Source organism: Sarcophilus harrisii, chromosome 4, assembly GCF_902635505.1.
Source record: "Sarcophilus harrisii chromosome 4, mSarHar1.11, whole genome shotgun sequence".
Taxonomy (NCBI): Eukaryota; Metazoa; Chordata; class Mammalia; order Dasyuromorphia; family Dasyuridae; genus Sarcophilus; species Sarcophilus harrisii.
The window spans coordinates 269503771-270032548 of NC_045429.1; the positions used below are offsets into that span (position 1 = coordinate 269503771).

Consider the following 528778-nt stretch of genomic DNA (forward strand, 5'->3'; position numbering starts at 1 on the left):
AATAGATATGAAATATATATATATTTGAAATACACTTAATATTTAATTTATAATATGAAATATATTTGAAGCAGTATAAATAGATATGAAATATACATTTGAAATACATTTAATATTTAATTTACAATATGAAATATATTTGAAGCGGTATAAATATATATGAAATATATATATTTGAAATACACTTAATATTTAATTTATAATATGAAATATATTTGAAGCGGTATAAATAGATATGAAATATATATATTTGAAATACACTTAATATTTATTTATAATATGAAATATATTTGAAGCAGTATAAATAGATATGAAATATACATTTGAAATACACTTAATATTTAATTTATAATATGAAATATATTTGAAGCAGTATAAATAGATATGAAATATACATTTGAAATACACTTAATATTTAATTTACAATATGAAATATATTTGAAGCGGTATAAATAGATATGAAATATATATATTTGAAATACACTTAATATTTAATTTATAATATGAAATATATTTGAAGCAGTATAAATAGATATGAAATATACATTTGAAATACACTTAATATTTAATTTACAATATGAAATATATTTGAAGCGGTATAAATATATATGAAATATATATATTTGAAATACACTTAATATTTAATTTATAATATGAAATATATTTGAAGCGGTATAAATAGATATGAAATATATATATTTGAAATACACTTAATATTTAATTTATAATATGAAATATATTTGAAGCAGTATAAATAGATATGAAATATACATTTGAAATACACTTAATATTTAATTTATAATATGAAATATATTTGAAGCAGTATAAATAGATATGAAATATACATTTGAAATACATTTAATATTTAATTTAAAATATGAAATATATTCAAAGCGGTATAAATATATATGAAATATATAAATTTAAAATACATTTAATATTTATTTTGTAATATGAAATATATTCAATGCAGTATAAATATATATGAAATACATATTTGAAATACATTTAATATTTAATTTACAATATGAAATATATTCAAAGCGGTATAAATATATGTGAAGTATATATATTTGAAATACATTTAATATTTAATTTACAATATAAAAGATATTCAAAGCGGTATAAGTATATATGAAATATATATATTTGAAACACATTCAATATTTAATTTATAATATGAAATATATTCAAAGCAGTATAAACAGGCAGTTTGCGGTAGTGAAAAGAATGCTGTATAGTTGGAAGAACTGGATTTGAATCCTGCCAAACACCCTTGCCATCTATCACCCTATCCAATTCATTTAGTTTCAGTTTCCCCATCTGTAAAATGGACATGTTGACCGTGGTCAGTTGTCCTTGGTGCAATCATTTTGGTATCACTATGCTGGGGTCAGGGAACAGTTGTGTCCAACTTTGGATGAGACCAATACAAACGCAGAAGGCTCTACCACATGCGGAGCGCAAATTCTCCGTGAACTTTAGGAATGGAGCTATCTCTAACCTTCCTCATCTCATGTTTTGTTTGCTTGTTTACTTTTTGAACTACTACAATTCTGCTTTGCTCATAGAGTGCAGCACCTTCCTTGATATAGGCAGTCCATGCTGGGTGGTCCCAAGTTGTGTGTCCTGATTCCAGAGTTCTTCAGAGATACACTGAGAGTGTCCTTGTATTGCTTCTTTTTTAAAATTTTTATTTACTTTTTGCTTTTGCTTTATAAATCATGTTGGAAGAGAAGAATCAGAGCAAAAGGAAGAAACCCATGGAAGAGAAAAAAAAAAAAAAAAAAAAAAAAGAAGTGAACATAATGTGTGTTGATTTACATTCAATCTTCATCATTCTTTTTCTGGATGCGGATAGTATTTTCTGTCCAAAGTCTATTGGGATTTCTTCTAGTTGATCATCACACATCCTTGCTGTTATTGTGTACAATATATTCCTGGTTCTGCTTGTTTCAGGCCTTTCTGAAATCCTCCTGCTGGTCATTTCTTACAGAACAATAATATTCCATAGCATTCATACACCACAACTTACTCAGCCATTCTCCAATTGATGGGCATCCACTCAGTTCCCATTTCCTTGCAACCACAAAAAAAAGCTGCTCCAAACATTTTTGCACATGTGGGTCTTTTTCCTTTCTTTATGATTTCCTTGGGGTACAGATGCTCGCATATTGCTCCTTCTGACCTCCATGTGAGCACTTGTGTTGTGAATTCTCCTTAAAATAGTCTTTTAGGTTTGGTATTTGAACAATGTGTCTAGCCCCTCAGAGTTTATTCTCTGCAGTTGAGTTTGAATGCTTAGAAGTTAAGCTTGAGAAAGGACCTCAGTGTCTAGTACCTTGTCCAAACAGGAGATCTTCAGAATCTTCCTAAGGCAATTCAAATGGAAGCAATTCAGTTTCTTGATGTGGTGCTGATAAACTGTTCTGGTTTCACAGACATACAACAATGAGGTCAGCCTCAAAGCCATTGGGCTTTGTAATACTTCTTTTCCACACTTTCCTTTGGAGCCTCCCAAACACTCAGTACTGGCTATCTATGCAGTCAACTTCATCTAAGTGTGCTTCTCCATGACATTCAAAATTTTTCCATCTGCTGTAACCTGTGATTTCGTGTATAAATGGTATCAGTGCTAGTGACCAAGAGCTTCTGTTTCTTGGTGTTAATTGTCAGACCAAAATTAGCACAGGCAAGAAAAAAATGATCCATACCTTTGTTTCTTCTGAACTTCTGAGGTTAGCTACATAATCATCAGCAAACAAAAAAATCAAGCACCAGTTTTCCTTCCACTTTAATTTTGGCTTGTAGCCTTTTCAACTTAAATACTTTACCATCAGTCTGGTAGTTGATCTTGATGCCTTTTTCATCCTCATTGAAGATTTCTGTTGAAGGATCATCATTGAAGGATGTTGAACTTATCTCTCAAGTGCTATATAGCTCTAAATATTTCTAATATGATTTTAGCTGTTGTCACTAGTTTCATCCAATTTTTGTTGTTCAGTTGTGATTGACTCTTTATTATCTCATTTAGAGTGCTTTTTGTTTTTTGTTTTTGCTTTTATTTATTTATTTTTAAAGCAAACTGCAGGGGTTTGCCATTTCCTTTTCCAGCTCATTTTACAGATGGGGAAAATTGAGGCAAACAGGGTAAAATGGCTTACCCAGGACCACATAGCTAGGAAGTGTCTGAAGCCAGATTTTAACCTGGGCAAGTCACTTAACTTCTGTCTGCTTCAGTTTCCTTATCTGTAAAATTACAGATTATTATTGTGTATTATTACACAATAATAGAACCTGCTATTCTAGGTTGTTGTAAGGATCAGACAAACTATTTACAAAGTACTTTGCAAATTTTAAAATGCTTTATAAATGCTAACTGTTCTTCAGATTTTGATGGACCAGTGCAAAGGGAGTATAAATCTATTTAGTCTTTTAGGAGGTGTGAAGTTTGTTAATCAACTTGATTTTGCCTGTGTATCCCCAGCACATAGCACAATCCCGGGCATGTAGTATTCAGTAAATACTTGATGACTGAAGTCAGTTCTCCACCTTCCTCAAATTAGCCCAGAGGATGGCAAACTATACAATTCTGGGACTATTAATTCAGATTTGTTGAATGGCTAACTGACCTTTTCTCTCTCATCTTTTATGCTAGGTAACTGCTAGGAAAATAGACCCATTTATTCATGCATTCATTCAGTAAGTATTTATTAAGTATCTACTATATACCATGAGCCATGATAGTCACCAGGGATACAAAAGAAAAAAATCCCCTTCCTTTAGAAGCTGATAGTTCATTAGGAGGAAATAAGTACACAAAAACAAATGCAAAATATATACAGCATAAATCCAGAACTTATTATTTTTCTCCACCAAACACACCCTTCTTTATATCTTCCTTGTTACTACAGAGAGCATCACCCATCCTTTTAGTCTCCCAGGTTCACAATCTCAGTATCATTCTCTATATCTTCTCTGTGTCTCTGTCTCTGTCTCTCTTTCTCTCATCCCTTATATACAATCGGTTTTCACATCTTAACATTACCATTTTTGCAAGATCTCTAATATCCATCCCTCTTTTCCATTCATAAACACCAAAGTAATTTTTGGACCATTTCAGTAGCCTCCTAATTAGTTTCTTTGTCTTAAGTCTCTCTTCACTCCAATCTACTTTCCACAAAGTTACCAAAGTGCTTAGCACAGTGCCTTATACATAGTAGATGCTTAAAATATTGATTGATGGATTGAAAATTATTTTCTTATAGATTGTACCGCTAACCGTGTCACTCCCTTTACTCAATAAATTCTGGTGATTTCCTATCAAGGATCAAGTATAAACTGTTTAACATTCTGAGCTCTTCCCAACCTGACAGCAACCTACCTTTCCAGATTTATTACACGTTAGTCCATTCCACATACTCACCAAGCCAGCCACATTGTCTCTCATTCCCTTTCCCATATCTTTGCATTTGCATTAGCCATCTCCCATACCTGGACTTGCTCCTCGCCTCCTCTTCTAGGATCAGGTTTAATGTGATCTTCTACATGAGGCTTTTTCCCAGGTGCTGGTGCATCCTTTTTCCATAAAAGATGCCACCTGTTAGCTTCCACAAGGAAGGTACTTCAGTGTCCCAAGTCTCTTCTCAGCTCATATTCTCCCTTTTGCCTGCACTTTGCTCTGTAGTTATGAAAAAGAATGATTTGCACCTTAAAGGGCAAGAGGGCAGTCTCTGAGAGAGCTCTTGACACACCCAAGTGCCAGCCCTACCCACAATTTCCTTCTTGCCAGGGTCAGTAATTAAGAGGTTATCTCCAATAGAGCAGACTTTAAGGATGGGGAATGCACTAGCAATGGAATCTCTTGTCATTTTTCCTTGAGGGGAAAAGATATGTTACTGCAGAAAATTATTCTTCTTAAATCAAAAAGGGAAAGGACATATATGCACACACACACACACACACACACACACACACTGTTCTGTATTCCTTTATGTAAATATTCCTATATTTCTCTGAATTCCTCATATTCATCAATGAATATGGCTCTACTGTATCTTATTATATTCCTAGACTGCATTTCTTCAGTCCTTCTTGGATGCATAGGCATCCTTTTTTTTTCTAGTTTTTTGCTATCATAAAGAGCCCTGTTATAATATTAATATTTTATTATATGTGAAACTTCTCCCTCTGTTTTGGGATATATGCCCAGTAGTGGGGTTTTTGGGCCAGGTGATAACTATAGCATAATTCACTTTTCTAATATGGTTACAAATTGTTTTTAATAAAGATTGGAACTCTACCAAGAATATAACAGTCTGTCATCCCCCACTATTTATTTTTTTTTTCCAGTTTGCTGATGTGAGGCAAAATCTCAGTTGTTTTCATTGAATTCATAATTAATGATTAAGAGCATTTTTTCATGTGGTTATTGATATTTTTGCATGCCTTCTCTTACTTTGAAGGGAGAAATTTTTGAAAGATGCCCCAAAGTTTGAACCTCATCTGTATAAATGGAGAAATAAGGTTCCTGGTTATAGATTAGCTTTCTCCTACCTGGTGCTATAGGAATTTGGGCCATAAGAGCATATGTAATATGATTGTTATTCATTCCTCCTTTTTGAAGTGAATCAATGATATCACAAGTGATCAGTCTTGATGTGGTATTTAAGTGAGACAGTTGGGCCTTTTTTTTTTTTTTTAATAATAGCTTTTTATTTTCAAAATACATGCAAAGACAGTTTTCAGCATTCATTCTTGCAAAACCTTCTAAATTTTTCTCCTTCCCTCTCCCCATCTCTGTCCCCTAGAGAGCAAGTATCCAATACATAGAAGAAATATGTGCAATTCTTCTAAACATATTTCCACATTTATCATGCTGCACAAGAAAAATCAGATCAAAGGGGAAAAAACCACAAGAAAAAAACTAACCAAATAACAACAGTAACAAAAAAAAACAACAAAAAAAAGAAAATACTGTGTTATGATCGACATTTGGTCCCCATACAATAGAAGTATAAAAAAGATCTCAATTATTTTGTTACAATTTCCTTTCTGCTAATCAGGGCTCTTTAAAAAGACAATATAGTTTATATTTCCAATCTTTTTTTTTTTATTACATGTTCTATATAATTTTTTTATATGTTAGGTTTATTTCATCTAGTAGTGCCTTTAGCCAGGACAGGAACTATGATTCTGTTCTCTTGCTTTTCTTTTCTTTGGGTTGTTATTGTTGTTGTTGTTGTTGTTGTTGTTGTTTTTCAGTATCTACGAGAGTTATTTACCACATCCTGAAATTTGAGAGTTTTGGGCATATGAGAAGTCATCTAGTCAAACATTTGTCAAAGGGTCCTATAACCTCTCTCTCCCTGAAAACTAACAAGAAGAGAAAGAACTTGCTTACTCCCAAGAGCCCATTCTCCTGTTAGACAGCTCATTGTTAGAAATTCTTTCTTATAATAATTTTTAAGGTTTATCCCTTTACATATTTTTTAAAAGAACACATTATCTCCAGCATTCAATAGAATCTCCCCCTTTACTTTTGATGTTAACATATTCCATAGGGGTATCTGTGAAATTGAGGAAACTGATGATGTTAAATAGTATCTGGATTTTGGGTTTTTTTTTTTTTTTTTTTTCCCTCAGTAGGTCAATTGTCTGTAAGACAATCTTCTTATAAGATAATACTTCCTCACACAGCAACCTAGAAAGGGTTGAGAGAGGGTATGTTGGATCCAGTTCTGAGCATCAGATTTAAATTTTGCTTGATTGAGTGAGAGCATTTACATCTCAGAAATGCAAAACTGCTACATCTCAGAGCTTGCTTATTTTATTGGTTGTCTAGATTTAGGAAAGTGATGGGGGAAAAAAAAGAAAGTGATGAGGAAATGTTTATAACACAAATTGAAAGTGTCCCCACCTCCTTCCAAGCCAGTTGTTAAACATTTACCAGCCACCCTGGACCTGGCACAAACATCATACTCAGCATCTTGAACAGTTTCATCATTGTCCTGATGATGTTTCCTGACCAGATTCTTAGAACAATTGAGAAGAAGTCATAGGCTCATTGATTTAAAGTTGAAAGGGATTTCAGAGGCTACCTAATCCAAACCCTCTTTTTACAGATATGGAAGCTGATGCTCAAGGTCATATGGGAAGTAAACATCAGAGATGAAACTTGAAGTCTGACTCCAGGACCAGGGTTTATTTCATTGTGCTGAACTACCTCTTGTGAGAACAGGAGATTACCTTCTGAAAAGCAGTGTGGAAGACATAGTGTTTGTTAACTAGAGCAGAAGAATCCAAATGTAAGACTATCCACCCAGAAAAAGATTTCTTCAGCCTATTAATAGCATAGGGGCTTTCCCCAAGGGTCAAGGTTAGATAACTATTTTTACCGAGATATCATGGAACCCTATTTCAGTCCCCAGATCCTAGCCACTTGCAGGGATTCTTGCCCATGGACCTGCACAACCCACCCCTTCTTTGCCTCCCCCACAGAGACAGGCTCTCCAAAAGAAGGTGGGATGTGCTCTGCTGCAGCAATTGCACCTTCGGGTAGATTGAGATTGTTCTTTGCCCTAGAACCACCTGTGCCCTAGACCCTCTCCCCTCCCCAATTATTCAAATTGAATTTGCCCCAATCATACTTAGTGCATAATTGCCTGGAACATAATTTGTGCTTAGTAAATGCTTATTGACTCCTTTTGATTTAAGTCTACTTATGACTGGTCAGTTATGACTTGGGATTTCCTCATATTGGCCAACACCAGCCTCAATCTTCAATTCTGGGATTCCAAGAACTTTGCTTTAGCAGTTTTTGAACTGACAAAGCTTCCACTGGCCAGGGGGACTCAAGAGTAGTGGGCAGGAGTGGCGTTTCCAGAAGTGTGATGACCACGTTAGCACCCTGGAGACCTTAGAATCAGCCAGAGTCAGGATAAGCAAAAGTCCTCAGTCTTTATTCTTGGTTTTTAGAGGTAGGATTGAATTGGATGGAAGCAGAATCTCTGCGACCTTCCTTCTTTGTCACCCTGGCTAGTCTTACTCCACCCCCTAGTCCCTCCTACAATAACAATACATCAGTTATTGAGCCAGCACAGGATAGTGGGAAGGGCCATTTTCCAAACATATGCCCATAGAGTATTGTCCAATTGATAATTAGCCTTAAGTGCTCGGTTGTCCGGACCTCAGTGCATTGACTCAAGAGTTTCAGCCCTTTACATCTCCCACTTTCTTTTGTTTTAGAACACAAGTGGTCATGCCATCTCTAACTTCTCAGGGAGGTGAGAGCCCCCAAAAGGAGATGATCACGCCCTCCCTGACATCTCAGAAAGGGAGATGAAAAGCACCAAAGGGAAGTGGGGATTGCTAGCGGGTTTCTGGGCTGAAGGGTCTTATTAGAAACAGGTATGCACAAACCCATCAGCATGGGGGGTATTACACAAGCACATAGCAATAATGCACAGGCTATTAATGGTGACTCTCCCCACAGCCAGTGCAGGCTCAATGTGGCATACAAACATGAATTGTACATGCAATTAGTGATATAACAAACAATATAAATCAACATGGTGTTGTAAAAGATTTCCAGAAGTCCTAGAAGGAGGGTATGTAAACAACAGTCATACATATGCCTCCTTCTACAGCCAAGAGATAGTCCAGAACAAATCTATTGTCCATTGCTTCACGTGACAGGGAATCCAATGATCCCTGCAGATTTTGAAGTCCTGCAACAGTCTTATCATTTCTCAGAAAATCCAATGATTCCTGAGGGTTTTCAAATTCTACAACAATCTTATCATATCTCAGAGAATCTAATGATTCCTGAGGGTTTTGAAGTCCTACAACAATCTTATCATGTCTCAGAATCCAATGATTCCTGAGGGTTTTGAAGTCCAACAATTTTTGATGTCCCTGAGTCAAATGCCATAACTGCCAGGCTCTTTCAGTGGTGAGCACAGTCAGCGACAGAACCACCCAATGTTTCTTGGATCTTCTCCTTCGTTTCAAGGGTCTGCTCCATTTCTCTCTGCTGGACAAGGTGAATACGGCTCATTGGCACCCATCTGATTCCTTCTCCATCTGTAGAGATACAAGCAAACCCTCTCCCCTAAGCAGTTAGCCTATCTGGTCCCTTCCATTCACCACTTTCTGGGTCTCTCCACATCACCTGGTGATTATCTTCTTCAACAACAACAACAACAACAACAACAAGATTTTTCCAATTAAAAAAGCATTTTTTCCTCCACTTATTTCTCCAATAATATATTAATATTCTCCATATTATTATTCTTAACTCCTCTTCCCTCCAAAAGAAAAAAACAAAACTCTTATGACAAATATGTGTTAAGTCTTCATGCACTGATTTCTACCTATGAGGGAGTGAAGTAGGGATAAGCCAAGCAAGCCCCTGCATTTATTAATTATAACACATGAGAAACTGCCACTTGGAAGATTTTCTTTTCCAAGCAGAATACAGATTTGTGTTCTGATTTCTGGGGCAGCTCTTTTTGTTTGCATGTTAAGAGCTGAGTTTTCTCTGAAATGTAGCTATTTGTCACATCAATATTTGCATGGTAAAAAATTTTTTCATTCTTGTAACTTCTGCAAAAGGCTTTTTACTCACTTTTCCTCTTCCCTACTACCAACATTGCTAATGAACAAATACTTTGGTAACTTTAGCTTCTTCCAAGGACATTCTTAGAATAATTATGAGTAACTAAATCAAGTTAATCAAATTAATCAATCTTTATGTGTTTTGCCCCAAACAACAGCCATCTGCTTTTGAAGGCATTGAAAGTTCTGAATGTGTGCCAAGTTTTGAGTCACCTGAAAAACTGCCCTTGGGTTCAGCCATATATGTCTTGGCTAATTAGTCTTCCAAAAATCCTCAAGACCAATTGAAAAGCATGAATACTTATAAGAAGTTGAGTCAAAATGTGATACTTTCCATCACCATTACTATTCAATATTGTATCAGAAATGCTAGCTTCAGCAATAAGAGAAGAAAAAGAGATTAAAGGAATTAGAGTAGGTAATGAGGAATCCAAATTATCACTCTTTGCTGATGATATGATTGTATACTTAGAGAACCCAGGAAAATCAACTAAAAAACTACTAGAAACAACTCACAACTTTAGCAAAGTTGCAGGACACAAAATAAATCCACATAAATCATCAGCATTTTTACATATTACCAACAAAGTCCAGCAGCAAGAGACACAAAAAGAAATTTCATTTAAAATAACTATTGATATTATTGGTGAAACTGTGAACTGATCCAACCATTCTGGAGAACAATTTGTAACTATGCCCAAAGGGCTATCAGCCTGTCCATACTTCTTGATTCAGCAGTGTTTCTACTGGGCTTATATATCAAAAAGATGTTAAAGGAGAGAAAAGGACCCACATTTGCAAAAATGTTTGTAGTAGCCCTTTTCATAGTATCAAGAAACTGGAAAATGAATGGATACCCATCAGTTGGAGAATGGATTACTAAATTATGGTATATGAATGTTATGGAATATTATTGTTCTATAAGAAATGACCAACAGGATGATTTCATAGAGGCCTGGAGAGACTTATATGAACTGATACCAAGTGAAATGAGCAGAACAAGGAGGTCATTGTACGCAGCAACAATAAGATTATACGATGATCAATTTTAATGGATATGGCTCTTTTCAACAATGAGATGATTCAGTCCAGTTCCAATTATCTTATGATGTTGAGAGCCTTTTACACCCAGATAGAGGATTGTGGGAACTAAGTGTGGATCACAACATAGCATTTTTACCCTTTTTATTGTTGTTTGCTTGAATTTTATTTTCTTTTTCATTTTTTTTTCCTTTTTGATCTGAGTTTTCTTGTGCAGCAAGATAACTGTATAAATATGTATCCATATATTGGATTTAACATATATTTTTATCATATTTAACATACATTGGATTACTTGGCATCGAAGGGAGGAATGGGGAGAAGGGAGGGAAATTGAAACACAAGGTTTTGCAGGGTTCAATGTTGAAAAATTATCTGCATATGTTTTGAAAAAAAAAAGCTTTAATTAAAAATCCTTTTGTATGCATATAATTCTTTATACATATTTACTAAAGATAAAAGCAAATTCACATATAAAAGAAATGAATGTGCTTGCTTCTTGTTAAATACAGAATTAAATCTTCCATACCTTTTTGTTGCCAAATTTTTCATAACCCCTGCATTCATTTACTGCCATGTAGGTTGTGACCCACAGTTTAAGAAACTTTGCTCTAATAAATACAGTGTTCCAAGACAATGCTGATAGACTTGGGATGGAAAATGTCATTGGTGTCCACAGAGAGAACTATGGAGACTAAATATAGATTGAAGCACAGTATTTTCATTTTTTTGTTTGTTCATTTGCTTGCTTTTTCTTCCTTGTGGTTTTTTCTCTTTGGGTCTGATTTCTCTTGCACAACATTTCAAATATGCACTAAAGTTCATTTGTTGCATGAAATTAGAGTTTAAAAAAACAAAGTTTTAAAAACAACAACTTTCCAAACAATCAACATTCCATCAATCATTAAGGGAATTCACTCCTCCATTAGACTGGGAACTACTTGAAGGCAGGAACTGTTGTCTTCGCTTTTCTTTTTTTCTTTTTTTACTCTAGTGTTTGGCATAGTACCTGGCATACAGTGGATGCTTAAAAGAAGCTTATTGGTTTGACTTCATTCCCCCTGAGGTCATTTTTGAAAAAGAGTTATCAATCATTCCTCCCTCCTCATCAATATCCAGTCATAAAATGAGGAAAAATTAGTTGTATCTTATAGGAAAATAACTGCTTTGAGGTTAAAACTTTTTTTCTTAATAATACTAAGTAAGACCTTATTTATCTATCATTTTATTTATTTATTATTTATTTATCATATTATCTAGCTGGATTCTTCCCTTTTGCAACTACATATCTATGTCAGCGCAGATTTTCTTGGTATGCTTCAACCAAAACAAAATAAACTAGAAATTGAAAGCAGAAACAGATTTGAAAATTGAATTCTCAATATGGAACTATGCCCATAGGGTTATCAAACTGTGTATACCCTTTGATCCAGTAGTATTTCTACTAGGTCTGTGTTCCAAAAGAGATCATAAAAAAGGGAAAAGGATCTACATGTGCAAAAATGCCTTTTTGTTTACACTGAATGGATGCCCTTCAGTTGGAGAATGATTGGTTTTGGTATATAAATTTTATAGAATATTATTGTTCTATAAGAAACAATCAGTTAAAAAAATGAGATGAATGAGACTAGTTCCAATGATCTTGTGACAGAGAAAGCCATCTACACACAGAGAAAAGACTGTGGCGGCTGGGTGTGGATAGGTATTTTCACTCTTTTTGTTGTTTGCTTATATTTTGTTTTCTTTCTAATTTTTTCCTTTTTGATCTGATTTTTCTTGTGCAGCATAATAATTGTAGAAATGTGTATAGAAGAAATGCACATGTTTAACATATATTGGATTACTTGCCATCTAGGGGAAGGGAAGTTTGGAACACAAGGTTTTGCAATGGTCAATGTTGAAAAATAATCCATGCATATATTTTGAAAATAAAAAGCTTTAATAATTTTAAAAAAGAAACAATCAGCTGGATAATTTCAGAAAAGCCTGGAGAGACTTACATGAACTGATTTAAGTGAAGTGAATAGATCATTGTACACAGCAGCAAAATTATATGATGATCAATTCTGATGGACACGGCTCTTTTTAACATCAAGGTTAATTCAGGACACTTTCAATGGTCCTGTGATGGAGGAAACCATCTGTATCCAGAGAGAGGACTGTGGGAATTAAATGTAAATCACAACATAGTATTTTCACTTTTATTGTTGTTGTTTGCTTGTATTTTATTTTCATTCTTATTTTTTTCCTTTTTGATCTGATTTTTCTTTTGTTAGCATAATATTTGTGGAAATATATATAGAAGAATTGTACATATTTAATATATATTGGATTAGGGGAGGAGGTAGGGGAAGGGAGAAAAAAATTGGAACACATGGTTTTGCAAGGATGAATGTTGAAAACTATGCATATGTTTTGAAAATAAAAAGCTTTTGAAAAAGAATGCTTACAGAAATGACCAGTAGGATGATTTCAGAAAGGCCTGGAGAGACTTGCACGAAATGATGCTGAGTGAAATGAGCAGGACCAGGAGATCATTATATACTTCAACAACAATACTGTATGATGACCAATTCTGATGGGCATGGCCATCTCCAGCAATGAGATCAACCAAATCAGTTCCAATAGAGCAGAAATGAATTGAACCAGCTATACCCAGAGAAAGAACTCTGGGAGAAGACTAGGAACCACTACATAGAATTCCCAATCCCTCTATTTTTTGTCCATCTGCATTTTTGATTTCCTTCACGGGCTAATTGTACACTATTTCAAAGTCCAATTCTTTTTGTACAGCAAAATAACTGTTTGGACACATATAGTTATATTGTATTTAATTTAAACTTTAACATATTTAACATGTATTGGTCAACGGGCCATCTCGGGGAGGGGGTGGGAGGAAGGAGGGGAAAAGTTGGAACAAAAGGTTTTGCAATTGTCAATCCTGAAAAATTACCCATGCATATAACTTGTAAATAAAAAGCTATAATGATAATTTTAAAAATAATAAAAAAAAAGAATGCTTACATAATAAATTTTACACATATAAAAAAAGTCTGTAACCTCAAGAAGCTTACATTATGATGGGGAAGGCAACATTGAAAAGGAAGAAGAGGAAGACACGAGCAGGGGAATGATGGAAAAGTTAGGAAAAGTATGGCCTTGTAGGAAATGAAGAGATAGTTGACCTGGGTACCCTCCTTAAATGGAGATTCTTAAGTCAAATGTCAAGTCTCTGACATTTCCTTGTGCTTCTTGCAAGAACCTCCAAGTCCTCCTAACATACTGACAAGCTCACCATCCATGCTATGTTTCTCGGGCATGATTTTCCACAAACCATGGGCATCTTCCTCTGGGAAATATGTTCTTCTCCAGGAGGACACATTAAAAGTGTCCCGTCTAGGTGACCATGAGACTCGACTCACTAGGAATTTCTAGACTTTCTAAAGTGCTAGCTTTGATCAGTGGATACCTGGGAAGTAGAATTGAAGAGGGGACTGAAGGGAAGAATGGAAGAGGGGAGAGAAAGGCAAAGAGAGGGGGGGAGAGAGAAAGAAGAAGAGAGAGGGGAGAGAGAAAAAGAAGACAGAGAATGAGAGAAAAGAGAGAGAAAGATTGAGTCCTTTACTAAATAGACAAAAGTACTCTCCACTTTGCGTGTTATCACTATTTTGAACCCATTTCTACTGGGAAATAAAAGTAGTATTATGAATTTAGTTGCACTGATCTTGTCCCTTTGGAATGCTACTCTGCACATCACCAAAAAGCAGTTCAGTTTTTTGTTTTCTGACTGTCTAATCAAGTGCAACAACTAATTACCATTTTTGGTAATTTGTTACTTTCAGGAGAAACCCTCTTGAACTTCCTGCATTTCTGATAGAGAATGTTATTTGAATAAAAAATACAGGAGCAATATGAATTAAGACAAGTCTGCCTTAGTTGGTGCTACCCTATTGGAAAAGTATTAGATTAATAGGTTAATGGAGCATTGTTGCATATCAAGATGTATTCCTGGATAGAAGCATGAATGGGAAAAAAAAAAAATGTATTAAGCAGATTTTATATGCTAAGAATTGTGTTAGGGGCACAAATGACCAAAGCAAAGGCCATTTCTGCTCTTAAGAAACTTATAGTCTAATTGGGGAGATAATACATAAAGGGGAGTGCAGGAGAACTTTGGGCCAGAAAATTACAGGGATATTGAGTGGATAGAAAGGAAAGAAAGAAACAAGTATTTATTAAGTGCTTACTGCATGCCAGGCACTATGCAAAGCACTTTACAAATATTATGTCATTTAATCCACCTTGGGAGTAGCTGTTATGATTTCCATTTTATAGTTGAAGAAACTGGGGCACACAGCATTAAGTGACTTGTCCAAGTTCATACAGCTAGGAGGTGTCTGAGACTGGATTTTAATTTGAGTTTTCCTGACTCCAGACAAAGAGCTCTATCCCCTGTACCACCCAGCTGCCTAATATATTGATATGTCCTAGTCAAGAACAATGGTACAGTGGTTAGAGTGTCAGACCTGGAGTCAGGAAGACTCATCTGTTTGAGCTCAAATCTGGCCTCAGACACGTCTGAGCTTGGGCAAATCACTTTATTCTATTTGCCTCTGTTTCCTTATCTATAAAATGAACTATCGAATGAAATGATAAACCACTTTTGCTAAGAAAACCCTAAATGGGGCCACAGAGAGTCAGACATGACAGAACAACCACAATAACACTCAAGAGGAATAGCAGAGGGGCAGGTAGATGGCACAGTGGAGTCAGGAGGACTAAGTGCAGCCTCAGACATTTAACTATTCCTAGCCCTGTAACCTTGGGTATGTCACTTAACTCCAATTGTTTCCCTCCCCCTCCAAAAAAAAATCTCAAAAAGAGGAATAGCAAAGTTTGATCTTTCTGATGGAAATGACTGGAAACTTGGGAAGAAATAATTTCTGGAAAAAAATAACAAAAATAAATGATAAAGTTTAGCATAATCTGTTTTGTGCCCTAGAATTCAGGTGGACTGGGGGGTGGGAGAGAAAGACAGATAGGATCCCATTCTATAGGGAAATTAAGAGGTATGGAAATGAGGTTTGGCGCAGTGTAGAGTTGTGGGAACCCGTTTTGGTGGGCGTAGAGGTTCAATGTGAAAGAATTCACAAAACCGAAATATTAATTGGCAAAAATTGGAAGTTTATTGTTACTGAGAAGTCAACTTTTGCTAGGAGGCTGAGTTCTGAGTGACAAAGTCCTGGCAGAGAGATAAACAAGGGGTGTAGAAAAATTCTGTAAGAGAGATAAACACTGAAAAGAAGGGGTCTCTTCTCAGTGGGCAGGATGCTGGCAGGCAGCTATGTCAAGGAGAGAGAGGAGTTCCTTGACAAGGTATGGTCCTGCTTTGGGTCTCTGCAAAGAAATGAGCCCCAAGTTTCTCTTTAAAAGAGATTTGAGACCGAAGTTTCAACTGAACAAACAAGACTCCCCCAACACTGTCACTGCCCCCAGACCCAGACCCCCCTCCCCCCAATTGAATGGGACCACCCACTGGGAGCGGTCCTGAGCCAATCTTCAGCTCAATAGAGTTAGAAAGAAATATGAATCTAAGATCTCCAGCCAATTGAGACCATTTAAGTAGGGGTGGTCCTGGACTCAACTCAATAGAAGGTGTAATCAGTAGTGAGTGTTATCAGTGGAGGGTGTTACTGGTCTCCTCCAGGATAACAGAATGAAACTTCCGGGTTGGGTCTTTCACAGGGGAGAGCTTCTCTAGAGTTCAAGGAGAATTTCTCCTCTTCAAGGAGTTTTATCTCATGGCTCCCCTCTCCTCCAGGTCAGGACAGTTTTGGAGTTCTCCCATCATTTCCCCTCTCAAGCAGTTACCCCAAATTCATTTGGGGTAAAGGAGTGAAGGTCTCTTCTGTAATTGCTTTGAGCTGGCAAGGGTCCTAGAGATATCCCTAAATTCACTTGGGGTTTCATGCCAGCAGGGGAGGTGTGAGATCTGAAAACAGCAGCAGGGCATCTAAGGGGTGTTGTGTGTCCCAGTCAGTCGTCCCATGTTCTCCCGGCTGAAGAGCAGTTGAAAATTTGAATCTTGAGACCTAGAGGAAACAGATCTCAGGAGATTAAAAGTGGGGTGTCATCCAGGGTTAAGATGGTGATGTTTGGAAATGGGGCCTTTTGCAGAAAATGCATCAGGTCGCGTCTGTGGGTTACTTTAAGAATGCTGATAGCCCAGCCAACGATATTGACCACAGAGCTCCCTAGCTAAAAGTAGTTAAGGAGTTAATTGCTGGCAAGGGCATAGTATGCCAATCAAGAAAGGTAGGAGAGAAAATGCTAGGAGCAAAAATGTTCTCATCTTTAGAGTGAGAAAAAGTTAGGTAGGAGAGTGAGAGAAAGAAGGATGCAGACAACTTCATCCTTCTTCCTCCAGAGTATTTTGAAATACCTGAGAAGTAAAAGCTGGGCTGTTTGTCTCTGCCAGGAGATTAGGCAGGCTTAGCAAGTGCCCTGAAGCCTTTAGGGCCCTTTCAATTCTGAGGGAAAAAAAGCGTTAATAAAACAGGCTGGCAGTTCATTGGCCAGCTGGTGTACTGTGGCAGTAAGGATGTCCCAAAGTTAGTTTTGAGGCTTCTTCAGTTAAAAGGGCCATGGCAGCCACTGCTCTAAGGCAGGATGGCCAGGCCAGGGAAACCAAGCCCAGTACAAGCATGCTTTCTGAAAGAGCTAGCAACTCCGGCTCCTTTAAGTGATGGACAAGGGGCCTGGGATGGGTATGGCCATCCCATTACGGACTGCCGGTAAACTTCTCGGGATCTCCTAAAAGTTCGTAAGTGAAAATTTTTCTGCAGGTCTGAAAAGATTGTGTCCCCAATCTCACCACTAAATAGTAACCCAATAGGGAACAGGATAGGAGTATTTAAGTGGCAGGTTGCCAAGCCGGCAAGGCAGAGGAGAGGTCTTGAGACAGCTCTCGAGCCCCACTACTAGCCCCACTCTATGGGTAGAGGGGAAGGAGAGATCAGAGTTGCAGACAGTGAAGGAGAAAGAAATGGAATGTTCTTACCCACTTCTGGGAATATCGAGGGTTCTGCCATTGGGACTGGAGCAAAGGGGAGCTTGACCAAGCCCCAAACCCCTGCGGGAGGACAGGCATCGGGGAGCCGGCTCGACCCCCGTGGTCAGTCCTCCAGTGCTCCTCCTGCTGAAGCTCAGGGCAAGGATCGGGGAGTTCAGAGTACAGATCTCTGTAGTTCCCGAGAGAAGCAGACAAGAGTAGAGATGTTTCTCCAAATCTCACTTTAATTCCATGACCTCTCTGCTTGGCTAAAGTCTAATTCCTGTCATTAAAGACTCCAACAGCTATTTGTATAAAAACAGCAGAGTAGGAGAAACTTGAGGGCTCAAAATTGGCTTCTGCAGGTTCTTCCATTTGTCTCCCCAGGACACCTCAAAAAGCTGGGTGGGGTCCCAAAAATGGCCAGGTTTCTCCTCAGTCTGGGAGGGATATATGAAAGAGGCACTTTTGTTCCGAGTGTCTTAGCCGCTTCTGCCTGAGGGCAGAGGTTAAAATCAGCATCCTGAAAAAAAACTGGAAATCCCAGGATTTAGTTCAGGTGAGAGAATTAAAGAGATAAAGTCCTGTTCTGAAAGGGATTTAGGAGTGCATAGAGATGCGAAGGAAGGCTCCTTTGTCTCTAGAGGAGCTGGGTGGACAAAGTCTGATTCCTGTCCAGCAAACCTAAGCAATATCTTGAACTTTCCAGCCTTGAGATTTTTCAAATCAAATTTGTCTCTGTTTAGGGAAGTATTCTTAGAAGCAGAGATGTTTTGTCCCATTTTTGCCAGAAAAAAAGTCTTAAGTTCCCCAACTTTATAGCTCCTCGTATGCTAGGAGGCTGACTTCTGAGTGACAAAGTCCTGGTAGAGAGATAAACAAGGGGTGTAGAAAAATTCTGTAAGAGAGATAAACAGGGGTGTGTAAACACTGAGAAGAGAGGGGTCTCTTCTCAGCGAGCGGATACTGGCAGGCAGCTAAGGAAAGAGAGGGGTTCCATAACAAGGTATGGTCCTGTTTTGGGTCTCTGCAAAGAAATGAGCCCCAAATTGCCCTTTAAAAGAGATTTGAGACTGAAGTTTCAACTGAACAGTAGACTCCCCCAACACAGTCACTGCCCCCAGGCCCAAACTCCCCCCCCCCCCAACCATTGAATGGGACCACCCACTGGGAGTGGTCCTGAGCTGATCTTCAGCTCGATAGAGGTAGAAAGAAATATGAATCTAAGATCTCCAGCCAATTGAGATCATTTAAGTAGGAGTGGTCCTGCACTCAACTCAATAGAGGGTGTAATCAGTAGTATTATCAATGGAGGGTGTTGCTGGTCTCCTCCAGGATAACAGAATGAAACTTAATTCCCTGAGGTGGGTCTTTCGCAGGGGAGAGCTTCTTTAGAATTCAAGAATTTCTCCCCTTGAAGGAGTTTCATCTCATGGCTTCCCTCTCCTCCAGGTCAGGACAGTTTGGGGGTTCTCCCATCAGAAATTTCTCAAGACTGAAATTCTGACACCTATACAAAACATTTTAAAAGCAAAGGAAAGGAGTTATATAAATGTGTCTGCTCAGGGAGTTCAGCAAAACAACTCAGGTTCAAAATAATGTACCAAGAATTCAGGTAAAACAAAGTGAGCATAAAAGTACTGTATGGCCTTGTAAGAATAGGAGTGTTAAAAGTCAGAATCAGTTCACTTTGTCTTGAATGTTAATCAAAGAAGATAAAGGACCTACAATAGAGTAGATGGAATGATCATAATGAATAATGAATGGGAAGAAGGCAGAATTATTCAAATTCTGTTCTCCTTCTGAGTCCTCTGCCTAAGAGAAAGGGCTTCAGACTAGGAGGGCCGGGGTGGGGGGAGTTGGGAGGGGTGGGGGGGTTAACAGGGAATTGTAACCTGAGATAAATGAGGGCTGTAACACTATCTGTCTGTCCTCAATGCTTTTAAGTTACTTTACTAGGCCTGGATGAACTACACTCTGGTGTAGTGAAAGAGCCTGAAGATGTTAATGGCTGAGCTCTGGTCAGTGATCTCTGAAAAACCCTAGAGAATGAGGCAGTTTGTCACAAAACTAGAGATAGGCAAATGTCCCAGTTTTCCAAAAGCGTCAAAAGATGGACCTTTACTGGTGGAAACAGTGACTTTGACTTTGATTCCTGGGGAAATTTTAGAATGCATTTATAACAAACCACTGGGCCAGGAGGAAGAAGAAGCCCTCTCCCACCAGGGGCCTCGACTCTGGGCTCAAGAAAAGTAAATTCAGTCCTGGGAGAGCCTGGCCTCCTAAAAAGAGAGGGGTCAGGCTTTTTTTCTCATTGTCTCAGGCTCGTTTACACCTCCCTCCCTTGCTAAGAATCCCAGGAAAAATCAATTAACAGTATGACTCTAGTCTAGGGTCTTCTCCCTAAAAAGAGTCTGTATCCCTGCTACAAAAAAGTATTCAATTGTACAAAGTAAGTAGGAAAGACATTTACATTTCTTGTACCATAAAAGGAAACACAAGAATGCAAAAGAATGCAACAGAATGTATTGACAACGATTTAAACAAGAGAAAATAATCTATATTATACCCTCCTAGGAAATTGTTATTTAGAACATCAAGCATGAAACTGAACAATCACTGCTGGATCAAAGGGTATGCAGAGTTTTATAGCCCTTTGGGCATATGAACTCATTATTTCCCCCCCTAAAACCCTATCTTTTTTCTTACTTCTTTATTATTGTCTGGAGTAAATCCATCCTCCTAGTTAGCCAGGCTGGAAAGCTTGGTGTCTTCTTAATTCCTCATTCTCTCACCATCCTACCCTTTGCAATTTTTGGTCAGGATTTATTGTTTCTCCCTTCCTAAGTCCCCCCTATATGTGTTCTTCTCTACTCTGACATTGCCACCCTCTTGGTCCTAGTCCTCCATCATCTCACACCTGGACTAATATAATAGCTGGTGTTGAGTCTTCCTACCTAAAATATCTCACCACTTCAGTCCATCCTCCACTCAGTTACTAAAGTGATCTTTCTACAGATATGACTATGTTATCTTCCCCCATTTAAAAAATTCCACTAGCTTCTTATCTCCATGATCAAATTTAAAATCTTGTCCTAGGTTTTTAAATTCACAATCTGTCTCCTTCTTTCTCTTATACTTTATTTCCATCCACATTCTATGACACAACAATACCAACATCCTTGCTGTTCCTCACATATGAGATTCTATCAGTTGACCCAATTTATTTATTAATTTCCAAAAGAATGTGCCCCCACTCTCTCAAGTAGGAAATGCTGGGGCTTATTCTTGGGCCTTGATGTCATTACTGATCACTTTTGATTTGTGCCATTTCTGACCACAGTCACTGCTCCCTAAGGCGGGAGTGGAGATGAGGTAGTCTCCTGGTTCTATGGCTTGGCTCCCCATTGTGTAACGAGAGTCCTCTCTTTGGGATGGGGAAGCAGAAGAATTGGTGAGTGTAGGAAGAAGCTGCCTAGGAGGGTAAAGAAATAGCTAAGACGAGTATTTTCTGGTGATGTAAGCTCTTTGAGGGCAGGTACTATCTTTTGCCTCTTTTTGCATCCCAGGATCTTAGTAGAGTGCCTGGCACATGGTAGTTTAATAGAGTGTATTGATTGGTAAGTTAGACTGCCACCCTATTAAGACTGAAAGTATTTTGATCCTTCTCCATTTAGTAACTAGAAAAAGATATGGGGCTTTCGGGGATGGCACAAAGCAAGCTGAGGGCTCATAGTTAACCCTGCAACAGTCCTTTTATGTGTTAGGGAATCCAACAATTTCAGCAGATTTTGAAGTCCTGCAACAATCTTATCATTTCTCAGAAAATCCAATGATTCCTGAGGGCTTTCAAGTTCTACAACAGTCTTATGTCTCAGAGAATCCAATGATTCCTGAGGGTTTTTAAATCCTACAACAATTTTATCATGTCTCAGAGAATCCAATGATTCCTGAGGGTTTTGAAGTCCTACTACAGTCTTATCATGTCTCAGAAAATCCAATGATCCCTGAGGGTCAAGTCCTAGAACAGGTTTATTATGTCTCAGAGAATCCAACGATTCCTGAGGGTTTTCAAGTTCTACAACAATCTTATCGTGTCTCAGAGAATCTGATGATTCCTGAGGGTTTTGAAGTCCAACAATTTTCGATGTCTATGAGTCAATTGCCATAACTGCCAGGCTCTTTCAGTGGTGGGCACAGTCAGCAATGGAACCACCCTGTTTCTTATATTCTCCTTTGTTTCAAGGGTCTGCTCCATCTCTCTCCCAATGGACAAGGAGAATATAGCTCATTGGCACCCATCTGATTCCTTCTGCATCTGTAGAGATATAAGCAAACCCTCTTCCCCAAGTTGTTAACCTATCTGGTCCTTTCCATTCACCACTTTCTGGGTCTCTCCACATCACCTGGCAATTATCTAAAGATAGTGGAGCTCCTTGCACTGGACACTGCCCTTCTGGTGGATTATAAAACCTTCTGCCGGAGCCAGTGCATCTTTGTCAAAAATCAAGAAGTTAATAAGTATAAAGGGCTAGATTTAGAAGTTCTCTAGGGTTACCTGTGGCTCCCCCTTTCTTTTGTTTTTGGAAGAGTGTGTTAATGTCTCTGTTTCTCCTCTCTACGATTGCCTGTCCTTGAGAATTAAAGGCTATGCCAGTGGTATGTAAAATCTTATACTGTGCACAAAAGTGTGCAAAATATTTAGAAGTATAAGCAGGACCATTGTCTGTTTTTATTGCTTGTGGCACACCCATAATGGCAAATGCTTGTGTGAGGAATTCAGTGACCACTCGGGCTGTCTCTTTTGCTGCTGGCATTGCAAAAATGAATCCCGAAAAGGTGAGTACCACAACGTGGATGAAAGACAGACGACCAAAAGATTTATAATGGGTCACATCCATTTGCCAGATTTCATTGGGTCTCAAACCACGAGGGTTCTTCCCTGGAGGCAGTGTAGGAGCATGGAAAGGAAGGCAAGCTGTGAAGAAGAGATCTCTCCTGCTGGGGACCCCAGGCAGGAGCCCAGCCTGCAGTCTCTCAGAGGTTCAGGCTCCTCCGGAGATTTGAGCCATGACACAAAAAGAAAGGTATTCTGGGAAGATAAAGAGAAAACAGAGAAGAGGAGGAGGAGGAGGAGGGTGATTTCCTATCTTGAAAGAGCTGGAAGTTGGTAGCCTCTTTCCACCGAGGAGCTGGAGTAGCTGAAGGAGAAATTAAAAAAAACAAAACAAAACTCATTTTTGAGTCACTGGAGGTGTTAATGGTACTAGTACTTATCTGCACTAATTTCCACAGCCTGGAGGAGTTCTCTGAAGACCTACTTTTGTGGTTTCAGTTCTGTCCAACTCTTCAAAATCCTATTTGAAGTTTTTTTGGCAGAGATACTGGAGTCCTTTGCCATATCCTCCTCCAACTCACTTTATTTATTTTTAAACAGTATTTTATTTTTCCAAATACATGCAAAGATTTTCAATATTCACCCCTGCAAAACTTTGTGTTTAAAATTTTTCTCCCTTCCTCCCCTCTACCTTCTCTTCATGACAGCAAGCAATCTGACATAGGTTAAATATGTGCAATTCTTTTAAACATATTTCCATATTCATCATGCTGCACAATGAAAATCAAATCAAAAGGGAAAAAAACTACAAGAGAAAAACAGCAAGCAAGCAAACAACAACAACAAAAAGTGAAAATACTATGCTTTTATCCACATTCAGTCTCTACAATTCTCTCTGTGGATGCATATGGTACTTCCCATCTCAGGTCTATTGGAATTGGCTTGAAAAGAGCCAAGTCCATGATAGTCACATAATCTTAAATATAATTTTCTCTTGGTTCTACTCATTTCACTCAGTATCAGGTCATGTCAGTCTTTCCAGGCTTTTCCAAAATCAGCCTGCTCAACATTTCTTATGGAACAATAATATTCCATTACATTCATATACAACAACTTTTTCAACCATTCTCCAGTTAATGGGCATTCATTCAATTTCCAGTTCCTTGTAACTACAAAAAGAGCTGCTATAAGCATTTTTGCAGATATGGGTCCTTTTCTCTTTTTTATGATCTCTTTGGGCTACAGACCCAGTAGAGATACTGCTGAATCAAAAGGTATGCACAGCTGAATAGCCTTTTGGGCTTTCCAGAATGGCTGGATCATTTTACAGCTCCACCAGCAATTCTAGCTTACAGGTGAAATGGCAACAGGTGAAGTGACTTCTCTGGAATCACACAGGAAGATGAATTTTTCTGACCTCAGGCCTATCCTTTTGGCCCAGGTGCCCAAGATCTTCTTTTACAGTTATCTAAATTTAGCAAGTGGCTAAAATGGAGAATTATTCCTCCATGGCTTATGTAGAAATGAATTCCCTTTGTAGTATGCTCCAGATGGGGATCTGCTCAAGAGGGTAAAGTTTCCAAAGGAAATGCATACTATTTAGCAAAAGGTATAACCTGATCAATTGATGAAATTTGAGTAAGAGAGGACAATTGTGGTTTGGGCAAAAACTCCTGATAATTTGAAAAGATCTAGTAAAAATTTCACCCAATTGGAAAGTTTCCTTTTCTCTGGCAAAGTTTTTATAACTGCTACCTGAAAAAAAGGAGTTTGGAGAGGAATTAATAAGACTATATTTTTGTGTGGTACCATGTTTTCTTATAACTTGAAAGAGATGAAACTATTATTATCCAAGTATGGTGAATGTAAATTTACTTTTGTGGTCATTTTTCAGTCATGTCTGACAATCCATGCCTTCATTTGGGGATTTTCTTGGCAAATACACCGGGGTAGCTTGCTATTTCCTTCTCCAGCTCATTTTACAGATGAGGAACTGAAGCAAATGGGTAAAGTGACTTGCCCAGGATCACACAACTAGGAAGTATCTGAGGGCAGATTTGAACTCAGGAAGATGACAATTGAACAACAATAACAATAAAGTTTGATATTGATCTGAAAGAAAGAGGATTCCTTAGTTGACTTGGTAGTAATTCTAAGTAACATGGGGACTGGGGAGAATACTCATTCAACTCCTCTAGAAGAAGGAGAAACCTCTCCACAGAGGTCTCTCTGCCCAAAGTGTCACTGTGGCCCTAAAGCTGCTACTCATCACTACCATCTCACATGAGAGGAAATAAGTAACTTTATTGGAGGTGTTGTCATCTGTGCCTTGCCTCTGATGGTCCTGGATCATCATCACCATCTGGAGAGGATGACGTGATGGCACATAATGGGCAATTAATAAATGTGGACTGACTACCTGGGAAGATCTTTGGCAAATAATGGGCAATTAATAAATGTATTTTAAAATTTTTATTTATTTATTTGCTGAGGCAATTGGGGTTAAGTGACTTGCTCAGGGAGCAAGGAATAGCTAGGAAGTATTAAATGTCTGAGTCTGAATTTGAACTCAGGTTCCCCTGACTTCAAAACCAGTGTTTTCTCCACTGTGCCATCTAGCTGCCCCCTGAAAAGATCTTTTTAAAAATTTATTATAGCTTTTTATTGACAAAACACATGCATAGGTAATTTTTCAACACTGGCCCTTGCAAAAACTTCTGTTCCAACTTTTCCCCTCCTTCCCTCCACCCCCTCCCCTAGATGGCTGGTAGACCAATACATGTTAAATATGTTAAAGTATATCCTAGATACAATATATTGTGATGTCACAGTTCTCAGTTTCCATAATTATTCTGACCCAGTCCTGACTCAGTTTCCCTGCTTCTCATCCTGCAGAACCTCCCCTCCCTCTTTATCAGAATACTTGATAAGGATAAAAGATCTTATGTTTTAGAATATCAGAATACTTCCCCCCATCCCAAGCTACAGGAATGTCAGATAACATCTTATCAAGTTGCATCTCCCCATCTCTGGGGTTCCTCCCCCCGTATTCCCCCTCACTCTGTCAGAACCAGATTGTCAGAGTCCCATTCCCGCTCTCAGCACCCTGACTCTGCCCCACCTGAGTCTACCCCCTGAGTCTGAGCCATGTGTATATAGGTATATAATCTCTGTCTTGCTCAGTTTCTCCTGTGTTACATTTTGGAGGCCCCAGTGAGATGTTAGAAAATGAGCAGGATTAGAGATAAGAGACTTTCGGGTTCCCCCCTTGGGCCTCAGGGTGGCTGGGGATGTGGGTTCTCGGCCTGGAGAGGCTGGCCCTCTGGATTTTTTCCAGAGCCTCCAGGAATGAGCAGTTTCCAGCACAACTGTGCCTAAAGCCCAATGGTAGACATCTCCACAGGAGAGTAAGTCTGTCTGAGTACTCTTTGGGGATCATCTGGTTAAGTTTTAAGGCCTGTTCTGTTCTGTCTGTATGCTAGCACCTGGATTCCCAGAATTATGAAATGCTGAAGGGCATAAATTCTGGGCGTGGTGTTTCTGGATGCAAAGGGCACTACCTGGTGTCTAAGACACATCTGTGTGCCAGTTGGCACAACTCTGGGCATTCCAGAGTATAAATCTGGGTGTCTTTTTTAAGACACCGTCTGGCTAAAAAAAAATCTCCTTTTGGATTCTGGGAGGGAAGATTCTGGAGCTGACAACTTCCCTCAGGGCTAGTCTAAAATTCTAGATAGTCCCCAGTCTGTGTTAAATGTTTTGTTTCATGTTTTTGGCTGGGCAGTCTTATGTCCGTGTGCTGTTTTTCTATCACTTGTTTGTGGCTTTGTTTGGGTCAGAGCTCTGCTAAATTAAGAAATTTGGGAATTAGTTAAAATTTACTTGTGATTTTAAACATTAAAAAAAACTGGCACTCAGGTAGTTTAAATTTAGGCGGGGCTTGAATGGAGCTACCTTAGATAAGGCCTCTGGAGAACAAAAAAAGTTTATGCTAATTGCTTTGAACTCTGGCTGGAGAAAACATCTGATTAGGGATTTTAGGATGGTTTTAAAATTTGTAGGAAATAATTTTACTGTTGCCTTTACATGCCAGATTTGTTCTGAATATTCTTTTGGGCAGCTTTAAAATTGTGGAAATAATTTTACTGTTGCCTATGCAAGCTAGATTCAGTTATCTTTGAATGTTAAGATCTTAAGAACTTGTTGACTTACTTAACTTCTTCTGTTCTGTTCTGTTCTGTTAACTTACTTAAAAGGGGTCACATGTCTCCAATTGTGGTCTGACTTTTATAAAAGCTTCAACACTGGCCAAGTTGGAGCTTAGGAAAAGTCCATTGGCAATAATGGCTACGTGGACCAGAGAGAAATTCATTATTTGAAATATAATAGGAAAAGCAGTTTTATATTACTGGGAATTTAAAGCTGTATTTGACTGGATTTTAAGTTATAATATAGGTTATTAAAACAAAATGCCAGTAGCTTGCTTACCTTGGGAGGTCCTGTGTGTATCTCCCTACTTAGATGATATGTTGCTTTCTAGAAGTATTGGGTAATTTGTAAACTATGCTCTAGTGTGTATATTAAGTTTTATGAAATTTGGTTTTTAAAGTTTAAAAAAAAAAGAAAGTGATTTAAAGACTAGGGACAAGAAAGATTGATTTGCAAAAGCAATTAATAGTTTAAATAGAGCATCTAGTATTGGTTTAGGAGTGTTTAAAGCATGTTGGAGAAGGTTTGAGCAAGTAAGCATTGGAAGCAGAGAGATAGAGATGGGACAGGAAGTGATGGTATGAGAGAAAGAAGAAGAGAAAGGAAAATAGCTTTCCAGAAATGGAGAACAAAAAGGCACAAATCCCTAGTGAATTTGCCATTTGCCATGGGAAAGGAGATACCCCATGAAGATGGGGCCTCTTTAGCTGGTAGATTAGATCCTGGGGGAAATGGTGCCCTAAAAGGGTAGCTGTGAGAAGTTGGGGCCAGGAAGCATGGTAGAATGGGGGAAGGATGACCATGTGGAATCCCCCTTCCCCCCTTAAGATGGTGTTTTTTGTTTTGTTTTGTTTTTGACAAACTGTAGCTCCTTGCTGATTCAAATTGCTTCTATTGTTTAATTGATATTTTTAAGAATCTTCCAGATTCTTTTCTGTAGAATTGGGCATTCTGTATAAGTTTAATTGAGTGTATCCTGAGATTATGCCCATCATTTATTTTTTTGTCAAGTTATTAAAATTTTAATATATCAAAGCGAAATGTTATTTCAAAGAAACCATAAAATTCTTTTCTCTTAACACATAAAATGACAGTGTAGACATCAGAACAGATGTTTTCTAAGATAGTAATACTCATGAACCTTTCTACACATGACATCTGGATATATTCCAATCTTTCAAATTATCATACTTTGAGTTCCATTGTGCCCTAACCCACATAGGAATCACTGTCATTCACAAGTGTAGCCAATACTCCAACCCTTCCTTCCAAATACAAGTGACAGGTTAGTGTTATGCCCATCATTTAAAGGGCTTCTGAAAGTAATAGTTTTTCCTTGTCCTTTTGAAAATGTTTCTGTTAAATATGAAAGATAATTTTGAACTTACTGAAACCAATTTATTACTGTTACCAATATGAGGTTATGGTATTTCTAAAAATTTCATATTTTAAAGAAACTCTTGGATTCTTTTATGTGATGTAGGATATTCTAAGTTTTAATTGATTGTATTAAGTCATCCTGAAAGAACTTCTGAAAATAATGTTTTTTGTTCTTTTGAAAATATTTCTGTTATGAACAATATGTAATTTGGAATATTTGTTTATGTATTGGGTATTTTTAAAAGCAAACTGATTTGTATGTATAATGTTCACTTATGGGAACATCTACTTAGATATGAAAAAAGTGTTAACTTACTGAGTCAAATTCTTCCTCATAAATATAAGGTTATGGAAAATATCTATTTAGAATATGTCTGAAACTTGGGTAATAGAATTTGTTAGAAGTAAGATTCCTTGGGCTTATAATTAAAGCTATTTGGGAGTTTTAAAGCTCCACCCTCTGACAATTAGTGGGATAATTAACTGGAGTAAAAAATGAATTTAAGCTATTTTTATCCTGTTTTGCTTAAAGTTAAATTTTAACTGCTTATGTTATGGTTGTGAACCTGCATTTTTTCCTCCTGTAACTAATTTCTATGATGTTAATGTTATTCAATTATGTCATACCTTGCTATTTCCAATCCAAGTATATGTTATACTTGATTATATGTAATCATTATAGCCTAAATACTTGGCAAATATATATTTATCCTGGTCATCTGTCTATTACTGAATATTTGTGTCTGTGAATATTCAGGTTTTTAAAGGTTTCTAAGTAATGAGAGTACAAAGGTGTGCTATTTTATCTCTTAAGAAGCTGCTGGCCAATGCATACTGGCCTATTCACATTTTGTATCAGTCTGCTCTAACCTTCTTTTGTTAGATTTGTATTTTTGTTCTAGATTTTGGTCGCAATTACAGGTATTGACTTGCTTCTGAGACATGGATCAGCCCATCTGAAGCTTTGGTAGCAGGTTGTATGGCCATGCCCATCCCTCTCTGGGCAGAGCATCTTCTCAGCAGGAAGCAGGGATCCTGATGTAATTTGGACTTATATTGGGGAGTGGGAAAGTGGTTGAATTATTGTTAAAATTTTGACTGTATCATTGTGTTTAAGATTTGTTAAAACTGGGATTTGTTAAAAATAACTATTGTTATATGTTTGAGGGATTTTTAGGAAACTTACTGTATTAGTTTGTTATATATAGGAATTGTGATTCACTCTTGGGGAATATGTGGAATATGTGGAATAGTCATTTGATAATTTCTTTTCCTTGTAAAAAAAAAAAAGAGAGAGGAAGGAAACTGGTTGAAACTGGTCAGGAAATTGGGAAAAACTGATGTATTTTTCTTAGGCACTTATGCCTTACCCCCTTTTTCATTAGTTCAGATTGAATTGGAAACTACTTAACTCCTTGCTTAAAATTTATTGGACTATGATTTGCTAGTAATGTTTTAACTTTGAAATCCCTTATTCTGCTGGAATTGCCCTGGCAGACTCAGTTTTGGGGAGTATTTTATAAGAAACAACCAGAAATCAGACACCTGTCCTAGGACTGGCAGTTTCTCTGATCTGTTTCTCCACTTCTGTTATCCCAGTTCCTTAATTAGTATTTCAGCATTTTGATATCAGGGCTCTAATAGTTTGGGGTTGCCTGCCTTGGTCTAACTGCATAATTTGCTCAGATATCTGTCTCCTAATAGCAGTTCCTGTTTCTATAGAGAGGGGAGCATGTGAAGATACTCCAGGCCCCACTTTTTCCCTCTTTTGGAGTCCCTGACAGATGTGGGGTGCTCCTCTTAGATGGGCAGCAGGACTGTCTTGAGCACTGCTACTCAGCAGAGGCTGAGTTAAATGCACAAATGACCACAGACTTAACTCACAGTGAACTGTCCATCTCAAACTGGATTCTCTGGCTGAGATGCTCCCCAACTGCAGAGGATCTGAACAGGGTGGCCTGTGAGTCTCCCTAAATGAGGAATGCTGTTTGATGCTAATAATTCTAGGGTTATTAGGGAAAGACTGGTCCTTGTCATGAGTCCTTGCATTTTTCTAGTTTTAGTTTGGTTTATTTGCTTTACATAGGGTTGATCAAAATTATGGTCCTAAGACCTTCTAGAGGAAGGTAATTCAATGATTTGAATATTCAGAAGAGAGTGTGAAATGTTATGCCACAGTTCTTAGTTTCTGTAATTATCCTGACCCAGTCCCTGCTTCTCAGTCCTGCAAAACCTCCCCTCCCTCTTTATCAGAATATTTGATAAGAATAAAAGGTCTTATGTTTTAGAATATCAGAATGCCTCTCCCCATCCCAAGCTATAGAAATGTCAGATACCATCTTATCAAGATGCCTCTCCTCATATCCGGTGTTCCTCCCCCCACCCCCATGCCTTCCCTTATTCTGTCAGAACTAGATTGTCAGAGTCCCGTTCCCGCTCTCAGCACCCTGACTCCACCCCCGCCTGAGTCTATCCCCCCGAGTCTGAGCCACCTGTATATATAGGTCATTGAGAACTCTCATTGTTTGCTGGATTCTTGGAGAACATAGATTCATAGTCTTACCGAATCATTGATCCATCTGGTCCCAGTAAATCTCTCTCTTTTAAATAAATTATTAAATACTCTCTAATCTCTATCTTGCTCAGTTTCTCCGGCATTACAATATGTATACATATTTATACAGTTGTCTTGCTACACAAGAAAAATCAAATTTAGAAAAAAGGTAAAAATAACCTGGAAAGAAAAACAAAAATGCAAGCAAGCAATAATAGAAAGAGTGTAAATGCTATGTTGTGGTCCACACTCATTTCCCGGTGGTCTTTCATTGGGTATAGCTGGTTCTGTTCATTACTGATCAACTGGAACTGATTTGGATCCTCACATTATTGAAGAGAGCCACTTCTATGAGAATTGATCCTTATATAGTATTGTTGTTGCCGTGTATAATGATCTCCTGGTTCTACTCATTTCACTTAGCATCAGTTCATGTAAGTCTCGCCAAGCCTCTCTGTATTCATCCTGCTGGTCATTTCTTACAGAATAATAATATTCCATAACATTCATATACCACAATTTACCCAGCCATTCTTCAATTGATGGGCATCCATTCAATTTCCCTGGAAAGATCCTTAAAGAACATTTCTGCATTTGAACCTCTCTTCATTGACATTTCTAAAAACATGTTAAAAAAAAAAAAAGGATATGGGAGACATAAGCATATTTAGAAACAAGGAAAGAGGTAGTATATGGGAATAGAATGAAGATAAGAGAAATGAAGGGATGGGGGAGAAAATGCTTGAGTGATAGAAAAGGAGGAAGAGGGGAAAGGGAGAATTCCCATAAGAGAACCTCAATTTTTCCCAATAGTTCCAATTATTTTTTAATGTATTTAAAACAAATGCAAAATAAGAAAAAAAAAACAAAATAGAAAAAGACAGAAAAAGAAAAAACAAAAACAAAAACAAATTGTCATGTGTTCAGAACATCAGGGAGGATTCAAAATATATAACAAATTTCCATTTCAAGAAAGCATATAAAGTAATGGAAGACATTGTATTCATAATTGTCCATCTTTTCTTTGCTTCTTTGTAGGTTATTTTTGTTTTGTTTTTTTTGTTCTCTGTTGTGATGATCCACTGTGATAGACCTGGCTTTTCTCAACAAAGCAGTGATTCAAGGCAACTCAATCACAAAAATTAATGTTGAAAATTTATCTTTATGTATATTTGGAAAAATAAAATACTGAAATTAATCTTTGAGTTGACTTCTATGACACATTCTCTGTGGAGTTCCAGTTTGTTTGAGACAAAATCTTGAAAATCTTACAGTTCATTGAATGTCCATTTTTTCATTCTATATTATACTTAATTTTGCTATTTTTAGCTTCAATTCTAATTCTTTTGATTATCAATATATTATTCCAGGGACCTGTGGGCTTTTATTGTAGCTACTGATAAATATTGTACAATTTTTATTGTAGCTCCAGCATATTTGAATTATTTGTTGTTGCTTTAAAATTTTTCTTTTTGATGTGGGGTTTTCAACATTTAGCAAAGATACTCTTATGTTTTCCTTGTAGGATCTCTTTGAGGTAGTGATTGGTGGGATTTTTTTTTTTTTCCTATTTCTACTATTCCCTCTTGTTCGATCACTTCAGGACAATTTATTTCTTTGTATTATTGTTGTTAAGGTTCTCTTTTTTGGTCATAACTTTCAGGTAGTCCAAGTGTTTAGTTTTCTCGTCTTAATCTATCCTCCAGATCTGTTGTTTTCTTATTTTTCACATTCTATTTTTTTATGCTTTCTGTTTTATTATTTCTTGGTCTCTTATAACTTCACTAGCTTTCTCTTGCCCAATTCTAATTTTCAGAGTCATTTTCTACTTTAAGACTCTGGATCTTTTTTTCTAGTTGGCTTTTTTTTTTTTTTTTTAAGTTTTTCCTCAATCCCTCTTTTGAATTCTTTTATAAATTCTTTCTGTGCAGGTAGCCATTTAATTTCTCTTTGGGGTAGAAGGTTTTTGGTTTTTTTTTTTTTTAAACTGCAGTATCCTCCTCTGAAGATGAACCCTGGTCTTGCCTATTCTCATAATAATTTTCTGTGGTTGAGTTCTTTCTCCTTTGCTTGCTCATTTAAAAAAAAAAAAGATTATTAGTATAATCACCTCTAGCCCTGGGATGAGGGGGATGGTGCCTCTGATTTCATTTCAGTTCTCTCTTCTAACCTAGAACTCCAAACCAAGAATTCCACCCACCTGTAGGTACTCACAGCCAGTAGCTACCCAGCCCCACTGCTTCTGCATTCACTGGGTGTGCTAGTTCCTTCTCAACCAGGACTGCCTCTCAGCAGCACAGCAGGACCTGGCTTTCTTTATCAGCAGAGGTTCCTATCTTCCGGCACTCAGACCTCCAACTTGCCAAGCTTGACAGGAGGTGAAAGTTCCTGTGGTTCAGACAGAGGCTACTTCTGAACCCGGTTACCTCCAGGGCTCCCCTCTTACAGTTTCAGTGAAACTAGCCTAGAGGTGTTTACATTTCACTCTGATTACCCCTCAGTCCTAAGTTGTTTCAAAATGACACTTCTTTTGTCCAAGTCTTGTTGGTCTTTCATTGGTCTATGTTCACCCTAAGGTGAAATTTTGTGGACATCTGGAGTGCTTGGAATTTTTTGACTTACTCTGTCTCACTTCCTCTCTTCTCAATTATTTTTTAGTGATGTATAAAATACCTGAGAAAGTGGAAGAGGTACCATAGGAGGTTTGAGGAGAGAGAAGGTCTGGACCAGTTGTGATAGAGAGTGAAATGCAGAATTGATTAGGCAAAAGTGGAATGAGTGCCTTGCTAGTGAAGACCAATTTGTAGTGGGCTCTAATTGTCCTCATTTTGTGATTTCCTCCAGCTCCACTCATTACTATATAAATAAGAGCACAAGAAGATGAAGGTGGAGCAATGTAGACTTGGAGATTGACAAAGTGTAATCAACTATAGGACAAGGGAGAAAGGGATGCAGGAATAGAGATCAGTACAGAGCTGAATTGGCTGACTAAGGAATTGAGAAAGGGTAAGAAGAATATAACTTATAGGCAGGCCCTTGCAGTTTTTGTGAAGAGTATATACAGGGATGGCAAGAGCTCTGTATTTGGAGTCAGAAGACCTGCTTTCAAACCTTGTCTCTGACTCTCTTTAAAATTCAGCCTCATAGCATCCCTGAGGCCATGAAGATCCAGTTCATGCTTTATAGAATGTCTAGCATTTAAATAGTTCTTTAAGGTTTGCAAAGCACCTCACAAATACTTATTCAATCCATACATCAATCATGGGAGAGAGGTACCTATTATCCTCATTTTGCAGATGGGGAAATTGAGGCAGAAAGGGGTGAAGTAACTTGTCCAGATCTCACAGCAGGAAGTGTCTATGGCAGGATTTTATTTCAAGTCCTTCAGATTCCCAGGTCCAGTGCTCTATCTACTGTGCTCCTTAGGGGCATCCTTCAAGGGACTTTTTGTGACTGAGGTGGGTGGTTAGTGTGCTCCTAATTATTGTCTATTTATTTTACATATTCCTCCTGTCTATGGTCAGCTAGTTGGCCCCAAAGCCAGGAAAACCCTGCTTCAAATCCTTCCTGGCTTATGCTGCCTGTGATAGAAAAATCCCTTGACTTGATGTCTATCATAGCTGTAAACAACTCTCTAAGGCTGGAAAATTGCTGAGAGGGTATGCTAGATTGGTAAAGGAGTTTCTCCACTGGGGAATTTCTTGAACCAATCACAGGTCCATTACCTATTCCTATTCCCATATTTAGTTATTATTTGTGAACAACATATTAAGGTTCTGTGGTACAGAGGGAAGAGCATCACCTCTGGAATCAGGAGCCCTGGATTCAGATGACTACTTGGGTGACTTTGAGCAAGTCCCTTAATTTTCATATCCAATCAGACGACAGATCCCTTTGTTACCTTAGTAACAACACTCTGCCTCCCCCACATTCTCCTTTAACCTGGCTACTACTCTGTCTGTAAGGTCCTAATCACCTCAGGACTGGAGTATTAAAATAGCTTTTTGGTTGGTTTATTTTCAAATCTCTCTGTTCCAGTCCATTCACCTAAACTGGAGACAGAGGGGTGGTGCAATGAATAGAGCACTGGGGAAGATCTGAATTCAAGTTTAACTTCAGATACTTCCTAACTGTATGAAAGACAAATCAGATAACCTCCGTTAACTCTTCTGTAAAATGGGAGTAATAATAGCACCTATCTCTTAAAGTAAGATAATATTTGTAAAAATGCTTAGCACAATATCCGGCACATACTAGGTGCTAAAGGTTTATTCCCTTTCCTCCTAGTCAGTAATCAAACTGATCTTCCTAAAATACAAAGGGAGTGACAAGTACAAGCCACCCTCCTTATTCAAAAACTCCAGTGGCTCCCTATTACTTCCAAGGTCAAATATAAAATCCTATTTGGTTTTTAAAGCCCTTTCCTATATTTTTAGATTGCCTTACTCTCCTTTCACCCATGAAGTAATCCAGTGAAACTAGCCTCCTTGCTATTCTTCAAAAGTAACTCTCCACAAGCTTAGAACCCTCTCCCTCTCATCCCCATCCCCTCTTCTTTCTCAGTTTAAAGTCCCACCTTCTGAAAGACGCCCTTCCTAATCCTCCTCCTACTTCATGCCTTCCTTGTTAATCCTGTATATATCTTTTTTTTTCTTTTTTCTGCTAAGGCAATTGGGGTTAAGTGACTTGCCCACCCTGGGCACACAGCTAGGAAGTGTTAAGTGTCTGAAATCAGATTTGAACTCTGGTCCTACTGACTTCAGGGATGGTGCTCTATCTGCTGCACCACCTAGCTGCTCCTAATCCTGAGTATATCTTGTTTGTACACAGTTATTTACATGGTAACTCCTTGAGAACATGGGTTTTTCCTTTTCATTGTATCCCCAGCACTTAATATAGTTTGTTCAATCATTTCAGTCATGTCTAATTCTCTGTGACCCTGTTTGGGGTTTTCTTGGCAAAGATACTGGCGTCGTTTGCCATTTCCTTCTCCTGCTCATTTTACAGATGAGGAAATGAGACAAACAGTTAAGTGGCTCGTCCAAGGTCACACAGCTAGCAAATGTAGGTAGGCCCTCATTAAACATTAGTCAACTGATGTCCCTGAGCATCAGTTTCTTCATCTGTAAAATGAGTTTGGAGCTACATGCTTCTTGAGGTTCCTTTAAACTCTAAATCAGGAATTCTTGACCTGGTAGGTGAGAGGAGTGGGGGATAGGTTGTGAACTTGCTTTAGATTTTTTTTTTAACTATAACAATATATTTTTAAAGAAAGTTGTGTATATATATATGTATATATATATATATATATATACATATATATACACAGTTCTCTTTAAATTTAAAATACATATATAAGAAAATGTATATATATATATTTTAAAGAAAATTGTATATATATCTTTTAAAGAAAATTGTATATATGTATTTTAAAGAAAATTGTATATATGTATTTTAAAGAAAATTGCATATATGTATTTTAAAGAAAATTGCATATATGTATTTTAAAGAAAATTGCATATATATATATTTTAAAGAAAATTGTATATATATATTTTAAAGAAAATTGTATATATATATTTTAAAGAAAATTGTATATGTGTATTTTAAAGAAAATTGTATATGTGTATTTTAAAGAAAATTGTATATGTGTATTTTAAAGAAAATTGTATATATGTATTTTAAAGAAAATTGCATATATGTATTTTAAAGAAAATTGCATATATGTATTTTAAAGAAAATTGCATATATATATATTTTAAAGAAAATTGTATATATATATTTTAAAGAAAATTGTATATGTGTATTTTAAAGAAAATTGTATATGTGTATTTTAAAGAAAATTGTATATGTGTATTTTAAAGAAAATTGTATATGTGTATTTTAAAGAAAATTGTATATGTGTATTTTAAAGAAAATTGTATATGTGTATTTTAAAGAAAATTGTATATGTGTATTTTAAAGAAAATTGTATATGTGTATTTTAAAGAAAATTGTATATGTGTATTTTAAAGAAAATTGAATATATATATATATATATATATATATATATACATATATATACACAGTTCTCTTTAAATTTAAAATACATATATAAGAAAATGTATATATATATATTTTAAAGAAAATTGTATATATATCTTTTAAAGAAAATTGTATATATGTATTTTAAAGAAAATTGTATATATGTATTTTAAAGAAAATTGCATATATGTATTTTAAAGAAAATTGCATATATGTATTTTAAAGAAAATTGCATATATATATATTTTAAAGAAAATTGTATATATATATTTTAAAGAAAATTTATATTGTATTTTAAAGAAAATTGTATATGTGTATTTTAAAGAAAATTGTATATGTGTATTTTAAAGAAAATTGTATATGTGTATTTTAAAGAAAATTGTATATGTGTATTTTAAAGAAAATTGTATATGTGTATTTTAAAGAAAATTGTATATGTGTATTTTAAAGAAAATTGTATATGTGTATTTTAAAGAAAATTGTATATGTGTATTTTAAAGAAAATTGTATATGTGTATTTTAAAGAAAATTGAATATATATATATATATATATATATATATATATATATATATATATATATATATATAAAATCGGTTCTCTGAGGTGTAGCATTTTTCACCATGAATGCTTTGAAATTATCTTGGATCTTGGTAGTCTTCTCAGTGAGGGGGCAAGGGAAGGAAGGGAACTGTTGAGGGAAAGAAGGAAGGAGAAAAAAAGGAAGGAGGAAGGGAGAGAATTTGGAATTAAAATTATAAAACATGAATGTTAAAATTGTTTTTATATGTAATTGGGAGAAAATAAAATATTAAATTAAAAAGATATATGGAATTGACTTGGCTCATTGCCTAATCAGAGTAGCTAAACCTCAGAATTGATCATCTTCACAATACTGCTCTTACTATGTCCAGTGTTCTGCTATTGCTTTCTTCCCTCTGTATCAGTTCATATATATCTTCCCAGATTTTTCTGAAACCCTCCTGCTTGTCATTTCTAATCAGCACAGTAGTATTCCATCACAATCATATGCACAACTTATTTGGCCATTCTTCAATTGATGGGTAGCTTCTCAATTTCTAATTGTCACCACAAGAAAAGAGCCGCTATAATTATTTTTGTACAAATGGTCCTTTCCCCTTTGACCTCTTTGACAATATTGCCGGGTCAAATGTCAGGGTACTGTTTTATAAGCCCTTAGGGTGTAGTTCCGAAATGCTCTCCCGAATAGTTGGATCGATTCATCATTCCACCAAGAGGGAATTAGTGTCCCAGTTATTCCAAATTCCCTTCATTGATAAACCACATTTCAATATTATTGGTTTCCTTTATAATCTTATATCTGGTATTTTCTTTTCTTTTTTTCCTTTGGCAGTTGGGGTTAAGACTTGCCCAGGGTCACACAGTTAGAAGTGTTAAGCGTCTGAGGTCCCAGGTCCTCCAGACTTCAGGGCACTGCGCCCCCTAGCTGCCCCTCTACGTTGTATTTTTTTAAACTTTTAAACATTGTGAAGAAACGGTCCACAGGCTTCGCTAGGAGTCAGAAAAGGCGTCTATGACTCTAATTTCCCAATTTTACTTAGCCATATTTTAATAGCTTTATATTAAATTTTTATATTTTTTAAAGCATAAAAGAATTTAAAAATAGTTTTTAAAAAATCATTTGAGGCAGACAGTACTACCGGCGTGTAAAGAACTGCAGTATCAGACACGTGAGATTTTAGGACCTCTCCTCGCCCCGTAGTGTTTTTTTTTTTCCTCAAGGGAGGCTTAAAGAGAGCCCCCCAGAGAGCAGCGTGTGGGCGGAGCCTCTCTCAGGTGATCGACCCCACCCATCTCCCTCTTCCCTTTCCTCCTTTCTCCAATCCCTCCTCCTTTAGCTCCGCCCCTGTCCTCTGAGACCTGGGGCCAGCTGGCGGAAGAGTCACGCGGCGGCAGGGGGCGGGGCGATTTGCCGCCATCTTGCCGGGATAGAAGGAGGATCTAGTTGGAGGCTTTCGCGTCACCTCTCCCCTTTCAGTCCCGCCTCCCGCCTTTTCTCCCTCCTCTCTGCTGCTCCCGCCCCCCACTAATCCCCGCGGAGACGCGGGTGGGAGGGAAGGAGAGGAGGAAGGAGGCGTGTCGCGGGCTCGCCCCAACGACCCGGCGGCTCGCGCGGCCGGCCCCCCGCGGGGGCCCCTGAGGCGGCGGCGGGGGCGGGGGCGGGGGCGCGCGTGCGCGGCGGCGCTGGTTTCCAGGGCACCGCGGTGTCGGAGCGGTCTCGGCCTCCCTCTCGGGGCCGGGCCCGTGCCGCCCTCGCCGGCGCCATGTACCGCAGCGGCGGCCGCTCGTCGGTCTCCTCGCATCGGCCCAAGGAGAGCGGCGGCATTGGCCCCCGCGCCAGCCGCAGCGTCGGCTCCTCCTCCTCTTCCACCGGGCCGGTCCGCCGCGCCTCCCCGCCGCCCGCTTCCTCCTCCTCGTCCTCGGCCTCCTCTCGGGCCCCGTGCCGCCGACCCCGCTCTCCCTCGGGCCATCGCGGCCGCCACGGTTCCCCGTCCCCGCCGCCACCGCACTCTATCCGCGGCCGCCGGCGCGGCTCTCCGTCTCCTCCCTGGAGCCGCCGGGGTTCTCCGAGCCCTCCGCGGGGCCGCCGGGGCTCCCCGCCCCGCTCTCGCCGGGCCTCGCCTTCTCCGACCCGGCCCCGACGCCTCTTCCCGTCGGGCTCCGGCGGCTTCCGCGGCAGCAGCCGCTCGTGCTCCCGCTCGGACTTCGCCCGGGACGGCCGCGGAGACCATCCGGGGGACAGCGGCAGCCGGGTAATCCACCCCCGTGCCCCGCCGCCCCCGGGCTGGGGTGCAGAGCAGGGAGGACCCCCGTGCGCTGGAGTCCACTCGGCGCCTGCCGGGCCTGACCCCGGATAGTGGCAGTGTAAACACCCTTCCGGGCCTAGCGTTCCCGTATAACGGGGTCTCCCCGAGGGATAACGGGAGTCGGGACTTAAAGTCGAGGAGCCCTTGTGGTGATGCGGCAATGTGTTTTCCCAGGCTCTGGGTGAGATTTGTGGGGAAATTTGTCCCCCACCCACCCGTTTTCTTTTTTTTTCCCGTAAGCCACCTTTCGTGTCACTTGTCCACGGGGCCTGGGTAATGGCAGTGCGGTGCTTGACTTCCCTGAGCAATCCTTTCTGGAAGACCTGCGGCACTGCAGTCTTTTGGGGCTTCAGCCACCCCCTGGGGCTAGGGAAAGACAGCTCCTGTCGAGCCTGTCTTCCCAACGGAAAAGGAGAGTGGTATTCCTGCAGCCGTTCTCTTTCCCTGAAAAGAAATGCGTTTTTATTGAGAGGGAAAAAAGGGAGAAGAAAGGATGTGAGGTGAAAGATCATCCTGTTCAAAACCTTGAATCTGCCTCTCCCCTCTTTCCCCGTCTTTCTCTCCCCCCCCCCCCCCCCCCCCCCCCCCCCCCCCTTCCCCCTTTTGGTTTCTGATGGCTGGGCAATAGACCTTATTCTGAGAGAGCTAACCTGAATCCCAGGGGCAGGACTTCTATTCAGTGGTTCTGTAAGATGCTGGAGGTGTGAAAAGGGCAGGACCAAGGTTCCCTGGGTTTTTGGTCATGGTTGAATGAATTGTTTTTCTGTCATGCTTGAGTAAGAGTATGGTATCAAGGTCAGGAGAGAAGAGAAGAGAAAGGGAATATCTTACCTTCAAGGATCTTGAAAGTTCTTGGGGTTAAGGAAGCATCATACAGTGATTATTTCTTACTCTAGAAATAGTGCCTCCTGGGAAATGAGGGTTTTTTTTTTTAAACTTTTATTTTGTTCTCTTCTCTGATTCCATATTCAGTGTCTCTAAAAATGCAGGGAACCTACCTTTGTGTTTTATCCCTACAGAGGAGATCTCCTGGACTCCATTCTGAATCTTCAGTGGAACAAAGCTTGCGGATTACTGTTGGCAATGACCGATTTTGCCTTGGCTCACCTGACCCCCGGAGGCTTAATGATCGATTGGGGTCTCCAGTGGATAATCTGGGTGACATAGACAGGTAGAATTCTCCTAAAGCTAAGGGTAATGATTGATAGTGGTTTGTAATTATAGACAGGGAACTCTTAATTGCTGAAGTTCTTATGATTGAAGTATAGTTGAATGGCACTGAAATTGTGGACCCATGTGCAGCACAGAGTGTTACAGGGGAAAAGGCCTTGAGGGTTGGAAGGCCTCCAAGAAGGAAGGGTACTGATAGCTGCCTGATAAGTCTATTTGGGTAAAAATTGGAAGCGGGGAAGGATGATTGAAGTTTGTAAGATCTGGAAGGGATTAGATAATATGACTAAATATGTCCTTTTTCAACAAATCCCTGTCCCATTCTTCAAGAATTTTTAGACTTAACATATAGGCTGAGAATTATAGGTTCTTGAGAGATTAAACTCATGGGTGAAGGTTCATAGCACATTTAAAAGGAAGTTAGATGCTAAGAGTTCATCTTTAACTTATGATGATGCTAAAATGGGAATTAATGGATAGCTGTCCTCCAGTTTGTTGGTTATTGATACTACCTTTAGACACTACCTATTTAGACTACCTTTAGATACAATTTAGACATGATTGGTCTGGCCTTAAATTAAGGCATTAAATTCTAATGTTGCTTCAATTAAATGTTTTATTAAAAACTTAACATTGAGCAATAATTCAAATAATTAAACCTTAGCTTAATAAACTTTGCATTTAAATTAATTTTATTGAAATATCAACATTGTTTCTGTTCTGTTAGAATTTTTTGTTCCTTGATTTTCCTTAACTTTTCCTAATGTGATCATTATATAAGGTCTATTCTTTTGGTTATACTTATTTCACTTTTCATTATTTAGACTTTTATAGGCCTTTGCAGATTTCCTTTTATTTCCAGTGCTTGTTGTTCTTACTTGCATTGTATTATTCCATTTTATCAACATGTCACCTTTTAGCCATTCTTTTTTTTTTTAACATTTAGTTTGTGTTTTTTTTTTTTTAATTACATAAAATTCTACTATGAAAATCTTTACTTTTGATAACACTTTCAGAGTGTATCTTTAATAATGGAATTACTGGGACAAAAACAAGTGGTAATGAATTTTGTGACTTTTACTATATATGTTTCTCTCCAAAAAGATCCTACAAATTGGCAATTTCATCAAGTACTAAGTTTGCCTTTTTCTCTACACCTCTGTCAATATTGAATTTTATTGCTTTCTTGCCAATGTGAATGGTTATGAAGTAGTACTTCAAAAGTTGTTTTAATTTTCATGTCTTTGACTTTTAGTGGGATTGAACAGTATTTAAAACTGATTATTAATGTGTTTCTTTGAAATCCTTTGACCATGTATATTTTGTGGACAGAGTTATCATTGTGCTTGTGTATATGAAAATAAAATTTTATAACAGATTATTAAAAAAATAAAAGATAGCATATTGAAGAAATATTTACATCAACTATGACATAAAAATTTGACATCTTAGCTATATAAGAAACTGTACTACAACTATTAGGAGATGAAGAGAATATATTGAAGAATATATTTTGGAGAGTATTAAATGTAGACTTGGCATTGGTTCCCAAGTCTGCAGGAAACGAATTGCGATTTTGCAAGGAAATTAACCATTTTGGAGCTTGTTTTTCCTAAATTCCTTTGAATTATTTAAGCTTGAGGGTTGTGACATGTCTGTTTTGATTCATTCCCAACACATTGTGCCACAAATTGTCTGGCAGTAAATGTGAATTTGCTCTCAGATGGAGAATGTGTCTGTACATTAATGCATAGAACATAGGAAGAGGGAGGAGGGCATGGGGCACAAATATGAAGCAAAAATAGAAGGACTATAATTTCCCCCAAATGTCATTCACTTCAGAGTATCACTTAAAATGGACAAACTAAAATGAGGGAAGATTTAAAAAAAAAAAATACATAGCTTTGTAGCTTTGAAGCATTTGGGCTAGAGTCGTGGCTTCAGTATATTATGAATAAGCCATTCATAGAAGACATTTATATCCATTCTTTCCAGCTGCTTCTGTTTCAGAAAGTGAGAGGTCAGCTTAGGTAAATTAAACAGGTGGTGATTCTCTTATATAGTGTGCACTGGAGGTGATTTGCATATTGTTCATCAAAATATCACATTATAATGTACCAATTGAAGGAACTGTTTTTAAAATAAGTAGATTTGGTTCTGCTTTTAGAGAAAGGTGAAAAGTACAAAAAGTTCCACAAGGCTCTTCCTTATGTCTTTTTCTATCCCCATCCTGCCCGTGTTTTTTACACAGTTGTGATTCTTCTTCCTGCTTGATTTTTGTTAGTCATTGCTCTTTGAGACTATCTACCAAAGCTTGTGTTATCTTTGGAACTTCCTTTGGCTGTGAACCAACTTAGAACTGGTGGGTGGTGATGAGAGGAGGTATCCTCCCCAGCCCTTGTGTATAAGTGAATTATTTACAAATAACTAGGGATTCTCTGATTTTACTCAGTGTCATTATCAAGTCACATCAGTTAACTAGTATTAAGCCCCTGTAATGTACCAAGGATACAAAGGAAAAAAATATCTTTTCTTAACTCTCTTAAGTTCTATGCCAGGAAACAGTATATGCACATGAAAATATTTACAAACTAAATACAAAGATAGTTAGAGTAGTGGCAGTTGGGGGAAGGATTAAGAAAGGCTTTATATAGGGGCAACTAGGTGGTACAGTTGGATAGAGCACCAGCCCTGAAGTCAGGAAGACCTGAAATTCAAATGTGGCCTCAGACATTTAACACTTCCTAGCTGTGTGACCCTGGGCAAGTCACTTAACCTCAATTGCCTCAGCAAAAAAAGAAAAAAGAAAGGCTTTATATAGAAAGTAAAACTTGAACATCATCTTGAAGGAAAGGAAGGGTTTTAAGAGTTGGCTGTGAGAAGGAAACACTTCAGGCATAGAGTGCCTCATAAAGGATGACCATTGCAAAGCTGTGGAAATTGGAGAAAGAATACTTTGTGTGTGAAACGGAAAGCAAATTTGGCTGTATAGTAATATACAGGGCTTTGGAAAGGAGTGTAATGTATAGTGAATCTAAAAGATAGGTTCAGGCCAGGTTGTGAAAAATTGTGAATTTCATGTTAGGATAGTTTATATCTAGACGGTCATTTCTATTCTGCTGAGTATATTTTTGTTTAGGTTAGCAGCTTACTTTTGACATATGTGCTCTAATTGGTTGTGTGGAAAAATCTATAACATTTGACCTTATAATCCAAAATATGTTAGATCAATGAATAATTGGCTATGGTGGAACTAGTCTGGTTATAACAGTAATCCTCTGCTGTCATGATTCCTCCAGTGCAATTTCCATTCATAGAACTTATTTTAGCACCTTTCATACTTAGCTTTCATTCGCCTTCAAAATAAATTAAGGCCAGTACTTTTTGTTTTGCTTTTGCCAAGTTTGAAGAAAGGAATTTCTCAGTGTGCTATAAGGAATCAGCAGTAAAGAATGTGGACTCCCTGCTAGACCATTTTTCTATCAGCCTGACCCAGCCAAACCCAGCCAAACCTTGTAAAGAGAACTCTTTCTAGAACTAAACCTGACAGAAAGAACTAAAGCATATTAAGAACTTTTGACTACTGTCTTACTTTGAGGTTACTTTTGAGCCCCGTTTATGAAAGGAGTCTTATAAATTTCTGAATGATCTAATTTTGGTATGTATATTCCTTTGATATTTTGCTTCTTCTAGTATCTCTTCACCTCTTGCTGAGATGAAATCTGAGATCTTATGTCTGGATTTTGACTTTCTGAGAATTATCTTTATATTGACAATACTTTATATTGACATTTCTTCCAAGAAATAGCTTCCTTTACCACTAAAGATTCAGTCCCTTTTTCAAGAATGTGGTAGAAAGGATTACTATTTAGGAATGAGTTGGGACTAAAGGAATTCTGAAGTACCTTCTAGTTCTAAGATTTTGTAATAGGATTAGGCACTATGTCTGTACTAGTTGGTAGTTGCATAGCACCATCCACCATGTGCTGGTCTGGGTCTGACTAAGATTTTGCTTTGATAGCACAAATGAATTCACCAAATCTACTAAATTTGTTTCTTCCTTAAGTATATGATTAGAAAACATTTTTTTTAATTTAGTAGTAAGGTAACATACTTTACCAATATTCTTTTCTAGTAGCAGATGTGTTGAGGCCCTCAAAGCTTGGCTTATTATGTAAGCAATTTTACTTTAAAATATAATGCATTTGATCACTTTTGAGATTTTCATTCTTATACTGTGCTGTCATATACTATACTAGATACACACACACACACACACACAGATAGGTGATTTGTAATACCTACTATACTTACCACCTTGTTCAACAAAAAAAGAGGTGTTAAAAGGAACATTTCTTCTCAGGTACCAGTTTTATTTTCAAGCTCTTCTGGAAAGATAAGCTTTATCCTGGATAGCTTTTCATAGAGTTGTTAATAAATGATATTCAGCTCTAGAAAAAATGCTTAATAAATGTAAAATCAGTAGTAAGAGTTGCAGAAGGCCCTAAAAATGGTCATCCTCGTTTCAGGATGCTGTCCCTTTTGAATCAAAGGGAGAGATAAACACTTTAATTTTGGTTTTGGTTTTTAATTCAGATGTCTAAAAAATTACACGCTTTTGACATGCCAGAGGGCTTTTATATTTATTTGCTTCTTATCTCAAAAGACTCTTTCCTTCTTTAAGTAAGCTGCCATTGGAAATCTGTTCCAACTTGGGTAGTGCTATTGAAAGCTTGTGATAGTGTGACATTTGATGTTTGAGATATTTGATAGCCTCTTTAGGAAGTGCCAGTCAGAATTGAAGAAAGAATACATTATATGATGAGTACTTTCTGGGATTCCAAGAATATGTTAGAATGATTGCCTTTGCTTTGAAACCAGAGCAGGACTATAGATAGGACAGAACTGTAATCCAGTTTTTGTTTCCTCCATACCTGAAGCTTCCTTGCCTTTTTACTTTGAAGTAAAAGTATGATGAGCCGGAATATCACTTAATCTATCCTCACCTGAAGAATAACCTACAGCTTTATGAGCATTTAGATAGGGCATAAGAAAGTTGATAAGAAAGGCCAGAGATCTTTGAGACCTGGAGGCCAGTAGTATGATACGTAAATGAAATTTCTAAATATTCCTGAGAAAGTCATGTTGATGTCAGTGGAAATCACTGAGTAGCTAATTTTCCTTAAAATGGCTGTTCCATGGCACCAGATATGTGTTCTTATCTATTTTTGACCTTCCTATAATATTATGTTCTGTCTTTTAGAATGCTTTGAGTAGTCCTAGAAGCATCGATCTTTAAATTCTTCTGTCCTTACTTTCTTGAAATCCATTATATCCAGTGATTCCTCTCTGTTTTCTTCAGGGATGACCTGGCTGATGGTCCTATCTTCACACATAGTTCCCAGTGCTCCCGGGGCCTTGAGCGCTACACCACCCGGGAAGAAGGGCCCCTTAGCCCTTTTCTGGGGCGGATGGACGAGGACTACAGGACAAGAGAGGCCTTCCTCCATAGGTCTGACTATAACCCCCATGTTAGCCGTCATGATGATCTCCTTCGAGACCGAGACAAGCTCAAAGTCTCCTACTCTGTTCGATCAGAGGAAAGAAGCCGGGAAGCCAAACGGTCCCGCTATGATGACAGTGAGAAGCTACATAGTCTGGGTGGGGACCATTCTAACTATGTCTCAGGTGCTCGAAACTACCGACAGCGGAGGCATAGCCCAAATTCCCGGTTCATGGACCCTGAGTTCCGGGAGCTAGACCTTGCCAGGAGAAAACGGGAGGAAGAGGAAGAGCGGAACAGGAGCTTGGGTCAGGATTTGGTGGGGGTAGATAGCAGCAGTGGCAGCAGTTGTACCATCTCTGGAGTATCAGGGTCAGAGCCAGGATATACAATACATCGACCAGAAGATGTGCCTATGATGCCCAAGAAGTCCATTCTGAAGAAGCGAGTAGAAGTAAATGTGGAACCCTCCTTGCAGGTCTGAATCCTATTTCTCTTTTTCATCTGCTCAGTCCCTTCTTTCCCCTGAGCCAGTCTGGGTACTTTTTTTCTTACTGCTAAATTTTGTTTTTGATAACAGCTTTTAGGTACTTTCCTAAAATGATTTATCTGAACTCCTTTTGCTGTGTTTCTTATACTGTTCAGCCAAAGCATATGTTGATAGATGCAAAGGTTTTTTAAAGTAGGAAGTGTTTTATCTAGGTCAGTCTTACGGATCTATGTTGTTAATAGCACATCAGTAAGCATCTAGCTCTTTTAGTTTGTAAGAGGACCCACAAGTAGTTGATGCTGAAGAGAATTAATAGGGGATCTGTCAGGTTTGCAAGACTGAGTATAGCCCTGTGAACCTAGGACTAATCTATTTTATTTCTTATTTTCTCTTTCCAGAATACCTTCTTCTCTTCCTTCTCCTCAACCTCCTTCCCATATCTGCCTTAGAATATTTTTTTAAAAAAATCTATTCTTATATTTCTCTAGCTGATTCAGTAAGAACAAATGCATTTTAAATTTTGTTTTTGATTTTGTTATTTATATTATAATTCTTGATAGATGAAGTCAGAGCATGAACATAAAGAGAATTATGTATGAAACTACCTTTTACAGTGTTATAGTTGAACAAAGACATTTTAAATAGTATCCTGCCATGGGTCTGCTTGGGGACTAAATTGATGGTATTTTTCTTTGCAGATGGAGAGTTTTTCCAGCAGTACCAACTCTAGCCAAGAACTTCCTCTTCTCTCTGGCCACCCATCACTTCCTCCAAGCAATGCTACGGTCCCTTTTACTTCAGATATTGAAAACAACAAAGGACTCATGACAGAGACATTGAAGGCACCTCAAGAATCCTATCAGTGGGGTCCTCTTTCTGGGCTGCCTAAGAATACTAGCCCCCTCAGAGAGAAGTTTGGGAGTTTTCTAAGCCACAAGGAGAAAATGGATGGAAAGACTGAACTTGGTGAGCGGCACACAGATTTCTTGTTGCCCCATGAGAGAGCCAGCCAGGATGGCAGTGGTTTTTCCCGTATTCTGGGCATGTTGGCAGAGCCTGTCAGTGTCCAAGAAAAGAGGCGACGTAGCTTTCCAGACATAGAGGATGAGGAAAAGTTTCTCTATGGGAATGAAGAAGAGGACTTGAAGCCAGAATCCCCACCAAAATCCCTTGGAGGTCTTGGGAGTGAAGGACGGAGAGAGAGAGCAAGCTCCTCTCCCTCCCCATCATCAGCTCTGAAACTGGATGCACGAGAGGAGACCAATCCAGAATATGCCAAAATCCATAACTTGCTCAAGACCATAGGGCTGGATATTGGGGTGGCAGAGATTAGCAAGTTAGCTGTGCGCACCCAAGAACGGCTTCATGGAAAGAAGTTGTCCTCACATTCCTCAGTTGATCGACGCTCAGTAGATCGACGGTCTTTATCTGATCGGAGTTCTTCAGACTCACATAGGCTGGAAAGCAGAGAGGCACGGCGAAGTGACACTCGCTCTCCTGAGGTATCCCGACCACATATAGCCTCTCCTGTAGATCCTTACCTGCGGGCAAAGAACAGCCCCCCATTCCTCAAGTCTGACCACCCCATGAACCAGATGCCAGGACCAGAAGTGACCAACAGTGGGCCCCGGTCATCTGCCATCAGGTGTCTGATTCCTTCAGCCCCTGCTCCTCCAATCAGACTCCCACACTGTACTTCCTCTGTGACCCAGTTTCAGATTCCTACTAATACACAGTTTTCTGCAGCTCCGATTCCTCCAAACTACCAGACACCTGCTATGCCTCCTTCCACCTTTGATGCCTATAGACACTACATGGCATATGCAGTTTCTGCTTGGCCCATGTATCCTCCCCAGCAACCCGGCCATCCACTGACTGATCCCCACAGACTCATACCCATCACGAAACAGGTCACCCCTAGCCGCCCCAACCTTCGTGTGATTCCCACCGTGACCTCTGCTGAAGCCAAGAGGGATGAGTCACTGCTAGTTCCCATCCCTGTCATCAACAGCTCCAACAAGGTGCCTGTTCGACTACCCATTCCACCACTTATGAGATACAATCCAGAAAAGATCTCAGATGAGAAGAACCGGGCTTCCCAGAAGCAGAAGGTGATTAGCCTTGTGATTGAATTTCTTGAACTTGGGTACTTTGTTTTAGACATGGTTGGGCAGCTCATGGGGCACCAATTTTTGTTTTCTTCTGGGGATGGGAGTTGTGGTTGGGCATTGGTTTCTTTAGAAGCTTCAGAAATGATAATTCTCTCCCATTCAAGTGGTTCTTTCCCCCCAGGTTCTCTCACATGTTGCTCCTAAGGATGAATGGTGATTCTTCTAGGGTGTGATTCTTAGTTCAGCTTTGGAAGGACAGTTGTTTTTTCAACTATAATTGTAACTTCTTTGTCCAAATCCAAGGGCTTTATTTACATTATTGGGATTTTGTGGTAATACAGAATGTTTTAGAGTACGTGTCTTAGTCATGGCTTTATGAAAGATTTTCTGGCTAAAGGGATGGGCAACATAAGTTTCTTTTATGCTTTATTCTAGTGAATTTTGAACAGTGATCATAGAAAATAGATGTGTCTTGGGAAATAATAGCTGTGTGTTTTTTGCTTTTTCTAGCTGTCCCAACAGGGAGTAAGTACCAGAAGTGATAGTCTTATAATGATGGCTCACATTTAGGTAGCTCTTTAAAGTTTGCAAAGCACTTTTATGTACATTATTTGATAATGATCCTTTGTATTCCCAATCTTCGAGAGGAGAATTGTAGAGATGTAAAAAACACAGGAAATTTGAAGCCGTTGAAGAAATTTTAGCATTCTGGTTTTTGAAGGGAAGTTCTTTTTGTTTTGTTTTTTAAATTGCTTATTTTTCTTGGTGGAGGAAGTTTAGAGATTATAAATGTAGAGCATACATAAAATGTATGCAGCACAATTTGAGTGTTCTCTACAGATGTTTAAGGATCTAACACGATTTTGCTAGATTAAGAATGGGTATGTCTGGTGTGTGTGGGTGCACATGCGGGCATGTGCACAGTAGATACACAGTGAATTTTTGTTTCTTACTTTTGAGATACAGAGACATTGGGAAAAGAACAGAAAATAGGGGTGTGTTTCTCCCTTTTTGTTTTTCTAGGCCTTTATATCTCTGTCTAAGTATTATAAGCTAGATAGGACAGCCAGGTGGTTGTGTAGTGCAAAGCCACTTAAAGTGTGGTTCACCTATATGGTTCGATATCGAACCATAATCGAATGTGGGAGTTGTGAAAAATTTGACAACAGTAAAAGGTTTCTAAATGCAACAAGTAAAGATGAATTCAAAATCAAACGCATAAGGAATCCAAGGTACTTCTGGCAGCGCTTGTCCATGTTGCATGCCCCAACTTAACTGCAATCTCTTCCAAATCACTTGCATCTCAGCTTCAAATGAATCATGGCTAAAACTGACTTAACAAATGTAGAACTTCATAAAATTGTTCAGAGACTCAAACAAGATCTTTTGCAGTAGTTAAAATAGCTGTATAAATGTCAATTGTTAATAAGCTATATTCTTTGGCTTTTGAAATGGAGGCTGGTTGTTTCTATGGAGACAACTTAAAAAAAAAACTGAGCCAACTCTTAGTGACTGATTCTTTTCCCATAGTCCTTTGTATAAGTCCTATGCTCAGGGCCAATGAGCATACTATGGTCTCTAAGTTCAGAAATCATTCAAATTGAATGGGTTGTTCTCTTGGCTCAGAAATATCATCTGCCATGCCCTTCAGGTGGAATGCTATTGAATCTAACTTCTTCCTAACTTAGAAAGAAACTTACTGGGTGTAGTCTGGTACTTCCTCAGGTAGTGTAGCTGACTGAATGGACATTGTCTGGAGAGAGGAAGGAAGGTATGAGTTTTTTCTGACCACTTTATTAGAATAAAAAATACTTTAGATATGAGCCTAATGATGCTGAGCTCACATGTAAGCAGGCACATTTATTTCTTTGAGCTTTTGGGGAAGAGATATTAGTAATATAGATGGAGTATATTGCTAGAAGTCAGAGGAAGCACCATACCCTTCTGTACCTTACAGGTTATAGAAGAGAGGGAAAAACTGAGGAGTGACCGGGATGCACGGCAGAAGAAGATGTACTATCTCAGGACTGAGCTGGATCGGCTTCATAAGCAGCAAGGTATTGCTCCTTGCCCTAGAATGAAGCTGTTCCTGTGAGTCAGGCCCTTATCCCAGTTTTAGAGGAAATCCAATTGGAGAATATTTAGGGATAATCTAGGACAATGCATTTGTTGCCCCCAGCACCAGTTATACAGTCATTCTTTATGGCCTACTTTATGCCTCAGAAACTTGAATTCCTACCCATATAGGAGATGTAGGGCCTCTTATTCTAGCATCAGTACTGGGCCTGATAGTCTCATTGTTGCAGTTTGTGGGAGAAGAATGGGTAAGAATATCAATGAAGTTCTAACTATCCCTATCTGGGTCTGGAGTAAGAGACCAAATAAAAGTAGAGGAAGCCATTTGCTACCTTTGTAAGAACCAGCTACCTCTGTAAGAACCAGTCTCATGGATAAGAAATATACTTGAGTGATTGGGAAAAGACTATTTCTAGGCCTAAAAAATGTAGTGGGAAAGGGAGAGAATCTGGAATTTTGTGATTGAATCCAATTGGACCTGGAAAACCCAATGGCCCCCTGAATAAAGTTAATGAGACATGAGCAAGAAAATCTTTTCTAGTTTAAAAACTCATTTCACTATCCTGTTTCAGACTATCCAGTGTCAGGAAAAATTCTAAATCACCAGGTTTAGTCATGGAATAGAAAAGAAATTATGCCCCAGAAATTATGTGGTCCCTTTATCTATCTCCAGTTAGGCTTTACTTAAAACAAATGACTATCCTTCTGCTCTTTAAAACCTTGGGGGGGTGAGGGGGGGAATTATACAACTTGATAGTTCTAGTAGTTTGTTTTTTTTCCCCATTGTGGTTAAATAATAGCATATGCCCTTAACTAACTTGGCATGTGATGCTTTCTGTTGCTGTCTCACCAGGGGAGATGCTACGTAAGAAACGTCGGGAGAAAGATGGCCACAAAGATCCACTGCTGGTGGAGGTGAGCCGTCTACAGGACAACATCATGAAGGACATGGCAGAACTGCGGCGTGAGGCAGAGGCAGCAGAAAAGAAACAGTCTGAGCTGGACAAAGTCGCTCAGATCCTGGGGATCAACATCTTTGATAAAACCCAAAGGCCTTCTAATGACAGCAAAGAGTCATCAGAGAAGTCTGGGAAGGCTGAGAAATCCAAGAGCCCAGAAAAAGTGTCTCCATCCTCTAACAACTCCTCCTCTTCTTCCTCTTCCTCCTCCTCTTCTTCTAGCAAGGTAATGTCTGAACTCAAATATTGATGAGGAGGAGAGAGTGTTGGGGCTCATCAGGCCTAATCATCTGTACTTGGGTCAGGGCATGGAATGTACTTTTCAAATACATTATTTGTGGGTTAACAGTTCTCTTATTTAGGGACTAATTATTTTCCTATAATTTATTGTGTTTTCTTGGCATGTGGTGGTACCTTCTGCTAACCATTGAGAAAGAAACATCAGTCTGGAGGTAGTATGGTCCCTAATAGTGACTGGGGCAGTGTACAGAAAACCTTGAGTTATATTTTTGACCAGGTGAGAGCAGGCTTTTTCCCTTTTAAAAGAATAACTTCTGAAATCATCATCTGTGGGTAATGTGTTCATTTTTCTTGAATGAAATCTTTTGGGTTTGGCTACAAAATAGGTTTCTAGATTTCTGCTGTCAGTTTTCTGCTCTCTGGATATTTTTGATTAAAAAAAAAAATTTATTTATTTATTTTTTTGGTTTGAATTGTTACTCTGGATCTTGGAGAGTTAAGGGAAAGGTTATATATGACCTTGTCTGAAGCCTAATACAGCTAAATGACTCAGGCCCCATATAATTTTGTTTTGTGTCATTGCCTAGCCTGTTTGGCTTAGAAGGAATGAGTTTTAGTCTCCCCATTCTGTTTAGCACAATTCTCTGCCTCAACCAAAAGGAATTGTAGTTCCTATTGCTGTGTCATTATAAGTGGAGGAACTCTGAAGGAAAAGAATACTAAGGTTTTAGTTCTTTGAAATTGGGACATAAGTTATGATTATGGCCCTTTTCAGATCCTGAAATGATCTTGACTGGCAGAGAGTCCTATATCTGAATTAGCAGGGACATGAGTAGGCTTGATGTTTCCGGACCAATCTTGCAGTTTAATTTTCTTGTCCCCAGTGAGAAATTGCTGCATGTTCATTTCCTTTTTGTCCATGCTAGTTCTCCTCTATTTAATCTCATCTACATTGATTAAAGCTAAGTATTCTTAGTATTGTGAGTCCTATACAGAATGTCAAAAATACTTAGCATTAGCCTTTGAATCTCTTAACACTTTCTCTTTCTATTCTCTCATATCTACTCTGCAATGTACCTCCCTTATCTCAAATTATACTTCTGTATCCTCTCCCTCCATGCCACTTTCCATTTCTTCAGTGTTTTGCTTTGAACCAAAGTATTTTAATGTGTCAGTAAAATTAATTTACAAAAGAATATTTAATGAATTACCTCAAGGGGTTGCATTTCAAAAACAAAAACAAAATCCCGAAACCATTAAACTAAAGGAATGGATTTCTAGTGTTGATATAATTTCTACTTTTGGAGGTAGAGGTGCATTCCTAGATCCTTTCAAGTCATAAACTGAAGGTAATTACATATTCTACCTATGCATAATGCTTAGGCCTTCTTTTAAGCTTCTCAGAGATAAAATTATATGACTGTTAAGAAAGGCTCTTTTGGTATATTTTATCTCAGCTCATGGTGACGTAAAGGTCTGACTTTTTCTTTGAGCCAGGCTTCTCTAAGTTTCCTCCTCTTTCCTGAAGGCCTTACAAATGGGTAGAGCTTGTACCCTGGAGGCCTGCCTAATCATATTGACCGTATTAAACCTGAAGTGGAGAGTATTTCCTTCTAATTGTCCCTAGCAAGGCTAAAGTTATTATGCCTTTTTTCAGAGAGGTCAGGAGTTGGTTAAGTTCTGAGCTCTTATTATTTTAAAAACTTTTTTCCCCCCATGTAGGAGTCAAAATCAAATAATGACAAGGCTCATGCCAAGAGCCCCAAACCCACAGAGACCTCCTCCCAGCCCTCAGCCAAGCAAACGTCCCAGCTGGCTACAGTATATGAATATTATGATGCTGGGAACCACTGGTGCAGAGATTGCAACACCATTTGTGGGACCATGTTTGATTTCTTTACTCACATGCATAAGAAGAAGCATAGACAGGTAGGTGTCCTGGCCTCTCTTTTTCCTTTCCTTCCCCTCAAACCTCTATACCTTCTTCCACATCTCAAAACTGACAAGTGAAAAGTTCTCATGTGGGCAGGAGCCCTAATTCAAAGAGCCAAGCAACCCCTTCGAAGGAGACACCAACCCCAGGGCTCAGTCCAGGGGTCCTGGCTGTGCCTAGACACCATAATAAGTGTAAGTGGAGCTTTTGTCTCTTGATTCCTTGAGTACCTGATTTTTTTTGAGTTTCACTTCATCCCTTACTGGCTGCTTGCTCTAACATTTTTTTACCTTTTTCACAGGTGATTTCCGTTTTAACCATTTGGCAGATGGGGAGGGTGGGAGGGTTTCTGGGGCCCATTGCCTCAGGTGGGAGAGAAAATGACAGAGGAAAGGTGTATCCTTGAGTTATTAGTGCTATTGTGTGAGCACCTCTGCCTCTTGCAAATAGACATTGGATCCCTACAACAGACCTTGGGCTTCGAAGATCCAGAGTGAGGCCAAGCAAGATACCACAAAGCGTGCCGATAAAATAACAGTCCCTGCCAAAGGTTTGTACCCTTCTTTTTTCAGCCAATTGGTGGAAGATTCCTTGGGCTATGATAATGGGAGGCAGCACTGGGATTCTTCTGAGATACAGCAAAGGCTAGAAGTAGGGTGAGTGGTATCCTCATGATCAAAGTCAGGCTTTCAAGTTATTGGCTCTTTTATTATTTACCATGCAATAACCATGGCTCTTTTATTTACCATTGTCTTATTCAGGACTTTTTCTCTTTGAAATTCAGTGAACTAAAAAATGTCAGAGAGATGATAATTCATTTTAACTGCTTTTGCTTTTGAAAGAACCAAAGAGGGTCTAGATTAGTTATTAGGAGAGCAAAGTACTTAGAGTAATGGGAAATAAGTCCCTTTGTCTGTAATCTTCTCCAGTTGAAAAGTAATCAGCATTTACCATAGTGTGGATCTGATGAGTAGACCGCTTAACTGAATAATATGACATTGAATAACTCATATAAGTAGTTCTGGTCTAACTTTAGTAATACTGTTTTCAAACCCTTTTGAATGCTTAGTGGTGGTTGAGGTTTCAAGAAAATTGGCAATAGAATTATCAATTCAAGGGACCATGAATTGCCTTCTGAGAACTCTTCAACAAATGATATCAACATAATGGAGCAGGTGACAAAGCTAGTTGCTTTGATTGTCTTCCATGTGGGGTGGGTTTTAGAAGCTCTGATTGTTCCAGAAGGAGAAGTATGATTCCAAGGAGCCTGAACCAATTTTAGGACTTGTCTTAGAACAAGGCTAGAGTAAGTAGGGAATAGGTAAAAGAATATGCTCCATTCTTCCTGAAGACAAGGCAAGAAAAACTTGCAAGTATTTCCTTAGGAGTGCTGCTTTTATCTAATCAGTGAAGTTTTAAAAGTCCAGGTTGATAGAATCCAGGCTTTTCCCCAAGATGTCTTGCTGTTAGCACATAAGCTTCTGTCCCTAAGATGCTTTTAGAAGACCTACATTAAAAGTATTTAGTGATTCTCATATATATATATATAATTTTTTTTTTTTTTTTTTTTAACGTAAGGGATTTCTAAGAGAGATTTAGCCTGTGGAATAGCATTACAGAGTGGAAAGAAAGGGGATGAATGACTGAATGAAAAAACATTCATTGTTTTCTATATGGCAAGCACTTGTTAACAAGAACAAAAAACAAGTCATCATTTTACCACAAATATTCTAAGCTTATAATCTAAGAGTGGGGATAAACAAATATAGGAGTCTGCAACATCAGGGTAGATACCAATGCCCAGTAGTCCAGAGAATGAAGTCGCAAGTAGAAGACATGTTACAGTACACCAGAGAGTATATTGGCAGGGAGGATGGCAAGGCCCAGGTCTCCATAAGGTGTGTGAAGGATGGGAAGTCCTGCGTTCGAGCTTTACATTTGAGATGGGAAGAATAAGCCATTGAGAGAGCTTCAAGGAAATAAGATTTCTAACTTAATGTAAGTGAAAAGCTTTGTTCTTTACCATATTGACTCAGGAATGGGTAAATGGAATTTCCTTTAGCTGGTATCATGGTAGATGTTTTGTGCTCATTTCTTTAACTCTTTTTATCTGCTTGCTCCAGGCTCTGAATTTCTGATTCCCATCACTGGATATTACTGCCAACTTTGTGAGGAGTTTTTTGGGGATCCAATTTCTGGAGAACAACATGTGAAATGTCACCAGCACAATGAGAAGTATAAGGTTGGTTTCTTGAGTAGCACAGTACAGTACCCCATTTTGCTTTGGTGCCTTTTTTTCTCTAACTTCTTTTGCCACCCCAGCTACCAACTAAACCCATACAGAATTTTTTAAAAAGTCATTGTTGCATCTTTACCCAAGTAACACTGACTTATATGACTGCGGATGGAGCTTTTTGTTTTTTAAAGCTCCACATCAAAAGGGACAACTTCTAGAGAGAAAGAAACCCCCAGAGAGAAAGAGACACTGAACCTGTCAAGAAAGTGTGTACTTCCTTAGAAAGGTAACCTCTGGTTTTTCTATACTGATAACATTATTGTTCAAAACAGTGTCAGGACCAAGGTTTTCTCATTTTCCTAGTAACCCAAACTAGTTGTTGAGCCCCTGCATTTTCTTTTTCCAGAAATATGTGGATGAAAACCCGCTGTATGAGGAGCGAAGGAATCTGGATCGTCAGGCAGGTCTAGCTGTAGTTCTAGAGACTGAGCGCCGAAGGCAGAATGAGCTGAAGCGAAAATTGAGTGAGAAGCCAAAGGAGGAAACAGATGAGAAGAAGGCAAAGGTGGCTAAAGAAATGAAAGAAGATGAAGAGAAGCTTTCTGAAGAACTAGATGAACAGCTCTCTGAGACTTGGAACTCCCCAGACAAGCTTGAGAACAAGCGAAAGATGATCATAAAACTCCAGCTGAAAGAAGAAACAAAGGAGCCGCAGATGACTTCCTCCTCCTCCTCCTTTGGGAAGTTCAGCTGGAAGAAGTCAGAAAAGGATGATGAGAAAAGCTCCGTGGTAGCTCCAGGTGTCCCTAAGGAAGAGAATATGGAAACCAATAAGGACAAAGAGGATGGCAAAGCCCAGGCTGGGAAAGTGAAGCCCATTGAAATCAAACTGTCTGGGAAAACTGTCATTGCTCACACCAGTCCTTGGATGCCTGTTGTTGCCACTTCTACCCAGGCTAAAATTCGGCCTAACCTTCCTATCCCCACCACAGTGCTGCGCAAGTCTGGCTCGGCGACAGTGAGCAAACCTGCACCTCTTAACACTTTCCTGTCCATTAAGTCCTCAGGTGCCACTGCCAAACCTCTGCCAGTGGTCAAAGAATCTTCAACTGATCTCCTACTACCTCCTGACATAATTTCTAAGGCATTTGGTGGGGAAGAGGTGATTTTAAAAAGTTCCCCAGAGGAAAAGACTGTGTTGGCTGAGAAAAATGAGCCAGCTCCCATACCTGAGCAGCTGTTGCCTCCACCTCCCCCACCTCCGCCGCCACCACCTCTCCCAGTTACACTTAAGTCAGTTACTGCATCTGCCAAAACAAGCACTGGACTGTCTCTAGTCAAGTCAGCTCCTACCATCTCCCAGATATTGACCCCTGGCATAGGGGGATCTAACCTCTTGACTCCAGTCTTGCCAACTTCCATCTTGGCTCCAGTGCACCCTGCTGCCATCCCCTCAGATGAGGTGGCACCTGGGGTAAGTGAGAGTGACCATGACCAGGCTCTGCTGTCTGTGCTGGTTCGTCCTCCACCACCACTCTCGGGTGTATTCAGTGAACAGGCCAAAAAATTGGAGAAGCGGAACTCTTGCCTAGCTACAGCTAATGCCAAGGATTTGTATGATATCTTCTACAGCAGTGGTGGGAAAGGGAATACAGAAAGCAAGTTGGGTAATAGCACATTGTCCAATGGGGAGAGTAGCAACTCTTCTAAAAATGAGAACTCTGATAGTACTTTCAGTCCTAGGGAGAGTGGTGTTCTCCTAAGGGGGATATCCCAGGAAAAGGGTTTGGCCAGTGCTCCTTTGGACAGCTGTTTGGCCAAGCCCAGTGCAAAGACTATGGGATCTCCAAAACAGCGGACAATTGTAGAACAGAATTTGGGACTAAAGAATAGAGGTTTCCTACAGTCTCTTACAGGAATGGACTTTGGTTCTGCTTCTCTGACAGATGACCAGGGTAAGTCCCAGGAGGAAGTCAACCCAGAGGCAAAATCTTCAACCATGTTGCCCTCTAGTCCTTATGAGAGTGAGACCAGTACAGACATGTGTCTGGAAGGGGAAGCTGACCTCAACTCAGGAGAGCCAGGTCCTCCTGGTGTAGAGGAGCCAGCCCCCCAGATGTCAGACATAGCATGTCCTGCCAAATTGGTAGATACAAGGGACCTTGGAATAGTTGATAACCAGGCTAAAAGGATTCAAGATACCCACCTAGCTGAAGAGCATTGTGGAAGTGAGAAAGAGGCAGTCACTGAGCTGGAAGAAGGGAGATTATTACTCTCAGAGGGTGTGGGGAAAGAGAGAATAGGTGACCAGGATGAGGAACTTCAGACTTCATTATGCGTAGTTCAAAGGGACCCCCGTAGCCCAAAGAATTCCAATTTGAAATGTGAAGACAACCATGTATGGAAGAGAGAAGTCAAACAGACCACACTACCAAGAGAGGACCAAATTGTTAATCAGCCTGATGAAGTGGTAGTGTCTAAAATAGAAGGGCTAGATGAGATAATGACAGAACCAGTTACACAAGTTCAGTCTACTATGGTGATAAAAACAGACTCAGTTAAATCAGATATTAGATCTATATCACAGACCCCACAATCAGCAGGTATCCAACATTGTGCCCTAGAACCATCCAGCCAGTCTGTAGTCAGAAACATTCATTTAACAGGGAGCCCACAAGAGCAAGCTGTACTAGTTGATTGTGAGGAATGTCAGGAAGACCAGTCCCCTGAACCAACTAATAGAACACCTATGATCAGAGACTTCAAGTTAGTAGAAGAAAAGCCAGAGGAAGAGCTGAAGAAAATGATTTCCCAACCAGTTATTTTGAAAGAAGAGACCAAGAAACCTGAGAATATAGAACTTCCAAAGGGAAAAGAATTAGGATTCCCAGACTTATCCATTGTCAGTACTGAATTAAGATTGGCAACAGACAGCAAACCTATAGAAGGCCTTGAAACTACAGATTTAGGGAAACTTTGTGCGCCAGGCAATCTAGTTTCTGATTTCTCCAGTGGTCAGGTAGAGCCAATTCAAGGGTCTTTGGCTATCCAGTCTGAGACTGTACATGAAGGGAGATTTTTGCGTTCCACAGGGCCAACTAATCTTATCTCTACTTTTTCTGAGTTTTCTTTTAAACCTCCTGAAACCATGGCACTTGACTTAGGGATGAAGGATAAACAAAACTGTAAGCCCAGAAATGAGAACATGCCTGATTTGGATACTTTGAAACCTCAGCTGGTATTGAAAGCTGTCGATGAAGATTTATTGAAAGCTGTCGATGAAGATTTGGAAGTAACACAGAAGCCCTTGGACCTCCGGACTGAAGAAATGCTATCTGAGGATACTGAAGAAATTGTCAAATTAAAGGCTAAGAGGTCATTAGGACTGGAGTCAGATACCGTCTGCTCTCTAGGCCTTCGGCCTTCTGCCTGCCAGCCGGATCTGGTCAGCTTTGTAACTCCAGTTTCTGAAAAGCAGGAAGAGAAGTTTTGTTCTCTGTCCTCTAAGCAAGGTGATATACCTGAGAGTAGTAGCCTGGATACAGGTACTTTACAGCCAGAGTTTCAGAGTCCCACCTCTGTGATGGAGACCGTTATCCAGGTGGACAAAGACAGCACTTTGAGTGCTGCAGACATGCCAGACTTAAGTTATCCTGGAAAAGACTGGGTTGTTAGTGCTGCTATAGGCCCTAAGGAAATACCAACGCAGGAGGAAGGTACAGTTGATGCTACCTAGGACCACACAAAATCTAGTGTTTTCAGTATTAGAAATGGAGAGAGAGAGAACTTTCAGAGCTGCTTGTAAATAAGTTGTATTGGCTTCTAGAGCTCTGGTATTTAGAGGGTACAAGAACTGACTGGTCCTCTGTTTTGGAAACACCATGTAATGCTGCATTTAGCATCCTACAATGAATATTGGTTGAAGTTAGAAAACAACTTCCTTTTCCCTTTCTAAAAAGTACTATACATACCACATCTTCTGTACAGATGTTTAAAAAGTATTTTTTTCTGTGAATTCTTTTGCCAATTTCTTTTCTCGTACTTTGCCATTAAAATGGATTCTATCTGGCTCAATACACGGTGTGTTTTTGGTTGTATTTTGGCTTTTGATTCTTTGCCAGTTCTTGGATTTGGGGGAAGGAGGGAACTATGGTTGACTTAAAAAATTCTTTTGCTGTACCCATACCTGGTTCCATTCCATGGACTTGCTAATGGATCTGTTGTTGTGAAATAACATAAGGCTTGTTGACTTTGGAAATCTCCATGGATAAATGGAGAATTAATGGTTCTGAAGCATTCAGTCTGGGTGACTTTGCCTTTTGTGTTGTTTGAAATGAAGTGTAAATTCATTTTTTCACTGTCTCTCTTGATCTGTGGCATGTAAATCTCCCCAAATCCCTTTGACTATTACCTGTGCTTGAGACCATCCTGTCCACCCACAAACCTGTATGGAAATGGCCTCAGTAAACATGGAAGAAAATCTAGCTGACTCCCTTTTTGGAAGACAACAAATCGGTAAGGCTCATGGCTCGACGCCTGGACCAGACACACTTTGAGGTCACTTACATGATTTTAAATGGCCTTTTCATTCATTGTATTGTGATCCAGTAACTTTTTGTGTTAAATCATTTAGCAGCTGATCCTGCACTGAAGAGGCTGAAGACCTGAACCTTATCTTGGGATCAGACTCGGTCCTTGTGCCAGGAACCTTTGTGTGCCCCTCCCTCACCTCCCATCCTTCCAGGCCACTTTCACCATAGAGTGGTGTTTTGGGTTGTATATTTTGTTAAAAACAATTAAAGAATTCATGTGTTTGGCTTACATAGGTTTAATTGTTTTATTTTTCATTGTAAATCACTTGGAATAAATATATTGATCCAACATGTTTCATTCTGGATTTTTGTTTGTAAACCAAATACATCCGAAACGCAAAGGAAATGGGACTTTCAAAATCCCATTGAAAATTGAAAATTTGATGAACACAGAAGAAAATCTAGCTGGATTGTTGGTGATTCATTCCCTACCCCCCAGATCCTGAAATTACTAATCATACTGTCATGGGAACCATTAACACAGTATCTAGCTTTTAATTGACTCCTCAATATATAGGAAGTTTTAGTACAAATATATAGGCTGGCATCAGGTTATTTGCCAGTTTCATTTGTTCAATATACCTCACTTGGGTGCTGAAATTATGGCCCATGACCCTGATGTGAATTTCCTTGATTGCTACTTTCAACTCTTTCCCCGTTTGGAACCTGACAGAAATTGGGCTTCAGGATATCCACTTAATAGGATAATCCATAAATTATTATATAGATAACCTATAAATGACCATATATAATACATATCGTCTACAAACACATAAATACATATACATATCCTTTAGAGCAAAAATCAGACTGTGCTCCTAGCCTGGGGTTGCTTTTCATTAATAGACCTTTTCTCATTTAAGGATAATGGGGTTCTTTCCCATATCTCCTCTTCAAGGTCGCAAAATCCTAAATGTGTGATGGGTAACTTCTCTCTCCCAGAATAGTGACTAAAGTACACTGAACTAACCATTACTCTAGCTGCCACTATTTTTTGTGGAGTTGATAGAGAAGTTGATCTGTGATTTTGTACATTCAAGTCCTGACCCCTGGTACCTAAGCAGTATTAAGCCTGACCCCCAGAAGTTAGGCTCTATTTTTCCAGCCTGTTAGCCTTAAGCTGCCCCAGAATGTCCTTTATCTTTCAGGCTGGTTATGTCCAATGTGTTTGGAAGTTAAAAAAAAAAAGCCTCTGCACTCAGATTTTTTTTTTTTTTGGTCCTAATTTTTATTATTATTTTTTTTTAACCCAGCACTGATTTACTTACCATGTGGTAGGAAAAATGTTTAGGAAAATTGGCATTTGAGCCTAATGCTGCTCACTTGAGAAACAACTTTTTTCAGCTGGAGTCAGCCCTAGTTGGGAGGAATATTGATTTCCAGTGGTTTGCGAAAATTTAGACTGGTTTTTGTATTTGACATTGCAGAGCTAACAGTTATGGTACCTCTGCTGTGGTAGTTTAGAGGTAGATAAACCTTGAAATAAGTAATTATGTAGGTAAATCTATGTGAGCTGCAGCTAAGATGGAGATTTGAGCCCCAGCTGTTCTCCATATAGACTTCCATGTATTTCTGACTTAGACTTCAGATCATTCCGGACACCTCCCTTCCTGTGATTTCTGATATGAAATAGACTAATTCTTAAAATATCCTGGATGGGGCAGGAAGTAGTGCTGGCTTTGTGTTCTTGATTTGTTAATAGAGCTGGAATAGAGACTCTAGGGACTCTCTTGAGTGGAGGGTGGGGAGGAGTGGGCACAGATAGGTCTTAAGGAAAAGGAGCAGAAAGCTTTCTGGGCTGCAAAAAGCTGGCGCCCTTTACAGGGGTGAGGGGGGGCGGGAGCGGGGAATGGAGCTGTGGCTATAAAGTGGAAACTGTCTTAGCTCCTGTGCCTGGAGCACTGTCACCTTAATGGAGCCTGGCCTGTAAATTACTAGATTGTTTTTCTTGTGTAGCTTCTGGAATCTTTTATAATCATGCCTCAGGCCAATTCTTTTTTTCCCCCTAAACCCACAAATCTGTACCTTCCCCCCCCCCCTCCCGATCTGCTGGAGAAGCCGAATTACATAGTAGAAAGAACTTTATGAGCTACTTAAGCAAGTCATTCTGATTCTAATGATTCCTTTGTAAAATGAAGTTGAATGAAGGTCTGGTTTGGATTTTTTTCCCTTGGTATTCCCGGCTCCTGGCAAGGTACTTAATGTTTATCTAATTGAAGGGGCATCCTTTCCACCCCAGACGTCCTGTGAAGTAATTGAACTGCTTCCATTGTCCAAACATCTCCGTAGTAGTTTTTTAGCGCTGGATTTGGAGTCCGGAGACTTGAGTTCCCATCCTAGTTATTGTTTATGTGACTCTTAAGTTACTGTTGAGCTTGTTTATCATCTCTAGAATAAAGATAATGATGCTTATCCTACATATCTTCATATTATAAGGGAGAAAGTGCTTTGTACGCTTGAGAGAAATGTTTTAATTCAGAAAAATACCCCGTTTTAGTCAAAATTTCTCAGTTTCCTTTGACCCAACACCTATATGTCCTCTTTAGCATGCTCGAAGAGGATAATTAGCTCCATTTATAAGCTATTTAGGTGCATGCCTTTTCCCCCAACCTCCCACACTATGGATGGGGGAACTCGGGAATATTATCCTTATTTGTTAGCCAATGTTAAGGATGTAAAAGGTTCAGGAACATGTACCAGACTCTCAGTAGTAAGAATCAAAGAACCAGGAGAGGAGACTTTGCATTTATAAACAAATTGTGTCTATCTTTAGTAAAGGCTAGAAAGGTGTCTTGACCCACTGGGCAGAGGCTTAAATTTAGTCAGAAAAAGGTTGTGAATCTAGTCTCACTCCCAAAACAAGTCACTTTTTTGTCTTTAGTTTTCTCATCTGTAAAATGAGAGCCATGGTACCAGAACAGTGAAGTACTGGTGCTAGAAATCTGATCATTCTTGCTTGGATCTTTCAAGCCTTTGTAACTGAAGTTTTCACTTCTAAGCAGCCTATAGGAAAAACTATCCATGGACAAAAGTATGGAATGGCAGAATAAGAAAGGACCTTAGATATCCTGTTGCTCAACCTCATTTTACAAATGAAGAAGAAGCCCAGCAGAGGGAAAATAACTTGCCCAGAGTTTTCTGAGTTGAGTGTACTGTTCAATTAGTTTTATAAGTTTAAACTTGGAGTTCTTAACTTTTTCTGTGTTATAGTCTCAGAATAATTTTTAATTGCACAAAATAAAATACATAGGATTACCAAGGAAACCAATTGTATTTAGTTATCAAAATAGTAAAGAATAAATTCACAGATGCCAGGTTAAGAATTCCTGGTTAAACTAATATATATATATATATTTACTCCTCACTGTCCCCCTAAAAAAGAAAAAAAAACATCTTAAATACTTGGTAAATGAACAGATTTAACAACTCTTTGCTTCTATATGTTGGCCAATACTGGGGTTGGAGTGGTGATGTTGAGACTTGGATTGGTTGTTGCATTTAAGAGGAATTTTATATAAGTAGTTTACAAATTTAATAATCCCTTATTCTCTTCATTTGTTCTACTCTCAAAAATGATTGGCCCTTCTTTTTGCAAACACTAATCTCTCTACTTGTGCCTTCAACCTTTGCCCTTTCTCTTTCCTCTGGGAATACCCCTTTGATCACCCCTTCACTTTCTATAATTGTCAATCTCTCTTATATATACTGACTTTCCCTGATGCTTACAAATATTTCCAGATTTCCCTGATCTTTTAAAAAAACACTCACTTGAACATACCATCTCAAACTACTATATTTTCCTTTTTTATTGATACTCAAATTCCTAGGAAAAAAAGCTGTTTACATTTGTTGGTTTTGTTGTTACTTCCTAATATTTCTCAGCCCTTTGCAGTCTTCTTTTTATTCCCTCTATACAACTAAAACTGCCTTCAACAAAATCACTAGTGATCTTTTTTGCTAAATCCAATTGCTTTTTCTTAGTCCTCATACTTTATGACTTCTTTGCAGTGTTTGCCACTGTTGTCCACCTTTTAGATAAATATTCTTTTTAAAAAATTTAATATTCTATTTTTTCCAATTACATGTAAGAACAGTTTTTAGCAAGTGTTTTAAAAAAATTTTGAGTTCCAGGTTTTTCTCCCTCTCTCCCTTTTCCACTCCCTAAAATAGCAAGCAGTTGGATATGTTCTATATGTGCAATCATGTAAAACATATTTCTATATCAGTTATGTTGTGAAAGAAGAAACAGAGGAAAAAAGAGAAAGTGAAAATAATATACTTCAACCTGCATTGAGACTCCATCAATTCTTTCTCTGGATGTGGATAGCGTTTTCCATCATGAGTTCTTTGGAACTGCATTGGATCACTGTATTGCTGAGAAGAGCTAAGTCAGTCATAGCTGATAATTGTACAGTGTTGCTGTTTCTATGTATAATGATCTCCTGGTTCTACTCATTTCACCATGCATCAGTTCAAGTAAGTCCAGGTTATTTTTTTTTTCTCCTGACCTCATTATTTCTAATAGCACAATAGTACTCCATTGTGTTTATATACCACAACTTGTTCAGCCATTTTCCATTTGATGGATATACCATCAATTTCCAATTCTTTATTGGCACAAAAAGAGCTGCTATGAATATTTTTGTACATGTAGGTTATTTCCCCTTTTAAAATGATCTTTTTGGGATACAGAGCTAGTAGTGGTATTGCTGAATTGAAAGTATTCGCAGTTTGATTCCTTGTTGGGCATAGTTCCAAATTGTTCTTCAGAATAGTTGGATCAATTCATAACTCCCGCCAGAGCATTAATGTTCCAGTTTTCCCATATCCTTTCCAACATTTATCACCAACAGATTAATAATGAGATTAGCTAATCTGATAAGTATAAAATGGTACTTCAGAATTGTTTTCATTTGCATTTTTCTAAACAATGATTTAGAGCATTTCTTTATATGATTATAAATAAATAGCTTTGATTTCTTCATAAGGCTTTTTTTTTTTTTTTCCATTTCTGGGTTTTTATTACACTGCTTTATCATTGTTTTCTTCTTACCCTTTCTCATTTTTCCTCTGCAGAAGCAACATTTGTTTCTTGTTTGTGATATTTGGGTGAATGAACTTTCACATCCCTTTTCTCTCTATAATCTCTTTTGGTGATCTCATCAACTAATATGGAATCAACAACTGTCTATGCAGATTATATCCAAATTTATATGTCCTTTTTTTTTTCTCATTTGGAGGCTCATATTACCTGCTAAACAAGCACTATCTAGACGTCTCAGATATTTCAAACTCAGTATGTCTAAAACAGAAGTAATTTTCTTTCTTCCAAAGCCCATTCTTGCTTGTGACCTCTCTATTTCTGTTGGAGGATGTCACCATTTTCCTACTTACCTATTTACAATCTAGGAGTCATCTTGAATTCTTCTTTTATCCAATTATTTGCTAAGTCTTATTGATGCTACTTCATCAATATCTATAGCATCCATCCCTGTTCTACATTCACATGGCCATCAGTCTATTCAAGCTCTTGTCACCTTTGTCCAAGACTATTTCAATAGTTTCCTAATTGATATTTACCTGGTTTCTTTCCATTCCCTTCTCTGCAAAGCTGCCAATTTCATATTCTGAAAGCACATATCTCTGCTTTCTTGATCAAGAAATTTCAGTGAAATTTCTATCATAAATCCTATCATAAAATATAGACTCCTGTTTGGCATTTCAATACCTTTACCATCTGGCTATCTATACATTATACCTTTTCAGGTATTTCTACCTCCTAGCCAAACTGGTTCTATGTATGGCATTTCATTTCCTGTCTTTGTGACTTTCCTCCATTACCCAGACTTACCCTCCCCATCTCTACTTTATAAAATCCTTAGCTTCCTCCAATGTACTGCTTAAATGTCACCCTCTATAGGAGGTCTTTTCCCCATTTTTCCAGTTAATTCTCCCATTGTTTTTGTCTTTTTAATACACATTTATATATGATCAAATGATAATACATAACCTCCTTCCCTTCTTGTAGTATGTGATTTCCTTGAGGGCAATCTCCAGGGGTCCTCACACTTTTTAAATAGGGGGCCAGTTCACTGTCTCTCAGACTGTTGGAGGGCCAGACTATAGTAAAAACAAAAACTTTGTTTTCTGGGCCTTTAAATAAAGAAACTTCATAGCCCTGGGTGAGGGGGGGATAAACGTCCTCAGCTGCTGCATCTGGCCCACGGGCCCGTAGTTTGAGGACCCTGTCTAGACTGTTGTCTTTGTATTCTCAGCATTAGTCTGAGACCTAGAACCTAATAAGCCATTATTAAATGTTACTGATTGATTAACCATTAATCTAGAAACTGCATAAGATACATGACCCTATTTTTCTTTGATTCTGTAAGTCCCTGTGACCAACAATTCACTTTGAAGGCTATTTGAATGTTCTCTAATATATTAAGGAAGTTAAGTGAAGAAGGAGTGCTGCAAGATGACAGTTCTTCATGCCTCCCTCCCTGTTGTTTTCTCAAGGAATTCAATAAGAATGAAGAAGTGAGGGAAATAAGTCTCTAAAGGCCTTTAAGAGTACATTAGAGGCAATCTTGGGAAGAAGGACCCTTTCTCCATAAGGAAGCCTAGCACAGCTTAAGTTTATATGACCAACCTACCCTACAAAATGAATATGAGGAAAGCAAAGTATTCTGTAATCTTTAAAATGATATAGAAATGTAAGATATTATTAAAGCTAGCTGTTGTTTCCACATCAAGTAATTGAATGGTTGAGATTTGTTTTGTGGTTTGTTTGTTTGTTTTTAGAAGGGGGAGGTTTTTATTTTAAATTTATTTTTCATTTTAAACAAAGAACAATTGAGATTTCTCAGAAAAATTATAATACTTGTAATACTTGTAATAATTGTAATACTATAATATTGTAAGATCCAGTAATTTCACTGAATCTTAAATTTACCTGGAAAACTGACAGAAAGGAGTTGATTAGCTCCTCAACAGCTAATATTCTTAAAACACCCTTAGGGACCTAACCAAGAAATCCCCCAGATACCATTAATCTCTCAGTCTTCCTCCATTTTCTCTTCCTCAGTATATCCCTTAGCTTTTCCTAGGCTTCCTATTTTCAAGGCCCTTTTGTTTTTAATATTTTTTTCCAAGTATATATAAATACAATTTTAAATTATTTGTTTTCTAAAATTTTGTTCCAAATTGTCTTCCTCATTCCCATACCTCCCCTTTCCCTAAAATGATAATTTTTGCTTTGTTATACATGTGCACCATTTGAAATATTTTTATATTAGTTGTGAAAGAAAACAACTCTCCTTTCTCCCCCCCCCCCCAAAAAAAAAAAAGCACACACACACAAAAATAGCATGTTTCTATCTTTTTTCAAACTCCATCATTTTTTGCTTTGGAGGTGGATAGCATTTTTCATAACAAGTCCTTCAGAATTTTTTTGGTATTGTTGCTAAATCATTCACAATTGATCATTATACACTATTATTGTTACTATGTATATTTTCTGGTTCTGCTTTTCTTTGCATCAGTTTGTGTAAGTCCAGGTTTTTCTGAAAGCACCCTGCTCTTTATGTTCTTCATAATCATATACCACATTTTGTTCAACCATTCCCCAGTTGATGGGCATCCCTTCAATTCTCTGTCCCCACAAAAAGAGCTGCTATAAACATTTTGTATACATAGGTCCTTTTCCATTTTCTAAAATCTCTTTGGCACATAGACCTAGTGGTACTTTTGCTAGATCAAAAGGTATGTACAGTTTTATAGCCCTATAAGCATAGTTCCAAATTACTGTCCAGAATAGCTCTAGGCCCTTTTGTCTATTCAACAACTTCTATTGTCAAGTCAGAGCCACAATACCTATTATGAGAATCTTTAATACATTTATTTCCTTTTTTGGAAATTGTTCTTTTTATTCTGAACTTAGACACAAAAAAAGGAGTATTTCCAAATACCAAACAAGAAGATTGTATATGAAACTGAGTCTCCATTTCATATTGGTTGCTTAAAAAAAAAAGTAATTTCACATGTTTCTTTTAAAACTATCCTGCTTTTTCAAGATACATCTTTCTGAACTTCCTTCTTTTTATTTGTTTAAAAAAATTTCCGTGACCCCCCTTCCTTTTTTTTTTGTTACATCCAATTCTGGTTCCAATCAAAAAACAAAGTGTGTGGGGGAACATATCTTTTATAAATAAGCACAGTTTAACAAAGTGAATCCATACAATGGCTGCATCCAAGAATGTTTTTTTCTGCGTCTTGAATCTATCATCTTTATGTCAGGATTTGATTAATAATTCATGGTTTATCCTCTAAAGATGTAATTGATCATTGCACTAATCAGAGTTGTTAAGCCTTTCATTTTTCTTTGCAGTGTTTTCCTTCTAGAAATTATTCTTACTCTGCTCACCTCAACCTGCACCTTCTAGTACACAGAATTCTCTGAAGTCATTTCTTTCACTATTTCTGTTGATACAATAATATTCATTACATTCATATACCACAATTAGTTCAGCTATTTACCAATTGATGGGCACTCCCTGTTTCAAACCAGAGCAGCTACACTACTTTTGTATTTCTATTTGGATTTCTCCATCATATTTTTCTTCCCCGGGAAACTCATCACTAGGAAATCTCATTATCTATAACTGAATTTGCTTGGTACTCACATCTCTTTAGTACTTTCCTGCCTCTCTGACTGGAATTGGAACCATGAGCTCCAGGGCCTCTTTTTAAGAATGGGATTCAACGCAATCTTCTTCCTATTTTCTACCAGCTATACTGCTTTTGGATTTCTTTGAAATTCTTCATCATGTAAACAACTCTTCTCACCCTTTTTAGCTTTGTTTTGTATAGCCTTCCCAGATTAGACTGTAAACTCCTTAAGGGAAAGAAGTAAATTTTTTAAACTTATATTTGTACCCCCAGCATTTAGCACAGTGACTAGCACATTTTAGTTGTTTAATAAATATTCGTTGATTGACTTGAATTTTATCTATTTCTACACCAAACTCTGAGGGTGTCAGTGTTTAACTCTCCTTTATCTTTTTCAGATAAAAATGAGATTTATCTTATGTTCAGCCCCTTATTCCTTCTTCCTCTATGTTTATATATTTTTTCTTCTCAAGTACCCAAATATGAGAAATAGCAAGTACCACCCCATTCTTCCTTGCACAGTAGCATATTGCTTTTACCTTCTGTTTTCTTTCCTTTCTTCAGATCCTCGGGAAAGAATCAATCCTTCTCAGGTCCTCTATTTTTCTTATTTAATTCCATCATTATCTTTGAAGACATTAAGGTTCAGAAAGGACACATTTCTTCTCCCTCATTAGAATGTTATCTCTCATTATCCTTTCTAGGTTTCTCTTAACTTTTGGGTTTGAATTTTAAAATGCCTACTCAGCTCCAGCTATGTCATAGTAAGTGCTTAGAAATCCTCTCTTCCAGTAAAGGTCTGTTTTTCCCTCCTGCAGGATTATACTTAGCTCTGCAAATTGTCCTTGGTTGTAAGTCCATATCTTTTGCCCTTTGGAATATTATGTTTCAAGATCACTTCTCATTTAGAACTGAAAATTCCCAATACTGACTGTCTTGGTTACTTTTGTTGGTACTTGAACCGCTTCCTTCTGGATGCTAAAATTATTTTTTTCTTTTGACATAGAAGCTCTGGATTTCGGCTATGATGTTCCAGGAGTTTTTGTTTTGGGGTTTATTTCAGAAGTTGATTCGTGGATTATTTTGTCTTCATTTTGCCCTCTGGTTCTAATAGGTCTGGGTTCTTGAAAATCTAATTCTGAACATTTTTTTTTCCTCTTAAATTATGATTTTTAAGGAGTCCATAGATTTTTTGGATTATCTCCATTTAACCTATTTTCCAGGTGAGTTTTTTTTTTTTTTAATATCAGCTATCTTTTTTCCCCCTGTTTTTTCTCATCTTCTCATATTTTAATTTTGTTATAGTATTTCTTTTCTGGTTCATGAAATCATTGATTTCTATTTGATCTATATCACTTTTTCAAATAATTACTTGGATTGCAATAATAATAATAGTTAGCTTTAAGCTATAAATATAATAGAAAGCTTTGAAGTTTGAAAAGCATTTTATATTTGCTCAAAGTAGTTAAAACTTACCACTTTCTCTTCTATTTTATTCTTCTAATTCTTTCCTCCAGAGATTTTTGTTTGTTTGTTTGATTTCTTATTCACTTCAGGTATCCTTGTGGGATATACACTTTTTCCTTTGAGTTATGCTTGCAGTTATTACAAAGTTACTTGCTCTTTGATAGGGATTCTTTAGATCTACAACTTGGAAAAAAAAATTCTGGTTACAATTTTCTTTGATTTACTCATCTCCTCAGTGTTAGATCCTGAACTGGAACCTTGTTGCAGGGTCAGGTTCTATTCTCTGCTGTACTTTTGGGTATTGTGTTGGACCCTGCTTTTTTTCCTCCCTGGATCACTTTGGTTCCTGGGACTTTCATTTCTTGGGGTTAAGCTCTCTAGAATCATTGAGGTTCCTTTCTGACATCTCGGAACAGTGTGCTAGAAATTCTTGAGCCCCTAGAAGCCTGGACTCTCCCAGTCTGAGTGCCGCTATAGACTTTGCTTGTTGTCAAAGCTTACCCATATTTCTAAGGTCTCTACTTTGAAGTTTTCTGATCTCCCTGAGTCTTTTTTGGGAGTCTCTTTGTTTTTGCTACCTCTGGACTCAGAGCCTTCCAAGGTATGTGTTTCTCTGGCCTCTTTCTGGTCCTTCTGGGTGAAATCACAGGTTTTTTGCCTATTCTGATCCTGACTTTGCTAGCACCCCTTTTTTCTTTAGCTTGTGGGCTTCTGGTTAACTTTTTGTGTAGTTCTATGATAAAAGAAGTTACCATAATGTCTCATATTTCTTTTTTTTTCTTCTTTTCAAAGGTATTTTATTTTCCCAAATATATGTAAAGATAGTTTTCAAAATTCATTTTTGTAAAATTTTGAGTTCCAAGTATTTTCCCCTCTCCCTTTCCTCCCCCCTCCCCAAGATAGCAAGCAATCTGTTATATACACTATATATACTATCATATTAAATATATTTTCATATTAGTCATATTGTGAAAAAAATCAAAACATGGGAAAGCCATAAGAAAAGAAAAAATATAAATAAAATGCTTCAATCTGTGTTCAGTCTCTATAGTTCTCTCTCTGAATGCAGATGGTATTTTATATTCCAAATCTATTGGAATTGTCTTGGATCACTGTGTTGCTGAGAAGAGGTAAGAATATCATAGTTGATCATTAAACAGTTTTGCTGTTACTGTGTACAATGTTTTCCTAGTTCTGCTTACTTCACTCAACTTCAGTTCACATAAGTCAGTCCAGGCTTTTCTGAAATCATCCTGCTCATCATTTCTCATCATCAAACATAACTTATATTCCATTGCATTCATTTGCCATAACTTATTCAGCCATTCCCCTATTGGCAGACATCCACTCAGTTCCCAGTTTCTTGCCATTACAAAAAGGCCTGCCACGAACATTTTTGCAGATATGGGTTCTTTTCTCTCTTTTATGATCTCTTTGGGCTACAGGCCCAGTAGAGACACTGATGGATCAAAGAGCATGTATAGTTTGATTATTATTTGGTATAATATGAATTTCAAGTTTCTGCTGGAGTAGTCATATGACAACAAGTGGTCTGTCTTCTGGTCAGGCATCTTGGTTGAAAGCCTTTCTCTTGCTTTTCCAACCTTGATTGAGTTTGCTTTGTACATAGTCCTGGGGATTTCTAACTTATACACTGTGTTCTGAGGCAGATATATTTGCAAAGACATAGTTGGAATCAAATGTTCAATATACAATATTGACATTTTTCTTATCTTTGAAATATTAATGTCAGCTCATAAGTCAGCTTTTAGATGTAATAGCATATTTTATAATCTTGGACATTTTTAAATGAAAATTTACCTTCTCGAGGGTTAGACCTAGGTCAAATAATCATTAGGGAGAGACTGTGCTGAATATTGAAAACAGTGTTGAAGTTCAGGAAGACCTGGGTTCAAATTAAGCCCCAATACTTTCTAGATGTGTAACCATTTTTGAGTCACAATGTCTCTGAGCCTCAATATCCTTATCTTTAAAATGAGGGTTATAATAACTCTGTTACCTACCCCAAAGCATTTTCAGGAAAATCAAACGCTTTAAAAACCTTAAATCAATATATAAATGTTAGATGTGTGCTTTGGATGGTTTAGAGAAATCTGGAAGCAAGCTGATAATTTAAGTAGATTAATATGATGGTACAGAATATAAAGAAAAGAAAAAAATCATCAGTATGATTAAAATGTTGGTAATGGGATTTTAAAAAAATGTTAGCTTATGTTTTCTTCTGTACTACCTGATATTCTTCACTTGCTTATCTCCATTCCCCTATGTTCAGACCTTGCTCAGTCTTTAGCAGGCCTTCTTGATGGAGATGACAACGTTATTAACTCTTACTTGGTCATCTTCTTTTCTCTGCAGGTAGAATTCAAGTTGCCACAAACTATTATACTTCAGGGAGACATGAACAGAAGGCAGGATATCCATTTAACAGTACTCTTCATCCCTGCTATTGGGGAAGTTGACTTCAGGACCAAAGGTTCAAAGGTATGAGATGTGAGAGATCAGAACCTGGAGAATCATAGACAAAGTTCAGAGAAGTAGTAGATGCAGGATTCTAGCTGAATCTCTTTTACCCTGAATCCTGGGCTCTTTTGACTATATACATATACTGTTCCCACTAAGTTCAGAGTGTGTCAGAGTTACAGAGATGAGAGCATACAGACGTGTCTTAGGCCTCCTAGACTAGTAGGAGACAGGGAAATCCAGTCTAGCTTTGGTGCTATAGGAAAGAGAGGTCATCTTACCCAGTATATTCATCTCCTATAGTAACAAAGATCATTTTAGGGGAGCCTTGGTCTTTGTCTCTGCCTAAACTGTATGTGGTGGAGTAGAAAGAGGAGGAATCTAGATTTAAGGATTCTAGTTCTGCCTTAGTCATTTACTAGATGTGTGACCTCAGGCAAGTTCCTACACTTCAGCAAACATTCATTAAGGGTCTGGTATGTGGAGCAGCTTCTGATAGGTCAGGTTCTGGGAATGGAAAAGCAAGGGGGAAACGAAGTCATCCCTGCCCTGCAGGAATTTACTTTCTACTGGGGAGAGTAAGTAATTGGGGAAGGGAATTGAGCACTAAGGACTGGAGATCTGAGAAGGAATGGAGCAAAGGAGATGGCACATGACCTAGGCCTCAGAGGAAAATAAAATTTCTGAAAGGTAGAGATGAGGAGGAATTGTATTCTGGATATGGCAGTCAAGAGTTTGTTTGAATGCCCAGAGATGGAAATAGCATTCTCAGTACCAAGGATACTTTATAATCCTATTGGCTGGAATGTAGAGGATATGAAAGAGAATTATGAGAAATGAGAACTAATGGGACAAGTAGATTAGAATTATTTATGTAAGCCATCCCTCCATCTCCCCTTCTACAAAAATGAAGGGGTTAGACTAAATACCTTAAAGCTCTGACCACCCCCAGTATTCAAGAATTTCATGATTTTTGGAGCCTATGACCAAATGCCTTACAGTAGTTGCAGCAGTGAGAATTAGCCATGAGACTGGTTAAGAGGATAATGCGTTCTTGAAATAATTCAGTGAAAAGGGAGAAAGAATGAGTCACTAAAGAGTATCAGAGAAGTCCCAACATTTCTATGTCCTGATTTAATACAATTGCCTATGTTCAGAGGAGAGACAGCTTGATAAAATAAAAGGAATTTCAGATTTGGAATCAGAACTCCTGGATTCAAATCCTGACTATCTCTTACTTCCCGTATCACCTTGGACCTGCCATTTATCTCATTAGGTCTCAGTTTCCTCATCCTATAGGTGAGGGAGATGGACCTCCCCTAAGTTTCCTTAACAGCTCTAAATTTATTTTCTTATGGTCTTATAAAAGCCTACTGTGCTGTCTTATTCCCACCATTCCTCTTACCCTCAAAGAAACTTTTGTTGGGCCAAAATAGAAAACTCTCAGTCATGAATTCCTCTAAAAGATCAATAAAGGACATATAGCCTTAGGTCTATCTAAGACCTTGTTGAAATTCATCAACTTTCCAGCAGCTCCTTATAGAACCAGGCCTTTTTTGTCCTCTGCATTTTTGCTTTTTCCTATGCAAAAAACTTCTTTCAACTCTAAATCACACTCACTCTAAAACCCCAGCTATAAGGCACCTTCCTAGTTCCTGAGCCTACTATTCTGAATTCTCTAGGTTCAAAGAGTTGCTATCCCAATATCCTTTTTTCTTTCTTGTTGCCATTTGTCTTGACGCCCAAATCTTATATTCATTGCTTCTTATTCTTTTTACATATGCCAACATCCTTACAAGAATGCATTTTCTATGGTTTATTCACAAAGGAGCCCCAAGACACAAGTAGTCATGAAAGATAATTTAGAAAATTATTAAGATCAATTGCAGCTAATTGAGTTTATATAAAATAAAATTATCTTGCCTAAAGTAGATGTTACTTAAAATCTGTCAGCTCTTCTATGTAGATACAATTCTCTAAGTCTAATTTGGATTCTGTGACCTTGCTAGGTCTGGAACCATGCTTCTGTGATCTATTCCTTATGTCTCAAGGCTACAGTGGCACTTTTATTCCAGAACCACTTGCTCCCTCTCTTTCTCTTTCTCTGTCTCTCTCTCTCTCCTTCCCTCCCTCCATCTCTCTTTTTTCTGTCTCTTTCTCCCTCCCTCTCTCCATTTCTGTCTGTCTGTCTCACATACATACATACCCCTCCACTGGATAAGCCTACCCATTGGTCTGGTAGACAATCCTGGACAATCAGAAAATTTCTTGGTTGATGACAGACTTTTCATATTCTATCCACATTTCTCTATACCTGCTGACATTTTCCTTTCCTATTTCCAAAATGAGAGAAAGATTATCATGTAATTACATAGCTCTTTCATTATAGCGCATTCTACTCGTATCTCCATGCCCCAAGTCTCATCCTGAATTTACTATCCATAAATATAAAGGCCAAATGACAGGGTATCAAAAAGAGCTGTTCCCAGTTTCAGGCTTGACCAGCAAAGAAATACATGCCCCTTGAATGCCCACCTTTTTTTTTTTTTAATTATAATAGCTTTTTATTTTTCAAAGTACATACAAAGATAGTTTTCATCATCCACCCTTGCAAAACTTTGTATTTCAAATTTTTTTCCCTTCCTTCCCACCTCTCTCCAGTCGTAGACAGTAATCCAACATAGGTTAAACATATGCAATCCACCTATCTTTAAGGATTTGGTTTGCTCCCTAAGCACACTTTTGATAGAAAGTGGTTTCTCTTTGTTTTTTCTTTTTTGTTTGTTTGTTTGATTTCAATTTGATCCTTATGACAAATATTAAGAGTCAGGGTGGTGCAATGAAAGGAATTCTGGAGTTAGGTACACTCAATCCATCTATGGGACCCTGAACAAATCAAGTGCCCTCAGTTCCCTCATCCATAAAATGAAAGGGTTGGCCTGGAGGACCTTTAAGATCCCTTTCAGTTCTAGATCTAAATTCTGAGTCTATGATGTATGCACAAATCCTGATCATACATATTGGAAACATCAGAGTCATTTTGAGTCTGAGGTTTGTCTCTATTATGTAATTAGCACCAGCATGAACAAGAGTGAGTTCTTTCTCCTCTTTGGACCTCGGGTTTTCCATTTGTATAGAAACAGAGTGAAGATTTCCTTATTATTTCAATTGAAAATATTGAGAAATAATATTCCTCAAGTTTACAGTCCTTTCTAGACTTTTCCCTTTAGGAAAATGTATAGTGTCAAGAATGAAGGCTAAGACTCCAGAAATTTAGTGGCAATTAAATTTAGAAAGAGAAATTACTCATGTTTAGTTAAAATCCTTGTTTTTCTCTTTCTCCAAGAAAGATTTAGTAATAATGACTTATCTAAGAGCAATCCTCCATTTCTTCATTTCTGAAAGGGATTAAAATATTGATTTGAAGGTCTTTTTGATTATTTCATGACATTTAAGACCAGCTACACAGAGGATGGGGTGTGGTGGTGAAGAGGGTGAGGGAGTGGGAAGGAGAGTAAGGAAGGGCTCCTGGGGGATTGGTCAGAGGGATGAGTGGTTTTTGACTCTTCAGTGGCATTTCCAGAAGTTAAAGTGACTAATGAATGAATATTCTGATGCTAACCTAAATCTGTGTTTTCTCACTTTGAAACATTTTCCTAGTTTAAGATTCCTATACGTGTTTTGCCTCAAGTTATCTTGGAGTAAATCTATCAGAGAGCATGGAAGTGGTATGGGGATTATATCCATTTCAACAAGTAGAAATTCTTGGATTTAGAATAATGTTAAATTAACAAAAATTGTTTCTCTCAGACTTGTTTCTAAAGCAAAGTCAGGTATTAATATATATTTTTTTGATATTTGTAAAAAATCAAAGTGACTAGATGGTCAATTCCAGTTGTAAATTTATTGATCCTGAATTATTATAGTTTCCAGAAGGACTTTTGCTCTCTAACTTATACCACAATAGTGGGGCCCCAGATTACTAAATTATGACCCTGAGGATAAATAGAAAGAGGTGCTAGACCAGGCCTGCCAAGTCACATGCCTTCTTTCCTAACATATCACCCACCTTTCTAAGGTCCAGGCTATCTGTTCCAGTAGTTCTAGGTCCTGTCACATTGCTCAGATCAGCAGTGCTTCCCAACACCCCTACATGAGGTCTGTGCTTAACTTGCTTTAGGTATAAAGACCCTAAACAGATCAAAGCAGAAAATCTGGGAAGATGTTTTTCCCCATGGACTTAACCTATTATTTTCCTTCCATTTGAAAAATGTAAAATTATGATATTAGTTTTTAGAATCATGAATAGAATGCTAAAGAATAAGAATCCCTATATTCCTTCTTGGCCTTGAATCTCCTCAACTAACAAATAATATTGTTTAGATTTGACCTCAGGTCCTCTGATTCCAAATCCAGCACTTTACTCTGCTGTCCTGAAGTACTTAATTTCTTTTTTATTTTATTTATTTATTTTTTAAAAGCTTTTTATTTTTTAAAAAAATGCATAGATTTCAACATTCACTCTTGTAAAACCTTGTATTCCAATTTTTCCCTCCCTCTCTTCTCCTACTCTCCCCTAGACAACAAGTAATCAAATATATATTAAACATATACAATTTTTCCACTATTATCATGCTACACAAGAAAAATCAGATCCAAAAGGAAAAAAATTAAGAAAGAAAACAAAATGCAAGTAAACAACAACAAAAAAAAGTGAAAATACTATGTTTTGATCCACATTCAGTCTGAGTACAGGTAGTTGTCTCTATCACGAGACCATTGGAATTGTCTGAATCATCTCATTGTTGAAAAGAGCCACATCCATCAGAATTGATCGTTGTATAATCTTGTTACTGTGTACAATGTCGTCTTGGTCCTACTCACTTCACTTAGCATCAGTTCATGTAAGTCTCTCCAGGCCTCTCTAAAATCATCCTGTTGTTTGATTCTTAGAGAACTATGATATTCCATAGCATTCACATACTATAACTTATTTAGCCATTCTCCAACTGATGGGCATCCATTTAATTTCCAGTACCTTTATATTACTTTAGTATACTACTTTTAAGGTTGTTACATTTTTGAACATATGGGTCCCTTTCCCTCTTTTAAGATCTCTTTAGGACATAAGCCCAGTAGAGACACTGCTGGATCAAAGGGTATGCAGAGTTTGATAGCCAAAACTATCAAAAAAAAAAAAAAAAAAAAGAGAGAGATAACCCTTTGGGGATAGTTCCATAGCTCCAGAATGGTTGGATCAGTTCACGACTTCACCAACATACATCATTATCTTTTCCTGTCATCTTAGCCAATCTGAGAGATGTGTAATAGTACCTCAGAGTTGTCTTAATTTGCATTTCTCTGACCAATAAGCACTTAATTTCTTTAGATGTCAATTTCCTCATCTATAAAGTGATACATGTTCTCCAAAATGCTAGGCTGAAGAATATAGAGTTATAGAATGTTCCTTCCTCTCCAAAGAGGAAAACCAGGGAAATCTGGGGGCAAAATAGAAGAGATTAAGCATATTTCCATATAAAATTGTACATAAATATTTTGATGCACATAAAATTTTACATTTAATATTTTAGAAGGAAAACATCACTAGGCTAGAAATACTTAAACTCAGGTTCTTTCTGCATCTTATTGCATTTCATAGTTCTACAACTTTAGAAAAACTTTAAATTAAAAAAAATTACAATCTAGGCAGCTAGATAGTATAGTGGATAGAGCACTGGCTCTGGAGTCATGAGAACCTGAGTTCAAATCAGATATTTTCAGTAAGTACTAGCTGTATAAAGTACTCATTTCTAAAATATATAAAGAACTGTATCAAATTTTTAAGAATATAAGTCAGATGGTCAAAGACCACGAACAAACAATTTTTAGATGATGAAATTAAAGCCATCTATACTCATATGAAAAAATGCTCTAATTCACTATTGATTAGAGAAATGCAAATTAAAACAACTCTAATATACCACCTCACACCTATCAGATTGGTTAAGATGACAGGAAAAGAATGATAAATGTTGGAGAGTGTAATGTTCAGGCTAGCTTTCTGGAGGTCCTTCAGTCAGGCCTTGGTCTCAGCAGGATAGTCACCACAAGGATGGTCAGGAATAGAGTCTGGAGTCTTTATTGTCTTCTTCACAGTCTGCCTCTGTCATAGTCTGACCCAGTCTCAGTCTGACCCAGTCTCCTCCAACAGACTAACAATCTGCCACTCTCAACCAGTCTCTCTCTGAGGCTGACTTTGTCCCCAGTTCTCTAAGCCCTTAAATACCCTATTACAATTACATCATTACAGTATACTGAGTATAAGCCAAGCTAGAGTGATTATATCATTATATCATACTAGATATATGTGACCTAGAGAACCATTATATCATCAATTCCATTGAGTTAACATCTTGTTTCAAGTATACTTCTGCAGAGTTCTGGTCCTCTACCAGAGAGGATGTGGGGAAACTAAGATATTAATGCATTATTGGTAGAGTAGTGAAGTGATCCAACCATTCTGGAGAGAAATTTGGAAGTATGCCCAAAGGGCTATAAAACTGTGCATACCCTTTGATTCAGCAGTGTCACTACTGAGTCTGTATCCCAAGGAAATCATAATGGAGGGAAAAGGACCCACATGTGCAAAAATGTTGGTAGCAGCTCTTTTTGTGGTGGCCCCAATTTGGAAAATGAGTAGATGCCCATCAATTGGGGAATGGCTAAATAAGTTATGGTATGTGAAAGTAATTTTAGAAAGGCCTGAAAAGATTTACATGAAGTGATGCTGCGCAAAACAAGCAGAATCAGGATTATTATGTTATTATTATGTTATTATAACAGCAAGATGATAAACTGTGAAAGGATTGGTTCTTCTCAGTGGTTCAAGGCAATCCCAATAAATTTTGGATAGAAAATGCCATCTATATTCAGAAAGAGAATTAAGAAGATTAAATGTAAACCAACACAAACTATGTTCCCTTTTTTTTTTCCCTCATGGTTTTTCCTTTTTATTTTGATTTTTCTTTCCCAACATTATTCATAAAGAAATGTATATTTAAAAAGTTAATATACATGTATAACCAGAAAAAAAACAAAATTTTAAAAACCCTTACTATGTGACCTTGGGCAAGTCACTTAACCCCAAATGCCTCAAAAAAATGAAATAAAATTTACAATGTTTATTTTTAGTTCTAATTCCTTTCACCTCTTCCCCCACTCATTGAGAAGGCAAAAGCCTTCTTTCAAATTTCTTTCTTTTCAAAAGAAAAATACAGTACACATTATATTTATGAAGTCATGTAAAACATAGTTCTACAGGAGCTATTCTCTCTCTGGAGGGAGATAGTGTATTGAGACCTTTGGAATTGTCTTGGATCATTGTATTGATTAGAGAAGCCACATCTTTCACAGTCTTATCATCATTATAACATTGCTCTTATTGTATTGTGTATCATGATCTGATTCTTTTCACTTTATTTTATATCGGTTCATGTTTTATCTTGTCATGTTTTGATTTCCCCCCCTGAAACCTTCACTTTCATAATTTTTTTTATAGTATAATAGTATTCCATTATAGTCATATACCATAATTCATTCAGTCATTCTTCAACTGATAGCCACAGAAAATCTTTAAAGTCCCTTCTGGCTTTATCATTTTATGATTACATGATTCCATAACTCTAATTCCTACATAGAGAGGACAAGAAATTATAGGATAGTCCTCAAATGCCATACTAAGATACATTTGGGTGGGTTTGAGGGGAGTAGGTTGTGGCAAGCAGGGCACTGCCAGTTTCACAAAAGAAGGAAGTATTTTTTTTTGCTAGTGTGCTTTCTCTTGTTGATGTTCTCCTGATGACTATACTGCCAAGGGCAAGAAGTGAAATGGACACTGGCAGCAACATATATTTCTGTTTTTAAAAAATTTTCATTCTGAACCAAACACCAAATAAAATTAGTATTTTCATTCATGGGTTATATGTAAAACTACAGAGCTCTATTATGTATAGTTTGTTTTTCTTTTTAAGTATTTAATAAATTTAACCTATAATATCCAACCTATATCTGTGCTTCTTTTATCCTTCTTTCTCTTTTTTGCATTATAGAAAAGAGATTCCTTAATCCCTTCCCCCTCTTCTCTTCCCTTCACATCCATTACAGAAATAAAAACAAATTCCTTATAACAAATAGACACAGTTAAGCTAACAGATTACCTGGGTGTAAAAAGTGTGTCTGTGTAAAAGTGTGTTTTGAGGTCTATCACTTCTCTGTGAAGATGGATAGAATACTTCATTATCAGCTCTCTGCAATCATAGATGGTCATAGCATTGATTATGTCTTTCAACTTTTTTCTTTATGCATCCATTCATCTCTACAGAAATTAGAAACAAGGCTAAATACTGTGCCTACTCAAAAGACTAAGGACAAGGAGCATAAGGATGACACTAAACTTTGGATTTGGGAAGAAATTGCAGTCTGGTTCTCTCTGGCCCTTGTTGCTTTGAAATCAACAGAGGAATTTTTTTTAAAAATAGGAGGATACCTTTACTAAAAGGTAAGAATTAAAATTTATTTGAATATAGTTTTAATCTATTATTTTTAGTAGTGAGGAGAGGCCTACATGGTTAGAAAGTTGTTTGCAGTTAATTCTTTAGCTTTTATTAAATTTATATCTTGTAGCTTAGTTTCTCTGTGTAAGTTATATTATCCTTCATTTTTTTTCCCCTCAGCAAAATAGTGAAAATTCTAAGCACATGAAAGCATTTCCATATTGCATGTTATTCTGTGGGGGAAGGGAAATGTATTGCTTTTGACTATTGCATGACCATGGATAATTCACCTCACTAAAAATGTAAGTTATAGATTGTTATGATTTGCTATTACAGGAAATTCCCACATCAGGAATAAAATTCCAGGCCTTTATTGATTTCAGTTAAAATATATATTTTTCAAATGTTACCAGGTTAATCCTTCCTGACAAGAGTCATTATGAATAAAGTATATGAAACTTCTAGTAGCTACTTCTCAATCCAGACCTATCACCCCCACCCCCTCTCCTGCTTTTTCTGTATCATTAGTTAGGGTTTCCCAATCAATATATGTCAGTAGCCAGAGAGTTTGAGAAGCTATATACAAAATATTTTCAGTTCCATCACTTGTGGACAAAATGATATCTGAAAACCTGGACAAATTGAGCAAATTTTTGATATGTAAAGTGTGACCTTAAGGCAATGAGATTAATGTTTTTAGTAAACATGTAAAAAAAAAAAAGTAATTACCTACCAAATGCTCAATTAAAAAAACGTTTTGAGGAGAAAAACAAAATTTTAGATTTCAAAAGGACCTCAGAAGGTTTCTAATCCACTACAATATACCTAAGAGGTGGCCATGAAGCCTATTCTTAAAAACTACTTCAGAGACAGGCAAACCATTCTGATATAGCTGTAAATGTTTTCTTGACACTAAATTTGTTTACTCCTCTATACCATCCACACATTGCTTTTGGTTTTGTTTTTCTAAGGCCAAACAAAATAAATCTAATTCCTTTTTCTATATGTTAACTATTCAGATACTTATACTCAGCATGCTAATATCTCCCCACTTTCTTCCCATTCTGCTCCCTTCTTCCCTTCTCCTGGCTAAACATTGCTAGTTCTTTCAACTAGTCCCAATAGAGCATGAACTCAAGGCTTTTCATCACTTGATTGCCCTCCTTTGTCTTCTCATTCCTAAACTATGGCCCTCAGAACTAAAGCATATCACATGAACACCTGCCTGAGGAGGCTGAGGACATTTTCTGAGCATGGAGTTTAGGGTTGTAATCTGAGAAAACTCATAACAAAGTTAAACTGACATGTAGTTTCCCACACCTTGGCTTTTGTACTGCTCATCATTAAGCTTCAATGGTGAACAGTTCCTATGGGTCACAGTAAATACCATTCTATAACCAAATCATATTTTTCAGGATCGTAGGGTTTTAGAATTGAAAGAGATCTTATAGAAACATTTTATTCCACCCTTTTCATATTATAGAAAAAAATTTAATAGGTAACTGAGACTCAGACTTTTGAAATAACTTGTTCATGGGATGTGGTGAAACAAAGAAAGAAACCCAAGTTGTCTGCCTCCAAATCTGGTTTACTTTCTACAATGTCATGATGCATCTTTTCTTCTCATTTGAACTACTACAGCAACCTGTCTGGTTTCACCTCTATTTTTTTTCTTCTTCCAAATGATGTTATACAGTCCAGAATATGCTGTACTAGTCAGAATAATTTTCCTAATGCACAGGCCTGAACATATTAGCCACCTGCCTAAAAACTTTCAAGGATTCCTTTAATGCCTGTTGAATAAATTTCTAACTCCTTAATCTAGCATTCAAGGACTCCCACATTTATTTCCATACTACTTTCTGCCATGTATCTTTGTTCAGGTAAAACAGTCCCTTTCTTCAAACATATTTTGTGTTTTCCAGCCTCTATGCTTTTATTAACACTGTTGCCTAGCTAAAATGTTTTCTCTGTGCATTTTAGAGATTTGAAATCCTATTCATCTTTAGAAGCCCAGTTTATTATTACTCCAAATCACAGAAATTCCAAGTTGAAAGAGCCCTCAGAAGACATGTAGTCCAACAGTTTGATCATCATTTGGGTACTGATTGATGAGAGGGAATGTAAGTAACAAATATTTCTGTTTAGCTAGAAACCCTGAGGGTCTTCCCCACCCATACTGATTTTTTCTTTTTTTTTTTCTTACTTTTCTTTTTGACTAGGTAAAAAAGGCTTTCTTTGACTCTTTTTTTTCTTACCTTGTTTTAATCTCTGAATGGACAGTTGCTCCAGTCAAACTAAGATCTGTTACCTTAGATTAAAAAAACCAAGGCCTCCTACTGCATCCAGGACTATCTCCAGTCATCCTAATCTATATCTTGTTACTGGACACAAATGGCTCTAGGGGAGAAAATGAAGCTGATGACTTTGCACATCCCTCATTCACTTAAATCTAATTCACTTGCATGTCATGGCATTGCCCAATATCAAGGTTGTCTTCGAGAAGGAAGGATAGGGGCAGCTAGGTGGAGCAGTGGATAGAGTGCCGGCCCTAAAGTCAGGTGGACCTGAATTCAAATCTGGTCTCAGACACTTAACACTTCCTAGCTGTGTGACCCTGGGCAAGTCACTCAACCCCAACTGCCTAAGCAAAACAAATAAAAAAAAAAAAAAGAAGTAGAAGAAGAAGAAGAAGAAGGAAAGAGAAATAACAACATAATTGATCCATAGCTAAGTCTACTGAAGGAATAATAATTTCTTTTCTTTTTCTTTTTGTCCCTTTTCACAGTATTAATCCGTTGAACATTTTTTATTTTGTTTTGGCATCTATAATAGGTGTCCATATCAGGTTTCCTTATATCACTTTCTTTTCTGCATCATTACTTGTACATATGTAACAGATATGTAGCCAACAGAGGAACAAAAGCAAAGAATGTTGTGCTGGTGATGTTGGGCAGAGATTGAAAGAGGAGGAAAAATAAATGATACTGAGGGTGAAGAGTAATAATGATTGATGTTAAACCAGCCCTTATTTCCCCTATGACCTTAAGAATAACTAATAGCTAGATGCTACTGTCTCTGGGTGCAAAAACTCAACAGACTTTGTTCCAGCACTAAAAAACAGAAGCTTAGATAAGTACACCTATCATCTGTTGGTCTTCACATATTATCTGTGGCTTCCACAAAACTTACCCAAAATTCCTATTTAATTTCTTAAGCCAATCTGTGAGCTATTGAATCCATGAAGGGGAAAGTCATGATATGGGAGGATAATTGTAATGCTCTTTGTAAAGATGTTTCATAGAAACAGTGAAAGATTTAAAGGAGTGACTGGTAAGTTGGGGATAAGTGGAGCTGGAGCTGAGGGACTTGATTGGTAGAAAAACATACCCCTAAACTTGGACTTCAGTTACATGGGGCAGCCCATGCAAAGTGAGGAGTAGAAGTTGGGGTTAGGGGAGTAACTAAATGGCCAAAAGGAAAGATGCTACATGGGCTGATACAGTGGGTTCTTTGAGTAGATGAATGGTTATTATATATATAACTTAATTATATAGTGAAATGATCACATATGTTAAATAACAAAGGTCCCAAATCTTAATTTTAAGAGCTGAAGTAATCCCTTTGACTTAATGTTCTCCTAAGTAAAGGTTCATGGTACATGGCTTATGAGCTCCCATCTTTTACTAGGCCATTCCTATAACCTATTCCCAGAGCCATCTCTTGATGGCAAGATAGGCATCTGTGTGTGATATAATACATTTGTTTGGGGCAGGAATGCACAACAGTGAACACTCTAAAAATATTACTTTATAATAAATGCAAATTTTAAAAGTGCATTGTGTCCTCCATAGCCCATAGATATTTATTTTATGATTTTTAATCTCTTGTGTCATAGTGGAGGCTCAAAGTCTTCGATGGACCTGAAGAATGAAATTTACTAACTTTGTTTAAGGTATATTAAATGCCATAATTCATCTTGGCCTGACCTTCTGTAATTTAAGGACTCTCAGGATGGGAAGAAGAACGAATCAATCTGTCTTTGTCGTTTAGTCATTTTCAGTCATGTCCAACCTCTTTTGGGGGGTTTTCTTTGCAAAGATACTAGAGAAGGTTATCATTTGCTTCTCTAACTCATTTTATAGATGAAGAAACTAAGGCAAATAAGATTAAGTGACTTGCCCAGGATTACACAATTAAGTGTCTGAGGCCAGATTTGAATTCAGATCTTCCTGATTTCAAGCCAGGTACTCTATCCACTGTATCATACCTAAGGGGTTCTTAAATAATAAACCAGATGGTGATCTGGAAATCTAGTGATCTGGATAGTTCTGGGTGCTGAAAGGTTCAAGGCAGTAGAAACTGAATCAAGACACCTTGACTTGCCTTTGTGTAGGTGGGGGGGGGAGAAGGATACCATGGCAAGGTTATGATGGAGTTAGGGTATTAGATAATTCATACAACACATTCAAGAGAAGGGAATAAGGTACAGTGAGAATAGAAGCTAGCTCACAATCCCCTATGATGATGATGGAAGTTGTGGGAAGGAGAAACAAGGGAGAAGAGATTAAATTCTGAATTCCAAACTTTGAGTTATGACTGGAGTTCACTTTTTCAGAAATTCTCACCAAAAACACTCCCAGAAATCCTAGTTCTAAGGTGTTACAAACTGTTGGATTCTGGAATAGTAATTGCTCAAGTGTTTCTCATCTTCATGTCAATGCAGGTGTTTTACCCCTATAATCTGCAGTTCTTAGAAAATAGACTTCCAACAGCTACAACATGGATCTATCCTTACAGAAAAACTTCTCTTTCTTTTAATTCTGTGAGGTACTTTAAAATAACTAATTAGATTTGCCATTGGGTCCAGCTTCAGCTTATTATAAGTTCAGGAACAAGGTTTCCTTGCCTGAATTTTTTTTTTCTTGATGATTTAAATTCCTTTAACAGTTTACAAAGATTTTGACTCCACAATGAAATATAAAACAAGGGTTTGAACCAGATCTGTTCCAGTTCTGACATTGTGAGTTCTGTGGCTCTAAAATATTTAAAATGTTACAAATATGAATGTTTCAATTGGTGCAAATGGTGATATCACATCTTTTCCTGTTTGGCTCAGGGAAGAGAGAGTTAAAAATCTTGGAGAAACCGAAATCTTGGGTTGGGGAGGGGGGTAGGGAGATGATGCTAAGAGAATCAAAAAAGAAGGATTGGGGATACAATTTTGCCTCGGTAATAATCTCTGGGTCCTGGAGAATGACCACTGCACTCGGTCCTTGCAAAGAGTGAGTACCTTTGGCGCACTCAGTGTTATGATGGCATGTAATGAGTGTCTGGGAGCAGCCTGCATAAGCATTTTGTAACTGCCCAGGCTGCTAACTAGTTGTGAATAGGAGCCCTGTCTGAGGAGTGCATTGAAAAGGCACTAACTCCCCCGCACCCCGTACAAAGCTACTTTTCTTATTTTGACTTTTTTGTTTTCTTGCCATTTCTTCTTGCCTGACAATGCCTGCTGAGAGACAGTGATCTGAGTCCTCTCACCCCCAAGCAGCCTCTTGCTATATATAGCCTCAGTTTTTTGTCTCAGCTTTGTTATTTTGTTTTAGGTAGAAGAACAAAAGTCTGGGAGTCCTGGAGGAGAGCCTGTACCCTGAGGATTAAGAAAAAAGCTTCGGGACCTAACCTAGCCCAGTGGTGACTGCCATGAAGATCTCTCCCAATAGTGAGGGCACATTTGGACAGGAGCTTGGGGGACCATTACTATGTAGATAACTGTCTATTATCTCCGGAGAATGATATAGTACAGGGGAGGGTATGCACTTGAGGTATTAGGGGGAAATGTTTGTATTTCTGTTTTTACCCAGGTCTTCTAAATAAATATCCTTTGAAAAAAGCCAATTTATGTTCATTGATTACATGAAACTGGGGTGCTAGTTACTAACAATGAAGGGAGAAAAACTGGTATTGGGGCTTAAGCATGTGATATTTAAAAAGTTCAAGAGACATAGTTTCTGGGTAATTGCCCATTTTATTAGTAAGACAGCATTTAATTAACAAAAGGAATGATCATTTGGTAGCCTCTCTCTTGGACCAAAGACGGTAGCAGGCTCATAACTTATATGCCCTTGGAAAACTGGGTGTTTCTGAGGGTGGCAATTGGTTAACGATGAATGGAAAGTGTACTGTACAAAGAGAAGTAGGCTCACTCCAATGAGGGGCTAGGAGAATGACATCATGTCACTCTTGGACAAAGAGACTATCTGTTCACTCAGACCACCCCCAGCCTTGGGCAAACTAGACAGAGGAGCCATCTCCACCCAGATTAATTTTTTTTTAATTTAATAGCCTTTTATTTACAGGTTATATGCATGGGTAACTTTACAGCATTAACAATTGCCAAACCTCTTGTTCCAATTTTTCACCTCTTACCCCCCCCCCCTCCCCCAGATGGCAGGATGACCAGTAGATGTTAAATATATTAAAATATAAATTAGATAACAATAAATATACATGACCAAACCGTTATTTTGCTGTACAAAAAGAATCAGACTCTGAAATATTGTACAATTAGCTTGTGAAGGAAATCAAAAATGCAGGTGGGCATGAATATAGGGATTGGGAATTCTATGTAATGGTTTTTAGTCATCTCCCAGAGTTCCTTCTCTGGGCATAGCTGGTTCAGTTCATTACTGCTCCATTGGAAATGATTTGGTTGATCTCCTTGCTGAGGATGGCCAAGTCCATCAGAACTGGTCATCATATAGTATTGTTGTTGAAGTATATAATGATCTCCTGGTCCTGCTCACTTCACTTAGCATCAGTTCGTGTAAGTCTCTCCAGGCCTTTCTGAAATCATCCTGTTGGTCATTTCTTACAGAACAGTAATATTCCATAATATTCATATACCACAATTTATTCAGCCATTCTCCAACTGATGGACATCCACTCAGTTTCCAGTTTCTAGCCACTACAAAGAGCACCCAGATTAATTTGAGAGGAACATAATGAGCGGGGAATTCTGTCTGATCTAGTTGTATGGAATAGTAATATCCAGAATGAAGAGAATCAGCCCTGTCTTTGAGAAACTGGGCTTTGGATAAAGAAATAGGACAGAGAAAAAAGCTTAGGTCACCTCAACTTTAATAATTATTAACATGGGAGGAGATAATTATTTCAAGCAGCTGGCCTTAGAATTGATGTTCCCCTAGAATCCTACGGGGGCAATGTTTATGGGTAATACTAATCAACACATGCATTTATTAAATACCTTCCTTATATTTACACACATTTATTAAGCACCTGTTTTATATAGAATTCTGTATTAGGTGTTGATAGAAGCACAAAGCAGCCATGGTGTAATGAAATAGTTTTTGATTTGGAGAAAGAAAAACTTGGTTCCAATCCCACTTCTGTTCCTACTGTGTACTATTGGGATTTAGCATCTCTGCTTCTAAAATAGCCTCTGGATGTCACTTTACTTCCCAGCTCTAAAATGAAGACGTTGGACTAAATGAGGTCCATGAACTTGTTTAAATTTTTTTAAAACTATATTTAAACAAATTTGTTTTCCTTTATAATTCTATGTATCCTATTTTACATACTTAAAAACATTTCTTTTTAGAAGGAATTCATAGATTTCACTAGACTTCCAAAGTGATGTGACCAAAAAAAAAAAAGTTAGCTTCTGGACTAGATGATCTCTATAGTTGCTTTCACTTCCAAAAAAGACCCTCTTATGAGCCTATCCTAAGACACTATTCCTACCTTCTTGTAGCATATTATAGTACAGGAGCGTAGGGGACAAGCTAGACCCTAATACAGGACCCTAGACTAGTTTCTGAAAAATTAGCAACATAAACATTTTCTAAAATTACTAACAGCTAGATGGTGCAGTGGATAGACCTGGAGTCAGGAGGGCCTGAGGAGACTCAACACTTTCTAGCTGTGTGACCTTAGGCAAATCACTTAACCCCAATTGCCTCAAAAAGAAAAAAAATAAAATCACTAGCATAAGTATGTTTAGACTTGTTGGACCCACAGAAGGAATACTTGCCCCATAAACTATTCCTTCAACCCAGACAAACAAACAAGTTGCTGTTTTGGCTAACTATTGGTTAAGATACTGTCAGAAAAAGATTCTGTGTTTAACAGCTTTAATTTTCCTAACATGAGCCAAATTTATGATATATAAGCTTTCTTCTCTTTGACTTAGTTGCCATGAGTTCTACCCATGCTATTTGACATGCCCATTTTGACAAAATAAAGCTTTGAATTAAAAAGAATCCTTTGTGAGTGCTTTTACTTCGACTCCAAACCAAACGACTCTCCCATAGTAGGAGGAGAAGATACCATTAGATAAAGTATACAGACACAAACTAATACTAATACTAATAATTAAATCTAAATGCATCAGAGAGTTACACAAAAAAGTGTTAATGGTCTCACTTGAAAAGGTTTTATTGATTGGGGGACCAGGAAAGGTTTCACGGAAAAGCTCTTACAGGATATTTAGGAATTCAAAAGGCAAAGAGGAGGAAGGAGAGAGAATTTTAGAGATGAGAAAAAGTCTGAACAAAGACATATGGAGGCTTAGGAGTTCAGGAGGCAGAGTTGTCCAGTTAGGCTGGAGTAAAGTACACATATGACAAGGGTGTGCCAGGGTAAGCAATAGGGAGCCACTAAAGATTTATGCTCTTCTGAGCTCCAGGTCTGTATTACCAACTTATTTCCTTTTGGACATCTTGAATTGGATAATGTTCTATAGGCATCTCAAACATGTTTGAAACAAAATTTATTCTCTTTTCCCCCAACTTTCCCATTATTGTTTTAAAAAAAATCTCACCACTCTTTCATTTATTTAGGCTTTTATAAACATTGTGCCATCTTCAGCTAATTACTCTCAACCAACATATCTAATCTGTTGTCAAATCTTGTTATTCTTTCTTCTGCATCTCTTGTAGATGTCTCCTCCCTACTGGAATGGCCACCACCTTTCACACCATTCCTCTGGACTATTGTGATAAAACCCTATCCCAGGTCTCTCCACTTTAATCCATCCTCAGCTCTCAGAATGATTTTCCTAAAGTGCCGGTCTGATCACTTCACCACCGTGGCCCTTCTTCCATTTACATTGCATATATCTATAATGGGGTCTGACCTATACCCAGATTGCCTCTGATGTTATTTAAGCACGGAAAAGTGAGTAGGGAAGCTGCTTTCTTCAAAGTAAATATTGCTCTGTAAAAGCTTATGGATTTTAAGTAGTTACATGGAATTGGGTCTTGCTGGCACTTAACTGTGGATGGAATACAACCAGTGGGGCCTCTAGCTAATGGCCTTAGAGAGGGACAGCTCAACTTTGCTCTGGGAGAGTAAACCCAGAGCACACTCAAATCTTATAGCATGTCTTCTCTCCCATTAAAATGTGAACTATTTGTGAACAGGTTCTCCCCCCTCCCCCTTTTTGAACCCTCAAGCTTTATTTAGCAGAGTGCCTGATTTGGTGTGTAATGCTTAAAAAATGCTTGTTAACTGACCAACCAAACTTTTGGGTCAAAGATCCCATCCCCATCAAGAGCAGTGATGTAAACTTACAGAAGCAAATGGCACCGAAAGACTTTTTTTTTTTTTCAAATAGTCTGAGAATAGAGTTCATGGGCACCTCTACTAGCTTTATTATTAGCAATGCTTCTTAAGGCCCAGTTGACTTCATTCTCCAGGATGTCTGATTCATGACAACCACCACATGGAGATTATTGATGATGTTAAGAGCTTTCCTCTATAGTTCTGTATGTTTTTGCTACCTCTTTTTAATTTCTTTTGCTTCTGTTAAATCCTTTCCATTTTTGTCTTTTATCATGCCTATTTTTGCATGAAATTTTCCCTTGGTAGCTCTAATTTTCTTGGGATCTCTTAGCCTTTCCCATTTTATTATTTTCTTCTTTTTTTGCATTGTTCATTTCAGATTTCTTATCTCTCCATTTTCTGGAATTCTGCATTCAGTTGGGCATATCTTTCTCTTTTATTTTCCTTCTTTTCTCAGTTATATGTAAATTTTCATCAGACAGCCATTTTATGTTCTTGCTCTTCTTTTTCTTTGGAATGTTTTTTGTTGCTGCCTCTTGTACAGTGTTGTGAAAAAGCATTCTGTCTACCTGATCTAATGCTTTAAAATCCATTCATTGGAGGATTCTGGGAAGATGGTGGGATAGGTCAGAAAATTCCAAGTTCTCCAGATTTCCCTCAAAAAAACCCCCAAAATTACACCTCAGGATGAATTATAGACCTATGAAAAACAGATAAGACTAAAATAGGAGATCCAAAGTCTTAAAGCAGAAAATGACTCTGAGTATTAGAACTGGGCAAGGGGAAGCTAGAGAAGCTATAAGAGACCAAGAAATAACAAAACACAATAGGAAGAATGAACAAATAGGAGAGAATATAAAACATTTTATAAGAAAAACAACAGCTCTGGAGAACAGATCAAGAAGAAAACAAGAATAATCGGACTTCCTCTGAAAGCTATAACAAGAACAACAAAAAAACCAACCTTAACACAATAATGCAAAAAATATTTTAAAAAAATTGTCCTGAAGCGATAGAATAAGATGGAAAAGTAGAAATAGAAAAAACTTACCAGTCACCTCTTACACCATCATTGCTAAATTTTGAAACCCTCAGGTCAAAGAAAATTTTATAAGCACCAATAACAACAAAACCAATTCAAATATGCTGGAGCTACAATAAGAATTGCACAGGATTTAAAGGTAACTACAATAAAAGATTGCAGGTCCTAGAATAATATATATTGACAATCAAAAGCATTAGAGTCGAGGCCAAAAATATTATATCCAATAAAATTAAGTATAATATTGAATAAAAAAATGGACATTTAGTGAATTGTCAGATTTTCAGCATTTTGTTTCAAATAAGCCTGAACACAATAGAAAATTTAATATATAAGAGCCAACTCAAGATTTTCAACTCAAAAAATTTCAAGGAATTCAATAAGGACAAATTATTTATGTTTTATACCTCAAAAGGTAAATGTTGAATACTACATTTAAAATCTATTTATAATCTCCAATTCATATTCATGTTATTTAGGTCATATCTATGTGGTCTCATCATTTTCCCTACTTTCTTCAATTTAAATCTGAATTTTTTTAAAATCTGAATTTTGCAATGAGAAGTTCATGATCATTGATCCAAAGTCAGCTCTAGATTTTATTTTAACTGACAACTTTTCCATCTTTGGCTGCTAAGTATATAATCAATCTGACTTTTTTTTTTGATCATCTGGTGATGTCCATGTGTAGTGTTAGTTTTTAGGTTGTTGAAAAAAGAGCATTTGTTATGAATAACAAGTTATGTTGACAAAACTCTATTAGTTTCTGCACTGTTTCATTTTGTATTCCAAGGCCAAACTTGCCTGTTATTCCAATTATACTTTGATTTCCTCCTTTAGCATTCTAATCCTCTATGATGAATATGACTTTTTGGAGTGTCTTATTTCTAGGTATGCATTGTCTATATTGTATGTGGTAGAAATGATCAACTTTGGCCTCTTTAGCTTTAGTGGTTGGAGCAGAGACTTATATGATTGTGATGTTGAATGATTTGTCTTGGATTTGAACGGATATCATTCTGTCATTTTTGAGATTATACCCAGTACTGATTTCTCACCCTTTTGTTGACCATGTGGGCTATTCCATTTCTTCTAAAAGGATTTTTGCCACAGTGATATATGTAGTATCATTTGAATTAAATTCACCATTTTCACCAAATTCACCAAAATTATCATCTATTTAAGTTCACCAACACCCAAAATATTGATGTTTAATCTTTCTGTTTGCTGTTTGACCACATCCGGTTTACTATGTTTTGTAGATCTTATAATTCAAATCCCTGTGCAATTTGATCTTTACAGCATCAAACTTGCCTTTTGTCTCCAGATGTATCTGCAGCTGAGCTTCCTTTTGTCTTTGACCCAGATGTTTCATTAGTACTAGAACTACTTGTAGTTGTCCTCCATTCTTCCGCAGTAGTTACTGGATACATCCAACCTGAGATATCATCTGATGTTCTCTCTCTTGTCATTTTAGCACTATCCGTGGGGTTTTATTGAAAAAGATACTGGAGTGATTTCCCATTTCCTTTTCTGATGGATCACCTTTTGACAGAACTCTCCACTATGACCTATGTGTCTTGGGTGACCCTGCTCATCAAATGATGGAGCTATGCATTGAGCTATGCAAGCTCCTCCAACATGATGAGGCAGTGATCCAGGGGCATATGGAACCATAGTCAGCAGCAACAAATGGATCAAGAGAAGATTTCTGAAGATGGAACATATGGGCATTTTTGTAGTCAGTGGGAAAGACAGGGAGAAATTGTAGATAAGTGAGAAAGCCGGAATGATAGAAGCAACAATCTAGAGAAGATGAGATGGAATGGGATCATTTGTTCTTGTAGAAGGATTTACCTGCACAAGGAAAAGGACCACGTCTTCACGTGAGACAAGAATGAAGTAAAAGATAATGACAAAAGGCATTTGGGTGATATGAGAAGAAGACAAGGGGAGAAGAGGGAGATCACAGGGAATGGCTTCGACTTTTTCAGTAACATATAAGACAAAGATCTCAGCTGACACGGGGGAGAGAGGGAGAGCCATAGGAAGTTTGAAGAGGAATGAAAGGGCTTGGAAGAGTTCCTGTGAAGAGTGGAATAGGAAGTTGATTAGGGAGGTGTGGAAGGGTTGCCTAGCAGCAGAGATGCACTGGTTGAGGCTGTGTGACTTAAATTTAGAGTGGATCCAATCAGCATGGCTTCATGATTTTCTCCAGCTTCAGCTTCATTGTATGTAAGAGCAAAAGCAGCAGATAGTGGGAGTAATCCAAGGCCAAGGCTTTGCAGAGCAAGCTAACAATATTTTAAAGGAACATGTGATTCACGGAAACAGTGTAGAATTGAATTGGTCAACCAAGGGGAAAAGATGGGAAAGAGAAGAAAAGATGGATGGCAAGTGCAATAGTGATGACCTGGGAGAGATCTGAGAGATTGAGGAATTGGAGGTCACAGTGTTCGACAAAAAACAGATGTGGAGATTGAAAGACAGAGGTAGAACTGCAGTCAGTGCTGGAAAAGGAGCCCAGGAAGAATGTCACCAAGAGGGATCCAAGTCTAAGTGAGAGTTAGAAGATAGAAGCAGTGGGAAAGAAACAATTTAATATGAAAGCAAATTCGTTGCCTATGGAGCATGTATTCCAAAATGCACAGAAGGAGCTTTACAGTGGGATATTGAGGGGGTTGGGTGGAAGGGGAAAAGAATAAGGGTTTGGGCAAGGTGAAAATGAGCTGTGGTCTCAGATGGAAGTCTACTCTTGGGCAGTTCAAGCCAGGGGACAGATTTTTAAAATTGAAGGAAGGGTGTTACTTCCTTTCTCCCAAGGCAAGAGCCTAGGATAGAGACTTGATGGATTGTTCTTTCTCCTCTTCCTTGGAAAGAAGAAGTCTGGGGCCCAGTGGAATGATTCTTTCTTCTCTTCTAACAAGAGGCATAAAATCAAATGGAACTGAATCAGTGGGATGGCATTTTCTCCCTTTGTTTCACAGCCAAGAGACTGATGCTTTATGGAATGAGACCAGGAAAGAGATCTGGTATGATAGAATGGCATTTTCTCCCTCACTTGAAAGGCAGGAGACTTGGTATTTCTCCTTTTCCTATGAGCTCCTGTACACCAGACAGGAGACCCAGCATGATAGCTTGACATTTCTTTTTTTTTTTTTTTCTTTATTGAAGCTTTTTATTTTTCAAAACATATTCATGGATAATTCTGCAACATTAGCCCTTGCAAAACCTTATGTTCCAATTCCTCCTACCCCCTTCTCCTACTCCTTCCCCTAGGTGGCAAGTAATCCAATATATGTTAAACATGGGACATTTCTCACTTATACCAAAATTATGTAATCTCACTTTATATAGTAACAAAGAATTGAAAACAAAATAGTGCCCCAGTTTGGGAATGGCTAAAAAATGGTTCACACATTTAAGGAAATATTATTGGACCACCACTTTGTTAAATTATATATACTTAAAAATTGAATGTAACAGAAGTCTGTATTTTTATATAATAATCTTCTCTGTACATTTCAATATACAGAGAATTGTTAAATTCACAATAAAAGAGAAAAAACTACCTGGCTATGAAGAACATAGAGAAAATTTATATACCTTGATTCAAAGTATAGTAAATAAAACCAGGAAATAATATACACAGTGGCCTCAATAATGTAAGTGGGGAAAATGCCAAAAAAAGAAAACTAAACACAGTATTGTTATAATGATCAGTCTTGATCCTAAAGAAAAGAAATTCTCTTCTAACTCTAATTTATAAAAAATCAAGCCATTCTCCAATTGAAAAATGGTCAAAGGATATGAACAGACAATTCTCAGATGAAGAAATTGAAACTATTTCTAGTCATATGAAAAGATGCTCCAAGTCATTATTAATCAGAGAAATGCAAATTTTTTTTTTTATTTAATAGCCTTTTATTTACAGGATATACATGGTCATTCACAGCATTACATCGTTAAACCTCTTGTTCCTTTCACCTTTCCCTCCCTAATGGCAGGATGACTCAGTGTAAATAAAACATATAACTTGAACACATAGTACACATGACCAAAACAATTTGCTGTACAAAGAATCAGACCTGAATTGTATTACATTGCTGAAGAAACAAGATGCAGGTGCGTAAATAGGATTGGGAATTCATCGTATGGTTTTAGTCATCTCAGAGTTCTTTCTGGTATAGCTAGTTCAGCATTACTGCTCCATTAGAATGATTTGTGATCAGTGCTGAGGATGAGCCGATCCATCAGAACCGGTCATCATCTAGTATTGTTGCCGAAGAATGCTCCTGTCTTGCCACCAGATCATTCTGTAGTCAGTTCTGCAGTTGGTCATTTCTTACAGAAAGCAATATTCCATAATTTTCATATACCACAACCCTTCATTTCAGATGGATCCATTCAGTTTCCAGCTTTTAGCACTGTAGCTGATTAACATTCGTCATACAGGACCTTTCCTTCTTTATACTCTTTTGGGATATCGTACATGCTGGATCAGTATGCACAGTTTGATAACTTTTTGAGATAGTTCCAATCTACTCTCCAAATGGTTGGATTCGTTCATAATTCCACCACAATGAATTATCTCCAGTTTTCCATTATCTTCCAACAATCATCATTATTTTTTCCTGTCATCTTAGCCAATCTGACAGGTGTGTAGTGGTATCTTAGAGTTGTCTTAATTTGCATTTCTCTGAATTAAGACAGGAAAAAATAATGATGATTGCTGGAAGGAATGTGGGAAAACTGGGACATTGATGCATTGTTGGTGGAGTTGTGAACAAATCCAACCATTTTGGAGAGTAGTTTGGAATTATGCTCAAAAGTTATCAAACTGTGCATGCCCTTTGATCCAGCAGTGTTACTACTGGGCTTATATCCCAAGAGATTATAAAGAAGGGAAAGGGACCTGTATGTGCACGAATGTTTGTGGCAGCCCTTTTGTAAGGCTAGAAACTGAAACTGAATGGATGTCCATCAGTTGGAGAATGGTGAATAAATTGTGTATATGAATATTATGGAATATTATTGTTTTGTAAGAAATGACCAACAGGATGATTTCAGAAAGGCCTGAGAGATTCAACAACTGATGCTGAGGAAATGAGCAGGACCAGGAGATCATTATATACTTCACAACAATACTATATGATGACCAGTTCTGATGGATCAGCCATCCTCAGCAACAAGATCAACCAAATCATTTCCAATGTGAGTAGTAATGAACTGAACTAGCTACACCCAGCGAAAGAACTCTGGGAGATGACTAAAACCATTACATTGAATCTCCTAATCCTATATTTATGCCCACCTGCATTTTTGATTTCCTTCACAAGCTAATTGTACAATATTTCAGAGTCTGATTCTTTTTGTACAGCAAAATAACGTTTTGGTCATGTTACTTATTGTGTATCTAATTTATATTTTAATGTATTTAACATCTACTGGTCATCCTGCCATCTGGGGAGGGGGGTGTAGAGGTGAAAAATTGGAACAAGAGGTTTGGCAATTGTTAATGCTGTAAAGTTACCCATGTATATAACCTGTAAATAAAAGGCTATTAAATTAAAAAAAAAAGAAATTCTCTTCTTTTTAGGGGTGGGGAACTATGGGCATGAAATAGGGTATATATTATAAAGTTTACCAATATGGTTGGTTTTCCTGAACCAACTTTTTTTTCCTACGTACTTTTGTTCTTTCTTATGAGAAATGCCTCTCTGAGGAAGAGGGGTGGGGAAGGAAAAAAAATTAACATTGATAAATTAAGGTGACATAAAAACAAAAGTTTAATAGTATTTTATTTTTCCAAATACATGCAAAGATAGTTTTCAACATTACCTTTGCAAAATCTTGTGTTCTAAATTTTTCTCCTTCTCTTTGCTTCTCCAGAAAGCAATCATATATTTCCATATCATCATGCTACACAAGAAAAATCAGATTGGGGTGAAGGGGACAGGTAAGAAACATGAGAAAGACAAAAAAGCAAACAAACAGACAACAACAACAACAACAAACATTATGTTTTGATCCACATTCATTCTCCTAGTTCTGTGTGGATGTGGATCGCTCTATCACAAGTCTATTGGAATTGTCTTATCAACAATTTATTTAAAGAGCTCCTATGTTTTAAGAGTTCAGGCATCAGATCATTTAGAAAGAAATTTCCTGATTTAGCACTACCTTTAGTGAAAGCAGAAGACAGTCTATGTGATTCTGGCACAGTGTTCTATTGCAGAACAAAGCTAGTGAATTATTCAAACAGTGCATTTCTGACGAAAAAGGGTTTGCCTTTTCAGATCTGGTTACTTTTTGGTGAAGTCTAAACCACAGGGTGGCACTACAAGTCTTGGGGAGACTAAAGGAGTCTGTGGGAAAGAGGGACATATTGGAATGACAGAGGGTTGCTATGACAGCAACCTCAAGTTCAATTCCTTCTGGGAGGAGCCGAGTGCTTTATGGATTCCTGTGAGTCTTTAGCATTTTATGCATTTTCTGTGGGTTGATATAAAGGTTGTCCAATAGCCAATAGCCATCATCTACTGAGTGCTTGGCAGTGATTTAGGGTTCTTGCTATTCATGTTTGCAACACTCTAAGCACAAGCTATATTTTATTTATTTTAGAAATTTTCTGGGATTAATCCAGGTGAAGGTAAGATCTTCAATATATTATTATCCTCTTGTCTATGAGGCCAATTTTTTTTGTCTTTAAAAACCAATAATAGCTTTTTAGTTTTCAAAATACATGCAAAGCTAATCTTCAATATTCACCTTTGCAAAACCCTGTGCTCCAAACTTTTTTCCCTCCTTCTTCCAATCCATCTCCCCTAGACAGTAAGCAATTCAACATAGGTTAAACATGTGCAATTCTTCTAAACATATTCCCACATTTATCATTCTGAACGAGAAAAAACAGATGAAAAGGAAAGAAATTTTAAAAATCAGCAAGCAAACAACAACAACAACAACAAAAGGTGAAAATATTATGTGATCCATATTCAGTCCCCATAGTCCTCTTTCTGGATGCAAACAGCTCTTTCCATCACAAATCTATTGAAATTGAAGACTATTTTAAATTTTTTAAATTATTTTTTTAATAATAGCCTTTTAATTTCAAAATACATGAAAAGATATTTTTCAGTATTCACCCTTGAAAAGCCTTGTGTTCCAAACTTTTCTCCCTCCTTTCTCCTTACTCCCTTCCCCTAGACAGCAAGTAATCCAATATAGGTTAAACCTGTGCAATTCTTCTGTACATATTTCTACTTTATCGTGCTGGACAAGAAAAATCAGATCAAAAAAGGAAAAAAAATGAGAAAGAAAAAAAAGGCAAGTAAACAAAATAGGTGAAAATACTATGAAGTGATCCATATTCAGTCCCCACATTCCCCTCTCTGGACACAGATGGCTTTCTCCATCATAAGTCTATTGGAATTGAGGCTATTTTTTTAAAGGCTCAAATGCATAGTAATTCTTCACTAAGAAGTATAGTTAGGAAATGGCTTGTGTTTGTCCCTCCATTTAGAAAACAGATCACTAACAATGGGCTGGGGATTGCCCTACAAAGCTCACTTTCACTGTGTGGTTCTCAAAGCTGTCCTGTCTTTATGCTTCAGAAAATGGAAATAGGGTCAACAGTAGGTGTTTATGAGAATTCAGTCAAATGTGTTCTTTAGCAGAATAGAAAAACATGAGGGAAAGTTAAATAGACTTAGGATCTGTTCATTCCTAGAGACTATTTTTCTCTTCAACTATCAGAGTGAGCATCTATAATAAATAAAAAAATCACATACTCTCCATTTGTATACGTCTCCTCTCATGGTCTTGAAGAAGGGGATTGCACACATTGTAGTTATTGATTTGCCATGACAGTACTACTGTTACCTCTTCTTTATCTTCTCTTTCAAGTCAGTTAAAACTCCGGCTACAAGTAAAGAACTCCAAGCAGCAGGGTAGAGCACTGGGTTTGAAGTCAGGGAGACGAGTTCAAATCAGACACTGGTTGTGTGCCCTTAAACAAGTCTCATAATCTCTGCCTCAATTTCCTGAACTATTAAAATGGGGATAATAACATCTATCTCCTAGAATTGTTATGAGCATCAAATGAGATAATTTATAATAAAGCACCTGGGAAATAGTAGATACTTAATAAGTTCCTTTCTTTCTTAAGGAATTATGCAGTCAAATTTCTAGAAGGCTTAATCCTATAAATACTGAAGGCCCCAAGAATTATAGCAGGGGACCAAGGAGAGAAGAATACCATGAGCCAGGTACTGAAGTCATTGAGAAACTTAGAGAAATTACCAGGAATCTAGTAGATGACAATAATGAATGAGAAGGTAATACAGATGATTGGTTTGGACCTTAAGACAGGAGAGGTCATTGAAGGATAATAATAGAGACTAGAAGTGAATGGAGAGAACAAGAAGATATGATCCCCTTTTTCTATTGGCCCTGTGAATCCAGAGCCAAGAGAGAATGGTAATATAGTGACTAAAGGGTAAATTAAATTTACATTAAAGTGAGGAAATGAAAGGAATTTTCTTGTGCAGCATGATAAATGTGAAAATATGTATAAAAGAATCACATATATTTAACTATATGCCATTTGTTGTCTAGGGAAAAGGGTGGGGGAAAAGGACAGAAAAAAAGCTTGGAACTCAAGTTTAAGTGGCAGGAAAGCCTACTGAGAACAAATTGGGAGTTCCAAAGGGCATAAATAGCATGAAATAGGTGGTGAATGAACTTGGTTGGAGTTGGCCTAGGGAGGAATAAAACTATTTGAAGTTGGGATGATGTTCTAAGAGGAGGTAACCTGAGTATGGTGCTCTTACCTGAGGTGGTAAACCTGAATGACTGAACTGAGCCAGTATAATAGTTTGGCATGGCATAGAATTTGGAGTTACTGTGGAGGTATGAGCCTCCTTAGGACAAGAGCCTTCTTGCTTCTTCATAATGGAGATCTAGACAGGGCAGGGGAGATAAGGGATATTAATATAAAGTCATAAAGAAAAGATGCACTAAGTAGTATTTCATGATCCAATAAAGCAAGCATCTTGGATGGAAATGTTTTTAGGACAACATGTACTTATATTTAAGTTTCTCAGTTTTCTTTAAAAGATCTTCATGTATTCTATTAAAAATGAGGAAATAGAATGAATAGCTGGGGTCACACAAGAAAGTATCACATATATATTTCAGATCTAGGTCTCACAATTCCAAGTCTATTTGATCACCAGCAGAACACCAGCAATAGAAGGACTATATTCACAAAGCCTGCTCCAAACTCATGATTTACACTAACCAGATTTAATTTCAGAAGCAAAATAATTTTCTTTATTTCATATTGCCTTCATTAAGATTTGCATCTAGGAAATCTCAAAAATAGTTTATGTGTAGTCTCTTCATATGTAGGTAAATTAAAAAATTCTCAGCTACCATTTAATATTTAAGGTAACATGCATATATCCATGATAGGACAGCTTTTATTCCACCTCACAGAAAAATATAGAAAACCAATAAAGACCTCACAGTAGCTTATAATCAATATAGTTCGCACTTGAATTCTACTTTTCTCTAGGATCTGGTTTCATGGCACTGATCTTTGCCTTCTCACAAGGAAAATGACTTGAGGTTATTAGAAGCAAGTTCCCCCGTATTCCAGTGGGTCCCACGTATGCCCCAGAGACTGATATAAGCATTTCCTTATGGTGCTAGTCTGAGGGCTTAAGCTCCTGGAAAGATAAGGAACTTGGATTTGCTAGATAGGTGCCTATGTTCCCACTCACAGCCTTCCAATGAGTTCCAGGTCCCCAGGAATCCATGGAGGTCTCCTGTCCTATGGTACCTCCCAGAGGACTTGGATTCCCCAGGAAAAGAAACAAATTTGGGGTTGTTGGAAGAGCAGCTCCCTTTCCTAACAGACCTGCACTGTCAACAGAACACATAAGGACATTGGAGGGGAAGGCAGAGATCACCGAGTCGGGCTGGAGTTGCCCCAGCAGTCATGACCACCACCACTTTCAATCAGCATGAACTTGCCTGCCAGAAAAACGTGAAAAGTAAAGCAAATGAGATAAGGGAAAATTCCAGGATGTTGGGCTCTTTACTGCTGCCAAAAAACAGAACTGAGATATCATGAGACAGAAGCAGAAAAAAGCCAGTGAGAAGAAAGAAACCAAGTAACTATGATTTGTCTCCATCTCCCTTATTGATGGTGTACCTGAGCTAGTTCTTTTACACTCAGGGCCTTTTACAGCACTCTCAGGTCCAAGAATGAATGACATCCCTTCTACCCTCTGTTTACAATGAGGTTTTCTGGTACCTCTTTCTTCCTTAGGCAGCCTTCAAAGTGTTTCAGGGGGAGAGTGGGAATTTCAATGGGATTTACCCAGAGCATTAAAGGTAGCTTTATAATTTCTTTTAAAAGAGTAATCAAATCCCAGAGCTTTTGATCCCCTATATTATGCCTCAGATACCTCTGTTACTCCTGTAGTTTTGGAATGTTAGTCTGTCCCTTAGTCTTCTCTATCTTAAAAGGGTGGATGAAAAAGCATTTAAGTGCTTAGGAATACAAATAAAAAGGCAGAAGTAAGTGCCTGTTCTCAAGAAGCTCACATTCTAACAGGGAAGGCAGCTTACACAGAAAGTTTCCACTGCAAGTAATATGGAAAAGTCCTGTGATCTGTAAGGTATAAGTAGCAAAACAATTCATCATGTATTTTTAATGTCATTTCCACTGATAAGATCAGCTTCTGATGTTGAACCATTTGATGATGGTTCAAGGACTTTGATGGTGAGAACTTTCTTTTCTGGATCTTAAGTTGCTTTGGCTACTGCTCTTCTGGAGGCAATAGCCAGGCCACATCTCCAGAGGGGCTGATTCCCAGAATGATGGCTATAGTGGTCGCCTTAGCAACTGTACTTGTGCTCTAGGGGGAGCTGCTACTCTTGGGGTTCTTTGGCTCACCTGCCTGAAGGTGACAGGTGGTAAACAGCTGGTATTGGTGGCAAATGAGGAAGGGGGACCTCTTTGACGATTGCCTCCTTAGTGATGGCAGTGGGGCTAGGCTGGAAATAAAACTGGTGGTTAATGCAAGAGCCTGAATTCAGAAAAATTGGTTATCATAGCTATTCAGAGTTCCACTTCCTCTTAGTGTTCATTTTGTTTACATTGGCTTATTCATTGTTCTGTTTCTGCTTACTATATCAGTTCATTCAAGTCATACATATTTCTCTGAATTCTTCATACTTGCAATTTCTTTTTGCACATTTCTTTGTAGTGGCCAGAAAATGGAAACTGAGTGGATGCCCATCAATTGGAGAATGGCTGAATAAATTGTGGTATATGAATGTTAGGAATATTGTTGTTCTGTAAGAAATGACCAACAGGATGATTTCAGAAAGGCCTGGAGAGACTTACATGAACTGATGCTGAGTGAAATGAGCAAGGCCAGGAGATCATTATATACTTCAACAACAATACTATATGATGATCAATTCTGATGGACGTGGCCATCTTCAGCAATGAGATGAACCAAATAAGTTCCAATAGAGCAGTAATGAATTGAACCAGTTACACCCAGAGAAAGAACTCTGGGAGATGACTATGAATTCCCAATCCCATTATTTTTATCTGCCTGCATTTTTGATTTCCTTCACAGGCTAATTGTACACTATTTCAAAGTCCGATTCTTTTTGTACAGCAAAATAACTGTATGGACATGTATATATATATATTGTATTTAACTTATACTTTAATATATTTAACATGTATTGGTCAACCTGCCATCTGGGGAGGGGGTGGAGGGAAGGAGGGGAAAAGTTGGACAAAAGGTTTTGCAACTGTCAATGCTGAAAAATTACCCCTACATATAACTTGTAAATAAAAAGCTATAAAATAAAAATAAAATAAAATAAAAAAGAAAGAGAGAGAGGGAGTGGGGAGAAAGATAGGGGGGAGGAAGGAAAGAAGGAAAAGAGGAAGGGAGGAGGCAAGGAAGGGAGGGAGGGAAGGAGGAAGGTAGGAAGGAAGGAAGGAAGGAAGAAAGACTATGAATGCTGGAGTATATACTGGACTTTTTTCTTTTTTTAATCTTTTGAGTCCTTGAGATTTATGAAATATGAGTTTGCAGTTTTTGGAAGAATATTTGCAGTGACAAATTTTTGTCCTTTATAGATGGATTTGATTTTCGGAAACAGCTGAAATTAATTTCGAGTCAGGCCTGGTGAGTAATGCCATATTTGGACAAAAATAAGCCTATGAAGAACTAATTCATGTTTTCTTAGATGACTCCTAAATGATCTTTGAAAGCAGTTCCAAATGAGGAAATCCAAAGATATCCTAAGCATCACTGCAGTGATGCAGTACCTCCAGAGGCAATGCTCTTTACTTAGCTATAAAATGCCCCTTAACTGGTTTTCTTGCTTCTAGCTTTTCCCCTCTCCAATCTGATTGACTTGATATTTGGAATCATGCAATGTTAGAATGAGTTTCTCATCCACAAATGTTCTTCGTATGCAAGCTTCTTCTGAGTGATTTCTGTACTTGCTCATCTTTCTCAGTGATAGTATGTATATTTATGGGACTATATACATTAGGTTTATGGAGGAAACACTCTATTGTAAATTTCCTTCCTATGTTAGTCCAGTAAATGCATTTTCCTTGAGTTAATCCTGTTTTCTGGTTGATTATTAAAAGATAAATATCTCAGCAGAGTTCTATGAATTGTAGTTTTAGGAATGTGGATCCACAGAATAACCTAAAGGATCTGCCAGTAGAACCTCACCATGAGTGTGATTTACAAGGGAAAAGTCACCCATTTATTTCAAATAAAGTAACCATAAGCTAATTTACACAAATATAAAGTAAACTCCATCAGTAATTTGAAAATGTGCTCCAAAGTTTATATAAAACTATGCATACCTTTTGATTCAATAATAACATTACTAGGTCTATATCCTAAAGACATATATATATATATATGGACCTATATGTTCAAAAATATTTATTGCAACTCTTTTTGTGGTAGCAAAGAATTGGAAATTGAGGGGATGCCCATCAATTGGAAAATAGCTGAACAAAATGTGTTACATGATGGAATACTGGTGTGCTAAAGAAATGATGAGCAGGTGGATTTCAGAAAAACCTGGAAAGATTTACATAAACAGATGCAAAGTGAAATGAGCCAAACCAGGAGTACAGTGTAGACAATAAAATCAATATTGTATGATGATCAACTGTGAATGAGCCATTTTCAGTAACATAATACAAGATAATTCTAAATAATTCATGATGAAAAATAATACCTACCTTCAGAGAAAAACTTTTTTTCTTCTTTTTTTTTATTAAAGCTTTTTATTTTTCAAAATATACATGTGGACAATTCTTCAACATTAGCCCCTGCAAAACCCTATGTTCCAATTTTCCTCCCCTTTCCCCATGCCCTCCCCTTGATGGCAAGTACTCCAATATATGTTAAACATGGTAGAAATATATGTTAATCCAATATATGCATACATATTTACACAATTATCATGCCACACAAGAGAAAAGGGGAAGCAAAATAAAATGCAAGCAAACAACAACAAAAAGAGTGAAAATGCTATGTTGTGGTCCACACTCTATTCCCATGGTTCTTTCTCTGGATGTACGTTTCTTTTTTCATCACTGAACAATTGGAACTGGTTTGAATCATCTCATTGTGGAAGAGAACCATGTCCATCAGAATTGATCATTGTATAATCTTATTATTGCCATGTATAATCTTTCTGGTTCTGCTCATTTCACTTAGTATCAGTTCATGTAAGTCAGAGAAAACTTAATGGAGTCTGAATGCAGATCAAAGCATACTTTAAAAAATAACTTTATTTTTCTTGGGGTTTTTTGGTCTGTTTTCTTTCACAATATGATTAATATGGAAATATTTTCCCATGACAACACATATATAACCTATATCAAATTACTTTCCTTCTCAATGAGTAGGATAGGAATAGAGGGAGAGAATTTAGAACTCAAAAATTTTTTTAAATTTTATTTTATTATAGTAACTTTTTATTGACAGAAGCCATGCCAGGGTAAATTTTTTTTACAACATTATCCCTTGCACTCACTTCTGTTCCGATTTTTCCCTCCCACCCTCCACCCCCTCCCCTAGATGGCAAGCAGTCCTATATATGTTGAATATGTCCTAGTATATCCTAGATACAATGTATGTGTGCAGATCCAAACACTTTTCTTGTTGCATAGGGAGAATTGGATTCAGAAGGTAGAAATAACCGGGAAGAAAACAAAAATGCAAACAGTTTACATTCATTTCCCAGTGTTTTTTCTTTGGGTGTAGCTGCTTCTGTCCATCATTAATCAATTGAAACTGAATTAGGTCTCTTTGTCAAAGAAATCCACTTCCATCAGAGTATATCTTCATACAGTATCGTTGTTGACGTATATAATGATCTCTTGGTTCTGCTCATTTCACTTAGCATTAGTTCGTGTAAGTCTCTCCAAGCCTCTCTGTATTCATCCTGCTGGTCATTTCTTACAGAACAATAATATTCCATAACATTCATATACCACAATTTACCCAACCATTCTCCAATTGATGGGCATCCGCTCAGTTTCCAGCTTCTAGCCATTACAAACAGGGCTGCCACAAACATTTTGGCACATACTGGTCCCTTTCCCTTCTTTAGTATCTCCTTGGGGTATAAGCCCAGTAGAAACACTGCTGGATCAAAGGCTATGCACAGTTTGATAACTTTTTGGGCATAATTCCAGATTGCTCTCCAGAATGGTTGGATTCGTTCACAGCTCCACCAACAATGTATCAGTGTCCCAGTTTAGAACTCAAAATTTTGAAAAAAAAAAGTGTTGAAATTTTATTACATGTAATTGAAAAATCAGGGCCAGTTAGTTGGTATAGTGGATAGAGCACCAGCCCTGAAGTCAGAAGGACCTGAGTTCAAATCTCACTTCAGACACTTAACACTTCCTAGCTGTGTGAACTTGGACAAGTCACTTAACCCCAGTTGCCTCAGAGGAAAAAAAAGAAACAAACAAAAAGAAAAATCAAATTTCATATTTTGGGGGATAAAGGTAAGCTTCTTAAACTGTAGGTTGTGACCCTATATGGGGTCAAATAACTGAATAACTCTGGAGGAAAGGACAAAAATTTGCCACTGTTAAGATTTTCTTTCTTTCTTTCTTTCTTTCTTTCTTTCTTTATTTAATAGCCTTTTATTTACAGGATATATGCATGGCAACTTTACAGCATTAACAATTGCCAAACCTCTTGTTCCAATTTTCACCTCTTACCCCCACCCCTCCCTAGATGGCAGGATGACCAGTAGATGTTAAATATATTAAAATATAAATTAGATACACAATAAGTATACATGACCAAAACGTTATTTTGCTGTACAAAAGAATCAGACTCTGAAATATTGTACAATTAGCTTGTGAAGGAAATCAAAATGCAGGTGTGCTAAATATAGGGATTGGGAATTCAATGTAATGGTTTTAGTCATCTCCCAGAGTTCTTTTCTGGGCATAGCTAGTTCAGTTCATTACTGCTCCATTAGAAATGATTTGGTTGATCTCGTTGCTGAGGATGGCCTGGTCCATCAGAACTGGTCATCATATAGTATTGTTGTTGAAGTATATAATGATCTCCTGGTCCTGCTCATTTCACTCAGCATCAGTTCGTGTAAGTCTCTCCAGGCCTTTCTGAAATCATCCTGTTGGTCATTTCTTACAGAACAGTAATATTCCATAATATTCATATACCACAATTTATTCAGCCATTCTCTAACTGATGGACATCCATTCAGTTTCCAGTTTTTAGCCACTACAAAAAGGGCTGCCACAAACATTCGTGCACATACAGGTCCCTTTCCCTTCTTTAGTATCTCTTTGGGATATAAGCCCAGTAGTAACACTGCTGGATCAAAGGGTATGCACAGTTTGATAACTTTTTGAGCATAGTTCCAAACTACTCTCCAAAATGGTTGGATGTGTTCACACACTGTTAAGATTTTCAAAAGAAGGAGCTACAATGCAAAGGGGGCAGTGGACATAGTGCTGAATCTGGAGTCAGGAAGAACTGGGTTAAAATCTGACTTCAGACACATTGTAGATATATGACTATGGGCAAGTCACTTTACTCTGTTTGCCTCAGTTTTCTTATCTGTAAAATGGGATTAATAATAGTTCCTACCTCCCAGTTATGAGGATCAAATGAGATAATAATTATAAAGTGCTTAGCACAGTATCTAGCACATATTAGGTGCTTAATAAATGCTTGTACCTTTCCTCTTCTCTTCCCTTGTAATACAACAATTATTTTCTATTCTGGCCAAAAACTCGTTTCCTCCCAGACTGATATTTTTGTGATAGTAAACTTGGCCATGTTTTGTCTCCATTCTTATCTAGTCTTTACTCATTGAATAGGCATTGCCCCAGACCAATTGAGAACTGGGAAAGACCTTAATTTAGAAAAGAAAAGGTCATCCACTGCATCCTGGACCATGGCCAGTCATCTTGACCTTTTTCTTGCCACTGGATTCTGTCTGATTACTCATTGATTGCAATTCTGCCTCACTTAAATCCACTTCATTCACAGGTTAAGAAATCACCCTCTCTGAGATCTAAGGACCAACAACAGGGAGAGTGAACTGGCTTCAGCCAAGAATACAGAGTGATTTGCTCAAAGGCACAAAGACAGCTAGACATCAGAGGCAGATGCTCTTCCCTCTCTGGATGCCCATCACCCCTCCTCCATGTCTGTGTCAAGGGTCTTTACTGAGTTATTGTGGAAGAAAAATAAATCATTAGATGACTACTTCCCTGAATTTAATTAGGCTGCTTTTCAAATGACAGCCATACAATCTGTCAATGAACCCAGCAGTTCTATAATGATCAATTTAGAAGGAGGAAGAAAATAATTTTTAGCTCTTAAAATTCTCTTCTGCGTCTGGCCTATAAAGCAACGATCAATTTTTATATTTTACTATTTAGGTTTTTGTTTTGTTTAATTTTCATGTTGTATAATTGTCTGTGGATAGAGCACCAGCCCTGAAGTCAGGAGGACTCAAGTTTAAATCTGGTCTCAGACACTTAACACTTCCTAGCTGTGTGACTCTGGGCAAGTCACCTTAACCCCAATTGCCTCAGCAAAAAGCCAAAAAAAAATTGTCTTCTTGGCAGGGTATGGGGGAACACAGCTCTGTGAGAGGAGCAAGCAGATGCTAAGAGCTATAACGTTTCTGCTCAGAAGCTCAGGTCCAGGTGGGGAGAAAAGATAAGGCTATGAAGGAATTCCCAGTTTAAAGTGATGTCAGAAAAGGAAGTTCATCATTCTATTTTTATTAATTATTATTGCTTCATGGGTACCAGGGCAGCTAAATGACACACTGGATATATTCAAGCCTGGAATCTAGAATATTTGTGTTCAAATATGGCTTCAGATATTTACTAGCTGTGTGATCCTTGAACAAGTCACTTCACCTTGTTTGCCTCAGTTTCCTTATCTGTAAAATGAGCTGGAAAAGGAAATGACAAACCACTCCAGTATCTTTGGAAGGAAACCCCAAATGGGGTTACAGAAAGTCAGATATAACTAGAAAAACAATTGAACAATAACAACATATAGCTTCTGTGCTGCAGAGGAGTACAAGTATTCTCAGCCCTATGAATTTGGAACTGGAACAAAGCCCTAATTGCTTTGTCCTAGTTATAGCTCTGGAGCTCATGTTCAATGGCATTCCAGTCTTGTGGGATCTAACAAAGGTTGTGCTCTGCTCACAGTGTCTTCAGGAGCCCTTTTAAATAGACATATTTAATTCCTAAACTAAGAGGCATTAGGGCTGTTACAGGGAAGATATTCCCACCACCAATGCAGAGAGGGTGCAATGCTTCCATATCTTCTCATCCCATATGATTCTTGTCCAGGTCCTTCCCTAAATGCTCCTTTCATAATTCTCATTACAATTTACTGAAGGCCTTTTTAATGCTTTGTGAATTTTAGTACAGTACTCAGACTATTTGTCATTCATACTAGCCTACCTTGTTTTCCAGCCCTAAGTGTCCTTGATGAATGTCTTTTATGGCACTTCTTCATGCAAGTTATCATAAGTAATATAATACAGCCTTCTTACACCCACCCTGAGCGTTTCCATTGCCCTTTGGAGACACCCACAATTTTGATTCTTCAGAGATTGTGGGTGTACAACCATGATTCACAGCCAAATGGCTGCAGGAAGAAATTGATGTTGAAAGACTGGGCTGTCTTCCTATTAAATTTCAGGTCCATATTAAGCATTATGAATGTTAAAAACAAAACTACCAACAGCTTGAGAGTACCTACTATATGGAAGAAGACATTGTCCTAGAGCTGCCAAGTCAAAAATAATACATTCCCTGCCTTCACAGAGATAATGTTCAGACCATATTTAATGAATACAATAGTTCTCAAAGTATTAACTGTGGACCTCTGGGAATCGCAGAGACTCCTCAAGAATGTCCATGAGGTAAGAAATGTTTTCAGAAAAATGCTGACATTGTTTTCCTATTAAGGTACCCCTCTCTTTTCTAAGTATATATATATATATATTTTTTTCCCCCCCTAGGCAACTTTTATTTTATTTTTATTTTTTAATTATAGCTTTTATTTTCAAAATATATACATGGTTAATTTTCGACATTCACTCCTATAAAACCCTGCATTCTAATTTTTCCCCTCCCTTCCCCCCTCCCTCAGTCAGTAAGTGATCCAATATATGTTAAACATGTGCAATTCCTTTCTCTCTCTCTCTCTCTGTATATATATATATATATATATATATATATATTTTTTTTTTTTTTTTAATTGATATGTTGGCTGACTATAGGGTCAACTTCAGTCAGAAAGATCTGATTTCAAGTTCTGCCTTTGGCACACTCACACTAGAGTAAATTATACATATTTTCAAAAATATTATCTAACTATATATTTGTGTGGAGGCTAGATTTTTTTTCATATATGTCATCTAAAATAACATCAGGAGGTGATTCAGGCCAATTCCAATAGATTTATGATGGAGAGAACCATTTGCATCCAGAAAGAGGATACAGGGACTGAATGTGGATCACAATATAATATTGTCACTTTTTTGTTGTTGTTTGGTTACTTTTTTCTTTCTCTTTTTTCTTTTTTTAATCTGATTTTTCTTATGCAGCATGATAAATATGGAAATATGTATAGAAGAATTGTACATGTTTAACATATATTGCTGTCTAGGAAAGGGGGATGGGGAAAGAGAGCGAGAAGAATTTGGAACACAAGGTTTTGCAAGAGTGAATGTTGAAAATTGTCTTTACATGAATTTTGAAAATAATGAATATTATCAAAAAAATTATCAAAACAGACTGAATGCAGTAGATATGCGAATCCAGCTGTCTTCTATTAAGCCAGACATTAAGGATATTTCAAAAAAATCTGTAAAACAATGTCACTATTATCATTTGTTTCTTGCTTTGGAAAATATATTTATTTTTCCTTAAAATACTATGTGTGTTAACATGTAATGGTTTATTGTTATTTTTAAATGAATTGATAATTAAATGTAATCAGTTTTAATTTCTTAGAATAAATATTAATAGACATAATAACCCAAATGAAGAAAGTTCTTTGAGGTCTTCAATAATTTTTATGTCTATAAATGCCTCCTGAGACCAAAAGTTTGGAAACCTCCTGAAGTAGTGTAAGGAGTTCTCAGTAAGGAAACTTCCTCCGCCTAAGATGTGCAACTCATAGATAGTCTTAGATATTAAGACAGAATCTCACAGCAAATGTCAGTGTCAGAGGCAGGTTCTTGAACCCACAAATCCTGACTTAGAGATCAGATTTCTATCCATCCATAATAATAAGTAACATTTAAATAGTGTTTACTATGTGCCAGGCATTTTACAATTATTATCTCATTTGATCCTCATAACACCCTTGGGAAGCAGATTATTATCCCTACTTTACAGATGGTGAAACTGAGGCGCGCGCGACACACACACATATCCCTTCCACCTCCACCTTTGCCCATAGTTTCAAAATTCCCGGTATTGATTGCTCCAACTTCCTCCTGAGTACAGGGTCCGCACACCCCGGCCACGGATGCCTTAGCCCTCAACCTACCTGGATGGGAACACGATAACCGTGTCCCCGCCCCAGGAGAGAAGCATTAACAGAACCCCTCCACCATCTCGGAGCCCCCGTTTGATGTCCATCCACCTCCAGCTCCCCGCCTCCTCTCTATCCCTCCCAGCCCAACAAATTTCACCTTCAGGCAGCGCCAGTGAAGAAGTCCAGAGTCCCCAGGTAAGGACTCCAGCCAATTGTAACCGAGATGAAGCGGCCGATGTCCAATGAGGCTTGGGAGTGCGACGGCGGGCGGGGTCGGAAGGGAGCCCAAGTGGGCTTAAGTCACCCGAGCCGCGAGCCCCAGTGTCCAGAGCAGCCCAGAAGCCAGAGGAGCCATGAGCTGGACGTGCCCGCGCTGCCAGCAGCCCGTGTTCTTCGGTGAGACCGGGGGAATCTGGGGGAGACGCAGGGATGGACTGGGGGGAGACGCTGGGAACAAGTTTGGAGAAGTTGAGAAAATTTGAGAGTCTGGGAGTGAGTTTGGGGAAGATCTGGGGGATTCCTCGGGAGGCAGTTTGTGGGGGAAACCTCAGGGTACAAAGAAATTAAGGAACTCTGATAAGGTTTTCGGGATACTCTGGGAGCCAAGTAGTGGAGGAGACCTTGTGTTAGATGTAGACGAGACAATGGGATGAAAATTTGGTGAAAACATTGGGAAGAGTTATTTGAGGAGGGAATTGTAGGATGTAATTTAGGATGTGATAAGTTCTGGGAGGCCCCAGGATCTGAAGACGGGATCGGAAAGGTCCCAGGATTTCCACTCCTTTGCAGTTAGTTCTGTATGCTATGCCCCTGTAGCTGGAATAGGCGATCCATCTTTTTATCCCCATCTCCCATTTCCCGGAGTAGAGTCCCAAGACTTGAGTCCCTTTCTGCTGTTTTTTTGGGTGAATCGGCCCTAAGATTGGATATCAGAAAATGGCAAAGATTCAAAAGAGTGGGCTCCCCGCAAGGAGAAGGGGGTAGACTGGAAGGAAGGTAGAGTGGGAGAATGAGGGGTGGTATCTACCAAGACTCAAGGATTGAGGAAGAGCGCTAATGGGAGCGTTCTCTTCTGCAATACCCTTCTATTCCCTGTCACCCCATTACTAAAATCCCTGAGGGGCTGAACGCATCCTCACACTCCATTGTCCACTCGGTTCCTTCTCACAGCTGAAAAGGTGAGCTCCCTGGGTCAGAACTGGCATCGATTCTGCCTGAAATGTGAGCGCTGTCACAATGTCCTAGCTGCGGGTGGACACGCTGAGGTGAGGCCCCTATTGGGAGAGTAGGAGAAGAGAGGGAAGGGGAGGGGAGGAGAGAGAAGCCGCTATGACCTCAATGGGTAGAGAGATAAGCAGAAGGGGTGTCCAGATTATCAGCCCTGAATACCCTGCTTGGCTGAACTTTTTGTGCCTGGATCGTGTCTCTGTTATCTGAATGCCCTTTCTAGCTCCCTCTCTCAATCCCTAAGTCAATCTCTCCCTGAGGCACCAGTGAATAAAGCACTGGGCCTGGAGTCAGGAAAATCTGGACACAGAAATGTATTAGCTGTGTGACCCTGGATCACTCTGCCTCAGCTTCCTCATCTGTAAAATGGAGGAAATAATAACTCCCCTCTCACAGGGTTGGGTGAGGATCAATGAGATAATAATTAAAAAGCTCTTAGCAAAGTATCTGGCATATAGTAAGCACCATATAAATGTGTTATGTCATTTCCCCCACATTTCCAACCCAGTTCTAGCTTCTCCAACCCCTAATTGATTGATTGATTGTTTAATTTAACTTTGTTTAATTTGTTTAAACTAAAAAAAATTGTTTGTTTAATTTTTAAAAAACTAAATTGTTTAATTTAATTAAAAGTTTAATCAGCCACCATTCCCATACCACACTCTCTCACCTGCCTATTGCCGACTTTAACATCAGGGAAACTCAACTTCATCTCTATTTAATTTGAAATCCTGGTGCAGGAGTTGTATTAAAAGGAGGCAATGTAGGGAAGAAAGGTTAAAAATGGAAGATTGTCTTCTTGTCATTGACATTCCCCTTCTGCAGTAGGTCTTGCTAGTGCCCAACTGATTCTGGGTGAGCCCCAATGTGTTGCCTGCTCAGGCTAGTCTTATTTGAGAGCATATAGTTTCCCTTTCCTTTTCAGTAATTGTAGGATCCAGGCTGTATTGGAAGAAACAGGGGGATTATAAATCATAATATCTTTTGGGCATTATGAGAAAATAGGTACTCCCTGGCTCCCTAGACAGCTTTATGTTATGGAGGTGGGTTTTGGGACCCCAAACTAGAATAGACTGTGGTGCTCCTCAGCTGGAAAATCAGAGGCATGGGGTAGGGATGGGAGTCCCCTGTGAATTCTTCATTCTGCAGTGATTTTACCACTTTAACAATTCCTGTTTTTTTTCCTGTATTCAGCATAATGGAAAACCATATTGTCACAAACCATGTTATGCAGTCCTCTTTGGACCCCGGGGTAAGTAACTGTCCCCACAAGGGATGGAGGGAGGGGAAGAGAGAGCAGCCTTAAAGGGGGGATATGATGAGATGGGCCCGAGAAGTGGAGCTATGGATTTGGATTGGAGCTCACAGAAAGGATTTTGGGAGTGGGCATCTTCTGAGGCATACTAGGACACCCCCATTCTCACCCCTTACTCTCTTCTTCCTCTCTGTTCTGGGTTTCAGGAATCAAGATTGGTGGAGTGGGCTCCTACATGGAAGAACCTCCCCATCCTCCAGCTCCCATCACCACCATGCCTTTGACCACTGGCAGCTTCAGTCCACCCAGAAGCAGGACAGGCCTCCCTCAGGCCAAGAGGGCAAGGAGGAGTAAGTGCCCTTTTGGAGTAAGTGGAGTATACAGCATCAGAAAACCTTACCTCTAACTCAGCGTCTTACCCCTTCTGAAGTAGCAGGGAGTCAGAATTACCGGGCAAGAACAGAGAGTTTTCCACTCCAATACCCTCATTTCTGGGCCAGAAATAATAGCCATATTTGTGCCATCTCTTGTTAGTATTTTCATGACATGATTTGAGCTCCACATATTGTGAGGTCTTAGGCAAATTTAAGAGCAGCAATGTCAAATTCAAACAGAAAATCCCTATTGATTTAGGAAACCACAGGTTGACATTATGTATGCTATATTATATATATATATTTTAAATTTTGTTAAAGCATTTCTCAATTACATTTTAATCCCATTACTATCAGGGTTTGACACCTTTGCTCTAAGGCTGTAAGAGAGTTGAGCTGGAAGGTGCTGATCTGAATTGGTAGAGGGAGTTTGCTCATTGTGGAGTTCCCTGTACCAATGAGATCACAAATCCATTCTCAAGTTCTGTCTCATTGGACACTTATGCCAATTCTGTGAGGTGGGCAGGATGAGCTCTCTGCATTCATGACAAAAATGATTCTCAAATCTGTGTATCCAGCTCCGAACTCTCCCCTAAAATGTTATCCTACATTTCCATCTGGCTGCTGGAAATCTCCTCATAGACGTCCCACTGGCATCTCAAACTCCACATGTCCCAAATAGAAACTAGTATGTTTTGACCTAAACCTCCCCTCTCCCTCCATCCTTCCCTCCACCTCGATTTCCCTGTCTCAGTGGAGAATGCCTCTCTTCTGCTCACTCCATAATCTTGGAGTGCTTTCCTTTTCTTTATCTGATCAAACCTTATTGATTCTATCTCCAAAGCACCTGTCAAATTTATCTCCTTTCTCTCCATTCCTATGGCCTTTATACTAATTCAGGTTTCTTACCTCACTACTATTATAAAGGCCCCATAACTACACCCATCCTGACTGTAGTCTCTCTCTTCAATCATCTACCCATGCATCCATCCATCCATCATCACAAAACTGCCAAAATTATCTTTCAAAGAAACAATGTTGTTAGCTCTTCTTCCAGCCCAGAGACTTGCTCCCTATTGTCCCTGTGTTTCCTCCTTTTATAAAAGAAAATACAAAATTCTTCAGCCTGGCATTTAAGCTCCATTGTATCCCAATCCATCCTTCCTGCCTTATCCCCTTCACATACCCTATGCTATAGTTGAGGAATGGGGTCTCAGCTGTTGGCAGGACACATCCCAGAAAGGAGAGAATGGTGCCTTCAGAAACACATTTGGAAGACTTCTTATATTTGCCTCAAACTTTAGATCTTGTTTAGTCTTATCTGTGCAATATATATTTATTAATATATCTATTGCAAAATATTTTATTCTATAAATTATTTATATATAATATTAAATATTTATCTATTCTAAAACATTTATCATTTTACATTATATTTTTAAACTTATTATTTGTATTTCTATATTATATGTTATGGTCATTATATTATGACCTAGAAATAGTATATATTTATTTATATATCTATTATAAAATACATTATTTATTTTATATACATTTTTATAGGTGTACCTATTATATATTTATTTCATATTATATATTATTTATTTATAGGTTTTTTATTTCTGTATGATATATACACATTATTTATTTATTAAGAGAAGTATTTTATATTATTTTATACAAATTATTATGAACATGTTTTATTATACCGAAATGTTATATATTTATTATTTATTTTATACATTTTTATATGTGCATATATATTTATTATGATTTATTATATATTGTTTATTTTATATTTATTTCTATATAATATGTATATATTCCATATTTATTAACATAATAATATATTTGTTAATCATGTACTGTGCGTGGCACACAGTGCAAGGCAGTAGAAAGATAAAAATTAGTGCACAGCAGAGAGAGGGAAACTTTACTTTGTATTTTGGATCTGGTCCTTAGTATCTGTGTGACCTTGGACAGATCATTTGCCGCTTCAGAGCTTCAGTTTTTTCATGTGTAAAAAGGGGTGTTGAATTAGCTCAGCTCTAAGCCTCACTCAGCTTGTTAAGCCCCAGATATTTTTTGAATTGAATAAGGAAACTGAGGTGGAGAAAAGTTAACAAACGGGACTTGACCTGAGGTAACATGCGCTATTCAGAGGCGCATCTGGGACCAAAAGCAGGTCACTCACTCAGTCCAGTGCGTGGAAAGGTGTGACAATGGTGATCTTTGTCTTTTAACTTCTCCCCTTCTTTTCCATGTCTGTATTTGGAGGTTTGGGCTGGGAAAGCCTTGATGCCCCCTCTGCCTCCTTTCCCTCCCATTCCCCCCCACCCCAAATAAGCACGACTCTACACTCTCCAACACCCGACACCACCTGCCCTGGGCTCCAGCTCCAATGTCCGGCTCAGGTTTCTCAGGGATTGAGTTGCTGCTGATTGGGGCCAGGCAGGCGGGCAAAAGGGGGTTGGCACCTTGGCACCAAAGAGCAGGATGACCAGGGCTCCTGGGGGAATAGGAAGAAAGGTGGTAAGAACCGCTGAGACTGGATGAGAGGGTGATGGTGAGATGTAGGGGGGGTGAGAAAAAGAGACAGAGAGAGAGAGACGGACAGGAAGGAAAGGAAAGAGAGAGAGACAGACAGACAGAGAGAGAGATAGGCAGAGAGACAGACATAGACAGAGAGACAGAAAGGAAAGGAGAAAGAGACACACAGAGAGAAACAGAGACAGAGACAGACAGAAAGGAAAGGAGAAAGAGACACACAGAGAGAAACAGAGAGAGACAAAGAGAGAGAGAGAAAGACAGAGAGAGACAGAGAGAAAGAGACAGAGAGAGAGACAGTCAGAGACAGAGACACACAGAAAGGAAAGGAGAAAGAGACACACAGAGAGAAACAGAGACAGAGACAGACAAAAAGGAAAGGAGAAAGGGACACAGAGAGAAACAGAGAGAGACAAAGAGAGAGAGAGAGAAAGACAGAGAGAGACAGAGAGAGAGACAGTCAGAGACAGAGAAACACAGAAAGGAAACAGACAGAAAGGAAAGGAGAAAGAGACACACAGAGAGAAACAGAGACAGAGACAGACAGAAAGGAAAGGAGAAAGAGACACACAGAGAGAAACAGAGAGAGACAAAGAGAGAGAGAGAAAGACAGAGAGAGACAGAGAGAGACAGAGAGAGAGACAGTCAGAGACAGAGAAACACAGAAAGGAAAGGAGAAAGAGACACACAGAGAGAAACAGAGACAGAGACAGACAGAAAGGAAAGGAGAAAGAGACACACAGAGAGAAACAGAGAGAGACAAAGAGAGAGAGAGAAAGACAGAGAGAGACAGAGAAACACAGAAAGGAAAGGAGAAAGAGACACACAGAGAGAAACAGAGACAGAGACAGACAGAAAGGAAAGGAGAAAGAGACACACAGAGAGAAACAGAGAGAGACAAAGAGAGAGAGAGAGAAAGACAGAGAGAGACAGAGAGAAAGAGACAGAGAGAGAGACAGTCAGAGACAGAGAAACACAGAAAGGAAAGGAGAAAGAGACACAGAGAGAAACAGAGACAGAGACAGACAGAAAGGAAAGGAGAAAGAGACACACAGAGAGAAACAGAGAGACAAAGAGAGAGAGAGAGACAGAGAGAGACAGAGAAACACAGAAAGGAAAGGAGAAAGAGACACACAGAGAGAAACAGAGACAGACAGAAAGGAAAAGAGAAAGAGACACACAGAGAAACAGAGAGAGACAAAGAGAGAGAGAGAGAAAGAGAGAGAGACAGAGAGAAAGAGACAGAGAGAGAGACAGTCAGAGACAGAGACACACAGAAAGGAAAGGAGAAAGAGACACACAGAGAGAAACAGAGAGAGACAAAGAGACAGAGAGACAGAGACAAACGGAAAGGAAAAAGAGACACACAGAAAGACAAAGAGAGAAAGAAATACAGACAGAGAAAGAGAGACACAGAGAAACAAAGAGAGACAGAAAGACAGACATAGAGAGACAGAGACAGAGAGACAGGGACAGAGACAAAGACAGAGACAAACAGAAAGAGACAGGTAGGAAAGGAGAAAGAGACACACACAGAGAGAGAAAAACAGAGAGACAGAGACAATAGGCTGAGGCAGACTGAGAAAAGGCAGTAAAAAAGGGGCAGGAAGATAGGACACTGGAATGGAACACTTTGGGAGGGGCACTTGAACTTGGGCTCTTTGTGGCAGGAAGCACAAGCCCCTTCAGCAGACCATCCCTTTGCCCAGTTCTGATGAGGATGGGCTCTGGGCAGGTTGCTCCCAGGGCCAACCAAAGCCTCTTGTTTCCTAAGGCCCAACACAGGTGAAGACGTATGCCGGTGAGACCTCCCTGTGTCCTGGCTGTGGGAACCCCGTGTACTTTGGTGAGTTGGGAGGAGCAGGTCAGAGGCAGGTCTGGGATGTTGGGATGGGCAGGCCAGGGGTTGGAGAGACTGCCGAGGAGGAGATCAGAGCCTTTCCCCTCCTTTCACCCCTGCCCAGGCAGGACCCACATGGCACCGGGGGAACAACCCTTCAGCCATCCTCTGAGTACCATGACCTTTTTTTCTACTAGCTGAGAAGGTGATGTCCCTGGGCAGGAACTGGCATCGGCCCTGTCTCCGATGCCAGCGCTGCCGCAAAACCCTAACGGCGGGGAGCCACGCCGAGGTAAGCTGGGGTCTGATTGATGCAGGTGGGACGGGAAGTGCCCAGGGAAGACTGGGAGTCAGACACAGACATAGTTGGGGGAGGGACCTCAGAGTTCCAGAACCCCAGAGCCATGGAACACGAGAGAGATTGTCTAGTCTCCCCCCTTCATCTTATAGATGGGGAAACTGAGGCTCAGAAAAGGTAAATGATTTGACTGAAGCTGCAGGTAATCTCTGGAGGGGAAAGAAGGAAGAGTGGGAGCAGGGGCCAGGGGAGACTCAGGAAGCTGCATAGAGCCCTGGAAGAAAAGTGGAGACTAGGTGGGGCAGAAGGATTTAAGGTAGGACTAAACCAAGTTCCCGCTGTGTTCCCAGCATGATGGTTTCCCGTACTGCCACATCCCTTGCTACGGATACCTGTTTGGGCCCAAAGGTGGGAGCCCCAACCCCAGAAATGCCCAAGCTGAAATGCACTTCACTTGCATAGCTTATGCATGATTTGCATGTAGTTCCCTTCAATATTAAAACGCCTTCTCCTTCACTTTGCCCATTTCTTCCCAGCTCCCTACCTTCTTCCCTTACTGCCTTCCTTTCCCTTCTCCCTCACTGTCCTCCCTTCCCTTCTCTCCTAGTGTCTCCCTAGTCTCCTTCCCTCTCACATTCATACCTCCTCCCTCTTTCCTTCTTCCCCAATGTCCCCTCAGTACCTTCAAGTGACTCTACTCTCCCACCCTTCCAGGTGTGAACATTGGTGACGTGGGCTGCTACATCTATGACTCCATAGAGTTGAAATCTGATTGAGAAGCTAATCGAGGAATCTGTTTTCCCTGCCCTGGATCCCTCCCAGGCTCTTCCCATCTCCCAGGTTGAACAAAAGGCTCAGAGATTTCCATCCTTTCAGACTGGACAGGGATTAGGGTTCCAGGTAGTTGCCAGGCTGCATTCCCCATTCCCATCCCGGTTGATGGTTTGATGGTTGAAGGTTACACTTAGTGCCTGCCATGCACTGGATGATGGAAGGATGAGGGGTGGCAGGACAGGAAAAGGGAGAAGATGCCCTTTCTCTTCCTCTAACACTCAGCATGTTCCTTAGACCTTGGCTTCAGAACAATCCAAGTTCGTGAGGAAGAATTGGGGAGGAGGGGAGCCAAGCCCACCCTCCAGTGACATCAAAGAAGGCCATCTTTCTCTGTAGGTGTCCCAGCACTTCTACCTTCTCCCTTCCCCTTCCTTGAAGTTCACCCAATAAAAGAGTTTGCTCCTTTCATCTCAGCTTCTCCTTCCTTTAGCATTAAATTTGGGCATCCAGGACAAAGCAGGGAAGGATGGGAAGCAGCCGGCTGAATGTTCCTCCTCCAGGACGGAGCATGAGCCAGCCAGGTTAGCAGCCAGTTCTAGGCTTCAGCATCCATTAAAAAGGAGACAGCCCTTTTCCTCTGGGGGCCAACAGAGCATCCCAGGTACTGTAGGTGTGTCTTCTGCTGGTCTCCCCCCTGAGCTGTGTCAGAGAGAAGGCTGTGGATACTGCCAGCTATACCAGAGTACTCAAAGTACAGGATCTTATACTCTCCAAAGCACTTGACAGGTATTTTTTTTTTCATCTGATCCTCACAACAGCCCTGTGAGGTAGGCCGGACATGTGGTATTATCACCATTCCACAGGTGAGGGAGAAACAGACCCATTGGACCACATAATAAAACCGGGACTAACCCTCAGGCTTTCTTGAATCCCTGTCCCCAGAATGGAGACACCCCCCTCCAAGCAGGGATCAGGAAGAGCATCCCTGGAGGCAGCCTCATTACTGGAGGAACTTAAGCAGAGGCTTGTGAGGATGTGAGGGGCTAGGCCATCTCTAAAGTCTGTTCCAACTCTTTTAAGAGTGTTAGGGGAGCTCAGTCCATTGTAGCTGCGGTTCTGCCCCATCCTGGGGTCAGCCCTGTCCCTCACTCCTTGCCCCAAGGACCAACCAGAAAGAGATGGGGTCACTGCTCACTTTGTGGTATCATAGGATTTAGAGCCAGAAGGAACCTTGGAGAGTTAGCCTAGTCCTCTTATTTTACAGATGAGCACGGCAGTTAGCACAGCTAGGATCCCACATGTGGTGCTCTTTGCCCAGCACTGTGATGCTTAATCTTGCAGCACCTTCATGTGTATCTCCTCTTCCTGGGCCTTTGACAAGGTCCTGAGGAAGAGAACATCAGATGGTAGAAGTAGATAATCCATTGTCCCTGCCCCAACTTGGGACTCTCCTCCCCACTCCCTGCAGCCTTCTGGCCCAGTCTGGATCGGAGTGAGGGGGTTCCCTTCATAGTGAGGATGTAGGGATTCATTAAGGCTCCTCAACATACCTCTTTTCTTCCACATCCTGGATGGTTTCAGGAAGCTCTGCATGACGAGTTTCTGGCAGCAAGAGGGCAGTGGCCGAAGCCAGAAGGGCAATCCCACCATAGGTGACCTTGGGCAGTGAGGACCACGTCCCCTCCAGCAAGGTGGCCAGTGGTGCGAGGGAGCCCCCCAGCCGGCCCACGAGAGCTGTCAATCCCATCCCTGTCTGTCTGTGCCAGGGAAGCAGAACAGAGGATTCAGAGGGAGGGGGTGAACCAAGGTCTCAAACTACCCATCTCTGACAACTGATGGACCACATGTCTGCTCTGCCATGGCCATCTGACAAACTGAAGGACTTCCTTCACCGATCATAAAGGTCTGACACAAATAAAGAGCTTAGAGCACCATTACCCTCTCAGACAGAGACAGAGAAACACAGAAAGAGCCAAGCTCTTGAGAGAGCTCTAAGATCTTTTATTCCAAGAGAGAGAGCCAGAAGCAGAGGCAAAGACAGAGGGAGGAAGGGAGGGAGGGGGAGAGACACACACACACACACACACACACACAGAGAAACAGAGAGAGAAACAGAGAGATAGAGAGAAAGACAGACAGACAGAGAGACAGAGGCAGAGACAGAGAGAGACAGAGAGAGAGAGAGACAGACTGAGAGAGAGACAGAGAGAGAGAGACAGAGAGAGAGAGAGACAGAGAGAGAGAAGAAAGGAGGGAGGGAGGGAGAGCCTGAATACATGCTCTAAGCTCTTTATTGAGTCACATTGAATTGAATGAGACCTAGTGATGCCCATGGATATCTGCCTTTCTCTGCATCATCTAGCTAAGCTTGAAGATGTCACAGATTCCAGGTTAAGAACCCACCACCCTGGGTAATGAGGTTTAATCCCTATTTTACAGATGAGAAAACTGAGGTTCAAGGAGATTAAAAGATATAGCCAATCGTAAGTGATTGAGACTGTCATTTGAACTGAGTGTCATTTGAACTCATGAAAATAAGTTTTCCTGATTCCAAGCCAGTGGTTTTTCCAATCTGCCACCTAACTGCCTTCTAAAGCTTGTATATCCTCCATATTTGATAATGGTACTCTGTCCAAAGAACGCAATTAATACATGTTTATGAAATTGAAAAAAAAAAGATATAGCCAAGGTGACATAGCTGGAAGTGGCAGAACTGATTTAAACCTTCCAAATCTAATGTCTCATTCTTGTCCTCCTCATCCTCTTCCATATCTCTCATACTGTTAGGAATTTAAAGGGATCAATTAGTCCAACTCCCCCTTGTTCTAGACGTCAAGAACTTCAGGTTCAGAGAAGGGAAATTTATGACTAGTGAAGAATCGAAGTTAGGGTGAGCAAGGTCTTCAGACAGCAAATCCAGAGCTCTTTCCATCAGGCTGCTCTCCTCTGATATCTTATTTGAGAGACGATATCATAGATAGAACACAGGGTTTGGGAATCCTGCTTTCAAATCATGCCTCTGATATTAAGTAGTTAATGTGACCGTGGGAAAATCCATCTCTTTTAGCCATGGGCAACTTTCTAAGATTATATACAAAATGCGGAGGAAATTGCCTCTCCCATGTAATTTGATCCTCAAGACCAAAGCTTTCCCTTGAAGGATACTGAGCATATAATGCAGGATAAGGCTTTTTCACTTCTCCTCTTCTATACATGATTTGCCGTTGGTGATGGTCAACTGTTGCTGCTGAGTTGAGCTATATTTGACTCTTCAAGGTCCATTTGGGAATTCCTTGGCAAAGCTCTGCAGTGGTTTGCCATTTCCTTTGTTGATTCATTTTACAGATGAATAAACTGAGGCAAACAGTGTTAAGTGACTTCCCCAAGGTCATACAACTGGTAAATGTCTTGGGTCAGATTTAAACTCAGGTCCTCCTGACTCTGGGGCCAATGTACTAACTACCCAGCTGCCTGTATACAGGTGGGATCAGGTTAAAATGAATACTAGGATAGCTCTGAATAGGAAAAGAAGTCTTAAAATGTCCATCTTTTGCAAGAAGGTGAAAGATTTTCGTTTATTTTTTTAAATGGAGTAAGATATAATTGTGCCTGTATAACCTCTTATCTGATTGCTCACTGTCTCAAGGATGGAGAGAGGGATGGAATTTGGAACTCTAAACTTTATTTTTAAATGTCAAAAATAAAAAGTTAATAATCTATCCCCACCCCCACTAGAATCTTAAAGGCAGAGTGCATCCATGGTTATCGCTGTACCTAATAATACAATGAATTGGAATCAGAAGACACTTAAATATTAGTGGATAAATCAATGAAAAAATGTTAAAAATTGCTTTAACACACAATTGGAGAAAAATAAAAGATGTTACTTTTTTTGATTGATTAAGGGCAGGGAGGAGGTGGATTGATGCTTGGTATTTGAATGTTCGATTTTTTTAGTCTCAGCTGGGAGCTAGCTGTCCCCTGTTTCCACTCAGTATCCTCTTGACTCACTGTTGAAGCAGGGAGGTCTGCTTCCATTCATTATCCTGTGTTCCCATCCCAGCTCTGGGAGGCAGACATAGTTTATAATCTAAGTGCCTTCCCAAAACAATAGGTAATAAGCATCAATAGCTGCTCTTTATGTATCAGAATTCCAGAATTGGAAGGTACTTCAGGAATGACTCAGTCAGCTCTGTGCCAGATTAAAACTGAGATGAAATCCCACTTATGACACCTCTAGCTTTCACATATGGGGTGCCCCAAAGTATTAATATCAATTTAACTCACTAAAACTTTTGGGATATCCTGTGCAGACTTCTAATGACTTCTCCACTCCTACCTCCCACATTGGACAGCTCCAATCTTTCCTTAAATTGAGCCTAAATCTTCCTCTTTGCACCTTCCACTTATTAATATTAAATGGAAGTGCAACCCATGGGACCTAGCAGAACTCTTATTTTCTACTAACAACATTGTGGGTTTTTGTTTATTTTGGTATTTTGGTTTTTGGTGGCAATTGGGATTTGGTTATTTGTCCAGGGTCAAACAACTATAAGTGTCTGAGGTTGAATTTGAACTCGGGTTCTCCCCAAACCAAGGCATTTTAAATGCTTGACGACAGCTATCCTCTTCCAAAGTCATCTCTTTCCCTTTATTCAGATCCTTCTCTGGCAAACCCTCCAGTGCTATCCTTCCCAATTGCACAACACTTTACAGTTCTTATCCACTTAAGCCTGACAGATGTTTGTTCAATTTAATTGATTTGAGTTCAATTTAATTGCATTTTATAGATGAGGCTCAAGGTGACATAGTAGGTACAGAGTGGAGGAAGGAAGCCAGATTTCTATGCTCTTCTAACATCACAACAGATGCCTTATTTCATTTCACATATGCAGACAGATGTCCTGCACAGACAGACTAGTTCTGATGTTTCTTGGGGTTACCAAATGCTAGGTATAGCTCTAGATAGCAGAGTCTAGGTAGAGGTGGTGTGTGTGTGTGTGTGTGTGTGTGTGTGTGTGTGATACAGAGGAAGAGGAAAAAGGAGGAGAGAGACAGACAGACAGACAGACAGAGACAGAAAAACTGAAAGAAAGGGGAGAGGAGGGGAAAGACAAAGCTGGAGAGAAGACAAAGAGAAAAAAGACAGAGAGAGAGAGAGAGAGCAAGACAGACACAGAGAGAGGGAGGAGGGGGAGAGAGAGAGAGGAGAGAGAGACAGAGAGAAGCAGAGACAGAGAGAGACAGACAGACAGAGAGACAGAGAGAGAAATCTCAGAGGATGGGATAGAGGTGTAAGAGGTGGAATGGTTCCTAGATGATGAAGCTCTGATCATGACTTAAATGACACGGGGTGAAGATTGGTAATTGGGTCCCAGACTCACCTCAGTACAGTGGGGTACAACTCTGATGTGAACAGGTAGGCAGTAGTAAAGGCTGCTTCTGAAAAGCCTTTTCCAGCCACTCCCAGGACCAGTTTCCACGCCACCACCCCTGGGAGGGAGGAGAATGCTGGGAAGTGACTAGGGATCTTTGCTGGGCAGCATGTCAGGGGTGGGGAGAAGTGGGGTGGACAGGTAGGAGCCATGTCACCCAGAGAGTGAGTTGTTTTGGAATCATAGAGAAATAGGATTTTGAAGAGTTAGAAGGATCACAGCTACAAGTATAGGATTTAGACCTTAAAGGAAGCTTAGAGATCATCTAGCCCAAGAGACCATTTTATAAATGAGGGAATTAAGGACTAGATTCTAGGGGAAATGACTTGCCCAAGGTCATACAATCTGTTGTCAAGCTAGAACCTTAAAGTCCTGATTCCTAATCCAGTACTCTTTTCTAGTACATCAAAGATCCTTGACAAAAGGAAAATACTTAGTCTCCAGGAGATAGAAGAGGGAAAAGGAAAATTAGAAAGGGAAAGAGAGGGAAGGTGGGAGTGACGAAAGAAGGAAAGAAGTGAAGAAGGAAGGGAGAGAGAAAAGGAGGGGAGAATGGAAGGAAAGAAATGAGGGGGAGAACAGAGGGAGGAAGAAAGGAAGAAAAGGAAGAAGGAAGGGAGGGAGGGAAGAAAGAAGGAAGGTAGGAAGGAAGGAGGGAGAGAAAGTAAGAAAGGAAAAGAAGGAAAGAAGGAAGGAAAGAAAAGAGGGAGGGAGAAAGGAAGGAAGGAAAGAAAAGAGAGAGGGAGAAAGGAAGGAAGGAAAGAAAGGAGGGAGGGAGGGAGGAAGGAAGGAAGGATAAAGTAAACAATTATTTATCAAACCCCTGCTATGTGCCAGGCACTATGCTAAGCACTTTACAAATATTGTCTTGGACCGGGTCTAGTATAGGATTTTGTATAAAGAGTGAGTTGGGAGACTGGCAGTGCAGTGAGGTAAGGAAGGATTCCTGGGGACTCACCGGAGGGCAGTAGCAGACTAGTGCCCACAGTGAGGGCAGTGCCCAGCAGGGCCCCCACCTCAGTGAAGCGGCGCCCTGCATAGCGTATTGACAGGTAGACAATCATCTTGGAGGGCACCTCCACTGCCCCAAACAGAAGCTGTATTTGGTACAGATTCAGCCCCAGCCCTGACAGGTCCAAGCTCAGGCCATAGTATGAGAAGTTCACCCCAAACCTGTAATGAGGGGAAGAGGAGGGTCTGGGACACCACAATCCCTGGCTCAGAGACTCCCCTCAGATTCCCCACCCTATTTCTTCCATGAGATCTCCCCTCAGATGCCTTCTTCCTTCAGACCTCCCCGCCCTGAGATTCTTTCCCTGCCGACTCTCTCTCACTCTCCTGTTCTCTTCAGTTATTCTCCCTCCCCGCACACACACATAATCCACTCTGCAATCTCCTTTAATCTTCCCTTTGGACCTCTCCTCCTCCACCACTTCACACCCTCCCCACCAACAAGACCCTTTTACTACGCCAGGTCTAGAACTGGGCTGAGTCTGGGTCCTCCCAAGTCCCATCCTCTCTGAGGTTGGAGTCTTTAAGGTGGATCCTTCTCCCTCTTCCTTCACAGAACCCAGGTGGGAAGCCCCCCAGCCATGCCCCCTCCAGGAGAGGATCCCACTTCTCACCACACCACCATGCAGCACAGGGAGATGTGCCGGAGCCGGGGGGTCCGGAACAAGTCCAGGTAGGAAGGTCTTCTAACTATCTTTTCCCTTTCAGCCACCAGACTCAGGGCCTGCGATTAGGGAATGGGGTTTACCCAGATTGTTGTTCATCCTTCAAAGCAGACCAGTGACATCAGGAGGGTGAGGTTTTGACTTGCAAGTGAATTGGATTTAAGTGAGGCCGGACTATGCAAAGTCACCAGCCTTGTTCTCTCCTCTGGAGCCATCTGGTCCAATGGCAAGACAGAGGTCAGCACGACTAGTGATGGCTCCCTGCTTATCCAGGAAGTTGTGGGGAATATGGAGGAGAACAGAATCAGAGTCCTGGAATGGAAGAACTGAGAGAAGCCTCAGAGGTTACATGATCCAACTCACTCATTTTACACATTTCTTTGTCTTTTCTCATTTTGTTATTTTTTACTTTGTTTCCCTGGGGTCTAGGACATGGCCTGATACAAGCATTTCATAAATTGTTGACACAGAGAAAGGAAGAACTGAAACTCCTTTTTCTTTTTTAAAAGTTAAAGCTTTTTGTTTTTAAAATATATGCACAAACAAGATAGTTCTATAAATATGCATGCCTACATTCAATTTCATGTATTTTTACCATGTTTAACATATATTGGATTACTTGCCATCTAAGGGAGAGGATGAGGAGAAGAGGGAGGAAATTGGAACATAAGATTTTGCAAAGGTCAATGTTGAAAAATTATCCATATGTTTTGAAAATAAAAAGCTTCAATAAAAATATATATGCATAGATAAATTTCCTTCCCTCCCCTAGACAGCAAATAATTCAATATATGTTAAACATGTATAATTCTTCTATACATATTTCCACAATTATCATGCGACACAAGAAAAATCAGACCAAAAAGAAAAAAATGTGAAATTCCTTTTTCTAGGAAAGGAAAATGATTTTGGCAAGATCATGCTTCCAAATAGTAGACAGCAAGGGGACAGTTAGGTCAATAGTCAGGCCTCAGGAAGACCTGAGTTCAAATTCAACCTCAGACACCTACTAGTTGTGTGACCCTGGGCAAGTCACTTAACTCTATTTGCCTCAGTTTCCTAATCTTGTAAAATGAGTCAGAGAAGGAAATAACAAACTATTCCAATATCATTGCCAAGAAAACTGTTAGATTACTCATCTGGAACTAGAACCCATGTGTTCTAATTCCCAGGTTGCTGCTCTTTCCATTACTCACCTGTGTGTCTATGTATGTGGGGGTGGGGGGGAGGAATGGGAGATGTGATGTTCATGATTCAGGTGAAGGGTCAGTGGTAGTCACAGGGGAATCTGATGCTTACATCCCTGTTCCCCAAGTCTATTGGACTTTCCTCCTATTCCTTGATAATAGCTTTTTTATTTTCAAAACATATGCAAAGATAGTTTTCAACATTCACCCTTGCAAAACTTTGTGTTTCAAATTTTTCTCCCTCCCTTCTCCTTTCCCCCTCCCTAGACAGCAAGCAATTCAATATAGGTTAAACACGTTCAATTCTTCTAAACCTATGTCACATTTAGCAGTTTTTTCTCTTGTTCCTAAAGGGCCAAGGGATATGTTTGAAGGTAGTGACAGTTCTGTCCCCCCAGCTCCACCTTACCTCAATACTTAGTTTTTCCCTAGCTTGGGGCCGGCCATTGAGCACTGCACATCGGTGGAGGTAAAATTGGGCTTCCTTAATCCGATCCTGGGTCATAAGCCATCGGGCAGACTCAGGCACCCACCTGGAGGGCAGGAGGCAGAGGGTGGAGCCCTCCGGCCAGAGAGAAGCCTGGGAGAGTGAGTGGGGCAGGCAGGAGGGATGGGGATGGGGGGAGGAACCGTGTACCTCAAACCAAACTGATCCCGGACCTCAGCCTTACATAAGAATGGGATCCCAGGGTTGAATGCCAAGTATCTATGGAAACCCACTTTTAATGCCAAAGGGTAAAGGTACCATCCTCCAAGGGAATGCGGGTTTGATTCAAACCACCCACCAGATCACCAACAATGTTCTGCTTTGGAATGCAGGGGACTGTTGAGTCTTCCCTCCCCCCACTTCCTCTGCTCTCCATGCCCGGTGGTCACCCACTCATCTCACCAGAGACTGATGATGCCCAGGGCACAGGGCAGGGTCACAGCCAGCACCAGCCATCGCCAGTCTCGAATCAGGTAGCCAATCAGAGCCAACAGCATCACCCCCCCAGACCAAAAGGTGCTGCCAAGGACACCAGCCATAGTGCGATGTTCAACATCTAGCCACTCTAATTCTGGGTTCCAGGAAGGTGGGCAGGGCAAGGGGAAGAGAGAAAGAGAGACACATAGAAGAAGGGAGAGACAGAGACAGAGACAGAGAGAGAGAGAGAGAAGAGAAGAGAGAGAGAGACCAAGAGGAAATAGAAAGAGAGACAAAGAAATACAGATGGAAGATCTGAATTTGTCTTTATTTCACCTCCTTCAGAAGACCTGATCCTTTCCCTCCCTAAGAACTGTCCGATCCCTATAGAAGTCCTGGTTCTACTAGGACCCCAGGCTATGACCCGGTAATCCAACCAGACCCTCCCCACTTTTGTATTTCTTCCTGTGCCCACACCAGGGCGGGGAATACACTCCCTCTCATTCCATCCCTCCCCTCCCTATACCACGGAGCCCTCCACCTCCAGGGAGGCTCTTACCTAGGGGCAAGACAATTATAGTGAAGCCTGCCAGGGCAACACCTGTGAGGCTGCGGGTGATGACGAACATAATGTAGCTGACAGAAATGGTGGAGACCAGGCCCAGGGCTAGCGTGCTCATGTAGGCTACCAAGAGTAGTGGGCGTCTCCCAAACCTGGAGCAGAATCAAGATCAGACCTTCTAAGAACTCAAGAAGGCAATGCTCCCTCCCCAGGGAATGGAGACTTCTGGCTGGGAAATGTCACAAAACCCAAAACACTTCTAGCCAGGGGATGGAGAGGTATGTCCCAGGCTGTGGGGTTACACTGGCATGGGGGGCAGTGGGAAGGCACATCCCAGACAGAAAAAGATCAGAGCATGGCACCCAGGACCTAGGTCTGACCAAAATGGACACAGAAGGGACATTTTGGGCAGTACAGCCCAGTTTACTTCCTTGTTCTTGTTCACCCTATGCCCTCTGCAACCCTGTACCTGTCAGACAAGTATCCAAAGATCACAGCCCCCATGAGCACGCCAATGAAGAAGAAGGTGGATATGGCACGATTCAGTCCCTTCCGCTCACACACTAGGTCCCACTAGATTGGGATAAGAGTTATAAAGGAGAGAGCTAGGCATCCTGCATCCTTGCCTGCTGTCTACCTTGGCCACTGCCCTACTAGCCTATGCTGGCATCCATAAAGAATACAGCCTACCCTGGAGCCCCTACTCTCCAGAGTCCATCATCCATCACTCTGCTTTCAAGGGAACACTCTCCTCACCTCTTCCCTCCTCTCCCCTCTGTATTACAAAGAGGCAGAATGACACGGTCCAAACCAACTTTTTTTCTGATATTTCCCACCAGGTCATATACTCCACCTGTTTTCATCCTAGACCAAGTTTCACTGTTCTTGATTTGATAATCAACAAACATTAATTATTTTACTATTTTATTTAAAGAAGTGGGTTAGGGGCTGGGACTACTAAAACAAACGAAAAAAATTGTTCTGAGCTGATAAAGTCCTTGGTGGGACCTCCTTTGACAAATGAGGGAAACTGAGGTTCAGAAAGGGTAAATGATTTATCCAAAAATCACACAGCTAATCAAGGGGCAGAGCTTTGACTAGACCTCAAGTCCTTTATCCCTATGGTCTTATTTTTTTTTTTTTATTTCACTATCCCCTTGTTCACACATTCAAGAGCATTTCCTATATCTTCAGTTAATTCCATCTTTCCCTCTTCTTGTGCTGCCTATGAATGAACTAGAATCAAAGGGTCCCAGAAATCCCAGGTTCAAATATTGGCTTTACTGCTTAGTAGCTATTCAACCTCGGTCATTAGTTAACTTCTCTGGAGCTCAGTAACTTTGTAAATGAAGGGCTGTATTTTCTCAAGGTCCTTTCCAGGTCTGGATCAAATGGTCTCTTGCCTCTATCCTGGCAAGTTTAAGTAGGAGAACAGGGCTATCTCTTTCATTCTCAGAGTCCCTACACATTTGACTCAGCGTGAATCACTCTTCCCCTTTTCCCTTCTCAAGTATCCTTAGATTCTTAGAATTAGAGGGGCCCTAGAGATCCTGTGTTCTAAGAAATTCTCCTCAGCCTTTTGTCTTGGGTAAGATCCAACAAAAATGACAGGAGAAAGTGAGCCTTACCTCAGTGGCAATAGTAGAGTAGAACTGTGATTGGTCATAGGTCCAACCTTCAGGACATGGCACAGTTTGGTCCTCCCTTTCCACCTGGCTAGTGTTGGAGAGTGGGTGTGGGTAGAGATATCGGTAGCAGGAGCTGAAGCTGCCATCAAGCTCCAGGGGCAAGTAGGCTTCCAGCCAAGCTGTCTTTAGGGTAAGGTTGTTGAGAGGCTCTTGGGCTGGCAGGGCACAATGGTGAGTGGGCACTGCAGCTATGAAAATCGGCAAGAGGAAGTTCAGAGGAAGCAGGGTCCGGGGCAGTGCCAACAGCATCACATTTCGGATCTGGAAGCGACCAAAGCCACCCACCTCCTTCAGGATCTCCTCAAAGCCCATGCCTCCCACCTGGACATGGGGCCCTGGATGTCAGGCACCCACTTGTTAGATCCACTGCCTGAACCCTGGACTCTGAGGGAAATCTAAGAGTCAGCAACCTGGGTGAGTTGAGAACCCTCCCACTATGGGGGCCGGACTAACCTGATTCAGGGAGGTACTGCTTAGGTGGATATATAGGCAGGCAGAGGGCCATCTATGGCATGGGATTCCTCCTACCAGTCAGTCCCAAGCTCTGTCTTACTTCCCCCTCCCCCAAATTCATATCAAGGTTGTTTCCCTCTTACTTAGCTCAGTATCAATACATTAGCAAGAGACATTATCCAAAAGGGGTCATTAGGGGAGGTGCATAGAGGAAGTCAGATCTGGAGAGAGAACCAGAGATAGCCTTTTGTCTGTCTTAAGATTGTAAGGGGGGCAGCTAGGTGATGCAGTGGATAGAGCACCAGCCCTGAAGTCAAGAGGACCTGAGTTTAAATCTGGCCTCAGACACTTAACACTTCCTAGTTTTGTGATCCTGGACACTTGCCTCCATTGCCTCAGCAAAAACCCAAAAACAAACAAATAAATAAAAAGATTGCAAGGTCTATCTGTGCATACCGTCTGATCCATCAGTGTCTCTACTGAGTCTATATCCCAAAGAGATCATAAAAAAGGGAAAAGGATTCATATGTGCAAAAATGTTTGGGCAGCCCTCTTTGTAGTGGCAAGAAACTGGAAACAATGGATGCCCATCAATTGGGGAATGGCTGAATAAGTTATGGTATATGTATGTGATGGAATATTATCAATCTATGAGAAATGATTAGCAGGATGGTTTCAAAAAGGCTTGGAGAGACTTACAGGAACTGATGCTATATGAAGTGAGTAGAACCAGGAGAACATTGTATACAGTGGTAACAAGATTATGTGATGATCTCTGATGGGCATGGCTCTTTTCCCCAATGAGGTGATTCAGGACAATTCCAATGGACTTGTGATAGAGTCATCTCCACCCAGAAAGAAGACTCAAGGGACTGAATGTGGATCACAACATAGAATTTGCACCTTTTTTGTTGTTGTTTGCATGCTTTTTTTCTTTCTCATTTTTCTCTTTTTGATCTGATTTTTCTTGTGCAACATAACAAATGTGGAAATATGTATAGAAGAACTGCATGTTTAACATACACTGAATTGCTTGTTGTCTAGGGGAGAGGGGTGGGGAAAAGGGAGGGAGAAAATTTGGAACAGGGTTTTGCAAGGGTGAATGTTGAAAATTATCTTTACATGTATTTTCAAAATAAAAAGCTATAATTAAAAAAAAAAGATTTCAAGGTCCTGAAAATACTTGGTGTACAAGATGATGAACTCCTAGTCACCATCATGATATGAGCTGGTCAAAGGGAGTGGATCAGCAAGTGCTACTACCATGAGTTAAGACTTCTGCCATCTCTATTTGATACTCTCCCAGGGTCTGGCCAACTCTTTACCCCAGTGTTGTATAACCTTCTTCCCTCTTCTTCCATTCAGCAAACACTTTTTAAGCACCTGCTATGTGTCTTGCATCATGAAAATCTCTGGGAACAAAAAGGTAAAAATGAAATCCATCCTTTATGTCTCCCTGTCAGTTTCTCCTAGCCCCAGTTCTCACCCTGAGTGTCATTTGTCATCCATGTCCTAAAGTTTTCAGCCTCCCCAAAGCAGAGCACAAATGCTCTACTTTTCCAGCCTGAATGAATGAAGTCATACAGTAGGTTCAGACTAGGGCAAAAGGGGAGAGATCCTGGGCATCAAGACAGTTTGTGCTGAGTGCCTTTTGTGCTGGGTTTCCTGGATTTAGCTGGATTTCTTTTTGCAGGGCATGGAGGGCAGGAGACAGAGGGTTTTAAGGCCAATGCCATCCACAGTTTCTGGGAGCCTAGATGCAGGGACACTAACCTGGACCCAAGGTTGACTGCCTATGAAGGTCGTTTTTCTCCAGTGATCCTGCCTGGGTCAAGGTCCTAACACATTCCAGCAAAATCCTTTCTCTTGTACTTTAATGCCTCAGCTTCCAGTATCCTTTTTCCCTCCTTTCTTCCACCCCCATCATTCCTCTGGATTTATTTTCCAGGTCAGTTGTTTTTTCAATGAGGCATTTTACATTTTCTTCTATTTTTTCTTTTTGATTTTGTTTGACTTATTCTTGATGTCTCATTGAATCATTTACTTCCATTTGTTCAATTCTAATTTTTAGTGAATTATTTTCTTCAGTTAGATTTTTTTTTGCTTCTGGCCAATTGAACTTTTAAGTGAGTTATTTTGTTCATTGGATTTCCCCCCCCCACCCAATTCTATTTTTTAAGGAGTTGCTTTCTTTTTCCATTTCACCAACTCTATTTTTGAGAAGTGGTTTTCTTCAGTAAATATATATTTTTTCCATTTTACCAACTGTATTCTTTTTTTTCACCAACTGTATTTTTTAATGAGCTGTTTTCTTCAGACAAATTATATTTTCTTTTTCAAATTCTCCTGTAAAGCTCTCATTTCTTTCCCCCATCTTTCTTCTAACTCTCTTTTAAGATCCTTTTTGAATTCTTTCAAGAGAGTCTTTTGAGTTGAAAAACAGGGGGAAAGGAAACCTTCCTGGGCATCCCTGGGCTGCAACCCCTTCTGACCAAATGAGAAATCTTCCAAGATATCTTATGCTGGAAATTTGTGAGTTCTGCCACTCCAAAATCCATCCAAAAGCCTGATCTAGTGTTGGTTCTGAGGGAAGCCAGGAGGGGCTCAGGCAAAGTCCTGTCTAGTTTCCACTATCTTGGCTCCATCCTCTTCCCACCATTCCCAAGAATTAATTTTTGGTCCCAGTCCCTTCAAACCTAGAACCTCCAAGGTAAGTAGAGAGTCCTTCCCACCTTCAGTTTTCAGTTCAGATCTCTTTCCTCCTAGTCCTCCTGTCTCCTTTTGGCCACCCTGCTTCCTTTCAGCCTTTCTTCAGGTCTCATTCTCTGCCTGGAAGTGCCAACCTCGGGTTTGAGTTTGAGCTGCTCCGTTTACTGATTGTGTGATATTGGGTAAACTCTGATGGTTTTCCCATCCCCAAATGAGAATAATGATACCTCTCCACAAGTGCCAGAAAGACACTTTGTAAACAGAAAAGTGCTGTGAGCTATTATTATGATGATCATGATCATGATCATGATCATGATGATCAATTGATGACTCTGAATGGACAGCGTCAGTAGTAAGATGGCATAATGCTTATGGGATTCCCTAGATCCAGTGGAAGAACAAGAGCTTTGAACAGGAAAAATAAATACAAATTATCAGCACCTATCAGTATAGAAAGTCATGGTAATTCTCAATTTGATTCGATCAGCATTTATTAAGTGCCGACTACATACAAAGTACTTAAGTCCTGGGAATACCAATATGATAATAATGATAGTATTTATAGAAGGATAGCTCAGTGGTGCAGTAGATAGAACCCAGAAAATGGGGACACACCAGAGAAAGAAATGGCAAGCCACTCCAGTATCGTTGCTAAAATAAAATTGAACAACAGCATTTGCAAAACATTATACAAATATTATTTTATCTTTGCAATAATTCTGCTGAAGTAGTTACTGTTATTCCTGTTTTATAGATGAGGAAACTGAGGCTAAGAAGGGTTAAATGATTGCCCAGATTTACATAGCTACTAAGTATCTGAAGCTGGATTTGAATTCACATCTTCCTGACTAGATTCAATGTTTCATCCACTGTACCATCTACCTACCATAGGAAAATGAAAAACAATCTTTTCCTCTAAGGAACTTGTTATATTCTATTCTCAAATTGTGGGACCAATCAGACCTAAGTTAATTATAAGATCATAAGATCACGATGATGTAATAAGGACTCTGTGTCTCCCTGATCTTTGTGGAGAGTGGGCCACCTGGCCTGGGGAAATTCCTAAAAATGATCCCCACCCACCTGAATCTCTGTTGGAAAAGCTATCTGGTTCCCATCAGAATCTCCCACTCCCAATTGATCTGATTAATCATTTTGGTCTGGGAAACAATCACCATTCTTTATTGAATTGAAAATTAGCCCTTAATCTCCTTAACCTCAAACCACAGAAGGCTAATAAAAAACACAAGTCTGAACCCCAAACCTTTGCTAATTCCTTTCCAGATTTGGCCCACTGAGGAAGTTGTTTCTCAGTGTAAACCCATCTTTGCTAAAAGCCTACCTTTGCTAAATTCTTTTGGAACTAGCCCCCTGGAAATTGTTTTTCAGTGTAATAAACCGCCCCCCCCTTTTTTTTTTGCCAAAAACCTCGCCTGCAGTTTGGGATTGGGAATTCTTTCCCAAAAAACCTACCACTACCTGGGGATCTTTCACCCCTTGTTTCTCACACCTCACCAGTGAGATTTAAAATGAGAAAATATAGTTCAATACTCATTTTATAATTAAGAATACTGAGGTTCAAAAAGATGATGTCACATAGTCCAAAAAGGATTTCACAGGGCATCTGGTCTAACCTATACCTCAATTCTTTAGTTTTTTAAAAAATGTTTTTTTTTTCTTCCTTCTTTTCTTTCCTTTCTTTCTCTTCCTTCTTTCCTTCTTGCTTCCTTCCTCTCCCTTTTGCTCCCTCTGTTCCTTCCTTTCTTTCTCCTTTCTCTCTCTCTCTCTCTCTTTTTCCAAAACTGTGCTTTTTAAATGATTACCCACCATGTCTCCCATCATCTCCCATCACATCATCCCAGTCATCTTCCTGCTTTTCCAATGACACCCCAGTCCCTCAATTCCTATTCCACCAAAAGAACCCTGCTTTATAACAAATCAGTAAAGTCAGGGGGAAACAAATTTGCATATTGACCTTCTTTGGTAATATATGTCTAATTCTTCACTTGTCAAGATTTGGGAGTACCTTTATTCCTGGGTCTCACATCTTCACTTATTCCCCTCACCTTCCTTGGTCCCAGAATCCATTCAAAACATCCAATTGATGGAAAAACATACTTCCCACTGGGAATATTTTCCCCTTCCTTGCTTCTCATCGCCATTCTCTTGGCCCCAGATATCCTACAACCCATCCAAGGCAGAGTTTGGGGAAGACCTGCTACCACTAGACATACCCTGTCCCCTTTCTTTCCTCCATGCTCCCCTCACCAGGATGCCCAGAACCCTTCAGGACCACTTTCACATGTCTTGGATGAGATTAAAATGACCAACTCAGATAGAGGACCATCTGGCCTTGCTATCCTCCTTACCTCTATATCCTAAAGACCCCAATTCTCATAGATTGATGGCCACTGGGCCTTGCCATCCATCCTACAGATTAATTTAGAGTATGAGTTGCTGGACAGCAAGGAAAGTATTACTTTTTCCAATTGTGTCTCCAACACTTAGCACAATACTTGGCAAAAAGTAAACACTTTCAAAAATGCTTTTTCATTTAGCCACCTGTAATCTATCACTTCCCTGCCTAAAGACAAAACATGTTTAGTATGTATGCTCTGGAGTCACCAGTGGTCACTGTATTGATTAGAGTTTTAAAGTCTTTAAATATTATTTTCTTAGATCTTTCTAGCAAATCAGAGTGGAGAATGATGTGAATCCTGAAATTGGCTTATTCTCTCCCCTTTTCAGGAAATTTTTAGCAAAAGACTCATGCTGGTAACTTAAAATTCCCGGATTGTTTTATTGCCATAGTTAAGACAATCATGAAGTACCTATACTTCCCCAATTAGCATTTTTAAGATACCTATGATGGGAATTCATACTTTCCCAGACTGCTTTTGTTAATTTTTTCAAGGCAGTCTCAACATCTCAATACACAACCTTGTTTCTGCTTTATTTCCCTTCCTTCCCTGAGAAACCCCCAAAGTTATAGTTCCCTCATAAAAGATGTGCTCATGATGATCTTTGCTTGAAAAGTCCTTTTCAAGAGTAAGCCCTCATAGTGTCTCATTCCCTCGTCATAGTGTCTTTTCTTTAATATCTTTTTTCTCCTTATTATAGCTAAATCTGATTAGTCTGTTAAACTCCGCTATGGATTTAACCTGCCAGTCAATGGCATCAGGTCTCATGGAAAATACCTTTAATGGTTTCATCCAAACTCCTTTCCTTACTAATCCCATTGCTTTCCCAAATCTATTTCATATTTACCATTCTTGATGCCTATTTTACCTCTTCATTTTGTCTGTAACCTCTTCTCATAAATAAATGTCCTTTTTGACAAAATAAAATAAATATTATTATCTTTTTTGTTACAGTGGTCATCATGTGAATTGTTCTCCAAGTTGTATTTATTTAAAATTGAATCAGTTCATCTAAGTCTTACCAAGTTACTCTGAAGTTTTCATAATCATTATTTTTAAGGCACAATAATATTCCATTATAGTCATAGGCTATATTGTTATTCTTTCATTCTCCCCAGTCAATGGGTACTCATTTCCCTCCCGATTTTTTGTGCTTCTATTTGCCCTCTTTCTCTCTTTGCAGTGTTTACCCCGGGACGCAGGGTAATGACAGAGAGAGAAGAAGACTGGCAGAGCAGTTTCTGATGACCCTGGCATATTAAAGGGTTATTGCCCTTCTGGGATCCCTTCACAGGGGAGCTCAGTAAATTAAACCTTGCAAAAGAGAAGTCCTCTGAGAGGAGAAATGAGAATGTGTACATTGTGGTGTACAAGATTGACTTCCTCTCTTCTTCTGACCTCTAACTTGGATTTCTTGGAGTCATTAGGGTGAGCAGCTGGTTCCTGGGGACACATGAAGGAGCACAGAGAACTTGACCATTAATTCATTGAATCCACAGTACCCAGAAAGCAAGACAGCCAGGAATTAATACTATGGAAGAGGTTCTGATCCTGAGAGTTGAGGTAACCAGAGACACGAGGTAAGATTTACAGCTATTGACTGGTAAAATGAGAGAAACTGATTTTTCTGACTGTCTTCCCTACTTTCCCTTGAACCTAATCCAAAATCTTGAAATAGGAGATAGACAGCCTCTTTCCTTCTTCCTTTACCACTAGTTGTTGATATGTGTGGCCAGGAAATCTCCTAGGATATATATCCATAGTCTGAAAGTCCTGGTTTTTCATCAGGAGATAACATATACTTCCATATAGGAGTACTTGGTATATTTCGTTTCCATTTTATTCTTTGCACAATAGACTGTGTGGCCACAATATGCTAAGTCCCTACATCTTGTGAATTCCGGGAGGTTGTGATTACAGAGAGGGTTGTCCAAAGTCTGGTCTCATTTGCACATTACAAATAGTAGATTTAATCTTTTAAACAGTATTCCACTTCATCTCCTAGATTGACTTTGGACTAGGCCATGGAGGAGAAAAAGCGCTCTCTCTGTCTCCATTTGTCTGTCTCTTGCTCTGTCTCTAACTTTACCTCTATTTCCCTCCCTCTTTCTCCTTCTCTCTCTTTCTCTCTCTTTGCTACTCTCTCTCTCTCCCTCTGTTTCTGTCTCTCTCTCCCTCTGTCTCTGTCTCTCTCTCCCTCTGTCTCTGTCTCTCTTTCCATTTCTCTGTCTCCCTCTCTGTCTCTGTCTCTCTGTCTCTTTCTCTGTCTCTCTGTTTCTACACACACACACACACACACACACACACACACATACACACACACACAAATACACTCCTGAAAGAAAGTGATAGCTTACTATACTGGTAACTTAAGTGAGGTTCCAATTTGGTGGATAACTCTCTTGCTAGATAATATACAGACACAGTGCCTTTTTGTAGGCTTAAGGACATCCTATTGAAAACCAAGGAGAACTCAACTACATAAAAAAGTAACTATAAATTAGTGTGTGTGTGTGTGTGTAGTATTTTATTCTTTTTATCTGACCACCTTGAATGATATTCCTGTTAGTGACATCTCTGAGTCAGAGGGTATGCAGAGTTTTATGACATTTTAAACTTTGGAATTCTCTCTACACTTGGCTGTCCAACTTTTATGTGAAGATACCTAGTGACTGGGAAATTAATATTTAATTTAATTTAATATTTACTTATTTATAGCAACCTTTACTTTTGGACTGCTGTAATTGTTAAGAAGGTTTTTTTTCTCAGTTTTTTTTCCTTCTTAATCTGATATTTCTTGTATAGCAAGGTAACTGTATAAATATGTATACATATATTGGATTTAACATATATTTTAACATATTTAACATATATTGAACTATCTGCCATCTAGAGGAGGGGGGGGGGGGGAAGGAGGAGATAATTTAGAACAGAAGGTTTTGCAAGGGTCAGTGTTGAAAAATTATCCATGCATATGTTTTGTAAATAAAAAGCTTTAATAAAATAAAAATAAAAACAAAAAAACAAAAAAAATGGCTCAAGAGACATACATTTAAACTCATGAGAATATGGCCTGTACAAAGATAGTCATAAATATAATGTAGGGAATGGTGAGAGTAAGGGAGAGAGCTGGGTAACATATCTTAGGAGGCCAGCTCTTACATAGCATAGTCTCCTGTTCCTTCATTGTCCTACTGTCTTCCTCTGGATATCCTTTAGGTTGTCAATATTCTACCAAAAATATGGTGTTCAAAACTGAACATCAGTCTTTAGATGTGGTCTGATCAGCACAGAAGAGCACTTTATTTTCTGATTTCACCTCCCTCCTCTACCCCAGCTCCAAATCATAGCAAAATCCTTAAAAAAGCAACTCAAATCTCAAGGGAATCCCAGAGGACTTCAGTCATTTTTTAGATGAGGGAACTTAGATTCAGAGAGGTAAAAAGCAACTTGCTCAGGTCAACTAGGAAATAAGTAGCAAGACTGGGGTTTGAATTAAGGTCTTTGGAATTCTAACTCTGTAGTAAACAGAAAAAAATATATAATATATGTATATACACACATATGTATAGTGTGTATATTTTCATATACACACTATATATAAGTGTACTCTGTATGCGCACACACAGACATATCATATATATATATCTATGTAGTTGTAAAGTGTAAAGTTAAGTGTAGCAAGATTCTTCCAAGTGTTTCTGATTGAATGATATGAGATATAATATGTTTACTCTCTCCCCCGCTTTGGGTAGGTCAGACTTTCAATGGTAGAAGACTTTTAGATGCTTATAAGCCCTGACCTTAGAACCTGGTAAAAAGGAATAGAAGATTCACTAGCTTTAGAATGAGAATGAGAGGAAGAAATGTGGCTACTAGTCTTGTCACAAAACAGACTGAGAAATTAGAAATTATTATCACCATCTTATCTAAGACAAAATTCTTGTGTTCCATAATTTATCAATGTTGTGTCTATAAGTCTGCTTTTGTTTGGCTAGCTTTCCCTTCAGCATTAATGAAATCCTATTGGCAAAAATACAACCTCTGACTTGTGAGACAAAGAGAAAAAGTCTTAGTGAAGAATAATGGCAGCACAAGGGTGCTATAACTTTGGGGTAATTGAAGGGTAAAGATTAAGATTTTTTTTTTTAAAGAAAGAACACTATTGATTCCACCCAAAGTTAACCAACTTCTTAACTGAGGCTATTCTCCTTGCATATGATACTTATGGTCACAGGAATAATGATAATGAGATTGAGAAATTGGATGGAATTATAGGGGTAATGGGATAGAAGAGGTGGGAATGAGGATGGGAATGGAAACTGGAGATTTTGATGATGGGGATAGTGAAAATAGGCAAATGGGCAAATGGCCAGATGGCAGTGTTGGGAATTGGGGATGCTAATAGGAAAGATGAGGGGGATACTTATAAGGATGATGATAGCAATTGATGGCAATAGGTGAATGGAGAAGATAGTGATAGTGGCAAGAGAATTGTGATGGGAAGGAATAATGAGGATGCTGCCCTCCCTCACTTAAATTCAGTTCACTTGTCTGTTATGGCATCATCTCTGTGATTGAGGAGATGACAATTATAAATGGGAAGTTGAAGGTGGTGATGGTAGAGAAGATAATGATATGATACATAATGATATGTAATAAACAGGGATGAAGGAGAATATAAAGGGTAAACAGTAGGCCCTCTGATCACAGAACCACAAAAGGAGTCCCTAGGTTTGAAAATGGGTCTGGTCTGGGCCTGGGCTGAATGAAAGACTGGTCTGAACCCTTTAAGCAGGTATTCCTCCCCAATTTATAAGACCGCTTGGTTCCAGTTACCTAGAAAGTCCTTGATTCTCACCACCCCTTCCATCCCTCGGCCATCTCTATCCACCTTGGAGCCCTCTCTGGTTAGAAGGGCTCTGGTTAGAAAGATTCTGGGTGTAGCATCTGGTCCGTCCAGACTTGGGGGGAATAGCAATAGCAACTTACCTGGCAAGAGCAGGCAGGAGTCTGGTGGGAAAGTCCTGCTGCTATTTCAAGTTGCTGATGGCTGCAAATAAATCTTTCCTACCCACTTTGATCTCTTTTGAACTTCAAACCCTAACCCTGGTGCTCTTCTTTGTAGTTTCCTCCCTTTTGTCCATTAGGTTCAGAGAAGTGGGAAAAAGAGGGAAGGAGAAAGAGGAGAGAAGAGAAAGAGAGAGAAAGGAGAGAGGGAGATAAACAGAGGGAGAGGAAGAAATAAAGGAAAAGAGATAATTTGGAGAAAAGAGGAATGAAGAATAAAAGGGGAGAGAAATAAGGAGAGAGGAAGGCAAAAGAGCAAAGAGAAGAAGGGAGAGGGAGAGAAGATGGAAGGAAGTGGAAAGGAGGTGGGAGAGGAAACCCTCTGGGTTTCCTTTTTGTCATATGTAGCAGCCCAAGTCCAGTTTCACTCATCACATAACCTCTCAGAGCAAAAACTAGGGAACATAAGCAAATTTCTAGGGTATAACAAGGAACACATTTTTATATTACTTTCCATAAATGTACATATTTTTAATGCCAGAAAGTTTTGCTCTCCATAACAGGTAGGTATCAAATAAGTTAACATGTTAAATACTTTGCAAACATAAAGCGCTATATAAATGCTATTATTAGTATCAGCAGTGTGTGTGTGTGTGTGTGTGTGTGTGTGTGTGTGTGTTGTCGCATATGTTCCAATGAAGACTGAGAGCTACCAGAAAAGGATGTACCTTGCCCGGAGTATCCCAGTTCTGATTGCCCTGTGCCTCAGTATCTTCAGCTCCTTAGTGACAGGGGAATAGAAGAGAGAGGGACTGCTGGGGAGGGGAAAATGGGGGAAGAAAAGATGGCCTGTAAGTAATGGGCAGACTCTCACCATGAATGAGTTCAGGGCAAAAAAACCTAATACTCCTGAAGTCCTGAAGTTTGAAGACAGAGGGTGCTTCTCTCAGTACCCATTCCTGCTTTTCTTTGCATTCAGGTGATTTCTTCAGGAGAATCAAGCCCAGTGTTAATCTTGGGAGTAGCTGTGTCTGGCTAGTGGGCCCTGTGATTCCTGAGAGTACGATGGAGTTGGGTTCTTCCAACCCTTAGGGACTGAGGAGGCCTGGGAGTGGGGGCAAAGGGAGGCACTATCCAGAGAGATATCGGTACTGAGTGTGGAGGTACAAAATCCTGGGCCAGGAGGACCCCTAGGGACTGGCCTGATTGCATAGAGTCTACGTGCAGGTCTGGTCACCACACCTTACGAGGGACACAAGGAATGGAAGAGATGCAGGCGGGACCTCAAACAAGCAAGGAGATGCATGGAGAAGGTGGAGGCCCCACAGGGGGCCCAATAAAAGGATATGGTCATTTGGGAATACTATTTTGAAGGCTGAGAAGAAACAGGATTGAAGTCTAAACAGTCATAAAGGCAGAGGCAGGAAAGTGATTTGCTCAGAGCCACACTGAGGTCCAGTCTGAACTTAGATGTTCCCAACGTCAGGTCTATCTGCTACACCTCCTAGCTGCCCCATTAAACTGTCCTATCTTTGAATAAAGAGGCTCCCTTGTAGTCTGAAATAAATACATTTAGTTCACCTGAAAAGAAGTCTGGCTGCACACAGCAAGGAAGATATCCTTACTCGGAAAAGTGGCACAAACTAAGAATATACAGAAGTAAAGGAAAGATTCAGAAGAATTGGAGAATGACAGATCAATAATCATCTTAGTAGAGAGGTGCTCCCTCTACTTCTCCCATTCCCAATAATTCTCCAGAAACTATAAATTATGGATGAGTGTTGATCAGTCATTGTGAAGTGAATTTCCACATGGGGAGTTCCTTATGCTGATGAAATAAATCAAAGTTGAGATTATTTTTTTAGAAGGAAAGAAATAAGCAAGCACACACTAAGGTAGCAGATTTACCTCTAGCCTTTCTCCTCTTCACTATCTTTCCTCCCCCATCCTAGGGCCCAGAACTTATGGGGACTTTATAGTCACCTAGTTGGGTTCTGGAGCAGATAAAGAATAGACCCTGGGGCATGTGCCTCCTTTGCCCGTCTTTGCCCCAAGTAGATGCCCTTACCTCCCACTCCCCTCCAGAAACAGATGACCCCTCTTCCAACTCGATTCTCTGAGAGCGGAACAGAAGCAGGGAGTACTGCCCAGGGTCCCTTCAGCAGTTCCCCTGCAGGGAAGGAGAGTCCAGGCCAGCTAAAAGGTCAACAGGCTTTAATGGCATGGCTACTTCCCTTCCAAGACCCGCTCTAGTTATGACAGTGGCTTGGGGGTGGGGTGGGGGTATGCTGGGGGGGCACGGGCCACATTGGCGTTCCAAGGCCAGGGCAGGGGGGCAGGGCCAGGCAGGTGGGACAGAGGCCATGCAATGACTGGAGGCAGTGTGTGTGAGTGTGTGTGTGTGTGTGTGTGTGTGTGTGTGTGTTGGGGAACTGTTACATTCTGTTTGGCGTGTAAACATTCTTCCGTGGCTTCTTCAGCAGAACACAGAGATCGGAGGAGGGCGGCTAAACCTTCTCCCAGATCCAACACATCCCTAAACAGTGGGAGTTGAGAAGGGCCCAGGAGCCTATTGGGACCCACCACCTCCCCTTGGAGCAGGGGACTTTAGGCTAGAGACCCGTCCCTTGAATGTCGGCAGAGTTGTCTGCCACACAACCACCATCCCCTAAGTGTGTGTGGGGCCAGCCGGGCCCATCTGGGCGTTGGTGAGGGATTCCCTTCTATTCTGGGGGAGGGAGGACTATGAAGAGGAAATCCCATTTCTGAGATTAAAGCAGGCTTGCTCTTCCTTCTGAAAGGCATATGTGTGATGGAGGAAACGGGAGGGAGGGACTCTGAACCGGGGAGACCTCGTTGGGAGGGAGGGGTGTCAAGGAAGGAGGGGGTAGGTACCAATTAGACCAATCTTGTTGGGATACAGGTTTTGGGCGGCGGCAGAGAGATACTTGGGGAGAAGCAATAGGCAGGGCTCTGCTGGGCATTTTGGAAAAGGGAGACCTAGAAAGGTTTGCTCCAGATCCTGGTGGAGGAGGGAGAGGGCAAGCGGGGAGTGAGGGCCGAAACCAGCCCAGCCTGACCCTTCCTTCCTGCTCCTTATGACATTCTGTGCTGCTGAAGCCTGAGGCCAGTGGGAGGGACAGAGGGCTAAGGATGCTTGAGTTTCCTGTCGCCCGTCCCCTTCCACCCCTAAAAGACGGGGTATGTCTGACAGCTCACATTCTGGGCGGAGGAAGTCAGCAGGTGTCTCAGGGCTCTCTCAGGCTCTTCCTCTCTTCCTTTAAGAATCAGATCTAGGTAGGCTTTGGCCCCAAGGTGGACCTTACATTCATATCTGAGGTGGCAGCAGGGGGGAGATAATCCTACCCCCAGGACGTTTGGATTGTCAGAGATGCTTTAAGTGTATGTGAGAGGGGGCTGGCACTACCCGTCCCACTGCCAAGGCCTGACATAATGCTTTGTGCATGTGCCGGGGTCATCCTCCCTGTTGACCAATCTAGAGAGTTGGACCAGGCTGGGCACTGGGTGGGAAGATACAGGAGGTTCTGTCGTTGGGGAGGAGGGAGGGAGATTCCTGAGTGTCCTGGATCAGCCACAGCTTTGATTAGGGTTCTTTCTGCCTTTCTGCCTTTGATTGATTCGTTCTGCCTCAGACTGGGATAGAAACGCCCCTCTAAAGGGCAGGTTGAGGTGACCATGACTGAGACACCCTCCCAAGATTCCTTCATGTACATCCCTGGGAGCGGGATGAGCAGGGTGCTGCCTTACCCAAGGCTGTCTAATACACAGGTGCTGTGCCAACTACTTGCCACATTGTTGTGGTCCCTTTAGAAATGGCTGATTACTGATGGCTGATGTGGAAGCTGTGGCCACCTATACCTCCCCTAGAGCCTCTTCCTAAACCTGAGCTCCCCCGGGCTCCGGGTGCACAGGCCTCCTTTATAGATCCCACATGGCACCAACCTGGTGTCTCCGGTGGTCCTGCCTCCCTCCCTCCCTGCCCTGAGGGGGCCCAGGCCCCACCGAAGGACAAGACCAGCCAAGGCCTTTGGCCAACAGTTCCCAGGAGCTCCTTCTCCCAGGCTTTTCTCTCTCACAGTCTGAGGGTGGGGCGGAGGGCATGGGGCAGGGGTCACTGGCTGAAGGCAGGGCCAGCAGACAAGAAGGAATGGCAGAGAGTGATCTCTGAGGAGAGAAATTTAGAAAACACTCCTGGAAGATGGCCATTCCTGCCGGGGAAGGACAAGAGAACCCCGACTCCCCAATCTCCTCTGGCCCTCAGAGTTCTTGAGTACAGATGGACCAGAATGTTAGAAAGTTCCATCCCTGAAGGGAGGCGGGGGTCTGCCCTCTCTCAAACACTATTCCTTCTCTCAGGGAAAGAAGACGCCGGGGTCCCCTGGCTTCTGCATTCCTCTCTTGAAGATGAGATACCATACCAGCAGCCTGCCTTGACCTTGACCCTGGCCTGTGGAGCTATTCTGAGACCAGGATGGGGCACACCTGGGGGGAAGGGGACTTGGGGACCTCCACAGCCCTCCCCCTTTCTCAGGCTTGATTCTGGAGCAGAGGCCTGGCGGGCAGCCCCTCTCCCCTCTTCCCCAGAGCGCCCACCTCATTCAGGGGATTGTCTGACCAGTCCTTCAGGCGCACTGTAGGAAGTGAGGGCGGGGTGGGGGAGAGAAGAGGAGGTTACATTCTTTTTGCCTGGTATTTCCCACCAGCTAAAGGTAAGACCCTGCCCCAAGACATCCCACGCACTGATTAGTACAGGCTGAGGTAGCCCCGGTTGGACCAGACCTGTCTAAGTGGGGGGGGAGGGGAGCCGCCTTCTCAGTTCTCCCTCCAGGGGCAGGGGTGAGGTTGGGGGAGGATGCGGGATTAGCTCTCCTTGTGGCATCCGGGGGTCTCCCTGGCATTCAGGGGACGGGGGAACAGAGAGCCAGGAGTGAGGAGATCTGATCAGCCCCACGCTCAGGCAGCCTGGGGACTGATGGGACCCTCAGCTCTTCAAAGGAGAGCTACTCCTGCCTGGCCTGGGTGAGGACCGAGTGGAAGAAGAAGGCCAATTTTAACCTTCCCCTTCCCCTGCCCACCTTCTTCCTTCCACACCCCTCCTCCTGCGAACAGCTCCCTCGGGAAGTGGGGAAGGGTGCCGGGGAGGGCGTACCCCACTGTCCAGTCTCTTCTGCCTCTAGCACTGGGTTTGAGGCAGAGAAAATGGCACCAGACTTGAGGGTCAGGGTGGCCCTCTTGGGACAAGCAAGGGGTGGGGGAGGGTCTGGGCAGGCCTGCTGGGTAAGTGTGCCCTCTCTACAGACCTGGGGACAGGAAGGAAGGGGGGCATTAGTGAGCTACTTGTCGTGCCCTCAGCATACTTAGTAGTGTGGGGCACCAAGGAGGCACTTAGTAAGTGTTTGTTGAATGACTTACTGAAATATTCTCAAAATTTGGCTAGATTCCTCCCTTTCACCTCATCTTCAGGGCATCCATCAGTTCTGAAAAATTAAAGGCTTGAGCCTGACTTGGACAGCTGAGAGAACCCTGCTCACCCCTCTGCCTCACTCCTATACCTCCCCCACACAGACATATAATACATGTGGGTGTGGGTGTGTATATTCATGTTTATATACCTATATATGCACAAATATACAGACATATTCTCTACACCTGCCATTTCATTGCTACCAGAAACTCAAGGTCGGGAACTCCTGCTACCAATACACAGCTGCAACTTTAGTCTTCAGAAAGGCTCCTGGAACCCAGAGAATGGACAAGGTGACATGGCCAGGGCCGCCCAGCCAGATGTATCAGAGGGCAGTGGAACCCAGGCTTTCTTGCCTCTCTGCCTTGTACCTAGTAAGTGCTTTAACCAGTGCATGTTAAATTGGGTAGTCTTCAAATCTAAGAGTTAATATAGACAGTACAGGAAGCAATACTTTTCCCTCTCCACTGAAGGCAGAGAGAGAGAGCTGTCTATTAGGCATATCCTAATATTTTTTAATAGTATTTTCTGCCTTTTAAAATTTTAAAATAAAGTTTAATTGTAAATGTTTAAAATTAGTTTAAATTTTAGTGTCCAGGAACATCCTCATGCCATAAAACTTGGTATTTTTTGCCTCCTTTTAATTTTTTATTTTTAAATAAAGTTTGTTAATTTTTAAAAATTAAAGTAGGTTTTAAGGGTTTTTTTAAGCTTGTTTGATCAATAGAAATGGCTTTTATGATTGTATATTTGATAAACATTCATCTTTTAAAAATTTCCTGGGTGATTGATAACCTAATGGAAACACACCATGTACAGCTATGTCAGCTACACTGTGTATGGGGCGAGGAAGGGATTAAAGTCAGACAACTGGACAGAGGGTCAGTTCTGAGCGCTGGACTAAGTGACCCCCAGAAGGATTTAAATCTTTGTTAAAGGTCCATGCCAGCCTAGCATCCTGAAGTACTCACCCACAAAGCCAGGTCACAATCTGGAGGATTCTCCTGGGGAGCTGCCTGGCTCCTGACTGCAGTGGCAGGTCCTAATGAGGCACCCTTATTCTTGGAGGGGCAGGGATGGGGTAGAAGCATGCTGAGGGAGGACACAGCATTATCCAGAGCAAATCAGCCTGCCTCTTCAGAGTCACTTGAAACAGCTATGGAGCAGTAGCTGGATCCGACCCTTCTATCCCCACACTGCTTTCTTTCGCTTCCTTTTTCTTCCTAATCCCAATCACTCTCAGACAACTGGGGGAGTCCACTGGCCCCACTCCCTCCTTTCTGGGGGAAAAGGTATGCAGACTAGCTGACCCCTCAGAGACAGTGGGCCTGGCCCCTGCGAAGAGGGAATTCTCACTGCTGGGACTTGAAGCCTTCCGGGGAAGGAGGAGGTTAGGAAAGAGAAAGAGAAGAGGAGGTCACCTATGGAGCAGGAAGAGAGATCCCCACCAAGAACAGAGAGGTGAAGAGTGAAGCTGTGGCTGGGGAGGAATGAATGGGAGGCCTCGGGGACCTGGAATTAGAGCGTGGCTGACCCCTTGCGGCCCAAAATTCCTGGGGTGGTCCCAGGACCACTGCGGCCAGCAGACCCACCTCCAGCTCCCGACAGCAGCAGAGGAGCCTGGACCTCACTCCTCGGCCGGCCCGGCCTAGGTTCCCGGGGCAGCGAGGATCTGAGGAGAGTAGAAGGCCACCAGGGAAGGAGGAGGAGCCAGGGCCTCCCCGGGCCCCCTTTTGCCCAGGAAGCGAGGGCTCTTGGTGGCTTACGGAAGGAATGGGGCTTACCACAATGTGTGTGTGTGTGCGTGGGTGCGTGCCTGCGTGGGTGCTCTGGAGGGAGTCGGTGGGCTGCTCAAATATCTGGCATGTAAGGCTGTGCTGGGGGGTGCTCCAGTGTCACCGGCCAAGGGGGAGTTGGGGTTACCCAGCCGGACCGGATTGAGAGCGAGGCATCATTATCTGGCCCCGGTTTTGCCCTCCGAGGCCCCTGAGGCCCCCGCTCTGCCTTTGGTTGCCGGGCTATAAGTCTGGAGTTTCCCTCTGGGTCCTTTCTTGGAGCCCCCCGGAGAGGGGGGCCCTTCAGGCTTCCCGGGCCCCAGAGTCTGAGGCTGGGCCCTGGCCAAGGGTGCTCCCCGTGGGAGGGTGCCGCCTGGCCGCGCCTGGTGGGAGGGAGAGGGACTCTCTCTCCGGGTCAGAGACTGGCTCCTTGGGGAAGCACTGAGATGTCTGGCAGAAGGGAGGCCTGGGCCGCGGGAGGGAGGGACGTGGCTGGGGCGGCGGGGGCTGGCTCGGCTTGGGGCAGAGCCAGGGCTGGGGTGGGCAGGAGGTTGTTTGGCGCGGAGGTCAGCGGTGGCGGGAGGCCCAGGGGATCTCTGCAGCTGGAGCCTGTTAAAAAACAGAGGGAAGAGCAGCAAAGTGAGAGCATATTTGGCATGTTGCCAGGAAACAGAGCTAAGGGATGATATTTCACACAAAATTCTCAAATTTTTTCGTGGAAAGGTATCTTAGAGACCACCTAGTCTGATCTTTTCTGGGGGAGAAATGGCTGCTCTTCCACTTCTTTTACGCTCTATTACATCTTTCGATTACATTCATGCTCTGTAAAACTCAATAATTCTAGTCTTGACAACAGAATCATACCAATTCTCTTTCCATGATCCAGGCCATCAGGGATAGGCCGGGCTTAGAATAACACTAACTGGGTAAGGGGGTTCCCATAGAAAGGACGTTAGGGTGATGGAGTGTGTGCCTCAGGGTAACCTGAACTTGTTCTTCTTCCATTTGGGGAGGGCTCAGTTATGACCTGAAGCCACTGGACACTGCCCCAAGGCCTGGCATCCTGGTGAGTCATTCCATCAATATAGCCTGAATCCTCATGGCTCACTCCAGTGAACTGATGGACTCCTCCAAGGGGATGGAGGGGCTCCTCTCGGTTTATTTTGAGAGGAACCTAATTGTCTCTCTCACAGGGTGCAAGGCCCTGAGGACAGGGTGAGGTTCCTTTTTTGCCTCTGTAGCCCCAGCATCTTGGCATTTAGTAGATACCTGGTAAATGTTCGTTGATAAATTGGTTAGTGCTGTTCTCTAGTTCTAGGTGATGTTTTACTTTGCTTTATTTCCTTGTCTTTCCCTTGATTGGAGGGAATCTAATTAGTTCATGATTCCAGAGGGAATAATATGGATCAAATGCCAAAGGCCTCTTCTCCTTCCCTTCTTTTCTCCAGCACTTCCTGACTGTCTGGCCATGACCTGGAATACTAAGATGGACTAATGGGATAGTTTCAAAATGCCCAGAGAGGTGATCCCAAATTGGCTTGAGAGTGGCAAGAAATTCTGGGGCCAGAGAAGCCATTCTTTTTGGGGGGCCACAAGGGAAAAGAGCACCCAGGCCTAAAGAGACTCATAAGCAAAGTTAGTTCTCAGGAAACTTAGAATAACTTAGAAGAATACAATCCACTTGGAACTTCTAATTATGTCACTTGGTAGTATTATCTCTGATTTGGTATATTCCTTTTTTTTCTTGTAACTAACCCCCTGGAAAATGTACTCTTTGGCTGGGAATTAGAAAGTAAAGAGGAAGTGAGTGCTGGATTCCAACTATGGGGAGGGGGAAGGTAATTAAGAATTGGAGGCAGCTAATTTTTGTACTCAGAAGCCAGGCTTAGAGCCCAGGAAGCTGAGGGACTCAATGTTTGATGAAGATTTAGGATAAAGGTTAAAATACTGAAAACAAATGGCAAAGGTCCCTTGGACAGGTTCCAAAAGAGAGATGGGTTCCTGGAAAGATTTAATGAGTCCTAAAGACTAAGGTCAGCTCCTTCACATAGCCCTGCACTTCTGGGCACTGTACCTGCAGGAGGGAGGGATGAGGAGTGGCACTATTTATCTGCCCCTGCGCCATTTATCTCAAAGTGTCTCACCTGCTGGTGATGGCTGTGTCTGGCGATGGGACCATGCTGTTGGGGGCACCAGGGTGTTGCGTCCTCTGGGGACTTCCCCCGCTTTTGGGTTGTACTGGGGTGGGTGTCCTGACACTGACAGGCCGAGGGATTCGGCTCCTCGTGCCCACAGCCCGTTCCACCTTCCTGGGGGCCGAGTCATCTGAGTCATGGGTATCCTCCTCGGATCCCGTGCCAGACAGCGTCTCCGAGGCCCGACGTCGTTCCTCACTGGATGAAGCCGAGGATGAGGCTCCAGAGGCAAGCCGCAACAGGAGGCGGCCCTGCCTCTTCTCCATCACCAGGCGGGCGAGGTCAGGCTGCCGTGTCCGCTTACACCACCGTTCTTTGGCCGAGACTGAGGCTGACAGCTCAGAGCCTGTGTCCTCCTCCGAGAGGAGGATGGGGATGCGGCTCCGGGGTCGGGAGCCAAGGAGGGCCTGGGATCCAGGGGCCACAGGGACTGTCTTCTCTGGAACCCCAGGCTCCGAAGACAGAGCAGGCTCAGCTGGGATGGTGGAAGGCTTCCCGTTGGTGGGGGCAAGGCCATTGGGCAGAGTGTCTCCAGCCACTTCTGAGGGCGTATCCCCAGGTGGTACCAATAGGGCACAGCTCTCTGTCTCTGCTCCATCTGGCCCAGACAGAATACTGCCATTTTCTAAGGGAACAGAGGGCTTCTCCTCAGCAATACCCTTCTCCAGGATGGCCTCTGGGCCCAGGCCTCCATTGCCAAGGGTGGCTTCCTCAGGCCGAAGGGGCTGCCCACCGGAAGACATAACATTGAGATGGGTTTTCTCAGCAATGTGCACAAAGGTCCTCTCAACTTTGGTGAAGGGTGAGGAGGCAGCCGCCACAACACCCCCTGGTCCTACAGCTGGTCCCACCCCAGTACCAGCCCCAGGGGGCTTCTGTTCGGACTTGAGGACAGAGGACAGTGTCCCTGGCTCAGACACATCCAGCTGGCTCCCTGTAGGGTGGGGCCGCTCATTCTGTGGGGTCAGGGCAGCCAGGGTGCCGAGGTCAGGGTCAGGAGCCAGGTCATTGGTGACAGGTGACTTCTTCATGTCACCTGGGGAGAAGAGCACCAGTGTCTTGGACCCCTCCTCTGGTTCTAGGTCCCCATCGGCCATAGATGCCCTACCCTTAGATTCTTTCTGGTCATCAGCAAGTAACGTGGATGGGGCTCCTTCTTGGCTTCTGTCTGTACTCTTCTCACTCACTTCACTGCTGGAGTCACTTCTCAGCCCTAGCACCTGTCCCAAAGCTGCTTCTTCTTCCTCTTCCTCTTCCTCCTCTTCCTCTTCTTCCTCTTCCTCCTCTTCCTCTTCTTCTTCCTCCTCCTCTTCTTCCTCCTCTTCCTCATTATCCTCTTCCTGGCCCTTCCCGTTGACCTCTTGCTGGATGGGAGCCGGCACAGACTGACAAGGGGCGCTGAGGACGACATGGGAGAAGTCTACTGTCCGGACCCTGTGCAGGAGGCGGGCACGCTCCCTGTAATCAGACAGGTCTTTCTTGAAGTCCTGGTAGGGCAGGCTCAGGGGCACAGCCCTAGGGAGGCCATTCACCTCAAAAGGTGAAGACATTGAGAACACCTGCAATTGGATTCAGGGAGGACTAGATGAGTTATGAGAATTCCCTGTTCTTCCACCCACCCAAAGTATCCCAGCAATGGACCTCCCAAGACCAGCCTCCACTTAAGGACCAGGAGAGAGCCATAATCACCTGTGTCTCCTTTGGGCCACAGTTACACTGTCCCCATCCAAGTCAGAGGAATCAATCTAAACTATGTATACAGTGCTTATGTTCTTAATCTATAAAATGAAGATAATAATTCCAGACTTCTTCCCAAACTTGTTGTAAGGCTCAAATGAGACAGTAAATGTAGACCTAATACAAGTCATTGTTAGCTTTTATTATTACTATATGTCAACACTATGACATTACTATATATCTAGACTCTAGGAAGAAGACTGACAGATTGGAACACAGTAGGTGCTTAATTAAGACATCTAGGTGATCATCAGGTGATTAGAACTCCAAGCCTGCAGTCAAGAAGACATCTTCCAGAGTTCAAATCTGACCCAGACACTTAATGTACAAGCCTGGGTAAGTCACTTAACCGTGTCTCCCGCAGCTTCCTCATTTGTAAAATAAACTGGAGAAGGAAATCCAGTATCTCTGCCAAGAAAACCCCTGTGAGGTCGGGAAGAGTTGGGCAAGACTAAAATTACTGGATAACAAAAGGTACTTAATAAATGTTTGCTGAGTGATGAGACTAGTCTCTCTCTCATACCCTCTTTTCCTCCTTCTCCCTCCCTTTCCCTCTTTCCCTCTTTTTCTTTCCTTTTTCTTCTTCCTCTGTTCCCACTTTAGAAACCCTAACCCTGGAGCATGTCTAGGGTTCAAAGGGGATCTAAACATTAAGGTGACTGTTTGGCTATTGCATAGCTAGATCCAGCCAATAACTCAGAAAGGCAGTTTATGGCAAAGAAGGAGATGGAAACAGTTAGCCTGGACAAAGGAAGACTTACAGAGTGACTTGGGGTAGCCCTCATTCTTCTGGAAACCTATCATGTTAAAAAGGGATTAGATGCATTCTGGTTGGCCTTAAAAGGCCCCTTTATCAGCAATGAGGGGGATGTTGCGGTGAGGATTTTGATTGGATATAGACTTCCTGATTAGGAAAGTGGAATGGGTTGCCTTGAAAATGATAATAAAGGTTCATATTTATATAGCATTTTCCAATGTGATTTCCCAGCAACAGCCTTTGTGAAGTGGGGTAGATAGGCATGATTAATCCTATTTTGCAGATGGAGAAACTGAGTCACAATGGGGTAAAGTCACTTTCTGAAGGGGGATCTTAAAGATTGTTCCCTACCTCCCAATCATCTAACCCCTTCAGTTAATAGATGAAACTAGGTTCTGGAGAAGAGAAGTCACTAACCTAAGATCACATTGTCAAATACTCTCGTTGGTTCTCAAACTCATATCTGACTCCAAGGCCAGTCCCCTTTCCATTATTCAAGATGGCCTTCCTCACGACTGCAGGTCTTAAAGTAGACTTCAGAACTCACTCAGCTCAGGGACCAATTTCCACAAGAATCTTTTACTGATATTCCCTACCCCAGCTTCCATCCCAAAATAACTTATTATCTATCTTAGCTTTACTTCTGCAGGTTGTCCCAAAAGTCTTGGTGCAATTTAAAGCTTCAATGGATTAGTACCTATTAAAAATCTTTAAAATTGCACCAAGACTTTTGGGACACTTCCTATATATACATGTTGTCTTCTCTTTCAGGAAGAGAATTTCCCTAAGGGCAAGCCCAGAGTCATTTCTGTTTTCTCATCTCCAGAGTTTAGCAAAAAGTCTGGCACATAGTAGGTATTCAAGGAATGCTTCATAAACTTAGAGTTGAAAGGGACCTTAGAAGTCACAGAATAAAACAAACTAGCAGGAACCCCAGAACTTATTTAGGCCTCGTTTTACAGAAGAGGAGCTCTCATATAGTTGAAAGATCTACTGGGTTTAGAGTTCAGAGTCTGGGATTTGAATGTTGGATTAGGTAAATTGGGACAGAAGTCTTTGACCTGGGGAAGTCTAGACACTGATTCTGAAATTCTTAGCTAAAGGAACCAAGAGACTCAAAGAATCCTAAAATAGTCAAGCTGAAAGAGATCTAAAAGGTCATCCAAACCAGAGGTATTACCTTCCCTGCCCGTCTATTGCAAGTATCTGGGAAAAGTCATAAAACTAAAATCGAATTGGGAAATGTTTAACAAAATAAACAAAAATACAACATAATATTAATTTTAAATTATTAAATAATTTAATAAATATTTGTAATTTTCTATTTGAATTTGACCCCTTTTCTATCTGAATTTGACACCATTGATCTAGACTAACCCTTCTATTATTATTTTGCAGTCCAGGAAACTGAGGCACAGGGAGCATAAATGTCTTATCCAAGGTCATTCAGTGAATTAGTAGCAGAGAGGACTAGAACTGCGGTCTTGGACACAAGTTTTGGTCCCTTTTCTCCTAAGTGTCTGACCCTTTTGGTTTTTGCTCAGGAACTCAATTATTTGGTTACCCTTCTTGTCTGTGGCCCTCCTCTCTTCAGGTTCTCCTCCTACCTATTTGCTCCTTTACTTGGTCTTTATGCAGATCACATGCCTGGAATTCTCTCCGCATCTCTTCCTCCTGACTTCCTAGCTAAAAATCCCACCTTGTACACTAAGTCTTTCCAAATCCCCTTTAATAAGGGGATTTAACAAGGTTAGAATCCTAGTGTTAACTCAACTTGAAACAAGGTGATAACTCAAGGGAAATGTTAGAATCCTAGTGTTAACTCAATGGAATTGATACAATGCTTGTGTTCACACCTTTAGAGAGGTCATATAAGCAAGAAGTATTTAAGTACTCATTAGAGTCCACAAGTATGGGAGATTCACAAAAGTTAACTTTGTAACTTTGTGAATTCACACCTCCCTTAATCCCTCCCTTGAAGGGGAGGAGTCAACTTTTGGGAGATGCTATATAAGAAGCCGACAGAGGCTCACTGGAGAGTTCAGTTGAAAAGATTGAGAAGGGAGCGTTGGTGAGTTCAGAGAGAAGCCCTCTCTTGGAGGCAAGACAGATTCATTTCAACTTTCACCTTTGTGCTGGCTGGAGGTTGAAGAAAGCAGAGGCAGAAGCAAAGGACAGAGCTGCAAGAGCTCTTAGAACCAAAGAGAGAGAGAGGCCTCTAAGAAAGCTAACCAGTATAAAATAAATCCCCATAAATCCTCAGCATTTTTATACATCACCAACAAAATCCAACAGCAAGAGATACAAAGAGAAATTCCATTCAGAATAACTGTCGACAGCATAAAATATTTGGGAATCTATCTACCAAAGGAAAGTCAGGAATTATATGAGCAAAATTACAAAAAACTTTCCACACAAATAAAGTCAGACTTAAACAATTGGAAAAATATTAAGTGCTCCTGGATAGGTCGAGCAAATATAATAAAGATGACAATACTCCCTAAACTAATCTATTTATTTAGTGCTATACCAATCAGACTTCCAAGAAAATATTTTAATGATCTAGAAAAATAACAACAAAATTCATATGGAATAATAAAAGGTCAAGAATCTCAAAAGAATTAATGAAAAAAAAAATCAAATGAAGGTGGCCTAGCTGTATCCGATCTAAAACTATATTATAAAGCAGCAGTCACCAAAACCATTTGGTATTGGCTAAGAAATAGATTAGTTGATCAGTGGAACAGGTTAGGTTCACAAGACAGAATAGTCAACTATACCAATTTAGTGTTTGACAAACTCAAAGATCCTAACTTTTGGGATAAGAATTCATTATTTGACAAAACTGCTGGGATAACTGGAAATTAGTATGGCAGAAATTAGGCATAGACCCACACTTAACACCGTATACCAAGATAAGATCAAAATGGGTCCATGATTTAGACATAAAGAACGAGATTATAAACAAATTGGAGGAACATAGGATAGTTTATCTCTCAGACTTGTGGAGGAGAAAGAAATTTGTGACTAAAGACGAACTAGAGACCATTATTGATCACAAAATAGAAAATTTTGATTACATAAAATTAAAAAGCTTCTATACAAACAAAACTAATGTAAACAAGATTAGAAGGGAAGCAACAAACTGGGAAAACATCTTCACAGTTAAAGGTTCTGATAAAGGCCTCATTTCCAAAATATATAGAGAACTAACTCTAATTTATAAGAAACCAAGCCATTCTCCAATTGATAAATGGTCAAAGGATATGAACAGACAATTTTCAGATGATGAAATTGAAATTATTACCACTCATATGAAAGTGTTCCAAATTATTATTAATCAGAGAAATGCAAATTAAGACAACTCTGAGATACCACTACACACCTGTCAGATTGGCTAAGATGACAGGAAAAAATAATGATGATTGTTGGAGGGGATGTGGGAAAACTGGGACACTGATACGTTGTTAGTGGAATTGTGAACGAATCCAACCATTCTGGAGAGCAATCTGGAATTATGCCCAAAAGTTATCAAATTGTGCATACCCTTTGATCCAGCAGTGTTTCTACTGGGATTATACCCCAAGGAAATACTAAAGAAGGGAAAGGGACCAGTATGTGCCAAAATGTTTGTGGCAGCCCTGTTTGTAGTGGCTAGAAGCTGGAAACTGAGTGGATGCCCATCAACTGGAGAATGGTTGGGTAAATTGTGGTATATGAATGTTATGTAATATTATTGTTCTGTAAGAAATGACCAGCAGGATGAATACAGAGAGGCTTGGAGAGACTTACATGAACTGATGCTAAGTGAAATGAGTAGAACCAAGAGATCATTATATACGTCAACAACGATACTGTATGAAGATGTAATCTGATGGAAGTGGATTTCTTTGACAAAGAGACCTAATTCAGTTTCAATTGATCAATGATGGACAGAAGCAGCTACACCCAAAGAAAAAACACTGGGAAATGAATGTAAACTGTTTGCATTTTTGTTTTTCTTCCCGGTTATTTTACCTTCTGAATCCAATTCTCCTGTGCAACAAGAAAACTGTTTGGATCTGCACACATACATTGTATCTAGAATATACTAGGACATATTCAACATATATAGGACTGCTTGCCATCTAGGGGAGGGAGTGGAGGGTGGGAGGGAAAAATCGGAACAGAAGTGAGTGCAAGGGATAATGTTGTAAAAAAATTACCCTGGCATGGATTCTGTCAATAAAAAGTTACTATAATAAAAAAAAAATAAAATAAAATGAAATTTAAAAAAAAAAGAAAGAAAGCTAACCGGGCTATATTGAAGGACACAATAAAAGATTTGAACTTTTAGCCCCTGGCTGCATTTGGGTGATTATTACGTTTAACTGAAACTAAGGCTGCCTCCAAGAAACCTCCCCAAGAAACCCTCTCTCCCAGAGAGAACGATTATATTATATTTTAAAGAAGAAAAACACCACACTTTTCTCAGTTAGATATCTCTGATTTATCCTGTAACTATATAATTTGCACATAGTTGACTACATGCTGTCTCTTCCATTAGACTGAAAGTTCCTTGAGAACAGGATCTGTCTTTTGCCTTTATTTGTATTCCCAGTGATTAGCACAGGGCCTGGCACACTGTAGGCACTTAATAAATGTTGACTGTTTGACTGACTTGGTCTCTAGACTGACATGGACCTAGAATACCTCTTCATCTATCACTACTCTCCCCCTTTTTAAAAATTATTTTTATTTTTTATTTTCCCAGTTACACATAAAACAATCTTTTTTCCTAGTTATACATATACATTTTTAAAAAACACACTTCCTTATGAATCATGTTCTCCCTCTCCCCTTTCAACTGTTTCCCCACACATCTCCTGGGTGGTTTTGATGCAGATAGTGTTCCCCTTGAACTTTTGGGGAGATGGGAGGGAAACTCTGAGGAGCTCTCCTCTGGGAGAGACTCATTGCAGGGATCAAGATAAGTAGTTTCATTCTGTTATCTTGGTGGGACCTGCACCCTCTATTAAATTGAAAATTAGCCCAGGATCACTCCTACTTAGCTTGAATTTAAGTGGTCTCATTCAACTGGGAATCTAGGCCTGGGGGCAGTAATCTCATTCAATTGAAACTTGAGCCTCAGATTTCCTATAAAAAACACAATTTTAAACTCATAACTTGCAGAGGTCTGAAGTGATACAGCTGCCTACTAGGACCCCTGCCCCCTGTGAAGAGACACCCTCTTCTCAGTATTAACATCTCTGTTTATCTCTCTGCCAGGATTTCTCTGCTGGGACCTTTATCTCTCTGCCAGGACTGACTTCTCAGTGCCAATAAAACTTCTTTTTTGCCACTAATATTTCGGATTCATTAATTCTTTCACATTGAATCTGAGCCAACCAAAAGGGGAATTCTCACACCCTAATTCTATGCACTGCCACTAACCGTATCAATTTGATCAGCGAAAATTCCTTCTAGACCCTAGAAGAAATGCCCTTTTGCCCCTCAGTTACCAATCACCAAAATCCCTTTCCCTCTCCCTGTGGCAACCATCTCTTTACCCAAGGCTGCTCTCTCCTCTATCCCCTAGAGTATAAGCAACAAACGCTACCACTCAGTTAATTGAGAACAGCCAGTTAAGGTTCCATTTTGCCTTCTATGTCACATCCCTCCCCAATCTTTCTTTGAGGATATGCTCCTGGCCATGGTGTGCTATTCCCCCCCCCCTTAAAATTATGGTCATAATTCCGAAATGACTCCTCTTAACAGGGAGGTTTGGGGAGGATTCTCCATTGTACTGGTGGAAAAACTGACATCCATAAAAAGGCAATGACAAAGTTATATACAGGATCCATATAACCTGGATTTCCTGCTTCCTAGACCAGCACTTTTCCTTTCAAATTTTGATTGATGCTATTTTAAAAATGACTTTTACTTCCTAATGAATGTTCCCCTCCCTCCCCAACAGAATCCTGTTATAATAAATATGCAGTTAGGCAAAACAAATCAATATGCTGGCCATGTCTAAAGATGTATGCCTTATTCTACATCTAAAGTTCACCACTTTCTTTTACAAAGTCAGTCCTGTATTGTTCTTCTCATGACCTCCAATGCTTCCTAAGGAAGCACCATTTCCACCCTCTCCCCACTGAGAGAGAAGTAGCCTGAGAAAACCTTGCCTTTCCTTCCCTGCTAGCAGTGGTTGGGGCCCCTGGACATTCTCACAATCTGGCTTCTTATGAATACCTGGGGTGACTATGGTGGCCTATCAAACGTGTCCTGGGAATCGTGGCCTCTATCCACTCACCTAGTTCATGCTTCAAGTCCTCAGTCAAGGAGGCTTTCTTCTTGCTAGGTTTTGGTGACACTGCTCTTTTCTCGTTCCCCTACTATCTGTCGGTCACTACTTCTCAGTCTCCTTAGCTGATCTGTCTTGGGCTGTCTTCTTTTCTCCTTTTATCCCAGAAGTAGGGAACCTTTTCATTTTTTCTACCAAGAGCCATTTGGGTATTTATAACATCATTCATGAGCCATACAAAATTATCAGCTTAAATACTCAAGCAGTGAGAAGTTGTTGCACCTAGCTTTCAGCTCATCCACCATCTGCAGTTGCCTTGGCAGGGCCAGACTAAATGATTTCAAAAGATGTTCCCTATTCTTGCTTTATTTCTCCCCCTCTCTCCAACATCAGAAACTAACAGAATTTTCATCGTGGAAATGATATAAACAAAGAAGCATTTCCATCTGCCTTGCTGCTCCACCCTAAGGACTATGGGACCTATCCATCTGACTTGCAGTTAAAACCTTCCATTCTATACTATCTTTCTTGATGATCTCATCAGCTCCCAGGGATTCAATTATCTTTCTGCAAATGATTCCCAGTTCTATACATCTACTCTTAATTTTTCTTCTGAGCTCCAATCTTGCATCCCCAGCTGCTTTTGGAACATCTTGAACTAGATGACCCATCTCAAATTCAGAATATCTGAAACAGAAATCATTATCTCATCCCCATCTACCCCTATCACCATCCACCAAAACGACAACAACAAACCAAATCCTTATCCTATTCCCAACTTTTCTATTTCTGGTGAGAACACCACACCCTTCTTTCACCCAAGGTCAAAAACTCGGTGTCATCTTTGACCATTGATTTACACTCACCCTACATATCTAGTCAATCAAAATTGACATTCTTTTGGGCAGAATACTCACAAGTAAGGTTATGATATCCCATGTGGATAGAATGAAGAGAAGGGAAAGGAAAAAAAAAAGAAAAGAACATATCAGAAAAGAAAAAGAAAGAAAAAAGCTGTGTCAAACTGAGACCTGTTAAAGACCCTATTAGTTTAAAAAGAGCCAAGTTCTCTCACTACATCTGGAGCCATTTCTAGTCATCCTGATCTCTATCTAACCAATGGACCCAGATGACACTGGGGGAGAAAGTGAGGCTGGTGGCTTTGCACAGTTCTTTCTCACTTAAATCAAATTCATTTGCATATCATAGCATCACCTCCCTGTTGTCACTCATGGTCTTCTTTAAGAACAAAGGACAAACAACAACCTCTGAGTAGTAGGAGGACTTGCCCCACGGGAAATCTAGCTAGTGGAGCAACAGAACTTTTTTCCCCTCTTCTCTTCTCTTCTCTTCTCTTCTCTTCTCTTCTCTTCTCTTCTCTTCTCTTCTCTTCTCTTCTCTTCTCTTCTCTTCCCTTCTCTTCTCTTCTCTTTTCTCTTTCCTTCCTTCCTTCCTTCCTTCCTTCCTTCCTTCCTTCCTTCCTTCCTTCCTTCCTTCCTTCCTTCCTTCCTTCCTTCCTTCCTTCCTTCCTTCCTTCCTTCCTAGATAAAAGGGTCTGATTTCTGCCTCACTTCTACCCTATCCTTAATCACAGATTGGATGTTGCCTCAGTCAAACTGAGATCTATCTTAAAAACCTTAGCTTAAAAAGACCAAGGTTTCTACATCCAGGGCCATCTCCAGTCCTCCCGATCTGTATCTTCATAAGGATGCAGATGGAGAAAGTGAGACTGGTCCCTTTATACAGCCCTTCCTTATTTAAAGCCATTTTTTTTGCATCACCTTCCAGATATTATGGTTCTCATTGAGAAAACAAAGGGCAATCAACAACAATGTATCTAATCTGTTGTCAAGTCTTATAATTTCTACTCTCATGATATCACATATGTGTATGTGTATGTGTATATATATAAACTTTCCATTCACACAGCTGCTAGCCTGGTATAGGCCCTCATCACCTCAAGCCTGGATTATTTCAAAAGCTTTCTATTTGGTTTCCCTGCCTTAAACCTGTCCCCATTCCAATCTACCTCTACTCACTTTCCAAAGTAATTTTTCTAAAGTTCACATTAACTATCACTTTCTCCCAATCCTCTTTCAATACACTTTAGTGGCTCTCTATTATTTCCAAGATCAAAAATAAAATCCTGTTTGGAATTTAAAGTCTTTTATTACCAGGCCCCTTTTAAACCTTTTCATTCTTTTTACATTTTACTCTCTACCACATCTTCTAAAATCTAATGACTCATTGATCTTTTAAGTCCCTATGCCTAGAATGCTCTTCCTCCACACTTCAACCTTCTGGCTTTCCTGTCTTCTTTCAAGACTGATCAAATCTCACTTTTTGCAAGAAGGTTTCCTAGGCCCCTTCAAGTTAGTGGCTTCCCTCTGAGATTAGTCCAATTTATTTTATATACATATATGTTATGTAGCTGTTAGAAAGTTGTTTCCCTGCTTTTGGCCTTTTTCTTTCTTTCCTTTTTTGCCTTTCTTTGTATGCTCTGGGCTTAGTACATAGTAAGCAATTAACAAATATTTGCTGATTGACTCACCAAGACTTATTTAACTTTACTTTAGCCCTTAGCTCCAGTAGGATGCTTTATAAATAACTGGCATTTCTCTGAACTTTGGAGTTGTTTCCCAAACTAATTTGGATATAGATCACTTTTAGGTCTGGAATATACTGATTGAACTTACATACAATAGCTCAATGCTTTGATGTTATGCAATACCTTAGAGATTGAGGTTGGGAAATTTTGGATGAAAAGAGGAAATTGAGCTAGTTTTGTCTGTGTAAGCATTTTGAAGAAAGGCACTAGAGTGAACAAATTGTGGAGTGTGAATGTAATATAATATTCTTATACTATATGAAATATCAACTAAGAATTAAAAAAAAAAACTTGAGAAGACCAGTGTGAACTGATGCATTGTGAAATAAGCAAAATAGAGCCAGGAAAGCAATATGTTTTACCACAATAATGTCCACAATAACATAAAAGAAAGCAACAATGAAAAACCATTCCGTGTCCCTCTGGGTAGAAGAAGATAGAAATGTAGGAACAGAGAAACAAGCTGTGAATTCATCACAGGGAAATTCCAGATGAGAAAACTACTAATTCAGGTCAGCACCTTTTCTGCCATTTTTGACCTCAGAAAGTTACCTAGATCAGTGGGGTCAAACTCAAATATAAACAGTCACTAAATCTACAAAAGTAGCCCTGTAGGCCACATGTTGAGTTAGAAAATTACTAATTAATGACATCTATATTCTGTATTTTTTTTTGTTTTATTAAATATTTGTCAATTACAGTTTAATCTGGTTACAGCAGCAATGGCCAGTGAGCTAAGTGTTTTATATTTCTGGATGAAAGTATCTAGAGATTAGGAGACTTGCTCAGGATCACCCAATTAGGATAAGAGATGGGACCAGTATCTAAGTCTAAAAGGAAAACATTATAAACCTGATCATTTCAGTGACTAATTATGATTTTAGAAAACTGACAGTAGAATATGCTTCCCTCTCTTGGCAAAGTGGTTGTAGAGAATGAGGCAAACTTTGTCAGAAATGACCAATGTGTTAATTTGTTTTATTTAATTCTTTGTTGGAAGGGAGGGTTCTTTTAGGAAAGGGGTAAATCATTGGGAAATGCTAGTGATGTGAAAAAGGGACATCAATAAAATGTTTATTTTAAAAAGACACAGAGAGGCAACATGACCTAATGCAAAGAGATCAGTTTAGAAGTCAAAAAGAGTTCAAGTCCTCTGCCTCTGACACAGTACCTGGCATGGTATTTGAATGTTTAATAAATGTTTATTAACTTATAAACACATACTAGACCATGGTCAGGGAAATGGCCCAGACAATTCTCTAAGACAGAAAAGTTGCCAATCTAAAGTTCCTTACACAGATGAAATCATATGGTTGGAGGAGGGCAGCAGAATAGTTTGAGATACTAATTTCACATTTAATAATCAAAAGGAGTAAAATACTATTAGCATTGAAAATGTCACAATAAGGTCACATGGTAGAATGCCAGAATTCTGTTAAATATGGTTTGAGAAATAGTGCTTTAGAGAGATTCTTGGGGGATCAGAGAACTGGGGAAGTCTTTACTAACCCTGGATTAGTTAGGAAGAATCTTACAATGAGATCCCTTCTGGAACATAACTAGATGAACTATAAAAAGGGTCTATTCAACTCTTAATTCTATTACTTTATTATCCCTCGATGTGAAGAGCTACAGGTCAGTGCGTTTCCTTTTTTTGATCTTAGTGATGAGTAAACTCCCTTAGCACTAAAGGTAGAAGAGAGCAATTCTCAGGTTAAAAGAAAACATTTTCGGGGGGGTCTGCTCTTAAGCTAACTAGAAAGAGCCAATATTGATCCTAGAACAGATCAAGAGGGAGGAGGAGGCAGAATTGGAGAAGTAATAAAACTAGAGCTGGAAAAAATCTCTGAAATCATCTAAGTAGAAATTGATCATTTTACAGATGAAGAAACAGGCCTTGGGGAAAGCTAAGTTAAATGCCCAAGGTTATATAGTAATCAACAAAGACAGGAGTTGAACCCAAATCTTTTAACTCTAGAATTCTTTCCATCGTAAATTATTGACTTTTTGCTAATTCCTTCCCTTAAAGAAGAATAAGTGAACTAGATTGGCAGATCTTAGTTTAGTATTCTCCTGAAAGAAAATATCTCCCTATAAACTGTGGGCTACCCCAAAGCTGACACAAATCCTCCTAATTTTCTCACCCAGGTGTAGTATGTCTCCCTTTGTGTTCCCCTAAATCTCACAGAGAGCTGGGAGAATGTCTGACCTCCAAAGGAGCTATAATTATTCCCCATCCCTTTTGTTACAACTCTGACAAAAAAAAGGGGGGGGGAAGCTTTTGTTAAGTGCCTGCTGTGTGCCAGGCACTGTGCTAAGCACTTTAAAAATATTCTCTCCCTTAATCTTCACAATAACCTACATCCATTTTACAGAATGAGAAAACCCGGTGAGAGAGATCATGTAACTCGTTCAGGTCTCATAACTAGTAAAATGTTTGAGGTCAAATTTAAACTCAGATCCCCTAAACTTCAAAATGAATGGAAGCAAGACTATGAGCATGGGCACTGAACGGGAGGGGGCATCTGATTTTTCTTCCTTGTGCTTACAAGGGAACCAAGATGTCAAAAATTCCTTCAATGGTTTTTATTTGATAGGATCAGGGTACTGATCTCCAATTAGGGCTATAGAGTGAATATCAGAGAATGCTAATGTATTAGGTAGTTACTTTATCCAGACCTAGTGAGGGGGCAATCCAGCTCTAAATCCCAGAATGGATTGAGATTATGACTGACTCATTGAGTCCTCACCTCGGGGTCCCATCTCCCCTAGCAAGGATTGGGAATTTACAATAGGGATAAAATAAATCAAACCCTAAATGTCCTAAGAGATGCGGGTGGGGTGGGCTAGAAAATTCATTTCGATTGGTTCTCTCTGGGGAAGAATGAGACTTGAGTTGGAATGAACCATAGAGTTAATTTAATCTAACCCCTTTCTGCACAGAGTCACACACAGCCAAAATTCTTGTTTCTCAGCCTAGCCCTTTTTTCACTACAATTCAGCAAATTGTATTAAACTTTGTGCCATGCAAAGTGGGGAGGAGGAGCAGAAGGGAGCTGTGTCAGAGGAAAACTCACAATCTAGCTAGCTCCTCCCAGCCACTGCAGAAGATCTGTCCAAGCAACCTCCATTCCAACCTGTTCTGCTTCCTTTAGTCTACAGTTCAATGCAGGAAGGGGCCTCTTGAGTAGTTGTTGGGAGGATAGGGAGAGTCTGTCCTCGTTTTACTATTTAACTGTAAAGTACATATGGTTCTGTCTCTCACTTCTCTTTGTTTTTCATCTGTCTTTTTTTCTCAAGCTCTGTTTTCCTAGATTTTGGTTCCCCCCCCCCCCTTTTTTTTCTCTGTGCTTCTGGCCTCTATATCTAATTAATCTCCAGTAGCCACACTCCTTTCCAATTGACCAGAGGCCTTTGAGAGCTGGCCCTGCCCAGCACCTCAGGCCTTTCCCATCCTTAAGGCTGCCTAGAAGTACACAAAGGAGGAGTGTATATATTCGCTAGTTATTTCTATTTGGACCCAGTGAGGGGGCAATCTAGCTCTAAATCCCTAGTGTGGTTTAAAATTATTACTGACTGATTCCTCACCTTGGGGCCCCATCTCCCCTAATAAACCTGGGAGCCTACAATAGGGATAAAATAAATCAAATCCTAAATGTCCCAGGAGATGGGGGATGGGATGGGCTAGAAAATTCACTCTCATTGGTCCCCTCCAGGGAAGGATCAGACTTGAAGAAGAGGTTTTCTTCCACTGGGCTTTTGTTTGTTTGCTTTTTTACTCTTTACCCTGAGGAGAATAACAGTCTAGGAGAGTGTCCAAACTGCCCTGGGGGTTGGGCACTGCGGCAGTCGCTCTGCAGAGCTGATCTCCCTCTCCCTCTCTCTTCCTCCTTCTCCAAGCTATTTCTTCTGCCCCACCCCCACCCAGTAATTCAGTCTCTGCTCTCTCCCCTTGGACCCTCTTCTGTTTCTTTCTGCCTTGTTTCAATTTCCCCCTTTCTGTTCCCCCTTCTCGGATTCTTATCTTCTTTTCTCATTCACTCTCAACCCTCCATCTCTCCTTTTCCTGAGTTTTTCTCACTCTCCCTTGCTCTGTCACCTCTTTCCCATCCCACTTCTGTCCCTTTTCTTCTTCTCTTTCCCTTTCTCTGCCTCCCTACCGCCCAGATTACTCCCTTTCTACTCTTAGCATACTAATCTCTGCAATACTAGCCACTCATTTACAAGGTCAGGGGCCCTCTCAGAGAGTCCTCAGCTTTCTGTTTCCACTTGCTGGAGAAACAAGGGAGCAGAACAGGAATGCAGGCTACTGCCATCAGCTGCCAGCCCAGAGACAAAGATAGGGAAAGGGGCACTGTGCCAGCTCAACCTCCTGGGCCCGGGGCCTCCCAATCCCCTCCTCTGCTATCCTCCCAAAAGGAAAGCAGGACTGGCTCCTGTGCCACAAGTCCCCTGACCGCAAAGATCTCTAACTCCTGAAAACAGGCCTAGGAACAGACCCCCCCCCCCTTCATAAGATGAAGAGTTCTAGTGTGGTCCAACTCTCTATGGGTGGGAGATGGTGTTCTCCCCCTCTCTCACAGTGTAGTGACTGCCACACAATGTAAATAGATGCTTAACAAGGAAACTAAGGAGAAGGAATGCAGGTCGTTGCACACCAAGTGGCAAGCAGAGATCCTAACGTCCCTCAGCAGGGATCTAAACAGCTCTGGTTTGGGAGCTGGGGCCAGCAGGGCCCCCCTCTCCCTGCCAAAGCAGCCTCAGCAGGGAGGGGGAGAGCTCATATGCCCAGGAAAGCCTTCCTCTTCCTCTTCCTTCTCCCACAGACTTCCATCTTCCCATCCTTCCGCTGAGTTAACGCCCCGAGCCCAATCCTTGGGACCGGCGGCCCTGAGGCCACAGAGAAGACTGGGGGGTGACCGCCAGAGCAGGAGAGAGCGGAAAGAAAGCAGGCAGAACGCGGGCAGATTCCTGGAAGGAGTCTTTAATAAGGATTTGGTAGTATACAAGCTCTCCGGATTGTCTGGATTAACATACAGGGACTTTAAAAAGGCACAAAATCCTTTGCACAGCGGCTGGGGGCCCTTAGGGCGCTTCCTCCCTCTCCCCTTTCTACCCCCGCGCGTGTGCGTGTCGGTGCGTGTCCGTGTCAGCCCCCCACCCCCGTGACCTTGCGCGTGTGCGTTGTGTAGTTGGTGTGTCGTCTTCAAGTGTTGGATTTGTACAGTACTCGCAGTCCTAGGCAGCCCAGCGAGGCGAGCGGAGGGGAAGGCGAGGGAAAGAGGAGGGAGGGAGCGCGCTCAGTGCATGCTTTTATTATACAGAGGCCAGAGCCCGGAGCCGCTCTCTAAACCGCTATGTACACCAGGGAAGGGCAGGACCCCGAAGAAGGAAGAAAAGAAAGAAAAAAACAGAAAGAAAGAAAGAAAGAAAAGAAGCTTCCAATTGTTTCTTTTCTTGTTTCTTGCATGCTTAGTCTGCCCCGGGGGAATAGTGCAAGCGTATAATACAGTATTATTGCATTAAAAAAAGGCGGGGAAAGAGCTGGAGTGATGATGGGAGGAGGCTCAGGGGATAAATCAGCTGTGGCTCAGGATCTTTTGGGAGATTCATGTCTCCTGTGCCCCCAGCCCCAAGCCTCTTCCTGGCCAAGAAGGCGCTTCCTGGCCAGTAGGTGCTTGCTGAGTGAAGGGGTGAGGGTGGGGGGAAGGGAGAGGAAGAAGGATGCATATGGCCTCAAAAAATTGGGCTGAGCCCCCCGAGGCTGAGCTGCCCAATCAACACCCTCCCCCAAATGGTCGATGGGAATGAGGATGGGGATGAAAGGGTGTGGGGCAGCCCCTCTTCTTGCTCAATACTGTCAGAACAAAGAAGCCCGAACCCTGTCTCTCTCTTTCTCTCTCTCTCCCCCCCTCACCCAGCCCCTCAAAATGGGGAGAATAGGAGGGGATCAGTGATGGAGCAAGTGCAAAGGAAGCAGATGTTGGTCCCTGAGTTTATTTTATGGGGAGGAGTGGAAGGTTAGGGGACCCCCCAGTGGCCTCCATTATGGGGGGTAGTAGGAGAAGAGAGGGGATAGGGATTCTCGGAACAATGGGCATGGCCAGTGGGGGCCGGGACTGCTCGGAGAGACCCAGGCTCTGAGCTTCGTTCTCCCTCACTTTAGGCTCTTTGGCATCCAATTGCAAGGCCAAATTTTTTTTTGGGGGGGGAGGCGGTTAGAGATAAGGGAATGGATAAGCCAGCTCTTCTGGCTGGTGAGGTAAAAAAGGATTGGGGGAGGGTGGAGTGTGAGGGAGAGAAACCCACTGAGCCAGGAAAATAACCCCCTTTCCAAAATCTCTTTCCCCAGGCTCAACTCCCTCGATCCCCACTCTGGAAGCACGTAAAAAAGGTGGGGACGGGACTCCTTCCGCTACCTTCCAGGTCCCTCCTAGGGGAAAGAGACAAGAGAGCTGGAGGCCAAAGGAAACAAGATGGGGCGGGGGTGAGAACATAGACAAGGACAGGGGCAAAAAAAGAGAAACCAACCAACATATATACAAATAGCAGCAGACAATTGGGGAGGAGGCGCAGCCCGGTCCCCGGCTCCTCTGGGAGGAGCCAATGAGAAAGAACCCCCACTGCCAGCTTGGGGGCTGAGGTCACCCCAAGGTGGAAGCTCTGGAAATCTGTGCGGGAAATGGGATACGAGGCCTGGGGCATAAAAGAGCAGAAGAAGCCATCTCGGGGGGAGGGGAGGCAAGCTGAAACCCTGCTTCACAAGCAAGCGGACAGGTGCTGGGAGAAAACCTCCCTTTCCCCTACCCCTTCCCGCTCCCCCGGCCCTAAGCATCCCCGGCGCCACGCTCTCCTCCCACGCCAGCGTCCCTATCCCCGGTCACGCGGCTTAGTTTAGCAGCTTGTTAAAAAGACACAAGATACATTCGTGAAGCGATCGATCGCCGCCGCGGGGGCGGGGGGCAGAGTACAAAGTTACTACAGTGAATGAACTTTTGGGAAAACAGCCCAGAAACGCCACCGCCTCTGTCCGGTCTGAGCTGGGGGAAATCTCTAGCTTGTCGTCGGGGAAAGGGGGTTGATATGCCAGGAAATAAGGGGCAGGACGGAGCTTTGTGTGGCTCAAGCAGAATTACAAGTCTCACCGAAAATAAAACTCGTGGGGGCTGTCGGAAGAGAGCAAAAGGGTCTTCCTCAACCCCACCCTCACTATGCGTCTGTAGATTGGAAAGAATGAAGTTTGGGGAATCATCTTGAATATGAGCAGTGCCACAGAGCCTCCTTGGAACAGTACCCCCCTTCACAAACACACACACACACACACAACTAACAGTTCCAGACAAGGGTGTATGACTAGAAGTTCCCCCCAACAGAAGGGCACTTGAAGTCCCCAAACCCACCCTACAATCGCCAAACCTCATCTCTCCTAGGTGATAGCCCTTTAGTGTTCTGATCCCACCCAAGCATGCCCTGGACTATCAGAAGTCAGCAAGACTGAAGGATTCCATGCCTTGGCCTGACCTTTGGCTACCCTGAACCCCAGAGTCCTCTCTGTGCTGGTATTGTGCTGGATACCAAAACTCCTACTTTTGCACCCACTCCCCACCCCAATGCTCAGGTTGGTGGATAGCCGAAGGAAATTGGATCTTTTATCATTAGATGGCCGAGGCACTGGGAAGGCAATGAACCCGTCAAAGTCCTCCAGGAAAGACAAATTAGAACATCCCACTGCCCAACTGCAGAGCTGCAGGAGCTGGGGAGGTGGGGTGACAGACAGGGAGAGAAATTTTTAAAATGAGGAAATGGAGATTCACACTTAACTGAACCTGCCCCATGGCTTGGGTACAAAGGTAGAGATGGGAAAGGTCTGGTACTTAGTTAACTAGTGTGGGTCCATTAAAACTGTGGAAAATAGTCCTGTGGGGAGGATGTGAAGATCTTTTGAAGTGAGGAGTTAAGTGAAAAAGTGATGAAAAAATTAGCTATTACTTTGAAGGAAATAAAGCCCCCTAGCCTGTTCTCTGGTTTATGGATCAGGGCTTTTGCAGAAGAAACTTGTCCTTACCCTTTAATGAAAGCTAATCTACAACACTCCTTAGACCTTTGTAACCACTCTACAATGCCAGTACTTGTAGCACACTGGGGCCTCTCACCAGCAAAAGGGTCACTGGCCCAGGTCCTATCTTTTAGGTTGGACTAAATCCTGACAAAGATGGGAAGAACGAAAGACTTTTCCCCAGGGTCTCTCCCTTCCTCCCCTCCCCCATTCATCCCAGTCAAAAACCATACACAGAATACAGCAAGGAAAGGAAACATCCTTGGAAGCTGGGTAGGATACTGGCAAACTGAAGAGAGATGAACTCACCACCTCCCACCCAGATCAGCATTAATCCCCTCTTCAAAGTCATCTGGCCATCTCTAAAGTCAACACAATTGATAGATCTCAGTATGGCCACTCCAGCATCCAAGGACACATGCAACAGACTGAGTACCAAATACTAGCTCTGTTTCTGGGATAAAACAGGAGTAAAAAGGAGCAGGAGAGAGATTTCAGATCCTCCATGGCCTGCCTGTTGGGCATGGGTGAGGTCACTGATATAAGTACCCCTAAGTAAGGCAAAGTAAGAAAGGGATGGAGATTATGAAACTTAACGCAGTTGCAAATGGAAATCCCTTAAGGAGGGTATAAAAGGTTAATAATGTACTAGAAATAGTCCAGAAGTTCCAAATTCTAGTCCCTCATTAGATCAAGGGTTAAGGGTTAATTTTTCATGCCTTCCATGGCTTTTCATGCCAATCCATTTGAATTGGATGAGTGGACCTGGTACTTGAAGGTTTTTGAAAGTCAGGGAAAATTGGGATGAGACATAAGGGTTGGCAACCATTCTGCCCATCTAACTCCTGCCCTGGGACCAAAAGCTATTAAGACCTTTATAAAACACACCAGGAAGACCCACATGGCTATCTACTAAAACTTAAATGGAGTCACAGAATACACTCACACAAACCCTCAAGTATGTACCTGCTCATGCCTTCATATACAGATAGGCATATGGCATTTTAGCTTGGGATAACAGAAAGAGTCCTAGATTTGTAGTCTGAAGACTTCCATTCATATCTCAGCTCTGTCACTGCCACTGTCTGGCAAGACATTTAATTCTTAATCTGTATCAAATAAGAGAGTTTAATTAGATGATATCTAAAATCTTTCTTCCACCTCCAAGATCCTATGATCCATAGACTTTGCTTGGCCTAAAAAGCTAGAGCTTCTCGTTAGAAGCCCACTTGGTTTGAGTGCGTCAAGGAAAAGACACCTCCTTTTCAAACTCCAAAGTCTGGGCCTCTCCACTCTCCAGAAAGTCCAAGGCCTACTCATTTCAAAAAAGGCAGAATCATGGGATCACTGGATTTCTCAAGGACTTCAAGAGCCACCTGATTCAACTCTAATTTTACAGAGGAGAGAAATCTGGAAATGGGAAGTCCCAAAGTCACAAGGGGAGTTGATGGTCCTGCCAGGTATCTTTCTCAAGACACCAAGCTGCTCTCTCATAGATGTTTAGAGGTCAAAGAAAAATCATCCTAGTGCCTTGACTACTAGACCAAAGAACTCAAATTCAGAGTTCAGTAGGACCTGGGTATTTTGTTAAATGCTATATATATATATATATATATATATATATATATATATATAAAGTCTGGTTTTGAACATCCACTGTTTCATCTGGGGGTTCACACTGACCAGGCTTCCAACTACAACTGTATTCTGACCTCTGACCTTGCCTTTTCTCCTGCAACTTCAGTCACTCTGGTAAGTGACTAAGAAGGAGAAAGTGGGTAGGAACCAAGATAAGGGAGTAAAGCCTCTCCCTGAAAGGGAAGACTGTTTCCAGGCCATTCATTAGGAGATGCATGCAGATAATATGGGTGAAAGTTGCTCTGTTAATCCTCTTTCAAAGATGAATCAACAAGGAAAGTCCTAAACTCCTATTGGTGAGGGAGAAAAGGGACAAGCTGCTGGTCATTTTGGGAAAGGAAGTCATCTCACACACTATTCCATCCCTTTAGGGAAACAAAAAAGGGAAGGAAAAAAGTTCTCTTTTCTATCAATAAATAATGTAAGTAAAAAAAAAAAAAGACTAAATAAATAAACCAATTAATTAGGCAAGTTCCTGGTTATTTAGCATCCTCAGAAATGAGATACTCTGATAAATCCAAAAATTCTGTTTAAAAATGTGCCACAAACATCTTTTTCCAAGCAAGCACACCTGAAATCATCCAAACAAAGGCTGGGCTCATTCCATGTAGGGAATTGCCTTCATAGAATTGCTTAAAAATCACACAAAATTTTCTGCTTCCTTATTGGGCAGTCACATCTCACTTTAGGCCACACAGGATTGACAATCATTCCTCAGCCTGACTATCTATGCCACTCTGCAGTACTGGCTCAGAATGATTTTTGACTATTTACAGAAAAACAAATTCATCTTTAAAGATTCCAGGGACATCACTCCAGAAAGGCCCCAGACTCCAAAAGCAATCCCCAAAGAGGAAATTTAAATGTGTTTTGAGCTATGACCTCCCAAATGAACTACCCTGAAAGTCTGGGCAATGAATTACATTATTTGAGTTCTTAATTGTTTAAAAAAAAAAGTCTCCATACCTTATCATAAGGTATTGTTGGAATAAGGTTGCAGTTTCCCAAAGGGAATACAGTAAAATGCTAAAACCCTTCTGAATGAAATTTGATCTTTGATGATTTAGAAAGTATTCATGATTTTGTAGACATAATTTCAGTAATTGCTAAACTACAATTATATGAAAGGACTAATTAATGGAGAATTCTAGTTAATAGAATGTCCTTTAACAATGCTGACTTTTTTCATACTGACAGGAAGTGACTTAATTAATTCCAGTTAGCCCAGGTCTTTGGAATCAATCCTCTGTCGATGTAATCTTAGGGGAGAATTCTGGGGGTAATGGAGGAAGGAGTAAGTACTTTTATTATATGTCTCACTGATAAGGGGAGGGGCCTTCAAGGTAGTTAGAAATAGAAGCAACTAAAAGGAATGGGAAAAGATTAGGGGACTGAAAGGGAAGGTTCATGGGAATTAAGGTATATTTAATATTCTCTTGAATAGAGAGCAATTAATGAGATGGCAAAAGATGGAGGGTAAGCAAAATTTTTAAATAGGTATAGATGGGGGAGTCCTTTGAGAGTCTACTGGGAATTTAGTTCAGGGAACTGTCAGAACTGAGGAAAAGGGTGGGTTATTGGGATGAAGGAGAGGGTAGGTTAAAGGTTATAGAATATTCCTATTCTTAGGTTTTATCCTAGAGATGGATGGCTTTTGGAGTTGATGATCTACCTGTCTCTGTTTTGTGCTTTTGTTTCCTAGAGGCTCTTTGATTGCCACTTCCTAGAAAGGGGACACAGAAGAAGGTTCAAGGGCAGCAGAGTCAGAGGACTGGAAGTTGAGTTACAAATCTGGTAGAGGGCAGAGAACCCAAGACCTCAAATTGTATGAGGGAATGGGATTGCCAGTGAAGAATGCTGCTTTTTTTGTTTGTTTGTTTTTTGATTTTTTTTTTTTTTGTTAAGCTTGTTAGCCAGAATAAGGTTTAGTAGGAAGTAGAGAGAATGCAAAGAGATCGATATATGATGTCTAAAATCCTTTCCAGTGTCAACACACAATGATTAAGATTCCAGACACAGAAACTCAAACTAATCAAATTTGAGACCCCTGGGTTTGGAGAGAGACTTATGAAGAGGATGGAAGGGTAAGAGAAAAATCCCTACTTCACCCAACCCCAGACTTGTACACGGAACTGGAAGAGAATGAACAGAAATGGAATCATCATAGGATCATTACTTTAGAACTGGAAAAGACCTTAGTGGTCATTGAATCCAACCTCCCAGTTTTGTGGATGAGGTAACTGAGGCCAAGGGAAATTAAGGAAATCCAAGTCAGTCACCAGAAAATACAAATGGAGAGTGACTTGGTCCCTAAAGACTCCCCAACACCAAGGGACCAATGCTGTACCAGGGAAAGGTGCTCAGTTCCTTGGAGTCCTAGAAAATAGAATATCAAAGCTGCAAAAGACTTTAGTGACCATCTCTTCCAAATTCCTCTTTTTTTCCCCCCATTTGCAGATTTTCCTTGGGATCACCAACTCTAGCTAGATACATACAGCTGGTAAAATGAGGAGGCAGGGAGATGAGCCAATAAGTGAGGGAGAGGGGATAGGCTTAAGAAACTGATAGTATGGAGATAACTGCTCAGTAATAAAAAGAGAGCCCTCCCTTCCCCATATGTTAGGGCAAACATCAGTACACACACACAACCAGCATTAGCTTCTTTACAATAAACACGTTTGCCATTCGAAAAAACCTCAAGGGAGTCCCAGCCTCAAACTCGTGTTTTCTCTTACACTGGGATGTACTGCCCTCTCTTTTTCCCTGAGGGTGGAGGTGCTGGATGTGACCGGCGAATATGAGGCGGGAGGCACCTTTGCCGGGTCCCGAGGAACCCTGATATTTCCAAGGAATGCCTGAAAGGAGAGGCTGAGGGTTGGGAGGCGGGTGGAAGACACTGCCCTGGGGACGATGACACCAGACAGGGAGCTAGGTCCCAGGGGCTGTTTCCTTTGACCACCCCTAAGGGGACATGGGGGGGGGGGGGAGGAAGTGAGCGTCCCCAAGCTGGGGCAGTGGCCCCCACGCTCACCCGCACGCTGCCTCCCAAACACTTGCTCTGACTCAGTGCCTGTTTCAGAGGAGTTCTGGCTGGCCAGACTCGGGGTGGCAGCTGCGCGCGGCCGTTTCTCTCCTATCCCTGTCTTGCTCCTGCCTCGCCGGCGGGGAGAGGCTAAGTCACACAGCAGCCACGGGAGGCTGGAGATCACGGATGAAACGACGCGGAGAAACCCCCCCCCCCCCCCGACTGACCCCGAGGTCTGGGAGGTCCCATCTCCCTGACCCCTTCGTTTCCACCGTACTCTGGACAGCCAGAGCTCTGCGTCTGAGAGGTTTGTGAGCAGGTCTTCCATCCTCGCCTACTTCACACCAGTCCCTGCCACCACTGGCTTCCCCGCCCCGCCTGTCGGTCCCGCACAAGGGAAAACGGGGAGCAGAGGTGGGAGGGGGGGAAGAGACCTTCTTCTCGTGCTTGGGCTGAATGGAGGATGGTTTTTGAGTCAGGAAAAGGAAATGTTACAGTACCTTGAGCCAATGTTATTGGGGGTAGCATGTATTGCATGATGGGAAGGAAGTGTGCGTGTGTGTGTGTGTGTGTGTGTGTGTGTGTGTGTGTGATTATTGCATTCTGGGAAGGAGCCACCTTCTCTGTCCGCCCCCCTCCCTCGGCGTGCCCCCCTCCCCGCCCTGCCCCCTCTGGTGGGGAGGGGGGCCCAGCCTAGGTCTTGTGGGTGAATCGGGCCCACACCTGCTGCAGCTGGGACCTGGAGATTCGGAGCACCGAGGGCATGAGTCTGTGGTTGCCTGGCGCGAGGGGCGCGTGGCGCCGGTGGGGCGCTCGGACGGGGCTGCTCTCGGCCGAGCGGCTGCGCTGAATGAGGGAGCCAGAGCCGGGGCCGCCGGGGTGAGGGTAATGTTCCGTCTCCAGCGTGGAGGAGGAGAACACGGAGGACGCCAGTCGTCGTAGGGGGCTGTACCTCGGGAGGGAGTGCCCAGAGAGTCTGTCCTCCTCCAACTGAAAGAGACCAAGAAGAGTGGAGGGAAAAGAGGTGTCAGGCACAGACTCGACAGCTCCGTCTCGGGGGGCCAACACGCCGCTCACAGCCCCCTAGGCGCCGGCGTCCCGGGGAACACTGGGTGGGGAGAGCTGGACAGGGCTCGCTAACTAAAGCCTGCCTCCCCGCCTCTGCCTAGGGCTCCGAGCTCCTTCCCGCTCCTCCCTCCCAAGCCACACTCCTCCTCCTTCCCAAGGGTATGCTGGCCCCTTCTTCCTCTCTCAACTTCGCCTGCCAGAGTCACACCGCTGAACCACCTCAGTGCCCCGACTCACCTCCTCCACGAAGCCTTCCCCGATTAACCTCGCCTGGCTTTATACTTCCTTTGCATGGAACCCCGTAGGGACTTATTTAGTCAATATTTATCAATCACTTTTGTATTTCTCCATGTGTTGGTTTGCAATATTAAAAACAACCCACATCTCCATAGTGCTTTTTACATTGTCAGTTTGCCTCATAACAATCCTGAGAAGTAAGGAGTATACAAATATAATTACTTGTATTATTTTGGTGGGAACTTGAGCCTCAGCTTGAAAGGTTTATGACTTGGCCAAAGTTAATAAATTGATGAAAACCAGGTTTAAAAAGTCTATTGACTTTCAAGAACAGTATTTTATTCATTTCTCTACTATCCTCTCCCCTCCGTCTCCTCTTCTTCTTCCTCTTCCTCCTTTTTTCTTCCTCCTCTTTCTCTCCTCCTCTTCCTCCTTCTTCCTCTTTTCCTCCTCCTCTTCTTCTCCCTCCTCTTCTTCCTCCTCTTCCTCCTCTTTTCCTCTTCCTCTCCCCCCTCCTCTTCTTCTTCCCTCTCCTCCTCCTCCTCTTCTTCTCTTCTTCCTCCCTTCCTTCTCTTCCTCCCTGTTCTCCTCCTCCTCCTCCTCTTTCTCCTCTTTCTCTTTCAGCACATTCATCACACCATAGCAGAACACTCAACAGATGGCAGCAATATTTGGATGAGTCAAGGGAAGCTAATAATTGTCTGAGTTATGGCCCTTTTCCTAGCACCGGCTACTCTTAATCTAGAGAGAAGCAATTCCATCCAGCCCTCACGCCAAGGCAGGATATCCCTGCTATCCCAACAAACACTTGTCCCCCCTCTTTCCACCCACCATCTTCTACCCTCTCATTCCTGTAAGAAGCCCTCCACATTGTAGTTCTCCCTTATCAGTTCGAATTAGCACCTGCTCTACAAGTTACACTCTTGGTGTCTGAATAACTTAAATAAACTTGCTTAAAATGTCACATGGGGCAGGACTTAAAAGTCTTTCAGACTACAAAGTCGATTCTGTTGAAGTCATTCTTAAACTGTTTCATGCATAAGATTATCTTTCTTCATAGGCTGTACATTCACTAAATCCAGTGACCATTGTTTTGAATTCTGGTCTACCGGGAAAAGAATGTCAGTAAGGGTTTTGAACTCAAGGAGTACAGTCCATGGTGCTGAATTCTGCTTGATTTACCTACTCTAGACCAGAGCTTCTAAAACTTTTTCTCATCATGATCCCTTTTTGCAGGAAAAACTTTTTACATGATTTCACCACCCCCACACTCAGATCAGAAATCCCACATGGGGTCAAAACCCACAGCTTTGCCCTTGAGAGGTTAAGGAAGTGAATGGATATGCAGCTAGAAAAGAGGAGGGTGAAAATGGGCTCCCATATTGTTCTCTGCTATCCAGAAGGGCAGACCACCAAGTAGTGTTCTGTTGTCTAGACAGCTTTAATCATCTCCCCTCTGTCCTGGGAAAATCAGGCTGACTCCTACCCCTAACTCTAAGAGCCTGAGACTATCTGGTATGTGTGAATGGACAGAGGTTAGTTTTAGTCACTGTGAACAGTTTAGTCCTCAGTTCCCCTTGCTTAATCATAATGCTGATTTAGAGCTGGAAGGGGATTTTAAAGTCTTCAGTACAGAAAGGTTAACTTGCCCAGGGTCACATTGTAAGTGTCTGAGGGAAGTTTTGAGTTTGGTGCTCTCTCCTTTATACTATGATGCCTTGGGGATAATTTAAAGTGCTTTCAGCAAATGGCTCTGGGGATATCCTCAGGGGTCAAAGCCCTCCCTGATTTCAAGCTTTGTTCTATTCCTTCCCCAAGTTCCCTTGGGAAGGGTCACTCTATTCTCTATCCACACTAATCACAGCCTTGCCTGGATCCTGACATATGGGTCTCTTATTTCTTCAAAGATTGCTTCTCCCCTAGCTATTTTCTCTCTACTGAGCTTAGCACAGTGCATGGCACATAGTGGACATTTAATAAATGTTTTTTCATTGAATGATTATTGAATATGACATAATATATAACATCATCACTCCTCAATCTTTGAACCTTAGAGAGTTATACTCTATGACCAAACACCAGGAATAGATGTGTGTTCCCACCATCTGAGGAGAGGTTCCTGCCTTGTATAATTAGGGAGGGGTCCCTCTTGTGATCCCAGTTATTAGCATATCAGACTTGAATCCTGCCCTAGGAGCTGGCTGCCGATTTCTGGTGTGACTCCTCATTCCTCACTTCCTTTCATTCTCCTCTGGAAGTTTATACTCTTGCATACTCCTTTTGTTCATATGGCCTCTTCCTAAAAGCAGAAGTCTGGGCTAAGGTGCCTTCCTTTGAGCCATGGGACATTTCACTCAAAAAGGTAAAACTTGGCTGCAACCCCTTCTACCTCTCTCACCATAAATACTCTTTCCAGTGCTACTTCCTGCCTCCATCACTCACAACCTCTTTCTTCTCTCCTTTGAAACAATCAGGTTGTAATGGAGGATATAGTTTGGTGGATCTATTGGGCAAGCACCAGGAAAATGCAGGGCATCTAGAATTTGATGTAGAATTTCTTCTGCTTCCTCTAATGGATCTGCTGAGAAAAAGCTTAAGTTGCTCCTCATTCTGGGAATGGGAGCAACAAAATACTGGAAAAAGGATCTGTAAGTGATGGGGTGAGAGTGAGAGACAGGACCGAATGCAGTCTTGTTTCCAGTTCAGGAATAACTTCCTGCACAATCCTAAGAAATATACTGGGAGCATACTTCTCTGCCTTCAGCCTGTTTTCTTGGGGTTGGGAAATGCAGGGAAAGAATGGCAAAAGGAGGCAAAGGGTTTGGTAGACAGGAATTTGAAGGGTCCTTCTTTCTCTTTGGAGTTCAGCTGAGGAAGTTAAAGGAAAATAAACTTTAGTGAGGGAAAGGAGGAATAGCCCCCACATAGTACTAATCCTTCCTCAGTCAAATTAGACTTGACAACCCATATTACAATTCTAGTTGGAAAGTTCTACCTTAAGTCTTGCCTCCATCTTGATGGACACTCTGTTTCCCTCCTAGCAATGAAATATGAAATCTTTTGCCCCTGTTCCAAGGAGGCTCAAAAAAAGGGGGCTTTATTACCCCTCTATCCCACACAACTGCAAAAAGAATGAAGAAGTAGGTGTTCTGTTTCCCCATGCCTATCTTCATGTGGCCTACCACATTCAACTGTCCCTATGGGGAGTATAGAATGAGGAGATCCCTAGAGAATCAAAAGACCTAAGGGGAAGTGGGTCTAAGAAGGAGCCAATGTGAGAGTATGGGAATGAAGTAAGAAGTTCTATAGAAAATGCCTAGAGACATGTACATGAGAGACATCATTCTTGAGACTAAATTCTTACTCTAATAAACTCTCTATTTCCCATGTTGATGCAGAAGGGGAATTTTGTTTTGTTTCTCCAGAGAAGATTTTATTTCATCAATTTTATTTCATCATTTTGCTTGACTCATGCTAGATATAGTTTACTAGTGGGTCTGCAGTTTTTGACCCCTCAAAGACTGACTGGATTGACTGAGAGCTGGCCAAGGATGAAGACTTCATTGCTAATGGTACATAACTTAATATTAATTCTTTTTGAATTGATACTCTCCTCCAAAAAGAAAAATTTAGATCATAAGCTCTTTGAGAACATGCTCCAGGGCTTACTCATCTTTTTATGTTCCCAATGCATGCAATAGACACTTAATTCAATGTTTATTAAGCATTAACTATGTTTGATATGCCTATGCAATAGGCATGGGGGTACAATAAAGCCATAATACAACACTTCAGTAGGATCGTGGGACCTTAGATTTCAATGCAAAAAAGGCCTTGGAGGCTCTCTAATCCAACCCCCTCATTTAAGACATGAAATACCTCACCTAGAGTCATACAGATAGCAAACTCACACAATATTAAAAGTCAGGTCTGTGACCTGAAAAAAAAGGCGAAAGGGCCCACAGACTAATGGAGAGAAGAGAATATGAAGCCTCTCCATCAGATCAGCAAATTGTAGATCTCCTTATGCCATACTCTCAATGTGAACTGTTGAAACTTATGAAGAACTTATATATGTCTTCATATTCATGAAACAAATTCAGGCAAAAGAGAGCTCTATAAAAAGGGCTTCTAGGAAAGAGGGAGACATCATCTTTAGCTAGAGAGGATGGATGAGGTGGTAACTACACTGGACCTTGAAGAAAGAAAAGGAATGTGACAGAGATGAAGAAGGGAATGAATTCCAGGCATGGAGAGGCAGGTTGGGCAGAATGGTACACCCAGGTATTTGCATGAATGAATAATATCAGAGAACATTTAGTAGTTTAATGTAGTTAGAACACAGAGTATATAAAAGGTAGTAATGTGAGCAATTAAGTGGTTCAGTAGATAGAGAGCCAGGCTTGAAGTCAGGAAGACTCAGCTTCATGAATTCAAATCCAGCTTTAGGCACCATATATGACCTTGGGAAAGTCACTTCATCCTGTTTACCTCAGCTTCCTCATCTGTAATATGATCTAAGGAAGAAAATGGCAAACCACTCCAGTAAGTTTACTAAAAAAAACTCCAGAAGGGGTCATGAAGAGTTGGACATTGCTGAAAAATGACTAAACAACAATAACAAAAATGTGAGACATGACTAGAAAGAAATCCTCATAGATTTAAAGCAGCAAGGGACCTCAAATACTATCTATTCATAGAATCCTACACCTGGAGCTGAAAGAGGACTTAGAGACTATCTAAAATAGATTCCATTTTTTTTTTAATAGATGAAAAGATTACATCTGAAAAAAGTTAAGTAACTTGTTCAACATCCCACAGATAGTAAGCTAAATTAATGACTGTTGAATGAATGAATGATCTACATGCCAGCTCCTGAATAAAAGGCCCTCAAATTTTGATGGCCCTCAAATATTTCTGTGCATTTCAGACTTCTGGTATCAAAGGATTTATCCTAAGCATGAGTACAATTATCCAGGGATACCCCAATGACCACAGACACTCTCTTGAACCCTGAAAACCAGAGGATCCCTTCTTTCTCAGGAAGGGCAAGAAGGCCATTTTGGATTATCCTGAGGGACATGGGAAATAAAATTGCAAAATGAACCACCCTTCTACTCCAACCAAATTAAATAGTTCCAGTAAACAAAGACATATAGGGGCAGCTAGATGGCGCAGTGGGATAGAGTATTCGGCCTGAAGTCAAGAGGTCCTGAGTTCAAGTTTGGTCTCAGACACTTAACATTTCCTAGCTGTGTGACCCTAGGCAAACTTTACTTAACCCCAATTGCCTCAGCAAAAACAAACAACAACCAAAAAAAAAAAAAAAATCATAGAATAATATTGACTTGAGGTAAAGAACTTTAGAAAGGAAAATCTTGTGACAATCTCAACCCCCAAATCACATATTACTTTCCAAAGTCAAAACAACATTTCCTTATTAGATGTTGTTAGAGAATATCAATGTTATTGCTCTCCCATTTATTCAGATAACTAAGAATTGGCTGTATTTATTACCCTTTTTAATGATCATTTTAAGAAGGAAATCTATTCCCAGTGCCAAACTTCCAAACCAAAAAGAGGGTTTAGTGATGTGCAGGACTAATTTGATTTTCCAGCAGTTCCCATCCTTCACACACTATTAGGAATGATCAGAAGAGTTTTCCAGTCAAGTTTTCCACTGCTGGGCAGTGTGCCTTGTGTCTGAAACCTGAATGTGTGTGCCAGCAGACTTGGGGAGAATCTTAAGATAATGCCAGGTGCTTAATGAACATTTGTTGAATTTAATTTAATTGTCAGGGATGGTGTTTACCCCTTCAGACTGGGAGTTCCCCAAAGCTGGTCTTTCCTAGACTAAGTTCCCCAAAGATTCAACCATGTATCTTCTTCACAACTGGAGCCCTGACAACAGGAACCATCTTCTCTGGCTCTGCTCTCAGGGTCTATATAGCATGTCCTCCCACACAGCTGTCAGCAAATTATGTGGTACAGAGAGACATGGCAACCGATGGAGAAAATGATTGAGAGAACAGCATCGGGAAGGAAGTAAAATGAGACTAGGACAGGACTGTTAGTAGAGAGATATGAGTATTTCTATGTCAAGATCTCGGTACAGCTCCCTCTCCCCATGTCATATCTTCTAGACCTTATCTGAGGCAATGAAATCAAAGGCTTATAAGAGAATAGATCTGACTAGCAGACCTTACAGATCACTGAGGTCAGCTCTTTCATTTTACAGATGAGAAAAATGAGGCCACTATGAATGAGATGGCTTGCCCCTGCAAAAGGGTTATACAACCAACCACTCAAAATGTGGAATCAGACACTAAGTTGTCACTTCAAGAATTTCCAAACTTAAAAATCCAGCTTAGGAATCAGTGCTTCCCAGGAAGGAGTGAAACTGGGGTAGGGGGGAGATGAAGGAGAGAGGGAAGAAAGAGTCAGGTGAATGTTCCCAAAGAGGAGATACATTTAGGGGCATAATGTTAGTAATATATCCACACATTGTCACAGCGTCCAAACATTGAAATATATACAAAGAAACCCCAGATGTCTGGGCTGGAAAAAGCTTTAGCAGATCTTTTAGTCCAGGGGTTCTTAACCTTTTTGTATGTAACGAATGCCTTTGGCAGTCTGATTAAGCCTAAAATGACTGTGGTTTGTTTTCTATGTTCATAATTGAAGGAAATACTAAATTTCAGTTGGATGTTAGTGAAAATAAAAATGTAAATTTTTTCTGTCCAAGTTCATGGAATTCCTGAAATCTTTCCATGTATTCCAGGTTAAGAACTCCTGATCTAGTCTAAAATCTTCATTTTGTAGAAGAGAAAATTGAAGCACTCCCACATAAAGTGGTACATATAAACACATACATAATCACAGTCACATTCTGACACATGACATAGGTGTATTACTCAGTAATCCATTCATGTACATAAACACAATCATACACAGAAAAACAACACATTCTCATATCCCTTTGCTCTCAGAGTTTTATCTACACTTATCTACAGCACAAAATTCCACATTCTTATCCCCTTCTCCCCATTTCTGCCTTGAAAGAGACAGATGGTCATAGCCTGAGGCTCCAAGCCCAGCATGAGGGTGGAGGAGGGGAAGGCTCCTACTAAGTCATAGGAACTACAAGAAAACAATTGCCTCTCAAAAATGAAAATAAAGCTCCTAAGGTGATCGAGCAGTTAAGATGGCAGCTGGAACAGAGGAGATGGTAGGGCTGGGAAGGAGAGACAGAGGGAATGTACCATCAGAAATTCCAATAGCTTGGCCACTTTCTCAAGAGATGTGTCTAGGAAATAGTTTTATTCTTCACCTGAAGACCTCAATTTCTTCCTCATTTACCACTCCTATTCTACCCTCATTTTTATAAACCAGCTCCTAGTTCATCTGTTACCTTCAGCAGCAAGTGCTTTTTTCTAGTTATCCCACCCTACTTTCAGGTATCTGGACCACTCAGCTCAGCACCACAAGTCTCCTCTTTTCATTCATGTGGCTTCTGAAATTCCTCCTTCTCCAACTATATGGACTGATGGAAAGAGCAAAAATGAACAGCTCCTCCCTTCATATCCTCATCTGAGCTTTCATGTAACCCTCATTCTACTCCCTTCAAAAGCACTTACTGACCTGAGGAAGAATTAATAATGTAGTCCAATCAGTTGCCCAAGAAAGAGTGAATACTGAATGTGTCCCAATCATTTGCCCAAGGAATAGTTAATAGAGTGTGTCCAATCGGTTGCCCAGTCCATCACTATTAATGTCAATTAAGGTGAAGTTGTCATTCTCACAGTTAGATTGTTCTCCCTTCTCAGAATGACCTCTGCAAGTCTTTGTCCCTTGAAATTAGACTACCTAGTCTAATTTAGAGAAGATTGTGAGAAAATTGAGCCTACACTGCTCTTGTGGACCAGAACAGTATCTATACTTTGACTTGAAAGATGCCACAAGACTTCATCTGTACCCCCAAATTACTCTTTTCAGCCTGCCACACAGTATCCTTCACTTCTAAATGGTCTGAAATTCTCATTATATGAGTTAAAATAAAATAAGATTCACAAAATATTAGAAAGCCATAGAGAACCTTAGAGATCATCTAATCTAATGTCCTCATTTATAGATAGGCTAAATCATTATTGGCTGTGTATATGGATGGTACTGATTCCCAAAGACCTGGGATCTTTTGATAAAGCATACTGCTTCTTTCTAATCTACAAAGCAGAGATTGGGCAGTTTAATCTTCAAAAGACTAAAGGAAGAATGAATACATTAGGGTTAGTTGGTCTGGAGAAAGGGAGATTAGTCTCTTTCAGCTGACTTCCTAGTGCAGATTAACACCAAATATATCACCCCTGAGAGCCCAAGAAGCCTAGTCCCAAAGGCTGGATAATGGGAATGTGAAGATGAAGGAAAGGGTACAGAAAAACAGAAAGAGACCAGAATGCGCACAAAAGATGAGGTAGAGGAATAGAACACAAATCCCCATCTTCATTATTTTTCTTTGCTGTGCTCCCAGAGGACAGGCATAGTTAGTATACCCCTAGCCAACAGCCCAGTTAATCCATAGCAGTCATTTACAAGAGCTATCCCATACTTATCAAATGAGATAATATTTGTAAAACAGTTAGCATAGTGCCTGGCACATTTAATAAATGTTTCTTCCCTCCCTCCTTCTTTATTTTCTCCCACTCTTATTTTTTTCTCCCTTCTACTTTCCTTTCCTTCCTTTTTTCCATTCCTTCCCTTTCCTTTTTTCTTGTTTTCCTCCTTCCTTTTCTTCTTTTTTCTTCCTTTTCTCTCTACCTCTACTCTCTTTTTCTTCCTTTACTCTTCTCTCCTTCTTTCCTTTCTTTTTTCCCCCTATTTCCTGTCTTCCGCTCCTCCTTCCTCACATATCTTTGTAATGTGCCTTAACTCTTCTGGAAGCCTTGCTCCCTAGGGAGGTCCCTCTACTGCCTAAGCATGGGACAAGGTGAGACCAAGGCATTACATTATAGACCAGAACAGTAACCCCACAGGATTCTTCCACCTCTAGAGTCTGGGAGTAGAATACTGACGCATACAGCCTGGCTCCCTGCCTGGCAGCTCCTGATATTTCCCTGGCACCACCTAAGTGCCATATCTTCATATCTTTAATATCTCTATTTTGCCCAGCCCCTTATATTAAAACCTTCCTTGCCTGAGAGGCACAGAAGAGAAACTGGCCACACAGCTTGACTCACTGGCACCCCACAGGTCACAGAGGGGAGGAAGGATTTGGGAGAGCAGCTTAATCATGTGGGCACTAGAGAAGAAAGGAGCTCAGCTTTCTGGCTGCATGCCTGGTCACCCTGACACCTGTGCTCCCAGAGAGCATAATAATAAAATACCACGCCCTTCTACCTACAGGAGAAATTCCAAGCTCCCTGGTCTACCATAAAAGGGCCTCCATAATCTGACCCCTACCTATCTATCTCCCTTTTCTAGCTTCTGTTACAAGCCATATTGTCTGTCCCCATCTTCCTCCCCAAAGAAACCTTTGTATATTCCTGTTTTCATGCCTCTGCTCATTATAATTCTCCCCTTATTTCCTGGAGAGATCACTTATTCTAAAGCCTTAACATATTTACTGCCTGTATCACCCATTAGGTATTTTTTACCTTTGAAAACGTTAAACAACAACAGAAAACAATATGTGATCAAAGTCTACCTTCTCCCCCCAATCTAGACGGTAAGTTCCTTGAGGGTAGGCACTACTTTCATTTTTTCAAGCAATTCCACATTCACTACTTCCAGTTTGGGGTCAAACAACCCAAGAAAGGATAGAACAAGCAAGATCACAATTTTACAAATGAGAGAGGCGTAGTGCTTGGCCCAAAGTCACACAGTTAGCTGCCGAGCTGGGCTAAGAAGCCAGAAGTGCTGACTCTCCAGCCTGGGAAGTTTTCCTCACCATTACATCGCTGCCTCCCCCGTATTGGGCCCCAAAGTGGGGAAGCAAACCAAGAGGCTGAGCCTCTGAGAAGGCTGCCTTCCGGATCCCAGACTCGCGATCCTCAATCTGCTCCCAGTAGCGAAGACCCCCTAAGATCTCAAGGAAGGCTGAAGAGATGCACGGGAAAGGGATGGGGAACGTTGATCTTACCTGTCTCTGCGGGCCGATGGGGTCTGACTCTCTCCTCCTCGGCCGGGGTCCGGAGTGCAGGGAGGAGTGTGAGGGGCTGCCCGGGGTGGGAGGTAGGGCAGGCTCTGCCTGACCCTGCAAGTGATGCTGCTGCTGCCGAAGGTCTTCCTCGGCCACAGTCTGCATGCTGCGCCCTCTGGGCCGCACTGGGGCGGACTCGGCCCCGGCCCCCGGCCGCCTGCGCTCATCGCCCTCGTCGGGCAGCGGCCGAAGCTCCTCTGGTTCCTCGTCCGTCGTACCCGACGTGCTGGGCTCGGCGCCCGGGTGGAAGTCCTTGAGCTCCGTTTCCTTGTCGATGATGACCCACTCCTTGCTGTCAAAGTCCTCCTCCTCCGCCAGAGGCACGGAGCGGAAGGCGTTGCTCAAGGCCTCCTGCTCTACCGAAGCGGACACATCCATGCGCCCGCTGGCCTGACGGTCTGCCTGGCCCGTGTCCACCGACAGCATCTGGGCAGGCTGGGAGGAGCACGCCTGGCGGGAGGGGGAACCCGGAAGGTCCATCCGAGACCTGCAAAGCCACACAGCTCTGGGGGCTCAGCCTGCCCCTGCCCTGCTCTGCCCAGCTTTAGACCCACCCCCACCCCCACCTACTCAAGACCAGCTTAGTTTCCCAATAGGGTCAGACTCCTAGTTGCCCAAAGCCTGTACCCACCTGGTGTGATTTCAGCCAGAAAAAGACATCCTAAACATGAAACATGCTGCCACTCTATTCCAGGTCTTTTATGCCTGGACTCCTCCTAAATAATCTCCTTACCTCTACTCAGAATCCCAGATTTGGGTTAGATCTGGAATCAGAATTCCAGAGCTTCAAAGTTTCCTAGTCAATGAAATCAAGTCCAACCCTATGTGAAAAAGAACCCCTACTACAAACTCTTACCAAACAAATGGTTATTCAATCTTTGCATGAAGAACACTAAAAGAAACCCCTAATCTACTCCCCCAGCCCAGCCCACCAGGATCTAGTTCCCATTTCTAATCCATCCCAGGCCAAATTAATTTTCCTCCCCTTTTCTCTCCTCAACCAGGCTCAAAGGCTTTTAATGGCTCCTTCCTACCTAGGCCTTTGAGACTTCACCAAAATTTGACCTCCATGTACCTTTCCAGGTAGATCTCTCATTACTACCCTATGCAATTCTTCTGCTTAGCCCAGACTAATCTGCTTATGGTACGATAAATACTTCTTGGAAAGAGGGCTGGATTTGGTGTCAGAAAATATGAGTTCAAATTCTTGTTCTACTGTTTCATTACCTTTGTGACCTTGGGGAAGTCCCTCTTTCTGCCCTCCATCTGGGTCTCAGTTTTCTATTTTGTAGATTGAAGAGCATTGACTGGATGATCTAAGGTCCCTTTAAGCTCTCAATCCTGAAATTCTGATGTCATATAATCTTTCCCACCTCTAGGCCATGGCTCTAGCTTTCTGACACTGAAATATCTACCCCACCTCTACTGATCCAAACACTTCTCTTAAACCTTTTCCTACATGAAAAACAGTGATATCTCCTTTTAAGCTCCTGTGGAAGTTGCTGTCTGCATCATTCTTTTGGCATTATCATAGGCTGATGCTCTCTGAAATCTTTTGGTCAAATTGTTCTTTAAACCTTTTGTAATTGAACCTTTCTTTTGTTTATAATGTATTTCTGCAACTGAATCACAAACTCCTGGAGTCTTTCTTGATATTCCAGACTCAGTGAAACAGAAGATATCTTAAAAGTCATTTTATAGAGGAAACTTCATTTTATAAAGGAAAAATCTGAAGCCCCAAAGGGTTAAACCACCCAGAAAATGAGCGACAGGAGCTGGAATTGGTGGTATAATACCTGAACCAAAATCCAGTATCTTTCACATTATACCATACTGCCTCCCAACAATGGGGCTCAACAAATAGCTATTGATTTATTGGTTTATAAAGCTTCAAATATTGTCAGTAATTTAAATTTACATGAAAATATGAATAGACATGAATATATAAATGATATTAAGCCCTTACCTTGGCACATCATAAGCACTTAATAAATGCTTTTTCATTCATTTACATTCATTATCTGAAAGTAGGTTTTGATAGGGGAAAGAAGAGAAATGAGGGATACTCCACTCTGGTGGAAATGAGTTATAGAATGGGAGGGGTGGGAATTAGAAGAAAAAGGATGCTGAAGATGTAAACTCCATGGGGTGTCTACAGTGTAGGACTGGGTCTACAGATGGCCTTGTTCCCACATGCCCTTCAAAGGCAATTGAGATTGTTCTGCTTAACCTTCAAATCTCTTCTCCAAAGCTCTCTCAAATATCACCATCTCAACTATCAGAGTTTTCACTCAAAACCGAATTAATCTGCATGCTGGTCTCTACCCATCCCTTCCTGCCTTACTACTGGACTCTGGGCTTGTACTGAGATTTCCTCCTCCCAACCCTTTGTCTTTTCAAAGACAGCTTAAAACCCACCTACTCCAAAAAGCCCTCTCTGATTAGTCTCATGAAGCTAAAAGGAACCATAGTAGTCTTCTAGTGTAGTTATCTCATTTTACATATGAAGAAACTGAGGATCATAGAAGAGGAAATGATGAATCCAATGCTAATTAGCAGCAGAGCCAAAACTGGAATTCAAGTCTTCTGAGGATCAATCAACCACTTTCCCACAACAGCACACTGTCTCTGTCCAGCCTTATTGAATTTCAGTCAGTATTTCCTCAAAATTCTTATACCCTATATTTGTAAGGAAATTAATTTTTAGGTGAATATGAGAGAAAAAGAGACATAGAGAGATAGAGACAAAGGTGGTTTAGTGAAACGTATAAGCCGAATCGTACCTCTGATTCTTCTAGCTCACTATCTGAATGATCAGTCGAGTCACTCCTCACTGTGCCTCAGTTTTTTCATCTAGGAAATGAGTGAGCTAGATTAGATGTTCTTTAAGACCCTTTGCTGTTTCTGAGATTTTGCAAGAGACTGCAAATTCTTTCCCTGCTGGGACCAAGTTTTCTCCTTTTTTCTTGTTTCTACCACAATACAGACTCTGCACACAGGGGTTTCTCAATTATAGGGCTTGACTAATCATTCCTTTACATCCTCTGAAAAGAAGGCAAGATACTGTTCTTAGGTTTTCCTTAGGGGATGAGATTGCAGTAGAAATTAGTAGGTCATGGTGTTCTACCCTACTAGCCCCAACTACCACATAGCCACAGTGCTCAAGACAGGTTTGGGTCAGCTGCCACCCACATTCCACTATTCCTGCCCTCCGGAGGATCACAAATATACCTTCTTTGGAAAGGTCAGGCTGAAGGACAAGTTCACAGAAGAAAACACACCATGAGATTCCTCTCACATCCCTCACCCATAACCCAGTGCTTCATCCAACCTATGACTCTCTTTATTCCACTAACTTTCTCCTGGGCCCCACCATGTCTCTAATCTATTTTGACATCAGGTCTCTCCAGACTCTGGGCCTTCAGGGATACTTCTTCTCCTCCATCCTGGGTCCTAAGGAAGCCAAATATATTCTCTTCACCCAAGAAGTCTTCCATTGTTCCCTTGTTCACTACGCCAAAGTCTTTCCTTGGCTGTTCTTCCTTTAAGAAGCTTTTTTAAAGGAACAGAAATGTCTTTGGATTCAAATTCCTTCTTATGTATATATACCTCTTGCCATGCCTATTTGTATCTTTAGCACTTAGCATGTTAGCTTTTTAATTTCATTCATTTGTTCATTCTTTTATATATTCGTATCTAAGCATCCCACTCTAAAGTCCAAGTCTAACCCCTGGACTGTCCTATCTCCTGTATCTGATCCCTTCTTGTCTTCCTCAACATCCTTCAAAGACTTATGTATGGTTGCCACTATGTAAAAAACAATACCCCTTTACTTGTATTATCTATCCCAAACCCAGATAAGAGCTAAATGAGAAAGAGCTGAAGGAAAATGTGGAGGGGACTGAGTCTTTGAACCCAGTCAACCCAGATCCCTCCCCCAGCCTTCAAACCCACCTCCTCTCATGTAGCTCAGCCCGCCCATCAGCTGTGGATAGTCGCTCAGACTCAGGGCTGTTGACCCTTCGATAGCGCAGGGAGCGAACAGGGGTGGTTGGGGAGTCTGGGGGTGCACGTACTGGGGAGCTGGGGACCCCCACTCCACGGCTCTGATCTTCCTCCACCACACATTGTGTCTGCAAGGGAGAGTGGGGGGTCTGTAGGCTACAGTGGCCCCAGCTTGATGGGAGGGGATAAAGAAATGCTTTGGGTTGGGGTAAGAGGTTGGGAAGAGACTTTGTCTCTTGGAGAGTTCCCTGTTTTCAAGGAGGTAGGGAGGTGGGAGATGGGATGGTTCTTCTCCAGTACAAGGGAAATGGGAAGTCTGTTGAGATGAAAGGATTGAGAGGCCCTCTTTTCTGAGAGAGAGAAAATAGGAAGATAGAGAAAAAGGGCAACTGTGGGAAAGGGGAGGAGGAGATGTGGAATGGGGCATAATAATAGGAGGGTTATGAGTTAGAGGACCAAGAAATGAGGACAAAAGCACAGGGGGATGGGTAGACTGAGTAATGGGGAAATAGAGAGATGGGAGATAAGAAGACGGAGGAATAGAGGATTGGGGAAATAGGTCTTCCCCTGGGCTATTCCCCTTGGTGGTTACTTTGCTGATGTTAATCCTGAGCTTGTTGCGGTTGACATCGGTCTCCTCCCAGACCTCAGCTTCAGGAACCCCTGGATGGGAAGTGGGATGAGGGATGGGGCCCAGCCCCTCCAGGGGCCGCCCAGGTAGGAGAGGGGGTGCATTTTCCTGGTCACTCAGATGCTCGCCCTGCAAAACGTCTTCTGTGTTCTCCCTTAGCAAGTCCCCAGGCACAGGGGTCACATTCACCACTCTATGGTTGGAGAGAGAGAGAAGAGACAGAAACAAAATTGTCAATGATCTCTCTACCACAGGCACCTCTTTCCTATCTCCAAAGGTTCCCAACTCTTTTATAAATGGGCAAACTGAGGTCAAGAATGGAGAAATGACCTGCTTCAAATCATAAAAAAAAATTAGGAATTCCTGTTATGACTAATAGGAAAAGAGCTAGGGGTTGGGATGAGGTAGTATAGTGTGGAAAGGAAGGGTCTCTGGAGGTGGGTAGAGGGGAATGTTTGGGAAATATTTGCGCAAAACTATGCAAGTGTAGAATTCTATACACTAGTGAGCTCTGTGGGCAGGACTCAGCTACTTCTAGATGGAGTGGAAAAAGAAAAATATGCTCAATAAAAAATCAAAGTGAGAGTGGAAAACTGAGGTACCCACTGAGTCAAGAAAGTGATGTGTAAAAAATCCAAATCCATACCAGGAGGTGTTCTGTGCTTTCTTCTTTCCTTCCCTCCATTCCTTCCTTCCTTTCTTCTATCTTCTTTACCATTTCCTTCCTTCCTTCCTTTCTTCCTCCCTCCATTCCTTCCTCCTGCCTTCCCTTCTTCCCTTTCCTTCCCTTCCTTCCTTCTTCCTTCCTTCCTTTCTTCGATCCATTTTTTCCTTCCTTTCTTCATTCCTTCCTTCCTTCCTCCTCTCTATCCCTCCCTTCTTTCTTCCTTTCCTTTCTTCCTTTCTTTCTTTTCTTTCTCTCTTTCTTTTGTGCCTCAGTCTTCTTATCTTGCCTAGGTTGGAATTATATAGTCCATTCATAGCCTCAATCCCACTGCTGATGGGCACTAAAGCTTTCCCCAGTTTCTGACCCAAGCCAGTTCACTTCTCCTTAGGCATCCTGATGACCCTCAGCCCCTGGGAGCTCACCATACTAGGACTGGATTTTATGAGAACACTCAATCAACTTTTGCCATATTGCAGCTCATATCCCCAGCAGCACAGGCTAAAAGAAAAGGCCACACTATGCCTAGGGGAAGATCCTTTTTCATTGGCTCCTGGTATCTAGAGTTGGAAAGGATCTCAGAGATTATTTTGTCTAACCCCCTTGTTTCTTTTAGGCTTGCCCTGTGTTATCCATTAATAAAAAAAAAAACATGTAATTGCTTGATTTCTATTTAGTTCCCTACCTGGTTTCTTTTAGTCCCAAAGAGAAGCCTGTTGACTAAGATTGGGGAATATGCATGCAAAACTATATAAAGTCAGGGATCTGCCTCACTGGTAAAATCTGCAGGCAAATCAATAGCTCATTATTAGACAATCTTTGGTCCCCATCCTATGAAAGACTTAATTCTAAATGAAGTAAAGAAATGGTCTTTCCTTCTGATAACTGAGAATCGTAAGCATAGTAATGTTTCTTTGCTGGATGGAGGTATGCTTAAACAGGGGGATAGACTAGATTGTTTGTAAGATCTGACTTCAAATTCTATATCCATGACTTATGGCCTGTCCAAACTACAGCTTTCTGAAAAGCCAGAAGTTACCATTATGCACAGCTGGGGAGGAAATGTACCACACTTGCTTGGTTCAACTAAGCAAGAAGGCAGGGTCCAGTGCGGACTAAGCCAGATGCTAACTCAGTGGGAGAGTAACTCCACAATCCTGTCATTTGCAAGTATTGATATATTATCTTAACCTTCTCTCCTCCATATGCTTTCTTAGAATAAGTTTTAGATAGCTCTTTTTTGTCCCTTTCATGCCTTATCTTGTATCCTGCTTATTTGTGTATATATCTTATTCTGCTATTTCCTCTTTTGGATTATAAGCTCCTTGAGGACAGGGACAGTCATTTTTTTTTTTTTCATCTATGTATCCCCAGCCCCTAGTATGATGCCTTGCTTAGAAAAGGTATTTAATAAATATTTATTGAATTTAAGTGAACTTCTCTCTCTCAAATTAGAGGCAACATGATGAAAAAGCCTGGAGAGTTGTCCATTTCTTCAAATGCTAATAATGCCTTTTGAAACTTCAACCCTTCAGGATCAAATACAAAATCCTCTTCTTGGTTTTTAAAGCCATTCATAATCTTGTCCCTTCCTACCTTTCTATTACACTATAATCTTTTTCATTTTGACCATGATCCAGTGATATAGCCTCCTTCCTATTCCTCAAAACAGGAGATTCCATGTGACTCCAGACAATTTCTCTAGCTCTCTATTCCTCAGTACCTTCTCCCTTCTCATCTCTACCTCCCGGCCTCCCTGAATTTCTTCAAGTCTCAAAGGTAAAATCCCACCTTTTACAAGAAGTTTTTCCCAATCCCACTTAATCTTAATGTGAGAGCTCCTGGAGGGGCAAGGACTAGTTTGGTTTGGCTTGATTTTTATTTTTCTTTGTGTCCTCAGTATTTAGCACAGTGCTTGGTACTTAATAAAAGCTTGCTGACTGACTAGATGTGCTCAGGTCAGGAGAATCCAGGGTCACCAAAGCAATGTAGAGATCTAGGCATGACACAGCAAAGTATAATGGGGGGAAAAGCACTAGCCCTGGAATCAGAAAGAGCTGAGCTCAAATCTAGCCTCACTTACTAGCTGAGTGGCCCTGGGCAAGTCACTTGACCCTGATTGTGGGAAGGAAGAGAAAGGAAATAAGGAAGAAAGACAGGAAGGAAGGAAGGAGAAAAGGAAGAAAGAAGGGAAGGAAGAAAGAGAAACAAAGAAAAAGAAAAAAAGAAAAAGGAAGAGAAAAGAAAGAAGGAAAGAAGGAGGAGAGAAAGAAAAAAGAAAGGAGGGAGAGATGGAGGGAGGAAGTGAGGGAAGAAGGAAGGAAGAACACTGGGCTTGGAGTGAAACAAGATGTAATTCAGGTCTCAACTGTGCCACTTCTTTTGTTGACTAAAAATACTCCAGATTTAAAAATAAGTGAATAAGTAGATTAATTAGTGGATAAGTAATAGAGAAATGAATAAAGAAATAAATGGATAGACAGAAAGAAAAATAGATTATATTAAAGGCAAGTAAGACAGACGGGAGGAGAAAAGAGAGGGGAAAGGAGCAGGTAATCCTTTACTGGAATAGCAGGGATAGCCTACCCTGACATTGGAGCCTGGATAGAATTACCTCTCTAGATCAAGAGTTGCTGGTGTTAGGAAAGGGGTATAACTCAGGTAATCATTAGCTTCCCTTGACTCACCCAAACATTGCTGCCGTCTGTCGAGTGTTCTGTTGTGGTGGGGTGGACGTGCTGGTAGAAAGGAGGACATCAGTGCCTGCTTTTTCCCAGTCGAAGGCCTCATTCTCAGTGATGCCCCGTTCTTTCATGCTGTTCTCAAACACTGACATAATCAGCTGTGGGAGAAGGAGAAAGGTATGACATGGGAATTTGGGGAGAGGAGCCAGAAAAGTATCAGAGCAGGGCTTCTTAACTTTTCTGTGTGTCATGAGCTCCTCCTGTCAGTCTGGTGAAGCCTACCTGACCACTTCTCAGAATCGTGTTTTTAAATGCACAAAACAAAAGGCATTATCAAGGAAACCAATTAAATGAAACTATTATTAAACTTTTTAAAAGTTCATAGACCCCCAGATTTTAAAAATTCTGTATTAAATAGAGAAGGATCTTCAAGGAATGGGAAGTACACTAAAAAAAGAGAATAATTTTTATTTTAAAATAAAAATCATATAATCAATATGCAAATCAGCACTTCAAGTCAACAGCTTTGATAACCTAGATGGTAAAATAGAATTAGTGCTGAAGACAGGTACCCTGATTGTGAGACTTCCTGATAACTCTGTCCTATTCTTAAAAGAATTACATAGTTTAGAGATGGAAGGGACCTTAGACATGTTCTTCATTTTACAAATAAGGAACCTGGGGTCTAGAGAAGGGAAGTAACTTATCCAGGATTGCATAGCTACTAAGTGTCTTTGGTGAGATTTGAACTCGGGTCTTCCAAAATTCTATTTACTTACTATACGCTACCTCTCTTAATGCCATGTGGCTATGGGCACCCATGCAGTAAGAGCTGCCCCTTCTCTTTTTGACTACCTTTCTGCCTTTAAAGAAACCCTCTGAGGAGACTGTGAGCTCCTTGGAGGCAGGACCTCCTCCATGTTAGCCCCCTCTCATAGAGCACTGGGTGCCTAACAGAGGGTTCCATGATGCTGCCAAGCAGATGGATGGATCTCAGGATGATATAACTTTTAGAAACAGGTGGAGTGCTACTAAGCATCTCAGTAGTCCTTTAGATAGCCTCAAGAGAGATAATCAGAAGCAGCATCCCAGGTTGTGGTTCCCAAATGCATAAGCAGATAAATGGCCAGAGGGAGGTCAGAAGACAGAGTGGGGTCCAGGATACCCTTACACATGACTCTTCACTCACTGTCCCTACTCCCTTCCTTCCTAGAGCCCTGCTTAAAGTGAGCGTGTGGAGTGGAATGGACATAGGCACTGACCTGGTAATCGGGCTTGGTAAAATAGTCGAGGTTGGCAATATGATCCAGGAAGAGATGGAACTCTGATGGCATGTGCTTCAGCAGCATCCGGTGTTCATACTTCTCCTTGATCATCCCCACCTGCTCCTGGAGGTGTGTGGGGAGGGGAAAAGTAGAGGCTCCTCCCCAAACAATGAGACTGCCTTAATTCTGTCTCAAAAGACTGATATCAGTCTTTTCCCATATACCTCCAATGTACACCACTTCCCCAGAGGTCCTTCCCCAGAGTCCACATGAACTCCTCCTATTTCCTATTCTCTATCCATTCCTCCTCCTTCTTCCTAGGTTTTCATGTCAGGTCCTCTGCTCCCCCAGATTCATCTCAACCAAGCCTGGCCCAGGGTTCTCACCTTGTCCTTGATCTTGCGCCAGGGTAGCTGCCCTACAGCAAATTCCACCAGCATGTAGAAGAGAGACCACAGGTCATCATGTCGACCCATCTCCTGAAGGGGACAAAATGGGATCCAGAGTAGCCTGAAGTTCCCCCCTCCAGTCTTCCATCCCTAAAGAACAAGAGGAACTTCTCTTCCTCCAGAGTGGCAGGAGGCTGCAGTCAGGGTAAAGCCCTATGTTCCAAACAAAAACTAATTTTCCTGTGTCTACTATGCACAATTTGTCTTGTGCTGGAGAAAGGTGGGAGCAGAATATTTGGAGTCACAAAGCAAGGGAGCAAAAGAAATCATGGGGTTGGGTGGGGGAGAGACTTAAAACATTTCTAAAAGCTGTTGATCTTACTCTTTGCTCTGCTCTCCTCTCTAGGAACCTCCATTTCCTTATTTAGTAGCAGCCTACACCCCTTCCCTCAGCCCTCTCTCTGTAACCATTCTTTTACCAGCTCCAAGAATCACCTACTTACCCGGTTTTTGTGAGCATTGACTGAAGCATATCGAACTGTCCCCCGAAACCCAGCTACATTCCGAGGCTGCAGGGAGAGAGACTATTAGTCAGCAGATCAAATGAAATAATAATTATAAAATGCTTATTTAACACAGCGCCTGGCACTTAGCAGTCACTATATAAATTATTATTATTATCATTTCATCTACCTGATACCCTCTATACTTTGAATATACTTGGAATCAAACATGCCAAACCCTAGCCCTACTCATCAGGCACAGATATTCCATAAGCCAATTCCATAAGCCTGTATATTAATGCCCTAAAACAGCAAGCCTGGATCCTGGAGACTCCAACCCTATAATCCTACTCAGATGCTTCCATTCCCAGACCTAAGCGCTTTGTCCTTTGATCTAAAATACACTGACACTTGAGCCTATTCATCCCTTGCCCTCCACTTCAGTCTCTTCCTTCCTATCCCTGGAGACAGATGTGAGGGGGACCCTTCCACTGTGAAGGAGGGGATACTGAGGAATCTGTTCATTGGAAAGAGTGGATCTCAAAAAGGGAGGATATTGGAATTTACTCACTCCTTGTATTAGAGTAGGTGTGCCCCAGATACTTATGTCCAAGGTGGGGTATCCCATGAATATTCTTCAGGGAGCCATTGGAGTGTGGCAAGTTTCTAATATGGAAATGACTCCAGATTGTAGGGAGTTGATACTCACAGGTCGGACCTCCCCCGTGGTGTTGGTATATTGGCGTGCCAGCCCAAAGTCCAGCATGTAGCACTTCCTATAAGTGGAGGGCAGGCGGCCCATGGCAAAATTCGACTGTGGGGAAGACAGGGAGTGGACCCGTAAATTCTGTGTTTCTCCAGATCAGATAAAAAAGGGAGGATGGGAGGACAGGGGAGAAAGAAAACTCCATATTGCCCCTCTTTTCCCTATATCCTCTCTCCTGGCCTTACAAACCACCCTAAAGGCTGCTCTGAATGACTTTGCTGCTGGAGTAAGAATAAAGTGTCAAGGGAAACCTCTACCCCTGTGAATCCCATAGATATCTTATCCCGGGATACAAGGCAGTGGGGATAAAGCAGAAGTCTGCTAAAGCCAGAGCCAATTGTTAAATGTTCATTATGAACATTTACACCTCAGAAATCAGCAAATGTCACAAACTGGCTTGAATTTGTTATTTTGCTAATTGTCTAGACTTAAATTGTCTAGACTTAAATAAAGAGAGGGAGAAAATATTAATGCATAGTTTTCCCCCTAGTAATCCAGTTATTAAACATTTATTAGCACATCCCTGGGTATAATGGAAAGCACACTGCACTAGGAAGTAGGGAGTCTTGTCCTTGTCCCATATATTTTTCCATTAAATATCTTAAGAGACTTGTCTCTTAAGCTTCTTGAGCCTCAGTTGCCTAATCTCTAAAATGGTTGATAACAATATCAAGGTATTGGAACAGATGGTTTCTGGAGCTTCAACTCTGAAATTTAGAATCCTGTGAAAATACAATGACCCTAAATGGACAGATCCCACTCCCTATCATGCCCCTCAGTTTCTCCCAGCTTCTCCCAATCTGGTGTTCTGTCCACCACATCACATCACTCCATACCTAAACACCATTCTTTTGCAATTACAGGATTGATTTCATGTTTGTTTGTGTCTCATCTCCTTTTATAAGACTGGTAGCTTCTTAAGGACAGGACTTTATCTGGCATTTCTGACAGAGCATCCCATAAGACTGGACACAAAATTGTGTTCAGTAATTACTTTTGAAAATGATAATCAATAAACACCTATCAAGTGCCTATTATGTGCCAGGAATTCTGCTAAATTCTGGGAATACAAAAAGAGGCAAAAGATAGTCCTTGTCTTTAAGAAGAAGAGAGATAGTTAGGGAAGAGAAAGGAATTCAGAGATTGAAGACTGGAAGTGGGGTGGAGGTGAAGAAATTCAACCTCTGGCAGGAAAATCAAACAGATGGGACCAAAGCCCAGGTATCATTCCTTGCACTTGGTGGTAGTGATGGGCCTGGAGTAGAGCCAACCTCTTTTCCTCCCCGGGGTCCCATTTCCTCACCTGAAACATCTGTAGAGAAATTCGCCCCATGGGAATTATGGTCTCTAGATAAGAGAGGCCGCCTGATTTGGCAAGATAAGGGGCATATGTAGCCATGCTTGATCTCTGATTGCACTTGGAAGCAAATCAAAATCACAGAATCTTTGTGTTAGAAGGGACCTCAGCGACTGTTTAGTCCAGTCTTCACATGGACAGGTTTTCTCTACAACATCCCTGACAAGTAAAAATTCAGCCTGTACTTGAATACTTCTAGAGACGAGGAATTCACTATCTATCAAGTAAGCCTATTCTGCTACTGGATAGCTGAAAGGATTAGGAAGCTGTTTCAGAAAATCTGAGGGTCTTTGCCACCCAGACTGCTATTTTTGTTAATAGTAAACTAAGCCATCTTTTGTCTCATTTCTTACCTAGCCCATAATCATTATCAGTTGCTTCAGACAAACTAAGACCTAAGAGAAATTTTAATTTAGAAAGGCAAAGGTCACCTACTACATTATGCAGTGTTGCCAGTCATCTTTTGATTCTTGAATTGCCACCAGACTTCAGTGATTCTGGAGGAAGGAGGCTGATGACTTTGTGCAGCTCCGCTTAACAATTCAATTCACTTACAAGTCAAGACATTACTCTCATGATGTCATTGGTCCTCTTTAAGAATGAAGGACAAATAATAACAAATCTTTAACCTACATCTGTCTCCTTGCCACTCTTATTCACAGCTTCTGCCCTCTAGTGCCAAGCATAACATGGCTAATCCCTCTTGCCTATGACAATCCTTAAAATCCTAGATGACAGCTATCAAGTTCCCTTTAAGACTCCTGTTCTCCAGAACAAATATCCCTCCAACTGATTGTTAACACACATATGATTCTTCACTACTTTTGTCGCCCTTCACTCTTCAATTTCTCAATATCGTTCCTAAGCTGTGGTAGCTAAAATTCCAGGGATGATATACTGGACAGAGTATTATGGGACTATCACCTCCTTATTGTTGAATTCTCTTCTTATGATGATGAAACATAAATTACTTTAGACTGCTATCATACTCTGTTGACTCATATGGACTTTACAATTCACTAAACCTCCCCATCCCAGATATTTTTCAGAGGACCTGTGGCCTAACCATGCCTCTGCCATTTTGTACTAGAGAAATAACTTCTTGAACTCAAGAATAAGAATTTATATTTATCTCTATTAAATTTCACCTGGTTTGATTCAGTCTAGGGTTCCTGTATGCCAAAATCTTTCTAAATCCTGTCTCAGTCATAAAAGTAAATAAAAAATTTACACCTTTTATCCAAGTCACTAATGAAAATGTCAAACAGTCTAGAGTCAAGCACAGATCCCTAGAATGCATCATTAACAATCTCCATCCAAAGGAACATCAAACCATTAATAACTATTCTTTGGGTCTGGACATCCAATTAAGTTATGGGTTCATGAAGTACCCACCCACAGCTCTTCATTTTTTTTATTCCATAGGAACAGCATAAGAAACTATCTCAGGATAGATTCTTGTATTCTACACATTGAAAATTCTGAGAAATATTTGTCAGATTTTAAACTTTATTTCCTTTTCTCTCAAATCGAACAAACAACCTAATCTGTTTCTGGGTAATCTAAGAGTTAGACAATCAAAGAAGATACACAAAAATTTGTTCCCAGAGTGTTGAGATGTTGGCAATTAAAGATAATAGCTGACATTTATATATTACTTTTAGGTATACAAAACACTATGCCTGGTTTATTTAATTCTCATAGAAGCTAAGTGATACTCACTCTAGGTATGTTAACCCTATTTTACAAATGGGGAAACTGAAGCTCAGAGAAGTTAAATGCCCATGTTTCCAGGGCTAATAGATGTCAGAGGGGGGGGTAGAATCCAGATCTCTCCTGATTCCAAGTCTAGCATGCTTTCCATTCATTATAATAAACAGATTCTCTCTGGGAGATAGAGTTCTAGTGTAGTTATCTAATAATGATTTAATATAGATCAGAGATTCTTAATTTGTTTTAAATCATGGATCCCTTTGGCAGCCTTATGAAACCTTATTAATCCTTTCTCATAATTATATTTTTAAATATATAAAATGAAACACAAAGAAAACCAATTACAATGAGATATAGTGATCAAATTATTTAAAAAGTAAAATTAAAATAAAAAAATTTCACATTAGAAACCCTTGGTACAGAGAAATAAAGAAAAACCTGATGTAGTAACCAGACTAACTAGTTTCCTTTTTTGTTCTGGAGTTTGATTTCCTCACATATGGTAGAGGGAGAAAGGAATGGGAAAGAGGATTTTAGGAGAAGGAAAGGAAAAGGTAGGCAGTGGGCTCTCACAGGCTTGATGTCCCGGTGAAGGAATCCCACAGAATGGATGGCCTCGATGGACTCCAGGATCTGCTTGCCTAGCCTCAACGTGGTACTCAGAGTAAAGGTGCCCCGGGGCTGGCTGCGGCGCAGGTCTGCCAGGTTGCGACCCTAGAACATCACCCCACCATGTATTGGCCACATCATGACCCTTGGAGCCATCCCCAAGGCTACAGTGGTCATGGTGCCCCAGAGTCCCATCACCCACTGGCTCAGCAGTCAAGATGGCACTGGTCTCCCTGACTTTGACTTTGCTTCAGTAGCACCCAGAGCCCTGGCTCCTCAGGAAGAAGGGACAGAAGGGCAAAAAAGCAAGAAGAGGCATTCCTCAGGGATCTCACCTGGAGTTGCATTACCACATAATTGAACTTCTCATTCCTGCCACAGCCAATAAACCGGCAAACATGGTCCTTCCCTGTGGACCACAGAGAATCACAAGCCTGTCATGCCCCCAATCCCATCATCCCTTTTTGTCCCACCCCCAGCACCCCGTCCTACAGTCCTTTCACAGGTCCTGCTTCCCCTGTCCCCCCCCCCCCCATCATCCACCCACCGTTACTCCTTTTTTCATCTCTCCACCAATACCCTAGGATCTGTCCCCCCAACTGCCTTCTTTGGTTGTATTTCATCCCTCTGCCTAGCAAAGCCTAATGGTATAAGAAGCCATCTTTGCCCTCTGGTAGTCAGGGATGATCACTGTCATTTCCCATGAGGTGGAGAGTAAGACACACTGGGAAACACAGAATGGGAGCCTGAATGGGTACCTTGCAGTTTCTTCAGCACCGCCACTTCCATCTTGAGGACCTGCTTGGGCTGCTGGGCAGACTCGACTTTCAGAGCCACATTCTCCCGAGTCAACAGGTCCATGGCCTCGTAGATCTCCCCAAAGCCCCCGCCCCCGATCTTCTTCAGCTACAGAGGAGGACAGAGAGAGCTCAACTCAGTTCCAAGGAAGCTCCCCCCACTCCTTGCTACAACCTTTTCTCTTTGTGGATAGTAATCCAATTCTGTGTCCTCTGGAAGCATTTTGTCTTCCCTGTAAGTAAGATAACTCCCCAAAGAAAGGGACTATTTCTTGCCTTTCAAACTGAGAGTTCCCAGAAGACAAGGATTTCCTGGGCATAAAAATTATGTCTCCCTTCCTACCTTAAATTGAGAGTTATCTAAATGCAGGGGCATCTATCAAAATGGGAGCTCCCTGAGGACAAAGATCAAGTCAATTCTCCCTCCTTTCCCTGTCCATCACTTCCTCTACTCAGTGTCCAAGCCTTTATAAAGCTTACATGGCACAGAGGGAGCACTCAGTTCAAATATACACAACACAGAGAATAGATCAGATTTTAGAGTCTGGGAAAAGGGAATGTGGTCTTAATGTTTCCATATATAGTACAGTCCAGGGAAAGAAGACTTTTTAACTGTTTGGGTAGTTCTTAATTTTTGCTTTTCCAGTGGGACTGCTAGGATAGACAACCTCCACTTAAAAGTAGGTACCTTCTCAGAATACATAAGCCATGGTAAAGAACTTCTGGGAGAAAAGGTAGGTTATATTAGATTGCTTGCTGTCTCAAGAAGGGGGAAGGTAAAGGAAGGAGGGAGAAAAATTTAGAATACAAAGTTTTACAAAAATGAATGTTGAAAACTATCTTTACACATATTTGGAAAAATAAAATACCGAGAGAGAGAGAGAGAGAGAGAGAGAGAGAGAGAGAGAGAGAGAGAGAGAGAGAAAGAGCTTCCCCAAAGATTGGCAGTATCTTGTATGATATGATGTTATGGAATAATGGAAGTAGGACTTGGCAAGGGACAATCATTAACTTCTCCATTTATTGAACTACTGCTGACTACCCCCATGACTCCTACACAAATGCTCAACACCAGGTAACAATCTTTCTCTTCATTCATTAAATGGACAGTGCTGGGGGAGATACAAAATTCAGATAAGGCACATTCTCCCTGCCTTCATGAAACTTACAGTCTAGTTGTGGAATAAGACATAATTATAATATCCAATATTATGTGATCAATACATGATACCATGAGAGCTATGCCCCCAAAAGCATAATTAAGATCCAAGGGGGAAATGAAGGGGAAGGGACCAGGCATTTAAATTGGGCTTCAAAGGACAGAATACAACAGATAAAGTCTAAACATAAAGTTCTAAACATAAACATAAAACAGTTTAAACATAGAGTTCTGTGATGGGGTAGAGTGAAGTATGATCAAGAAGTAAAGAGTAATCCAATTTGGCTAGAGTGTAGAATGCTTGGAGGATAGTCACATGAAATAAAACCAGATTGTAGAAAGTCTTGAGTACCATATAAAAGCCTAAATTTTACTTGGGATCTGGCAGAAAAACCACTAAAAATTTTGTTCAGAGGAGTGATATGATCATATCTATTACACAGAAATATTACCCTGATAGCAGTATACAGATGAATGAGGGGTGGAGAGTAGACAAAGGAAATCTGTTAGAAAGGTACTGCAGTGGGTCAGGCAAATGTTCTAAGAGACCTGTACTAAAGTGAGGACAGCAGAAACAGAGAAACAGAAATATGTGAGAGATGTTGAAGAGGTTAAATCAGCAAGAACTGGTAACCAACTGGACATGAGAAATGAAGGAGAAAAATGAGTTACAGACAACTTCAAGATTTTGTACCTCACAGTCAAGAAGGAATGATTTATACTTTCAACAGAAATAATGTCAGAAAGAGGAATAAGTTTCAGAGAAAATACAAGTTCATAAAATCCTAAAAGCTGAAAAAGACCTTGGAGGCCATCTCATTCAACCCTCTCATTAAACAGGTGAGGAAACAGAGACCTACTATGATAGTTAAGGAATTCATTCAAGGTCAATACAGGTATTAAGGGTCAAAGATGGGATTTGAACTCAGGTTCTGTAACTCCAGAGCCAGTGTTTTTTCTCCTCTACCAATTAGGTATCCATCAGACAACTTGATGTAAATATTCTGTGGTGCTGTTGAAGATGTGAATCTGGAACTCAGAAGAGAGTCAAGGCTATTGATGTAGATTTGGGAGTCCTCCGAAAAGAGGTGGTAATGGAACTTTGGGAGAGGATGAATTTGCTAAGGGAGGCAGAGATAGAGAGAGAAGCACCCATATTTAAGAGGATGCGGAACCAAGAGAAGAAACAGAGGGCGGATTGCTTCAAGAAAACCAAGAAGAATATTTCTCAAGGAAAAGTCTCTTCTCCCTTGGCTTTTGAAGCAAAAGGAGAAAAGAGACTTAATCAGCAGGTAGGGAGGGCATCAGAAGTTACAGACAGGTCAAGGGGGAAGGGGACAGAAAAGGGGCTATTTGTTATATTGGGAAGTCATTGATGACCATGTGCAGAGCAGTTCCAGTGGAGTGCTGGGGGCACATTTCAGACTGCAAGAGGTTGAGAACAGAGTAGTCATTGGGAATGTGGGGAAAATTCAGACAGCAATGGAACATGTAGACGGAACATAGCAACTAGGCACAGTAAAGATTCAGACTCACCAGACTCAGAGTTAGGAAGACCTAAGTTCAAACTGAGCTTCACACACATCCTAGCTGGTGAACCCTGAAGCAAATCATTTAGCTTCTATTCATTTCAATTACCTCATTTATAAAGTGGGGATGATAACATCTGCCTCCCAAGGTGGTTGTGAGGATCAAATGAGATAATAATCATAAAGTGCTTAGCATGGTGTCTTGCTCATAGTAGGTTATATATAAATGCTAGTTATTATTAGTAATAGTAACAGAGACTCTGTACTGCCTGCCTACCTTTTAGCATAGTGGAAAAAGTGTTAGTGATCCTAGTTCCTTGGCTTGGCCTCCACTAAGAGTCTAGGCAATTCTAGGGAGCTGATTGAATCTTATATCCCATATTGATACAGAAGAAAGTACAAGGAGTCAAAACCTGAGTTCTAGTCCAGCTTTGCCATTAATGAATTTAGATGTCATTTTTCTATTCTGGGACCCTATCTCCATCTCTAAGATGAGAAAATTGTACTACATAATTTTTTAAAGTTCTTTTTACCTTTTAATACAGTTTAATTTTCCTAGTCATCCTAACCATTCAATATCATTTCTCCTTTCTCCATCTGTATTTGGCACTTCCTGGCCAAAACTGCAAAATTTAGAGCAGGAAGGATCTTCTAACATAGGTCCCTGGGAAGATAAGCCAGAGCTTCAGGTTGGGTCTGGAGGTCTATTTTGGGTCTATAATATATTCCTACCACTCATAAAATTCCAGGATTTACAGTTAAGAATGTACTTTGGAAATCATATTTGGTGATTTTTTTTAACAGAGGAGAGAATTGAGACCTAGGAAGATGAAATGATTTGTCCAATGTGAGTTATTTAGAGTATTATATTTAGACAGCATATGAAACCAAACCTACTGACTTGAAATTCAGTGTTATTTCTATTCCCCTTCCCCCATAACAGAAAATAAAGGAAGGACTTTCAGGCCAGCATTGGACAATAGAGTATCACATTAGAGACTGAACCATTACAGATGGACAAAGAAATAGACAGCAGTTCTGAGAGGAAGCTTTTGCAAAGATAAGGCTGAATACAGCCAGTGAGATACATCAAGGCAGACTTCCTGAAAAAAAAAATTGCTTTTTAGAGTTTGGAGAAGTGGAAGTAGGGAAGGATTTAAAGGGGGAAAAAAGGTATCTTTTGTAAACTTTAAATCAGATTGAATTATCATAACAAGATGATGAGAACTGTTCCAATTTTATCTATTTATATTTTCAGGTATGTCCCTTGTTGAAGAAAAATGAAATTTAGATTATTTGACTAAATCATTTCATAGGAGTATAGTTAAAACATCATGAACCTAGACCAATGATCTCAGTCTAGCAAGCTTAGGGGCATAGAGCTCAGATTCCACTTAGGTGTATTCTAAAAGAAGATGTCATTCTTCTCTTAGAGGAAGAGGAGCAGAGCTAGCTATCATACCTACCCAGGAAGGGCCATAACTAGAGTGGAGCAAGTGACCCAAATTTTAGAAAATTCTGACAGTACCCTCAAGGAGTATTCCCTCTTCTAGGAGGATTCTCTTAGTTCCTGGCTCCCTATCCCTCCCAATTCCAAGCATCAATCAGGTTTTTGATCATGTACAAACTCTTTGGTTTCCTGAAGTTCAATACTCATCCTCAGTTACTGTGACCCAAGACATTCCACCTATCCTTTGCAATCAGTATGTCAAGTCAAGGCTTGAAGATGTAGGTATGTTAGTATAGGGCTAGCAATTCTGAAATTAGATAGATTCCTTCTTTATTCTGTTGTTGTTATTGTTGATTTTTTGGGAGGAAGCAATGAAGGTTAAGTGACTTGTCCAATGTCACACAGCTAATAAATGTGTGAGGTTACATTTGAACTCAGGTCCTCCTGACTCCAGGATTAGTGTTTGATCCACTGTACTACTTAGCTGTCTCTAGGTTCCTTTTAAAGGCACTTCTAATTACAATCTAAATGCAACATTTCTGAAATTGTAAATTAACTTTTCCTATATATATAATAAACCTTGGTAAGAAATCATTCTTGTGATATAGAATGTACAGAAATCAGGTAGAAGAGTAATAGGAAACATCATTCAGTAGTGTTTAACTCTTCATAACCCCATGAACTACATCACATCAGTATTTAATGTGTAGTTTTCTAGGCAAAGACACTAGAATGGTTCCACCATTTCCTTCTCAGTGGATTAAAGCAAACAGAAATTAAATGACTTGCCCAAGACCATACAGCTATCTGAAGTCAGACTGATACTTAGGTCATCCTGACCCTGGACCCAGCACTCTATCCACTGAGCCACCTTGCTGTTACCTATAAGGAGGAAATAGTAAGAATTTCAGTGGGCATCTTTAACTGCTTGCTAAAGACTGGGGATTCAAAGAGAGAAAAAACTTACTTTGGGCTCTAAGAGTTTAAATTCTCCTGGATGGGGATGCAGAACATATACACAGATAAGAATGCACATGAAGAAAGGGGCGTCTTGAGCAGTTGGCAGAAGGGAAACAAGGAATTAGAGTTGAGCTATGTCAGTTCTGTAAATGCAGAGAACCAAGTGGGCTCAGTATTAGGAAGGTCTAGTTAGTCCCTTGAATTCAGGAATCAGGAAAGTTTTTTGTAAAAAGGCAAAGTGAAAAGGGGGTTTTGTTAAAGATAAGGTCTTCTGGAACAGTTCAGAGAGAAGGTGATAATTCAGGAAACAATCCTCAGGATTGAGGATCAATTGAGGCCTTGCAGAGGATCTAGACCAACAGATTATTCCTAGACATTCAGTGAAGGAAAGTTCGCATTAAAACTGAAAAGATAGCATGGAAGGTTTGGTCAGCTGGAGGGAAGAGTTCTGGACGGTGGGTTTAAAGGAAAAAAGAAAAAAAGAGGTAGAGAAAGAATAAGAAACAGAAGAATGAGAAGCCTCTCCAGCTGGGAGTTTTATTTTGATAGGATAGCTATAGACTAAAGGACAAGGGAGGGAAGAGAATGGGATTTGGTTGAAGAAGATCTGAGGACAGATCGAAGTGATTAGAAACAGGGAGACCAAATGGGAGGTTAATTGAGTAATATCAAAGTAAAGAGCTAAACTATAGATATGACTATGGAATGAGGGAAAAGGAGAAAATAAAACATGGAGAAATAATTGGTGGGAAGGAATGAGGAGGGAAGAAGAAAACATGGAGTTGAAATTGACTCCAAAGGCTGTCATAGCTTCAGAGAATGATAGGAAAAACAGGGAAGAGAAAATGAAGCTCCTAAAATCTATTCAGTTAAGAGAAATTGTAAACTGTCTCTCACTCTGCTTCTAAAATGATTCTTGTCCACTCTGACCTTCTAACACTTAGCACTGGAATCACAGAATATTAGACTTAACAGTAGCCTTAGAATATAGACTGTTGGGACGCAGAATCTATGGTACTTTAGAAACTGTGTTAATCTACTCTATGTCCAAGGTCATACAGCTAGTAAATGACATATTGGTGATGGGAACTCAGCTCCTCTGACTCCAAAACTAACGTCTTTCCCACCCTGCCAGGCTGCTTCACATGTATGTTTCAGTCATTCATTCATTCAATCTTTTGTTCCTTAAATTGGGACCTCTGATTTTATATTTATAGGAAATTCCAGGAAAGAGAATAAGGATTATATAGGAAATTCTTAGTCAGAAAACTCTCTAGAATTGGAAACTGACTCTCCAATTTACAATCTGACTCTCCAATTTACAATCTTAAAAGAGTTTTCTGGGTTAGTAAGACGTTAAGTGACCTGCTGAGGGTCACATGGATTTGCTAAGTGTCAGAAGGCAGAACTTGAACCCAGAACTTCCTGATTCCGAGATACCTCTTATGTCATATACATATATACTTATGTTATATATCATGTATATGATGATATATACTGATTTAAATTGTTTTTTATATGTTATATATATATATATATATATTAAATGAAGCAATATCTTTGCTCAGGGTCACACAGGTAGTAAGTGTCTGAGATTGGAATTCAGATCCTCCTGACTCTAGGTCCAGTGCTCTATCCACTATCCAATCTACCCCTACTTTATATATCTTTATACCACCCCCAAACCCTCAAACAAGAAGTTTATCATACTTTCTGATTGATTAAAATGATTTATTGGAAAGAAGAGCAGGAGCTAGAGATCTGGGAGTCCACAGACAGGTGAATTAAAACCAAGTAGCTCCCCAAGGTGATGGTGGTAGAGATAGAAATATATATATATATATATATATATATATATATATATATATAGGAAGAGACAGAAAGATAGAAGCAGACAGAAGTAGAGAAAGAGAAGAAAGAAAAAGGCAGAGGAAGAATAAGAGACAAAGATATGGAGGAAGACAATAGAAAGAAAGGAGCACAGGCCCTGTGGAAAACAGATTAATGACTTGGGATAGAAGTGGACTCCATGGAAGGAAGCAGGGAAAGAACTGTTAGAGAGAAAACAGGGAAAGTGCCCTCAAAGCAATGAGACAAATAAGAGGAAGAATTTTTAGTTCTGAGGTACATACAATAGAAGAGCCAGGTATCCTTAAAGACAGGAGAGATTCTTATATGCCAAACAAGTTAGGTACCAGCCTCCCTAAGGTAAGGGGATAGGGGATGAGAATTTGTATCAATACCCTCATCCCCATCTCTCACTAAATTCTCCGGGCATTTATCTTTTTCTCCCTTTCTTCCTTCCCTCCTTCTTTCTTTCCTTTCTTTCTCTTCCTTCCTTTTTTCCTCCTTCCTTCCTTCCCTCCTTCTTTCCTTTCTTCCTTCTCCAAAGGTTACCTACTCCCTACTCCAGAAAATAGCATTAGAATACCTGCTATTCTTCACTCCACATTCCCCTTACCACACAACCCAGGCAGAATCCCTTCCTCATTCCACATTGCCTATCAAATCCTGTTCTTTCATCTTCAAAATTATGCTCAACAATGCTTATTAGCCCCTATTTGCCCAGTAGACTTTCCTAAATAATACCAAGCTGGAGCAGTCTCTCCAATCCCTTCAGTATTCCAATCTACATGACCCTCTCCCTTTGTAGAGTATGGACTTCTTTTCCTGATTTGAGTATCTTGTCTTCCCCACTTAGGCAGTAAATTACATCAGAAAGTAGATACCTCTCATCATCATACTGGAAGTTCCCTGAGATGAGAAACTATGTCCCCCACCTCCCCAGACTGGGAGACTTCAGAAACCACATTATGTATCTTCTCATAATCCAGGGAGCTACTAGATAATAGATATCATATCTTCCCCTCCTTCTGCAATTCCCTCTAAGTACCTAATATATGGAATTATATATAGGGGTTTAGGATGGGCAAAGGCAGAATTATCTTAGTCCCAATTCCCCAAACACCATCATCTTCTTTCTTGGTCTATTTTATCTTTTTAAAAATTTCCTATGTTAAAGCACTATGCTTCCAGACCCCAGCACCTCTCTTCCAAGAAATTAAAGATTAAAGAGTTGATTAAAAATTAAAGTTGGATTAAAGAGGTTGGAGACCTCATTAGTAGCTGGTTTTGGAAAGAAGAAAATCCCACTTACATACTCTCCTACATTCTCCTTCCATTCTTCTATATTGAATTATCATTCAGTTATATCAGCTCTCCCACCTCAGAATGCCAGGAGGTATCATTTTCTCTGACAAAAGGGCAACCTTTGTCTTTTCTCTCCAATTCTCTATTTCCCCCTCCTCTTCCCCATCAAGAAAGACCTTAGTGGCCTGGTGGTTGTTGCCATGGAGACTAGCCAACTCAAAGATCCAGGCTTTCTCCCTGCTGCACTAGCCCCCAGAAGACAGTCCCATACCCTATGTTCTCTCTCCTTCATAGAGTGCCCTCTGACTCTTTACAAAGTTCTAGCCTTTGATATAAGAGTAGGGTTTAGACAATACACATCCAAATAAATTCCATCTTCTAGCCATCCCCTCTCCTAGACATGTCTTCTGGCCCTCTCCAAACACACACACACACACACACACACACACACACACACACACTCACACACCCCTGAGAGACACAAGAGAGGAGGGGGAAAAGGAGATCTCTCAACTGCTCAAACAGGAAGAACCCCATCTTCATCCTAGAATTTCCTAAAAATCATCCTGACCCTATAATACCAACAGGATACTGAGATCCTAGTGGAGAGATAAAAGAGATTAATGATCAGAAGCCTGGCCCCCCATCATAATGAACTTCCCGACATCTCCTACTTCACTCAAATATACACCCCCCCCTAAACCGCCCAGAACCAATAAGAGGAAGTCAGGACTGCAGCTCCCAGAAAGCTAAGCAGCAAGGGATCCTGGTTCCGACTGAGTGAGGTATGCTGGGAAATGTAGTCTCTGCATTCTGCACCTGCCGCAGGAGCCCAAGTAGGAGGGGGTAAAGAAGGAATATGATCGTGGGTAGGATGGAGTAGAGTGCAGTTTGCAAAGTCCTCACTGCCCCCCGCCCAGAGCCTGAGTAGGAGAGATGTGGCTCAGCATCCCTAATTCTGCCAAATCAGGAGGGATCATCCTTAAACCAGTATCTTAGAGACTTAATGGGGTCTGATAGAGAAAAAGAGCTTCCTTCTTACTCCTCCTCCCTTGAGCTCTGCAGCTCAGACTCAGAACACTGACGGAAATGCAACCAGGACTACTTCTAGAAGAGGCATTCCCACCTGACATTGCTGGAAAAGAGAGTACTGAAGGCGCCTGGGGTGAGGACTGGAGGGAAGGGGTGACCGGGAAAGCAGAGCAGGAACAAAGATTCTGGGCCTAGCCATACAAAATTAAGCATGCAAATGAAATGCTAACAATATGCAAATATATTGAACACCTCCCCCTTTGGGACTCAGTAGCTGGGACACTTTGAGCAGCAGCCGCTTAACCCTTTCTACTCCATCCCATCCTACCCACCTCCCTCTAAGGATCCTTTACTGCTCTTTGCCCTTCTACTGTCCATGGGTCACTCACCACTTTCCAGCGCTCCTTGACCACGTAGTTGGCCGGCAGGATGTCGGCCTGCTCCCCTCCCCCACTCATGTTGGCCTCTTCCCTGAGGGCAGCCGCTAGGCACTGCATCCGCCAGCCAGAGGGAGGGGTTTTGGTGGCACCTGCTTGGTTTGGGCCATCTACCTGGGGAGGTGCGAAGGTTTGTGAGTGAGTGGAGAGGAAAATACTTGGGACCCATCTGGAAGGTGAGGAAAGCCCAACATGTCCCCAGTCCATATTTCCCACCTACCACCTCCCAGAGGGGAAAAATCACCTGGACCAATCACTGGGACACCTTCCCTTCCCCACCCAAAGCAAGTCCTCTGGAGAACATTTTGAAGAAGAAAGAAAAACTACACCAGGCACAGGAAGACACGGGGCTTGGAGTGAGAGAGGAAGTCACAACAGGAGAAGCCATGCTAGCCAAGGACAGAATTGAGACCAATAATAAGAGTAGAGACACCTATTAGAAAAACATTAATGAAGAAAAACTCCAAAACCAAAAAAATGAGAAGAGGAACATAATAATGATAGGAAACTACATAGGCTAGTGTTAAGAGAGAGATCCTAGCCACGATAAGACATGCTGGTTAACCAGAGACACAATGCTAATTCAAGAGAGATACATTAACTATGAGAAAAAAACAAGCTAACCAAGGTGAGATGCTACTCATCATGGGAGGTCCATTTTAACTAAGGAGGCACATGCTAGAGAAGGGAAGCTACATACTCATGTAAAGGAGATCTGATAAAAACTAATGAAACAAAGGCAGTGTAACTGAGTTAAGATATATGAATTAGCCAAGGTGAGAAATGATAATATAGGACACTCAGGCAAACCAAGGTGAGCCATGTGAATATAGAAAAGACATGAGAACCAAGGTGAGACATGCTAACCTTGAGAATCGTTCTAGCCAAGAAAAGCCAGGACAACACAGTAAAATGCACTCTGACTAAGCAGACATATCAATGGGTAAAAAAAACCCCGAAAATCTCAAAAACCAACTTTGGAGAATTTCTACTTGAAAAGAGAGACTCACTAATACAGCCATAAGGGTAAGAAGGATGTTATAGTGCATCCCCTTGTGAAATAGGCCCAAGATATTACTTAGAAGTAGGGACAATTAATCAGCCTAGAGGAAGAAAAGAAGGGACAGAAAAGAGGCATCTGGAGGAGGGTGAAAGAGAACAGGGTGCTGATATGAATTAGGAAATGGGGGAAATGAATTAAGGTAAGAGAGGACTGAAAGGAAGAATGATTAAGAAAATGACTTTTCTGATAGAAGAGTTTTCATGGTGGGGAAAGAGGAGGGAGAAAAACCCTTGACTATTCTGTTCCAGAGGACAAGGAAATAAGACTTCAGGTGAGGGGAGAGCAAAAGAGGGCAGTCATCAGGAAAGGCTTCCTAACTTTAGGAGTTTTTTGTTTTTTTTTTTTTTTTACAAAACTGAGCATCTGTTATTTAGGGAGGTCAAGGCTGGAGGTCTTCTCTAGAGATTTTTGAGAGAAAAAACCAGCTCTCTATTATCCTGTTTGGAGGCATATGGGCATGGAGGGTCATAATATATTTGTCATTTGGTGATTTAGGGCCAGTATCTTCACTTTGCTCTTCCTTTTTCCTTTCCTAACATAGTTGCCTATTCTCATTTTCAAACTGAACCTGTAGGAAAGGAGTAACTTGTTAAGGAAAATGGGAGAGAGAAAAGTAGAATGTCCCAGTATCAAGGAGAAGGAAAAAGTTGATAACAGTCATGGGACCAGGAAGAGTATATCTACAGAAACCAGGTTAAGGGACTGAGAAGACATTAAGAAACGGTTTCTTTTTTTTTTTTTTTTTTGGAATAGGATATGTAGTTTCCCTGGGAACCAACATTTAAATTTCCTGAAGCCAAGTCCATGGATGGGAAGGCATAGATAAGGAGTAAGATATGAACTTCACTGGCTTCTAATAGTTTCTTGCTATAGGTGGATGATTTAGAACTCCTTTCACTGGATGAGTTTTACTACCTAGGTTTTACTATCCAGGAGTTGGGAGTAACTGATGGAGGGAAAGTCTTGTTTATTCAAATGGCTCAGCTTAACTTTATCCAGCAGATCCCAACAAGCCCTCCCTCTCTTCTACCTCCCATCAGTGAGTGCTGAAATGTTTCCTTGTTATTGCTGAGTCGTTTCAGTCATGTCCAACTCTCTGTGACCCCATTTGGGGTTTTCTTGGCAAAGATACTGGAGAAGTTTGCCATTTCCTTCTCTAGCTCATTTTACAGATAAGGAAATCAAGGTAAACAGGATTTTAAAGGACTTGTCCAGGGTCATACAGCTAGTAAGTGTCTGAAACTGGATTCACAAAAATAAGTCTTCCTGATTTCAGGTATGGAACTCTATTCATTGTACCATCTAACAGCCCTTAATGAATTGGAACAGGGGTAATTAGGAAAAGGAGAATGCCCTTGGATAGTATAAACAATAACAAGATAAAAGAAAGAATAGAATCCAGGAGATAAGATTGAAAGAAACTACAGGAGAAAATTAGAGATTAAGGGCTTCTGTGTAGAGGGAATAATTTTGTTGACATTCTCCAACCCATCAACTTGTATCCTCTTCTCCTTATTGTCACTATATTATAGGTAGAAATGGAGGTAGATATATAGGAAGAAAGAATTGGACTTCCTCCTTTTGGGGGTCCATCCTATTTAAGACATCCATGACTTGGATCAAGGGAGGCATATGAGGTAAGAGAGGGAAAACCTGTATATGTTTTTATAAATATGTGACTGCTGATATGAAATAATGGGTACATATTAATGGTACATGTGTACAGCAGATATATGCATGTATAGATAAATGTAAGTAATTGTAAATGAAAACTCATGTAGGTGTACATTAAAATTCCTATGTGTATGTATGAGTGTGTTATATAAGAAGTCTATATTGAATGCTCCAAGAGGTATGAAGGGATAGGTGGGTGATGGGACAGGTGGAGTGTTGGAAAGAGATGAGGAGGTAATCAAGTCATCGAAGGAGATGATGGGGAGAGGTGCAGTGTTAAGACTAGGGCAAATGAAGAAGGAGATAAGAATAGATAAGAAGTAATAGGAATAGTTGGAGGTAACAGAAAAGTAAGGAAGATGACTAGGGTAGATAAGAACTATGGGAAGAAGCCAGGGGACAATGAGAACAGTTAAGGGGATTATGATCACCCCTAAAGTGAGGGGATGATGATTACACAGAAGAGGGGTAAAGAAAGATGGAATCAAGGATGCTAATAGGGATAAGTAAGGATAGATTTGGGAGAGAAAAATGATGGTAATAGATGAGGGAATGATGGATACCTGTAAAGGGGCAATGTGGACCAGTAAGGGGGCTATAGGGACCGAGTAAAATCAATAGGAACAGGTGTTACATAGACAGATAAGAATGGCTTTCCGGTGAGCAAGCTAATGAGAATGACGAAAAAGATGCAAAATCCATGGAGGGAAGGAACAGGAAGATGCTGAATTCCTCAGAGAGCATTAAGAGAAATGTGTGTAAGCAGGAGACTGAGGACAAGGATGGGCCTCAAGCTCTGCTGTCTCTGGCCCTGCTCTGGGTGGTGACGGGAGGGCGGGGGAGTAGGAGGAGGACATAGGGAGCCTGGATCTGGGAGCAGAGGGATGCAGCAGCAACGATGGGTGGGAAGGGAGAGAGAGAGAGGCCAGACGGCCCTTTCTATCTCCGCTCTTTTCCTTTGCACCCGCCCGGGCCTTCCCCGCCTTCCTTCTGCCCAAGTCTCCTCCAACCAGCCCCCAACCCCAGGCTCCTCAGAATCCAGCCTCCAGGGCCCCGATTCCTCGGCCCCGCCCCACCCTCACCTGCTCTGTCTCCGTTGCGGCTGCGGCTGCAGCGGCTCCGGGCGGCGCATCCCCCGGGGCCCGGGCGGGGCGGGGGCGGGGGCGGCTCAGTGCGGCTTGGCGCAGCCCGCTCCCCCTGGCAGTGGTGGTGGCTGCAGCGGCAGCGGCTGCGGCGGCCTCCCGACCCCGACCATCCCGGCCCGGCCCGGCCCGACCCCGATCTTCCTCCCGCGGCAGCGGCGGCGGCGGCGGCGGCGACGGAGCGGGGAGCTGCCCACAATGCACTGCGACGCCAGCATCAGCACCAGCCCTGACATCACCGCCCCACCGCCCGGGCTCTGACATCACCGCTCCAGCTCTGACATCATCACCTCGGCTCTGACACTTCTCTACGGAGAGAGAGATCCATAGACGCTCCGCCCTCCTCTAATCTCTGATTAACCGATCCCTCAGCTCAGATTTCACTGATCCAGCTGAGTTATTCTCCAAACCTGTCCCACCTTTATTTTTCCACCTCTTCACCTGTCCCCATCACTCGACCTGAACTTCATAACTTCTCATCAATCTTAATCATCCCAACTTTTCTTATTATCCCTCCTTTCCCTACGCTCACCCCCAGCTCCCACCCCCGCTTCCATAAGCCTTTCCCTGTTTATTTTCATTTGTCCCTTCTTATCGCTTGACCTGTCTTCCTTCCTGATTTACTTTCACCTTCCTGTCAGCCTTTGCAACCTGCCCTCCTTGAATTGGGATCACTTTAATTCAGGAAGTGTGGGGAGTCCTCTAATGGATTTTTTATCCCTAATAATCCTTTTCTGTGGAGGAATTTCAGTTCCTCACCTGCAAACTGGGGCAAAACTTCGATGACAGAAGTAGCGTTGGTTTTGGAATTAGAAGACCTGTATTCCAATCCTGATTCTGACACTGACTTATGTAACCTTTGGCAAATCACAACTTCATGGGATTCAGTTTCCTCCTCTGTAAAATAAGAGTGAATGACTAGATTATTTCTGAGGTCCCTTCCAGATTTTTTCTTTCTCTTTGATTGGTAGGAAAGGCTGATGCCTAGGGTAAAATAACTGTTTTGTGTGATTGAATATGTGTTAAGATATGCTCATCATTCTATGAAGGTTCACTGAAAGGATTCTGTAGTAACAGACAAGACAAGAGATAATAATGTACCTCATCCTAGTCCACTATGACTTTGTTTTCCTGCACTATCTCTATGTTTTGAAAGCTTTCCTTTCAATGTAGTTTGGAGATGATGAGCATTTGGCGTGGTAAATTGAAATGTTATTAAGTTTACATGGATCAAAATTATATCCAGGCAAGATCTATATTTGTAGTACAGGAATTTGTGTCTGTTCATGAAAGTAGGATTCTGATGTCTAATTCTAGACATTAATTCAAGTCTTTCTAGTTATTCAGATGCTAAAAGTTTAAAACTTGTGATAATGTATTGTTCAGTTTCTACTGTCTTTATATAATCTACATTTGATCACTAAGCCTGGACTCCTTAAAGATAAATCTTCTGTAATTTCTCATGGAAATAACCAAATCTGAATTCCATTAAAAATTCTATTTCCTGCAAATTAAGACAACTCTGAAGTACTACTACACACCTGTCAGACTGGCTAGAATGACAGGGAAAGATAATGCGGAATGTTGGAAGAGATGTGGGAAAACAGGGACACTAATACATTATTGGTGGAACTGTGAATACATCCAACCATTCTGGAGAGCAATTTGGAACTATGCTCAAAAAGTTATCAAACTGTGCATACCCTTTGATCCAGCAGTGTTACTACTGGGCTTATATTCCAAAGAGATCATAAAGGAGGGTAAGGGTTCTGTATGTGCACGAATGTTTGTGGCAGCCCTCTTTGTAGTGGCCAGAAACTGGAAACTGAGTGGATGCCCATCAACTGAAGAATGGCTGAATAAATTGTGGCATATGAATGTTATGGAATATTATTGTTCTGTAAGAAAGGACCAGCAGAATGATTTCAGAAAGGCCTGGAGAGACTTACACAAACTGATGCTGAGTGAAACGAGCAGAGCCAAGAGATCATTATATACTTCAACAACAATTCTATATGATGACCAACTCTGATGGACCTGGCCATCCTCAGCAATGAGATGAACCAAATCAGTTCCAATGGAGCAGTAATGAACTGAACTTTCACTATGCCCAGTGAAAGAATTCTGGGAGATGACTAAAAACCATTACATTGAATTCCCAATCCCTATATTTTTGCCCACCTGCATTTTTGATTTCCTTCACGGGCTAATTGTACAATATTTCAGAGTCCTATTTTTTCTGTATAGCAAAATAACGGTTTGGTCATGTATACTTATTGTGTATCTAATTTATATTTTAATATATTTAACATCTACTGGTCATCCTGCCATCTGGGGGAGGGGGTGGGGGGAAGGAGGGGAAAAATTGGAACAAGAGGTTTGGCAATTGTCAATGTTGTAAAGTTACCCATACATATAACCTCTAAATAAAAGGCCATTAAAAAAATTCTATTTCCACAAATAAATCCCCATAACTCAACCATTTGTTTGTTGCTTCGCTGTTGATTTGTTTAGGCTGAATTCTTGTGGCTGTCACCTGTGGAGGGCTTTTTAATTTTGTCTTTGGATCTTATCTGTTTCACAAGCTCTATCTAGCAATAAATCAATCTTGGTTCCATTCAAGAAATCTAATGACATGTAAATGTTATCAACCTCTACTATTGGTTGGTGAAGTGATGTCTATTTGTTTTGAAAGTATTTCTGTAGGTTTTCAATATGTTCTACAAATATCTAACAATTTCTTTTCTCTTTTTTCAAGGAAGTTGTAATCTTTCTCTAGCTTCCTATAAATGTATTAGAGCCTATATTTCATTAATATTTTAGTTTTTTGTGGATGCTTTCCATAATCATTATCATCGTCACTAGCAGCATATTAGATTTGTGGTATAGTAGAACTATTCACTGAACTAGTATGGAGGAAGAAGACTCAAGTATGAGGTATGTTTCTAACCTTGAACAAGTCACTTTTCCTCTTTGGGCTTCAATTTCATTATTTGTAATGTAAAGATCATCTCATCACCAGATAGCACCAGGAAATTATTATTTTTTGGCCACAATCACTTATTGCTATGTATGTATTAAAGTGCAGAGGGGAGAGAGGGAAGTGGAGCCAAGATGACAGAATTATAGAGAGTAGGATAGCCAAGTTCCCCTCCACAAAACTCCTTTAAAAAATCTAGAAAATATATTAGGCCAAAATTTTATAGATAAATCCAGAAAAAGTCACTGCGGTCTAGCCCAGCTTGGGATAGGAAGCAAGACAGAGCAATCTTTGGACACTGGGGATGAGTGGGGACAGTGTACTCCAGTGTCCAGGCAGATGCTGTGCACCAAGACAGAAGGAATCCTAGACTCATATCAGGGCACCTCCATATCTTATCTGTTGGGGACAGTTGCCAATTGGCAGCATTATTATCCATTACCCAGTTCTAAGTCAAGAGCCAGAGTGGACTGAAAAGGGGTCTTGTGCATAGGAATGGTGGTTCCAGGTAGAGAAGCCCTGAGCAGTGTACAGAGAAGGGAAGAAATTCAGACGAAAGCAGCAGTAGTATACCTCAGATTCTAGGAGCAGAACAAGGTCTCAGTTTTAGCATTTAACTCAGCTTTCAGAGAAATAACCATGACAAGAATCCTAGATCAAAGGGAAGCATATAATTTCACCACTGAACCAACAAAGTTTTCCAGCCAGCTGATAGGAGATGAATTCAATAGTATCTACCATTGCTTAGACTCAAGTCAAGAGCAAAGCTTAGAGGGGATGCTTCGAAGAGGCAGAACAAATAGACTTTGCCTCAATAAGATCATATTGAGAGCACTGAAAGCTTGCAGGTTCCTAGACTATTCATGAGATCTTAAAACAATACAACATTCAATATCCCTTAAGAGACCAACAACAGGGCTAGTCCAGATCTCTTCAGAAGTATGACAGAGTCCAACCCTAAAAATCAAGTCCAGAGTTAGGAGGTAAACTGAAAGAATAAGCAAACGAATTCTATTATAAAGAACTATGATGGTAGCAGGTATACTTATGAGTTAATCAACACAAGACACAATAATCAATGACTGTAGCAATCTACTATTTATAAACTCAAAGACTCTAGCTTTTGGGATAAGAATTCACTATTTTATAAAATTGCTGGAAAAACAAAAAATAGTATTCACAAACTCAACAAAGATCTATATTTCACACCCCATACCAAAATAAAGTCAAAATGGGTACATGATTTAGGCGTAAAGGGTAATACTATAAACATAGTAGGAGAGCAAGGGATAGTTTACCTGTCAGAGGAATTTATGGCCAAAGAATAAAGAACCATTATGAAATGCAAAATGGATAATTTTGATTATATTACATTTTAAAAATTTTGCATAAACTCAATGCAGCCAAGATTAGAATGGAAGCAGAAAGCTGGGAAACAATTTTTATAGCCAGTGACAAAGACTTCATTTCTAAAATATATGGAGAACTGAGGAAAATTTATAAGACAAGTCATTCCCCATGATTCCCCATTGATAAATGGTCAAAGGATATGAACAGACAATTTTCAGATGAAAAAAATTAAAGCCATCTATAGTCATGAAAAAATGTTCTAAATCACTATTGATTAGAGAAATGCAAATTAAAACAACTCTGAAGTACCATCTCATCTTTCAGATTGGTTAAGGATAGGAAAAGGTAATGATAAATGTTGGAGGGGATGTGGGAAAACTGGGACACAAATGTATTGTTGATGGAGTTGTGAACTGATCCAGTGATTCTGGAGAGCAATTCAGAACTATGTCCAAAGAGCTAAAAATCTCAGCAATTCAGGGATCCAAGGCAATCCCAATAAACTTTGGATGGAAAATGCCATTCTCATCCAGAGAGATTCTTATGGAAACTGAATGTGTATCAGCATACATAATTTTCACCTTTTCTTCTTTTTTCTTTCTCATGGTTTTTCCCTTTTGTTCTGATTTTTTTCTCTCCCAACTTTCCAAACAGAATTATGTATGTATTTAAAAAATAAATGTACATGTGTAACCTAAAAAAAATTAAAACAAAAAAGGAGAAAAAAAGAGTCAGTCTAGAAGAGAATGTTTCCAAAATATCTATAAGCAATGCCTCAGAGGATATACAACTTGGGTACAAACTCAACTAGCATGTCTGGAATAGACTTTTTTTAAGATTTTTAAAAAGTTTTAATAATTAATGAGAGGAAAAGAATTGAGAGTTAAGAAATAGGAAAGCAAACCAATAGTTTGTCACAAGAGACAAAACTTTGTCCAAGGAACAAATCTCCCTGAAAATTAGAATGGATCAAAGAGAAGCCATAAGACAAGAAATATTAAAAAAAAATCAAAAGGTTGAAAATATGGGAGGAAATATAAAGTATCTCAGCAAAAACAACTGTTGGGGGAGGGGAGATGGTAGAGAAAAAATTTTTAAATTACTGTACTATCTTAAAGCTATACTCCCAGCCCCCAAAGAGCCTAAATATCATATTTCAATGATTCTTAAAAGAAAACTGCCCAGATCTTTTAGAACCAGAGAGTAAAATGGGAATAGAAATAATCCACGGGTCACCACCTGAAAAAAATTCCAAAATGAAACTTCCAGGAACATTATGGACAAAATTTGGTTTCCAGGTCAAAGAGAAAATAGCTCAAGCAGCCAGAAAGAAAAGACTGCAGATACAAAGGAGCCACAGTCAGAATTACACACAATTTAGCAGGCACCAGTATAAAAGAGAAATGAATCTGGAATCCTATATTTCAGAAGGCAAAGGATGTGTGCCTCCAGCCAAGAATAACTCACCCAGCAAAACTGAGTAGAATCTACAGGGGGAGAGAAGGGAATGGATCTTTAAAAAAAATAGAGGATTCCCAAGCATTACTCAAAAAAAGACTTTTGTAGAGCTTTGTAGAAAAGAGCTTTGTAGAAACTTAGGCCAAATGTAGGAGTAAAGAAAAACATAAAAGGTAAATATGATGAACCACAACATAGCATTTCCACTCTTTCTGTTATTGTTTGTTTGCATTTTTGTTTTTTCTTCTCAGGTTATTTTTACCTTCTTTCTAAATCCAATCTTTCTTGTACAGCAAGAGAACTATAAATATGTATACATATATTGTATTTAACATATAGTTTAACATATTTAACATGTATGGGATTACCTGCCATCTAGGGGAGAGGGTGGAGGGAAGGAGGGGAAAAGTTGAAACAGAAGTTTTTGCAAAGGTTAATGTTGAAAAATTATCCATGCATATGTTTTGTATATAAAAAGCTATAATAAAAAAAAGGTAAACATGAATGAATGCTCATAAGGGAATACACAAGGATTACTTGTGCTTACATTCTAGTATGATATGATGAAATATATGCCCTTTCTGAACTTTATTATAATCTAGAGTCAAAGATGAAGTCTAAGTAGACAAGGCCTAAGAATGGTTCTGTAATGTCCCAATCTTAAAAGGAAAATGGAAAGAGAGAAGAAGTAGAATACATGATGGGGTGGGGGAAAGGAAGATTAGAGAAAAAAACGCATAATCAAGGTGTGCAAGTAGACATCTATACAAATAAAGAAGAGGAAAGAGAGAGAAACAGCTTGACACGTCAACCTCCTTTTCATCTGAACTAATTAAAGGAAGGAAGAGTATACACATGGATTTAAATACATTCTGTCAAAAGAAAAAAAAAGGAGGGTAAGTGAAGAGGGGAGGAGGATGAATTAGAGTTTTAGTTAAAGGATGATTAATCCTAAACAAAATAAATTAAGGATGCATAAAAACATTTATAAATCTTTTTGAGGTAACAAAGAATGGGAATCTAAGAGGGTACCCAGAAGTTGTGGAATCAATCAACAGACTATGGTATATAAATGTAGATAATAATTTATGTGGCATATAAATGGAAAACTATTGTGTTGTAAGAAATTATGAAGGGGATGATTTCAGAAAAACCAGAAAATACTACTACGAACTGATCCCAGATAAAGTGAATAGAAGCAAAAAAATAATTTATACAATGACAACTATATGGTAATGGCATATAATTTTGATAGAATTAGGATCTCCTATCAGTGTAATGACAAACTACAATTTCAGAAGACTAATGATACAACATGTTACTCACTACAGATAAAGAGAAGAAAGATTCAAACTTCAGAATGGCTTTGTGTTTTTTTTTTTTAATATGACCAATGTGGAATTTTAAAAATTATATGTGTTTGTAATGGATTTTTTTCTTTTTTTTCTCATGGAGGGGGGATAATAAAATAGATTTTTGCTACTTGAAAAATATAATTTGTTTAAAAGTGTGAATATGATATAATCTTTTTAAAATTAAATTTAATTTTTTTGGTCAGCACCTTTCCCTCCACCTTACTGGTCCTTTCCATAATTGAGAATTAATAAAAAACAAAACCTTCTTCACAAATATATAAAGTCAAGCAAAACAAACTTCCACATTGAATGTATACAAAAAGAAATTAATATATGTATATATAATATACAGTCATTTCTGCTATAATGCTTGTTTTGAAATATGAGATTATTCCAATGTAACTGATTTGTTAAGAAACAATTTGAGAATAACATGAATTTCGTGTTTGCTAATGGGTGACTTTATCCTCAAGAAATACTGGATGAACATAAAAAACTGCACTCAGCTACTAAGTCGTGTAGAAATACACAAAATGTATATATGTACATGTGTCAAACATCTACCTTAGTTTTTCTATGTATTATTTTACAAGGTTGTATTTTGCTAATCTTTCACATTTGTGAACTTTCTTATACATACATATATATGTCAATACATGCACACACACACATACACACACATATTTATCCATTCATTCAATATCCCAGTGCAAAAGGAAAGTTTTAAAGATTTGGGAGCTGCTTGAAAGAATAAGCCTTTGAAAGAAATAAAAGAACATGTGCTATCTCTTGAGCAACAGGTATAGAAGAAAGCAGATTTCAGACTGTGAGAGACAATACTACAAACATAAAAGAACATTTTTGGCTGAAATTGTTTCCAAAACCCATTTTTTCCACAAGTTCTATGGTTTTTATTGTTCAATTTTGTATAGAACAGTAATTTTTAGGAACCACATATATTGCATTATACAAAACTTCCTTTCTCTTATATGTTATATATATATATATATAAAATATATATATAGTTTCATTACTTGTGTGTGTGTGTGTGTGTGTGTGTGTGTGTGTGTGTATCTTATTCTGTATTTTTTCCTCTCTCAGTCAAGTGATAGGTACTATGTCACATCATTAGTCCTCTGGAATGGTTCTTACTCTGCTCAGAGTTCCTGTCTTTCAAAGTTGTGGGCCTTTACAATATTGTTATAATTGTATAAATTGTTCTTTGGGTTCAGTGTCCTTCATTACACACCAATTCATGTAAGTCTCCTCAGGGTTCTCTAAAACTACATCCTCCATTTTCATTTCTTACATCATGACAGTATTCGATGGCATTTATAAACCATAACTTGTTCATCCATTCCCCAATTTATGATACTGCTTCAGATTCCCATTCTTAGCCACCACAAAAAGAGCTATAAAAATTGCGTACATCCTTAGTTTTTCCCCCCATTTAGGACTGATCCTTCCCTTAAACAATGATCCTTCTGATTTCCAATGTCCCATTCTCCCCTCTCTAGTCCTTTCCCTCTGTAAAGTGAAATGTATTTCAGTAACCAAATGTATGTGTTAACCTTCCTTTAGATGAGAGGGAGATTCAAGTGTTAGCATGGTTGTAGACTCTTATTTTTGTACCTAACTATAGGAGATAATTTTCCTGAACCTTCCTTTCCATTTCCTCCTTAACATATTCATCTTCTTCTCTTTATTTTCTTTTTAAGATCATCAGGATATAACAGAACCAATCCAAAGTTTTCTTTTTAATTATCCCTGTCTGTTATCCCTACTAATAACAGAATTCAGAGGGCACACATGTAATCATCCCCTTGTACCAGAAGCAGTTTATCCTTGTGTATTCACTTATGATTGTTCATTCAAGTTTACCTTTTTATGTTTCTCTTTACTTCTAAATTTGATCTTCAGTATTTCTACAAAGTTCTGGCCTTTTCATGAGGAATGCTTGGGAGTCCGCTATTTCGTTAATAATCTAATTCTTCCCTTTCCGCTCCCCCCAATTGTACTCACTTCTGCTACCTAAGTAATTCTTTACTGTAAGTGCACAACCTTTGCTTTCTGGAATACTGGATTCCAGGTTCATTTCTGTGTGATGGCTACTAAATAGTGCATAATTCTGACTGTGGCTCTTTCACATTTGGGTTCTTTTCTTTCTTTTCATATTTGGGTTTCTCTTTGACCTGGAAACTGTTCACAATGTTCCTGTAAGTTTCAATTTGGGGATGACCATTCAGGAAGTGACCAATGGATTCTTTCTCATTCTACTCTCTGTTTCTAAGGGATGCGGGCAGCTTTCTTACAAGATTCACTGAAATAATGATATTTAGGCTCTTAGGGGTGTGCAGGGTATAGCTTTAAGAGAGGGCAGTGATTTTTAATTTTTTCTCTATAATCTTTTTCCCCCCCAAACAATTGTTTCTGCAAAAAGATACCTTACATTTCCTCCTATATTTTCAATCCTTCTCTGTTTTTAAATATTTCTTTGTAGTCTCATGGAGTCACTAGCTTCTTTTTGGTCCATTCTAATTTTTAGAGAGGTTTGTTGTTTGGACAAGAAACTAGTGCCCAACTACTAATTTCCTTTTCACTTTTTTTCTTCTACAATTTTCTTTTCCATTGTTTCGTTTAGAGCTGTCACTTCATTGATTAAAAACAATTTTTTAAACTATTTTTTTAAAGTCTCTTCATCTTATCTAGGAATTCTAGGTGAACTTGTGCCCAATCTGAATTTTTTTTTTGAGGTTTTGCTTGTAGATGTTTTAGAGTGATTATTTTCTGGGTTTGTGTCTTAAACATCCTGCCAACATAATAGCTCTTTATAATAGAATTCTTTTGTTTGTTCATTCTTCCAGCCTGCTTACTAACTTCAGATATGATACTAGGTTTGGGCTTTCTGCACTTCTGAAGGAAAAGTTTGGACTGTTTTTGTTGCTGCTTTCTCAAAGTATTGAGTCCTGTGTCATTCCAGGTTTTCAGGGACAGCTCAAGCTGGGAACTTGCAATCTGACACCTTTTCCTGACCCTCGTTCTGTGTTCTGCCACGGGTGTGGGACCGACTCACAGCTTCTCCCTCATGCTACAATACTCCACAAATCTCTCTACTGGCCAAACCCCAAGGTAGTACCAGAACCAGGATTTGAACCCAGGTCTTCTGATGCCAAATCCAGAACTTTTTCTACTGTACTATATTTACCATGAGAATAATAGAAGAGGCAGGGTTTGAACATTAGGTAAAACTAATAAGATGAAATGTAATAGAGATGAGTATAAAGTTTTATATTTGGGCATAAAAATCATCTTCAAAAGTACAGGCTAGGTAAAGGATAGTAATTCAGAAGCTCTAGAAGTTATTTTGTTTCATAAATGCTCAAATGAGTCAGGAGAGTCATGCGCTGGCCAAAAAAGTTCAAACCATTTTGGGCTTTGAGAGACAAAGTTTTCAAGAGTAAGAATGTGATAGGGAGGTAGATGGCAGAATGAATAGAGTGTTGGGGCCCAGAGTCACAAAGATCTGAGTTCAAATCCAGACTCAGAAATTCTTAGCTTAGTTTAACACTTCATCTCCAACCTTCTCAGTTTTCCCATCTGTAAAATGGAAACGATAATAGCACTTACTTCCCTAGAATGTTATGAGAATCAAATGAGATCATATTTGTAAAGTACCTAGCACAGATCCTGGAACATGTTGTTCAGTCATGTCTGACTTTTTGTGACCTTGTCTTGGTTTTTCTTGGCAAACATATTGGAGCAGTTTGCCATTTTCTTTTCCAGTGGATAAAAACAAGATTAAGTGACTTGCCCAGGATAACACATCTACTGTGTACCAGAGGCAGGATGTGAATTTAGGTCTTCCTGACTCCAGACCCAGCACTCTATGCACCTAATGACCTATAACTACCTCCTTACACCTGGGCCCTTGCAATTTAGGAAGCTAAAAAGTGTCTAAAGCAGAGCTTCTTAATCTTTTCCCACTCAAGACTTCTTGCCTGAGAAATTTCTATGCAATTTCTCCATGGTACATTAGGTATGTGAAATAGTTATACATTTACTGATAATTTTGTGACTCCCACTCCATATTCGGTCTCAAACCACAGTTTAAGAAGCTGGGGTCTAGAAGGTGGTACTAAAAGCCCAGTCTCCTTCTAGGAGGACTTGATAGAAAGAATTGCGGATCAATATTGGGCTTTAGAAACAGAATAGTCAGGGAACACATGACTGCTCCTTTCAGGTACTTGTAAGACTGTGCAGTGGAAGAGGGAACAGACTTGTTTTGTCTGGACCCCAGAGGAAAGAAAAGAGAACAACGGGTAGGAGTTACAAGGAGACTGATCAGTTGATGTCAGGTGAAAAAAAAAAAAAAAAAAAAAAAAAGCCCAACGCAACTCCCTAACAACGAGAGCCAAGCTAAAATGAAGGGGTTGCCTTAGGAGGGCGTAGTTTCCCCCATTGTTGGAGGTCTTCAAGCAGAAACGGGTCCCCACTTGAAATCGAAATTCTACGACTGTGATTTCTATTAAGAACAGTTGCAAAGAAAGCCCTACTGCGTGACCCTGGACAAGTCACTCCACCCCTTTGCCTCAATTTCTTCATCTGTAAAAGCGAGCTAGTTATCTTGGCCAAGAAAATCCCAACCGGGGTCATGGGGAAGTCGGACACGGCTGAAATGTCTCAAAACCCATCATTACCGCACGGACTACTGAGAGGCGCTTTCGTGGCTGCATCTTCTGGTTTAGTCCTTTTCAGTTTTGTGACCCTATTTGGGGTTTCCTTGACAGACTTTTGAGTGGTTTGCCATTTCCTTCTCCACATCATTTTGACAAATGAAGAAACTGAGGCAAAAAAGGTGAAGTGATTTGTTCAGGATCTGGCAGCTGGTTAAGCGTCCAAGGTCACAGGTGAGCGCTAATCGGAATCATCTAATCGGCAGTCTTATTCCCGTTTCCCTGAGGAGGAAACCGAGGCTGAGAGAAAATAATGGCTCATGTGCCCGGGGTCACACGGAAAGGGAAGAATTACCCGCCGTAGAACCTGCGTCCCCCCCCCCCCCCCCCGCAGCCTCGGGCTGCGCACGTGCGCGCTCCCGCTAAGATACCGACGACGCAGGGGTCAGCATCCTAGTGGTTATGACGGCCGCAGGGCGTAGCCCAGCGCGGGGAGGGGAGAGGGGGGAGGGCGGGGGCGTTCTTAGGGTGGCCCTCCAACCCCTCTCCGCTAACACTCACTGTAAGGGGGAGGTGGGAGAGAAGTAGAGGCCAGGTCACGTGCCTGGAAGTCACGTGCGCCCCGGGGCGGTGCCGTCGTTCACGCGGCGGGCGGAGCCTGTAGGGGGCGTACCGGAGGCGGGGATGGCGGCTGCATCGGCTCCTGGACGGGAACGGGGCGGGGAGTGGGGCGCTGGGGCGGAGCCACGGGAGCCCGGGGAGCCGGGGGGGCCGGGTCGACTCTCCCTGTACTTTTGCGGGAGCATCCGAGGCGAGAGGCAAGACAGGGCCCTTTACGGGCGCATCGTGTCAAGACTGCGGCGCTTCGGGGTGGTGCTCACTGAGCACGTGGCGGCCGCCGAGCTGGGCGCGCGCGGTGAGAGGCCGGCCCGAGGGCGGGGGGCGGGGTCTGAAGCCGCCTCCCTGCGACCGGGCGGGGGCGGGGAAGGAAGAAGGGACGCTTTCCTCCTCTCCCCCTGCGGAGTCCGGGCGCTGTGCGTTGGGGGCGGGGCCTCGGCTGGAGAGGGGAGGGGCGGAGCCGCGACGGAGGCCACTCAGCCTAGTGCGGGGTTCCCGAGTAGGAGCGATCTGGGCTGGGCCCTAACGGGGTCAACCTGGAACTTCCGGGCGGCCTCCCGGGCAGGGACTGTTAGAGGCAACTGGGCGGGCTAATGGGTAGCGCTCCGGGCCTGGACTCGGGAAGGCCTGAGTTCCGGTGTGGCCTCAGAGGCCTCCTGACTGTGAGACCCTGAGCCAGTCAATTCCCTCATCTGTAATAAGTGTTGCAAATTACATGTGTCTGATACGATAACGATAGCATGTACCTCCCAGGGCGTTGTGAAGATTAAATGGGATATTTGTAAAGCGACGGCCCAGAGCAAGTACAAGGTAAATGGCATTAAAGCCCTCAGGACTGGGCCGGCACATGTAAAGTGCTACATAAATATTAGCCTTATTATTTTAAAGCCCTCAGCACGGTGCTACATATTTACATAGCGTAGTCAGCTACTATTATTAATGAGGAGGGACTAGGAAGGGTGAGATAACTCATGGCTCTCCTCATCAAATCCTTCCGTCTGGGTAAAGTTCTTTCTGTAAAGTCAGAAAATTTTTTCTTTATACTGATGTAAAATCTGCTTTTTACATTCAGTCAATAAACACAAACCTACTATTTACCAGTGTTAATTACTGGGGATACAAATCCAGGCAAAAAAATAGTCCTTGTCCTCAAGGAGCTTACAGTCTAGTGGCCAATAGGCTGGTGACCCTGTCACAAAAGGAATATGATGTTAATATGATATAATTTGTTCTTCCTGAACCCATGAGGGCTCTTGGTAATCACCCCCTGCCTTTCTAGTGGCTCACAAACTCAACCTTTAAAAACCCATTCTTTAATGTCAGCTGTGACTTGAAATTGCTAGCGGTTTCTGTGATGTATCTGTTTGTTGAAATTAAGACATTTGCTTGTTTCCAATCACTGAGCTCTTTAGTGTTTTTAAAGGTTGCTCGGCAATCCATCTGTAAAATTCTTTCAGTACACTGGGATGTAATTGTCTTTCTTCTCTCTCAATTACCTTCAGGTTCGATTATCACACGGTGATGTTTGTCAGAACAAACATTTTTTATTTTTTTTCAGTTGCCAAAATAGTGAGAAACAAAGTAGCGTAACAGTCTTGAAAGGAACCTTAGAAGTCATGTAGTCACTTAACATCCATAATTATACCTTTATGAGCCCTCCAAGGAGTAGTCATTTAAGCTTTGCTTGAAGGCTTCCAGTGACAGTGAAAATAGGCAGCCCGCACGCTGCTCATTGCTCTCAGTATTAGGTGGTTTTTCCCTTGATTGACTTGAAATCTACTTTTCCTCAACATCCACCCATTACTCCTTGTTCTGATTTTGGAGATCAAGAAGAAAAAGGCTTCTGTATGATAGAAACTATAATAGTTCTGCAATAACATAGATAAGTCAAAGGACATTCATTTACTGTCCTGACTGTTTTTTGTTTATCTAGGAAGACTTAATGTTCTGGAAAAGGCCTCCCCAGGATCTTTCTTCACATTTCTTTTTGTCATCTGCTAATGTTAATAACTCTTTTTCCTAAGTCTGTCTCAGTATTTTTGGTGACACGTCATATCTTCCGTCTTTTGTGCATATATCTGTCTTTTGTGATATATGTATCTTCCGTCTTTTTAAAAAATCAGTTTATTGGAGAGCTCCCTGTATATGGCTATATTGACTTCTTCTTCTTCTTCTTCTTCTTCTTCTTTCTTCTTTCTTCTTTCTTCTTCTTTCTTCTTCTTTCTTCTTCTTTCTTCTTCTTCTTTCTTCTTCTTCTTCTTCTTTCTTCTTCTTTCTTCTTCTTCTTCTTCTTTCTTCTTCTTCTGGCAATTGGGGTTAAGTGACTTGCCCAGGATCACACAGCTAGGAAGTGTTAAGTGTCTGAGCCTAGATTTGAACTCAAATCCTCCTGACTTCAGGACTGGTGCTCTTACTGCATCAATTAGCTGCCCCATCTGTATTAATTTCTTTTGATAATTGTCTCTTATTGGGATTATTATGCAGATGTAAATCCAATAGCTTTTTTTTTTCTTTTCTTATTCTTCAGGACCTCTCTATAGTATTTTATACAGTTGACCAGTCTCCTCTTCTAAATAACCTTTTCTTCTGAGGCACCATGCTGGTTTTCCTCCTGTATCTCTTTAGTCTTTACAATTCTCCCTTGCTATTTCCTATCTCTTACCATTTAAATGTCGGTGTCCTTCAAGGTCTTGCCCTTGAGCCACTTTATTGCAACCTTTGGAAATCTTATTTACGGCCAAGACTTTAATCATTTATAAATACAGATGAGTTCTGCATCCATAGAGAGAACTATAGAAACTGTGGATTGAAGCTTAGTGTTTTCACCTTTTTTGTTTGCTTGTTTGTTTGTTTTTCTTTCTTTCTTGTGATCTGATTTTTTTTTTTTGTGCACAACATAACAAATATGAAAATATGTTTAAAAGTATCACATATCTAACATATCAGAGTGCTTGCTGGCTTGGAGAGGGGGGAAGAGAGGGAGAAAAATTTGAACACAAGTTTTACAAAATGAATCTATCTTTACATGGGTTTGGAAAAATAAATATTACTGAAAAATAAACAAACAAACGAATAAATACAGATGAGTTCCAAGTCTGTATCTCAAGCCCCTCTTAATCTCTCATTCTGCTGGCCCATATTTCCAACTGCCTGAAAGTCATTTCTTTGTTATGTTCTGCTAGGAGCACAAACTCTAAAATAGTTGGTCTATCAGAGACCTCTTTTAATTCTTAATCTTTCTTACCCTCCACATTGTCAGCTGACAAATCTAGTTCTTCCAAGTAGCCATATCATGTGTTCTTTTCCATTAATATAGCCACAATTCCAAGAAATATTTCTGTCTTAAACTTTTAGAATAGACCCCTTTGTAGACCTTTTTATATTCTATTTCTTCTCCTTCAATCCATCTTAGTTTATCTTCCTAAGATACTGCTTTGATCATGCTTTTTTTCCTGCTCAAAAACTTTACTGCCTCCAGAAAAAAATTCAATTCCCCAGACTGGAATTCAAGGCTTCCCACAATCCACAGTACTTTTATCTCCTCTCCATTTAAAACAATTGTAATGAGACTCACTTTGGCTGGTCCCTCTGCCTTTCGGGTTTCATATCTGCATCTCTACTTCCTTCACACAGGGATTGTTCTCCTCACTCTATATATTCATTTTTTAACCATCTTTCAAGGTCCAGCTGAAGTTCCACTCTTCACTTATTGTGCTTTCTCTGAGCTCAGTCCCAAACTTCTCTATACTAAACATTTTTCATAGACTCTTCAATTTGAAAAGAATCTTATAAATCACACAGCCCACCTTCTTACTCCTACTCTACTCCATCAATAGTGAGTTTCTGTGGGATGAAAAAGACTGAGTGGGATTTTGGATAGTGCCTGGAGAAGGGCCCAAGGACAAGTGATAGGTCAGGATGGGAATGAAATTCCAAACTTGCTTAACTGTCCCCGCAATCTCTGCAGGAGAAGAGGCAGCAGGGGGTGACAGACTCATTCATGAGCGAGACCTGGCTTGGTTGCAACAGGCAGATGGTGAGTGACCCCCTTTGGATTCTCAGTTCTTGGAAGCACAAGATTGAAATTTCTTGGATTTTTTCATCCTCTTTTCCAAGGAGGCTATTGCCTTTATCCTCCAGGCTGACTGGGTGCTCTCTACACACCTTTCCATGAGAATAATACTTCCACCTTATGTTTAATTGTACACTGCTATATGACTTCATAGAAATCTCTAATCCTCTCTACTTCTATACAAACACTAGAGAGAATCTGAGCCAGCTTGTCATTTTCTTGTCTCCCTGTAGTGGTGGTGGCTGAAGTGACGCAGCCTTCCCTGGGTGTGGGCTATGAGCTGGGCCGGGCTGTGGCCATGAACAAGAGAATTCTGTGCCTGTTTCGCCCTCAGTCTGGTCGAGGTGAGTGTCCCGAGGCCCTGCCATGTGCTTCTGCCTCTGGGAGGGGACAGGAGCCTGAGGAGAAGCCCTGGCTGTTAAGGTTACCTCTGCCTCTGCTCTTCCCCCAGTGCTCTCGGCCATGATCCGTGGGGCCGCTGATGGGACACGGTTCCAGGTGTGGGACTATGAAGAGAATGAAGTGGAGACGCTGCTGGACCGGTACTTTGAGACTGAGCCCCCTGAGCCTGGGGCTGCCTCCCCCTCTCCAACTTCTTGACCTAACCTTGATATCTAAATTTCTACCCCAAATCTGCTTGATTCTGCTTCTTCTATGTGCCATTCTTAGCCCCTCTCCCCAGTCCTGAATTAAAAAGTGTGTTCAAGTTTTATCTTTGTGTCATTTCTTGGGGTGGAAAAAGTGTGGAAAAGATGGGAGTTCACAGAAAACCAATCACAGAAACAAAGAGTTTATTTTATTGAATGTGTTTAAGGCTCCCAGGAACACCACCCCTTTCACACACACCCCACACACATACCCCTGCCACTGTGGCAGAAGGTGACCTGTGTTCTCAAAAGATGAACTCTAGCATGTGGGCATGAATGGAAAGGCTTTGATTATGGACTTGGCAAGATTCTCCTATTTTTGACCCGGCCACCCTAGTTCATATATTCCCTGCCCAGGGGCGTGGATCCCCATGCAATATACCTGCTGATAGATCAGTTGTTATGTGGTTGAATACATCCTATGACTGAGAAACTCACTCAAACAGGCCGTTCCACTGCTGGACAGACATGTAGCAGAGGGGGTTAAAATCTTATCTCAGGCATACCTGTGGGACCCTGCACAAAACCTCTCTCTCAGTTTGTTCATTTGTAAAATAAGAGAAAATAACCAACTGTTTTAAAGGGTTGGGAAGATCAAATGAAATCCTACATGTAAACTTTCAGGCATTATGTCACATTAGCAATTAATATTGTAGCTGACATAAGCAGAGGACCTTATGATTTATAGAGAACTTTACCAATACTTTTTTAAAAATACTTTTTATTTACAAGTTATATGCATGGGTAATTTTACAGCATTGACAATTGCCAAACCTTTTGTTCCAACTTTTCCCCTCCTTCCCCGCACCCCCTCCCCTAGATGGCAGGATGACCAATACATGTTAAATATGTTAAAGTATAAATTAAATACAAAATAAGTATACATGACCAAACCTTTATTTTGCTGTACAAAAAGAATCAGACTTTGAAATCGTGTACAATTAGCCTGTGAAGGAAATAAAAAATGCAGGCAGACAAAAATAGAGGGATTGGGAATTCTATGTAGTGGTTCATAGTCGTCTCCCAGAGTTCTTTCACGGGGTGTAGCTGGTTCAGTTCATTATTGTTCCATTGGAAATGATTTGGTTGATCTCATTGCTGAGGATGGCCAGGTCCATATAAATTGATCATCATATAGTATTGTTGTTGAAGTATATAATGATCTCTTGGTCCTGCTCATTTCACTCAGCATCAGTTCTTACCAACATCTTTTCTTAAGATGAAATAATGTTCCTGTAACTTCCACTTATAAAAGTGGTCTTTCCTAGTTACTAGTTACTTTGCCCTCTGAAAACAAATAAGTCTAAACTCTTCTGTCCTAATTCTTCTCAAGACTAAACATTTCTGGTTACTTCAATTGATCTTTGGGTTCATCTCTAATTTCACCATTCTGGTCAACTTCATCTGGTCATCTTACAAAATGTCAAACACCCTTTTGTTGTGGATCTCCCAAAACTAAACATTGTTTTCAATAGCCATTTGCCAATAGACAACTCAAAAGATATTCTAAGGAATAGAAAAATATAAACCATATGAAAATACAAAAAATCACCAATAAGTGGTGAGAGAAATTCAGATTAAAAAACCCTGAGATTTCATCTCATGCCCTGCAAATTGCCCAAAATGACAAAAGATAAGAATAGTCAATGTTGGAGGGATTGGGAAAAGATAGACATATGGGTACTTTGTTGGCAAAGCTGTCAGTTTGGGAAAGCAATTTGGAATTATGCAAATAAAGTGACTAAAATATCTATGACTCCAGAGACTCCATTACTGGATTTATATCCCCCCAAAAAATCATCAATAGGAAAGTTCTCAGATGCACCAAAATGTTTATAGAAGCACTTTTTTTTTATAGCAAAGAATTGGAAACAGTAGATTCCCATCAATTGGAAATGACTCAACAAACTGGTACATGAATGTAATGGAAATATCTGGAATACAGAAAAGTATGGAAAGATCTGTATGAACCAATTCATAAATAAGTAAGTGGAGTCAAGAAAATAATACACTAAACACAGTAATTAAAACAATGTAAATGGAATGAATATTACATAATTATAAAGAACAGGCATAACTTGAAAGAAGATATATGAGAGAACGTTTCCCCTTTGTAGAGGTGGGAGGTCCACAGGTATATATTAACACATGTTTTGGAATTTATTCAATGTATTGATGGATTGTGCTGAGTTTTTCTTCTTTTTTTGCTTTAAAAATATGTCTGTAGGGGTAGCTAGGTGGTGCAGTGGATAGAGCACCAGCCCTGAAATCAGGAGGACATGAGCTCAAATCTGGCCTCAGACACCTAACATTTTCTGGCTGTGTGATCCTGGGCAAGTCACTAACCCCAATATATATATGTGTGTGTGTGTATGTATGTGTACATATATATATATATATGTATATATTTAGAGGTGGCTCCATGGGAAGGGGAAAAGAGGAATACTGGGGAAAACTGATGATATTAAAAATGAAAGATCAACAAAAACATTTTAAGAACATTATAACTAAGAAAATAACTAAAATATCCATACTTTCTTATCTAGAAATACCAGTGTTTGGTCTATAATCCCCAAAAGGCCAACAATAGAAAGTCTCTATAAATATCAAAAGATTTAAAGTTGAACTTTTTGTAATAGCAAAGAAATAGCAAAGAAAACTAGATAAATGCTTATAGATTAAGAGATGGCTAAATAGATTTCAATTCATGAATATGATAGAATATTAATACATAAGAAATATAGGTATAAAGAATACAGAGAGACATTGGAAATCTTATCCAAAATGATACAAAGTAAAATAAACAGAATCAGGAAAACAATATTCATAATTTTTATAATGTAAATTAAAAGAACAAAAAAGTACACAAAAATAATCACTATATAGATATAATAATTAAGCTTGGTCCTACAAAAGAAGTAAGAAAACATCTCTTTCCTTCCTTTGTCTTGATGGGGAACTATGTTGTTTTTAGTCACGTCTAACTCTTTGTGATCTCATTTGAGGTTTTCTTGATAAAATACAGGGAGTGATTTGCTATTTCCTTCTCCAGTTAATTTTTTACAGATTAGGAAAATCTAAAATAAGGTTAAGGCAAAATAGGGTTAAGCAACTTGTTCAGGAAGTCATACAGCTAGTAAGTGTCTGATATTGGATTTGAACACTGAAAGATAAGTCTTCTTCATTCTAGGCCCAGATCTCTATCTACTGCACTGCCAAGCTGCTGTAGGGAACCATAGTTGTGTGACATTTCTGATACTGTTAAATTCAGGTGATATATTCGATAATTTTTCTGGACTGTTTTATTTCTTCTTCCTTTTTAATTTTTGTTTATTTGTTTTTTTGTACAAGGAATGAATAAGGAGGAGTCTTGTCTCCTCTGCTTTCAACTAGGGGATATGTTAGATCACTTAATGTGTGTTTAGTTTTTCATTTTATGGTCCCTACCTTCTCCTCCAGTTTTGGATGGGGATTGTCTGTTTGTCTGGTGTTGGGTTATATGCGCGTATACTGATAACCCTTCTCTACTAGAAAGGAAGAAGGATACATTTGGAAATTAAGATGATGGGACAAGAAAAATTAACAATAAAACTTAAAATAAAAACTAAATTCCAGAGTCTTTCTATTTCTTCTAAGATCAGATACAAACTCCTCTGGGACAGTATAACTCTCTTCTGGAATTATTTTATTTTATTTTCATTTATAAATTTCAGCTAAATTGATCTTATTGTCTATCACATTCCCCAAATCAACTGTCTCCATGTTTTTGCATAAGCTGCCTTTACCATGTGCAGACTATATCCTCTCACCTCACGTCTATCCCTTAGAATCTCTATCTTTTTTTAAAGTTCAATTGATGCTCAGTGAAATGAGCAGAACCAGATCATTGTACACAGCAATAAGATTATATGACAATCAATTCTGATGGCCAAGATTCTCTTCAACAAAGAGATGATTCAAACCAGTTCTAGTTGTTCAGTGATGAAGGGAGCCAGCTACACCCAGAGAGAGGGCTGTGGGAACTGAATGTGGACCACAACATAGTATTTTCACTCTTTTGGTTTGTTATTTGCTTGCATTTTGTTTTCTTTCTCATTTTTCCCTTCTTGATCTGATTTTTCTTGTGCAGCATGATAATTGTATAAATATGTATACATATATTGGATTTAACATATATTTTAACATGTTTAACATATATTGGATTACTTGCCATCTAGGGGAGGGGGTGGGGACGAGGAGAAAATTTGGAATACAAGGTTTTGCAAGGGTTGGTGTTGAAAAATTATCCATGCATATGTTTTGAAAATAAAAAGCTTTAATAAAAAAAAAATAAGAAAGAAAAAAATTCTCAAGAAAGAACCAGTCTGCCTGTGGGCCTTTTATACTTCTTACTTAATTCCCTCTGAAGGACACATTTCTTCTCCTCCATTTAGAACATTAGCATTATAGAAGCCCTCTTATCTGCTCAAATAAGTATATTTTTTTAAGTTTAAAAAAAAAAAAGCTTAGTTCAGATACTATCCTGATCCTTCTCAGTTGCTAGTGCCTATCCCACCAAAATTATCTTGTAGCAACCATATAGGGCAGCTGGGTAGCACAGTGGATAGAATTCTGGGTCTGGAGTCAAGAAGATTTATCTTCCTGAGTTTAAATCTAGCCCAGACATTTACTATCTAAGTGATTCTGGGCAAGTCACTTAGTCCTGTTTGCCTCAGTTTCCTCATTTATAAAATGAGCTAGAGAAGGAAATGGCAAGCCACTCCTTTATCTTTACTAAGGAAAAACCCCAAATAGCGTCATGAAGAATCATATATGACAAAAATAATGACTGAACAACAAAGCATATTTTTAATCTGATCATATAGGAATGTATTTGTCTTGCTAGAACCAACACTTCTTTTTTTGTTCTGTTTTGTTTTTCTTTATATATTCCCAATGCCTGGCACGTAGTTATCACTTAATAAATATTTGTTGAATAACTGACTGATTCAGTGCTTATCAATCGATTGCTTGAGACTTAAGTGATTAAGTCATGAAACATGATTTTTTTACTGACAGTGTCCTCTCTATGGCACTTACTAGTTGTGTGACTGGGCAAATCACTTAACCTCTCTGTTTACTTCAATTTCCTTATCTGTCAAGTGGGAGGAACGATTGCACCTACCTCCCAAGGCTGTTATGAGGATCAAATGAGAGAACATTTATAAAACACTTAGTATGGTGCCTGACTAAGTGTTATATAAATGTTAGCTCTCATTAGTATAGTTGTTATCTATGCACATTGTTGTGCACTAGCATTTTATGCAGTAATTTATCAGGTGTCTAAAATTAGGCATATACTTTAAAAAAAAAAACTGAACAGTGCTTTTATTGTTGTTAACTTATTTACAATTCTAAATTAAAGAAATAATTTTTCATAATAAATATTTCTTTCCCTGTACTCTCTCCAGCCATTATACAAATAAAATTATGAAAAACATATTTCTGCTTTTTGAAACATACAGTCTTGAAAAAGTTATTTTAAAGCATGTTGTCCCACATAAAAAGGAAACACATCAGAAAAACCAGCTGTTTAATTTACAGCCTGAACAAAATTTCTTTAAATATGGATTTTTTTTCCTGCTCTGCAATATTACAACATTTAAGATGGAAATCCCAGATGAGCCCTCACATTGTGATTTTTGTTGTTGTTGTTCAATGTTGCCTCCCTTAAGTATATAGGAGAAAATGAATAGATTCCCATCAATTGAGAAATGGCTAAATAAATTATGGTATATGAAAGTAATGGAATATTATTGTTATATAAAAAAACTATGAACAAGCTGATTTTAGAAAAGTCTGGAAAGATTTACACAGACTGGTATGAATGAAACAAGTAGAGCCAGGAATACATTGTACACAGTACCAGCAAGATTGTGTGATGATCAACTATGAAAGACTTGATTCTTCTCAGCAATTTAATGATTCAAGGCAATTCCAATAAACTTTGGGTAGAAAAATGCCATCTGCATCCAGAGAAAGAAGTATGGAGACAATGTAAATCAACATATGCTATGTTCACTTTTTTCCCTTTTTTCTTATTGTTTTTTCCTCTCTTTTTTCCTTTTCTTCTCTCCCAATATGATTCATAAATGCATATTTTTTAAAATTAACATACAAAAAAAGAAAGCAATAAAAAGGGGGGAAGTATATAGGAAGACAGCTATCTCAATGTTGATTATTCAGCAAGGGATTATAACTCTCTCATTGTAATATCAGAATTAGCTATTAGTAGGGTGTTCTTGAATTATTAGTTTAGATGTTTTTAGTCATGCTAAGGAGCATTCAAAAAGAAACAGATACTTTCTAATACGATTCAGTATTGCTTCTTGCTACTAGAGGACATTACAGTTTGCAAGAGCATAGGGGGCTCTTCCTAACACAAAAGACCACTCCACTTCATCACTTGACTCGGAATAGGATTTTATGTTAGGTCCTTGATAGCCAGGTTCAATTTCATCTAAGAGCATGCATGGATTGTTGCTCAAAATATTAAATAATTAATATACTAAATGCATCTGAGGCTCCACTCTGAAGGGGTCTTCCATTTTTTTCAGGTCACTTCCTCCTGCATTCATAGATTCAGACATCTAAACATATTGTATTTTTTTTATTTTTTTATTTTATAGCCTTTTATTTACAGGTTATATGCATGGGTAACTTTACAGCATTAACAATTGCCAAACCTCTTGTTCCAATTTTTCACCTCTTACCCCCCCACCCCCTCCCCCAGATGGCAGGATGACCAGTAGATGTTAAATATATTAAAATATAAATTAGATACACAATAAGTATACATGACCAAACTGTTATTTTGCTGTAGAAAAGGAATCAGACTCTGAAATATTGTACAATTAGCTTGTGAAGGAAATCAAAAATGCAGGTGGGCATAAATATAGGGATTGGGAATTCAATGTAATGGTTTTTAGTCATCACCCAGAGTTCTTTCTCTGGGCATAGCTAGTTCAGTTCATTACTGCTCCATTAGAAATGATTTGGTTGATCTCGTTGCTGAGGATGGCCTGGTCCATCCAGAATTGATCATCATATAGTATTGTTGTTGAAGTATATAATGATCTCCTGGCCCTGCTCATTTCACTCAGCATCAGTTCCTGTAAGTCTCTCCAGGCCTTTCTGAAGTCCTCCTGCTGGTCATTTCTTTCTTTTTTTTTTTTTAATTTTAATTTTAATTTTTTTTATTTAATAGCCTTTTATTTACAGGATATATGCATGGGTAACTTTACAGCATTAACAATTGCCAAACCTCTTGTTCCAATTTTTCACCTCTTACCCCCTACCCCCTCCCCGAGATGGCAGGATGACCCTGCTGGTCATTTCTTACAGAACAATAATATTCCATAATATTCATATACCACAACATATTGTATTTTTAATAATGGAATTAAATGCAAAGAAACATATGGACTCTTTTCATTACACTGTTTCCTTCCCAGGATCTTTTGTGCAGATGAGAGAGATCCCCATCCATGCACACTTGCAAGTGGCATTTATTGTCAGTCAAATGGGCATTATTAAGCATCTTCTATCTCTCAGGTACTGTGCTAAGCACTAGGGGTACAAAGAGAAGCCAAAAACAGTCCATGCCTTCCAGGAGCTGATGGTTTAGTGGAGGATACAACAAGAAAACAAATATATACCAATAAGTTACCTATAGGATTAAAAGGGAAATAATTATCAGAAAAGAGGGATTAATTAGGAAAAACTTCTTGTAGAAGGTAGGATTTTAGTTCAGATTTGAAGGAAACCAGGTCAACCAAAGGATGAAATTGAGGAAAGAGAGTATTCCAAGCAAGAGGTATAGCCAGAGAAAATTCACAAAGCACACAGATGAAATGATTTGTTCATGAAATAGCTAGATGGACAATGGCACTGGATTGAACAGTGAGTGGGGCAAAGGATTACAGAAGACTGAAAAGAGAGGGGAAGGGGCCAGATTGTGAGGGGCCAAACTGAGGATTTTGTATTTGAGATGATAAGGAGCTGCTGGAGTTTTTTGAGTAGGGGGAAGTGACAAGGTCAGACCTGGACTTTAGAAAAATCACTTTGATGGCTGCATGGAAATTGCAGTATAATAAAGAATGATGGGATACAATCCCTATATTTTTGTCCGCCTGCATTTTTGATTTCCTTCACAGGCTAATAGTACACTATTTAAAAGTCTGATTCTTTTTGTACAGCAAAATAACTGTTTGAACATGTATACTTTTATTGTATTTAATTTATACTTTAACATATTTAACATGTATTGGTCAACCTGCCATCTAGGGGACGGGATGGGGGAAAGGAGGGGAAAAATTGGAACAAAAGGTTTGGCAATTGTCAATGCTGTAAAATTATCCATGCATATATCTTTAAATAAAAAGCTATAATAAAAAAAACTACAAAAAAAAGTGATGGGATAGCAGGATGACCAACTAGCAGGTTGTTGCAACAATCTAGTAAAGGAGGTCTACACCAGGGTGGTAACACTATTAGAGGAAATAACAGGGAACATTAAAAGACATTACAAAAGTGAAATTGATAGCACTTGGAGACAGATTGGATATGGGGGTGAGGATGGTGAGAGGTAATGAGAAGTCAAAGATGGCATCTAATTGTGAATCTGGAGAATTAGGATGATGGTGCCCTTGACAATAAGGGGGAAGTCTGAACTGGAGGAGGGTTTGGGGAAAGATAATGAGTTGTTTTGGACACCTGAGTTTAAGATGTGTACTGAATGGAACACAAGATTTTGCAAGGGTGAATTTAGAAAACTATTTTTGCATATATTTTGAAAATAAAAAGCTATTATATATAAAAATAATTTAAAAAAAAAGATGGGTACTGGACAACAGTAAGATTATGGGGCAATCAACTATGAGAGACTTAACTCTTCACAGCAATACAGTGATCCAAGATAATTGGAATAGACTTGGAATGGAAAAATGTCATCTACATCCAGAGAAAGAACTATGGAGACTGAATTAGTTCACAGCAAATTATTTGCATCTTTTTTGTTTGTTTGTTTGCTTTTTCTTGTGGTTTTTCCCTTTTGTTATGATTTTTCTTTCTCGATATGATTAATGTGGAAATATGTTTAAAATGATTGCCCACATATATATCAAATCACTTGCTGTCTTAGAGAAGGGGAGGTATGGGAAGGAGAGAGAGAAAAAATTTGTAAAGTTGAAAACTATCTATACATATAATTGGAAAAATAAAATGCTATTGACATTTTTTAAAAAAGATGTCTATTGGACATTCATTTGGAGACGTGTAAAGGCAATTGGAGATGCAAGATTAGGGATCTTCACAGAGTTTAGGGCAGAATAGGTAGATTTGAAATTCATCAGTATAGAGATGATAATTAAATCTATTGGTGTTGAACTCATTACAGGATCCTATGTGAAATCTATAAATAGGGGGTATGATCTGAATGAGGATTCAGCAATGGAGACTAGGAAAGAGTAGTCTGAAAGGTAGGAATAAAACCACAAGAGAGTGTTATCTTGAAAACTTAGAAGAGAATATCAAGGAGAAGAGGGTAATCAACAGTAGCAAAAGCTGCAGAGTACCTATACGTGCCAGGCAATGAGCTAAGAACAATCCTGAGAGACTTGGGTTGACAGAATACAAAAACAGATAAAAAGATAGTTCCTAGCCTCAAGGATTTCACAAACTAACATAGGGATAACATAGAAATAAGTATATACAAGCAAGCTATATATAGTACAAACAAGAAATACTTAACACAAGCAAGGCATTAGAATTTTGGGGGATGATTTTTTTTTCTGGGGGAGAGGAGAGAGGAGGCAATCAGGGTTAAGTGACTAGCCTAGGACCATATAGCTAATAAGTGTATGAGACCAGAATTGAACTCCAGGACCATTTGCTTTATCCAATACACCACTTGGCTGCCCCGGAATTAAAAGATTTGAGGAGAGGCTCTCTGTAAAAGATAGTATTTTAGTTCAGACTTAAAGAATGCCAGTAGCTAGAATTTGAGGTGGGAGAGTATTCTAGACATGGAGAAATTCTAGGTCAGAGAAAATGCCAGGAGATGAAGGAGGGAGGTCATTGTAAGAGATGTCTGGGACCAAGAGTTTCCCATCTGCCACCAGGATACTTATTTTCTGATTAATCAAGTCTCCAGAAATGGAGAAGACCATCAGGCTATTGTTTTGAAAGTGACATATCTCTGGAGACAGCTTCCCTAGCACAGATATGGGACCAAGGGACTCGCAGTTAATTTTCACTTAGCCACAATTCCTATCTTCACAGGGGTTCCAGGGACAGGAGGGGTCCTGGAAGAGGAGAAAGAGAAAGAACAGTAGAATAACTTGTGGAGGGAGAAAGGAGACATAATGAATGACTTTTCCACATGCTTGATTCCTCTTAGATTTCCCAGTCCCCTCCACTCTCTGAAGGACACAGGAGTCCCCTCCCTTCAAAGTCTCAGTTCTTTTTACCCCCCTCCTCGATCATGCTCTTGACAGCCCCTCCTTGAAGGACTCATGTGTCCAGCCTCTTAAGAGAGATACAATTTCTTCATCATCCTTTTATTCTCTTAGCCCCTCTAGGACCCAGTGGTCTGGCCCTCAGTTTCTCACTTCTGATTTGTCCAATCCTTGATCACCCTCAACAACTCAAATATTTGGAGTCTCCTCCACCAATCCTTTTGATCTTGCCTACCCTCCTAAATGTTCAGCACTCTAGTCAACTGAGTGCAATCCCTTCTCCTTCCCTCCTTCCCCCTCCCCACCTCAATTCTCTGGTGTCTCATCCCCACTCTCAGCAAACCTTTGTTTAATCATAATTTCCCACAATGAAAAAATTAGTGCAATAGATCAGTTGTTCTAACTGTAAAAATAATATTCCATATTCAGTCTTCCATTTCTGCCAAAAGGAGAGGGAAAGACTTTTTTTTAACTCTTCCCCAACAGGCTATAAGTTTTTTGAAGGTTAGAACTGATTTCTCCATCATCTCTGGACCTCCATTGTACTCATCATAGTGTTCTGCAAACAAAATATGCTCAAAGAAGAGTGTGCTGAGCTAGATTTTTTTGCTGGAGAGAAGAACAATGACTGGGTGTTAGTTCACTCTAAGAGTTCTGTTCTCTCTCCTTTTCAAGAGAATGAATGTTACTTATATTGGATTTAACATACATATTTTACTATGTTTAACTATATTGGATTACTTGCCATCTAGAGGATGGAGTGGGGATAGGGAAGGGAAATTGGAAGACAAGGTTTTGCAGGGGTTAATATTGAAAAATTATACATGCATACGTTTTGAAAATAAAAAGCTTTAATAAAAAAAAAAGAGAATGAATGTTACAGTTAAATCTAAGAGTTAGCAAAGAATTGGAAATTGAAGGGATGTCCATCAATTGGAGAATAGCTGAATAAGTTGTGGTATACCAATATAATGGAATATTATTGTTCTATAAGAAATGATGAGCAGGAAGATTTCAGAAAAGACTGTAAAGACTGACATGAACTGAGGCTGAGTGAAGTGAGCAGAATTAGGAGAATATTGTACACAGTAACAGCATCACTGTGAGATGATTATGTCAGACTTAGTTCTTCTCAGTAATGCAATGATCCAATTGTTCAGTGATGAAAGACCCATCTACACTCAGAGAGAGGCCTCTGGGAACTGAGTGTGGATCACAACATAACGTTCTCACTCACTCTGTTGTTATTTGCTTCAATTTTATTTTCCTTCTCAGGTTTTTTCTTTTTTTACCTTTTTTCTAGATGCACTCTTTCTTGAGCAGCAAGATAACTGTATAAATATGTATACACATATTGTGTTTAACATATATTTTAATATATTTAAACTGTATGGGGACTACCTGCCATTTAGGGGAGAAGGTGAGGGGAAGGAGGAGAAAAGTTGAAACAGAAGGTTTTGCAAGGGTCATTGTTGAAAAATTACCCATGATATGTTTTGTGAATAAAAAACTATTAAAAAAAAAAAGACATAGTGTTATTGGGGCAGCTAGGTAGTGCAATGGCTAGAGCACCTTGAAGTCAGGAGGACCCGAGTTCAAATTTGACCTCAAACACTTAACACTTTCTAGCTGTGTGACCCTAGGCAAGTCACTTAACCCCACTGCCTCAGCAAAAAGAAAGAAAAAGAAAAGAAAAAAAGATATGTTATTTATTTTTGTTAAATATATTTACCAATTACAAATACAAGTTTTACCTGGCAGGAATGAATACAAACTTTATTTTTTAAAATACAGTTTTATTTTTGTTAAATATTTACCAATTTCATGTAAAATTTTTTAACATTCATTTTTAAAAGTTTGAGTTTCAAATTCTCTTCCTCCCTCCTACTCCTCCCTTCTCCTTTGTGAAGGCTATATAAATTACACATAGGAAGTCATGTAAAATATTTCCATATTAACCATGTTGCAAAAGAAAACACACAAAAACACACAAAACAGGAAAAATAAGGGCAGTTTTAAAAGTATGCTTCAACTAGCTATGCCCAGAAAAAGAACTCTGGGAGATGACTAAAAACCATTACATTGAATTCCCAATCCCTATATTTATGCCCACCTGCATTTTTGATTTCCTTCACAAGCTAATTGTACAATATTTCAGTCTGATTCTTTTTGTACAGCAAAATAACGTTTTGGTCATGTATACTTATTGTGTATCTAAGTTATATTTTAATATATTTAACATCTACTGGTCATCCTGCCATCTAAGGGAGGGGGTGGGGGGGTAAGAGGTGAAAAATTGGAACAAGAGGTTTGGCAATTGTTAATGCTGTAAAGTTACCCATATATATATCCTGTAAATAAAAGGCTATTAAATTAAAAAAAAATATATGCTTCAATCTGCACTTAAAGTTTATCAGTTCTCTTTCTGGAAGGGAAGAGTATTTTTGGTGGATAAACCTATACTGAGGTGCATTAAGGGGATGGATAAGAAAACTCTTATGCTAATTGTCTCTAATTCTATGCAGAAGGATAAAAGTCTATTAAGCTATTCTTCATCATGGAACAATGATGGATTTTGGAAATGCAGGAAAAATTATCGTGCAAAGACTGTTTCAAGACTTGGTAAGTGATCTTCATGCAACTGATCATCAGAGCAATGCAGACAGAAATCATTGCCAGCAGTAGCCTAGATGAGACAGCACTCCTGAGTTTCAAGGGTCAATAAAATCCACAAAACTCAGTCTCAGCAGGCTCCAGATATGGTCCAAATATGGTCACAGGAGCAAAGCAGGATAACAGCAACACAATAGCTAAGTTGCAGATACAGAACTCAAGACAATCAGATGAAAGATGGAGCAGTACACAAGCTTTCTCTCCTTGGAGAGGACCAAAGGAATGGAGGCCAGAGAAACTTGACATGAGAACACTATAATAAGGTAATCATCAAAGTAGCAAACCCAGCTTTTGTTGTTATAATATATATATAATTATATATAATATCATATATTACATATATGTAACATATATATTATATATATAATTGTGGATTAGATGGCTATGCTTTTTATTTGGATGTATGCCTTGGGCAAAGAGAAGTTAAAATCCTTTGATCCAGTTTCAGGAAACTAGATAGAGCATGGCCACTCTGGGCCCCAAGAAGAGTCACATTTGCCTTATCATCAATTCTTTGTTGATCTATTCCATCTGAACTCACAGGATTTTATCTTGAGATAATGGTAAAAATTGAAAATGTGGTCTGCAATGTCCTATATAATGGATCTCAAGATGCCATCATTTTCCTATCTTTTTAGGACAGGTAATTGGGGAAAAATACTTTTAATATCATAACAGAGCTTAGACTTAGTGGATTTGGTGATAAATACTAAAAGTGCCTGAGAAATATTCAGGTGAACTTGAAATTTTGTAAGGAAATCATGGTTCAGCAACAAGTTTATACTATGATCAATTCTGATGGGCGTGGCTCTTTCCAAAAATGAGATGATTCAGAGCACTTCCAATAATCTTGTGATGAAGAGAGCCATCTACACCCAGAGAGAGAATCATGGGAACTTAGTGTGGAATACAAAATAGCATTCTCACTCTTTCTGTTATTTGCTTGCATTTTATTTTCTTTCTCAGTTTTTTTTCCCTTCTTAATCTGATTTTTCTTATGCAGCAAGATAACTCTATAAATATGTATACACATATTGAATTTAACATATATTTTAACATATTTAACATGTATTGATACTTGCCATCTAGGGAAGAGGTAGGGGAAAAAAGGGAAAATTTGGAACACAAGGTTTTACAAGGGTCAATGTTGAAAAATTACCCATGCATATGTTTTGCAAATAAAAAGCTTTAATTAAAAAAAGAAAGAAAAAAGAAAAAATAAATTGTGGTTGTAACAAAATATTATCTATTCCATATAGTGTTATTGAGAGCTAAGCACTCCAATTTTCTCATCATATGCTAGGTTTTTTATCACCTTCAAATAAAGATTTTATTTTCAAACTTATTTATATTTTATTTTCAAATAAAATGCATATTTCATTAAAAAAAAATGTTGGTGTCAACAGAAAGTGGACTCTGGCTCTGGTATATCTAGATCCTCCAACACTTTGGAATTTTAGTACTGATTAAAACTAAATTCTTGTCTTTTTAAAATTCTATCAGAATACTGTAAGCAACAAATTGGGATCCAATACCTAACTTTGGTCATTCATAGAGACTGTGCAGAAGCCTACAAGATGGGCAAGAGATTCCACTGAACATTAGAAGAATACCAAATGTTTTCTCTCTTTGATGGAACCTGAGATATTTGACTTTTGGGGACTCCTCGGTACCACAGTAGAAGGATAGATGGAAGTTGGAACTCAGCAAAATGCTACATATAGTCTCATAGCATGAGTGCATTGGGCTTGAGGTGCAGTCAAGAGAATCCAGGAGAATCCAAGAGAACCCAATTCTCAAACATTCCGAGGAAGATATAGGATTCTTCTGTCTGTGATGGAAGATCTCAGAAACCATCTCAAAGAGAAGGTAGTTAATGGCACCATCACAGAACCCAGTAGTCCTGTATTCCCTAGAATGGTTCTGACTGGGAAAAATGGAAAGATACAGATGTGTACAGATTACATAACTTGAACAAAAAGGACCAGTAATCACACTGGTGCACCTGCCACGATTGCAAGGTGCCCTAGATTGTTTGCTAGGCAGACTGTAGTTTTTGGTCTTGGTCTAGTAATCAGCTGTTCATGAATCCCCAAGTTAGATGACTCCTGGGAAACTTGGGAATGAAATAATTCCAGCGAATGGAGGGGGCCCCACCAGGACTATTGACCATGACCACCTCTTTAGCCTGGAGGAGACAAGCAGTTGGAAAGAATTGATGGACACTCACCGAAACAACAGCAGTTAGCTGGCAAACTGGATAGTGCCAGGCCTGAACTCAGGAAGATCGGAGTTCAAATCTTGCCCTCAGACATCTCCTAGTTGTATGACCCTGGGCAAGTCACTTAATCCTGTTTACCTCATTTTCTCCATCTGTAAAATGAACTGGAGAAGAATATGGCAAACACTCCAGCATCTTTGCCAAGAAAACCCCAAAATGGCTGAAACGAGTGAACACCTATATATAAGCTGAGAAAAAAGATACTGTCCACCAGCTAAACAAAACCTATCTGACTCAGATAAGGATACTGAAAGTGTTGCATCCAGTGAAGGAAACTATATTATTAAGGGACAGGATTATTGAAACTAGAGGCAACTTCTTTCCGGCCCCATTGCTGCTGCATCTGGATTGTTTGTTAGTCAGGCCTCCTGCTTTTGACTGACTGCTGTGAACTAAAAATATGCATATACTTCCCCAGTGTGTGTGGTCTTTTAGGTAGTGAAGCGCGCTGTAGCTGCAGCATTCTCCCAAGTGACACCTAATGCATGCATGTTCCTTTATTCGTTTCAATGAAACCAAAAGTTGCTTACCGGGATGGCAGAAAAAAAATCACCCTTGCTGTTTTAAGGCACTATATGCATTTATAATATATTGTTACAGGTTTTTAATTGTCCTGGTTCTTCTTTGTAAGGGATGGCAACATTTCCGCCCAGGGGAGGAATGTCATCTTTGGGTTGAATGGTCATTTGAAAGGGACTCTCTCCCTCACTGGTGGAGATTGTTCAGTTTCCTCAGGCTCAGTTTAAAATGTTTAGCTTGGAATTGGTTTTCTGATACACGTTCTAACAAACATTTAAGGGCCTACTGTGCACAAGAGAAAAAGTTTCTGTTCTCAGGAAGGACACATTTTTAACACAATCACTTATACTTACCAGCCCCCGAAGATCCCCCACTCACTCCTCCCCTGTGCCTCTGTCTATACATAATTTATACCTGGAATGCCTCAGCTCTCAGCTTTGTCCATCTACTCACCTTTCAAAATTCAGTTTTGGTGCCACAATCCACTAAGACAACTCATGTGTTATTTTTCCTTCCAAATCTCATTACGCTTTTTTGCTATATCTTTTACATATATTTACCATACTTATATTGTGGTCATACAAAAGACAACAAGCTTCTCTTCATTTTGGTATGCTCTTAAGCACCTGACTGTCCTGCCCATTATAAACAATGAATGTTTCTGAACTACTAATGTTTTAAAGTCCCCTTAATTAGGTTATGTCCTTCCTAATCCTCAAGGCAAAAATTTTTACATCCCTCAAACCAGTCACGAGGGGGAAGCCCAAGGTAACTCAATAAAAATGCCTGGCTCACTCTCAGTAAGCCAGCATTTATTAAGTGCCTACTGTGTGCCAGGCACTGTGATAGGCACTGGGGATATAAAGAAAGGCAGTTTTCAAGGAGCTCACAGACTAATGGGGAAAACAATATGCAAACAATGATGTATAAACAAACTATATTTAGGTTCAACTGAGAACACTTTCAGAGGAAAGGCATTAAGATGAAGACAGGTAAAAGAAAAGCCGTTTATTTAATAAACAGAACAAGGTACAATCCCTGGTGGTCAGTTTTCCCAGAGAGTTTCAGGGCAGCCCTCCTGAGGGGCCCCTCTATGGGAGAGGGATGACCCACCCCTAAGACAACCCCAAAGTTTCTTAACTCCTAAAACAGTCATCCTAGGCACTTTCTACCCATACTGGGGGTGGGCTGATTTTGGGGGGAGGCACAGCCACCACCCCTTAGTCATAACCTTCATCCTCATCCTCATCATCAAAAAAGAAAGTATCTCGATCTAGGTTTTCTGACTCATCATCATAGGAAAAATTGTCATCATCCAGCTCCTCATCATCATACTCATCCTGCTGCCACCCTGGTACCTCATCCTCATCTTCCTCATCTTCTTCTTCTTGACCCAGCTCTGAGGATCCTTGTGGCCTGAGGTGAGAGAGAGGAGAGAAAGAAAAGAGGCCCATTTAGCAGCAAGCTTATGGGAGAAGGGAGGTCTAAAGGGTTTCCTGGGGTTCCTCCCCACCCTCCACTCAGCAGTACAAGACCCTCTTCCCTTCCAGTGTCAAGAAGACCCTCTCACTCCCCTACTCACTGGTTGCTGGGAACATTAGACACCTTCACTTCCTGTGGTTCTGAGCTTGGTGGGGTCTGAAGACCAATTCTGAAATCCTGTCAGAGGAAAGGAAGAATTTGGGGGGAAGGGTCATTGGCCACAAGCCCCTGCTCATCTGCATATCTGTGGGTTCAACATCAGCTGAGCGTTTGAGGGAGAGGGAGAGAAAGGGAAGGGAAAGACAAAAGGAAAGAGTGAAAAAGGAGGGAGGAGAGGGAAAAGGGGAAGGGAAGGAGAGATGGAGAGAGGGGGAAGGAGTTAGAGCGGAAGGAGAAAGGAAGAGAGAGAAGGGAGAGAAAGAAGGGGGACAAAGGGAGGGGGAGAAAGGAAAGGAAAGAGGGATATGAGGAAAAGAGAAAATAATCCCAGTAGGATCCTAAGTAACCAGACAAAGCCTGAATGAAGGAGGAAACAGGTGAAACATATCAGGCTTCCTTCTTTCAAAGGGTTTAGAGTAGGGATACCATGCAATTTTTTTTTTTTTTTTTTTTAAATAGCCTTTTATTTACAGGTTATATGTATGGGTAAGGTAACTTTACAGCACTGACAATTGCCAAACCTCTTGTTCCAATTTTTCCCCTCCTTCCTCCCACCCCCTCCCCCAGATGGCAGGATGACCAGTAGATGTTAAATATATTAAAATATAAATTAGATACACAATAAGTATACATGACCAAACCGTTATTTTGCTGTATAAAAAGAATCAGACTCTGGAATATTGTACAATTAGCTTGTGAAGGAAATCAGAAATGCAGGTGGGCAAAAATATAGGGATTGGGAATTCAATGTAATGGTTTTTAGTCATCTCCCAGAGTTCTTTCTCTGGGAGTAGCTGGATACCATGCAATCTTGTAGAAATGGGTACATAAAAGGGCCGTGAATATAAGTTACAACTAAACTGCTGGTCTTCCTAGAAGGCAGGAACTGCTTTTCACCTAGCCTACTGATATTCTACAATGATTCTTGTATAAAGAAGAGGTTCTGATATTTTACTGAAAGTACTAGAAAGGAGGAAAGGAATAGGGAGTGGTGGTGGAGAGGGAGGAAGGTACTAGAATCTATATGTTTGAGGGAAACTAGGCAGGGTGGGGTGGAGTAGGATATGCACCTGTGTGGAATGCTGTAGGATAGCCAATAATCTCTCCTGAATACGCCGAAGAAGCTCCAGGCCTGTGCTGAGGTGCTCAGCCTTGAAGAGTTTCAGAGAGGCAGCCAGGTCCTGACACTGCAATAGGGTCTCCTCTGTAGGGATGGTTTAGCACAGAGGTCTTAATTCTTTATGGGCAGGGAGAAGATTCTTCATTGAACAGAAAGAAGTGAAGGGGGGAAGGAGGAAGGGCATCTTCTCTATGGGAACCTGTGGCAGAAGGGGATTGTTGGGGGCTGCTCCTGGCCCTGCCTTGAGGTTGCGGGAGGGGGCAGGTTTGAGGTGTGCTATCCTAGGAGTAGGGGTCTCACCCAGGAGGATCTGAAGGGCATTGGTGTGCAGCTCCAAGTTCTCTGTCTGCTGTTCCACCACATCCATGCGCTCCGTGTCTTGGTTGTAGTAGCTGTATACGCAGGCATAGGCCAGGACCTGGGGGGTGATTAAAGAGCCCTCCAGTTGCAGCTTAGACAACTCCCTCAACTCTTTGTTCCTGCATCCCCTGTCCGGGGAGGCTGGACCTGTCTCTTCTCCTTTCTCCACTTCAATTTAGATAGTGGGAAGGCAGCAAAACCCATCAGACCCTGCCTCTCCCAAACATCCCATCCAACCTTTCTGGCCTGCTCTAGGCCCCGGCAGGCATCAATGAGAAAGGTGAGGGGCTGTGGTGGGGGCATCTCTGAGATAGCGGAGACGCAGCTCCGTAGATTCAGTGTAAACTCCTGTCCAGAAAGACATTCATTAGCATCAGTTTGAAGTTTCATTCCCCCAAATTTAGGCAGTTCAGGGCACCTGCTGCTCCTGGGCCCTCAGCTGTATCTCTCTAACCCAGTGTGTGGCCCTCCCAGAGATTCCAGAGAGATCACAGGCATCCTGTCTACCTCCTAGGCCTTCCCTTTCACCTGGGCCTGGTGATGGAAAGTACATCTCTCATTGTAGTCCTGAAACCGCTTCTCTTGTCGAGCAGCTTTGCTTACCTAAATGAAGGAAAAGGAAATGGGAAGAATAGATTTTGGGGGAGGCAAGGGAAGAAGTCAGTGAGCAAAGATTCCCCCATTTTTGGTACTTTCTATAACTTCCTCTCTCAAACTGAAGTATGATGAATGGTATTCTAGGAGTTAGGCCACTCTCCTTAGGGATGAGGGACAGAGCCATAGTAGCTCAGGGTATTCTATGGATAGGCTTTACCTCTAAGTTGACCTCTCAAGCTTGCAGGGGGGCTTGTCATGTCTGTCTTTCTTCCCTTTTATCCATCCTACTTCCACCAGCCTCTCTGAGGGGATGGGGGAAGGGAAGTGTACCCTAAAGTGATGGGTAACCAATGCTCTGAAGCACAAAGCCCACACTCTGACCTGCAAAGCACCCAAGTCCTGGTTCTGGGAGCTTCAACTTCCCATACCCTCCTCCCTTAGATCTTCATTCTTCCATTCTTCTCACCATGGCTGAGCAGTTGTAATAATCCTTGTGTGTTGGCTTCCAAGGCTTGAGACAGCGCCAGCAAAAGCCATGGTTACATTTGGCACATGTCATGCTGTTGGGGAGAACACAGATCAGTGGCCCATTTTGGGGCAAGGTTGTTACCAGCAATGCCAAGGGCGGAGAGGACTTAACTGCCCCTTGCTAGAATGCTCCCAAGTCCCTCCGGAAGGAAGAGGGGAATACTGATTGCACTAAAATTCCTGGGTCAAAAAGCTCAAAACCTGTTGTGAACAGAATCCACATCCTGATTGTGCCCAGGCCTTATCCTACCCAACCCCTGGATCACCATTCTTCTCCTATGCCTCAGAAATTCTACAACCTGATCACAAACATGCCCCAACATACTGTTCCTTGGAGTCCTTACCACTCCTCCCCAAATGAAAAATGCCCTTTCTCTTGGGATCCCTTATTTGCTCTAGCCAGACAAAGTTTAAGGGCTCTAAGGCTAAGGGCTGACCACCCCATGGAGATCCCTCTCCCGTCTCTTTAGCACAGCTGCCCCTCCTTCTCCTTCTTACTGTAAACACCCTTCATTCTTCTCTATGGGTGCCTGGCAGCTGGGACAGCGCTTGGAGATGAGCTTGGCCAGGTGCTTGCTTTGAGCCTCCACACTCATGCCCTCATAGTAGCCACCGTCATCCACCCACTGGGACATGTGGCTACAACTGGCAGGGTAGTGAGCCTGGGTTGAGTAGAGAGGTAGAAAAAGTTGAGCAGAGGCCCCCAACTCCATCAGGCTAAGGAGTGAGTTCCATTGGTGGAGGAAGGAGGGGATGAAGGAGAGGGGTATCAAGGGAAAGAATGAGCCAGACTCTGGAGAGAAAGGTGGAATAAAGATATTTCATTTTGCCAAAGAAATGGGGGTGGAGAGAGAAACAAGTAACACTGTGTCTGCATGCATATACATTCACAAGCACACATGAATGCATATAGTCTCTGTATAGGAATGTGTAAGGGAAACATGTATGTGTATAGGGACAGGGGTGCCCACCTCTGGGAAATTACAATTGAAGCAGGAGGCCCAGCCACACTTGGAGCAGGCGGCCCCACAGCCCAAGCCCTGGCGGCACAGGATACGGTCACAGCCTTGGGGGTTGGTGCACCAAGTCATGTTGGAACAGCTTTCCACATACCCTCGCAGAAGGGCCTTCTCATACTGTGACAAAGAAAGACACCAAGAGAATTGGGAGATAACTCCAAGAGACCTTCTCCAAATGCCAGAATTGTATCCCTCCTACTTCGTTGCCCAGGGACCATCCCTCATATTTCTGAATCACAGAAGCTAGGTTGTTGGAGGGGAGAAGTTGGGAGAGGAAAGGATAAGTACCTTGGCAATGACTTCAGGGGAAGAGACAATGGCACGGATGAAGGCACTGGTAGGCTGAGCAGGACAGTCAGCAATGGGACAGGTGCAATTCAACACAAGATTCTGTTCAATTCGCGTTGTCAGGTACTCATTCCAGCAGGACTAGGGGAATTCAGGATTGAGGTGGTCAGAACCAAGGACCTCTTACCATCCTACAGCTGGGGGATAGCAGGAGATAAACATCTAGCTTATACCTTGGAGACTCCCCAGAAGTGGACTGTCCCAGACGGCCAGACTCAATTTACTCAGTACCAGCCAGGCTTCCCCGTTAAGATTAACCTGAAGAGATTTGGATCTTGGTGCAGCAAAGATCAAATACTGGACTTGAAATCAGAATTCAAACTCTAACATTTACTAGTTATGGACAAGTTATTCAATTTTTCTCCTTTAAATCAGGATACTTAGCCTCTATCATAGGGTTATTTTGAGAAAAGTACTTTGTAAATCTTCAAATGCTAAACAAAGGCCAGTTATTATTTTTATCTTCTTGGGATAACCCAACCCTAAATCTCTGGAACTTGAGGAGAGAAGAACTGGTCTATAAACACCATGTAGATAAATCCAAAATGAAGAAAGAAAAAAGAGAATCCCAAGAGGGAAAAAGAGGCATCAATTCTAAGCAGGAGTCAGATAAGAAAAAAAGCACAGAGCACAAGGTCTAGGATTATATGGTTGCCTTTCAAATCTTCAACTTTACCCTCCTAAGCCCAATCTTTTCTTCTAACTACTTCTAATCCTCTGTTGGACATTTCCACTTGGCTGTTTGAAGTCATACAAACTCAACATCTAAAACAAATCAGCAAAACCGACATCCTTTTCATTGAAGAAACTGTGCATGTCATATGTCATATACGTTGTCAGACATGGTCAACACGTTGATGGTTTGGCTGATCTGTTTTTTTGGGTTTTTTTTAATCTCATTATAAGGTAAGCCTTGGTGGAGAGAAGAGAGGGAGGGATATATTTGGAAATGAGTATGATGTAAAAGCAGAAGGCAACAATGACACTTAAGAAAAACAATCTTTCCCCCACAAAACAGACTTTCCCTCTTTCTGCCAATGATAAGTTGCTCTCCTCTCTGCAAAACCCTCCATGATTCTTGACTTTTTTTTCCCATGGTACATTTCCAGTCAATCAATTCTTCACTCACAATCTCTTTCAAATCCATTCTTCTCTTTTCATCTCTACTGTTGCCACCATCACTCAGACCTTCAGCATTTCAAACCCATATGTCTCCTTGTTTCATCTCCCATCTTGCACAAGACTGCCAGGTTAATCATTCCAAATTACTATTTTAACCATATCATTTTCCAGCTAAAAAATGTACAAGGATTCACTATTACATAAAGGATAAAGTTCAAATTCCTTGGTTTATCAGTTAGGAATCAACTTTAGCTCCATTACTCACCTATAAAAATCCTCTACATGTCTATTTACTCCACTGTAACCCAAAAGTCATTCTCAACCTCTAACCTTGGCTTGTGGTGCTTTTCTTACCTAGAACATCTGCTATCCCAAAGGTGTCAAAATTCAAATAAAAAGGGAACTCAACTGTCTTAGAAAATCACAAATTAACATTATTTCTTCTTTTTTGTATTTTTATTTATTTTTGCTAAACATTTCCCAATAACATTTAATGTGGTTCAGGTCCCACTTGGGAGTTGTCAGCATATGGCTTTGAATCTGACACTTCTGTGCTACCTCATCTTTTGGGCTGCCTCATCCCTTGAGACCCAGACACTAGGAGGTACAGTGTTCTCTCCTACTTCTAAATTCTGAGAACGTTTCTGCCATATAGTGTTTTGAACTGTTACTGAATTTTTCATTTGTATGTGTCTCATTTGTCCATCTAGATTCCAAATTCCTCAGGGCATGGACTGTTTCCTAAGGCCCAGAACCGTGCAGTGGCTTGGGAAATGTTTGTTGACTTAGCAGGATCTGCTTCTCCCATTGGTGTTGACTGTAGAGTATGATGCACATACTAACATCTTATGTATAACAGTGCTTAGTGATTTTTTTCTCATATCCTTGTAATGTTCGTTGTAATGTTTTCACGTTCAACTCTTTGTGATCCCATAAACCACACTCTCCATGGAATTTTCTTGGCAAAGATACCAAAGTAATTTGCCATTTCCTTTTTCCAGCTCATTTTACAGATGAGGAAACTGAGGCAAACAAGGCTAAGTGACACAGAGCCATTATGTCTGAGGTCACATTAGAATTTCAGGTCCAGTGTTCTATCTACTGAGCCACCCAGCTGCCCCTAAAGTGTTTTTCTTACAACCCTTTAATGTAGATAGGTGATGAGACTGAGACAAAAACAAGTGAAGTTATTTGTCAAGGGTCATTTAGTTAGTCAGTACTGGAGTTAGAACAACTCAAATCTTCTGACTCAGCACAACATTCTTTCCATTAGGCCATGTGGTCTTACACAGCTGATACTCAATAAATATTTGTTAAATGATGAATCAATCAGTGGGGTGGAGAGAAGGAAAAGGAAAACTGTTCAGAAGAGGAGACAAAGATCCAGAAAGAAAAGAAAACCATGTTGTATGGAAGACTAGAGTGGAGAGACAGTATCCTGAATGGGACATAAGGAAACGTGAGCTAAAGCATATAGAAGTCTAGTTTAGGTTTAAAAAAAAAAAAAAGAAAGAAAAATTAAGATCAGGAATCTAAAAGAGAGGCAATCATGAAAGAGAAATGGAGATCTCTAGTTAAGTAGCGAAAAAATGCATGGCTAGAGGCAGAGGCATCCTCACCTTGCAGCAGTAGTGCATGCAGCAGAGGGCAGGTGGCTGATCTTCAGGGCTCAAGGGGCTGACACATACAGGGCACTGGGTGGGGAGTGGTGGTGGCATCTGGGCCAGAGGTACCCGAAGGCCTGAGGCCAGCAGCAAGGGTTCTGGATCTTCACTGTAGCTCTGCAGCAGTTGGTCTGCCCCCCATCGAGTGTGGGCCAGTAAATGCAGTGCAACGTCTGGCTCCAAGCTCAGGGTCTCCTGTACTTGGTTCACTGTCTGTTCCATTAGGCCTTCCACCTCATGAGGGCTCATGGTTCGGCCTGCAGGCAGCTGCAAGGATGCAAGGGCAGCCACTTCTTTAGGCCTAGTTGGAGATGAGATATAGAATAACTGTTAGTAACCCTGTCTCATACATACAACCTATCCAAGCCTAACCCATCCTGATCAAGAACAGCTTAGAGACAGATTATCTACAACTATGACAAATACGCTATTTTGGTAGAAATTAATCTTATTTTTTTAAAGCATCAAGTGAATAGGCTAATTAAGAAAAAGCTTATAGTGATTCTAAAAACTGTAATTGTCGATTTGTCTTTTGTGCAAACATGGGTTTTCGTGTTTTACAATGGCTTTATAGAACACAGTAGATACACTAAAGAAACTTCTGCTGAATACAGTTGTATTTTCAAAATAGTTTGCTTATAGTGAAATGTGCTTAATAAGGAAAATATACTAAGTTCTTTGAGGGCAGCAACTATTATCTTTGTAATTTCAGTATCTTGGAGCACACCATTAATACAAATGCCTATTCAACTGAACATTTGGTTTGATGGGGGCAGACAGGGAGGTGAAACTTGGGGTCCCAGCAGTGCCCACCATGGGTCAAGTTTCCCCAGTTTGCTCCAAGTTGGACAGAGAGTGAGAGACAGGGCAACTCCTCCAGCCCACCTGAGCTGGGAAGTCACAGCACTCCGAGTGCCACAGAAAGGAACATTGGCCTGGCCCCGTTGGGGATCTGCAGGCTCTGGAGCTGCATATGCCAGGACTTGGGGCCGGTCTTCCTGCCTTCGAACATAACCCTGGCCCAGGAGATGGAGGATGCAGGAGAGGACATCGGCGCTGCTGCAGCCAGCCTCTCCACCCATGTTGCTGCCCAGGCCCTTGGGGCTAGATGGGCCCTTCTGCCAGGCCTCAAGTACCTAGGGGCACACACAAAGGTTACTGTCAACCAACTCCAATCCTCAATCTGGTTTCCAGAGAATAACAAACACTAGCATTTATATAGCACTTTAAGATCTGTAAAGTACTTTATATTTTATCCTTATCTGATCCTAAAAACAACCCTGTGAGGTAGGTGATATTATCCCTGTTTTATAGATGAGAAAACTTAAGCTGATAAAGATTTAAAGCCTTCCCAGGATCACAAAGTGTCTGAGGCAGAAGTTGAACTCAGTTCTTCCTGACTCCAATTCCAACATACTTTCCTCTTTGCCACCTAACTGCCAAAAATACACCCTGTGAGATTTGAAATCCCAAATGGATGCATTGGAGTACCTCCAGATCTGGGCTCCTGGGTGGCCTCTTCATTATGGAGCTGGATAGACAGATGCTGCTTCCCAATAACCATCCCTAGAGAACCCCTAGGTCACCACCTTCCATGGACCTCTTTCCCCCGTACCAGACAGACAAGCTGATCAATATGCAGGCCTTTCTCGCCGTGGGCTTTGAGGATTCGGACAAGGAGGCAGCTCAGGAGGTTCCTCTTCCTCTCCAGGGTTCGGCATTCATCCTCCTCCACACTCAGGTATGTCTGGGGGGGGAGCAGCCACAGGGCCTCCCCCCCAGGCTCCTTCTCCACCTCCCGAAGTCGCAGCACACCTGAGACACCACCCCCACCCCCAATGCCCTCAGAAATATGGCCAAGGGGATAGGACACAGCTCCTCTGAGGGGAGGTAAAAGTATAAAAACTTAAATTCCTCCCTTCTCCCTTCACCTCCCCTCTTCCCTGTCCTGCCCTTCCCCAGGCAGAAAGCCTACACAACAACTATTACCTACCTCCAGGAGGGAAATCCTGACCCTCATGAAGGCTCAAGGGACCAAGAGCTGAGGTGAGAGGTTGAAGGGCTTGATGCAACAGCTCTGAAGAGAGGTCTGAGCTCTGAAGAAGAGTATCCAAAAGCACCTCCTAGTGAAAGGAATGAAAGAATTAAGAATATAAAGTACTTCTTCCCATAGCAATCTGGCAAATGGCTGGGCTTTAAAAAGAAGAGCAAAGGATTGGCTGGGGATGAAAGAAGGAAGCCTGTACTTGGGACAGGAGCAGAATTAGATTTTTCATATTGTTCTAAAGACAAAAGACCAAAAAAAAAAAAAAAAAAAAAAAATGGAGGGAAGCATATAAAACAGAAAAGAAAGATCAAATGTAGGAACCAGGAAAATAAGGAAAGACAAAATAGGGCAATACCTTCATCTTGTTGAAGTGCAAAAGAAGCCACATCTGCAAAGTGGAGACATGTAGTGTCTGTGTCCCAAAAAGCAACTCAGCCCGGCCCAACCATGACCACTGTAGCCGCCGCCGAGGCCCCAGTTCTAGGACTGGTCGATTTTGACCTGAGAATGTAGAGAAGGAACTGTCAACAGACGTCTGTCTCTCAGTCTTATATGTATCTGTTTCCTAATGCATATTTAGTGAGTCCTTCCTATGTGTTCCATGCTGTGCTTGGTGCTATGGAAAACATGAGACTAGTAAGATATGAAATATAATTCTGAAAGCTTACAATCTTTCAAAGATAAGGAGACAAAGACCATTTGATTAGAGGTCTCCATTAGAGGTCTTCATTACACTGGTAGGTTCCCCGGTAAGCATGGGAATTATCTATGGACAGGAGCAAGGTCAAGATGTTTGGGATCTCAGGTAAGATTTTTAAATTACATTGCTCGTATATAATAGTCCTTTGGACAGTCTGAGCCTTCCCTGAAGTTGTGAACTTAAATGACTACAAAATAGTAATAACATACTCCATAGGGAAAGATTTTCTTTTTTCTTTTTTCTTTTTTTTTTGCATTAAAAATGAGTGTTACAAGAGTATTTTAAAATATTCCTTTAATTCTAACACGTGTGGTATATTTTGCCCTAGACAGTTGCCACTTTACCCCCAGGAAGACGATAATCCATCTCTTATTTTTCTCTTTTCCAAAGCTCAGAACAGGGTTCAGCCCTATTCAAAAGCTCAAAAGCTCAAGAAACATAATGTAGTGCTAGACTTTGAGGCAGGAAAATATTATTATAGTAAAGGTGCTACAACTAACTGTGTGATCTTGGGCAAGTCACTACTCCTCTAAGGCCGCACTACCTCACCTAAAAAGTGAGGAAGCTGAACTAGATCATCTCTAATGTCCCTTTCAACTTTTAACATTTGGTGAAAGAGAGAAAGGACTCTAGGTACCAGAGGCAGCCACATACCATTGTTCTCGAGCAGCATTTGTGCCCCCTGGTGGCCATCACTGTCCATTCTATTTTCCCTTACCTCCATGGAACTCTTGAACTCAATGAAGAGCAGGATGCTAAGGATCAAAGACTCCAGGGGTAACGCAGCGCCTAGTTTAGAGTGTTGCCTCATTTCCATGCACCCCGATGCCAAAATTTCTGTTTATTCTATCTTCTTACATAAACTCTTAGGTCTTCTTTAGACTGCACTCTCATAAGCTTAGTCTATTCTTTCTTATGCCCCTTTTTTAGCTCCATGTCCCAGCTGTGCCCCCATCCTCTTACTCTGACTGTAGAAGTTGGAAAACCGGGTGAGGCTGGTGCTGAGAGCCGGGGGGAAGTACTTGGTAGGCTCGTGCAGGTAGCAGAGGGGGGACACGGGCCAGCAGCGGGGAGACAGGACCAGCACAGACACTTCAGGGACTGGCTCCTCAGCCACCAGCTCCTCCACTGGCTGTGGGGACAAATGTCTCTCAGGGACCTTCCTCCTTCAAGTCGGTCCAATTTAACAAACACATAATAAAATCTTACTATGCACAAGGCACTGGGTCAGGGGCTCTGGGGAATATAAGCATAAATACCACATATCCCTCTTCTACCCAGGGAAGGGCTTCCTCAGCTCCGTATATTTTCTGTCTGCCCATCCTTAAATACCCTGTCCCTCCCCTCCGCTGGGGATGGGCTTCCAGCCTCTCTGTCACTTCATTTCCTCCTGAGGATGGGTCCCCGGCCCCAGATCTCACACCTCCTTCTAGCAAAGGGTCCCCGGTCCCAGATCTCACCTCCTTCTAGCAAAGGGTCCCCGGCCCCAGATCTCACCTCCTTCTAGGAAAGGGTCCCCGGCCCCAGATCTCACCTCCTTCTAGGAAAGGGTCCCCGGCCCCAGATCTCACCTCCTTCTAGGAAAGGGTTCCCGGCCCCAGACCTCCCCTCTCTCACCTCACCTCCTGCCGAGGCTGGGTCTCTGGCCCTTGTCTGTCACCTCCTCTTGAGACTGGGGCCTCAGCCCCTGCCTCTTGCCTCACCTCTTCCTGGGGATAGGCCTCCAGCCCTTGCTCTTCATCCTCTTCCTGTTCCAGGAATTGCTGGTCGATCTGCTCAAGCTGGAAGAGGTGGAACTGGTGCTGCAGCTCCTCCGACGTGCTCAGGCTGCTCAGCATCTGCTGGGGTAGTCGGTTGGGGAAGCAGAGCCCAATCTGCTCCAGCACGGCCCGCTCCAGCCAGCTCGGGCCCAGGCTCAGGAGGCGGTCTGCCAGATAGTACCTGCAGCGCACGTAGCCCAGGCCTTACTGAGGACGGACTCGGTGCCCTCCCAGCTGCTTCCTGCCTCGGCTCTGGAGGGCCCCCCGGAGTCCCCACTCAGCCACGACCGCCGCCCTCGGTGCCACTCTCGCTGCCCCTCTGAGGCCCTCTCACTCACTGGTAAAAGTGCTCAAAGGTGGTGGCCAGCTCTAGGCCAGACAGGACCATCATGGGCTCCAGGCTCCGCTGCAGCTGGCCCAGCATCTCTTCCCCTGAGGGCCACCTACACGGCTCCTCTGGATCTGCTGGTCGATGTGCCGGGCGAACTGCTCGCTCACCTGGGCACGGAGCAGAAGGCAGAAGCAGTGGAAAGGGGGCAGAAGGATGGGAAGAAGGGAGGGGTCTGGGAATGGGGGTGGGGGAGGCCGCCCCTCTGAAGGGGGAGCAGGGAGGACTCACGTGGGCAGCGGTGAGGAAGGAGAGCTGCAGCAGAGCCCCAGAGAAGCCCTGGCGCAGGGCCAGCGTGAAGGCTGCCCGCGGCCCAAAGAGCTCCGCCCCAGCGCTCTGGAGCCGTTCGTAGATGTCGCAGTAGCTGGGCACCAGGTCCGGGGCCTGCCAGGCCGCAGTCAGAAACCTGCTCACCTGAGGACAGGAGGCAGGAGCATGAAGGGGCGGCCGGGCTCCTCTAGGCCTTCCCCCCACCCGCCAGCTCCCACCCTGCCCACCTGCTCTTGTACCACTCCCCTCCAACACTGGGTGATACCCCTCAGGCTGCCACCAGGAGGTCCCAGTCCAGCCCCCGAGTTCAGCTCCCGACTCTTACTATTCTTGCCATCTGTGGAGACAGAGATGGAAGGAAAAAAAGTCTCAGTCTCTTGACCCCTAGTCTGAGGATTCTCTCCTGAATCCCTCTCAACATGATGGAGGGCACATGAGGAACAAAAGACACATCCCTCCATCCCTAAGCTATGATAATATTCCAAGATGGATGAGAGGGATAGAATATGTCACAGACTTGGAAAAACAGAGGAAATGAGGGCTTAAAGAGAAACAAGGGGGAAGGGGGGCACAGCGGACTGAGATAATACTCCTAGGGAAAAGATGGGAGTGATTTTTCTTTCCTGAGTCTCTATCTGAGGACCCTCAACTAGGACTCATTTCCTGAGACTCACTGGGCCGGGTGGGAGGTTCAGGAGGAGGTCCTGGTGGAGGCTCCACATGCACCAGCAGATGGCTGAGACGACGAACCCGGGAAGTAAAAGAATCTGCTCGGCCTTGTGGGCAACGGGCCTTCTCTCTGTGCTCCAGATACTGGCTCAGCAGCCAGGCCAGGGGGCTCACCCCACTGCCATCTGAGAAGGGAAGACAGTTCAGGAAGACACTGCAACATGGGAACAAACAGCAGGTGAAGGTCAGGAAAAAATAATAAATTGTGGGCTGATTGATGGGATGGAGGCTGAGCAATTACTGGTAGGGGCAGTTCTTGAAAGAAAGCTATCAAAGTAAAAGTTATAGGATGGTAACCCGGGGCAGTCACTGGGGAAGATGTTACAGGATGGCTACCAGGGACACTTCTTGAGGAAAAGTTCCCAGAGCAGAACTTGTACAAGTTACCAGGGGCAGTTTCTGGGAGAGAGGCAAGGGGATAGTTACCAGGGGCAGTGATGCTCTGCACCAAGGGGCTGACCAAGGCTTCCCAGCAGGTCCTTCCCAGTGCCTGGGCAGCCTCATCATCAGGGAGGAATCGATCTGCAAAACTCTGCTCATGGCGCAAAGCCCCGTTCAGTCTGGTGACAGGGTCAGGAGCTAGAGGCACGAGCCCCTGGCCCCAAGACTATCCCTCAATACAATACCCTGAATATTCCCATGTCAAGAGCCCCCCACAGACATAAGGAGGGCCTCCTCCCCCAGAAATGCCCTATCCCCCTCTCTGAATCCCCCAGACTCTCCTAGGCTGTGACTCTCACCCCACCCTCTTCCCTCCTGTCTTGCTCTCCGCTTCCCCCCCAGATGTCCCTCTCCACACCTAGGGCAGAGCTGCAGCAGGCGCTTCCGGTCCTGAGCAATATCCTGACTCCAGGCTTGGGCTCGTACGGTGTAGAAAAGGTGAGTGCGGCGACACAGCTGCTCACGGAACAGTGGCCAGAAAGTGGGTTTGGGGCCCAGAACCTCCACCCCTCGCACACGGGTGTCAATGCCACCCTGAAACATGTGACTGTCAGTGACTTTCTGCAGCAACTGGGCTCCCTCCCCAAACTCTTCCTTCAGCCAAGCTTTGGGATAAAATGCTGGTACAAAGTTAGGGCCCCAAATCCCACCAATTTAGAGTATCTTATAACTCCATAAACAACTCCCACATTATTATACTTGTAGTGCCTCCTAGACCTCTTCCCAACAGGTCAAGTAAGGACCCAAATTCAAAGTGTGGCCTCCTTCTTTCAAATACTTCATATGTTAAAAATAACTCTCCCATCCCTATTATTTCCTCCTGTTCCCTGAACACAAGATCATTGTGTTTAATGCTTCCCTAACCTCTGCAAAGAGGTCTTTTGACCTCCACAGACCCTGCACTAAGCTTTTACCTGCTGGCATCGTTTGATACGAATCTGAAGGATGGGCCAGAAGCGGGTCAGGTTCTCCAAGAGCAGCACACGGCTAGCAGAAGGCATCACATTAATCTAAAGCAGGAGAAAGAGTTGCCACATTCCTGATGATGCAGAAGGGAGCAGTATTCTCTCCTTGCCCTTAATCAACTTCCTTTGGCCCCTGGGACCACTGATCTCTTTCTTCCTTCACAAGGTCCACCCTGTGATCTCAGGGCTCCACCAATCCACAGTCCTAACTACCACTATTTATGACTTCCCTTATGACAAAGGGCTAAGGACTTCCCTCTGGGGGAAGAGGTACCCTCTCTGCATATACAATGATTTAGCTGCTGGGAATGGTAGAAAAGTATATGGGAATTGGGGGATCGGGGTTCTCACTGTGTTGAGTTCAGTGCTGACAGAGCTGGCATTGTCTCCCCCCAGCACCACCACACGGGCTGGCATGTAGCTTGAGTCTTCACTGGCCACCAGCAGAGTCAGCTGTCTGGGGGGAAGGAACCCATCAGAGACCATGCCCAGAGGGTAGTCCCTCAGTCAAGATTCAGAGACTTCCTCCTCTCTTGGACTTCTAGGCTCAGACCCAAAACATTTTAAACCTGGATGGGATCTTAAGAAATCATGTAAGTCCTCCTCTTCTTCTCCCTTCCTTTTAGAGATTTTCCTGAGGAAGTTAAATGGTTTGCCCAATGTCAACAAGTGAATTAACAGTCAAACCAAGGGCAGAGCCAGGCAGCCTCATACCAAGTATAGGGCTCTTATATGCTCCCTTCCATAAGGTTCCAAGGAAGTATATACACAGCACTCTAGTGCACAATAGTTTGTGTTATCCAGAACAGTGACTATTTTACCACACCTGACAAGGACCCCCCGGTGCATATGCAGGGTGATGTAGTGAGAGCCAGTGCTGCCATTGGATTCCCAGTAAGTCTTGGGGTTTCGGTCAGTCAGTTTGCTGGCCCCATGAGGATTGGATGACACCTCCACCTTCTCCCAACACTTATCTTCCTTCACCTCCACACTGGACCCTGGCGCCAAAAAGGAAGGAAAGAACAATCATAGTCTGACTGAAGGAAGGACAAGGGACAGAGGAAAGCAAGGAAGGACTGGGAAAACCACCAGGCTGGGAATGATGAGGGTAGGAGAGACAGCCACTGACCCTAACCAAAGGGAAGTGAAGGACACTGACCTTGGCAGAGATGCCTGAGGAAGACGTCAAAGAAAGGGATGTTAATGGGCCGGTGGGTTCTTCGGTGCTCTTCAATCTGGCCAAGAACCATCTGTAGTAAGACCACAAGAATAGAAATAATTTTAACACATCGCAAAAGAAAAGGGCGGTATAATGTCTGGACTAGCTTTCTGGAGGTTCTCCAGAAGGGCCTTGGTCTCAAGCAAGATAAACACCACGAGGATGAACAAGAATAGAGTCCAAAGTCTTTATTGTCTCCTTCAGTCTGTGTCTGTTATAGACTGACCCAGTCTTCTCCATCAGTCTGACACTGACACACTGACACTCTGCCAGTCTCAACCAGTCTCCCTCTGAGTCTGACTTTGTCCCCAGTTTAAATACCCTATTACAATTATATCATTACAGTACACTGAGTATGTGTGAACTAGAGAACCATCAATTTCATCAATTCCACTGGGTAACACCTTGTTTCAAGTATACTTCTCCAGAGTTTCACCCCCTACAGGGCATTACAGCACAGTGACAGAGAGGACATGTTTTATGGCAAGAAAGTCAAAGTTCTAAGATTTTGCTTTTTCCCCCCTCTCATCAAACCTAGCATAAACTATAGTGTCATGCAGGGATCTGGTTAAAAAATTCCCCTCTCTCTTAGTCATCCCAAATCAGATTGATAGATCAGATGCTCCCTCCCTTCCACCTAAAACCCTAACCTGCTTCCCTTGCTGTTGTGACGCCACATTCTCACCCAGCACTTCTCCCTCCCTCCCCACCCTAATCTCTTGTTATTTTTGAGGCTCTATCCCCTCATCTCCCATGCTGCTGACCTGGATACAGCCAGCCAGGATGCTCGTTGTGAGGTTACTGTAGAGCCGGGCATGCTTTTCACACTCGCTCACTAGGTCCCGGAGCTCAGGTCCCAGGAGCAGCTGGGCGGTGTGCTTGTCCAAGGCTTTGGTGAGGGCCTCTCGAGCTCCCAGACGGCACAAAACCACTGCACAGTCCTTGTGTAATGTGGCCAGGCGATGCAGGAAGCGGATTAATTCCTGGACCACCTGGGATAGGGACCAGGGAAGGGTAGAAAAGGAACCAGGACCAAGAGATGGGCAAGGCCAAATACACAAAGTTTGGTCAAACAGATGCAAGAATAGAGATAGTGGAAAACAGGAGTCAGGCAAAAGGAAATGTCAACACACAATGTTTTCTATTTTCTACTTTGGATGCTGCTACCCAGTCTCCCTCCCTACTGAAGAGTCATACCTCCCGGTCATTGCTGGGGGCATTCATGCAGGCCAGACATGGTTCCATGGCCTCATGCCAGGGGAGGAGGATGGCCTCAGGGAAATCCAGCAGCCTGATCAGTATTCTGGAAGAGGTGGAAATACAATTTTTTTGCTTCATACTGACTACTTACTTCCATCCCTGCATGGTCTCTATCCTATCTTAACATCCTCCACTACCCCATATGCCCTTTATTTCCCTCCCTCTCACTCATCCTCTTACCTCAAAACTGTCATATGTAGTGATTTGTTAGGCCCCGGGGTCTCCAGGCTCTGTAGCAATAGCAGGAAAGGCTGGGGCTGATGTTGAAGCCTCTTCAGCACTTGATTCACATCACCCTCCCGGGATCCTTCGGGGCAGATGCTTCGCTCTAGCTCTAAAAGTAACTCCCCAGAGGGGCCAGCGCTCCCCACTAGGTTCCGCAGCAATGGCTCATCTGTTCCAGCCTGGGGTTCAGGGCAAGGTGGCTCTGCTACTATAGCTCAAATACAGAGGAAGAAGTGGGTAAATAAATGTGTACAACTAAAGATCTAGCGCCCCCCCCCCCCCAATCAACCTAGGAATATTTAGGAAATTCTCTTTTTTTCTGAGACCTTTTGTGAGTTTTCATTTTTCAAAGAAAGCCATGTTACACATAATACATTTTTATGTTGCCAAATTCAGTAATTTCAAATCTGTAAAGAGAGATAAAAGAGTATTGTCTCTATTTCCATTTGTCCAAAAATTAACTAAAAGGAGACTCATATTTTCCAAAGCTTCAAAATTTCCAAAATTTTCCTATTTCTAGCCATGTCCTTTTCCCACTCTTAGGATCACTTTCCCTGTTCTCCCTGACTCTTGGGGAGTTCTAGATTCCCTAATTAAGGGGAAATCAAGAAGTCATATTATCTCTCTCTCTGCTTTCTGGCAGTACTATACCATGTCCAAAGAAATGAGAATGTCTTTTGTGTTCAAAACTCTCCAAAAGGGACACCCCAGTCTCTATTCATTGTTCCTTCTAAGGCCTTTAGTAACTTGGACCAATGAATCCCATTTTTTCTTGTTTTTGACTCTTAATAGGATTCCTCTGTGGTAATAATGATAAGTCAAAGTTTCAGTTTCCAACTAGAAACTAGCAAGTTTTGAGTTCCTTTAAATTCCAGAGCCAAATACCACTTCCCAGCCCTCCTGATCCATGGTAGTACCTGCATGCTCTGGGCTGCCAGGAGGCCCATGCTCTGAAAGCCGGCTGAGCAGGGTAAGGATGAGGGTACGAGTGGGGGGCACAGGCTCTGGTCCTCCCCCACAGTGACTGTGCAGGGCTTCTTGCAGTTCCTGGGTTGCCAATTGTTCCCCTAAGGCTTGGTGGTTGCACATGAGCATGTTAAGGAGGAGGAGCCCATTGCCTACAGCCGAAGAACACCTAGAATGGAGATGGGGGTAGGGGGGGAGAGAGAATAAGAGAGAAGGCAGAGAAGAAAGGAAAGAAATAGAAGGGAAGGAAAAACATAGAACTTAAAATTACAAGGGCCCTCAGATAGCATTTAATCTAACCCTTTCACTTAAATGATAAAGAAACTGAATAGCAGAGATTCAATTTTAGTGACTTGTACAAGGTTAACCTAGTAGTAAAATTATCTGAGCTAGATTTGAATTGAGGTCTGCTGAATCCAAATTCAGGGTTCTCTTTCACTGCAGTATTCTGTGGTAGAAGAAGGAAAGAGCGCCAATAACAGACTCCCAGATTCATTTATTTACTAATTCAACAAACAATGTTTGAGCACCTTCTGTTTGCAGAGCACTGAGAAAGATATAAAATGTAGCAAAGACAATGTCCTTGCCTATGGGGGCCTTAAAATAGTACTTTTTGTATGTATGAGCACAACTGATACATCTCCCTTCCTCTAGAAACATGCTAACTCAAGCCTTTAAGATACAAGTTTTTGTGTGTGTGTATGCATGCACACAAACACACACACACACACGACACTGGCCAATGTGAGAATCTGCTTTGCTTGGCTAAATAAATTTATTTTAAGGGCTTTTTCTTTTATTGTTCTTTTTTCAACACAGAGGATGCTGGAGGGAGAGAAATTAGATTTCTGTTCATTGAAGAAAATAAATTTTTTTTTTTAAAACACAAGGGTCTCTTTTACTACAAATGTTCAGTGATCTCTAAATCCTCTAAAGATCCCATCTAAAATCTGTCCCAACATCAGTAAAGAATGCTGAACCTGATGTAAGGATAAAGGGAATTTCTGAAAGGAACAAAAGATGAAAGTAACACTTGTGATCAAGTAGTACCAAGCCTCAGAAAGGTATAGGAGGCAGTTGTTTTAAGTTGGGTACAGAGATGATGGGCACTATGGGTGAGGCAAAGTCCAGCAAACTCCTTTACCCTTCAGTTTGTAGCATAAGGATGACAGCAGCAGGGATTGCCCCCAAAAGATTGTCAGTGCCAGGACGAGCAGCTGAGCCAATGCTGGCAAAGATTTCACGGATCATCTGGGCTTCAGAAGCTGCCAAGGGAGATGCTCGACCACTGCCTCCACTGGGAAGTTCACAGGGCCCAGCACTGGCCAAGACCTTCAGTGCCTGCTTGGAAATATAGTATGATAGTAAGGTATGGTCAAAACCATTCCTATTATAATGAAATCAGCAGCTGCAAAACCTGGTGCTCTGTTGGAGCCTATTGCTGCTAGTAGCTATCCAATGTTTCGAGGAAGCAATTGGTGAGCTCTTACCAAATGGTACTAAAAATGATAGAAAGTACATATCATCAATGGGCAATATTCTACCTTACTCCATCAAAGCAAAGATGAGAGAACCATGTCTCCCACTTCAAATCAGATCACAGGATTTCTTCCTGTGATTTTCTTTTCACTTTCAAATTTGCTTTGGATATTCATTTTAAACTGACTTCTGCTGCAAAAACATTGTGGATTATAGAGTACCACAATCAGTCTCACTCCCATATAACCCTAAGGGTAACTGGGGATGGTGAAGATATGCTGAAGATATGCTGAAGACCCCACAGTCCATTCCCATTCCCCATACTCACCGCCAAACCAGCCTGCTGCACAAGGACTGAAGTCTTATACTCTTGCATGCAGACCAGCACAGCGTAGACCCCACCTTCTGTAGCAAAGAGGGGACGCCACTCGTGTTTAGCCATGAGCAAATAAAGAAGGCGTAGTGCCAGGACCACCAGCAGTTTCTCCCCAACCTGATTAGTCAGCAGCTCAATCAGTGTCTTGACTAGCTTCTCTCTAGAGGAAAAAGATATCAGAGCAGCAAGTAATTTTGATTTGGAGATTAGGAATTGGGGAAAGGTTGGAATACACTGTCCCAAATTCTTATCTCAACTTTCTCACAGTGCTAAACAAGCCATAAATTCTTCATTTATCTCAACTGATTCTTCCCAATTCTTAATCTGCCCATTATACTCTACAATCTTCTCTCTTCACTTTACTGAATTCTTCCATTCCCCAATCAATCCCTTTCTTGTCTTACTTTCAATTATATTTCCATTGCTCTGAAATCCTTGCTCTCCCCTCCTTATTCTCTCTTCTTATGCCTCAGGTCCTATTCTAATCAGCTGTTCTATCTGGCTTTGTCTCTTTTTTCCTTACACCTGGACTTATCCCTCCCACTACCTTCCTGATTTTCTGTCATCAGTTACCTCCTACCTCTCCTGGGGTCTGACCTGAGAGCTTTGTCTGGACGGAGCAGAGGGTGATCACGTCCTGTGGCTTCTTCCACAGCTTTAGAGAGAGCATAGAGTCCTGAAAGTTGCAGATTTGTTTCTGAGTTGGATCGCTGCACCATGGCAATGGCTTCTGTCACATGTTGTTCCAGGGAGCTCCTTCGACCTGGACCCCTCAAGACACTGCACAGTTCTGGATTGGAGGGAAAAAGAGATGATGTATCAGTCTTTCTTGGTGTAAGATACTCCCTGGATTCCTTGACCAACAATCTCAATATTCCAAGAGATAAGACTATTCAATCAAAATCAAGATTGGGGAATTCTAGAACATGGATTTTCCTCTTTTAGGAATAGTGTAGACAGAGAAGGAAGATAAGGAGGATTAGATCCCAGGGATCCTTTTAAATAAAAACGTAGGCCATTTCCTTACTTAAGGTCTAGATTACAAGCCAAGGTGGTCTTCCCCACTTTCTTTCTTCTTGACCACCAAGGATTTAATGCAAATCTCTACCCCACTTCACTTTGGCTGAACTCACCACCGGCTGACTCTTTCAGTTCAGGGGGCAGAACCAGTCCTTCTGCCACCAGGAGTTGGTTGAAAAGCTGGGAATCATTCTGTGCCTTGGGGGGCTCAGCCTCCACCTTGATTTTCTCAGGCAATGATGCCTTGGGAGTGCAGGTGTCCTGAGGCACTATAGGGGCTGGGCTGACTGAATGTCCTGTGTTAGGCTGTGGCCCATACTTGCTGTAGACATGAGAACTCAGCAGGTCACTGTGGGTGCTGCCCTGGCATTGCCCACTGAGTGCTAATACCAACTTCTGTGCCAACTCCATTGGCACTGAGAGCTCACCCAGGGCTTCTTCCTCCAGGGTCTGAGAATAATGGGGAAAACACACTGTATTGAACAATAGTGGAAAGGAACCATTGGGACTGAGAGGGAATATCTTCTCACCTTCCTTTACCCTAGGCCTTCATGGTTTCTTCAGAACCATGTTCAGTTTTTGAAGCCCCTCTCCTGACACAATCTCTACTTACTAGTCCCTCCCCTCTTACCAGCAGACTCACCTCTCAGAGTACCACTTTTGGACCCAACATACCTCCCCATCTGGATTCTCCTGGAGGAGCTGGAGAAACTCCTGTTGCTCAGGTCCATCCAGCTTCTTGATGAAGAAAAGAAGTTCCCACCATTCGGCCTGGCTCAGGCACCCAGACTCTGTGTTGGTCTGAGCCTCAGGTTTAAGGTACGGCAGAGCATACAACCCCCCAAGAGGCTTCCAGTCTAAAGAAGGAGGAACTGTGGGTATAAGACATGAGGATACTGACCAAATGTCCAGGAGAATATGATACTGGAAACGTTTGGGACAATTCAGTCATAGACAGCATCTCTCTGATCCTAGTCCCTCTACCCAGAAAAGCCCACACTCCCCAAGGAACTTGTGGTCTTGCCTCCCCAAGCTCACCTACACCTGGGGCTTGGGGCCCATTGCTTCCTGTCCCTTTCTCTGGCTCAGTAGTAACTTTGTCCTCAGTTACAGGACCCAGAATCTCCACCATGTGCCAGTGCACCCAGTATGTGCGGCCTGTCGACTGCCACAGCACCTGGAGTGTGAAGAGTGGAGGAAGTTTAGTCGCTTGGGCCAGGGGGGCAACAGAGGCCCAGACCTGGGGCATGTAAGGCCCCTTCCCATCAGCCACTAAAACATCCGGGGCTTGGCAGCTCTCCCCAGAGTGGAGGCTAGGGAAGGAGCACACAAAGGACCCAAACTCTGTCAAATGAGAAGAGAAGGGAATTAGCAGTATACTCGGTTGTTTCTGTCTCCTTTCCACCTACCAGGAATCTGGCCTCTCAGGGATTCAATCTTTTCCAAACGGCTACTCTCCCTCCCTGGGACAAGGTCGGGAGAGAGTCCCTCTCTAGCCTTCCCCTACTTTCTCTGGGATCTTTCTTTCTTTTCCAGGGATGCTATTCTACCTCCCCCGCCCCACCCTCGAGACCACCAGTTCCAACCCACTGACACAGACCTGCACAGGGGGCATTCCATTGTTGCTCTGCCGAAACTCGCCTTGGTCCCCGGCACTGATCTCCTCATAATCCTCCAGCATTCGAACGCGCATCCCTGGCTGCAGGGTCTCCTGGACGTAGTCCGCATAGCCACTCAGGCTCGAGAACTCGGACCGAGGCCTGAAGGCCCGGCTCGGCCTCCTGGGGGAAGCAGGGGGAAGCAGGGTGGGGAGGATGGTGCTCGGCACAGAGGACCTGGGCTGAAAGATAGACCGGGCGGGCCGAGGGGGAGACGCAGGCTGCCTCCCCGGGCCCCGGTCCCATCCCATGCCCCGAACCAATTCTGAAATCAGGTTGCCCATGGCCATGCTAAACTCCAGTTCCCTCTGGCCACGGCTCTTCTCCACACTGGAGGACTTGTTAGGGGAGCACCGGTTTCCCCACTCCCCAGACCCTGGCTCCACGCTGCTACTTAGCTGGTCCAGGAGTGACGTGACACACAAGTAACGCTTCACTAAGGAGAAGAGCAGCTTTCCGGGGATCTGCAGGACAAACACCGGGGCTCAGGGCACTGACCTCCCCACTCTGCCTCTTCCAAGCACACTGCCAGAGAAGGGAGGACAAAAGCCCAGCCTGAGCCCGCACCCCCTCCGGTTACCTGGGGCAGGTGGATCCCTTCAAAGGCCATGCAGTGCTCTTCGGAGGATGTGGTCTCTGCAAACAGCTCCAACAGAGTGGAGCGGCTGTCAAAGTCCATGTGCTGCTCGATGCCATCCTGCTGGCTCAGTGACAGGAGCACATGGGCCCTGCTCCCTAAAACACAAGCCCTGCTCTGCATCCTGGCCCAAAAGCCCATTTACCGCCTTCTGCCCGGTTCTCTCTCATCACTTGCTTCTCACTCTCTCTCTTCCACCCTCCGGCAGAACCAGGAGCCAAAGGGCTCACGGGGACCAGCGGGCTCTGAGGGCTGAGACCCGGCCTCACACAATAACCTGTGCACTCACATCTGGCCGCTCAGTTCTAAACTCTCTTTCTGGCCATCCCCCTCTTCCTTCAGTGGGTGGGCGTCGGCTCGGATGAACCCGACACCCTCCTCTGCCAAGGGGCCCCATCCCGGGCCCCGCCGGTGTCCTGCCTCCTGTCCCGCCGCCCCTTTCCTTCCCCGCTGGCCCTCACCAGCGTCGTGGGCTGCCAAGGCCTGCAGCATCTTCCCGGCACTCCTGCGGATCTGGGACTCGGGGTTGCCCAGCATGTGCATGAGCAGGTCCAAGGCTCCCGTCTCCCGGAAGACGCCAGCCAGGGGTCCGATGCTGGCGTAGGCGCTGAGCACGTGGATGGTGTGTAGCACCGAGGCCGCGGGACTCGAGCCCCCCCCCCCCATCCAGCTGCCGGGCGGCTCGACGCACCAGTCCTCGCACGTCTGCGGCCATCTCCCCCAGCGAGGCTTCGTCCAGCCCCCCGGCATCCCGGGGAAAGGCGCCCACGCCGCCCACGGGTTCGTGCGGGGGCCCCTTGGCTGGCGCGCGCTCGCCAAGGAGCATGGGGCAGTTGGCGTAGACCTCGGGGGCAGAGAGCCACATGAGGATGTGCTCCGCCTTGCCCTCTATGGAGCTGCCGCTGCCCACCCCGCCCTCCTTCCCGCGCTGAAGGACGGTCCAACGGATCAAGTACTCTGGATGCCCATCGTGGCCCTGGCGCTGCCGCAGCAGTTCCTCGGGGTACGCCTGCAGCCGTGGGCCCAGGGGCACCAGCAGGTCCCTGCTTCTGCGTTCTCCCACCATCCTGGGCGCCTACAACAGAGGAAGGAAAGGAGCGGGGTGAGGAAAAGCGCTCATGGGAAGTGAGCCTCTGTGGGGACGTGGAGACTGTGGGGCAGAACTGACTTCTCTCAGCAGGACAGAGGGAAGAGGAGCCCAGAACCAGGGATCCAGGGCAGGGGCAAAGACAGGAGGAATTTGGATGGCAGTGGCTGGAGTATCAGATTCTGGATATCATGAGGCTAGGAGTAGAACTGTATAGAAGGCAAAGTAGACAAAGAAATGAAAGGAGGCATAATATCACTGAATAAGCAATAATAGAATAACGGGCCACAGATTTAGAGCCTTTGGAAGTCAACCAGTCTAACGCTCATTTTGGAGATTAAAAGAGATAAGAGTAGATAAGAGAGCTGGAATGATCTGGAGAAAGGACTTAGGAAGAATTAAAAGCGAAGACAGTGATTAAACAGAACCGAAAAAAAAAAGGAACAACAGTTCCAGCAGAAAAAAGAGCAAGAACGCCCAATGGCACAACGGTGACCAAAGTCAAAATCAATATCTAAGGGATGACGCAGTAAGATGACGACATCAGGACTTTTTAGAAAAAACCAAGTCCCGAATTTGTGAAAGTGTAGGAGCATGAAAATGGAAAACGGCGATTAGTCTCTGAAACTGCCACAAAACAGGCCCTCCCCACGCCTGCTCCGCCAAGTCCTTCCAAAGAGGTCTTCCTTTCCTGCCTCTCCAAACCCGCCGAGGGGCAGTCTATGTGGAGGAGAGCAAGGCCGGCGTCGCGTGAGGCCGCAGGGGATCAGCGCGCTCCCATGTGAAGGGAGAGGCCAAGCGCCGAGCATAGGAGAGGGAGTGTAAGGAGGATGGGCAAGTGCGGGACACACAAAAAAAAGGGTCATGGGGGGGGCTCTGGAGCGGGGGTAAGGAGCGGCAGCATGGGCCGGGAGGCGGGCCCGGGAGAGGAGGAAGGCACGTGCACGCCAGGATGGGGGTCACCGGGGCTAGGAATAAGGAGGCTCGGACGTGCAGCAAGCTTGTGATAGGCAGGAGCCGCAGGGAGGGAGCGAGGAGGAGGAGGGTCCAAGAGGAGCTGGGGGAGGGCCGGGGGCGTGTCTGAAGAGAAAGAGAGAGGCAGGGTGTGCACGGGAGGGAGCCCCAGGAGGGGCATGACGGGGGAAGGGAGGCTCTAGGGGAGGTGCACACGAGTGGGGGAGGGTCGGGCGGGGGGGGCGCGTGTACGGGGTGGGGAGACGGCGTGTGAGGGGGAGGGTCGGGGCGGGGTGACCGTTGGTACAGGGAGTGGGCTCTAGGGGCCGCGCGGCGCGGGGCGGCGGGGGAGGGTTCGAAGTGGGAGGGGAGGAGAGACAGGGGACCCCCACCCCGTGCGCACGCTCCTCTCACCTCCCGCCGCCCCGCGCGCCCCCTTTTGCCGGCTCCGACTAGACGGTCCCGCCGGACCCGGCCGCCTCAGTCAGCGAGCACCCTCACTTCCGGGTCCTCTACTGCACCTGCGCTCACTGTCCGGCTTCTACGGAAACCAGGCGGAACGCCTGCTCGGGGGAGAGGGGTGGGCCGCGCCGCGGCGCCGGCGGAGGCGGGGGCGGGGGCGGAGAACTCTGCGCGTGCGCACCGCCCGCCTCCGGATGGGGCGGGGCTAGCTTTCCCCGGCTGCTACGGGGGCCATGACGTCACGGGACGCGGCCCCGGGGCCCTTTTCTCGGGTGAAAGCGGCTTCTTGCGGGCTAGTTTCCCTGAGCGCCTTTCCTCATTCAACTTCTCTTCCTTGCCCTGAATTTCTGAGCGTGCTCTCGTTCCTCGGGCATGTGTTTTCTTTCTTAAAATAATATTTTTAAATTTTTAGAAACTTTAAATTTAAAAAAATTAAATTTTTAATTTAAAAAAATAAAACATTAAAAAAAAATTTTTTTTAACAGTCTTGTCTCCAGAACCTTCACTCACGCTGACAGAAGACCCTCCCCCCTCTCTCCCCCTCCCCCCTTCTTTCCCCTCCCCCTCCTCCCCTCCCCCCCTCCAGTAAACGGTTACGTGAACCAAGATTTTACCGGCCCCATAGACCTTCCATTCTAACGGGGAAAACAACACTATAGGGAAAAGTGAGCTCTTTAGTCCAGAAAGATCCCAGGGAAGTAAAGGGAAGTCGTAAGAAAATCCTGACACATTCCGTCTAATAAAATGCCAGAATTAATTTGATTGTGGTTCAGGCGGTTCCAGAAGCGGAAAGGAATGGGGTAGAAGGCCGTGGAGCTTTCTTGAAATAGAATTTTCCTTGGAACAAAGAAAGGTTTCCTCCTCTCTCCACTGAATTCCGATCCCTTTTATTGTTATTTTTCTTCAAGGTGATTGGAGTGACTACGTGTAGCGTCCTATGTTTGCCATCAGTCCAAAAGTCATAAGTCATCCCCAGTTTCTCCAGCTTCCTCAGTCATCTTTCCTTTTGTCGGAATAAATATTCCATACGTATCACAGCTTGTTCAATTATTCCTTTTCATCCAATCCATTGGTTATACTGTTTCCTATTTTGTTTGATTGGGGGGCGGGGCACAAAAAGTCTTGCTTTGATTAATTTGATCAATTTTGGACTTTGGGGGAAATTTTTTAAACTTTGACCTTGGAAAATATGCCCAGTAATGGTACTCCTGATCCAAAGAGTCTGAGTCCTATTTCTGAACTCAAAATCAACCTCATTTTTATTGTTATTCTCTTTATTATTGTTTTTATTATTGTTTTCTCTTTATTTATTATTTATTTATTTATTTATTATTTATTATTCTTTTCTCTTTATTACCGTTACCATTACCATTAAAAAAATTTTATCCTTCTCCATTCCCTGGGCCCTATTCTGTCCTGGACTCCAAGGCCTTCTCAATTGTGACTCTATTTCTGAATCCTTATTCATCCTTCCTTCCTGAAGTTTATAATCTAAAACACTCATATCCATGTCGCTTGTGTGGAGCCTTATTTTTGAGCCCTTAAGTATCCACAATTCTCCCCCCTCCCCCAGTTCCCAGGAATCTCATTTTCCAGCCTTTTTCTTTTCAGAGCCCTCTCCATCTTTGTTTTCCTGAAACTTATTTCTGATCTCCTTCTCTCTGAAGCTTTCTATTCCTCAAACACGTGGATGCTTAATTTGCAGACAATTTTCTGACACATTATCGAAGGGAAAAAAATGAATACATAAAAGGCATTGATTAGGGGATATGTGCCAAATAGTGTGTTAAGACTGGAATAGTCCCTGACCTCAAAGAGCTTTCATTTTAATGAGGGAGACAATCCTGATAGAGGGAAAGGTGGCCAGGAAAGAGAATTTTGTTTTGGAAAGATTACAGGGATGGTGAGGAGAGTATCTTGACACATTCCATCCAGGAACAATGCCAAAGTTAATTTAATCATGGTTTATGATTCCAGAAGCAGAAGGGAATGGGGGTAGAAAGCAATGGAGCTTTCTTGAAATAGCATTCCAGGTTTCCAGGGCAGAAGATTTTCTAGGATATGGTCTCTGTTGTTGGCAACATGTTTATTTATTCATCTATCATCTACTCATTCATTATTTGGAAATCTGCAATATTTTATTTTAAAAAATTAACAGCTTCAGAATAGTTCCAAATGCAATATTTTTTTTCCAAAAAATACTAAAAAGTATGGCGTAAAACACCTCATTAAATATAAACTTTCTTTTTTATGATGCATTGCATCAATCTTAATGTGAAAAGAATTTTATGTTGCATCCTGGAACATAGAAATTATCTGCATTGAAACAAGATGTCTAATTAATTTAGCTGCTTAAACTACATCAGAGGGACTTCTTTCTCCTTGACTATTTTCTATGTTTGTTAAAATAAATACCAGGGACATTGATGCATTGTTGGTGGAGTTGTGAACACATCCAACCATTTTGGAGAGTAGTTTGGAACTATGCTCAAAAAGTTATCAAACTGTGCATACCCTTTGATCCAGCAGTGTTACTACTGGGCTTATATCCCAAAGAGATTATAAAGAAGGGAAAGGGACCTGTATGTGCACGAATGTTTGTGGCAGCCCTTTTCGTAGTGGCTAAAAACTGGAAACTGAATGGATGCCCATCAGTTGGAGAATGGCTAAATAAATTGTGGTATATGAATATTATGGAATATTACTGTTCTGTAAGAAATGACCAACAGGATGATTTCAGAAAGGCCTGGAGAGACTTACACGAACTGATGCTGAGTGAAATGAGCAGGACCAGGAGATCATTATATACTTCAACAACAATACTAGATGATGACCAGTTCTGATGGATCAGGCCATCCTCAGCAACGAGATCAACCAAATCATTTCTAATGGAGCAGTAATGAACTGAACTAGCTATGCCCAGAAAAAGAACTCTGGGAGATGACTAAAAACCATTACATTGAATTCCCAATCCCTATATTTATGCCCACCTGCATTTTTGATTTCCTTCACAAGCTAATTGTACAATATTTCAGAGTCTGATTCTTTTTGTACAGCAAAATAACGTTTTGGTCATGTATATTTATTGTGTATCTAATTTATATTTTAATATATTTAATATCTACTGATCATCCTGCCATCTAGGGGAGGGGATGGGGGGGTAAGAGGTAAAAAATTGGAACAAGAGGTTTGGCAATTGTTAATGCTGTAAAGTTACCCATGCATATATCCTGTAAATAAAAGGCTATTAAATAAATAAATAAAAAAAATAAAATAAAATAAAATAAATACCAGGGACAGCTAGGTGGCACAAGTAGATAGAGTGCCAGCAATGGAGTGAGAAGAACCTGAGTTTAAATGTGGCCTCAGACACTTGGCACTTACTAGCTGTGTGAGCCTGGGCAAGTCACCCAACCTAGATTGTCTTACCATTAAAAAAAAAAGTCAAAACTCAAGAATTTCAACTTAACTGTAGCAAATTTGACAACAGAATTGGCAACAGGAGGCAGCATGGCATAATAGAGGGTCACTTTTTAAAATTTTTATTTTAATGGTATATTATTTTCCCAATTACATATAAAATTGATTTTCAACATTCTTTTTTGTTTTGTTTTGTTTTTTTTCCTAGTAAATTTATTTATTTTTAATACACATTGCTTTATGAATTAGGTTGAGAAAGAAAAATCAGAGCAAAAGGAAAAAACTATGGGAGAGGTAAAAAGAAGTAAACAAAGTTTATTGGAATTGCCTTAGATCACTAAATTGCTGGGAAGAGCTAAGTCTATCATAGTTGATTATCATACAATCTTGCCGTTGCTATGTACAGTGTTTTCCTGGTTCTGCTCACTTAACTCAGCAACAGTTCATGTAAATCTTTCCAGGCTTTCCTGAAATCAACTTGTTCATCATTTCTTATAAAACAAGAATATTCCATTACCTTCATATACCCTAACTCATTCAGTCATTCCCCACTTAATGGGCATCCATTCAATTTCCAATTCTTTGCCACCACCCAAAAGAACTGCTACCAACATTTTTGCACATGTGGGTTTTTTATGATCTTTTTGCATTACAGACTCAGTAGAAACACTGCTGGATCAAAGGATATGCACAGTTTGATAGCCCTTTGGGCATAGTTCCCAAATTGCTCTCCAAAATGTCTGGATCAGTAAACAATTCTACCAACAATGCATCAGTCAGTGTTCCAGTTTCCCACATCCCCTCCAACATTCATCATTATCTTTTCCTGTCATCTTAACCAATCTAAGAGGTGAGGTAGTACTTCAGAGTTGTTTTCATTTGCATCTTTCTAATTAGTAGTGATTTAGAGCTTTTTTTCATGATTATAGATGGCTTTAATTTTTTCAACTAAAAATTGGCTATTCATATCATTTGACCATTTTATCATTTGAGGAATGACTTGCCTTCTAATTAAAATTTACTCAGTTCTCAATATATTTTAAAAAGGAGACCTTTATTAGAAACACTGGTTGTAAAATTTGTTTCTCAGCTTTCTGCTTCCCTTCTAATCTTGGCTGCATTGGTTTTGTGCAAAACCTTTTTAATTTAATATAATCAAAATTACCCATTTTGCATTTCATAATGTTCTCTAGTTCTTCTTTGGTCATAAATTCCTCCCTTCTCCAAAGATCTAATAAGTAAGCTATCCCTTGCTCTCCTAACTTACTTATAATATAACCCTTTATGTCTAAACCCATTTAATTGACCTTATCTTGGTATGGGATAGAGGGTCACTTTGAAGTCAGGAGAACCTCCCTATTTATTGCCTCTAGAACACCATACCAAAGACTGTGGTGCTTGAAATCATTTGCAAATCTAGATCCAGCTTCCTTTTCCAGGCTTATTGCATATTACCCTTCTCTTCACAAACTACAATCCAACCAAATAGGCCTTCTTGCTATTCCCCATGTATATTTTATTTGCCCATCTATGAACTTTTGCACAGTTATGTCTTCACCTAAAATGGACCTTCCCTCCTCCGTTTTAGAATCCCTGACTTAATTGACACTATTTCAAGATCCTTCTGGGAATGTTCTTCCCTCCCCTCCATTCCTCAGAATTGTATATGTTTGGTAACAGATTTTGTTTGCTTCCATATGCACGTACCATGTTGCTTCCTACCTAAAATGTCAGCTCTTTAAGGACTCTTTGTCTTTGGAACCCTATCTACTAGCATAGTACCTGGAACGTAGCTGTTGTTCATCCTTTATTTTCGAAGACCTGTAACATCACAGGTGGTCTTGACTTGCTCGTGAATTGGATTTAAGACAAAATTGAATAAAATAGGTAGCCTTTTCTCCAGTAGCAGAACAAAAGTCAGGACTGGTAATGGCCAGGGATGCAGTGGATGACTTTCGTGCTCTTGATAGCTAACCAAACTCTAAGCACTTCATGTTGTCGGCTTCAGTCACCTTTGTGGCCGTTGTGCCCATTTGGCTCAGTGGATGGAGCAGCTCAAGGCTCATCTTTGTGAGTTTAGATACTTCTAAACTCAGATTTAGAAGTCTCTCAGATACTTCTTTTCTGTGGGCAAGTCTCTTCATCCCTTTTACCTGTTTCCCCATCTGTAAAATGAGCTGAAGGCAGCAATGGTAAATCATTGCAGTCTTTTTATGATCCTAAATGAGATCACCCAAGATTATTGGATATGACTGAACTACTGGCTCTCTCTTTCTCTATGAAAAATACTGCTTTGAAAAAAAAGTGGTATTATTGCTACCAGATATATCTATACATTGCTGATTTGTCTCTAACAAAAATTAGCTATATGATAGTGGAGAAGCCATTTAATGAGGCAGCTAGATGGTACAGTGGATAGAATGCTAGGCTTGGAGTCAGGAAGACTCAAGTTCAAATTTTACCTCAGATGCTTACTAGTATGTTTGCCTTAGATTCCCCACTTGTAAAATGAGAATAATAGCCCCTTCCTCCCAGAATTGTGAGGCTCAAATGAGATATTTATAAATCACTTATTCTCCATTTGTAAAATGGGGGATATTAACAGCATCTACCTCCAAGAATTTTCTCTTCCTTTGGTGTTTAAGAGTTCTAGGTAACTATCTAAGACTGCATTAATGGGAAGAATTCCCATAGACTAAATCACAGGTCCAGAACCTAAGGTTTCAGCATCCTGGCCAGGAGGAGAACCCATCTTCCCTTGTTTTGCTTTACCTGCATTAACTTCCTTTTTTTCTGAATCCCATCCATTCTCAATGACCCTAACCCACAGTTTGGATACTAAAATCTGAAGAACTGGGTAACCAAAATGGAAGGATAGATATTGGGTCCAATTAGGCTGCAACATGTTACCAGAGATGAATTCAGAACCAAAAAAAAGTGATGTAAAAAAAATTATCTGGACATGTAGAATCAGGAAGGTGGATTAGTATTGTGTTGCACCTGTATTCCCAAAATGTCTTGAGATTTGGAGTCACATCTGAAGCATATACTCTTTGGAAAGATATGGACAAGAATCAATGACAAGGAGGTCATTACATCTTGGATCCTCTGAAATACTGTGAAATGCTCTTTCATAGATCCTATAAATCTCATTTCAGAGCCCCTTGCCAACCCTTGCTTGCTCCCAAATCCTAATTCCCATCCTCTTAAATTTCCTATTCCCTGGGAGGGGAAGTATAAAGAAGATAGTAAGCATTTACATAATGCCTACTGTGTACTAGGCACTAGGCTAAACAATTTGTACAAATATTCTCATTTGGCCTTCACAACTACTGTGTGGTAGGTGCTATTAACTTCATTATTGCTGAGGAAAATCAAGTTGATTTGCCCAGGGCCACACAGCTAGTGTCTTAAGGTCAAATTTGAACTCAGGGCCTGCATCCCCTACCAGTTTTCTGAACCCAGGAAACACAAATTATACTCCATTCTAGGCACCAGCCCCCCAAGATTTTCTTCTGGAGGAATAACAAAGAATAGCACATGAAGCCTTCTCTCAGTGTTGGGGTTTTTTTGCTAACAAAAACAATATTGGGAAATTGAGACCAAGCTTGGACACAGAAATGATAATTTACTGCACCTCTCTTCCCTAATTTGCAGAGGTGAGAGACGACTAAGGATATGGAAGACTATCCTAAATCTGGTAAATGTGGCTTGTTTTGTATTGTCCTTTTCTCTCATCTTCATTTTCATTTTTATTTTGTTACAATGGATTGCTTTATGGGAATTGGGGGGACATAGTAGGAAATAAAATTGACATAAAAACAAAAGAATTTTTAAAGAAAAAAATAATAGAATCAACCCTATGCACCTCTCATTAGAAAGGCCTAGAGTATAACTATTGTGTTAGGGAAAAAAGATGAAGACCCCAGATTCTGTGCACAAAATGATACATTTATTGAAAGAGTATTTTTTTTTTTTTTAATACAAAAGAAAGCTCTGTACATAGGACTGTGATCATGTCCATGAACTCCTGGGTCAGCATCCCAGGGATGTAGAAACCACTGACACTCAAACACACTCCACACACTCACCACACATACACACAGCCACACAGCCACACACTCACACACCCAGAGCCGCCAGAGGAGGGGAACGCTAAGGGTCACCACACAAGAAATGTCATCTCATCCCTGAAGCACACATGTTCTTACAAGGCCGCGCTCACATAAACATTAGAAGCACTTAACCTGATCTCACTGGATCTTGCCTTCTTTGGGGAGATGATGGGAATAAAGCTCTCTTCCCAAGGATAGGCAAGGTGGGTCCTAGGACGACATGGCTGCAATTCAGAGAAGAGAGGCTGGGCACATTACAGACCTGAGTCCCTAACTCCCCCAATCCCTGACTCTGAGAGGCAATTCCTAGTCCCAGACACCAGCCGTGACCCATCCTTGCAACCCATCCCCGTATCACCCATCTGCCCCACCAACCAGGTTTTGTGGGAAATCCCAGGATGGTGGCTCCCACTCTAGCACCCCAGATTTGGGAAAGACAGCAGGGAGAAAACAGATTACAGGACTCTAGTTTGTTGGCAAATCAATCCCCTTGAGATCTGGGCTGTGAGCAGAGACTCTGCATCCCACCATCAAGCTGTCAAGGCAGGGTTATTTCTCATTGAATTAAAAGCAGTCAAGAAAAGGTTTTTTAAAAAACCCACAATCCAGCTGCAATTCCTCTCTTCTGGAAAATCAGATGCTCAGAATACAGGTAATGGAGGAGAGCAGGTTCACTGGGTACAAAACCCTCTGCTAATGCTGGCCTACCCTGCACATCCGCCTAATGGGGGGTAAGGGGGATGGGGCACGGCCCCTGTAAGAAATACATAAATACTGAGGTTACACTTAGAAAAATAAAGTCATTTTCTTCAAGGCTTTTTGTCTTAATTTTAAAAAGTTACAGTAGCTGCTCACTCCCTGGGAGAGCTGCCCTTCTCTGGCTCCCCGGTACTGCATCGATCTCTTGAGCTGCTCCCAACTCTACTAATCAACCCCAATCCCCACCACTGCGCAATGCAATTTGTCCCAGGCAGCTGGGGGGCCTGATGGAATGCATGGCTGCATCTCCCATGCACATGGCACAAACAAAATCCAGGGCCTATGCCAGAATGGGGTTGGGACGAGGTCCCCACAAGCCCTAATCCTATAGGTGGATTCCCTTCTCTGCTTCCTAGAAACCCTCTTATTAAACACCAAAGGGCAGACTAGGCCCAGAGCTGGTGGTAACCCTCCCCGCTCTTTTGAGGCATGGCCCATGGGGCCCTTTCCCCACTTCTTCCTGGCTTATATATAGGATCTGTTAAGATCCCAGCACATCCTTTACTCTTCCAGACTGGTGGGATCCCAGAGCCCATAGAATGGCTCTACCTCCTATAGTCCAACCAGTACTGGGGAGGCCAACAGTATCTCCCCAGGGAAGAGGGTGGGAGAAGGAAGAGAAGGAAGAAAAGGGAAAAATGTGGTGGGATGATGAGAAAAACGCCATAAAAAAAAGTTAAATATTTTAAAAATATATATTTATAGATTTGTTTTCACTTGTCTCCTCTCAAATAAAAGGTTCAAAATTAAACCTTAAGTAAAGCAGCAGGGGGGTAAAGTGGGGATGAAAGGGGATCCAGGCCATTCTCTCCATCCCAGGAGCCACTGTGGCACAAGTGGCAAGGGACAGGAGGCAGCGTGCCCACTGGCCATGGACATTTGCCCCGTGCATAGGCCCAACTGCTAGGGAACTAATGGGGGGGGGGGGGGGGGGGAGACAGGGACACGGTTCCCCAACCACATAGTTGGCTCTGAGGGAAGGTGGTCTCTCACCCAGCCTATGGCAGACACAGTGCTAACCCATGTACAGCAAGGAGGCTGAGGGCAGAACCTCCAAGCTGCTTCCTTAGGAGAAGGATGCAGTACCCTAGTGACCACAGGTCCCACAGAGGGAAGGAGGGGGCACGGTCCCATTGGGCATAGCTAATACTCGTGGCAAACATCGAGCCAAGCTGGGAAGGGGGGGGGAAGCAAGGCAGCCCCACAGTAAACAGAAATGAGAGGTGGAACCAGGATGGGAGAGAGGGAGAAAAGGGTGGAGGGCAGGCAAGTCCATTTCTTTGGCTGGAGTGAGAGGGCAAAGTCCTGTGGCGGCCCCTCTCTCCTCCCTGCCTCCCTCCTGCGGCCTGTCAACGTGTGTGTAAAGAAAACGTGAAAAGGCAACAATAAATAAGTGAGGCCGTCCATCCATCAGTCCAGGGTTGGCAGAGCTACTCATTCACTCTTGGTGCTGTGCGTTGTTGCATCCAGGTTCACCACCTGTAGTTCTGTCAAATTGCTGCTGCTGCCCGCCTGCTGCCCAATCACTGCCATCTGTAGGAGATGAGGGAAGGTGAGGCAGAAGGTCAGACTTACATGCTTTAAACTGTTTAGCAGAGCAGCTAAGAGTCACTGGAAGACCTTCATCCCGCTCCAGTGCCAAGGCAGGAGGAGATCCAAAGGGTCTCAGGAGGCAGACGTGCTGGGTGTGGTTTCTAGTTCTGACCCTTAATGTCTGTGTAACTCTTCTGAACCTGTTTCCTCATGTGCAAAATGCAAACAGTACCTATTCCTTATGCACATTATCTCCTACGTTGTTGTGAGGACAGTATAGAAGAGAAGCAAAATGTGAGAGAGAAAGCCGGAAAACCCCCCACCCCTTAACATAGACTGGTGACTGTGGAGAAGTCACATAACCTCTCAGTGTCCCAAGTAGCTCCCTAAGAGGATATTAGACAACATAAAGCAGCTGCTGATCTGAATTGGCACATGAGATTCTTCACTGGGAATTCCCTAGATCAGTAAGTTCTCAGGTGTGATCCAAAATAGCTGCCCCCTTCCCACCTGACACATACACAAAACCTAACAAAAACAGATAAATGCTCAAGAAATGGGAATGACGACTAGAATGTAGTAGTAGGAGCAGGAGAGGCGCCTTACCCACCTACCTGATGAAGCTGGACGGCAGACACTGGGATTTGCACAGTTCCTGAGGGTGCAGTCAGGAACACCTGGGGGACTCCACCTATACCAGAAAACCACAGGGGCTGAAGTCAAGAGGTCTTAATTTAAGGGCCTCTGGGGCAGGGGAGCAGTTGGGGAATTGAGTGAGCCACCCAATGTCTGTGATCAACATCACCTATCAGGGAATGGGGAAAACCCTCATGCTCATTCTTCTCATCCTCCCCCATAACACAACTCACCTTGCTCCTGGACCTGTCCGTGGGAAACCTGCATGGCGGAAGGTGCCTGGGAGAAGGCATTGAGCACGGTGAGGCTGCCGTCGGCCAGCCCTGGGGTGGGGGCGTACATCACTGCATGGGAGCTGGGGTACATCATATGACCACCCACTGTAGTGGGTACTGATGAAGTCATAATGGTGGCGGGCAGTGTCACTGGTGAGCACAGACAATTAAGTGTCACAGGAATCTGGCTAAGAAAAGGTATTCTCTCTCTAATCCTTTGCCCCCTAACCTCTTCAGATTTATCTCCACACATACTCCCAGACAATAAGGGCCCTCCAACTGTGGATTGGAAAAGGAAGAAGACAGATATAACCAGCCTGGAAACCCGAAGACAGACATCACTTCTGTCCAACTTAATGATAAAGTCTTAAACCAGCCTCTTCTCATGATTATTCTTTACCCAAATGTAACAGCAATACCTACATCTTATCCAAAAAGTTTATTTTACATTCTAAAATCATCAACACAAATTTTATCACCATTTTCAAGTTTGATATTCAGCCATCTGTTCATGGGCCTGTTTTAACACTATGAACCGCCCCCATTCCCCCAAGTAAGAGCCACACCTGTTTAAACTGATTCTACATAATGAAGAATCTCAATAAACCTCTTTGGAGTTAGAAGACCATGCTGTTTGTTCTCACTCCTCACCCCCCAAATATGCAGCTGTTGAACTTTTTTTTTTTTAAACTTATCTTTTATAAGTCAGGGAGAATTATAATACATTTCATCTTAAGATTATTCTTGAAGTAACTGGAGGCATGCCCAGAAAGTCTTCCTTCCTATCAACTGCCAGCTGAAATTCTACCTAGCCTTCAAGGCTCAGCTGTATGCCTACAATTCTTCTGATTCATGTCCTGACCCAACCACAAGCCATGTGTCTTAAAGGATTCTGTATCTGCCTCTCTTACGATGTTTTGTATATCTGTGCATGTGTCTAATTTCCTGGCAGTAAAAATGTGTCTTCAACTTCATTATTTTCCTCACTCTAGAACAGTCCTGAAACAGTCCTGAAAAAGCATATGATAAGTGCTCAAAACACAGGGGTTCAACTGAAAGGAGGCATTTCAGGGAATCCAGCCCCCTGGCACAGCACCACACAGAGATGGACACTGATAACTGAATAGCTGTATAACCTCATGCCACCCCCCCCCCCACTCCATTTTCCTTCTCTGTAAAAAGGATCAGTCTACTTGTCCTCTGCTAATTTCAACTGTACTGTTTTATGATTCTTCCTCCCTAAAAATTAGTCTGCTACTTTGGGTTTAGTCTGTTCCTATGCTGAATAAGAGGAAGTTCAAAACCTTTTTCACTCTTATCTTGTCCCCATAAAAACTAAGAACAGCCCACCCATTTTCCCTACCACAGATGTCAGGTATAAAATCTCAAGAAATTACCTACAAGCAAAAGCTATATGAGGATCTCATCACACAGACATGAGCCATACCTGTCCCACTGGAGGTCTGTGTGAGGTCTGTGCTGCTGTCACTAGAGGGAGACGTCTGCTGAGGGGCCTGGTGAACTTGAATGGCCTGGACTGGAACCTGCTGGGCCACTGCCCCACCTGTCAGAAGGAGAGACCCTACTCATGGTTTATCCCAGCTAGGAGGCAACCCACAGCCACCACTAGACTCCCAAAGCACACTCAATTTCTGGGTCTGACATATTGTTCACCTTTCATTTCCCCTTTACCCCCCACTTGGATACAGCATTGCCCAGAAACAGGCAGTCCAGCAAGAAGAGATTAAATAAATCCTGTAGCTTGGCGTTCAAAGTCATTCATAATCAGATAGTATCCGATCTTTTTTTTCTTAGCATGCTATTTTTTTGACACAGTCAGAACACTTGTTGCTGCTTTCCCTCCTCAATGTTTTGCTCAGCATTTCCTATACCTAGAAGGTCTTTTCCTTCCCCATGTCTCAATAGCACTTTCATGGTGAATTTCTCTAACATAGCTGTCATGTACTAATTTGTATAATTATCTGGGTGGGTTTCCTATGTCCCTATCAGATTGTAAAAGTTCCCTAAGGGCAGAAGCCACATCTTGTCTACTTATTTCTTCTTGAGCTACATTTCTCCAGCACCTGGTACAGAGTTCTGCACTCGCAGTGGCACTAATGACAAGAGGCCCTACTTGGAGCAGGGTAGGCTCTCTCATGCTTCTGTCCCTGCCCCTAGACTTATTAGATAGCGTTAACTTGTCAGGGATACATGTCCATCCCATCAGAAAGGGTGGGCAAGCAGAAGACTGTCTGCTGTCCCGGCTGCAGTTGAGGAGCAGGGTAAGCTGACTAGGTAAGTGAATTCATCAGGGAGGAGAGCATCTGCCAATGGGACATGAGAGGCTTTGGTCAGGCCTAACCCTTGCTCTTCTTTGTTCCCTCTCCCTTTCTATTATATGTCTCTTTGTGACTACCTCACTCCCAGGGCTGGCTAGCTCTTCGGGCACCAAGTATAAAGCAGGAAGTGGAAAACCCCAATTTTGCCTCTCTCAACACTCACCAGGCATGAGGGTGAAGCTGGTAGGCAGCTGCATGAGGCCTCCGGAGGAGACAGGGCCACTGCCCGTACTCTTCAGCACAGTCCCATTGGCACTGCTGACGGCACTGGGGCTGACACTACCAGAGACAGGCGCCAGGTAGTTGGTGATTGGGAAGGAAGGGCCGCTGCTGACTTGCATCGTGGTAGAGGTGCTGGGTGCTGTCTGGATGGTGGAAGTTGTACCCGGCAGATTGGTGACCGTGAACGATGGCTTCAGCGTGTCCTACAGCCAGGACAAGGATGGGGCTGTGAGCCTAGATCAGACGATCCTACCCATCATGACCCATCACTGAAACATGGCTCCCAATATCCCAGAGTGTTAGGTCCCCAAGCAGCAATGCTTATTTAAAAAGAACAATGCTGTGGACCTCAGCAGGTCCTATCCATAGATGTGACTTTGAGCAGGCGCTCTCCAAAGACCCTTAAAAGTTTTAAAGTTGCAAAACTCTCAAAAGTCTGAATAATAATAATAATAATTAGCACTAAGGGTAACAGCACTTTGCAAATATTATCTCATTTGATCCTCACAACCACCCTAAGGAAGGATTGTGCTCTTATATGCTTGTTTTTAGATGAGCAAAATGAGCAGATGCTTTCCCCTATAATCCTGGAAGGAGAATCTTACTCCAAAGATGCATCAAAGACCTCAGTGGTAGGGAGAGTGAGGAAAAGGCAGTTCAATCTGAGTGCCTGTCTCTCCCTTCCATCAAAAGAATCCTTAACCTCCTGCCATTTCTAACACCTGTGCTAGAGGGGAAAAAACAAAAAACATTTGTAGGTAGAGTGAGGCAGACCAGTTTTCTTCTATCATCAGGGGAGGACAAGGGCTTGCAAGCAGTGGAGGGGAGGCGGAAGAGGAAGAGAAGAAAAGGATCCTGACTCTGTCCAGGCCTCATGAGGTGGAAGTGACAGACAAGTCCTAAAATGTGTAGGATGGCCAAGGGAGCAGGCTGTCCGGAGCTGCCTGGCTGTGGCCACCCATTGGTGGAGGTGTTGCTAAGAGAGCCAGAGGGCTTGGCTGAAGACCACAAGGGGGCGGAGTTGCTGGTGACTAAGAGAAGAAAGCCCAGCCCATTCCCCCAAATGGGAGGAAGGGAGGGAACGAGGAGGAGGGAGGGGCGGGACAGGGGGTGACCCAGACAGTGGCCAGTGCGTGGCCCCACCCCGCCGTGCTTGGTGACATGCTTGGCAGAGCAGGCTGCATAGGTGGGCTGCTAAGCCAGCCAGGCACGAGGTCTGCCGGGCTCCCAGGATCATCCCGGCCGGGTGTATGCTGGCCTCCTAGCCCACACGTCAGGCAGGATTCAGCTACACCCCCACCCCCACCCCCAGTGGGGAGACAGCTGGCTGGAGGAATGCAAGGGCCCCTGCCAGGCAGGCAGCCTGGCGGGCGGGAGGAGGCTCATGTGGAGCCGGAGCATGCCTTATATGGGCACGGAGGCCACCCGCTTATCAGGGGGCCGGGCTCCAGCTCAGCCGGTGGGAACTGGGCACCTGTCCTTCACGCTGGGGGGAGCGCTGAGCCAGCCCCTTCCCACATTACATTGTGCTTCTTTTGTCCCTCTCCCCTCCGAGGTACCCCACCATGTGCACACCTTGGTCTCACCGCTGCTGTCAGACTCAGACACCTGGTAGGTGAGGTCTGTCTCTTCAAAGCCCGTGGCACTCATTCGCTGGTCTGTGGTGGGGTCTGAGCGTGGTGGCGAGTCTGGTGAGTTGAGGCAAGTCTGGATCAATGCCTTGCCAGTCTCGCTGGTGATCATGGGCTGCAATTTTCGAGTAGCAAAGGTGTATACATGTCCCGTTTCACTGGCCACAAGTAACAACACCTGTGTTCCTGTCAGTGTAGAGAGCTCATAGGCCTGGAAGGAAAAAGAAGAGGTGAGTGGGTCAGCAAAGGGGCAGAAACCCCCTATATAAGACCCTTAAAAACCTAACCCAATGTTCTTCTGAGGTATAGTGAAAGGGATTACATAATGACCCAAGCTGATCTGAATTTCTATCAGATTTCTTGGAACATTAGAAGTTGAGCATATTTAAAACATCTCTCCTGATATTTAAACTAAGACTCCTACCCCACCCCAAAAATCATCCTTGGGCAGGACACAAACTCCTTTAGCTAGTTATAACTTCCAGGTCCCTCCTGATAACCCTACAGTCAACGCCAGGGGAGAAAGAGGAGCACAGTTCAGCTGCTCTCTTATGCACTCGGGCAGATTCAAGACCCCAGCACAGCTGCTGGAAAGCTTAGAGCACATTCACACACTACATACAAACACACTCTCTCACACACCCACCCCCCAGCCACAAGTCCCCACACCGTTTTGAAAGGCAAGCAGGGCACCAGGAAGAAACATGTGTCTGGGATTTCCACAAACAGCTGAAGTCACTTTCCTGTCCAACACAAGCCATCCTGGGATCCATACTATGTTGAATGTCCTTTCTCACTCTTGGCAGGACTTTTAATGATCTCACTTTTCTTTAGCTCCTGAATCCTGATTGTATAGTTAGTTGCCATTTATTGCACTGATCTCTCTTCCTCATTTTTGAGGGATTAATACCAATAGAAACAATGTCCAGAGCTGAAAGAGATCTTGGAAATAATCTAATCTAACTCCCTCATTCTGGAGAGGAAAAATGTCAAGGCCTAGACAGAGGAAGTCATTTGAAGTGGTCATCCAACAATTTCATGAAAGAAGTAGGACTATAATCTGGGTATCCGGAACTCTTGTCTGCTAAACACTAAGTTGCTTCTTTGACCGATGCTCTGCTTATCCTAATCATCAGGCCCTGGAACACACCAACCACTACAACCTTATTCTTATTTCTGGAGCCTTTCACAACTTAAGGCCCAAGTTTCCGTGTACCTATATTTTGCTCATAGAAGTGACCAGAGAGGATTCCTGCTTTGGAGGATCACCCTTACTGATAACTCTGCTTATGCCAAGTGTTGGGAGTCTGTACAGGAGGCAGTCCCACAGCTATATGTTAGATCCAGGTCTCCCACATTTTTTCGGGGCAGGGGATACCCGGAGCTCTCCAAGACCAATAGAACAATGCTAGTTGCTCTACTGGGCAGATAACAAGGATAGAACTCTCAAAGCTCTGACATCTTATCCTTCAAGCATCTATTCCCTCTCTACAGGAGAGCAATCCTCTCCATCTCGATTAACAAAAATTTAGACTCCTCCTCTTCCCACCCCCTTTTACCATGCTGGAGAGGTTAGGAAACTCAGGCCTCTTCTACAAAAGAAAGAGTTAAAAACTGCTAGGGCAACTGGGATTTGAATGTTCATGTCCAGTACTATCCATCACTTAACTTTCTTTCAAAGCCCTAGTACCCTCCCACTTTATGGAAAAACTAGACCTGTTCTTTCTTCCCAAGGTCTAGGGGCTTTCCTCTCCCTTCCCCCCATGCTTCTCCTCTACTTCCTCTCACAATGCTCATTGATCCTATTTTGTGTCAGTCCTCACCCCTACCTACCTGAGCTTGTAACATTCATCAGCCTGGTCACTACCGCCCTAAATATAGCTCTACACAACAGACGTATCCATCTATGTCTACAGAGACCACTCTCTCTCTTTCCTATCAGAGGGCGCTTTCGATAGCTACATATAATGAGCATAGCTCTATGTACAGATTTATGCCATCGGGTTTAGGAGGACAGCCATGCAGACAGTTGGAGCTCCAGCTAGGCAGCTCTCTAGATAACCCTTTCCCCCGCTGCTGCGGGACTCAGGGGGCCCCCGTCGTCTTCCCCCTGACTCCTCGGGGCTGCCCTCTGCCTCTGACAAGGTGGGTGGACCTTTGTGGCCGCTACTCTCTCCATCTTTGCCCACACCTTTCCCAGCCCCGGCTCGCTTCTCGGTGCTTTCTCTGCGCCTCGTACACACACCTGCCCTGCCATGCCCGAGCCTCGCTTGTTACTCACCCTTCCTGGCAGTCTCTGACTTGCCCTGTTACTCCCTCCGCTCTCTCCATCCCAAGCCTCTCCGTGTTCGCGATTTCTGCCCCCTATTACTCGCTTCTTCCCCCTTCCCCGCGCCTGGTCCCTCTCTCGGGCGTGGGGCATCTCCTCCTTCCTCCTCCGGCCGCTGCCGGGCCGGGTCTCCCTGACTCCCACGCCGAGCCCAGCGCGGTCTCCCATTCATGCCCCGGTCCTCCTCGTCCCGGATGCCCCCGCCCCGCTTCCCTCCCCCGGCCGCCGGGTCCGTGCCGGACCGCCGCCGGGCCCCCCGCGTTGTTACCTTTTTCATGATGCCCGTCTTCCTCTTGCTGAAGGTCGTGTAGCGCCGCAGCTTGTTGTCGATGAACTCCATCTTGATCTTCACGCGGCCACGGGTCTTCTTGCCCGGCTTGGCCCCGCTCACGGCGCCGCTGACCGGGCCGTAGGCCCCGGCCGCCGCCGCTGCCACGGCCGCCGCCGCCGCCTCGGACCCGCCGACCACCACGCCGAGTTCCATGTCGCTCAGGCCGCGCTTGAGGCCGCGCCGCTCGGAGCCCAGCTCCTCCTCGTCGCCGGACTCGGAGTCGCCCTCGCTGCCGCTGTACAGGTTCCCCGTGGCCGCCGCCGCCGCCGCCGCCGCCGCCGCCGCCGCCGCCTCCCGCTCCAGGCGGCCGGGCCCCAGCCCCGCGCCATTCCCGGGGCCGCGGCCCCCGTTAGCCCCGCGAGTCCCGCCGCCCGGCCGCCCCGTCGGGGCCCGGACCAGGCCGCCCCCCAGGGCCGAACCCCGGCCCAGCGCCGCCGCGGCCCCGGCCTGGCTCGGTAACATGGCGCTCAGTACGGGCGGGCAGGCGTCCGGACGGGCGGGCAATCAGCGCGGGGCCGGGGCTGCTGCCGCCGCCGCCGCCGCCGCCATCGGCCTCCGCTCCCCGCCCCGACTCGGCTCCCGCTACCGCTGCCGCTGCCGCGGGGCTGCCGCTCCTTTCCCGGCCGCCGCCGCCGCCGCTTCGAGCCCGGGGCCCCTTGCACGGCCCGCGCCGGGCCCTCTCGCTCCTGCCCCGGTGGCCCGGGTTGCCCCAGGCCGCGTGCAGCGCCCCCTGTCCGAGAGCTTGGGCGGCGCGCCCCGCGGCCGTCAACGTGCCCCCGGGGGCTGGGGCTGAAGCAGCAGCTGCTGGCGGCAGCGGCGGCGGCGGCGGCGGCGGCAGGCGGGCGGAGGGGGCCGGGACCACGCGCTGTCGGCGGAGGGATCCCCCGACCCTTCCCCCCATATAAAGAGATACAATGTTTCCTTTTATGGCGAGGCCGCTCCTTATATGGTGAGCCCCAGCGCCCCCGCCCTATTGGTCGGCGGTTCCGGCACCTCCATCGGCCATTGGCCCGCCTTAGTGGGGGGGGCTAGTCATTTGCATTGGCATACCAGGCCAGCTGCTGTCATTCTAGCGTCAGGCAGAGGCGCGGAGTCCGGAGGCTCCGGCGTCTCTTAAAGAGACAGGAGGTTGGAACAAGGATGGTCTCCGCCCCCTCGCCGGTGGGGGGTTGAAAGAATCCTAGGATGGGGAGGAATGGGCGGAGGGAAAGCCGGGGGACGAAGCGGGTTAGAGCGCCTATCCCGGGGCGGTGAGGAAAGGAAATTGGAACCCAGATGGGACACAGCCGGCAAGAAGGGGAATGGGGGGAGGGGGGCCCGGGCTGGATGGATGAGGCGGCTGCGCCGGGGGCCGGCTTAACTAAAACAGGCACCAGCGAAAGGGGCATTCCGAGGTGGCGGGGCAACCGAAGAAGGGCACTCCGCGCTGGCCTTGGCCCGGCGCCCAGAGCCCCCAGCTTCTCCCCCAAGTTCTCTCCGAATCAGGGCTGTAATTTAAAGGGCAGCTCCTTGGTCTTCAGCTATCACCTTCTGCCTTGGGGGCGAGAGGAAGACCTTTGGAAGGAGGGGATCCTGACTCAAAGCAAATAAATTCTCAAGTCCAGCCTTTTCGTTTTACAAGTGAGGAAACTGAGTCACAGAAGTTTACATGCGTTTTACTCGGTGTCGCACCGCTAGTGTCCAAGATCCCGACTCTGGACGGGCTTTTTTTTCTGTGGGGGGAGGAGAGGAAGTTTGGGGATTGAAACCACAGCTTCCACTTAGGAGACGAGGCCGAGAGGAGTTTAAGCTACTTTTAGAGCTACATGCTGCAAATAGCCGGACAAAGGAACGACCCTGGGTTCAGCCTCCCAGTCACACCCCCGCCCCGCAAACATCGGGTGGGGGGGATTTTTTTTTAAGTAGAGGGAAAAAAAACAAAATTATGCTCATCTTTCTAGTTTTTTCACAGGAAGAATGAAAGCTGAGGAGAATGGGATCTATAGGAGATAGCACTAGAAGAACCCCACCACTGGAGATTTACAGTACTTGAGCTCCCTCCCCCTCCTCCTTACATAGGATTGTGAAGGCACATGATAGGAAGTGGCTGTAAAGGGTCATAATTAGTTTAAAAAGCAAAGCTAGGATTCAAATCCTTATCTTCTGACTTCAGCTCAATGCCACATTCCAAAGGAACATTATATTGCAATGGAGGAGAGGACTGTTTCAGTCACTGCACCCATGTTGCCAGCATCTGGCAATTAATACTATGGGCTGATTGTCAGATAACTTGTTTACCAAGTCCACAATACTAATGTAAAGAATTTAATATTCTTGGTACTCCTTGTACCAAGCCATGTAAAATACAAGCACATAATATTCTACAATACATGAAAAGGTCTGTGGTTTCATCAGCAAAGGAGTCTACGACTAGGACTAGTACTTAGATAAAATTTCTAATTAAATTTCTGGAAGCAAGGCAAGATTTCAGCTCATCGTCTGCCCATGAAAATTACATTGGTAAGAGGAAGCCTCCTTATGAGTGTTTAGGACTATATGGGACTAGAGATCCATTTATGACTTCAGGAGTGGGAAAGCTAACCGTTCTTATGTTTTCTAAACATAGAAAGCCATGTCTATATGAGGCTCATGTCTCCCCCCCACCAAGCGCCCAGCCACAACCTTAAGCCTTCCTCCAGCAGCACCCCATTCTCTTGTCAATTCTGTAATTGTAGGAAAGAGCCCTGATCTGAGCTTCAGAAAACCTTAAGTCACAGACCCTGAACACCAGCTTCCTGATTTGTAACATGGGGATAATGAAGCAAAACCTAGCCCCATTTGTCTTTTTATAGACCAAGGTCATATTGGGATTCTCAGCTTTAACCTAGGAAATGAGAGAATGTGATGATCCCTGTTCATTTTTCCCCCCTGCTCTCTGGGTACTATGAGATGATTTTCCAAAAGAGATCAGGAAGACCAAGCCTAGGGTTATATTCATGTGATCATAGAACTCAAGAAGGGGCCTCAGAGGCCATCTGATCTCCATCTGTCTCTCCATTTTAAAGATGAAAAGAAGCCCAGAAGAGTTAAATGACTTGCCCAAATAATCACCAAAGTATATATCACGGAAAATTGGAACTCAGGTCCTCTGGATTCTATATTTAGCGTTTTCATTTCATCCCACTACACTGGTGATATGTGTAAGACTTAAACGAGGTCAAATTTCACTCCAGCTTCCCTGCAGTGCATCATAACAAGAACTTCTAGCTGGGGCCCCCACATTCCTTCTCATATCCGTGAGATAATATGTGGCTGAATGCAACTCTGAAGTAGTAGCATAAATGGCCACAAGGTGTTTTGGGGTTTCCCCCCCCCTTTTTTTTCTTTCCTAATCCTTTGGAAACACAGGATTTAACAGTTTCAAAGAGTCACAGAACTAAAATCTAGGTTCTAGATGTACACTTTAGTCCAATTCCATTATTTTATAGATGAGGAAATTTAAAATTCAGGGGGAAAGTAGTTTGTCTGAATCATTAAACAGTCTTAAGATCTGAATCTAAAGTAAATCCAAACCCAATGACCTTTCCACTGACCCAAACTGAAATTTCATGTAACACTGTAGTTATATACACCTCATCAACTCTTTTCTATGTTATCCTAGAAATTCTCCACAGGAAGTCCACTCAATGAGCTAGTGACCTTCCTCTGATCCTCAAAATTTTTAAGAATTAGGTCTATATATATCTGTTGTTATGCTTTACTGGTTCACTTAATTTTCCTTAAGCCACTTTTTTTTCAATAAAAATCTTTGAAGGTAAATATGTTTGTAAGCTTATTTATACCTACTCTTACATCTCTTGCTCATTTTTGATAATTTAAAAGAAACTGGGTGACACCGCTGCCATACAGTATCACTAGAAGAATTTATGATCACAGGATGAATTTTTATCTCTTTAAAAATTTTTTTGTTTCAACCAACTTAAAAGAACTGTACACTTTCTTAAATGTAATCCACGCTTGAGATTTTTCAGTTAGGCCCAATCAAGATATATCTAAGATAATGGGTAAAATGGTTGTTTTAGGATTGACAACAGAAACTTCAGCAACCTTGAAAGTATTCACTGTACATAAATTTTATGAGTAATTATTCATTCCCTTCTTTCTTTTTATGTAGATTTTTAGAGGTTTAAACCAGAGTGGTTTTGAATTATAATTGAAGAAACAGGCTAAGAGAAAAGACATGATATACTCAAAATCTTCTCATTTAAGATCATTCAGTGGACTCAGTGGTTTTGTTACCATCTCCAGTCCCCAGGATGTAGATATTCATTGTGACGAGCTATGACAGAAATGGAGTCCATTAAGTTCATGAAGAGTGTACACAAGAAAATAAAGAAGGTTGAAGGTACACTGGGAAAAAAATCTGAACCCCAATATCCTATGGCAACAAAAGCCAGGAGGGGTCAGAGGAAACAAGAATAATTAGAGATTAGCACCGTTGTAAACTGGGAAAAGGTAAGGCTGCTGGGGAATATCATCTTCATATGTGGAAAACACTATTACCATGAATCCCACAAATGAACAGTTGGAAAAAGAGACATCCTGGACAGAGGGGTCTAGGACATAAGGTGCCACAAATTTATAGAGGGATATCCTACCACCAAGTTCCATTCATAAAGCAGCATGAACTCTCCTCTCACTTCTTTTTGCCATCTACTTTTTCTTTCTTCATCTGCTCTTACTCTTCCTACTTAGCACTCAATGATTCTTTCTTTCATAGGATAGTATGCTAGAAAACAGATGTTGCTTTTGCCCTGTAAGTATTTTATATGTACCTATTCCAAATGACTGTCTCCTCCATTAGAATATGAGCTCCTGAAGGGCAAGGGACTTTTTCACTTTTCGGTTTGTCCCCAGTGCTTAAAAATAATGCTTAGTGTCCGTGCTAGGTACATTAGAATTTTTAAAATGCTTAGTGACTAACGACCAGACCAGAGTGCACCGATCCACAATGGGTCTTGGAACTCTGGGTTATCCTTCAGAGAAGTCCATTAAAAGCCTGGTTTCAGAATCATGTCAGAGGAGGACAGAAGGGGAGAGACTTTAAAGACCAACATGGGCTGTAACATCTCTTAGTCAGTTCTAAATCCATGGCCATCTATGATGCTGTGTGATTGCTGGGAAGGATCACTACAGGATGCACCCTCAGAAATAGTCTATCTAATCCATCACCACCCTGAAATAAACCCATTTTACCAATTAGAAAGCTGAGGACTAGAAGGTCAAATGATTTCTTGGGTCACAGAGCAAAGATGTCAATGCGGAAACTTTGATTTCAGCCTCCTTTTCCACTGAAGTACCTTGTGCTCTTCAAATGAGTTCATTTTATTTTCTACATCAGAACTCTTAACCTAAATCTTCACAAAATCCTTCATACTAATAATCATTTACCCAAAGCACTGTTCTTACCATATTCTCTGTAAATAAAAGTTGCTTTGGTGAGCTGTATTTTTAAGGGCAAACAAATTCAGATTAAGTGATTAGTGCTCTTATTTCCAGCTAATAGATATTAGTAAGAGCTGAGGCTCTAATTCAGGTTAACCAAGTACATCATGATTCTTTCACTGCTCCACACTGTTTTATACATGGTTCTGAAAATGAGGCAGGTTAGAAATGACATTATATACTTTTATAACCTCCATACTGTCCTACTAGAAAGAGATTGCATTATTTTTATAGGGGAAAGGGAATATAAATTCCTTTTTTTTGGGGGGGGGGAACTGCCCAGAAATCATAGTACAGTCTTTTATCATAGCTTGCATATTTAGAGTTAAAAGATAAAGCAATCTGCTTTTTAAGTCCTTTGAGTTCATTTAGTCATCACCTTTGAGGATCTGAAAATTCTCCATTAGAGCCAGGAGAGACCTCAGAAACTATCTTGTTTAATCCCTTCATTTGACAGATAAGGAAACTGGGGCACAAGAAGGTTTAGACATGACTTGATCAGGGTCACACAGGCAGTTTTCACTGAAAACATCTGAACCCAAGTTGTCTTGCCAGAGCCAGTATAATTTTTTCCACTCTATGTATAATCCTTTCATTTTTATAGATGAAAAGACTGTCCCCAAAACTTGATTTTTCAGGAAAAGAAGTGGTTCTTGGACTTCAAAATCCAGTGTTCTGGGAATTAGCCCCAACCATCTGAATGGATTTTTACCTCCGTCACTAAATTCAAAAGAAAGAAAAAGAAAAAAAAAAGCACCTACCCACTCCATATTCTGTATTTAGCTATAACATAACAGGAATATCAACAAGCATTTTTATGAAGCACCTGCTTTGTTCTAGGCACTGGACATACAAAGACAAAAATATAATCATTTTTGTCTTTAAGAGGCTTCATTAATGGCTTGGCTTACATTCTGTTGAGGAGATAGTTAAATAAAGTACTTTTTGACAAAAGTGACTTTTGACTTTGGCTTGGCTGTAAGGCTGAAGAATGCAATTTTCCATCATACCACATGACTTTGTGATAATTCAGTCAATATTATAGTAAGTAGAAGAAACTAAGGTAGCCTGTCCAAGAATATAAGTAGTTAGAGCAATGCCAGGATATTAAGATATCTCTAAGTCTCTTGACTAGTATTAGCTCTTCTTATCACACCACATTGCCTCAGTAGATGCTCATTTAGGGTCAATGAACCACAGTGGTTTCAGAACTGGAAATGTTCTTGGAGACCATCCATCCAATCCAACATATTCCCTAAGAATTTTTTCCATTCTAATTAATTAACCATCATTTAATCTTCCAACAAGGTGAAGGGGAACCTATCACCTCCCAAAGTAGCCCCTTCTACTTTAGGAAATTCTAATTCTAAAATTCTAAGAAATTTTCCTATATCAAGTCTAAATTTGTCTCTGAAACTTCCATCATTGTTACTAGGTTGGGAAAACAAGGTGAATATAATCCCTTCCCACAAAACAGCCCTTTACATTCTTGAAGACTATTAACTTGTTTCCAAATTATACCAGCATATAGCATATACCAGCTGAGATAGCATAATGTATAGTATGGAAAAACACTCTGTAAACCTTGAAATATTATATAAATGTCAGTCATTACTTACTGCAGGGAATATGATTATTCCCTATAAACTGTAATATAAAGTTCCATTCATTGCTTCAAATATAAAAGACAGATTTCTAAGTTTTGTATCTTTATGCTAGTCTAGAGTTGACCAACCAATTTGATTTTACACGGGCCCTTCATCAATTGGAGAATGGTTGGGTAAATTGTGGTACATGAATGTCATGGAATATTATTGTTCTGTAAGAAATGACCAGCAGGATGAATACAGAGAGGCCTGGAGAGACTTACATGAACTGATGCTGAGTGAAATGAGCAGAACCAGGAGATCATTATTATATACCTCAACAACGATAGTGTGTGAGGATGTATTCTGATGGAAGTGGATTTCTTTGACAAAGAGAAGATCTTACTCAGTTCCAATTGATCAACAAGGGACAGAAGCAGCTACACCCAAAGAAAGAACACTGGGAAATGAATGTAAACTGTTTGCATTTTTGTTTTTCTTCTTGGGTTATTTTTACCTTCTGAATCCAATTCTTCCTGTGCAACAAGAGAACTGTTTGGTTCTGCACACATATATTGTATCTAGGATATACTGTGACCTATTTAACATGTATAGGACTGCTTGCCATCTGGGGGAGGGGTGGAGGGAGGGAGGAGGAAAAAAAAAGATTTTACACGGGCCCATGCATTTCATTCCCCTTAGCTGACTACTATTTTGGTCTTGCTGCTTCTTCAATCCTGGATCACTCACACCATTATTATACATTTTAAACTGTGGCCCAAAGAAGTCACATAATCTAACTGGTTACACTACAAATTCAGGTTATCTAATTACAAATAAACTATCATTGCTGCAAGACAAAATTTCTAACCTAGCTCAGTTGACTGAACCACTCCCCACTGGGGCTCTTCTAAAATATTTTTCTATTTTCCACTTTACTTTTCCTCATCAAATTGTTGTTACCTCTTACTTCACTAAGAAAATAGAAGCTGAGGCAACTAGATGGTGCAGTGGATAGAACACCAGCCCTGAAATCAAGAGGACCTGCGTTCAAATTTGGTCTCAGACACTTAACACTTCCTAGCTGTGTGACTCTGGGCAAGTCACTTAACCCCAATTGCCTCAGAAAAAAAAAGGAAGAAAGAAAGAAAATAGAAGCCATTTATTAACCGTTAACTCCCTTTTCACCCATCTTCTCCTCCTATACTCCCACCTCTGCGGTGACCTTTCTCCTTACTAAAGCCAACTTCCTCCTTCCCAAATGGCTCTGTAGATTCTATCACCTCGTTTTCTCTATGAACTTGCCCTACTGATCACTGCCCCTGTCAACTTTAATCTTTCCTTCTCTCAAGTGGCTCATTCCCTAATCTCTACATAATATACTTAGATCTATCCGTATTTTCCTCTTGACTCTGCCTGCCATCAAGTTATCATGTTATATATCTCCCACTTTTCTAACCAAACTCTTGGAACGAAGTATCTATATTTAATGTCTCCAAATCCCTCTCCACTTGTTCACATCTTAAACCTTTGCAATTTGGCTCCTAACCATATTTCACTCCACTGATGCTTCTCTCCCTAAGGTTACCAAAAGTCTCCTAATTGCTAAATCACACAATTATAGATTCTGAGGAATGGATAGAACTTCATATTTCAGTCAAACTCATATTTGAAAGGATTTATCAATAGCCACTGATAACAAAGTGTGCTTCCTTATTCACACACAAATTCCTGGATTTCCATGGCACTGCTTCTACGGTTCTATTTCTATCTCTGCTCACTCCTTAGTCTCTTTTTAGGAAGCATTATCCATTCCGTCTGTTTGGGGGGGGGAGCAGAATGGGAGGGCAGCACAGGTGTTCCCCAGGGCTCCCTCTTTTCTTTTTATACTCTTGGGAAAGAGCTCATAAGCTCCTATGGGTTGAATTCATCTCTACAGAGATGACTCAAATATGTTTATCTTAAACTCAACCTGTTCAGAAAGAAAAACCAATGGCTTTGCCACCTCAACCTTCTTCAAAACCCCCTCCTTCCTATTGAAGACATCACTATTCTTCCAGTTAGCCATCTCTGTTTGAAGTCCTATTGATTTCACAGATACACACACCACCAACAACAATAATTAAATCTAATTAATTCTATCCACTCAAATGATCACTACTTCAGATCCTGATCATCTCTTGCCTAAACAAGTAGAGCCCCTGTTCACCAACTCTCTTCCCAGACTATTTCTTCTCCAACCCATCCATACAATAGCCAAAATAATCTTTCTAAAGCACAAGTCCAATGATTTCATTTCTCTGCTCAAAAACTGTTAAAAGAATTCTCTTAAGGCTCTACACAATCTGACTCCCACAATTATAAAAACTTGCTAGCAATTAGACATTCAAAAGTAGAGTGGGTTGCAGTAGGAGGTAATAGGTTTCCCTCTAACTGGAGGTCTTTAAATAAAAGCTCTATGATTACTTGTGGAGTCCATTTTATGAGAGAGTTTTTGTTTGAGTCCATGATATAGACTAGATGATCATTGAGATTTCTTTCAACTCGGAGATTCTGTGATTCTGTAAGGATATTTGTTTAGGTTCAGTAAATTAATTTCTAATAGGCAGTCAAAAATGTGAATTTAAAATTTGTAAGAGGTCAGAGCTGGAGTCACTGTCAGTACTGCCAAAGCTGTTCATGTAAGGCAGGTTGTCAAAAGAAAAAGACAGCAGGACAAAACCTTGGCCAGGTGAATGTAGGGGAAGAAATGGGTCAAAAGTACTGAGGAACTCTCATCCTTTTAAGAGTGTAATATCTAGAAGGAGCTAGGGTAAGAGGCCAGAAAGATGGCATTTGTTTTTTTTTTTTTGTTTTTTTTTTTTTAAGAAGGTGAGTGTAGTCAGCAAAGTTGATGCTACAGAAGTCCAAAAGGATGAAGACAGAATAAAGTCTTCAATTATAGAAGGCAAAAGTTGATGACTAACAGATCCCAGGTGATTGGGGAGAGAGCAGTTTTAATAGTGTTAAAGATTGATGCCAAATTACAGAAGATAGAGAATGAGTGGGTGGTGAGGAAGAGGAATTGAAAGTATTTGAAATCTGCCTTTTTCTAAAAATTTATCAACACAAAGAATGGGAAGTATGGGAACAGATTAAAGGGTAAAAGATTTTGTTTATCTTTAAAGGATAAGGGAAACTTGATTGAAGTTTAATGAAGTTAAAAATCAAAAACATGATTGGATACAAAAGCAGAACCACCATTGTTTTTGATAAATTATTGAAATTTGATTGATCTCCAAAGGTCTGGCCTTCTCCCATCACCACTTTGGAGACAAATCCATCCTTAATCTTACTTTGAATACTACTCTTTTCCTATATCTAATCTTGGATCCTACTCCCTTCCTATACTTCATGCACCTACCCCCCACTGACCAAATGTAGGTGTGATAGTGGGACAGCCAGAAACTAGTGCCAGGGAGTGATCAAAATGACCCCTATGAGGGGCAGAAGGGTAGGAGCCAAAGCTTTTAGTCACTACCTCCTTCTATATGAGACCCCTTCTTGCTAAGTTCTTCATTCTGCCCATCTCCAAGTCTTAGGCGAAAGGGAGAGGCAGGGAAGCCTGGGACTGGGCCAGCACCAGCTGCCACTTTCTTCAGATTTCTTCTGCATAAATCTGGCACCAGCTTTCACGTACGAATACTGCAATGCTGGTATCAACCCACAGAGCATGGAACTGCATCCGAGTCCCACCAGACTCCATGAAAGCCACAGTAAGGGAGGGCATGGAAGTAGGGATCAGGGTGAAGGGCAATAGCTCCAGGTAGGATTGAGGAGAACAGGTCATGAGCCGTAGAAGAAAGTTACAAAAAGGGCTTCTTTATTGAGAGCAGCGAGTTAAAAACCCCATCCTTATGGCAGGTATGGGGCAGGGGTGGCCCGGCCCTCCCCACCCCTCCAGACTCTTCCCTCCCTCCCTCCCCCCACAAACCCCACCTGAAGTTAAGTACAAAACTCGCCCATGGTGCATACAAAAAGGGCAGTAAATATAGTGTCAAAAGCTCCTGAAAAACTCCTTCATCTGCCAGGCACTTAGTAAGGGGAAAGGAGAGAGGGAAGGCAGAGCAGAGGGTACAGGAGAGGGCCAGGCACAGAGACCAGGCCCTAGGGGCATTCAAGGCGGGTACACACTCGGGAATGTCCCCCTCCAAAACCTGATGCAGTCCCCATGCGCCTCACTCTCTCGGGCACTTGGAGACTCCTATTCTGTCCCCAGACCGAAGTCTAGGCCAGACGCTTAGTCTTGGTATCTTAGAAAAAGTCCTAGGACCTGACCCGGCCTGACTTCTGGGGAAGTTGGCGGGTTAAGTGGCAGAGCTGGGTGCCCAGAGCACAGAGGAGGCCCATGCTGCGCATTAATGTTACCTGAGGTGCCGATGCTGCTCCTGGTAAATAGGGGACAAGATGCCCAGCCCCTGGGTCCCTGTGACCCAGCAAATACAAGGATCAAAGGAGCAGATGCAGGAGACTGAGTTGGGGGAAAAGGGGAAAAAGCCCGGGCTCTGCCCAGGCGCAGGTCTACCTGTCCATGCCAGGTCAAGGAGCCCGACAGCAGAAGGCGAGAGGGAACCCATCCATGCCCAGTCTGTAACGGTCCGTGGGAGCAGCGCACTCCCTCCTGGGCTCCCCCCCATCCCTCGCCCATCCTGGGACACAGTCTGCCCCAGGACTCCCTCCTCACGGCTTTCCATCAGCAGAGCTCTCTCCGAGCACGTTCGCGATCTCACTGAAAGATGGCCGATCTTTGGGGCTGGGAGCCCAGCAGCGTTGCATCAGCCGGTACACCTTGGAAGGGCAGCCCTCAGGCTGCAGAAGCCGTGCCTTTCCAGCCTGTAAGTCTGCAGGGCAAAGGGATGGGTCATCCATTCAGTCCCTGCACCCACTCTTTCCTTACCCCCTCAGCCCATGAGCACAGGATCCAAAACCTGTTCACCAGCTCAACTCCCTCCCTGGGGGCCCACAGAGTCCTTTACAAAGCCAATGGGGATCCACAAACCTGAGGGACTCAGCCAGTGGACACAGAGAGCAGCGCTGCATCTCTCCCCCCACTCCCCAAACTCATTTCCTTGTCAAATCATAGATCTCCCGTCATGCTGTTGGTGAGGAACTGAGGCGAATAGTGATTGAGTGACCTGCCTACGGTCACCCAGTAAATGTCTGACGTGACCCTGGAACGCCGGAATTCTAAGCTCAACATCACAGTCCCTGCACACCTGAGCAGAGGTCCCTACCTGCTAGCACCTCCTCATTAGTCTGCCCACCGTGGGGCATCTCGCCGTGGGTGAACACCTCCCACATCAGCACCCCAAAGGCCCAGACATCAGACTTTGTAGAGAAGTCACCCTCCAGGACAGCTTCTGGGGGCATCCAGCGCAGCGGGATCCAGGCCTGACGGAAGTGGTAGTATTCACTGGGAAACAGAACGAGAAGTCCTTAGCCACTGTGCTGGGCTCTCAGCCCCCATGACCACAGTCCCTGGATGGACAGCTTCTAACTTTTTGTTACCATGAGTGACATCAGAGAGACTTACAGGATTAAATGAAAAGAGTTTTTGCTGTTTTAAAAGACTGTGGAAATCCTCATGATGTAAAAAACTGAACTTTAGCTTTTAAAGTACATGTATGGCATATTCTAGGCCATAAAGCCCCAGCTACCCCCGATCCCTAATAATGGATACCTTTCTATCAAAACAAAGACGGCTGGTGCCATTTTGGGGTGTTATTGATGGGAACTGGGTGCAAAAAACACAAAAACCTATTTACTATTCCATATGCAGTTGGTGAGTAGATCTCATGAGACCCATTCTTTGCAATCTCTATGACCCTAAATTGGGCTTTGTAGAGTGGTAAGGGGGGGACTGTAAAGGGAGAACAAGGAAAGAAGAGAACTGAGTACCACTACGTAAAAATGCTCCTTCACCTACAGGGAAAGTAGCAGTAGAAATCCCTTTTCCCCTGGGCCCCCTTGTGAGAATTCTCCAAACCTTCTTCTCCCATCTCTACCCTACACCTCCTACTGTTACCCAAACCTCTGGAAATCCAGCAGGGAGTGGATAATGTAGGCAAGGTCCCAGCTAGGAGGGGTACAGGCCCCTCCCAATGACAATACCTGTTGTAGACATCCTTGCTGAGGCCCAGTGAGGACACCTTCACTTGCCTCTGGGCACTGATGAGGCAGTTTCGGGCAGCCAGGTCCTTGTGCACAAACCTGCTGTTGGAGAGATGCTCCATACCCAAGGCCACCTGGGTGCAGAGGGACACCTGCCGGGGAGAAGAACAAAGTGGGGAGAGGGTGGTCAGAGAAGCTGAAGGCACCAAGCTCCCCTGAGAGGTGGAGGCAAGAGAAAATGAACTGGAATGAGAGGACCCATACTCCTCACATCACCTGTGTGACCTTGGACAAGTTCTCGAACCTCTTATGGCCTAAATTTTCTGAGTAAGATCTTGGAAAGGTGTTTAATACACAAAATGGTGATGACACCAACATTTCTACGCTGCAATAGCCTGCTGGTTGGTCTTGCTGCATCAAATCTCTCTTTTATTCACTGTCAAACTGAACTTCCTAACGAGCAGCTCTGACTACATCATCCCTCCATTCAATAAACTCAAGTCATTCCATATTATTTTCAGGATTAAATATAAAACCTTCTCTTAGGCTTAAAAAATTTTACTTATTTTTAACATTCATTTTTTCTTCTTTTTTTAAGATTACACAGGTACACTTATTTTTTACATATTTCCATATTGTTGTTGTTTGTTCTACGTTCTCAAAGAGGGCCATTATTCAGGGAGATGATCCCATGGCATGCAAGTAAATCAGATTTGAGTAAGGGAGGACTGTGCAAAGTCACCCACCTCACATTCCCCTCTAGAACCATCTGCGTTCAGTGGCAAGAGATAAATCAAGACAACTGGAGATGGCCCTGGATGAAATGGGAGACCTTGCCCTCTTCAAGCTAAGGGCTTCAACAGATCCCATTTTGATTGAGACTACACCTATTCAATGATTAAGACTAGGTAGCAACTGAGGCAAAAAAAAAAAAACCCCAAAACCAAAAAACAAACAAACAAAAAAACCCTTTCACTTAGTCCAAAAAAAACCACTTCCAAATAAAATAAATAAATAAATCTGGAAAGAAAAGACCCTCAGGGTTTCTGGCCAAAGCAGAAATGGTTACTCTTTACATTCAATCTGAGTCAATCATGGAGGGAGGAAAAAAAAATCAGAACAAAAGGGAAGAGAACAAATAAAACGGAAAAATGGATTTTGTGAAAATTATGTGTGTTGATCCATAGTTCTTTTTCTGGATGCAGATGGCATTTTCCATCCATTTTGATCACTAAGTTGTTGAGACAAACCAAGTCTACCATAGTTGATCATCATACAATCTTATTGCTGTATAATTGTTATTGTACAATGTTTTCCTGGTTCTGCTTGCTTCATTCAGTATTAATTCATAACATTCACTTTTTTAAAATATTGAGTTCTGAATTCTCTCTCCTGTTCATCATAAAGGCAAGAAATGTGATATTAATTATACAAATTATGCAAAACATTTCCATATTATCTATATTGCAAAAAAAAAAAAAAAAGCAAGGGGAGGAAGGAAAGTTTTAAAAAATGGCACAATTTACATTGAGACTCCATCAGTTCTTTCTCTGGAGATGGACAGCATCATTCATTATAAGCCCTTTAAAATTGTTTTGGATTATTGCACTGTTGAGAATAGCTAAGCCATTCACAGTCGATCATTGTACAATATTGCTGTTACTAAGTTCAATGTTCTCCTGGTCCTGCTCACTTCACTTTGCATGAGTTTATGTAAGTCTTCCCAGATTTTTTCTGAAAGCATCCTGCTCATCATTTCTTATACCAAATAATATCCCATCACAATCATAAACCACATTTGTCCAGCCATTCCTCAAATAATGGGCATCTCCTCCATTTCCAATTCTTTAGTACCACAAAAAGAGCTGATGTAATTTTTTTGTACATGCTGATCTTCTTCCTTTGCAGGTCAAAGAGTATGTACAGTTTGGTTGTCCTCTGACATAATTCCAAATTGCTTTCCAGAATGGTTTTTATCAAAGATGGTAGAGAGAATCCAAGAAATTGCCTGAATTCTCCACAATTTCACTCAGAAACAATGCCTCTAAATAGATTATGGAGTGACAAAACTCACAAAATGATGGAGTGAAACAATTTTTCAGCTTAAGATAACTTGGATGGACTTCAAGAAAAGTCTGTTTCACTTAAATAAAAGGGGAGTATGGCCCAGTGCAGGTTATGTAAAGGGAGGCTCTTAGCCATAGCACAGATCAGCCACAGAGACCCCTCAGTTCTGGCCCAGTCTGCCAGAGGCTCTGAAAGCCACTGTGAGACCTCTAGCCTCAGTGCAGAAGACAAACTTCAAGTCCTCCAATCCCAGCATGACAGACCAGGTCAATCCAGCACAATGGGAAAGCTTCCAGCACCTCCAACCCCAGCAAGAAAAAGTCAGTCACAAGGTCCTTGTCTTCCTGCAAGAGAAGCTTGGGATAATCTCCCCTGTGCCCCAGGAGCAGAGCTCAATTTTTAAAAATAAGCAAAAAACCCAAAAAGATCCCAGACCATAAAAAGCTATTATAGCAACAGGAAGATGAGAACACAAACATAGAAAAGGACAACAGCAGCAAAATGCTTACACATGAAGCCTCAAAGGAGAACATGAATTGTCTGAAGCTCAAAGGATTCTCTTGGAAGAGCTCAAAAAGGATTTTAAAAATCAACTAAGAGAGGTGGAAGAAAAATTGAGGAAATAAATGAGAATTATGGGAAAAAAGTTAATAGCTTGAAAAAGGAAACACAAAAACTGACTGAAGAAAACTCCTTGAAAAAAATAGAACTGGAAAAATGAAAAAAAAAAAGTCTACTTAAGAAAACAACTCCTTTAAAAGCAGAATTGGCCAAATGGAAAAGGAGACCAAAAAAATCATTAAACATTCATAAGTGAAAGTGAATGACTCAATGAGAAATCAATAATCAATCAAACAAAATTTTAAAAAAATGAAAAACAGAAGAAAATGTAAAATACCTCATTGGAAAAACCACTGACCTGGAAAATAGATCCAGGAGAGATAATATAAGAATTATTGGACTACCTAAAAGGCATGATCCAAAAAAAGAATCTGGAATATATTTCAAGAAATCATGAAGGAAAGCTATCCTGATATTCTAAAGCCAGATGGTAAAATAATTACTGAAAGAAGACCCCAAAATGAAAACTCCAAGGAATACTATACCTAAATTCAAGAATTATCAGATCAAAGAGGAAATACTACAACAGGCAGAAATAATTCTGGAGCTACAATCAGGAAGACTTAGCAGCTTCCAAATTAAAGGAGTAGAGAGCGTGGAATGTGATACTGCAGAAGGCAAAAAAGTTTAGACTACAACCAAGAATCAACTACCCAGAAAAATTTAGCATAATCTTTCAGGGGAAAAAAAATGGACATCTAATGAAATTGGGGATTTTTAATCATTTCTGATGAAAAGACGAGAGCTGAACATAAAATTCGATCTTCAAATATAAGACTCAAGAGAAGCATAAAAAGATAAATAGGAAAGAAAAAAATGATTTTAAGTTTAAACTGTATACATTCCTACATGGGAAGATGACACATGTTACTTTTGAGAATGTATCTATGTTACGACAGTTACAAGAGGTATACATAGAGAGTATAGATATAAGTTGCCTTCAAAATGTGATGATTTAAAAAAAAGAAATGAAGGGGTAGAAAATAGAATGGAAAACAGAACTCCACCAACAGTGAAATAGTGTCCCAATTTTTCCACATCTCTTCCAAAATTTATCATTTTCCTTTTCTGTTATATTAACCAACTTTCTTGCAGTACCTCAAACAGAACACTCCTATATACCTCCAAACTGTGCATCGTCACTGTCTTGTCTCCCAAACCCAAAACTCTCTCCATCATCTCTGTTTGTTACATTTTCAGTTTCCTTTCAGGTTTCAGCTAAAATCCAAGAGACCTTCCCAAGTTCTTTTTTATACACTGTTTTTCCTCTAAAATTATTTTTTCAATTTATCCTGTAAATATCTTTTTATACACAGTTGTTAGCATGCGGCTTCTCCCATTAGATTGTAAACTTCTCAAGGGTCGGGACTGTTCTTTGGCCTTTCTTTGTATTCCTAGGACTTATGTGCCTAGCACACAATAGGGATTTAATAAAGGCTTGTTAACTTGACTATAATACTTTTTTTTTTGGCTGAGGCAATTGGGGTTAAGTGACAGGGTCATACAGCTACGAAGTGTTAGGTGTCTGATACCAGATTTGAAGTCAGGTCCTCCTGACTTCAGGACTAGTGCTCTATCCACTGAGCCACTCAGCTGCCTCAAGGAACTTCTCTTCACAACCATTTGATAAATAGTGAAAGCATTATTATCCTTCATGTTACAGATGAGGAAATAGAGACTTAGATAAATTAAGTGATTTGTTCAAAGGCACATAAGCTTCAGAGCCAGGATATGAAACCAAGTTGCCCAATTTCAAGCCCAGGGTTCTTTCCATTATATGACTGACCTAGATGTTGATAGTTAGGAATTACGTAAGAATGCTTCATGTTATCTAGGGGCAAATATGTGGCAAAGTGGAGAGTGTGGGTGCTGGAATCACAGAGATGTGAATTCAAATTTTTCCTCAGAGGCTTACCAGCTGTGTCAACCTGGACAAAAGGTCCACTTAAGTCACTTAAATGCTCTGCCTTAGTTTTCTCATCTGTAAAAGGGGATAATAATAGCACTCATCTGCCAGGGCGGTTGTAAGGATAAAATGAGATAATATTTGTAAAGCATTCTGTGAACCTTAAAGTGCTTATAAATGTTAGCTATTATTTTTATGATAAGGTTCTGGCAAGAGACTCACGTTTGTATCCCAGAGACCAGTCTAGGCCCGTTACTAGCAGGTTGGCAATGCAGTAATGAATGCTTTGACCGTGGTACTTCCAAATGTTTTAGGGTAGTCATCATTTCATCTGAACCTCAAGGTAAGTGTTATTAGTCTTGGGGTTTTGTTTTTGTTTTTTTTTTTTTACAGATGAAGGAAAATAGAAGTACACAGAGGTTGAATAGCTTGCCTAAGGTTACACAGCTGATAAGTGGTGAGTCTGGAACTAGAATCTTTACTTCCTGACCCCGGTGTTCCTTTCATTACATAGAGTCAGTCCCCAGAGAAAGAGAAGTCACTGGGGGGAAAACAGGACAGGGGAATGCCCAGCACCGAGGAGTAATTATTATTGGGCCTGGGGCAAATCATTTGACTGTAATTATGATGTCCCAAAACATGATGTTGCTTGCTTGGCCTGGGGGTGTAGATGTGTATGCTATTAAAAGAGGCCCCCAGGTGAATGCCGATATCATTAACTCTGAGCCTTTCCATAGTCAGAAAGGTCTTCCTCTGAAGAAGAATCTCAGAATTATAGGAAATTGCTAAGGCAGGGAGAAAATGAACCACAGGACTGGGACAGCTGTTACTCCCAGACAACCACATTTTGGGGGAGTGGGGGCTGAGGCAACTGGGGTTATGTGACTTGCCAGAGGTCATACAGCTGGGAAATGTTAAATATCTGAGGCCACTTTTGAACTCAGTTCCTTCTGACTTCAGGGCTGGTGCTTTGTCCACTGCATCATCTAGCTGTCTCCAACCACTTTTCTTGGATGTGTTCTTTCTTGGAGTTACAGCAGCCTTGACTGGCCTGCTGTCTATATAATCTTCCGACAGATATGGTGTACACTAGCCAGAGATTCCCTAACTAATAATTATCATTTGGGCAAAAAGGCACCTGAACATTATCATTAGCAGGGGGAGAATCCACTTCTGAGGCAAGGATGAGTGTTCTGGGTAACAAGAAAACTTCAGTCAATACCAAATTCAAAGAGTACCTCCTACCTCCTGCCAAGGATATTCAAACCAGTGGCTGATGGGGAAAAAAGTTGATATTTGTTACAAAAATTTTGTTTTAAAGGGTCAAGACTTTCAAGGGAATTAATGAAAAAATGCAAATGAAGGTGGCCTAACTGTGCCAAAACTAAAACTATATTATAGTTTATTATATATATAATATATATTATTTATATAATATAAAAACTATATTATAAACCATTTGGTACTGGCTAAGAAATAGACTAGTTGATCAGTGGAATAGGTTAGGTTCACAGGTCAAAATAGTCAATAATTATAGCAAGCTAGTGTTTGACAAACCCAAAGACCCCAGCTTTTGGGATAAGAATTCACTATTTGACAAAAACTGCTGGGAAAACTGGAAATTAGTATGGCAGAAACTAGGCATTGACCCATACTTAACACTGTACACCAATATAAGATCAAAATGGATTCATGATCTAGACATAAAGAATGACATTATAAACAAATAAGAAGAACATCGGGTAGTTTACTTCTCAGATCTGTGGAGGAGGAAGGAATTTGTGACCAAAGAAGAACTAGAGATCATTATTGATTACAAAATAGATAATTTTGATTATATTAAGTTAAAAAGTTTTTGTACAAACAAAACTGATGCAGGGAAGATTAGAAGGGAAGCAATAAACTGGGAAAACATTTTTATATTCAAGGGTTCTGATAAAGACCTCATTTCTAAAATACATAGAGAACTGACTCAAATTTGTAAGAATTCAAGCCCTTTTCCAATTGATAAATGGTCAAAGGATATGAACAGACAATTTTCAGATGAAGAAATTGAAACTATTTCTAGTCATATGAAAAGATGCTCCAAGTCATTATTAATCAGAGAAATGCAAATTAAGACAACTCTGAGATACCACTACACACCTGTCAGATTGGCTAAGATGGCAGGAAAAGATAATGATGAATGTTGGAGAGGAATGTGGGAAAACTGGGACACTGATGCATTGTTAGTGGAACTGTGAGCAGATCCAACCATTCTGGAGAGCAATTTGGAACTATGCTCAAAAAGTTATCAGACTGTGCATACCCTTTGATTCAGCAGTGTTACTCATGGGCTTATACTCCAAAGAGATACTAAAGAAGGGAAAGGGACTTGTATGTGCAAGAATGTTTGTGGCAGCCCTGTTTGTAGTGGCTAGAAACTGGAAACTGAGTGGTTGCCCACTGATTGGAGAATGGCTGAATAAATTATGGTATATGAATGTTACAGAATATTATTGTTCGTAAGAAATGACCAGCAGAATGATTTCAGAGATGCCTGGAGAGACTTACATGAAGTGATGCTAAATGAAGTGAGAAGAACCAGGAATCATTATACACAGCAATATAAGACTATACGATGATCAATTCTGATGGATGTGGCTCTCTTCAACAATAAATTGATTCAGACCAGTTCCAAAGATCTTGTGATGAAGAAAGCCCAGCGAGAGGACTATGGGAACTGAGTGATGATCACAACATAGCACTTTCACTCTTTTTGTTGTTTGTTTACATTTTATTTTCTCATTTCTTTTCCTTTTTGATTTGATTTTTCTTGTGCAGTAAGATAATTGTATATATATGTATGCACATATTTTTGCCATGTTTAACATATATTGGTTTACTTGCCATCTAGAGTAAGGGAAGGAAGGGGGGAAACTGGAACACAGGTTTTGCAAAGGTTAGTGGTTGAAAAATTATCTGTGCATATGTTTTGAAAACAAAAAAATATATATTTTTTTCATTTTTTTAAACTTTTTCCCCCTAATGGGGATGGAACAAAGATAAAAATTAATGCTTATTAACTGTATTAATTAGCTAAAAGTCTTCCAATTATCTCAGATTGCTTCATTTACCAACTCCATAAGACTAAATATCTGCCATCTATCTCTAAAATATCTCTCCTATCCATTCCTTTCTCCTCTCATATGGAACTACCTCAAACCAGGTCCTTGATACCTCTTGCCTGAATTGCTGAAATAGACTGCTGTGGTCTCTCTAGTGTTTTCTCTCCAATTGTCTGTTTTTCCTCTCTGCCCCCATCTATCTCTCAATCAAGTCAATTATCTATTTCCTCTCCCTCCTACACCCCCTCCCACATCTGCCATACATACATATACACACCCAGGTCACTGGTGCTCTAGAATAGTGGAGGCCACTATTTGTTGAATTGTTGATAAGAGACTTTCATTGTCTTTGCAATGTTATCAAATAAATTGTTCTCACTTCACTTCACACCGCATCTGTTCATACAAATCTATCCAGGTTTCTCTGAAGCTATTCCTTTCATTTTTTTGAATGCCATAAATATATCCCATTATCTTCTTATACTCTAATTTGTCATCCATTTCATAAACCTCTTATTTTCCAATTTTTTGCCACCATAAAAAGAACTGCTATAAATGTTTCTGTATGGGTCCTTTTCTTTTTTCTCTGATCACTCATAGGCCTAGTAGCACTACTACTCTCCAATTCATTCTCTACAAAAAGGCCAGAATAATCTTCCTAATGATTTGACCATGTTCTTCATAAATGAAAACCTTTCAGTGGCTCCCTATTGTTCACGGGATGAAATACTCTTTCGTCTGGCATTCAAGGACTTCCATGGTATGGTACCAATCTATCTTTATGGCATTACTGCATAATATGACCACTTCACAAAATTTTGTTACAGTCAAAATACTGTTTGTTCCTCACTCCACCTTACCATTCTTCTCTTGCCACCTCCAGCAAACAACTACAAGTGATGGCCCGTGACTGGATCACCTCTCTACCTGTTGAAAGCTATCTCTTCACTTTCAAAGCTCAAATCTTAATTCATCGCATTAAAAAAATTAACACCTATTATGTAAAATATATTGGGGTAGGAGTTGAAGATAAGTGGATATACATGATACAGGCCTTACTCTTAGGGAGGTTATAATCAAATGGTGGAAGAGTCATATAAGATGAATGAATAAAATTAGATAAATGCAAAATAGAGATCCAGACAAAATGTTGGAGGTATTTGAGGGGCTTTATGGGGGGAAGGGGTGCATGGTGCTTGTGAGAATGGGACCATGCAGCTTAGGCATGGAGAATGGGAAGTAGGTAAAAGGACCATTCCTAAATGGGGAAAGTATGAGCAAATACCAAACAGGCAGGAGGAGAGAGATGAAGATTAGTTAGTATTGAATGAAATATTCTATATGAGACAAGACTAGAAGAACAGCTGAGTTGTTACCAGATTGTAAAGAACCTTGAATGCTACAGTTGGGCCTTTATGCTTTATTCAATAGGCAATGAGGAGTCACTGAATGTTTCAGAGACAAGTTATCGTGTCATGGATAGGGCAGGCCGACCATCATAAGGTAAACTGAAGAGAAGTACAGAGGATTGACTGAAGAAGGTATAGACTGGACACAGAAAAACCAGTTAGGAGGCTGTTTAATTAGAACAGGTACGGAAAGAGGTAAGATTTGAACCCAGGTCCTTTGACTTCAAAGTCAGCGCTCTTTCTATTGCCTCTCAATTCAGCAATTTAATTCAATGCACATTAAGTGTCCTTCACATATTAAGTAATATGTTAGATGTTGTTAGTTGTTAGATATGAAAGTAAAAAAGTCAAAACGATTTGGTCCCTACCTTTAAAGAGCTTATAGTAGAATAAGAAAACATGTTGAGTATTCTCAGGTGTCAGTGAGAAGAGTTTTAAGTGTCAAGAATGGAAAGGAGGCTTTGTAATGTGAGATGGGATGCTGAATTTAGGGAATAGCTTACCAATCCTGTTTGGCTAGAATGTAGAGTGGAAAAAGGGGAATAATACCAAATGAGCCTGTAAAGGAAGTAGAATGGAAATAGATTGTAGAAGGTCTTAAGCTAGATTCAGGAGTCTAAATTTTATCCCAGCAGCAACAGGGAAATCAACTCAAAAAGTTTTGAGGAGGCAAGTGACAATGATTGTTGATCCTGTGCCTTAGGAAGGGATTTGGCAGCCATGTAGGATTAATAAGAAGGAAGATACTGAAAATGAAGATATGAATTATCAGGATATTATAATAGTCTAGGAGGAAGAGGACAAGAGGACCTGAATTAGGGTAGTATCCACAGGGGCAGAGAGAAGGAATGGGGGTGAGAGATATTTTTTGGGAAAATTGTAAGTAAGACAGCAAGTGGGGAGATTAAAAAGGGAAGAAGTAAGGCTAACTATAAGGTATCTAACCTAGGAAAGTGAAAAATGGCAATGACTTTAATAGAACTGGGAAGTTTGGAGAACAGGCAAGTTTGGGGAGGAGAGAAGATAATTTTACTTTGGATATTCTGAGATTCAAATACTAATGGGAAAAACAAGTTCTGCAGGCAGTTAATGGTAGCGGAGGACTAGAGTTCAGGAGAGAGATATTATTAGGTACCAACAATACAGATCATTGTTCTAAGCATTTCATAAATATTATCTCATTTGATCTTCACAACAAATTTGAGAGGCAACTGTCATCATCATCATCCCCATTTTACAAGTGAGGAAACTGAGGCAAATGGGTTAAATGATTTTCCAGTATCACAAAGTAAGAGTCTGAGACCACATTTGATCTCGGGTCTTTACAACTACTGGCTCAGTATTGCATCCATTGTTATCCAGTCAATGAAAATGGATTGTTATTGTCATCTGTATAGAGATGACAGCTGAGCCCACAGAAGTTGATGAGGTTATCAAGAGAGCGAGAATGCAGAAAAAGAAAGATCTCTAGATGGAGCCTTAGGGGATACTTTAAGGGGATGATATAAAGAAGCCAAGGGGAGATTAGAGAAATATAAAACAAGGCAGAAGAAGGCATCCAAAGGGTTGCTGAAAAGATCAAAGGCTGCAGGGAGTTAAAATAAGGATTAAGACCTATTAAGTTTGTTGATTAAGTCATTTTTCAGTTGTGTCCAACTCTTCAAGACCCCATTTTCTTGGCAGAGATTAGAGTGATTTATCATTTCCTTCCCCAGCTCATTGTATGAATGGGGAAACTGAAGCAAAGAGAGATATAACTTGCCAAGATCACACAGCTAGTGAGTGTCTGAGGCCATATGTCAACTCAGAAACATACGTCTTTCTGACTTCTGATCCAGAGCTCTATTCTCTATGCATGCTGCCAAAAATATTAATATCTAAATATTGATTATTTTGGGGCACCATAGGCATTAAGATGAAGAGTGACACAGTCCAATCCTGCTTAAGAAAAATTACTTTGACAGCTGGAAAAACAAGAAAGAGTAATAGAGAGAACAATTAATTAGGAGACAATTGGAATAGACTATGTATTACCCAATTTGTAAATGGTAGATGTGGGGATTTTTGCTCATCTGAGCTTGATGTATGGCCTCTGTACTCCTTTACAACTCTTGACATTCTATGACTAAGGCTCTGCCCTTTCATCAGTGATATTTCTACTATATCACTCTAAGACTAACATCAGAGATTAAACAGGCAAAAGTAGCTAGCAAGCTGGCTGCCTCCAAGATGTTGGCATGCCTTATCCTCCCCATCTCCTAGCATACAGAAACATGCATACAAGTGCACACACACATATACACATACACAGAAGACCCTTCCCCCTTCACAAATATACCTGTTGCAAACCCTCCAGCCAATATTCACATCATCAGGAATCCCCGTTTTACCTGATCACCTCAATTGCCCACTGTCTCCTCTCAGTTTGAGATGCCCCTTGCCACAAGGCTAAAAAATCCCTCCATGGCACACACCCTGAGCTCTCCCCGTTACTCCCCACTTTCTTCACATACAAACCTCTAAAATACACACATCAGTAGGAATCCCTCCTCACAGCTACCTGACAGACACCTCGGACCCCCTTCTCTTCCCGCAGTGACAAAAACCTCTCCAGATCTCGGCCTCCTTCTCCCTCTATCCACTTGTATGATCTAGCTGCCCCAAATACAGATAAGAAAATGATGGATTAAAAGCTGTAAGGGAACTTCAAGGCCATCAACCCCCTCATTTTACAGATTATCAGTCAATAAGGCTTCCCCTCAACCGAGGCTATTGGGGTTAAGTGACTTTCCCAGGGTGAAGTGTTAAGTGTCTGAGAGCAGATTTGAACCTCCTGAATTCAGAGCTAGGGCTCTATCCACTGCACCACTTAGCTGCCCCGAATAAATATTTTTAAAGTGTTAACTGTGTACGTCACTTTATACAAAGAAGGAAAAACTGAGACCAAGAGATGGTTAAGTGTCATGGCTAATAAGTGGCTGAGGTGGGACTTGAACCAGGTCTTCCTGACTCCCGGGTCCAGTAGGCTTTTCATTATGCTGCCTCTTGGTTATACAAGACAAGTACAGGCAGAGGAGTTCCATGTCAGAGGCAGCACAATTATGAGAAATCAATTTTCCAAGTAATGGAGGAGGAGAAAATCCCCAAAGTTTGGAAAATATCTTGGACCTTATCATTGCCAAATAGGAAAAATTACAAAATTATCAATAACTACTGAGGTATATGGCAGCTAGGTGACACAATGGAGAGAGCACTGACCTTAGAATCAAGAAGATGAGTCTTCCTGTGTTCAAATCTAGATTCAGAGACTTACTAGTTGTGTGATCCTGGACAAATCACTAAATCCTGTCTGCCTCAGTTTCTCATCTGCAAAATGAACTGGAGATTTAAATGGCAAACAGTTCTAGTGTCTTTGTCAAGAAAATCCATCACAAAGATGATTAAGTAGCACCAACAATGAGGTAGTATATGGCTACTTTTTCCTATCTACACAATTTTTATGAAAATAGTCTACTAACCCCCATAGAAGAGGGGAATGTATGTGAAGAAGATAAGAGAAGAGCACAGGCAGACTTCTGCAAATGACCTTCAATAGCAGATCATATCCTCACTGTTACACAAACAACTAAAAGGTATTGATAAGATAAGCCCTCACATGCTTGTTTGTTGATTTTTTAAAAGAGCATTTGACTAGTTAGGTCAGGGGAAAAAACCAGCCTTGACTCAAAGGCTGCACAAAAATAGGTGGTAGACTGAATTTGGCTAAAAGAAGCTAGAGCAAAAATGACAGCCGAAACACTCCCCTCCAATAGGTGGCAACAATGCATATTGTCAAAATCAAATCCTTGAAAGCTGTTCCAGATCCAATACTGTTCAATGATGTGTTTGGGAAGTACAAAATGGGGAAATGGAGACACATGCTTAGCCAAGATGTTTGCTGGCATCATAAAGGATACCTAGCATAGTGTCTCAGTGAAAGAAGGATTCTTTATATGAAGTGTTGTTCTCTGATATTCCTGCGTGCAGAAAGCATTGATTACATAAATTACATGCAACTTTGGAACATTACAAAGCCTCCAAAAGAAGACCCATAATCGCTCAAAAAAGATCAGTCCAGAGGAAAAAGTAAATAGATGAAGAATGCATACCGTCCAGACGATGATGTGTGAGTCACCAGAGAGGTCAATGAACTGGTCCGTGAGCACATATATACTAAACCCTATGCAAGGGGACAATGAGCTGGGGCCAGAACGTGTATTAGGTAGGTAAATATTTGTCGGAAAAATGAAAGGTCACTGTATACACAGCCCTTCTATGTGTTCCAAGGGGAAAAAGGAGGAAGAAAGCATATTGACTAATGATTTCGATTACAGGAGTTATTGTAGAATGATCAAGAAACCCAAAGAGAAATATCAGAAAAGATCTTTTGTCCAGGCAAGAGCTTCACAAGGCAATGGCCAGGACTTAAGCACTAGAAGAGTGATCTTACCAGAAAAGTCAATATTAACTCAGGTAAACAGGGCCTGGGAAAATGAATTTTAGACTAGAAATGCTTAACCCAAGTCCATGGAATCTGAGATTTCAAAAAGATTCCCCTGTGAATGGCAGGGATGAGGGGAATTATATTTTTTCACTACCCTCTTATTGAAATATAACATTTCATTTAATTATATATGTAGGTATTTAACATGTATTGGCCAACCTGCCATCTGAGGGAAGGGGTGGGGGGAAGGAGGGAAAAAGTTGGAACAAAAGGATTTGCAGCTGTCAATGCTGAAAAATTACCTATGTATATATCTTGTAAATAAAAAGCTATAATAATAAAAAAATTTTTTAAAAAGAAAAAAATTATATATGTAGGCAATAAATAGTACATTATTAGTATTCATCCGACTGCCAAAGGAGCTCATGATACCAAAACACCTGGATAAAGGACAACTTAAACAATATGCCTCAATAAACTCTAAATGGATCCATCACTTCAAGTATAGGAAGACTGGATGAATAGAAAAGTACATATCATTAACCACTGTGGATCAGAGAAGAGACCACAAGTAAATAAGGCATAGAGAAAATCACAGGAGATAAAATGGACAATTCTGATTACATAAAATTGAAAGGCTTTTGCATAAACAAAACCAAAGAAGCTAAAATTAGGAGGAAAAAGTTAAAAGGGGAGAGGGAATCCTTGTAGGAAATTCCACTAATAACAAAATCTATCATATATGTATGTGTATGTATGTATATATATATACATATATATATACATACATACACATATATGGAATTAATCCAAACATATAAAAACAAAAGCCATTCCCCAATACATACATTGTCAAAAACTATGAATAGGCAATTTTAAAACAAACTTCAAACAACCATAAAAGAAGAAAAACAAATCAAAACAATTCTGAAGTTCTACTTTCTAACTCAATTCTGAAGTTCTACCTTGAAAATGACAAAAAGAAAAACAGTTGTTGGAGATGACGTGGGAAAACAAATATACTAATGTACTGCTGATAAAATTGTGTACTGGTCCAACTATATCTATTTAATGTATGCATCTAGAGTTTATCAAAGCATGGAAATTAATTTAAAACTATATATCTCTTCCCTCTCACCAGATTTCACCCAATAAAAGAAGATATAGATAGGTAGATATCCCAAAAAGATAAGGCAAGAATTCATATGTACAAAAATATTCACAACACTATTTATTGTTGTAGCAAAGAACTAAAAATTTAAAAATTGTCCCTCAACTGACTCCACAAGCAAATTATTGTATTTACTATAATGGAATATTATCAGACTTTAAGAAATGAAGAAAGGGATAAAATCAGGGAAACCTGGGAAGATTTGTATGGATACAAAATGAGATGAGCAGTACCAGAACAATTTATATAATGACTAAAATTAAAACAACTTCAAAGTACTCAAGAACTTTGATCAATATAATTACCAATCAGGACACCAGAGATATGATAATGAACCATGCTTCTCACCTCCAGACTCAAGGACTCTAGACTTGATGGACTCAAAATGCAAAAGGAGGCATACAATTTTAGACATGGCCAATATTTGGGTTTATTTTGCTTGCAAACTTGTTTCAGTTTTTTCTTTTTTTGGAGGAGGGTGCCACGGGGGAATAAAAATTTCAAAAAAGAGAGGGTATTGTTTTGTTATGCCAATGGTAAGCAAATCAATGGGTCCTTTGAAAACATGAGATCAAAGGGCAACACAAACAAGCAGGATAGCTCTGGAATTAACATAATGATTTTAGTATTTACTTTAGAAAAGTTATACACAATGAAAGTTAGCTGTGTGTTAAATACAACCCCTTTTTCTATTTGTAAATGGAAATGTTCAGGTCTGTCAAGCAAAGCCAAAAATAAAAGATTTAATTCTCAAAAGAAGTAGTAGTAGAATACATGTCAGAAAAGATGGGAAACTGGGATGGACCAAATTCCCATTGTTACAGAAATAGTTCAATGGTATGGAAATAAGGTGAAATAATACCAAATTGTTTAGAAAAAAAAAAAAGGCAACAATCAAATAATTAAAAAAAAAAAAAAAAAAAGAATCCCACACAATCCATCTTCTTCTTTCTAGTGTCTCTCAGGTGTTCCTGAATATGATAAGAGACAGAGATCTAAGAAAACACTATCAATTGGGCCAATTCTGCCTTAGGCTTTAAAACCCCAGGACACCGTTTCTCTAGACAAGTAATCTGCATGCCACAAAGTCTTTTGTAATCTCCTCCTTCTGGTTCAGAAATTCCTTTCCCTGGCAGCTCTCTGCAGATCTGGCTAACAAGGTAGAGAGACTGCTCTGGCACAAGGCTGGGGGTGGGAGAGTAAGTGAAGGAAATGACCAGGACCACAGCTTTAACACAGTGACAGCTCTCAAGTGAGGCAGGGAGTTTTAGGGACACAAATCACAGGAGAGTTTAACAGAGCTCTGATAGTCAACCTGTAGACACAAAGGGATTAAGTACTTCCTGAAACTGCTGGGCAAGAAGCCATCAGAAGGTCCTTAGGATTAACACTGAAAACCTGGCATAGAAACCTCATCTAAGAATTTATTTAATTCCCTGTGGGCAGAAAGTAGACTCACCCCCTTCCTTTCCATTTCTGCTTACCCAGTTCCTTATCCACGTTCCGATTAACTCATTATGATACTACTGAGACCTTTTGATTCTAGCTTTTAGCTTCTTGGCCTATTGAGTTATCCTTCCTAATATACTGTGAAAAGACAGATAGATGGAGATATATATATATACATACATACATATATGTATATATATATATAGATACACAGATATAAATACACATACACACATATATATTAGATATTATGATTATTATTGCCCTTCACAAACCAGATCTTTGAAACTTACCTTTCCAATGTTCTTTCCTGAAACTAATTCATACTATTGTATTTGACAACCCTAAATAGACTGTCTCCCACACCAGTTCCACCAAACTCTAGCATTTTGGTTCTGTAAAAATTTCAATGTCAGTATATTTTTTGATCTAAAATACTTGATATGAAATTATATGCCCTGAAGCAATTTCAGTCTGAAATCTTCTATTTTGCTTAAATTTTACTCAACTCCATCCTTACCTTGCTACTTTGTGAGTATTATTCTACATTTCCAGATCCACTAAATCAGAATTTATGGTTCACCAAATTTTTCAAGCTTCATTATTCCAAGAGCAGATTACATCAGCTGATTAGTTTGATTGGGAGCTGCCTAACTGCGCTAGCCTTACCTGCTAGCCCTGTTTGCATTATTAACAGGGGCCCCCTGGAGATAGATCTTAGTCCCAAAGAATGAATCCTTGCTGGGAGAATTTCAAGCACTGTAGTTAAAGCAGTGGGGGAGGTTTTCTTAGGAAGGTGTTCTCTCAGTACATAATGAGACACTTTTCCTCTCAAATCAACAGAAGCAACTGATCCTACTTACAAGCTTCAGCCAGGAAAATAAATCTTGAAGCTCTTAGTCTTTGCTCCAGCTTTTTTTTTTCCTTTAGAATTCAGATCAAAAAGATCTCTTTCCACCAGGAAATCTACAGTTAACCAAAACCCATCAACAGTCTTCCTGGGCATGCATATTCCAAGGATCTAATTTTATGTCCTTCATGCAATTCCTTTCCTCAAAACCTACTCTGTGACTCTTCATGGCCTTGTGGAGCCCCTGAGTTCTAGAAGGTGAGGCTACTGGAGTACCAGCTTTATCAGTTCTTATATCAAACTGGAAAGGGTTTAGAGGATGGACCCAGTGACAATCCTAAGTTCATGGAGGCAGGTAATAGGATCAAATGGTTTCAGAGATGGAAGGGACTTCAGAGGTCATTTAATTCAACTTTCATTTTACACACGAAGATACGGAGTCCCAAAGAGTTTAATTAAATTAATTAGTTATCCATTAGGTGGATAATTTCAATAGCAATAAATTAAAAAGGATGTTGTACAAATAAACGTAGCCAACATCACAAGGAAAGCAGAAATTGGGGAAGGTTATTTTATAGACAGTTTCTCAGATAAAGGTCTCATATCTCAAATATATAAATCTAAAAGAATATAGGTCATTCTTAAATTGAAAAATAGTCAAAGGATATGAATAGGCAGTTTTCCAATGAAGAAATCAAAACAATTTATAATAAAATGTAAATTTTTTAAAAAACTTTCAAGTATTTCATTTTATATTGGCTAAAATAATTGAAGGGGAAAGTGACAGATGTTGCAGGAGATATAAAAAACCAGAGACACTAATTCATTGTTGGTAAAATTGTGAACTGATCCAACCATTTTGGAGAGCAAGGTGAAATTATATTCAAAGAGTTATTAAACCATTTATACTTCTTGATTTAGCAGTACTACTACTCGATTTATTTCCAAAGATGATTAGGGAAAAAGAAAAAGAATCTATATGTTCTGAAATGTTTACAGCAGCTCTCTTTGTAGTGACAAAGAACTAGAAACTGCAGAGATGTCTGACAACTGGGTAATAGCTAAAAAAAAAATTGTGGTTTATGATTCTGATGGAATACCACTTGTGCTCTAAGAAATGATGAGCTCAATGAGCTTAGAAAAACACTAAAAGATTTGCATGAAATAACAAAAAGCACAATGAACAAAACCAAAAGAACATTTTATACAGTAATAGCAGAATTGTTTTAAGAACAGTTTTGAGTGAATAAGTTATTTTGACTATTATGAACACCTTCAGTAACTATAAAGAACATTTGAAGACAGACACTATCTGCATCTAGAAAAAGAACAGATAAATAGAAGCATCTATAGAATAATTTTACATATGTGTGTGTGTGTGTGTGTATAGGCATGTATCTAATATGTCTATTTGTATCTAATGGTGACCATGTCTAGGACAGTGTGGGGAGGAGAGAAAAAAAAAGGTGGAAAAAAATTTACATGAGAACTTTGTTGTCTGTTTGAAAGGAATAGCAAGTTGTATACTGTAAATTTGCAGTTTCATGTAAAATTTTCTTTTTAAAAATTATGCTATGTTGTGGAAATGCTTGAATTAAAAATAAAATAAATTAGGGAAAAACCATCTAATCCAATTTTTATCTCATACATGAAGAAATGAGTCCCTGAGAAATTAGAGTCTGAAAATAAACTCAGTCATTTAAGAACAAATCTAGTATCAGGGAACCACTCAGTCATCGGAAGGTGGTTAATTTCCTGGCCACAGCAAATCATGAAGTTAACCATCAGATTAGAGATTGATTCCTGATTTTGCAACTTTCAGCTTGGGCCAGTGGGTAAAGCACTTATAAGGATGAAATCATTAATCTTTCTCTAGTCTTCAAAATGTACAAATCTTAAGTATATTCCACTAAACCCACTTATGTTTACTACGGGTGCACTTGTGAACATTTCATTTAGCTTCCCTACTATCAGATGCTATATGGTTTGCAAAGAATTTTATAGCTGTTATCTCATTTGATTTGATCCTCACTACAACCTCAGGAAGTGAGTGCTATTTTTCAGATAGATAACTGAAGAGAAATTAAGTGACTTGCCTTGGGGGAATCACACAGTCCTTAACCTAACTTGTTCATTGCTTCCCAGCCTGTCTGTCCCCAAGCCCCACAAAGTCATTGTGATGAAAGGTAAGACTAAAAAAGCTGATAGAGATGGGAATGTAACACACAATAAAAAAAAAAAAAACCCCAAAAAAACCTCTGGATTTATGATCAAGAGACTTAGCTTCTAGTCTTAGGTGTTTCATGAACTTCTCCCCATTTAGTCCTCCAGTTTCTTTTTCTGTAAAAGTATGGTCTTTGAGGTCCAATTCAAGTTCTAATGTGTGAGATGGGTATCTGGAAACCTGGAAATTGTTGACGACTATTGTTCTTCTTTTTGGAACTCAAAAAAGGACTTGACCATGAAGCTCATAAAAAGCTACCAAACAAGGGTCTCCTTATAACCAAGAGAGAGAAACAATTAAAGGAGGAAAGGTAAGAAAATATTAGGAATCTCACAGTCAAAACAAAAGAGTAAAGACTCCACATAGTCAACGAAGATTTCTCATCTTTTTCTTGTTACAATCATGGGAATACTTAAAAGATGATATAAAGCCTAGAAAACACCATCCACTGACTGCAGTTTTGTTTGTTATCTTTGATCTTTTAGACGGGAAAGACACATAACTGTTCCTATCCCTAGAATAACGTGTATATCACAGAACTTCAGAGTCTCAGGACTTTATGAGACCTCAAAGGTCATCTAGTCCAGCCATACTTGAACAGGAATCCCCCTGAATAATAATAGGACCCTATGATTTTGCTGGTCAAAGAAACTGACAGGTCAGCACCTTCTCTGCATGTTTGGTTTTAGAGAGTTTTCTAGGACACTTATAGGTTAAGTGACTTGCCAAGACAGCTTCCCAGTTTCAAGGTCACTTCTGTATCTACCACATCAAGCTAATAATTGATAATTATGTGGCATTTTAAGGTATATATTTTGCATGTTTTATTTCTTTTGGGAAACAGTCTGGATTGAAAGAGACCTTTAGAAGGTAGTGAGTTTACCCATACCTTAATGGAAATCCTTTCTACTGCACAAATATACCCCAACTGATCATCTGGTTTTGCCTTGATTAACTAATAATTCTAGCTAACAATTATAGAGTGCTTACGATGGGCCAGGAAGTATACTAAGCCCTTTACAACTATTACCTCTAATCTCCATAACAACCTTAAGAGGTAGGTACTATTTTCACCCACATTTACAGATGAAGAAAATGAGGCACATAGATTAGTTGTCCCAGGTCACACAGCTCTGTCTATCTGAGGCTGAATTTGAATTCAGGTCCTCTTATATTCTATCTACTGTCTCCTTAAAGACCTCCACTGTTGGAAATTTTCTAATGACTATTAGACTGTTAAACATACCCAGTTTTCAAAAAGCTCACTGGTAATTAACTTTTCCTGGCCATCAAGGCTTAATATGTTTCTTTGTAAACTTCCACCCATTACTCCTAGATTAGCTCTCTAGGGACACGCAGAACCAATCATCTGATCTTGCTTTCATAGGAACAGCCTTCTACTTCCAAGACACCTTTCCTGGGCCCCATTTCCTCTCCAACTAAGTCTTCTTTTGTTCAGACCAAATATCGCTAGTTTCTTCTACCTAAATCTCCTGTAGCTTAATCTTGGTGAGAAGAGAGTTGAGGGAATTAAAAGGCACATCTCTCAGCATACCCCTGGTTCTAATGATGTTACCCCTCGCCCCCATAACAGCCTCCAACCTTCCTAGAACATCTGTTCTCCCTCAAGCTCACCTTCTGTTTGGTGCTGAGAGGCTGTGGCTTCAACTTCTCATCCTTGCTCTTGGAAATCCTCAGGAACTGTTTCAGGTCCCCCTAAGGAAGAAACAGAGACAGTAAGAGAGATACCAGGACTTCTTCAACCCCAGAATGAGAGATCCTCTCAAATTAGAGAACCAAGTATATACCAGACATCTACCAGGTCTGGTTAGAAACAGAAATGATCTGAAAGTCCCTGGGGGAAAACCCAGTACAGAAGGATATAGATAAGGAGAAGGGCTTTCTCTACAATATAGGTCAGTTCCTTCTCTGAATCTTAGAGCTGTAAAGAGCTGCTCACAGCAGCAGTATCAAACTCAAATAGGAAAGGAAAGCCACAGTAAGGATCCTTGCTGGTATATATTGACTTAGAAAACCACATAGTAACATCATCTATGCTTTATTGTACTTTTTCTTATTTTGTTGAATATTTCCCATTTACATTTTAATATGATTCTGGCTTGATGGGAGTTCTGATCCAGAATCCTGAGTAGTTAAGTTACTTGCCTAAAGTCATACAGCTTGTGCCAGGGGGCAGGACTTAAATCATGGACCTAAAGCAAATTCTGGGTCTCTCTAAAGGGGATCTAAAGGATCCCCTTTAAAAGGCATTTGGGTTTTTTAAAATAATATTTTCACAGCTATATTTCAATGTATTTGGTTTACTTTGTAATCCTGTGGATTTTATATTATGCATTTAAAAACATGATTCTGAGAAGTCCATAGGTCTCAGCAGACCTACCAAAAGTCCATGCCACAAAAAAAGCTAAGAACCCCCAATGTCAAAAGAAGAACAGGAGGCCCCAAGTGAATCCTAGGCTAAAAACAGTGGAAATAGCAAAGAACCGCCAGTGACCAGCAGTAGTGAGGAGAGTACTCCAGGTGACCCTCAAGTTGAAAATGAAAAGTAACAGGACTGGCCAAGGTGTGAGCTCCCCATCCCAAGATCGTACCAGGTCCACATATTCCAGGATCATGTAGTGCGGCTCAGCCTCCCGGCAGAGGCCCAAAAGGCGCACCAGGTTGGCGTGGCTCAGCTTGCCAAACATTTCAAACTCTCGCCGAAAGTTCAGCTGCAGCTGCTCATCTCGGCTCTGAAGGCTCTTCACCAGCACCAATGTCTCAGCCACCCCATCTTCGAGGCCTTGGGCCTTCGCCAAGAATACATCCCCAAACTCGCTCTTTCCTATGGGTAAAGTGCCAGGTTAGCCTCTACCATTCCCAGGGTGGTATGCCATATATGGAAGAGCCATATGGTTCCTCCTCCCTTCCCACCCTAAGTCTTAATTATTAAAATAGCTCTGCTAGTCTGAGAGGGACTTTCAGGCATAGAACTGGAGAACAAGGCTGGTGACAGTAGAAGGACTAAAGGATCCTAAATTTAAAGCTGGAAGGATCTTTAGAAGCCATGAAGTCCAAACCCCTCATTTTACAGAAAAGGAAACTGAGGCCCTCTTTAAGGAGGGGAAATGACTTGCTCAGGATCACACAGTTTAGTCAGTGTCTGAAGCAGACTCTGGGTGTGAGTTCTTCTGAATCCATGTCTAAGGCCCTATCTGCTCTACCACACTTAAAAATACAGCTAGTCCAAGGCAACAGACCCAGAGTGGTGATAGACTGCAGGCTGGCACGCGGAAAGTGCATCTTATCACTGGTACTGTGTCGTTTGTTAGCAGCTGAAGAAGCAGAGCCCAGGTTGGTCAGAGCAACTTCTTCGCGGATTTCTGCTGTGGTCTGCCCATTCTGCACAGGTCCACCTGCAGAGAAAGGAGGGGAGCTGAGATTCAAGACCCCAGAAAGTTTCCTTCTTTTCCTGTTGCTTTTTTTCTTATTATTTTTTTTTCTTTTCCTGTTTCAAGCAATAGCCAAGACTAATTAATCTCAACCTTCTGTTCCTCCTATAACTGGGTCTGCCAGCCAGCATTCATATGCCTTTTAGGTGTCCATAGAATACACTGAGTTTATATAGATGTGACTGAAACACAGGTCATATCACATTGTCTGTTACTCAACTTTCTGGAGAGAAATGCCAGTTATAAACTCTGTTAGCCAACAAGAGGGAACTCAGTATCTACTCTGGATGCTAATGTCACAAAAAAGGGTTTAGCAAGCTTAAAGAGGGTCCACCAACTGATGGATGCAGCAGATGTTGGGTACCAAGGGAAACAAAAACCAAGAATTTGTCCACCTGATCTGAGTCAGTTGTAAACACAGAGATAGCTAACTAATTACATTCTAGCCTCAGAGAATTCTCAATTGATGAAGAATGGTCACTCAGGAGTCCCCATAGCTTGCCAGGACAAACCTCTGCTTTGAAGTCTTGCTCTCCCGTCTGATGATTGCTTATCTCACACCATTATCTTAGGAAAAAACCGGACACCATGCTTCACTTCACTCCAGACCCTTTCCTCCCCTCCATAGCCTTGTTAATCACCTCCTCCCCTCTTCCCCTACCCCTCCCCAGTTCTGGAATCATAAACTACAATCAAATAAATTTTACTGTTGTTCTTAGATAGGATATTTCAATCTAGTTGCCTGATAGTCCCATTCACCTTTCCTCTAACTTTCTGGACCTACGGGTCCCCAGGTAGCCACTATTCTCCCTGGTGTGCTGCTTCTCTCTTTTAAAATAAATTGTCTGAGGACAAGAATTCTCTTTAGCACAGTTCTTGGTGCACAGTGCTTAATAAAAGTTTTTCCCCTACAGTTATTTACTCATTTCTTTTTTTTAATTAAAGTTTTTTATTTTCAAAACATATACATGGATAATTTTCAACATTCACCTTTGCAAAACCTTGTGTTCCAAATTTTTTCCCTCCTTTCCCCCCACCCCCTCCCCTAGATGGCAATAATCCAATATATGTAAAATATGTGCAATTCTTCTATGCATGTTTGCACAAAGATTATGTTGCACAAGAAAAATCAAATCAAAAAGGAAAAATGGGAAAGAAAACAAAAAGCAAGCAAAAACTCAGGGAGCTCCTGGATCTATGCTCTCAAAAAGTGTCTAATCCTGACATAAAGATACAATCCCTATCCTCAGGGAGTTCTTACTCCTATATAGTTCCTATCCTCAGAAAGCTTCTACTTCTACAAGTGACACACACAAATTGTTTTTTTGAGAGTTCCAAGCCTGATGAGGAAAGAAAAGCATAAACAACAAAACCTCAGGCTTGTAAATGATTCCATCCATATAAGGATGGAGGAGGGTGACCAGAAAAAGTACAACAAGACCCAAGTAAAGGTCATCTAGGGGAGGGAGTAGGGGGGAAATTGGAACGCAAGGTATTTATTTCAAGGGTCAATGTTGAAAAATTATCCTTGCATATGGTTTTGAAAATAAAAAAAAACTTCAATAATAAAAAAATAAGATTAAAAAGAAAAAAAAGACCAAGTAAAGCAGATTTAGGGAGGTTCCATGGAGAATTCTATATCAAAGCTATTTGGGATTCAGAGCCTGGGGAACTGGCTGGTCATGATTCCCAGAGAGGAGAGGGAACCCTCTTCCCTAGGTAACTCTCTGCCTTAAGGTCAGTCTAGGAGCTAGGCAAGCTCCACTGCCTTCTCCCTCATCACCCCATGGGGGCGCCCAACACTCACTCACCCGTACCCCCCACCCGGACCAGTGGGCCCCAGGCTCACCATTGAGGCACTCCATCTCGGGCTCCTCTCCCTCCGGCTGTTTCTGAAGCCTTTTGGCCTTGCATCGCTTTTTGCAGTAGAACATGAGGCCCAGCACAGCAATAATGTAGGCTACGGCAGCCCCCACCGACAGGCCGATGGTCTGAATCATCTTATATGGTGGAGGGCTGCCAGGACCCTCGGAGGAATCCAGTACCGGCTTGTCTGAAGGGGCACAAGTGGGTGGTCAGTGGGGGCTGCCTAGGAGAGCTACAGAGCAAGGGGATTTAATCTGTGGCGATGATCCGGCAAAGCAGAGGGAGCTACTCTCAGAATAACTGTTTTTAAATACATAAGAAACCAACTGGGTAGAAATAGCTTTCAAAAGATACGCTTTTCAAAGTGCCAAGACCCTGGTTAAGCATCTTGCAGTGCAGAGTGCCCTGGTCCCCCACTGCTGCACCTCTGACCAAACGTCCCAACCCACTATTCCTTTTACTGCTCCTGCTGAGCTGCTGCCCTCTCTAATCCGACAGGCAGAGATGAGGTCTGATGATAGCACCGGGGCCTGCCCCCGAGTGTTCCGCCCTTGAGGTCTGCCCTGGTGCCCTCATCTCTGAGGTCTCCCATTCACCGCAAGCCTGCTCCGTACCCACGACGTGGAGGGAAGCCTCTATGTGTTTGATGTTACAGCTGTTGCCAGCAATGCAGGTATAGTGGCCCGAATCCTCAGAGGTGACATCATGGATGACTAGGGAGCCGTTGGAGAAGATATGCATCCTGCGGAGAAGAAAACCCTGGCACTGTTTTAGCCGTCCCTACAGCCCCTCATCTGTCTCCTGAACCTGGGACCCCTTGCTCCCAAGGGCCTGAGAGCTAGGGCTGAGCAGGAAGAAGGGACCTGGTACCTGGGTCCGAGCTGAGCAGGGTCCAAGATCCGGTCCTTGCCCTTCCACTGGATGAGGGGGTCAGGGTCCCCTTGGGCCTCGCACTGCAGCATCGCGGTGTGGCCCTGATAGACAGTTGTACGCTCGGGTTCTCGCTTGAAAGTGATGAACACTGTATGGGGGAAAGGCAGGGTCCGGATAACCGCGGAGGCGGGAAGGAAGGCTGCCAGGCAGACTCATCTGTTCACACATCCCCCCACCGCCATCCCTGTCCGTGGGTACCTACCTGCCACAGTGAGCTGAACGTGGGCACTGATCTGGCCCTGAGGCTCGTTAGAGGCGATGCAGGTATAGTTGCCGGCGTCACTCCGGGTCACCCTGGAAAAGTGCAGGGTCCCTGCGTTGTCTGTCACACTCTCTGGGAGGCTGCTGCCATCTGGGAAAAAGGAACAGGAAATTGTGGCCTGGGATGGGAAGTCACTGATACCTGTATTTGAGACTTCGTGTGATATCAAAAAGAATACTGGATTTAAGGTTGGAAGATCTGAGGCAGTTTTTGACTCTGCTACTTAATATTTTTGTGATTGAATAAGTCAAATCCCTCTCCATTTCTTTATCTGTAAAATGAATGAGTTGGAACAGACCGGACGTAAAGTCCTCCTTCCAAGATCTCCTTTGGGGGTGGAGGTTTGCACACTACTTGTACACATTTCCTTTTCTGATCCTCAGAGCAACCATGTGAGATAGGGTACTATTATCATCTATCATTATGAGATTCTGAAACATTTAGAGATTTATCCAAGACAACACAAGTGTCTGAGGTGTTCCTGAAAATTAAGTTTTCTTCTCTCCAAATCTATTACCTCACATGGACTCTCATAAGAAATCCTTTACTCATCTGAGACCCAGTTTTATTTCCAGGAAATGAGTGATAATGTTCACTTTCTGCAAACCCACCATAGTCAAAAAGCCATCCAATGCTTCCCCTATAATCTACAAAATTAAAGTCCAAACTCCTAACCCTGGGAGAGGGGGAGGGAACATAGCAGGAACAGAGCTCCAGTCCCACCCATTACTTATTAATTGGGTAGCTCCAAAGTAATTTAATGTCACTAGGCCTCAAAATGGGGATTCATCCCTATTCCTCATCCCCAAGAGGGGATATCACAGCTTAGCTCACAGCCCTACAAGGAAGATCAAAAGAAATGATCTCAGTTCTCACTCCACAATCCAAATCAATCTCATTCTAGAAAGCCTGGAGTCAAGAAAACTCATTTTCCCAAATTTAAATACTTAGTAGCTAGGTGACTCTGTTCAAATCACTTATTCTGTCTACCTCAGTTTCCTCATCTATAAAATAAGTTGAAGAAGAAAATGGCAAATTAATCCATTATCTTTGCCGAGAAAACCCAAATGGAGTCAAGAAGAGCCAGACATGATTGAATAACAACTCCTGATCCCCACGGCAGCACTCTCATATGTAAAAGCAATAACTTTCAAGAATAATCAGCATGTCTGTCACTGTCTGTCTCCTTTGTAGCTCACCAATGAAACACTCCACAGTTTAGCCCAACAGACTAAGTTACCTCTTCATTGACTCCAATTGTGCTGGAACAACTTCTCTCACTTGTGTTTTCTACTCCATTTCCTCCCTCTCTATCAATCCCAAACCTATTCATTAATTCCATAATCTCATCCTCCCCCATAGACCATTGTTGTGCTTGGTGATTTCTCCTCCCTTCTTAAAATTTATAGCAAAGCGAAGCAGAACAAAGAAAGCAAGCCCAAAGGAAGAAAATATCTAATGATTACAATGAAAAGAAATCAACAGGTAAATTCTGGTTAAAAACAATGGTCATTGTTAGGGCCAGGGCCACATTCCTTCTTTCATGGATCATGGAGCAAAACTTTTTTCAGGAAAAGTATTTTGTAAAGGGATTTTGGGGAAGTGTTTGTAATATCAATAATAAAACAAAATGTATTAATAAATTAAAAAACAAAATGACACAATAGTAGACTTTATAGGTCTTACTATCTATGGCCCCCTTACTTATTAACCAAGGACTGCTTGGAGATACTATTGCTCAGGTTGTGGGTGGATTATTGTGGGTTTATGTATATAATTTCCAGTTAGATTATAAACAGTGACTATGTCTTAGCATGGTATAGAGGAGAGAACACTGAATTTCAAATAAGGTCTGAGTAAAGAACGGCTTAAATATTTATTAAAAAATATTTATGAAAGATGGAGAAGGAAAGATGCAGGTAGAACATGACAACTGTCTTTGGCTACAGCTACCAAGAAGAAAAACCAAACTTATTCAGATTAGGACAGAATTAGGTGTGACAGGTAGAAATGTTAAAGGGCGAGAAATGACGCCTTCCTAGAAAAAATCCTTCCCAAAGTGGAAAGGGCTGCCCTCAAGGAAGTAGGCTCTCTCTGAGTAGGGATAATGATGATGATGATGATGATAACAACAGTTAGCAATTATTTAGCACTTTTAGGCTTGTAAAAACATTTTATAAATATTTTATTTTATCTTCACAACAACTCTAGAAGGTAAGGGCTATTTTTATCCTAGTTTTATAGATAAGGAAATCACATAAGCAAAGGTTAAGTGATTTGTCACTGATAGCTAATCTGGATTTGAATTCAGGTCTTCTGGACTCTAAATCCTGTGAACACTATCAATTGTGTCAACTAGCTTGATAAGACTCCTTGCTACATCATATAATGGTGCAGTCTTTAAAATGAGGATATTATTTCTTCAGATGCCTGGCAGCACTGAGTGCAGGGCTGACCATTCAGTAAGCACACATATATAGAAGTCTTTTTGAGTTGTCCATCCACATGGTGGGTACTCACCTGCCCGCATCCATCGAATTGTGGGCTTCTCCCGGCCAGTGGCTGAGCACGATACTGTAGCTTCTTTGTCAAATTCCATGCACTGCTGAGGTTGGGGAGGCGGTGTGAACTTGAGTTTCTCTATCCAAGAGGAAGAGGAGGGATGGGATGGTCAGTTTAGGATCCAGGCCCTAGACAACCATCCTATCACTATCTGGGGGAGTGAGAGGTGGCTCTGACTATATGAACATCACAGGTAGAAACTGGAGTGATTTAGCCTGGGGAAGAGATGACTTAATGGGAGATGAGGCGGATTGGTTTTGAAAGGAAAAAACTATGAGCTGTGAGTAGAATTACAGATAGGCAAATTAAGGCTTGATAAAAGGAAAAACTTTCTCAGAATCGTAGTTGTACAAAACGGAAAGGGCCAAGAGGAGAGCGAGTTCCCCATTATAGAGGTTTTTATTAAGCAGAGGTAAAAGAGCTTCTTGTTGGAAACACTGTAGAAGGGATTCTATGCTCTTGTGTCTCCTTCACTTCTGGATTTTTTAACCCTCTCCTTACCCCCCCCCCCCCCCCCCCCCCCCCCCCCCAGGCTCATCCCTAAGACAACCAGGTCTCACTCACCCAGGACTTGGACTCGGGCCTGTGCCTCAATGCTACCAGCGGGGGTACTGCAGACACATCGGTACAAGTTCCCATCATAAACTTCCACATTGTTGATGCGAAGAGTCCCATTCTCTGAAATCTCGAACCTTGAGTCCTGTGGCACAACACATCCCATGAAAGACAGCCCAGCATTAGGCTTCTCTTCCCCAAGGAGGAGGCAGAATCTACCACAAGCTTCAGACTCTAAAGGCCAGGAGTGGGGGACACAAAGGGGTGGGGGCCCAGCACGGTACTCTAGTCATCCCCAATCCTCAAAGTCCAAGGGCCCCTGATTTCAGAGGGAAGAGGGGATCTCTCTCGAAAGGATAAGGAGGGAAATGCTGCGAGGAAGCAAGGATGCATTCTCTGAGGGGAGAGGGCAGGAAGGATTGAGGAAATAGTGTCTTGGGGATGTCTGACAAACGGCTTTCTAGAGATGAGCCAGGAAGACAGCAAGGGGAGAGTTCCCTGCCCATCCACCTTGAAGTCTCACTCTCACCTCAGAGATGAGCATCTGGTTCCGGTACCAGACAACAGTGGGTTTGGGTGTGGCCTGGCTCAGACAGTGCAGGTAACCTGGCTTGCCTTCTTCCAGCTGGCTGTCCTGGGGCTTTTTCAGCCACCTTGGCAGTGCTGTAAGGGAAGATGGAAGGAGACAACTGGAATCAAACCTCAGGAAAGGCCTCAAAGGATGGAAGGGTCAGAGTTCAAAAGGCATAAAAAGGGAGCAGCACTTCAGCTGTAAGCACTAGTACATTCAAATGTTCAGGGGCAGAAAAGTGGAACAGTTCAGTCTGGCTATATATAACTATATAAAGGGGGAGAAAGGTAAACTAGAGCCAAATTATGAAAAATCTTGCATACCAAGACAAGGAAGCTTCAACTACAGATAATGGGGAACTACAGACTTTGGAGAAGAAAAGAGTCCACTGGAGCAGTACTTAGGAAAATATAGTAGATTCCTAGGAATGGAAAGGACCATAAAAACCATGCTTTCCTCCTTCTGCCCACTAAATATGGCAGTAGCAACCAGACTAGATTGTGGTAGGGAAAAGGTGGGAGATGTAGGAAGAGACATTTGACCCATCAATCCTCTGCCAGCCATCATCCTATACATACATGAGAAGATCATCTGTACTAGATAATTACTCTTCTTCTCATTCCCTTAACTCTCTGCAGTCTGGCCTGCAACCTCATCATTCAACAGAAACTGCTCTCCCCAAAGTTATTAGCAATCTTTAATTTGTCAAATCCAATGGCTTCTCTTAAACTTCATTCTTCCAGACCACCCTTGGGTGCTTCAACTACTGTTGAGCACTTTCTTTTTCTCTAACTTTTCATAAATCTGTTCACTCCTAGTTGGTGGCTTGTCAGTTTTGACTACTTCCCTGTCTCCTTGGCTGGATATCCCTCTAAGCCATAACTGCTAACTATGAGGATCTTCCCAAAACTCTGTCCTGGGCCTTCTCTTCTCCCTCTATATTTATTTGTTCACTAAATCTCATCAGCTCCCATGATTTCAATTATCATTTCTAATAAGATGACTCTCAAACTTAGCTTGTTTAGCCCTTACCTCTTAACTTTTAGTCTCACATCTTCAACCACCTATTAGACATCTTGAACTGGATATCTCATAACTTAAATTCAATATGTGCAAAACTGAAGTCATTATCTTTTCTCCTCCCAAGTCCTCTTCTCTTGCTAATCTGCCTAATACTGATGAAGGTACCACCCTTCTAGACTCCGAAAGTAGGTGGGATTCTCAGTTCCTTATTCTCTTTCATTCCCCAACATCCAATCACTAGTCAGGTTCTATTGCTGCTCATCTCTCTAATATTGCCACTAATCTGTGGTGTAGGTCCTCAATCCCTCAAAACTAAACCATGGTAATAATCTATTGAATGTGTCAAGTTTCTATCTTCACTCCCAGTCTATCATCCTCTCAGCCATCAATCTGATCTTCCTCAACTACAGATCTGACCATTTCATTCCCCCATTTAATCAACTCCAGTAACTAATATCTTTAGAAGTGAATATAAAAATATAAAATTCTCTATTTAGCTTTAAAGTCCTTCAAAACCCAGCCCCTTTCTACCTTTTCCACCTTCTTACCCCTCACTCTCCTGCATACTGACTGTGATCCTCTCTATTCCTCAAACAAGATGCTTCCTACTTTAAGCATTGTCAGTTCTCCATGCCTGGAATAATCTCTCATCTCCATCTCCTGTCTCTCTTTTAAGTCCCACCTTTACAAGTAGGACTTTCCCAGTCCTCCTAAATCTTCATAGTGCCTCCCTCCTCCCTCCTAAGACTATCTGTCAATTCATCCTGTAACAAGCTTGTTTATACATACTTTTTTGCATGCTGTCTTTTCCACTAGACTGGGAGATTCTAGAGGGCAGGGCCTGGGTTTTGTCCTTTTTGTTGGTATGCCCAGCACACAGTAGGTACTTTTTAATGTTACATGACTAAGAGTGGTTACTTAACCCTGGTTTATGTCATCTAGTCCAAAGCTTTTTAAATTTTTTCCATTCACAACCCTTTTTTGTCAAGACATTTTTATACATGAGCTGGGTATAGAAGTATATAATATAGGCATATAAAATAAACATTTATTAATAATAAATCATACAATTCCCACATTCAGTTGTGAGACCGCATCTGGGGTCGGGAATCACAGTTAAGAGGCTAGGATTTACAGAACTCTGTTTAAGTGCTCTAAATTCCTTGAGGAATATACATCTTCCATGCCAAACAATGATAGTAACAGAATCTCAGAGCTGGAAGGAAAAAGCATACCATCTCTTTCATTGTCTCCCAGACTTAAATCTCAGTGTTTTAAGTAATATCCTGAGTCTACAAAGATCCTTATGTACTTTGGGTTTTTAAGGTAGAGAAGGAAGTAAAGAAACAACATAATATATATGTTTTATATAGTATTTACTATTTGTCAGACACTGTATTAAGCATTTTAATATTATTACCTCATATGACCATAGGCTATTATATAGGAAAATATCATAAACTATAACATTTAGATTTGATACTTTGGGATAAGTATTGTGTTAACAGAATTATTATAGTAAGAAAAAGAAACTCAGCTTTCAATTGAATCTTATTCTGTTCTCTTGAAGGCTATATTAAAAAATAGCAACAAGATTAGTTATTTTTCAGTTGCATTCAATTCTTTATAACCCCTTTTAGGGTTAGTTTGGCATAGACACTGGAATGGTTTGCCATTTTCTTCTCCAACTCATTTTACAGATGAGGAACTTCAGGCAAATAGAATTAAGTGACTTCCCTAAGGTCATACAGCTAGCATCTAAGGCTGGATGTGAACACTAAGTCTGGTGATTGATCTACTGTGATACCTAGTTGCCAATTAACCAGATAGAAAGGCTAAAAAACAGGGCCCACCAAATAAAAGGAGCTTAATTAATATCAATTTATGTCTGGAAAGAGTGGTTAAGGAAGATACTGTTTAAAACAAAAAAAAAGTTTTCCATGCAGTTTTGAAAATGCTTCCTTAGGAAGACCTGTGTTTTGCAAATTAAAAAAGAAAAGTAAAGCCAAGATAATGGATGACTGGATTAATCAGCAATATGCTGAATATTTTTCTTCAATAAGGAATCTTTCTGACACCATTTTTATCTGTGGACCACAGTTACAAATTATCTTAAACAGAAACAGAAAACATGAACATATTAATACATACACATCCATTATGAATTCTTTGATTAACTCAAAATAGGAAACTCTTTATGATTCACTTTCATTATGGATTCCATTCTAATGATATAATTCTCATCTTATATTCATGCCATTACTGTGGGAGGATTTTGTTTCTACCCTAAATTTATCCTTATAAAATGCCATCTTTTTAGATTTATTCTTTTTTTAAAAAAAGCCTGTCCAGATCTTTTGGACTCTATCTATCTACCATCTTAGGTATCCCCCCCAGTATTCTGCCATCTGTCAAGTTGATTAGGAATATCCCCAATACGCCTTCAGTGAAGACATTGACAAATCACAGTCTCCCTTCCAGACTGACACCAATCTATTAGTCAACATTCTTTGGTTTCAGGCATTTAGTCATTCATGAATGGGCCATTTGTATTACCATTTATCTGTCAAGTGCAGACATAATGGCTGGTTATAGAGCTAGCCCCTCAAAACAAACTGGGTTTAAGTGCTGTCTCTGATTCGGAAGGGGAAGTCACTTAGTGTTCCAGGCAATTCTTAAGACTATAAGGTTGTAGACAAGTTACTAATTTTCAATTTCAAACTCCCCTTTCAAAGGAAGCGTCCATGCTAATGAAATCCTAGATCCAGAGCTAACATAAACGATTTCCCTCACTGACCATTAGAGTAAACTTGTTTAAAAAAAAAAAAAAAAAGAAAAAGAAAGAAAAGAAAAAGTCAGTTCTTCAAACAAGTGGCTTGGGAGCAAGAGAGCGGTGAGGACTGCCTCCCCCACACTGGACGCCCTTCACCCGGGTTCACTCACTGGCCACGGTGATGTTGATCTCCTGACGCCGCTGGCCAGCCTGGTTGGCGGCATGGCAGGTGTAGGTGCCAGCATCGCTCTCGGTTGTGTTGGCAAAGACTAGCACATGACCTTCCTGATAGACCTTGCCATGGTGGGGGACCCGCGTCCCGGCCCGCTCCCACCACACCCTGGGCTCCGGCACCCCCTGGGGAGCAACGCAGGCTACCCGCTCCTCTCGGCCTGCTGTGAACACTCGAGGCTGGAAGGGGAGCATGTCTTCAATCTCTGCAGGGAAGGAAATAATTCTATTATTTGTAGGGGATCAAGGTAGTTATGACCCACCTCATCGTCATCTTCTAGTCTAATACCCTAAGCCCCTTTCGACCTCTACAACCCCTCCTCAACTCCTTTAACCTCCTGCCTATGTAACCTCCAATCTTGTCTGTGACCCTCATGTCTTAGCATGAACTAAAGCTCCATGTTTCCTCTTGTGGGGGTTGGATGGTCCAGCCGCAAGGCCTTGAGCTCGGGCCTGCACTGACCTTCTAAGCGAAGAGTGGCCTCTAGGGCAACAGGTGGGCCCCTCTGGCCATGGCCCACACAGCGGTACACGCCAGCGTTACGTTGTCGAACCTGTGTCAGGAGCAGTGAGCCATTGGAAAACACTGTGGCCCGACGGAGATGAGGGATCCTGGGGAAGAGAGAGGGCATTCAGTGAGGGTGGGAAAGAGCCTGGTATTGAGGGGAGAATGTAAATAAAGCACAGTCCTGCTCAGCTCCTAGAAGGGGGAGGGTTTGGAGACAGGGGAGATGGGGAAAGGAGTAAGAGAGGAAGACTGACTTGGACACTTCTCCTAACTGGGAAGGAACAATGCTCTAGCATCCTTTACTCCCTCATCAGCCCTTCCAAAGCATCCTGGAAGTTAAAGGACATTATAGGGTAAAGTGATCAAGACAAGAAATCATTCAGGGGGCCCTGCTTCCTTTGTTGCACAGGTTCAAAGAGTCAATCAATCAACAAATATTTTATTAAGCATCTGTTCTGTGCCAGGTTTGGGCTTAGGTGCTGGAGATATATATAGGCACAAAGAATGAAACAATATGAAAGAAAGAATTTCCAGTCAGCCTTTAGAGATATCTCGATCAAAGAATTCAGGTATATCTACCATCTATGTTCCCAGGCAAGTCACACCCCCCACCCCAAACTCCCAACCTTGCTCTCAAAGAATAGCAAACCTCTTGTGGCTTAATATGTACAAACTACATTCCTTTTGGCTATGTTATAAGGTAGCTATAAATTTATTACATAAAAATTTATTATCTCCATCTTAGAAATGAAGAAATATACTTAAGCGTTTGTAGTCTGATTTGCTCAGAATCCAAAACTAGTAAGTAAAGAGATTGAAGGGAAAAGGAAATGCCTTAAAGACTCTTAGAGGGTTATTACCACTTCAGCTGCTGGAATAAGTGCAGAAACTTGATTTCTACAAATCACCAGGGTTTATTTGCTACCAGAATCCCATGATGCTTAAAAGTCTTTGGAGGCCACCATTCTCACAGCCCTTTGCTTTCAGCAAGACCTCTATTTAATCATCACAGATATAGATTTGTCTTTTTTTTAAAGAAAAAGAGAATTCTTTAGAACCTTCTGGTATTGAAAGTCAGAGAACCTGGACTTGAATCCCAGGCTCTGCCATTATATTGGGCAAGTCATTTAAATTCTATGTGCCATAGTTCTTCACCTGCAAAAAGTGGAGATAGCAGGATCTGTGAAGTCCTTGTCAGCCCTAACTCTAACCTCTTAGAAGTCTTGGCTAAAATTCAAATGGTTGTCTCCTGATTTCAAGTTTGGAACTCTTTTCATTGTACCAATAATGCTCAAGTGGGAGTTTTGTATTCTTAAGGGTCTGGGCTAGAACAGAGCTCTCCTCTAGAAAAAGGTTGGGATGGTGCACTGGATAAAGCACTGGCCCTGGAGTCAGACAGTCCTGAGTTCAATTTTTAGCCTCAGACACTTAATACTTCCTAGCTGTGTAGCCATGGGCAAGCCACTTACCTCCGATTGCCTCAGCAAAAATATAAATAATTAAGAAATAAAAAGGCTAGGAAGAAGTTTGGGGGAAGGGAAGATTTTCTTCTCATTTAAGGCTGGGGCCAAACTAGAACTAAAAATAGCTGAAATTTTCACAAACGTTTTACAAAGATTGTCTCAGTTGATTCTCTCAACAGCTTTAGAAGGGAGGTGCTATTATGACCCCCTTTTACAGATAGGGAAACTGAGGCTGGAGGAAGCTAAACAACTTGCCAGAGAGCTAATGCTAGGAAGGTATCATACAGCTAGGAAGTATCTGGGTTAAATTTTAATCTAGTTCTTCCTAATTCTAACAACACTATCTAAAGCACCGCCTCTGCCTAGCTATCCCAATGGAGGCAAGCTGTGGCCAGCTTGTCAGCATCTAAGGATACTTTGTTTCCACCCTATAGATAAGTATACTTCCTGTTTTACACCTTATTGTTACAAGGGCTATCTGGTACCTCCCTGGGTGCATCTATTCCTACACACAGACTTTCCAGTCACCAGCCCCATTCCAGGGCTTCTCCCATTGGACAAATCCCACTCCCTGACTGAATGGGGAAGGAAGGAAGGGGGCAGGTCCTCCAGCCTACCTTGGCGCTGGGTGCTGGGCTATCTGCAGAATAAAAAGGGAAAGCTTACCGAGTACGGTTAGTGATGAGGGAGTCACCCTCAAAAAACCACTGCAGGGTAGGAGGCGGCTGGGCAGTGAACTGGCAATGGAACATGGCATCCCCATTCTTTCCCACCACCTGGTCCTGGGGTACCACCAATGGACGTGCAAAGCTCTCATCTAGGGTCAAAGAAAAGAACCATGGCATGAAGGAACAGGAGGAAGAAGGGCAGGGCCAGAGGCTCCACTCCTTCTCCCTCAGGTCACCCCTTCCCTGGTGCTGTGCCGACCCCCTCTGCCCCCCATCCCTTGGACCCCAGGAATACCAGCAATGTTTAGGGTGATGTTCTGGCTGCTGCAGATGTGGCCGAAGGAGTTGTGGGCGCAACAGCTGTAAACACCGCTGTGCTCGGGGCTGGCCCGACGCAGGGTCAGGTTTCTCTCCTTGCTGCTGACTGAGTAGTTGCCCTGACTGTCAGAAAGGGGATTCCCATCCCGGAACCACTGGTACGTTGGGCTGTGGGACACAGATGGTCAGGAACTAGGAACAAGTAATCCACTCTTCCATCTTGGACAATGGGATCAAGAAGGGGGCACCTTTCTAGCCAAGAGTGACTAGTCTACTTAAAATGGCAAAGAGTGGGAGAGCCCAGGATGGCAGTGAGGAGCACTATGAATGGTGTAAGATAGAAGAGGGTGCAAACGATAAGTGAAGCCCTTTAAGCGCTATAAAGTAAAAGGATGAAATGACAAAAAATTGGGGATGACCAGAAGATAAAACAAGCTGTGTTTTTTCCTTCATTAATACTATAATTGCTGCTACTACTGTTATTGAGGATGATAATAATAATGGACGTTTAGGAAGCTCTTTACATACCAGGGCACATCATCGAATCTGGTCCTCCCAACAGTCCTCATGACTAAGTATTACACATAATATGTTCCCTATGTTACAGATAAAACTTGGGCTTGGATTAAGTGAGGCCGCATGTCTTACAAGAACTCCCAAGCAGAATTAGAAACCATGCTTCTCTTGCCTTCGGGTATTTTCTCATTCTCTCCCTCTCCCCCTCCCTCCTTCCCCTCTCTCTGTCTCTCTCTGCCCTCCCTCTATCCCTCCTTTCCTCTTTCTTTCTTCCTGTCTCTCTCTCTTTCTCTCTCCATTCTGAGAGAGAGACTTTTCTCTCTTTCCCCCACCCACAACCCCTCCTCCCAGGTTTGACCAAAATTTAAGAGTACAGTTTCAGGATCTTTACCGGGGATGTCCATCGATGTGACAGCGCAGAGTGACCAGTGTCTGTGGTTGAATTTCTGCCAATGAGGCTGGATGCTTTAGGACAACAGGCCCCGTCTCAATCCCTGAATCACAAGATACCACACTGTGACCTGGGAGCCCAGATCAAAATTTCTAATAGTTCACAGTAGGGGACCAAAAGGGAAGAGAAAGAAGGGAGCAGGGGAAGGGGAATTAAAGGAAAGCAAAGAAGAGAACCATGGGCCTCCTAGAAGCCAAAGAACGTAAGACACTTCCTGCTAAAAAATGGACAGAAAGCAGGCAAGGCAGGCATGTGAAAGTTGTGGATTCTGAATGTGCAAAGCTGCTCCCATCAATCTGTGTCTGGTATTTTAAAAGGTTGCTGACAGGTTGGGGAAAGACAGATGGTGAAGCTTTAAAAAAAAGAAAAGAAATGGGGAAAGGCCATTTGATTTTCAGATCACAGTAACAGTTCAATCTAATAATCAACAGAGAATGAAACAGAGCAAAGTCTTTCATCCAGGCACTGTGAGCCTCGTCCGAGCAAGGGAACTTTCCAGGAGTTGACAGCTAGAGAAAGTGGAAGAAAAGCATTCCAGGGGAGCCTTGCACAGCCTTCACTCACTCACTCACATTTGATGTTGAAGGTAGCATTAGCACTGTGAGCTTCTTCACCGGTGATGTTGTCCCGAGCCACACACTGGAAGGCACCTGCATCTTGCAGTCGGTCCACAGCTGCGAAGCTCAGGTTGTTCCCCTTGGTAAAGCGCCGTTCTGAGTCTTGGACAGGGACTCCATTGAGCAACCAGCGCACCTGCACATGGCCTGGTGACTCCACCTCACAACGCAGTAGTGCCCGCCGCCCCTGCAGGGCGTCCTGGGAGGAAGGTTCTTTGGTAAAGATGATGGTGGCTCTAGTCCCTGTAGCTGGGGGCAAGGATGGGAGGAGAAGGAAAGAGAAGGTGTTATGGGAGGATTGCTATCCCTTTACCCAACCAGCGATTCCTTTCTTTATCTGACACATGATGATGAAGAGCAGAGATGTAGAGACTTTTTTTTAATTATAACTTTCTATTGACAGAGCATATGCATGGGTAATTTTTTACAACATTGTCCCTTGTACTCACTAATATTCCAACTTTTCCCCTCCCTCCCTCCATCCCCTCCCCTAGATGGCAAGCAGTCTTATACATGTTAAATATGTCGCAGTATATCCTAGATACAATATATGTGGAGACTTAAGCACTGTGCAGGCCTTCAATTAGTGTTTAAAGGTGACACAAAAATTACCTACTAAGGGTCAAGCATGAAACCAGCCCCTGCAGAGCCTGACAGAGTTCTTGCCTTCAATGAATTTATAATCTTAGTTTGGCTAACTCTACTTGCACACACATATAAAAGAGTGAAGTAATAACAAAAGGCAGGCTATGATAGTTACCAGATGAATGGTGTAGACAAGGCTGTTAGGAGGCCAGAATTAGGAAGGAGAATAAGATCACAGATTTAAAGGACAATCCCAATGGTTGGGATGGTCAGGGAAGATACATCATTTGAATGATGAATCAGAATTTGATAAGTAAAGAAGTATCATTAGAAAGGAGAAAGTATAAGATACTATCTGAAAAGTATATGGCTACAAAAAGTAAGGCTTGTTTAAGGGGCAGTAAAACTGTGTCTGGAAAGCTAGACTGGAGGCTCTTAAAAATCTATAGAGTGTATCTTTTATTCTATAGGCAGTAAAGATCTAAGGAAGGATACAGAGCATAAACATGACCAAAATAAATATTTATGGGAGATTAATCAAGCAGCTAGACACAATACACAACGCAGCATTGTGGAGTATAATGGCACAATTAAAATAAATGCATATAGTAGGAGAGAAGTTGATCAAGACACCTGTCCTAAGCCAGTTGATGTAATCACAAAAGATAAGAGAGGTAACAGAAACATTGAGGTATTAGGGGTTCAAATGCAGTGCAAAAAAAAAAAAAAAAAAAAAAAAAAAAAAAAAAAAAAAGCATTTATCTTTACTCCTTTAGAGGAGTGAAGGTCTTTGGAACCAATTTGATGGAATTAAGGGGTACCTTGCTGTTGACTGGCCTAAGAGCTCCCTGGTGGCTTTTTTTTTTTTTTAAAGAAAAAAATCTTAATCCTTTATTACTTGTAGTACCTTTTGCTATACAGTAGACATGAAGCACTGATTTCTTTTCCCTGGTGGCTTTAAGAAACAAAGCTTATAGTTATGGAAGTAGTTGAGACTCTAAGGAGTAAGTTTCCTGGAAGCTGAGAAAACAGCCAGCTATTAAAAAAAAAAAAATTATCTCTTTGCAGTTTTCTTTGTGTTGAAGGGAAATGGGGGAGACTGGGCCAAGAGATTCATTTCTTCTCTTCCCCACAATGGTATGACATCTTGCAGCAGAGCCACTTAATCACCTGAAAACAATGTACCCTTAAAAGAGAGTTGAGGGGAAAGATAGCTTTCAGAATATGACACCCTTGGCAACAGAAGAGAACCACTTATGGATTCAGGAGAGAATTATCCCTGGCATTTTAGTTTAAAGTTATGAAGAAATAAATCTAGGAAACCCAGTTGAGCAACATGTTCAATCTAAGTCCTTGGTTAGAACAGCATGAGGATACCACAAGAAAAGAGACTCCCACTGGAGTCCTTTGTTGTCAGAGATGTGATATGCCTCTGTTACAGGTTTTTCCTACATGTGTGCCTCTATGTGCTCCATGTGCACATCCAATCTTCCCCCTGAAGCTTTAAGTATTTATGGGAGAGTGCGCCCCTTGTTTAGTGGGTAAAATGTTTTATAGCTACTTTTTCTACTACCATGCTTTGAGCCAACTATACTGGCTGGTTCTGAAGGGGAAATATACTGGTGCAGGGAGGTTTGTGACTTGTTTTAGAGACTCAGTTACTTTGAAATTGTGGTAGTAGTCACTTCTTGGGGTCCCAAACTTACAAGTGTCAAATTGGGAATGTAAGTAACCTCAGGAGGAAGAGAAACACAAACAGTCTAAAATGAAGTGATGCAGGAAAAGCAAAACAGGAAAAACATATGTCCCTTTTACTTTCCTGGTGCCTAGTGAGGAAGACAAACTGCTATGGACATGAGTAAGGGATAGAGGGATGGGGAATCTCAGGTCCTTTTTCACTCAGAGTTACCATGAATTCGATCAAGTACATGGAAAGTAAGTCAGCATGAAAACACTAGCCCATGGCCCTGGCATTATCTCTATTTTTTCCTGACTAAAATGAAGACGTATTGGATCTTATGAGCTGAGAGAGTCCAGGAGAGCTGGGAATTGGGAGTCAAGTCAGAACTTGCAGCCATCCAAGCCCAGTTGACCAACACAGTTCTGAGAAGCAAGTGACAACCAGTCCAGAAGTGGACTGATCAGCAAGGGATCTATTCTTTCTATTGGCTATGCTACATTTACAAGTGCACTTGGTAAGTCAAATATTTTGTAGCAAATTACTTTAAGTTGGAACTTCACTCTCTTACAAGAACTAATGGCCTAGCTTCTTAAACTGATCTCATATGAGATCTCATAACAATGCTGGAGTCATGAAATTATGATCCCTTATCAGTAAATATCTGATTTGGATACCTATTTTATGTATCTATGTACCCAGGATCATATAAAAAATTCTCAGGCAAAAAAAAAAAAAAAAAAAAAAAAAAGTTTATGAAGCCCTAGTACAGGAAAGTGTGTGCTCCTGATTTGGGGATATATTTTTTATTTCTATGTTTGCTGTATCTTTCCAATGAATATCCTTTTATAAAAGCTAAAACAACAATCAAAAAACCCACATGTTTAGATGTCTTTTTTTTTCCCCTACTGCTTTCTTAAAAATCATCAGCAGTGGCTCTTTTCAACAATGAGGTAATTCAGGCCAGTTGCAAATAGAGAGCCATTTGCACCCAGAAAGAGGGCTGTCCAGACTGAATGTGGGTCACAACATAGTATTTTTACCTTTTTTGTTATTGTGGGGGGACTTAATGTGGATCATAACATAGTATTTTTACCTTTTTTGTTGATGTTTGCTTGCTTTTTTTCCTCCTTATTTTTTTGCCTTTTTGATCTAATTTTTCTTGTGCCGCATGATAAATGTGGAATATGTATAGAAGAACTGCATATGTTTAACATATATTGGATTACTTGATGTCTAGGGGAGGGGCGGGGGGAAGGGAGGGAGAAAAATGTGGAACAAAAGTTTTTGCAAGGGTGAATGCTGAAAACTAAAATAAAAAGCTAATTTTTTAGAAGCATCAGCAAAACTTTGATTATAAGGGAGGGAGGAAAGAAGGAAGGAATGGAGGAAAGAAGAAAGAGAGAGAGGGAGGGACGGAGGGAGGAAGGAAGGAAAGAAGGAAGAGAGGGAGGGAAGGAGAGAGGAAGGAAAGAAGGAAGGAAGGAAAGGAGGGAGGGAGGGAAGGAGGGAAGGAGGGAGGGAGGGAGGGAGGAGGGAGGGAAAGAAGGAGGGAAGGAAGGAGCAAGGAAGGAAGGAGGGAGGGAGACAGGGAGAGAGGGAGGGATTTATTAAATATCTATTAGGTTTCAAGCATTGTGTTAAATACTTTACAAAGATGATTATTTTATTTGATCCTCACAACCCCAGAAGGTAGGTGTTTTGATAAGCCCCATTTTACAGCTAAGGAAAGATTAATGACTTTCCCATGGTCATAAATGCTAGTAAAGGTCCAAAAGGAATAAAACAAATTGATATTACTATACTGTTAATATTTATATAAATCAGAGGGTTTTTTTTTAAATATGAATAGTCCAGATTACATGATTTTTAAGGTTGCAAGTCTTATCTTATGTATCTGCTGACTTTATGTCCTCCAAGGAGCCACGACTTTATAAGCACAAGTTCTCCTCTCCAGATTCTGACTGATTACAACCTTTCTTACTGGACAGTCTTTGTGAGGTGCTATGGCCCTATAAATTTATCAGCTAGTGGTAGGCCCTTTGTCACTAGGCCCCTTTGGATTTCGGGGGTTGTCCTAATCTATCATTAGTAGATATATCAGGGTTAGACAAAGAGCAGAGAAAATCAGACTCCATATCAATGATGAACTCCAAACCAAAATTAATTGGCCCTGTCTGCTCTGGTATCAATCACACATTGAGACCCTCACCCTGACACTGAGGCAAGACACCCAGGGTTGTCTGGTGCCCTTGTTGTTGGCAGAGGCATGCCAGGGCTGCTTCCCACCCACTGCACCAAGGAAACCTTCTGTTTACTGCCAAGGTTGGCTTCTTAATGGAAAGGCAGAGGAGGAAGGGCCAAGAATATCCATGCTTCTACCTGAGGCCTCCCCCCCAATTCCAACGCTACTCCTGAGCCCTGGCCCAGGTCCCGGCTGCCACCCTGCAGGGGCCCCCAGTGGGGAAGGGCCAGGTTCTGCGTTCCCCAGGACAGCCTGAACAAAGGCAAAGGGAGAAGAGTGTGCCCAACGCCGACTTCAGCGGGGAGGTGGAGGGCAGGGCAGGGCAGGCGGCATGGTTACGGAAACAGGAGCAACACATGGGCCTTTGTTCCCGGGGCCCATGTGGGTGCATACAGACAGAGAGTCGCTGGGGCATGGGACGGTGTTAATGAGCAGCCTTCCAAACCCCGAGGTGCAACGATGGGTGCTGGGCAATGGGACGCCGCTCTCACCTTTGTTAAGCCCAGATCTCCAATAGCCAGGCCTGGGAAGAGACCCAAACGAGTCCTGCCCAGCCTCTCCCCAGGGAGAACTTCCAACTTAGTTTAACACACACATACAGAGAGAAAGACAGACAAACAGACAGAGCGATGCAGGGGTTTAAGTCCTGCCTGGGTACGTCCTAGTTGTGTGGACTCTGGCCAAAGCACTTAATCTTTTGGGCCTCAGTTTCCTTATCTATAAAACAAGAAGCTGGACCTGATGACCCTCACAGTCAGGGTCCTCAGAAGCCACACTAGAGAATTCACTAGAAAGTGAGTCCCATACATGTGTTTTCCCGACCACCCCTGTGCATCCAATATTCAAAAGCCTAAATCATGTGAATTGATGAGGTGGAATAGTGCAAAGCACATGGGATCTGAAAAATCAGAAGACCCTGGTGTCAATCTCAGCCCTGTACTTACTTTGTTACTTCAAGCAATTAATTTCCCTCTCTGGATGTCCCAGTTTCTACATTGGAGAAACAAAGTAGATTTAAGTGATTTCTAAGGTCTCTTCCAGTTCTAAACCCTGTGATTCCTGAGAAAGAAATTGGGGAAAGTTTCCCATCCAGCTGGCTGATTTTTCATTATTCACGGCTTTCTAGCTACATCCTTCTCAGAATACAGCCCAGTTCCTCTCCTTCCCTATTTATAGAACGTTAGAGTTGGAACAGAACCAACCAAAAGCATTCTAATCCCATGTTATAACAGAAAGAAGTCGTGAGTTCTAATTCCAGTTCTGTCGCTATTAGTATGGTCTCAGGAAAAAACCATTCTCTCCCCTCCCCTTGAGACTTAGTATCATAAAATGAAAGAATTAGATTATATTACCCAGTAAGGTCCTGCTTCTCTCAAACATTCTATATCTAATTCAAAGCTTTCATGAGAAGATCAAGAGGTCCAGAGAAGGCAACTGGCCCAAGACCACATGGCCAGCTAACAGCAGGACAATGACTGGAAGCCAGAATTCTTGACTCGTAATTCAATCTTGTTACCTCATTCTGCCTCTTTACAAAAAACAGCAATTTTGGAGCTCTAGCAAACCACTTTAGATTAATGGCTTTGAGTTCCATCTAGCAACTGAGTTAACTGCTTTAACAGAGTTTATGGACTGCTATAGGGCTAATGCATAAATGATAAACACCAACAGCACTGAAATGAACTCAAGACAGTAACAGGGAGCACACAAGAGAAAGAAGACTGGGCAAAATCACAAGTGCCTTCCAAAATGGCCTGGAGGAAACTATAGGCACCATTTTATACATGAGAAAATGAATCGAAGTATGAAGTCTTGACTTCAAGATCCTGAAGATAGAACAGTGTCCCAATTCCAGGTGCAATGTGCTCAATTTAACCTATACTTGGTTTAAACCAGAAGTTTACATACACAAGCCCAAAGAGATTACCTGCAATGAAGTTGAGGGAATGTCCCTAATAAGTACCCTTAACACAGAAAGATAAGAAGTCATTTGTTCATTATGGTAAAAGACAACTGCCTTATGAAACCCTGAAGAGATAGGGATAGACATGAGGTTATTAGCTTTGTACCTGTAAAGCCTTGGCCATGGGGGTTTACTAGAAGGCCCAACTGGTTAAAAAGGCAGAGGGATTTCAGAAATAAAGAAAAGCTAAGAAAAAACCCAAACCACTGAGTAGGGATAAATAGAATAGATAAATAAATAGAAGTTCAGAAGTCTTGGGCTGGAGTTCTAGCTAGCCTGGGTCTTTGGATAAATTACAAGACCTCTCAGTCTCAGTTTCCTCATTCGTGAAATGGGAATATTGTTATTATTTAAATATGGTGTTATCAGCTAAAGTGCTTTAAAAACCTTTAAGGACTATATAAATGGGAATTCTTTCCAGGCAGCAGTGGGTCAAGAAGCTTCATGTATCCGGTTAAAGAGCTGACAGTCCGGAGAAGAAATGACCCTAAAGGATCCACCGTTGGCAGGTCAGGCTGACAGGCTGAGCTACCACCTGCCACAGTAACCTGAGCCAGGCCAAAAGCCAAGCAGCATTCCTTTGAGGGGCTGTGGTTCCACCCTCCCTCCAGACTCTGCCTGCAGCATCCCCTCCTGCGCTGCAGGAATGGGGAGCCTCAGAGATGACATGGAAAGCCAGAAGGACTCGCTGGAGCTGGAGCATTCATATTCCCAGACCGCCACACTCAGAACTCCTTCTGCTCGCACGACAGGGTCTGGGAAACATCAAAGCCAGACCCATGGGGCCTTCTGTCCTTACGTCAGCCCACAGCAGGTCCTGGTTAGCACTTGGCTGGGGCAGATTTTAGACAGTACAAAGGCAGTCAGAGCTGCTGCCAAGACTTCTCCAAGTCCACAGCCCCCCACTCAGACTTAGCATGACCAACCCAATCCCTCCCCATCCCACCACCACCCACAGGGCCAGCTAAGCAAAGGACATATCTGGGGTCCAAGAGAAATGGGGAGCAAATCAATGGACACTCCTCCAGATACAATGTGTTAAAAAAAAAAATAAAAGAGAGTCTGTGGTGTGACCCAGTGCTCAAACCATCAGAGATACATACCTGAGGATATTCTGTTAGGGGCTGAAGGCAATTGGGGGTACACCTAAAGGGAGAAGTTCCCTACAGAAATACCAAACTCCTTCAAAAAGATGAACAACTTGGAGCCATTAACACCTTTGATCTTATTTCTAATGCAGGAGCTACCCAATAAATGTTGGATGATGATACACATAAATGATGAATTAGGAAAGTTTTCTGAGAACATGGTCAGCCTCAAGGGAAAAGGGAAGAAGTTTCTCACTTTGTCCCCTAGAATGGAAAAGAGGGGTCACGTGGGAGGGGGATTCTCATAACTTCCTGACCCTATAAGGGGGAGCCATTATAAGTAAAGGCTGAGAGATCCCCATAGTCTCTACTAAGCATCTCCTTACCAATGGACTTCTTAAACATGTCCCATGCCAAGAAGGAAAAACAGCAAATGTGTTGTCCAGGTGAGGAACCAAGTTCTAAATAGATGGAAGAGCAGAGAAACCTACAGTATTCAAGAGGAAAGGCCCTGGAAGCCTGGAGGAGTTATTCAAAGGCAGACACATGTCTGCCCAAAGCAGAATCTCTGATAGCCCAATAAAGATATTTTCTAAACTCTTGCACTTGCTTCCCTCTCTCCAACAACCTCTACTCTGCAAGTAGACCCTCAATCTGAACCTCTCTCTCAAACAGACACACACATACATTTTCTCTCTCCCCTTCTCCCCATAAACTATTGAGGGGGAGAGTTAGATGGGCACACATCCCAGCATTCTCTATTCCTGGGGCTCTTGTAGGGAAACAGACATCTCTGGTCTGGTGCCCAATTTCTCTGTTATTCTCCAGGCTCTTTGCCTAGAAGATCCCTATGTGTACGTGTGTGTGTGTACGTGTGTGTGTGTGAGAGAGAGAGAGAGAGAGAGAGAGAGAGAGAGAGAGGAGAGAGAGGAGAGAGAGAGAGAGAGAGAGAGAGAGAGAAAGAGAGAGAAAGAGAGAGAGATGATGAGGAGGAGGGGGTAGGGGGAGTTAGGAGGATTTTTCATAAATATAACCACTCTATTACTCTTCAGCCAGGGAGCTTAGTTAGCCAAGACTCTTCCTTTCCTTATGCCTCAGATTATCCCTCTTCCCTAAACCCCTTAGTGGTTATCAATTACTGACCCAACAGGAGTGTAGAGATTTAGATCCCTGGGCTAAGAAGAAATAAGCCAGACCCATTATCACTGATCAAGCTGATTGCAGAAAACTTTTAATAGCTTCCTAAAGTTAAGACAAAAACCCTTAAGCAGGCAAGCAACATTCTCCTCTGAAATCTCAAAACCTAAGAACCAGGAGGAAAGAAATGTCTCTCATGAGAAGAACTTTGGGACTTCCTCCAAAAGGGATAGTCAAGAGAAGCATGGGTACCAGGCAGAGGATGAATGGATCACATCTGCAAATATTCACAAGTATCAACATGGGCCCAGGGGCAATTATGATACCCCTTCACTGGAGGGAGACGAATTGTACCCATAAAATGACACTGAGGATATCTCCTAGAAACTGAGCTCAGGAGCTCCAAGGTGGGTAACTTCCAAGAAGACAAACTTCTTCCCATTTGGGACACACAGAGGTGGTAGGGTTGTAGAGAAAGCTCCTAACTCATTGAGATGGCAGCAAAAGATCCAGGACAAATGGTAACATGAAGTCCTGTTTTTAGAAATATGAAAGGACCCCCAAGTGTCTAATCAATGATTTCCCCCCCCCCCATTTATCTATTCAAAAAGGCTAGAAAGGCAGAGTGGGGTCAGATTATGAAAGTCTTTAAATGTCAAGCTAAGGAGTCTATATTTCATCCCACAGGCACTAGGGATTCACCAAAGGCTTTTATTTTTTTTTAAACAAGGAGTGACTCATTTTCTAGAAAAATTACTCTGGCAGCTGTGTGGAGGGTGGATTGTAAAGGGGAGAACATGGAAGAAAGTGTATCAACTAGAAAGCGGGTGACAGCCTAGGTATAAGACAATGAGGGCCTAAACTAGGGTAGTGACCATGTGAGCAGAAAAGCATGGATGCGAGAGATATGGTGGCAGAATCAATAAGGCAGACCTGGCGACTGGATGAGTGGTGAGGGAGCACAAAGTCAAGTATTAAAAAACTCTGAAATTAGGAAACTAGATGCCTAGAAAAACATGTAGCTCTCAAGAGCTACAGGAAACAGTAAAGTTAGGAAGAGGGGAAGGTTTGGGGTAGGGCAAGATTATAAGTTGTCCTGTGAATTTAAGATACCTATGGGATTTCCTGGTAGAAATATTGGCCGTTGGTAGGGTAGCTAGATGTGGCAGAGTGGACAGAGTGCCAACCTGAAGTCAAAAGGACTTGAATTCAAATCTGGCCTCAAACACCAACTAACTCGTGACCCAGAGCTTGCCTCAGTTTCCTCATCTGTAAAATGAGCTGGAGAAGGAAATGGCAAATTACTCCAGTATCTTTGCTAAGAAAATCCCAAATAGGTCAGAAAGAGTCAAACGTGATGAAAATGACTCAACAATAATACATGACTGTAGTTCAGGAGAGAGACTGTGTGTGTGTGTGTGTGTGTGTGTACACATCTGAGAGTCTCTTTTGAGAAGGCTGTATAGACAGGATCACATTAAAGAACCCCCCCCATTATCCCTATGCTCAGTGCCCCACTTCCTATTCTGGGTACATGTTCCAGCACTGACAATAAACACACAACGGGAAGCAATCCCATGCAGTGAAAAGAGCTAGACTGAGCTCTAGTCCAGATTCTGTGTGATATCAGGCAAGTCACTCTCCCTTCTCCGGGCTTAAATTTAGTCTTCTTTTCCATAACAGAGTTGGACTCGATGAACTGAAAGTCAGTCAATAAACAAGCACCTACTAAGTATCGGATATTGTGTTAGAAGTTGAGGATAATAAGATAAAATATAAAGCTGCCCCTGCCCTCGAGTTCACTCTATCATTCAAACAATACGGATATAGAAGGACTTAAAAAATAAACACAAGGATATATGGGGTGAGGGAAGGGCTGGCCCTAGGAGCAGGGAAGAATCAGGAAAGGTTTCAGGTAGAGCAGGTACCTGAACTTGAGGATGCCTGGAAAGTCTAAGACAGAGGTAAGAATGTTGTGCATTATGGGAATGGAAGCCAACCTGTTTAAGAAAAGACATGGAGATGGGAGATGGCATATTATGTATAATGATGATTAATAAGGCCATTTTGTTTGGACTAGGGAGTCATGAAAAGAAGTATTATACAACAAGGCTGGACAAATCTGTTGGAATCAGCCTTAAAATGCCAAACAGAGAAGGGAACAAAAGTTCCCGGTCTAAAATTCTATGACCTCTAGGATACGGTTCAGAGGGGCAAGTTTAAACCTATCTTGGCAGACACTAAAGATGCTTCTTCCAAAGGTAGACCCTGTGACTCTTCCCCTCCCCTGACTATGATGCTGCCTGACTAGTTTGGAATCATAAAACCTGTGTTCAAATCCTAGCTTACATCATTTGTGTGACGCTGGACACATCACTTCCTCTCCTGTAATCATCTTTGTTTCATTTGTGAAATGAGGAGGTTCCAGCCCTAAACTCCATGCTTCCTACTCCTTTCTTCTAAGTTAAGGTCTCTCTTCCCTGAAGTCTCCCCTGACCACAGGCAGGATATTCCTCACTCTAAATTCCCACAATGTTTATTCATACAAAGTCTTGTGACATCTCTTGTATTACTCAGGTCCTATCATTGTTCAACTTTTCCTTTGTGTTGGTCTACTGGTTAAGATCTGGGAGGGTGGAGACTCATGACCTGGAGGATTTTTTATTATAAATCTCCCACAGTGCCTAAACAAGGATTGATCACACAACAGTAGCTCAATAAATACTTGTTGGATGAATCTATCTAAGACTGCCCAAATGCCACTGGCTCCAGAGTTAGGACACATGGGTTTTGTCTAGTCTGGTTTTAGGACTTTAGAAATGGGAAAGGGGCTTTAGAGAACATCTAGTTCAAATCCTTCAGTTTACTGATGAAGAAACTGAACACTGGGTCTGGAGGACAGTGTGTGGATGGATCCTGGCCACCCCCCACTCCACCATCAAGTCCTTAATACAGCCCATTATGGGAGTAGAGACCTCCCAGTCTGTGCACTGCTTGATGTCTTCCCAAGAGGAAAGAGAGACAGCAACCAGCTGTCTTGAAGAGATGACCTGTAAAAGACAAAATGACAGAGAAAAGCCCTATGTCATTACAGAGGAGACGATAGGGCTTATGGACCAACAAGACTGGGAATCAAGCCAAAATCTCTCCTTTGTAGTCAATACTCCTATTGGGATACAGGATGTGAGCTTTCATAGATCTCTAAAATATTCGACCTAAAGAGAAAACCTTCAAAGTCTTCTCATTTTTACAGAAGAGGAGACCAAGATTCAAAGCAATGCCCAAGGCCTGGACTCTACTGAAAGGGCTAGGTCTGGAACCTAAGTCTACTGACTTCTGGTGCAATCTGTGATTACTCACTGGGCTGCCTTCCAGGTCCAAAATGGAGGGAAAGAGGGAGGGAGGGAGGGAAGAAAGAAGAGAGGGAGAGAAAGAAAGAGAAAGGAAGGAAGGAAGGAAGGAAGGAAGGAAGGAAGGAAGGAAGGAAGGAAGGAAGGAAGGAAGGGAGGGAGGGAGGGAGGGAGGGAAGGAAAGAAAGAAGAAAGGGAAGGAAGGAAGGAAGGAGGGAAGGAGAGAGGGAAGGAGAGAGGGGAAGAAGGGAGGGAAGGAGGGAAGGAGGGGAGGGAGGGAGGGAAGGAGAGAGAGAGGGAGAGGGGAAGAAGGGAGGGAAGGAGGGAAGGAGAGGAGGGAGGGAGGGAGGAAAGGAAGGAAGAAAGGAAGGAGGGAGGAAGGGAGGGAGGGAGGGAAGGAAAGAAGGAAGAAAGGGAAGGAAGGAAGGAAGGAGGGAAGGAGAGAGGGAGGGAGAGAGGAGGGAGGGAGGGAAGGAAGGAAAGAAGGACTATGGAGCAATTCTAATAATAAAGAGGAAGCAAGCCTCTGACAAAGGCAAGTTGGAATCTTTGGGGTCCTCCTTCCAGAGAGTCTGTAGTCATGCACTCCAATTTCTCTCTGGTGGGAAACATTACTCCTCAGTCTATGCTTTTACACAGCAAGCAACCTTATCCAGCGTGCTATCTGTATCCCTCCCAGTTCATCATCAGTCCCAAAGCAAATCTAAGCCAAAAAAATTTTGTGAATAATGAAAAGGCATTGATTAAAGCAATTACTATGTGCTAAGTACTATGCTGAATGCTGGGCATACAAAGAAAAATGAGACAGTCCCTGCTCTCTAGAAGTTCACATTCTAATTAGGGGAGAGAACATGCAACAAGAGGGCACAGTTACAGGACACATGGCAAGGACCAGGTCTTCTGAGGGCTGAATGGAAAGTCAGATAGCAAGATCTAGAGGATCTAGAGGGCATAGGGACAGGGTATACAGTAAGACTCAATCCCTCCTCCCCATCTTACTGGCCTTCCCTGATTCTCCAAGGGATCTTCGTGTCAATGAACAGCCAACAAGAGAGAAAAGGGGGAAGAAGGTGAAGACTGGAAGAACCTAGGAAGGAGTGGGCTAGAGTGGAATAAGGACTCTGGTTTCTCTCCCTCTCCCATAGGAAGCAGGGGTTATGTGGAATAGTTTGGACAGGAAAAGGAAAGGGGAAGAAAGGAAATGAGGTATAGCTAGGAAGGTTGGGGGAAAGGACTCCCTGTGGGACCTGCTCCACTGAACAGGATGACTTTCCCAAAGTTTAAAAGAATTCATTACACCAGAAAGGAGTGGTGGGAACTCTTGCCTCCCGTGGTATAAAGAATACTTAAAAGTACTTAATATTTTTCTTAAACAGGGTGGGTCCAAGGCCTACCTATTATGGAAGACATGGAGCTGTCCTATCCAGATATACAAAGAGGATAATCAAAGCATCCCCTCCCCCGCAAGTCCCCATCCACACCCAATCTGCCTCCCCCAGGTCCAAGAAGAACTAAGGGAAAAACAAGGCAAGACAAGGCAAAACAAGGGGTAATACTTTGGCTCATTACAAAGGGATGCAAAATATGCTGTAGGGAGTGAAAAGTGCTCTGAAAACCACTTAAAAGCAGGAAGGAGGGAGAAATGTGAAGGAACCATCTGGCTGTGCCCTGGTAGTTTGAAAAGCACCAGCTAACAGGCAGGGAGGCCATCATAGCGCGCTTCATTCGTCAAAGCAACACAAACTGGTTCTTGACATACTTGGAAAAGACTTAACATGATTCTTGGCAGCTTAGGCAGAATCTGGACTTGAGAGCAGACTCCTAGCAGCTCCAGAATCCAATGCCCCACAGTGTGGCCAATGAATGACATTCACAGGGCAGAGAAGCCCAAGAAACAAAGCTCAGTTGATTACCTCCGCAAAGCCCTCTGGAGCCCCTGAGCTCCCTCTGATTGGGAGAACAGGTTTCCACTTGCCCAAGGAACACCTGCTTTGGAAAAGGAAGGCTTTCCTCCAGACACTAGCCCTGGAAAAGAATGCTCTGCTCAGGACTGCAGGGCAAGCCTTCTGGATGGACTCTGACCCATAATGTGGCTCTGAAACAGTGAAGAGGATTTGGACAATTGGGAAAGAAGAAAGAGCCCCTGAATAGAACAACAGAGACTCAAAAATGAAATAGTGGGGAAAACTCTGTGCCTGGAGATGAGGACTTGGGTTCCAGCTCTGCACCTGTGAGGCTCTGGGAAAACCCTTTTCTATAAAATGAGGGAGCTGAACTAAAAGATCTCCCAGGTTCCTTCTAGTTCTAAAATCTATGATATGATCCCCAGACATGAGCCTAATTCCTGACTTCCCATCTGTGTGACCAGAGGAAGTTGTCTTATCTCTCTGAGTGCCACCAAAATGCCAGAGTTAGAAGAAACCTTTTCTCCTGCCTCTCTCCATACCCAAGTGACCCAAACCTCTGATCACTTCTCGGGAGCTCTGTAGCTAACTGCCCCGAACTAAATTCAAAAAAGAGAAACCCCATTGGACTAGTCAACATGAAGGGACCTTTCCAGCACTAATGTCCTCTATGATCCTGAAATCTCAGAACTGGAAGAGATCTCAGAATCCATCCAGTCCCCATCAGTAGCTGAACAGGTCTTCCTTCTATAATGTCCCTGACAAGACAACCAATTGGACCCTAAGGAACTCTGGCAATGGCCACCTACCCAGGCCCCTCACACTCACTGCTACCTTCTAAAGACTAATCTACCTCCTTCCCCAGCACTCAGCCTCCCTCTTTTCCAAAAAGCCACCACCCTAATTACAGAGAGAAGCTCAAAGCTTCAATAAGTTGAACAGAGGGAAGCAAGACTGTGTTCCCAGAACAAATAATCCCAGACCACTGGTGCTAGAAAAACCTTTAAAATTATTTGCTTATATGGAACTATGCCCAAAGGGCTATCAAACTGTGCATATCCTTTGATCTAGCAGTGACTCCACTGGCTCTGTATCCCAAAGAGATTATAAAAAAAGGAAAAGGACCCACATATGCAAAAATGTTTGTAGCAGCTTTTTTCTTAATGGCAAGGAACTGGAAACTGAGAGGATCCCATCAGTTGTAGAATGGCTGAATAAGTTATGTAATGTGAATGTTATGGAATATTATTGTTGTATAAAAAATGACCAGCAGGATGATTTCAGAGAGGCCCAGAGAGACTTCCATGAACTGATGCTAATGAAATGAATAGAACCAAAAGAATATTATACATGGCAACAAGATTACATATAATCAGTTCTGATGGATGTGGCTCTTTTCAAAAGCAAGGTGATTCTGGCAGTTCCAATGATCTTGTGATGGAGAGAGCCATTCACACCCAAAGAAAGGACTATAGGGTCTGAGTGTGGATCACATAGTATTTTTGCTTTTTTTGTTATTTGCTTGCATTTTGTTGTCTTTCTCATTTTTTTTTTTTTTGCTTTTTTGATCTTATTTTTCTTGTGCAGCATGATAATTGTGAAAATATGTATAAAAGAAGTGCACATGTTTAACATATATTGGATTGCTTGCCATCTAGGGGAGGGGATTAGGGGAAGGGAGGGAGAAAAAAATTTTGAAACACAAGGTTTTGCAAGGGTAGATATTGAAAACTATCAATGCATGTGTTTTGAAAATAAAAAAGTTTCATTAAAAATTAAATGAGGCTAATTTTTAAAAAATCATTTGCTATAGGGATTCTTAACTTTCTTGCACCATGGCCCTCACTGGCAGTGTGATGAAACCTAAAGACCGTTCTCAGAATCATGTTTATAAACATTAAAGCACAGTGTCTGGCATATAACATACACTTAATAAAAGTTTATTGATTGATTAAATAATAGGAAAAACATAAAACTTCAGTTAGAGGTTGGTAAAAATAAAGATGTCATTTTTCTTCCCAGACAAGTTTATAGACCTACTACCACAGGTTAAGAAGCCCTAATGTATTTCTGCTCGTTTAAGGAATTAGATTATATGGACTATATATTAGACTAAGGAGATTACTTCTATGATTCCATGAAATGCCCACTGAACTAACAGCTAGTTCTGGGCTCTGACAAAGAGCTCAAACCCTTATTTGACCAATAAGGAAACTAAGGCCACACAGCTAAGGCTCTTTCTACAATATCAGTTGCCTTTCTTACTTGTTACTTAAGGAAAGAGGTGAGAAAAGGGTGGCTACAACCTCTAGGCTATAGAGCTCTCTCCAGTCAGCCCCCTCATTATAGAGGCAAACTGAAAAAGGTTTAGTCATTTTCCAAGATCATGTAGGTTAGGATATGTGAGGGCTGAGATTTAAACCCATTCAAATTTTTTTAATTCTGGAACTAGCTGCCCTATGTCACCAAGATTAACTCCTAACAAATCTGAGTTCAGGAACACAAGGATATCCATTCTGGGTCAAAGGAAGAGCTTATGATAATGGTAACCATTCTCAGTATCAGCTGTCACTGGCAGTAAAAATGTGCCATATTTTTGCCTCAGTGTCATCACTTGAAAGGTAAGAAGCCTTCCCAACCATTTTCAAGAACTCATACTTAATCAGCTTTGTTGTTGCTTGTTTAGTCGGTTTTCAGTCTTAACACTTTGCCTCCCTGTTTGGGGTTTTCTTGGCAGAGGCACCAGAATGACTTGCCATTTCCTTTTCTAGCTCATTTTTCAGACAAGGAAACTGAGGGAAACACAGTTAAGTAAGCTGCCTAGGATTACCCAGTTAGTAACTATCTGAGGCTAGATTTGAATTTAGATCTTCCTGACCCCAGTCCTGGCACACCATCCACTGTACCATCTAGCTGCCTGACTTATCCAGCACTTAGCTCCGAATTTTGGCACAAATACCCCATTTGAAAGTCAAAAACACCCAGCTCCAAAACTGACTGTAGGGATAGGTAACCATGCAAAGATCATCCTACTTTCCTGAGCCTCTGTTTCCCCATCTTCAAAATGGAGATAATATTGAGCATTACTCACCCCCACTGGGTTCTGTAAACCATAAAATGCTATGGAAATGTGAGCTATTAGAAAATGAAAAAAGATCACAGAGAGCCTCTGGGTTTTGATGGGAAAGAGTAGGGGGTGGGGAAAGCTATATATATACACATACCAGGCTCAAGCTGTTCATACTGGAAAGGACCAAAATTAGAGGCATGTGGTAAATAATCACCAGAATAAGAGCAATATCTTCTCTGGGCTCATCCATTATTCACCAAGATAATTGCACCATTATTGTTAGACTTCCTGACATCTAAAAACAGATCGAGCCATTGGGACAAGAATGAGATAACAGGACACTTCTTCACCAAACTTTTCTAACTCGGAGCCAGAGCAGATTCCTGAGCCAGCAGTTCCACACTAATAGCTATTCCCAGCAGTCAAAGAAAAAGTCAAAGGAAGATGGGTACCTTTAGCTCCTTTTCCAGGTAGTCTTGGGAACTAAAAGCTGAATGAGGCCAGAGGCCATTATTTTTAATTCATGCTCTTCAAAAAACAAAAACAAAAACAAAAAATCAGTATTGGGTGTTATCATGGCTTAGAATTTCCACCTCTTTGCCTACTTAAGAATCTTTGAGATAAGACAGAAGCCTTAAGGTGATAAGAAAAGCTCTAGAACTGAGGCCTCCATTTTAAACACATGCCGCTGCCCTCCCCCAAGCCCACCTCCCCCTGCCAAAAGCACTTCTGGCCATTTTATACCTGCCATGTCTAATGGAGGCATCTTTAGTAACTAGAAGGTTAGTTCAGTTAACCTTCAATGCCTAACAGGAGTCCCAAGTTCTAACTGCAACAAAAAGAATTCTGGATTAGGAATCAAAAGGCCTTCCAATTTTTCCACTAAGCCAACATATATGACCCGGGGCAGTTCACTCAATTCTTTAGGCCTCAGTTTGTTTACTTGTAAACTGGACATAATGGTATATTTTTCTACCCACCGTGCAGAGCTGCTGAGAGAATGAGATGTGATAATATATTATACAAGTGGGGCAGCTGGGCAGTATAGTGGATAGGGCACCAATCCTGGAGTCAGAGGGACCTGAGTTCAAATTTGACTTCAGATATTTTCTATCTATATGACCCTGGGCAAGTTACTTAACCCTGATTGCCTCTCCTTTCCCTTCCCTCCACTCCCCTCAAAAATGTTATATAAGTCTGGGATTTTACATATGATGATGATACTTGCCTTTGTAACCCTTGAGTTCTCATTACTAAATCCTGCCACAGGGGACCTATGCCCATGGTCTACATGGCAAAATGAAGGCTATTATAAGCATTCCTTTGGCATAAAAATCATTTAGAGTTGGCAAAAATGCTCCAAGTACATTACCCATTTTGCTCCAAATCAAATCTTTCCCTTCTGGGTGGTTCTTCTCCAACTAGCCCTAAGGACCTCAACCTTCAGTACCCACAAGTTCTGGGTCTCAGAAAGAATCACTTAACTTATGGTTCATATTGGTATATGCAGCTGGGATTCCATGATCCAAGCCAGCTGGGGAGATGCTGTCAGGAAACCCTATGCAGATGTCTTCAATCTTCAAGAGTTTCACATTCCACTGCCGGGCTGTTATGCACGCTTCTATGAAATATACTGCTTTCTTCCAAAGTCTGGTCAATCCTAACCTCCACCATCATCCTCCTACCTTCTGAAAAGCTACTCCCTGAGGTCTTACAAAGGTATCTCAATGATGGTAGCATCCTTTAGGTTCTACTCCACCTTCTCTTTCTAGGAAGCAAAAAAAACAGCACTGGTGAATGTGGAAGGATGCCCTGGCGAAGTGAGAAGCAGAAGGCTACTTAATGCTCTGAAATTTTCCAATGCAATTTTATGCAATTATGCTCAAGGACCCAAGTGGGGAGAGCTGGAAAGCTGGTGTTAAGACTCCAAGCTTTCTGAGCTCTGGGAAAGAACTCGACAGCATCACTAAATCTTTGAGATAGTTACTAGGATCTTCTTGCCTGTTAATAAGTTTGCTCTTGGAAAAAAAAAACAAAACATGTTTGAGATGATACTCAAGATATTGAGCGAATCTGAAAAGTACATATCTCTGTTTACTGCCAAATGAGCTAATGTGAAAGTGCTTTGTAAACTTCAAAGAAATACAGACATAAGGTATCATTATCATCTCTTCTACCACTGTCTTGAGCTGTAACTTAAATCTTATATCATTATAAAACTTTTCCCTGAGTTTATATCTTATCTTATGAACTGACTTACAGGCTCCCTTAGAGGGCAGGAACTTTGCTTATCAAAGGAATTAGACACCACATAATTTGAGGATTCACTAAAGTAAGTAGCCAGGAAAAAGGGCAACAGGAGAGAAGTGAACAAATCTCAGTGTCTGAGGAACTGTCACTAGCATATGGAAGAGAGATCTGACTATGTGGGAAAAGCACCAGACAATTGGATCTCTGCATTCATGATCTGTATGAATTTGGATAAGTCGCTTCAATTTTCTTGACATATCAGTTGCCCCATCTATCAAATGAAGGGAGAGGGCTGGTAAGTTTCTTTCTAGCTCTAGGTCGATGACCCTATGGCTGGTCTGTATGATTCTGAAAGAAAGAACTGAGATCAATGAGTAGAAGTAACCCAGAAGTCAATTTGAGCTCAACATCTTTATGCAATACTATGTGTCTAGCAGAGCAGTCTAAATAAAGGTGGAATGGGCTGTCTGTATGGTGCCTAGAAGGGCCTGATACCAAAGAGTCACCAAGAAAAGAGCTGACTGGGTTTCGATAAGCCCAAAACGTAACAAGTTGAGCTCAGAGAAGAGAGAAAACTTAGAGAGCCATGGAATAGTTGTCTTCAAATATTTGAAGGTTTCCCATGTGGAAGAGAAAGTAGAATGCAGAAGTAGAAAAAAGGAGGAGAACCTAATGACACCACTGTGTTCAGTAAAGGGAAAACTATCTTAATGGAACAGATTGTTTAAGAAGGTGATCTTCGTAAAAACTGGCAAATTCAAGTTCTTAAGCTGGAGTCCATGAACTCCCAGTTGATATGTGGAGAGATATTTAAGGGATCTATCAACTTGAATAGGAAAAAATGAAATATTTATTTTCATTAAACTTTAACTGAAATTTGGCATTTCCTTCTATTATTAATTTAAAAAACCCCACAACAATGGCATTATTCTGACAAAAAAAATCCATGGACTGCCAAAGAGCTCAAGACATAAAAATGGTGACTAAATCAGTAAGCATGTATTAAGTGCCTATTTGTGTGCAAAACACTGTGTGAAGCAGCTAAGAATCCTTGAAATAAAGAACGGATTACTATTTATTGGGGATGTTGTAAAGATGATTCCTACTCAGATGAGTTAAATTTCATGCTGTCTGAGGTCTCTTCCAAATCTGAGTTTCTATGATTTTTGATCATGGAAATAAGGTCCATAAGGGTAGAGACCTAATACATGTAAATCGCTAGATTTGTTTTTGTTGTTCAATCATGTGGGACTCTTCCTGATCTCATTTTCGGTTTTCCTGGCAAAGATTTCCATTTTCTTCTCCAACTTATTTTACAGATGAGCACACTGAGGCAAAGAGGATTTAAGTGATTTGCCTGGAATCACACAGCTACTAAGCGTCTGAGGCCTTATTTAAACTCATGTCTTTCTGACTCCAGGCAAGGTGCTCTATTCCACTGAGCCACTTAGCTGCCCAAATAACTAGATAAGATATATGCAGAGTAAATGAAAATAAAAAGAAAGGGGAAGATCAGTGCAGATAGAGAATGATCAAATGAGTATCACAGAATGTGCTTACGTAGAAAATAAAGTATTCAGTGATGCACTAAGAGTGAAAGACTGAAAATAGAATTTGAAGGGCTGGCAATGCTCTCAAAAAGTACCAAGCACCACACTCCATAAGAAGAAAATTTGCAAGGATTAGAACATCAGTGGCAGTGGAAGTGGACTGCTCCAGAAAATAATGATCACAGCTACAAACCAAGAAGTCATCTGTGAGTTTATACAAATGCACATTCTCTGTCCCCCACTGACTTAGGACTAGAAAGAAACTAGTAGGTCATAGAGCTAAATTGCTACTCAAATGATGAATTCCTGCTATAAGAGCCATTCTGACAAGTGGTCTTCTACTCAAACAAGGCCAGTATCAAGAAACTTCTCATCACCCCAGACAGTCCATTTCATTTTGGGGCTACCTTTACCAAGGAGCCATTTTGGTGTAAGTCTTAATTGTTAGGAAGCTTTTCTTTATGTTGTACCAAATCTTTGCCTTAACTCCTACCCACTCACTGGGTGCTAGTTCTACCCTCCAGGGCCAAGCAGACCAAGTTAATTAATTCCTCTTCCACATGACAAGCCTTCAAATATTTGCAGACAGCAATTATACTCCCAGTAAATCTTCTCTTCCCAAGATCCTCTGACTGATCCTTAAATCCTAATTCCCAGCAGAAATTAAATGAATCTTGGGTAAGGACCATATCAGTATTTTATCTTCCTATTCCAAGCACCTCACATATTAACTTACAGATCCTAGATTTTGATGGATCCCTGATTGTCTTAATGAGGGTACACACCCTCCATTGGTGAAGATTGTGACTCATTCACATCTTGTTCTGTGCTGCCCTTGTCTTGGTGCTCCATAAATCTAAACAAAGCCTTCCTCTGGGACTCCTAAGGTCTTGCACACAGTAGACATTTAAAGATTGTTGAATTAAAGGGCACATCTTTCCAACTCTAAATCTTAAGTTAGTCAATTTTCAGTTGTCCTTGGAAAATTCCAAACAATGAGCAATTAAATCATTCATTCTGAGAGTTCAAACACATCATGTGTAGGGCTGGCTTTTCTCTTGCAGTAGATTTACCTTTAAGATCAATTTAAGTATATTAATATTAAAACTAATTTTAATTCCTCAAATAAATATTAAATATAAATGAGGAAAGAGGGAAGGCTACACATTCTGGTTAGCAATAAAAAATTATAATTAAAACTTCTTGTGTAGTAAATAAACTAGCATTTACTAAGTGTCTACTACGGGCCAGACACTATGCTAATCCCTGGAGATAGAAAGGCAAAAGACAATCCCTGATCTCAAAGTGCTCAAAGTCTAAGGTAGGGAGACTAAACACTGCAAACAAGAATGAAAAACAAGATGCAGACAGGAAAAAATAGGAGATAACCTACAGAAAGGAAGCTCTAGAATTAAGGTACCTATCAGAAGACTCTCAAAGAAAGTTAGATTTTAGCTGGGACTTGAAGAAAGCCAGAGAAACCAAGAAATGGAGATGGAGAGGCTGAGTATTCCAGGAATTCCAGGAATAAATGGTGTGGCTCAGACTCACCCTCCCCCCTTCTTCAGACAAACTTCCCAGCTGTCAAAGTCCCTTCTAATTTGTCCCTCTTCTGAACCTTCCGTGAAAAATCCAGGCCTCTATTGTTTATAGTGGTAGTGGCTTATCTTATCATGTGCTTAAATGAAACTACCCAAAAAAGAACCTGGCTTCCACAAGGAATCATCCTAGACTAGTCCCATGTCTCCTGATATAGCAATACGGCACTCACATTTACCTACTTAGTATCATACAAACTACCCCAGTCTATAATGTTGAACTTCCAATGTTATGGGGCCAGAATAGGGAGAGCCAGAGCTCAGTTTCTGTGCAACCCAGATTCATGCTGATAAATGGGAGGAGGGGGATATTATCCCCTACCCTACCAACAGCAACTTTCTCATACTCCACTCTCTATTCTCACGGCCTACTACACTATCTACCACATGGCTGTTATAGTTGTTCAGGGGTCCTGACCCCATTTGGGGTTTTCTTGGTAAAGATACTGGAGTGATTTGCCATTTCCTTCTCCAGCTCATTTTACAGATGAGGAATTGAGGCAAACAGGACTAAGTGATTTGCCTCAGGAAGATGAGTCTTCCTGACTCTCAGCCTGTTGCTCTGTTCACTGTGTCACCTAAGCTGTCCACATCACACATCTACATAAAAGTTCAGTAGGATCCTCTCTAGATCTGAAAGGAATCCCAAAGATGATCTATGGAGCTCAATGTCCTCATTTTACAAAGAAGGAAATTAAGTCATTGGAAAGTAAAATGACTTGCCCAAGATCACAAAGGCAGGTAAGCACCAGAAAAAATGTAAACAAGTCTTCAGTAGTGAGCTAGGCTATAACAGGGCATAAAGTGCTGGGACTGGAGATAAGAAGACCCAGGTTTGACTCTTCCCCCCTTCAAGACTTGCTCTGTAATTCTGGGTAAGTCTCTCTAATTATAAATTTCTATCTCTAAAAGAATGCTAGTAGATACTTCCCAGGATTGTGAGGATCAGATGAGATAATCCACGTAAAACATTTTAAGCACTATATAAATGGGAGCTACTACGATTATTATTGAGGAAGGAGGTATAGAGGCAGATCAGAAGATACAACTGGGGTCTGCTCAGTATTTAAAGAAGTTACTCTTCTGCCCTTGCAGGTTTATTAGTGAAACCTGCTGCCAATTTATTCATAGAAACTTGTTTCAAAGGAGTGACTAGCCATGGACTACAAGTTCTGGGTATATTCAGATGGCAACAGATTAGCAAAATGCTAAGCAATATATCTTTACTTCGGCCTCCAGATACATAAGCTGAGATCTTCTAAAATTAAGGTTCAGCACTCTATCTTCTGCATCAACTTTTAAAAAAAAAGAAATCCTATTTCTTTTTCAACGAAACTCCATGTTGTTCCTAATATTCGTTATATTAGGACATAATAACTGGCCCTTCTCTCTCTCTTTTTTTTTTAAATTATAGTTTTTTATTTATAAGATATATGCATAGGTAATTTTTCAGCATTGATAGTTGCAAATCCTTTTGTTCCAACTTTTTCCCTCCTTCCCCCCACCCCTTCCCCCAGATGGCAGGTTGACCAATACATGTTAAATATGTTAAAGTATAAGTTAAATACAATATATGTGTGTACATGTCCAATATATGTATACATGTCCAAACAGTTAGTTTGCTGTATAAAAAGAGTCAGACTTTGAAATACTTCTACATGTTATCTTAATTGATTCTCACAGCAACCCTCTGGTAATTGCCATTATTATCCCTACTTTACAGAAGAGGAAACTGAGATTGAAAAAAGTTAAATGTCTTGCCCTGAGTTGCACAGCCAGTAAAAGTCGGAGGTTAAATGAGCTCAGATCTTTCTGATTCTTCTGTGTCACCTAGCTACATGAAAGCAAATTCTACAAATACAAAAGTAGGAAGAAGCGTCTGTTTCTGATAAGGTTAATACTTTCCCCAGATACCAGACACGAATAGTGTGAGGGAATGAAGGAACTTTAAGTCCCAGAACCCGCCTCTGTTCTGGGCTTTGCCATTTACTCTACTTGTATGACCCTGAACAAGTCACTGAACCTCTCTAGATAAACATGGGAAGACTTCAATGAACTGATTCAGAGAGATAAAGAGAACCAAGAGAGCAATTTATATACTAACAACATTGTAAAGATAAATATTTTTGAAAGTCTTAGGAGCTCTAATGAATGGAGAGAACCAAAAATGAAACGTGCTCTCCATCAACTGACAAAGAGCTGATGGCTGGACTCAAGATGCATGAGATGTGCATTTCTAGATCCAGACAATGTGAGAGAATTGGTTGTGCTGGGCTCAGCAGCAAAATAATATTTGTACAGAATACCAAGAACCCAAAGGAATAGTGAGTGGGGTACTTCCACAACCCTGTTGTACCATTAGGTGCCTGCACAAGGAGGTTCAAGAAGAGTCTCTTTTAATGCTAGTGCCGATAATCTCCCATTTATCTTGCTCATGTTTTGCTTCTACATTATTGTTTACAAATTGCTCATTAGCGCATAAGCTCCTCGAGAGCAGGGACTGTCTTTAGCCTCTTTTTGTATCCCCAGTGCTCAGTACAGTGTCTGGCACATAGTAGGCGTAGAAAAAAATGTTAGCAGACCTTCAGAGACTGCTGGAGAAAAGACAAAGACTTTTGAGGAGTAAAAAGACTTTGGATGAGGTTCCATAATGGATTATAAATGTGTGTTTTCTTTGGCTAGAGCACTCTGGCCAGACTCTGGGGGCTGCTGGGCAAACAGTTTTCATATTTTAGTAGCTGGCCTCTGCCCAAAGCAGTCAGAAGTTAAGCAAGCTTTGAATGGGCGAGCAGTTACAGACCCCATACTGCTGCCCTCGGAATTCTTAATGAGGTCTAAAGACAGAAAAGAAATCCTCTAGCAATCCAGTACTGAAGCCTGAAATATCAACTCACCCTCCACTACTTTAAATGAATGCAAATGATTCAGCAACAAAACATGTAGCCCCGAGTGAAAACCAGGCACATAGGATGGCTTGTCTCCCCAGCCTAGCACCCAAACCGGGCAGGGCACGGGAGGAGCTGCCCCATCTGAAGCATGGCAAGGAATGGCATGAGGCCCGCTGGGGCCCGGTCAGGCTAAGCCAGACAAATCCTGGCAAGAGTACTGAGTGCCTGGGACAGACAACTAGCAGGAAGTTCAAATCCACAGGGAATGACATCTCCCAACCCCCTCGACCCTCTCAATAGCCCAGATGGAGACCATCCGAGTTCCAGCTCTTTACAACTCTGGCTCCAGGGTGGAGAGTATCAGTGGAAAAACAAAAGGTATTGCTTTGATCTAATGAAAGGGGTTGGTCACAGGCATCTGAATGGGCGGTGGGATCTCATCCAGTCCAGTCACCACACATCCTGTATTCAACAGCAAACATCACCCAATTCCCCAAAACCACCCTCCTCCTCCTCCTTTTCCCTACAGATGCAGAGAAGGATCTACCTGAAGAGCCTAATGCATGCAGACCTAAGCCTAACTTAACTAAAAGCTAAGAAAACATACAGCATTAAAAAAAAAAATTCACACCTTGTTTGTCCCTATCAAAATTCTCCTTGGGCAGAGGGGAAAAAGCAATTTGCCAGGCACATAAGAGCAACCTTCAACTAACACATTTCCAACTTGAGGCTCAGGGGAGTTTGTTAGCTTGTCAACCTGATCAACAACTCACCATGATCCTACCAGCCAGCAATTAATTCAACTGCCACAGTTTCCACCTATGAGGATAGCAATTGGAAAGAGACCCAGTTAAGTCCTTACAAATCCCGTCCAAATTTTTCTGGCCATAGATGTAAACAAGGCATCAAAGGATGGGGGGTTGGGGTGGGGAGACCAAAGGAATGAACTAGAGCCAAACCAAGAAGTCAGCAGAACTCAAGGAATGCAATCTAGTTCCCAAGAGCCTGCTCCACAACTGCTCAGCACATAGTAGGCATTTATACAGCTCAGTAGCTGTGATCATAGTCCTCGGAGCTTCATTACCTCCTCGACACCCCCCTCCTCCACCCCCGCCACTGCCCCAGGGTGGAAAGGAACCGCTTCCCCCAGATGCAGGCATTTCACATCAAGGCTTAAGGGTTCTGCCTCAAAATAGCCCACTAAAAATGCCTTTACTAGTATATCAAAGGGTAGCAGGAAACTGGCTAGAATAGAGAGGGAGACAGACCTCTGAGGAAATCTCTGACACCTTTCTTCCCGGCAGTTAAAAGCCCTAACCTACAATACTTTATTCATCTCCCCAACATTCCCAGGGGAAAGGGAGGAGAGAAAGACCTCCCCACATTCCTACTTCACAAGCTATCAGGCCCAGGCTACCAGCCCCCCAGGGCTCGGCAGTCAGAGCTAAGTGCTTGATCTGATAATGAGTCAGAGACCTCCTCCACACCAAGGCTGGCCTGAACTGGCACACCCTTCCAGGGGAAAAGGGTAACTAACTGCAAGGCAGACATAGGTGAGGTACCCAGGAAGTAGAGGTGAACATTCAAGAGGCTTAAGAAATAGATCCATTATACTATAACATATTTAACATGTATATGACTGCTTGCCATCTAGGGGAGGGGGTGGAGGGAGGGAGGGGAAAAGTCGGAACAGAAGTGAATACAAGGGACAATGTTGTAAAAAAATTACCCAGGCATGGGTTCTGTCAATAAAAAGTTATAATTAAAAAAAAAAAAAAAAAAAGAAAGAAAGAAAGAAAGAAATGGATCCATGCTACAATCTAAGGGGAAAAAAATACCGGGGATCATCCAGATCTTGGAATCTATCCACAATGAAAAACATCTCCTTCTGAAATGCCAATATCTCAGGTCAAACAAACCAATCTCAACTAAATACAAAGCTTCTACTTCTTAGAACCTCAATGTGGACCCTGGGGAAGACAAGATAACTAACTAATGGAGAGAGACTGATTCTGGTGTCCCCAAACAGCATTTAATTATCCTCAGAACAAGATCTACATGCTGCCCCAGGGAGGAGGGCAAAAGAGACACTCTCAAAAGCTCATCTCAAGTTCACTCAACACATGGCTCAATCCAGCCTCCTCTCCTGTCCCAAGCAACCAGGACCCAACCCAGCCCTTGGCAGCCCATGAAGATCTATATTTCTAGAGCTTAGTGTGTGTTCTAGAAGTTCTAGTCTTCTTTCCACAAATAAACTGAGGAAAGAACATTTAAAAGGGAGCAGAATAAATATTTCTATGATAAATTGTGCTCAATGTGAAATTACTGTGTTTGATACTGGGAGGGAAAGAAAGTTTAGGTCCCTGATTTCAATGTAACCCAGGCTAGTAGGCAATGACATGAACAGTATTCATTATACAACACACACAATGAAAGGCAAGAGATGAGGTCAGATGGCCACAGAGACAGGAAAACTAGCTTCAGATTTAGTCTCTGACATATACAAGTTACTTAATTCTCAATACTCTGGATAACTTTCAAGACAAAAAATTGCACGAGAAAGTGCTAATAGAGGAAGGGTCCTCACTGGAGAGCTCCAATAAAATCACAGATCCAGTCTTTTTTGTTGTTGTTGTTGTTGTTTTGTTTTTTAATTTTTATTATTTAATAGCCTTTTATTTACAGGTTATATGTATGGGTAACTTTACAGCATTGACAATTGCCAAATCTCTTGTTCCAATTTTTCCCCTCTTTCCCCCACTCTCTCCCCCAGATGGCAAGATGACCAGTAGATGTTAAATATATTAAAATATAAATTAGATACACAATAAGTATACATGACCAAACCGTTATTTTGCTGTACAAAAAGAATCAGACAGATCCAGTCTTTATAGGAATAAATAATCTGGGGGAGAAGATGAAGGAAGGCTTCCTGGAGGAGGAGACATTTGAATCCGGCTTTACGGGATGGGTAGGAATTCAAATGGTGAAAAGAGTTGAGGAAAAGTCAAGAGTGGGAAGTCCCAGAGTTCTCTTTGGAGATCAGAAGTACCTCTGTGTTGACTAGAATGTAACCATTGTGAAAGGAAGTGATATTTGCTCTGTAATTGCTACAGTGAAAAGTTTTTATTTAAATTATTAATTCTCAAAGATGAAAAATGGTAGATATTAATTAATATGAGGATTATGGTGTTTATCTGAGTCTATTTGGGAGGGGAGCAGGGAGTGGAAGGAGAAACAACTATGGAAACCTGTGTGAGTCTGGGCAAATTATTTAACCTCTCCATTCTATCTCCTCATCTGTAAATGAGAAGGAGTTTAGATTAGATGGCCTAAAGTTCTTTCCAGCTAGAAGCTTTTGACGCTTAACTGTAGTTCAAAACTGTTCCAGTTTGTTTGCTCCCACTGAAAGACAGCACACTTGACTGATCCTAAATAAGAGGCTCATACTTCAGCTATAACTTCAAAAATATCCCTTTTAAAAATCAAAATGGGAAGAAACAGAAAATGGGCACCCAAACTTCTTCCTCCCAGTCCTAAACCTCTAAAGACTAAGAAAGGGACTAGCATCAATTGATTCTAAATCCAGGGTCATAAAATACATTTAATGGTCATTACTGGTCCTGGGAAGAGGCGGACACACGGGAAACCGGATACCTTAGGCTGCTTGCCTGCTATGGGGGAAGAAGCCCCCCCTCCCCAAGTCCCAGCCTTCCAGGGGCCAGCCCTATCCCAATCCTTTTGTCCTCCAGAAGGGGCTCCTTCCTGGGGGTTAGGAGGCTGTAATTATTTTTATGGCATCACCCACCTCACAACAACCTTCCACCGGAGACCTGGCTGAGATCTCTCCCTGTCTCTCCGGCCCACCTAGCCATAAACCCTCCCTTCTCTAGACCTGATGGGGTCTCTCACAAATACCTGTGACTACCATAAACGCCCATAAACAGCCCCTGTTTATAGCTCAGCCTGCCTGCTGCTAAATGAGGGCATTTGTTTCAAATTTGCAAATATCGAAAGAAGTAGAAACCCAAGTCCAACCCTAAAATGAAATGTTCTGCATTCCAGCTCTGCTCCTTCCAACACAGCCAGGGGCCTCCACTGTTTACTCACTGGTTGCACTATCAGGAGAGGTATTTCCCTATTCCCTAAGGAGACTGTTTTGATGTGGAACTGGAGCGGGAAAAGAGGTGAAAGCAACCCAGACTCATGGGGAGACAGACATAAGTAACCCAAGATTTACTCTCCCGCTTGGCTAAACTCCTTTCCCCTCCCCCCCCCATTTCCTGGGCCACCCCCACCCCTTTCCTCCCAGACAGGCTTCTGGAGCTTGTCAAACAAGGTCCTATGCTGAAGTCCCAAGTAGAGACTCGTCCTGGGCGCAGCCCCAGAGATACAACAGAGATCCACTTAGCAGCCTCCTCAGTGGCTCGGAAAATATTCTAAAAAGAAATCTTCCAAGCCCGTTGGTCAATAAAGGTAAGGAAGCAATTAGCGGAGAAGTGCCGAAGCAGACAGGGCGGAATCATCTTTCCCCACAGGACCTCCAGGGCTGTAAAAAGACAACAGAAATACACAGAGAGATTCCCACCCACCCGTCCCAAACTGACACCTACGAAACAAAGCAACTCAAGGAAAGGGGACCGGAAGAAAAAAAGTGAAGTTTTCAATCAACTGGGAGGGAATGACTGGAGAAACTCCTTCCCGGAGGTGTGTGCTAGTGTTTATTAAATAAGAGCCTTTTGTTTTAAGAAGGAATTTAGGAAAGGAAAAAAAAAACCTCTTCCAAGCCCCCAGGGTTGTTCCAGAGCCCCAGCATCCCTCTCTCCAGAGGAGTGCCGCTCCCCGTCCCCATCACCGTGTGTGTGTATGTGTGTTTTGAGTGTGTGTGTGTGTGGGGGGGGGGGGGAGGCACTCACATCAGAGGCTTGCAAAACTGCTTAGAAGTTTGACATTTTTTAAATTGGTCATTTGAACAATTTGGTTTAACCTGTTAAATTAGCAAGACAGATCCATCGATTTGCTCTTAGTAGCTGACCATAGGGCTACTTCTTATTTCCTTTTTCATTTTTAGGGTTGCTAGACTGGTGGATGGGTGGGTGGCTGGTTCTATTGGCAGCTGCTGAAAAGAACCTCGAATCCCAAAGTGGGGCACAAAGACCTCATTATCCTGGCTACACCACCTGTCTAGGGTTCCCATGAAGCCTTAGCAAGTGCCACCCAGCCCCCCTCAACCTACTTTTAGACCTAGAGTTCTTAACCTGGGGTACACAGGTTACTTCAATAAATTCCAGGGATCCATGAACTTGGGTGGGAAAAGAATTCAAATTATCACTAATCTCTCTGAAATTCAGCATTCCCTTTAATTATGATTTTTTAAAAATTTCTAAAGACACAGAGGTTTCATCTGACTGCCCAAAATGGGATAGCCACACACAAAAAAGGGGAGGAACCTGGCCTAGACAAATGAGCTTACTTCTATACAGGACAAGGCTCCTTCTTTGAAGGGGCAAAGATTCCTTTCACAAGAACTGCCTACCATAGGGCCTGACTGACAGGAATTATTTATTCCCTGTGACAGAATCCACAAATTATCACCTCTCCCTGAACAACTCCTCCAACCATGCTCTGGGTACCCTGGCCCCTAGATGCTCTGTTCAAAGGCAAGAACATGAGGTTGGTGCTTTCTTCAATCAGACTCTGTGTCACAAAAGAACCATCCTAGAATGGAGTCAGGATACTGGATATAACAGGTGCTTAATAAATGTTTATGGAGTTTAATTGGTTTCGACAATATAAATCACTGTAAACAATCCATCAACAGTATGGCCAAACTATGATGAACTAATGAGCAAGGACAATCTGAATATTCTAGAATGGTGGGTGGGAGAGGTGTGAAATTTTAAAGCAGAAAGGAGGCTAGAGATTCTCTAGTCCAAACATCTTGTTTTACAAATGAGAAAAGTGATTTACCCACGATCACCCAGCAAAGCTAAGATTTCCATACCAGACACCAATCCTCCCTTAGAAGGGGCAAAGATTTCTTCAACCTACCTCCTGAGTCACCAAAGTGGATAAAATCTTTGTATGGCACACAATAGATTTAAATGGAAGATATATTGTATAAAAGAACATTCTCAAACTTAAAAAAAAAAAAAAAGGTCTGAGAATACTTGGGAATAAAAACAAGTAAATAAGGGTGAGTATGTGTTCATATACAGTATATATTACATATCAATGAAAGACATTATATTTACATAGAAATGGCATTAAGCAAAGAAAGTATTACAGCAAATTGTGCTTATTCAGGGAAGACTTTCTAGAGGCCATGAATTTTGAATTAAGTTTGACAAGAGGGACATGTAGAGCATGAGGAAGAATGAGAAAGAATTTAGTAAAAAGGTTCCCCCCGCCCATGTCCCCACTTCTTCAATTTAGCAGGATGATATATTTGAGAAAGTTTTAAACTTGGGAATTAGAAGAACTCAGCTCCAGTTCTGTTTTTTGACCCTTGGTTTCCTCACCTACTACTTACCTGACAGTTGTTAAAGAGCAAAAACTTTGGAAAACAAAGAACTTAGTTGCCTACAAATCCCAGCATGCTGTACTGGCTTGGAATGTGGAAGAACACAGCAAGCAGGAACCTGTAGTCACCCATGACCTTCCACATGCACTGTTCTAAGGCCAAGAGCTCCATTTTCAGAGAAAACTGTTGATCTTTGGATCTTTTTAGATCTAGGCTAAGTGAATCATAGCTCTTAAGAACTCACTGAGTTTTCAGGTGGAGCTCTGCTTCTTCCATGGAGGATGGGCAAAATTCACTTTTGGATAACTTAAATCTCCAGGCCCAAACTCCTCAAGTTAGAAAGGACTTCAGAAATCCACCTGATCTTTCCTCTCCCCTGGAGCTCTGAGAACTTCACCTAAACAACTCTAGAAAGATGGATGCATCCTTCAAACTCTGTCTTTCCTTTCTGCCACCAAGATTCCACAGATTACTATGGTAACATGTGCCAGGCTCCAGTTCTTTAACAGAAGGTAGCTAGGTGGCAAAGTTGATAGAGCACTGGGTCTGGAGTAAGGAAGATGAGTTCAAATTTAGCTTCAGACTCTAGTTGTGTGACCCTGGTTAAGTCACTTAACCCTGATTGCCTCAGTTTTCCCATTTATAAAATGAGCTGGAGAAGGAAGAGGCAAACCACTCTAGTAGCTGCCAAAAAAACCCCAAATGGGATCACAAAGAGTTGTGACAGACAACAAAACAACACTATGTGCTCATTTATTCTCTCTGTAGCTCTGGACATTCTATGGGCCTAAAAGGATAAATAATCCCTTCCCTGGTCTTTCCTTTAAACTTCCCCTTATTTTATTTACTTTGCTACTGCACTTCGGGAAGCTTTACCACATCCACACCACCATCTTAGCCAAGTCCCAGGTAGAAACCTTACCAGTGCCTTATCATTAGGGAATGAGAATTAATTTTGTAGATCTGAAAGCCCTCACCAAAATCAATGGAAGAGAAGAAAGCCGAAGGGATTCAGGAAAGACAAGGCTTTGCCCTGATCATAGAACACAGACTCTCCTAGTAGGACCTTAGTTGGCCTTCTAAACAGAGAAGGTAACACAGGTCTCAAGAGGGGGGCAACTTCCCCCTACTCACACAATGACTTCGTTACAGAACATGGGTTTCCTAACTCTCAGTGTTTTCCTGCCATAAGACGAGTAGTTGTGTGCTCAGTGCTATAAAACATGCAGGAAACTTCAAAAGACTTGGCACAGTCTCTGAGGACCTGAAGGAGAGAATGCACCCAGGTTTTTCTTTCTTAATTCTGTCCCTGTGTTGGTCCAAATCAGAGAGATACACTAGTTTCAGTTCAGGATTTGGGAGACCCCCTTTATGGAAAGAGAACACAGGCAAACATACCTAAAGTTTCTTAAGGAAATGTGATCCAAAGTCTAGGATGCTTCCTTTTTTTACTTCAGTCGAGTTTAACATAATAAACAGGACTGTCCCCATCAATCATAAAATACTAAACTGGTTACAGTGAAGTGAGGGAAAAAATGACAATAGAAAACACTTTTCTGGTTCAGAACTCCTACTCCAGAGCCCCAGGAAAGGAGAGCAAATTGTGTGCTGCACCCACTTAAATAACATACCTTTATCTCTATACCTAGGTGCTGTATCCCTCATCCCTATTTACTGTGCTAGGATCTAGCTTGCCACCAACAGAGTCAGAAAAGACCTGTGTTCCTTGTAGAGGGTTGAAAGGGCTCCTAGTTCCAAGGTAGACTATTTACCAAGTGTAATGGAAGTCTCCTCCCTTTCCAGAGCAGACAATCGTATCTTACCTGAATCTCCCTTTGATTTTTATCTTGGGAGAGGCTGGGGGTGAGGGAGTGAGAAGGGGAGGGTACCAAGAGCTGTGGGTCATTCAGTAAATCAGTACTGAACTACGTGTTGTCCTTCCTGAGAAATCTGCATCCAGGATGAAGGAGGGGAAGCTCTAGCCAGGAAATGCAGAGTGGCTGTGTTTGGAAAAGTCCCAAATTTATGAGCCGCTGATGAAATACCAGGATCCATTTACAAAGAAACTTTGCAAAAATCTGTGCATTAGAATGAGGTAAACTATTTAAGAAGCTGCCAGTCAAAGGGGCTTTGTTGAGTCCTCTCCTGTAGAGATAAAAGAATAAAGACAAGGGAAATCTTTAAAAGATTAAGGGGTCCCAGGTAGTGCCCATGGTGAAACACGAGTGTCAGAAGATACAAAAGTGACTAAATCTGTATTTTTCTGTGTCCTCCTTATTTAATAGGGAAGAGGTACTTTTCTGGAATCACCACATTATCACAATGAAGTAATGAGAGGCACCATCAAATTGAACATGAAATATACCTGATATTACCTAAAATTTGACTTACACTTCACTGGGTACACTTATGGGCAATTCCAAGTCCCACTCTCTTCATGAAATCTTCTCAGAAATCACCCCAATCTCTTCCCCTTCCTAATTTTCACTCCCACATTTATCTTTACAACACATTTTGGAACATAATTATATTTAATTTAGCACTTTACTATATTAGTGTAGGATATCTAGCTAGGATAGATAGTGTGTGTGTGTATTTATATCTTATCCATACATTACTTATCCTATAGGATAAACTTGATTCCATTTACCTTTTAAAGATACCCTATGTAATCTGACCTCAGGTTCACTGGATGTTATTCCCCCTCTTATACTCTGAAATTCAATGAAACTGGCATTTTCTCTGTTTCTCACTAGACATTCCATCTCTCCTTCTTTGCTGTCCTCCAAGGCCACCTTCCTCACATCCACTTCATCTTACCTCCCTCTTCCCTTAAAATACAACTCATGAACCATCTTCTGCCCCTACAAGCGCTAGTGACCTTACTCCCAAACTAACTTGTATTTAATTACTTTGTGTTTGTGTGTACAAATAAATTCTATATTAATGCTGCACATTTTTATATTTGCGCATTGTCTCTCTAGGGCAGTTAAGTGGGAAAGTGATAGAGTGAGGGACCTAAAATCAGGAAGACCTGAGTTCAGATCATGATTTAGACACTGGCTATGTGACCCTGGGCAAGTTGATTAACCATATTTGCCTAAGTTTCCTCAAATGCAAAGTGCTGAAAAAGAAAATGGCAAGCTATTTCAGTATCTTTGCCAAAAAAAATTCCAAATGGGGTCACAAAAATTTAAACACAACCAAAATGATTGAACAGCAACAAAAACTGTCTCTCAGTTTAGAATGAGAGTAGGACCTATTTCATTCTTTGTAATATGTGATGTGAATACCAGATAGTTTTATTCTTTGTACTTGTGTCAGCAATATTTAGCACAGTCATAAATATTGATTACTTTACAACAATGAGCTAAATGTCCTTCCAGAGTTCCTTTTCCATTTGTATCTGTATCTTTCTTGTTTCCCCATCTAAAGAAATATTAAGGAATCATATATTTTTGAACCTGACTCAACCATCCTGTGCTCTCCCCAAGACCTGTCTTTTCCCCAACACAACACTTAGCATAATGCTAGGCAAATAGCAGGTGTTCAATAACTAATTCGAATCCTAAAATGGTAGAACTAAAAAAGGGCCTTAGGAATAGTTTAACCCCTCCATTTCACAAGGAAAGAAACCGAGGTCCAGAAAGGTCTTACAAAGATAGAAAGCAGCAAACTCTTGATTTTTAACTTTAACTTGATTAATTTAACTTAATTAATTCAAATGAACCCAAAATGCTCTTATCATGAATCTTGTCCTGCACCATGGGAATATTCCAATTTTAGAGGTGAAAAAAACCGAGGCCCAGAGAGTACGGTTTGCAAAAGTTCCATAATGAGACCGTGACAAAAGCAGAGATAGACCCCTGCTCTTGACTTCCAAGTTAGGGCTCCCTTCCATTCTATTATCAGTGGGAAGGTCCCTGAATAAGGAGGCAAAGCATCTAGATTTAAATCCTTGCTCTGACACTTCCTACTTTTGGTGACTCTAAACAAGTTAAGGCTTTCCAGCTCTAAACATCTCCATTTGGAAAATGAAAAAGTTGGATTAGATGATCTCTGAAGTGCCAACTGCCTCTAAATCTATAATTATGACCTCTCTTCATTTAGCATTCAGCTTAGAGTTCAAAATTTCTGGGCAAAGCAGTGTGATTTCCTGGGAGTATTGGAAGATCTTAAGACAGCATTTCTTTCTGAGCCTCAGTTTCCTTCTATGTAAAATCTGGGCCCTGGACTGGGAGACCCCTAAGCTCCAGCTCTTAACCGATCCATGCGCTAAAGAATAACTATGACTACTGGCATAAAATGTTGGCCTCCTTCCCTGACACAATGGCAAGCCCAGACTAGGGGCTGGGCAGGAGAAAAGGTAATCACGTAATGAAGCCAAATTGCTATTTAGAGTTGAAAAAGACTTCAGAGGTCATTGAGAACAATCCCCTTCATTTTTTCAGATGAAGAAATTGAGGTTCAGAAGATTAAGTTGAGTTGTTCAACCTGTTTAACAAATAAGATTCACAATCTTTTATCATTTACCCAGTTTTCAGCACAGCTGATAAATTCATGTATCAGATCTTATAGTTCAAAGGCAATGTTGGGAGGAAGCTAGGTGGTGTTAGAGCCTGAAGTCTGGAGGACCCGAGTTCAAATCCAGACTCAAAACACTTATTAGTTGTGTAACACAAGTCCTAGGAAGATGTGGGACAGCCTACCTCAAATAAGGAAGCCCTGGATTTCAACCTTATCTCAGACACTTGTTAGATGACCTGAACAAATCACTTACTCTTCATTTGTTTCTAAGAAAAAGGATACAGGACTCTGCTCAGTTCTTTCAAAAAAAAAAATCAAGTTTCATAGATTCTCTTCCTCCAGTCATTTGATAAATAAATGGCTATTGGATGCAGAGCATTGTGCCAGGCACTAGGGAAGATGCAAAACTGAGATATCAGCTCTGTGAGGGGTTTCCAGTCTAGAAGGAAAATAAACCACAGTCACTGAAAACTCTAATGTACAATATTACCTGATAAAGACATTAGAGAAACAACAAAGTGCTATGTGAGGCTTCTTAAATTATCCACAGAATTAATCCAGAGGGGGAAACAGGCACTTGGCAATTCAATGACTCTGATTCCAAAAGAGCTGCCAGGTCCAAGTTCATTAGCCCTGGGAGCCAAGTTGCCTCCTGGCTACATGCACTGATTCTTGACAGCATGACCGAGAAATGTCTTAAATATGGAGAAGAAAAGAGGGCGGAAAAAGTGACATGCTGCACAAGGCTTCCTAAAACCACTGATTAGCTGTACTGTGGAGGCTCCACCAGAGTGCCATAGGGCTGGAGCTGGCATGAGTGGAATAGAGTGAACTCAGCAGCCCCAAGATAGGAATCGAGCCCAGCTACACTGAGGGCACTTTCACCAGAGCTGGATAAATGGAAGCTGGATGGTGGGGGGACACGAAGGGGAGGGCAACAGTACTAAAAAGAATACATGGGAGAAAGATCAAGCCCAGCAGGTAATGAATAAGACTTGAGTAGTTAACCACAGCAACACTGGACCCAAGCCTCTAACCAGAACTGCCTGGTTCTCTTAATTCAGAAATAGAGCAACAAGGGGACATAGCTGAAAAGACACATGTAACTGAGGTTAGAGGAAAAAGGCCAGAAGGGCAGGCAGGCAAGGCAAGCTAAGGACACACAACCTTGTGTATAACACTTTCTTCCATGGAGCTGGCTTGTCAAGTTACTCATAATTTACACATTAGAAGTTGAGAGCAGTAATTCCTCAAATCCAAAAGATGAAGCAAGAAATGATTTAGACCTTGGAAGCTATTAAGCTCAAAATCCTCCTTTTAAAAATGGGAATAGTGAGGTAAATCATTTCAGCATCACTCACTGATGGGAACACAGCATAAAATTTAGACATAAAGGATTTCCATTTTCACAGATGGAAAAACTGAGTCCCTGAGAGGGAATGAATCAACTTCTTTCTCTCTTTCTATCTCTCTCTCCCCCCTTCCTCACTCCCTCCCTTTTTTCTTCTCTCTACTCTTCCCCCCAGAGTCAAAATGATCAGATCACCACACCATGGCAAAACCCAGTTAAAAAAAACTGGAGGTAATAGATGTGTTCTTTCAAAGTTGCTTAATGAATCCAATTTCTACTTAATTAATGCAATTTCCTCACTGAGTGGCAAGTTATTAAAATTAGAATTGTGTTCCTCTGGGTAAAGATTTGGCCCTGAGAATTTTTTTTAAAATGTACTTAGGAATGCTGCAAACATTCTAAAAATTATATAAACAATAAACATGATTATTTCCCAATAACAATAAGATTAATAAACAAATGAATGATAATATAAGAATGCAGATCATCTAAGGTCATTTTTTTATCTTCAGTAACCAGATTTAAAGACATAAATGAGAACTCCTTAAGTAGAGGAAACACAAGGGTATCAAAATCACTTCTTTCCTCCTTTCTTTTCCATAAGTCTATAATAGACTTTATTATATATTATTCTTTCTCAGTACTTAGTCCCTGTGTATCAGTGCTATAATGGAAGTTATTGGACTTTAAGAATAGGCTGATCAGGGGCAGTTAGGTGCCACAATGGTTACAGCACTAGCCCTGAAGTCAGGAGGACCTGAGTTCAAATCTGGTTTTAGACACTTAACACTTCCTAGCTTATGATCCTGGGCAAGTCACTTAGCCCCAGTTGCCTCAGCAAAAAATAAATAAATAAATAAAGAGGTCTATCTGAGCTAAAGATCATTTATAAGAGTTTATACAAAAATGTAGCTGAGGCAGTGACAGCAACACCAAATGAAATGGAAGTAGAATTCAAATTTTTGTTCAGTCGTGTTCAACTCTTCACAACCCCACTTGGGGTTTTGTTGGCAAAAATACTAGAGCAGTTGCCTTTTTCCTTTTCCATCTCATTTTATAGATTAGGAAATAGACAAATAAGGTTAAGTGACTTCCCCAGGATCACACAGCTAGTAAGAATCTAAAGTTGGATTTGAACTGACATAAGTTCTTCTGACTCAGTTTTTCTGATAAGTTTTTCTGACTCCAGGGTTATACCACCTTGTGGCTCTACTATACAAATAGGGGGTGCCTGTGTACTGGAGGCACACAACAATGACAACCTGGAAACTCCATTTCTTAGGTCCAGTCTCAAAGTAACATATATCATATCAGATCCCTAAATTATAAGTGCTATAACAGTAAATTATCAATACTCTTTAAGTTTCAATAGAAAAACAATATGGTACCAAGTAGCAAAAGCCCCAAGCTAGGAGTCAGGAAACATGGTTCTAGTCCTCACTTGGCTATAAACTAATTCTCTGACTGTTCACCAAGTCCAGAGTACCATTCCAGGCTTCAGTCTTGTCTTGTAAAAGGAAAGCACTGCACTAAATAGTCCCTTCCAATTCTGACAATCTATGAAAAGAAGATGAAGTACTGTACCAGAGATGATGGAAATCTTGGAATCAGGATGACCTGAATTAAAGCCCAGACTTTTGATATATATTGGTATGTGGCCTTTGTCATGATATTTAACTGCTCAGTGTCTCGGGCTATTTCCTGATATTATAAATTGCAGAAAGGTTGATATCAGCAGTGGTAAGAGAGTTTTCTCAACAAGAGTTTCCTAAACTAAAAGAATCACAATCTGGGTCCTAAAATTAAAAAAATTAAAATTAGTACAGTATGATATAAGTATCTTCAAGTATAGTATTAGTATTATATAGTAGACATAAATTAGTAAAGTATAATACAGTCTTAGTCTTCTATAAGCATATTATAGTATTAGTCTGATAAAAGCATTCAGTATAGTATAGTGAATATATATATATATGTGATAGATAGATCACTGGGCCTAGAATCAGAAAGACTTAATTTCAAATCCAACTTCAGATATTTAATAGCTGTGTGACTCTAGGCAAGTCACTTAATTCCTATTTGCCTGGAGAAAGAAATGGCAAATAACTCCATTATCTTTACCAAGAAAATTTCATGCACTGTATGGTCCACAGGATCAAGAAGAAGAGTCACCACTGAACAACAACAAAACATAGTCAAGTATGGTAGAAGTAGTATAAAATCTAAATGACACTCTCAGTTCTGCTATTCACCTGTGTGTGACTTTCTTAGACTCCCTGGATCCCACCCAATTTTCAATAATTTGTAAAAGGAGAAGATGGGTAGATAATCTTTAAATTTTCTTTCATGATCCTACAGATGATCCTAGACATCTATCCCAACTCCACCAATATAAAGAGCAGGAAACTTTGAAAGGAGAGGTGACTTTCCCAAGATTATCTACGTTATGAATGGCAAAACCAGAAATCCAGTTTAAGTATAGTGACTCCCAAGTCTAGTGCTTTTTTCCATTCCTTCAAAGCAGCAAAAGCCCCAAAGCCTCAATGGGTACCAGAATACATACTGGCACTACGAAAGAGGGGCCCAAATAGCAAAGCATGTTTATTTCTTTCATAAGACAGAGAGCAGGGTAGCCCAAGTCCTGAGATTTTGAGACAGTATACAAATGACCCAACCACTTGCCAGAAAAGGGAACCTGTGGCCTAAGAATCAAAGAGAAAGAAAAGATATACTTATTTCTGCCTACTTCTGAACTCTTTGCCTCTGATCATTGAGGAGGTGCAAGGAATAGAATGCTGATCTCAGAGTCAGGAAGACTAACTCTGGACACTTAATCTCTTTATCTCAAATTCCTTGAGCCTAAAATGAGAATAATAACATCACCTATCTTCCAGGGTTGTTGTGAGGATCAAATGAAATAAAAACACAATGCTTGGCACATTGTAAGCACTATACAAATGCCAAATATTATTATTATTATTATTATTATTATTATCGGGCAGTCAAAATATCCATTTATTTAACAAATATTTACAACTAATCACATGCCTAGCACTATAGGAACTATAGGAAAAAACTATAAAAAACCCTTGCCCTCCAGAAACTTCCATTTTAGTAAGGGAAAAAACATGTCTACAAATAACTATAATATTTTGTAGTAAGTGATAAAAGCTATATGAATGTTAAGTAGGAATGTGTCCTGTAGGAATTCAGTGGACTGAGATATCTTCTTTTGCTGGAGGGATCATATAAGATGGGAAGATTTGAAATTGGAGGATTTTAGTAGATAGAAAAGAGACATCTATACAATCATATCATATTAGAATAAAAGGAACCCAGAAGTCATCTAGTTCAATGTCCTCATTTTTCAATGAAAGGCTATGTTTGAAAGTATGTTCACATTCAGAAAGCTGAGCAGTGCATTTTGGCTTATATAGGGAATAGTGAGGAATGCTTAAAGGGTATGGATGAGAAGGTAAATTTTAATCAGACTGCAGAGGACTTAAATGTTAAAAGAAAAATCCTAAAGGTAGTGGGGAGTCGTTGAAGATTTTAGAATATGGAAGTAACATGATAAAAAGCAGTATTTTAGCAAAACTGATTTGTCCATCTGGTACAGAAAGAGTTAGAGAGTTGACCCTCCACATCTCTTTACCCCTCCTCAATTTCTCAGAACACCTATTCACAGGGTTTCCTAGAGCTGCCTGAATATGGTCATAAAGTAATACCCAATCAGGCCCAGAACAGAGTGTCATTTCATGTGTGCCCCCACCTCCCAAAGAAGAAAGGGCCTTGGAGAGTAAATGGCAGAGCAACTAAGAAGCCAAATTGATCAGTTCAGGAACTTTAGTTTCCAAAAGAGAAAACGCTCTTCTCTTCTACCATATTTATCACAACAAAGATCTCAAAGTTTGGAAAGTTACTGGGTCATTTACTTCATAATTACTTAAACTTCAAAACATCCTAATCCACAACAAGCCCAGCTGTCTGGGCCCCTCTTCTTCTGGGCCTATTAATACTCTGGGGTCTCTCCATGCAAAAGTCTTGTTAATTAATTACATAATTAAACAATGAGATGGAAAATTCTACTGTGAACTATAAAAAAAAAAATCACTGCCCCCTGAAGTCATACTGTCCGGGGGGTGTGTAGAGCCCGGATTTCACTTAAAGACAGCAGGCGCCATGGCCACGGCCATGGGCTATGATTGTTTACAGCACATGGACAGGTTCCACACCAGGGCCCATTTGGTGGAGTTGATTTAAGGCTCTCATTAAAATGTTTCTTTGTTGAACACAAGGCAGCTTCCCCTTCACACACACCCCAGGATATTCCAGACCTCATGTCCCATTCCTCGAGCTCCCTCTTGGTTCCCCCCAATCCCTCCCCCACCACCACACACTAACGTCACAGGATTAACATCTGAGGAGTTGGTCTTCTCCTCACCGAAGGAATTTAGCATTTGCTGTACATGGGCACTGAGGCTCCAGTTCCACAAGAATACCCACCCCTAGAACTTCTAGAACACTCCCTTTAAGTTCCCAACAATAAGATGTAAGGAACTATCACAGCAAACCTAAATACTAAAAGACAAAGAACCCAGAAGACAAGTCTTTTCACATATGATTAGAGGACTCCTCAATTGCAGCAGCAACTACCACCAAACTTCCTTTCAGAACAGATGTGGATCTAACCACCATATGTTATAACGAATCTGCCAATCACATTCTTTCCTTCAGGGGTCTAAGGCATCACCAGAAGTATCTCAGGGCTCCTTTACCTTTATGTGCAAACACTTGGCCCTCCTAGGCTTTCACCAAGCCCTATGACCTGGGGCACAAAAAGTGAAGATAACAAATTCACCACCTCTTAAACATCTCTTACCTCCCCCCCTTCCCCCCCCCCCATTAAAAACACTAAACAGGTGTCATAAAATATGACTGGGTCAAATACGAAGGATAAGCAGAAAACCCAAGAATATGGCCAGAAATTTCATCTCACTGGGAGCACAAGGTCTCTGGTAGCAGCTGTTATTATGGGTCAAGGAGGCCAACTATCTCAATGCTGGCTCCAGAATCCTCTGCTTCTACTGAACCAGCAATTTAGGTGTGAGCAAGCCAACAATTAAGGATGTCCACAAGTTTGGGAGACAAATCGGGGAGAGTAAATTCGGAACAGCGTTAAAAATTATAGAACACCAAAAGATATAGCTCACACACATATACGCCTCTCGAACTAAAGTGGCTGGCCCCTCTAAGCAGAAAAAGAATAAACTTTTCAGCTTGTGTCTTTTAACGCAAGGATAGATAAAGAGAGGGAGAAGGGCCAGCAGGCACGAACTTTTTCTGCTTTGGCCTCCATCATCCAAAGCATAATGGAGATCGGAGAAGGGGGTCAAATCCCCAGTGGAGTAGCCCTCACTATCCACTTCTTCTCGGGCCAACCATGCCCGATTTTGGCAGGGGCCACCGTAACTCCTTAGTGCCAGCGGCACTCTGTATGTAGCCCGTACCTACCCGGCCTGAGCAGCTCCTCTAGGAGCCGGGCAGGGAGCTCACTGCCCCGGATGAGGGTTCGAAAGGGAAGAAGCCCCCAATCGAAGTCCTCAGCACTCCCCAAGATCCCTTCTGCTCAGCAGAAGGAAGGAGGAGGGAGTCGGGCCGGCTTAACAAAGGTCCATCCGCGTTAGGGCGGAGGAATGGATGGATAGAAGGATGGCCGGTTGCGTGGAAGCCCTAGCGCCCCCCGGGCGCATCCCACCTCCCCAAAGAAAGGGCTCCGCCCGGAGCCGGGCACGACCCCGCCCCGCCAGGCAGCCGGCCCCCAGCGAGTAGGGCTCTGCGGCTCTCCTCACTTGGGCCCCCGGAGGCCGGCAGCCCGCCGCGGGGGCAGGAGGAGGGGCGCCCAGGCCAGGTTTCTCCGGCCAGGTAAGGCGGAGCCGTCCCGGCTAGGGCACGGAGAGGCCGCTTCCCAGGTGGGCTGCCGGCGCTCTCGCCCGGGCGCCGGCTCCGCTCCGCGCTGCGCACCGCGCGCTGTCCTCCACAGGGGCTTCGCTGCCTCAGTACTCACCACTCAGCAGCAGGAGAAAGCCGAGAAGCGGCGGCCGGCGAGGGCTACCCGGGGTCCCCCGCTCCGCTTCCATCGCGGCCGGCTCTAGAGAGGAGGACGAGAAAGGAAGAAAAGGAGCGGGGAGCGGCTCCGCCGAGCGCGCGGGACGCGAGGGCGCTGCTGCTGGGAGCCGGGGCCGGGCCGCCGCTGCCGCTGCTGCTCCCGCTGCAGCCCGAGCAGTGCCGAGAGCCACCGAGTCGAGCCCTCGAGCCCGCGCGCCCAGTCCCCAGAGCAGCCCGCAGCCGCGCGCCGCCGCCGCCAAGGGAAGCCCCGCCCCTCGACGCCCCCTCAGAACCCCTTCCCGGCGGCGCGCACCGCCCCCCTCAGCCCCGCCCCTTCAGGATACCCCTCGCCCGGGCGGCTCGCGGAGCCCCGCCTTCTTAGAGCGCTCCGCCTCCCAGAAGCCCACTCCCACCCCCAACCCCCGCTCAGCCTCAGTTGGGAGCCCCGCCCCTCCGTCTCCCCCACTTAAGCCTCCTTTTGGAGCCCCGCCCTCTCGGGCACCCCGCTCGGTGTCGGCCTGGCATCCCTCTTCTCAGTCGAAGTGCGGAGCCTGGCTCCCTTAGAACCTCCTCAGCCTCAGCCTCAGCCTCAGGCTTTCATAAATTGGGCAGGATCCGGGGAAGATCTGATAGAGATAAAGGGCAATGGAAGGGGGAGGGAGGAGAATGGAAAAGGTATAGAAAAGACGGGAGGGGAGGAAAAAAAGAGGAGAGGATAGGAAACACGGATAATGGGGAGTAGGGAGAAGTTGAAGGTGATGTGGAGAATGGTGTGAGGAAATAGGGGCCATTATAAGAAAGGAAAGGGAGGAAAAAGAATTGGAAAGAGACCTTGGGGGAATAGGAGGAAAAGAGGTAGTGAGATGAAACTGTATGAGGAAGTGCGGTAGGGAGAACAGGGGATAGTGTGAGAAGAAAGAACACCTAAGTAGGATAGGGGACATTTGGGGAAGAGACATGTGAGAGATGGGAGGAGACGAAAGTGAGGGGCATTGTTTATGAGAACTGGCCGGAGGAAACCCTAGGAATTGTGTATTGTCATATGGGTTAGGTGTGGGGCTCCCCTCAAAAACTATACAAATGGGCATCTGGAGAAAAAAAATCTCAAAAAAAGATTGGGTGATTTAAGACCAGTCGTTTAGTGCAAGGAGCGGTTCCCTTCCCTTTCCCCTCCCCCCAAGGAACCTTAAATCCTAGGTCAGTTTTAGAGCCACAGTTTCCTTGGTGTCTTCAGGACTGAAGCTAATATGAATCCCCCAGGACATGCTGCCAGCTGGAGAAGGCTCTACAGGGAAGCTGTGGTCTGGCTCTGGCCCAGCATCAATCTGAACCTAAAGCTAGAAAAGGCTGGCCCCAGGAATGCAGTAAGTAGAACCTTATTAGTCAGGCAACTTCAGTCCCAAGTCCATGACTGGACAATGTGAGCTGCATAAGTCTCCATGACTAAGGGAGCCTGGTTGGGTCTCTGGAGGTGGGTCTTCCTGGCTCAGGCCTTTTTCCAAATCTCTCAGTGGCCCCCTTCCCTCCCCACACACATTCTTCCTTTGTTGTAAGAACTGCAAGGGGTGTAGGAGGAGGGTGAGCAAAAGACAGACTCCAAAAGATAGGCTCCAGCTGCTGTTCACTCCTTCAGGATGTGCTGTGAGAGATCATAGTGTCTTCTTTTCCAGTAGGCTGGGAAGGGGGGGGTTTGGGGTGGAGAGAGGGACTGAGACTGCAAGGCTCCAGCTTAGCCTTCACTTCCGCCCAGCCTTAAACTAAGAGATGGTAGGGGGAGGGCTTCCAGAATCCCAGGACTCTGGGTGAACAGTTCTCCCTCTGTCTCAGCAAGAGAACTCTAGGGACCCACATGGCCACCACATGGGAGAACCAACTTTCATTACTACTAATACTTTTTACAGAGCTCTTCCTGATAAATCTTTGACTATCAAGTCTTGCTAATAAGCTTCCTATGTCCTCAAGACCAATCTTAAAGGATATGAATTTCAATACCCCACAAACCCTTTACGGGTACCCTCGAAGGCCTCACAAAATAAATTGGATAAGGAAAAGACAGATACCAAGAACAACAATAGCTAGCATTTTATACAGAGCTTCAAAGTTTTCAAAGTGCTTAACATGTTATTATTCCCTTTGACTCTCACAACAAGCCAGCAGGTGCTGTTACTACTCCCAATTTTATAAACGAGGAAACTGAGGCTCAGAGGTCAAATGACCTGCCCAAAGTCATATAGCCAGTAAGTGTTTGAGACACAATTAAAACTCAAATATTCCCAATTCTGTGGCCAATACTCTAGCCACTTATACCCCCCTCATTCCAAGTCCATGATAATCTCCTCTTCCTTTTCCATTGGTTTTCAGTATTTACTTTGGGTCCTACCCTATTCCCTCAAGACAAATGTGGAAGACTCATATCCTGATTATTTTATTTAAGAAAAGTGAAATATTTGGACCAGAAGAAAAGGAGCCAAAAGAGAGTAGAAAAGAGAGGCCAAGACATAGGAATTTGGCCAGTCCAAAGACCCTTCATACTAAAACGATGATAGCAGGCCTCAGTCCCCCATTCCTGTGGCATACCTGCTTCCCAACCCCGTCTGTGGAGGACTTAGCACTACTCTAGCAAACAGCAGAGGAGTACAAGGGAGCTCAACAAGGTCTTCCTGAGGGTGAAACCAAAGCCCAAATGGGTAGAACTCAGTAGTTTACAAGTGTTCATCCCCACTGGTCAACCAAGGTCTGGCAGTCTTTTCCTTAGGACATGGTAGAGGCAGGAGCCACAGAGAATGCAGTGTGTTTGTGGAATCACAGTAGGGAAAATCCTAGGGAATCAGATGTCAGCTGCTTGAAGAGAGGTTCATAGTGCTAGCACTGAGGCCTCGTGAGCCCTGAAAGAGATCATCACACTTCCTCAGTTTAGGCCATCCTTCCAAATCCCTACTCCCTGTCCATTTTTCCTTCCAAAGAGGGCTTTTGTACCCTCATACATCTCATATCCAGGGCTTTGCTTTTCTCTCCTAGTTCCTAGGATATACTTTACATCCTCTAAGATTCAAGCTTAAGAAGGGATTGTTTGGGGAGAATTTTTTTTAATCTTTCATTAAAAGCACACTTCTAGGATTTTCTACAAGTCCTATTCATGTGGAGAAAATAACTGGCATATTACTTGTATATTCTAGACCTCAGGGACTTGGAAAACATGAGTCTAAATCTGCTCACAGTCACATAGGTAACAAGGAGCAGAGGCTGGGATTCAAACTCAGGTAGTCAGACCTTAAATCTGTGGTTTTTTCTACTAAACCATGTTTCTGAATCATTCGTTGCTGTGGAAGGTTAGTTCCCCACTAAAGTAATAACTTGCCCTTGAATTAACATCACCTTTTAAAAGACTATTTGTTTCTCCCCGACCCCATACCCGAGTCCATTTCCCCACACTTCTTTGTTCTCTCCCTTTTATCTCAAATATGCCCTTTGAATAACCCCTAGAAATAAGCCTGCTTGGCCTTCTCTCTCCTCCTCCCCAATGCCTCCTATTTGAATGATCTCAAATAGTCCCATTCCTTACTCCCCTCCCAGTCACCCCAGTCTCTCTAATTTAGAATCCCACTGTCAGTCCCTACTTGATCCCTCTCCACCTGCTCCACTTTCTACCTCCCACCAAGGTATCCCCCTCACCTGAAGGGACTGCTGACTGGGCTGATTTAGATGGTTTAAGGAAGCTGCCCGCTTCATGTTGCTGCTGTAAGAGAAAAAAAGAAAGGGCTCCTTAGCCTAGTTCTCCCTAGGTCTGCCTGCTCTATCCCTCAGGGTTTCAGGATCCCCTGCCATTTGAACGAGCCTTGATCACTCATTTTCTTTTAACTTACCTTGTTCCTTTCCTTCCACTGGGTTCTCTTTTCTTGGCCTTGTGCTACCCACCTTTACCTGGAACTTTCCTCCCCAGCCAGCCAACAGGTCTCCTTCCTTCTCATGTACTTTTTCAATATTTACTTTTTTTCAGGGAGCCATGGCCATAAGGAATGGGGGCGGGGAGGAACTTGGGAAAGGCCTTGTTTACATAGTTAGCTGTCCTCCTGCCCCAGTGTGTACCTGGAAGGTCGGTGCTCATTTCCCTGCAGCTTTCTTACTAGCAGTTCACTGCTTCGTCGAAACACATCTCGGATTTTGCCTAGAGAACCACTCCTCTGCAAAGTCCCACTACCATCCTAGAAAGGGAGGGACAGGAAGGGTAACTGAGAGGAAGATTCAACAGACTCTAGCCTGTCCCACCCAGTTCCACCCACAGTTCTACGTTTCTTGTACCCCATGGAAGGATGGGCTTGGCTCAGGTTCCCTATCTGAAGAGATTCTGTTACTCGGATGAGAATGTGGGATGAACAGAGAAAATAGGATGGGAAAAGGGATAATTTCAGGACCAACACTGTGCCCAACAGTTCTACCCCGACACCTTCAAGAGCAGCAGAAGGGACAGGATATGGGGAAAAGGGGAAAAAAAATCACTCACCCCTGACCACTCTACAGCCACTGATGCTTCCTCACCCCCTTCAAATTTTACACTGGCTGCAGGGTTTTCCTGAGCCTCCCCAAGCAGCTCCACTACTTTAGTCTGGCTGATAGGATCTGTACCCTGGCAGGAAAAGAAAGGGAAGGGAAGAGAGGTTAGGACTTCCAGATGCATAGATTCCTTAAGGTGTTTCTCCAACCCCCCAGCCACAAACCACCCACTTACAGCCATCACCCCAATGGGACTCTATGGCTTAGATCACATAAAGGTGAAAGGTCATTCCCCTAGATTTTTTTTTTTTCTTCTTTTCCCCTTCTAACAAAGTGTTCCTTGGGTCTGGACCCTTAGTGGGGGGAGGGAGGGAAAGGGAAGGAAACAAGGATTTATATGGCATCCACTACTGGATGAAGTACACAATCCCATTTAACAGATGAGAATATTGAAGATGAGTTACTTGTCCAAGGTGATACAGCTAGTAGGTATCAAGGCTGGATTTCAACTCAGGTCTTCCTGATTCCACTCCCCATGGGCTCTAGGTCCTTTCTGATTCTAGCCTCCTTTTAAAAAGTTGTTCCCTACTCCTCCTATTTGCACTGAACCAAAGAAGAGTTCCAGGCTACTCTCCCCCCACTTCCTCCCTTCACAAATTTCCGACCTGTTTTCGGGAGCGCAGGGCACATTCTTCCAGAGTCTCAGCAGCCTCTAGCTTCCCCTGACGTCGGTACAAAGCCCCCAAGTTCCTCAGGGTAGTGTTGACTGTAGGGCTGTAGGTGGGGAGGCCAGGAAAGGGAAGGTAGGTTATAAAGATGATATCAGAAAGAAGAAAAGAGACACAGCAGGAGAGGTAGAAATCTGGAATGCAGACACCTGAGGCCCAAGAAAATAGCCTATCCTATTCTTCAGATATCCCAGCTGGGTCTCAAGCATCCCTCTTACCTGCTGACTTTGCATGCCTTGTACCAGCCTCCATATTCAGCATAAGGTATACCATCCCGGTGCCGGTTCTGCAAAAGGGAATGGAAGAAACATGAGAGATAAAGAAGTTTATGAGGTGAGAAGAAGGATGGTGCCAAAGCATTCTTAGGGTCAGAAGCTGGGCTGAGAAAGTGCCCTAAGCCAACAGAGGGAGCTGAAAGAGATGGGGGAAGGAGGTTGGGTAAGGGGGGTAGTAAAGAACAAAAGAGAAGTGAGGACAGAACCATCCCAGGATCTGTATTCCCAGACTCACTTTGCTCATTTCCTCCCGCTCCTCTGCATGCATCCATATGGGCTTGTGGTCATCTGGGAAGGGGTAACATATAGGACAGGAAATAGAAAATTTAGAGGGATATGCTGAGTCTGAGGGTATCAGGTTTCAAGGGCAGACTATACTGCTCCTGGGCATTAAGGTCTAAGTCACCCCTGGGAGCCACTCTAGTTTTAAGTCATGTTCTTCTTCCCTTTGACCACCCCCAAATCCCACACACCCACCATCCACAGACCCAAACTCCTGCACGTGGGCCCGGGTTAGAATCTCCTTGTATAGAGTCTCAGCTTCTGCATATTTTCCCTGTTTCAGATAGCAGGAGGCCTGGGGCAGGAGGCAAAAGGGACAGATGGGATATTATGAAATGAGAAGAACAAAGGGAGGAGAGAGGAATAAGGTTTCTCTCAAAAGGGTTATAGAACAACTACTCTGCCTCTCTCTTAATCTCCATTTTCTTACCCTCCCTTCCTGGCCCCTCCCCCCCCCCCCAACCTCAACCCAGCCTTCCTAATTCTGCCATTTCCCTAGTTTAGCACTAACCTTCCAGCATCCCCAACCTCAAAGCCAAAAGGATTAACCAATTAGGCATTCTGGAGCAGTTCTCACCCACTTCCCAGAGCCCTGGGGTATAGAACTAAAAGGGTGGAAGCACTATATAAGTAGGTATTTACCAGGTCATGACCCTATAAAATGTAAAGTGCTCTGTAAACCTTACAGTGTCATACAAATGTTAGCTATCATCATCATGACTACTATTACTATTATCTCAGTTCTTCCCGTCAAACAGTGTCTCAAGTAGGGGAATGATCAGGTGGACAAAGGATGATTCTCAGTGCCCTGGTTCTCTTGGGAGGGCTCTTCCCTTCTTTTTTTTTCTTCCTCTTACCAGATTGTTCTTGGTGCGAGCCACATTTGGATTGTCTGGCCCTAGTTGGCCCTCATAAATGGCTAGGGCCCGGCCATAGTATCGCTCTACTGCCTCATATTTGCCCTGATTCTGACACAGGAGGGCCAGGTTGTTCAGCTGCTTTGCCACATCTGGATGGTCAGTGCCCAAAACCTGGCAAAGAAAGAGAAAGAAGAATTGAATGCAGATCATTGGTTAAGTGGGAAATGAGTCAAGAAAGCAGCAAGAAAAAGGTTAAGACTGGGGTAGAATGGAGGAAACAAAGAAGGAGAGTTGAAGAGAAAGAATCCTAGATTTAGAAAGAAGGAAACACCTTTTCTCGGATCTCCAGAGCTCGCTGACACAATGGTTCTGCTTCTTTATACTTGCCCCTCTTCCCATAGAGTACAGCCAAATTGTTGAGAGTGGCAGCCACCTGTGGAGAAAACTCTATTTTTGTCAAAAGCCAACCCTGAAAAAGCAACTCAAAGCACCCATCACTCCAAGGGGACAGGGCTGCCCTTACTTAGGGACATAGAAACTGCCATTCCCCAAATGCCTCACTTCTTCATCTTTGTTTCCAGCAAATGGGCTCTACTGAGGAAATAGCTAGATAGGATTTAGAGAGTAGCTACTCTAAGCCCACCCTCCCGTGAGAGGGGTAAAAGAAAAATAGACATGCTAAGATAGGGGAGGGGAGGAAGAGGAAGGAATGCTGACCGCTGGGTGGTCCCGGCCCAGGGTGCTCTCACGGATGCTCAGGGCGTCATTCAGCAAGTGGGCTGCCTCCTTATATTTGTTCTGGTCCCTGTAGGGGGACAGGACCCCAGAGTTTATGGGGATAGGTTATCATGTATCTATTTTATCCCATCTCCCTCTAGATTGCCCAGGTCATCCCCATCATTCACACCTTATTCATATCTAGCCCTCTTCTCTTTGAGTATAGGGGAAAAGTTTTTCCTTCTATGAGGACAGAAAGCCTGGTGTGAATACCATTGGGAAGGATTCACTGACACCACAGAATCTGTATATGGAATAAAACAGATCTTTCCCCTGAGGAGAGAATAGAAGGCCAAGGAGAAGAGACAGTGACTCTGATGTATAAGGAACAGATAGCTTAAATATAGGAGTCTTATGAAAAATAGAACAAACCAGAAAGCACAAAATATAGGAATTAAAGGGATAGAAGTTGAAGAAAAGAATAGGAAGATAAGAGGATCTAGGGACCATTCTATCACCTCCCATGGTTTCACAAAAATTTGGGAAGACTTATATGAACTGATGCAATGCAAAGTGAGCAGAACTAAGAGAACATTGTACATAGTATCAGCAATACTGTAATAAGATCAACTGTGAAAGACTTAGCTATTCTGAGCAATACAATGATCCATGACAAAGGACTCATGAAGAATATTACAAACCACCTATGTACACTGTACATAGTAAGTAATAAAAACAAGTTTATTGTTCTTATTTTTGGTAGCAATCAGGAAGACCTAAGGGAACTTGAGGAATGGAGAACAGGGCCTCAAGTAGAATAGAGAGAGACAGGTGCACTGACTAGAAAAAGGAAGGGGGGCAGAGGAGGGGAAGCCTTACCGATAGACCAAAGCAAGGATGTTGAGCATGGTGGCAACATCAGGGTGGCCTCTGCCTGAGGTGCGCTCCAGGTCTTCTAGGGCCTGTTTGCAGAGTGGCACTGCCACCTCATAGCGGCCCTGAGCTGCGTACTGGATCACCAGGTTGTGCAGGGTCCGCAGTCGCGCTGGGATCTCATAACCCCCATGCTGAGCTGCTGAAGTGCCCTTGGGCACTAGGACAGCACCACCGTCTCAGAAGATGGCACTGTGCCCACAAAGGACTACTCTACTCACCCAAGAACCATCCCTTTCCCCATTGCTTCCAAGCTCTTGGCTTTTCCTTCTATCAGTGGTCTCTACCCTTAGTCCATTCTCAGTTCTTACCTCCTCCCCTGCCTTTTAATGACACATCAAAGTTTCTACACTTCTTCTCATCCCAATTCCTTAATACTCCATGCCAGCTTCTCATTTCTATTATCCCTTAATCCTATATATCTACTTAAACTGACTGAGGAGTTTGAATCCCAAGAGAATAGAGTTCTCCTCAGTTCTTGTCTTATTTCTATATCCTGCTATGCCAAAACCAGGGCAAGAATGAGGAAATAGAGTAGTACTAGAAGTGGGCTGGCTATTAAGCTGCCTATTTACAAGATGTAGTTGGAGCTAAAGAGCTCAGGCTCTCCTTTCTATCTGATTCACCTTCCAGCCTGAGGGATGGACTTACAGTCATGGCTGGGCTCTTCTTCCTCCTCATTGGGGAAAAGATCATCCAAGGAATCCTTACTGGAGTTGCCCTCTTTCTCCTCCTAGAAAAATTGAAGCAGCACATGATGGAATAATTGCCTCCTAACAGGAGGCCCTTATAAGGTCACTAATTTGTGGTCCTTGTGCAAAACCAATAATCCATCTGATTCCAAGAAAGATAGAATTTAAACAAAAGCGGTCTCTTGAATTTTTAAAAATTAAGCCTCACAGCCACCCATGTTAGAATGTCATATACCTCTCCTCCTTACTATTCTACCTATGAACCTGCTCCTTCAGAAACCTCCATTTCTTTCTCTACTTGTTAACACAATCTCTACCTCCTTCCTCCTACTCAATTCAGGGAATTATAGTATTGTATTGATCTATATGTGCTTATATGGATTATGTGTCTGCCTCATATCCTGAAGGCAGAAAGTATGTCTGATCTTTAATACGTATCCCAAGTATGTAGGCAGGCACTAAGTCCTTATCAATACTCATGATAAACTTGCTGGCTGACTCTCACTGATTTTTTTTAACAAATTATTTTGTTAAATATTTCCTAATTACACATAAAAAAATTTTATCATTAAAAAAAATTTTTTTTTTGGAACAAGAAGTTTGGCAATTGTTAATGCTGTAAAGTTACTCATATATATATAACCTGTAAATAAAAGGCTATTAAAAAAATTTTTTTTTGAGCTCCAAATTCTTTTCCTCCTACCTTCTCCCCTCCTTGAGAAGGCAAGCAATTTGATATCGATGATATTTGTGAAAACTGATCCTCATTGTTAAGAAGTTCTTCCTTATGTCTAACTTTGTTCCCTCAAGGCAAGATTTTTTCTCACCATAAAGACTATCAGCCTTATTAAAGCACTGCCTCCTATGGTTTCAGAAAAATTTGGAAAAACTTCTATGAACTGATGCAAAGTAACCAGAGCAGAACCAGAACAACATTATACATAGTATTATCAATACTATGTAACAAGATCAACTGTGAAAGACTTAGCTATTCTCATCAATACAATGATCCATGACAAAAGACTTGTGAAGAATATTAAAATGTCTTGCAGAGAAAGAACTGATGAGTATTGAGAGCAGATTTTTCACTTTATTTTTCTTGCCCTTTTTTCCCCTTAAAAATGGCTAATATGTAAAGATTTTGCATGACTTCATATATATAAAATGAGTATCATACTACTTGCCTTTTCAATGAGGGAGAAGCTGGAGAAAGGAGAGAATTTACAACTCCAAACAAAAAATATGGAAAAAGCTATCTGCAGTGCAAAAGAAAAAAAAAAATACTACCCCCAAACTGATTTTTTTTTAAGATTATTATTATAGCTTTTTATTTGCAAGTTATATGCATGGGTAATTTTACAGCACTGGCAATTGTCAAACCTTTTGTTCCAATTTTTCCCCTCCTTCCCCCCCCCCCCCAGATGGCAGGTTGACTAATACATGTTAAATATGTTAAAGTATAAATTAAATACAATATAAGTATATATGTCCAAACTGTTATTTTGTTGTACAAAAAGAATTGGACTTTGAAATAGTGTACAATTAGCCTGTGAAGGAAATAAAAAATGAAGGTGGACAAAAATAGAGGGATTGGGAATTCTATGTAGTGGTTCATAGTCATCTCCCAGAGTTCTTTCACTGGGTGTAGCTGGTTCAATTCATTACTGCTCTATTGGAACTGATTTGGTTCATCTTATTGCTGGAGATGGCCATGCCCACCAGAATTGATCATCATATACCAAACTACTTTTTCAAACTAATTTCTACTAATACTCTATGAAAATCTTCACTTCAGCACAAATGATCTACCTCCTCTCAAAAATTTGCACTTCCCTATTCCCTATTTTAAATATTTAACTCCTACTTTGGTGCCCCAGCAGAGTACTTGGGTTTAAGTCCTATCATGGACATTTCCTAGTTCTGTGGCTTAAGTAATGGAAATCACCTAACCTCTCTAAGCTTCATTTATTTGTAAAAATGTGAACAATCCCTCTTGTACTGCCTACCTCCCAGGGCCCAACGACTCTGACAGTGGAGTGCAAGCTCTGGCAGATATTATCAAAATGGGAAAGATAGACCTTATGACGGACTGTGTGTCTTTGTCCAAGGACCAGCCCAGCTAATTTTGGAGATTTATCTCACATTCAGCTGCATGCTAATGGGTGTACTTTTTTTTTTTTTTTTTTTTTTTAGTTCCTTCAACTCTTAGAGAACATCTAATAAGACTTAAAAGAGGTGTCATTTGTGTTGGTAAAGGGAGCATCTCCAGGGATAAAAGTATACACTGGAAGTATGTGAAACTATGTAATGTGACGTTATAGCCTGAAATAATACCCTTGAAGCATTAACAAAGTGGCAAAGTATAAGGAGAACTAGGCAATGTACTCTTCAGCAATAACTGGGTTTGAACCCTAGCTCAGGCATGTCCTATCTGTGTGACTATATGTGAATCAACTTAACCACAGTGTTCGCTTCAGTAAAATGGGGGCAAATACCTGCACTATCAATCTCACAGGACTATTGTGAAAAGAGTCCTTTATAAACTTTAAAGAGCAACAATAACACAAACTCTATAATTATCAGCCACAATGCTAAGTACATAGTAGGAGTTCAATAAATCTTTGTTGGTACCCGATTCCTGGCCTACCCTCTGCCCAAATCCTGCGCTTTTGTTCCCCCCTTGTGTTCACCTTACTTACCACAGGGGGTCCGTCTTCATCATACTGCCGAAGCTGCCCCATGAACTCCAAGTGCTTTTTTTCTTCCTCCAACTGGGCTACTGCCTGTTCACTGCGCTGCAGGCGCTGCTGAGTACCTGCCAGCTCATCCCTAAGCCATTGGTTCTCCTGACACAATCGCCGCACCTGGGCCCGAAGCTTCTGCTTCTCTGACTCCACTGTGCCTAGGTGATTTGCCAGAGCTAGCATCACCTGGGAAGAGAGGACTGGACTGAAAGGCCCTGTGGCAATGTGGGAAATTGGGAGTTAGATTGGCAGTTAGAAGGCTTGAGTTTAAATCCCAGCTCTGCAACTTACTATCTTATGTCACCTTGGAAAAGTCATTTCACCTTTGTGAGGTCTCAGATTCCTCCGCTATAAAAGAAAGAGGTTGGGTTCAACATCCTCTAAATTCTCTGTCAACTTTCAATGTATGTACTTATTAAAACCACCAAGTATAGGTATGGAGGAATGGTATGGGTGTGTCAAAGGTTATGTCTTAGTTTCCTAATCTTAAAATGAAGGAATGGACTAAGCGATCTCTGAAACAAAAAGATCTCTTTTACTGGGACTTCTTTTTGTTGAATTATTTTTCAGTTGTATCCAACTCTTTGTGACCCCATTTGGAATAATTTTGGCAAAGATACCAAAGTGGTTTGCCATTTCCTTCTCCAGCTCATTTTACAGAGGAAGAAACAAGCAAACAGGATTAAGTGACTTGTTCAGGGCCACATAGTTAATATATGTCTGAGGCCAGACTGAAATCCACGCTCTTAAGACTGGCACTCAGTCTATCCACCACACCACCTAGCTGCCTTCTTACTGATTCATCTCTTACCTATCCATTTTAGCCCACATCATCCAATTGTTCTGTTCTTTATCTCTTTTGTTTAAGTCAGTAAGTATTTATTAAGCATATACTATGTATGAGGAACTGGGTTAAGTTCTTAGAGATATTAAAGAATGGCAAAAAGACAGTCTCTGATTTCAAGGGACTCACAGTCTAATGGGAAAATAACATGCAAATGATTATATACAAAACAAGCTATATACAAAATAAATTGGAAATTAGCAAAGGGAAGACACCAGCATTAAGAGGGGATAAGGAGGGTTTCCTATAAAAGGTGAGGATTTTAGTTGAAACTTGAAAGTTGAGAAACCAGAAGCTAGAAATGAGGAAGAAGAGAATTCTGGCCAAAAGAGAGAGCCTGTGAAAATGCCTGGAGTAAGGATATGCAGTGGGAAGTAGTGGGAAAGCCAGTGTCACTGGACTGCAGAACAGAAGACAATAAAGTATACTAAGACTGTGAAGGCAGGAAAGGACCAAATTATAAAGAACTTTAAAAGCTAACAGAGAATTATGCTAATTTAGTTTAGAGGTAAAAAGCAACTACTTAGAGTTTATGAAATAGAAGGGTAACCTAGTCAAGCCTGTTTTAGGAAAATCACAGCTAAGCAGAGGATGATTTGAATGGATAGAAATTTGTGGCAGGGAAACCAGCAACAAAGCTATTGCAATACTAAAGGCCTGTGCCAGAGTGGTCACAGTGTCAGAGAGGAGTAAGGGGCATATGAGAGAGATGTTACAAATATTAAATTGACAGGACCCTTTTTATTGACTTTCCCCAAAACACATACCTCTTAGTTTTTTTGATAAACCCATCCCTCTCTCCCAGTTCTTAGTCCTGAATTTTCCTCCAAAACCCACTCATCCTTCCCTTGAAATCTTATCTTTACCCTATCCTCCATCCCAGCCCCCTATATCTCAGTTCCCTCAATCTTACCTGTGCCTCCCCCAGTCCCAGCTCAATGTTTTCCATGGAACGGCGAAGCTGCCGAGCCTTCTCATGTACCAGTCCAGCTTCATGGCCCTCATGCTGCAGGCACTGAATAGCATGAGCTAGGCTCTGTAACACTGCCTGGTGCTCGCTTTTCAGTGCTTCCAAACCTTGGCTCACCAGCCGAGTGCTCCCCAGAATCTCCTCTTGGCTCAACCGGTGCACTGATGGCTCTTCCCGCTGTCCCAGCATCAGTCCTGACATCCTGGGTCAGGGGATTCCAACCTGGACTGGGGGAGAGGGAGAGGGAAAGGGAAAGAGAGTGGAAGACAGAGAGAGAAAGAGAATAACTTAGTTTTGTGGGGAAGAGATATCACTATGAGAATAAGAGAATAGAACAGTATATTAGAGAAATCAAGACTCAATGTGTAGAAAGTAACATTGGAGATGAATAACATTCAGCAGAAGAGATATGGGAAGAGATGATGGACATCAGAATTGACAAAAGTGTTGAGCAGGAGAAATATACAAACATTACACAAACTGGAAGGGAAGAGGCTAAAATAATGGGTTTAAGAGGGAAAAGCAGGACTTGGAATTGTTGAGAGAGGGTGATAGTGAAGATCAATGAAAGGAATAATAGAACAGAAAACAGATTATTATTCTAGAAAAGAGAGAAGTAATAGTTCTCACAGTGAAAAAAGAGACTGGAGAACCTCAGCAGCAAGAGAAAGACACAGTCATCTCATGAAGTTTAGTCCTTTATTTCTCTTAGCTACCCAAGATTCCTTGATCCCAACCTCATTCAGTCATGGTTATCTCTGCTTTTTTCTCCAATTTTTATTCTCTACCCTCTTCTTTCCCATGGCTCAGTCATTGTCCCAAGCCCTATTGCCCTAACCAAGAGCGGAGCCTTGGACTGCAGGGATGAAGCAGGAGCCAAGAGCCAAGAGCTATGAAAAAGAAAGAACCTTACTCAGCTCAGCAGATTGGGAGACGCCCTATACAAAGTCCAAGAATCCAATACTAACACCCCCCCCCCTCAGTATTAGAGCACCTGCCACAGAACCCCACCTAGGAAAAAAAGCCCTTTCTTTTGCTTAATACATACCCAAACCCTCCAAAAGAACCATCTCCCTTACTTCCCCCCAAAACTCTTAAGTCAGTCCTGAGCTTAAGCATGAATAAGAAGAGAGCTTACCTGGAAACCTAAGGGAGAGTGAAGTTCTGTTTCCCCAGGTTTATTAGTCAAAAAGGATCCTTGTACCTAGAGGGAAGTATGAGAGTACAAGGGTCAGTTTATATGAAAATAGCAAAGGAATTTAGCCTAGGTCAGATACTCTCATTCCACTTTGTAGTCCCACTTCTACCCCAGGCAATTAAAGTAGGGGGTTATTCCCCAGTACCAGTGAGCAACATTTACTAACTTGCAAACTCAAGTCTTGAGACATTGTGGTCTGAGTCTCTGAGGTTCACTAGTAGGTATGACTTTCTGATTATCAGGAGTGGGGTGAAGAGAGAAGAGAAAGCATATAACCCCTTATCTCTCTGGGCTGTGGGGGAGGGGGGATTGTCTGTCTATCCTGGAAGCTACAATAGTTATAGTAGTTATGTTAAATATATATTGTCATGTAACATAATAATAACATAAGTTACACATAATATACATATAACATAACATATAGTTACATTTTACTTTCTAACTTGACAGAATGTGTGTGTGTGTGTGTGTGTGTGTGTGTGTGTGTGTGTGTGTCCACATCAGGGGGAACTATGTCTGTTGCCCAAGAGAGCTGAGAAAAGAGAATGATACATAGTTATCTATGTATCATAGATGGATAACTATGTATCTATCTGTTCAAGAGGAAGAAGAGACCAAGTTTATCTGTCTTGGGGGTGGCAAGGGTATCTGCCTAGAGATGTATGCCTGTGAGAGTGGGTGAAAGAGAATGATTAGGAGATAAACTGTCTGTCCTCCTAGGGAATGATCCTGTGTATATGACTTTCTGCCTCTTAGTCCTTGAAAGGGATAAAGATGTTTACATGTATGTCTGCCCTAGGAAGGAATAAAGATGTGTACGTAGTTACTTGTGCTAGTTGGGGATGAGGGTTATGCCTCTCTGTGTCCTAGGAAAAATAATGGCACGTATCTATCAAAGAGGAGGGAGGATGCGTTATATTTACAGACATATCTATAGTGAACATACAGTCTCTGTATGTCCAGGAAGGGAGCGACTGGGGGTCCGTATGTCCTAAGGAACAGTGAGGGTGTTTTTCCAAGGAAGTTCTTATCCAAAGAGGGACTGTCTGTCTGTCCAAGGAGGAAGGGAGTATGTGTGTCTGTCTGTCTGTCCAAGGAGGAAGGGAGTATGTGTGTCTGTCTGTCTGTCCAAGGAGGAAGGGAGTATGTGTGTCTGTCTGTCTGTCCAAGGAGGAAGGGAGTATGTGTGTCTGTCTGTCTGTCCAAAGAGGAAGGGAGGGTCTATGTGCATGTGTCTATCTGTCCACAGGAGAAGTGGCTGTGTCTGTGTGTCCGTCTGTCTGCAGAAGAAGGCTCCGTCCCCTAAGGGAGTGAGGATGGGTACCTTTGTATATGCCGGAATGTCCCCAGAGGAGCGAGAGGGTGTGCGTCTATGTGTCCGCCCAAGAAGGAACGAGGCTATCTGTGTCCGTCTGCCTCAGAAGCGAGTGAGGAGGTGTATGTGTCCGCAGTTCTGTTTAAGGAGGAAATGAGAGTCTCTTAAGCGTCTGTCCCCTAAGAGGCGGCGAGGGTGTGTCCGCCCTCTGTTCCCGGGTATCTCCCACTGCCCTGAGGTGCCAGGGTGAGAGCTGGGTCCCCGGCCCGTTTAACTGGCGGGAGAAGGAGGGAGAAGAGGGAATTTTGCCAGAGACTCACCCTCGGCACGTCCGTCCGTCCGTCCGTCCGTCCGCCGGCCAGCCCGCTCCCCCGCCGGTACTGCCCCCTTAAATCCAACATGGCCGGCGCTCAGGGCAATTGTTTTGACGGCTCTCGGGGGCGGAGTCTATCTCCGGTCACGCGGGCGGGAAGCCTCTCCGGACTGGCTGTGGCCAGCGACGCCCCAGGGAGCCGACTTCTGCGTTCCTGGAGACCCGTCCCTCCGGCGCGCACTAGCGTGGGCGCCTTCCTTCAGCGTCACGGGACTGGGGCCGTGAGTCATCGGACGGCGCTGCGGCGTGGAGAGCTGACCGTCATGGCCCTGCGGGCGCTGTCCCGGGCTCTGGGCGCCCTCAGCCTGGCCGCCGGCCCGCGCCCTGCAGCCCAGGTAACCGGCCCGCGGGAGTTTCAGGCTGGGGGCCCGGCCGCCCAGGCCTGCAGGAGCGGGGGGTGACTTGGGCGGTGGGGCCCCTGCTGTGCACGCCCGGCCCGCTCTGCGGGGAGCCGAGTCCGGAGTCCGCTCCTGCCCTTAACCCCCTGTGCGACCTCGGCCGCGGCACTCATTTCTCTGCTTTGGGCCTGGTCTCCTTATCGCCAAAATGAGGCTAATAGTCCCACCGTGTCCTGCCCATGCTGAGGAAGTCCAGGCTGCTGCCCGGCCCGCCAGAGCCAGGAGGAGCTGCCGCGCCGGTCGGCGCAGGGGCGGGGGCTGTGTTAACCTAGACCCGGCACGGCCCGAGTTCTGATTCTGCCTCAGACATCGACTAACTGGGGGACAAAGAACATAGCGCTCAGCCTCTCGCCCGGCTCAGTTTTCTCATTTGTAACATGGGGATGACAAGGGTACCCACCTCACAGGGGTCTTGTGAAGGCCGAACCAAGTGAGATGATCCATGGAAGCGTTTTGCAGAGTATAGTGACGTGTTGAAAGCCTTCTGCAGCCAAACGGTGCTATTCTAGGCTTAGCGAGAAAGTTCTGGGTAATTAGGAAAGATTATCATCATCTTTATTATTAGCATCTAGTTACTACGACAGTGTCTGGTCATGTAGCATGTGTCGTAGGCTTGGCTGTATGTGACACTGGCAGGTGCTGCAATGCAAAGAATTGGAGTGCCCGAGTTTAAATCCAAGTCCACTTATTCATTTATACAATGAAGGAAAATTAAACTAAATAACCAAGGTCCTAGTTTATAATGGATCTGGGTCTAGTAGAAGAGACTCCAGGGACAAAACATACTTCATAAATATAAATTATACTTTAAAATCTGTGAAGTAATGTCAAAGGATGCACCCACCTTTAACTGAAACAAATTATCCCCTCTGCACACCTTAGTATGTGATAATAATTTGCTATGGCCTCAAATTTTCAAAACCTTATTACATGGTGATAAGGCCTTTTTTCTAAGATAGTTAGGCTGGACCTTAAACATCAAACACATACTTCATTACAGACATTGGCCTGCAATTGTAAACTTTACAATTTGGTGGTGCAGGGGTTAGAATGCTAGGCCTGAACTCAGGAAGACTCAATCTTTGTGAGTCTGGGCCTCAGAGACTTACTAGCTGTGTGACCTTGGGCAAGTCACTTAACCCTATTTGCCTCAGTTCCTCATTTGTTTAAAAAAAAATGAGCTGCAAAGGAAACGGCAAATCACTCTGGTGGTCACACATGGGGTCACAAAGACTCTGACATGAAATGACTGAACAACCACCACCACTGTATACAATAGAAATAAAATCATTAATAAAAGCAATAACTAATTCAGAGGAACAAAGTACTTATTTTATTGCTGAGTATGATAATAGAGTAATAAGAATGACCTGGACAGGATGGATTCAATCAGGAAAGGTCCTCCAGATTTCCTGGAAGAGATAAAAGTTATGAGTCAAGTCTGGGAGGAAGTAATAGAAAAGGGTAAGTTGTGTGTTGGGGGATACTCAAGACAAATATCTTTCTGTATAGAGTATCTTCATAGTATAAAGGATAGGATTCTGGGTTCATATTAGAAATTAAAGTAGAGAACTGGCTTGGGAATCTTTCAAGTAGTGATGTGCTATGAACTGAAAGGAACCTATTACCAAATGCCCTTCTCTGAAGAGCTTCTCTGATTCCTTGAGTAAATGGAGTTTCTCTTTTTGTCTCTAGGTAATGAGCAATGTCTTCTTCCAGCCTTCCTCAGCAGGAATGCTTATTGCCTCTCGATCTTTCCTGACCTCTGGAATCCTTAATGCAAATATTGTTTCCTGGAAGAATCGTACCAAATATACCATTACACCAGTGAAGAAGAGGAAGTCAGGGGGTCGAGACCACACAGGTAAGAATAACATTAGGTATGGTGGAAGCATTTGGGGGAGAAATGATAGTGAAACCTTAAAGCCTAATTAGCTCATTTTCCTTGGTCCTTATATGGGACTGGGAAAGGTACTCATTGTCTACTTATTGAGGCTTACTGTATAACAGAATGCTGTACTAGATAATGGGTCATGGCTTTCTATATATGACATGGTGAGTGTTGGAGTGAATCGTCAAAAGACTTAGATCTAAATCTTTGCCGTACTGTTTATTCAGTAAATGACCTTGGCAGATCATTTAAGCTCTCTTCTCTGCTTCTGAGCAAAATGGGAATAATAATATCCCCTTCTACATCAAAGTGGTTGTTGTGACCTTAAAACAAGATCTTATATGAAAAGTATTTGTAACAATGAAACAGCACCTAAATTATTAGGGCCTCTGAACACTGGGGAGCTTATATAGTTGAAGATTCTTCTTCTTCTTCTTCAACAGCAGTAAGGGTTTAAGTGACTTCCCAGGTTCACTCAGGTAGTAAGTGTCTGATTCTGGATTTGAATTCAGGTCCTCCTAACTCCAGAGCAAGTGCTTTATCCACTGTACCATCTAGCTGCCCTAATATAATTTCTTTAATATATAGAAGTGGTAAGGTTTTTCCAGTTGGGGGGGGAGGGGGAGAAGTGGGGGAAACACATTGGATTTGGATTCCACAGCTTTGGGTTCAAATGATCATGGGCAAATCAGATAAATTTTAAGATGCCAACACCTGGGGCAGCTAGGTGGTACAGTAGATAGAGCACCAACCCTGAAGTCAGGAGGACTTGAGTTCAGATTTGGTCTCAGACACTTAAGACTTCCAGGCTGTGTGATCCTGGGCAACCTGAAGTCAGGAGGACTTGAGTTCAAATTTGGTCTCAGACACTTAACACTTCCAGGCTGTGTGATCCTGAGCAAGTCACTTAACCCTAATTGCCTCAACAACAACAAAAAAAATCTCAACATCTTCATTAGTAAAAGGATTTAGAATAGATAACCCTTGACATCTATTTCAGCTCTGAATCTGTGATCCTATTTCAGTGACCTGAGATGTCAAGATGGATGGGCAGTAATACTTATACTGATGCAGACTTGCTAGAAGCAACCAAAATCATCATCACTGCTCACCCCACCTCTACTACTTAGTGATGAGTCTCTTATTTTTTAGGCTTGTCCTCTGCTAACAGACATACCATCTTTGCCTTGGTCCTAGAGTTTATGCTCTGATAGCACAACTTGTGAGAACTGGGTCATCTCCAAGTCAGAGAAATGAGTAATCAAAGAATGAATAATTATAATGCAATTTGTGAACAAGTGCAAAATGAGAAAGAGTATAGCTAAATGGCACAGTGGATAGAGTTCAATCTGGCCTTACTTACTAGCTGTGTGACTCTGAGCAAGTCATTTAACCTGTTTGTTTCAGTTCCCTCATTTGTAAAATGAACTGGAGAAGGAAATGCAAACCACTCCATTATCTCTGCTAAGAAAATCCCAAATGGGGTCACAGAGAGTTAGGCATGACTGAAAACAACAGACTAAATAGCATAGTGCCTGGAAAATGTCTTGTAAATGAGTGATCACAATGAGACGCGATTAGTCAGGAAAAGCTGGATTAATCAGGTATTGTTTCTAAAACCTATCCCTCCTCCAGACTTCCCTATTTGAATTTTCCTTTTCTAGAACCCCCATTCTATTTAGTAATCTAGATCCTGCCCACAGTACTTCTCATGTTTGTCCCCTTATTCTTTCATTCATTATAACTACCCTAGTTCAAGCTTGTCTCTGCTGGCCCAGCCTAATTTAATAAATTCTGGCCTACAATCTTGTTCCATTCCAATCTGTCCTTCACAGTACTGTCATGTCTTCATATACATGGGTCATCTTTCCTAAAAACTTTCAGATGCTCTTCATTGTCTTCTGTATTTCAAGTGACCTATTTTTTCATTGATATTAGTATGAGTTTCACAGGCTAAATCATAAATCTGTCCAGGCTTCCTGATCAGATGTTGCTTCTCTTCTGCAACTTTGTTGGTAATACATTCATATCCTCCATCTGCTTCTCAGTTGACCTATAGATAATCTACAACTTTAATTTTTTTAGATATTAGTATTCTGTCACTTGCAACAATATAGAATCACTAAAAGAATATTTATGTTTTAAAAATTTATGTTTGTTTCAGAGGAGAAACTTAAGGTCATTAAAATCACTGTGCAATTTCCCCAAAGTGATTCAACCCATTCTCTTCTTCCGCTTAGGTCTGAGTACATTGAATTTGTCCAATTATATATGGATGGATGTCTAGGTGATGTAGTGCAAAGCATAAATTGTGGGTCTGGACCCCTCCCATATGGGGTTGAGTAACTGAATGTGGGGGTTGCAAAAAATATGGCACTAATAAAAGATATCAAATATTCTGTCAAGATTTAATTCTTTATGTAAAAGTAAGCAAGCACATCCATCTAGTTAGTCTGCAAATTTGCTTTTGTTTGTAATAAATGAAAAAATTATATGTATATCAAAGAACTTTTTGAAATAAATATCTTTAAAATTTAATATTAATAAATGTTTGATTTGTATATCTGTTTTTATATTTATATATTTCTCAGGCAAAAAGGAGTCATGAGTGGAAAAAATGTATGAAGCCCTGATATAGTGGATAGAACCCTGGTCTTAGAATCAGGAAGAGCTGAGTTTGAATCCTGCTGCAAATATTTACATGGATAGCTGTGTGCCTGGACAAGTGACTGAAGTCTCAGTCGCAGTCTCAGTTTCCTCATTTGTAAAATGGAGATAATAAGAGCACCTGTCTTCTAAGGTTTTTAGGAGCATTAAATGAGTATAGAAAAAACTTTTCAAATAAGCACTATTTAAATATTGATAGACCAGCTCTGTGGGGTTATCTCTCCAGAAGCATATGAAGAGATAATAGACATTTTTTATCTACCTGGTTTTTTCTGTGTGATAGTGAACTATTTTAAATAATTGTGTATTATTTAGGAGGCCCTGCAGTGTTACAAGAGCCCGAAAAACACTACAGTGGATAAAGTGCCATGCCTTGAATCATTAACCTGAGAGTTCAAATCTGGCCTCAGATACTAGTAAGCTGTGTGACCCTGGACAACAAGTCACTAAAGTAACCCTGTTTGTCCTAGTTCCTCAGCTGTAAAATGAGCTAGAAAAGGAAATAGCAAACCATTCCAGTATCTTTGTCAAGAAAACCCTAAATGGGGTCACGAAGAGTTGGATGCAACTGAAAAATGATTCAACAACAAGAAGCAGTGCTACATAGCTAGATATAATCAGCAAAAACTTATTTGCAAACACAAGCATCTAAGGAGGAAGTTACACAACAGACATAATTGCATCACTGGCCCACTTATCACTGACTACAATAGACATCCTCCATGATGGTGACAGACATCTTTCTTTATATCTCCTTGTTTGATGTTAATAATCAAAGGGTCATTGTCCAGTCACCTTTGTTATTAAATCTTTTCAAGAAATAATGTTCTTTAGTTAAGCCTGCCATCACTTGTGTCTATCTGTTCCATTATTTCCATTCACATGAGCACTACTTGAGTTCATCACCTCCTTCTTAGACATCTACAGTTGATCTCCCTTCTCTCTAGTTTGTTCTCAACACAGCTGATGGTTCTAAAACAGTTCTGGCCACATCATTCCCCTTCTCAAAATTTTTTCAGTAATACCCTATTGCCTTTTGTCAGACAGCTGAGTGGTATAAGGATTAGAATTACCAGGTCTACCAGTTCAGAAGAGTCATCTTCCTGAATTCAGATCTGACTTCAGATACTTACTAGCTGTGTGACCCTGGGCATGTCACTTAATCCTGTTTGCCTGAGTTCCTCATGTATCATGCTAGAGAAGGAAATGGCAAACCATTCCAGTATCTCTGCCAAGAAAACTCCAGATGGGGTTACAAAGAGTCAGGCACAACTGAAAAACAACTAAATAACCATTGATTCCTCAGCTTGGCATTCAAAACTCCTCACAAACTAGCTCCACCTTGCTTTCCAAACATATTTTATATAACTCACTTCATGCATTTGAAACTTCAGACAAAATGCCTTTTTTAAAATAGTTTTTTATTTTCAAAATATATGCAAAGATAGTTTTCAATGTTCACTCTTGAAAACTGTGTTCCAAATTTTTTTCTCCTTCCCATCCTTCCCTCTAGACAGAAAATAATCCCAGTATATTTTGAATGTATAATTCTTGTATATACATTTTCACAATTATGCTGTACAAGAAAAATCAGATCAAAAAGGAGAAAGAAAAAGAAAACAAAAAGCAAAGAACAACAAAAAAAAGGTGAAAATATTATGTTGTGATCCACCATTCAGTCCCCACAGTTCTCTTTCTGGATGTAGATGGCTCTCTTCATCACAAGCCTATTGGAATTGGCCTGAATCACTTCATTATTGAAAAGAGCCATGTCCATCAGAATTGATCATTGCATAATTTTCTTGTTGTCGTGTATAATGTTTTCTTGGTTCTACTCACTTAACATCAGTTCATGTAAAACTCTCCAGGCCTCTCCGAAATCATTCTGCTGATTGTTTCTTATAGAACAATAATATTCCATTACATTCATGTACCGTAATTTATTCAGCCATTCCCCAGCTGATGGGCATCCATTCATTTTCCAATTCTTGGCCACCACAAAAAAGGTTGCTACAAACATTTTTACACATGGGGGTCCTTTTTCCTTTTTTATGAACTCTTCATGATACAGACCAAGTAGAGACACTGCTGCATCAAAAAGTTATGTACACTTTGATAGCCCTTTCCATATTGCTATACAGAATGGTTGGATCAGTTCATAACTACACCAAAAATGTATTGGTGTCCCAGTTTTCCACATCCCCTCCAACATTTATCATCTTTTCCTGTCATTCTAGCCCACTTGAGAGGTGTATAGTAGTACCTCAGAGTTGTCTTAATTCAGACTTCTCTGATCAATAGTGATTTAGAGCATTTTTTCAAACTAGAAACGGTTTTAGCTTCTTCATTTAAAAACTCTGTTCATATGCTCTGGACCATTTAACAATTGGAGAATGGCTTGTATTCTTATAAATTTGAGTCAATTCTCTATATATTTTAGAAATAAGGCCTTTATCAGAACCTTTGTATGTTTAAAAAAAAAATTCTCAGTTTTCTCCTTCCTTTCTAATCTTATGTGCGTTGGTTTTATTTGTACAAAAACTTTTATTTAATATATTCAAAATTAGTCATTTTGCATTTCATAATTACTCTAGTTCTAATTTGGCTACAAATTCCTTCCTTCTCCACAGATCTGAGAGGTAGACTATCCTTTGTTCTGATTTGCTCAATAGTATCACTATGTCTAAATCACGAACTCATAAATGCCTTTTTGTTCATCAAATCTATCAGTCTTTCACCTGTTCCCATGCATAAAATATATATGCCTTCCTTGTCTCAGAGAACACTTTACTTTCTTTTAGGCTCAGCTCAGAAGCCATCTTTCTTAGAAATGCTTTTCTTGAATCCATGTAGAGAGTGTTCTTTCCTTACTCAAATCTTATCTTGTGTTTATTTCTTTGGGTATATATGCTATATCCTTCTAGCAAAATATAAGTTCCTTGAAGAAAAGGAAGTTAATATTTGACTTACAGTTGAGAGCATTCTGGAGGAGGCAAGTTTTGAGCTAGGCCTTAAAAGAAATTAGGGACTTTAGCTAGCATGTAAGAGATAAAAGATGTAATCCCAATAAAGGGAATAACACGGTTTGTTAGTCTGAGGCATTCTTTCCCTGTATCCCTTTGAACAAGACCTCTATCCATACAAGTAGTATAAATTTTTCTTAAACTGAATTGTGTTAGACTTTTTCTTCCCCTTCCCACAGGTCGCATCCGAGTGCATGGGATTGGTGGAGGCCACAAACAGTGTTACCGGATGATTGACTTTCTTCGGTTTCGGCCGGAGCAAGAGGCCAAGCCAGGGCCTTTTGAAGAAAGGGTCATTGATATCTGCTATGATCCCTGTAGGCAAGTATGAAGTATAGGTTTTAAGGGGGTCAGATGAACTGAAGGGAAACATTCAGAGCCACTAGAGTAACACAGAGGATTGACAGTGCTTCTAAAAAAAGGGGAGGGTCTCCAGAGATGGGACTTCTTCACAGATAGACTAGATGATCTGCCTATGTATCCTTCACCTCACTTCACTCAGGTCGGCAGACATTGCCCTTGTGGCCGGGGGCAATAGGAAACGTTGGATCATTGCCACTGAAAACATGAAAATAGGAGATGTCCTCCTTAATTCTGACCACATTGGCCGCATGGCAGGTGAGAGAAAGTCACAGCCTGGGGTGAGGGTGAAAGGTTTGATTGGTGGTCTGGTGAGGTGATGTGGTACATAGTAAGGATTTCCAATTAAACTGTGTTTTAGTTTCTGCCCGGGAAGGAGATGCACATCCTCTGGGAGCCCTGCCCATTGGGACACTGATCAACAACCTGGAGAGTGAGCCAGGTCGGGGTGCCCAGTATATCCGAGCTGCAGGTATGAAATTAAGGATGGGTAGAGGCATCTGAAACCATTAAAGGGATAAAATGGGAAAGTCATTTTCCATAATCAAGGCTAATAGCTAAGGAGAAAAAAACCAAGAAACACAAATAAAGGGAACAGTTCTCTTGGAAATACCATGAGTATGTGATCTGTTGCCAGGTTAATGTTTTGTCCATGCTGTTGCCCCATATGTCAATTCCTGGGTTGTGTGTTATAGTCATGTGGTATTTGGGGGAAGATCTGAGTTGGGACTGTCTCTTACACAGGTACCTGTGGTGTGCTTTTGCGGAAGGTCAATGGGACAGCCATTGTCCAGTTGCCCTCCAAGAGGCAAATGCAGGTATGTGTAGGGGAAAGGGAGAGAGCCTGCACAAAAATTGGTAATGAATGTATCCTTTCTTGGATCTGATGTCTCAGGGTCCTGGGATCCTCCACAGCTTCCATGTATCCTATTTTAGTACATCCCCACATACCTACAAGCTGTGGTTGTCCTTGGGTCTTTGCTCATTGAAAATGAGTGAAGGGGAAAGATTTTTCTCTTCATTCACTTTACAGTGAGTCTTCCCTGTCCCTCCCAATGCCTTACTTCTATCCAAGTCTGAATTCATTAGTGCTGCTCTTTGTTCTGGCTTTTGTTTTTTGTGTTTTTATGGGGGGAGGATGGTTGGAGGTTTCTTTTCTTTTTTTGGCCCTGTTGGTTTCTTTCTGTCAAGTTGAGCCTATGCTCTTGGCTGGCCTTCTCCAGTGTGTAAGTCTTCCCAGCCATTTTCTCCATTGTATCTCTTTCCCATTTCTTCTTTAGGTGCTAGAGACATGTATGGCCACAGTAGGCCGGGTGTCGAAGGTAGATCACAATAAACGGGTCATCGGAAAGGCTGGACGGAACCGCTGGTTGGGCAAGAGACCCAATAGTGGGCTCTGGCAACGCAAGGGAGGTTGGGCTGGCCGAAAGATCAAGCCCCTACCCCCCATGAAGAGCTATGTGAAATTACCTTCTGCTGCTGCCCAGAGCTGACCCTGATCTTTCTATTCCCCTGCCTCCCAATAAATGAACCCTTTGGACTGGTTTCTGTCTTCTTTTTGCCGTTGAGGGACAAGAGGAATAGTCCAGTGGTGTTGGGGGCAGAAGCCGGGTGTTAGAGGAGGGGAAACGTGCCAGTGGCATTGAGGATAGAAGAAACATACCAGAAAGATCGGGGATAGGACGTGCAGGAGTGTCGGGACTGGAGGGGGAATGTACCTGCGGTGTTGGGGGCAGGAAGAGGAACGGACCAAGAGTACTGGGGGGTATTGCGGGGTGTTGGGATGGGGATGAGGGAGGGACGTGCTGGGAAACCTCAGGGACGGGAAAAGAGGGTAGTCGGAACATGGGTTCGCCCCATCTGCTCCTTTCACCCCCACCTAAGACCTTCGGCTTTCCGTAGTGCTCTCTAGACAAAAGGAAATGAGCCACTGACGGGGAATTAACGGGAGCTGGGAAGGGCCATTTCTCGCCGTGTGCGGCTGTACCGCACCTGGGTTCTCGAGAGCGGTTAAACGCGGTCTGGACGAAGTGCTCTTCCAGTCCGGGATCATTCCGAGTCCTCTCCTCCCCGTGGCAGAGCTATCCCAGATCTGGGGATCTGACCCTCGCGCCCAACCCCGGTCCAGTCAGTACACACCTCCTCCTGGTCCGGGAGCGTCTCGGCGCCGGAGTGGCATTACGCAGGCGCATTGGGTCCCATCCGAGGAACGTTCCATCCTCGCTCCCCTCCTTCCCGCCCCCCCACCCCACCCCTTTTGCCCTAGGCTCTACTGCAGGTCTGGTCCGGGCGAGTGTCTTCCCCTGCGACCCTACTCCCTCCTGTGGGCTTCTGCATCCGCCACACCCTGCTTCCCTCCTTCCCTGCCGGTGCCCCAGCTATTCTATTTGCATGAATCCTCCTCCTCTCGGTGGTCCCTTCCATGAGCCAGCCCTCTCCCACTCCTCCCCTTCCCATTATCATTTCCCCCTCTTCCCCAGGGTTTTATTTCCCGGGTCAAGCTATTATCATGTTTCTTAATCCTTGAACAAATGGTATATTATCTTCTCAAGTTAGATTCCTCAATTTACCTTCCATAATCTCTCAATTGTAGCTTCATCCGTCTGGCAACTGAAACATTCCGGTAACATCCTCCTGCCCAAACCTACCGCAGCCCCACACCCTTATGCCTTCCCCTGCCCTGGATCCCTGGTTCTGGGCTCCTCTTCCCTCTGTCCTGCTGAGAGAAGTCAGTTCTGCCCCACAGTCTCCACGTCCCCACAGAGGCTCACTTCCCATGAGCGCTTTTCCTCACCCCGCTCCTTTCCTTCCTCTGTTGTAGGCGCCCAGGATGGTGGGAGAACGCAGAAGCAGGGACCTGCTGGTGCCCCTGGGCCCACGGCTGCAGGCGTACCCCGAGGAACTGCTGCGGCAGCGCCAGGGCCACGATGGGCATCCAGAGTACTTGATCCGTTGGACCGTCCTTCAGCGCGGGAAGGAGGGCGGGGTGGGCAGCGGCAGCTCCATAGAGGGCAAGGCGGAGCACATCCTCATGTGGCTCTCTGCCCCCGAGGTCTACGCCAACTGCCCCATGCTCCTTGGCGAGCGCGCGCCAGCCAAGGGGCCCCCGCACGAACCCGTGGGCGGCGTGGGCGCCTTTCCCCGGGATGCCGGGGGGCTGGACGAAGCCTCGCTGGGGGAGATGGCCGCAGACGTGCGAGGACTGGTGCGTCGAGCCGCCCGGCAGCTGGATGGGGGGGGGGGCTCGAGTCCCGCGGCCTCGGTGCTACACACCATCCACGTGCTCAGCGCCTACGCCAGCATCGGACCCCTGGCTGGCGTCTTCCGGGAGACGGGAGCCTTGGACCTGCTCATGCACATGCTGGGCAACCCCGAGTCCCAGATCCGCAGGAGTGCCGGGAAGATGCTGCAGGCCTTGGCAGCCCACGACGCTGGTGAGGGCCAGCGGGGAAGGAAAGGGGCGGCGGGACAGGAGGCAGGACACCGGCGGGGCCCGGGATGGGGCCCCTTGGCAGAGGAGGGTGTCGGGTTCATCCGAGCCGACGCCCACCCACTGAAGGAAGAGGGGGATGGCCAGAAAGAGAGTTTAGAACTGAGCGGCCAGATGTGAGTGCACAGGTTATTGTGTGAGGCCGGGTCTCAGCCCTCAGAGCCCGCTGGTCCCCGTGAGCCCTTTGGCTCCTGGTTCTGCCGGAGGGTGGAAGAGAGAGAGTGAGAAGCAAGTGATGAGAGAGAACCGGACAGAAGGCGGTAAATGGGCTTTTGGGCCAGGATGCAGAGCAGGGCTTGTGTTTTAGGGAGCAGGGCCCATGTGCTCCTGTCACTGAGCCAGCAGGATGGCATCGAGCAGCACATGGACTTTGACAGCCGCTCCACTCTGTTGGAGCTGTTTGCAGAGACCACATCCTCCGAAGAGCACTGCATGGCCTTTGAAGGGATCCACCTGCCCCAGGTAACCGGAGGGGGTGCGGGCTCAGGCTGGGCTTTTGTCCTCCCTTCTCTGGCAGTGTGCTTGGAAGAGGCAGAGTGGGGAGGTCAGTGCCCTGAGCCCCAGTGTTTGTCCTGCAGATCCCCGGAAAGCTGCTCTTCTCCTTAGTGAAGCGTTACTTGTGTGTCACGTCACTCCTGGACCAGCTAAGTAGCAGCGTGGAGCCAGGGTCTGGGGAGTGGGGAAACCGGTGCTCCCCTAACAAGTCCTCCAGTGTGGAGAAGAGCCGTGGCCAGAGGGAACTGGAGTTTAGCATGGCCATGGGCAACCTGATTTCAGAATTGGTTCGGGGCATGGGATGGGACCGGGGCCCGGGGAGGCAGCCTGCGTCTCCCCCTCGGCCCGCCCGGTCTATCTTTCAGCCCAGGTCCTCTGTGCCGAGCACCATCCTCCCCACCCTGCTTCCCCCTGCTTCCCCCAGGAGGCCGAGCCGGGCCTTCAGGCCTCGGTCCGAGTTCTCGAGCCTGAGTGGCTATGCGGACTACGTCCAGGAGACCCTGCAGCCAGGGATGCGCGTTCGAATGCTGGAGGATTATGAGGAGATCAGTGCCGGGGACCAAGGCGAGTTTCGGCAGAGCAACAATGGAATGCCCCCTGTGCAGGTCTGTGTCAGTGGGTTGGAACTGGTGGTCTCGAGGGTGGGGCGGAGGAGGTAGAATAGCATCCCTGGAAAAGAAAGAAAGACCCCAGAGAAAGTAGGGGAAGGCTAGAGAGGGACTCTCTCCCGACCTTGTCCCAGGGAGGGAGAGTAGCCGTTTGGAAAAGATTGAATCCCTGAGAGGCCAGATTCCTGGTAGGTGGAAAGGAGACAGAAACAACCGAGTATACTGCTAATTCCCTTCTCTTCTCATTTGACAGAGTTTGGGTCCTTTGTGTGCTCCTTCCCTAGCCTCCACTCTGGGGAGAGCTGCCAAGCCCCGGATGTTTTAGTGGCTGATGGGAAGGGGCCTTACATGCCCCAGGTCTGGGCCTCTGTTGCCCCCCTGGCCCAAGCGACTAAACTTCCTCCACTCTTCACACTCCAGGTGCTGTGGCAGTCGACAGGCCGCACATACTGGGTGCACTGGCACATGGTGGAGATTCTGGGTCCTGTAACTGAGGACAAAGTTACTATTGAGCCAGAGAAAGGAACTGGGGGCAGCAGGTGCCTGGCCCCAAGTATAGGTGAGTTTGGGGAGACAGGCATTCCCAGGGGAGTAGTGTATGAGGGAGAGGCTTACCTAAGTTAGAAGAACAGTAACCAAAGAAAAAGGCTGCCCCTGAGCTGGTCTGACTGTGACCAGTATCACATTCTCCTGAACAATTGGTCAATACTTTTATGCTTGTGCCAACAGCACGTCCATTCTTAGAGTGGAAACCTATTGTGGGACTGTATCCTCTGCCGTACCTTAAACCTGAGGCTCAGAGCAACACAGAGTCTGGGTGCCTGAGCCAGGCCGAATGGTGGGAACTTCTTTTCTTCATCAAAAAGCTGGATGGGCCTGAGCAACAGGAGTTTCTCCGGCTCCTCCAGGAGAACCCGGATGGGGAGGTATGTTGGGCTTAGGAGAGGACTTGTTACAGAGGTGGGGCAAAAGGAGATGTGATAAGAGAAGCTATAGACAAATCATTCAGCAAGGTACTTGATTCCCACAATATCATGGTGGGTTTAGATGGTGAGATGTGGACTAGATGATAATATGATAAGTTCAGAAATTGTTAACCAACCAGACCCTCTCAGAAAACTGGTTGATGGGAAGTTATTTAAGGCTGTGTTCTTGACTCTTTTCTTTTTATTCTAAATAAGGTGATATTTAATAGGGATAGTAAGTCTGAAGTTCTCAAGGTAGCTTCAGCAAAATAACAGGACAAATGTAGGATATCAGCAACACAGAGTAATCAAAGTGAAAAATATTTTGGGCAAGTAATTTTCCTCCTCTTCTAAAATGAGGAAGTTGTTCTAGAGAAGCCTTGGAGAATGTAAATTTAATTTAAATTTAAGGTTTAAATTTTAATTTAATTTAAATCTTTTTTATTTGTGGCAATTGGGGTTAAATGACTTGCCTAGGTCACAGAACTAGTGTCAAATGTCTGAAGTCACATTTGAACTCAGAACCTCCTGACTCCAGGGCTGGTGTTTTATCCACTGTATCACCTAACTGCCTCTAATTTAAAACTTTTTAATAAATCATTTAAAATTTTGTATCCTTATTCTGAGGGAGTCATATGACACAGAATCCCAAAAAGTGTACGTGGTCTTCAGCTGCATTTAAAGAAGCATAGTGTCCAGAATGAGAGAGGCATGATTGTCTTAATGTACTGTGCTGAGCTTTTATCTAACTACATCTGGAGTTTGGAGTTCAGTGATAGGTCAGGATATATCCTGAAGAGACATTCACAAACTAGAACATATTTAAAGGACAATGGAGTACCTGACATTTATGAAGAACCCTGAATGTGGTAAACTGCTCAGCATACATTATCTCATTTGATCCTCCTAAAAAAAAAACCCCAAAAACCAACCTCTTATTATACCCATTTTACAGATGAGGAGACTGAGGTTCAAAGAGATTAAGCAACTTGTCCAAGGTTGTACAAGCTAGTATCTCAGTCAGGATTTGAAATTCAGGTCTTCCTGACACCAATTTTTGTGCTCAACACTTTATATTATTCTGTCTCTCAATGGAGAGAACTCTGAAAAGTTTGTCATAAAAGGAAATGTTGAAAGAATAGGAATAGCAATCAAGTTTGCAGAAGAAGTGGTGGAGCCTAGTTCTCTACTACTCTTTTTCCACAGTGATCTAAAAAGCTCTTAAACTTTTTCCACTCATAATCCCTTTTCACCTAATAAATTTTTATACAACTCCAGATATATAGATGTTTAAAATAGGCATACAAATAATTTACTGATAATAAGTTATAATTTTATGACCCCTCACATTCAGTTATACAATGGGGTTGCAACCCACAGTTTGGGAAGCTTTGATCTACAAAATGCACAGAATTCTTGAATTCTGATCAAGAAAGCCAAGAAAGAGTCCCAGTGAATTATTTTTCCAGTCCATGACAGCTTAAAGTGACAGGAAGATGGGTCTGTAGATCCTGGAACAGGATCTGACCAGGAACATGAGACATGGGATTGAAAGAGGACACCAGGAAAGGAGGAATCAGAGCCAGAGAGATCTCCAGGGACCCCAAACAAGCCCTTGAGGCAAGAACCCCCTATCCAGTTCCAGTTCACTGATCTAGGATGGAGAGGAGCAATTGCTGTTAACTCTAGATGAACCCTGTACTGAACAAGGGACTGTTTAAGAGAATGTAGTTCTATGGCTCTAAGCACAGAAGCATAGCAGGAACTAAATTCTAGCTTTTAACTCAGGAACTAAACCCTCAGTGAAGTAACCAGGGCAAAAATTCCAGACCAAAGGGTAACCATCACTTCAGTTGTTCTAAACCTTCAGAACCTCTAAGCAGGCTAAGTGAATGAATACAGCAGCATTCTGTAGATACTTCCAAACAAGGACAAGCTAACAGACCTGGAACTGATAAAGAAATTGCAGAGCTCAGACAAGGAGAGCTGAGAAGAGACCTCTCCCTAAATCATACCCACTTTGGGAGCACTGAAAGCTTACAGGCCCCCAGACTGAATTGTGAAAGCAATAGGACATAAGAAGAAAAAAACTCAGGCCAGACATCCCAGCCACCCCCAGGAGCCAGCACTAACATCAAGTCCAAAGTAAAAAAGCAGGTTGGAAAGCATTAGCAATTTAAAAAAAAAATTAGCCATAAAAGACTGCTATGATAAAAATAAATACTGAAGAAGATAATAACTTGAAAACATCTACAAACAAAGACTCAAAAAAAATGTATCTTGGACACAAATACAATAAGAATTCCTAGAAGAGTTAAAATAAGTTTTAGAAAGATCTAAAAAAGTTATTTTAAAAATTGAGAGCAGTAGAGGAAAAAATGGGAAAATGAGGGGAAAAAAGATATGAAAAGAAAATTAAAAGCTGGGGGAAGGAGGGAGAGAAGGTACAAAACCTTATTAAAGAAAATAACTCCTCAAAAATTAGAACTGGCCAAATGAAAGATAATGACCCCGTGACACATCAAGAAATAATAAAACGTAATTAGAAGCCTGAAAAAAAAATAGAAAAAAATTGTGAAATTTCTCACAAAAGAAAAAAGAACTTATCTGAAAAGCAGTATGAGAAGAAATCATTTAAGAAAATCATCGAACTATCCAAATGATATGAACAAAAAAGGTCCTAGACACTACATTAAATATACAATATTTATTATTATAAATAATATTTAATATCAATATTAAATTAATGTGTTATTAATATTATTATATTAATAAATATAAATTTATATTTATATAACATATAAATATAAAGAAATAAATTTTTAAAAAACTGTTCAGACATGTTAGAGCCAAAAAGCAATTAAAGAATTATAAATTAAAAGAATCCACTGGTAACCTGAAAGAAACATCAAAAGGTGTCAAGAATATTGTACCAAAACCCAGAGCTCCTAGGTCAAAGGAAAAATACTGCAAGCAGTCAGAAAGAAGGAATTCATATCCTACGGAGCCATCAGTTAGGATCACATCACATTTAGCAGCAACTACTATAAAGAAATGGAGACCTTGGAATATAATATTTCGGAAGGCAAAGGATCTAGACTTACAATTAATAATAATCTACCTAGCAAAGCTGAGCATAATCCTATGAGGGGGAATGAACCTTTAATGAAATTACAGAATTTCAAGTATTCCTGATAAAATAACCAAAGCTGAATCAAATATTTGACATATCAATGCAGGCAAGCATGAAAAGAAACATAATCAGGAAATCATAAGAAACTAGACAAAGTTAAACTTTATATTTCTTATATGGAAAGATGATACAGATAATCTCTCAGTATTTTGTCACCACTAGGGGTCATGAAAAAGAATTTAACTAGATAGAGGGCCTAGATTTTGTTATGTTTACATAATCTCAAAAGAAGAATGGTAGCTAAGAGGAATGCATTGAAAAAGAAAGAAAGGGAGAGAAAGAATAGGAGAAATGATCTATCACAAATGGAGTACACAAGGCTGGAGTTTATATAATATAAAAAGCAGTAGGGGAAGCACCTGATTCTTGAACCTCACTCTCATCTGAACTATTTAAATGAGGAAGAATACACATATATATAGTTGGGTACAAAAACATATCTCACCCAATAGGAAAAAAAGGAAAGAGGTTAAGGGCAAAGGGGAGAATAAGAGGGAGATATTAGTCAGAAAGAAAAAAAAAACTATTTAGGAGGGGATAGGGAAAAAAGAGAAGGAAAATTATAAGAGAATAGAATAGAGGGAAATAGTGTCACAACTATGATTGTGAATGGGATGAATTCACTCATAAAACATAAAAAGACAGTATAGATTAAAAACTAGAATCCAAAAAAGTTATTTATAAGAAATACACTTAAAATGGAAAGATATACACAGAGCTAAAAAGGGGGGCTGGAGTAGAATCTTTTATGTTTTAGGTATAGTTACAAAAAAAAGTCAGGGATAGCAATCATGATCTCAGACAAAAAAAATAGCAAAATTAGATCCAATTAAAAGATAAATAGACTATATTTTCCTAAAAGGTATAATATGAATTAATATCAATATTAAATGTATACTAAATGCACAACTTTAAATTCTTTAAATAAAAGTTTAAAGGAGGAGAAAATAGACAGTAAGACTAGGTAATAAGGGAACCTCATTTGCCTCTTTCAGGCTGTGATAAAAAAAAAAAAACAATCAGAAAATAAACTAGAAAAAAGTTGAATTCCAAATAGAACTTTTTAAAAATAGCTTTTTATTTACAAATATATGCATAGATAATTTTTCAGCATTGAAAGTTGCAAATCCTTTTGTTCTAATTTTTTCCTTCCTTCACCTCATCCTCTCCCCTAGATGGCAGGTTGACCAATATGTGTTAAATATGTTAAAGTATAAGTTAAATACAATATATGTATACATGTCCAAATGGTTATTTTGCTATATAAAAAGAGTCGAATTTTGAAATAGTGTACAATTAGCCTGTGAAGGAAATCAAAAATGCAGGTGGACAAAAATAGAGGGATTGGGAATTCAATGTAGTAGTTCATAGTCATCTCCCAGAGTTCTTTTCCTGGGTGTAGTTGGTTCAGTTCATTATTGCCCTATTAGAACTGATTTGGTTCATCTCATTGTTGAAGCAGACCACATCCATCAGAATTGATCATCATATAGTATTGTTGTTGAAGTAAATAATGATCTTCTGGTCCTGCTCACCAAATAGAACTTTTTAAAAGTGACATATTATCATATGTATCACCTTTGTAGAATATTGAATAGGAATAGAAAATAGTATTATTTTTCAGCTATGTATAGCATTTTCACCAAATAAATAAATGACTGTGTATTAGGGAATATAAATCTCAAATGCAGAAAAACAAATCTCAAATACATGTTTTACTGACCAAAATGAAATGAAAATTATATTCAATAAAGGGCTTTTAAAGCCAAGATTAAAAGTTAATAATTCTAAAGAATGGGTGGGTCAAAGAACAGATCGTAAAAACAGTAATTTCATTAGAGATAATGACAACAATGAACATAACAAAATTTGTGGGATACATCCATTCAGTGGAAAATTATATCTCTAAATACTTTCACAAAAAAAGAGAGCAAGGCATTAAATCAAGCATACAACTAAAAATACTTAGAAAACCAACAAACTAAAACTTCCCCAAAGAAACATCAAAATAGAAATCCTGAAAAATCAAAGGAAAAATTAACAAAACTGAAAGTTTTTAAAAAATTGATTAAACAAATTAGTAAAACTAAGAGCCAAGTTTTTAAGGAAAAAAACAATAAAATAGATAAGCCATAAGTTAATTTAATTTTTAAAAAGAAATAAGTAAAGCAAATTACAAAAATATATAAAAATTACAAAAATATAAAAGGGTGAATTTACAACTAATGAATGAAAAGTAAAAGCAATTATCAAAAGCTGTTTTGCCCAATTGTATACCAAGAAAATTGACAGTCTAAATGAAAGATTAATATTTACAAAAATATAAATTATCTAGCTTAAAAGAACAAGAATTAGAATACTTAAAATAGTCTTTTCTTATAAAAAGAAATTGTCCAAACAATGAGCCCCCCGCCCCAAAAGAAAGCCCCAAGACTAGGTGAATTTAGAAGCAAATACCCCCAAACATCTAAAGAACAATTCAAATATTACATAGACTGGGCAGAAAACATAGTTAAAGAAGTCTTACTAAATTTCTTCTATGACACAGATATGGTTTTTATAACTTAATTCAGAGAGAGCCAAAAAAGAAGGAAACTATAAGCCAATTTCCTTAATGAATATAATAATACATCATAAAGATGATACACCACTATAAATAGACTGTATTCATAACAGGAATGTAAAGCTAGTTCAATCTTAGGAAAACTATAAAGATAATTGACCATGTTGATAATGAAAACAACAAAATCTTGATTATTTTAATAGATGCTGAAAAAAACCTTTTGAAAAAATACACCATTCTACATAGCAATATTGTTTTTAAAAAATCATTTTTGAAAGACACAGTAACAGATAAACATAATGACTTGCCACAATTCAAATCAAAGGCTTCATGTTGAAACAAACTATTCACCTCTGTTTAGAGAATTGATGGATATAGAATAAAAGATTAAAACCAATTTTTCCCTATTTTCTTGCTTTTGGGGGGTGATAGAAGGGGAAATATGACTAATATGGAAATTCATTTTGTAGGATTGCACATATTTGTAATAGGTTTTGTTTTTCTTGACTTCACTGCATTGGGGGGAGAGAAAGGGGAAATTTGGAACTAAAAAATGTTTTTAAAAGTATATGCTTTAAAAATATTAAAAGAAAGAATAAGATATGTTAGAAAAAAATACATCCACTCTGAATTTAAAGAAAAAATACTAGAAAGTATAAAAAATGAAACTTTTAAAAAAAATTATAAATACTAAAAAAAAAAAAAAAAAAAGACACTGGAAAAAGGGTAGCTAGGTGGTACACCAGCCCTGAAGTCAGGAGAACCTGAGTTCAAATTTGATCTCAGACACTTAATATTTCCTAGCTGTGTGAACCTGAGCAAGTCATTTAACCCTAATTGCCTCAGCAAAAAAAAAAAAATAATAATTATAAATACTAGTTATCTAAAACCAACAGAGCATGATTTGTATTATGAACAAGTTAAAAGCCCCCCCCTTTTTTTTTTAGCACAGTAAGTAGAGATATCCATTTTTACCATTACTTTCATTGTTGTACTACAAATGCTAGCTATAGTAAAAAAGAAAAGTAAATTATAGGAAAAACACAGAAAAAGAAATAAAATTAACCCTTTTTGGAGATATGACCATTTGCTTAGACAACCCAAGACAGTCAACTAAAAAATTATTGAAACAATTAACAATTAAAAACTGTAGCCAAGTTGAAGGGTAAATAATAAGCCTGCAGAAATCATCCTCATTTCTGTATATTGCCAATAAAATTCAGGAGGAAGATAGAGAAAGAAAAATTCCATTTAAAATACATTATAAAATACTTGGAAATCTGCCTGCTAAGACACACACATAGAATCTATATGAATGCAATTCTAAATTATTAGAAAAATGTTAATTCTCATGGATAGACTGAGCCAACATAACAGAATTGATGTTGTTATCTAAATTATTGTATTTATTCAATGCCTACCAATCAAACTATTAAAGAATTATTTGGTAGAACTAGAAAAAATGACAAAATTCACCCAGAGGAACAAAAAATCAAGAATATAAATGGAATCAATTTTTCTAATGAAAAGGAAGGAACCTAGCAATATGTAAACCTATATATAATTGTTAAAAAACCAAACAAAACAGTTTGGTACTGGGTAAGAAACAGAGAGGTTGATCAATAGAATAAATTAGGCATATAACATACAGAAAAAATGAGTATGATAACTTAGTTTTTGATAAACTCAAAGATCTCATGTATTAGGGCAAAAAAATCACTATTTTACAAAACGTGTTAAGAAAACTGGTAAAGCATTTGACAGAAACTAAATATAGGCCAGTATTTGCAATGTATAATAACCAAAACTGCAAATGAGTTCCTGATTCAGACTTAAAGAGTGATATCATAAATAAATTAGAGGAGTATGGAAAAAATTAACTTTCAGATCTATAGATAGGGGAGAAGAGATCATGACCAAGCAAGAAATAGGATCAGAGAAAGCAAAATGGACAATTCTGATTACATAAAATTAAAAAGGATTTGTACAAATAAAACCAATATAGCTAAAATTAGAAGCAAGAAATGGTAAGTAGGCTGGGAGAAAGTAAGAGGGAGAATGGCTCTCTGCATCATGTTTCTTTGATAGTCTCATTTCTAAGATATACATGGGAAACTGAGTCAAATTTATAAGAACAAGAGCCATTTCCTAATTAATAAATGATCAAAGGATACAAATAGGCAGTATTTGTATCTGCCTACAGATACAAAGAAAAAATAAAATCTTTATATGGCCTTTTGAAAACAGTGCCCTAAATTAATAATAGAGAAATTCAAATTAAAACTCTGAGGTACCAAATCACATCCATCAGATTGACTCAGTTGACCAAAAAAAAAAAAAAAGACATGCTGGAGGAGCTGGGAGAAAACATGTACTTTAATGCATTGTTGATACTTTAATGCAGCTGTGGAATGGAATGACTATTCAGGAAAACAATTTGGAAATATATCCAAAAATCTATTAAACTGTATGTCCTTTGACCCAGCAATACCACAATTAAGTCTATATCCCAAGAAAGTTCAAAGAGAGGAAAAGCAGTCATATATACAGAAATCTTTATAGCATCATTTTTTGGTGATAGTAAAAAATTGGAAACTAAAGGGATGCCCATCAGTGGTAGAATGGCTGAACAAGTGATGTTTTATCAATGTGATGGAATAATATTGTTCTGCATGAAATGAAGATAATAGTTTCAGAAAAACCAAGGTAATGTTTCCTATGGTAGGAAAGCTAGGAAGTAGGAACCAGGAGCTCTATGAGAAGGGAACTGGTGTGTTCAGAAAGGTGTAGAGAGGCACATATTGTGATGTCCTGGAGTGGAGGGAAATGGAAAGGACATCCAGAAATACCCTTCCCTAAGGGAGATAACATGGCTAAGTGGATAGAGCACTAATCTTGGAATCAGGAGGATCAGAGTTCAAATCTAGCTTCAGACACTTAATACTTACTAGTTATATGACCCTGGACAAGTCATCCTAATTGACTCACAAAAAAACAACAGAAAAACTGAAGCATGCTCTCCCACCTTCAGTAACTCCCAGTCCCTGCAGCCCTGTGTAATATGTTTTCCTTCTTGTTTTATGACAGCCTGTGGAAGAAGAAGCCCTTGGTGAACTCAAAGTATCTGTGGAGTTGGCAGAGAAACTGGTCCTGGCACTCAGCAGGCAGGTTCAAGGCAGCATCCACAATGACCTGCTTAGTTCGATTGTTTACAACAAATTCAGGTTACAGCAGGTGGAGGATTTGGCCAACCCTACTCCTCCAGAGCCTGGTCAGGACACCTGCAGCCCTGAGGCCCCATTTCCAGACACCAAATCAGAAGTGGAGGTGAAAGGGCAGATTAAATCACTAGGGGTGGAGGAGTCATCAACAGCACCGGAAGGTAAGAGAAACCCCTTTCTAGGAAATGAAATGGGTAATAATCAATATCAGGAGTTACTAAGGGAAATTTCTGATTTAAGAGCAGAAAGAAAGGATGTGATTATAGATAAATAATTTTTAGAAATGTTGAAATTGTGGGTGGAAGGTGGCTTTTTTTGTGTTGTTATGGTTTTTGGTGAAGAAATTGACAATTTGGGGGAAAAGAGATAATTTGTGCAGTGTATTTTTTTTTTTAACATTTTATGGAAGTAAAGTCTCTTTGTTAATTTAAAACCATATAATGTGCTCCATAGTATATGTTACACTTCATCTATGAAATCATATTTTGTTTTTGTTTTTTTCTGTTGGAACATGTAAAGGCCTATAGAGGCAAAAACCTGGCAAAGTTTGGGGTGGGATAGGTAATCAGCAGGAAACAATAACATTTGGCCCCTGACTTTTGAATGGAAGGTAACCAAAAAAATGCTTTCTTCCCTCTGATTCATTTATTGAAGGGGAAAAAATGTTTCCAGTTTATTTTCTAGGGTTCTTCATCTCTCTAAGTCTAGCCAACTCTTGTCACCCCCTTTCTTCACCCTATGTTTGTTGGGGCTGCAGTTGAGCTGCTGTTTCGGAGCCTCGTGGGGGCTGCAGAGCCCTCTGGACAGCTGCTCCTGGAGCTGGAGCTAAGCATATGCCAGGAGGGCACTGGGGAGGGTCAAGTGAGCCAGCTCCTGGGGCAGCTCCAACACCAGCCCCAAGCCTTCCTGCTGCTACTACAGAGCCTGGAGACCCCCGAAAACAAGGCCCTTCAAATGACTGGGCTGAGGTGAGGGGATGTGGGTAGGGGTGGGGGCAGCCAGGAGTTTGAAAGGAAAACAAGTAAACAAGCAAAGGGGACTATGTCCACCCCATGAGGTTGTCTTCTTGTCTCAGAGACAGTTAAATAGTTAGGGTGTTAGAGTCAGGAAGACCTGAATTTAGATCCTACCCCATATACTTACTAACAGTATGAACCTGGAAAAGGTCTCTGCTTGTTAGCCCATTTTCAAAATGGGCTTAATAATATTACCCACTTTCCAGGGTTGTTGTGAGTATGAGATGAGATAACATTTGTAAAGTACTTTGCATACCTTAACGTGTCATATAAATGTTGGCGATTGTTATTACTGTTATTCATCTGGTAAACTGGTAGTTTTATCTTTGTGAACTCTAGCTAAAAAGCTGGAGGTGGAGTGCAGGGAGGGAAGCCACATCAATCAACACACTGCAACCTCACCTACTTGAGTGGTTAGGCAGGCTCTCCCTGATGTGCGCGCACAGCCTGCATGCCCTTTCTCAGAGGTATACCAGGCAGATGGTCATGCACGTTTGCAAATGTGCAGCAGCCCCACTACTGCCCATGGCCTCCTCTAGGTACTCTGAAAAAAAATAGCAGCAAAAAAGAAATATAGGATTTTAGAGTTCATCTCATTCAGTGCCCCTATTTTATAAAGGGAAGAAATGGAGACCAGAAAAATGAAATGGAGACCCAAAAGATAACAGAGAGAGTAAATGATAGAGCTAGGTCTAGAACCTAGATTTGCTGCCCCCAAATCCAGGATTCTTTCCATTCAGTCGTACAGATACCTGGGTATTTGCACAAACCCCTCCTTATTCAAAACAAAGAATTGAAATATCAGAGCTCGATGGGATCTTAGAATTAAAATATTCATGCACAGAACATAAGATCTGGGAGGGATTTTAGAATATATAACATTACAAGATAGACTATACAGTGTTGGAGTTTTTAGTATAAAATTTCATAGTTAGAAAATACTTTACAACATCTAGTCCAAACCTCTCCATTAGGGTCAGCTGGGTGGCTCAGTGGTAGAGTGCCAGCCTTTGTTCAAATCCAGCCTCAGATACTTTTTCACTTTGTGACCCATGCCAAGTCACTTAACGTGTTTGCCTCAGTTTCCTCACCTGTAAAATGGGAATAATAATATTGATCAAATAAATTTCGCATAAGGAAATTGCTGGTTTCCAGTATTTGTAACCCAACCCATATTTCACCCAACCCATTCTTCCTTTCTTCGGAGTGTAAAGTGGGAAGTGAAGTGTTGAAGCATAAAAGAGGGTAACAAATATGGTCCTGACATTCAATCTGTGTCCATCTTCTCATCTGAAACCCTTCTTCCTGGACTCTCAGAATACTGAGCTGTCTCCTGGATGTCTCTGTGGACTCAAGTCTTCCTTGGCACAAAGTGGCCTCTTCCTGTTTGGCCAGCCTGAGAACACTCAGCAAAGACCATGAGGTACCTAGAGGGTAGGGGCCGGAGAAAGTCCAGAGATTCCTGGAGCATTGGCCACCCTGGGGGTTCTCAGTTTCACACAGCCAAATGCACCCATGTATACCTGGGTGATATTCTTAGTAACCTCAAGTAGGAGGAGCTTGTGGGTAAGGAAAGCTGAGCCCCAGGAACCCCCAGATGGGTACTGGATATGTAGCCCACTACCTGGCACACAGCAAATGCTTAATAAATGCTTGTCAATTAGTTGATTTGAAAGTGGCAAAATAAGGTTTATCTTCCTCTTGGCAGGATGGTCAATAGGGCATCCACAACAAGAGGGCTGTCCCCCTGGCCTCAGTAACAACCTTGATCCCACCCTGCCTCGATATCCATTCTAGGTGGTCCAAGGGTTAATCTGTTTCCTGCATCGCCTGATCACACTACACAAGGACTGCGCAGTGGTTCTGTACCAGCTCGGAGCTCAAGAGATTCTCACCAAGGCCCTGGACAAGCACAAGGAACAACTGTTTCTGGGCTCTGAGCTCCAAGATCTAGTGGGAGAGTATGAGAAGCACGCCCAGCTTTACAGCAACCTCACCAAAAGCATCTTGGCCGGCTGCATCCAGGTTAGAAGGATGGTAGATGAAGAGGATAGAACTGAGGAGGAGATGGAAAGGAGGCAGGTAGAGTCTGGGGAGAAGAAGACAGATAAGGGGTAGGAGATGAGGCTGGGTGAGAGTGTGAGTTTTGGGCAAGAGAGGAAGGGGGAAGAAAGAACAGCACATGAGCCAGTTACCTAGTTTGGTGAAGGGGGACTGGGCTAATGATATGATTAATCAGAGGTTATTTTTTTCTGTGCCTGATTTCTTTTTTTTTAATTTATTTTGAATTTACAAATATACATACATATACACACATACACACACACACACATATATAAAATTTATACAGAATTTAAACACCAAACAAGACAGGCATTTACATACACATAATACAATAGAAAAAGAGGCTTTATATGAGAAACTACAATTCTATGTTGTTAACACCTTGATTTTTTAAAGTAAATTTAATTTTTTAATTAATAACAATCCAACATTTCTCCCCATCTCCACACCTCACTGTTAATTAAAAAAGAGAAACAAAACCCTATAACTAACATAGTTTAGTCAAGCAAATTACTGCATAGGCCATATCCAAAAAAGTCTCAATTTATCCCGAGTCCATCTGTCTGCTGTCAATTTCCTATGACAGTCATTCTTTAGGGTTTAGACGGGAAGAGTGAACAAAATTGCTTTATACCTTGACCTTTTCCACATACAAATTTATTTTTGTCACTGTGCTCCTTCCTGTCCCTCTGTCCCCCTCTATGTTGCCTCCATCCCTGTGGTCTTACTACAGATGGTGCTCGGCCAGATTGAAGAGCACCGAAGAACCCACCGGCCCATTAACATCCCTTTCTTTGACGTCTTCCTCAGGCATCTTTGCCAGGGTCAGTGTCCTCCAGCTCCCTCTGGCTAGGGTCAGTGGCTGTCTCCCCCAGCCCCAACTCCCAACCCAATAGAGTTGCCACTCCTCCCTTTTTCTAGCAGCAGAGATTATAATTGTCCTTATAATTCTCTGTCCTGTGTCCTTTCCTCAACCAGACAAATTTGTTCTTTCTTTCCTATTTGGCCCTAGGCTCTGATGTGGAGATGAAGGACAAGTGTTGGGAGAAGATGGAGGTGTCGTCTAATTCTCTCGGGGCCAACAAACTGACTGACCGAAACCCCAAGACTTACTGGGAATCCAGCGGCACTACAGGGTCTCACTACATCACATTACACATGCATCAAGGGGCCATTGTCAGGTGGGGACTCCATGGGTTAAAGGAAGTTTTGAAAACATCTTTTCTGTGTTATGGACAAACATATTACACTTCTGTACCTTAGTTTCTCTCCATTTATCTCTATCTCTGTCTCAGACACACACACACACACCCTCCAGTCTAGAAATATACTCGAAATTTCTGTGCCTTGGCTTGAGGGAAAATAATAACTTCCTGAAGCCAAGGTAAAGGGGTTTTCTGAGCTCTCCCATGGATCTCGTCACTGATGAGTTTCTTCCCTCTCTTATTTCCAGACAGCTGACTCTCCTGGTGTCTAAGGAAGACTCAAGCTACATGCCGGCCCGGGTGGTGGTGCTGGGGGGAGACCATGCCCGCTCTGTCAGCACAAAGCTCAGCACTGTGAGCATCACTTCTGTCCCCCCTGTGGGGAGAACCCAGTCCCCCAGTGCATCCATGTGTCCTATTCCACAAGGAGAGAGGGTTTGACTCTTCCCTGAATGGGACAGAACCAGAGTTGTAGGGTCCAGAAGATCTGTAGAATCTGGGGAGTGGGTGGCAGAGAAGGTGAAGAAAGTGTTAGGAACAGGATGTAGAACTTTTGCTTCTCTGTCATGAGGATTACAAACTCCTCTCAACCCAATGCAGGTAAATGTCATGCCTTCTGACACGCGGGTGCTTCTTCTGGAGAACATGACCCGCTTCTGGCCCATCCTACAGATCCATATCAAGCGCTGCCAGCAGGTAAAAGGGGGTCGAGAGAGGGAAGAGGGAGTAGAGAGAGAGGGATAAAGCCATTCAGTGACATTGAGCTTTTGGAAGGGGAGGGGGAAAAGAGACACAGAGACACAGTCAGAGAGAGAGAAGGAAGGAGAGAGGAAGGGAGAACAAGAATGTATCTTAGGCAAGGGGATCAGGTACCTACACAATTTGAATGGAGCTCATTCAATGTAAGCTTCCTGAGGATAAGGACTTATTCATTTTCTTGTATATAATAGGCATTTAATACTAGTTTGTTTAATTTAATTGGTTGAGAAGAAGTTCAGTGAACAGTATAGTCCTAGAAATATGGGAGATGTATTGAGAAGATTGTGATATTTGGAATCAGCTGATAAAGAGTTGGAGCATCTAGATGACATGATACGAAGAGATGGAATCAAAAAGACTTGAGTTCAAATCCAACCTCAGACAGTTACTAGTTGTGTGACCCTGGGAAAATTATTTAACTGATGTTTGCCTCAGTTTCCCCACCTATAAAGCTGGTAAAATAATAGAGTTGTTAGGAAGTTCAAGTAGGATAATAATTGTAAAGCACCTAGCACACTGCCTGGCACATGATAACATAGTAACAAAGTTAACTGCTGCTGTTGCTATTGCTATTACGAGGTTTGGAGTCTAATCTTGATTTTACCACTTACTACCTGAGACTTTGTATAAAAATTTCATTTTTCTAGGACCCAATTTCCTACTCTGAAAAAAAGAGGGTTGGATAAAATAATAGCTAGCTCTAGCATAGGGCAGCTAAATGGCACAGTAAACAAAGTGACAGGCTGGAGTCAGTACAACTTGAGTTTTAATCCAGCCTCAGGCACTAAACACCTCCTAGATGTGTGATCCTGGGCAAGTCACTTAGCCCCAATTGCCTCCAGTGGTGGGGAGGCGGATTTGGGGAGGGAACCTGGCTGCTGCAGAAAGTCACTGACAGTCACATGTTTCAGGGTGGCATTGACACCCGTGTGCGAGGGGTGGAGGTTCTGGGTCCCAAACCCACTTTCTGGCCACTGTTCCGTGAGCAGCTGTGTCGCCGCACTCACCTTTTCTACACCATACGAGCCCAAGCCTGGAGTCAGGATATTGCTCAGGACCGGAAGCGCCTGCTGCAGCTCTGCCCTAGGTGTGGAGAGGGACATCTGGGGGGGAAGCGGAGAGCAAGAAAGGAGGGAAGAGGGTGGGGTGAGAGTCACAGCCTGGGAGAGTCTGGGGGATTCAGAGAGGGGGATAGGGCATTTCTGGGGGAGGAGGCCCTCCTGATGTCTGTGGGGGGCTCTTGACATAGGAATATTCAGGGTATTGTATTGAGGGATAGTCTTAGGGCCAGGGGCTCGTGCCTCTAGCTCCTGACCCTGTCACCAGACTGAACGGGGCTTTGCGCCATGAGCAGAGTTTTGCAGATCGATTTCTTCCTGATGATGAGGCTGCCCAGGCACTGGGAAGGACCTGCTGGGAAGCCTTGGTCAGCCCCTTGGTGCAGAGCATCACTGCCCCTGGTAACTATCCCCTTGCCTCTCTCCCAGAAACTGCCCCTGGTAACTTGTACAAGTTCTGCTCTGGGAACTTTTCCTCAAGAAGTTTCCCAATACATCCAGAAAAAGAACTAAGGAGACTGAATATAAATCAACACATGCATTCTTTTTTCTTTTGTCTCTTCTGTAATTTTTCCCTTTTGCTCTGATTTTTTTCTCCCAACATGATTCACAAAGTAATGTGTATTAAAAATAAATAAACTTACAATAAAAAAAAAGAGCTTACCCTGATAGCCATCCTGTAACATCTTCCCTAGTCACTGTCCCAGGTAACTATCCTATAATATCTCTGGTAACCATCCCACAAATTCTTTCCTAACAACTGTCTCTGGTAATCATCCCATCAATTTTGCTTACAGTAAGCTTTTTCCTTAAGAACTGCCCCCTCCCTCCCCTCTTCCCCTCCTCCCCTCCCCCCCTACCCATCCCGAAACCCCTCCCCTTAATAGCTTTTCCTTGTCACCATCCTCTACTCTGACCCTAGGAGTTACCCTTCAGGAACCATTCCTGGTAACCACTCCTTAATCCTCCCCTGATCATCACCTTATCCTTTCCCTCTCCCTTTCCCCAATCCAGACTCTTCACCTGCTGTTTGTTCCCATGTTGCAGTATCTTCCTAAACTGTCTTCCCTTCTCAGATGGCAGTGGGGTAAGCCCCCTGGCCTGGCTGCTGAGCCAGTATCTGGAGCACAGAGAGAAGGTCCAGCACAAACAGGAACAAGCAGATGCTTTTACCTCACGTGTCCGATGTCTCACTCACCTGCTGGTGCATGTGGAGCCTCCCTCGGGTCTCCAGTCCAAGTTACTCACCTGGCCTAGTGAGTCTCTGGAAATGTCATCCTTAGGGAGAGGGTGACACCCACCTCCCTCCTCAATTTTTTTCCCTTAAATTTGAAGCATTTGGGGTTAAATGACTTCCCCAGATTCGCAGAGTTAGTAAGTGTCAAGTATCTGAGGCCAGATTTGAACTCAGTTTCTCCTGATTCCAGGACTGGTGCTCTATCCACTAAGCCCCCTAGCTGTTCCCTCCCTTTACTTTCTCTTCCATGGTTTTATCCCTTTGATGGCCCTGGTTCATGCTGTCAATTCTTGGTGATGTTCTTCCTATTTCTGTTCCTCATCCTAGAATGCTGGGGGGCTGGACTGAGGAGAGCCTAGGACTTTTTTCCTTCCATTTCTGTCTCCTCAGATGGCAAGAATAGTAAGAGTCGGGAGCTGAACTCGGGGTTGGGATTGGGGACCTGGGGGGCACCTTAGGGGATGGGAGGGCAAAGGGGGTGGGGGCTGGGGGGGGGTGGGGGGGCCCTTAGGCCTCCGCCCTCATGGCTTTCTGCTCCCTGGCAGGTCCCGGCCCGATGGACCGAAGGGAGCCTTGGGGGGGGGCAGCCTTCCGCTGGCCCTGCGCCAGGGCTTTCTCTGGGGTTTCTCAAGCCTTCCTTCCTCACCGGCCCACGTGAGTCCCCCTCCCCCCCTTCAGAGGGGGCCCCCACCCCCCACCAGTCCCCTCCCTTCTTCCCATCCTTCTGCCCTTTCCACTGCTTGCCTTCTGCCCGGCCCAGGTGAGGAGATGGGCCGGGCAATGCCACAGATCCAGAGGAGGTGGTGGCCCCTAGGGGAAGAGATGGGCCAGCTCAGCGGAGCCTGGAGCCATGATGGTCCTTTCGGCCTAGAGTGGCACCACCTTTGAGCACTTTTACCAGTATAGAGGGCCTCAGAGGGGTGCAAAGGGGCACCAGGGGGCGGTCGTGGGCGAGTGGGGACTGGGGCCCTCCAGAGCGAGGAGGAAGCAGTGAGGGCACTGAGTCCGGCCCCTGGCCCTGGGCTATGACTTGGGGTACTATCTGGCAGACTCCCTGAGCCTTTGGGGAGTGGTGGGGGGCCGGTTGGAGCAGATTGGGCCTTGCTTCCCAACGACTACCCGAGAGTGGGAGCCCTGAAATCGGAGGAGTAAGAAAGTTCCACCCTCTTCCAGTTTAGCAGATTGACCAAACCCTGGAACAGGAAGAGGGAAAGAGAAGGGCTGGAGGCCATCTCAGGAAGGGTGGGGGCAAGAGGCAGGGGCTGAGGCCCCAGTCTCAAGAGGAGGTGACAGACAAGGGCCAGAGACCCAGCCTCGGCAGGAGGTGAGGTGAGAGAGGGGAGGTCTGGGGCCGGGGACCCTTTCCTAGAAGGAGGTGAGATCTGGGGCCAGGAACCCTTTCCTAGAAGGAGGTGAGATCTGGGGCCAGGGACCCTTTGCTAGAAGGAGGTGAGATCTGGGGCCAGGGACCCTTTGCTAGAAGGAGGTGAGATCTGGGGCCGGAGACCCTTTCCTAGAAGGAGGTGAGATCTGGAATTGGGGACCCTTTGCTAGAAGGAGGTGAGATCTGGGGCCGGGGACCCTTTGCTAGAAGGAGGTGAGATCTGGGACCAGGGACCCATCCTCAGGAGGAGATGAAGTGACAGAGAGGCTGGAAGCCCATCCCCAGGGGGAGGGGAGGGACAGGGCATTTAAGGATGGGCAGACAGAAAATATATGGAGCTGAGGAAGCCCTTCCCTGGGTAGAAGAGGGATATGTGGTATTTATGCTTATATTCCCCAGAGCCCCTGACCCAGTGCCTTGTGCATAGTAAGATTTTATTATGTGTTTGTTAAATTGGACCAACTTGAAGGAAGAAGGTCCCTGAGAGACATTTGTCCCCACAGCCAGTGGAGGAGCTGGTGGCTGAGGAGCCAGTCCCTGAAGTGTCTGTGCTGGTCCTGTCTCCCCGCTGCTGGCCCGTGTCCCCCCTCTGCTACCTGCACGAGCCTACCAAGTACTTCCCCCCGGCTCTCAGCACCAGCCTCACCCGGTTTTCCAACTTCTACAGTCAGAGTAAGTGGGTGGGGGCACAGCTGGGACGTGGGGCTACAGAATAGGAGGGGTGGGTTGCCCATCCATAGGGGACTCCAGGTTTAAGAAGAAAAGTAAGGGGGAAGTTTCTGGTCATGACCTGGAACCTTGACACTTAGGGTGGGGTTGGGGTGATGGAGGGATGGGAGAGGATGGAGATGAAGCTGGTCACCTCTGGCTCATCGGAGAGAGCACTAGCTTTAGTGTTAGAAGACCTGGTTTCAGGTCCTGCCACCAACTTTGAGCAAGTCACAAGTTCACCTGGGCCAATGCTACCACCATTAGGATCAATCGTTTCCTTTCTCTCTGGACTCGTTTCCTTATGTAAAACGAGAGGGGCGGCAAGAGGGTCTCTGCAGTCCTTTCCCACTTTAAACCTATGTGAACCAATCTCATGTTATATTCAAGATAAAAGTTCTTTGGTATCAAAGGGAGGGGGACATTTAGCGGCCCAGTGGATAGAGCTCAGATCTGAATCAGAGAGACTCCTCTTCCTGAATTAGATCTGGCCTCAGACACTTCCTAACTAGCTGACTCTGGGAAAATCACTTCTCTCTGTTTGCCTTAGTTTCCTCTTCTGTAAAATGAGATGAAGAAGGAATGGGATCAGGAAAAGTAGGACATGCCTGACAGTAAAATCAAAGGTGGACAAAAGGTTCATCTCTTCAGCACACATCATCGTGCTGGAGAAGCCGTTCCCTCCAATCTGTTTTTTCTCTGGTGGAATAGAATGCTAAGCAAGCTAGCCAGATACAACCTCAGGGGTCATTTTGGCCAATTTCCTCATCTGACAGTTGAGAAAACTGACCAAGCAAGAAGTAATTGGCCCAAGATCTCACAAGTAGTCACAGAAAAGCTAGACTATAATCCTAGTGTCCTTCCTCCCAGGCCAGGGCCTTTTCCATTGTGGGATATCCCCTAAATATCTGCTAGGGACAAACTTTTATATTGGATTCTGGAAACAGAAGATATTTGAAACAGGGAAACATGTTACCCATCCTCAGGGAGAACTTCCTCTCTAATGAAAGAGACAAAGTCCTCAAGACTCAGGCAAAAAAGCCAGGGCCAGTGCTAAGAGCAATACCTAGTGTCATGCAACAAGAATTATTTTTTTCTTTGCTTGCTTTAATTTAAATATTTTTAATGCCAAAAACTTCTCCTTGACATATCAGAATTAGACAAATGTGAAGGTTACCCACTGAGGGGACAATTTTCAAACCACGCAAACAGTCTAAAAACATTTGATCCCTGCTCTGCCCTCACAGAACTCCAAACTTAGTCCTGGAAACACAGTTTTTGCTCAGTTAGTTTCCACTCTGATGAGTCTCACCTTTCTAGTAGGACTGACAACAGAGATGGTGAAGGACTAAAAGAAAATGGGGAAAAATTTAGTAAGTGCCTGCTGTGTGCAAAGTGCTACAAGCAAAATAATCCCTGCTCTCAAGGAGATTGCAGTCTGAGAGAGACAATTCATATTGAAAGGTTCAGGGGCAGGGCTGAAGGGAAGTCCGCTGTGCCCCTGCCATTGTGGTCAGGCCCTGTAGTCTTACCTTCTTACTTGGAGTGGACTGTGGGTGACAATTCCCTGACCATCCACAGGGTGAGAGTGATCATATTCACCTTAAAGCTGCAGTACTAGAAGGGCTCATGAAGACAACAGAGAGTTGAATGGAACTTGCATATTCTCTCCCTTGGGGGGAGGGGGAGGCTGGCATTTGTTTAGGAGGGAGTAAAGAGAAAAGTGATTTTAATAAATTAAGAGAACAGGAGATTCTAATGGCATCTGCTCAGATTGGTGGGTGGGGCTCTGGGAAAATGGCCCTTGCCCATCAACTAGTGAGCTTAGGGGAGTGAGGGAAAGGTTCCTATCCTTAGTGTTATGATTCCTCCAGCAGCAACAAGCAGAGTGCAAGACATATAGTCAGTAGAGACCCTTCATATTGCAGATGAGTGTTACCTTTGAGAGACAGAAGATGAATTCAAATCCCACCTATTGGCAAGTTATTAACATAAATGTCTTCCTCTTCCCTTTCTCTCCCCCCCTCCTTCTCTGTCTGTCTCTCCCTGTCTCTGTCTTCTCGCTCTGTCTCTCTCACACACAGCTATTAACTATTAATGTGTCTGAAGCCAGATTTGAGCTCAGCTCCTCCTGACTCTGGGATCGGTGCTCTATACACTGCATCATCTACCTGTCCCAGTAGACATTTTTAAGGCTCTTCTGTAAATAAGAGATTAAAAGGTTCTTTGTAAACTTTAGAGCTCTGATTAAAAGATCAGCTGCTATTACTGTCATTAAGAACTCCAATCACCATGCTTAGGGCAGATTTTCAGGACAGGAATGAGGATGAGTAGACATGGATAAGTTTCAATCTGCACTGTTGGGACTACCAAAATAATGAGATTGCAGACACATCAGATTATCCACAAATATAAATTGACTGATTGAGAGATAGACACACAGAACCATAGGCCGATGATGCCGTGGGACGATTGTTCTATTTGGAGCTAGCAGACCTGAGTTCATATCCTGACTCTGCCATTTCTTACTTGAGTGTCCCCAGAGCAAATCACCTGGCTTTCTCCAACTCAGTTTCCTCCTCTCTAAAATGCACTTGAACTAGAAGACCACTGAGATTCCTAGAAGGAAACAAGTTTCAAATTTATGATTCTGTGTACAGTACTGAAGGGGGAAAGACTACTATAGAATATTCCTTCTTGTCCTACCTACTAGGTCAGAATCGGCCAGTCTTGGGGGCACAGCGCCTACTGCAGTGGTCATGGTTGGGCAGGGCCGAACTGTCATTTGGAGCTCAGACTCTTCATGTCTCTACTTTACAGATGTGGCTTCTTCTGCATTTTAACCAAATGGAGGTACCACCCCCATCTATCTTTTTATTCCCATCTTTGCTCCTATATTCTTTTTTACATTTTATAATTTTTTTTACATTTTGAGTTCCAAGTTATGTCTCCCAACTCCATATTAGAAAAGGCTACCATTTGATATAGATATATATGTGGAACCATATAATATATGCTTCCATATATCAGATAGTATTTTCCTTCATAAATTCTTTGTGAATGATTTAAATATTCACGTTGTTCAGAACAGCTTAGTCATTCTTAGCTTGTCAGCTAGTCAGATAATGTTGTCTCTTCGAACAATATTGCTGTTGCTGAATACAATATTCTCTTGGTTCTGCTCATTTCAGTCTTCACTATTTCATGTAAGGCTTTCCATGTTTTTCTAAAATCAATCTGCTTATCATTTCTTATAGCACACCAGTATCCCATCACAGTCATATGCCGCAACTTGCTTTCTGCCATTCCCCAGTTATTGGACCTTTAATTTCTAGTTCCTTGTCAACACAAAGAGAGCTTTACAGATTCCTTTCCTTTTTCCCTCATCACTTTGGGAAAGATCTAATAGTATTATTTCTGGGTCAAATAATATACACAATTTTAAACTCTTTAGGCATAATTTCAGGTTACTATCCAAAATGGTTGGTTCAGTTCATAGTTCTACCAACAATCTATTAGTGTGCCAGTTTTTCTACATCCCCTCCAACAATTGTCGTTTTCCCCTTCTATCATTTTAACCACTCTGATAGATTGAGATGATACCTCAAAGTTGTTTTAACTTGCATTTCTCTAATCGATAATAATTTAGAGCATTTTTATGACTATATATTACTTTGATTTCTTCTTCCCAAAATTCTTCATATATTTTGACCATTTATCACTTGGAGAATGCTCCTGTCTCTCTTGTTTTCCATGCTTTTTCTCAAGCTTTTCTTTTTTCCCCTCCGCCCCGTCCCTACTAACCTGTTCTTCCAGAGACACAAAATACTTGTCAGAGTTGTAGGAGGTATTCATCCATCGGGTCAGGGTTGGGTTACTCCTAAAATCCCAAACTCTGGCTGATTCTGATTCCTTTCTCTAGGAGGTGGCCTTGGAGACGCTGCTGCAGACCTCAGACCTGCCCTCAGAGCTTCTGATGCAAGCACTTAAGCCCCTCACTTCAGGGCTTGGCCCCCTGACCCTCCAGGAAGGCCAGGGTCTCCCACCCGGGGGTAGGTAATAGCAGCTGGAGACTTCTCTGCCCTAATTCAGGACAAAATTCCTCAGGACAGGACAGGGGGTTGTAGAAGGGGAGGAGAAGGAAGGAAAGAGCAGGGGATTCTAGGCCTTACTACCTAGCCTGAGTCTCCAGATCCCATAAGTCAGAGAAATATATATGTGTGGGGGGTGGATTCGGGTGGGTGTGTCTCAGGTGTGCTGCGGCTTCCGGAGGTGGAGGAGGAGCCTGGGGGGGAGGCCCTGTGGCTGCTCCCCCCCCAGACATACCTGAGTGTGGAGGAGGATGAATGCCGAACCCTGGAGAGGAAGAGGAACCTCCTGAGCTGCCTCCTTGTCCGAATCCTCAAAGCGCACGGCGAGAAAGGCCTGCACATTGACCAGCTTGTCTGTCTGGTACGGGGGAAAGAGGTCCATGGAAGGTGGTGGCCTAGGGGTTCTCTAGGGATGGTTATTGGGAAGCAGCATCTGTCTATCCAGCTCCATGATGAAGAGGCCCCCGGGGAAGGGGCACATGGGCATGCTGGGGCACGTAGAGAACCTGTCGGAGGGGGAATTCTGATGGAGAATCGGGGTGGGACGACAGTGATCTCTGTGTGTCCCTAGGTGCTGGAGGCCTGGCAGAAGGGCCAGCCTTCCCCCAGAGACCCCGGCAACAGCACGGGCGGTGAGGACGAGTGTAATGGGGCCGACGTCCTCTCCTGCATCCTCCACCTCCTGGGCCAGGGCTATGTTCGGAGGCAGGAGGACCGGCCCCAAGTCCTGGCATATGCAGCCCCGGAGCCCGAGGGGCCTGCCCTTGCACCCCCCAACCTGGTTGCCTTGGGGCCTGCCCCACCCTCTACCTTCCACACCCTGGAGATCCGAACCCGAACCACCGCCAGCCCCTCCCCTCCTGCTCGGACTTTTTCCACCTTCCGATAGCCCCGGCACCTGGGGTGATTTCCAGGGGAATAGGATCCAGGACTGTGTGCTGGAGGGAGAGGCTTGGGAAGGGAAGGGGGCAGCCCGGGCCCCGGCGAGGCAGGGCCGTCGTTAGGAAAAGATCTCAAGGCAACTTGGGTGCCCAACTTCAGGCCACACCGAGTCCCTGGAAAGCGCGCCAGGCGGGAGCCTGGGAAGAGCTGGGTTAGAGTCCCTGCCTAGAGACGCCAAATAGCGGGGCGACTTCGGGCAGGGCAGGTCAGGTCATTCTGTGCCTTGGCCTGTTTCTCAGATGTAAAAGGGAGATATGTGCGCGCCTACCTCACGGGGCTGCTGTGAGCTTAGAGCCCCAGAGAAAGGCGAGTTGCTATATTCCAGGGACCCGAGCACGCTGCACCCCAGGGCTCCCTAAACCTGCCCTGGGGGCTGGCCCGCCCTCTCCCGTGATCCCCCAGTAAGCCGAAGTCCCTCCCCCAAGGCTCTCCGCCCGGCCCCGCCCCTCTCCGCCTCCCCGGGCCGAGCGCGCTCTGCGCGCGCCGCGCGCGGCCTCGGCTCGGGTCCCGCCCGCACTGCAGCCCGCAGCGGCACGCCCAGGCCAGGGCCGAGCCCAGGCAGGGGCGGGGCCGCGGGACCAGGTATCTCCTAGTGGGGGGAAGGAGTTGAGAAATGGGGAGAGACTCGGGGCCCGTGTCCTGCGTGGAGCGCCAGCACCAGCCGCAGGCTGCCCAGAGAGGTGACTGAGAAGGGGGCCGGGGACCGATGACAGTCCCTAGGGACAAAAGAGTGGGTATGCGTGGGCCCAGGGTGGAGGAGGAGGGAGACCCTGGCTCAGGCAGGCCGTAGGGGAAGGGCACCCTAAGAGCGGGAGGAGAGGCTCAGCACCTTAGGACCCGAGGCAGGGGCAAGACAAAGGGGAATGGGAACTAGAGACAGAGCAGTAGGCAAAGGGCGAGAAGGAATGCCCAGCTGTGGGTGGGCACGAAGGGCTTGGCAGGATGGTATCCTCTTGCCCCACATGGCTGGTAGTGGCCCTCATTTCAGGAAGCATGCTGCTGGCCGATGGTTATCTTCTGGGACAGAGCCCAGGAGGTTGGTGGCTGGGTCTGGGGTTGCTGCTTTCGGCTGGCAACATCTGCCTGATCTTAGTGCTTCGCCCTGTGGTGGCCGGTGCCGGTCCCCAAGCCCGTACCACCCGGCGGGGCTGCGCCATGTTGCTCTGGTTTCTCTACATCTTTGTATTAGAGATGAAGGTCTACTTCATTTACCGGAGCTGCCGGGCTGAGGGTCACTGCCCCGGGCCCCCCGCTCGCCAGGCCTTCACCCTGTTGCTAGCCCTCAGTGTGCCTGGACTCTTTGCCCTGTTGGGGTCTCCAAAGACCCCCGAGATCCTGTCAACCTTCCGATGGCGTGAAGAACTCCGGAGCCACCTACTGTGGGTGGTCATGGACTTGCTGGATGTTTTAGACGTACAGGCAGGGCTGTGGGAGCCACCTCAGAGGGTGCTACCCTTCTGGGCAGAGGGCGTCACCTTCTTCTACTGCTATGCCCTGCTGCTCTTGCTGCCGTGCGCAGCCCTGGGTGAGCTCAGCCTGCAAGGCCCACAGCCCCTGCCACATCGCATGGTGCTCTACCCTCTCCTCAGCCTGTTCACAGTTAATCTGGCCACGAGCCTCATCCGAGCCACTCATCTCCTCCTGTTCCAGGATACCTATGTCTCCACCATCTTTCTAGGAAAGAATCTGCTGGCCTTGGCCCTCAAGCTCTGCATGTTTTTGCAGTACCGGAAACAGTGGCTTTCTGGCTCACCATCACCCCAGCCTCCCACTGACCCTGGCCTTCTAGGCCCAGCTCAGGCTGTGAGGCCAACATGACCTGCCCCTTTGTGCAGGGAGATGGGATGGACATGGACTATTCCCCTAAACTATCACTTTCAACAGCACAACTTGCCCGAGTCCTTTCACTTTCAACCTGGACTTGCAGATTGGAACTGTGAGGCAGGACCTGAATACAGGTCTGTTGTTTTAAACCAAGTACTCTCTGCAGGGGCTTGAGATGGTCTTTTGTCAATAAGCTGTCCAAATCAAAGCAGTCTGATGTAGGCTGAGGTCCTCAAGTGTCAGACTCTGCACAATAAAGCTACAACTGACACCTGGGGGGCTTTGCCATCTCTGGTTTGGGGGCTGAAGGCAAGGAAGGATTACATTACATTCTTGGCATGTAGAGATTTCCTTTGGGCAGAAGAGACGCCTGAAAACAGAGTAAACCCCTGCCCTAGTATCCCAGGACGACTCCCAGCAAGGTGACCAACTATGGGGCTCATAAACCCTTTCTGAAAAGATAATGTTAACTAAGAAGCTAGCTTTCCCCCTTCATCACCTACTCATTCCCACATGCCATATATTACTCCTATAAGACTCAAATAACTGTGAAAATTTCTTATGCCCCCCCCCCACTCTTAAAAACTTAAGAAACAAAGACAAAAGATGTGATCAAGTGTTTATGGAAGTGTTTACAGTACCCTAGCACCAAGTACAGAATTCCTGAGCCTTTTCTTAACCCTGGCCAAGGGAACAGGGTACAGCCTCCAGGTTACTCACTGCCAACCCCTCACACTCCTTCCTTTTGCATTAAAGTTTCCCCCTGAAAAGGTACTTCCTTCCCTGAGGGAAGAGAGGGAACCGAGTTTTATCTGAGGAATCCATATGGAGCCAGACTAAGCCTATCAGTCTTTAGTATTTTCTTCCTTTTGCCTCAATGACTAACCAAAACCCCAGCTAGACAGCAGCAGCACTTTGGCTGACCAGATCTATCCACTGCCACAAAGCCCCAGATCCTGATGCCCCAGTATTCAACCAAGGGTAGAAAAGCAGAAACACAAAAGACTGTCTTCACAGGTATTGCTTAGTGAGAAAGGGGCCAAGCTGGAAAGGAGCAGGAAAGGACCAGCTCTGCCCCTTCATTTAGTCCTTGCCCAGGGGAAGCCATCTTCGGTCTTTTCCAGCATTTCGGCGCCTCTTTCTGCTCAAGAAACTCTCCAACTTCTGGCTTCGCTTTAGCTTCTTGTATTTTTCAGCCAGTGCCAGCTGCCTCTGTTCAGCTAATATTAAGAAGAATCGGGGGAAAATGTGAGCTATGGCAAGATCTCACAGGCTACTGTTTTAAGGGCCCAAAGGGATGTGCTGGCCTAGCGCATTTCTCACTCTGTATGGTCCCATAAAGTCATGTGAGTCCCTTGTAACATTCTCTTATCAGAAAGCCCTTTCTTTTATTTTCTCCTCTTGAACCCTGCTTCAGATAAAAGCAACACCTAAAACCTAATACCTGTTACTAAAGACTTGTTTTTTACACACAAGTCTTTCACTATCTCTACTAGCAGGGCCCTTCTCCACATGAGCTTTACCATTTCACTATTCAATCAGTTACACAATAGCCACACTAAAGCCTGGAAGGCTATTTACTCACATTTCTTCAAAAAGTAAGGCCTATGGCCCTGCTGGGCCTGGGCTCTCTGTTCACGTTTCAGGGCCAGGCGCTGCTCTTGCTGCCGCTGCTGCTCCTGTTGAGCAGCCTCCTGCTGATCCTAGGAGGAAAAATGGTGAAAGTATATCAGACTCCATAAAGGAGAGGAATCATACAGAGGATATGTCTGAAAGTCTTATTACTCACCATTCTATGGAGCAGATGCTTCAGTTTTTCCTGTTCTTCTCCTGGCTTGCTCTTCTTTAGATGCTTTGCCACCAGCTGTAAAGCTGAGACCAGAGTTAGGAATAACCTGTATCCTCTTATCCCTCTTATCCATAAATCCAGGCTCAAGTTTACCCTACTTTCCCCCTCCACTCCCAAAGCCTAGTCCCTGTGTGCACCTCTTTTTCCTTTGCACGATATTCATTCAAAAATCTGTATGTCTTCTCAAACACTTCAGGATTGTACTCCCCAGACAAGTCATCAAATCGAGGGTCCCGGGCCACCTGTGAAGAATATCAAAAGGAGTGAAAAATAAGATCAGCCTTTACCTCCTATCTTGCCCAAACAGCCTGTGGAAAACTGTTATTCACCCATTAAGTGGCTATTATATAGCACTGAGGGAAATAACAAAGTTTAGAAAAAGTCTCTAAAGTTACTTCATATAACTTTTAGAAGACAGACTAGAAAATAAGGTGAAAGAGCAGATTATGTGTCAGAAAAGATTGGATGGAAGTAGACTTTGAGATAACACACTATAGGAGGAGTTCTTAACCTTTTTTATGTCATGGACCCTTTTGACAGTCTAGTGAATCCTAAGGACCGCTTCTCAGAATGCTTTTAAATGCAAGAAAGAACATGATTACAAAGAAAACAAGTATTTGAAATGCAATTTTTGAAAATGTTTTAAGAAAAACTTGATAGACTCCAAGTTAAGAGTCCTGTCTAAAGAATGGGTAGGAATTTAGCAGATAAAAAGAAAAAGGATATTTTAAGCACAAGGAACAGCATGAACGAAAGCATAGTGTGATTGGAGACAGAGTGATTCAATTCTTTAGGTGTTTTATGCCTTAATAGAATGCATAAAATAGAGAGAATAGAATTAATAGGATATCAATATATTAATAGAATATATAATGGTACCAGTTTATCAAAGGCACTGAATGGCAGGTAAAAGAGCCTGAACTTTTTGCTCGATGGGGCAGTAGTAGAGAACCTCCGAAGATTTCTAAGACACGAGTGGATTTTTCCAAAGGGAAAATATTAAGTCTGATATCAGTGTAAAGGATGCATCGTAGAAACAGGAAATAGAAGCAAGACAAGACAAAATTAGGAAACTATGAAGGATCCAGGCAGATGATAGTAAGGATCTGTAGCAACGTAACAAACAGAAGGTGATGGAGTGAAAAATACATCACAGGTAAGATAAATGGTAGTCATGGCTGAGTTGTATTATTGAGTGACAAGTAGGATCTCCCCCATCCTCCTTCTGTCCCAGCCCAAGCAGCCGGCCGCGGGAATCTCATCCCGGCCGAGCCCCGACTTTTGTCTGCTCACGGGATCGCACCTTCTTTCTGACAGGAACGACCTGCCGCAGAAACGGCACTCGAGTCTTCGAAGACATTTCCAGAGGCCTGAGAGGGGCAGAAAGGGAGAATTAGGGGAGTGCCGGGTAAAGCCACTCAGTGTACCCCCCCCCCGCGCCTGCGCTGTCACCCCGAGAGAGGCCCAGGCTGCTTGGGGAGGCAGGGCCGGGCCGGGTCCCCCCGCCCCTCGCCACCTGTGCTTCTCTGCGGCGCCGTGACCACGAGCGGGGGCCGCCCTCCGCGACTGATCCTCCCATCGAGTGCCCGTCACCAGCTGCCGGTACTGCTTGGTGCCCACGCGGCGCTGAAGCTCCAAGAGCTCCTCAAAGGACATGGCGGCCACATCTGAAAGAGGCAACGGAGAGAGGGCGGCCGCTCAGGGGGGCCCCGGCCCGGTCCCCCCTGCGCCCACCCGGGTCCCGCTCCTCGTGCACTCACACCCCCCGTTCCACGCTAAGGTTGCAGGTTTCCCACCCGCTATCCCCAGACCCACCAATCTCGGCACCGCCGCCTCCGGGCTCCCGAGGCCGGCCGGGGCAGGCCATCGAACTGCGCGACTTGTCCGGCAACGGCATCCACAAACTCAGAGCGCCACTCGGACCATCTCCGGCGCCACTTCCGCCGCGGCCCGCGAAGCACCGCCCCTTCCGGCGGCATTTAGCACCAGAACGAAGCGTCTGCCGGAAGTAGGCCCGGCCCCGCACTCGCTAGGCGGAGCCAAAGCCGGGGCTTTGCGCGCTAGAGTAGGTGTGGTCCCTCGGCGCCTGACGACCTTTTAACTCAAAGCAGGCCCCCTGGAGTAGAGAGGGGCGGAGGCTTCTGGTCCCTGTGCCAGCCCCCGTGCCGGAACTGCCCCATGTGGGCAGGTGAGAAGGCAGGTCACCTACGTTGGGCCACACGGGGGTCTCCCGGTTCAGCCTTGTATAGCCCTCTGTCCCCAAGTCCGTGCTTTTCTGCTTGAAGCTCTTGGCCCCATTCACCTGGAGGAAATGACACCCAACCCCCCCCCCCCCCCCCCCCCACCCCCGAGTCCGCAAATTTGTTGTTACACGGCAGCTGAACCTGTCCTCTTCAAATGAGTCCTCACACCTCGTGTGTGACCTCTGGTCCGAACCCAGCGTCACCGACACGGCGCCGCCCCTCCCCTTCCCCCTGTCCTGTCAAAATGTCAACTCCGTGGGAAAGGCCGAGGCTGCCTAAGGAGAGCTCTCCCGTGCCTCACTGCAAGCAGGTCATCTCCCCATGGTGCCCACTGGCAGCCCTTCAGTTTGATCCAGTACTCCATTGAGGACCATCCGCTCCCAATCCTCCATTGAGGACCATCCGCTCCCAATCCTCAGTCGATTCTCTCCTTAAGCCCTGGCCTTCCCCCCTTGACACAGTGAACTGAGAGCACCAGGAAGACTTCAAATACAGCCTCGGTCACTGGGTGACCTTGAGCAAAATCACAACCATTTCTTCTACTACTGTGAGGTGGGGATAACAGCAACACCCACCTCTTAAGGTTGTTGTGAGGATCAACTGAGGCAATAGTTGTAAAGCGTATAGTATCCAACATAGTAGGCCCTTAATACTTGTTCTCTTAACTTTAAAAGGCCTTTACTTGACCCTACTACTCTCAAACTATCTTATCCTTTTCTGGTATCCAAACCCTAAGAAAATATTCTCATCCCCACTCCACCTTACCATCTGTTCCCAGGATTCAACAGAGACTGTTCTCCAGAGGATGTTTTTGTGGTGAAATCCAATGGCCTTTTCTTAGTCCATGACCTCTTCAGATGCTTCTACACTACTGGCATCTCCTCCTCCTGGCTATGTTTTTCCTAGATTTTCAAAGCTCTAGACTGCTCTATTGCAGTTCCCTTCCTAGCAGGCCAGTCTTCAGACTCCTTTGCAAGATCATCTTCTGACTTGCCTCCTCTACCATCATGGGTTCCATGAGCATCTCTCTGCAGATGACTCCTCCAACCTCCATATTCAGCCCCCACTTTCTCTCCTGAGCTCCAGTTCCACATCCTCAACTGCCTGAAGGACAATTCATTTTTACCTAAATGACCCCCTCAAACAATTTTGTGACCTTTCTCCCTAAAAGTACCCCATCCAACTTCCTTATTTTGTTGGGGGCACCACCATTTTTCTGATGAGCTAAGTTTTTCCCTCCACCCTCCCCCCTCCCCCTCCCGACTCTTACATATCCAGTCAACCAGTTAGTCTTATTCAGTCTTCATCCACATCTCTTCTATCCCTTTTCCTTCACTCCCAGGGCCACAGCCTGGGACAGACTCATTTCTCTCCTAGGTTAATGCAATAGCCTAATTGGTCTTCCTACATCCAATCTCTTCCTCTCCAAGCCATCTCTTCCCAGAGCTGCTAAAATGACATTTTGAAAACCATGTCATTCCCATGTTCAAAAGCTGTGTGTGACTCCCTATTGCCTCTAGAATACAAAGCTCTCTTTTGGCATTTAAAAGTCCTTCACAATGTAGCTGAAGCTTATTTTTCCAGTCTGATTACATATTAATTCCTTTTCACATGTTCTACATTCCATCAAAACTGGCTTACTTGCTATTTCCCAATGTATTTATTTCATATTTCATCTCCCTGTTTTTGCACAGTCTGTTCTCTATACCTGGAATGCTAACCCACTTCCCCTTCCCCCACACCCCACACTGCACACCTTCAAAGGTCCATTTGAGTACCACATCCTCCCAGGGGTCGGTCTTTCCATTATTCTCAGTTGTTGGTACCCTGAAAATAATCTTTGATTGATTTTGCATAGATCTGGCACTTACTTATTAGTGAATATTGTATCCCCCCAGTAGAAGGTAAGCTCCCTGAAGGCAGAGACTGTCTCACTTTTTTATTTGCATCCACATCTAGCGCATTGTAGGCGCTTAATAAAGACTGACTGGCTTTGGTGACAGATTGGCTCTAGTTTGATGAGAAGCTGAAGGTCCAGTTCCGATCTCAGTCCCTTCCCTTCCGAAAGGCAGTGACTTCTCCCCAGCGTGTTGCTCTCCCTTTTTTGGAGGGGGCATCAAACCTACCGCCTCCATTTCATCCTTCCACCCTCCAGAAGGACTGTCCGTGTGCCCCACAAACAGACAACACTGCTTTGGGTTTGTACACATTTTTATAAAATCCGCGCTGGCTGGTTTTCAGGGAACAGTAACAACCTGGAAGGGGTAAGTGGGTCAGGAATGAGGGGAGGAAGGGATCACCTGATGGGCACCCCTGTCCCCAAGGAGGGTGAAGAGAGGACTTCAATTCAATAGCTCTATACCTCTTAGCTCCCGGACACCACTCATGGCTCAGGCAGGGTTAAGGAGGTGGGGCTAAGGGTTTCTCCTGAAGGTGGAGGAAGCAGTGAAATTATACTTAAGATACTGATGCTTCCTCACCTTCCCTCCCTCAAACCCCATAAAATATGTGGATGCCCCAAACAGAGGGCAGATGCTAAGGAACAATCAGAGGGAAAGATGAGATGGATGGGAAAGAGCACCAAAGGGAAAGGGCTTGAGCCCCAGGGGAGAGGAGATAAGGGGAGGGCCCCGGTACTCCCCCAGCTGCCCCTCCAAAAGTCCACAGCACAGAAAAAAATCCCTAGTCCAGCACCTCCAGCTGCAGGGGAACAAAGTCCAGGGGCCCATGGTGGCAGGCTCGCAAATGATGGGAAGGGGTGGTGAGGACAGCAGCAGGATCAGTAGGGAAGGCAATGAAGGCTTCCCCCTACCCATGGGATGATGCAATGGGGCGGCTGATGTTGCTGTTGGTGGTCATGGCAGTCAGCTCCCACCTGCAAAACCGGGAAGGGCAAAGAAGGCAAGAGACTGGATTAAGGAAAACCGAACAAGAAATAGATCCTCTTACATTAAACCCAATTCTTCAAAGCTCCTAAAAGATCAACATCTTACTCCTTCCCTCCTCCACACAAACCTAGGCTTAATAGCAATTGAACTCCACCCATCAGTAAAGACTACACAACCCACTTTCCCCACCTCCACATCTGTACTGGTATACTGTTTATGTTTGTACATTCAAATGTCTGAACACCTGGAGAAAAGTGTATTCATGGACCTGATGTAAGCAATCAAGAAGGAAGAAGCAAAGAACAATTTATATTGCTTATAATTATGCTAGGGTTGTAAAAGCTCACTATAGTGATATCCACTTGCCTCATTTTCTCCTTAAGACTATCAGCAAACTGGCTAAGCTAAATGTGCTTGCATCCACACTCACCAACTCCACAGTACCTAAGACAGTACTATATAAGTGGTACAGGATAGGATGAAACTAAGTATAGAAGGAGCAGGTATTCCTGTCCTCTCTCTTCTACCTGATATCATGGGGCAGACAGGTCTGGTCCAGGTTATACTGAATCACAGCCAGTTTGCACAAGGTCTTCAGGCTGGGACCTAAGGTAGAAAGAGAGTCAGGGGCTTAGGAAAGAGAACAGCACTGATTTCCCTGCCCTAGAAATGAGTCCCTTTTGGCAAAAGAGTTTGGGGAATGGAAACACTTACTAAAGTCTAGAATGTGTAGGTCGGAGTGGTCCATGAGATCAAACTCATCTCCTAGGCCTTCTTCAGGAGAAGGACTATAGGTATTGAGAAAAATCATAATAAGGAGATGAACATTCCACTAAAACCCCTTTAAGCAAGTATTATGGTCTTATGTCCCTCCCTGATCCCAAAAGTCCCTCCCCTGCACCCCTCATCCTGACCTAGTGCCCCCAAAGAGGACAATCTTGTCTCCCACGATGCAACAACACTGGCGCCGGCGGGGGCAGGGCCCCTTTCCCTTAGGCTCAATCTTCTTCCAAGAAAAGGACACTGAGGGGAAGTTGTAGAAAACACCAAATTCAACCCCCTGTTCCAGCTACTCCCTCAATGAATGCCAAATACTTAGGAGCCACTCTTCTCACCCTGCTTGACCCTGGACATCCCTACAGTCTTATTCTATGGATTTGCCCACTCCAATATCCTAGGACCTTTACCTGGGTTGAACTTCCAGAGGTCATGAAAATGCCGATTCAACCTTGCATTGTAGCCGCCAAATATGTACAGCTCCCCATTATACCCAACTGAAAATGGAAAAGAATATTAAGAAGAGGTTTAGGAAAGGAATTTTGGGTGGGGGGGTGATACTCACAAGCAGAGTGGCTTCTTCGGCCCTCAGGCAACAGTGGGGTAGGTGGACACTCCAACCAGGCCTCAGCCCTCGTGTCAAAGATACGTATTCGGTTACAATAGATCTCATTATTGGAGTGAAAAGGTCCAAATCGGTCAGCTCGACCCCCAAAAACATACATGCGGTTGCCTAACATTGTGGCTGAGTGAAAGTCCCGCCATCGTGCAGGAGTGCCCTGAGAAGAGGTAGAAATAGAGAGAAGATTCATTAGAAGAACTGGAATGGATGTTTAAAGAAATAAAGTGACTATTCCTCCCGCTCCAACCTTACTAAATGAACAACTCTGATCTTTTTCTACCACTTCCAAAACAAAGGTTCTAGTCTTTATTCTTTCATTGTTTATGGTTTTCAAGTCCTCCACTGGAATGGAAGTGGAAACCAAGCATAAGTAATAAAGGAAAGGAAAAAAAGGGATTTGGCAAAGTTCAGGGTAATGTAAGAGCTTTAAGGAATACTGTCTCTCCGTTTATTGTATGATTTGTTGGTCCAAGAATGAAAAAAATATCTAAAGAGAATACAAAAGTACAGACCTTTGCAGAAATGAGGGTCCATGTCATGCTGCTGGTATCCAGCTTATGGATATCATTGGAAAAACAGTCAGCCTAAATGGAGGAAAGAGAGAGAGAGAGCGAGAGAGAAAGAGAGCGAGAGAGCGAGCAAGCATAGAGAAAGAAAATGGAAGTGAGAGGAAGGAAAAAAAGTTATTTCCTATTACCATCAAAGTCTAACAATCAAGTGAAGGCCTCCTACAAATTCCACATCCTTCTCCATATATATTCTTCAGTGTCCTCCATTTTCCCTCATGGACTTACCAGTTGCTCATAACCCCCGAAGACATACATGTTCTTGCCCAGGACACAGGCTGAATGTCCATCTCGGGCCCCCGGCACTGTTCCAGAAACCTTGGGTGTGAACCACTTGTGGGTATCTAAAGAAGAGCAGGGAATGTCAGAGTCTTAAGTGGTCAATATTTTTCACTATTTCCTTGTCCTCTAGGGTCTTCTCATTCCTCCTTCCTAATATTTTAAGTTTCCCTTCTCCCTCCCCTCAAGATATGTACACAATCTGTACAAGTTCAGCAGCTGAATCAATACTCACTGATGTCAAAGCCATAGAGCACATTGCAGGCTCCTTCTGTGTCATTGCGTCCACCCCACAGGTAGACAGTGTCATCGATGAGGACGGCTGAATGTCCATAACGCATGTAGGGCACTTCCCCAGCTTGTCCACTGGACCGCATTGGGGGCAGCTTCGTCCAACGAAGAGACACTGTAGGCATAGCTCCATTCAGACCTGTGACCCTCCTGGCCTCCCCATCTTCCCCATCCACCTATGTCATGGATCTAGGATTAAAACACCATTCTTCTCCCTCCTCCTAGAATGATGATATCTGTCAAACTTTAACCCTCTGCCTTTTTCATCTTCCCTATTCCTATTTTTCTCGGAGCACCCAGGGCAATTCCAACTCACCTGCATTGAAGACATGTACATCAATCTGGCGTAATGTTTCATAGTCTTCTCCGGAGCAGTATCCTCCAAATGAATACACCCGGTGCCCCACAGCCACTGCTGCGTGATTCACCCTGCGGGGCCCGCCCTCCAGGTGCACCGTCCACCGTAACATTCCCTTCTGATGTGGCTACCGACACATGCCCGCACAGCAGGGCCAGCCTGCCCTGCTGTCTCTGCTACCTGTGCAATTACAGGTAAAAGGCCTTTAGACGAAACCTCTGTCCCCAGAGCTAAGCCCAATTCAGAATGCTTTGACTACCTCTGTCTTAACACTTATTCTGGCACCCCTCCCACATCATCCTTCTTTGAAAAGATCAGTCATAGTCCAGGTGACTACCCCCACCTCCCCTGACCTAATTCTTCCTTGGTATAGGATACACTGACCAAAGGCTCAACATCTAGGGATTCCAGGGATCCAGGGGGCCCAGATACTGTCCCCAGATGGGGAAAAGCTCCTAGAATGATTCAGTACACTCCTCAGCTAGGAACTGCAGAGATAAGAAACAGATTCTGTTGCCTGTTACCAAGCTTCTTAAGTGCCAAAAGTTCTTAAAGGGCACTCTCTAAAGTGGGGAGAGGGACACTGAAATACCCAGGGGCTATTAATAACCTAGCCAGCCTAGACAACCGCTACAGTCTGGCATGGGTGCTTCCAGGAAAAAAAGCTTCAGGTCCGTGGAATGGGTAAGACACCCATCTCCTTCTCCAGGGTCCTTGTCCTGGTTGTACCTTAGAGAGGACACAATGTGCCCAGACTCAGGAAACTCCAGTATAACTAAGGGCAGCTTGGCAATAATAGGCAGCTCCCACCAGGTTCTGTAATCGGAGCTACCTGGGACTCCCCATGGGCACAAGGAGTTCCCCTGACAGATGAATGTCGAACCTGGCCAGGACCAGGAACTCAAGCTTGTCAAGAGTATGGGTAGGGACAGGCTTTTGCCAAGCCATGTTGTCTGAGGGGCAGAAAATAACTGCTGCCACCCCTCCCCCAACCGGGCCCTTGAGGGAATCTGGTAAATAGGAAAAGCAAAGATTAGACCTGGTCACAAACACTGAAGTCCTTCAGACACGCTACCAAATAAAGCACGCAGGTAATTCAACAAGCCTCTACTAAGCAGCAACTAGGAGATGGTAATGATAACAATTTATGTTTCTATGAGAAAACAACTGATATGATATGCCTTTTGAGTCGGAAGCATCTGCATTTGGACACTGCCTTTGAGACGCACATAGTCTTAAAACTGTCCTATAGGAGCTATCATGGTTCGGCAAGAACCCGAGAAACCTGAGAAAATTAAATGCCATTTTGTGAAATTATGGTCGATTACATTCCAACTTAACTTATCATCTGTCTGACCAAGGGCAAGCCCCTGATTTTCTCATCCGAAAAATGAAGGAGGGAGAAGCTACAGCACCTCTAAGATCCCTTCTCCCTCTGAATCTATGCTCACATTATATAACATCTGGGCAGATCATTTAACCCTTCGGCGCCCTAAGCAAATTTCATATTATATAAACTGCGGGCGGATCTGCATATGCAGCAGAGAAGGATTAGTCATTCCGACGATTCCCCGTTAGGCATCTAGTGGAGAGAATTCTTGTTCAAGTACGTATTGAGCTAGATGACTCTCAGAGGGCCTTTCCAGCTCCGAGAATCGATAGAAATCAGAATCTGGATCAAAACAAAAATAAATAAAAAATCTCCCCACCCACCATCTCCGGAAACATTCAAGGCGTTAGGAGCTGCCCAGAATCCAGTGACAAAAAGAAAGGTCACCCACCAGGTGGCACTGCAACCTCCAAAGAGAGCGGGCTGGGTTCAAGTACATCATCCCTCCCTCGCCCAAGGAGCCCTAATGGAAGGCGCAAGCTTGCTCCGGGGCTGGGGCACACGTAAGCCCGGGGGAGGAACAATACTCCCCTCCCCCCAGCTCGCCGAGGGTCAAACCTCTTCAGGTCTTAATACGACAACGCCGAAGGGCAACCCCCCTCCCCCAAATATAGACTCCCTATCTCTGCAAAAGAAAGAAGCTGTCGGATCCAAGAGAAAACGACCCTTAGTCATCACTATTCCTCCCTCCCCTTCACGATCCCCACAGAAGACAAAAGGACTTAAAAAACAACAACAAAAAAAAAAACCAATTCACGTCGATCCCCAGAGGAAAAGGAAAACACAGGTTGTTCTCCACAAGGACAACCCAAGCTCTCGGGGGCGGAGGCTTCTTCCAAGCCCGAGGGACCTCCCGGCCCTCTCTGCGTCCCTCATGCACTTACCTAGACCCTTCTACGACAATCCTCAGGATCTCCCTCCTTCCACTCTGCCCTGTCCTCCCTTCCTTCCAGACTGTCTCCCTTCCCCCCTCCATCCCTCCAAGCGCACTCTTGGCCTTTTCTAGTCTCACAATACTCGCTTCCAAACCAATCCAATCTCTCCTCCCCCGACCTTAGGGCCCCCTCCCTCCCCACCTCAGTGACCCCTCCCTGCCCCTCCTCCACTTTATCCCCTCACTCAATGCCCCTCCCCCCTTCCAACGTCCTGATCCCTCCCAATTCTGCCCTACCCTCCTCCCATCAGGCCCCGCTCCCTGGTACCTGCCAGGCCGGGCCGGGGCGGGGCCCGCAGGTCCGCGAGCTCCCAGCAGGCTGAATCCGGTTCCGCTCTAACCGACGGGCCGGTCCCAACAAGACAAACACAAGTGAGCTCTCTAGTTCCGGTCAGGCAGTGGGTTGCGCGTGCGCACTTCCAAGCAACGCTCCCTAAACCTCATGGGAAATGTAGTCCGTAGCGTGAAAAGAGGCGAGAGGAAAGGAAACCGAATTTCTTGCGGCTATATACACGAAGATGGTCTAGGAACATCTGGGTAATGTAGTCCTGCATTCTCAGTCCCGAAAGCGGGTAGGGCGTCCGGGCCACGTCAATCATTAGGGCAATTAGGAGTGGGAAGCAGAAGTGGGTGGGGCTGAAGGAACGTGTAATTCGATCCCACAATTCCGTCCCCGGAAGTCGGAGTGCGGGTTCGGCCGCGGGCTCGGAGCAGGTGAAGTTCTTTCAGCCGTGGGGGAGCCCGAGGGGTGGGGGCTGGGATTCTGCACATGGGGCCGAGGAGTAGGGTGAGGAGAGATTCCCGTATGTGGAACCCAGAAGATGGAAGCTCCCAGAGAGGGGTGAGGAGACCCCCCCCCGGGGGGGAGTCGGAGGAAGGGAGCCCCTAGAAAGAGGAGGAAACAACATGGGGGGAAACAAGAAGAGGGGGGCGGAAACCAGACAGCGAGAGCCTGAGGGAGGAGTTCCTGGAGTGGGGAGGACTCCACGTAAGGGGGAAACGAGAGGAGGGAGTTCCTGGAGTGGGGAGGACACACTTAGGGAGGGGACCGGAGGAGGGAGCCCCCGGAGTGGGAGACACCATATTGGGGACCAGAGGAAGGAGCTCTGGGAGTGGAGAGGACACCATATTGGGGAAAACAGAGGTGGGAGCTCCTGGAGTGGGGAGGACACCACATAAGGGGGAAACCCGAGGAGGGAACCCCTGGAGTGGGGAAAATAGAGAAGGGAGCACCAGGAGTGGGGAGGACACCATATTGGGAGGACCAGAGGAGGCAGCCCTTGTAGTGGGGAGGACACCATATTGATGGGAACCAGAAGAGGGAGCTCCTGGAGGGGGGAGGAGGAGAACCGGAGGAGGGAGCACCTACAGTGGGAGGCCAATCATCCCTAGGAGGACCCAGCTGAGACCTAATGGGGAGGGGCAGAGATTTAAGAAATGTCCCGAGAGAAGCCAAACCTCGTTTGGCAGCTGGCGTTGTGCGGAGGGGAGGACTAGGGGCATGTTGGTGAGGAGCCATTTCAGGAGAACGGGGAGTGTCAGAGCCCCAAAGGAGGGGAGGGAAAGCAGTGCTGAGGATGAAGTTAGGGGGAAATGGGCTGACGTAGACTTGTTTTTAAGATCTGAGGGAGGAACTAGAAATGGGCCTAACTGGTCCAAAACCTCTTTCTCCCTGTCTCCCCCCTCCCCCAGTCCGGGCCTGCATGGCAGCTGTGGTTCTGGGGGAAGATAAGATGGGTCCTGAGCGGATCTTCCCAAACCAGAATGAAGATCTGGGGCAGCACCAGGGCCCCACAGATGGCACAGGTGATTGGAGCAGTGAAGAACCTGAGGAAGAGCCTGAAGACTTGGGGTCAGGCCCGACAGACTATTCCTACCAGCCTCTGAATCAGGACCCCGAGCAAGAAGAAGTAGAACTGGCACCAGTGGAAGGTATTGAAGATGCGGTCACTGACATTCAGGAACGTATCCAGGTGTGGTGTTTATGGTAGTTCTGGGCTGAATGGGGAAGGATGTGCAGCTGGGGGCCAGACAGCCAGTTTACTATCCCATTCTTTCTGTTTTAAAGGCCCTGGGGCTGCACCTGCCTGATCCTCCTGTAGAGAGTGAAGATGAGGAAGAGGAAGGAGCTGTAGCACTGAGCAGCAGAAGCTCCATACCCATGGACCCAGGTAATGACAATGTCTAAATTGTCCCAAAATTAGGAGTAGAACTTAATCCTAAGTAAATCAGGAACTATCATTAGCAGTAGTGAACCCTGAAACCAAAGGAGTCAGTTGTTCTGTGGAGTGGTTTAATTTTGGGGAACTTTGTTAGTCTGAGGCCTCAGGACTGTCCCACCCCTCCCAGCAAGCAAGCTGTCGATAGGCCAGTTTCATTTGTTCCCTAACTGAAACTTGGATGCGGTTTTAGAACACGTGGAGCTGGTGAAACGGACGATGGCTGGAGTAAGTTTGCCTGCCCCAGGAGTCCCTGCTTGGGCCCAGGAGATTTCAGATGCCCAGTGGGAGGATGTGGTACAGAAGACTCTGCAGGCTCGACAGGCAACCTCTACATGGAAGTGACTACCACTGAGAACAATCTTGTTTCCTTTTCCCCCAACTCCAGACCTGGTACCATCTTGATACACAACTGGATAAATTCCTGGTCCCAAATTATTTGTTCCTCTTACTCCCTTCCACATTACAGGCAAACTCGGACTTCTCTCCAGAGATCCACTTTATTCAATTCTGTACATATGGGGACATCTGCCCAAGCCCAACCCACCTTAGCATGTAACACTTTGCAGAGAATAAAGCACCCTATGTACACAGCCAACAGTGGCGCCATCTGTGCCCCAGCACCCCAATCCCCCAGTGGTGCCAATGTGAGGCAGGTAAGGGTCTGGCCTTGGGTACAAAGAAATAAATAGATGTTGGGACAACTGAAGCTGGGGAAGAACCTTAAGGTGCTACCCTTTTCTCTCACCCCATTTCTGGGGCTTTGCAGGTCAGGGATTCAAGCAGGCCTAGGGTGGTCCCTTCAATGTTTGTGATCCCTGGACTGCTGCTTAGAGAAAGGAGGACTAAAAGGTGGTAGTGTCTCTTTATACATTCTTCCCCTCCCACCCTTTGGTCCCTGTGAGGCTTCAGACGTACAACTCTCTGTGGGTTCTCTTCCCACCCCCAGTCTGATCTGGGTCAGGCAAGGTCACAGGGCATATACATTACAGAGCCTCAGTGATTCTACCCCCAACCCCCTTTAGGAGATGTGCAGGGTCGCCTGTGAGTCTGGTGGTTAGGAACCAGCCTTTCTTCACCTACTCTGCCTCAGCCTCCAGCCCTCACAACTAGACCATCTGTCCTGGCCCTCAATGGCAGGGGCGGGGAGGGTAAAAAGCAATTTTGAGTCTGTAGCTCTTTGCTGATCTTTACAGATCCCTTTGAGAAAGGGAGATACAGTAGAGATCTTCAACTCAAGTGAAGATGGGAAAGGGTGGGAGGGAGGGAGGAGTGTTTAAAGAGATTTTCAGAGTTGGCCCCAAACACCTGGGAGGTTGGAGAATGGGAGTCAGCACAGGGGGCATCCCAGCTATGAACAATGAGCATCTCCAGGGCATGTCTACACTAGTCACGGGGAGGCCAGGCCACAGTGAGAGTCTTTGACCCAAGTATCCTGTTTTTAGGGAGCTGGTGCCCCCACCCCCATCCTACCCCCAGGTCAGCTGGGGGGGGGCAGGGCTGAAGGGCCAGAGCAGTGTCCCAGGGGTGATTGGGCAGTGGCCCTGGGTGAGAAAGAGGAGGTAAGTCAGAGTGCCTCCTGGCTGGCTGTCAAGAATTCCTCAGCCCGCTTGTGAGCCTCCAGCGCTTTGATGGTATACACATCCTGAGGCAATTCTGACTTCCTCCGAAGCAGCACCTTTTCTTTTTTGATATCCTTCAGCATCTAGAAGAAGAGAAAAGCAACGCCAGGAGATGGTCATGCTGAGGCTGGCCAGGAGACAGACACGCTCCCTGGCAGCAGCTCTTCTCCCTCAACCCACCTGCACCGCCTCTGTCTCCACCGTCCTCTTCAGGAGCTGGATGTCCTCGGTTGTGGGGGTCTCTGTCTCCATTGAATATACAGGGGGAAGTGGGGGTGGTGCTCGGAACATGGGGTACTATAGAGGAGGAGAGGCGGAGAAATGAGGATCTGGCTCAGGGCTAGAGCTTTCTTGGGCCTCTGTGCCCCAAGAAGGGACCTTAAAAAGGTCTGGTTAAAGGGTAGAATGAAGCTTACCTGGGGGTTGAGCCGGGCAAGCTCCTCAATCTTGTGCCACATCTCTTCTCGTTCCTTGAGTCGGAATCTGCCTCTGTGGAGACAAAACAGTTGCTGGGGGGAGGGAGCGAAGGGGGAAGAGGTAAAACCCTGGGGTCAGGTACTCACTTTTGTTTCTCAGCCTTGTACTGCTGCGTACAGTCATCAAACAGCTTCTGATTCATTTCCATGAACAGCTTCAAGGCATTGTAGATCAACCCATGGATAGTCCTGTACTCCCAAGAGAACAGGCCGAGACACTGACATCCAAAACTCGCCCTGAGGCCACCCCCCCCAACTTTTCTACCAGCACCTGGCATCAGGCCCAGCACAAGAGTAGGCAATGAACATCTATTCCCATGACTACAAATTTTATCTCCCTGATAAATGCTCACCAAGGACCAAATCAGATGATGTGACCTCCAAGGCCCCTTGCAGATCAGAATCTATGATCCTATCAAAGATAACTGCCATTTTCCCATTTAAAAAGCTTTCTTAACCTCCACAAAGCCATATTTATAGCTAGAAAGACTTTACAGATCATAGGGTCCAATCCCTTTGATCTACAGATAGCATGAGAAAGGACACACACAGCTTGCTCCTACATTTAGGAGAATGAGCTGTGTCATAATGGGGGCCTGCTTGTACTAACACCCTGACTCCTTTGTGCTCTCCTCGAGGGCCCAATGAGCACCTGTGCACCCTCACCAAACACTGTTCATGGAGGGCTCCGAGCCCTAGGAGCCCCTGGCTTTGCCCCCTCCCTCCCACCTCAAGCCCTACTTGTTCCAGTGGCTCTTAGAGTTCCTGTAGAGCGCAGGGAACATGATAGGCAGGAGGCGTGCAGCATTGTCACTAATCAGGCTCATGATGTACTCATTGTTCCAGTAATAGAGGGCACGTTCTGCAACCTAGAGAGGAGGAAGAGAGCAGTGTACTGCTGAGTATCTGGCTTGGGAGGAAATGGGTGTGCAGGGGGATGCAGGGCTCCAGACTCACCTGGAAATGAGGGCTGGAAACACATTTGGCAAGCTGGCGAAAGAGCGGTTCCATCACTTTGCTGAACTCAGAGGGCTCAATGACATCCAGGATCTCCTCCAGTTCATTGAGAAACATTACTTCCTTGGGGCTGTGAGTTTTAGGCCAGAACTTTAGGAGGCCCACAATTACCTATAAGTTGAGAAGAGAACAAATCAAATTTCTGCATGCTTGTTCCCTTGCCCCAGGCTTTTCAGACCTCTCCTCAGTCTCCACCATGATATACTACTGTCTTTTTAGCCTATTTGCTCTGTATGTACAAGTCTCCATCTCTATCAACAGACATGAAAATCCCTGGGATGAGCCATGTCTGTAGCAAACTAGGAGCCCCCTGCGAGAGTGAATAAACTTTTTACATGGGAATCAGATAGTGGCATAGAAAACCTTGAGGTTGAGGGGAGATGTGGCTGTGAGGGACCTAGCCAAGATTGCAGATCACTTACCGGTTCAGTCAAACTGCTCTCCTTCTCCAAGAACTGCACCACACAGTACGCCAACTGGAGAATATCCAAAGACAAAGCTCAAAGGTAGAAGCAGGATGAGGTGAGGAGATATTTGAAGAGCTACAGAAAGCACTCTCTAATAAGCAGAGACTTGCTCAGCCTTTCTTTTTCTACTCAGTAGGACTTGTCTTTTCCCCCAGCTCAAGAGTGCCTATAAAAGACCTAGCTAGCATGAAGAAACCCACGTATGGCAATGTCAGGGGAGAAAGGCAGCTCACCTGAGGGTGGTAGACACTCAGAGACTTGACCTTGTGTAGGGGAAGCAGGACTCGGATAAGGAACATCTTATGCTCCTCTTTGAGGGGCAGGGCAAAGCCATTAATAATGCTAAGTGGGAAAGAAAGAATATTCTCAATACTGCAGCAGTGATCTATGGTGCAATATACTACCTTCTCCCCTCATCCTGCCCTTGGTTTCACCCATGCAAGTGTTGGGACTCCTCATTCACCTTCCCAGAATTTCAAGTAGTTCAGCAATTCCATTGTGATGCTCTGTCTCGTAAATAAACCTAGAAGCAAAGGAGGCACAGGTTTGGTCTTATCTAACAATTATCTCTGCCACATGCATGATGTACCTCTACCTGTTCTGATCCTTTCCCATATTCCCCTACAATCCAATTTTCTTTTTTTTAATTTTTAAAAAATTTTTTATTTAATAGCCTTTTATTTACAGGTTATATGTATGGGTAACTTTACAGCATTAACAATTGGCAAACCTCTTGTTCCAATTTTTCACCTCTTACCCCCCACCCCCCTCCCCCAGATGGCAGGATGACCAGTAGATGTTAAATATATTAAAATATAAATTAGATACACAATAAGTATACATGACCAAACCGTTATTTTGCTGTACAAAAAGAATCAGACTCTGAAATATTGTACAATTAGCTTGTGAAGGAAATCAAAAATGCAGGTGGGCATAAATATAGGGATACAATCCAATTTTCTTGAGAAAAATCACCCAACTATCTGTATGAAGGCTTTAGTTGCCCCATGTCCCTTTAATAGCCCCAGAATTTTCAGTGCCACGGTGCTCTTTCTTTACCTGTAGAAAATATGGTTGATCTGCCTACGGATATAAGCTCGAAGCCCCAGGAACTTGCCATAGATGCGATGAAGAATGGTCTTGAGAAAGTCCCTCTCCCGGGGGTCCTCACTGTCAAACAGGTCAAGGAGCTGAGGAAAATTAGGGAAAATGAGTGGGATAAAGTCAGAATTCACCGGAGAAATCAGAGGAAGGCCTGAACAGGGAATCCTAAGGAAATAAGCCCCAGAATGGGAGGCCTGGACCAAGCAAGCATCCCTGAGAAGTCAAAAGGAATCTCAATTTGACCCTGATCATTCTGATCACAAGGGTTAGTGTATACCATCACATGGTAAGGTCCCTTAAGTTTTTTTAATCCCTTTCATCGCTTTTTGTACAAGGAATAGTGACATGTTTAGTACAGAGGGACAAGAGCAACTAGAGATATGCTCTAGTTCATGAGAAACAAAATAAGAAACAGTCATCCTGGGAACTCACAGCAAGGACAAACTTCTGGTCGATGTACTTCTTGGCCACATTTGGCTGAAAATCGGGAGACTCCAGGAAACGTAAGAAAAACTCATAGACTAGCTGTGAAGGAAAGGAGTTGAAAGTTCCATAAGCACCTAAGGACCAGTGAAAGAGTTGTCCATAATTCTCTATACTATCCCAGAATCTGAGACAAGAGACCACTAAGTCACAGCTGCCTCCCCTTTCTCCTGAACCCTCCTTACCTGCAGATGGGGCCAGGCAGCTTCCAGGGTGGGCTCATCCTCTTCAGGATCAAACTCAGCCCCCGTGGGGTTGGATGATGGTGGTAGCGTCCGGAACAAGTTCACTGAAAACTGAGGGACAGAGTCCAGGTCAGAGCAGCCAAAGGCCCTTACCCCATTCTTGGCGGTGACACCCAACCTTCCCTCCATGCTCACCATGATAACAGCCTCCGGGTAAATAGCCTCCGTGACTACATCTCTGCTGTGTGTGATGTATTCTACCATTTCATTGAGTCCTGCCCTCTTCACTTCCTTAAACTTGAGATCACTCAGGGGGTCAGCCACAAAATCAAAGAGAACACAGCACTGACGTAGTTTCTGGATGAAGAGCTCCTCTCGCTCCGGAGATGGAGAGTCTGCCAAGAGCCCCAGACAGCATCAAGGTCCACCCTATCAGAGATCCAACCTATCCTCTAGTCACCTTCACCACTTAAGTCCCCACAAATCTCATACATCTTTAAGCAACTTCATCCAACCTTCAACATCTATCCTCAAGCCCAGCAATGCCCCATGCCCAGAGTCCCCTGACACTAGGCCCACCTGGTATACCTGCTCACCTTTCAAGGCAGGGAGCTTCTGTAGCTCACGGTTCTTGCTGAGGTTTAGTCGAGAAGAGCTTTGCCTTCGCTCCTTCTTGACAATCTGGGGCCCCCCTGAATACTTGATCTTGCTGAGTTGTGTAGGGGGAGGCGTGCTGTTGCTTGGCCGCTTGTTGGATGACGGTGCCTGAGACTGTGGCTGAGGCTGTGGCTGTGGCTGAGGTGGCTGAGGCTGGACCTACAGAAACAGGTCCTTGTTGAAAGCCAAATACACTGAAAACTATATGGAGGATGGTAAGTAGCAGGATGAATGAATCTATTTGGGGCATGGAATTGGAGAGGGAAGCAGAAATTTTACCTTCTATTCTGGATTTTTAAATTTTTTTTTTTTTTTTTTTTTGGAAAAATTTGTGAGTCAAGAAATAAGAGACCAAAAGCTAGATTCACTTATGTAGTCTCAGGATAGAGAGAAAAAGAGCAGGGCAAAGAAATATTTATCCAGGAAATAAGAATTTGTAAAAGCACTGTGCTTCTCCAAACCCTAGCCAACCTTAAGGTACATGGCAAATCAAGATTCCACAAGCCCTTTTTAAGAACTTTCCAATTCTTAGTAATTACTCTTTCCTCTGATTTCATAACTTTTTTTTTTTTTGCATCATTCCTTTATCAACTAAAGACAGTCTCATAACAGATCATATATAACCTTTGTCAGTATTTAACTGTGTGCCTATCAGACAAGATCACAAGGATCATAAAAGCAAAAGCCCTGTCAGACATCCCTATAGTCTTTCACAGCAAAATGAGCCCAATCAGATTAAAGTGTCTTTGGGAAAAGTAGAACTAGATAAATTAAAAATACAATACAATGTTGATAATGTTAATTTGTGAGTTTTCAGATTTCTTTTTACTTGGATTTGACAGCACTGCAACATAGCATCACAGTACCTTACTACACAAAAAAATAGAGGACCAAAATTTAGAGCTGAAAGGGATCTTAGAAACCATCAAAAGCTGAGTTTTGAGACAGGCAATAACTTGCCTCAAGTCTCTCAGATAGTAAGTGATAGGCCTAGATTTTGAACTCAGGTCCTTGGATTCCAAAGTTAAAAGTTCTTTCCACTGTACCCTACACTTCCCCCCTCCCCAGCTTTCTCCTGTATCCCCCCCTCACTGTAAGAGGCTGCTGAGTACTCACTGAGCTTGCTGTTAAGTGCTTCCACTGCCACCCAGAAGGGGACCAACTCTTTCACTTCCTTTTTCATTAAGGGTCAAGTATTATTCCTACCTTGACCAGGATAAATCACTAAATAGAAACAAAAGCAAAGTATTCATGTTGATAGGCTAAAGGAGCCCACGAAAGACTTGGGAACTCTAATTAACACAATGATCAACTACAATTCTGGGAGATTCATGATGAAGAATGCCATTCTTCTCCTGGCAACAAGGTGGAGTCAGGAGTCTTACAAAATAAGAGATATTTTTTAACCATGGCCAATGAAGAAATCTGTTTTGTTTGTTTATAAATAATTTGTTACTTAGGATTTCTTTTTCTTTCTTTTTCCAATAAGGGTTGAGAAAGGTGGGAAGGGAAGGAGAGATTTTAGTTAATTGGGAAAAAAATTTTAATTTAGCTTAAAAAGAGAGAGAGAAAAAGAACTGAAGAAACCCAAAGAACCACTTCCTGGACCTATTAATCATATGGAGAAATAGGAAGGCAATGGGATGCATCATTTTGAAAAGCTCCAAATCCTCTTCTATACTTTCATTGATCAGCTATTCATTCACACATCAGAATTCTCTAACAAGAATTAAATCCTATACTGAGATATAACATTCAAGAAAGAAATTTTCCTTAGAGGTTATAAGGTTAGGAAGTAAAATACCAGTATCTCCATCTTTTAACATGAAATAATTGGACTAATTCATAGTTAAAATCCTTTATAGGCTGTAAAAACAGTCAACCAATCAATGAACTAGCATTTATTAAGGGCCTATTAGGTCTTTTACATGGGGCTAAGTGATAGATATATATCAAGAAAAAACAAAAAACAATCCCAGCTCTCAAGGAGCTCACAGCCTAATGGGGAAACTATGCAAATAACTCTGTACAAACAAGCTATACATAGGATAAGCTGAAGATAATCAACAAAGAAAGAAAGATACCAGAAGGATAGAAGACTGGGATTGGCTTCCTGGAGAAGTATTTTATCTGAGACTTGAAGAAAGGAAACCCTGAAGAAAAAGATAAGGACACATTCCATGCATGGGGAACAGGCAGTGAAAATGGCCAGAATCAAAGATGAGTGTCAGCCTCAAGAAACAGCAAGGAGGCCCATGTCACTGCCTTGCAAAGTGCTTAGGGAAGTTTAAAGTATGAGAAGACTCAAAAGATGGTGGGAAGTGGTTTGGCACGGGATGGGCAAGGCAAATTATAAAGAACTGTGAATACTGACTACAAGATTTTATATTTGATTTTAGGTTTTATTTATAATTGATAGGGGGCCACTGGAGTTGATGAAGTGAGGAGAGGGGAAAAGTTGACAGGGTTAGATCTGCATTTGAGGAAGATCATTCGGGTAGTTGATTAGGAGAATGGGCTGGAATGGGGGAGAGAACAGAAACAAGGAAACCAAACAGCAAGCTATTTCAACAGTCCAGGTGAGAAATGATGAGGGTCTGCACCAGGAAAGCAGGAATGTCAGAAAAGAAAAGTCTACTGGAAATGACTTGAAGGTAGAAACATCAGACTTTAGGAATAGATTGGATATGAGGAGAGAGTGGTGGCAGGGAGGGGGTAAAAGAGTAAGAAGTCAAGGACACCTAGGTTGTGATGACTAGGAGGATGTGAAGGGAAGTTCAGAAGGAGAGATTTGTGGGGAAAGAGAGTGAGTTCAATTTTGGGCATATCTATAGGATATCCAGGTTGAGATGTTTCATAAGTAGTTGGGGATGGAAGACTGAAGGTCAACAGAGAGGTTAGGGCTGGATAAGCAGATCTGAGAATCATCAGCAGAGAAATGATAATTTAATATATGGGGACAGATGACATCAAGTGAAACAGTATAGAGAAAGAAGTGGGACCAAGAGAAAGTCCTGTGAGACACCCACAGATTTTGGAAATCAAGCCTTAAAAGCCCTTTGAAAGAGTCAAGGGAAAACAAAGGAGACTGAGATGAGTAGAAAGAGAACCAAGAAAAAAATAGTGCCATGAAAACCTAGATTGGAAAGAGTGTCAAGGAGAAGAGGATAATTAATAAAGTCAAAGTCTGCACAGAGGTCAAGAAGGAAAAGAATTGAAAAAGGCCATTAGATTTGGCTATTAAGAGATCATTAGTTACTCTAGAGAGAGCGGTTTCAGCTGAAAGATGAGAGCCTGGAGGTGAGGCAGCCTGGCACATGAGAAATAGAGACCCTTTAAGACCGCTAAAGCTCTGACTTTATCACTGTAACTCACAATTGAATAGAGCTCTATAGTCTGTCAAGAATTTTTCTTATAATATCCCTGTTTGACAGGCAATATTTCATTATTTATTCCCACTTTTCAGATCACAAAAGTAAGCAATCAGAGGTTAAGCTCCGTTAGATGGCTAGTCAGCTTCAAAGTCAAGATATAAACCCAGGTCATCAACCCCAAATTCACTGCACTTTCCATAATAATGAAAGAGTAACAAATTTCACACACACACACACACACACACACAATCAATTTCTTTTAAAGGAACAATGTAATGAAACTAAACTATGACTCCCAAGTATCAAATGCCCACTAGCAGTTGCAGGGAGTTCCCTTAGCTTTCCTTGGCTAAGTTCTCCAGAATCAGCTTCCATCCAGTTCACTCTCTAAGTACATGTTTATTTTGGCATCAGGACTGCAACCAGAGCACAACTGAACATCAAGCAAAATTGACCCAGCAAACCTGATCCTTACCCACTCAATCACCCACTTCTGAGCTTTAGTGTAGTCTATTTCTTCTTCCCCAAACTCTCTTAGCTAATAGAAAGCATCTCCTGTACTGGCACCCTGACCCCTAGCCACTGTTTTTCTTTGTATGTGAAGATCACCATCCAGATTGAGGCTTCCCAAGAAGACTGCCTCTGTGGCATACAACTAAAATTACCTGCTCATGGCAAGGTGTAGTGTCAAAGCAAGTAGAGAGCTGGTCTGGAAAACGCAGGTTTAAGTCCAAACTCTGAACCATCTTGGCTGTGTGACCGTAAGCAGGTCACTGAACTCTTTCTCAGGGCTATAAGTTATAAAGACCTACGCTTGGAGAGGATATTTTCTACATCAATGAAATCACAGGTCCAGTCCTATGCCTAAGTATGAAGAACGTGTTTCTCCTATCACATTATTTGTTTTTTCCTCCACTGTATGTACGTGTGTGTATATGTATGTGAGGCAGTGTGCCTATGTGAATCCCTCTCCCCCACTGGCTAGAGTTCCCTGACTGGGGTACTCCATCTCCTCTCTCAAATTGGAAGCTCCTCTAAAGAAGTGATGGTCTTCTTCTGTCTTTGTTGTCTTTCTCCCCCAAATTTCAAAATAGGATTCTGCACTAAGAGAAATACTAACTCATGACACTGACCATTGTAGGAGAAGAAGCCTGGATAGAAGCGAGCCTAAGGGACTCAGGAATTATTATCTACTAAATTGACATTTGAGTTTTTTAAGCCTTTGCTCCTCAAATTAAATTTAAGTTTTGCCGAGTTAGTCCTGATAATTTCAGAATAACAGATTTATAGATTTTTAGCATTGGGAGGAACCTTGGAAATTATTTTAATTTAGTAACCTAAATCAACCCTGGTCAGGATCCCAATTCATATCTCTGCTTCCCAATCCAGTGAGCTTTCCACTAAAAAATCCAAGTAAACTATTAGGAAGTTCTTCCTAATGACAAGGGTTGTAAAATGCTGGCCCGAGTGACACAGTGGGGATTGAATTTTCCTCCCTGGAGATCTTTTAAAAATGGGAGATTCTCATCTGTGTGGGCTGAGTTAGGCGTGGTCTTCCCTGGAGACACAGGACTGGGAAGATGATCTCTTCTTAGAGTCCTTCTGTCAGGCTTATGATTCAAGAACTTCTATTCCACAGTATAATCCAGTAATCATGGTAAAAGGTCTCTTTCCCTTTAACACACACACACATTTCCCCATACACAATGTCCCCGTAGACTGTTTCGTCAAAGATGCTTTATTGGTATATGAAAAGGCTCAGGATTCAAAAGAAATAATCCTATCCTTTTCCTCCTGTCAATGACCCCACACACCCACGTGCAGGTTGCCTACAAAAAGTCTGGGCTCTGGCAGATTCTGAGGCTGTTCAAGTTTAGCCTTAAAAGCCCTTTGGGGGGCAGTTCCTGTGTCTCAAAAAGAACATAAAAGAGGAAAAGGACCCACATGGGCAAAAATTTTTGTAGCAGCTCTTTTTGTAGTGTCAAGAAACTGGAAACTGAGCGGATGCTCATCAGTTGGAGAATGGCTGAATAAAGTATATGAAGGTAAAAGAATATTGATGAGCAGGCTGGTTTTAGAAAAGCTTGGAAAGACTTATATGAACAGATGCTGAGTAATGGAAGCAGAACCAAGAGAACATTGTACATAGTAACAACTAAGATTATGTGATGATCAACTGTGTTGAACATGGCTCTTCTCAACAATGCAGTGATTCAAGGCAATTCCAATAGATTTGTGATGGAAAAAGCCATCTGAATTCACAGAGAAAACTAGAAAGACTGAATGTGAATCAAAACATAGTGTCTTCACCTTTTTTTGTTTGGTTGGTTTTCTTCTCATGGTTTTTTCCCCTTTTGATCTGATTTTTCTTGTATGACATGACAAATTTGGAAATATGTTTTAAAAACTTATGTCAATTTGCTTGCTGTCTTGGAGAAGAGGAAGGGAGACAGAAGGGAGAAAGAAAAATTTAGAATACAAAATCTTATAAAAATGAATACTGAAAACTATCTTTACATGTATTTGGAAAAAGAATACTATAGAAAAATTTTAAAAGAAAAAAATAATTTCAATACTCATAAAAAATGTTGAAAACTATCTTTACATGAATTTAGAAAAATAAAATATTATTGAGGGGAAAAAAGGCTTTTAGGAAAGCTCTGTCTCAGAGAATAGGGATAGAGTAGAAGGCCAAAGATAGACTAATGTCTGACAAGGAGCCTTTCTCCAGCCACTAGGGCAACTCTGTTTTAGCAGAGAAAATCCCATCTTCTCCTTTCTCTCGTCTGGCTTTCTTGTTGCTCACCTCCTGCTCTCCAAGCATCTTCTACCAGGAAAGTCTTATTTTAGGGTGAAATTAACCTTTTAATTGATATGCCAAGTGAAACAGGTTCACGATTTAGACATAAAGGGTGATATTATAATCAAATTAGAAGAACAAGAGTTAGTATACCTCTCAGATCTGTGGAGAAGGAAGATATTTATGGCCAAAGAAGAAATAGAGAACATTATGAAATGCAAAATTGATAATTTTGATTATATTAAATTTAAAAAGATTTTTGCAAACAAAACCAATGCAACCAAGGGAAGTGGAAAACTGGGGGGGAAATTTATATCCAACAGTTCTGATAAAGACTAAAATATATAGAGAAATGACTCAAATTTATAAGATAGTCAAATGATAGTCAAGGGTTATGAACAATTTTCAGATGAAGAAATTAAAGCCATTTCTAGTGATATGAAAAAATGCTTAAATCGGTAATGATTAGAGAAATGCAAATTAAGACAACTCTGAGGCACTACTACACACCTGTCAGATTGGCTAAGATGACAGGAAAAGATAATGATGAACGTTAAAGGGAATATGGGAAAACTGAGACACTGATACATTGTGGGTGGAACTGTGAACAGATCCAACTATTCTGTAGAGCAGTTTGGAACTATGCTCAAAGGGTTAACAAACTGTGCATATCCTTTGACCCAGCAATGTCTCTACTGGGTCTCTTATCACAAAGATTATAAAAGAGGAAAAAAGGACCCATATGTGCAAAAATGTTTATAGCAGCCCTTTTTAGAGTGGCAAGGAACTGGGAACTGAATGGATGTCCATCAATTGGAGAATGACTGAATAAATGGCTTATTAAGTTATGGTATATAAATACATAAGAAATGATCAGCAGGAGGATTTTAGAAAGGCCTGGAAAGACTTACATGAACTGACGATAAATGAAGTGAGAAGAACCAAGAGAACATTGTGTATAGCAAAAAGATTCTGTGATCATCAACTGTAATAGACTTGGCTCCTTTCAACAATGAGGTAATTCAGGCCAATTCCAATAGAATTGTGATGAAGAGAGCAATCTACACCCAGAGAGAGAACTGTAGGGACTGAATGTGGACCATAACATAAGTCTTTTCATTATTTTTGTTATTGTTTGCTTGCTTTTTTTTTTTCCTTTTTCTTTTCCCACTTTTTGATCTACTTTTTCTTATGCAGCATGATAAATGTGGAAATATGTTTAGAAGAACTATACTTTTGACTACATTGGATTACATGCTATCTAGATGAGAAAAGGAGGGAGAAAAAGAAAAAAACAGTCCTCTTCTTAGTTTCTCCCACTTTATTCCTTTTTTCTACGTCTCTTACAATGCTTTGAACATCAGACCCAATTTCCAAACATGCTGAGTTCTAGGCTTCTAGCTATCTCCTAGAAGGTTCTTTTTTTATCCCCTAATGTCACCACTGTCAAATAGATTCTAAAGTTGGCTTCCTACTCACTGTGTGAATTTGGACATGTCACTCATCTTTTTCAGGCCTCCATTTCTCTATCTATAATAAAATCAAACTTATTTACTTATTTTGACTTTCAACACGAGAACAAAAAGGACAATACAAATATAGTCAATATTCCATTATTACCCAAGATTAGAGATTAAAAATAATTTGAGTAACTTAAATCCCTGGATAAACCCAAATTTTCACATTAGTCCATCTCCTCTCCTGATCAAACCAACAAGATAACAGAAGAAATAAGAATTGTTTCCATGTCATCTTTTCCCATCTACCTCTTTGGAGGGACTAATATGCAAAAGGAAGTACAGGGCTTTGACGATCCATGAATGAGTGCTTCAAACCCAGAGTAGAGAGTTAGCTAAACTGCATTCGTACGCATATTCTCCACTGAAGCTGGAGACTGTTACCCAGCTCTTTCACTAAAACACATTCTCCTTTCCCCCAAACTTCCCTTCTTCTGAACTCTCCTATCAGTCAAGGGTCCCTCTATGCTCCTCATCATCTAGGCTCACCATGTGGGGTCATCCTCAAATAGTCTCTGCACTTATCCAAACATCCAGTCTGCTGCCAAGTCTTGATTCTACCTTCTAGATCCTATACACATCCCCTTTTCCTTCCTCACACAACTGCTACTGCAGCATAAGATGAATTCTAGTAGGTCTCCCTATTTTAAGTCTCTCCTCACTCCAATCCATTTTCCTTTCAACAGCCAAAGTGCAGGTCCAACCATGTCATCCTTCCCTTTCACTTCAGTCAATTCCAGTAGCTCCCTGCTATTTCTAGGAGGATTAATTACAAATCTTCTACTTGGCTTGTAAGAGCCCTTTACAATCAGGGACTTTCTACCTTTCCAGTCATTTTCTTCTTTACTCTCCTCCACAAACTCTAAGATCCAGTGACAGCAGCTTTCTTGGTGTTCTTCAAACACAACACCCCCAAGCTATGTGCTTTTTCACTGGCTGTCCCCCACCCTCTCACCTTCTCCTCCTAGCTTTCCAAAGACAAGCTTTTCCCAGTCTTCTCCCATTCCCCATGACTGTTGCCTTCTCTTCCAGGTTACCTTTGGTTTCTAACATATATATCCTATATGAAAAAATGCTGGATATTTTCTTCCCCATTAGAATGTGAGCTCCCTGAGGACAGGGGCTATGTATTTGCTTTTATATTTCCTAAACTTAATACAATTTAAGAATCTAATAAATGCCTATTGACTGACATATTATTCTGAGCATTTCCTTTTCATTCTTCCCACTACTGTCAAATCCTGTCCTTTATTACCTCTCCATGACTGCTATAGTATATTGAACTCTGATCCTTTCTGCCATTCAGGGACTTCCACTAGATAGTGAGGAAAGGCAGATGGAGACCAGCCTGGGAGAAAATACACTCCTAATGTGCCCTCTTCTCATAATCCAAAATTGTGAGGGTCACCCTTCATCTCATCTAAAATCCATGTATTTTTTTTTTTCTTTTCCTAGCCATCATTCCCATCATTCTCATCTCTTATACTCAAAAGGAAGAATGTATGAGTTGGGAGTTGAGCAGCAAGGTGGTACAGTGGATAGAGACCAGTCCTAGAGTTAGAAGGATCTGAGTTCAAATACAGCCTCAGACACTTGACACTAGTCACAGCTCTGATTGCCTAATCAAAAATAAATAAATAAAGCATATATATATATATATATATATATATAGGCAGATGGAGATCCAATAATATATATATATTATATATAATATAAATAAATAAATAAAAGCATTGAGAAATATGGGCAAACATTACCAAGATTTTTTGTTTTTGTTTTGGCAGGGTGGGGGTGGAGGTGTGTAGGGTGATTGGGTAGTCAAACCATCTTAGAGAAGGCAAAGGCTTTTGTTGGCAACTCTAGGATGAACTTTCCTACAAACATAAGGGGCTTGACCCTTTCCTCTGCCTACACATCTAGCATTCATATAGAGTCCACACCCAAGCTCATATCCTTTTTTGTGCTGAGTTCAGGAACTAGGACCTATACATGTAAAGCAACCACATATATTACCTCGTCGGTACCTTCCCCGCCACCATCTTTCCCTCCGCTGTTAGGCTTGGTAGTCCCTTTAGCTGATTTAGGAGGCTCCTGTAAAAGAAAGAATCACAGTTAGCAGCCACTGATGGAACAAGAATGGTGTGGCTGGTTAGAATCTAATGGGTTATCTGGGATACGTAGTGAATAGTCACAAGATCATGCTATTTAGAGCTGGAAGGCGCCTTAGAGATCATCTCTGGGAACATCCTCAGTTCACTGATGAGAAAACCAAAGGAAAGGGATTTGCCTGAGGTCACACAGCTAGTAAATAGCAGAAAAGGATTTCAAATCCAGGTCCTCCAATTCCTAATCCAGAGCTCTTTCCATAATATCATGCCTCTCATATTAATTACCAAATATTTATCTCCCTTATATCTAGACACTACGGGAGTTAAGGAAGTCATAAGAGACACGGCTGTCTCCTTTTAAAGAGCTTATAATCCAGCTAAGACGACAAATCCAGCACCCGTAAATAAATGAACACATAAATGCTAAAAATTGCGTGGTCCTAAGTGTTCTATCAGTTCAGAGAAGGGAAAGATCAATCAGTGTGGGCTGAAAGAGCTGGAGAAGCTTCAAGATGACAAAAGGATGACGAGGGCATTCTGAGGGCAGGGACGAGCAGGAGCAAAGGCAGAGAGGCAGCACTCAGCTGTACGTGGGCTCCCTCACTTTCCTGCTGCTTGCTGGCCGAGCCAACCACAGTGACCAGACTTTGACCCAGCTTTGGACTATAGTGATGGAAAGAAAAGTCAAGGAGAGCTGGAGTTTGGAGGGGTCCTCGCACACACTCCCCTACAATGCTACCACCAAACCAGGAGGAACCAGCTGGAGTGAATGTCACACCCAGGGGCCCAGTGAAGCAAGACATTCAGCCAGTTTAGAACATGAGCAATGGGGAGGGCTGGGTTCCCCCCAAGAGATGATTTCCCTGGCCAGCAAGATTTTATAAAGATTTTCTACCCCGTTAGGAATCTCATTAAAGGAGATCTACCTCAGGGTTAGGGGAATCAAACAAAAAAGAAAACTCAAATTCTAAATCAAAAAGCTAAAACTATCCAAAATGGGATATATTCTATCTAAATCTAATCATTCAAATCCCTATAGCATCACTTTCCATTCTTACACTTAGGCCCATGGTTTATTTTTCTTTTATTTTCTCTGCTTCAGTTGCCTGGACCTTATATATTATATCCTTTCTTCCCCAACAGACTAGGGGACTACTTAAGGGTAGGTACTATCCTCCTTCAGATTAGGAACAACCTACGGAAACCTCCTACTGGTGAGCCCAGTATAGAGATCACTCAAATGGTGCAGTATAGATTATCTTAGCAATGTCAGTTCCCCAAGGGCAAAGTCTAGGTCAGGCATATATCTTATAAGGCCCAGAGGCTAGCAAAGAATCAGAAATATTAAACCACTTCCAAAACCCCCATACTCTTCTGTCTTTACACCAAGAATCTGATAGGTTGTGCTAATAACCTAGAATAAACTACTTGGTGAACAACAGGTAAAGATCAAGAGATTAAAATTCAAAAGGACAGACTCAGCAGCTCCTAGACTCAGCTAGAAAGAAAGCAAAGACAAATGGATTGGAGATGAAGTTAGTATTCTAGCATACTACATGTAACTTTGTACCCCAAAGTAACCCCACTTTTGGATCAGAATTTCGATATGCACAGGAAAAAATAACAAAGGGAACTAGACAGAGAAAGAAAGATCTGCCTATATAAGCATTGAAAAAAAGTAAAGAGGAATATGAGGAAATAGGTAACAGAATGATAAAAGCTTCCCTAACCACAAAGCAGAATCAGGCAATTCCTACTTTTAGGCAAAAGACAAGAGTACTTTAGTGAATTTCGTATTTTGTTGTTTGTATTTGAGAGGAGGGAGGAAGGAACTTTTGACAGATAAACTTTATTTGGCCAGTGGGATGAGATCTCAGATGCTCCAGGGTTAAGGTCAAGAAAGTGCTCCCCAAAGCTGAAGCAGAGAAAAAGAATATAAGGGAGCAGAGCATAAACAGGTGGAGAACTGTTCTGAGTCCAAAAGGAGAAGAGAGAGGGAAACGGGGTCAATTTGGGTTGAAGAGTAAGGGCTAGGATAGGGAGGAGGTGATGAGGATGGATATGAAGGGCCTGGCTCAGGCTAGAAGGGAGAAGTGATTTCTGACTGTGTCTGGGTGAATATTCTGGAGGGAGTATGCTGGGAGCAGGGCTGTCTCGGTTTAAGGGAAGGGACTGTCCTAGGTTGGGTATGTATAAATAGGGGGTGACCCCAAGTTAAAAGGAACGGGATGGGGTGTGGGTGTCTGGAGTGAGGATAAAAAAGAGGGACATCTTCAGATGAGAAGGGAGAGCCCTACTATGTGTGAGGCAGAGAGAGGAGTGCGGTGGCCCTGAGTGAAGGGAGGAGGAAGAGAGGGGGTGCCCAAATAAAGGGGGTAAGGAGGGAAAGGAAGGGAAGGGGCTGTCCTGTAGGTTGCCAGGGGTCACCTAGGAGAAGGCGACCCTGGGATAGGGAGAAGTGGAAGAGACTGGGGAGATACAAGCTTGGAAGCAGGAGTAGCCTCAAAATAGGGGAAAGGTTATGTGTGTTTCGAGGGAGCGGCGCAGAGGCTGTCCTACAGTGTGCACGTTGGGGGGGAGGCCAGGAAGGAGCCGTCCCGGGGGTGCTTTGGGGAGGGGCCACCGTGGGGCATTGGGGGAATACAGAAGAGAGGGGTGTGGGCTGTGTGCGTGCGCGCGCCTGTGTGCTGGGGGGCGAGGGTGGCGCAGGAGCACGGGGGGAGGCTGAGGAAGCGTGCAGGGGCCCGTGCGGGCTCAGGGCGCTGGGCGCGCGGGGCTCTCGCGGCCCGGCCCGGGAGGGTCGGCGCGGGGCTGTCCCGGGGCCTGGCTCGGGCCCCTCCCTATTTCCCCGCGCAGGCCCTAGGGCGGGGGCCAGCAAAGCCGGGCCCGCTCACCTTCTCCTTCTTCAGTTTATAGGGCATCTCGGCCCGGCCCGCCTCGGCCCGGCCCCCGGGGTCTCGCTCCGGCTCCGCGCTGCTGCGATGGGCCCGCTCCGGCCTCTCGCCACCGCCGCTGCCGCCGCCGCCGCCGCCGCCGCCGCCACCGCCACCGCCGCCGCTGCCTGCGCTTTGAGCCCCGGCCGAGCCGTGCCCGCGCCTGCCATTGGCCCCAGCTCCCCCAAACCTGCCTAACAACCGCATTTCCCCTGCCGTGATTGGCCTCTGCAGCCAAAGGGGCTCTTTTTTTTTCCTTATTGGAAGGGAAGAGTACAAACCGCCAGAGCTCCTTCCTAGGATTGGCTGGAGCGGGAGATCCCGCCCCCAAAGGGGGTGGGTCTTGGGAGGGGGGGCGGGGGTAAGAAGGAAATCAAAGCTTGCCTCTGCGCGGGCTCCGAGTTGGGGCCCCGCGCCCAGTGAGCCCGGGCTCTCGGGCTCGGGGCGCTACCCCCCCCTTTCAGTCTTCTCCACTCCGGCGCCCGCGGTGACCCCATTTCTCCTTCCCTGCCTTGGGAGGGACGTTTCGACGTGGCGCAAAGTCAAAAGACTTGGCTTTGAGTGCCAGGCTGGTGCCTTGTGACTTTGGGCGAGTCATTTCCCTCCCTAAGCCACGGCGGCTTCATCTACAAAACGAAAAGTAAAGCTTGTGACGCCTGCATCCATCCTCACTAATCTGCCCAGATTCGCCACTTAAGTGCGGCCCTCGAGACGCAGCGCCCCTCCCCCGAAGCCCGCCCACCATTGCCAAGTTCTGTCCCGTCTGCTTTGGGGAGGGCCCTCCCCCTCCCCCCTCCCCCTCCCCCTCCACGGCAGCCTCCGACGCCTCCCGCCCGCACGCTGCAGTGTCCGTTTGTTCTCCGTGGGCCAGCGCATTTCTCACTGAGACGCCAAGTGGGTCTCTCTAAAAATCGCACCGGTCCCACCCTCCGCAACAAATTCGTGCGGGTCCCTCGTGCCTTCGGCATCCAACGGGCCTGTGTCGGGCTCTCGGGCCCCTCCTAAGCCCGGCCCTTCTCTGCCTTTTCAGGCTGGTACACACTACACCCCCCTCCACACACTCAGTCATAGGATGATTCAGGTCTTGTCCTCCGCCGCAGACAGCCCACAGCCCCTCCGCGGGGCCTTTTGACTGGCTGTCTCCCACACCTGGAGTTCTCTGGAATTCTCTTTTACCGGCTTCCTTCACGTTTCAGCCCCGCCCACCTTCTGCGCCAGTCCCCCTGAATGTTAGTGCCCTCCCTGTCGCGTTATCTCCAATTTGGTTTGCAGATATATCGTTCTTACATCTCCATTTGATTGTGAGCTCCATTTGAAAAAACTTTTCTTTGTGTCCCCATCACTTAGCGTGGGGCCTAGAACATAGTAGGTGTTTTAAAATGATTGTTGACTTTAAACCGGTGAAAATGAACGGAGTTAGAAGATGAAAGTGTCATCTGTGTCTGATTCTTTCTGTACAGCAAAATAACGTTTTGGTCATGTATACTTATTGTGTATCTAATTTATATTTTAATATATTTAACATCTACTGGTCATCCTGCCATCTGGAGGAGGGGGTGGGGGGGTAAGAGGTGAAAAATTGGAACAAGAGGTTTGGCAATTGTCAATGCTGTAAAGTTACCCATGCATATAACCTGTAAATAAAAGGCTATTAAATTAAAACCAAAAAAAAATAAAAAAAATAAAAGTGTCATCTGTGAGAAACAGCAGAGGCCAGTCAATAAGTGATTATCGACCATCTCATAGGGTGTTGTGTGAATCACATGAGATAATATTGCATGGGTAATTTTTTCAGCATTGACCCTTGCTAAACCTTCTGTTCCAAATTTTCCCCTGTTTCCCCACCACCACCCTCTCCCCTAGATGGAAGGTAGTCTAATACATGTTAAATAATATGTTAAATCCAATATATGTATACATATTTATAGTTATTTTGCTGCACAAGAAAAATTGAATCTAGAAAGAAAGAAAAAACATGAGAAGGAAAACAAAAATGCAAGCAAACATACTCAGTTCCCATGATCCTCTCTCTGGGTATATGTGGCTCTCTTCATCCTGGACAATTGGAACTGGTTTGAATCATCTCATTGCTGAAGGGAGCCACGTCCATCAGAATTGATCAGCATAGAGTATTGTTGTTGAAGTGTATCATGATCTCCTGGCCCTGCTCGTTTCACTCAGCATCAGTTCGTGTAAGTCTCCCCAGGCTTCTCTGAAATCATCCTGTTGCTCATTTCTTACAGAACAATAATATCCCATAGCATTCATATACCACAATTTATTCAGCCATTCTTCAATTGATGGGCATCCACTCAGTTTCCAGTTTCTAGCCACTACAAAAAGGGCTGCCACAAACATTCGTGCACATACAGGTCCCTTTCCCTTATTTAATATCTCTTTGGGATATGGGCCCAGTAGTAGTACTTCTGGATCAAAGAGTATGCACAGTTTGATAACTTTTTGAGCATAGTTCCAGATTGTTCTTCATAATGGTTGGATCCATGCACAGTTCCACCAACAATGCATCAGTGTCCCAGTTTTCCCACATCTCCTCCAACATCTATCATTACCTTTTCCTGTCATTTTAGCCAATCTGAGAGGTGTGTAGTGGTATCTCAGAGTAGTCTTAATTTGCATTTCTCTGATCAATAGTGATTTGGAATACTTTCATATGACTAGAAATAGTTTCAATGTCTTCATCTGAAAATTTTCTGTTCATATCCTTTGACCATTTATCAATTGGAGAATGGCTTCATTTCTTATAAATTTGACTCAGTTTTCTATATATTTTGGAAATGAGGCCTTTGTCAGAACCTTTGAATGTAAAAATGTTTTCCCAAGTAAACTATAAATTCTTAAATGGATACAGGTACTCTTTCCAAGGATACAATTCAATAACCTAGCTAAACCTTGTTCCATGTGATATTTGTCTATAGCTATCATTCCCAGAACATCTGTCCAATATACTGGCATCCTCTCTTTCTGTTATTCTCTCTCTCTCTGTTGATCTGTGTGTGTGTATGTGTGTCTGTCTGTCTATCCACCTCTGTCTCTAATTTTCCGAGATAAACATTGCAGTACTGCCCATATGTTATTCCTCATTCTTGCTATATGGCCTATTTTTCCATCTACTTTTCCAGGTATATTATCTATAAAGATCTATATAAGCATGAACTGTTAATATTATTGAAAGAAGGCAAAGCCTTTTAATCAGGGTAACATACTGCTAATCACAGCTGATTTCAGTCTTTGAAGGGGACATCAAGCTTGAATGAAATCAGATTCCTAAAATAGTCCTTGGCACCGGGTCATGGAAATGGAGAAGAGCAAGAGGAAAGAATCAAGCTGACAGGGGTCAGAAATATTAGTTTTCAACAATATCACATTGTCTTGGCAGGAGAGTCCTACTATGTGACACATTTTTGAGCTTGTCCTTGCTGTACATTCATCTCTACAACAGCATACTATATAATTTTTTTCCTTTGAAGGTAATAATGGCTGTTTATTATTATTATAAGGGCTGCCCATACATACCGTATGAAGGGCAGCTAGGTGATCAGGTGGATAGAATCAAGAACACTCATCTTCCTGAATTCAAATCTGGCCTCAGACACTTACTAGCTGTGTGACCCTGAGCAAGTCACTTAACCTTAACTGTTAATCCTTAACACTTAACTGTGCCTCATCTCTAAAATGAACTGGGGAAGGAAATGGCAAACTATTTCAGTACCTTTGCCAAGAAAACCCCAAATGGGATCACAAAAGTCACAATACTACCTTGTGACCTTATGTCAGCTCTCTAAGGCCTCGATTTCCCTGTCTGAAAAAAATGAAGACATTAGATTAAATGACCTTTAAGTTCTTAGATCAATGAGTCTACAATTCTTATCAAAGAGGGGAAAAGGTAAAGAAACGAACTTATCACTGATGAATCATAAATCCTCTCAGTTAATCAGTTACTTTTTGAATGCCCACTCTGAATAAGAGGCTTTCTATCCATTGTATCCAAGTTGAGTGGAGATGCATTGTTAATACCTGGGAGCCTAGTGTTCCCTGAGAATTTCAATGTCGTGTTGGGGGTGGAGGCAAGGAAAGAGTCTCTCTAGAGGCATAAGTGAGAAATAGGATGACAGCTCAGTATCTGTTCTTGAAGCATCTGCCCCCTCTTCATGCTTCTGCCTTCTCTGATTCCCCAAGGGGAATGTGACAGGGAAGCTGCTGCTAAGATAGAGGGATAAGAATTGTGGAGTAAGGGGGACTTAACGTGCCATTGCGCTTCTTAAGTCAGCTTTCTTCCACTATTTCTTCCCCATGTGCAAGCATATGCACAGGCTACTTTGTGGGAGTATGTGGATGGGGGATGGGGGATGGGGATAGAAATGGGGGGTGGGGGATTATCTGGGTTTGGTGAAACATACTCAATTGAGAGACAACAAGGCATCCAGTTATAGACAGCAATTCTATCAATTTAGCTAATGGTTACTCTACAGAACAGACACTTATAAAATGTACATAACTCCTATTATATTCTAGTTATCCTAAATCCTTCCATAAAATCCTTCCCCTCTCATCCCTATATATAGCATCCCCTGATGCTATAATCAGTGTGAACAGCTTGCAGCCTGTTGTTTTGTTGTTGTTTGTCATTTCTTTCTCCAGTGGATTTAGACCAAGAAAGGTAAAGTGACTTATGTCACTTAATAGGTCACACAGTTAGTGAATGTCTGAACCTGGATTTGACTCAATTCTTTCTCGCTCCAAACCCAGCACTTTATCCACTGAGCTTTCTAGTTGCTCCAAGGTTAAAACAGAGTTTATTTTCCCAGGATCACAGCTAGTAATTGTGTAAATCTGAATTTGAATTCAGATCTTCCCCATTCCAAGCCTGAGTTTTATCCACTGAGCTATCTAATTGCCTCAATAACAGGCTGTATTTCAACTTGTTGCTAGTAATAATTTGCCTTCCATGAGTGGTACCCAGACATCAGCAAGGATAAATATAATCAGAAAAAAAGGTAAGCTGCTCCTATAGAGGAAGGGAAAGAAAGCAAATGCACTCTCTAATTGCTGCATTGGGACTGATGAAATAGTAAAAAAAACAAAAAACAAACAAACAAACAACAGGGGATGCATCTAGTACTTGGGATGGATCTTTGGAAGGTCTATAAGAAGCAATATGCTATGTCAGGGAAGCCCTGGAAGCCCATTCAGGAAAGGTTGGGTTCATGTTTCCTGGGTTCTAACACCCTAAACAACAACAACAAAAACAACAGCAATTATATGGAAGAGCTGTGATTCTCAAATGAGATGATATTTACAAAGCACTTTTTAATACATTCTTGTTCCCTTCACTCCTCCTCCTCCCAATGTACCAAATCAAATTCAATTCAATTCAACAAACATTTATTAAGTCAACTATGTTCCAGTCACTGAAGATACAAAAAGAGGTAAAAGACAATTCCTGCCTTCATGAAGCTTTCAAGATAATAGGGGAGACAACATTCAAACAATTATGTACAAGTAAGTTATATACAGGATAAATAGGAAATAATTAGGAAAGAGAACACATTGGAATGAGGACAGGTGAGAGAAGATTTCCTGTAAAAAAGTGGGATTTTAGTGAGGCTTAAAGGAAATCAGGGAGGTCAGTCCTCAGAGTGTAAAAGAGAGTATTCCAGACATGGGGGACAGCCAGAGAGAATGCCTGGAGCTGAAACATGGAGTATCTTTTTATGGAACATCCAGAAGATCAATGTTGCTGAATGGAAGAGTATGTGTATTTTGCATTTGCGCTTATTTATTCATCTGAGAAATGAGCATGATAATAATTGTGTTCTTTTACCTTATAGGGTGGCTGTGGGGAAAGTATAAACCTTAAGGTATTCTATAAATGCGAGCCATTGTTATTACTTACAGAAAAACAGCAATAATCATACAAGATGAGAAGGCATAGAGAAGTAGTAATCTGTACTTATGAAGGGAATGGTGCCCAAATCATCTCCTGGGTGTGTCAAAGTTTAAAAATAGCTCTGGCTATCCCAACACTAATATTTACAATGCAGTTCAGTTATATGGACATGTGGCATATCTCAAAAAAAGTGTTAGTCAATAAACCTTTAATTGCTCATGTATGCCAGGCATTTCATTAAGTGTTCTAAATACAAAGACTAAAATCTAGTCCCTTTCTTCAAGGTACTTATATTCTAAAAAAGGGAGAGAACAAAATAACAGCTATATACATACAAGAGGTATGGTGTAAATGAGAGATCCTTTAATAACCTCAAACTTCCCCCAGAAACAAAGTTCCATCTTATTAATACCAATATTCTACTGGTGCTTTTGTACAGATGTGAGTCATCCAAAGAATTTAAAATGAGTTTCATACAAAAGGGAACAGAGAGGTGCACAGTGGGTGTGAGCCATATACAACATTTAACAAAAGAGAACTTGGAAAAAATGGAGTAAAAGATGTCGTCAGGGAAATGTAGGAGCAAAGAAACAAATGGGCTGAATGCCATGACAAGAAAGGGAAACGACAGGTGGATAGCTCAATGGACAGCTCAAATGCTCCACTGGTATTCTCCTGACGTTAGCAGAAATCTAAGAAGGCTGGGTGGATTCCCAGGGCAAATTTATGGGAGAGCATGGATAGAAACTGTACAGAGAAAGAATGAATTAAGATTAGGATTGTTACTTTTTAAGAACAAGCACTATAATATTTAATTTTTGCTTTTGTATTCTCAATGCCGAATAACTAGAACAGTTATTGACACACTGGATATTTAATCCGTGCTTGATGATTGATTGATTTGACTATTCACATACTATAAATGCCATAAAACAAAATCCACTTCTGGAGTATTTTAAGTATATTTTTGGGACTGTGTAGATAACAAATGTTGTGACTGCAACAAATTTACATTTCCTTTTAGACCTTGAAGGAGAGCCCAAGAGCTTTGGGAAAAGCAGTACCCCCTCCCCCTCCCCCAAAAAACAACACACAAGACTTGTTTCCAGTCTAGTCACCACAATCATCACTGGGGGAGAAATCATTAATGAAGTGGGCCCTCCTTCCTTACAATCACCAGTAAAAATCGCTGACTAACTTCCACTAACAATTTCATAGGACCTCCCATACTACTGTAGGTCCTGCCTCCAGGACCTTCATCTGGAAAAGCAACCCCTGTGAGGAAAGGGCTAGCCATCCCCGCCAATTGCCATACACAAGCTATAAACCAGCGTCTCTCATCCAAGTTGAGGAAGAGATGGGAAGTACTTTGTGTCAGATAAATCAAAGGACCACCATCACCACCTTCCCTTAGATCTTGATAAGATTGACTAAGAGCCTGGACCCAAGAGCCTTGGGAAGAGCAATGTTTCCATCCCAATTCCTCCATCTATCATCCTCAGAAATGGCCCTTGTGAAGATGGAGTCTAGCCACTACTCCTACAAGTGTCAGAGTCACATCTACTGAGGACCCAAGAAAGAAAGGTCTTGTTATCCAAAGTTCTTGGTAATATCAAATGGTTCTCAATTCTGATGGACCTGGCCATCCTCAGCAATGAGATGAACCAAATTAGTTCCAATGGAGCAGTAATGAACTGAACCAGCTACGCCCAGAGAAAGAACTCTGGGAGATGACCAAGAACCATTACATTGAATTCCCAATCCCTATATTTTTGCCCACCTGCATTTTGGATTTCCTTCACAGGCTAATTGTACAATATTTTAGAGTCTGATTCTTTTTGTACAGCAAAATAACGGTTTGGTCATGTATACTTATTGTGTATCTAATTTATATTTTAATGTATTTAACATCTACTGGTCATCCTGCCATCTGGGGGAGGGGGTGGGGGGGTAAGAGGTGAAAAATTGGAACAAGAGGTTTGGCAATTGTCAATCTGTAAAGTTACCCATATATATAACCTGTAAATAAAAGGCTATTTAAAAAAATAAAAAATAATAAAAAAAAGTCAAATGGTTCTGCATCAAACCCTGATAGAATTTTATCTGTGGAAATAATCTGCTTTGACCCTGCACCCTAAGACCATATGCCCTTTCCACCTGACTGTAAATCGCAATTTTCCATATGCATTGTCTCCCCCATTAGAACGCGAGTGCTTTGAGACCTGACAGTGTCTTGCTTTTCTTTTTGTATTTCCAGGGCTAGCACAGAATTTAGCACCTACTAATTGCTTAATCTATGCTTCAATCATTCTTCCTAGCGGAATGGAGAGAACTTAAGCTTCATGACAACGTATTAACCATCATTCAGCAAACCGTTATAAAGACATATTAGGGCAAAGTCAGCAAAGTAAAATTATGATTGGTAGAGTGTAGTAAAAAGGAAAGCAACTATTCGGGAGGAAGGAACCCAATGCTGGCTCAATAAGCCCCGCAGATAGGTTCTCATACCGCCACTTAGAGTGGACCGTTGCCCCTAAGACCACAGTCAGAATAGAACAGGCGTAGATGCAGAAGCGCAAGCAGCTCCCGTTACCATGGCTACGGCTGTCAAGCTCCTGTGGACCGCCTCTGAGTTTTGGAGTCTGCGCACAAGTTCCGACTACCTTCCCTTCTCCTCCCCCCCCCCCCCCCCCCCCCCCCCCCCCCCCCCCCCCCCCCCCCCCCCCCCCCCCCCCCCCCCCCCCCCCCCCCCCTACTTCCTCTACTCCCACTCCGCCCTTCTTCAGGAGCCGGAAGTGTCGCTGCTGCCGGCCCGCTGCGGGAGCTCCAGCGTCGCGTTCCTTTCCCCGGCTCCGGAAGGCCGTCCCCGTTGCTACGTTCCGGTCGCTGTCATGGCGCTGGCCGTGCTGAGGGCCCTGGAGCCCTTCCCGGCCGAGGCTCCCCCGCTAGCGGTGCTGCTGCCGCCGGGGGGTCCGTGGCCAGCGGCGGGGCCCGCGGGCCTGGTGCTGGCGCTGAGGCCGGCGGGGGCGGGGCCGACGGGGCCGGCGCTGCTGGTGGCTGCGCTGGAGGGCCCAGGCGAGGGGCCGGGGCTGGAGCCCGAGCCCGAGCCCGAGCCCGGGCCCCCAGAGCTGCTGGTGAGCCGGACGCTGCTGCGGCTGCTGGCGCTGGGCTCCGGCGCGCGAGTGCGGGCCCGGCCCGTGCGGCGGCCCCCGGCGCTGGGCTGGGCCTTGCTGGGCGCCGCGCCGGGCACTGGTTCTGGGACGGGCCCTCGAGCCGGGCCGGTGCTCGTGCGGCGCGGAGAGGCATTGCCTGCGCTCGGGCCCCGGGTGCTGGAGACGCGGCCGGCGCTGCAAGGGCTGCTGGGCCCCGGCACGCGGTTGGCGGTGACCGAGCTCCGGGGACGGGGCGCTAAAGGGGGCGATAGTCGCCCCCCGCTGCCGGCTCCGCCCGTGGTCTCCTCCTTCGCAGCCCCGAGTGTGCCCCGGCGACTGCGGGGCATCCTGGGCGGGGCGGGGGAGGCGCTGGGGGTTAGCAGGAGCTGCCTTCGGAGTCTCGGCCTCTTCCAGGGAGAGTGGGTATGGGTGACCCCGGTCAGAGAGGGGACACCAGCCCCTCGGCCTCACCTGGCCAAGGTGCGAGTCCAGGATCCCCGCTGGAATCTCTCCGAGAAGCTGGGACCCGGGTCTTCAGAGCTGGGAGAGCCCCTCGCAGACGGAGTGGCCCTGGTGCCTGCCAATCTGGCTTTCAATCTGTCCTGTGAGCCCCTCGACATCGGGGAACTCAGCGTTCAGGTAAGTACCAAAAGGGACCTTTCCCCTAGCGCCACAAGGTGTCAACAAGACACCTGGATCTCCTTGAACTTCTTGGCTGTAGAACGAGATTATTTTAATAAGGGGTTAGGCGTGAAGAATTTGCAAATCAATATATAATCTGTACATGCACATCCAGAACTTGAGAGTTCTTGGGGATGGAAGTTGGAAATCCACTTTAGAATTGTCATGTATGAATAATATCTGGACTCCACCCTTGCAATGTGTTTAATATTGTCTGAGAAGCTGCAGAAGATTGCTGCCTTCAGAAGTTATTATATAGTTTATTGCATTTATTGAGAAGGATGCCTCCAAATAGATTTATTTTAAAAGATGAAATACTATTAAATATTCCTATGTATGGTACAAAAATAATTGTACAAAAATAGGTCAAATTGGAGAAATGTTTTGGCCCAGGAGAAAAAGAGTCCCAGATTTAGTTTGTGTGGTATGGCGTCTTTGTTGTGGAAATAATGTCTTAACATTGCCTAAATACCTAAGGCTTCGTGCCTTCTCTAGATCTAGAGCTCAGTTTTCTGTTCTTTGAATGCCAATTTTTGTTTCTTAATACTTCCTCTTCTTTCTTCCTCAGTTTCCTTCTGTGTTAAATGATGGAATTGGATTCTGATCTCTAAGGTTACTTCAACCTCTAAATCAGAGCGCCTTAGGGATTATTCCATCTTTTAGGTTGGCTGAAGTAGAAACTGAAGGGAGAAGAGTGTACTGTACTTGCAGTTCTCATGCTAATCATTCTGCTGAGCCTTAGTTATCTCACTAAGATCTTGTCTTTTTGCTTTTATCCTGAATAAACTAAATCTTGAGTTCCTTCTCTGGCCAATCACATGAGCTACCTAGTGTTGTTGAAATGGAAACTAAATACACTCCAATTATCTATTGAGACCTGGTACTTCTACTATCTCTGAATTATTTGAGGACGTCACAGGGGTTTTTCAGAGCCTTGGTATTAACTAGGGACATTTAAAAAACTAAAGTGAAGAATGAAAGTAATGCTATATTCAAAGTAGAAAGAGGTACTTTAAGAAGTATTTCTTTTCCTGGAGGCAGCAATCTAGGGATGATTATCTTGGAGGTTGTTGATTCTGTTTTTCTTGGCCTCATATCCCATCATCTTTCTTTTGTGTTAAATAGTGGATAGAAGTGAGTAATTACATTAATTACTCATCTATCTATAGCACTTTAAGGTATGTAGTGTTTTGCAGAAATTATTTCATCTTTGCCTCTCACATTTGTGGGATAGGTACTGTAGATATTCTATTTTACAGGTAAAGAAACAGGTTCAGTGATGTTATTTATCCATGGTCATACAGCTAATGTATAAATAATAGCCTCTCCCACAAAGAGGTTGTAGTCTAGTCACTATGTTAAGGGAAAGCAGTAAAATGTTGATTGTTTCTCTAATAGAGATACTCAGAAGGATTCAGAAGTCCTGAGGACAGAGGAAGCTGCTCAGTGCTGTCTGGGCCTCCATTTGCCAGAGAGCTACACATTGAAATTGTGTCCTCCCCCCACTACAACACCAGTGGCAACTATGACCAGGCTCTTTATCAGCACTTTGAGATCCCCAGGTCAGCTCTTTAGCCCAAAGGAAAAAAATGTTTATTTTTTTTAGAAACAAGAGCCTGGCTTTCTATACAGTCCTGTCCCCCTAGTTTCCTGAACTCCAGATCTAGATATGTCCATTTGATTTTGAAATTGTTTTTTATGAAATACTGGGGTGGAGTTCCCAGGTGAGATTATGGGGAGGTAATGGAAGAGTGAGCTCATCTGTCATGCAGGACAATGGGCACATCATGAGAAACACACTCTTAGTTTTGGATACTACTTTCTTTTTCCTTTTTTTCTACTTTCCCAGAGTTTCATCTCTCCCCACTAGATTTTTTTCCCTCATATTAGATTGATCTCTGAGTATATAGTTTGCCCCCAAAAGATAGTTTGCCATGTCAGCAACCTCTGGTTATGATCTCACTGGAGCTGCTTTTGTGTTACAGGATGGTCCAGGAGGGGGATATTCTGTGTGTGCCAACAGTTGGGCAAGCAGACGTCTTGGAAAGAAGCCCAGAGAAACTATTCAGGTATGCAGCCCATTCTAAACCTTAAGAAGTCCTTACTAAGTTTATTGTACTTTTGCTCTCAAGTTCAGATGGCATGAGTGTCGGTTATGAATTACTTGAAAGTCTGGACCTGGGACTGAGGTTTCTATTCTAAACTCTGTACAGTTTTTCCATTGTTGGCCTAACGTGTCTTCTTAAGTTGTTGCCCCTTCCGTACATATATATGACATGAAATAATCTAATACTTGGAACCTGTTTAGGTAGCAGAATATAGATATTATTCCTTGGGTCTATCCTCCAAAAAGAAATGGCCCTTTCTACTGAGGAAATGTCTTTCATCCATTTATCTACCCTTTACAACAGAAAGTTAAGGATCGGCATAACTGAGCTTTCTCCCCTACTGACTGTGTGTGATCATGACTGGGTGAATTTGTACTGCCCCTAGATCTCAGTGTTCCCATGTATAAAATCAGGCAAGGACAGTACTTGGTTTTGAGTGTGATTTGAGCTCTTGATTAGAAAGAGAATTGTCAGATTCTCCCCCAACCTCTGACTTGTACAGGCCTTAATTCCATGCCTTTCTTTGTCCCTTTAAGCATTCACTAAATGTTAATTGAATAGCATGTTTATGACAGAGTTAAAATGCTTTTTTAAAATCAGGAAGATTTGGAGATATGTGGAACAACCAGGTCTGAGGGAACTCTTGGGCCTTAGATCAGCCACATTGGAGATAAAACTGTTCTCACTCTTCCTAGAGAGGTATATTTGTCCAAAGTCACTCAGTATATCAGGATTAAGAGTCTAGGGCTTTGACGTTCAGGTCTTTGTCCTGTTTCAGGGAGATCCTGGTAGTAGCTTCAGCATATACATGGCTCATCTATGGTCCCAGATCCTGGTCTTTATTCTTTACTGGGATTGTTTATTAGTGTGTTTACATTCATTATTACCTGACAGTCCAGTTGTGTCAGGTGCTCTGATAATGCCTTCCACACTGACCTTGAGGGAATGACCCTAGGAGAGAGATCTTACAGGATTGGGAGGCCCAGTACAGGGCTGGCTTCTTGGTCAGCCCCTTTTGCACTGTCTTCTCCACTGTGGGACTTAATCTTAGTGGTTTTTCTAATCATACTACAGCCATTGTCCTTCAAAAGACCAGCCTTTGGGAATAAAAAAATAGGAATGTGAAAATAAATCCTTCTCACCTAATGGCCATTTATCCAGCAAGTACTTGTACTTACTATGTGTAAAATCCTGTTTAGACAATAGGATGCACAGTCACAAATTAAAATAGATCCTTCCCTCAAGTTGCTTACATCCTACTTGAGGATATGTTGTCTATGCATGTTATGTTCTTGGTGCTGGATCTACAGAGACAGAAATAAAATAAACTTTGCCCCAAGAGGCTTACACTTTATTGGCTGGAGCAGAGTATGTGGGACACAATATGTTTGCATATAAGTCTATTAAAAATAAAAGCAGGATCATTCAAGGAAAAGGCAGTAGCAGCTGGAGGATCAGAAGATACCTCTATATAAGAGATGGCTCTTGATCTAAACTTTGAGGAAAACTAGGAATTCTAAGAATTGAAGAGGTATGGAGGATAGACAGCATGCGCAGAGACAAGGAAATGGAGCACATCAGGAATGTCAATTTGGTTGAACCATGGAAGTAATGTATGATAAGCCTGAAAAGGTAGGTTGAAGTTGAGGTAGATCAAAGGCCTTTTAAGTATCATATTTGTTCCTGCTTCCTGTGACTCCTTCACAAATCATCCAAAAGGGGAAGTATGTGGGGTGGTGGAAGCAACACCTGATATGCAAGGAAGGTAACAGTGCCTTGGTCAGATCTGTGCTTGAAGAATATCATTTTGGTAGCTCCATGAGTGATGGTTTGGTATAGACAGAGGTTTGAAGCTAGAAGATCATTTAGGAGATGGTTAGGAAATATCTACAGATAAATGAAACAAGGTAATTTGAGGGAGAAAGCACCAACAAGTATGTAGATCAGAAAAGATCTTTTAGGAGGTAGCAGCTGAGTTAAGCATTTTAAAAGGATGGAGGTGAAGGGGGTATGTGCAGTGAAATATCATTTATTAGTGAAAAGAAGGGAATTCATTTCAAACTATTGGGTAGCCAATGTGAAAGTGGAGAAATGGGAAATGGAGTATTTTGTCTGAAGAAAAGCAAGAAGGCCAGTGTGCCTGGATCCTAGAGTTCAAGAAGGGGAATAACATGTCATAGGGCTGGAAAGGTATGTTGGGATCAGGTTGTGAAGGACTTTAAATGACAAGCAGAGAAATTTGTATTTGATATTAGATGTGGCAGAGTGCTTCTGGAACTTACTGAACGAGGGAATATTATACACTTGACAAAAGTGTCATAAACTTTGGCTGCTATATGAAAAATGTATTGGAGTGGGGAGACACTTGAGGCAGGGAAATAATATAGGAAACTCTGGCATCCAATTGCAAGGTGAACTAGGGTATGGTCTGTGCGAGGCAGCTATGGGATGATGTGGATAAAGTATTGGATTTGGAGTCCCAAAGACCTGAGTTGTAAAACCTACCTCAGATACTTAACTAGCTGTGTGATAGTCACTTACCCTCTACCATCCAAGGGCTTTTCATCTGTAAGATGGGAATAATCACAATATCTTCCTCACTTGAGAGGATCAAATGCTGGGCTCTATAACACAACTCACTTGTATTCCAGCAATATCCGGATTTATTCTAGTGGTTTTGTTTTTTCACCTAATCATCAGTGTTATCTTCTATCTAAAATGGTTTTATAACCCCTGTAATCCTCTGAATTATACAAGCATATTTTTGTTCTTTTCCATTAAATGTCAAGACTCAACATGTTTTAGGACAGCCATTCCAAATTTAAAATGCTGTATCAAATATTCAATTTAGGAGTAATAACTATAAAAAGGATATAGAGTTAATCTTATGTTCCAGTCTTTTACTATAATTACCATTGAGTAGAAAGTGTTATAGAAGTCACAGAAACCAGGACCTCCTTTTCACATGAAATGCTAATCTCTCTCCTCCCTTCCCTCATGTTTTTCTGGGACCATTTTTGCCTCCCGTCACTAACAAGAATTAGACAGTATAGTTTGAAAAGTATGGGGTTATCTCTGTACTGTGTGGTCAAACTAATTTGAACTCTGAGTTAAAGGTCAGGAAATAATATGGGTTCTTGTCTGCTGGCTAGTCACAACCAATCTAGATTTAGTTTTTTCTATCTGAAAAATGGGGTCATTTGTTTTTTCTTTCCCATGATATAGTGATCATGTGTAACTTGGGGTTTGCTCTGCATTCATTCCATAGGTGGCCTTTTCTGTTCTTCAAAGTGAAGACGACTGTTGGGGATGCCCCAGAGGAACCAACCACAGCATATTTGGCTGATACAACCCACACTTCCTTGTACATGGTGAGGCCTTTGGGGAGGAAGGGTAAAGTGAGGAGGATAAAGCAGAGTATGCTGTATACTATACCTGAAGCCTCTCTTTTATTACTATACAGGTGGGTTCTACTATGAGTTTTGTCCCATGGCTCCCTTCAGAGGGACAAAGTATCTGGAGCAGCCTATCCCCTCCAGGGCTGGAGACTTTAGTGACACAACTTTGTGAGGTCCTGAAGCCACGACTCCACCCTGGGTAAGAGAGGCTCTCAGATCTTAGTGAAGGATGGTGAAGGAGGGTGTTTTGACTTAGAAATATGGAAGGGATCAGGTACATGGTCGGGCAGCTAGGTGACGATACAGGGAATTGGGTACTGGGTCTGGAGTCAAGAAAACTCATTTTCCCGAGTTCAAATCTTTCACACCTACTAGCTTTGGGCAAGTCATTTAATCTTGTTTACCTCAGTTTCCTTATTTGTAAAATGAGCTGAAGAAGGAAATGGCAAACTACTCCAGTATCTTTATCAGGAAAACCCCAAAGAGGGTCACAAGGAAGCATGACACAACTGAAAAAAGATTGAGCAACAACAGTAACAAAGATGTCATATATATTGGTCAGAATGTCTCAGATAACCAAAGTGGGAAAGAGTTCAGCAAGCCTTCTTGAAGTTATTCAGCACAAATGCAGAAAGATAAGCCACTTGGCTTCCTCTGAGAAGGGCAAATGAGGCACATACTATTCCTGTTATTCTTGTGAGGAAGACTTAATATATGTTCAAAAGCAAAAGTTTGAGAAGGCATGGGACAGGCAGGAAACCAAATTTAGCTTTTTTTGGTTGCAGGGGGTCTTTGTTGACGGGGACCAGCAGTGTCCTCCTGCGGGGGCCCCCAGGCAGTGGAAAGACTACAGCCATCACTGCTGCCTGTGGCCGTCTTGGGCTCCACTTATTCAAGGTGAGGATGCCCACAGCCTTTTAGGTAAAGACAGTGCAAAGGATAGCCCCTGTTGCCTGTCCCACTGCTATGGTGGAATCTTTCCTTCACAGTCAGGCAAATTCCCATGGAGCTTCGCCACTGGGTGAATGGTCTGAGTGAAAGAGGGCTTCAAGGACTTGGTGACTAGCCTCTGTAACATTGCCATTTTAGTGGAGTTGGGGTGGAGCATGATGAGTACTAGTTTTTCTCTTGCTTGCATTGGAAAAAAATGCTACAAATGCCTGACACAATCCCTAAGGCAGTCTCTTTCTTTACTGTGGGGCATCTTTTACTAACAACCCTATGATTTTTCATAGGCAGACTGCTCAAAGCTGTGTGCAGATACTAGTGCAGCAGTGGAGAATAAGCTTCGAGCCGCTTTCTCCCGGGCTCAGCTTTGCCGCCCATCTATCCTGCTGTTGAAAGGTGTGGAACTCCTGGGCTGGGAACGAGATGGCCTGGGTGAGGATTCCCAGGTGGTAGCTGTGCTTCGACATCTTCTCCTGAATAAGGATCCCCTCATCAGGTATTCCTTCAGACCCACTGTAGGAGCCTGAGACTGAGCTCCGGGGACTAGATTAAAGACCATCCTCACCCCCACTCTTTTCCCATCACTACACTCATCTACCTCGCCACGGTTTGGCTAAAATCCTGTTAGTCAATACTATGTACTCGGTGTCCATCGTGCAATGGATATAGTCATGTGCTGATTATTATGGTAATATCTAGGGGAAGAGGAAGACACTTAACATCTTGGGGAATCCTCACTTTGTTTGGTATGAGCTAGAACCAGGGTACTCTCCTAATGTTCCCAGCACAATCCAATCTAGGGGTCTTCATGTTCACTGATACCACCTCATCTACTAGCAGCAGTGTGTTGGGAGTTCTCAGTTCTTTCTTGAGCTCAGACCCTCTTAGCACCTGCTGCTCTCATTCGACAGTTCGCTGCCTCTGCTGGTCGTGGCTACAACAAGCTGCCCTCAGAATGTTCCTCCTGATGTGCAGATAGCATTTCCTCATGAGCTGGAGGTTCCCATACTGTCAGAGGAGCATCGGCTCAACATCCTGCAGGCGCTAACTTCCCGCCTCCCTCTGGGTCAGGAAGTGAACTTAGCTCAGCTAGCAAGAAGGAGTGCAGTGAGTGCTGGGGACGGAGGAGTGGGGGTCACAGGGCCCCGCACCTTCCTTAGTAGGGCAAGAATCTCAAAATTGTAAAGAGCTCAGAACTCAGCTGGGCCTTCTCATATAGAAGCCAAGACAATACCCTCAACAAGTGATCAAGTAGCTTCTCAATGAGGGGGACATTCTGGGATACCCTGTTCTATGTTGAGGCAGATCCAGTTAGGATGGTTTACAACTGCTATTCTCCATGGCTCTTAGTTCTGGTGACTGGAGCCAAGGAGAGGAAAATTAACTTGACTCCTTCACAAATCATCCAAAAGGGGAAGTATGTGGGGTAGTGGAAGCAAGCTATTTCACCTGACTCCCATGAGCTCTCATTTTTGTCCTTACTCCTACCTTCCCCAGGGCTTTGTGCTGGGTGATCTCTGTGCCCTGCTGGCCTATAGCAGCCGAGCAGCCTGCGCCAGGATCCAGTCCGGGTAAGGGGCAAATGGAGTATGGGAAGGATCGGAGACAAGAAACTGGGAAGAATAAGAAGGGGGAAGGGCTTGAGATACCAAAGAGAGAGAGACCCAGAGGCTTAGTGCTCCTAAGTCACACCTTTTCTGTCCTTTGTTATTTCCTTGTTCAGTGTGATGGCTGCTGGCAGCTTAAGTGAGGAAGATGAGGGGGAACTATGTACTGCTGGCTTTCCCATATTGGCAGAAGACTTTGGGGTGGCGCTAGAACAACTACAGATGGCGCACTCGCAGGCCATTGGGGCCCCCAAGGTAGGGGCTCCAGACTTTATTTTAAGAAGAAATCAGGGCTGTCCTTCATATACAGTCAAAATTACTCCAGCCTTCTACCATCTGTCTTCTAGATCCCAGCAGTGTCCTGGCATGATGTGGGTGGGTTACAGGATGTGAAGAGGGAGATCCTGGAAACAATTCAGCTCCCTCTGGATCACCCTGAGCTGCTGGACCTGGGGCTGAGGCGTTCAGGTCTTTTGCTGTATGGACCTCCAGGCACTGGAAAGACCCTCCTTGCAAAGGCAGTAGCTACTGAATGTAGCCTTACCTTCTTGAGGTGGGGACAAGGGATGGTGGACCTGGTGGGAGGAGAAGGGAGGACTCTAGTCTGGGACTTGAATGGGCTGTGGTCAACTACTCATGTTCATCCTTCTTCTCAGTGTGAAAGGTCCTGAGCTCATCAACATGTATGTAGGCCAAAGTGAAGAGAACATTAGAGAAGGTGAGTGAGAGTCAGCTTCCCACCCTATTCTGTCCCTCATTACGGATCATCAAAAAACACTGAACCCAAGGTCTAGCTCTAACACTTTGGACAAGTGCCTTCCTTTCTCATCTTACAGTTGTTAGTCTGCCAAATGAACTACATCTCTGGATGTTTCTTGAAAATTAGAAGTCTTAAATTTGGTGATCCTATCTAACAAATGAGGTTCCAGGGCAGGTGGGGGGGGGGGGGGCCGTTTTAATAAGTAAATAAGGTCCAGGCCCATCCCTATTGAACCTCCATCTCAGACCTTCATTTTCTCAGTTTTTTAGCTTGTTGTCTTCCGTCCCTCTCATCTTCATTTCCTCCTTTCCAGTGTTCTCCAGGGCACGAGCTGCTGCCCCATGCATCATTTTTTTTGATGAGTTGGATTCTTTGGCTCCAAGTCGAGGGCGAAGTGGGGACTCTGGTGGTGTGATGGACAGGTGGGTAATCCTGAACTAGGGAATGAGACTGATTTCATGGGAAACATTAAGGGTGAGATAGAGCACACCTACTTCAGGAGGCTCAGAAAGATTAGGGGTGGCATGACATCAAATTCTGGGGCCCCCAGTGGTTAGGGTTTAAAAGAGGGAACTAAAAAAAGCTAAAAGAGGGACTGTAGGTCACATAAAAAATAGAGGAAAAGGACTTAAGAGACGCCAAAAGGGGCTGGAGATGAGGAGCAAGAGATGAGAATAAGAGATTCCTTGAACAAGGGAAAAGGAATCAAATCTGAAGAGTGGGGGAAGGGTTCTTCAACTAGGTTACTCTCTGTCTCTGGCTCTCACCCATCTCATTCTCTATCTTTAACCCATACAGGGTGGTCTCCCAGCTCCTGGCTGAGCTCGATGGACTTCACAGCAGCCAAGAAGTATTTGTTATCGGAGCGACCAACAGGCCTGATCTCCTAGATGCCGCACTGTTGCGGCCAGGCAGGTTAGTCCCTATTTGTTAACCTTCTGTCTCTCTGAGAGAAACCTGATCTATTCCAATTAACTCCTGGTTGCCCCTGATCATCTTGTTCTGCACTTCCTCTCAGGGCTGGGTATCAGCTGCTCAGTAGGCAACCCTTCCATCCTATTAACATTGCAAGAGCTCACATGGGGTTGGGAAATATTGCATCTGTTTGGTTGATCTCCGAGGATTTACTACTTAATATCCTACCTGCTCTCTCTGAAGGTTTGACAAGCTGGTGTTTGTGGGACCAAGCGAAGATCGGGCTTCCCAGCTTCGGATACTGAGTGCTATCACACGAAGGTATAGCTTAGAGGGTGTGGGATGGTTAGGGTTAGTGCCTTTAGTATTGGTATAATGGAAAATGCCTTCAATTTGGTGTTAAAAGACTTAGCTCCCCATTCTAGGTTCAAGCTTGAGCCCTCTGTGAACCTGGTGAGCGTCCTGGACCGATGCCCAACCCAGCTGACCGGTGCTGATTTATACTCCCTTTGTACTGATGCAATGACAGCAGCACTCAAGCGAAGGGTCCAGGACATTGAAGATGGTGAGGATGATCTCTCCCTTACCCCCCAGGCTCAGTAGGATCAAGAAGAGGCCCAACAGGCAAACCAAACCACACCTCAGCCCCACCTACGAGCTTCAGGAGGCTGAAATGACTATGGGAAATATCCAAATTACAAAATAAGAGGGAATCATTAGATGGGAATCAAAGCCCTAATGAATATTGATGCTAAAATCTTAAATAAGATATTAGCAAAAAGACTACAGAAAATCATCTCCAAGATAATACACTATGATCAAGTAGGATTTATACCAGGAATGCAGGGCTGGTTCAATATTAGGAAAACTATCAATATAATTGGCCATGTTAATAACCAAATTAACAAAAACCATATGATCATCTCAATAGATGCAGAAAAAGACATTTGATAAAATCCAACATCCATTCCTATTAAAAACACTTGAGAGTATAGGAATAAATGGACTTTTCCTTAAAATAATCAGCAGCATCTATTTAAAACCATCAGTAAGCATCATATGTAATGGAGACAAACTGCAACCATTCCCAATAAGATCTGGAGTGAAACAAGGTTGCCCACTATCACCATTACTATTTAATATTGTATTAGAAACGCTAGCTATAGCAATAAGAGCTAAGAAAGAGAAAAAAAAAAAAAAAAAAGATGGGAATCAAAGGAAAGATGGATGAATTACCTGCTGTGGGGCTTTTAAAGAGCTTGCAGCTGCCATTCTAGAAACCATTGTGTCCAGAGGCTGCAGAATAACATGATCTTTTGGAGGTCCTGTTTAACTAGAACACAACAGTTCCTCATTCCATTCTTCAGACAAGACTTTGAGTACTGTCTTCAGGTCCTGTTTAGGCCTCCATCAGGAGACCTCTTTATATTTCTTGATATCTGGGGTTCCTCATATTGGCCTAGAACTCCAAGGCCAGCTGAAATTCTAGTGCTTTCTACTTTCTTACTTCATTGACTTCTCTTCTCTTTCTCTTCCCCCACCCCCAGGACTGGAGCCAGTTAATTCAACATTTCTTCTTACAATGGAAGACTTGGTTCAGGCTGCTACTCGGCTACAGCCATCTGTCTCAGAGCAGGAGCTACTTCGTTACAAGCGCATCCAGCGCAAATTTGCAGCCTGCTAGAATCATTTTGGGTTGTATCTAGTCCTACCCCCTCTACCAGCCCCGGAACAATATCAACAAATCAGTTGGAGTGGGCAGTGTAATTCAGTCCTCAGACTACTTAACCTGGAGAAACTTCCCTGCCAGCTCTGCTGTCATGGAGGGAGGACACTGTCTCCTAAAGGTGTGAAGCTCAAATGCCACAGAAGTGTAAACTAAGGGGACCTGGGTAGGTGGGGAGTAAGTAGTAGGACTTGAAAGAAAATTTTCCTGTCTCAAGTTCATCCTTTCCACTGTTTGCCTAGTTTGGGAGTTTCAGTTCAGATCTGACCTCCATATATTACTGTTGAGTGACCAATCATCGATTCTGAGGCATGGGTAAAATATGCCTTCCCCAGTTTCTGGTCAGAAACTGTAGATGTTAGATGAGACCTATCTTTTTAGATATAGCCAGTGTGCTTTGTTATGTTTGTTTGGAAAAAAAAGTCTTTGGGAAGTGACAGTGATTTTTTTCCCCTTGAGTATCAGTAAAATATTTAAAGGAGTTGTGCTTGGTCAAGACAGGGACAGGCATAGAGAAAAAGGAAGATGGAAAAAGATTCCTGGGACTCAGCCATGAGGCTAGAAATGGTTTTCATTACCTCTAGTCTTTACTATTCCAGGTGAAAATAAGTGTGTGCTGCCCTCTTCTGGTTTTGTAGGAGCCCAAAGACCCTGGGAAATTAGGGCCAATATATGTTATCCAGGCAAGAATTAGGGATGATGACAGGAATCAGAATGTAGCTGGAAGAGATCTGAGAAACCTTGTCTAGCCTCATCACTTTACAAATGAGGAAGTCAAATCCTCAAAAAAAAGTCAACTTGTTCAAAGTCCCATATCAAGATTGAAATCCCATACTGCTTATTCCAAAGTTTCTCTCTTTATCCAGGAAGCAGTCTGGGGATGCAGGCTTTGAGGGTCTGGAGTGCTCTGGATTTGAAGAGAGGCTTGTAAAACAAAAGGCCAAAAAAAAAAAAAAAAAAAAAGGACTAATAGAAGGGCAAGATCTCTCAACACACTAACAGTAAAACAGAAAAGGCACTTCTATACTATTTGTTCCCAAATCAAAGGTGAGACTCAGAACACATCCTCTCCCCAGGACTCCACAAACTCCCACTCCAGACTTTCCCTTGTAGGTTAATCTTGTTTATTAGAAGCGTTGTGGTGGGTTTATGAAGTGCTTTCATGGTGGTTCAGCCAGTCTTCTTGAGCACGTGGATAAAATAGCAGGGTGCAGAGGATTGGCCAGGCTTGTAAGGTTTGAAGTCTCCAAGGACACTGTGCTGGCACCGCCCTTGGAAGGCCTCCCGAAGAAGCTCTGTGAAGGGCGTCAGGCAGTGAGGGTAGTACGAGAGACGGAATTTACTGCAACGGGACCAGAGATGTAGACAAATGTGAAAAGTTAGAGAATAGGTTGGGGAGAACAGGGGCAAAAGACATGGAAGGGGATTCCTCAATGAGGATTCGGATTAGGCCTGAAAATTGCCTAGGAATTTCAGGAAAAGGTGAACCACAGGAACGTATGCAGTTGAGAGAGCCTACAATTCCAACTCCCCCCTTTCCCTCCTCTGAAAACAGTTTGAGTACCTCAAGCCAGGGCTGCCATCCTGCCCAGCACCAGGTACTTGGACAGTGTAATCCAGGGTTACCATGTGAGCCTTGTTGTTCACAGTCAGCACTGATGTAGTGATGTCCTTAGTTAGGTCACTCTGGATGGTAGAGAAAGGAGTTATCAGTGCTGTGCCCCTTAATCTCTCCCTGCCCCCCTTCCCCTTCCAGGCCCCCTATACTTACTTACTTGTAAAAGCCTTGGCGATGTTTATAGGTTCCTTTATAGAGACTCTTACAAATTACCTCCTTCCCATATATTTCCTCTCTTCATTTTCTAGGACTCTATTGCCTCCCTCAGAAGGGCCCTCTTACTGCCAATTGATGTCCTTTACACTTAACATCTTTAGATATCCCCCAAGACTGTTCTGGGCCCTCTTTGCTCTCTCTTTTGGTGATTTCTTTGCTCCCATAGTCTCAGTTTTTATCTCTGTAGATAATTCAAATGTTGGTTGTGTGACACTGAGGAGTCACCTCTCTATAGTTCAGCTTGCTCATCAATAGAATGATGGATTAGATTTGATGGCTTCTCACATTCCTTTGATCTCTAAATCTGTCAATCTGTGATTTCCAGATTTGAATATCCATTTTTAGTTCGTATCACCAACTATCTTTTGGGCAGCTTGTCTAAAACAAAACTTGCTCCCTAAACCTTCCTCTTTACTAGATTCCCTGATTAGTCTTAAGGACAGTTAAGTTAACCAAGCTCACAGCTGGGATGTCATCCTCAACTCCTTCCTCACTCTCACCCCATAATGTCTGATCTAGTATCAAATGACTCTACTTTTACAGTCAAGTTATATTGTGTCCATTGTGGCTGATCAGAATGAACTTGGAATGCTCTTCTACCAGTTGGGCACAAATATGTGGATTCTCTAAATTTGCACATCTCACCTTTCTTTTGAGCTGCTTCAGTTCTTTGCTTATAGAGCATAGAACAGCACCTTCTTTCCTGAGGATGTGCCATGCTAGGCAGTCCTGTGCCAGTTTCTCCCAAATTGCACAATCCTCACCTATTCCCTGTGATATCCAGTATCCAAAATAAAGTTCTGTAGCAGCTAGGTGGTGCTATTGGATGAGAGCACTTGCCTTGAAGTCAGGAGGACTTGAATTCAAATTCAATCTGATCTATACCAGCTCTGTGACCCTGGGCAAATCACTTAATCCTGATTGCTTCAGGAACAAATCATATATAAAGTTATCCTATTGGCATATAAAGCACTTCATACCTCAGCCCCTTGCCACTTTTCCATTCATACAATATCCCCTTCATTAAACTCTACAGCCCATCCTCGTGACTTAGATTCTCTGTTTAACATGCTATCAACCATCTTTCTTTATGCCGGCTGTCCCCTGGACCTGCTTTGCCCCTTCACCTCAGTCTCTAAGCTTTCCTGGCTTCCTTCAAACCTCAACCTTAAGTTCCACCTTCTGCTGAGGAGAGGCCTTTCCCATTCCCCTAGATGCTAGTGCCTTCCTCCCAGGTGACCTTCCAGCTACCCTATGTATGCTATAGATACCTAAGTATTCACAGGTTGTATTCATGTTGGAATGTGAGCTCCTGGAGAGCTGGGCTAGCTTTTCTTTGTGTCCTCGGTGTTTAACACAATGCTTGGCACACTCAATAAAGGTTTATTAAACTACCCAGTCCCTCCCTCCTCATTTCTGGGGTTTTTGCTGCTATTGTGGGGCTACCCTCTACGACTTCTGCTGCTGTGTTTGCATGCCCTCTCAGTACTGAGCCAGCCCTCCCCACCCAGGGGCCACACCTTATAGTAGATGTTCTTGCCAGGTGGGGCACAGCCAGTACTGAGAATGTGATCATAGTTTCGGTGATCAATAACCAATAAGCCTCCAGGCCGCACCATGCCCGCAATGTTCTTCAGGGCCAATTTATGCTCACTCTGGTCGCCTGAGCTCAGAACAAGGAGTGAAAGGTCCTCAGTGCCATAGCCTCCTCCCTTCCCTAACCCAACCTTAACTGGTCTTCTGGGCCCAGAACAGGGGAGATGAGGAACGGGAATGACGTCTTGGCAGAAGGCTATTCCTAGGGAGGAGGGAGTGTGTATGTGTGTGTGTGTGTGTACACCTGATCCCTAGGGGAGGGAATATAATGAAGGGGATGGCTGTAGGACTCTACCTCCCTTGTTGATTAAGGGAGCAATCTAACCAATCTATTGGGAGAGGGGACTGGGGCTCTGTAGGGAGATGGCTTTAGGAAGAAAAGGCATAATCTCATTTCTCACCTTTGCAGTCTGGCAAGTGGGCAAAACTGTTACCTAGGCAGATAACGGCATCAAAGCCTCCCGCTGTGGGCAGGGGCACATCCTTGTCCAGGGTCAGCCAGTTGGCCTCCTCAATGACTGAGGGAATAGAGAAGAGAATGGCACTAGAGGTGCTCCACATCCCACCATGACCAACAAGCCTAAACACAGGCTGTAGTCCTGAAGCAGAGGCCAGCAACCACGTGGACTTGTTATTTTGTGGGCAAAGGGGAGAAAGGGCAAGGCAAGGGAAGGAGCCAGGCAGAACACATGGATCTCACCAAGGGAATAAGGTGGAGGTGTGTGGAATTTCTCACTGGCTGCTAAATTTTTCAGTGTGAACACACCTCAGAAATCAGCAAACGACACAACCTGGACTTGCTTTATTGTTTTGTTGATTGTCTAGTCTTTAGAAAGTAATGGAGGAGATGCTGATGATTAAACCTAAAAGGGTGTTGAGGATTCCCTCCACCCCAGTTTATTAAATGTTTATGAGCACACCCCTGGACTAAGGTAAGTATTTAAGGACACAAAGGTAGAGGGGTAGGAGCCGGGCAGAGCCAGTAGGGAGGAAGGTGAGGGAGATGGTTTATGACTGCTGAGCTCCCTTGATCCATCTCAGAGAGGAGAGAAAGAGTACAAAGAAAGAAACCAGTTTCACCATCACCCCTCTGGTTTCCCTGCTACTTAAGGGTATTTTTTTTTGGATGGGATGGGGGTCAGAGAGGTAGCTGCTTTGCCATGGAAAGGGGAATGATCATCCCCTAGGTTATTTCCTCTATCCCAGGGTCTGGGTCTCCTTACCCTCCTAGCTGGCTGTCACACCTACAGGAAGCAGATAACTTACGGCTACACTATCCCCTTCCTGATCCACTGGGATTTACTCTTCAGATCTGACCATCCCTGGTCAAACAGGACAAGAATAATGCTTCCTTATTCCTGCCTTATATGTGGATAGCGCTTTCCAGTTTGCAAAGCACGTTGCACATCGTTTTCTCATTCTGTTCCATCTAACAGCCTTGTGAAATATGCAGAGCAACAATTAGTAGTAACATCTGGCAGATGAGGAAATTGAGGCTCAGGATTAGGAGATTTGTTTCACTGTCAGAGAAAAGTAAATGGCAGATGGAGGATTAAAAGTAAATCATGCTGATGCTCGGTTCCATGCCACCAGATCAGGGATGAGCAATGTGACTGAGTTTGGGAACCCAAACTGTTCTCAGGGAAAATGAAAGGGATTGGAGGAGAATTGAGAAGCAAGGGCAAGGGACAGCTCTCTACAGCTAGACGCAAGAAACTTGGCTTTGAAATCAACCATGGAAAAGGACACTAAACTTTTAAAGATCCTTGGCCATGAGAGACAAGAACCCCTGAAGAGAAGCTACAGTGAAAAGAAAATAGAAATTGAACCAGAATAAAGTTAAGGCATGAATTTAGGTGCAGAAAAGGGAGAGAACAGGAAGAAGGAAAAAATATTTCCTTGCAGACTCAGAATGTTAAGAGCTAGAAGGGTCAGGTCTAATGCTCTGGAAAATTATTAAATGCCCATAGGTAGGCTGATCTAATGTAATAAAAATGAAAATACTACCTAAACTAATCTACTTATTCAGTGGTATACTAATCAAACTCCCAAAAAGTTATTTTACAGATCTAGAAAAAATAACAAAAGAGCTAGAAAGCCATCTGGTCATAGAATCTTAGAGCTAGAGCTGGCAGAGACTTCTGAGGCCATTGAAGGGGTCCCATACTTTCATTTTACAGGGGAGGAAAGTGAGGCACAAAGGTTAAGTACCTTCAGGGATCACGTAGCTATTAAGAGCCTAAGACAGGACTCCAAACCAGGTTTTCCTCACTCAATTGGCTACTCCACTATTCCCTGTTCTACCTACTCCCACACCCTCATTTTATAAAGGAAAAAATTGGCCAAGACAGAAGTGACTTGCTATAAATCACAGCAAGTGATGGTAGAATCTGGACCAGAACTCGGGGCCACTGATACCTGGTTCAGTGTGTTTCAGAAGATAGTATGTGAAGAATGCTGGTTCTCTGCATCATCTCTCCGCTTCTAGACCAAGATCATCCCCCGGTCCCACATACCCCACTTGTCAAAAGCTTCCTCGTGACGACGGTTCCATCGTTCTTTCAGGGCATACTTGAGCATCTTGTCGCTGGCATCTACACTGGTCACTTTGAAGCCCTCTTCCACCAGCATGATGGAGTCCACCCTGTGCCAGGTTCAGCAGGCAGTGATAGGATGGCGGAAGGGGAGGAGGAAGAGGGAGAAGGGCCAGAGAAGAGAGAATGAGGACAAGAGGGGTCAGAAGGGGAAAGGGGAAAGGGAAAAGGGTAAGAGGACTGATGGAGACTAGTAGGGTTAAGGAAGAGCAGAGGTAGAAAGGATGTTTTTGGAGTGGGGACTAAGGGTCAAAGGAAGAATGGGACTAGGAAGACCAGAAGGAGGAACCCAGTACTTGTGAATGAGTTACCCTGATGCTGAACGGACCCCCACCCCCGCCATTACCCTCCACACACAGACATATATACCACCACCACACTTTTAACTCACTGAATCAAAACACCTCAGAACTGGAAGTGAAATTGGAATCATCCAGTTCCCCCCATACCCAAAGCATGACCTCCCTCTCTAGAAACTCCAGTAAGTGATTATACATCAGTGACAAGTGACTTCCTCACCATCACCAGAGAGAGGCAGCCCATTTTACATCTGGGAAGATCCTCTGACACCTTCCCTGCCTATTTCCCACCCTGCCCTCACTTCCAGCTCCCCCCATTTCACTCTTGTACTCGCGCTTGTCTCACACCTCCACTTCCTCTGCTTTCCCTGCTGCAGGTACAGACCTAGGCAATTTCTGGGGACCGCCTGGGCAGGTGCCTGCTCTTCCCACCTAGCCCCGTGCCCCCGGAGCATGTCCCGCCCTGTGCTTCCCCAGCTTTACCCAGTGCCACAAGCCACGTCAAGCACATGCTGGCAGCCGTGCTGATGCAGCAGCCCCAGGAGCCAGGCTTTGTACTCAGCCGTACGACTTCGGGTGTCCCCTATGTACAGCTGCCAGACCCGTGCTGCCTCCCCGTCGGCGTACTGGTCCGGGAGCCCCTCAGCCGCCACTCCCAAGGAGCGGGTCCGGTACACACTGTCCGCCATCCTCTCAGCTCCCCCGGCCCCTCGGCCACCTGCCGACCCACTTATAAGGCTGCGCTAGCTTTTTTTGCCCAGCCTGCCTAACCTGTCCAATGGCAGGTGAGATCCAGGACACGCCCCTGCCTGCTCTTCTCCCAGAGCCAGGAACCAGCGGTTCCTGACCTCCCAGGCTCTGGGAATGGACTTCTTCTACCCCACCTCCCTAACCCTTAGCTAGAGAGGAGCGTGTCATGTGGGAGATCTCCCCTCCAGCCCCATCCCTGGCATCCCGAGCTTCTGAGAGCCAAGGGTGGGATGAGAAAGGGCAAACGAGTAACTAACTCTAAGGGCTCAGCGAGACTGCTTCAGGGGGGTAACCTTAAGTCTTTCTTGAATGTCCACTTGGGTGCCAGGCCCGAACCAGCGAACGCAGACAAGGGATTAGGAGAGGGGGGAACGGACTGATGAATCAGGTCACAACATCCTACCTCACAACTCTTTCCCCCCCCCTCCTGTATTTGGATGTACTTATTATAAAAAGTAATTATACTAATTCCTTCTATGTCTAGCATAGACAGCCCCTAGCTTCTGCCTTCTCCAGGGGACTGGTGAGCTAGCCCAAGGGGGCCGGGTCCATAGGGTGAGCCGGGTTTGAGGTGGTATGTGTGTGGGGAGGTTTGGCATAAAAGCAGCTTATTATCTTTAGAACACTGAACTTGGAGAACTGGCTTCAAATTTTTTTTTTTTAATCTGGTGAGAGTGGGATATAAAACTGGGTGTTGGAGGCAGGGGAGGATACTCAATACTTAGTGGGCAAGGGGGGCACACCAGTGTACCCAGGTCCTCCCAAGATCCCAGGATGTGGAGGGGAAGCAGGGCAGGGGTCAGAGCATGTTAAACACAAGGGAGAGGAGGAAGGGCTCCTGCCTGCTCAAACACCAAAAAGAACATAGTGATAGGCTAGCTATGGAGGGGAGAGGCTCAGGGTCAGCCCGGAGCAGAAGTCCTAGCGACACACAATTGGACAGCCTAGCTGCCACCCCAGAAAGAGGCCAAACCTCTGCCGAAGAAATCGATGAAATAAATCCTGGGTAAAGAGGTGAACTCTCTCTCTGTTGGATAGTCCTGTTTAGTGAAACTTTGAGAGGAAAAGTGTCGGATATTGGGAAACGGGTTGAGAAGCAAAGATGTGACACTGTGGGTCACACTGTGGATGTCTTCTCTCTACCCCACTCCCAATTCTGTTCCAAATGTCAGCCCTGGGCATTGAAGTCCAAAAGAGAGAGATTCCACTCCCATGGGGAAATTGAACCAGTTGGGTCCCACCTAACATAGGATACAAGAAGAGTAAGGGCAGGTCCTTGACAGAAGTAATCTCCAAGAGTCAGTCTCTGCTTTTCCTTCAATCCACAGCAGGAGGGTTGTCAGCCAGAGAAGATAAAAAGTTTGCATTTCTCAAGGAAAAGTCTGCCTTAACTCCTCCGCAGAGGGGAGAGGGGGCCAAGACCGTGGGACTTACAAGTTCACAAACCACGCCACCAGAGCTAGAGGCCTCTTAGTTGACCCATTTGTTGGCCAGTGGGCCTGGACTTAGGCTCGGTGGTAACAGGAGAAAACGGTCATTTTCAACACTAAATTTAAGGGGGTAGCCGTAGGGGGAAGTCCAGCAGGATGGCTTCTTCCTTTTCAATAGGGAGGTGTGGGAAAAGAAATCAAACCAGTCCCACGCTAACTGTACCCTGCACCGTTAGTGCCAGGTGTTGCAAGCTCTGGGCCCGGCTGCTCCAGGTTGCCTTCAGGACTAGCAGAGAGGGACAAAAAAGACCTCATTACCCTCCCCTAACTTCAGAGGACATCATGAAATGAGCAGGTGTTGGCTGGGGTAGGGGGAGGAGGAAGAGAGGAAGTCCTATGTGATATGAAGAGAGGAAAAAACTGGGGAACAAAGTTCAATGACAAGGGGCAGCCCTGAAAAGGGAAAACAGTAAATACATTACACAAAACCTGGAATCACAAAGGAGGGAGGAGAGACGAGACAGGACAGGGGTGAACAGCCTGCTGAAAGGAGCCCAAAGGAGGTGACTAGGCAGAAAGGAGAAAAGGGAACAAAGGAAGCCTGCTGCTTGGGGGTGGGGAAGACTCAAATTCTAGAACAGAAAAGGAAAGGACTCCAGGAAATCAAGTGGGAACAAGGACAGCTGTCCTTTTGACTGTTACTCTAGAATAGGGTATTTAAAAACCGTCCTTGCAGTCTCTTTTCAAGGCCCAATATTTCAAGGTAGGGGCTGATGTGAAGGACAACCTCCATCCTACTACCAGCCCTCTCCTCCCCTGTACTTCTTCCCAGCACTCTCTACCTTTCCTTCCCCACCCCACTCCCTCCATGCACAATCTCCCCACCAGGATTCTCTCTTTGCTATTGCTCTTCAGATCAACTTCAAGAGTTCCCCAGAATAAATGGGAAATCAAGGCCCAAAAAGGGTTCATTACTCTTTACACCATCCTTATGTCAATTTCCATGAATTCTAGGTAGAATGGGAGAAAAGCCAGTTGAGAGGCACAAAAAAGGGAGTTAGGACACCAAGTAAAAAGGCCAAATATTTTTTTACTCTGCACATTGTGCAGTAAAATGGGATGGGGAGGAGTAGAGGCTGGGTGTCACATGGCTGCAAGGGGGCTAGGGCCCTGGAGAAAACGGCCTCAACCAGGATTGGGGTGAGGAAGGCCTTCCTGGTAGGACTGGGGCCAGGAAAGAGGTGTTTCTGAAACTGGGGGAGTGGTGTTGCTGAACCATTCCCACTGGAAGAAGGTGGGGGTGCACCCATGGGACAATGAGGGATGGAGTCCTCCCTGAGGGCTCGGCAATGCTCAGACTCATCCCTCGAAGGTTTACAATGCAGTTTTTAGCTCTGGGGCCGCCACACAGCTTTTCTTCCAAGCCCAGGGGAGAAGTGGCTGCCAGGAAAGGAAAAGGAAGGGCAGGCTCTGTAATCCTCAGCGGGACAAGGGCACAGCAGGAGGTGCAGTGAACCCCCAGAGCTGGGGAGTCCATCCTTGTCTGCCAGAGGCACAAGAGAAGACAGAGTCTCCCTCAGCCAAGGGCTTCTTTCTGCACCCCTGGGACAGTAGATGGGGTGCTCAGTTGGATTCTACAGTTCATCGGTGGGGCTGTGTGTGAGAGGGGTGGCTTTCTGGACACCCTCATCCTCCTCAGGATGAGGATCTTCATCTAGGTTTCTTGGGTCTTTCCTCTGCTTGCTGTTCTTCTTATTGGACGACTTGCTTTTGCCCCCTTTTTTCTTGGCTTTCTTCCCTCCCAGGGCTGCTGTATCTCCCTTCTTGCTGATCCATTGCTCAGTCAGGCAACCTGGTGAGGGGAGAGGGGAAGGGACACAATGCTCAACCAGCAACAACTAGAAATGTTCATCTGCAAAGTACCTGCTGGGCATCAACCACTGGCCTGAACCTACTGCAATAAGGTTTGGGAAAGGATGCTAAGGAAAGGGAGCGGGATAGGGATATGAGGAACAGCCCTATATTCATTAAGTAAGCAGGCATTTGTAGTCAGAAGAGAAGTAGGTTCCAATCCTGGCCTGTTCATTAGCTGTGTGACTCTGGTCAATTTACTTAACGTCTCTAAACCTGATTCTTTATGTATGAAACAGGGAAAATAACACTTTGGTGATAAAGCTGGTCAAGCATGATTTAAGAGAGCTATTTCAAAGCATAATCTTCATGGTACTACTGACCTCATGCCTGGGAGGTAATGGACTAATATGTGGAACACAACATATACTGGGTAAAAAGATGGGAGGAAAACCAGTTGAGAAACACAAAAAAGAGGGTTAGGACACTGAGTAAAAAGATTAAATATTTTTTTACTCTGTACATTATGCAGTAAAATGGGTTGGGGCAGTGTAGAGAGTAAGTGTCACATGCTCCTGAGAGGGCTAGAGCCCTGAGGAAACAACTGTGACCAGGTCTGGGGGGGGGGAGGGGGGAGCTCTGATGGTTTCACCACAGACCTCTGCCTCTGACGCCCATGACATAATGGCCTAGATATACATGCTTTGGCTGGCCCACACTAAACTCATCTGGTATCCACTTTGTAAATATTCTGAATATTTTTCAAAGCTGTGTGGAGCTGCAGCCTCCCCAAATAAGCCAGGCTCTCCAAGGACAAGCTCGTCATCTGAGATCCCCATCCCACCCCCAGTTTCCGTGTTCACCAAATCTAGACATTCCAGCAGGGGTAAGTGACCTGAGCCCCCGCTGCCCTGCCCCCGACTTAGACTCACTTGTGTCTTTCCCCTTTAGCACATGATTGGCGCAGAGAAAGGAGGTTAGGTCCTCTTCCTGATGGTTCCGATACCAGTCCTCAATCACTTCTTCAAATTCCTCCACCAGCACATCACACTAAAGCAGAACCCAACAGAGGCACAGATACACAGAATGTAGAATGTCACAGATGCAAGGGTCCTTTCAGAAATCAGCTAATCCAGTTTCTTCATTTTATAAAGAATTTTATATCACATTTATAAAGGCTTATCTGAGAGCCCCAGGAAGGATACTGACAAACCATTATCACTGCCAACTCCACTTGTATTCTCTGGTGGCAGCTTGTGCTTCTGATCAACATGGACCCCCATTCCTGATCTGTCCTTGCTGACAAAAGACTAAAATGGTACAGGTGGCAAGAAGGGGCCTTGGGATCTCATATTCTGTCTTTCCCCCATGACCACACACCTAATTCATCTCCCAGGCACTATCTGTGCTGTGCTATCTTGCTGATCCCACAAACACTAATTTAGTTCTTTGTACAGTGCACTGTGCTAGGTTTTTGGGAAGATAAACTGAAGGGAATGGAGGAACCATGTACAAATAAGTAGGTAGTGAAATGGGAAAAGGAGAAATCCAAACAAAATCCTCTATGAAAATGTAAAGAGGAGAAGGGAATGACACTAAGAACAGGTGGGGGAATTCCCTAGACACATACCTGCTTCTTGAGGTCAGCTACCTCAGCCGAAGTCTCATTCCACAGTTCATAAGGAATGTCCATTACTACCTTCACCCCCTTGTGAACTAGATTGTGGAGTGTTTCAAAAGTCTCAGACATGCCCTAAGAAGAAGAAACATAAGAGTATCTGTCCACCTGCCCTTCTCAATTCCTGAAGGTACCAGTAATAGACATTTTTATATTGAGCTGCAGGGACCACAAAATTATAGCATCTCATAGTTAGTGGGATCTCCCCGACCATCTAATCCAGCCCACACCTGAATGGGAAGCCCCCAGTCACAGTGCCAATTGGGCCTTTCACATCTTACTTTGGCTTCTTCTCCGTCTTGCTATTGCTGGTGTTGATTTTGGCCTTCTTTCTGGGCTGCTACTCAGTAGTCATGACTTCTTACTCTTATCTTTGCTCTCTAGTCTCAACCCAAGTTCCTCACTCACTCACTTTTCCTATTCCCCAACCTTTTGCTCATATTTACTCAGGACTTCACTTGAGACCCAGTTCTCTAATTCTGAAGAGCGCTAAAAGTCTGGAAGCTGGCATCACCTCCCACCACAAATGGGTAACTCTGACCACTTCTGCCAGTGGGACTTCAGCAATCTTGATCAGCACTGTCAGGCTGAATTCTGAAAGCAGAATACTTCTACTGTCAGTTGGTAAGAGGAATACAAACCTTATCTTTGAATGGTGGGATTGAAGGGGTTAAACAGAGAGTACCAATATAAAATGATAAAGTGCAATAGGAGCCAGCTTCGGGAAATAAGACCTCCCAAGGTTTGCACTTCAAATTACACCTACACGATCCACATAAGGACATACACTCACAAGGCTACATACTTACTCTCTCTCTCTCTCTGACAAAATGAATGAAGGGGATGATACCAACCTTAGCAAACCGGTTGCTGCCACTCCTTTCCTTATGCAAGCTATAGTCCAGAAGTCTCTTGCAGATGGTCTCAGTTACTTCAATTAACCGAAGATCCCTGAAGAAATGCCAACATAAAGGGTACTGATCTCCCCACCCATTTCCAGTTGATTCCTGCTGTTGCTACCACAGGAATGAGGACAAGTTTTTCCTATCTGGGGGTATGGGGGGAGGGAGGATCATAGAATCACAGGATGCCAGAGCCAGAAGGGGCCTTAGAAAGACCATCTAGTCAAATACTCTTCTTTTATAGATAATGAAACTGAGGCCCGCAGAAAGGAAATCACTTGCTCAAGATTTAACAATGATTAGTAGCAGAACCAGGACTAAAACTCAACTCTCTGAATTTCTAAATCAATGTTCTTTCCATTCCATCACATGGCCTTGTGAGTCACTGTTTTCTCCTGGGAGATGAGAAGGGGGCAGACAGTCCCCATCATCTCCAGGAATGGACTAAGGCAGACTTATGTACCCACTGCTCACTTACGATTTGGTATATTTGACTCTGGAGGCTTTCTGGTCTAGGATGCCATAGCCTGTATCAATCACTTCCTTGGTCTTGCCCGTCTCCTCAAAAGCTGACTTCAGTTCCACAGCTACATACTTGCATACTAGGAGAAAGAGGCAGAGCATAGGTGAGTGAATGGATGACACTTCAGGGCACTCTCCAGCTAAAGCAAACCTGAGACCCATATTCTAAGTTCCCTTCAGTGACTATTTCTTGTCATTTTCTTGCTCCAGTCAAACAAATTTATTGCCAGTCTCCCATATGATTTGTCTGTTCCAATATTCTTTTGAGGAAAACACAATTCCCCACCCCCCCAGCCTAGAACACCTTTCTTGCCCATGCTACCCAATCCACATTCAGTATCTTCAGTACCTCTAGGAAACCCTTTCTTTGGATGAACCTACTTGATTCTCATCTTGCTGTTTATGTCAATTATCAAAGTGATTTTCCTAAAGCATAGATCTGACTAAGTCACTCCCCTTCTCAATAAACTCCTGTTTTAAAGCTTTTTACCATCTATGCCCTTTTCTGCCTTTATCATACATTATTCCCCTCCACGCATTCTATAACCCAGTCATATCAGCCTTCTTTCTATTTCTCATATAAGACATTTTCTTTCTCATTTCTATGCCCTGACATTTTGCTGTACATGTTCCTGAGCCAGAAGTATTACCATCCTCACCCCCTTCTCTTGGGACCCCTGCCTTTTTCTTCTGCAGGAAGCTCTTTCTTGCCTTCTTGCTGCTGCTTTCCCATTAGGTATACCATTAGTATACATGGACATGTTGCTTTCCCCATTTGAATGGAAGTTGGAGGTTTTGCCGTTTCCCCCCTCTTTTTTCTGTATCCCCAATGTCTAACAAGTGCCTGCCACATGGTGGGAATTCAATAGATGCTTATTGATTTTCTGATTACAGGGTCCCTTCAACACTTAAATACTCAAAATGAATTTCTTCATTTGGCCTTCATTGTGTGGCATTTTAAAAATATCTTGGGCTACTTTCTCATGTCTCTTCCTCCCCTCCAGGCTATAAACATCTCAAGATTAAGGTCTTTATTTTCTATTTCTTTCTATCTTTTTCACTGTGACCATTATACAATAGATATTCAATAAGCAATAAATACTGTTGAAAGGAGGACAAAATGACTTAACATTTGCTTATGGGCTAAGCAGGTCCTAATGCCCCTTTTAATACAATATAGCCTTGAGCCTAAGCTTCATTACAATTAAAACATTGATGGCAAAAGCTGATGGAAAACCAATTTACCAGTGACAAATAACATGCCCCGGAAAGTCATATGATGATATTTTCTATCATATGCATTAACTAATTGCCTTGAGACTCTATCTAGGGATAAAGAAATGACTCTTGAATAATTTCATCAAATAAGCTGGTTCTTTGAGAGTCTGAATTTAAATTACAGCTCACCTCCCTAGTTCTCCATTTCATGCCATCTGCTGTCTCTTTTTCTACATTTCTCAATTCAATCCCTTCACTCCAGGAAAGCACATCATCTTTCTGGCTTCTCTGCCCCCTTCTCCCACGCCCTCTGTGTGAATTCTGCAAGGCCTGGGGGTTTGGAATGCCCTCCTACTCTACCACCCATCCAACCATAAGCCATCTCCTCAACTCCTCCAAACTTCACCACCTAACAAGCCCCTCTGGGGATCCCACCCAGAACCAGAACTGGGGAGGCTGTGGCATGGAACCCTGAAACTCCTGGCCATCCACCCACCCATCCCCTTTCCTGGGCATCTGCACAACGTTCACATGTGCTGAGGCCTGTCTCTCTCTCAGGCTAATGGGCCAGAAGCCCAGCTCTGTGGGCCAGGCACAATAAACACTTATATGAGAATATAAAACTATTATTAATAATAGCATAGTAAAGAAAAGCCTGAGGGCTGGAATTTGCCAAATCAGTGTGAAGCTCTAACCATCTTTGTTGAATCACCTATAAAATGAGGAGGGTGGATAATAACAACCAATGCCATCTATCAAATACAAGCATACACTCCCATTTTAGTATTCTAGGCCCTTCATTAGGTTCCAACCTATCTTTCCAACCTTATACTACCCCTTTCTCATTATGTTGTCTAGATTCCAGCAAAACGGAGTTATCTTCCTCATTAATTCCCATCATGCTGCTTCTTACCTCCTTGCCTCTGCTTACACCAATGGTATCAAAACTCATACCCAAGTTGAGACCCAAGTCTCAATGGGTAAGAGAAATGAATTACCCAAAGTTTTACTGTATTCTTATATTGTTAAAACACCTTTTGTTTGCCTCATCTGACATGTGCCTGAGATGGACTCTTCTTCTTTCCTATTTTCACTTAGGTTATGCCTACCCCAATTATATTTAAAATCATTTTTTCCTCCTCAAGTGTCTTTGCCTAAACTCTTTATACTTCTCTTACTTGCTCTGTATCATCCTTATCTGTAAACTTATTGTCCCATTTCAATTTTAAACTTTTTGAAAACAGTGTCTGTGTCATATCTATCTTTGTATCCACTTAACAATAAACATTGGGTGAACTTTAAGTTTCACATACACTGTCTCATCTGACTCTTAACTAATCTTATGAGTAAGCAGGGTTAATCTTTTCTCCATTTTATAGATGAAGAAATTGAGACTCAGAGAAGTAAACTGATTAGTTTCTCAAAACATATCTATCACACAATCCTAGGTCTTCTAGTTCCTGATCTAGTTTTCTTATAAAATCACTTTTAGCTCTAAAATTCTCCCTGTTAGGAGAAAACTCTGACCTCATTCTAAGAACATGAACTAAAGTGAGAGTAAAGAGAAAAAAATGAAACTGTCCTTGAGGCCCCTTAGTTTCAAGGTAACGAAAAAGAGTGGGAAGAAAAAATGAAACCACAAAGAGCCCTCTGCCAAGGGAGGCAGGACAGATGGAGGGATCCTCGACCTGGAGAATGAGTGGGAAGAGAGAGGGGAGCACAAAAACTGGTGAAATGAGATATTCTGAGCTAGGACAGAGAGGAAACAAGTGGCCTGGCCTACAAGATTAGAAGATTTCTGAGGGCTGGGATACTCTCTCATTAACAGTATTTCCCCTGGAATCTAGCAAGGCACTCTACATACTTAAGAAATGTCTAAGCAGTGGAAAAGCAGTTCTCATTTCAATTCATCAAATTTCATTAAATGCTTACTATGCACAAGGAGCTGTCCTCTGTACTGGGACACAAAGATGAAAATACTCCCTCAAAGTGTTTACAATCTAACATGTACATAGATAACTGTGCTCAAGGACAAAATATGCTATAAAATAAGTCAAACAAATATTAGAACAGAAAGGGATGATCCAGATTTTTGCTTCATTTTATTTGTGAGGAAAATGAGGCCCAGAGGAAAGAACTTCCCAGGGTCACTGGGCCAGTAATTAGTAGTATAAGGACTTGAGCCCATATCTACAGGAATCCAGGATGACTTCCTGAAAAAAGTGTTCACCAAAATGATACAAAAGTAGACAGTCAAAAAGCTTTTAGAAATTCAAACTTCCCAACTCTTCTCCTTTCATGATTATTAATAATGATGATGAGCTGACACAGAGCAATTACTATGTGCCAAGCACTGTGTTAAGAGCTTTCCTGTCTCATGTGATCCCTACAACCACCTTAAAAGGGCGGTGCTATTATTACCTCTATTTTATAGATGAAGAAATTAGCAGACAATTAGGTAACTTGCCTAAGATCACAGAGCTCGTAAGTATCCGAGGTATGACTTGAACTCCTCTTTTTGAATACTCGACCAGTGCTCTACCCACTGCCATCCCTTTGTTTTCCTACCTTCTCTGGAACATTTTTTAAAAAACAACTATATATTCTTTTAACCTCTGCCCTTCACTCCTTCCATCCCCTTTCTTTCCCATCCTCACATATGCTGCTCACATTTAGGCGCTGCTTTAAGGCTTGCAAAGAGCGTTATAGATATTATGTAGATAATACAGATTTGATTCTCACAACTCTCTACAAGGTAGGTTCTATTATTTTTCTTTTTTTCTTTATCTATTTATTTATCCTAAAAAGGAAACTGAGGCAAAGGTTTAAATAAGTGGCTCAGAATCACACAACTACTGACTGAATATCAGGGTAATATGTGAACTGGGGCCTTCCTGTCTCTAGGTCTAAAGCACTACTTACTGCCTTCCCTTTTCTGCCTGAGATCCTTTTCCCTTCTCCATTTATTTTCTCCTTACCATTCAATCACTAATTAAGAACCTCGTAAGTGCCAGGAACAGACCTCACCTTTTCCACAAGAGCCCCCTCTCTTTATCTCTCTCTTTGCTTCCTAGCACAGCCTCTTGCCCTAAGCCCAAGCCCCGCCCCTAAGTCCCGCCCCCACCAAGAGGACACGCCCTTTCCCTTCAGGCCCCGCCCCCGCTTCCACATCAAGTTCCGCTTCGCCCTCCTCGCACTCCTTCCCCCCCCCCATCCATCTCGACCCCACCCCCCTCACCCTCGCACTTGCTGGGCAGTCGGACCCAATCGGTCTCCTCAGCCGAAGCACTCAACTCCGAGGGGGAGAGCAGGAGCAGCAGGAGGAGCAGCAGCAGAAGGAGGAGGAAGCGGTGGGGCCGGAACCGGGGCGCGAGCGGCAGCGGCGGCGGCAGCGGCCGCTCCATGGCCGGGCCGGGCCGGCACTTCCTCCCCCCCCCACCGTGCGGCCGCTTCCTGGAGCCACTTCCGGGACTGCACACGTGCCTGGGCGTCACCACGGCAACGGCGAGCCCCTCACTCTTCTTCCTTCCCTCCTTCTTCGCCCAGTAGCCCTCACCTCCTGTGCTGTTACCTCCAGCTCGCTCCCGTAACCAATGAGCGCCCGAGTGCGAAACAGCCAATGGGCCTTCGACGGGAGTTCATAGACTGACGAATGGGGAAGGGAGGGCTGGTGCCCGCTCCGACCAATCAGAGAGCCTATGGTGGCTGCTGTGACCAATGGCATCGTTGCTCTCTGAGGGGAGGGGGGAAGGGAGGAAGCGGGTCCCCAGGGAGGGGTGAGAAGGTGGGAATAGTAATAAGAGCTGACGTTTACGTGGTACTTAAAAGGATTGAAAAGCGTCCTGTTGGCGTTGTAAATCAACCAGCGGGCATTTATTATGCGCCTCCTGTGTGCCAGGCACTACGAGAGATTGCCGGGACTACAAAGCCAGAAGTGAGCCGGCCCCTGCCTTCAAGGAGCTTACATTCTAGGGAAGCGCACGTGTACCTGGGCATACACGTGTCTGCAGTGTGCCCACGTGTGTGTGTTCTATATGTGAACATCCATGTAGCTATGTACCACACACACGTATATTTATATCTATACATACATGTGGAGGTAGATAGAAAATGGATGCTAAAGAGTGTATACAGACATACATTTTGTGGGGGAAAAGGAAGAAAGAAAACGTGCAAAGTAACGGCTGAGATGGATGTGAGGGAACTTCAACTGTCCGAGGAGGAAGGACTGGGTGTCAGCTAAGTCCTCGTGTACAATACAGCAGATTTATTATATATGAGCTAAATGCTGGAGGTACAAAGAAAAGCAAAAGAAGATTCTGCTCTCCAGGAGCTCACAGCCTATCGAGAGAGATAATATGCAAGCAATTATGGTGAAATTAGCCTTATAAATTGGAGAACTGAAGAAAGTCCTGGAATTGAGGGGAATTGGGAAAGGCTTCCCTGAAGAAGGTGGGATTTAGCTGGAAGCCCAGAGGTAGAAAACCATAATCGTTATCATGGATATCTTCTCTTAGCATGTAGGGAATCATGCTTCACTTGAGTCTTGAAAGAGATTAGAGGTTCTAAGAGATGGAGATGGAGACTGTTCTAGGTACTAGGTAACAGCCGGCAGATTAGGGATGGAGAAATGTATAGGAGGAACAGTAAGAAGGCCAGCTGGAATGGGCCAAAGGGAGTGTGAAAGAGAATAATGGATAACAAGGCAGCTAGAAAGGGGATAGGCTGTGAGGGCTTTCGATCCCAAACAGTTTTTACATTTAATTCCAGGGTGGTTGGAAGCTTCTGGAATTTGTGGGCTTTGGGGAACCCTTACTGGCAGCTATTTGTGGAGGAGGCCACTGTAGTTACTCCAAGTGGGAGCCGGTATCTTAAGGAGGGTGGCAGCTAAATGGATAGAAAAAAAGAGGCAATCATAAGAGGGAACAGAAGTAAAAAATAAAAATAAAAAGCTCTGTGTGTGGGGGGGGGAGGGGGTGATGGTTGACTAGGGATTGACTATGTGGATTGACCAAGGAATTGAGAATGACAAACCTGGTGATCACAAATATTATAATACACTCAGGAGAAGCAAGGAAGTTCAGGAAATTCGTAAGAGGAGTGGGTTTTGGGGAAAAAATAATGACCTCTTTTTTGGGACATTTCAAATTTGAAACACTGGAGGAACATTCCATTCAAAATATGAGTGATCAAGAAGCCCGAGGATAGAGATTTGGCAATTTATTAATATTGCTACAAATGTACATGTTATTCTGAGTCATTGGAAGCTTTGGGGAGAGTGGTATCTGTATAATGATGAGGTTAAAAAAAAAAAGAGCAAAAAAATGAGAAGTGGAAACAATGAGTACCAATGGCTTTATCTAGGAATTTGATTGAGAAAAGGAGGAGAGATATGGTATAACACCTAGAGAGGATGTTTGAGTTTAGCAGAGATATTTTAAGAATGGGAGAGCATTGAACATATTTGTAAGCAGCAGGGAATAAACCAGTAGATAGGAAGAGACTGAAGACTAGGGAGACTATTGTGGGGAGCATTCTGCTAAAGGGGCAGCTAGGTGGCACAGTCGGTGGACTTCAAGCCTGAGTTCCTTCTTCATGAGTTCAAATCTGGCCTCAGATACTTACTAGCTGGTGATCCTGGAAAAGTCACTTTACTGTGTTTGCTTCAATTTTCTCATCTGTAAAATGAGCTGAAGAAAGAAATGGCAAGCCACTCTAGTATTCTTGCTAAGAAAACCCAAATAGGATCATAGAGAATTAATTATATGATTGGGGAAAAAAAGTGCCTCAATTCTCCTGGAGAAGGAGGGATGGGTAAAATCAAGAGCACATGGAAAGTAGCTAGCAAGGAAAATTACAATGAAAAAAGAGAGAGAGAATGGGAAATGTTATCATGAGGTTATGATATGCTGAAAAGGGAAATTGAAGAAACTATTCACAACAGTCTTATGAGATAGATATTAATGGTATACTATATTTTACAAATGAGGAGATTAAGGTTTGAAAAGTTTAATTACTTGCTCATGATACACATTTAGTAAGTTTCAAATGTAGAAGCCAAATCTAGCACCCACCTGATTCAAGTCTAACACATCCCGACCCCAAACTGATGATGTCCAACCCTCTCCTAGATCACAGTCATCCCCATCTGGGAATTCTTTGATTTAGTGGAAATAATAATAACTTGCATATACAAATGACACTTTAAAACTTGTGATTAAAGTTTTGTAGATATTATTACTTCCATTTTTCTGATGGCAGTGAAAGTGGTAAGATTAACTGACTTACCAAAGGTTTAGTGTCAGAACTGGACTTCAAACCTGTCTCTCCTGACTACAAATCCATCAATCTTTCCATTTCAAGTTCAATTGTTACTAGCTAGCTCTCTAGTCTTGGGTGGATTACTTCTCCTGTTGGAGATTCAGATTTCATACTATTCTTTCATCCATCACATTTGCTTTTACTCTTGTGTGAGATTAATGTGACATATACCTATTCAGAGATCATTCTTTCAATTTACTACAAGCTTCAAGATCATGGACAAGTCTATTTATCTTCCTAAGGTTCAATTTCTTCTACTCTTAAAATGGAGAGGTTATTTTTGGATATAGGATATTCTCTTAAATGAGACTGATACACAGGTTACATATAATTTTTAAAAATATCACATTTTTAAAAATTCCAATTTGTTTGAAAGATTCTGTGAGAACTTTTCCACTGATCTCTAGGCCTTTTGTAAAATTTGTTGTTGCTTAGTCTTGTTAGATTCTGTGATCCCATTTGGGTTTTCTTGGCAAAGATACTGGAGTAGTTATTTATTTCTGCAGTTCATTTTACAGATGAGGAAACTGAGGCAAATGGGGTTGAGTGACTTGCTCAGAGTTTCTCTGTAAACTAGTAAAGTGAGTCCAGATTTGTACTCAGGAAGATGATTTTTCTTGACTCCAGGCCCAAGTACTCAGTATGTGTATTCAGTCAGTTACATGAATTTCCTACCTGGCTTGAAATTAGGAAAACTCATCTTTCTGAATTCAAATCTGGCCTCAGACACTAAACTATGTGACTCTGGTCAGATCACTTTACCTTGTTTCCCTCAGTTTCCTCATCTGTAAAATGAACCGTAGAAGGAAATGGCAGTATCTTTGCTAAGAAAACCCCAAAGGGCAGCTAGGTGGCAAAATGGATAGAGCACTGACCGTGGAATCAGGCGAACCTGAGTTCAACAGCTTCAGATACTTAACACTTTACAAGCTGTGTGACCTTGAGCAAGTTACTTAATCCCAACTGCCTTGCAAAGAAAAAGAAAATCCCAAATGAGTCAGACCCTGTCTGAAAAGAGTGGACAACAACTAAGAATTATTGTGCCATATTTATTGAATTTTACCACATTATTAGAAATTAAAACCTTTTGGTATTGTTAGAAAAGGACCCCTGAAGGGGTTTCAGGGACCCCTGATGACCTAATGTGAAGGACTTCTGATCCAGGGAATTGTCCAAGGCATACAGAGTTTAAGAAACTGTCCAGGCTCAAACACCATGGTGATATCTTACACACAGTGGGCCAGGTGAGTCCACTGCATCCCTTGACCCTGCATCCAAAATAAGTGTAACCATGGTGCTATACCTTACTAACTTTCTCCTCATTTCTGAGGAGTGGGGCACAGTGGAAGGAAGCTAATTCACAGGACCTGACTTTCAACCCTAGCTCTGTGTGTGATCTTGGGCAAATTTCTCCAGATCTAAGTTTCCAGATTTGTAAAACTATGGATTTATACCAGATGACCTGAATCTAAGATCTCTCCCTCTCTCTGATGACCCCAATCCCTGGCTCGAAGCCAGGGGGAACAGATGGTTCTTTCCAACCCTTCCCCCTTCCCTTTAGTCCTATAGCATCCTCCCACCCAGCTCCACATCCACCCAGCCACCTCCACCCAGAACTCGGCAGATACCTCATGTTCCGAACACATGCAAGTCCCCATTCAGCCCCCAGCACTTGCCTCTACCTCACTTCCCCCCTTTCCAAGCAGCTTGGTTTGGGATCCAGGTTGCCTTGGAGACTGACTCTGAATGGCAGGCTTTTTCCCCTCCTAAATCAGTTCAAAGCTCTCCATAATTTGACACCTGGCGACAAAAGCGGAAATTCCAAAGGATTTTTTAGATTTTTTTTTAAGGCTGAGAATGTTCTTCCCATCCTTTAAGACAGCTCCTCAATCTGAGTTTCAGAGAAGTTAAATCCCAAGATCCCAAAACCTGCAAGGGACCTTTAAACCTAAGCCCTCTGTTTCCAAATTCAGGGCTCATTTTATTGTACCAAATTGCCTCATAAATCAGGAATCAGGATAACGTTTTGGTCTAAGGATAGAATATGTCACTTGATTGTAATGGTGAGGGGAAGGTAGGGGAATGGACATGGGAGGTGGGGGAAGGGGGAGAAAATGGTAGGGAGAGAGAGAATGGGGAGAAATAAGATTTGATTTGCAAAAATTCTTTATGAACATTTTTCATCTACTTCCTGGTATGAGATAAAATAGGGGAAAAGTATGTTTGTAACAGTTCTTCCTCTTCCATGCACATCCTACTTTATACTGGCTTGGGGACATGGAGTTTCAACAAATGCCAGCCTTAAAATTGAGTCATCACCCCGAGGTCATCTAACGGTCAAGAAGAAAGTGGAATCTGAGGAAAGGAACTCCCAAGTCTCTCCTTCCTCTTTCCAACTATTCTCTCGGTGCTCAGGAATGCACAGTAAAAGCAGATGGAATTTGTTTTGCTCCAAAGTATTGGGGCAAGGATCTGGCAATGGTAGGGAACCCACTTTTTTGTGTCCTTTCATTTGTGCACCAGAAGCCTGGGTCTGGAAGTTAGGGGATGGGGAGTGAGAGGTGGTTGTGTTGGGAAACCATTCCTGTTGTTGGAGAGACTTAAGCTGTATCTATGATGCTAACGGGGCAATTCCAGGCAACACTCCTGGATTTTCGTGGTTTGTTTAATACTTCTCTCCTTCCCCCACTTTAATTTAAGTTTATTATTGTTTCTGATTAATAAGCATTTCTTTTCTCCCCTTCATATGCCTTCCTCCAATTGAACAATTAAAAAAAAAGAAAAAAATTTTAAAATAGCTTTTTATTTTCAAAATACATGCAAATATAGTTTTCAACATTCACCCTTGCAAAACCTTGTGCTCCAAATTTCTATCCTTTTCTTCTCCTTTCCCCTTTCATAGATAGGAAGTAATCCAATATATGTTAAATACTTGCACTTCCTCTATACATATTTCCACATTTATCATGATGTGCAAGAAAAATCAGATAGGGGCAGCTAGTTAGTGTAGTGAATAGAGAAATAGCCCTGAAATCAGAAGGACCTGAGTTCAAATGTGACCTCAGACACAACACTTTCTGGCTTGTGACCTGGGCAAGTCACTTAACCCCAAATGCCTCAGAAAAAAAAAATCAGATCAAAAAGGAAAAAAGAAAATCTTGATAACAAATATGGACAGTAAAAGAAAAACAAGTTCCAAATTGTTTATGTAAAAAAAAAAAAAAAAGTCTTATTCTTCACCCTGAATCCTTCATCTCATTGTCAGAAAGTGGGTAGCCTACTTCATTTTCAATTCTCTGGAATCATTGTCATTATATTAATCAGAGTTCTTAAGTTTTTCAAAATTCTTTTTATCATATTGTTATCATTGTATACATTATTATCCTGATACTTACTTTATATCAGTTCATAGGCATCTTCTGAAAAATGTAGATTTTATCATTTCACATGTATCATAACTTGTCTAGTCATCCCCCAATAGGCAGACAGTCCATTAGTTTTAAGTTTTTTTTTGGTTTTTTTGCTACCTTACTCAGGTTTTGTCCAATCCAGATTTGAGAGGGCAAGCAGAATTGAAATTTGGACCAATATAGAATCCCTGCCCATCTCTGAATGTTGTTGTGAGGCTCAATTAAATGTTATAATTCATACTTAAATGGAGATTTAAATAATTTTCTTTTGATAACCCTGTTAAATGAGTGATACTATTGACCTCATTTTTTTAAAACCTGATCTATGAATTCATAGGATGCTTTCACTGTACAAAAGCAACCTACAATCTTAAGAGTGTTGTGTGAATGGTGCTGAGAAATTAAATTAATTACCCAGAGTATATAATCAATATATGTCTGAATAGGACTTGAAGTCAGGTTTTCTTGTCACAGTGGCAATCTCTTTAGCAATGAGCTCTTGCATCTCTGTTTCACACATGAGAAAAGTAAATTATAGAGAGGATGACTGACTTGTTCAGGCTTGTATAGCTAATCGTTGTTAGAGCAGAGATTTGAACTCCGGACTTGGGATTTAATGCTTAGTGTTCTCACCTCCCACAGCATTACCTTTCCAAGTGCACATGGCTTGTAAACGATTCTAATTAGGCTTCCAACCAAGCCTGAGGCTTTTTTGCATGTGACTTTGTAGACAGAAGAAACATGTGATTCCGAATTGGCAAGGATAATGCTGAACATGAAGCAACTCTGTGAACCTCATTTGTGAGTTAGTGGCAGAGCTTTTTGGGAGAGAAACATCTGTGTTTCCAGAATGTCTTTGGCAGAAACACACACACACACACACACACACACACACAAGCTGCAGATATGTTGGGGAAGCAAGCCCTTCAGGGTATTTCTAGTTTGCTTCCTTATAAACTGCAAAATGGACCTCTTTAGGTGAGATTGGGCTGTCTTGGTTTGAGCTGAGATCTCATCTTGCTCTCAGCTAAAGAGCTCATTCACTCTGGTACATTCTTTGGTATTGCCTAGTTTAAATAAGTCTGTATTTCTATTTTCTGTTTGCTTGAACATATGGCTGTATTTGCTATTTGTGATGGTCTTTTATATAATTGGCATTTGGTAAGAAAGAGCTAAACTAGGGAATATAAGATCTGTTTTCCCCATATAAGTGCAATCAGAAAAGCAGCTTTTCTTCTGAGCCACTCTTAACCCTAGACTACCAATATTCAAGAAGACAGATTTTTATTTTAGCCTGATATTTCTCTTAAAGATAGGCAAAAGGAAGAGCAAATATCCAGCCATAGTTCTTTCTACTCCTGTTTCCCTCAAAGTAGGAATTATAATCTTCCTTTTTGAGTAGAATGGACCAGATTCCAAAGGTAATTATCCCTGCCACCATTGAGCTATGTCTATGTATTTAGACAAGCCATATGAATATACATATCTTTTGCCTTCACACATATTTTGCACTATATAGCAAGTGCTATACAGATATAAAATCATAGATTTCCTCCTGGCAAAACTAACTTGCTCTTGCTCCCTTTAAAATTCCTTTCTTTAGAATATGAGCTCCTCAAGTCAAGAATCCTTCATTAATATCTTTGTATCTACCCACAGGCATTATAAAGAAGCTTAAGGAGGAAAACAACATCAGTAGGGCAGTGGTGATGGAAGGGTGTCACTTTCATTCAGAAAATTATGTGGATGATAAGTAGGACATTTGGGGGAGTAAGCTGATTTGATATAATTTGATCTTAGTTCATGGTTCTAGAATTGGAGGGGTGAGGGGGGGATGATGCTCAAGTTGTCAGTCAAGGAAATGGCTAGAGAGAATGAAGGGAAATGAAACATGACTTTAAAAAAAAAAAAAAAAAGGAACTATAACAAATGTAGACAGTCAAAGAAAAAAATTCCCACATTGGTTATATTACCAAAAAGGGTCAAATGGGGTGAGGGTGAAGAAGAGACATTACTATGTGGAGGAATACTAAAAAAGATAATTATATCAATAGGTTAAAAGGATCAATAAAACATTTTAAAAGGAAAAAGATGGTATTCCATGAGTACTTGTTGAATGACTGAATGAATGGTCCTAATAAAGCCAAGTTGGGACACCTATCTCAGATAGTTGCTGTGAAGGTTAAATGAGATTATGGATGTAATGTGCTTTGCAAAGCATAATGCTTTCTATAACTATGAGCTGTCATTATCATTATCATCATATTCTTAAGAATGACCCTTCTTCCACCTCCAGAGAAAGGACTAATGGAATCTAAATGCAGATTGAAACATATTTTTAAAAACTTTAAAAATTTTTTCTTTTCTTTTGTAACATAACTAATATAAAGATATGTTTTATATAATTGCATATGATATCAAGTTGCTTGCCTTCTCAAGGGGGGGGAAGGAGGGAGGTAGAAAATTTAGAACTCAAAATTTAATATTTAAAAATATTTTGTTTCCCCCAATTACACATAAAAAATTTTAACATTCTTTTTTTTTTAAGTTCCAAATTACATGAGCAATCATGTAAAACATTACCATCTTAGTCATTTTGTGCAAGAAGATGAAAGAATGGAAGGAAGGAAGGAAGGAGGGAAAAGAGGAGGGAAGAAGAAAAGAAAAAAAAAGAAAGAAGGAAAAAAGGAAGGAAGGAAAATAGTATGTTTCAGTCTGTGTTCAGAGAATATCATTTCTTTTTCTGAAGGCTGATAGCATTTTTCATCATGAGTCCTTTGGGATTGTTTTGGATCATTGTTTTGCTGAGAACAGTCTAGTCGTTCACTATTCACTATACAAGATTGCTGTTATTATGTATAATGTTCTCTTGGATCTGCTCACTTTATATAGTTTATATACATCTTTTCGGGTTTTTCTGAAATCATCTTGCTTGACATTTCTTTTTGTTTTTATATCCACTAGGTCTTTATTTTTTTCTTTGTAACATTTCATTTTTTAAAATTATTATAGCTTTTTATTTACAAGATATATACATAGGTAATTTTTCAGCATTGACAGTTGCAAATCCTTTTGTTCCACCTTTTCCCCTCCTTCCCCTCCCACCCTCCCCCAGATGGCAGGTTGACCAATACATATTAAATATGTTAAAGTGTAAGTTAAATACAATATATGTACACATGTCCATACAGTTATTTTGCTGTACAAAAAGAGTCGGACTTTGAAATCATGTACAATTAGCCTGTGAAGGAAATCAAAAATGCAGGTGGACAAAAATAGAGGGATTGGGAATTCTATATAGTGGTTCATAGTCATCTCCCAGAGTTCTTTCCCTGGGTGTTTGCTTGACATTTCTTATAGCACAATAATATTCTATTATAATCACATACCATAGCTTATTTAATCATTTCCCATTTGATAGGCATCCCCTCAATTTCTTATTCTTAATTACCACAAAAAAGAGGTGCTACAAAGATTTTTATGCAAATAGTCTTTTTCTTTAAAAAAAAAAAAAAAATCTCTTTGTGATACAGACCTAACAGTGGCATTGCTAGACAAAGGATATGCACAGCTTTATAGCTCTTTGGGTATAAGAACTTAATTTTTTTTTAATGTTAAAAAATTATCTTTACAGCAATTCCAATAGACTTGTGAGGTAAAGAATTATCTGTCTCCAGAGAGAGGACTTTGGAGACTGAATGTGGATCACAAACATAACATTTTGTTTGCTTGTTTTTTTCTTTCTTTCTCATTTTTTTTTTTGGCCCCTTTGATCTGATTTTTCTTGCACAGCATGATATATGTGGAAATATGGTTAGAATAATTGCACATGTGTAACCTATTTTGAATTACTTGCTGTCTAGGGAGGTAGAGAGGAAGGGAGAAAAAATTGGAACACTAGGTTTTGCAAGGGTGGATGTTGAAAACTATCTTTGCTTTTTGAAAAAAGAAAGCTCTTATTTTAAAAATTGCCTTTACATGTAATTGAGAAAAAATTAATTAAAAGAAAAAAAATTATCCTTTTTGTCTTGAAGGCAGCTATTAACCCCTTTTCTGCTGATGAACCTTTACAAGGAGAATAGAGACTTCTCCAAATTTTTTTCTATTATTCTTGTTGTTACTAAGGGAACTCAATGATTCAAGCCTAGTCTCCATCGCTTTTCAGTTATCCCTCCTACTCTCTGATGTGAAGCTGAACACCCAGAATCTCCATAAGCACCTTCCTCACAAGGTCTTGGGCCATCTGGTCTTCCTGATAACAATAGGCATAAGGAGAGGTTGCCTTGTGCGGTAAGAATATTGGAGCAGGAGTTTAGAGAGTCAGGTCCAAATCCTGCCTCTTCCATTTACTATCTGTGGGATTTGGG

The 528778-nt window shown here is 42.3% G+C and overlaps 18 protein-coding genes across 43 annotated transcripts; 8 read left to right on the forward strand and 10 right to left on the reverse strand.

Moving 5' to 3' along the window:
• The first annotated feature begins 38663 nt into the window (after positions 1–38663).
• On the forward strand, positions 38664–87952 carry ZNF318 (zinc finger protein 318). 6 transcript variants are annotated; one of them, XR_004233693.1, is made up of 14 exons: positions 38664–39507; positions 40581–40732; positions 46094–46712; positions 47423–48835; positions 50793–50892; positions 51765–52096; positions 53833–54039; positions 54494–54593; positions 56167–56285; positions 73382–73507; positions 81867–82043; positions 82219–82340; positions 84022–84161; positions 87645–87952. XR_004233693.1 is itself a non-coding variant. In XM_031964809.1 (12 exons), the coding sequence occupies exons 1-11, from the start codon at positions 39019–39021 to the stop codon at positions 82038–82040; spliced, it is 3831 nt and encodes a 1276-aa protein (XP_031820669.1). In that variant the 5' UTR covers positions 38664–39018; the 3' UTR covers positions 82041–82043; positions 87645–87951. The 6 variants fall into 6 exon arrangements, 3 of the variants coding, with proteins under 3 accessions (XP_031820669.1, XP_031820667.1, XP_031820668.1); XR_004233692.1 differs by lacking the exon at positions 82219–82340 and adding an exon at positions 85937–85993; XR_004233691.1 differs by lacking the exon at positions 82219–82340 and having other exon boundaries at positions 87645–87951.
• Positions 87953–113096: 25144 nt separating this feature from the next.
• On the forward strand, positions 113097–121616 carry CRIP3 (cysteine rich protein 3). Of its 3 annotated transcripts, none has more exons than XM_003769077.4 (8): positions 113097–113211; positions 113986–114080; positions 115237–115294; positions 115504–115647; positions 119993–120064; positions 120256–120350; positions 120707–120764; positions 121071–121616. In XM_003769077.4, the coding sequence occupies exons 1-8, from the start codon at positions 113169–113171 to the stop codon at positions 121130–121132; spliced, it is 627 nt and encodes a 208-aa protein (XP_003769125.1). In that variant the 5' UTR covers positions 113097–113168; the 3' UTR covers positions 121133–121616. The 3 variants fall into 3 exon arrangements, with proteins under 3 accessions (XP_003769125.1, XP_023358771.1, XP_023358772.1); XM_023503003.2 differs by lacking the exon at positions 121071–121616 and adding an exon at positions 120509–120533 and having other exon boundaries at positions 113120–113211; XM_023503004.2 differs by lacking the exon at positions 120707–120764 and having other exon boundaries at positions 113120–113211.
• Positions 121617–121905: 289 nt separating this feature from the next.
• SLC22A7 (solute carrier family 22 member 7) lies at positions 121906–133307 on the reverse strand. The gene is made up of 10 exons (XM_003769102.3): positions 132523–133307; positions 131364–131467; positions 130892–131046; positions 130318–130486; positions 129838–129961; positions 128191–128300; positions 127524–127738; positions 126515–126623; positions 122681–122887; positions 121906–122514 (listed from the first exon to the last, which is right to left on the reverse strand). Exons 1-10 carry the CDS (start codon positions 132892–132894, stop codon positions 122460–122462), a joined length of 1620 nt encoding a protein of 539 aa, XP_003769150.1. The 5' UTR covers positions 132895–133307; the 3' UTR covers positions 121906–122459.
• An 11544-nt stretch (positions 133308–144851) lies between these two features.
• On the reverse strand, positions 144852–217476 carry TTBK1 (tau tubulin kinase 1). 3 transcript variants are annotated; one of them, XM_031964811.1, is made up of 16 exons: positions 217156–217476; positions 213289–213450; positions 203581–203728; positions 203158–203231; positions 202787–202927; positions 199087–199191; positions 198378–198443; positions 197872–197964; positions 197483–197608; positions 196224–196378; positions 192834–193065; positions 192191–192369; positions 188177–188723; positions 177460–177726; positions 152579–154188; positions 144852–151043 (listed from the first exon to the last, which is right to left on the reverse strand). In XM_031964811.1, the coding sequence occupies exons 2-16, from the start codon at positions 213394–213396 to the stop codon at positions 150614–150616; spliced, it is 4281 nt and encodes a 1426-aa protein (XP_031820671.1). In that variant the 5' UTR covers positions 213397–213450; positions 217156–217476; the 3' UTR covers positions 144852–150613. The 3 variants fall into 3 exon arrangements, with proteins under 3 accessions (XP_031820671.1, XP_031820673.1, XP_031820672.1); XM_031964813.1 differs by having other exon boundaries at positions 213289–213446; positions 217156–217209; XM_031964812.1 differs by lacking the exon at positions 177460–177726 and having other exon boundaries at positions 217156–217473.
• A 12118-nt stretch (positions 217477–229594) lies between these two features.
• Positions 229595–234432, forward strand: DNPH1 (2'-deoxynucleoside 5'-phosphate N-hydrolase 1). 2 transcript variants are annotated; one of them, XM_031964814.1, is made up of 4 exons: positions 229600–229947; positions 233617–233685; positions 233955–234065; positions 234173–234432. In XM_031964814.1, the coding sequence occupies exons 1-4, from the start codon at positions 229716–229718 to the stop codon at positions 234319–234321; spliced, it is 561 nt and encodes a 186-aa protein (XP_031820674.1). In that variant the 5' UTR covers positions 229600–229715; the 3' UTR covers positions 234322–234432. The 2 variants fall into 2 exon arrangements, with proteins under 2 accessions (XP_031820675.1, XP_031820674.1); XM_031964815.1 differs by lacking the exon at positions 233617–233685 and having other exon boundaries at positions 229595–229947.
• A 16888-nt stretch (positions 234433–251320) lies between these two features.
• CUL9 (cullin 9) lies at positions 251321–276821 on the reverse strand. Its single transcript, XM_031964816.1, is given in 42 exon segments — positions 251321–251753; positions 251920–251996; positions 253049–253182; positions 253399–253516; positions 253696–253806; positions 253987–254061; positions 254522–254615; positions 255082–255245; positions 255555–255719; positions 255891–256031; positions 258692–259037; positions 259622–259872; positions 260352–260551; positions 260730–260859; positions 261139–261284; positions 262447–262615; positions 263187–263424; positions 263582–263675; positions 263678–263741; positions 263863–264045; positions 264129–264238; positions 264576–264755; positions 265057–265190; positions 265430–265605; positions 265986–266081; positions 266388–266493; positions 266863–267034; positions 267196–267286; positions 268020–268247; positions 268453–268558; positions 268696–268954; positions 269658–269875; positions 270851–271047; positions 271514–271721; positions 272159–272351; positions 272695–273031; positions 273257–273453; positions 273620–273758; positions 274182–274703; positions 274820–274974; positions 275338–275539; positions 275541–276821. Coding segments are annotated over 42 exon segments (7524 nt in total). The 5' UTR covers positions 275943–276821; the 3' UTR covers positions 251321–251557.
• A 7908-nt stretch (positions 276822–284729) lies between these two features.
• Positions 284730–295581, reverse strand: SRF (serum response factor). Of its 2 annotated transcripts, none has more exons than XM_031964817.1 (7): positions 294907–295581; positions 292254–292520; positions 290620–290881; positions 289565–289681; positions 288076–288267; positions 287821–287897; positions 284730–287206 (listed from the first exon to the last, which is right to left on the reverse strand). In XM_031964817.1, exons 1-7 carry the CDS (start codon positions 295429–295431, stop codon positions 287108–287110), a joined length of 1539 nt encoding a protein of 512 aa, XP_031820677.1. In that variant the 5' UTR covers positions 295432–295581; the 3' UTR covers positions 284730–287107. The 2 variants fall into 2 exon arrangements, with proteins under 2 accessions (XP_031820677.1, XP_031820678.1); XM_031964818.1 differs by having other exon boundaries at positions 289565–289699; positions 294907–295212.
• Positions 295582–305982: 10401 nt separating this feature from the next.
• Positions 305983–390309, reverse strand: PTK7 (protein tyrosine kinase 7 (inactive)). The gene is made up of 20 exons (XM_031964819.1): positions 390020–390309; positions 346201–346494; positions 345569–345671; positions 344639–344829; positions 344342–344492; positions 342168–342316; positions 341644–341910; positions 337636–337769; positions 337116–337251; positions 336510–336629; positions 333930–334079; positions 333665–333815; positions 333409–333536; positions 332778–332981; positions 330737–330892; positions 330089–330321; positions 329112–329192; positions 308190–308341; positions 307313–307491; positions 305983–306919 (listed from the first exon to the last, which is right to left on the reverse strand). Exons 1-20 carry the CDS (start codon positions 390090–390092, stop codon positions 306759–306761), a joined length of 3213 nt encoding a protein of 1070 aa, XP_031820679.1. The 5' UTR covers positions 390093–390309; the 3' UTR covers positions 305983–306758.
• Positions 390310–392127: 1818 nt separating this feature from the next.
• KLC4 (kinesin light chain 4) lies at positions 392128–406530 on the reverse strand. Of its 5 annotated transcripts, none has more exons than XM_023502989.2 (18): positions 406430–406530; positions 406119–406247; positions 404735–404800; positions 403540–403818; positions 401738–401968; positions 398998–399079; positions 398293–398506; positions 397414–397501; positions 397028–397129; positions 396694–396867; positions 396032–396131; positions 395790–395842; positions 395498–395565; positions 395217–395325; positions 394562–394684; positions 394147–394262; positions 393733–393796; positions 392128–392945 (listed from the first exon to the last, which is right to left on the reverse strand). In XM_023502989.2, exons 4-18 carry the CDS (start codon positions 403795–403797, stop codon positions 392895–392897), a joined length of 1833 nt encoding a protein of 610 aa, XP_023358757.1. In that variant the 5' UTR covers positions 403798–403818; positions 404735–404800; positions 406119–406247; positions 406430–406530; the 3' UTR covers positions 392128–392894. The 5 variants fall into 5 exon arrangements, with proteins under 5 accessions (XP_023358757.1, XP_012404538.1, XP_031820682.1 ...); XM_012549084.3 differs by having other exon boundaries at positions 403540–403823; XM_031964822.1 differs by lacking the exon at positions 406119–406247 and having other exon boundaries at positions 406430–406503.
• A 131-nt stretch (positions 406531–406661) lies between these two features.
• MRPL2 (mitochondrial ribosomal protein L2) lies at positions 406662–416366 on the forward strand. Its single transcript, XM_031964826.1, has 7 exons — positions 406662–406817; positions 408576–408744; positions 414641–414782; positions 414964–415079; positions 415183–415293; positions 415566–415639; positions 416102–416366. Exons 1-7 carry the CDS (start codon positions 406746–406748, stop codon positions 416312–416314), a joined length of 897 nt encoding a protein of 298 aa, XP_031820686.1. The 5' UTR covers positions 406662–406745; the 3' UTR covers positions 416315–416366.
• A 693-nt stretch (positions 416367–417059) lies between these two features.
• CUL7 (cullin 7) lies at positions 417060–445915 on the forward strand. Its single transcript, XM_031968620.1, has 24 exons — positions 417060–418255; positions 418619–418773; positions 418890–419411; positions 419835–419973; positions 420144–420340; positions 429223–429517; positions 430114–430324; positions 431690–431795; positions 432170–432397; positions 433170–433260; positions 433449–433617; positions 433890–433995; positions 434242–434337; positions 435312–435487; positions 435727–435860; positions 436535–436714; positions 437086–437144; positions 437241–437349; positions 437456–437570; positions 438549–438751; positions 441501–441640; positions 442710–442839; positions 443040–443239; positions 443450–445915. Exons 1-24 carry the CDS (start codon positions 417652–417654, stop codon positions 443765–443767), a joined length of 4683 nt encoding a protein of 1560 aa, XP_031824480.1. The 5' UTR covers positions 417060–417651; the 3' UTR covers positions 443768–445915.
• On the forward strand, positions 444763–445638 carry LOC100932025 (transmembrane protein 121-like). Its single transcript, XM_031968621.1, has one exon. It carries the CDS (start codon positions 444763–444765, stop codon positions 445636–445638), a length of 876 nt encoding a protein of 291 aa, XP_031824481.1.
• A 336-nt stretch (positions 445916–446251) lies between the features above and the next one.
• On the reverse strand, positions 446252–458242 carry KLHDC3 (kelch domain containing 3). 6 transcript variants are annotated; one of them, XM_031964825.1, is made up of 15 exons: positions 458110–458242; positions 455476–455697; positions 455104–455274; positions 454818–454933; positions 454536–454607; positions 453967–454180; positions 453812–453898; positions 453539–453647; positions 453339–453412; positions 449010–449160; positions 448797–448863; positions 447631–447735; positions 447434–447508; positions 447230–447347; positions 446252–446864 (listed from the first exon to the last, which is right to left on the reverse strand). In XM_031964825.1, exons 2-15 carry the CDS (start codon positions 455627–455629, stop codon positions 446728–446730), a joined length of 1650 nt encoding a protein of 549 aa, XP_031820685.1. In that variant the 5' UTR covers positions 455630–455697; positions 458110–458242; the 3' UTR covers positions 446252–446727. The 6 variants fall into 6 exon arrangements, 5 of the variants coding, with proteins under 5 accessions (XP_031820685.1, XP_031820684.1, XP_003769120.1 ...); XR_001121046.2 differs by lacking the exons at positions 446252–446864; positions 447230–447347; positions 447434–447508; ... (1 more) ...; positions 448797–448863; positions 449010–449160 and adding exons at positions 451661–451991; positions 452431–452611; positions 453152–453230; XM_003769072.3 differs by lacking the exons at positions 446252–446864; positions 447230–447347; positions 447434–447508; ... (1 more) ...; positions 448797–448863; positions 449010–449160 and adding exons at positions 451661–452611; positions 453152–453230.
• Positions 458148–460658, forward strand: MEA1 (male-enhanced antigen 1). Of its 6 annotated transcripts, none has more exons than XM_012549070.3 (4): positions 458148–458378; positions 459534–459814; positions 459910–460012; positions 460254–460658. In XM_012549070.3, the coding sequence occupies exons 2-4, from the start codon at positions 459545–459547 to the stop codon at positions 460403–460405; spliced, it is 525 nt and encodes a 174-aa protein (XP_012404524.1). In that variant the 5' UTR covers positions 458148–458378; positions 459534–459544; the 3' UTR covers positions 460406–460658. The 6 variants fall into 6 exon arrangements, with proteins under 6 accessions (XP_012404524.1, XP_012404522.1, XP_012404523.1 ...); XM_012549068.3 differs by lacking the exon at positions 458148–458378 and adding an exon at positions 458421–458555; XM_012549069.3 differs by lacking the exon at positions 458148–458378 and adding an exon at positions 458571–458682.
• PPP2R5D (protein phosphatase 2 regulatory subunit B'delta) lies at positions 460542–478917 on the reverse strand. Its single transcript, XM_031964820.1, has 16 exons — positions 478765–478917; positions 475776–475853; positions 466011–466230; positions 465610–465809; positions 465415–465525; positions 465179–465271; positions 464702–464832; positions 464106–464165; positions 463876–463984; positions 463598–463651; positions 463116–463286; positions 462900–463027; positions 462246–462347; positions 462099–462171; positions 461863–461979; positions 460542–461765 (listed from the first exon to the last, which is right to left on the reverse strand). The coding sequence occupies exons 1-16, from the start codon at positions 478789–478791 to the stop codon at positions 461628–461630; spliced, it is 1812 nt and encodes a 603-aa protein (XP_031820680.1). The 5' UTR covers positions 478792–478917; the 3' UTR covers positions 460542–461627.
• An 8564-nt stretch (positions 478918–487481) lies between these two features.
• Positions 487482–500969, forward strand: PEX6 (peroxisomal biogenesis factor 6). The gene is made up of 17 exons (XM_003775314.4): positions 487482–488502; positions 489943–490106; positions 490530–490613; positions 493921–494023; positions 494116–494249; positions 494836–494947; positions 495286–495494; positions 495910–496105; positions 496496–496569; positions 496722–496860; positions 496953–497158; positions 497262–497323; positions 497679–497787; positions 498164–498280; positions 498524–498601; positions 498706–498845; positions 499828–500969. The coding sequence occupies exons 1-17, from the start codon at positions 487603–487605 to the stop codon at positions 499962–499964; spliced, it is 2964 nt and encodes a 987-aa protein (XP_003775362.4). The 5' UTR covers positions 487482–487602; the 3' UTR covers positions 499965–500969.
• Positions 500970–501113: 144 nt separating this feature from the next.
• Positions 501114–507092, reverse strand: LOC100925098 (glycine N-methyltransferase). Its single transcript, XM_003769071.4, has 6 exons — positions 506813–507092; positions 505953–506080; positions 503838–503954; positions 503361–503503; positions 501571–501692; positions 501114–501348 (listed from the first exon to the last, which is right to left on the reverse strand). The coding sequence occupies exons 1-6, from the start codon at positions 507016–507018 to the stop codon at positions 501177–501179; spliced, it is 888 nt and encodes a 295-aa protein (XP_003769119.2). The 5' UTR covers positions 507019–507092; the 3' UTR covers positions 501114–501176.
• Positions 507093–509579: 2487 nt separating this feature from the next.
• Positions 509580–518285, reverse strand: CNPY3 (canopy FGF signaling regulator 3). Its single transcript, XM_031964828.1, has 6 exons — positions 517919–518285; positions 513419–513542; positions 512893–512989; positions 511991–512113; positions 511293–511410; positions 509580–510361 (listed from the first exon to the last, which is right to left on the reverse strand). The coding sequence occupies exons 1-6, from the start codon at positions 518082–518084 to the stop codon at positions 510144–510146; spliced, it is 846 nt and encodes a 281-aa protein (XP_031820688.1). The 5' UTR covers positions 518085–518285; the 3' UTR covers positions 509580–510143.
• Between the last annotated feature and the right edge of the window lie 10493 nt (positions 518286–528778).

Coding starts and splice junctions, on each gene's coding strand:
- ZNF318 (XM_031964807.1), top strand. CDS start 39,019: ATGTACCGCAGCGGCGGCCGCTCGTCGGTCTCCTCGCATCGGCCCAAG. Junction 39,508..40,580: donor CGGGGGACAGCGGCAGCCGG/GTAATCCACCCC, acceptor TTATCCCTACAG/AGGAGATCTCCTGGACTCCA. Junction 52,097..53,832: donor CCTCCTCTTCTTCTAGCAAG/GTAATGTCTGAA, acceptor CCCCCCATGTAG/GAGTCAAAATCAAATAATGA.
- CRIP3 (XM_003769077.4), top strand. CDS start 113,169: ATGAGCTGGACGTGCCCGCGCTGCCAGCAGCCCGTGTTCTTCG. Junction 113,212..113,985: donor CCAGCAGCCCGTGTTCTTCG/GTGAGACCGGGG, acceptor TCCTTCTCACAG/CTGAAAAGGTGAGCTCCCTG. Junction 114,081..115,236: donor CTGCGGGTGGACACGCTGAG/GTGAGGCCCCTA, acceptor TCCTGTATTCAG/CATAATGGAAAACCATATTG.
- SLC22A7 (XM_003769102.3), bottom strand. CDS start 132,894: ATGGGCTTTGAGGAGATCCTGAAGGAGGTGGGTGGCTTTGGTCGCTTC. Junction 130,487..130,891: donor TATAATTGTCTTGCCCCTAG/GTAAGAGCCTCC, acceptor CCTGGAACCCAG/AATTAGAGTGGCTAGATGTT. Junction 128,301..129,837: donor GGGAAAAACTAAGTATTGAG/GTAAGGTGGAGC, acceptor CCCTAATCGCAG/GCCCTGAGTCTGGTGGCTGA.
- TTBK1 (XM_031964811.1), bottom strand. CDS start 213,396: ATGCAGTGCCTAGCGGCTGCCCTCAGGGAAGAGGCCAACATGAGTGGG. Junction 203,232..203,580: donor GGTGCTGAAGAAACTGCAAG/GTACCCATTCAG, acceptor TGTGGTCCACAG/GGAAGGACCATGTTTGCCGG. Junction 154,189..177,459: donor CCAGGTCCCAGCTGCAGCAG/GTGTGGGCCCGA, acceptor ATCCAATTGCAG/GTGTTCTCAATGTCTTCACC.
- DNPH1 (XM_031964814.1), top strand. CDS start 229,716: ATGGCGGCTGCATCGGCTCCTGGACGGGAACGGGGCGGGGAGTGGGGC. Junction 229,948..233,616: donor CGCCGAGCTGGGCGCGCGCG/GTGAGAGGCCGG, acceptor CAATCTCTGCAG/GAGAAGAGGCAGCAGGGGGT. Junction 234,066..234,172: donor TCGCCCTCAGTCTGGTCGAG/GTGAGTGTCCCG, acceptor CTCTTCCCCCAG/TGCTCTCGGCCATGATCCGT.
- SRF (XM_031964817.1), bottom strand. CDS start 295,431: ATGTTACCGAGCCAGGCCGGGGCCGCGGCGGCGCTGGGCCGGGGTTCG. Junction 292,521..294,906: donor AGACGGGCATCATGAAAAAG/GTAACAACGCGG, acceptor TTTTCCTTCCAG/GCCTATGAGCTCTCTACACT. Junction 288,268..289,564: donor ACAGACCTCCAGTGGGACAG/GTATGGCTCATG, acceptor TGTGCTCACCAG/TGACACTGCCCGCCACCATT.
- PTK7 (XM_031964819.1), bottom strand. CDS start 390,092: ATGGAAGCGGAGCGGGGGACCCCGGGTAGCCCTCGCCGGCCGCCGCTT. Junction 337,770..341,643: donor GATCAACATCACCGTGGCCA/GTGAGTGAACCC, acceptor CTTCCCTTACAG/CACTGCCAAGGTGGCTGAAA. Junction 329,193..330,088: donor TCCTGGAATATGTGGACCTG/GTACGATCTTGG, acceptor TTTCTTCCTTAG/GGGGACCTGAAACAGTTCCT.
- KLC4 (XM_023502989.2), bottom strand. CDS start 403,797: ATGTCAGGACTGATGCTGGGACAGCGGGAAGAGCCATCAGTGCACCGG. Junction 401,969..403,539: donor TGGGACTGGGGGAGGCACAG/GTAAGATTGAGG, acceptor CTCTCTTCCCAG/GTGATGCTAGCTCTGGCAAA. Junction 395,566..395,789: donor AGCGGGAGGAAATGAGCAAA/GTGAGTCTGGGA, acceptor TCCCTTTTGCAG/AACCGGCACCGGGATGGTAT.
- MRPL2 (XM_031964826.1), top strand. CDS start 406,746: ATGGCCCTGCGGGCGCTGTCCCGGGCTCTGGGCGCCCTCAGCCTGGCC. Junction 414,783..414,963: donor ATCTGCTATGATCCCTGTAG/GCAAGTATGAAG, acceptor CACTTCACTCAG/GTCGGCAGACATTGCCCTTG. Junction 415,294..415,565: donor CCAGTATATCCGAGCTGCAG/GTATGAAATTAA, acceptor TCTCTTACACAG/GTACCTGTGGTGTGCTTTTG.
- CUL7 (XM_031968620.1), top strand. CDS start 417,652: ATGGTGGGAGAACGCAGAAGCAGGGACCTGCTGGTGCCCCTGGGCCCA. Junction 430,325..431,689: donor CTTCAAATGACTGGGCTGAG/GTGAGGGGATGT, acceptor CTGGACTCTCAG/AATACTGAGCTGTCTCCTGG. Junction 437,350..437,455: donor TTCCTTCCTCACCGGCCCAC/GTGAGTCCCCCT, acceptor TGCCCGGCCCAG/GTGAGGAGATGGGCCGGGCA.
- LOC100932025 (XM_031968621.1), top strand. CDS start 444,763: ATGGTATCCTCTTGCCCCACATGGCTGGTAGTGGCCCTCATTTCAGGA.
- KLHDC3 (XM_031964825.1), bottom strand. CDS start 455,629: ATGTTACGGTGGACGGTGCACCTGGAGGGCGGGCCCCGCAGGGTGAAT. Junction 448,864..449,009: donor GGCGCCGCAGAGAAGCACAG/GTGGCGAGGGGC, acceptor TGCCCCTCTCAG/GCCTCTGGAAATGTCTTCGA. Junction 446,865..447,229: donor GCCTTACTTTTTGAAGAAAT/GTGAGTAAATAG, acceptor TCTTAATATTAG/CTGAACAGAGGCAGCTGGCA.
- MEA1 (XM_012549066.3), top strand. CDS start 458,748: ATGGGGGGAAACAAGAAGAGGGGGGCGGAAACCAGACAGCGAGAGCCT. Junction 458,986..459,533: donor CCATATTGGGGAAAACAGAG/GTGGGAGCTCCT, acceptor CCCCTCCCCCAG/TCCGGGCCTGCATGGCAGCT. Junction 459,815..459,909: donor ACATTCAGGAACGTATCCAG/GTGTGGTGTTTA, acceptor TCTGTTTTAAAG/GCCCTGGGGCTGCACCTGCC.
- PPP2R5D (XM_031964820.1), bottom strand. CDS start 478,791: ATGCCCTATAAACTGAAGAAGGAGAAG. Junction 475,854..478,764: donor ATAAACTGAAGAAGGAGAAG/GTGAGCGGGCCC, acceptor TTTCTTTTACAG/GAGCCTCCTAAATCAGCTAA. Junction 462,348..462,899: donor TCTAAGAGCCACTGGAACAA/GTAGGGCTTGAG, acceptor TTGGGAGTACAG/GACTATCCATGGGTTGATCT.
- PEX6 (XM_003775314.4), top strand. CDS start 487,603: ATGGCGCTGGCCGTGCTGAGGGCCCTGGAGCCCTTCCCGGCCGAGGCT. Junction 494,250..494,835: donor AAGCCACGACTCCACCCTGG/GTAAGAGAGGCT, acceptor TTTTGGTTGCAG/GGGGTCTTTGTTGACGGGGA. Junction 497,324..497,678: donor TGAAGAGAACATTAGAGAAG/GTGAGTGAGAGT, acceptor CCTCCTTTCCAG/TGTTCTCCAGGGCACGAGCT.
- LOC100925098 (XM_003769071.4), bottom strand. CDS start 507,018: ATGGCGGACAGTGTGTACCGGACCCGCTCCTTGGGAGTGGCGGCTGAG. Junction 503,955..505,952: donor GGAAGCTTTTGACAAGTGGG/GTATGTGGGACC, acceptor CTATTCCCTCAG/TCATTGAGGAGGCCAACTGG. Junction 501,349..501,570: donor GATGGCAGCCCTGGCTTGAG/GTACTCAAACTG, acceptor GTCCCGTTGCAG/TAAATTCCGTCTCTCGTACT.
- CNPY3 (XM_031964828.1), bottom strand. CDS start 518,084: ATGGAGCGGCCGCTGCCGCCGCCGCTGCCGCTCGCGCCCCGGTTCCGG. Junction 511,411..511,990: donor TAGCTGACCTCAAGAAGCAG/GTATGTGTCTAG, acceptor GTTCTGCTTTAG/TGTGATGTGCTGGTGGAGGA. Junction 510,362..511,292: donor GCTAAAGGGGAAAGACACAA/GTGAGTCTAAGT, acceptor TCCCCTCACCAG/GTTGCCTGACTGAGCAATGG.